The sequence below is a fragment of the Stomoxys calcitrans genome, chromosome 4 (assembly GCF_963082655.1).
Source record: "Stomoxys calcitrans chromosome 4, idStoCalc2.1, whole genome shotgun sequence".
In the NCBI taxonomy this organism is placed as follows: domain Eukaryota; kingdom Metazoa; phylum Arthropoda; class Insecta; order Diptera; family Muscidae; genus Stomoxys; species Stomoxys calcitrans.
The window spans coordinates 51,720,057-52,296,772 of record NC_081555.1 but is presented as its reverse complement, the minus strand read 5'-3'; the positions used below and the strand labels follow the sequence as shown (position 1 = coordinate 52,296,772).

The window sequence follows — 576,716 nt, the reverse complement described above, 5'->3', positions numbered from 1 at the left end:
TCGACTTAAAATGACATGACGACCAAGAATATATATACTTTATGGGGTCTTAGACGCATATTTCGAGGTGTTACAAACAGAATGACGAAATTAGTATACCCCCATCCTATGGTGGAGGGTATAAAAATTAATTGATTCGACAATTTTTATAAATGAGTCTTAACTTTTATACCCTCCACCATAGGATGTGGGTATGGTAACTACCCGAAATATTCGTCTGAGACCCCACAAAGTATATATTCTTGATCGTCATGATATTTTATGTCGATCTGCCCTTGTCCGTCCGTCCGTCAGTCTGTCGAAAGCACGCTAATTTTCGAAGGAGTAAAGCTAGCCGCTTGAAATCTTTCACAAATACTTCTTATTAGTGTAGGTCGGTTGGGATTGTAAATGGGCCAAATCGGTTCATGTTTTGATATAGCTGCCATATAAACCAATCTTGGATATTGACTTCTTGTGCCACTAGAGGACGCAATTCTTATCCGATTTATCTGAAATTGTGTACGACGTGTTTGGTTATGATTTCCAACAACTTTGCAAAGTATGGTTTTAATCGGCCCATAACCTGATATACCTGTCATATAAACCGGTCTGGGATCTTGACTTTTTGAGCTTCTAGAGGGCGCCATTCCTATCCGATTTGGCTGAAATATTGCACAACGTGTTTCGCTATGACTTTCAACAACTGTGCTAAGTACGGTTCAAATCGGCCTATAACTTGATATAGCTGCCATATAAATCGATCTTGAATCTTAACTCCTTCAGCTACTAGAGCGCGCAATTCTTCTCCGATTTGGTTGAAATTTTGCATGGCGTATTTTGTCATGATTTCCAATAACTATGCCTTAGTCTATAACCTTATATAGCTGCTATATAAACCGATCTGTGATCTTGACTTGACTTCATGAACATCAATATATGTGTTTATTATGGTCTGAATCGGTCTATTGCCTGAGACAGCTCCCATATAAACCGATGTCTCTATTTTACTTCTTGAGCCCCCAAAGAGCGCAATTCTCATTTGAATTGGCTGACATATAATTTAATTGTGGTCCGAATCAGACCATATCTTGTTACAGCTCAAATAGCAGAGCAAATCTTTTCTTGTATCCTTTTTTTGTCTAAGAAGAGATGCCGGGAAAAGAACTCGACAAATACGATCCATGGTGGAGGGAATATAAGATTCTGCTCGGCCGAACTTAGCACGCTTTTACTTGTCTCAATTACGATCGTGATTAAAATTTTTGTAATTTACAATAAAAAAATTAATTGATTCATCTTTTTTTTTAGTTGAATCTAAAAAAAAAAATTATGTAAAATGTGACTGAAAATTATATCTTTTTCATTTAAACAATAACGGCCTACACCACTAGCTTTTTTTGTCACTCGATTCGTTCGCCGATTCATTGAAAACATAAGGGAAAACAGCTCATTGAATTGGCGATCGAATCGAGTGACAAAAAGACAAAAACGTAAGTAGTGGTGTAAGTTCATTCAATCATCTTTTAATTGAATCGGAAACTTTTTTAGACCTAACAGCACAGTTATGACTATCCGTTTTTTGAAAAGTCTAGCCGCTAGAAATGTTGATAAATACTTTCTATATATAGAAGTTAGAACTCGCACACAAACAGTCTTTCGACTTCCTTTTTAAGTTTCTAGACGCAATGCTAATCTTATTTTTGATAAAATTATGCAAGTTAATGGCGTAGCGGTTTCTTTAGCACCGATCTGAAAATTACTTCTAGTCTATGTCGGTAGCTAGACCTAAACCAGCCTCGCTACTCTTTCTTTTATAATACGGGAAACAATATTTTCCGTTGCATTTTTGGAAAGACCCCCGGAGCAAAACATAACCTTCAAATTCGTTTTCCAGAAGTTTTGCATATGTGAACCATGTTGCATCGAAATCGAAGATCGATCGCTCTTTTTTGCAAAAATTTGAATATAACATTGGCATATTTTCAATATATTAAATTAATTTTTTTCAATGATCTAATTAAATGATCAATTGGATATTTCGGAAATTTCATTCCTTTTTTTAATTGGATCAATTAAAAAGTTATTTAAAAATGTCACCAATTTCAACCATTGTTGTAATTGGATTAATATAAATATTAATCGGAAACTTCAAGAATTTTTAATGGTTTTTTTAATTGAATATGCAATTTTTTTAATTCTAAAATTTTTTCAATCAGCTTTCTTAAAAACTTTGATTCATATTATTATTTTGGTGATTGAAACAGTTTCAACAAAAAAAAAAATTAATTGGTTCAATTAATTTCGTGATTGAAACCTATTTTTATTATTTTCCTGTGGAAATAGTTAAATGTGCTGACTTTATTTTTGATTTATGAGTTGTCATTTACTTTCCGTCTTCAGAAAGTTATTCAATGGGGAATTTGGCGTTCTGGCATCGACCATCATTTAAGGTTCGGTCTGATCGAACTTAACTATCAATATATATTTTCTTAAACTGTAGTTGAACTTTATCTCTCCTAAAAGATTTGTATACACAAACAAGGCAAGTCACATACTAAAGTTTACACACAGCCCATACCAAACAAGCTTTAAGCCTTAATATCCCCTTGTCCCAAAAACAAAACAAAGGAGGAACAACCACAGATGATAATAAACGGCAAAAGCAACGATCAGCAGATGAACACGCTTGCACCTACATACATACGTTGGTATCTATTCGAACGTACAGACAGACAATTAAACACGGAATTGTGGGTTTTCAATATGCGCATGCACATGCGCAGTCTCGGCAGCCTCGTCGTCAGCAGCAACAGACTTGTTGAGTCTTCAAAAGTAAAAGTTAATGGCCGTCCAATCACAGTTTCAGTTTAACCACCGTTCGGTTAGGACGTCGTTTATTTTAACTATACCGGGGTAGTTTGTAGTACAGTGGTGGCACAGCTTTTCAAGACACATTTAAGGACAACTGCTAAAAACGCAAATATTAAAATGAAGCAATTTTTTGTGTGTACTATTGTCGCTGCTCTGTGCGTTGCATCTATAAGTGAGTGTTAGGCAATGTTGGCCAAAAAGTGTTGTCGTCAATGAATTTTAAAAAACGAATTTACCAACACCTATTAATATACCAGTATAGTCGGAATAGAGTGAACACTTGATGGAGTGAACACCAATTTTCTTTCATTACTAACCTTAAAGAGCGAACCGGTTAAGTAAAAAAAAAAATATTGTACATAAATTTCAAGATTCCTCTCTCGGGGAAACTATATGTGATATTAGATAATAAAGCTTATATAAATTATTATTTAGTCTCACTTCAAAAATGATTGATACTTAATAAAATCAATGAAATTAAACCTAGCTTCCCAACCTGGTCAAAATGATCTATTTGGATTAATTGAATAGGTCGTGCATTAACTGGTTCAATCTATAACGACTCTACTACATGGGTGGTAAATTCAAAAAATGAGAAACGGTAGATGGTAAATGGTGGATATGTTTTTAAGTCAGAATATATGAATCTTTCATGATAAATATTTTAATTCACCAAGACTTTTAAGAATATTATTAATTTCTCAAAGCCATAGTTACAGTAAATTGAGTTGTTAGTCCGCATATACCTATATGAAGCTTGAATTCCACAGAGAAATAATAACTCAATTATATAGGACTTACATCAGTTTAAATTTTCAGTGTCGCCGAAATTAAAAAAAATATGCCCTGCATACAATGGATGATAAATTTTTGTGTCGCAATGTATTTGCATGGCCGCCTATGACTCTAAACGCCTAATGCGATTAATTATCGCACGTCCAAAACCCATCTGGGTAGGGTCCACGATTTTCAAACATTGATACCTCAGCTAAACATGTTTTCTCTCTTACATAAGTACGAAATATTGGAAAATATATGACAGCTTTCTCCAAATTATGTAGTTGATCCATGCAGGTTGGTTTTGCACCACAACGTACATAATTACTATGGAGCTGCTAAGGATAAAATAATTAAATTACGAATAACTTTTTTAAGGAACAACAATAAAAACCAGGAATATTCAAACACGTATTCATTTAAATACTCGTATCGTATGTACATATTCATTATAGCTTTCGCCATAAAATAGGGAACGTCATTCCTTTGTGACGAGGCCACCGCAGCGCATAGGTTAGCATGCCTATGACGCTGAACGCCTGGGTTCGAATCCTGGTGAAACCATCTGAAAAAATTTTCAGCAGTGGTTTTCCCCTCCTAATGCTGGCAACATTTGTGAGGTACTATGCCATGTAAAACTTCTCTCCAAAGAGTTGTCGCACTGCGGCAAGCCGTTCGAACTCGGCTATAAAAAGAGGCCCCTTATCATTGAGCTTAAACTTGAATCGGACTGCACTAATTGATATGTGAGAAGTTTGCCTCTATTCCTTAGTGGAATGTTCATGGGCAAAATTTGCTTTGGCATTCCTACTGTAACTCAACGATTGATCTTATACCCTTTAAAGTATTAACATTTAATATATAAGTCGATTTGGTCAAGTCTAACTAACTAACTTTAACTAACTTTCTTGCGATTGTTTCATACCCTCCACCATAAGATGGGGGTGTATTCATTTCGTTATTCCATTTGTAACACATCGAAATAATTATCTGAGATTCCAAAAGTATATATGCATATTCTTGATCGTCTTGACATTCTAAGACGATTTAGCTTTGTCCGCGTCTTGATTTCTTGTTTCTCTATAGGGCGCAATTCTTATCCGACTTCAATGCAATTATTGATGAGGACTTTAATTATGATATAGCTGCCGTATAAAACTGTCTCGGATTTTAACTTCCTGAGCCTGTAGAGGGCGCAATTATTATACATATTGCAAGAACTGTTTTGTTTTGACTTGCAACAAATATGCCAAGAATGGTCTAAATCGGTTCACAACCGAATATATCTCCCATATAAACCTTTCTCCCAATTATACTTCTGTAGCCTCTAGGGGGCGCCACTCTTGACTGAAACTTAGTACAACGGCTTCTGCTATGACTGCAATGATATGTGAGAAGTATGCCCCGGTTCCATAGTGGAATGTTCATGGGCATATTTGCAATTTTGACTTCTTCTATGATTTTTAACATCCAAACTGAGTATGGTCCGAATTGGTCCATAACCTGATATAGCTCTAGTAGTGTAGCAATTCATACCGATTATCCTTTGTTTGCCTATAAAGAGATACAGGGCAAAGAACTTGACAAATCGATGATGGAGGGTGTTTAAGATTCGGCCCGGCCGAACTTAGCACACTTTTACATGCTAATGGTTCAAATCGGTCCATGGTCTTTCATAGCAGCCATATTAACCGATCTCCCCGATTTTACATCTGGAGTAACTGCAGGGTGTAATTTGTAACCTATTTAACTGAAATTTTCCATGTTGTTCTTGATTATGATTTCCATTATCTGTGACAAGTATATTCCGAAACGGGTTTCAACCTGATATAGCTGGCCTCCACGGTGGCTACCGTTAAAACCTCTAATAATTAAATATTGATATGAAATTAATGTCGTAAGTTATAGAATTGTTTTTGTTGTATGGATATCGTTCCGTCGACTTGCAGATGCGATCCATAATGAAGGGTACAAAAAACTCGACCCGTCCACACTATTGAAGGTTTCAATAAACTTGCTGCTTGTCGCTATCCGTGGTTGAATTTGACAAATACAGAAACAAAGAAATGCCAAATAAAGTTGACTTTAAGGTGTGACTCACAATTCACATCGTGCACTACCATTATACTGTTTTAAACTTTCTTGTCTTCTACGCCTTTCAATCTGCTATGTTGAATGTTAATTTTAGCGGGTTAGAACAATTAAAAGTAATTTTTTACTTGTGCCGCCATTCTTAAGGGAAAATAACGATCACGTATTCGGAATGCTGCATACGTGATCGTGTTGGCTTTAGCTTGAAATGCAATTTTATCTTGTACCGGGTGTTTTTTTAGTTAAGTTGTTTTCAAAAAGAAATTTAAATTAATGGCCAGAAATTTAGCTTTATCATAAAGATAAAGGTTTATCGATAGCGGGCAAGAGACCGCCATTGCCGGAACGAATAAATTCCAGGCCAGAGGCCCAATTTTCTAACACTTTGCAGCATTTGGGGCTTTGGCGGCTATAAGTCTATTCATTAACAGCGTGTTTGTCGATGTGGGAACAGAAACTAAGGCGAATGGAAAACAGTCTTTATGAACCAGATTCGTCTATATAGACGAATCTTGAATCTGATTTGTCTATCACAACCCAAAGTGATTAAAAATCAATTTACAGCTGCCAAAAATATCAACTACGAAAACAGTATGATCAGATCAAAAACCACTCCTCTGAATTTTTATAATTAATAGTTCCTTGAATTCAACTTCCTTAATTTTTATACCCTCCACCATAGGATAGATTTCGTTATTCTGTTTGTAACTCCTCGAAATATTCGTCTCAGACCCCATAAAGTGTATATATTCTTGATCGTCATGACATTTTATATCTATCTAGCCATGTCCGTCCGTCCGTCTGTCTGTCTGTCGAAAGTGCGCTAACTTTCGAAGGAATAAAGCTACCCGCTTGAAATTTTGCACAATTTCTTCTTATTGGTGTAGGTCGGTTGGGATTGTAAATGGGCCATATCGGTCCATGTTTTGATATAGCTGCTATATAAACCGATCTTGGGTCTTGACTTCTTGAGCCTCTAGAGGTCGCAATTTTAGTCCGATTTGACTGAAATTTTGCACGTGGTGTTTTGGTATCACTTCCAACAACTGTGCTAAGTTTGGTTCAAATCGGTCCATAACTTGATATAGCTGTCATGTAAACCGATCAGAGGTCTTGACTTCTTGAGCCTTTAGAGGGCGCAAATCCTATCCGATTTCGCTGAAATTTTGCGTGACTTGTTTCGTTACGACTTTCAACAACTGTGCAACTTATGGTTCAAATCGGTTCATAACCTGACCGATCTGGGATCTTGACTTCTTGAACCTCTATAGGGCGCAATTATTATCTGATTTGGGCGTAGTTTGTACAACATGACCTTCAACATTCGTGTCAAATATTGTCTGAATCGGTCTATAGCCTAATACAGCTTCCCTATAAAACGATCTCCCTATTTTACTTTTTGAGTCCCTAATTCGATTTGGCTGAAATTTTACACAATGACTTCTACAATGGTCTCCAACATTCATTCCATTATGGTCCGAATCTGACCATAACTTTCCTTTACTTTGTTTGCCTAAAAAGAGACACCGGGGAAAGAACTCGACAAATGCGATCCATGGTGGAGGGTATATAATATTCGGCCCGGCCGAACCGTTTTTACTCGTTCGCAAAATGCAAATTTTGCCGATGAACGTTCCACTAAGGAACAGAGGGCCACCGTAGCGCATAGGTTGGCATGTCCGCCTAAGACGCTGAACGCATGGGTTCGAAACCTGGCGAGACCATCGGAAAAAATTGTCAGGGGTGGTTTTCCCCACCTAATGCTGGCAACATTTGTGAGGTACTTTGCCATGTAAACCTTCTTTCCAAAGAGGTGTCGCACTGCGGCACGCCATTCGGACTCGGCTATAAATAGGAGGCCCTTTTTCTCATTGATATGTGAGAAGTTTGCCCCTGTTCCTTTTACTCGTTCACACATGTGGTAATTTCTCACACACGTGCCTAATAAATCTGCGAACAATCTTAATAAGTCCCAAAAAAAACAATGCTATTATTTTTAAAATGGTAAAGAAAACGACTTTTAGCTAACTTTCGAAGGAATAAAGCTACCCGCTTGAAATTTTGCACAATTTCTTCTTATTGGTGTAGGTCGGTTGGGATTGTAAATGGGCCATATCGGTCCATGTTTTGATATAGCTGCCATATAAACCGATCTTGGGTCTTGACTTCTTGAGCCTCTAGAGGTCGCAATTTTAGTCCGATTTGACTGAAATTTTGCACGTGGTGTTTTGGTATCACTTCCAACAACTGTGCTAAGTATGGTTCAAATCGGTCCATAACTTGATATAGCTGTCATGTAAACCGATCAGAGGTCTTGACTTCTTGAGCCTTTAGAGGGCGCAAATCCTATCCGATTTCGCTGAAATTTTGCGTGACTTGTTTCGTTACGACTTTCAACAACTGTGCAACTTATGGTTCAAATCGGTTCATAACCTGACCGATCTGGGATCTTGACTTCTTGAACCTCTATAGGGCGCAATTATTATCTGATTTGGGCGTAGTTTGTACAACATGACCTTCAACATTCGTGTCAAATATTGTCTGAATCGGTCTATAGCCTAATACAGCTTCCCTATAAAACGATCTCCCTATTTTACTTTTTGAGTCCCTAATTCGATTTGGCTGAAATTTTACACAATGACTTCTACAATGGTCTCCAACATTCATTCCATTATGGTCCGAATCTGACCATAACTTTCCTTTACTTTGTTTGCCTAAAAAGAGACACCGGGGAAAGAACTCGACAAATGCGATCCATGGTGGAGGGTATATAATATTCGGCCCGGCCGAACCGTTTTTACTCGTTCGCAAAATGCAAATTTTGCCGATGAACGTTCCACTAAGGAACAGAGGGCCACCGTAGCGCATAGGTTGGCATGTCCGCCTAAGACGCTGAACGCATGGGTTCGAAACCTGGCGAGACCATCGGAAAAAATTGTCAGGGGTGGTTTCCCCCACCTAATGCTGGCAACATTTGTGAGGTACTTTGCCATGTAAACCTTCTTTCCAAAGAGGTGTCGCACTGCGGCACGCCATTCGGACTCGGCTATAAATAGGAGGCCCTTTTTCTCATTGATATGTGAGAAGTTTGCCCCTGTTCCTTTTACTCGTTCACACATGTGGTAATTTCTCACACACGTGCCAAATAAATCTGCGAACAATCTTAATAAGTCCCAAAAAAAAACAATGCTATTATTTTTAAAATGGTAAAGAAAACGACTTTTAACCTTCTTTTCCAAATATTAGAATATATGTGTTAGGCTTTTAAATTTTTGTGAATGTATTTGTGTCAGTAATAGAAACGTCCCACAATGAGTTTGAAAAATTTCAAATTTTCTGGTAGTTGATACTCTAATTATTACCCAGTTGTTATATTCCCCCCCCCCCCCCCCCCCCCCCCCCCTTAAATTTATGATAATTTTTTTAAGCTCAAGAAAACATAAAAAAAATATTTCGCAAGGGTAAACTTGTTTTTTTTTTTACTCGGAACCAATTTTTATGTGTCTTGACTGTTCGTTTTGGCATAATTAATCAAAGAAATGTATGCTAATCAGATTGGCATTGGCCTTAATCGTTGAAGCGACCATTGATAACAAACCAAATGCCTTCAGTCAACCACAGCAAAAAGAGATTCAACTTAAACAATATCGAAACACCAAACATATACACCAAAACTTCACACGCAATGGAAAAAACTGGAAGCAAAATAAATACATTTTTATTATGTACTTTTATAAGTAGTAGTAGTAGTAGTAATTACCAATGCAATCTATCTGTCTGTATCCACAATACCGGCTGAATACTTGTTGCAGGGCTCGGTAAAAGAAATCATTTTATAAATTATCTTGCCTCGATACCAATTGAGAAAAATGTTTTGAGTAGTGCCATTTTTCTACAGTCTTGATTATAAAAACCTCAAATGCCATAGTTCAAGCATTAGTAAAGTTAGATTAACATTTAAACTGGTTGTACAAATAAACCCGTAAATGAATTTTCGTTTACCGACATTTTTCAATTTGTCTTTCAAATATGAATAATAAAACGATGAACTTTATGAGTATTTAAATTTTTTAATTAAACCAAACAAGAAATACGTTAACACAGACAGTAGCCTAGAAACAACATCTCATTTAACGATGACTACTTCTAGATACATTATGTTTCATTTAATAGTTTTAAATGAGGTTGTCATGTCCGTGAATGACGTCGAACGCGTGGGTTCAAACCCCGGCGTGAACATCGAAAAAAAATTCAGTGATGGATATCCCTTACTAATGCTGACTACATTTCTCTACCGCCTTTCGAATTCGGCATAAAAAAGGACGCCTCTTATAATTGAGCTTAAACTTTAATCGCACTACACTCATTGATTTTAGAGAAGTGTGGAATGTTAATGGGAAATTTGGTAGTAGTAGTTTTAGTTTATTAGTTCAACAGGATATTGTTGGCAATATCTTGGACAATATTAGCAAAACATTGTTTGATGTGCGAGATATATTGTATTTGTTAGGGTTTAAGGAATTCGACTAACAAAATTTTTCTTGGAAATTTTGGCAGATGCTGGTATCTTAATTTGTTGTTTGTAAAGGCATTTCTAAACCGATTTGCCATTTTAACTGATTTGGATAGCTGACAAAACTTGCTATTTTTTTGCTGCAATTTGTGCAATGGTTTGATTGTTCAATCAAAAATTAGGCAATTTAAAAATAAAAAAACAACAAGTAAAAAAATATACCCTCCACCATGGATCGCATTTGTCGAGTTCTTTTCCCGGCATCTCTTCTTAGGCAAAAAAGGATGTAAGAAACGATTTGCTCTGCTATTAGAGCGATATCAAGATATGGTCCGGTTTGGACCACAATTAAATTATATGTTGGAGACCTGTGTAAAATGTCAGCCAATTCGAATAAGAATTGCGCCCTTTGGGGGCTCAAAAAGTAAATTAGAGAGATCGATTCATATGGGAGATGCATCAGGCTATAGACCGATTCAGACCATAATAAACACGTATGTTGATCGGCAAGAGAGGATCCGTCGTACAAAATTTCAGGCAAATCGGATAATAATTGCGACCTCTAGAGGCTCAAGTTAAGATGCCAGATTTATATGGCAGCTATATAAGGTTATGAACCGAATTGAACCTTATTTGACACAGTTGTTGAAAGTAAAAATAAAATACGTCATGCAAAATTTCAGCCAAATCGGATAGAAATTGCGCCCTGTAGAAGCTCAAGAAGTCAAGTTTTCAGATTTGTTTATATGACAGCTATATCAGGTTATGAATCAATTTAAACCATACTTGGCATAGTTGTTGGATATCATAACAAAATACTTCGTGCAAAATTCAATCGGATAAGAATTGCGCCCTCTAGAGACTCAAGAAGTCAAGACCCAAGATCGGTTTATATCGGTCTATATGACAGCTATATCTAAATATAGTCCGATCTGAACCATATTTACCTTAGATATCGGGAGGCATAAAATAACCGACTGTTTTAAATTTCAGCGAAATCCGGTAATAAATAAAGTTTTTATGGGCTTCGGTCTATATGGCAGCTATATCTAAATATGGACCGATCTAATCCATATTAATGAGCATTAAACCCTTTATCGGAAAATCGGTCTATATAGCAGCTATATCCAAATATGGTCCGATTTGGCCCGTTCAAGAACTTAACCAGCGTACATCAAAAAGACGTATCTTTGCAAATTTCAGCTCAATGTCTCAATTTTTGAATGCTGTAGAGTGATTACAACAGACGGACGGACAGACACACGGACATCGTTAAATCGTCTTAGAATTTTACGACTTTGTGGGGTCGGAAATTGATATTTCGATGTGTTGTAAACGGAATGACAAAATGAATATGCCCCCTTTCCTACGGTGGTGGGTATAAAAAGCGAAGAGGTAATTTTTGGCAATTTTTGGTCAAAAAAGGTAATTTCATTGTTTTATCCTTGTAAAGAAATTTTGAACGAAAATTTTCAATTTAACTTATTAAACTGTAAAGAGCACTTAACATATACTCGTTTTTAATGAAATTTCTCTTGACTCTAGTAGGAGATATGTGGAGTACAATATTGGCATCTTAAAAAAATGGAAAACCCCTTCGAGTTTTCAAAACGCAAAGCTGAAACCCCCAACATTCTAACATATATTGTATCCGGTATGTGGATACTGGGTATTTTCGTCAAGAAATGTGGCTAAAATGTTTACTTCAATTTTCTGAGAAGATATTCATCTACAAGGCACTGGAAAACTAGAACTATAACTTAATTGGTTTTGATTTTATGATAATCTCCTTTTTTGTTTTACCTAAATAATCTGGCCAAAATTCAATACATATTTTGATTTCAGCTTTGGCACTTTTTTGTCAAAACTATATCTATTTAGAAAACTACATACATTTTCGGTCTTAAGCCTAGTACTGACTTTGACTTTCAGACGTACAACTGTCAAAACGCACTATAAAAAAAATGGTGACGGAGATAATGCAAACACATTCCGTACAAGTGGTACTGAGTTCTATAGGATCGGATAGAAATTGCGCCCTCTAAAGGCTCAAGAAGTCTAATCGGGAGATCGTTTTATATGGCGGCTATATCAGGTTATGGACTGATTTAGACTTTACTTGGCACAGTTGTTTGAAGTCGTACCAGAACACTTCGTGCAAATTCCAGCCAAATCGGAAAAGAATTGCGCTCTCTAGAAGCTCTAGAGGTCAAGACCCAAGCACGCCAAATGGAAATATAAACCAATAATGACAATATGAGATTCAAACGGAAGTTGTTTGAGACTATAGCACGGATCCACCTCCCTCCCAAAAATACGACCATAACGGACATATTTACCGACCTTAGCAATATAAGGCTCAAATGAAAGAAATTTAGAAATAGAGCACCAATATGATATCCACATTGGGTCGAAATATCTGATAGGCCGTACCAGCACCCCCAAACAGGACTTTTTTCCTGACCGTGGCAGTGTAGGGCTCAAATAAAATAAGAGAGTAAAAGAAGGCGCAGCTGAGTTGGCCCTGCCCACCTAGTATTATATATTTGTCACAAACTCTTGCAAGAATTTATCTTAAAAAGACATGAAATTCCATTGTAAACAAAGTCCAAAGTTGTTCACAAAATAGATTTAGTGGTTTTTGCCGAGCTTTTCCAGGCCAGCTTCCAAAGAGAGGCGGAGGAACGAATATCGCTACAACAAATTGCAATGATATGACTGTCAAGAATTGCTACCATATGGTATTAATAATACGTTTTTCATAGAAATGATATGGATAATATAAAACCGACAGCTATTTATGACATATAACATTTTTTCTATCTGTGCGCTATTCAAAGTGGTCTTAATACAATCTTTGGAAATGTTGCAAATGGAATGTGGAAGTTCGCCTTTCTCATTGATTTGTTAAAGGGCATTACAAATACCATGTAACATAACATTTGTTTAATTACAATCTTAAGGTGCACAATACTCAATAAACACAATTCATGATGGTGGTTATATGTGACATTCTAATCGGCAAAACTTTACTCGTTATTACTTATTTTACATTTTTTATCAAATTTCGTTAAGTGTAGAATTTGAACAGGGGCAACATATATTATAAATCAATCCATTAATAAGCAAGATATGCCATAATCACTGGTTCGTTGCTTGTTCTGCCCACAAGCTTGGAATGTCGGTGTCTATCTAACACTTTGTCTAGCTTGAAATTGTAGTGAAATGGGTAACGGTTGTACGAATATATTGACAATATTGTAGTGTAACCATAGTATACCCATTGGCTCTTTATTAAAATCAAAGACACAACAATTATTTTATTAAATAAACGTTAAACTAGACTTAATGCTTCTATTTTTTATGCATTGCACACACCTTCAATGAGGAATTGTTGATTGGTTTAGTCATCAGACGCGGTAATAGAGGCGAATGCTCTGGCTGACAATGTAAATACCAGTTTTCTTCTTGTATTCCTCCACTTACAAACCTACTCGGCTGGAGTTAAGTTTTGATATTGTATGATATGACAACTGAATAATAATAGAGGTTAATGTACTTCTTGTGTTAAGCTTATATAGTAAAGAAAGTGAAATCTAGTTGTTCATGGAAATGATTTGAAGTATTTGTGAAACTTTTCCTTATACACGTTTATATGTTTTATATGGAGTACCCTAGTACAATACACTATTATATACTACAACTAACTGTGACACTGTGGAAGGCCTTGTGGAGGTAGTAATGAATTAATTCTCCTGATGAATGTCTTATCAAAAATATCTTAGAAAACTCAATAGTTTCTTCTTATTCCGAAAATAAGGCTAAACTGTTTAATCTTCTGAAGAACAGAAATTTTACAATATTTAGACGTTGCTTCTTCCAAAGCAAAATGCTCTGTCGAAATCAAATCAAAAAGCTAAATGTCCCCAAAAAAATTTAGAAGTCTTACAAATTTTAAGTTGGTACATTAGTTTGCACTTTGAGTACACACAACTGTTGTCTGCTCAGAACGAAGTATGTCGCATGATACTTGATAGCAAATGCAAATGTTTCCCATGAACGTTCCACTAAGGAACAGAGGCAAACTTCTCACATATCAATGAGTGCAGTCCGATTCAAGTTTTAATGTTCAATGATAAGGGGCCTCCTTTTTATAGCTGATTCCGAACGGCGTGCCGCAGTGCGACACCTCTTTGGAGAGAAGTTTAACATGGCATAGTACCTCACAAATGTTGCCAGCATTAGGAGGGGGAAACCACCGTTGAAACATTTTTTCTGATGGTCTCGCCAGGATTCGGACCCAGGCGGACATGCTAACCTCTGCGCTACGATGATTATATGTCGAAATAAACGCCAAAAAACCTTAGAATTTCTCATTCTCTTTTTATAACCACCACCAAAGGATGTGGGGGTATACTAATCTAGTCATTCCATCGAAATATTGATCTGCGACCCCATATATATATATATATATATATATATATATATATATATATATATATATATATATATATATATATATATATATATATTCTTGATCGTCTTGATATTCTAAGTCGATTTAGCCATGTCCATTCGTCGCGTCGTGTCCGATCACTATAGCGGTCGAACGCGTAGAGCTAGATGCACGAAATTTTGCACAGATACTTCCTATTGATATGGGTTGTTGGGGATTGCAAATGATGACCATATAAAATGGTCCTTCGACTTGACTTCTTGAGTTCTTAGAAGCTGCAATTATCAACTGATTGGGCTGAAATAGTGTTCCGTTTCGACTTCCAACAATCGCGCCAAGTATGGTATGATTCGGTTTTTAACCTGATATAGCTCCCATATAAACCTATCTCAAACATCTTGAACCCCTAAAAGCCGCAGTTGTTATCCTATTAGGCTGACATTTTGCACTTCCAACCATCCAAATTGTTGTATAACCTGTTATAGCTCCCATATAAACCGATCTTCTGATTTACTATCTCAAACCGCTGGATGCCTTTTTTATCACAAATTTGGTACTTCTTCTTGTTATTTATTTATTTTTTATTATTTGATGATTCAATTCTATTTTGCCTTAGTGTTGAATTGCTTCGAGACTTTGCAAATAGTCTTCATATCCTCATTTAAGATATTGATGCATAGAAAGACTCGATAAACCGTTTTGCAGAATTTGAAATCATGGAAAAATTCCAGAAAGTATTTTAGATTTAAAAGCCTTCTTAGGTTACGACTCTAACTTTTGACTAAGTCTCCCCCTAAGACCTTAAGAACATTTTGTCTCAAATGTATCACTGTTAAATATTAATTATTTAAGATTTAGGTGGTGAAGACAAAAGTGATTTTAATCCTTATCAAGCCATTATCCAGTATAAAAACTTTAATAATTACCCTAAATGCAGTTTAGGAAACCTTTTAAATTAATTTCACTTTTTATAATGCTTTTCGTTTTTCAGATGCCGCCTTCCAATGCCCCAAACCCAATGGCCAATTTGAGGATGAGGTCCAATGTGACAAATACTACGAGTGCGATGATGGTGTTGCCAAAGAGAAACTTTGCCCTGATGGATTGGTCTTCGACCCCTTGAACCGTAAAATTAACAAATGTGATCAACCCTTCAATGTTGATTGCGGTGACCGCGTTGAATTGCGTAAGTTGAAATAACAAAATTTTAGTACAATAGTTTCGTTATAGACAAAAAAGTTCGTTATAATATTCTTTTATATACTGTGTAGTGTTTATTTCATCGCAGCATGTAGTAAATGTTGTTATTTTCTTATTAAGATATCCTGCTTAGAACTTAACGAAGATAACTAATTTTCCCACTGTATCTTTTCCATTACCATAAATAGAAGAGCCAAAGGCTTCCAAGTTTTGCCCACGCAAGAATGGATTCTTCGCCCATCCAGATGAGACTGTTTGCGATATTTTCTATAACTGTATTGATGGCGATGCTCTGGAAACCAAGTGTACTGTGGGCTTACATTTTGACGAATTTAGTGGCACATGCGTATGGCCTGAAACTGCCAAACGTGAAAACTGCGTCGAAGAAACCAGTAAGCAGGCAATATATTTCTTCTAGTCAACCATTTTGATATATTTCCTTTTTCCTTTAACAGAGAAATCCGCCAGTGGCTTCCAATGCCCCAAGGATAAACCAAAGACCGATGCTCGTGGCCAAACTATCACCCATCCTAGATATCCCCATCCCACCGATTGCCAAAAATTCTACGTGTGCTTGAACGGTGAAGATCCACGTGATTTGGGTTGCCAGACTGGTGAAGTGTATAATGACGAAACCGAAATGTGTGATGCACCCGAAAATGTTCCCGGCTGTGAAGATTGGTACAAAGATTCTGATGAAAAGAAAACTCGTTAATTTCTATGGACTAGAGTTTAACAACACAACGTTTAAAAGACTATTATAGTGTGCATGCGTGTGCTCTTTTTCGCACAAATATTGTAGTCATTTAGGTTCTTCCTATAGTTTGTAATATTTTTATATGCATTAACATTTATTGGCTGAACAAATCGATGGCTTCCATGTTTCAGCATCACCCACAACAAGAATTATTTAGTAGTTCATTAAGTTTATTTTCGTTTTAATTTAAAATTTGACTGTGCCGTAACTTAAAACATTTCTCTTCACCTTTTCTATACACACTCTTTACTGTGAACACATTCTCAATATTAATTTGATCCAAAGTTTTTCTAAATATTTAAGCCGATGAAACATATAAGTTTATTAAAATATTTAAAATTTATTTCAATTACGCCTGTCTTTATTCTAAACTTCGAACCACCTTAATGTGACAAGTTGCATATATAGTATGTTCGATAAACGTAAGTGCCATGGATTTGAGGAATGTAATAAAAGGCAGAACAGACAGTTATTTGCCGTTGGATTCATAGATTTTTTTTATATTTCATACTTGCTTATATAACTAAGGCCTGCAAATGTAAAATTTGTCTCTGTTTATGCCATCTATCATGGCATACGTTGATAATGCACCCAAAAGGCACATATGGGTGTTAATTTTGAAAATATTTGAGAACAGAGAAGTCCCTACTATTTATCGGATATTTAAAAGAAATGGGAAATTACTTCATAAAACGTTTTTCCCTTTTTATTCCCACCACCATAAGATGGGGGATATACTAATCTAGTGATTACTATTGCAACACCTCGAAATATTGAAGGTAAATACATTCTTAATTGTCTTGATATTCTGAGCCAATGCCCATGCCATGCCCGGCCGTACGTCGAGATCACCATAACGTGCGAACAAATGAAGATTTTCACTTGAAATTTTGCAAATATTTAATCTTGTTGACATAGGTAGTTTAGAATTGCAAGTGGGCCATATCTGTTCAGATTTTGAAATAGCCTCCATATAAACTAATTCTCGGATTTGACTTCAAGACTCGCAAGAAGCCCCAATTTAAATCCTATTTGACTGAAATTTGGTACGTACACTAACGATCTGCAACACTTTCACCAAATCCCATCCAGATATGTCAATAAATAGATATAGCCCGCATATAAATCGAGTCTGGACTTATTAAGATTCTAGAAACCTCAATTTTTATCCGATTTAGCTGTTCAAATAGGAACATGAGTAGATATGACACCCATATTAACCCATCCCCGGAGTTGACTTCTGAACCCTTAGAAACCTCAATTTTTATCCGATATGGCTGAAATTTGGTAGTGAAATGTATCCAAATCCCAAATAGGTTCATTATCAGATATAGCTCCCATATAAACTAATCCCTGGATTTGATTTCTTTAGACCATAGAAGTATGAATCATTACCCGATTTGATTGCTACTAATAACTATTTAAAATAGAAACTGTGTTAATTAGTGTATTAGTGAAGCCAAGATTCCTAGATCGTTTTTTCATGTTTTTTGTAAAGCAAAAGTAAAATTGCAATTGCAAATTTTGCCCTTGAACATTCCACTTAGGAACAGGGCCAAACTTCTCACATATCAATAAGTGCAGTCCGATTCAAGTTTATTCTCAATGATAAGTGGCCTCCTTTTTTAAAGCCGAGTCCGAACGGCGTGCCGCAGTGCGACAGCTCTTTGGAGAGAAGTTTTACATGGCATTGTACCTCACAAATGTTGCCAGCATTTGGAGGGGAAAACCACAGCTGAAAATGTTTTCTGATGGTCTCGCCAGGATTCGAACCAAGGCGTTCAGGCTCTTCTGTGGCAAAAGTTCTGTAGGTAAAAAAAAATGAAGTAACAATTTAACCTCTGTTCTAATTAATTGATTTAAAATTTGAATAAGTCTATTGAAAGTAGCATATTTTTGCATTATAAAAAATGGTGACGTAGAAAATACGAACGCATTCCATAGAAGTGGTACTGAGTTCTATGAGCAAAATGGTAGCGACGTTTCACTATGTCAGTATAAATTTCGCTTCAATTAATTGCAAATGTAATTATTTGCCCACGAAATGGGCACCAATCAACTTGTCTGTTGTCTTTGTGTTTCACTTTTGTGCGGTTAGTAATCCGCCCCATGCCACTATGGACATACGCTTAGTCCATTAATCAGCTTGTAGCCTCGAAAAAGAAAATCAAAGTCAGAAATTCTGTGGTACTTACAAAGTCCCTAATTGTTGTCTATACCACAGCCATAAGTTGGTTCATGCCTGATATTGTGTTCCCACCTAAGTAACGACGTCTGTTAGCCGCGAAAGCCAAGCATTGACATTGGAAATGCTCCAACGTCTTATCATCTTGCCCACATGCTGCACATATTTTGTATTAGTGAGTTCATAGCCCTATGTTATGATATCGAAATGTATGTGACCACCTCTTACTTCCTTTCAATAGCCTCGGATCGGATCACCCCCATAGGATTTTCGTCGTCCTACCGACCGTTTCGTTGTTCCACAGTGTTATATGCCGTTCGTCGCACACCCCCTTAACTTGGACTGCGTCGACCCGAAAAGCTTCGGGTTGACCAAGTTTATTGAAGGTAGTCCTATGGCCTTCACTGCGAGATCGTCTGCTCTTTCATTCTGCCTGACTCCGTTATTGCCCGGCACTTAAACGATGCGGATCGTTCCATCATTAGAGAATGCTATAAACTTTTTTTTTACACTAAATGTCCTTACCGTCCTGGTTGTTATTGCTGTCCGTATAGATGTTCACACTCAACGTCCTCACGTTTACACCGCACCACCTCACATACTTTGTGATCGCCGGGATCTCCGCCTGCAGGACTGAATTATGGTCAAGCAGTCGGAAACAGATTTCAATCACACACTTCGTCCTCTAGCTTTGATTTATATGAACTTCCAGTTGACAATAACAGAGTTCCGTCAATTCAAGACTGTGGCCTCGCACTCGGCCACAAGTGTTGTTATACGACCGGAAACCTCTTTCATTTCTCCCAGGTTTTCTATCATCGCCTCGACTATTCCCCGATGGTGTTACCTGTTCCCATTCCCTATACATTCTTCCATCGCCTTAAGTCTCATAGGCGCAGTGGCTGCCTCAAACTTAATCTGTATGTCTATGGGTAGGATATCTAGAATAGTATCCAGTGACCTAGTTTGTGTGATCCTCATCGCCCAGCATTCGCTAGATGTCTTACTCGTAATCATGGCACAATGTTAGGTTAAGTCTTAAGTGGCATCAGACTCACTTAGACGTTTTCGTCCATTGTGATAGCGCAGGAACAGGAGAAGAAAGATGCCTTTTAGTTCCTATCGTTGAACCATTCAGATCGCTTTAAAAAGCCCAACAGCTTGCGAATGTTCAAATCCGCTAAATCAAACAAATTCTCAAAGAAATGAGAACCCAAAGTGGAATTTCTTCTGACTGCCAGTGCGGGACCACACACACAGCAGATATTCTATAGTATCCTCTTTCAACACGTCCTCACAGTTTCTGCAAAAGCCCTTTCTTTGGGGTTGTTAAAGAAAAGGTTGCGTCAATAATTCATGCGCTAAAAGATGAGATAGTTCAGCATGTTTACTACATTGAACCTAAATTATGGTAAAAATTATTGAGAATATGTAGACTATCGGAGAGAGGCATAGTACCGAATCATTAGTGAGCATTTGGCCGTCATTTTGTTTCTTACAAGTTAAAACATGCTAAGTTGGGTAGGGCCGAATCTTGGGAACCCACCACCATGTATACGCTAATAATTTCTACATACCAAATTTCTACCAAATCAGGCAAAAATTTAAATGATTAACCGATTTAAACCATACTTGGAACGATTGTTGGAAGTCGTAACGAAACACTATGTGCAAAATTCAGCCCAGTCGAATAACAATTGCGGTTTCTAGGGGCTCAAGATGTCAAATCGGGAGATCGGTTAAATGGAACCTATGCCAGTTTATAGACCGATTCGGTCCATATTTAGCATGTTTATTGGAAGACCATGAAGACGCTATGTGCTAAATTTCATCTTAATAGGACAAAAATTGCGGCTTTGAAGAGCTCAAGAGGCAATTCGGGTGATCGGTTTATATGGGAGCTATATAAGATTGTACACCGATTCGGACTATACTTGGCACAGTTTTAGAAGTCTAAACAAAACATTTGTGCAAAATTTTAGCCAAATCGGACAATAATTGTGGCTTCCAGGAGCTCAAGAATACAAATCAGGAGATCGGTTAATATGGGAATAACTAGAATAATATGGGTATAAAAATGCTATTATAATTCTCGGAAAACTTCGTTTTATTACAAAGAGATTGTTATCCGATTGAAATGTGGCATCAAGTATTTTACTCTGTCTCCTTACACTCCTAACATAAACTGAGCAGCAGACATTTTCAGCAAACAACAGACTTTTCAGCAGCCAGACTGCTGTTATGCAATTTCAAATATTTGGCTACAACAGAAGGATTAATGTTGTATATAATAGAAGCAACATTAACTACGAACAGTCAGCAGACAGTGTTCGCTATAAGCAGCGGACTTTTTTCTATGACTGTTCACATAGCGTAACATGGCATTGTCATGAACACTCAACGAAATTTGCTATTCAAAACAGCAAAAATGTTGATAAAACAGCAAAAAAGCTAAAAAAAGGAAAAACCGACATTACTGCTGTTTCAGCATATATAGTGGTGGTATTTCAGCAAAACTTTCGTACTGCTATTTCAGCTAACTAAACCTGGTGTTTTAAACACAAATATCTGCTAAAATATTGAAAAACAAAATCTGCTGAAATGAAAAAAATGTTTTGTTTTTTGTTTAATACTATTATTTATGTTTGTAGGCCACCGGTTTGCTTTTTACGACCTGTCTTGTGTTTTGATTACTTTGGGAGCCGACCTATGACAAGTTATGGTGGAAGAGAAGATTTCAATTTGTGGAATATTACTGAAAGGAAATTACCTGATTAACAGATCCTTGTCCACATAGCTATTGCGGCCATTGGTACGGTTACGAAAAGTCTCCCGTCAATTTTATAGCTCTGCTAATGCCCACACTGTCGTGGCTACTGGCTATATAGCTCATTTTTGTTTATATCGTATTTATATGGAAAAATGCCGTGTAGAATGTAAATAGCCACTAAGGCACATATCTTCATTTGCCTACCAGTCAATAGATCTTGCAAAAACTTCCCTAAGTCTTGTTGTCCCATACTGTTTTGTTTTTTTGGTCTAGCTATGTATGTGTGCAATGTATGACAAAGTATTGTCTCTTCTTTCTTTCCGCTTCTGCGAAGAAGCCTATTTGTTAATTTTTATACCCACCACCGTAGGATAGGGGGTATATTCATTTAGTCATTCCGTTTGCAACACATCGAAATATCAATTTCCGACCTTACAAAGTATATTTATTTCGGATCGTCACAAAATTCGAAGACGATTTAACGATGTCCGTGTGTCTGTCCGTCCGTCTGTTGCAATCACTCTACAGCCTTCAAAAATTAAGATATGATAGATGAAATTTGGCACAAATACGTATTTTTGATGCACACTGGTGAAGTTCTTGAACGGGTCAAATCGGACCATATTTGCATATAGCTGCTAAATAGACCGATCTAACAATAAAGGGTCTAATGCCCATAAATGCTTTACTTTTTATCCGATTTCGCTGAAATTTGAAACAGTGAGTAGCATAAGGCTTCCCGACATCTGATCCAAATATGGGTCAGACCGGATTATGTTTAGATATAGCTACCATATACACCGATGTGCCGATAAAGGATAAAAAGCTTTACTTATTATCCGATTTCGCTGAAATTTGAAACAGTGGATTAATGTAAGCTTCCCGACATCTGACCTTAATATGGATTAAATCGGACTATGTTTAAATATAGGAGCCGTATAGACCGATCTTCAAATAGAGGGTCTGAAGCCCATAAAAGCTTTATTTTTTATCCGATTTCGCTGAAATTTGAAACAGTGGGTAGTTTTAGGTCTCCCAATATAGGACCCAAATATAGTTTAGATCGGACTATATTTAAATATAGTTGCCATATACACCGATCTGCCGATAAAGGGCCCATTAAAGCTTTATTCATTACCCGATTTCGCTGAAATTTGGAACAGTGAGTTCTTTTGAGCCTCGCGATATCCGAGCTTACTGTGATTGAGGTTGGACTATATTTAGATATAGCTGCCATATAGACCAATCTGACGATAAAAGGCCTGAAGCCCATAAAAGCTTTATTTTTTATCCGATTTTGCTGAAATTTGAAACAGTGGGTAATTTTAGGTCTCCCGACATCCGTCCCAAATATGTTTCGGATCGGACTGTATTTGAAATAGCTGTCAGATAGACCGATATGCTGCTTGAGGGTCTGAAGATCATAAAAGCTTTATTTATTACCCGATTTTGTTGATATTTGAAATACAAAATTCAACAGTGACTTATATTTAGTAGACCACTCAATGTCCGTGCCGAATTTGGGTGCATAAATTATTTTCACCGCATTGCGACGAAAAGGGGTTTACATACATACCCGAGGTTGTGGGTAACTAAAGTTCGGCCCGGCCGAACTTAATGCCTTTTTACTTGTTTTTTTATACCCTCACCCATAGGATGGGGGTATACTAATTCGTCATTCTGTTTGTAACTACTCGAAATATTCGTCCGAGACCCCATAAAGTATATATATTCTTGATCGTCGTGACATTTTATGACGATCTAGCCATGTCCGTCCGTCTGTCTGTCTGTCGAAAGCACGCTAACTTCAACAACTGTGCTAAATTAGGTTCAAATCGGTCAATATTCTGATATAGCTGCCATATAAACCGATCTTGACTTCTTGAGCCATTAAAGGGCGCAATTCTTATCCGATTTAAATGAAATTTTGCACGAAGTATTTTGTTATGGTATCCAAAAACTGTGTATGGCTCAAATCGGTCCATAACCTGATATAGCTGCCATATAAACCGATCTTGGGTCTTGACTTCTTGAGCCTCTAGAGGGCGCAATTCCTATCCGATTTGGCTGAAATTTTACATGACGTATGTTATTATGACTTTCAACAACTGTGCCAAATAAGGTTCAAATCGGTATATAACGTGATATAAACCGATCTTGGGTTTTGACTTCTTGAGGCTCTAGAGGTCGCAAGTATTATCCGATTTGCCTCATGACCATCAACATACGTGTTTATAATTTTCTGAATCAGTCTATAGCCTGATACAGCTCCCATATAAATCGATCTCTCTATTTTACTTCTTGAGCCCCCAAAGGAAGCAATTCTTATTCGAATTGGCTGACATTTTACACAGGTCTCCAACATATAATTTAATTGTGGTCCGAACCGGACCATATCTTGATAATGCTCTAATAGCAGAGCAAATCTTTTCTTTTATCCTTTTTTTGCCTAAGAAGAGATGCCGGGAAAAGAACTCGACAAATGCGATCCATGGTGGAGGGTTTATAAGATGCGGACCGGCCGATCTTAAAACGCTTTTACTAGTTTTTTGATATTTTGCCTTTATCCATATCTCATGTGTAGTAAAGTAGAACAATAACAGTTCAATATGTCGCATTTTCCTATTTAAAATACTTACAGAAAATATAGAAAATTTATTCCTCTAGCTGAACGTAGAATACACTCAACTAAATTTGTTATTCAAAACACTTGATGCTTATGATGAAAGTGCGTTGTAAAGGGTGATTTTTTTGAGGTTAGGATTTTCATGCATTAGTATTTGACAGATCACGTGGGATTTCAGACATGGTGTCAAAGAGAAAGATGCTCAGTATGCTTTGACATTTCATCATGAATAGACTTACTAACGAGCAACGCTTGCAAATCATTGAATTTTATTACCAAAATCAGTGTTCGGTTCGAAATGTGTTCAAATTTTGACAAATTTTGTTCAGCGATGAGGCTCATTTCTGGTTGAATGGCTACGTAAATAAGCAAAATTGCCGCATTTGGAGTGAAGAGCAACCAGAAGCCGTTCAAGAACTGCCAATGCATCCCGAAAAATGCACTGTTTGGTGTGGTTTGTACGCTGGTGGAATCATTGGACCGTATTTTTTCAAAGATGCTGTTGGACGCAACGTTACGGTGAATGAACACATTTCGAACCGAACACTGATTTTGGTAATAAAATTCAATGATTTGCAAGCGTTGCTCGTTAGTAAGTCTATTCATGATGAAATGTCAAAGCATACTGAGCATCTTTCTCTTTGACACCATGTCTGAAATCCCACGTGATCTGTCAAATACTAATGCATGAAAATCCTAACCTCAAAAAAATCACCCTATATATTGTTTACAATAACAATGACTATTTTTTACTATGTCATTAAACGCATGAGCGCTGTCTGTGCACAAAATTCTTTAACAAACAGTGTGTGCAATAAATAAACAAAAGTAAAAATGTTATCCTTTTGTATGCAGAGTTAGTTTATGACCGCAATCTTTTTTCCTCGTGTTCTTTCCAATAATCTTCTCTTTCATTTTATTTCAGCAAACTACAGACTTTTCAGCAGTAAGCCTGCTGTTCTGAAATTGCAGGACTACTGCTGCAAAAGTAGCTACTAACAATCAGCAGGCAGTGTTTACTACTTTAAGCAGACTTTCAGTTCGGCTTGTGGAGCACTGTATAACTTACTAAGATAGCCTCTTGAATAAATAGATGGCCGAATTCAGAATAGATTTCCGAGGTCTTCGATCTTTTGCGCTCCTTCACCAATATCTGACATCTATTATCGAGATGTTTTTCTCCACTTGGTCTTTCCATTAGAGTTTTGGTCTTCCCTATACAATGTATTTTTTGTATTTTACAACGCTTAACTCATTGTACAAATAGGAAGCTAGAGTCACCAGCCTAGCTGATGAAATATTGTGTTGAATTCAAATCTTACAAGATTGCCAAAATTTTTGTTTTCATTTTAATATTTGTTTGTTTATCATAGTTAGAACCAGATGGAGGGAAAAATTTTAATATGCTAATGAAATCTGCTGCTACACGTGCCAATGTAAAAAACATTTTAATGTCAAAATACCTTGACAGTAGTCAATAGTGTAATAGTCTGAGGATTGCATCATCCAGAGGATTGCATCGCTATTTTTGTATGGAACTGATTTTGCCATCAAAATGTATCAAGGCTTTACTACGCCGTTATTAGGTTAGGTTATGTTGAAAAGAGGGTGTGGATATTAATCCGACCCATGCCACTATGGACATACACTAGTAATCGCTTGTTGTAAGTTGTATGTAGTTGTAGTTTCCATCTTCCGTTGTTTGCCCGGGCTAACAGGGAGTATGGTGCCATCAACTATATTTTACCTCCATTTACTATCGACCGAATTTTTTATAGTCTAATTAATTACTTTGCCTACTCTTTGCCTATCGGTATTCACCTAAAGCAGTTATTTGCTCGGTGTGCGCTTTAACAATTCCAAAAGATACCTCGACAAGTTTCCCTTATTCCGTTCTATGCCCTGTGTTAATTTAAATCTATAATATCGCTGGGGCGTAAAGTGTGCATCTTTCGCCTATGCCCCTAACCGTCAAAGCATTGCAACTAAAGATTTGACGTTTTCCAAGTTTATCGTCACACTCATACAAAAAGTCCGATAAAAAGTCTGATAACAGCAGACATTGTCTGCTGACTGTTAGTAGCTAATTTTGCTGTTATAACTAAATGTTAGCAATTTCAGAACAGCTGGCTGACAGCTGAAAAGTTTCTTGTTTGCTGAAAATGGCTGCTACTAAATTTTGTTGGGGTTGTTAGCAAACTAAGATAAAACAGGTGAAAACGTGCTAAGTTCGGCCGGACCAAATGTTGGGAACCCACCACCATGGATTCTACTAAAAATTTGCACAAAGGAACTTAGTTGAAGTGCACATGTGTACTTTACTTACAAAATTTCTGTAAAATCATCTAAAAATTAAAGATTCTTGGGGCTGTAGAAGACCAATCGGGAAATGGGATTCTTTGGTGTTATGAATTAATCCATACTTACACGGGTTTTGGAAAATCGGAAAACAATTGCTGGTTTCAGGTGCTCACATCCAAAATCGGAAGATCGGTTTACATGGAAGCTATATCATATTATAAACCGATTAAATTCATTCATTCATAATAATTGCAAAATAAATAATGTCATAAAATAATAAGAAATTTTTTTAGTTCAACAGCAATACGCCTTCAATATTTTAGCAGATTTTTGAATTTAACAGCATATTTTGTAAGTTGAAATAACAGACCGCAATATTTGCTACACAGCCGTATGTTTGCAGTAACAGCAGTCATGTCTGTTTTCCCATAACTGTTGTTTTAGCCAATATGTTTGCTGTTTTGAAAAACCTATTTCGTTGAGTGCAGCAAATCCCTGGACCCTACTGCCAGACTGACCTGTCTGCTCTTTAATTTCCTCTAATTACGCTGTGGCTGGCTGTAACATCAGAAAATGTGCTGGAAGACAGCAGTAGTCTCGTGGTAAAATGGTAAACATTCTCTGCTGTTTCCAGCAGAGAGTAGGCTAAGACTTCAAAAAATTTTATAATATTATCCCCAATTGTCTACACGCTGAAATTTTACTTTTCACAGTCATCTGTACTTCACGGTCAATTCGCCAGCCCCTTCATTCATTCATTTCCTCTTACTCCGATATAGCTCGGCAGGTCGTGTAATTCTCAGAAAGGCGTTATTGCCTTCCTTACATTATAAGTTCATTCATGGTTATAACCCTTAAAGCCTTCTAAGTGTCCGTAATGATATTTACACTTGATCTGTGATGGACCTAATCTGCTGCTTGAAGGGCCATGTTATGGTCAGGCAGTCGCTTTTCAATGTAGACTCCCAGATCAACTCACCTTGAACTCTTCGATCCGTCCTCGTAGCATGAACTACCCAATGGCAAAACCATAGTCTATCCAAGACTATTCCGATAGTCTTGCATTCGACCTCAAGTGTCGTCTCAGGAATTCTATCTTAAACCTCTTTTAATCAATCCAGGTTTCCAGGCCGTTGCTTCATTATGAAGGGAGTGTTAGAAGAAAAATTAGAACACATATGTAAATGTGCGTCTCAGTCGATGTTAATAATCACCACTGAATGTATACTTTCCATACCCTTTTTACTTTAAATTTATATACAAAAGGCCATTCCAGTCATGTGCACGTTAGTAGAGCAATAACAAAAAATACGAGCTAGCTCAGCCACATTTTGAAATGTATACCAATGGATGGATCGGGTAGCATCTTTACAGTTATATTCCACAAATTAAAATTTTCTATTCCAACAAAATTTGTGTACTCAAAACATCCGATTTTGTTAATCGGCTGTTTTGTTTGCTATTACAGCAGCCCTAAGTTTGCTGAAACACCAGTAATGTCTGCTTTCCCATTTTCAGCAGACAAAAACTGCTGTTTTAGCAAACATTTTTGCAGTTTTGAATAACAAATTTGGTTGAGTGTATTTTCCCCTCGATTATCTTGCGATGATATGACTGGTTCCTATATTCTATCCTATATCTATGTCTATAGAATTGCCTCCAGCCCTCCTAGTGGCGCAGTTCTCATCGCCCGCCCATGGCAAGACAATTTGTTCCCCAAAACCTTTGTAGAGCCAGTGGACTATCTATGGATTTAGGCCCCATTTCGAGCCTACGGGCCGTCTTCATAGTGCCCAACATCTGAATGTGAAACTGCAAGTTACCTTTCCTGACCAATATTACTCCTGAGTACTTGACTTTGTTTGATATCTTTCTATTGAGGAAACGTGGCGCGCCTCGTGAACAAGCAGATTTCAGTCTTCTTTGGGTTAAAGTTCAGTCCCCTGCGGTTTACCTGCCATCTCCAAGACCTTTTCGGCCTATCTGCATAGCTGTTTCGGATCCCTATCCCTTAGATGTATTATAACATCGTTTGCGTTGCAGACGGGCCTGAGCCCCTCTCAGTCAGCATCCGTACTAAGTTATTTATGTTGGTCACCCATAGGAGTGGCAATAAAATGTCACCCTTGTGCCGTACCCTGTGCCAATTTCTCCCCTATCATTATGTTATGAGACCCACAATTTATACACCTGTCAGCATGGCAGTTATTCACCTTAGGATATGGTTTATCCAGTCTCTACACAGAAAAGAATAAAAATTGGTTTCAATCACGAAATTAATTTATCCAGCTAATTTTTTAATTGAAACTGCTTTAATCACGAAAATGATAATATGTATCAATAACTGTATTTGAAAAAGTAATTAAAAAAATTTTCAATTAAAAATTCAATTGATATTTTTGAAATTTGCAATTAATTTTTTAATTGATACAATTAAAAAATTATTGAAATTTATTATTTGTTCGGACAAAGATCCGTGGGTCTCTAAAAAATTCGGCTGTCATAGGTTTGTTGTTGTCGTAGCAGTGTGTTATGCACTGAGGCGGGAGCCCTTGGCCGATGTAGGACTCCATTGGGTTAATCTGGAATATAAGGTCGGCTGCCATGGTATTGCCGTAATTTTGTCGAAATGTGTGAATTCTCCGTCCCATTGTATTGTAGGGGACAAAATAGCCTTTCATTGATTATACTTAAGTTCCATGAAACCTTTTTAAGATGGGATTAAAAAAACAAAAAAAAAGCTATCATATAGACCGATCTCTCGGTTTTTGGATTTGGGGCCATAAAAGGCGCATTTATTGTCCGATTTCGTCGAAATTTGGGACAGTGCGTTGTGTTAAACTCTTCGACATTTTTCTGCAAGTTGGCCCAAATTTGGGACAGTGCGTTGTGTTAAACTCTTCGACATTTTTCTGCAACTTGGCGCAAATCGTTCCAAATTTGGATATAGCTGCCATGTAGACCGGTATCTCGATTTAAAGTCTTGGCCCCATAAAAGGCGCATTTATAATCCGATTTCGCTGAAATTTGGCACAGTGACTTATGTTAGGCTTTTCGACATACGTGTCGTATATGGTTCAGATCGGTTTATGTTTAGAAATGGCTACTAAAAAGACCAATATTTTGTTTTACACAATTGAACAATGACTTGTACTTATTAGTATTTGGTCCAAATCGGAACATATTCGATATAACTGCTATGGGACATTAGGTATGCAATTTTCACCGGATTTTGATGAAAGGTGGTTTACATATATACCCGAGGTGGTGTGTATCAAAAGTTCGGCCCGGCCGAACTTAACGCCTTTTTACTTGTTTAATTAAAAATGGAAAAAAATTTCTATCACGACTGTGTCTGTTTAAGGACCTAGTCCAGCCGGTACTAGTCTAAGGATTGGATCAGTATGTTCGTCCTTACATTGTTAAAAGCCCCTTCGGTGTCAATGCGAACTGCCTATAACCACATAGTAGTCCTCCTCTCACTCTCTCTCTCTCTCTCTTTGCAATAACGCCGGATATATTTCATTAGGACCTGGTTGAAAGCTCTTCAAGGCTTATTCATCTATAAACTCCTTAATGATGAACATCGTATCGCGTCGTATCCCATGAAAATACGTTTTCATTATAAGCCTCAACATGTCCTCAGTTGTCTCTGCTCCTAATCCCGAGGACTTGTGTTATTTGTCATAAAAATTTGAATTATATATTTTCCCCAGAGTTGTCAACGTCGGATGCAACAGGGAGACTTTAGAACATACCTCCCATCACTTTACCTGCCTTTCGACTCTCCCACACCGCTACCCACGTCGGAGCTGCAACGGTTGGAGAGGAAAGTAAACCAGATAGAGAAGGAGGTTCTTATAGGGTACGATGCGAACTCTCACGACATTTTATGAGGTAGTACAAACATTAATAAGCGGGACCAAGCCCTGGCAAAATTCTTGAATACTAGCGACTTAATGACACTTAATATTGGTAACACCGCTACCTTTGTTAATAGGATTAGGGAGGAGGTTTTAGTTGTGCCAATATGTTCTGAAAATCTGATCGATGAGGTTCAGGATTGGAGGGTCTCCATTGAGCATTCCTTCTCTGCCAAAATTAAAAATTCGGATGACTACTCAGAAAAAGGCTTGGGCAAGATAAGTTAGATTATTCAAGCATAACAGACATTGACTGCAATGTCAACAGAATTACGACTGCACTAGTGGAATCTTTAAAAGATAGTTGTCCTCTTCGAGAGAGGAAATCTGCCCACGAAAAACCCTGGATGACCGGAGAGACTCGCAATATTGGGAATGAGGTCCGCAGATTTATAACAAAGCAAATCGCAGAAAAACTTTTTTTTATGTATATTACACACGACTCAAGGAACACAATAAGAATATCAGAGCGGCAAAACGTGCCTCCTGGAAGCTTTTCTGCGAACAGGGCGATAGTGTTAATGACGTCGCCAACATGAAAAAGTTCTTGTTAAAAACCCATGTCCAAACTGAAACGTTACTAGACGACATGGGAGTGAGAGCAGAGACAACGGAGGACATGTTAGGGACTTTGATGACGACGCATGTTTCCCAGGATATAACGGGACTCACGAATACACCGGAATCTTGGAATAAAGAGATTGATCGAAGGCTTATAATTAGATAATTTATGCTAAAGGAAGCCTTGAGGAGCTTTAAACCATTTAAGTCACTCGGATCTGATGGAATATTTCCGGCGTTACCACAGAAGGAGGTTGACTATCTGGCCCTCATCTTGCCACTATTTTCACAGCGTGCCTAGCACTTGTATATAGTCCGAAATTCTGGCAAGTGGTATTTATACCCAAACACAACAAGGCAAGTTATGCGACACCAAAGGCCTACACACCTATAAGCCTTACGTTCTTTCTATTCAAAACCGTGGAACATATTGTGGATACCATGATAAATAGTAGGACATCCAGTGCACAACTCAAATACAAACAGATGGGCATGTTGTTTGTATTTGAGTCAAGGGAAGGTCGGTGGAGACTGCCCTGCACGAAGTTGTGAATAAAATCGAAGAATCCTTCGATGCTAAAACGTTCACATTGGCGGTATGCATTGACTTCGAGAGGACTTTTAACAATGTGCGGTTCGACACACTGATCCAATACTTTAGTCCAGTACCGGCTGGACCGGGTCCTTAGAGACTAAATAAACCATATGGAAAGGAAGCGGCGGAAGTGACACAAGGCACACCAAGGCATGGGTGACCACCACAAATGACCTATTACGGATGCTACGCAGACGATGCCATAATATTTCAAATGGTAAGGATCCGAATAAGATATGCAGAAGGGCCGAAAGAGTCTTGCAAATGGCATACGATTAGAACGATAGAACCAGGAATCTCAATTGTTGGCCCAGAGAAGACTGAAATCTGCCTGTTCATGAGGAAGACGAAGGTGGGCCACTTTGACACGTTTCCTCAATAGAACAATTTCGATATCTGGCAAAGTCAAATTCTAAGGAGTGAGCCGTAGGCTCGAAATGGGTCTTGAATCCGAGAATAGTCCACTGGCTCTACAGGAGCGTGATTAGACCAATACTTACTTATGCTTCAGTAGTTTTGTGGACTGCGATGGAGAAAAAGTGCAACATAAGGACCATACAACAGATTCGAAGAACATGTTTTCTTGGCGTAGGCGGAGCGATGAGGACCACGCCCACTAGGGTGCTGGAGACTATTTTAGATATCCAACCCATTGACATACAGCCACTGCGGCTATGAGGCTTAAGGCGATGGGAGAATGGATTGAGGATAGGAGCAAGTCATACCATCGCGGTATAATCAAGGCGACGATAGGAAACCTGGAAGAAATGGAAGAGGTTTCCGATAGGATACCTGAGACAACATTTGAGGTCGAGTGCGAGGTACTACCGTCATCGGCATAGTCTTGGATTGACGGAACGTTGGTATTCTTATTTAGAAGATCATGCAGCACAGATGGATCAAAGCTGGGGGACGGAGTTGGCCTGGGCGTCTACATTGAGAACTCAAGCACTAAGATCTTTTTTCGACAGCCTGACCATAATACGATCCTACAAGCGGAGATCAAGGAATGCGTTAGGTCGTGTGGTACTATCTCGAGGACGTCAAGTGTGAACATCTTTACGGACAGTTAACTGGCCAACAGGGCAATAACAACCAGGGCGGAAAGGTCACGAACAGTCTTCGAGTGTCAGAAGGAGATTAACTCCTTCTCTGAAGATGGCAATGCTGGGTCATAGCGGAATAAGGGGGAATAAAAGAGCAGACGATTTGGATTTGAAGGCCAGTGGACTGCTGTCAATAAACTTGGTTAACCCGAAGCCTTTCGGGTCGACCCAGTCCTAGTTAAGGGCGTGGTCGACGAAAGAGCATGTAGCACTGTGGAACAGCGAAATGGTCGGTAGGACGGCGAAACTCCTATGGGGTGATACAGATCGATAGAAGACGAGGCTATTACTGAAAGGAAGCAAGAAAGAGGTCAGTGTAGCTATTGGTATCATCACTTATGCAAAATCGTTGCGGCAAGTGATATCATATGAAGGGCATGTGGGGAAGATGATGAGACGTTGGAGCATTTCCTATGTCATTGCCCGGCTTTCGCGGCTAACAGACACCGGTACTTAAGTAGGGACACACTACCAGACATGAACCAACTTAGGGGCGTGGTATGAAAACCAATTGGGGATTTTGTAAGTAGCACGGAATTCCTAATTTAGATTTTCTTTTTCGATGTTACTGTTTTAGTATTTAGAGCGCACAAGAAGCCGATTACTGGTTTAGGTGTAATATTTCTAACCTAACCTAAACTAGTCTGAAAGGTTTAGTTATAAATAAATATGGTTTCCAAAGAATAATTAGTAACATTTAATTATTAATTGTTTGAATTACAACATCAACAAAATGGAAAATTTTAAGGACTCGGAAACACAATTTTAAACCTCTTAAATGACCACCCTGATTAATTTATATTTTAAATTAAATATTTTGGTTTCTCTTGAATTCCATAATTCGCAGTCAATAGCAAGGTGCATTGATTCTCCTAGAAATTATAAGTTCGGTAGGCTTGGATCGTAGATTTGAGTAAAGTGAAATATTTTTTAGAAAATATTCAACATATAATTTTAAAAATTTTTAGCTTTTTTCCAAGAAAATCTTTTTTTGTTTTTTTTCTCTTTCGAGACGAGCTCAACGATCGGAGATGCAAATGGAAAAGGAAAGCCAAAGATAGCAACACGCACCAACCACTATTGGGCGCGTTTCGTCTTTGGTTAGAAGACTTTTCAACCATATTAGGTGTGATTGCTTCAAGGGTCGTGTATTGGTATGTTGTATTTAAATCGTATTAATTGCGAAAACGCATCTATGATAAAATTACCACATTAACCAAGCTCGACAACCCTGCTTATTAGCAGTACTTTACTAATTGTATTATAGATGCGTTTTCGCAATTAATACGATACAAAGAAATTCAGCTCCTTCATGATTGACATTGGATTCACATTATTGAAAGCACCTTCAATGTCAAGAAATGCTAACATTGCATATTCCTTGACAGCGGAAGAACCCTCTATGTAGCCGACTAGGTCGTGAAGGGTTGTTTCAGTGGGCTTGCGCTTACTATTGTATATGCATGCTGTTGTCGAGACAGGCGATCTCCAGGGATCTTTGCTCTACGGTATATTTTCTGCTTTTGGAATTAACATGACCTTTGTGTCCCTCTAATTTACAGGTATATCTTCCAAGGAGCCAGTCTGTCGGACACAGCTTTTAATTCAGGGCCTGGCGATTTAAAAAAGTCGAAACTTCATATCACCGAAAAGATATTCGGCACAGACACTAGGGACAACCTCTTCTACAACCACGTTGTTCGATGTAGAGTTTACCAGAAAATGTGTGAGTAGTCCTAGTGTTTCCTCACTAGACATTTTCCATGCTTTCTCTGACTTCCGAATATACTTCACCGTAATAGAGCTAGAGGATAGGATCTTCCTTAGCCTAGAGGCCTCAGATGTATCCTCCGCGTAGCTGCAGAATTCCACCCAGAATTTGTTCTGAGCCTTTCTCAGCTCGCCTTTGTATTTTCTTAGCTCAGTCTTATAGACTCCCAATCGTGTGGCGCTTTCGCTCTGTTGAAAAGTTTTCTGAAGTTCCTCCGTTGCATAACCAGTTCTGGGGTCCACCATGGCGGTCGCTTTTTCCCCCTTGGCTTAGCGCTTGGACATGATAACACAAGCGAGTCATTCAGGGCCTTCGTGATCATCTTGACCATTATGTCTATATCTTCCGCAGATTCCATTTGCCTCTCTGGTCTAGAAGGGATAGGCGTGCAGAATGTGTGCCGAAATCTATCCCAATCCCCCTTTCTTTTGTTTAGCCAACTGACCACTTCTGCAGTATTTTCTCCAAGGATGAATCTAATATACCGATGATCAGAGAAGCTGTGGTCATCCAACACTCCCCAGTCGTATATTCTTGCGCTTATATCTTCCGATACAAAGGTAATATTAAGAACCTCCTGCCTATTCCTGGTAATAAAGGTCGGTTTATCCCCTTTATTACAAGTCGCCAGATTGCATTTTATAATATGCTAGCCGAACCGGGCCCGCTCCGCTGCGCCTTCTTTAACTCTCTAATATCTGTTTAGGGTGGGGACACTTCGCCCTGATGGCGACATTTGCGAGATATCTAAAAATTTTATAGCCTGTGTTTCCTTCCAGACAAACGTAAACAATCTATGAAAATTTTAAGAAAATCGGTTCAGCCAAGTATCATACAGTCATAATGGGTCTAATGGCGTTTTTCAGGGGTGGCGTGACACCCTATACTTCGATCTGGTTTTGTATGCCAGATTCGAAATCTACTCCCGAATACCTTCATTTGAGCCCCATGTCCAATATGTCTGTTTGGGGTTGGGGCGGCCCGATGGGTGTTTTCTTACTTTACTTTTCAATTGATACCATATATTGTCCCGATCGGTCCACTTTTGATTTTGGGTTGTGTTTTTGGCATAAGGGGGAGGGTCCGTCCCCAGTTCCGATACCGAAAAATTATATAGCCTATGTTTCCTTCCAGACCAACCTCCACAATATACGGAAATTTCGAGCAAATCGGTTCTGCCGTTTTCAGTTTATACGGAACAAATTAACCGAGTCCCATATATCCGTGATTGGCTAATATGCCCATTTTGGGCTTTTTTGTAGGGGTGGGGTTAATTCCTATACTTCGACATGAATTTGTATGCCATTTACGGTGGAGGTTCTGCCCCCTTCTGTTATCAATAAATTATAAAGCCTATTCTTACTTCCAGACCATATTCGTAATCTACTCCCAAATACCTCTCATTTGAGTCCCATATTGTCATGATCGTCAAATAAACCTATTTTAAGGGGTTTTGGGGCTGGGACGGCCCCCCAGATTGAAAAGTCTTCTAACCAAAGACGAAATGCGTCCCATAGTAGTTGGTGTGTGTTGCTATCTTTGACTTTCTTTTTCCATTTGCACTCCGATCATTGAGCTCGTCTCGAAAGAGAAACAAACAAAAATTGTAAAATTTAATGATCTCGCACTAACAGGCAAAAAACTTGAAAAGTGAAAATCTTGTTAGTATGAAAAGATCCTACTTTATTGTAATATATTTAATACACTCCCATTGTAAATAAAGGACACATATATATATATATATATATATATATATATATATATATATATATATATATATATATATATATATATATACATATATATATATACATATATATATATATATATATATATATATATATATATATATATATATATATACATATATATATATACATATATATATATATATATATATATATATATATATATATATATATATATATATATATATATATATACAGTTGAACCACTATTATTCGGCTCACCCGGGACCGAGCTGCGCACGGAACATCGAAAACACGGTTAATATTGGTTTTTTCTTAAATTTCATTATTTATGTGTTTTTATTGATTCCTGGTAGAACCATACAGAGTTTCTTTGATATTAATACAAATTGGTATGAAGAAAGCTTCTCAAAATATATATACATAAATATATAAAGTACATATGTAATATTGTTTGTTTTTGCGTGTGCATTCATAATTTTTCAGTGAACATTTTATTTTACGTTCGGGACCAGTCAATAGGTCGCCTAGATCGTGCGATTTAACGCCTTTATACTATTTTTTGTAGGGCTATATTAAAGCTCATGCCTGTACAGACAAGCTCGCTTCAATTGATGCATCGAAAGACAACATTGAAGCATTTATTCGTGAAATACCGGTCAATATGTTGGAAGGAGTATGCCAAAATTGGACTAAGCGGATATACCATTTGAGGCGCATTCACGGTCAACATTTGCATGAAATAATCTTCAAACATTTAATTATATGGACCGTACTATCGGTCGGATTTTTTTTTTTTTGAAAAACATTACTATAGCTCTTAAAAAATCACCCTTTAGAAGCAAAAGCAGTTTGCAGTCCTGATCAAAGCAAATGTTTTTTTGAATTTCTAGAATCATATTTGAAAATTATTTTTTTGGTTTTGAATAAATCCCGTAAAATTTGTTTGCCTACATCATATTTTTCCGTGGAGATGTGTTTTAACTGTGATCTTCATTACAAAATGTGGGTGGTGCACGGATAATAGAAGAGAGCACGGTTAACAGGGGTAACCGGTAAATAGAGGACCGGATAATCGAGGTTCAACTGTATATATGGAACGATTTTGCGAATAATGATTTCCTTAAGTATTATGTACAAAAAACGTTCATGAAATTTGACGAGTCAAATTTAATGTTTACAAAATAGAAAAGATTTTTGTTAAATCGTTATAGTCAGCAGACTTTTAACTATAAGAACATGTTTTATATTACTCTTACATTTAACATCAATAAGTGGGCATCTTGGGCTAGTTGATTGAAAAGGCTTTCTAGAGAATTTGACTTTGAGAATATTTGAAAATAAATTTCTTTTTGAAAACTTAATTTTTGAGAAAGACATAAAATATTTATTAGTTGGCGAAAATATATTAAATAAAATCTAAGACGCGAAAATAATTGACAAAGAAAGAAAAAAAGATTTAAATTCAATAACGTAGAAATCTCTTTGTATTTCTGACTTTTAGTTTTACCGCCTTTTCTTATTTTATCTTCCAAAAATTAGAAAAACTTTAGGACTTATAAAGACATGATGCAAATTATAAGTATATGCGGCAGTAGTTTTTTCTCTACTGGTAGATTGGTAGGCTGAACTTAATTGTGGTTGCGCCTTCATAAGGAGGCTACCTTAGGGCAGAGGTTAACATGACCGCCTATATTCAAATCCTAGCGAGAACATGAAAACAATTTTCAGCGGTGGTTATCCCTTCTAATATTGGCATGCATGCAACGAAGTCAACCAACTTCTATCCAAAGGGGTGTCGTTCTGTTGCCGCCGTTCCGACTCAGCTATGAATAGGAGATCCCTTATCATTGAGCTCAAACTTGAACCGGTGACTTGTTTATGTGTGAGAAGTTTGCCCGTATTGATGAGGGTGATGAGTCTATATGACATTAAAGATCCTTCAATCTCGACCATACTCACCATGGGTGTCGAGGGGTCTAAGACAGATTCGAAAAACATTTCTGTTCGAAATTTCAGCGAAAACGGGTTAAAAAATATGACTTTTTATGAGAAATTTTCGGGCATTTTACGGGAATTCAGTTTATATGGTTGCTATATCAAAGTATGAACAATTTTGGAACTATGCCTATTGTTTTTAAGCGCTATAGTATGGTTTCAGCAGACTGACGGACGGACATGAAAATATCTGCTATGAATTTTACATACTATGTATGTGTAAACTTTGAAGGGTTGAAAGGTTGGATGCAGGTAATTTGAAGTGTTGCAAATGACAAAATGAATATGGCATCGGTGGTGGGTATAAAAAAATCATGGCATTTTTTAATTATCGAAAATTTGGTAGGGTTTGGTCGATGTTGGTCAGTTTTGGTAGGATTTTTTTTTTAATTTTTGGTGAAAATAATTTTCTTGAGCAGCACTGATTATAGTTGCTCAATGTTCTCAATTTGTGCGTAAAATGTAACGGAAATAAAAGTCATTTAAAACCACATGACTGACGCTAATAATAGCCTTTTGAATTAATAGAACTAGTTTAAGAACAAATCGTAGAAACGATCACTATAAATATAAGAAACTAGATGAACCGGGCCTGCTCCACTGCGCCTTCTTTTATTTTTTATGGAACACAATTATCCTTTGAATATTTATTTTCGACAAATAAAGAGGTTTTGGTGAAATACCATGCTAAGAACATAGTATATGAATATCTCTTGACTAACAGTAAAACAATGTAAGTGATTCTATCTGAATCCCATATGATCTTTATTGGACTATTTAAATGCCATTTAAGCTTGAATGTTAGATGTACTCAGTTCTTATAAGTCTTTATTTCAGCCCGATATTCTCATGACCTCCGATTAAGGGGTGTTTTAGGGGGTGAGGTGGTCCCCAGACTCTTGGCCCTGAAAAAATATCAGCTCTTCTCTCAAATATCATTTATTTGAACCCCAGATTGCCATTAGTTTAAGGAGAGTTTATAGGATGAGACGTCCCCCAGACAATTGGCCCCAAAATTTGGATGCCAAATTCGATTTCTAATCTCAAATACCTTTCATTTGAGCCACATATTGGCATGGCCGGTAAATGTTCACCCTTTGGGGGTATTTTAGGGAAGGGGCGGTGCCCTAAACACATGGTCCCGGATTAGGATATTTGTATTCTACTCCCAAATACCTTTATTTGAGCCCTACATTTGGATATTTGTATTCTATCCCAAATACCTTTATTTGAGCCCCATATAGCGATGGTTAGTAAATAATTGCTGTTTGTGAGGTATTTTGGAAAAGGGGTAGACCCCCAAAAAATTGGTCCCAAAAGTGGGTATCAATTTCGTGCTCCACTCCCCAATACCTATCATTTGAGCCCCACATTGACATGGTCGGTGTGTTTAGGGAGTGGTCTCCCAAACACTTGTCCCTGAAAATATATCAGCATCGTGCTCTATTCTCATATATTTCATTTATTTGAACCCCATATTGCCATTAGCCTCAAAATTAGATATCAAATTCGTTTTCTAATCTCAAAGCCCCTATTGCAAAAGTCAGCAAACATGTCCGTTTGGAGTATGGGCCCTTAAAACTATCAATATCGAGCTCCACTCTCTTTAAGACCCAAATTGTCTGGGTGAGCAAATACGTCCTATTTGGGGGTTGTTATGGTAGATATCCCATTCGAAATTTTACTACGTTACTATAAGAGAACATACAAAATTTCGCTTAAATCGCACCACCCATCTCCGAGATCTGCCGTTTCTGAATATTAGGGTAACGAGGAAGGTCCGCCCCCCTTCAGATATCAAAAAATGTCACCAATGTATAAGATTCACAAAGACAAGCAAGTTTTGAACGATTTGAAAGATTAGTATTAGGCTATAAATAGTGTGTTGGCAAGCAGTACAAAATTTAGCTCTGACTTTATGACCAAACGTAACTGCCGATGGGTCAGTTCCTGCATCAGCCACCACAATTTTCAATAAAAAATTTTAATTATCTTTACCAATTTCACAGTAACAGAAAAATCCTTAAAATCCTTAATGGAATGTTCAAGGGTAGATTTGCAATTTGCACATATGACAGGTAAGGGAAAAAGCACGTGTTAAACAATTATTTTTTTTTGGAGTAAGTCTGTAGATCGAAGTTACCGATAACTACTGTTGGATTTTCGGATATCGTCTTAGAATTTTGTCTATCTTATAATGGATTTAAAATCTATTAGCCCCATTTCGAGGTCCACATACACCAACGTACATCGGTGGTTACAAAAATTAGCAAATGGGAGTAAAAATTTTATGTTTTATATTTTATGTGACGAAAATGATGTCGAGTACTGAAAGAGTTTGGCAATTTTTGGTGGGCAGACAAATGCAGCTAATACGTTTGTAAATTTAAGAACCCACTTCTCAAGATTGGAGGCCACCGTAGTGCAGAGATTAGCAAGTCCGCCTATGATGCCGAACGCCCGGGTTCGAACCGCAGCGAGAACATCAGAAAGGCGGTGGTTATCCACTCCTAATACTGGCGACATATGTGAGGTACCATGCCATGTAAAAACTTCCCTCCAAAAAGTTGTCGGACTGCGGCACGCCGATTGGACTCGGCTCCTTACATTGAGCTTAAAACTTGAATCGAACAGCACTCAGTGATATGTGAGAATTTGCCCTGGCCCTTAATAGAATGTTCATGGGCAAATTTGCACTTCGCTGCTTTCTTTACTTTTCAAAAATTTAAATTTACTTCCAAAAATGCAAATTTGCCCATGAACATTCCATTGAGGAACAGGGGCAAACTTCCCACATATAAATGAGTGCTGTCCGATTCAAATTTTACCTTCGCAGGTCCAAAGAATTTTATGCACACCGTGGTCCAAAACCCACCGGGGTGGGCCAACTATATAATTTGGAGGAAACTGCAATATATATCCCAAATCCTTATACTTTTGGAAAGAAATACTTAACAAGAGATCAAAATACAACATCTCCTATAACCGCTTCCCTTTCCAGTAAGTTTTTTAAGAAGAAAAATTGCCTCAGTTCAACCATATTCTGTACGAAGACAGTTTCTGCATGAGTTGGGCAAAGGTACGTGCCTAGTCATATGAGAACACATTCTTCATCCCACAAGTACAAATTATTTGTTTGTATATACTACTGGATTTATTATTTTAGGAATCGGAACGAAAGTTGCGTTCACTTTTTTTCAATAAAATATTAAATTTTTTAATGGTGGGGCACAAAATATTTTGTAGAAAATTAGGAACCGGAAAAAACTAGTAAAAATATGCTATTTGATAACATATAGGAATAACTCTTTGAAACTTGAAATAATTAGAGTTGAGGTGTTGAGATTATGTGTAAAATCAAGGCCCTAGGCGGTCCTTTCGATTCAAAATTCATTTTTTGCTGGATAGTGATCAATATCCCTACAAAAAAGTCTGCTTGAAGTTTACAATGTCTTTACTAGTTTCGGAAATATTTGACTTTTAATTTTTATTTGTTGATATTTTGGCCGAGTGTTTTGCGATTTGCGAAGATATTTGTGATTCGATTTTCGTTTTGATGCATGCTTTGGATTGGTGACAAAATTTACACTGGCTTTGCTGGACAATAAGTTTGTAGTTTAAAAGTCAAAAAATGTAAAAAGGTGTTTTTTTAATTTTTTTGTAAAAAAAAAATTATTTTCAATGATAAGACTTTATTGAAAAAACTTGCTTAAATACCTCAATTTTTTCTTGAAGACGTGTTTTAAGTGAAGTTTGAAGAAGATATGTCAACTTAAGCGGACGCAATATGTACTTCAAAGAAGGTAATATTTTCAAAATTGGGAAACCCGCTTTTAAAATGCAAAGCCAAAATCGCCCATACGGGCTTATGTTTTTTTCTTCATATGTCCCGTAAAAACATGCAAAAAATGTTTTGCACCAGACAATATTTGTAGTCTTCGCAGCAAATTTGATAAAAAATACAGATTTTAAAATTTTGTCCGAAATGGGTATTTTTGCGAAAAAACCGGCAGAACATATTATTGGCTTTTTAAAGATACTTAAATCTGTAAAATTCAAAAAGAATAGTAAGATATCTCTACTAATTTTTTTCTTAGAATTTTTTCAATTTGAATTTTAGTTTTCAGATCCCAGAACGATTTTAATATCATGGGCGGGCAGCGGTCGTATTCTCTCTCTAGGCGCTCTTAAAGAATATAAAAATCCCAGAACGATTTTAATATCATAGGCGGTCGTATTCTCTCTCTAGGCGCTCTTATAGAATATAAAAAATTTGGCTTTAATGAGGAGTAAAGGAGGAGACAATCACACTTCCTTTAAGACGGTAATATCTACCTTGTACTTCTCCAATACATCCATCCGCCTGTGCGTAGCTGCACCTTCTCTATTAAGAGTCCGGATATTACAGGTGCAGATTCGCAGATCAACCTTTTTCGTTTGTGTGTATCGTCAACGTTAGGGGAGTCCGTTTTTACTATTCCTTTGTTTCTCAGAATAATTCTTACAGTTTTCCGAGAGCAGGTTACTGGCCCAACTGGTCCCAACCACATGGGTTATGTGGGATTGCACATGTTGAAATTCTCACACAAACTAATCTCTCAATAAAAATTTTTGGAAAACTCTTTTTTATTAAAGTTCACACAAAAAAGAGGAACAAACAAAACTCATTCAACGTTGATCATTAAGTCACTTGTAGACAGAGACAAACTTTTTTATTGAAGTTCACACATTTTCAATAACTACTATGCCTAGTCTCTTGTACACACCAATCAATGTGTTGGTTTTGCTTTGCCTGTTCAAAAACAAACAAAACAGTGGTGTGTGAGTAAAAATATCAGTTTAAAATAATTTTTGCAGTGGCCGGAAGACAGTTTGGAAAATTGGAAATAAAACAGGAAAAATATGAGTTTGAAATAAGTTATATTTTGTTCGGACGACAATTTCTACTAAATATTATGCCCTTAACATAGTTGAAGGGTATATATTTACTTTAGGTTAGGTTACGTTTAGGTTTACGGCAGTCTGCCATCAGACTTACTTAGACGTTTTCGTCCATTGTGATACCACAGAAGCAGAAGAAGGGAGTTGTTTTCTAGTTCCTACCGTTGAACCATCCAGATCGCTTTAAAAATCCCAACAACTTCCAAATTTCACATCCGCTAAATCAGACAGGTTTTCAAAGAAATGAGAGACTAAAAGTGGAACTCCTTCTGACTGCCAGTGCGGGACACCCACAAAGAAGGTGTTCTATAGTCTCTTCTACTTCAATATCCTCACAGCTTCTGCAAAAGTCGTTGCTGGCAACCATTAGTCTGTCAACATGTTTTCCGGTTAGACAGTGACCTGTCATGACGGACACAACGATTGAAACGTCTGTTCTAGCCAGTGACATCAAAGCGGTAGACCTCTTTAAATCTAGATTTGGCCACATAGTTTTGGAATGCTCACACTCCCCTCTTTGTGACCATCTATCATTCGTTGTTCTTCGCGCCTGGTCCTGAAAACTTAGCTAACATTTCGCTAGAGGCATACCTTCGGATTCCAGTATCCCTGGAATGTGTAAGGTAGTTCCTAGTCTCGCAAGCTTATCCGCTTTACAATTCCCTGGGGTTTCTCTGTGGCCCGGCACCTAAAACAGGTGAATTTTGAACTGTTCAGTCATCTCGTTGAGAGATCTGCGACAGTCGAGGGTGGCTTTTATTTTCAGAAATAAGTTCTCTGGGGATTAAAGTGCTGTCTGAGAAGATATTTATGCCAATCGTCGTAATGACGCTGCAGTTGTCGGGTAACCTTTTCGATATGACCAGTTCTAGATTTTAAGAGTGCACCCCAAAGCCCACCTGGTCGTTTAGTTTGGAACCATCCATCTAGAAGTCTATGTAACTTCTATTATCGTAGTTCCAATCGGTTCTATCAGGAATAGTGAAAACGGCTCAAGTAGGGTGTAATCCACACTGCCCGGTACATCGAATATTGTATCAAAGATAGCAAAGTGTCCGTAACCGCCACATGACCAATAAGAAAGCTCCCTTTATCTCACGTCAGTGGTCGCTGCAAGTTGGGTAGCCACAATGTGCAGAGGCATAAGATGTAGCATTAAATTCAGTGCATCAGATGCTGTCGTCCTCAGTGCGGCTGTGTGCACAAACAAGCCATCCTTTGGATCCGGTTAAGTATTGAGCAGTATGTGGACTTTTGAAGCGCCGTCCACCTGACCACAACGTCATATAGCATTAAAGGTCTGACAACTGCAGTATATACCCAATGCATGACACTGGGGGTCTAAACCCCCAACTTTTTCCAATGGCTCTCTTGCAGGTGTATAAGGCAAGAGTTGCCTTTCTTGTCCTTCCCAAAATGTTGGATATAAAGTTCAATTTGCTGTTCAGCAAAACACCCAGGTATTTTGCGCTTTTTGGAAATGCAACATTCTCTCCACCCAAGGAAACATGTTCCACTGCTGGCAACTTGTATCTCGATTTCGGTAGCCCACGTCGCTGTTGTACGTAGAGCTTCCTGAAGAATATCTCTTCATGTTCTGGGAAACTTTCCCCTAACCGCAATTGCCATGTCATCAGCATACGCGACCACTTTTACACCTTTTTCTTCCAGACACAATAATATATTGTTAATGGCTATATTCCAAAGTAAAGGAGACAGTACACATCCTTGAGGTGTTCTCCTACTGACCCATCTTTTTAGATCCACATATCCCAAGCCTGCCGTAATGCATCTTTTAGCAAGTAAGTTATTAATAAACTTTCTTACGGTAGATTTGATACCTCGAAACTCCAACTTCTTCATGATTGACGTCGGTTTTACATTATTGAAAGCACCTTCAATGTCAAGAATTGCTACCATTGTATATTCCTTAACAGCGAGAGAACCCTCTTTGTTGCCGACTAGGTCGCGAAGGGCTGTTTCAGTGGATTTGCCTTTACTATATGCATGCTGCTGCCGATCGATCTCCAGGGATATTTGCCCTAAGATATATTTCTATCAACCTCTCAAGAGTCTTCAGCATAAAGAATGACAGACTAATAGGGCGAAAATCTTTCGACTTCGTGTGGTAAGGTTTTCTTGCTTTCGGAATAAAAATTACCTTTGTGTCCCTCCATCCCGCAGGTATATATGACATGCTGATACAAGCGGAGTATATCTCTCTCAGACACAGTTTGTAGTTCAACCGGTGATATATCATCAGGGTCATGGAGTCGAAACTTCTTATCGCCCAAAAGTTTTCGTCTCAGACACAATTTCCCTAAGAATAAAAATTACCTTTGTGTTCCTCCATCCCACAGGTATATATGACATGCTGATACAAGCGGGGTATATCTCTCTCAGACACAGTTTGTAGTTCAACCGGTGATATATCATCAGGGTCATGGAGTCGAAACTTCTTATCGCCCAAAAGGTTTTCGTCTCAGACACAATTTCCCTAATAACCTCCGACGAATGCATACCAGTGAAAACCTCTTCTGGCGCCACGGGAAATGTGTATCAACGAATAGTTCTAGTGTTTCCTGACCGTAATAGGTCACGAGGATAGAATCTTCCTTAGCCAAGAGGCCTCAGATGTATCCTCCACGGACTGCAGAATTCTACCCAGGGTTTTTTCTGAGCATTTCTCAGCTCGCCCTTATATTTTCTTAGCCCAGCCTTACAGATGTCCCAATTGTGTGGTGCTCTCGTGGCTTTCGCTCTGTTGAAGAGTTTTCTGCAGTCCTTCCCTAGACCAACCAGCTCTGGGGTCCACCATGGCGGTCGGACTATGTCTTGGGGCCTATATCTTGATATAGACCCCATATGGACCGATCTGCCAATTTAAGGTTTTAGGGTCATTAAAGCGAAAATTATAATCCGATTTCGCTGGAATTTGGCACAATTTTTTTGCGTTAGGCTCCTCGAGCCCGACTCCGCAGCCCTGATACTGACCCCACTTGGTAGATAAGTTTTAACCTCACAAATGAAGCCACCGCTGAAATTTGGTCTCCAACCGTCGTAACAGAATACTCTGTGCAAAACTTCAGCTAAATGGGATAACAATTGCGGCTTCTACGGCCTCAAGAAGTTAAATCGGGAGATCGGTTTATGTGGGAGCTATACCAGGGTTTAGACCGATTTCAGCCAAATCGGTTAGCGAAAGCGCCCTCTAGTGGCTCAACAAGTACAATTTGGAGATCAGTTATAACCGCCTATCTTTACTCCATCGAAATTTAGCATGCTTCTAGGGACTCAAGAAGTAAAATCAAAAGATCGGTTTCTATGGGAGCTATATCAGGTTTTAGACTGATTCAGGCCCTACTCAGCACGTATGTTGAAGTCCATAGGAGAAGTCATTGTGCAAAATTTCAGCCCATTCGCATAAGAGTTGACCTACACTAATAGAAAGTATTTGTGCAAAATTTTAATAGGCTATCTTTACTACATCGAAATTTTAGTGTGCTTCTAGGGACTCAAGAAGTAAAACTAAAAAATCGGTTTATATGGGAGCTGTTTCAGGTTTTAGACCGATTTGGTCCATACTAACCACAGATATTGGATGTCATAACAGAACACTATGTGCAAAATCGGATGACAACTGCGGCTTCTAGAGGCGCAAGAAGTCAAGTCCAAAACCATATCCAATCGGAATCGGCCCATTTTTGCCGTATCGGAAGCGGAATTTTTACAACCTAGGGCGGACCGGTTTTTATCTCAAGACCACTCTCCGGAATATGTTTTTTAAATCCACAACAATAAGGTGGGTGGTATACTAATCTAGCCATTCCGGTTGAAACACTTCGAAATATTGATCTTCGACCCAATAGAGTATATAACTCTTGATCTCTAAGTCGATTTAGAACATGCGGCAAGCAGAAATCTGCTCTCAATGGCATGCAGTTTGCGTCGTTTACATTTTCTAAATATGCATTATTTCCTTTCCCCTGAAGGAAACTTATATAATGCACGTATGTATATAGGGTTTTGGCAGTCGTAGCTTCCAATGTGTGTATCTCTCCTTCTTTTTTCTTTGCTGTAAATTTGATTTTTTTAATTTTTCGGCAAAGCTGCTTGCTTTAAAGGCACCGACACCCATAGGCTTGGCATTTGTTGTCAAAATTTGAGAGCACAAAAATTTCTCTGTAATTGCAATCCTCTTTGTGATTTCACATAGTAATGTTCATGGTAGAATCATATACAAGGTATGGTCAGATGCCCAACAACAAAAAATTGGGATACAACTCTGTTCCACTAACTTGTCAAAGCAAATGTAGACACACATAGAAATGCCAAACAGTTGACATTTCCATGTAAATTGAAAATTAATTAATAATTGTAGAATACAAAATGCCAAGGCGTATTTATAATGTGGTCGCATCGGCGAACTTGATATGTCAACATTTGTAAACAGGGCAAAGAAAATTCAATTCGCCATGACATTAAAAATTCTCCGCAAATTTGCTTCAAGCAATCAGAGCTAGAAGAAAGAAATTTATTAATTTTTAAGTGCCAAGCAAAAAAAAAGTAATTTAATAAAAATGTTTAAAATTCCTATTAGCTCCAGACAAAACCATCAAGATGGCAGGTTTAAATAGTTTTCACTAGGTTGTTGTTGTGGTAAACTAGCTATCAAAAATGTATTTAACTTTCCATGGTAGACCAGGGTAGTTCTAGCTCAATTCCAATGGGGCTGAGATTGGTTCCAACATCATAGACGTTTGTCTTTCATAACCAGGGACCACACATCACATGTGTCAAATGCATGACTCTCTGGTGTACATGAGGGTAAATAGCGTACCACTAGCAAAGGGCTCCAATAGGAACATTGTGACTAGAGCTCAAGGATGGTTTTTGTAACCCTTTGGGGCTCTTGGATAATTGTGGGATTTTTAGTTCATTAGAAAAAGGAGGGGGCTAAAGTTTGTTGGCTATGAAGATTACATTTTCATCTTAGTGTGTGGCCGTTCACAGAGCATATAGTATGCTGCGATAATTGGCCAATGGGCTTGACGTAAAGACACGAAAGATAAAGTTGGTGCTATTCACCAATATGAAGTAATTTGGTGTGTTTAGGGGACCTCTCCTAGATGGGGTGGAGCTATCGCTCTCACTACTGATAGGGCTTCTAACAAGCAATTGTAATGTCAGGCTGGTTGACGGTTGTGTACCTATTGTGGCACTGCCTGAATTGGTTCAGGATGATGGCTAAATGAACACCTTTTTTTTTTGTAAATTTTTTTTTCAGGAACATAGTCCATTCGCCATTTTTGACTGCAATAGGGGCTTGAAATGGCAGATTGGAGGTAACTTCTTCAGCCCTCCTGGCTCCCATTATTGCCTTGCATGTCGGCACTGTACCGCGATAAAACACAAAAATCTATTTATAAAATATTAATTTTGAAGTTTTAATTTATATAAGGCGAATTCAAAAATGATTTGACATATCAAATTCCATCAGCTGTGCTTATGCGGCCAACTTATTAAATACGCCTTACAAAATGTGTTGTGTGATAATATGGCAAATAGTTCTAATAAACACAAATAACCAACCGCAAATTTACCGTTTGAAGTGCGGAACATGATTCTTTTAGCCATCCTTGGATTACACATGCCTTAAGCGACTTAAAAATTCGCTGTCCTCTAGCTTTGATTCATGTTAAACGGTGGGGCTGGGGGTTTACATTGAGAACCCAGGGACTGAGATCTGTTTTATTATGGTCAGGCAGAACCCAGGTACTGAGATCTGTTTTAAACTACCTGACCATAATACGGTCCTGCAGGCGGAGATCCGGGCGATCACGGAATGCGGGGAAAATGATGAGACGTTGGAGCATTTCCTTTGTCATTGCCCGATTTTCGCGTCTAACAAATACCGGCACTAAGGTGGAGACACAATACCAGACACGAATCAACGTGGGGGAGTGGTATTGAAAACAATTAAGGATTTTGTAAGTAGCACGGAATTCCTAACTTAAAAATTTCTTTTGAGAAGTTACTTTATAGTTTTTAGGGCGCACAACAAGCCGATTACTGGCTTAGGTGTATGTCCATAGTGGCATGGGGCGAATTAATATCTGCATCCTCTTTTCAATCTAACCTAACCTAACCTACAAATTCGCTAACTATTTTCCATACCACGCCCTTAAAATTATTTCATGTCTGGTGTTGTGACCCCACCTAAGTGCCGGTGTGTGTTAGTCTCGAAAGCCGGGCAATGCCATAGGAAATGCTTCAATGACTCATCATCTTTCCCATATGCCGTACACATGATATCACTTGCTGTACCGATTTATCATTAATGAGCTCGTAGTCCTATGTGTCCTTCCTTTCAGTAATAGCCTCGTCTACTCACGATCTCCCTATCGTGCTACGAAAGGATCCGCATTAACCAAGTTTATTGATGTTAGTCCTCTGGCCTACAAAGCCTTCAACGTATCTCAGCCCCTGGGTTCTCAATGAAGACCCCCAGAACCACTCTGTCCTTTAGCTTTGATCTACTTGTAAAATGACCTTCCAGATGACAATACTGGGGTACTGTGTTGCTGGCAGCAGTGCCTCGCACTCAACCTTAAGTGTCGTTTCAGTAAACCTATAAGAAACCTCTTCCATTCCTTGCAGGTTTCCTATCGTAACTTTTATTATAACGCCGCAGTGGCTGCCTCACACTCGAAATGAAATAAAATAACATAATAACGAGTTTTGGGTGTCTTCAAAAGTTAACATGGTCGTATAAGTCATTAGATATTTGGTTTGGCCTGGCTATAGCAAAGGTGGTGCCTGTCATTGAGCTAGAACTCGTTTAAGAAATCGTTTAAATTTGTTATCAAAATTAGGGTTCATTAACAAATGTCGATGAAAATCCGACGTTTATCGACAGATTTTGTGCACCTATTAGGCTCATTTCTGGGTAATAAAAACTATCGCACACGGGATGAAGAATAGCCACATGCCGTACAAGAATTACCGATGGATCCCGAGAAAATGACAATTTGGTGTGGTGATAAAAAGTAAATTGCAAAGATTAATGTGTCGATTCCAATAAAAATTTTGAAAATATGAAACTTTCTGTGTTCAATTAGATTTTTAAAAGAAACAAAAACATATGTGAGCTATATCGAAATCTTAACCGATTTTTATGAAATTCACCACTCAAAAGTCGTAAAATTTGCTAAAGGTCGGCTTACAAGTTTTTATACTATTGCAATATTGGCCGTAATCGGATGATCATATATCTAGAAGTAATTTTTTCTAAATGTGAACCATATTTGACAGGATTCGTATCTAGACAAAGAAATGTCTGCTCCAAATATCGATAAAATCCATGTAACAAATTAACGTGGACAGACGGGTATGGGTTCGTATACTTAATATACATATGTGTTACAAGCAAATGCAGTATGTTATAATGGCTTTTACAACAGTGGAGGTGCAAGGAATGATTGCGTTTAGCGGACAAACCCATTGCAAGTTACTGCGAAAATAAATCAAAGCTCCAACTTAAATCTAAATAAGCAAAACTGCATTCATTTTGTCCGGGCCGAACTTTGGATATCTACCGTCCGGATATATTTAATGAGCGCCTAGAGGTAACATATGAACGCTGCTCCGTACATGACCTTATGCAAAAATGGAATGGAAAATATCTTTGGTGTGGTGGTCGGAAAATAAAGCCTTTACCAAGGAATGTCCGATAATCGATTGAGGCTAAAACAATACACCGCGTCAAAAAAAACCTAGTTAGCAGCACCATATTTCAACATCGTGATTTCCGCAAGGCCACAAGGTTGCCCCCGATCGAAATGTGAGAAATCAAATTGGTCACGTTGTAATATATGGAAGGGATTCATCCCGCGTGTTGGACGTACGATCGATCCTGGGGGCTTTCGTTGCTTTGGATTATTGCCTTGTTGGAAGAAAGTTGCCTCCATCTAAATACTGCACGGAACCTATACCTAAAGAATTTCAAATGCGTCAACTGGCAACGGCATATTGCAATCGATTAAACCAATTCCTTGATGAAGGCACTCCTTGTCCCGATAACATACCTTTGCAATGGCAAACCATTGCCCACTTCATTAAAAATGCGGAATCCATAATTGGATATCAAAAGCCTCCTCCAAAAACCCATGGTCAATTTTGGTCAATTCGGAACTTCCGCAGCATTATTCGCATCTACAGTTAACCCTCTTTAAAAGGCAATACCTTCTGGAAGAAAAATCAAGTGATTGTGTGCTAAGTTCGGCCGGGCCAAATCTTATATACCCTCCATCATGGATCGCCATTGTCAAGTTCTTTGCTCGGTATCTCTATATAGACAAACAAAGGATAATGGATAAAACCATGCCATGCAGCTACACCAGTTTATGGACCGATTCCATAACATTCTTGGTTTGGATAGCTTTATCTGGACCGATTTAGACCATACTTGGCATAGTCGTTGAAAGTCAAAATAAAGAATTCATGCTAAATTTTACCCAATCGGATAATAATTGCGCACTCTAGAGACTCAAAAAGTCAAGATCCAAAATCGGTTTATATGACAGCTACATCAAATCATGGACTGATATGGCCCATTTACAGCCACAATCGACCTTCACTAATAAGAAGTATTTGTGAAATACTTTCTTTCGAAAGTTAACGTGCTTACGGCAGACGGCTGTACATGGATTAAGCCATTAGAATATCAATGCGATCAAGAATATATATACTATGTTGGATCCCAGATCAATATTTGGATGTGTAACAAACGGGATTTCTTAGTTTACGCCTTGGAGAAAATACTGAAGTGGTGGTTTCTCGGCTAAAAAGAAGAAAGGCGGATTGGGATAAATTTCGGCACAAATTCTGCAAGTCTATCCCTTCTAGACAAGAAAAGGAAGTGGAAACTACCGAGGATATAGACATAGTGGTCAAGCGGATCACGAAGGCCCTGAATGACTCGCTTGTGCAAGCATGCTCTTGTGCCAAGCCAAGGGGCAAACAACGACCGCCATGGTGGGCCCCAGAGCTGGTTGGTCTAAGGAAGGACGGCAGAAAACTCTTCAACAGAACAAAAGACACAAGAGCACCACACGATTGGGACATCTATATGACTGAGCTAAGAAAATATAAGGGCGAGCTGAGAAAGGCTCAGAACAAATCCTGGGTAGAATTCTGCAGCTCTGTAGAGGATACATCTGAGGCTTCTAGGATAAGGAAGATTCTGTCTTCGGCACTTATTACGGTGGGGCATATTCAGAAGTCAAAAAATGTATGGACAATGTCCAGTGAGGAAACACTAGAACTACTCGCTGATACACATATCCCGGGAAATTCTCCAACGGACAAGGTGGCGCCAGAAGAGGTTGTCAATGGTATGCATTCGTTTAAGTCGCCTGGCCCTGATGATGTATCACCGGTTGAATTACAAGCTGTGTCTGATAGACTGGTTCCCTGGATTAGGAAGATATACTCTCTTTGTATCAGAATGTCATATATATAGCTGTGGGATGTAGGGACACGAAAGACTTTTTTATTCCGAAGGCAGGATAACCCTACCACAGAAGGCGAAAGATTTTCGTCCTCTATGTCTGTCATCCTTTATGCTGAAGACTCTTGAGAGGTTGATAGAAATATATCTTAAGCCAAAGATCCCTGAAGTTTATTAATAACTTACTTACTTAAAGATGCATTACAGCAGGCTTGGGATCTGTGGATCTAAAAAGATGGGCCAGCAGAGGTGTGCTGTCTCCTCTACTTTGGAATATAGCCATTAACAATATATTATTGTCTTTGGAAGAAAGAGGTGTAAAAGTGGTCGCGTTTGCTGATGACGTGGCAATTGCGGTTAGGGAAAAATTTCCCAGCACTCTAAGAGATATACTTCAGGAAGCTTTACGTGCAACAGCAAATTGGGCTACCGAAAGTGGTCTGAGTATAAATCCGTGCAAGACAGAAGTAGTTATTTTCAGCAGGAGATACAAGTTACCTATTGTGGAACCTGTCTTCTTGGGAGGAGAGAATCTTCCATTTGCAGAAAGCACAAAATATCTGGGTGTTTTGCTGGACAGGAAATTGAACTTTTTGGAAAGGGCACGAAAGGCAACTCTTGCCCCATACACCTACAAGAGAGTCATTGGCAAAGGTTGGGGGTTAAGACCGCGTGTCATGTATTGGGTATATACTGCAGTTATGAGACCTGTAATGCTTAATGGTGTTGTGGACTGGTGGACGGCGCTTCAAAAGTCCACCTACTGCTCAATACTTAGCTGTATTCAAGGCAAGGGTTGATTGTGCATCACAGCCGCACTGAGGACGACACCATCTGATGCACTGAATTTAATGCTACATCTTATGCCTCTGGACATTGTGGCTACCCAAATTGCAGCGACCACTGCCGTGAGATTAAGGGAGCTCTCATTGGGCATGTGGTGGCTACGGACACTGTGTTATCCCTGATACAATGTCCGATGTGCCAGGCAGTGTGGATTATATCCTACCTGAGCCGCTTTTTGATAAAAATTACTGTACCACTATTCCTGATAGAACCGATTGGAACTACGATATCCGTGGTTACAGAAGTTACATATACTTCTATACGGATGGTTCCAAATAAAACGACCAGGTGGGCTTTGGGGTGTACTCTAAAGATTTAGAACTGGTCATATCAAAAAGGTTACCCGACCACTGCAGTGTGTACGGAGATCCTTGCAATTAAGGAAGTAGTGGAATGGCTAAAACATAATGTCAGTACGATGATTGGCATAAATATCTTCTCAGACATCCAGGCAGCCATTAAATCCCTGGAGAACGTATTTCTGAACACAAAAACCGCCCTCGACTGTCGCAGATCTCTCAACGAGATGTCTGAACAATTCAAAATTCACCTGTTCTAGGTGCTGGACCACAGAGATACCCCAGGGAATTGTAAAGCGGATGACCTTGCGAGACTAGGAACTACCCTACACATTCTAGGGATATTGGAATCTGTGGGTATACCTCTAGCGACATGTAAGCTAAGTTTTCAGGAGCAGTCCCGAAAACTATGTGGCTTAATCTAGATTAGAAAAGGTCTACCGCTTTGTTGTCATTGGCTAGAACAGACGTCTAAGTCATTGTGTCCGTCATGGCCGGCCACTGTCTAATCGGAAAACATGCTCACAGATTGAAGGTTGCCAGCAACGACTTTTGCAGAAGCTGTGAGGACATCGAAGAACGAAGAACACCTTCTGTGTGTGTGTCCCGCACTAGCAGTTAGAAGGAGTTCCACTTTAGGTTCTGATTTCTTTAAGAACCTGTTTGATTTAGCGGATGTGAAATTTGGAAGTTGTTGGGCTTTTTAAAACGATCGGGATGGTTCAACGGTAGGAATTAGAAGGTATCTTCCTTCTTCTGTTCCTGTGGTATCACAATGGACGAAAACGTCTAAGTGAGTCTGATGGCAGACTGCCACTCAAACCTTACTCAACTTAACCTACAAACGGAAAAACGAAATTAGTATGCCCCCATGCTATGGTGGAGGGTAAAAAAAAGGTCATGAAGGAAATAATGACATTAAAGATTTTGCAAAAGAATGCAAAAGAAGAAATACGTAGAATTGTGCAATTTTTTCCAGTTTTCAATCGGTTTACAAATTTCTCTCCAAATTTTAAAATAACGACGCACAGTGGCCAAGTGGCGAAAAATAGGAAATAAGTCCATAACTTTTTACCTGTTGGTTTGAGCGGTAAAAAATGTTCTAGACATTTGTAGAGGAAGACATAGGAAGATATAGACCAGGGTTGTTGGTCTATATATAATATACAGAGTGTTAAATTTGACCACTTTCAACCTTTCTAACCTTAAAGGGGCTATAACTTTTGATCTACTGAACGAATTTATACGATTTAGGACTCTGCAGAAAAAACTTCGCCACAGTTGTATATAGGTCTAATAAAACTTCCCGTTCCAAATTTCAGGCAAAGATCATAAAAAGTACTCATTTTATAAGCTTAAGATGTTTAATCTAGAATTGGGTATAGCTGGCTTATAGAGCATTCTCCAAATTAACCATTTTAAGCTTATTAAATGCCATTTTTTTCGATTTGGCTGAGCGGGAGCGGGGAGTGTTATTAGACCTATTTTCAACTGTGCCGAAGTTCTTTCTATTCCAGTAAATATGAATATCTTGATGAAGCTCCATTAAAAAAAAATACACCGAGTTTAGTGAAGTCTAATAGAATTTAGAGTAAAGAGATTTAGAGTTTTGAAATGTTTTATATTCGTTGGAAAAATATGGAAATTTGCGTAAATAAGGCGGTCGGTTTTTATGTGTAATGGTGACGGCAACAACAAAAATTTGGAAAGTTCGACTTTTTTGAAAAATTTACTTTTTGTGGTGACGTAGTTTTTAACAGTATTTTGGCTACTACAACATCAATCATGGCTTCGACACAACGAGACATGCCTTAAATTGTTGAGAATATTTCAAGCTTAAGTTCAAAGCCCCATAATTCATAAGCCGTAAGAGATATTCCAGACTTTTCAGCGTGGGTTTTTAGGGTTTTACGAGCGCTACCTTTTGAAAAAATCAAGCAATTCGAAGTGACCAACATTCAAGCTCTCATTGACTATGTTAAATTTCGTGTACATATCGCCACAGCAGCAATGTAGGGAATAAAATAATGGTATAAAAATGGTTTGGCAGCCATTAAAAAACTTCTCCACAAAGAGATGTCACACTCTGGCACGCCGTTCGCACACGGCTTTAAAAAGGAGGCCCCTTATTATTGAGCTTGAACTTGAATCGGATAGCACTCATTGATATGTGCGAAGTGTGCCCTTGTTCCTTAATGGAATGTTCTTGGGCAAATTTGCATAGCACGTTTAGAACACTACGTGCAAAATTTCAGTCAAATCGGGTAATAATGGCGGCTCTCATGGGCTTTTAAATCGAGAGATCGTTTATATGGGAGCTATATCAGATTATCGACCGATTTGGACCGTATAAAACACTATAGTTGGAAGTTGTAACAGAACACCAACGTTTCAGCCCAAGCGGATAACACCTACTGCTTCTGGCGGCTCAAGATGTCATATTGGGAGATCGGTTTTTATGAGAGCCATGTTAGGTTAAAGACCTATTTGAACCATACTTTGTACAAGTATTGATTATCATAACAGAAGACTACTTGCAAAATTTCAGCCTAATCCTTTAACAATTGCGACTTGTACCCAGCAAAAACTCTCATTACCAAATAACCAGAAAGGTAAGCACATTAAAAACTAATACCTACTTATTTTTAGGCATTATTTCTAATTAATTTTACATGGGGAGGTCCTAGGAGGAAAGTCCTTCCGCACAAGCATACCAATAGCTCAAAAATAAGTACTTATGCCTAAGAATACAAGTTAGTTGCACCTTGCTAAAAAATAACTACTGAAACTCAAACTTGTTTCCCCACCACCACATTCGCAATGCTCAGTTTCTTTAAAGAAGACAAATTTTATATGAATAATTCAAAATATAAATGATATTAAAACTTTACCTTCATCGCAGACGAGATTTGAACCAAGAACCTTCCGTTTTCAGAGCAGACGCTCTACGCATTCATCCACATTACTGTTGTTCTATGTTCTCCTTTAAATATTAGCTAACAACACAAAAGCAAACTTTAATTCTATTTCATCAAAAATGGCTATGGCTATGCACAATCCAGGCGTATTTATCAGATGGCCGCATCAACCCAGTTGAGAGAATTTGATATGTCAACTCATTTTGGAATTCGCCGTACAAAAATATAAAACTTAAAATAAATAATTTATAAACTGTGTTTGCTGCTTTTATGCTTTTTAAACTTTGCGTATATAATGGCAGGCGTCTAGCAAACTCATTCACTATCAGTTTCACTCAGGGAATTTAGGTCTGTTGTGTCGCCCCCGTAAGATTCAAAAAACGCAGAAGAACACTGATAAAATTTCTGTACAATGCTAAACCTTAAAATGAAGAAGATTAGGAGCCATCATGCATGACAAAACGTTCCTGACCGTCTGGAGAAGCTCCCTCCAATATGCAATTTAAAGCTATAGTAGCCAAGAATGGCGAAAGGACTTTTGCATAAAGATAATTTAGACAGGAAAATAGATTTTGTGTAGCCATAATCCTGCACCTACACTCGCAATTTCAGGGCAGTCTAACAATAGGAACTCAACCGTCTATAATTCCTCACCACCCCCACAAATCAAGCTTAAGTCCGCCATGTTACCAGCGCAAGATCAAAGCTCTGACTTACAATGGCTTTTCAGGATATTCAGTAGTAAAAGCAGCAGCTCCATCACAGGAGAGGTCCCCTGAACATACCAAGTTACCTAGTATTTTGGCAGCACACTATATGCACTCTGAACGTCCACACACCGTGATGACAACATCAACCTCGTAGCCAACAAACTTTAACTATCCTTTTCAAATGACCTGAAAATCCGACAGATATCCAAAAGCCAGAAGGGGGTACACAACCCCTCCTTGTGATGATTGAGCTCTAATCACAATCTTTCTATTTCAGCCATTTGTTAGCATTCACTTGGTAGCTACCTGTGACTACAATATCCTCATGAAATTATTTAAAACTGCCATCTTGGTGGTTTTGTGATTTGTTGTTGTTGTAGTCACATTTTCATATGGAGGAGGTCCCCGACAGGCTCATGTAGATGAGCAAGCTCGATCCGGTCCAAAGGACCTATCGCCGCGCGAATAGTTGGCCATTGGTTATTTACAGGCGCCATATCGAGCATCATAGGCACTCAGTATTTGTGCAAGAGTCGATGCCACCAGTCCTCTCACTGATACTCTCCGGTCGATACCGTTTCATTGTCCACGACTGCCGTTGCAGCTACTACGTATAGAACATTCCACTATCCGCAACCTGTGGACGCGCCCGGTAGCTCGCAGCTAAGCTTTTCGTGACAGCAATGAACATCACACAGATCGGACTTCAATGTTCCAGCCAGTTTTGTGGGTAAAGCCTATGGAGCTAATTGATATTTTGAACATTTTTAAATATGTGTTTTCTTGACACTCAAAATCAATCAACTTCTTTCTTCTTGCTCTGGTTGGTCGAAACCAATTTGCCGAACATTTTAAATGTTAGGGCGAATCGAATTTTCTTCGACCTGTTTACATATCAATTTTGACATATGGGAGTGATTTTAGTAATTTTGTTGTACAGAGCGTACATCAGCCATTCAGACTCACCATTCGGTCTTTGCAGCAAGCCATTCGGACTCACCAATAAAATGGAGGTCCCTTATCATAGATCTCAACCTTGTAACAGACAGCACTCTTGGGTATGAGATAATTTTGCCCGTAGCTTCTTAATGGCATTTTTATCAATACCTAGGTTATAATAATGATATTTTACTATTATTACAAAATAAGTGCTTATTCTTGGCTTCATCGAATGTTGTATGTAATGACATTTGTACTACCGGTAACACAGATGGTATTCCTGTTGATAACTCGTTATATTTTAGCAGCTACTAAATCTAAGGATAATTAGTTATCCATTAATTTACATGCCAAAAATAATGACATATACTTCCCAAGTTTTTGCTGGGTAGGGGCTTAAGAAGTCAAATCGAAAGACCAATTTATATAGGAGCTATATACAAATCTGAAACGATATTGCTCGTTTGCAATCTTCAACGACCAACATTAATCAATCCCATGGCAGCCGGTTGTACGTACCGGATTGACCCGATGAAGTCCTTCATCGGCAAGGGCTGCTGCCTTAGTGTACAACACACTGCTACAACAACAACAACCTACATTAATAAGGAGTATCTGTGCAAATTTCGACAGACGAACATGGCTAGATCGACTCAGAATGTCGAGACAATCAAGTATATATACTTTATGGGGTTGCAGATCAATATTTCGAGGTGATACAAATGGAATGACTAGATTAGTATACCCTCCATCCTATGGTGGTGATTATGAACATTGTTACTCTTATTTTGCAAAGTTACTACAATTGCGCATAAGGGCTAAGACGATACATATACATTTTACTGACTTATCGATGAAACCTGGCTATGTTTCATCATATGGCTAAGTTTTGTTAGAAATATATATTCGCCCAAAAATGCAAATGTTTGTTTCGGTCCAACACAAACATTTAGCATATGTACGGAAACAGCCATAAGCCATGATAATAAATATATTGCAGCTATGATAAGGTATTGCAACCCAAGCTTTTACTTTCAATCAAACATGTTGAGTGGAAGATGTCGGAAAGCTTTGGCAAATACTTTGTGTGTGGATTCCAATAAAATACTCTTTGATTTTTTAAACAAAAAACACAACACTCACATTCACAAATAAAAAATATTATGAGGCTTATTTAAAGTTAAAAATTTCATATGGACGGATGGATGAATTAAGAAGGCTGGCGAATGGTGGCCGCATTTGTATAAGCTTTGCAAAGTTTCGTTCGTTTAGTTAGGTTTGGAACGTGTAACCGTTAAAACGTTGTTTCTTACCTTTTTCGCTCGAACGAAAGTGAAACCGAAACCATCCTTCATTTGTTGTGCAAAACGGTCCTAAAGTTGTTGTTTGTAAAACGTATGCAATATAAATCTCATTTATCCGCATATTGCATTCCATTCGCTTATACTCAAGGATTATCCTCCCCTATCTCATTGTAACAGGGAATACTAACCAGAGAATTACCATGGAACAGTTTGGTCTTTTTCTCGGATTAGCTCTTTTGGCCACCAATGGTAAGTGACAGTGTCTGCCTACCAAACTTCCAAAAAAAATCGCTCTGAAATAATCAATTCGTTTTGGTCAATTGCCCAGAAACAATATGGCACTTTGTGGTTTACTTTCAAATGCTGTCTACCAGCAGCAACACAACAACCACCAATACCATTACCCTACCAACCAACAAAAAACCAACTATTACTCAATTTTAAAGCCAATAACTGGAGTGGTAGCGGCAGATATTGCAGCCAGGCAGCTGCAATGTTACGTTGTTCATGGCTGTTTCAATTTTTTCTTTTCTCAGCGTTCAATTGTACCATCGATACAATTGGTAACGTTACCTACTTTCAATTATTGTTAATACATGAGCATATTGTGTTCGATATTAAAAATCTCGCATTACATTTTTACTCTTTGTGCTAGATTTGATTATAATTTTTTTGTTTTTGCCTGCGAGCATGCCCCCTGCTCTCAGGCCCCCTACAATCTAAAATATACGTTTGCATTGTAGGAAACTGGAATTTCCGGAGCTTAAATACATTTAATTTCCATTATAAGTTGGATAAAAAAACTTTTATTACTAGCATTCATTTACTCAATCATTTCGTTAAAGTGTTAATAACAACGCCTCGGTAAATCTGTAAAATTACATTGTTACCATAATCTGTTTAAAGAATTTGCCATTTCAACTTTATTTCATATACAGCATATAAGATCTGAATCTACAATGAACTACTCGAGACACTTTGCTCTAAGCCATTTAACTTTAAGTGAAGAGTTTCGGGTATTCCAAAGGGACTCTTGAAACTTTTCATAGATATTTAGCCTTAAAATAAAACATGTTTTCTTGTATATTGTATCATACAAATATGATTTTATATTTCGAAAAGCAATGTTGAACTGTTAACATCATGAAGCATTAAAGCCTGAGCTTAATTCAAGAAGGTTGCAATTTTCTCAGGGACATGTCAAAACTTTAGTTAGAAGCAATGAACCAAGTGCGGGCGGGCAGGATACTTACCATCAAGGATTATACTAAAAATTTTCTGACTTTATATTAGGACAGGCGGCATTTTTATATGGGAGTGTAACATATTTATTGACTTACGTTAACTTTATTCAAATCACGTTTTCCAAAATAACCCCAAATCTATAATTTTATCATATTCCGAAAAATATGATAACTTACAAAGGATAGGAGAACAAAACCACTTATCAGAGATAAGAAATCAAACACAATTGTTAGCCAGATCTTGATGGCTGGTTTTGCAAGAAGGTGATAGCATACATAGAGTGTTAAAAGTCGATTAAAGCGCATCTTTTCGTCTCGATTGCAATGGTTTTGCTCTAATAGTAACCTCAAAATACGAAATAAATGGGCCCCTTACTTTTCAATTATACTAGCTGAACCGGGACCGCTCCGCTGTGCCTTTCTTTACAATATAAGGAACGAAATTCACCTTTTAATATTTTTATTCAGTTTTTAAAAAATTTTTGAAAAATACCATGCTGCAATGGGGATACCTAGGAACAGTAATGGCCATATATGTTAAATTTCAATAAAAAAAAACACATAATAATAAAAACATTACTTTTCATTAGTAATCTCATATGTTATGATTATGAACGTACACGCAAAAAAAAACGTTTGAGACATTTTTACGGGAAACAAAATACTTTAATTGCGAAGTTTTTCCTTGTAACTATGTATCGTTTCGCCTCAACATATCAAACGGTAGCCATAAACGTAGCATTTTTTAAGTTACAAAGTTTGTTTATTAAACTCTCTTGCATCTCTCCTAGAGAGAGAGAGAGAGAGAGAGAGAGAGTGAGCGTTTAAGCGTATAGACCAGTGATGGATAAACTCGGAAATTGACAATTTTTAAAGTTTCGTCATCTTACGTCCAATGACAAATATCATTAAATCAACATGAAAGGCTTTTTGTATAATTGTGTATCATAACATCTTATAATTGGTAAAAATTTGAGTTAGAATTATGTTACAGCATTACATTGAATTCGGCATCCTTTTCAATATGCACAATCTATTTTAAAATTAAAAATATAATACCCTACACCACCGAGTCTACGTAATACTTTTAATCTATAGCACTTATATCTAAATTTAGTCAGACTTTAATTTTGCATACCTATTGAAATATCGAATTGAAACTTCTACGATTTTGGGAGCTTTATCTAAATCAGATTCGATATGCTCACGTAATGGGAAGTTAATTAAAACATCTCATGAATTTTTTTGTAAAGATCAGACCAAAATTGTAGCTATTACAGCCTTAAAAGTCGAACCGATTAAAAGGTATATATGAGAACTTTACTAAATCTGGTTCGATTTTGATGACATTTTTTGCATGTAGTGCGACTTCAAATAAAACATCACCTTCAAAATTTTGTAAGGATGGGACCAAAATTGTGGCTACTACAGCTTTAAAAGGGCATATCGGATAAAAGATATATATGGGAGCTATATATAAATCTGATACGATTCTGAAAAAGCACTATATGCCAAATTTGGTAAAGATCGGCCCATTGTGCCTTCCACAGCCTTAATAGGTCAAATCGGATGAAAGTTATATATGGAAGCTATATCTAAATCTGAACCGATTTAGATGAAATTTTGCACACGTATTAAGACGTCATACGAAACATATCATGCTTAATTTGGTAAAGATCGGACAGAAATTGTAGATCCTACAGCTCTAAAAGGGCATATCGGATAAAAGATATATATGAGAGCTATAACTAAATCTGAACCGATCAAAAATCAATAGCGTTCGTCCTTGGACCAAAAAAGAGAATAATGCAAAATTTTGTGAAAATCGGACAACAAATGCGACCTGTACATTGATTACAAAAATACATGGACAGACGGACATAGCTAAATCTCTCCTTCTTGGCGTTGCAAACAAATGCACAAATCTATAATACCCTGTACCACAGTGGTGGTGTAGGGTATAAAGAATATACATATACACAAGCATGACGTTAAATTAATTTATAAGTTGAGAAAAACTAGTTGAAACCACGAATTACATTTTATATATAAAGAATGAAAGGTATTGTCAGTGGGAAAAAAACTTTATTCGTCACAAATTCTTGCAAGAATCTATCGCAAAAAAACATGTACTTTTATCGTAAATAAAGTCCAAAGTCTGTCAGAAAAGAAGTTTACTTGGCGATACTTTCTTTTATGTGAAACGAATTATTTTTTTACATGTAAGAATTCTTAAAGAATGAATAATAATTTCCATAAAGATGTAACGGAAAATGTAATGAAAACATTAGCGGATCACCACAAGGCAACTTCATTGGTTTTTATGCTCGAGAATAATCCAAAACATGCCCCTAGGTCGTTAAATCCTGTTTTTTACTTAACACAAAGATTTATTGTTCCGATCTTCTCAGATCATTGTATTAAAACCCATTGAAAACTATCGTAATCAAACCAATTCTGTATATTATTACAAAATGTACAAGGGATTTTGCTTAATAACTCCCAGGTTCGCTTAAAATTTTAGTTGCAATCCATGCCCCAAGTTGAAAAGCACGAAAGGGTTGCCCAACTTAATATTAGGTTACAAAACGTACGGAATATTTCCGTCCGTTTCCTTGCCTTGCTATATTAAACTCAGAAACTTTTTCATATATTTTCTTATATATACATGTTCCTTATCTTAACTTATGAGCTAATAATAATGTTTTTATCATTTAATTCCAATAAAAAGTAGATTTTTCGAACTAAAGCATGGTGTCCCTAATTATGTGGCCACCACTGTATATTCCTCTCGAATAACAATATGTTACTTCCAAATGATATTATTTGAATCCCATATGATCTTATTTGGTCTCGAAAAGTTTGTGGACCTAATACGTGACCCTGCAATTTGATGTCATATCGTTGATCTACTCTTAAATACCTTTCATTTGAGACCCAATTTGCAAAGTCGTTAAAAATGTCCTATTTACAAGGTTTTAGAGGGTGAGCCGGTTTCTCCGACGCTTGATCTCGATATCAAATTATTTTCTACTCTATACCTTTCACCGCACAATTAACAAAAAGCCGTATGAAGAGGACATATTTATCGCCGATGGATCTTAATCTGGGGTAAATACGTCCTCTTTATACGGGTTTTTATTGATTCGGCGTTGGTTCCCCACACCCTTAAACCCCAACGTGGATATTAAATTCCTGTCCTACTTCCACTTACATTTTATTTGAGCTCCACACTGCCATGATCGGTAAAAATTACCTGTTCGTTTTTTACACTTAAATATTTTTCATTTGCTGTGGACAGTTGGTGTTAACCTTTTCTAACTGCGCTCAAAGAAAAGATGCCTAATATGATCCAAGATTTGATTCGGAAGGCTTTCTTCTGGCATTGCTCTATGGACCTGCTTTAGAGGCAACACATTTCAGGAAACTACTGGGACTCTAAAATTTTGAACCAATAATTGTGAAGTCGGAGATCCCCGTAGAGCAGAGGTGAGCATGCCACCTATGACGCTGAACGCCTGGGTTCGCATTCTGGCGAGAAGATAAAAAATTTTAGATGTGGCTATCCCCTCCTAATGCTTTTGACATCTGTAAGGTACTTTGTCATGTTAAAACTTCTCTCCAAATGCGTATAGCACTGCGGCACGCCGTTTGAACTTGGCTATAAAAAGGATGCCCTTATTATTGAGATTAAACTTGAATCGGACAGCACTCATTGATATGTCAGAAGTTTGGCCCGTTCCTTAATGGAATGTTCGAGGGCAAATTTGCAACTATAAAGTCATCAAAACGGCGCTGACAAAATTGGGTGTCTTTATAATTTATGCCGCGCTTACATCTTACATTTGATCGTCTTGTTATTCAGTGTCGATCTTGCAATGTCCTTCCATCTGTCAAAATCACGACAGCTTTTGAACGAATAAAGATCTCTGCTTGGTGTAGGTTATTGAGGTTGGCCATATAGGTTCAGATTTAGATTCAGTTCCCATAAAAACCTATCTAGTTAACTTCTTCAGCACTAGAAACCTCAAATTCATCCGATTTGACTGAAATTTGGTACGTGAAGTACACTTATACTCTCATATAATCATCCAAAAAGGTTCATAAAAAGATCATGCCCCATATAAATCGATACCCGGATTTGACTTCTTCTTATTATTGTTAAGTTATTGATCATAACTTAAAATATAAGATAAAAATTACACCCTATAAGTCAATTCAGGAGATCGGTTATATGGGCACTATATCTAAACAATGACTGAATTTTCTTATTTACAGCAAATTGCTGCAGTTAAAACGAGATAATAATTAAAATATACAAACTTACCTTTCAACCAATATATACATATGTTTGGTCGGACGAACAAAAGTGTGATCCAAGAAACATGTGAACTATTACTTAAACTAAAGGGTGATTTTTTTGAGGTTAGGATTTTCATGCATTAGTATTTGACAGATCACGTGGGATTTCAGACATGGTGTCAAAGGGAAAGATGCTCAGTATGCTTTGACATTTCATCATGAATAGACTTACTAACGAGCAACGCTTGCAAATCATTTTCAGTGAATGGGCCCTAGAAAAGTTGGCAGAAAATCCGCTTTTTATCGACAAATTTTGTTCAGCGATGAGGCTCATTTCTGGTTGAATGGCTTCGTAAATAAGCAAAATTGCCGCATTTGGAGTGAAGAGCAACCAGAAGCCGTTCAAGAACTGCCCATTCATCCCGAAAAATGCACTGTTTGGTGTGGTTTGTACGCTGGTGGAATCATTGGACCGTATTTTTTCAAAGATGCTGTTGGACGCAACGTTACGGTGAATGAACACATTTCGAACCGAACACTGATTTTGGTAATAAAATTCAATGATTTGCAAGCGTTGCTCGTTAGTAAGTCTATTCATGATGAAATGTCAAAGCATACTGAGCATCTTTCTCTTTGACACCATGTCTGAAATCCCACGTGATCTGTCAAATACTAATGCATGAAAATCCTAACCTCAAAAAAATCACCCTTTACATACCAACAAGAAAAAAGGCTGGGCCGAACTTTGGATACCCACCACCTCGGGTAAATATGTAAACCACCTTTCGCCAAAATCCGGTGAAAAATGCATACCTTATGCCCCATAGCAGCTATATCGAAATATGTTCCGATTTGGTACAAGTCATTGTTCGATTGTGTATAACAAAATATTGGTCTTTTTAGTAGCTATATCTAAAAATAAAAATGTTGAAGAGCCGAACACAACTCACTGTCCCAAATTTCGGCGATATCGGGCAATGAATGCGCCTTTTATGGGCTCAAAACCTTATATCGAGAGATCAGTTTACATCGCAGCTATATTTAAATCTAGACCGATCTGGGCCAAATTAAAGAAGGGTGTCGAAGGTTCTAACACAACTCACTGCCCCAAATTTCAGCGACATCGGGCGTAAATGCGCCTTTTATGGACTCAAAACCTTAAATCGAGAGATCGGTCTATATGCCAGCTATATGCAAATCTGGATCGATCTGGGCCAAATTGAAGAAAGATGTCAAAGGGTCTAACACAACTCACTGTCCCAAATTTCACCAAAATTGGATAATAAATGTGGCTATTAGGGGCCTAAGACCCTAAATCGGCGGATCGGTCTATATGGGTGTCGAAGGGCCTAACACAACTCACTGTCCCAAATTTCAGCAAAATCGGGTGACAAATGTGGCTTTTACGGCCAAAGACCCTAAATCGGCAGATCGATCTATATGGGGGCTATATCAAGATATAGTCCGATATAGCCCATCTTCGAACTTAACCTGCTTATGGACAAAAAAAGACTCTGTGCAAAATTTCAGCTCAATATCTCTATTTTTGAAGACTGTAGCGTGATTTCAACAGGCAGACGGACGGACATGGCTAGATCGTCTTGTATTTTTACGCTCATCAAGAATACATATACTTTATACGGTCGCAAATGGATATTTCGATGTGTTGCAAAATGACAAAATGAATATACCCCCATCCTTCGGTGGTGGGTATAAAAACCATACTATGCTAAAAACTTCTCCCCAAAGTGGTGTCGCACTGCGGCAAGCCGTTCGGACCTGGCTATAAAAAGGAGGTCCCTTACCATTGAGCTTAAAAGTTGAATCATACACCGGTCATTGATATGTGAGAAATGTGCTCCTCTTACTAAATGGAATGTTCATGGGCAAATATGCATTTGCATGCATTAGACTATAATGTTTAACATTTAACAATTTCCTGGAAGAGCATTATCCAAATATTTTGCTTGATTTAAAACCCAAACAATTATACACAACACCTAACGATAACTTTACCAGATGATTTCTTAATAACGAATTGCCACATATGTCGAATATTTTGTTTTTGTGCTTACCAAACTCTTAGCCATATTTTTTTTACTTCTTAGAGATTGTAAAGTTGAAAAATTTACATTTTGCCCCTGAAACTGATCTTTGGGCTCATTGTGCATAGCACCGCCCACTAATTAGAAAGTAGGTGGAAGCGTGTAATTTACTAAGTGTAGGTCGGTTGAGATTTAAAATGGTCCAAATCAGGTGTACTGCAATTGTGCAAATTAAAAGTAACTGCCAATAACATTATTCGGTATGCATATGAATTGAAAATAACAGTTCATATATATGTCTCAGTTTTAATTGATGTTTATGGTTACATTTATATATACTACATTTATACATTACATTTATATATATTGAAAACACCTGCATACAATTACACTGCTATTAGTTAAATCTGAGTGTGCACCTCTGGTAAAATTTTCGGTTGCAGCCAAGTTTGTGTAGTTTACAAGATGGCGACAAACATCGATTTATAATTTTGGCCTAATTTTAATATTTTTTGGCTAATAAAGGACATATGTGCTGTTATTAATCGTTTTTATTTACTAATAACATTATTTTATGTAGCATGGAGTTATTAAAACATACAATTTCTTTCGTAGTTGCAAGAAAATAATCACCAATATCTATTATGTTACCCGGTTATGCAACGAAAATTTCATTTGAGCTGCTTAACTGCAAGCGAAATTTTCGGTAAAGGTACCAGTAACGAAAATTTCGTTTAGGGTATGTCCATACATTTCATATGATAACGAAAATTTTGCCAGAGGTGCATACCGCCCTTTATATCGAAAAATATGACACCTTGAATTGGCAACTCTTCACAAAGCTACACAAAAGCCGCACAATGACCGAACTGAAACATAAAATTTTAATAGGTTTTGTGGGAAACGAAAAATATTAATATTCAATTCAGCACTAAGGTCTCAATAAGGAATCACAAATGTTTATGAGACACTGTCAGACAATGGTTGGAGGCACGAAAAGGCAAACGAAGTATTTAAGGTATTTCTTTTCGTGACACCACGCCCGCTATATTTGTTTTGTGAAAATAAGTGTCATATGTAATTAACCTTTGCGCAAGTAAGCGATATATCAATCCCACATTACTTTTGCTGTTTAAAAAGTTCAGAAATTTTATAATCAATGCTACTACAGATCAGGAATCACTGGCTTTAATAGTAGTAAAGTAACAAAGTACTATATATTAAATATTTGTAAAACATCTTAATATTTTCTTAAGACAACACCATATGAAAAGGGTGTCGATTTCGCGTGTATATATATATCGTAGTCATATTAATATTGGGTTATGTTACATGTGATCTAATTACTATTCAACATTCTAAATACACTTAACTTGCCCGTCTACCTGTACGTTCTTCTTTTTTTGTTATGCTTTGCACTAACACAAGTGCAAATTCTTTGGATTGTTTTAAAATGTTGGATTTTGCAATACAAAATGAAAGGAAAATTGAAAAAAACCAGTCTTTTAACATTTCAAAGAAAAAAACTAGATTGAAAGAAAAAATGGTTAAGCCCCAATCGCAACCGCTTATGACGGCGATCACTGCTGCTAATATTCTGCACCACCAATTAAAGGTCGGTTAAATAAAGCACCAAACTCGAATAAAAGCAGCAACACTTTTGTTTGCCAGAGAATTCAAAATGGTATAACTTTTTACGCCAACGAAAATATCTGAGATAGAGAACAAACTGGACTCCCTACATTCATATATTTAAAAAAAAAACATGTTTTATTATGAAAGATTTATTTTTTACAGTTTTTGTACACTAAGATTAAAAATGAACTAAATGAGTTATATTGATACGACTCCTAACGAATCTAAGAATAAATAATTAAAATAGGGCGAAAGTTGGGAAGTGAAAATTTTATATATAATACCCATACCCATATTAAAAATGTTAATTGGGCGGTACCATTATATAGACGACTAGCTGGACAGGGCCCGCTCTGCTGCGCCTTCTTTTACTTTATATGGAACAAAACTACTTTGCAAATTTATTTTAGACAATTAGAGAACTTTAACTAAAAGCTCTTAATTACCATGCTACGCAAAATGCAATAGTATATGTATATCGCTTGACTAATAGCATAAAAATATAAATTCCTTTATCTGAATCCCATATTATCTTTATTGTACTACGAATTGGCTCGAAGGGTTTGGGGTACACTTTTGAGTCCGATATTGGAGTGGGAAGGCCCCTAGGGTGATGACTTTTCGTTTGATACACATATTGCCGTGGTTTGTAAATTTGTACTCACTCTTTGGGACGCTTTGGGAAAGGGGCGGCGCCCCAAATACATGGTCCCACATTTGGATATCACATTCGCATTCTAATCCCAAATACCTTTATTTGATTCCGATATTTCGATAGTCAGTAAATAATTGCTGTTTGTGGGGTGTTTTGGGGAAGGCGTAGACCCCCAGCTAATTGGTCCCGTAAGTGGGTATCAATTTCGTGCTCTACTCCCCTAGACCATTCATTTGACATGGTTGGTAAATATGTATGATTAAGGGTTGTTTTTTGGGGAGCGGGTGGTACCCGAAACACTTTATCATGAAAATATATCAATATCGTGCTCTTCTCTAAAATATCCTTTATTTGGTCCGCATATTGCCATTGGCCTTAAAATTGGAAATCAAAATAGTTTTTTATTGTAAAAGTCAGGAAATATGTGCGGTTTGAGGTATGGGCCCTAAAAACGTTCAATATTGGACTCCACTCTCTTAAGGCCCAATTTGTCATGGTGATCAAATAAATACGTCCTATTTGGGGGTTGTTATGGGGTATGGGGCGGCCACTCAGTGACTTGGCCCTGAAAATATGTATCAGATTCGTGTTCCACTCTAAAATACCTCTTCCTCCCCATATTGCAATGATCAGCAAATACGTACTTTTTGGGAGGTGTTATAGGGGTGAGAGGTGACGCCATAGACACTTTTTCCAAATATTAATATCAGATTCGTGCTTTACTCCCAAAGATCTTTCATTTGAGCCACATATTGCTATGGTCGTAAATTTGTCCTCTTTGGGAGGTGATTTTAGAGACGGGCGGCCCCTCAAACACTTGGTCCCACATTTGGATATCGCATTCGTATTCTACACTCAAATACCTTTTATTTGAGCCCCATATTGCCATGGTCAGTAAATAAGTCCTGTTTTGGGGGTGTTTTGGCGAAAGGGTGGACTCCAGAAACTTGGTCCCAGATTTGGATCTCAAATTCGTATTCTACTCGCAAATACCTTTCATTTGAGTCCCATATTGCCATGGTGGGTAAATATATTTGAGGGTGTTTTGGGGGTTGGGGTGGTCTCCCAAACACTTGGTCCGAAAATTTGATATCAAATATGTTTACTAATCTTAAATACCTTTCATTTGAGTACCATATTATTGTTATTGGTCTGTATATATATATATATATATATATATATATATTTGGTAGGATTTAGGGTGGGACGTCCCCCCTATGTACCCTATTCGGAATTTGAATACCAAAATTTTGTTTTTATGTTACTATAAGAGATCACACAGAATTTCGTTTAAATCGCACCACCCATCTCCGAGATCTGGCGTTTCTGAAAATTAGGGTAAGGGGGAGGGTCGTCAATTTCATGAAATTTTGCACAAAGGATTTTCTTATGAAATTGGTTCAGATTTAGATATAGCTCGGTCCATATAAAGCAGGGTAGGTACTTCTAGCAAAATTTTCGATTGCAGCCAACACATTTATGTCTCCACTGGAAAATAGCTTTGTAGACTAAAAGATGGCTACAAACATCAATTCATTATTTTGCCCGACTTTTAATTATTTTTGACTAATTAACCACGTATTTGCTGAAATTAACCGTTTTTGTTTGCAAATTGCTTTCATGTTGCATGGAGCTATTTAATCTTGAATTTTCATCAGTAGCTGCAAGAAATATTTCTCCAATGCTTATTATTTCATCCTGTTTTGCGAAGAATTTTTCATTTAATCTGCGTACCTGCCAGCGAAATTTTTAGGTAAAGGTTGGTATTCTATTCTGCTTTCGAAATAGTAGCGGAAACTTTTAATTTTTTCGCGAACGAAATTTGACAACTATCATATGTTTTTGTTCCCATATCGAAACACGCTTTTTTATCTGCACTTATTGTATTCACTATTTGACTTATTTTGTGCAAAGTTCGGCTGGGCCGAATCTTGCGAAGCTATATCAGGTTATATATTGATTTAGACCATACTTGATACAGTTTTTGGAGCCATAACAGAACACCGCATGCAAAATTTTATTCAAATCGGACCTAAATGTGGCTTGTAAGCACTCAACGAGTGAAATCGTCAGATCGGTTTATATGGTAGCTATTTCAGGTTATTGGCCGATTTGGACAATACTTGTTTAAAACTATAAAAGAACACTAAATACAAAATTTTAGCCAATTCGGATAAAAATTGTTGCTTCCAGGGGCTCAAGAAGTCAAATCGGGAGATCGGTTTATATGGGAGCTATATCTGGTTATAGACCGATTTGGAATGTATTTGCCACAGTTGTTGTAAATCATAACAGAACACTACGCGCAAAATTTTAGCCAAATCGGACAAAAATTGGGGCTTCCAGGAGATCAAGAGTCATATCGGGAGATCGGTTTATATGGGATCTACTAGCTGACCCGGGCCCGCTCCGCTGCGCCTTCTTTTACTTTATATGGATCAAAAGTTTCCTTGGAATATTTATTGTCGACAATTAAAGAGCTTTTAGTGAATTAACATGCCACGAAAATAGTATATAATATAAGTACCTTTATCTGAGTCCCATATGATCTTTATGATCTTTATTGGTCTACAAAGTTAAGTTTGGATGTATGGTATACTCCATTCTTAAAATACGTCATTTCAGCCCGATATTCTCATGATGTCTGCTGTAGGGGTGTTTTCGTAGGTGAGACACTTGGCCCTGAAAAAATATCAGCATCGTGCTCTTCTCTCAAATACCATTTATTTAAACCCCATATTGCCTTTGGTTTAGGGGAGTTTACAGGATGAGGCGTCCCCCAAACACATGGCCCCAAAATAGGTTAGCAAATTTGTTTTCTAATCTCAAATGCCTTTCATTTGAGCCACATATTGTCATGGTCGAAAAATTTTTACCCTTTGGGGGTGTTTTGGGGATGGGGTGTTGCCCTGAATACATGGTCCTACATTTGGATATCAAATTCGTATTCTACTCGTTTATTTGAGCCCCATATTGCGATGGTCAGTAACAAATTGCTGTTTGTGGGGTATTTTGGGAAAGGGGTCGACCTCCAGAAAATTTGTCCCGAAAGTGGGTATCAATTCTTGCTCTACCGCCCAAGACCTTTCATTTAAGCTCCATATTGACATGGTCGGTAATTATGCCTGATTTAGGGGTGTTTTGGGGATTGGGGTGGTCTCCGATGCACTAAGCTCTGAAAATATATCAGCAACGTGTTCTATTCTTATATAACTATATATCATTTTTTTGAACCCCATATTGCCATTGGCCTCAAAATTGGATATCAAATTCGTTTTCTAATCTCATTTAAACTCCTTATTTGGCCCTAAAAACTATAAATATTTAGTTCCACTCTCTTTAAGACCCAAATTGTCTTGGTGAGCAAATACGTCCAATGGGGGTTTGTTATGGTGGTGGGACGTCCCCCCAGACATTTAGCCCCTAATGTTGATTTCTGATACGTGGTAGTAGGCAAACCTGACCGGCTTGGGGGTGTTTTGGGGGATGGGCGGCCACTGAGTGAGTTGGCCTTGAAAATATATATCGGATTAGTGTTGTACTCTAAAAACCCTCTTATTTGAGCCTCATATTGCTATAATCAGCAAATACTTCCTATTTGGGCGGTGTTGTGGGGGTGGGGTGGCCCCATAGACACTTTTCCCGAATATTGATATCAAATTCGTGCTTTACTCCCAAAGACCTTTCATTTTTTGATATGAGATTCGTATACCTTTTATTTACCTTTTATTTAAGCCCCATATTCCCATGGTCAGTAAATAAGTCCTGTTTGGGTGGTGTTTTGGGGAAGGGGTCCACCTCCCCAGAAACGTGGTCCCACATTTGAATATCAGATTCGTATTCTACTCGCAAATACCTTTCATTTGAGTCCCATATTGTCATGGTCGGTAAATATGTCCGAGGGGTGTTTTGGGGCTTGGGGTGGTCCCCCTAGCACTTGGTCCGACAATTGGATACCAGATACGTTTTCTTATCCTAAATACCTTTCATTTGAGTCCCATATTGTCGTGATTGTTCTAAATATATGTTTGGTGGGTTTTAGGGGGGGCTGCCCCCCTAGGTACCCTATTCGAAATTTGGATACCAAATTTTTATTTTTAGGGTACTATATCAGAGCACACAAAATTTCGCTTAAATCGCACCAGATCGAGATCTGGTGTTTCTGAAAATAAGGGTAAAGGGAAAGGTCGGCCCCCTCTTCAGATATCAAAAAATGTAGTACCCTATTTTTACCACGTGGTCATTATGCACCATCTGTGAAAATTTCAAGAAAATCGGTTCAGCCGTTTCTGAGTCTATAAGGAACAAACAAACATACAAAGAAACAAACAAACAAACACAAATTGATTTTTATATATTATAAGATATGCAAATCTGAACCGATATGGCCCATTTGCATTCTCCAACGACCTACATTAACACTTAGTATCTGTGCAAAATTTTAAGCGGCTAGCATTACGCCTTCGGCATCTATCGTAATTTCGACAGACGAAAGGACGGATGGACATGGCTAGTTCGAATCACAATTTCTAGACGATCAAGAATGTATATACTTTATGGGGCCCTAGATCAATATTTCAAGGTGTTACAAAGGGAATGACTAGATTGGTATACCTCCATCCTATGGTAGTGGGTATAAAAAATAGATCGCATGCGTTTCTCTACTTGCGAAAAAAATTGTTCTCATAGGATGGGACGGTCTAATATGTATAAGTCAACTTGTTTTTGTTTCTTTGTTCCCTGTAGACGCTACAATACGACGATTTTTTTGGCGTTTTTAGAAAAACGAAATAATTTGTTTACTTAAATTCAGGCAATTCATTATAAAATGTATGAGATAAGTTTTCGTCACATTTACATTTTTTGGTAAAATTTTATTAAAACAGTGAGTCAGCCTTTATATCCGCAAGATTCAAGAATGTCTTTGAATCTTCTCGATGCCCAAAAAGAAGAAGAAGTTGATGAGCTAAAAGCAAGATTACATCAATAATAATCATCACACGTTTCGCTATTCTCTACAAATCTCTACAATTTCTACTACAAACTTACCATTTTATCTCTCGTTCCTCTGGTACCAAAAATTCGAATAAACAGCCACAATATTTTCTTTTCGCTATATTCCAGCCATTTTTAAAGTGATCAATAATGTGATAATGAGATCGACATTCGTTACTGGTTAAAAAAGTCTCATATCTCTTGTGCCTAAATTGGTGGGATTAATCCCTTGAGCACCACTTACTTTTTTGGGCTTCTTGCTGTTGATTTCACGAGAGCAAATAAAGATTCGTGAAATCTGCGGGCTCTCAAATGTAAAAATACTTTTCCAGTAAAACTTGCAGAAAATTAAGAATTTTGATATATAAATAAAACAACACTCCAAATTATTTGCTGTCGCTGTTCGTAATTTTGCGAATTTATTGAAAATACACAGGAAAATAAACAGTCTGTCTGTCGAAAGCACGCTAACTTCCGAAGGAGTAAAGCTAGCCGCTTGAAATTTTGCACAAATATTTCTTATTAGGTCGGTTGATATTGTAAATGGGCCATATCGGTCCATATTTTGATATAGCTGCCAAATAAACAGATCTTGGGTCTTGACTTCTTGAGCCTCTAGAGAGTGCAATTCTTATCCGATTGGAATGAAATTTTGCACGACGTGTTTTGTTATGATATCCAACAACTGTGACAAGTATGATTCAAATCGGTCCATAACCTGATATAGCTGTCATATAAACCGATCTTGGGTCTTGACTTCTTGAGCATCTAGAGGGCGCAATTCTTATCCGATTTGGCTGAAATTTTGCATGACGTATTTTATTCTTACTTTCAACAACTGTGTCAAAAAAGGTTCAAATTGGTACATAACCTGATATAGCTGCCGTATAAACCGATCGGATCCTCTCATGACCATCAACATACGTATTTATTATGGTCTGAATCGGTCTATAGTCCGATACAGCTCCCATATAATTCGATCTCTATTTTACTTCTTGAGCCCCCAAAGGGCGCAATTCTTATTCGAATTGGCTGACATTTTGCACAGGTCCCAACATATAATTTAATTGTGGTCTAAACCGAACCATATCTTGATATCGCTCTAACAGCAGAGCAAATATTTTCTTATATCCTTTTTTTGCCTAAGAAGTGATGCCGGGAAAAGAACTCGACAAATGCGATCCATGGTGGAGGGTATATAAGATTCGGCCCGGCCGAAGTTCGCCCGGCAAAAAGTTTTCTATTGAATTTAGCAAATTTTGATGTATGTCTGTGTTCTTCTCATTTTTGACAACTAGTACTAAAAAAGCGTGCACCGAATGGTTTCTGTTAGAATAAAAAACGGTGGCGTGCCAAAATAGGATTTTTACTCTGCATTTTATCATCATACGATTTCAAAACCAATTAAGAACATATATTGATATTGTAGTATAATTATTTTCTGATTTTAAACGTTTCTTCTAAAGCAGATAAAAAGTAGTTGACACAAATGTACGTATTGCGATTGCAATAAGACAAATAATTTTACTTATTTCTGCTACAGCTGTTTAAGTGTTGCCAACGGAATGTAAAGTGTAAAATGAAAATCACACGAAAACCGAAGAATCGACCCATGTATCGTACAAATTAATTACGATTTGTAATCACAAACTTCCGTTAAACAGACTTGATAATAGAAAAAAATTCTTGATTCAATTAAAACAATTCTTAGAGCGCACAGCAAGCCGATTAGAGCGTACAACATGGTGTAGGTGAATGTCTATAGTGGCATGGGACAGATTAATATCTGCACCCTCATTTCAACCTAACCTAAAACAATTCTTTTAACAGGAAAAAAACTCTTAACAGAAACTTTATTGCTTTCGGAAGTTTTTTTTTTTGTCCATACGCCATTTTTATTTTTCAGAAGATCAAAGGTCTTAGTCTAATGATTTAAAATGATCATGCTGAAAAAATAGTCGGCTTAAACTTCCTCACAGCAGAAGTCGAATAATCGATTATTTGAAAATAGATTTGCAGATCGCTGAAAGGATTGCGTAGTCAGTATCCATTTTCCTGACCCAAAACTTCAAAGTGAAGATGCTATCTTTAAATTTAATATATACTAACGGACACAACCATCGCTTTTGAATTTTGATCGCTGATTGATTATCATTTTACTTCACAAATAACTGTGCATTTACTATTTTTTGAAATTGTTTGACTATCGTTAATTAAAAAAAATATTCAACATTTAAAGACGCTCTTATTTGTAATGCCATTCTGTATCTTAAACTAAGGCACAACAATGCCTTTCCCCAAAGTAGATTTCCTAACCTTCAATGACATTTTAAACTTCATTTAATGATTTTTGTCTTTAATAACAAAGCGCAGCGTCAAGGATATATTAAACTACCATTTAAGATAAAACGTCCTTAATATCAAGTAAAACTAAACAAAAATCTAAACGAAATGTCTCCTTTATATGTTGAAAAATTTATCATTTTTAAAATTAGGACAATAATGTTTTCAGTGTAGTATGAAAAGAAAAATTTCATTGGCTCAATGAAAATTCACTAAAGTCCCAAAAACTATGAAAAAGGGCAGGTAAAAGGGGATTAAGCTCGGTTGGGCCAAGGATCGGATTTGTTATGTTCTTTTGAGAATAAAAATAATAAATAAGAAACTAAATGCTTATCCAGATCGGTTTATAAATAATGTATTTTAATTTAAAACATAAGTAAATTCAAAACTCGGGCGATGCCGACTGTATAATACCCTACACCAACCACTAAGCTAAAATTGGGCAATGTCAATGTCATCGTCATACCTAAATCTTATTTTGAACCGATTGACATTGGCACAGGTTTTCAGATGGGTAATAAATCAATCCGTACCAAATTTCAAACAAGTATTTTTTATTGTAAGGCCTTCGGCTCTATAAGTGTAAATAGGGGATGTATATACATTTATATAGATATGTATATGGGAGATATATATAATTAACTTAAACGATTTTGATAAATTACATTAAAAGTGTCAACTGTCCTAACATAATGAGATGTGCCAATTTTCGTGATGATCAGCTGAATAATGAAACATTATTGGCATCGTACACATAGTGGAAGTCATAGATGAAATTAATGTTCAAAATTTTGAGAAGTTTGAAAAATGTGGTGAAAAAGGGTCTATTAGTGAAAATCGGGTAATACATATATATGGGAACTTAAAAATCTGAACCGATTTGAATTAAAGTCCAGATGTATTGTGGTAATTGTAGAGAAAACCGATGTGCACAATTTGGAAAAGATCGTTTGATAAATTCGCTTGCAAGTCTCTAATAGTGAAAATCGGGGATACATATGTATATATGGGAGCTGGATCTAAATCTGAACCGTTTTCTCTTATATTCTCTAGCTCGAGAGTAATTAGAGAATCCTTTATGCCAAATTTATTCTTCATTATTGCAATATTAGTCTTAATCGGGGAGCATATATATGGGAGCTATATCTAAATCTTAACCGAATTCAAAAGGCTTCGAGCCCAGCCCAAAAAAAAATTCTTGGCAACTTTGGGATAAGAAATTGCCATCTGAACTTTGATTACAGTTTAATATGGGCAGCCAGATTGACGGACACAGCTAATTCGAATGAGAAAGTGAGTTCTGAGTTGATCGGCATACTTATCAATGGGTCCATCTCTCTTTCTACTGAGTGTTACAAACAAATGCACTAAGATATAATAACTCGTACCCCAGTAGTGCAGTAGAGTACAAATGTAAACATATTCTGACGGAAATGGATCCTCATAGCTACCCAAAAACCTGAAATCTAAAGCTCATACCAAAAATTGAGTTCAACCGTCACGGTTTCGTCTCACCACCAAAACCGAAGGTCCCCCATTATCAGAGAGTCCCCCAAACTATAAATTCTGTGAAAATATCTGGAAAATCGGTTCAGCCGTTTTCGAGTCTATCGGTATTATGCAAACTAACTAACTAACAAACAAACCAAGCTAATAATAAAGTTTAAGCTGGCAGTTGCAGCAAAATAGTAATGACCATGATTTTAGTTTTCAAAAATGCTTTGCCAACTATATTTTAAAGTGTGCCATGCGTGTGTGTAAAATTTAATAGCTATAACCCCAAAAGTACGTCTGCTCTCAATTTGTCTTCAGCTTGCATTATTTTGTTTTTTTTTCGTATACTCCATAAGTCAGACGGACAAATGAGATTTACAGTGGTCAGGTTAGGTTAGGTAAGAGTGACAGTCTTTTACAGACTCACTCAGACAATTTTAAGTCCATTGTGATACCACAGTAGCGACAGACTAAGGCTTCTGGCGGGAATTGAACCCACGACTCCTGCACTGGTAATCCAAGCACGTTACCAACTCGGCTACCGGGCGCCTATTTACGGTGGCACAAAGAGTTGATCTTGCAAATCATTGGGCCATTGCTCGGATGTGTCCTGATTGTCTGAAACTGGCCATATCTTTTCCTCAACTCATTTAAATAATCTTTCCTTGTTAGCTCGATCAACCCCCCTTTAGAGTTGTAATGTAAATGACAAACTGTAATGTTTACAGAATAGGAAGAAATGTGCACCAAGATATGATAAACACGTGATTGCTGATGCCAACAAACACTAGACAAATAGCAACATAAAGAACTCTGCTGTATCCAAACAATTTGCGTTGCTGCAAAAAATCTAACCAGGCTCCTTCTAGGGACTGCATTTTGACTGCAAATATCTCAATCTCAATGTTCAAGTCTGAGTGCAGACTTCTATACAAGTGAGAGTCTGATGTTATACATAGTTAATCAACTCTGGGAGCCCAATAATAGGCCCTCGTAAGGACACCGCTATCCATTCAAAAATGGCAGACTTTTGCCACTAATTTTTTTTATCCCACTGTTCAGAAGGTGCTCTTCACATAGATAGCATGCGAACGCTCAGACCTTGCACTACATAGTATTTAAAGAAAACAGGATGATGATTTGTAATATTACACGATTATGACCCCTTTATTTCATTCATGGTGGTGGTGACCAACATAGTTTTTGGACCCACATTGGAAAACTAGACCAATTCCATATTAATACATCAGCGCCTCCCAGTTACGTCACTATACAGACTTGTTTGCGTTGTTTATAAAAGGTAAATAACTGTAAAGGCAACTCGCATACCCAAGATGGTATTTTTTATTTGCCGAGAAACTGGTTTGCAGCCAAGCATTTGTTTTAGCTCAGCAGCCAACAGAAACAGCCCACTGGCTTTATGAACATTTACACCATACAGAGTTTTAACATGAGGCTTCACAATTATCATCATCTGTACTAACTAGGAAATATACGCTTTTAGATGTCATCACATTGGGATTTATGGAGAAGCCAATTTGCGGGCCCCAACACACAACAATTTTCGGAGATGTTTTCCATGCCAACAAACAAAGATAAATATGTTTTGTTTACTTCAGTTTTTTTACTGTCACATTTACATACACCTGTAAAACAACTCCAAAATGCCACTTCCTTAAGGCTAGTTTTAAATTATCACTAAGTCGTCTTCCTGTTTTTTGGATATTACCTCATTCAGCGGAACTATTTTTCTGTTCGGAGAAATAGATGAGAAATGTCATAACGAAATTGACTCTAAAAATCCCAACAGCTTCGGTGACTGTGACAGCATATTGTATGCTACTGAAACCTGAGAAATTGCAGCAAGCTCTACAACTTACGACGAAGACTCCTGGATCGGGGCTCCCCTCATATTCACGTGCATGCGATATGCTTAGGCCATATGCTTTTTCTTGGCAAAAAGAAACGACCCTCTGATACAAAAAATAAGAACAAGTGCCTTGCTCTCAATTCTATTGAGAAACTTTGTACGACCAACCTGTGTCTCACGGGCCTCAAGAAATGTAACCTAGTCATGTTTCTTCAATTGCTCTTATCCAGCTTCGATACAGCAAAACTCCAGAAGACTGTATTGCCTGGTTAACTCCCTTCTAACTTTGTATGTATTTCTTGAAATTCCATCTTTAGAATTTTTTAGAAATTTCATACCAATACAGTTTAAGATACCTTTGAAGTTTAGTTGTTACTCAAATTTTGATTAAAGGAAAAATTTTAAATTTTATCTCTAGAGAAAATTTTATAGAAATCTTTTTTTTCGAGAAAATTTTACTAAAATTTAGTTTTTTAATATCAAATATTGATGTTAATTTTGGGTTTATTGAATATAATAGTAAACAGATTCAAGCTGCCATCATAACTTAGCCTTCTAGTGGTATTTTACCCATAGAAAATTGCAAAATCTAACTGAAGTAGTAAAATCTTAGTTGAGACGAGTTTATGAAAGAAATTTTACGATTTTTCATGAAAGGGACCTGGCAGCATTGCTATGTTAACATAGTCATAAACAGCTTGTTGATGGCAGTAACAAACAAGGGAGTGGAAGATTCAAAAGATGTGGAGCATAATCCCACTGTAAACTCCGATAAACTCGGCAATTCTCTAGATACACAGTAGGATAGAAAACGAAAAATTAAAATAGTTGACCATTTTTTAAACTGATAGAGTCATCTGTTCAAAACTTTAAATGGGACCACCAGATGTTGTGTCAAATTTCAGAAACCGTAAGCTATTGGGTGTTGAGATCCTGATTTTCACTTTTTTTCTTTATTGGATAGGGGAGATATGTGACGTACAAAATTCATAATATTTTTATTAAAAAACTGGAAAACCATGTGCAATAATTTGCACCATACAATGTCCAGTGTCTAACGTTTATACTGATGTTCCAAAACGATGTCTCTATTAGTTTTGGTTTTATGATATTCTCAATTTTAATTTTGGATTTTACTTAATTTAATTTTTTGAAGTTTACCAAACTAATACGACAAGCATTTAATATTTTTATTTCATCTTGGGCAATATGTCAAGCCCACCGTTAGTTGAGTTGGTAGCGAGCTCGGATTGCCAGTACTTTGTCATTGTATACATTATGCATTTCTGGAAATATGTACATTGTACAGTGTACACACTTTGTAAATTACGGTATTCTATGAGCCAAAACTGGTACGCAATGTACATTCCTTAGTGATTCATCCATAAATTCTTAATAGAATACCCACTGAATTATGAATAAAAGTGTTAAAATTAGTCTGCCATCTTTGAACATGTGGAAAATAAGTTTAAGAAATTTAAATCGGATTAGCTGTTTTATTAGTTGATGTTCAAAATTTTTGCCTATTGGTGGGTCCTCGGAGCCCTTACGAAGTTTACGTTCGCGATTGGAATGTGATATTTTGTACCCACCACCAAAAAAATATGTGTTATATTAAATTTTCTCTTAAATTATACATGGAAACTTTATACCTTTAATATGTTATAAATTTTGTAATGGTCAGTTTAACCCTTGGCGCACCAGGCGAATTAACGATAAAATCTAATCATAGGCTGATGTTCCTTCTCAATAAATCTAAGCAAAGACTGGTGTTTCTCCATTTGGCTCACGATTAAAAGGTGCCACTCCCAATAGACCCAGCCTATAGAAACTCTTAACCTTTTAACAGTACGATAAGCTACATTCATAAATCAGAAAACATAATGAAACGGTTCAATGATGAACATAAACTATTTCTGTAGATGCAGTTGTCTTCTTCTTATAAATAAAACTAGCTACATCCAGGCACGCTCTGATGTGCCCTTCTTTACAATACTCAGGACAAAAAATTACTTATATTTTAATCTAAACTTCTAAGGTTCAGGCTGCTTGTTAGCTTTAAAGGTTTGTAAAGGTGTGTACAATATAAAATCTGGAAAAATTTTGGATTAACAACAAATAGTCTGCTGAAAGCAACAATTTCTTGCAAACACGGCAAGATTTTCTGCTGTTTTCTAATGGTAAAATCTCATAAATACTTTAAGAAGTTGTATATTTCACCTTATCGTTTAATTTTTTAGTCCTAGAACTCATTTTTTTCAAATTTTCTGAAACAACATCGCTCGTAAAATCATATTTATGCTTTTAAACAAAAAAAATATACGTTTAAAATGGTCACAAATGTACATTAGTATGTAGGGGATGCGTGAACATTATCTAGAAGCTCAAAAAGTTGAAACTGTTTCGTGCAAGGCTAAAAAATATTAATATAAAATCAGTACAATGTATTTGCCCATATTAGAAAACTTATTTCTCGGGGTTTAAGACTAAATATTTTCAAACCTTCAAAATTCTTCTGGATCTACACTCTTATAGTTTTTTGTAGCGAATTCATCGAATTAGCACTCTTCCCTCATATACCTTTCTTTTACATTCCATATTGCTATTATCAGGCTACAATCCACTTGAAGTTTTTTGGGGGACCCTCCGTACTGATACTGTTTGTGGGCAAAGGGATAAGTAGCGGAGTAGGGTAATGACCAAAGCTGCTGAAAATGAGATGAGAGGATTTGAGACTTCAGACTTCACCCAAGATCAAACGGTGGATTGTGTTAGATTTGTTGCGTAGAATTCCGGAAACAAATGTAGAAAATAACTGCCTGTCCCTCATGTAGTTTCTCAGGAGTTGTAGTTGTGTGTTAATAAGATCAAAAGCAAAAAATAAGAAATTAGCACAAGTCGAGTTTAAGAGGTTTGGTTTATTCCAGAGCTTGAGGGTTTGTGTTTACTACTTAATTTACAAAATAGAAGTGGGCATAAAAAAGTACATCCCACAGATATTGATTATTAAATCCTAATAATTCAGTATTTATATTGTATTCAGTATTTTTCGCTAAATACTAAGTAGTTCTCAAACTGCAAATTAACTTTGAAGGCATATAACGTATAAATTTAAATGCTTTTGAAAAAAACTAAATTTATATAGAATTCAAAATACAAAATACTAAACACTCGTACACTACTCCTAAAACACTTTCATTTGACCCCTAGATTGGTGGCCTTAAAAAAACATGGGTCAAAATTTGGATATCAAATTCGTACACTGCTCTCAAATATCTTGAATTTGAACCCCATATTGTCATAATTAGATTACACATCCGTTAAGTCCTTTGGGGCTAAGGCCTTCTGTAACTTGAATCCATATTATAATGTTTGGTTCGTACTATACTTCCAAAACCCTCGCAATTGAGTGCTACCTTATCATGATCGTTGGTCTTAAAACCTGTGATAACTCCCAAGAACTTGACGTCATATGTCCATGTCAAATTCGCTACACCTTTCTCTTCCACCTTCTAGTGATAATCTTACTCTCACCACTAATACTCCCAACTATGGCTTTGCATTCACACCAATAATGAATGCTTTAGAAAAAAACCAACAACAATTTGCTCCTTCTTTTTTTACAGAAATTAATTCCCCATTTTCATTGTTTTTCTTTAAGAAAAATTATTTTTAATATATTTTCGTGACGACTACATATGAAAAGTAATTTTTCGATAAAAAAAAGCGAGGGAAATAAGGAATTCATTTTCAATAAAAGAAGAAGAACCTTAAACACAGCAAATTGTTGTTCGTTTGTTTCTAAAGCATTCGTTATTGGTGTGAATGCAAAGCCATAGGTGGGAGAATTAGTGGTGAGAGTAAGAGAAACAAATGGTGCGAGAGAAAGAGTATCACCATTTATAGTAGGTGAGGGTGTTGTGGGAGTGTGATGTGCGTGGCCCTACTTTCGGCTTTGGTGTGCAAGACATTGCGAGCCAGCACAACAAGAAAAAACATGTTATAACTACAGTACAAGTCGTTTGCAGTAGGTGGATGAGTGTCACTAATTCTTTTGAAAAATGAAAGTAAAAATATAAGTTATAACCGATTCTGCTCAGTCAAAGTAAGAAATTGTATGGCTATTCTATGCACTCAATGAACGATATAGTGGGTGGACAGTTTAAAGACGTAAGGGAGAGGATGCAGTAATTTGCATTATGTGATGCGCTCATATCTTTATTATGTAAAAAAAAATAATTTAAGTTGGTTTGTATGTCCAAATAGACACATTCTTGAAATGTTATGTAGGAAGTCGCCTTTCCATAGCATACTCTAAGAGTACACGGCTTTTTTGGGATTGTTAGGGGTAATGCGACAAAAAGACTCGAAAGCAATATGAATAAAAATTTGGCGTCATGTGGGATCATCCCAGCCTCTAAACCCAACGATCATGGTAATTGCGAGGGTTTTAGAAGCATGGTATCAACCAAACATTTAGCTATGGATTCATCTTTCAGAGACCCTTAAACCCAAAAGGGCTTAATGGACATGTAACCTAATTATGACAATATGTGTACGAATTTGCCAAGTATCTCAAGGGACGTCAATCTTGGTATCAAATAAAAGGTATTTTAGGAGTAAAGTACGAACTGACATTGGCCATATAAAATCATGTATCTTTGCCATCACATCTCCTTAAAATTATAATAAACGGACATTTAACCCAATCATAACTTTTGGTTTTAATTTAGGTCATTAAAAAGTGAGGACATAAACATTTTATGCCAAGTGTCAGTACAGCTCCCCAAGAGTCCACCCAAAAACTTCAAGTGGATTGTAGCCAGATGGAGCGTAAATGAAAGGTATATGATGGTAGAGTGCGAATTCAATGGGTGGTTTTCGATTAGCCACAAAAAACTATAAGAATGTAGACCCAGAAGAACTTATGAAGTTTTCAAAATATTTATTCTTTAACCCAGAGAAATAAGTTTTCTCATATGAGCAAATACTCTTTGCTGGTTTTATATTAAAATTTTCTAGCCTTGCAGGAAACAGTTTCAACTTTTTGAACTTCTAAACAATAGCTTACGCATTCCCTACATATTAATATACATTTGTGACCATTTTAGACGTCCATATTTTTTTTGTTTAAAATCATAAAAATGATTTTACTGGGTATTTTGTCTTAGATAATTTGATAAAATTGAGCTCTGAAACTAAAAAAATTAAAAAACAAGTAAAAGCGCGCTAAGTTCGGCCGGGCCGAATATTATATACCCTCCACCATGAATCGCATTTGTCGAGTTCTTTCCCCATATCTCTTTTTAGATAAACAAAGGATAAAACAAAAGAATTGCTTTGCTAATTGAATTTTAGAGACCACAGCAGAAGTATATGTGTAAAATTTTAGCCAAATCGAATAAGAATTGGGCCTTTTAGGGGCTCAAGAAGTAAAATAGGGAAATCGGTTTATAGGGGAGCTGTATCAGGCTGAAGACCGATTCAGACCATATTTGACACGTATATTGAAGGTTATGGGAGAAGCCGTTGTATAACATTTAAGCCAAATCGGATAATAATTAGGCACTCTTGAGGCTCAAAAAGTTAAGATCCTAGATCGGTTTATATGGCAGCTATATCAGGTTATAGACCGATAGACCATATTTGACACGTATATTGAAGGTTATGGGAGAAACCGTTGTACAACATTTAAGCCAAATCGGATAATAATTAGGCACTCTTGAGGCTCAAAAAGTTAAGATCCCAGATCGGTTTATATGGCAGCTATATCAGGTTGTTGACCGATATGAACCATATTTCTTACAGTTGTTGAAAGATATAACAAAATCGTAACAAAACACCTCATACAAAATTTCAACCAAATCGGATAGGAATTGCGCCTTCTAGTAGCTACAAAAGGTCAGATTCAAGATCGGTTAATATAGCAGCTATATCAGGTTATTGACCGATTTGTGCCATACTTGTTACAGTTGTTGGAAGTCATAACAGAACACGTCATGCAAAATGTTAGCCAAATCGGATGAAAATTGCGTCCTCTAGTGGTTCAAGAAATCAAGACCCCAGACCGGCTTATATGACAGCTATATCAGGTTATGGACCGATTTGAGCCATAATTGTTACAGTTGTTGGAAATCGTAACAAAACACCTCATGTAAAATTTCAGCGAAACCGGATGAGAATTGCGTCCTCTAGTGGTTCAAGAAGTCAGGATCCCAGATCGGTTTATATGACAGCTATATCAAAACATGGACCGATATAGACCATTTACAATCCCAACTGACTTACACTAATAAGAAGTATTTATGCAAAATTTCAAGCGGATAGCTTTACTCCTTAATGTTAGCGTGCTTTCGACAGACAGACGGACGGACGGCTAGATCGACTTGAAATGTCATGACGATCAAGACTATATATACTTTATGAGGTCTTAGACGAATATTTCGAGGAGTTACAAACAGAATGACGAAATCAGTATACCCCCATCCTATGGTGGAAAGTATAATAAGGTGAAATGTACAACGGCAAACACCAGAAAATGTTTCCCGTTTTTGCAAAGAATTGTTGCTTTTCCATTTCTTGCAGCCTATCTGTTGTTGCTCTTAAATTTTTATTTATTTCACTACCATATTTTTCTGAGTGTCATTTTTTTGCTGTAGCTAAAATGCAACCATGAACCCTAGAAGTTTAGATTGCAAATATAAGGACATTTTTGTTCTGTGTATTGTAAAAAAGGGCACGGCAGAGCGTGCATGGGTGGGCTAGTATTAATAAATAAAACGTTGACAAATATGGGGAGTTAACACTTTGACAAATTTATTTGTAAAAACAGCAATTTGTTACAATATTATAATATAAGCCTACAAAACAATTTAGTATTGGGTATCTGACTGATTTCCATTAAACTAACCAGTAATCAGATAATAAATACTTGATGCAATTTTAGTCCAGCTATATCCAAATCTGAAACGAGTTTTTCCAATTTCAATATGCTTTGTCCTAGATCAAAAAATGGCATTGCAAATTGAAGATAATGGGATGAAAATTGCAACCTTTAGTTTGTACACGTATCAACACGGATCAAAAATTAATGCTGAGTCGATCCGTATACTTATCAATGGGTTCATTTCTCTTCGTTCTGGGTGCTACAAAAAAATTAACTAAGCTATAATAGTATCAATAGTATCAAAACATATAAATATTCCGCTTTTTAAACTGAAAAAAATCGTTGGTTTTCGAGAAAGATTTGGTTAATATGTGTTATTTTATAATGTTCTTATGTATGATTGTGTATTTTATAATAAAATACTTGTTCCGCTCTTTTTCAGTTTATTCAGCCCCCGTCGATTCGATCGAGTGTCCTGAAAAGCATGGTGTGCAAGCTTACGCCCACACTGAAAACTGTGACCAATTCTTCTTATGTACTAACGGAACCATTACTTTGGAGACTTGCGAAAATGGATTATTGTTTGATGGTAAAGGCGCTGTACACAATCATTGTAATTACAACTGGGCAGTAGATTGCAAAGGCAGACAGTGGGATCGTGAGTTAAAAATATGATAGTATTGTTACCAGTTTCCCTTTTAAGACAGCAAAACTATTTTCTCTTGTTATTTTTAGCCACGCCTGTATCGACTCCTGGCTGTGAATATCAATTTGGCATTTATCCAGTATCCAAGGAATGTTCAACAACATACATTAAATGTGCCTTTGGAGAACCAATAGAACAAGAATGTGATGCTGGTTTAGCATATGATGAACGTATACATGGTTGCAACTGGCCAGATCAACTCTTGGATAAATGCAATCCTGAAGGTATGAGAACTATACGAAATTCACATTTAGATATTGACAGAAAAAGTTGTTTCGAGTTGAGTAAGATTCATTTTCGGCTCCTTTGATTTTTCCTTAACAACGCATTACCTACTATAAATGTGCAAGTGTGTGAGTTTTCACTCAAGCTCACGAGAAAAAAAATGTTACTCAGACACGACTTACGAGAGAATCACGACTCAAGAAACAATCACAACTCACGAAACAATCACGACTGACGAGACACTCACGACTCATGAGATACTTACGACTCACGAGAAAAGAGTTAGTAGGACAGGCAGTTAAAATAACAAAATATATCACCGTTGCAAGAAGCATTTATATGCTCTTTTCATATTTATTCATCTGTAAACAGAAATTGTTTCTACTTCTTCCATTCTTTACTAATAGTGACAGTGTGCCTGAATTCGTACGTTAAAATATCACATGAGTTGGGGCGCATGACCAAAATTGTGCTTCTTTGTTATTTTATTTAACCGTTTGGTTAGGTTAGGTTGAAAAGAGGGTGCGGATATTAATCTGCCTCATGCCACTATGGGCATACACCAACGTCTGTAATCGGTTTGTTTTGCGACCTAAATACTAAAAAGCAACCTCGAAAAATCTATGTCAGGAATTCCGTGCTACTCACAAAATCCCTAATTGGTTTCCATACCACGCCCCTAAGTTGGTTCATGTCTGGTATTGTGTCCACACCTATGTGCCGATGTTAGCCGCAAAAGCGGGGCAATGACATAGGAAATGCTCCAACGCACAGAAAATCGAAAAAACTAGTAAAAAATATATCATTTGAGAACGGATAGAGGTTAAAGCTGAGGTGTTATCGAAATCATGTGCAAAATTTCAAGGTCCTAGGTGGTCCAGGCGCCTCTTGGCAGGACCTTAAAGTTGGTTACCTTGGAATTTCGAAAACTATTTCGGGCTGCCAAATCTTCGTTAGTGATACAAATTGCGCAAAAAGTGTATTTTTTGCATTTTTTGGTTATAAAAGTATTTTTATTTATTAGTCTTTATTGCAAAAACTTGCTTAAATACCTTAATTTTTTCTTCTTTACTTGTGAAGAGGACATATTGTAGATGGCTCTTGAGATTTGTACAAGATATGTCAATTTAAACGGGTGATATATGTTAAGGGTGATTTTTTAGCTATTATCTTTTTTGGCAAACACTGGTTTAAACAGCTCACGCATGTTTCGGTTTTGTTTCACTGTCAAACATCTTCAATTGAATGAATCGTTTTACAAACGAACCACGCTTGCAAATAATTGAATTTATTATCAAAATATGTGCTCTGTTAAGGAAGTTCACCGCGAGCTTCTTCCATTTTACGACGAAGATCATTTTTGGCTCAATGGGTACGTAAATAAGCAGAATTGTCGATTTTGGAGTAAGATCGGCCAGAAGCATTGCAAGAACTACCAATGCATCCAGAAAATGTCACAGTTTGGTAAGGTTTATGGGCTGGTGGCATCATTGGACCTTACTTCTTCAAAGATGCAAATCGTAACGTAACTGTGAATGGTGAGCGCTACCGTGGGATAATATCCAACTCTTTGGCAAAATACAAGAGTTTGACTTGCATGACATTTAGCTTCCACAAGCCAGTGCCACATGCCACACCGCACTACAATGGAACTACTGACAGGCGAGTTCGGTGAACATTTTATTTCACGTTCGGGACCGGTTAATTGGCCGCCTAGATCGTGCTATTTAACGCCTTTAGACTATTTTTTGTGGGGCTATGTTAAAGCTTATGTCTATACAGACAAGCTCGCTTAACACATTGGAAGACAACATTGATGGATTTATTCGTGAGATACCGGACGAAATGTTAGAAAGAGTATGCCAAAATTGGACTAATCGGATGGACCATTTGAAGCGCAGTCACGATCAACATTTGCATGAAAAAATCTTCAAACATTAAATTATATGGACCGTACTAACGATTCAAATAAATATTTCATGCATTTTCTGAGTTTTAGGTGTTTTTTTATAAACTTTCCTATAGCTCTTAAGAGATCACCCTTTACTTCAAAATAGGTAGATTTTTATTAAAAATTTGGAAAAACCACTCGAGTTTTTAAATTCTAAAGCCCAAATCCTCCATATATCCCCCAAACTCATGCAAAAAATTGTTTGTTATTTGTAGCCTTCACAACAAATTTACTAAACTATCCCGATTTTAAAACCATATTTGCACGAAATGGCTATTTTGGGGATTTTTGTAAAAAAATCGGTCAGAATTTATTTTTGTTTTTTTAAGGACACTTTTATCTGCAAAATTCAAAAAGAATTAAGATGTGTCTATTCTTTTTCCTAGAATTTTTTCAATTTGTGACAAAATGAAAATCGAACTATAAATGCCTTCGGAATATGCAAAATACAAAGCCAATCTCGGCCAAATTGTTAACAAATAAAAAGTAAAACTCATTTATCTCCGAAACCAGTGAACATATTGTATACCTCAAGCAAAGTTTTATGTAGGGTTTTTGAATTTTGAAAATCGGACCACACATGAAGATTTGGCAGCCCGAACAATTTTTCGAAATTCCGAGGTGCCAGACTTTAGGGGCATGCCAAAAAGCTTCCAACCACCTAGGGCCTTGCATTTTGTAAATGATCTCGATATTTAACATTTTATTTTATTTTATTTATTATTAAGGACCCGGTTCAACCGGTACTGGTCTAAGGATTTGATCAGTGTGTCGGTCCTCACATTTAAAGCCCCTCAATGTCAATGTATACTGCCAGTGTGTACATCTTGGCGTCTATCTTATGCACAACCTCGTGCAGGGCAGTCTCCATCGACCTTTCCATAACTTGCCTTTGCCGGGCTTGGGTATAAATGCCACCCTGCCTCCTGCTTTCGGAGTATATGCAAGTGCAAGGCACGATTTGAAAATAGTGGTCAGATGGGGCGCCAGATAGTCGACCTCCTTCTGTGGTAACGCCGGAAATATTCCATCAGCTCTGGGTGACTTAAATGGTTTGATGCTCCGCAATTCTTCCTTTACCAGAAATTCTGTAATGATAAGCCTTCGATAAACCTCATTGTTCCAAGATTTCGGTGTCTCCGTGAGTCGTCGTATCATGTGGAAAATCCGTTTTTATCAAAAGCCTCAACGTTGCACGTTTTGCCACTCTGATAATCTTATTGCATAACTTTATCCGTGTGTAATACACATCCTGGTAAACTTCCGCTTTTTTACGAGTTGCTCTGTTATAACGTCTACGGATCTCCTTCCCAATATTATGAATCTCCGGGACATCCAGGGTTTTTCTTGGTCTGACTTCCACTCTCAAAGACCCCACTAATGCAGTCGTTATCCTATTGACATTGTCGGCAATGTCTTCTATGCTTGGACAATCTAAACTATCTTGCCCAAACCTGCTTCTTTGTAGTCTTCCGAATTTTGTCCAGTTGGTTTTCAACTTATTACGGAAGCTTATCGGGTTCGGCGTTGGCCGAGCTTTTCTAAACCTAATGTAGCGATGGTCAGAGAAGGAATGCTCCTTGGAGACCCTCCAATCCTGAACCTCACCGATTAGATTTTCCGAACATATTGTCACATCTAACCCTTCCTCCCTAGTCCAATTAACAAAGGTAAGGGTGTTACCAATATTAAGTATTATTGGTCATTAGTATTCAAGAGTTCTGCCACGGTTTTGTCCAGCTTATTAATGTTGGAACTAACCCTCGGAATATGGTGAGAGTTCGCTTCGCATCCTATTAGTACCTCATTTCCTGTCTGTTTTGCCTTCTTCACTAACCGTTGCAGCTCCGACGTGGGTAGCGGTGTCGGAGAGTCGAAAGGCAGATAAAGTGATAGCAGTTATGCTCCACCATTTTCCTGTCTCATCACTGTTACATCCGACGTTGGAAACTCTGAGGAAAATATGTAATTTAAATTAGTATGGCAAATAACGCAGGTCCTCGGTAGTTGATATGGCTCAGTCCAGAAACTTTGTTCCGGGTCGTCTATGGCTCCTGAATGAAGGCAATATAAGTCATTCATCATGTCCTCCTCACTTCTTGGGAGTGAGTGATGGTCTCGTCTTCGGCTCCCTGTTCGTTAAGCTGCATTAAGTCTCCTGTCCATGCACCGCCTGATGTTTGAATATTAGGATCTATGGCTATCCTAGTCTTCCAAATCTTAAGTAAATTGGCTTCTTGGGAGAAGGTGATGGTCTCATCGTTGACTCCCTGTTCGTTTGGCTGCATTGAGATTTCTGTCACTACATTGCCTGATGTTTCAATATTAGAATCTTTGCCTATCCTAGTCTTCTAAATCTTGAGAAAGTCGGTGATGGTTCCATCGTTGGGTACCTGTTCGTTATACTCAGAAAAATGCTTATCGTAAATATGGGTTGATTACATAATACAGGTTTGTTCATGATCTTTACTCACGATTTATATAAAATTCACAAACTAACTTTTCATGAGTATAAATGAAACAGTTAAAAACTCCGACGGTGTTAGTAATTTTACTTCCTATGGATTCTTGTTTGAACCGTGAGTGAAGCGGACGCATTGTTATTTCATTCCGCAAGAATTTTAATCTAAATCGTAATAGGAAATTATTTTTAGAAGAAAAATTTAAGTCACTCAAGGATAGCTGCGATTGAGGTATCCATTAAGCGGTTGATGATCTGCGTCTGTTTCCAGTGGAGCGGCAGATCTAGAGCGCGGGAGTAGGCTTAGAATGGACCCCAAAGACCCAACAGCTGCGGTGGTGGTATCCGGCCGCAGCATGTTGTCTGCTACTGAAACCTCGACTAGTGGAGCGGCTGCTCGAGGCTCCACTAGCCAACAGACGAATTGATAGCAGAGGCTTTTGACGAAGACACCTGATTCGAGTCTTAAGGACAAGGCCGAACCTTTTCTTTCTTCGCATGCCTATAATTTGCCTAGGTCATCGGCCTTCCCCAGCAAACTAACACGCTCTTGAAGAGGTTAAAATAATAGAAGGAATTGGAATAGAAGGTTTATTAAGAGGCTTGGTGCGAATGATCCTAAGACTCTAAGTAATAGGGAGCGAGACTCCCTGAATTGGGCTCGGAAATTCGCTACACAGGCTACCCCAAAGACTACACGTCTAGATTCGGAAACTGCAGCGCAGTCCGCCAAAAGACTGTGGCCAACTGGAGGGCATCCCATGCCTAAAAGAACTAGGGCGAATAACAGTAAGATGGGTACAAGAACCTTTGCTAATGTCGCTAGAGACAATTTGGTGATGGCAGTTATCGACAAGGGAGAAGAAACGGGCTGCTTACCTAGGAATAATTGGAGTGGGATTGTCAATGGACTGTCATCAGTATACTCTGATGTCATTGCGGAATTTCCTGGGTCTCCTCCAGTTTGTGACGATGCAGGCTGGTATCGGGGCCGATACAGACTTATTGCCTTCGGGGATCAACGCTCAATTGAAATTTATCGTTGTGACCTAAAAAAAAAGATTGGTGAGATCTGGCAAGGTGCAGCACTAGATGTAGTCAAGAAGGAAAATATTCCTTCTCGACCAATGACGCATAATTGGATACCAAGGATTCCCTCAGATCATGAATCGATACTTGGAAGGCTAAGGTAATGTAATCCCAATCTATAGAAGCGGTGGGGTTGGGGAATCAGGAGACGACTCAGAAGTTGTTGCTGAACACTTGCCTAAGAAACTTTCGACCAAATCGCAAAAGGCCGGCGGATTGCAGAAGACTGAAAATCCCCTGCCACAATCGCGACAGGAGGGGATGGCATCGAAACGGGACCTGACAAGCCCTGTGTGGGTGGGTCACAAAGTTGTACTGGGCTCAAAGTGCGCGCCAGCGGGGAAGCACGCAACTTAGAAAGTACTTCGACAGCAGCAGTGAAGCATCTAGGGAGAAATCGTCCACACCGCAAGTGTGTAGTGTCCTGAGGAAGAGTGGTTCCACAGCTTTCTCATCTGCCCCTGGATACGTACGGAAGCTCATCATGAAGTTCTAACGAATCTTGTGACGATGAACTCCTTGTGGAATCAGAAGACGAGGCTAACACAACAGTGGTGAAGGTCTGAATCCTGACTATGATCCGGTTTCTACAGATAAATCTCCACCATTGTAAGGCCGCTTCGGCGGAACTAAAGGTCCTCCTGATGGCAAAAGGATTTGACGTGGTTCTTATTGATTTGGTAGTAGCCAGCCTTGAAATAAACAAGTCTAATTACTAGCTGGCTTCTCTATACATGGCACAGGATTCAGAGATGCCGCCTTCAAGCCTTAAGTAGCTGGTTGAAGCCGCTTCTGTAGGGAAGAAAAGCCTCATTGTAGGAAGTGATGTTAATGCACATCACCAGATATGGGTTGCATCCCGAAGTTCGGATGTCAACGAAAGGGGTGAGCTGCCTATTGAATATATTGGGTTGCCCAAAAAGTAATTTTTCATATAGTCGGCGTTGACAAATTTTTTCACAGCTTGTGACTCTGTAATTGCATTCTTTCTTCTATCAGTTATCAGCTGTTATTTTTAGCTTGCTTTAGAAAAAAAGTGTAAAAAAAGTATATTTGATTAAAGTTCATTCTAAGTTTTATTAAAAATGCATTTACTTTCTTTTAAAAAATCCGCAATTACTTTTTGGGCAACCCAATATTAAAAGTTGCAATCTGGCGATTTGTAATAAAGGGATTTGAATCCCTTTACTGATTTATGAATTCGCTCAACGGGTTTAGGGTCATTTGAGTATGGATGTTAGATGTACTCCATTCTTAAGAAACTTTATTTGAGCCCGATATTCTCATGGGGATTATGGGAGTAAGAAGGCTCCCAGGGTGGCGGTTGGTGGGTTTAGGAGTGGAGGGAACCCCCAGAAACGTGGTACTCAAGTGGGTATGGATTTCGTGATCTACGTATGTCCGATTAATAGGTGTTTTCGGGGTGAGTTGGTCCCCAGACACTGGGCCCTGAAAAAAATACCCGCATCGTGCTCTTCTCTCAAATACCATTTATTTTTATCCCATATTGCCATTGGTTAGAGGGAAGTTTATGTGATGAAGCGTACCCCAATCACTTGGCCCCAAAATTGGTTATCATATTTGTTTTCTAATCTCAAATACCTTTCATTTGGTGGATACATTTGTACTCTTGGGGAAGGGGCGGTGCCCCAAATACATTTGGATATCTGATTCGTATTCTACTCCCAAATACCTTTACTTTGCCCCATATTACGATGATCAATAAATAATTGCTGTTTTTTTGGGGTTTTTTTTTGGAAAGGGGTAGATCCCAGAAAAATTTGACCCGAAAATGGGTATCAATTTCGTGCTCTACTCCCCAATACTTTTTATTGGAGCCCCACATTGACCTGGTCGGTAAATATGTCCGATTTAGGTGTGTTTTGGGGAGTGGGGTTGTCCCCCGAACACTTAGCCCTGAAAATAAATCAGCATCGTGCTCTACTCTCAACATCATTTATTTGAACCCCATATTGCCAATGGATTCAAAGCTGGATATCAAATTCGTTTTCTAATCCCAATTTTATTTAAACCCCTTATTGCAAAAGTCAGCAAATATATCCGCTTTGTGGAGAGCTCCACTATCTTTAAGACCCAAATCACCATGGTGTGGAAATACGTTCTATTTGGGGGTTGTTATGAGGGTGGGACATCCCCTATACAGTTGGTCCCGAATGTTTATATCAGATTCGTGGTCTACTCCAAAATACCTTTCATTTGCGCCACATTTTTCATAGTCGGCAAACATGTCCGGTTTTGGTGGTGTTCTGGGGGATGGGGCGGCCATGCAGTGACTTTCTCTGAAAATATGTATCAGCTTCGTATTATATTCTAAAGTATCTCTTATTGGAGCCCCATATTGCAATGGTCAGCAAATACTTCATATTTGGGAGGCGTTGTGGGGAAGGTTGGGCCCATAGAATCTTTTTCCCGAATATTGATATCAGATTCGAGGGGTACTTCCAAAGTCCTATCATTTGAGCCCCATATTGCTATGCTAATGAGCTATCGTAAATTTGTGCTCTTTGGGGGTGTTTTTGGAGAGACGCGGCCCCCAAAACACTTTGTTCCACATTAGGATTTCATATTCGTATTCTATACTAAAATACCTTCTATTTGAACGTCATATTGTGATGGTCTGTAAATAACTCCTGTTTGGGGGTGTATTTAGGAATGGGCGGCCCCCAACACTTAGTCGCATATTTTAATATCAAAATTCGTATTCTACTCGTAAATAACTTTCATTTGAGTCCCATATTGCGATTCTCGGTAAATATATCCGATTTAGGGGTGTTATGGGGGTTGGAGTGGTCCCCCAAACACTTAGTCCGACAATTGGATATCAGATACGTTTTCTAATCTTAAATATCTTTAATTAAAGTCCCATATTGTCATGATTGGTCAATATATATATTTGGTAAGTTTTGGGGGTGGGTAGGTACCCCATCCGAAATTTGGATACCATATTTTTGTTCTAAGGTTACTTTAAGAGAGGAGGCCATCGTAGCGCAGATGTTAGCATGTCCGCCTATGACGCTGAACGCCTAGGTTCGAATCCTGGCGAGACAATCAGAAAAGAAAAAATTTCAGCGGTGGTTTTCCCCTCCGAATGCTGGCAACATTTGTGAGGTACTATGCCATGTAAAACTTCTCTCCAAAGAGGTGTCGCACTGCGGCACGCCGTGGAATCATTAAGCTTAGTGGAATGTACATGGGCAAAATTTGCAATTAGAGAGAACACAAAATTTGGCTTAAATCGCACCACCCATTCCCGTGACCTGGCGTTTCTAAAAATTAGGGTAAGGGGGAGGGTCCGCCCCGTTCAGCCGTTATTAAGTCTAAAAGGAACACACAAACAAATAAACCTACAAACAAACACAAATTGATTTTTATACCCTCCACCGTAGGATGGGGGTATACTAATTACGTCATTATGTTTGTAACTACTCGAAATATTCGTCTGAGACCCCATAAAGTATATATATTCTTGATCGTCGTGCCATTTTATGTCGATCTAGCCATGTCCGTCCGTCTGTCTGTCGAAAGCACGATAACTTCCGAAGGAGTAAAGCTAGCCGCTTGAAAATTTGCACAAATACATTTTATTAGTGTAGGTCGGTTGGGATTGTAAATGGGCCATATCGGTCCATGTTTTGATATAGCTGCCATATAAACCAATCTTGGGTCTTGACTTCTTGAGTCGCTAGAGGTCGCAATTATTAACCGATTTGCCTAAAATTTTGTACGACGGATCCTCTCATGACCATCAACATACGTGTTTATTATGGTCTGAATCGGTCTAATGCCAGATACAGCTCCCATAAAAATCGATCGTTCTATTTTACTTCTTGAGCCCCCAAAAGGGCGCAATTCTTATTCGAATTGGCTTACATGTTACACAGGTCTCCAACATATAATTTAATTGTGGTCCAAACCGGACCATATCTTGATATCGCTCTAATAGCAGAGCAAATCTTTCCTTATATCCTTTTTTGCCTAACAAGAGATGCCGGGTAAAGAACTCCACAAATGCGATCCATGGTGGAGGGTATATAAGATTCGGCCCGGCCGAACTTAGCACGCTTTTTATTGTTATATATAAGACTAGCTGAACCGGGCCCACTTCTCTGCCATTTCTTTACCTTATAAAACACTAAATTTGCATCATATATTCAACAATTTTATTGAAATGAATAAATTGTAAATAAGTATTTGCCAATTTCTATGTTATACAGCCCATAAACCACCCCGAACTGTCTTTTATCGGGATGCTAAGTAACTATCATACGACTTGTGGCTTGTTATTTACGTATCCATTTAGCCAGAAATGAGACTCGTCGCTGAAAATTTTCTTTTTAGATAAAACAGTGGATGCACGTCTGTGATTTTCTCCATAATGAATGCTGTGTTATACAATATTTTAATACTGTGTAAATAGTGCAAATAACGATTAATAGGTTATTATTATTTTTTATCGTCAAGTAAACTGACATTGTTCTGGATACAATGTCGTCTGCCTTGCACCGGATATAATTAAAATAAAACACGGCAGAAATGGCAGAGAATGCTGAACAGTTTTCACTTTCACAGATGACGTTTGCCACATTTATCATCCAGTGCTGCCAATCAAAAAAATGTATGCATTAATTGTATTTACCAGTCTAGCGGATTCGCTAGCTTATGGATAAATAAAACGCTCTTCCCGCTAAATGCTTTGTACTTTAACGTTGGCAACACTGAAACACATCCGAAATAATCAAATATCAATAAAACTAACAAATCAGGTCATTTCAATTTTAAATAATAGTTATCGAAGTTTATAAATGCGGTTTTATTAAAATCCTAAGCAATTTTGTTTTGTGGTTTCATTGAAATCCTAAGCAACTTAGTTTTTTCATTCTAATTGAATGGTGGCACCACATATTTTAATAAGTGGCAATTAGATAAACCTCATAGCTAATCGGGGATAGCATTTGTCTCTGTACAAACTAAGCGAGAAAATCCGCTTAATGGGTAAATAAAAGGCCCCTTTTATATTTATCACTCAAATGTAATTATTTATATGGATTCCATATTATCCTAAATTGTCTAATTGGTTTTAGGTGTGATCCAGCCATTGCATGTTGAATGTTGGAATATTTATCCTTTTCCAAAAAAGTTTCAATAAGCCTCATGTCCCCCGATGACGCTGAACGCCTGGGTTCGAATCCTAGCGAGAACATCAGAAAAATTTTCAGTGGTAGTTTTCAGCTCTTAATGCTGGCCACATGTGTAAGGCACTATACCTTTCATAGGAGCCATGTTAAACTTCTTCCAAAGAGGTATGGCCCTGAGGCAAGCAGTTCCTTCTCATTATAAAAAAGAAATTGAGCTTAAACTTGAATCAGACAGCACTCATTGATATGTGAGCAGTTCTCCCTTATTCCTTAATGGGTTTTTCATGGGCAAATTTGCATTTTCATAACTCCCACATAGCACGTTGGGATATATAGCCCTCAAAATGGCGCTTAATTGATTTTTAAATTTCCGATATAGTAATCGATTTATGATTTACAACAAATAGACAATCGATGACGATATCCGAAGATAAAGCAATATTTATCGATAACTTCAAACTCTAGGCTGGCTCCAAAATAAAACTTTATTAAAGTTTCTTTGAGAAGTGAAAAAAACATAAAAAACTTGTCGGGAGGCCTACAACTACCTACTGTTTCAAATTTCAGCGAAATCAGGTAAAAATAAAAGCTTTTATGGGCTTTAGACCCTTTATCGGCAGATCGTTCTATATAGCAGCTATATCCAACTATGGTCCGATTTGGCCCGTTCGAGAACTTAACCAGCGTGAATCAAAAAGACGTATCTGTGCCAAAAGGGATTACAACAGACGGACGGACAGCCTATGGTGGTGGGTATAAAAATGCGAGCTAGCTCAGCCACATTTCGAAATGTGTACCAATAATTGGATCAGGTAGCTTCTTTACAGTAATATTTCACAAATTAAAATCATCTCTTCCAACAAAATTTCTACAAAAAAAAAAACCTAAAAGAATGCCTAAAGTAATCAAAATAAGTAACAGGCAATCATAAAAAGTAGTATACATTTTTTTCAGCAGAAATGTGTACTAAAAACAGCAGATTTTATTAGTTGAATTAGCCCTATGTTTGCTGAAACAGCAGTAATGTTTGCTTTCTCATTTTCAGCAGACAAAAGCTGCTGTTTTAGCAAACATTTTTGCTGTTTTGAATAACAAATTTGGTTAAGTGTACACCACAGTAGTGGTGTCGGGTATAAAAAAGGTGACAAAGAAAGTACGAACACATTCCGTAGAAGTAGTACTGAGTTCTTTGAGCCATACCAGCGACATGTCGCTGCGCCAATACAAATTTCGCTTCAATTAATTGCCAATGTAAATAAATGCTCATCAAATGGGCACCAATCAACTCTTCTTCATTGCTGTTGTCTTTGTTGTGTGTTGTTGATTGACTTTTGTTTGTGTTTTGGCGAAGATTAGATTCTTTCGGATTTCGTAATAGTTTAATAGACACTTTCACTGCGAATGAAGTCATAACTAGGTTTAATGTTGAACGTTATGTGGTTGGTGTGTGCTAAACTGATAGACTTTCGCTCTGTTTGCAGGGAACATTCGTCCGGCACGGTAGCAGATTTATCTGTGCTATAGTATTTGACCCAAAAACAAGAAGTACTTAGGTTTATGCACGCTCTATGCACGCTATTCAATCGGAAAATCAAACTCGCGGGCTAGAAATAATGTGCAAATGTATTGAATGAGGCTGTTCAATGCTATTATGTTAATATCATCGCCGCAACTTCTCTTGATAATAAGTTCTTATTATTGCTTACTAGTTTTAAATAAAGACGACTCACCAATGTCTCGACTGTTCTTCATTTGTAACACAGGAAGAGTTCCGTGAAACGTTTTTACGCAATCCAATGGCATCCGGTTGTACGTAGCGGACTGGTATTACACAGTATTATTAGGTTAGGTTTATGTGGCAATCTTTTCCGATTGGACAGAGACCTGTCATGACGGACACAATAACTGAGACTTTTGTTCTAGCCAATGACAGCAAAGCAGTAGACCTCTTCAAGTATGTTAGTTTTCCATTTTGATTTTGGTATACTTGATTTGGGAAACAAATCAAAACAAAAGAGCTTTTGAGTGGTTTATCGTGCGATATAAATCAATCCATCTGCCCTCAAGCCTCCCTCTGTTGGAAAAAGTGGTAACTAACATAATTTATCAATGGTATTGTTAATGAATACAGTGCCATCTATGCGTTAAAACTATCCAATTAGAATCCGAAAATTTTGATGATAGATGTCGTAAGTAATGTCTTGTCGACGACCGATAACAGATGTCGTTATTCAAACTATTATTATCAACGATTATCAATTTACTAATCGAACTTTGGTTAAAACAGTTTACAGCAAATGCCTGAAATTATGATTAAGATATGTTTTTTAAATGTATCGACAATGCCAATTTCGGGTTTACCTTGATTAAATTTGGCAATAAAGTTGCAAAGAGATACCTATAAATAATTGCGTTATTCACTAATGCACATTTATCTTGGTCACTGGTCATCCCGAATTTTTCGCTTAAAATCCCTCTTTGCAAGCAGAAATACATTTTCCCATCTTAACAAAAAAGCCAACATAAAAGTCAGGATTTAACGTTCAGTAAGATTAAGGTTAAGATTACCGTAGTACATTTTCAATATCGGTAGATAGTGCAGTTGTCCTTGTCCAAAACTTGTATGAAATTAAGAAAAGCGAATAAAAAATGTCGTAGGGATTTCAACTGCATTATCCACATGTTGCACACTAATCTTGGTCACTGGCCATCCCGTATTTTTCGCTTAAAATCCCTCTTTGATTTTAACAAAGAGGTAACTGTATTGCCAACTTCAATCAAGGTGAAGTCTTCATCGGCATTACCGACACTTTTAAAAGATTATATCTAAAGCATAATTTCAGGGATTTTCTGTAAACTGTTTTAACCAACGTTCGATGTTCAACACCAAACAGCCTCCGAATGAAAACCAAAACAAAAAATTTATAAAATGCTCCATATCGTAAATGACATGTTGCATCCTAATCTCAGCTTTTTTCGATATCGCAAAGAAGAAGCACTTAGATATTTAATCTCTCTTTGGTAAGAATAAAAGCGAATGAAAAATATTGTCAGGTTGTAAACTGCATTATCCACGTGTTACACACTAACTTGGTCACTGGTTATTCCTTATTTTTCGCTTAAAATCCCCCTTTTATATTAATCTCTCTTTGGTTAAAATCATTGATCGTAAGGTTTTTATTTGGTTTATCTTATGGATGCATATACATTAGGGATGCCAATTGTTTTTGTCGATAAAACAGTTATCAATAATCTTAATCTACGACGAATACTAAAAACAATTACACAACATCAAATATATAAAATAAACAACACAATCAGTAGGATAAATGACATTATTCATTATTATTTCAGCCGTTGTTGGATTCAAATGCCCTACGAAAGTTGATGGTCCTGCTGCCCGCTTCTGGCCCTTCCCACGTTTTCCTGTATCCGGTGACTGTCGTCGTTTGATTACATGCGTCGAAGGGCATCCTCGCTTGATCACTTGTGGTGAAGACAAGGTCTTTGATGAGAGCACTCTTACCTGCGAAGATCCTGAAGAGGCTCATTCCAAGTGCGGATCTTTTGGCAAATAAAAACCTGTCCGTCAACCAAGTTAAAGCAACACCCGACAATATGTAAATCAATTTTTGTAGTACATATTTGATTTTAAACTTTACTGTACTTACTTTTGATTGTTTTTTTTGTAAATAATTTATAAATATCTGCTTTCACTAAAACGTTTATACTTCCATATTCAATCTAATTTGTTTCCAAACTCGACGTTATATCTTTTAAATGTTAAAAACTGTTATAAACAATAAAAATAAACTTTTTATTTATTTAATTCACATTTGTTATTATATTGAATGATGCTAAGATGCCTAAATACGACCTATGTTCATATCATCACAAAACATGTTGAACTATAGAAAAGCACAATGTCTTAATAAAGCGAAAATGATTGGCAAGCAAGGCATACATTGAACATATTTTTAATCGCACGAATTAAATTGTTGTTCATTAGTATAAATCGTGCATTGATCATGTTTGATTATGTTGTGTTCCCTTTCAAACATATTTAATGCGAAAAGAAGTGAGAATGAGCCAAATATATGTATCGTTGCTACCATATACAGACAGAAAGTGGCTTGGCTTGACAAAACAAAATATGTATCAAGAAAAATACATAGATAGTTCGTTTTTTCCCATAAAATATAATTTATTTAGTTATAATTTCAAAGTAAAAAAATTAAGATGTGAACAAATAGTGGACAAATTCCAAACGCAACAAATTGGAGCACATTGTAGAAGGTTAGGTTAGATTGAGTGGGTTGCCCACCAAAGGTAAGTTCACTAGGAGACCATTTAGGCCCATTGTGGTACCCCAGAAAGAAAGGGAAGAGAAAGAAGATGTACGACATCGGACTAGAGGTTATGCAGGAGTTAAAGAAAAACGGGTGGAATGGACAACCCGAGCGGGGGACGAGGAACGTCCATCCCCACGCAAGCACGGATGTACCTATACCGGAGCTTATGGCATCCCCCGTCGGAACCATCCTGCTACGTCAACCAATCTCAGGAGAGTTACCAGAGGTTCGCTCGCAAATTTACACAGATCGCAGAAGAAACGACTCCCCAGAAGGGAAAACCTACCTCTCTGCAGACACGGACATGAACACAGCAAGTGCTCAATAGTCGCATCCACATCGAGGCAACTCCTGCAGAAGTCATTGTGCGGTAATCTCATGCGCACCGCCATGCGGCCTATGACACAATGCCTGGTTATGACCCCTGTTAAGGTACTCATAGACCTCTTATCGAAAGCCAGCAATTCCCTCGTCCTCCTCCGGTCGATGATAGGCCAGAGCGCCTTTGCAGCCCGGCAACCATCCACCAAGTCCTATCTTGCCACCGACACCGCCATGGCCATCCTCTCTACAGCGTTCAGTAGCTCGACAAATAGCACGTAGGCAAGATCAGTGGCTGGTCCACCCGGCGCAGACAAGTACCTCCTGGGGCCCTTGTCCGCCCTCTCATTTCCTGAAATTCTCTCATGTCCAGGAACCAATGTCAGCGTCACATCATGGACCCGGAGCCTAATCAGGGACACCAACCAATCCGCCACGCATCTCAACCTCGCCATCCTCGACCCCAAGACCTTGAGCGCCGCCTTACTGTCCCCATAAACCCTGAGTTTTGAGGCCCGTAATCCCTTACCAAAATTACTGTTGCGGCTACTGTAAAGGCAAAGATCTCTGTATGAAAGACCGTACACTAGTCAGGCCGTCTCAGAGACATACTCCCAATCCAGTCCATGACTCAAATTTGGAGCCATCGGTGTAGATCGAGGTCTCATTCTCCCCAAGTACAGCAATTGCTCTCCATTCATCCCCCCTCAGCCAAACGAATCACGAATGCCCTCACCGCAGTCGGCACTGGTGATAGGTAGTCGAAGATCCTCGTCAGTCCTTTTTCAGCATGCCGAGCTCCATCAGCCTATGCGCGACCTTGGCGGCGCAGTTCCGAATAAAGGCCTCAATGGGTTGCATATCCAGAATATCGCCCTGGCCTGCTGCGGTGCGGATTTAAATACCCCTTTGGCCCTAACGCAGGCCAATCTCTGGACCTTCTCGAAATCCCTCATACGTGTCCTCTTCTCCACGGCCTTCCCCCATACCAGTGCTTAATAGGTCAGTACTGGTCTCACGATGGCAGTATACATCCAATCTTGGGGGTTACCTCCCACATCCTACCGAAAATGCTCTTGAAGGAGTAAAAAGCACACAGTCCTCGGTATTCCTCTTCCAGAACAGTTTCGAATCGACGGCAATACCAGTATACTTCGCCTACTACACATCTACATCTGGTGTTCTCCAGCGATCTGTTTAGCCGTCCAGTTTAGCCATTCCCGACCTGGATTCTGGTGATGCTGATGTTGAGGAACAACTAATTGGTCTCAACTGGACAATTGTTTTTGTCCTTTGTTTACATGTCCCGTATATTGTGAATGTTCTCATTTTTTTGACACTTGCTATCGCAGTATGTCCTTTCCAGTCTTTCTCATTTCAAGTTCAAGGTCAAGATCACAACGACGTGTATTGCCATCGAAATTGATGAAATATGCTCCTTTTATAGGCTCCTTACACTATATCGAGAGATCGGTCTATATGTTAGCTATATCCAAGGACGCGATGGCGGCCTTCTTGAATATAGAGAGAACATTTAACAACGAGCAGATGGGTCGACAGTCGCCGCCCTGAGCCGCATGGGGAGACAGAATACGGCCAAGTTTCCCTTCTCGGCATTATGGGTGCGGTGGGCAGACTGAGGAGGGTTTCAGGAGACGGACTGGATTGGGGTTATTCTACGACACACAACAATTTAGGGAGAGCTATGTGCCATAACGATAGACGCAAAAGATATTCTGGGAAGGGATTTACAGTTTTCGAAATCAGTTGCTGATGTTGTAGCCACATTTGATGTGGAGGTAGCGATTCTTGTCAAGCTCGTATCGGGTACCCATCGCCATGGGAAAGTTATGGCAATTGGTTATTAAAAGACGCCAATAAATCGCCTTTCACATCGAGTATCACAGGCACATAGTATTTAAACAAGAGCCGTTGTCGCCCATCCTTTCACGGAGACTCTCACTTCGGTACCGCCGGTTGTTCGCGACTGCAATTGTAGCTACCCCGTGTTCGAAGCCTTTCAAAAATCGCAACCTGTGGACTCGCTCGGTAGCTCTCAACTGAGTTTCTCTCAATGGCAAACAAATTGAACCTCAGAGTTTCAACTGATGTGGTTCTTATAATCATCCCGTGCCCGGTCTAAATCAGTATGTGTATATGGCGTCCCTCAAGACCGTGGGCTCTGGTACAATGAGGTCGTATGTTTACGAGAGCATAACCAGACCTTTACATGTGAATACAAAAAGTGGCATGTCATAAGACAATTACATGCCGTATAATAGCGGCCTAATGTACGTCAATTACGATTAGAGCGCTCTTTAATTGGCATTTATTCCCATAGGATTGGCAATATGGGTATCAAATGAAAGGTATTGTCGAGTAGAATACGAATGTAAGAAAACATGTCCAAAAATTGGAACGGGCAGGATCTACGGGGTCTTGAGAATTTTGAACCGTGTTAACATAGACAATATGGGTATTAACGAGTAGATTACAAATATGGAATGCGATTAAATTGGCCAGTTTATCTACCAATTCTTCAGCATTATCGCCCAACCACCAAGTCACAATGTCTTCGGGAACAATTTTTGCACTTCTTGCTTATAAAATTACATCAGAGTCGATCGAAATCATAATCATATGTGAGAATTGAATGAACGGTGCATGTAGTAGGTCAATTAATGTAATAGGTACATGAATATGGTAATGTTATTATGTACCAAATGTAATAGGTGTAAAAAAAATAAAAATGTGGTACTTGATTGGTGGTCCTCAAAAAGAACGCCGCAGGTGAAAAATAGCTCAAAAAATGCGCGATTTTTTTAAAAAATTTTAATTTTTTAAATTTGGTATTTTTCTATTTTTATTTATTTTTTTTTAAAGGAAAATCAAGGGTTTTTTTAATTTTTTTATTTATTTTATGTAAATGTGTTCTTTTTTTTTGAAGAATGAAGGAAAAGCGGCGCAAGCCAAACAATTTTCAAAAAAACGCGCAATTTTTTTTGAAACATTTTTTCTTTTTTTTTCTTTAGAGATCTGTTTGCTTAATTAATTTATTGCATATCTATCGCAATCTACACGTTAATACCTTTCATTTGATACCCATTTTGCCCATGTTAACAGCGTTAAAAATTTTCAAGACCAATTTTTAAAGATATTTTTGCATATTCGTAATCTACTCTTTAATACCTTTCATTTCATACTGGTTCCCACCAAACATACATTCACGTCAACGTACTAATTATGTATGAAACAATTTGAATTGAAAAGAAGCATTGCTCAGCAGAACTCTTTAAAAGTCAGAGACAACCTAAAGCATATATTAAAATATATTTTTGCGAATTTCATTGATGACGCGATATATTTAAATTTTTCCTATAGAAATAACTTTTTCACTTATGCGATTTCAGTATCATATTAAAACGGAATTTGGAGCGTAAAAACTTTTTCAGTTAAGCGGTATTTTCAGTTAAGCGATTTTCACTTAAGCAATATTATTTGCATTGAACAACACTAAGAATAAGTGATAATTTGCGTCACGTTTCACTTAAGTGGTACTTTCACTCAAACGTATTACAGTTTCGACTGTATATATTCTTGGTCGTCATGACATTTCAAGTTGATCGCCTGTCTGTCGAAAGCACGCTTACTTACGAAGGACTAAGACTAGGAACTTGAAATTTTGCACAAAGACTTCCTTTTAGAATAGGTCGGTTGAGACTACAAAGGGGTAACATCGGCTCATGTTTTGATACAGCTCCTATATAAACCGATATCGGATTTTTATTTCTTGAGCCTCTAGAGGGCGGAACTTTTATCCGATTTGTCTGAAATTTTGTACTACGACGTCTATGACGTTCAATATTACGCTTTGAATCGGTCAGAACCTAATATAGCTCCCATATAAGCCGATCTCCCGATTATACTTCTTGAGCCTTTGGAGGGCGCAATTTTTATCCGATTCGACTGAAATTTTGCAGTGACTTCTATGACCTCCAACATACGCGCCAAGTTTGGCCTGAATCGGTTAAAAAGCAGATATAGCTCCCATATAAATCGATCTCCCGATTTACCTTCTTGAGCCTCTAGATGTCGTAATTCGTATCTGATTCATGGGAAATCCCATGGCAGCCAGCAATTTTTATCCGATTTGCACAATGACTTCTACTATGGCCAACAACATCCAAACCAAGTATGGCCCAAATCGGTCCATAAGCTGATATAGCACCAGCTATATCAACTTATATCAGCTTGATATAGCACCAGCTATATCAGATGCAAAGGATGGCTGTCGTTCTCTCAGGACCACATTTTCACGGTAGCTGTTCACCTCATATGGTACCATGTCTGCATTAGGAGACAGCCCGTTGCAGTTCGAAGAGCGTCATTTTGACAGATCTGAATATTATTCCACTGCGTGCCACATAGCTGACGAGACCACACTGACTGCATGCATAATTTACCACAGGCCAATTGCTTTGTACGTGTTCAACAAGGTTTTTTTGTCAGTACCCTAAATGCTGCCGACACTTGTACACATAGCTAGTATTTTTTAGGGTCTTCTTGATTGTAAAAAAACGCATATTCAAATTTGTTGTGTTAATCAAGTAGCAACGCTCTTGCGATTAATTGTACAATATTTACTATATAGTCGAAATCAATACTTAATCTAACGGAAAGACAAATTAGGAAATACGTCAGTTTGTGTTTGTTTTTTAAATACTTTTTTCCAAAAAAAATTGTGTGCTTATATTGCATTTAAAAGTTATAATTATTTTATACCACATACATAGTGCTACTTATACGCTTCATTCAATTATATGCCTGGTGTATTCTTGTGGCGTTGAAAAAACAATAGCCCTTATAAGACCACAACGTACAGATTCACTTGGATCACCAACGTTAAAAGAGAATTTAACGCGATTACATTCGACATCGAGAACTGAATTGTACATTGGATACCACCCAATTTTGTTAAACACAACGAACACCTTATATATCTGGTTTCGATAGATGTATACTGGGCTGTCAAAAGATATTTCCAAGAGCGAGTCATAGCGTACACGCGAAGTGCAGTGGGTGTAACTTAGACGAGATCCTTGAATGTCCTGCAAATGAGCATAAAGTATTTCAGCATACCTTTCAGAAAATCCAGCCGAATTCATCAATTCCCCGCACAAAACTTGTGTAGGCACTTGAACACCTGTAATAAAAAAAAAACAGTTAAGAATTTAAATCCACCTGCTTAATATAACAACAGGTATTCCTAACTTTTTGCTATTAATTTACATACTCTAAGGAAAAGATGGTTAAGTATTTTAAACCAAATAGTAATAGTCAAATGTACTCATAAAACGCACAAAATCCCCTCTTTAACAATTGACAATTTCAACCTCAATTGTAATGTAAAGTATTTAATTGACAATGCAATTTAACTAAGGTTACCATCTATAATCGACCCATAAAGTATAGGATTTCGATAATATTTAAGTCGGATATTTACAAAGAATTATATCCTTTTTTATAATCTACATATGTGTATACTTTTCGGTGTTTTTCAATTGCCCAACATTTTTAGTTTTAATTTACTTGAAGTGGGGTTGGTCTTCAAAAATGTTAAAAACTAGTTAAAGTAACATATAACTTAAACCTCTTGAATATAAAAGAAAACTATCGGGCCGTTACAAGAGAATCGAAGAATAGATCCGTTATTTTTTTATGTAAAATCCATATTACCTGTTATCCAAATATTAGTGTCTACTCGAAATGTCAATCCACAGTCACTAACACTGTTATTTCGATAATGGAATTGGGGGCTTCCTGTACATACGCAGTACGAACGACGTGTATCATTAGTCACTGAATCACTTTCACTCACGGGAGCAACCAGTGGAATTCCCGCCTGAGCTCTAGCCATCAGTGGATTTGTATTTGTTACTGGGAGTATGTTGCACTGATTGCGACCAGAAGCCAAAACTTGGTTAGGAATATGATCCATAGATGAGTCCATGGGGGTAAAATTGCATATATTACCACTTCCGGTAGGCTGGAGAGAATGGCGATATGAAGAGAGATCACGTTGGTTGCTACGCTGTTCGTAATATTTTCGGCTGCAACGAGATCTACAAAATCCCTCTGGCATAGGACAGTCGTTAACAGATGGGCTCGAAATTTCAATAAGAATGGCTAGAGCTTCATGTTGTTTTAAAAGTTTCGAGCGAGCTGGGCCATCAGCAAATTGCTGAGGAGTCATTGTAAGAAATCGTATCTTTTTGACAGCTTGTCGCAGCATGTCTTCATTTATAACATGACGTTGAGTTTCCATAAGGTAATTTATACTTGCACCAGCTGCCACTGCAGCAGCAGCCGATGTTGACGGTTGATCGTTGTTCGGAATCCGGGGCAGTTCCCCATCATTCGAAACTGATGCGTCGCTGTCAACAACCACTACGTCTGGTGATGGTGATTCGTGGTGATTAAAGCTGCCATCGTTATTCTCTTCATTATATTCCTCCTCGTGTCCTTGCATCATGGCATTGACGTCCGGTTCCATTTTAATTTCCTCAACAGGGATAATCCCTCCCCCACTAGCGGCTGTATTCTGATCACTACGCCCGCCTATTTCGAGCATGGTGTCATCACGAAAAACACTTCTTTCATTTGCAAATCGAAGCAATGCATTAAACAAATCCAATTCAGAGTCAATGTTTAATTTGTCTTGATCCAAAATAGCCATTAAGGTTGAGACTTCTATGTCCGTGAAACTAGGATCTTCCAAAACTTCTCGTGTATTATCCGCGATTAACTAAATAATTCGATAATTCCATGTATTATTAAGAAAACATATAATGTCAAAGAACTTACTTCCATGCTACTCTGCATTAGCCTTGGCTCATCGAACAATTTAGCAAACTCGTATGCCCTGCACGCATTCTTTGGACTCAAATCGGCCCAAAGAAAGTGAGTACATTGCTCTACCACATGCGGTAACATGTACTTCTTAGCCACATAGCATAACTCGCAAGCCTTATCGAAGGATTTAATATTAATGTTGTCCGAATATATATATTCCAACATGGCATCAAACGCCTCTGGCTGAACATCTGGAATCACAATAGGATCGTCCTTGTCCGCTAAATGGCCAAAGAACATTGTTTCGAAAACCGGCGATGCCATAGCCAGGATTAATTTATGGCCAGCTATACTCTTCTGATTCGGGGGAGAACCAACAAGGAAACGACAATCTGCCCACTTCTCAGTACGCAGCAAATGCAATCCGCGCCCTTTAATTTCATTGAAATCATGCTGCCAATCCTGACCCATTGTTGAGATTCTTCTAAACTGTTTCAATAGTTGTTAAAAGCAAATGTGTAATTGGAATTCAATTTACTTTTATTTTTAATCTATTTTTTGTTTTTTTTTTTGTTTTGTTGATATACTCATACACTCGAGAATTCGATGTTCCACTAACCGGTTATTCGATTTTTTGTGTGAATCCATGGGTAAAATAAATCGAGTAGTCGATTATAAAATTGATTTCCTATTGAAAGCCGGCACGAAGGTACAAAGGCCGGTACATATATTAATTTCGTGGTGCAGCGAAAAAAATTAAAGGTGGTCTCATTTGTACAACAACCACAAATCATATGGTACAATCGACACCACAAAGAAATTTGTGTGCGTTTGTGCATACGTGTGCGTACATGAGCAGAGAATGTGCAAGAAAGAAGATGACAACAGAGAGAATGCAAACAATAAACTTACATCTTAATACCGTGTAACCTGACCGGCTGTTAACAGCTGTCCGCGTGAGACCATCTAGTTAAATCCGCCTGGGTTTGAATTTTAAATTTTTTTCACATTTTGTTAATTTTTTCACAAATTTTTAAATTATTATTTACACGTTTATAATCATAAATCTTTTGATCTTGTCGTTGCTACACATGATAATGCAAATAATAGCTAGAATAAACCTGTAAATTTAAATTTGTTACTTTTTTCACAAATTTTTTAATTTATTATTTATACGTTTATAATCATAAATCTTTTGATCTTGTCGTTGCTAGACATGATAATGCAAATAATAGCTAGAATAAACCTGTAAATTTAAATTTGTTACTTTTTTCACAAATTTTTTAATTTATTATTTATACGTTTATAATCATAAATCTTTTGATCTTGTCGTTGCTACACATTAAATTAAAATTAAAACAATTAAAATGTGAAAGGAACAAAATGTGAAAAAAATCAAATTCATACCAAGCATTTGACGATCTAGTGGGCTCTGAAGTTGGACAATTCTATCAGCTGGGCAAGTGAGCCAACCTTCTTAATTCAACCATGTAGAATGCATTTTTAATGCTGCAAACGAATAGATTATTGTCAAATAAAACACGCCTAATATCTAAAACAGTTTGACAGATGACGCTGTTGAGGTTACATTCACTTTGTCGAGTGATTTTAAGAAATTCTTGGTAATAAGTTTGTCAATTATTTTAAAGCGAATTGAATATATTTAAATTATTCAAAAATTTCCCTGTAGGACGAAAACATCCACAGCAACAACACCATTAAGGGTAATGTCAAGTGAGGTTGATAAGGCCCAGGCGGCAGCGCCGTCTGAAGACACAATCTTCGGAAAAATTCTTCGCAAAGAAATTCCATGCAATTTTATTTACGAGGATGACAAATGTGTGGCCTTTCATGATATTATGGCTCAGGCCCCTACGCACTTCTTGGTGATTCCTCGCAAACCTATTGCAATGCTGTCTAATGCTACCGAAGAGGATGAATCCCTATTGGGCCATCTGATGCTGGTTGGTAGTAAAGTTGCTAAAGATTTGGGCCTAGAACAAGGATATCGTGTGGTCATTAACAACGGCAAAGATGGAGCTCAATCTGTTTACCATTTGCATTTACATTTCCTAGGTGGTCGTCAAATGAAATGGCCACCAGGTTAGGACCCCAATACCAATTTGTCAAGCTTTATTATTCTGCTTGTTTAAAATAAATAAGCTGTTGAAAATGCAATTCCTTTGATTTTAAGATTTCATATTAATGGGATATTGGTTTTTTGATAAATGTTTTTTATTGTTAACTAACTGTATATTGTATGAAGCCTGTAGTATCACAACGGACGAAAACGTCTGAGTCTGATGGCAGACTGCCACTTAAACCTAACCTATTTTGTCTGGTACATGACAGCGCTTCTGGCTAGAGTGCAGTTAACGGGAAAAATCGCAAAAAATCTATATTGTTGCGCACCTCCTAAAATGATCCCCTGAAAACGAACACAAAATTTGTTATTCGGGACTAAAGGTCGCTCAAATGAACCCTTTCTCCTCCAAAGAAATTGTACGGAATATAGAAAAAATAGGAATATGGAGGAAAAGTAAGAGTTAATGCAGGGAGTCCAGGATTTAGAAAATTTCGACCCCCTTTATAATATTTACGAAGAGGGTTTAAAGTGAAAAAAATATTGCCATCGTTGGCGTTGCCCAGGGATTACCGCATAGAGGTGATACTAATGTTAGACCCCTTCGGGCTTCGTAGGAAACAAATTTGGAAAATTTATCCCGAATTATTCTAGCGTGAGATCAAGATACCCAATTGAATTAGGTGGGGGCTCCACTCTCCGGGTCTTCAAATGTTAGTTGCGGTAGGCTGTCACATGACATAGTTACCAGGTAGTGTACCGTAAATAACTGAGTACAATTTTTCTCGCGAAGTGCACGATCAACGAGTTTTGGTTGTGTGTGTTTATTACAGTTAAGAAACATAACTCATACAACAACGAAAATTGCGCGAAATAGTTATGTAATCAAAATCAGAGTTGCACTAATCACTGATTTTGACAGATAGTGCACTCAATATTTTGTTGTTGGGCAACTGCCACTACCTGTAAATTAATATATCTTGGTAGTAACCCCGTGACCGATTTAGTACATTTGCAAGCCAAAAAAATTGCACAATTTGGATGTTTTTCAAGCTCTTTCCATCTCAAATTTTTCTTGAGGTGCATATCGCCGTTTATAGGAGAGTAGTTCTCATTTTCCAAAAATAGTGATCACCGGTGAAAAACAGATGATCTATTCACGTGCGTTCCACTGCCGAAACTATGTTAGCATGTCATGTGGGGGTTGAAAATGGGAAAATATCGACGTATGTTTAGATATGGATCCAATATTCTTTTCCATTGAAATTGGCAACACGAAGTCTTAAGGTGCTTTCCAGCACACACCAATCAAAGTAGTCCCCGGAAGGATACATTTCTTAATAATTGGAGTGAGTGTAGCTGCATCCCTTTGTTAAACAGGGAGCATAAAGCATTTGACTGTCTTCCTCCCATACCCCCCTAAGACCGACTTGTTGTGTTTCCGCTTCCCGAATTTATTTTAAACGGGATCACCAAGGGGCTCACTAACGATAATGAGATCATTGTAGTACACTACCTTTTCATGTATTTGTTCATTAATTAGTTAAGTCGTTTGGTTAGACCATATCTGACTATAGTAATACAAAATGTTGAAATCCCATGTACGTACCGGATTGATCCGATGGAGTTCATTATCGACAAGGGCTGCCGCCTTAGTGTATGACACACTGCTGCAACAACAACAAAATTTAGAAACATTCAATATAAAAGTTCTTAAGAATAAAATAACTAATGAAAGAATTAAATACAACCAATCGACGAGGGTGTGCTGGGAGCTAATGTGCCAGTTCTAATACTGACGATATAGCGGGAGTATATTGTGCTTCTTTTCGAAATAGGTGCAAGGGCACATGTAACGGTATTCCAAAGCCCTCGTTAGGCCAAGAGCTACGAAGACCGTTGTTGTAGCCACATTTGTATATGGAGGTAGGACCTATCGCGTCGGGATAGTGGTGCATTACATTACACTACTGCAAAGTAATGCACCACAAGCTGATTACTGGCTTAGAAGGGTAGGTTAGGTTGAAAAGAGGGTGCAGATATTAATCCGCCCCATGCCACTATGGGCATACATGGGGCGCATTAATATCTGCACCCTCTTTTCAACCTGACCTACCCTTCTCCAGCGGTTTGAGAGTGAGTAGCCCGAGCCATAAATTCCGGTATAAAGCGAGCGGTAGCTGCGTTAATGATGCCACGAAATTTATTCTCTGCTACACATATCTGAGGAGGGTAGTAGTTCATTAAAAAGGTAATTACAACGTTTTGATAAATGTCATTAATATTTTTCCAAGTAAATTTACCAAAAAATCACCATAACGAGTATTTGTAAATTATATAAGATTTAATATAAAATTTCGACCGTTAAAAGCCCAACATGTCTACGAATATTCAGGTTCAGCCTTATACAGAAGTAATCATGTTTCCTTACTCTTTTTGTGCAATATGACTATTAGTAACTGTGGTCCCTATTACTTTTTCCACCACTGTAGCTGGTGTACTCTCTGGAGCCATTCAATCGACTTTATTCTACTTGAAATAAAGATGTATTCTACATTTGATTCTCACTATGAGCAGTCTAATTTTTTAAATTTTATTTTTCTGCGAATATTCTACATGAAAAAATATTTTTAGTTTACAAATTTATTTAAAAATGTATGCACACTCAAAACTTCTGAATATTTCAATAATTATTTATGTTATATAGCGTTGCACCTGCAGTATTGTATCGGCGTCGATCTGTGACAGAGCCACCTCCATAAAATCCATTATCACGAGATTGCAGTTTCTTTTCGATGACTCGATCGAAGAACCTGGATAATTTCACCGCATCTGTCGTACCAGCTGCTATACTTCTTGGATCATCACAGTTCAGCCAAATTTCTTCAGCACCGCATTGTTCAGCTGTAAATAACAAAAATAACATGGAAGTAATTTTTTTCTGCCAGCATGTGCTAATGAAATGAGATTAAGAAGACGTCCTACCCCAAAAGCTTTTGCACAATGTTGAATTTTAAGGTGTTGCTGGAAATTTGGAATGCTTTTACGTCCTGTGAGTCCCTTTTTGCTAAGTTTAAATGCTATGGTCTATTTTGGTCTTCGAAATATCACCAATTTCTATTTATTGCATTTCATTAACTTTCATATATATCGGATTGCTTGAACTAATATACAGGGATTTATCATTTTAGTAATACAAATCATGAACCTGACAAAAGAAATGCACCATATTGACAAAACTTAATGCAGCTTTAAAGATAGTTTAATAGACAGATTTCTTTTATAGAATTGTCAAATAACCCCTACTTTAAAGCTGCATTAAGTTTTGTTAATACCGGTAAGGCAGTCTGGGTATCTACTGTACCCCAAAACGGAAATATAACCCATCATATTCCGTTTTTGAGGAGACATTTCATATCCAGATTGTTTTTAAATTTGCAAAGTAGATCGTAGAAAGAGAAAATAAATTTTAAGTGTTGACCTTGGCCTAGTATATTATGAGCAAATTATGTTACTTCTTAGCAAACATTTCTGTATTTTCACTTAAAGAAAAAATAATTTTATCGCGTAGGTATATTTCCAAAAGTCGCGATATCCATTGTATCATTTCTACCTATTGCTACATACTAGGCTACGCACTTACTATGAATTTTTGCCCAAATTTCATTTCCAATTACCTATGCCGCCAGCTTTCTGGACTGTTTTTGGTTGCCTCTTCTCATCGACTAAGTCCAGTTTTGTGCCCATGACAAGAACCGGCATCTGAGCTGCCCCAATAAACTCTTCCGGATCAAAATTATTCTGCTCATCAGAGCGTTGAGCAACGGTGCTTGTTACTGGTTTATATATGTCCTTTCCTTCTTTACTAAGTATTTCAAACAACCATTCACGCAAATTGCTGTGACTTTTGCGATTAGTTAAATCGTGCACCAAAATAATACCATCAGCGGAAGCATAAAACACTCCCCGAGAGTTTTTGTGATTAAGCGAACCTCCAACATCAAATAGTTCTATGAAAAATGGTTTCTGTTGTGGTGTTCCTTCTTTGTATTCGTGAAGTTTAACTTCAATGCTGCAGCCAACAGTCCATCCCGGTCTACTGAGACTTTCTCCGCTTGCAATCAAATGGGTGAGACATGTTTTGCCGACTCCTGGAAAATTGATTTTCTATTCGTTAAATTCCTCCAAGAAATTAGCGTTCAACAAACCTGAGTCGCCAACCAAAATAATTCGAACTTTATCTATTGTTATAGTCATTTGATCTGATAACTAATTATAAATATTAAAAAATGTATTTTTCGGCAACAATATAAAAAATAAAAATAAATAACAAGTGGGAGTGATAAAGATAAATAGAAAAATAAGAAGGTCGGAATTTCTCTCAAAAATTGGCAGTAAATGTCAAGCTTATAGCAAAGAGGATAGGGTTCACTAAAGAAGGTTAGCTCACTTGGCCAGCTGATGTAATTGTCCAATTCCAGAGTTGTATCCAAATTCCACTATAACGTCAAATGCTTGGTTTGGAATTAAAAATGTTTTCAGATTTTGTTCCTTTTATCGCATGGGAATTGGTTTAATTTATTATTTACACGTTTATAATCATAAATCTTTTGATCTTGTGACTGCTATACATGATAATGCAAAAAAAACTAGAATGTCTATTAGAAACTGTCCAGAAATTTGAGAGTCTAGGGAATTTACGGCACAGGGTTGTATCCATGAGATAATTACCAGGTAGTGTACTGTACGGAGGCCACAGTAGCGCGGAGGTTAGCATGTCCGCCTATGACGCTGAACGCCTGGGTTCGAATCCTGGCGAGACCATCAGAAAAAATTTTTACAGGTGGTTTTCCCCTCCTAATGTTGGCAACATTTGTGAGGTACTATGCCATGTAAAACTTCTCTCCAAAGAGGTGTCTCCCTGCGGCACACCGTTCGGACTCGGCTATAAAAAGGAGGCCCCTTATTAAAGAGCTTAAAATGTGAATAGGACTGTACTCATTGATATGTGAGAAGTTTGCCCCTGTTCCTTAGTGGAATGTTCATGGGCAAGATTTGCAATTTGTTTGTGTACCGTAAGCTGAGTACAATTTTTTCTCGCGAAATGCACTATCTGTCAACGAGTTTTGGTTGTGTGTGTGTAATAAAGTTAAGAACTATACACACACAAACAACGAAAAACAGCGAAGTACACTATCTGTTAACGAGTTTTGGTTGTGTGTGTGTATTTTAGTTAAGAACGATACATATGCAAACAACGAAACTAATGCACTAATCACTGATTTTGACAGATAGTGAACTCAACATTTTGTTGTTGGGCAACTGTCACTACCATAGGGAGGGATACTCCCTAAATTGGGCTCGGGAATTCGCTGCACAGGCTACCCAAGTCACCGCAGTTAGCCAAAGGCTGCGGTCACCTAGATGGCATCCCATGCCTTAAAGAACTAGGACGAACAACTGTAAGATGGGTCCAATAACTTTGCAAATGCCGCTAGGGACGGTTTGGTGGTGACAGTTGTCGACGTGGGAGGAGAACAGGGCGGCATACCTAGGAATAATTGGAGTGAGATAGTCAATGGACTGTCTGTTCTTGCGGAATTTTCTGGGTTTCCTCCAGTTTGTGACGATGCAGGCTGTTATCGTTGCCGATACAGACTAATTGCCTTCGGGGATCAACGTTCAATTGAAATGTATCGTAGTGGGCTAAAAAAGATTGGTGAGATCTGGCCAGGTGCGGCACTAGATTAAGTCAAGAAGGAAGATATTCCTTCTCGACCAATGGCGCATGCTTGGATACCAAGGATTCCCTCAGATCATGAATCGATATTTGGAAGACTATGGGAATGTAATCTCAATCTTTCAACCACCGATTGGAAGATTGGTAGATTGGATGAGGCTGATAGTGACCGGAGACATGCAGTATTCGTTCTAAACTCCGGCTGCCTCGCAGATCTCAACAAGTCTGAAGGGGTTGTATCCTACGGATTCAACAAGTTGAAACTGAAGGTCTGTAGAAGCGGTGGGGTTGGGGAATCAGGAGACGACTCAGCAGTTGTTGCTGAACACTTGCCTGAGAAACTATCGACCACATCGCTAAAGTCTGGCTGATTGGAGGAGACTGAAAATCCCCCTGCCACGATCTAGACAGGAGGATATGGCAACGAAACGGGACCCGACAAGCCCTATGTGGTGTTCAGTGTCCTGAGGAAGAGTGGTTCCACAGCTTTCTCGCCTGCCCCAGGATGCGTACGGAAGTTCATCATGACAAGTTCTAAAGAATCTTGTGAGGATGAAGTCCTGGTGAAATCAGAAGACGAGGCTACCACAACAGTGGTGGAAGTTCTGAATGCAGACTATGGTCTGGTTTCTTCAGATAAATCTTCACCATAGTAAGGCCGCTTTGGCGGCACTGAAGGTCCTTCTGATGACAGGGGGATTCGACGTGGTCCTTATTCAGGAACCATGGGTGTGGTTCCTGAATTCGTGGACTAAGAATTCCGGGATTTAAACTTCTCAAGGATTCGGGGAATGGGAGACACAGTCTAAATGTTTTTCTTCTTCCGTCGCTAAGATTGAAGATTTAGTAGTAGCCAGCCTTGAAATGAACAAGTCTCATTACTGGATGGCTTCCCTATATATGGCACAAGATTCAGAGATGCCGCCTTCAAACCTCAAGTCGCTGGTTGAAGCCGCATCTGTAGAGAAGGAAAGCCTCATTGTAGGAAGTGATGCTAATGCACATTACCAGATATGGGGAAGCTCGGATGTCAACGAAAGGGGTGAGCTGCTTTTTGAATATATTATAAGTTGCAATCTGGCGATTTGTAATAAAGAGAATAAACCGACCTTTATTAGCAGGAACAGACAAGAGGTACTAGATATTACCTTTGTATCGGAAAATATCAGTGGAAGAATATTCGACTGGGATGTTGTGTTGGATGACCCTAGCTTCTCTGGTCATCGTTATATTATATAGACATAGTGGTCAAGCGGATCACGAAGGCCCTGAATGACTCGCTTGTGTCAGCATGCCCAAGTGCCAATCCAAGGGGCAAACAGCGACTGTCATGGTGGACCCCTGTGCTGGTTGGTCTAAGAAAGGACTGCAGAAAACTTTAACAGAGCAAAAGCAACAAGAGAACCTTACGATTGGGACATCTTTAAGGCTGAGCTAAGAAAATATAACGGCGAGCTGAGAAAGGTTCTGAACAGATCCTGGGTAGAGTTATGCAGCTCCGTGGAGTATACATCTGAGGCCTCTAGACTAAGGAAGATTCTGTTCTCAAAACCTTTACGGTGGGGTATATTCAGAAGTCAGAGAATGTATGGACAATGCTCGTTGATAAACATTTCCCGGGAAATTCTCCAAGGGACAACGTGCCGCCAGAAGAGGTCACTGGTATGCATTCGTCGGAGACTATTAGGGAAATAGTGTCTGAGCCGAAAATACTTTGGGCGATAAGAAGTTTCGACTCCTTTAAGTCGCCAGGCCCTGATGATGTGTGTCTGATAGACTGGTTCCCTGGCTTAGGGAGATATACTCTGCTTGTATCAGAATGTCATATATACCTATGGAGGGACACGAAGGTCATTTTCATCCCGAAAGCAGGAAAACCCTACCACACAAAGGCGAAAGATTTTCGTCCTATTAGTCTGTCATCCTTTATGCTGAAGACTGGTGGGAGGTTGGTAGAAACATAACTTAGGGCAAAAATCCCTGAAGATCGCCTATCGCGGCAGCAGCATGCATATAGTAAAGGCAAATCCACTGAAACAGCCCTTCACGACCTAGTCGGCTACATAGAGGTTTCTCTCGCTGCCAAGGAATATAAAATGGTTTCATTTCTTGACATTGAAGGTACTTTCAATAATGTAAAACCGACGTCAATCATGAAGGAGTTGCAGTTTCTGGGCATCAACTCTCCCGTAAGAAAGTTAATTAATAAAAAGTTCTCAATTACCCCACAATGTCTGTCTAGCTGGAGATGTTTTAGTCTGCATATCCATCAATAAATTCCATTGTCGTGCCAAGGTGGTTTGAATTATCCCAGATTGTGATATCCAGTTTCATGGTTTTTAGCGACGCCTCAGAGAAGGCATACGCTGCCCTCTACGTACGAGTCAGTAGGACTAAAGTTGCACCATTGGAAACACTATCGATTCCACGATTGAAACTAGGTGGGGAAACTTTACTTGCTGAAATGCTTTACCACCTACTTCCGGTATATTCCAATATAAAGAATGTCCTCCCCATCTCTATTCCGACAATGGCACCAACTTGGTCGATGCGTCTAAGGTCTTGGCAAGAGATGTCCTCCAATCATCCCAGTAGTTAATTATTAGATTAATAAAAATTGTGCACCAAAATTTTTGTACTCGATGGAAGGACGAATACCTGAAAGAGCTGCACAAGCGCCACAAGTGGAAAAATCTCACTTCGAACCTGGAAGTAAATTCATTGGTTGTAATTCGAAAGAAAATTTACTCCCAAACTATTGGCGATTGGGTAAAATCTCGAAACTATGTCCAGGCTCAGATGGTGAAGTCCATGTTGCCGAGATTATTATTGAGAAAGGTAAAATAATAACGCCAATCACAATGATAGTCGTCCTCCCTAGCGGATCCTCCTCTTAACACTTCAATTCTCTTATTGAAGTCTAATTGGTACTAAGACTACATTCAATCCTAGCCAGAAAATGCGTGGTAACGAAAAGTCCAGCAAACCAACTAGTACAACATGTATGCAGATTGTGTATATGGACCCATCCACTCCGAAAATGCAAAAAGTTCTTGGAGGTGAAACTTATTAGACGACTTCAACTGGTAAACAAATTCGGCTTCTGTAAGAACTGCTTGGCACATTCACACTTCCAGGCCTCCTGTTTTACCACGACTGGTTTCCGGTACTGCCAACAAAATCATCATGACCTACTCTATATGCACAAAGCACAACATCAAACTAGGATTTAAAAAACAACATTCTACACAACAAAAGCATTCTGAAAATTAGTTAAGTCACGAGGTACAAAACCTTGAAAGTCGCATCCAAAGCCAGACCCGAATCCAATACCAAATCCGAATCCAAAGCCAAATTTGTAACCAACAGCAAGGTCGAAGTCATGTGGAAATAAATTTTTCAATGCTTCCTTATCTGCTACCCTAAAGCAGAATACAGTTCGCTACTCCCAACCGTGGTTGTGAAAATCGAAGGTAACAAAGGAAAATGCAAAATTCATATCTTCAGTTTAGTGCACCAATTGGGACTTACAACGCTTACTCTAAACAACGAGACAATTTGGCAATTTTCTTTCAAAATCTGCAATGATCATATACACCAATATAATGCTTGCAGACGTTTCTTTCTACAAACAAGTCCCCATTGATATAATAGTTGGCATCGTCATGTACTCTTTAGTGATAAGAGAAGGCATTTCCAACCACTCTGGTCTACCAACTGTCCAGAATACTATGTTTGGGTGGACCATCTATAGCAGTTGTCCAATGTTGTTTTAACTTGCACTTTGAATTATTACTCGGATCAAATGAATATCGAACAAAATCGAACTCACTTTAAACAGCAAACTGAACACTTGAGCAAATATAACCTAACACCATCAATATACGTATATAATTTTAAAATTATTATAAAAATATAAATCTAACAACCCGTTTATATATATACATATAATCATAGAAATCTAGTTTCTATTTCCAATTGAAAATACAAATGAAGTATTTATAACCTTAAGAAGATAATGAATTACATAATTTTCCTAACCTAACGAGTTGAAATTTGAAAATTATTTGTAGGAATTATATTTTTTATTACTAAATTAAAATGAACTGTAAATGGAAAATTAATTATGATGTGATTAGTGTAGGCCAACGTATCGCAGAGGTTAGCATGTCCGCCTTTGACGCTGAACGCCTGGGTTCAAATCCCATGTAAGAACTTCTCTCTAAAAAGAGGTGTCGCACTGCGGCACGCCGTTCGGACTCAGCTATAAAAAGGAGGCCCCTTATCATTGAGCTTAAACTTGAATCGGACTGCACTCATTGATATGTGAGAAAATAATGGAATGCTCATAGGCAAAATTTTTATTTTCATGAACTATTGGTTCCAGGAATACTGCAAGGCGCGGAATGTTTACGCCAAAACCCCTGCATATTTTATGGTCAAATTACATTCCTAATTTGTTTAAATCCGCATATAACCTTATTGAATTAGGTACATTTTCTATTGACGTCTTTTTTCGCCGCCCATCAAAACTGATATTTCCGCAAAAATTCTGAGGCCTTCTGTCTCATTCGCTGATCATCGTCATACTGGTAGGACGTATTCCACCTCAATAAAATCCAAGCATATTTGTCCAATCCTAACTCAACTGTTTTTTCTCATTCCTTGTGTTTTTATATATTCACTGGGAACATATTCTCAAACCATTCTTACGGAGATGCAAAGTCATTAGGAAAGTTTCACTTCTGACTTTGCATTGGACTCAATCAACACTTTATATTCCCGAATCGAAATGCACTCCCGCATACATAAACATGTGGATTAGGAAATTTACTTAATCTTCAACGACAAATTTTTGGATCGTGTCACCTATTGTGTCATTAAAAATGGACAATATGGAGCAAACTGTGATCTATATATTCATTGCTTACGCCTCAGTAGTTTGGTGGGCTGCTTGGAGAAAAAGTGCAACATAAGGACCATAAAACAGGTTCAGAGAACATGTTGTTTTGGCATAGACAGGACAATGAGGACCACACCGACTGCTGCACTGGAGACTATTCTAGATATCCGACCCATTGACATACAGATTAAATGTGAGGCAGCCACTGCGGCTATGAGACTTAAGGCGATGGGAGAATGGATTGAGGATGGGAGCAGCTAATACCATCGCGGTATAATCGAAGCGACGATAGGAAACCTGGAAGGTAGGAAAGAGGTTTCCGATCGCATACTTGATATAAACCTTGAGGTCGAGTGCGAGGCGGAACCCCAGACGCAGTGCTGTTTCTTGTCTCACAAGCGATTCACTGACCCACTTCAATCGTCGATATCTATCGACGGTATAGATATTGAGCAGTCAGATGCTCTTGATGTTATGGGCATGAAGATAGAATGTGATGTCCGTTAGACAAAACACGTATTCTAAGTGTCGAATGAATTATTCAAGTGTTTGGGCTTTCTTAAGCGGTGCAATAAATAGTTCACCTCTTCTGATCTTTGATAACTCTCATATATGGACAAGAACTCCAAAATCATCCTTGGAGCTATTGAGCGGGTTCAACGTCTTCGTCTTCTTATCCCTGACGTTAGGATGTTCACCAGGAATACAAGACTTGCCACGAACTCACACCCGTTTATAATCGATTGGCCAGTCGACTGGACCATGCATTAACGAGAAAATTAATTTTTTTCCCCAACCATTCGTATGTGGAATCGACTTCCAACTAATGTCTTTCCCACCGACATTGACGTTCAGAAATTTAAGACTTATATCAATAAACACTACTCCCACTTTCCCCCCTCCAACCCTTAACTTTCCTAATTGCCAACGCAATGCACTGCATATATAGGGGACATCCCCTGCGTGTTGGTCACATGAAAAAATTCGGTCCTACTGGCGAATAAGGAGGATAGTATAGCTATTGGTATCATAACGGGACACACAGGATTACGAGCTCACTTATGTAAAATTGGCGCGGCAAGTGATAGCATGTGTAGGGCATGCGGGGAAGATGATGAGATGTTGGAGCATTTTCATTGTCATTGCCCGGCTTTCGCGTCTAACAGATACACGGCACTTATGTGGGGACACAATACCAGACATGAACCAATTTTGGGGCGCGGCATGGAAAACAATAAAGTATTTTGTAAGTAGAACGGAATTCCTAACATAGATTTTCTTTTTAATGTTTCTTTAAGTTTTTAGGTTTCTTTAAGTTTTTAGAGAGCACAACAAGCCGATTACTGGCTTAGGTGTATGTCTATAGTGGCAAGGGACAGGTTAATATCTGCACCCTTTTCTCAACCTAATCTAATCTAACCATACAGTCATTGATAATTTCTTCATTCACAAAAATTTCACACATGATTTCCGCGATTACTATATGAAAAGGTCATCAACGTTTGTTTGGGCTCCCGACAATATACCTTCAATGCTTTGATATGGTAATACTCCGAAGAACTCGGCCTGCTGAATATTTGCAGAGGTGCTTATCGGCCTAAGGGCAGGTACTGCGTTCTTTCTGCTGAAAATTTTCCGAAAATCATTCTTTCGGTGGTTTGACAAAATGTTGCCATTGGCCAAAATGTTGCCATTTACATATAAAAACTAATATGACATCAAAGAACTTATCAACTGCTTACGCGCATGTTTACACACGAATGTGAGTGTGCGGGTCGTACTGAAATTCATGTATGTTGTTGTAATATCGACCAAAACCCACCCTTCGTAATTAATAAATAATGAAACACAAAGCAATTTAAAAAGAGACAAATGCAGCTTTGATTTGTAAAAATAATTAGATTTTGTAGTATTTTCACTGTTATATATAAAATAAGCACAACTTTTCAAAAGCCTCTGTCAGCATCTTCCACTATTATCCAAATATTGTTGTTGTAATTGCAAGACCAAAAGCACAACATATTATTTCACAAATCTCATTATTTCCTACTGATTGATTGAGTTGCTTGTTGTGAAAGAAATATTTATTTTTGTTTCGAGTATATTTATTAATAATTAAGGCAGTAAGGAAAGGCAGAAGTCGGGCGGTGCCGCTTCATAATACCCTACACCTACCCAATAGTGGGAGCTATATGTAACTCCTAACCAATTTTGATGGACCTCGGCCGATGTTTTCAGATGAGTTATTAAATAATCCATATCAAGTTTCGGCAATTATGTTCAATTTATTACAAATTACCCAAAATCAGATAAATGCGCTTGCATTGGCTCTAGGATTAAAAATCGGGCAATATATATATATATATATATATATATATATATATATATATATATATATATATATATATATATATATATATATATATATCGAGCTTGGTTCATGTGGTAATTGTATCATAGATGCGTTTTCACAATTAATACGATTTAAAATACAACATACCAACGCACGGCCCTTGAAGCCATCACACCTAATATGGTTGAAAAGTCTGGTTTGTGTTGCTATTTTTGGCTTTCCTTTTCCATTCGCACCTTCGATCAATCAGCTCGTCTCGAAAGAGAAACAAACAGATAATCCTTTCTGCCAAATTTCGAGAGAATCAGTTAACAAATGACTATTGACTATTTTATCTCATTATTAATGAAAATCGGATGAACATATATATGGCGACTATATCTAAATCTGAACCGATTTCTTCCAATTTCAAAAGGCTTTGTCTCTAGGCCAAAAAACATGCCTGTACCAAATTTGAAGAAGATCGGATGAAAATTGCAACCTGTAGTTTCTACATAAATGACCATGGACAGACGAACAGACATACAGACAGACATAGCTAAATCGAATCAGAAAGTGATTCTGAGTCGATCGGTATACTTATCGATGGGTCTATCTCTCTTCCTTTTTGGCGTTACAAACAAATACACTAACTTATAATACCCTGTACCACAGTAGTGGTGTAGGCTATAAAAATACTTTCTTATTTATGCATCCACAAACACTTTATTTTTTTCCACCCAGTGTGAATACATGTGAGCAACATCACTGACACTAACAAACACTCAGTTACAATTAGAAGTTTGGCGAACGCGTTTATTTTGCGTAAGAAAATGGCTTGTTGCACAGCGACTGTGGTTGTGCAATCAAGTTATGACGAAACAAACACATTTCGAAAAATTTTTCCGTTTGTTTTTTATTTAGACTACCGGCCTTAAAAATAAAAATATTTTCCTTTCGTTATCGATCCCGCTTAAGTGATGTTCCAGTGATCTTTTCAGTGTTTAATCGAACTATCGATATTAACTGTTATGGAGGCCACGCTGAACGCCAGGGTTCGAATCCCGGCGCGAGAACATCAGAAAAAAATGTTAGCGGTGGTTTCCCCTCCTAATGCTGGCAACATTTGTGAGGTACTATGCCATGTAAAACGTCTCTTAAAAGAGATGTCGCACTGGGGGACGCCGTTCGGACTCGGTTATAAAAAGGAGGCCCCTTTTCATTGAGCTTAAACTTGAATCGGACTGCACTCATTGATACATATGTGTGAAGTTTGCCCCTGTTCCTTAGTGGAATGTTCACGGGCAAAATTTGCATTTTACCGATATTAATTGCACAAAAAATTCGACGAATGTAAACCGAGCGTAAACTTACATTGTTTACCTACCTTGGCTAAAAATTACTATTTAGCTTATTACTTCATTCAATAGACCTTTATTTACAACACTTATTCTACATCAAATATTTTAATTTAAAATCATTCATTGTTGTATTTATTTTAGGAAATACAAATATTTATAGAGGAAAATGTATGTGCACATCTACATTTAAACGGTAACTGAGTTGCAATAAATTGATTACAGATTTCATCATATTTCTTTGGTTCGATTTTTGGGTTTAAATTGATATTAAAATACTTAGCTTTTAACTACATATAAGTTCAAACCAGACAGTATTAAGACTAGATATATAGAGATGACAAGATACTTTTTTTAAATTTTTCTTCTACAAGACTAAATTAAGATTAAAAACAAAAATTCACTTAACATTATTGGGCGATAATTACACAGCATTAAACGTAGGTATTAATTACTTACAAATTCAGTGTACTCAAAACAACTAACTTAAATACTTCAGTAATAAACAAAAAGGTATTAATATCAAGTTTGTAAACGAAAGTAATAAGTCACTACTAGAGAGTGGCTTCATTTGGTAATGTGACATCCTTTATTACAAACCCATAAAAATGAAATTCGATTTGTAATTAGGAACAGATGAATTTCTAGTGCTTCCTATCTTAAATTTTCTAATTGAGGTTATGGATTTAACAGCGTTAAAGAGTTGGACAATTATTACATGCTCAATTACAATGCATATATGCATACAGCTCTTAAATGAGCTTTTGAAAATAACGCCTTATAAGGAAGATTTGTTGATTACTTTTCAGATATAAACAGGAGAGTGATACTACTTTTAAATCTAATTGATTGTATAGTGAAATGCGCGGATTTGTTCTTGGCCTTGCATGTAGAGGCCGGTACTATGTTAGGATTTCGTATAAATTTTCGCTATCTATAATTGCAACGATCCTAGTCTTATAATTTTTTAAAAATTTAATCAACTTCCCTTATGATTTCCTTTGTGAAGATAAGAATCTACTTGTGAATAAGAATTTCTTTCGGCTGAAGGGAAGTGTCACATTTGAAATGATTCAGATCACCTGAATTACCATACAAGAGCAAGCAAGAGCACACAATTATTTATTGACAAGGCGGACCCGAGAACAGATTCTTAGTAAGGTAAACTAAAAAAACTATTTTTTACAAGAGGAAACTATGCCAATTGAATATGTTGTCTAGCATAAGAAAATATCTCACATTGTTTAATTTTCATTATATGTTTTGTTTAAGATTTTCATTAATAGTTTTAGATTATCATATTTTTTTAAGCCTGAGATTTCGCTAAAAAAATCAATTGGTTAATTTTTTTTGACTAGGAAAGAATAAAGAGAGGATATTAATTTTCTATTGTCCGCTGACTGTGGTAGCAGTGGAGAGATGTTGAGAACCTGGTATAACCACCGCAATAAGAGGTTGCATAGGCAAAGCTTGATGATCTTCAGCTTTTGGTCAAGCAACAATATCAGCTGCTGAATTGTAGGTGAAATAATTCAAATTGAACTCATCGTGGAATAAAACTCCGTCCGTTTCTTCGCCATTTACATTTGGATGGACATCATGGGAAAGCTGCGATTGCTGGTGATGATGTTGATGGTGATGTTGATTGCCAGGCGTGGGATGACTGTGGGTAAGTGGATGCGGATGGGATGACATTTGTATACCCAATTCCATCGGGTCAATTTCAGTAACATAATAGGATGTTGTGGTTGAGTGACACTGGGTGTTATTGGCCGTTGACGAGTCGATCGAAGGGGTAATGTGACGAAGGCCACTTTCATTGACAGCCACATCTTTGTGCACAGGGTTGAGGTAATCTTCTAGTTCAAAAGAAAAGGAATTAGTTAAGAACAGTTTGATATTATTAAAAGTTTATACATGATCATTGTAAATTAAAACAAGTAAGAGCGTGCTAAGTTCGCCCGGGCCGAATATTATATACTCTCCACCAAGGATCGCATTTGTCGAGTTCTTTGCGCGGTATCTCTTTTTAGTCAAACAAAGAATAATGGATAAGAATTATTATGCTATTGAAGATATATCAAGTTATAGTCCGATTCGGACCACAAGTGAATTGAATGTTGAAGACCATAGTAGAAGTCATAGGGCAATATTTCAGTCTATTCGGATAAGAATTGCGCCTTGTAGGGGCTCAAGAAGCATAATCGGGAGATCGGTTTATATGGGAGCTGTATCACTATAGATCGATTAAGACCATATTGAACATGTATGTTGAAGGTCATGGGTGAAGGCGTTGAAAAAAATTGCTGCCAAATCGGATGAGGCTTCTATACCAGGCTACGAACCAATTTGAATCATACTTAGCACAGTTGTTGCAAGTGATACCAAAACTCCATGTGCTAAATTACAGTCAAATCGGATTTGAATTTCGCCCTCTAAAAGCTGAAGAAGTCAAGACCCCAGTTATGGCAGCTATATCAGGTTATGAACCGATTTGAACTATACTTGTTGGAAGTGATGCCAAAAAAACACCACGTGCAAAATTTCAGTCAAATCGGAAGGGAATTGCACCCTCTAGAGGGTCAAAAAGTCAAGGCCCAAAATGGGTTTATATGGCAGCTATATCAAAACATGGACCGATTTGGCCCATTTATAACCGACCTACACTAATAAAAAGTATTAGTGCAAAATTTCAAGCGCCTAGCTTTACTCCGGACGGATGGACGGACAGGGCTAGATCGACTTAAAATGACATGACGATCAAGAATATATATAAAGGGTGATTTTTTTGAGGTTAGGATTTTCATGCATTAGTATTTGACAGATCACGTGGGATTTCAGACATGGTGTCAAAGAGAAAGATGCTCAGTATGCTTTGACATTTCATCATGAATAGACTTACTAACGAGCAACGCTTGCAAATCATTGAATTTTATTACCAAAATCAGTGTTCCTAACCTCAAAAAAATCACCCTTTACTTTATGAGGACTTAGATGCATATTTCGAGGTGTCACAAACAGAATGACGAAATTAATATACCCCCATCCTATGGCGGAGGGTATAACAAGTAAAACCGTGTTAAACCCCGTTTAAACTGCTCATTATACCCGGATTTAAGGATCTAGTCAGGTGATTTATAAAGGGCCTTAAAAACAGGGTTTAATGATCCGTTTTAAGTACAGTCGGGACAATATGGGTTTAAGTACGGCCGGGACAACATGGATTGCATAAAACAAGTTCGCTGAATGACTTTTTGAAATAAATAAGAGGCATATCAAGCTATGGACCCATATGAACGTTATTTGTTAGTCAAATGGGATAATAATTAAATAATTAATATGGATGCTATATCAGGAAATGGACCGATTTGGACCATACTTGGCACGGCTGTTGGAAGTCATATCAAAACATTACTTGCAAAAATTTCAATCGGGTGCCTTCTACAGGCTCAAATAGTCAAATCTAAAGATAGGTTTATATAGCAGCTTATATAAGGTATATAACGATTTAAACCATACTTGGCACATTTGTTGGAAGTCATAACGGAACGATACCTGAAAAAAACCCGCAGAATCGGATTAGAATTGCACGCCCTAGATCTTCAAGAAGTCAGAAGATCGGTTTATAAGGGAGCTTTATCTGTTTATGGATCCATTTGACCATTACTTATACAGCTGTAGTAACAAGTAACAAATAACCACGTGCAAAATTTCAGCCAAATCGGGTAAGAATCGCCGTTGGTTTAGGAGTAAGTCAGCAAGGACATGGGACGGCTAAATTTCCGCAACCTTCTTCAACCTAATCCTTAACAGAATCCATGCAGGAAATATTTAAAATGAGGATTATTTTGACATAAAAAATTTGGAATTAGTTGAGGAAAATTTGCCTACCAGTTTCACATCTTCCACCTCATACAAAATCGAAAAACCTGAACACAAGAGTCAGCGACAATCAGGAGGTCGGATCATACTTATATGATCCGACAAAAAGACGAAGAAACGGACATGTCTAGATCGACATAAAATGTCAAGACGATCAAGAAATTGGGACCCCGCATCAATATTTCGTGGTTCTATGGCAGTGGGTATAAAAATTAAGGAACTCAAATCCCTCGATCGGTTTATGTGGTGTAACATCTATGTATGGAAGATGTTGTCCAGAATGTTATAAGTCACAAGCATACTTCACATATCTTAAGAAAAGAAATCTCGGTGGGATATGGCGTGGGTGTTGGAAGTTCTAAATGTACTTTATATGCTAAATTTTAACCAAATCAGAAACAAAATAAGGCATTTTAAGTTAAAGCACAAGAAGTCAAAGCGCGGGATCTATATCAATTTATGGTCTTATTTGGGGCGACAAATGTATCAAAAATTATTTCCTGCTACAGGAATGAATAAACTTTTGCCTAATAATTACTAAAATAAAATTTATTCCATTCAAATATTAAAAAGGTCGCGCACAAACCGCTTTGAAAAAATAAATTTTTGTGATATTTTTTAAACCGTTTTGTGCGCGAACTGATGGACAAAGCTAGGTCGGCTTAGAATGTCAAGACCATCAACAATATATGTATACTTTCTAGGGTTGTAGATCACAATTTCGAGATTTTACGAAAATACTCGTAAAAAGATTTCATTAAACACGACATTGCATAAAAGTGGGCCACTCTGGGGGAATTTGGTAATCCGCGCTCGGGCGCTAAGCATCAATATTTATAAGATTTGGTTAAAATATATGTAATGAGAACTTATGATTTCAAACATCCGCACCTAATAACGCTCAAATAGGTTTACTGGTAGATATAGCCACCATCAGCCGTTTGTTTTCAGTTTATTTTATTTTCTCTTCTTTCCTGGATCGGCATGAGCGAGAAATGAGGAAATTTTCGTGACAGGATTTCCTGAAAAAGATTCCTAAAGAAGATTTCCTGAAGAAGATTCCTTTAGATAGGGATCTAAGTACACAACTAACTTCGAATATGATCGCATTATTATTCGATTGTGCTTTTCTTTCAGTATTATCTTGAAAATGCATTTCATGAATATGCAAAATATCGAAAAATAGAAAAAGGAAGCAAAACACCTTGAGTTTGACTTCAAAACAAAACATTTTTATGATTGTATATTGAACGTGTCACTTTAAGCCTAATAAACTTACCATTATCAAGTAAGACATCGTGATATGTGCCGATTATCGATTGATGACTAACTGACTGAACTTCAACCTCTCGATGTATTCCATTCAATATTTGGCCTGCTGTTTTTCGTAGCTCCTCCTCTGTCAACAGTTCATTGTAAGGAAGTTCATGTTTTAAGGATTGTTGTTGATGATGTTGGGCGGATTCATTACCTATATGCGAAGTATTTCGATGTCGGTTATGGGTGGCTATATCATTTATGTCATTGTTAGAGTGTCCTTGTTGCTGCATCATTTCTTGTTGTATGGCTGCTGCGGCTATTGCTGCTTCATCATATTGACAAGAATCTTGTTGACATGTCAGATGTTTATTATGATGGTGAGGAAGATGTTTCTGCTTGGCATTGGCATTCGATTGTTGTTGCATTAGCTGATGGTGTTGTGCCATGCGTTCGCGATTCATGGATTCCATTTTGAAAAATAAATCTAAGCGTTGCTTTTTCTAAAGAAAAATAAGAGAATGACTAATACGAACGGATTCAATGTGACTAATTTCAACTCACATGTTCCCAGGCTAAAACATTTTCTGCAGAATCACCACTAGATATGGTCCATAAATGTCCTGCACCTTGTGGGGCCTTATGTCCTTTGCGAAAATGTGGGTTAATGGAGAGATTATGGCGAACGGAATTTTTCCAACGATCATCATTGGATTTGTAATACGGGAAACGATCACTACAAAGAAAAGGAGCATATTCTAATTTGCTTTCTATAACAATGTACTTTCACATTTTGTTTGCGAAAACATTTTTAAATAGGTTAAGTTGGGTTTATGTGGCACGATCTCTGCTTGATACACATTACAGTGGTCGGGTAACCTTCTCTATATGACCAGTCCTAGTTTTTCCAAATACACCCACCAGGTAGGTTACTTTGAAACCAAACGTGTATAACTTCTAAATGACTTCTATTACCATGGAAGTTGCGGATAGTGGAATGCTCTATCCAGAGTAGCTGTAACTGCAGTCGTGGTCTCAGTGATAGGTCGGGTGGCTCCGGCTCTTGCACATATACTGACTGCCTACGATGCTCGATATGACAAGGAGAGTTATTGGCGCCTTTAAATAACCAATGGCCACCTTGTTCCCGCCGCGATCGGTTCTTTGGACCGGAACGAGCTTCCGCGGATCGCCACCTCCACATGAAAATGTAGTTACCACAGCAACCATGGAAATCGTAGTTCAAAACAGGTTTATCAGGAATAGTGGTGTATGATCAAAGAGAGAGCTCCCTTAGCCTCACAGCAGTGGCTGAAGCAATTTGTCTAGCCACAATGTCCAGATGCATTAGGCGTTGGATTGAGTTCAGTTCATCAGATGATGTCGTTCTCATCAGTGGCTGTGATGCACAAGCAAGGCACCCTTTGGATCCGGCTGAGTACTGAAGAGTAGGTGGCATTATGAAACGCCGTCCACCAAACAGCAACACCATATAGCATTATGGATCTGACAACCGCAGTATATACTCAGTGTATGGCACCCGGCTTGAACCCCCAATTTTTGCCAATGGCTCTCTTGCATGTGTATATGGCAAGAGTTGTCCTTTCCAAAATCTTTGATTTGTTAAATTTGCTGTTCAGTCACCATCCACAACGTTCTCTTCTCCGAACGATGCAGGTGATATGTGGGTAATTGTACCTTCTGCTGAAAAGAACTACTTCTGTCTTACACATTATACGCCAAAACCACTTTTGGAAGCCCTTCGTTGTCAAGAGCTTTCTGAAGTATATCTTTTTGAGTGCTTGGAAACTTGCCTTATCCGCAATAGCCACGTCATCAGCATGCGCGACCACTTTGCTCCTTTTTTTTCAGATATATTGTTAATGGCTATATTCCAAAGTAGAGGAGACAGTTCACCTCCTTGGGGTTTTCCTTTGCTGACCCATCCTTTAGATCTACAGATCCCAAACATTCCGTAATCCATCTTTAGTGAGAAAGTTATTAATAAACTTTCTTACGGTAGTTTCGATGCTTAGAAGCTCCAGCTCAATACCAGACATGAACCAACTTAGGGGAATTGTATGGAAGACAATTAATGATTTTGTAAGTAGCACGGAATTCCTAACATGAAATTATCTTTCTTGAGGGTACTTTTTAGTTTTTAGAGCGCACAACAAGCCGATTACTGACTTAAGTGTATGGCCATGACAGCATAGGGCGGATTAATATCCGCACCCTCTTTTCAGCCTAACCTTTTATATGCATGCTGTTGAGAAACAGGGGATCTTTGCCCTAAGAAATGTTTCTATCAACCTTACAGACTAATAATTCGAAAATCTTTCGCCTTCGTGTGATTCGTTTTTCCTGCTTTTAGAATAAAATTGGCCTTTATCCCTCAAGTATGTACGACATGAAGATACAAGCAGAGTACATCTCTCAAAGCCAAGGAGCCAGGCTTTTGGACACAGCTTGTAATTCAACGGATGATACATCATTAGGGTCTGACGTTTTAAATTAGTCAAAACTTTTTATCGCCCAAAGGATTTTCGACTTAGATACAATTTCCCCAACGGCCTCCGACGGATGCATATCAGTGGCAACCTCTTTTGGGGTCACGTTGTCCGTTGGAGAGTTTCCCGGGAAATGTGTATCAACGAGTTTCCTCACTAAACATTGTCTATGCATTCTATGACTTCTGAATGTATCCTACCGTAATAGGTCTCGAGGATAGGATCTTCCTTAGCCTAGAAGCCTCAGATGTATCCTCCACGAAGCTTCAGAATTCCATCCAGGATTTATTGATGCTTTTTCAGCACGCCCTTGTATTTTCTTAGCTCACCCTTATAGTCGTGTGGTGCCCTTGTGGGCTTTCGCCTTGTTGAAGGGTTTTAAGCAACCCTTCCTTTGGCTCTAGGACATGTTGACATATTGACCATTATGTTTATGAACTCCGCAGTTTCAACTCCCTTTTCGGGTCTAGAGAGGATAGTCGTGTAGAATGTGTGACGATATTCATACGATTCTGCATTTTTCTGTTTAACCGAGGGACCAATTCTGTTGTATTTTTTCCAAGACAGAAGCTAATATGAAGATGATCAGAGAAGCTTTGGTCATCCAACACTTACCAGTCACATATCTTTCTGCTGAAATTCTCTGATATAAAAAAAATAATATCTAGTACCTCATTCCTGTTCCTGCTAATAAAAGTAGATTTATTCCCTTTATTACAAATCGATAGATTGCAACTTACAATAAGGGATTTTCCAACAAGAGGTGTTATTTTGATTCACTCGATATTTCGGCAGCCGTAATTTTTTAAGCTTTTATTCTTTGACATTTAGCAAGTAGAAAAGTAGAAATTGGTGAGATCATGAGATCATGTAGGTTGATGAGGCCCATTTCTACCTCGGTCGACAAGTACAATTTTAGCATCTGAGGCTCTGAAACCCCAAAAGTTATTGTTGAGAAGCGTTTCCATCCTCAACGTGTGACTGTTTGGTGCGGTTTATGGTCCGGCGGGATCATTGGACCTTACTTTTTCGAAAATGCAGTTGGATCAAAAGTTATGGTGAATGGATTGCGCTGTCGAGGGAAGATTAATGATTTTTTATGGCTGGATTTGGATGGCATTGATCTGGACAACGGTTACTTTATCAAAGACGGCGCTACGTGCCATAAGCAAGTGCCATTACTCTTTTACGGGAAAAGTATGCGGGCCGTATTATTTATGGACGAGGTGACCACAATTGTCTACCAGATCTGGTCACACAAAGGGCCCCATGAAAGATAAGGTGTACGTGAAATGTCGATTCAAGACTACAAAGATATAATTCGTGAGGCTATCGAGGGCATAAGGAAGCCACTTTGCGATTTGGTTATGGAAAATTTCATGAAAAGGATATGACGATGAGGTTCTTTTTCATTATTTAGGACATTCCATCCCTTAGAAACTCTTCCGCAGGGAGGTGTTGCACTGTGGCGTTCGGACTCGGCTATAAAAAGGATCCCCTATAACTGTGCTTAAAACTTGAGTCGGACTACACTAATTGATATGGGCGAAGTTTGCCCCTGTACCTTAATGGAATCTTCATGGGTAAATTTGCATTTTTACCTTTCTTATCATAAAATAAACAACCGATCATGTATCACAAAAAATTGTATTTTACTTTGAATACCAAATAACACCTCTTATTGGAAAATCCTTTATATTCGATAAGCAGCTCACCCCTTTTGTTAATATCCGAATTTTCCCATATCTGGAGATGTGCATTATCATCACTTCCCACAATAAGCCTCTTTTTTCGTGCAGAAGAGGCTACAACCAACAACTTAAGGCTTAGATTAGGTAAGGTTAAAGTGGCAGTTTGCCATCAGACTCACATAGACGTTTTCGTCCCCGCCACATGACCAGAGAGAAAGCTCCCTCAGCCTCACAGCAGTGGTCGCAGCAATGTGTCTCGCCACAATCTCCAGATGCATTAGGTGTAGAATTAAATTCAGTGCATCATATGGTGTCCTTCTCAGGGCGGATGTGATGCGCAAACAAGCCATCCTTTGGATCCGGTTGAGTATCGAACAGAAGGTGGACCAATTGCGGTATATGCTCAGTGCTTGAAGGTGGCATCTCTGAATCGTGTGCTATATACAGGGAAGCCACTACTACACTACACTACTGGCTACTACTGAATCTTCAGTGCTCAGACGGAAGACGAAAAACATTTAGAATACTCTTTGCAAGAATACAGGCCATGTGATTCCCATTCCCCGTACCTTTGAGTAGTATGAACCCAGTCCACGAACAACAAGAACTACTCGTTGATACACATTTCGCGGGAAACTCTCCAACAAACATTTGTCGGAGGTTATTGGGGAAATTGTGTATGAGCCGAAAATACTTTGGGCGATAAAAAGTTTCGACTCTTTTATGTCGCCAAGCCCTGAAGATGTATTGCCGGTTAAATTACAAGCTGTGTCCGACAGACTGGTTCCTTGGCTTAGGGGGATATACTCTGCTTGTATCAGCTTGTTGTATATACCTGGGGAATGGAGGAACACAAAGTTCATCTTCATTCCAAAAGCAGGAAAATCTACCATACGAAAGCGGGAGATTTTCGCCCTATTAGTCTGGCATCCTTCAAGCTGAAGACTCTTGAGAGGTTGATAGAAACATATCTGTGTCGGCAACATCATGCATATAGTAAGGGCAAGTCCACTGAAACAGCCCCCCATGACCTTGTAGCCCACATGGAGGGTTCTCTCGCTGTCAAGGAATACACAATGTTGGCATTTCTTGACATTGAAGGTGCTTTCAATTGTGTAAAACCGACGTCAATCATGATGGAGCTGAAGTTTTTAGGAATCAACACTATCGTAAGAAAGTTTCGTCTTCGAAGACCCACATTGTGGATTGTTGTTTTGGTTTCGGGCTCAAACGCATAGATCATCGATTCGCTGCCTGTGACGATCTTATAAACGTCTAATTGACACGAACCTTTTTTGAGCGATTGTCAAATTGTGGGGAATCCAATGAGAACAACGCTGTTTTACGCTGTTAGAGACGGTAAACTATCGAGATTCGTTCCATTGATATTTTTCTTCTTAATTTTCGTTAAGATCGACAAATTTGCTAAATATATTAGGCAGGGCTAGGATAGGTAAAAAAGAGGATGTGGATATAAATCCGCGCCATGCCACTATGGGCTTACACCGAAGCCAGTAAGTTAAATATATTACAAAATATGCATATTTTCAAAGGATACAAGTAAAAAAAAAGTTGTTTACGTATCAATTTGGGTGTGTGGCTGTGCCCCAAATAATAGGAACCAAATTTCGATAACAGAATCCTACGTTTCTGCTTAAGACTCTTAATATAAGCTTCATATTCTCACCATCAGACAACAAGTTGTAAGGCGGCAGTGCTCTATTTGAAATCTACATTCTCTGCAAATGTAAATTTGCCCATGAACACTCCATCAAAGAACAGGTGTAAAGTTCTAACAAATCAATGAGTGCTGTCCGATTTAAGTTTTAAGCTCCGTTTTTTCATGGCTGCTATATCAAATGTTATGGTATCTCACAAATGTCGCCAGCATTAGGAGGGGATAACCACCGCAGAAAATTTCAGATGTTCTATCCAGGATTCGAACTCAGGCGCTCAGCCTCATAGGCTTACCGCTTACCTCTGCACTACGATGGCCTACATTCCCTACCATAGGATAAATGAATACATTTAGTCATTCAGTTGGCAACACATCGAAATATCCATTTCGAACCTTCAAGGTATATATATTTTTGTTCGTCCCTATCCCCATGTATCTGTTCGTGCGTCTGTTGTAATCAGCGTGATTACAGCCTTTAAAATTTTAGATATTGGAATATGGATCTGAAACAGATCTATATTATTTCCATATCAAGGTTAAGTTCCCGAACAAGCAAAATTGGACTATATTTAGATATTGCTGACAGAAGTTGCAATTTAGACCGATTTAGGGTCTTAAGCCTTATTTAGAACCGATTACGCTAAAATGTATAACAGTGAGTTGGATTAGAGAAGCCGATATCCTATCCGAATATAGTCAAGAGATCGGACCATAGAGTCTTACTCCCATAAAATTCGCATTTATTCGCCGATTTGGCAGAAATTTGGAACAGTTAATTGCACTAGGCCATGCAATATCCGAGCCGAGTATGGTTTACACCAAATCATATTTGGATTTTGCTCCCAATATATCGATTGAGTGTCTGAGACCGATATAAACCCCATTAACTACCCGATTTCGCTAAAATTTTAAACTGTGACTTGTACAAGGCTTTTCGGAAACTGCACCAAATATAGTCCAGCCCATTGGATATAACTATGGATAGAGTTATGTATAACAAAATAAGATTATAAATATATCCATGGTGGTGGGAATCCAAAGTTCGGCACGCAGATCTTATTGTATTTTTACTGCTTTTTAGTTTATGCGGAATACACTTAGACTTTTTTATTAAATTTTATAGCATTAATTTTTAACTATTTGCTGTTTATTTTGCCTATAGGTGCCTCTTTTTGCGACAACTGAACATTCATTATGGCAAACCACATAATGGCGACTACTGTATGTCCAACAGACTATCGACCATTCCGGAAACAAACCCCATTCCCTTCTAAGCTAAGCAAAAAGTATACACCGACTTTTTATTGGCTACTGGCTTCTCATTGCATGTCATAAATCACATATACATACAGATGAAGAGTAGAGACTTTCACGAACTAGCGACAGACTTAAGGAATATAGAATACAGGCACATAAACAAGCAATCAGAATGTAGGCCTATTAAAACTTTTTGACCAGTGGCAATTAAAACTTTCCCCTTGAACAATTTCCGAAAGACTTGTATCCATATTGTATGTACGTACATATATGGCTACTCCAGATATGTACTACACACACACAGGTGGCAAATTATACGGCACGAATGCCAAAGAGCTCTAGTATTTGGACACACGAGAGGACTTACATATAAACATGCACTTGCCTATGTATAAACTAACACACTTATGAATCGTAAATTCGCTTTATTTTCAGTGCTTTGGTATGGTATCCCACCCCGAAATTTGAAGACATTTTAATAAGAAAGGCACAATACAACAACACTACTCGTACACGGAACTATCCTAACGGAAGGGACATCGCGTGTTTTGCGCACACTCTCCTCCACAAACCATGGCAGAAAGCATTGGCAGACGGAATATGAATAATGATAGTGGTTTAGAACTTTACTTTCTTTCCAAAAAATTGTTCTACACCACCTACATTCACACAAAGATACACACTACTTGCATGACAAACAACTCATAAAGCGGCAAAACATATTTACGAGTGGAATAGCAAGTAAATATGTGCAACTATATACGTATTCAAATATTTAGTGACTTTTTAGAAGCAGAAGTCAAGCGAGTATAAGCAAGTTTTCTAGAGTTTAATTTTATACAACGATTACCTGATTTCAAAAGATGTTAAATGTTGAACTAAAATCGATCGAAGATCTGTAGTATATGTTCAAACTAAATGCAAATATTATTTTACCAATTCAGTCAACCGTATATGACATCGAAATTTCAATTTCCGACCCTACAAAATAAATATATTCATGGTCATCGTAAAATTCTAAATGATGTCCATGTGTCTGTCCGGCTGAAATTTGGCTTACATTGGTATTTCTTCTTTAGGTAAGGTTGAATTAATCTGCCCCATGCCACTATAGACATACACCTAAGCCAGTAATTGTTGTGCGCTCTAAAAACAAACAAGTAACCTCGAAAACGAAAATCTAAGTAACCTTCTTACTTATATTTGGATATAGCTGCCATATAGACTGATCTCTCTATTTAGGGACCAAAAAGGCGCATTTATTAACCGATTTAGCTGAAATTTCAAACGTTGGGTTCATCGAAGACCTTCGACATCCTAGCCAAATATGGTCCCGATCGGACTTTGTTTAGGTATAGCTGCAATATGGACCGATCTCCCGGTTCAAAGCCTTAACTTGAATGCAGAAATTAAACCTGATTAAAATTTGAAATAGTGAGTTGTATTAGGCTTCACAAAATCCAAAACGAACATAATCTAATTAAGTCTATATTTGGATATAGCTGCCAAATACATTGATATGACGATATTTTGGGTCTTAAGCTACAATTTATTACCCTATTTCATTATTGACCGATCTTTCAATATAGGGTCCCTAGGCCTCGATATCAGAACCGAGTACGGGTCACATACGACTATATTTAGATATAGATAAATATATAGTTATGTGGGAAAAAAAATTCTCTTAGAAAATGCTACGAAATGGATACCGAAATCAGAAACTGGAGTCCAGAACCCGAAAATTGTCAAGCGAAACATAGAACGATCAGAAAAATCTGTTTACATCGTCTAAACAAAAAAAACGTTGTAAAATATTAAAGTTCTTACTTAAATTTTTTCAGAATGAGATTAATGCCTACTCTGAGGATGGCACAATCCGCTTCGTTTGGGAGCCGGGGCATAACGGAGTAAGGGAGAATGAAAGGACAGAGGATTTGGCAGTGAAAGCCAGAGAACTGCCGTCAACAAACTTGGTTTACTCGAAGCCTTTCTGGTCGACGCAGTCCGATTTAAGGGCGTGGACGATGACTGTGGAACAGCGAAATAGTCGGATAGTGAGAGGACGAAGCTATTATTGGAAGGAAGTAAGAAGGAGGTCAGTATAGTTTTTGGTATCATAACTTATGCAAAATCGGTGCGGTAAGTCATTGGAGACATTTCGAGACATTGGAGCATTTCCTACGCCATTGCCGGGCTTTCGCGGCTAAAAGACACCGTTACATAGGTGGGGACACAATACCTGACAAGAACTAACTTAGGGGAGTGGTATGAAAAACAATTAAGGATATTGTAAGCAGCACAAAATTCCGAACTTAACATTTTCTTTTTCGAGGTTTCTTTTTAGTTTCTGGAGCGCACAACAAGCCAATTACTGGGTTAGGTGTATGTCCATAGTGGCCTGAGCGGATTGATATCCGTATAAGAGGAGTGCCTCAATATTCTTTGATCTGATAACTAAAAACTATTTTTAATAGCAGAAATAGGGGATAATACTATGTAATGAGACTGGCTTAGCAAACCCCAAGTACACCGTATAAACCTCAAACACTTCGTTGGAAATATTAAGCTTTGGAGAATGTTTCTATACAAGTTGGGACTCTTGTATCGTATATTTGACAATGTTGTATCTACAAAGTACGTTAAAATTTTTCAGAATTGTGTTCTTACATTATCTGAAGATTATAGGAAAGTCAGATAATTTTCCAATTGGATAAGAGCTTTAAGTCCACTTCTTAATACAGATAACGGTGGTATAGGATCAATAAAAGATCTGTCTTTGAGTGGCACCTAAAGTCTTCGAATCTTGATTCGATTGAAAATCATTGGAATATCGTTAACATTCAAATAACTACTTCCGTCCAACTCAGATGAATTTTGGTTAATTATTTAAGCTTTGTAGATACTTATACCCGTTTTGGTTCACCAGAACTAAACCGACTATATACCTAGGGTGATTCAAGCAATATTTGAATATAAAGGATTGTTAAGTAAGTAATTTTGTTTTTGTTAGGAACTATAAGAAGCAAATGACTTCAATCTCTCGAAAGCCACAAAAAGCATAATCAATCTTTTATTTTTGAATCCTCTAATGAAAATATAGTTAGCAATTCGCTGTGTCTTTAAGATTTATAAACTTATTGTTAGTTACATTTTATGAAGGATTCAATTAAAAGAATAATTACTTTAGTTGTTTTTCTCCAAAATGGAGTCGAGCTTAATGACCATGAGAATTGTGTTCAGCGGAACGATTTGATTAGCGAAAAGCTACCTGATTAACAGATCCTTGGACATAAACATATACATAAACAGCCATTGGTATGCGTTCCGTTTCGAAAGGTGGCTGTAATTTCTTGTTCACTACCATCGCTGTGCTCATATCCACGTAACTGCTTAGGCTACCGGCTTAGTAGCTCATTTTTGTGATAATTATTCAGCATCCTGGCTCTTATGTGGAGACACAATAACATACATGAACCAACTTAGGGGCGTGGTATGGTAAATAATTGGGGATTTGATTAATAGTCGCTGTGCTCATATCCACGTGACTGCTTAGGCTACCGGCTTAGTAGCTCATTTTTGTGATAATTATTCAGCATCCTGGCTCTTATGTGGAGACACAATAACATACATGAACCAACTTAGGGGCGTGGTATGGTAAATAATTGGGGATTTGATTAATAGTAAAAAGTTCAGTGTGAAAATAGGGCATCAACAAGCTCTCTCTATCTAATACTTTCGTTGGACAAAGCCTTCACTTGATTTCGCGACATATGGGTTGACTCCAACTCTCTTTTCGTACCGTGGATCCATGTGTTTCTCGGGTGTGTCCTCTCCTTCGCTTTCCTTGCGGGCTCCAGTCTAAGACATTTCTCGCTATATTATGGCGCGGTCGGCGTGGGACATGACCCAACCATGTCCATTTTCTCTTCCGCTTGAGTGTGTTCTTGTTTGCAGTTCTTCATTTGAAATGCCAATATAGGAAAAGTTGTGAACATCACCAATGACATGGCCGTTTAAAGTGAGCGGTGTCAAGTTTGCTTTTTCTATCCTCATCAACTTGGTCTTAGCTGTGTTTATTTTCAGGACTACTTTGGCAGTATTTTCATTCAAGCGTTCCAATTTCGCTTTTATGGGCTCAAAACCATGCGCAAAGAGGCTTATATGATCAGCGTAGTCGATGTCTCCCAGGATGTCATTTATTTCCCAGCGAGCGCCTCAGCATTTGTTGCTTCTAAGACGGAGTCCAGTAGATTTACAAATGGCATCGGCGATAGGATGCATCCCTCTTTTTCTCCATTATAGAATTCGAACGGTCGGCTCTCTTTACCATTGAAACCCACTGAAACTTCTGTATTCCTATATAGCTCCTTCGCGAAACTATGTCAAATAAAAGGCCTAGGTATGTATTAAGTTCAGCAGAATGTTCAATGAGTATATGCAGGAAGTTAATGTGGTCGGCACCAGTACGTCCTGGCCGAAAACCTGCCTGTTCCTCAAAATGCAGTCAAGTGCAGGCGAAATACGATGCAGAAGAAGACTTGCCATTACAATCCCAACCCACTTCCAGTGAGGTTGGGATTGTGACCATGATACCCTTCTTCCGTTCCGAGGGGCAGAGTTTGAATCCCATATGAATCCCTCTATAATTATGGGGGTGATCGCTTGAGCCCCATAACGCAAAAGTTCAGCAGATTGTTGTCAGGGCTAGCGGATTTGCCATTTTTTAGTAAGACCAGAACGGCCTCAATTTCTTCGCAGGTGGGAGGGGCTGAAGATATATCCCTGTGTAGGTTTCGGCGAACAGGGAGATTAAGAAGAATGGAATTTACGTCCGTAGAGCTGAAGAAACCGCGCCATCGCTCTAGTTGCTGTTCGGGTGTTGTTAATTCCGATCTCTCATCAACTTTTATTATTGCCATTGGCCTTATATTGTCGCCGCTCGTTTGTTTTATTGACTCGTAAGCCCCACGCATATTTGGTGAATTTTTGGCTTGCTCTGCTAGCATACTAAAATATATTTTAGACACCTTTCGAAACAGAACGTATACCAAAGGATGCTATGTCAATGTTCAGGGATCTTTGATCAGACAATTTCTTTTCAACAACTTTTCACTGATCTAATCTTTTGCTTAACATAATTCTTATGGCCATTAATCTTGACTCCACTTTGAAGAAAATACAACTAAAGTAAACATATACATGGCCGGCCTCTAACGTAAACGTGCTTTTATTGTCTCATAAACTTAAATCGGGAGATCGATACATATGGCAGTTATATCCAAATATAGCACGACCTTGACCATATTAGGTAAGATGCAGATTTAATCCGGCTCATGCCACTATAGACACACACCTAAACTAGTAATCGGCTTCTTGTGCGCTCTAAATCGGTTAATAAATGTGTCTTTTATGGGCATAATAAAACCTTAAATCGGCAAATCGGTCTATATGGGAGCTATATCAAGATGAAGTTCGATATAGCCCATCTTCTAACTTAACCTGCATTTGGACAAAGAAGGAATCTGTGCAAAGTTTCAGCTCAATATCTTCATTTTTAAAGAATGTAGCGTGACGGTAGCAGACGGACGGGCGGACGTGGCTACATCGTCTAAAATTTTTACAACGATGAAGAGCGGATTTTTCATATAGTCGGCGTTGACAAATTTTTTCACAGCTTGTGACTCTGTAATTGCATTCTTTCTTCTGTCAGTTATCAGCTGTTACTTTTAGCTTGCTTTAGAAAAAAAGTGTAAAAAAAGTATATTTGGTTAAAGTTCGTTCTAAGTTTTATTAAAAATGCATTTACTTTCTTTTAAAAAATCCGCAATTACTTTTTGGGCAACCCAATATATACTTCAAAGGGTCGGAAATGGACATTTCGATGTGTTACAAACGGAATAACAATGTGAATATTCGCCCATCCTTCGGTGGTGAGTATAAAAAGGATATGGAAGGTCATAACAATAAATCCCCATTGATATTTTTTGATAAGAATTGCTTTCTGGTGCTCAAGATAACAAAAAAAGGTCGGTTTATAAAGGAGCTACATCAGGCCATGGATTACATTTGGCCTTATTTAGTATAGATATTGGATATCATAGCAGAAATCATAACAGAAGTCAAAGCCAGAAGTCAAAGTGTGAACTTTAGCTATATCAGATTTGAGTTACGCCACCTAGAGGCTCAAGAAATATAATTGGGAGCAAGGCTATAGAGTCGAGGTTTTGAGGCCGGAGTCAAAGACGGAGCCGGACTATTGAACCGGAGTCGGAGTTCGGTTCGAAGTTGAGCACGCTTGCACCGACTCCCAATCGCTCTCCGACTCCGGTTTAATAACCCGCCTTAGACTTCCAATGTCAGAGTCCTGGGTCAAACTCCGCACCCCTGATTGAGAGATCGTTTGAAATGGGACCTATATATAAACATTGACCGATTTGGCCCGAGCATCTGCTGTGCCAACGACCTTCGATGGCGGGGAGAAATCGTTAGATTATGGGTAAACACCTCATTTCTTCACTGAGCTTTGTACAGACTTTCGACCCCCTAGTCATCTTGGACTTCTGTAAGGGCCTGGAGATGCTAACTCTTCCGCTCTCTATACCGCTTTTTTGTTTATTTTTTTCTAAAGGCTTTCGTCTCTCTTTTCTATCTTATTTCTTTCTAAGATGTATTTGTAGCTAAATCGACATAAAATGTCATGGGAATCGAGATACTTTATGGGGTCTTATACTAAAATTTCTAGCAGTTAGAAACGGAATGTCGACATAAGTATGGTGGAGGGTATAAAAATAGACCGAAACACTTTGTCGAAATATTCAGAATTTTGGAGTTTGGTAAAAAAATGGGGCGTCCATTGTTATACCTTAGGATGCTCTAGAGTCTACGCTTCTTCGTCGCCCTCACCGTACCGGCAGAAGACGTTACTTCCAACCTTAAGTCTATCGCTATGTTTCCCTAGCAGACAGTGAACTGTCTTAATGTAGATACCGGCCCACTCTCTCTTTTAGCTTTGATTCATTCGTAAAGCATGACCTTCCAGATGGCAATACCAGAGTTCCGTTATTCTAAGACTGTGCCGCTCTCTTCTTTGCCTTCCAAGTTTCCTATTGTCGCCTCAATTATAGCGCGATGGTGTGATCTGCTCCTATCCTCATCTTTTCTCCCATCGCCTTATATTTCATAGCAGCAGTGGCTGCCTCACACTATTCTGTTTGTCTATGGATCGGATATTTAGAATAGTCTCCAGTGCCCAAGTCCTCAATTGCCCCGCCTATGCCAAGATAATATGTTATCTGAAGTTGTTGTTGTTCTATCCACATTTGTATGAGAAGGTAGCCATCCTCGTCAAGCTCCATAGCTGATCAAGCTCGTTCCGGTCCATAGTACCGATCGTCACGGGAACAAATAGCTGGTTATTTAAAGGCCAAAAACTCGCCTTATCATATCGAACATCAAAGGCAATTAGTATTTAATGACGAACATTACGAGGAGCTACCGGGCGCGTCCACAGATTGCGGACAATCAGCGACATCGAGGGTGCGGGAGACACCGATTCTTGCTTCATTGTATGAACACCATACAAATCAGAGCTCATCCTTTGCCGCAATGACTGTGCTTATTGTATTATCCTTAGGTTGCACTTTTTCTCCATCATAGTCCACCAAAATATTGAGGCGTATGTAAGTTATGGTCTAATCAAGCTTCTCTAGCGAAATATTTATCTGAGCTTATAAAGTATATATATTCTTGATAATCGTGACATTCTAGGTCGGAAATTTCTGAAATAATTCAACGGGTTACATTCAATTAGAGCAAATTGGTCAATCTATCGCAGTTTGAGGATGTATCTAATTTCCAATCTGAGGAACTCTATGGATTTATGTATACAACATCCTTACCCACGTGTGGTGGATGAAAAGTGGTTTATATGATTATAATAGAGCAGAAACGTAGTAAATAGATATTTACGAGACCCAGTGGCTAAAGCTATGACGATATTTCAACCCTCATATTGGGGGAAACACGCAAAGCCACCCCAATAGACACTACAAAAAATTCTCGATGGCGTCAGTGGGGATGGGGTGTATATGGAGGACAGTTTGTATGTCATTGGTTGGGAAATCACCTTCTGCGAGTGCATTAAAGCCATCCTCTACCTACCAAGGCGTTTTCCATACATTTCAACAATAAAATGAAGTAACACGCGACCATTTTCATGAATTTATATTCATACAACATCTCACCCTCTCTTTCTGGCACCATGTTGAATGAGTTTGGAGCAGTGGAGACTGTATAAAGAAGGGGAATAAAAGAATGAACATGTCAATTTGTATTTAAGACTTCAATGGTTTTTTTAGCAATATTTCTGGAATTTCAAGTATAATCACAAATTTTAATAAGCCTTCCGGTTTGAGGTTGGGGTTGCATCGTTTTTAAACGGAATCATCCTATTAGCTGTTGCGGAAAATCCATACGGTTTCGCTGACATTTTGCCTTTATCTTTAGGTTGAGTTGTGTTGGGCTTGCGTGCCTTTAATTTCATTTAGTCTATGGTATAATACAATTAAACATTTCATATTAACTAATTTTTTTGGGTGTGGTACCTAACAAATTTCCTTATATTTGTTGCATGAATGCAATAATATGACATACAACAATGGTAAATCAATGATGATCCAATGATTTTTATTGTAGGTTTAATAAAAAGTTTTCAATGAATTATCTGAATCATGGTAGAAGTATATATATATATATATATATATATATATATATATATATATATATATATATATATATATATATATTTAGATCCAAGATCTGAATACTATTTTTATGGAAGGGGTATGTCTAAAATGGGGGATGGGGGTATACTGAGATCCAAAAAAATATATATGTATATATTCTTGATCATTTTGGTTTGGCTGAAATTTTGTGCTATGAGGTGACATTCAACAAATGGTCTCAATTAAAGTTAAGCGCGTGATCATTTCGTGATGCGTAAGTGTCTCGTGAGTCGTGGACATGATTTCAATCACACACGCTCACGTACGTCGAATTTTAATTCAATCTCGGACACGCACGATCATATGAGTGGACTTCGATCTCACTCACGAATCACGTGATTCAAGCGTGACATGACAACTCACGTGCACACTTCTAGTCCGAATTGGTTTAAAACCTGATATAGATCCCATATAACCTATCTCGCGATTACATTTCTTGAGCCTATAAAGGGCGCAATTCTTATACGATTTGCCTGATTTTCTGCGCAACGATTTCTCCTATGACCTTCAACCTTTGTGCCCAATATGGTCTGAATCACTACATTACCTGATATAGCACCCAAAGAAACCGATCTACCGATTAATCTTCTTGACCGCCTATAGGGCTACCCAGAATTTTGCACAATGACTTCTACTTAAGTCTTCATCATCTAAACCAAATAAGGCCCAAATCCGTCCTGAACCCGATATAGCAATTTTTGTCCTTTACCATTTATTAGCCTATAAATAGATACCGGGCAAAGAACTTGACAAATGCTATCCATGATGTAAGATGCAGCCCGGCCGAATTAAGCACGCTTTTACTTATTTAATCTAATAAAACACTCTAATTTGCATCATATATTTAGCATATTTATTGGAATCAATAAATTGGTCTTTGTCATTTATTATTGAAAAATGGAAGTGCAAATTTTGGAAAATTTGGCCGTTAACATTTCATTAACAAACAGCGGGGATACTGCTCTCATATCAGTAATTGCTGTTATATACAAGCTAAGGCTTAATGGTAAAGAAACTCCTGTTTATTGCCGTGTCCGAAAGGCTTGCCGCGGAGCCACACCACTTTTAGTAGAGAAGTTTACACTGCTGATTATCTAAGGTAAATACCTGATAAGTGTCGCCAGCGCTTGGAGGGGTTACCCACTGATGGAATTTAGTTCTGATGATCTCGTATGGATTTGAACTCAAGTATTCAGAGTCATGTAAATATTGGCAACAGCTCCGGGTCAAATGGTCCCATTTCGCAACACTGTAATTGACGGTAACGTTTCGTTTTTTCGGGATGTTTGGTATCTCTTATGCATCGTGTGGCAGTTCTTCACACAGACGCTACAGTTTTGCTCGTTTACATATGCATTTAGCCAATAAAATGAGTCTTACTAAGCCGAATACGAAACTGAAGCTGTTGTCACAGAGCACGAATTTTGATAATAAATTACAAAGATTTACATCATTGCTCGTTTGTGAGTTTCTGCATGATGAAATGGCAGAGTGTACTGAACACTTTTCACTTTCACGGATGATGTTTGGGCACAATTATCAACCAGTGGTGCTACTTCAAAAAACTTAGCTCATAAAAATATCCCTTTATAGCAGGTGAACATTTCGATATAGAATTGTTTCAATGGTTTACAACTATTCTCACCCTCATTCTGGTGTTTAAACCATTTCCCTTAATAATCTTCCAGGTTTACAACTATTCTCACCCTCATTCTGGTGTTTAAACCATTTCTCTTAATAATCTTCCAGGTTTGTATGTGTTTCGCATGGTTATTGTCTCTTGTCTAATGACAGTTTTATTTTCGATAGAATGGTATTTTTTGCCTCTCAATGGGAGCCAATGCATGAAAAATTGTATCGATTTTATATTGTAAATATTGTATATCCTCCTTTAAAGGATATAATAACTTCTTTATTCTGTTTGTGTTACAAAGTATTGATCTAGATCCATATAAAGAAATCTTCACTTAATGAGTTGGTTTCATCATGTCATTCCGTCTAATAATACGACGCAATCAATATAAAGTGCATTTTACAACGCCATCCAACTAAAGAGGTTTCCAATGAGAGGTGGCACGTAGCGCCGTCTTGTTGAAAGTCAGCGTTGTCCAGATCAGTACTATCCAACTCCGACCATAAAAAATCATTAATCATTTCTCAATAGCGCCATCCATTCACCGCAACTGTTGACTCAATCTTTTTTCGACAAGTAAGGTCCAATGACCTCGTAGGATCATTAAGCACACCAGTCACACGTTGAAAATGCAGAGGCTTTTCAACAATAATTCTTGTGTTTTCTGAGCACCAGGTGTGAAAATGTTGCTTGTTGATGTAGCCACTGAGTTGGAAATGGGAAATGGTCAAGTTGATTTTTGTAGTAAATTTTAATAATTTCAATGCGTTGTTGAAGCGTGTATCGTTCCACTTTTAATAATGTCGTAGTTTCTAATTGTAAAATGACAACGAATAAAAGCTTAAAATGTGACAGCAACCGAAATACCGTGTGATTAAAAATAACACCTCTTGTTGGAAAATCCTTTGAAATCGTTTTAGTTAAAGCATATAAAAAAGTTAAAAATACTTAATAAGTGAAATCCACTTGTGGCGGTGGTTTTCTGTTGTTATGTTCAAACATTTTCTAAATCAACACTCAACAGTTGTATTGAGAGTGTGATAGCAACGTATGCCATCGTGGTTGTTCCGTCATTGTAAACCATATTTTTATACCCACCAGCGAAGGATGGGGGTATATTCATTTTGTCATTCCGTTTGCATCACATCGAAATATCCATTTCCGACCCTATAAAGTTTATATATTCATGATCAGCGTAAAAATCTACGACGATCTAGCGATGTCCGTCCGTCGGTCTGTTGAAATCACGCTACAGTCTTTAAAAATGGAGATATTGAGCTGAATTTTTGCACAGATTCTTTTCATCTATAAGCAAGTTAAGTTCGACTTAGGGTCTTAGTCCCATAAAATCCACGTTTATTATCCGATTTTGCTGAAATTTGAGGCAGTGAGTTGTTTTAGGCCCTCCGATATCTTTCTCCAATTTGGCCCAGATCGGTCTATATTTGGATATAGCTGCCATATAGACCGATCTCTCGATTTAAGGTCTTGGGCCCATAAAAGGAGCATTTATTATCGGATTTTGCCAAAATTTCGAAAAGTGAGTTGTGTTAGGCCCTTCGGCATCTTTCTTCAATTTGATCTCCGAACCGATCTCCCGATTTATGGTTTTGGAGCCGTAAAAGGCGCATTTATTGTCTGATTTCGCTAAAATTTGGGACAGTGAGTTGTGTTAGGCTTTTCGACACTTTTCTGCAATTTGGCCCAAATCGGTCGAGATTTGTATATATCTGCCATATAGATCGATATTTCGATTTGAAGTCTTGGCTCCATAAAAGGCACATTTATAATCTGATTGCACTGAAATTTGATACAGTGACTTATGTTAGGCTTTTCGACATCCGTGTCGTATATTATTCAGATCGGTTTATTTTTATATACAGCTACTTAAAAGACCAATATTTTGTTGCACACAGGTGAACAATGACTTGTACTTATAAGTATTTGGTCCAAACTCATTGAAAATCCCGATTAAAATTACTATATAGCTGCAATATATGTCAATCTCCGATTTTTCAGTCAAAAGTTATGCTGGTTACAATTACAAAATGTGAAAACTAGACTTTGTAATTTTGTGGTCAAAAATGTTCAGCGAAAAAAATAGAGGTTCACACAAACAAATGAAGAAAAAAGCACAAATTTTAAGAATTAATTTTATATATTTTTTTATTTATAGGTGTTTTAGTTTTTTAATCTATAATTTTAACGTTTTTCAATAAAAATATTTAAAATATTTCAAATCTATGGGAAACGGGTGCTAAATAAAAAGAGGTTCAGTTCATTTTAGAGATTGGGCATGTAATTTTTGTAAAAATATATATAAGGAACACATTCTTCGAACACAATTCGAATAAGAATTGCGCCCTTTGTGGGCTCAAAAAGTAAAATAGAGAGATCGATTTATATGGGAGCTGTATCAGGCTATAGACCGATTCAGACCATAATAAAAACGTATGTTGATGGCCATGAGAGGATCCGTCGTACAAAATTTTAGGCAAATCGGATAATAATTGCGACCTCTAGAGGCTCAAGAAGTCAAGATCCCAGATCGGTTTATATAGCAGCTATAGCAGGTTATGAACCGATTTGAGCCCGATTGAGCCAGTTGTTGAAAGTCATAATAAAATACGTCATGCAAAATTTCAGCCAAATCGGATAGGAATTGCGCCCTCTAGAAGCTCAAGAAGTGAAGTCCCCAGACTGTTCATATGACAGCTATATCAGGTTATATACCGATTTGAACCATACATACGATTGTTGGAACAGAACACGTCGTGCAAAATTTCAGCTCAATCGGATAATTATTTCGCCTTCCAGGATCACAAAAAACCAAGTCGAAGGACCACTTAAAATGGAAGTTAACTCCAAATCTGAACGAATATGGTCCATTTGCAATCTCCAAATACCTACATAAATAAGAAGTATCTATGGAAAATTTCATGTGGCTAGCTTTACGCGTTCGACCGTGATCGTGATTTCCGCAGACCCACTATGGGCAAATTAAAGGATTTTAGAAGAAACAAATCCCAGGAAGCAGGTAGGGGTCTTGAATTACCGAATATGATGGCAATATAAGGACGCTGTCGAAATTTGGAGTATATATGATCTATGTCTCGCCTACTTTTAGTGGTAGGTGTTTTATTGACCTCCTGCTAGAAATCAACTCGGAGATTGGTTTATATTGGTTGGGGCTATATCTAAATATTGGCATAATTTTCGTATTAAGGCAGAATTCGACCACACGAATCCTTATAAACATAAAAAATAACCTTTCTATATATATATATATATATATATATATATATATATATATATATATATATATATATATATATATATATATATATATATATATATATATAGATATATATATATCTTGTCGGTAATATAGTAGTAATATAGTCGGCGTTGACAAATTTTTTCAACGGCTTGTGACTCTGTAATTGCATTCTTTCTTCTGTCAGTTATCAGCTGTTACTTTTAGCTTGTTTTAGAAAAAAAGTGCGCGAAATTTTGTTTACATTTGTTTGTTTGGCGTCAATTTTAATATGGGTACCACATGTATTGAAAGAAATTCATTTAACAAACCGAATCAACGCTTGTGATATGCACCTTAAACGCAATGAATTCGATCCGTTTTTAAAACGAATCATAACTGGAGATGAAAAATGGATTGTTTACAACAACGTTAGTCGAAAACGATCATGGTCCAAGCATGGTGAACCAGCTCAAACCACTTCAAAGTCTGATATCCACCAAAAGAAGGTTATGCTGTCTGTTTGGTGGGATTGGAAGGGTGTGGTATATTTTGAGCTGCTTCCAAGGAACCAAACGATTAATTCGGATGTTTACTGTCAACAATTGGACAAATTGAATACAGCCATCAAGGAGAAGCGACCAGAATTGGTCAATCTTAAGGTGTCATATTCCACCAGGACAATGCTAGACCGCACACATCTTTGGTCACTCGCCAAAAACTGAGTGAGCTTGGATGGGAACTTTTGATGCATCCACCATATAGCCCTGACCTTGCACCATCAGACTACCATTTATTTCGATCTTTGCAGAACTCCTTAAATGGTAAAACTTTCGGCAATGATGAGGCTATAAAATCGCACTTGGTTCAGTTTTTTGCAGATAAAGGCCAGAAGTTCTATGAACGTGGAATACTAAATTTGCCAGGAAGATGGCAAAAGGTTGTCGAACAAAATGGCAATTATATATTTGATTAAAGTTCATTATAAGTATTATTAAAAATGCATTTACTTTCTTTTAAAAAATCCGCAATTACTTTTTAGGCAACCCAATAGAACTCAGTACCACTTCTACGGAATATAGTCGCTTTCTTCGAAAAAGTTGTATACCCTACACCACCACCGTGGTATTATAACTTTGTGCATTTGTTTGCAACGCTAAGAAATAGAAGAGCTAGAACTTTTGTTAAGTATACCGGACGGCTAAGAATTACTTTCTGATTCTTTTTAGCTAGCCCATATACGTGTTCTTGTGGTCAAAGTACAAGTCGTATTAGTTGATCGATTTTTCTAAAATTTTGCACAATTTGCTTTTTTGGTCCTACGACGAACGCTATTGATTTTGAACAAAATCGGTTTTGATTTAGATGTATCTCCCATATATTGTACATAGATCTTTCATCCATCATGGCCTAATAAGGCTATAATAACAACAGGAGGAGTTTTATTTGACATCCCAATACGTGTGAAATATGTCCGCCCGACTATAGCCTTTCGTTAAAGGTTTTATCATACGTTTTGACAGTTGTTCACGCTCCTCAATGGTGTGTACTGACAAAATTTCATTTAAATTTCGATAGCACTAAAAAAAATGTATATAAGTTTAAGTAACTTTTATGTGACTGTGTGATTTCCGATTTAAGTTTTTGCTCATTGATAAAAAAACAAAAAATATATGCTTTCATAGCAGACCATTTGGTCAGATGTCATAGAAATAATCGGTTGTCAGTTCAGCACTAATATGTGTTTAATAATGCAGATTTTGTAGCTAACCAGGATATTTTCTTGGAAAAAACAAACCAAAATTTTCTCTAAAACAACAGCCCTATATTTGCTTAAACAGCAGTCATGTCTGCTTTCCCATTTTCAGCAGACAAAATCTTCTGTTTTAGTAAACTTGTTTATAATTTCGAATAAAAAATCTCGTCGGGTGTGTGAAAGTTTTGCACTGGCTTACGAATCTGTGTAAAATTGTGCACACATCCCTCGTATGATATTTGTATATAATAACCCATAAAAGTATTAGACCATTTCCTACAAATGTCCATTAGCTTTGACACTATCAAATGGAACATGAAAACATGCAATTTTTGATTGATGTTTTGTTGGTTCCCAGAGAAAGACCTTTTTGGTTTAGTTTTTTTAATACATACAATGGCGAATGGCCATGTAAACGAATAAACGAAAATGGAATAGCCTCCACACTAAGGCCGTCTAATAGATGTGGTCGTTTTTTGCGCATACTTATAGAGCTGCAAACTGACAGACAAAGATAGACTGGCGGGGGTTTCCCTGTGAGAATATAGAACTTAAGAGAAAACATTCAACCTAACCACTTAGCCAGCCACCTAGCTAGACAACCTTTAATGATTGGTTTTCGTGCCAGCCGGTAACAGGGCACTGTTAGCCGTCCAATCCTTTGCCTATGTGTAGTGTGGCTGTGAATGTTTGATTGTTGTGGAGGCAGAGAATCAGTCAAATAGATTTCTTTTGTGATTCGAAATTGCCCATTCCATCAAGTGATATCAGGATTCCATAGAGAATTTGTAAAAAAAGTCGTTGGGTACGACCAAATAAAAAAGGAGAAGTTCATAAATAATTTTTCTTTATTATAAATTCTTTATTTACATTTGTAGCTTGTTTTGGTCGACAAAGCTGTAGGAAAGTGGGTTGGTATCAAAAAAAGGAAGATAATAGGTTTTGCCATTTTTATACCCTCCACCATAGAATGGGGGTATACTAATTTCGTGATTCTGTTTGTTACACCTCGAAATATGCGTCTGAGACCCCATAAAGTATATATATTCTTGATCGTCATGACATTTTAAGTCGATCTAGCCATGTCCGTTTGTTTGTCGAAAGCACGCTAACTTTCGAAGGAGTAAAGCTAGCCCCTTTAAAGTCTGCACAGATACTTTTTATTTGTGTAGGTCAGTTGGGATTGTTTGTTTTGATATAGCCATGTTTTGATATAGCTGCCATATAAACCTATCACGATCTTGCCTTCTTGACCCTTTAGAGGGCGCAATTCTTATTCAATTTGACTGAAATTTTGCACGTAGAGTTTTGGTGTTTCCAACAACTGTGTTAGGTACGATTTAAGTCGGTTAATAATATGATATAGCTGTCATATAAACCGAACTTTGATCTTGACTTCTTGAGCCAATAGAGCGCGTTATTCCCTTCCGATTTAGCTGAAATTTCGCCTGAGGTGTTTTGTTACGACTTTCAATAACTGTGCTAAGTATGGCGCAAATCGGTACATAACCTGTTGTATCTGCCATATAAACCGATCTGGGATCTTGACTTCTTGAGCCTCTAGAGGGCGCAATTTTCATCCGATTTGGAAGAAATTCTGTACAACGGCTTCTCTCTGAATCGATGAATAGCTTGATAAAGCTCCCATATAAACCGAGCTCCTGATTTTGCTTCTTGAGCCCCTACAAGGCGCAATTTTTATCCGAATGAACTAAAATATTACTTCTACAATGTTGAGCATTTATTTATGGTCCGAATCAGACTATAACTTGATATAGCTCAAATGGCATAACAGTTCTTACTCAATATTCTATGTTTGCCTAAAAAGAGATACCTCGCATAGAACTCGGCAAATGCGATCCATGTTTGAGGGTATATAAGATTCGGCCCGGCCGAACTTAGCACGCTCTTACTTGTTTAAATAGCATTTGCTAAGTATAGACATACATATTTAAACGAGCGAAGAGTTGCAAATCTGTGAACAACTTTATTAAGGGTAAAACATTCACCCAATGTGGCCAGATTAATTTGCTTTAAAGTTTGCCTGTTTAAGTCAGTTTGCTCCTTCTGTTGGTAAATGCAAAGAAGACCTTCGTGGCAGCGAAACAACAATAGCCAATGAAACAAATTGTATATAGCAAAGGCAGCGAAACAACAATAGTCAATAAAACAGATTGTATATAGCAAAGGAAATTTTGTGAAAATTGTCAACAGCATTGACAATCGAACTAAATTCTTGGAAGAATAATTACTGAGCGGATAACTACTTAGCGTTTACCGAACTACATTTCCTACCCTCAACGAAATTTGTTATTCAAAATAGCAAACAAGTTTGCTAAAACAACAGTATTTGTATACAAACATGACCGCTGTTTTAGCTAACAGTTCGGTCTGCTTATTAACTGACAGAACCTGCTGTTTTAACTACCATACAATGCAAATTTGGCCACGAACATTCCTTTGAGGAACTGGGACAAACTTTTCACATACCAATGAGTGCCGTTTGATTCAAGTTTAAGCTCAATGATAACTAACTACCATACACTCAAACGAAAAAGTCCGTGGGTAATAGCCAACACCGTTTGCGGATTGTCACCATTTTTTATTACGGCAGTGGTTCTGCTGTGATCACAATATGCTTGCTTGTTTACTAAAAATGGCTCTTTCTTAGTTACATTGAAGAAACGGTTAAGGTCATCTCAAAGGAAGAATCGGTGACAATTGTGTGAAACAAAACACCTTCCTGTTGAAAATAACCCTCATAACCGATTTTGATGAAATTTATCAGAGGTTTTCAGATGGGAAGTAAAATATTCTATAACGAATTTAATGTAAATCGGATAAAAAATGCAGAAAATACTCCCTTAAAAGTGAAACTCTGATACGATTTTTATCAAAATCCATAATATTTGGTTTTGGGCTAAAAAAGTGAATTGTGAAAAATTGTATGATGATTGAGTAACAAATTCGATCTCCACTTTGATTAGAAAAAAAACGACAAACGGACAAAGGGCACTGAAATGTTATGCGGACAGAGGACTTTGTGAGTGGAAATATACATTTTATCGCATCACTATACGTTTTTATGTTTTTATAACTAATTCCATATAAATGTTTCCTTTGTATACCTACTTTATTATAGAATCTAAAATACTTAACGGGATTCTTTAGAAGGCACTGGTTTACTGGTACATTTAAAATGTGCGTTTGCAAATAAGACCTTTTATACCTCTATCTAGCCACACGGATATTTCGAGAATACCTTATCTTCTCGATAACAATAACAAAATGCTTTTATCGATCTCTGCGTTTGTTTCATAAGAAACACATACACTTGTCTATAGAACATTCAAACAAGTTAGGGGTGGAATTAACGCTTCCAAATGAAAACATGAAAACACAACCGAAATAATTGGGAACCATATAGGACACGGATGTCGAAAAGCCTAACATAAGTCACTGTGTCAAATTTCAGCGAAATCGGATAATAAATGGACCTTTTATAGGGCCAAGACCTTAAATCGAGAGAACCGTCTATATGACAGCTATACCCAAATCTGGATCGATCTGGGCCAAACTTAAGAAGGGTGTCGAGGGACCTAACACAACTTACTGTCCTAAATTTCGGCGAAATCGGTCAAAAAATGCGTCTTTTATGTGCCCAAGACCTTAAATCGAGAGATCTGTCTTTATGGCAGCTATATCCAAATCTGGACCAAACTGAAGAAGGATGTCGATACTATCTCAAATTTCTTTTATGGGCATAAGATCTGAAATCGACAGTTCGGTCTATATGGGGGCTTTACCAAGATATAGTCCGATAAATCCCATCTTCGAACTTAATCTGCCTATAAACATAAAAGGATCTGTGCAAATTTTTAATTCAATATCTGTATTTTTTTGAAGACTGCAGTGTGATTTCAGACGGATGGACTCGATTCTGAAAAAAAAAGTTACACTAAAGCTACTAATGTTGCCTTTATACGGGAAGACGGGAAAAATCGCATTCTCGTCTTCCAATGCAGAACTTTCAAGCAATGCATCTAATATGCCATTAGCTAAAAAAACGCGTTTACTTTTTCCATAATGAATGTTTACATAATGAACGCACCCTTTTTAATATGGTACAGTGAACCAGTGCCAGACTGATATGGATAATTTTTAGCACAGATGTTGGAGGTCATAACGTCAATCATGCAACATTTTAGCCAAATCTTTTAATAATTGTTCTCTCTAGGGGATCAAGAAGTTTAATATGGAGATCGGTTTATATGGGAGCTATATCAGTTATGAACCGATTTGGGCCATACTTAATAGGGTTATTGAAAGTCATAACAAACGATCATGAACGAAATTTCAGCCAAATCAGATAACAATTACACCTTTTACAGGCAGGAGAACACAAATCGGGGATCGGTTTATATGGGAGCTATATCAGGTTATAGATCGATTTGGATTATTTTTAGCATTGATGTTGGAGGTTACAACAGAGTCTTCGTACAGTAAAATTTCAGTCAAATCGGATAGGAGTAACGCCATATAGAGGCAATGCGCCGCTAGAATGGGCATATCGGACACTGGCTTTGTAGCTCATTTCTACTTATATCTATATTACAATATATGAAGAAACCATATGGAATGTAAATAGACACTCATCTCCCTCCATTTGCCTACTAGTCTCATTCAAGAACTTCCAGTATTTATATGGTCTACCTATGAGAAACATTTAACTCCATTTGCCTACTGCTCAATATCTCATTCAAGAAACTTTCTTAAACCTGCCTCTGCAAACATTTTTTTGGTCTACCTACGTATTGCCTTTTTTACCTTCCGTTTCTGCGAGGAAACCCATTTGTTTGGTTCTTCTGGTATTTTGCCTTACAACACAACAACAACCATACATCTCTCGTGTTTAGTAAAGTAGAGAAACAACAGTGCAAAGGTATTTTAAACAAGCAAATGCTGCATACATAATTGATGCTTATGTGATGATAAAACTATTTTACAAACAATAACAACAAAAATATAACATGAGAGTATGTAGTGCAAAGAGCATAAGATCTAATACAAGAGAGGATTTCTGCTTTGTCTTCCCCGTACCGTAAAATAACTCGCGTTAAAGACACAACATTTTTATTGTATTCCAATTGGATTCACATTGAGGGCTGCAACATTTTCGGGTTATTCTGTTTTGATTCGAGCATTCGTTCGAACATTTTTTCGTATTTTGCTTTGTTTCTTTGCAACCGAAAGTTGCAATAAAGGAAAAACGAAATATCGTAAGCAATTCAAATATGTTTTGTCACTCGTCATCACGTATAGCCCTCTAACGCCAGTTCTTATTCTTTCTTACGCTCTTTGATGTAGTGTGGGTATGTGACCACAACCTCTATTTTTCTCATTTTCTTTCAAACATCTTTTCTTTCATTTTATCAATTCTCAAACCCATCATTAAGTATCAGCCAGATTGCTATTCTGGAATTGCAGAACTACTGCTGTAATAGCAGCAAAATTTACTACTAACAGTCAGCAGTTAGTGTTTGTTATTTTCAGCTGACTTTTTTTATGAGTGTTTGTGTAAAATTTCAGCCAAATCGGATAACAATAGCGACTACCAGAGGCTCAAGAAATAAACTCGGGAGAGAGGTTTAATGGGAGCTATATCAGGTTTTAGGCCGATTTAGGTGGAAGTGATGAACAAACACCAAATCCAGAATTTAAGCCAAATTATCAAAAGTCAAGTAGGAATCCTCTATATGGGAGCTGTATCCAAATCTGAATTGATAAGGTCCATTTGCAATGCCCAACGACCTTGGCACTAAGAACTAGAAGTGTCTGTTCAAAATTTCAAGCGGATAGCTTTACGCGTCGCACAGTGGGCCAAACGGCAAAAAACGTCGGTCCGTCTGTCTGTCTGTCCATGTATTCTTTTAATCAAGGTTCATGTCGCATTTATTGTCCGGCTGCGCAAGTCACATTTCAAGGCGAACGCTATTGATTAAAAAAAAATCGGTTCAGATTTACATATAGCTCCCATATATCTCTATTAATCCTGTAGAAGTCACAATTTTGGTCCGATCTTCACAAAATTCTCCCCGATATGTTTTACTTGACGTCCTAATATGTGTGCAGAACTTAATAAAAATCGGTTGAGATTTAGATATAGCTCCCATATATATCTGTCATCCGATATGGCGTTTGAAGGCTATAGAAGCCACAATTTTGGTCCGATCTTACAAAATTTTGCACGAGATGTTTCATTTGACGTTCCAATATGTGTGCAAAATTTCGTTAAAATCGGTTCAGATTTAGATATAACTTCTATATATATCTCCCATCCGATATGGACTTTTAAGGCTATAGGAGCCACAATTTTTGTCCGATCTTTACTTAATTTTGCATGACATTTTTTTTGATGTGTCAATACGTGTGCAGAATTTCATAAAAATCAGTACAGATTTAGATATAGCTCCCATATTTATATCTTTCATCCGATATGGCCTATTAAGGCAGTAGAAGCCACAATTTTAGTTCGATCTTTACAAAATTTTGGATGAGGTGTTTTATATGTCATTCCGATTTAATAAAAATCCCTTCAGATTTAGATGTAGCTCCCATATGTATCTTCCATCCGATCCATAGAATAATATGTGTTGTTTAACGTCCCGATACAAATTTCATAAAAATCGGTCCAGTTTAGATATAGTTCCCATATAGATCTTCCATCCGATAAGGCTTTAGTAGCCACAATTTTGATTTGATCTTTATAGAATTTTGCGTGAGGTGTTTTATTTCAGGTATTTTATTTGGTTTTTATTTGACGTGTGCTAAATTTTATTAAAGTCCGTCCACATTTATATACATAGCATCCATATATATATTTCATATGATATGACCTTGAAGGCTTTAGTAGCCACAATTTAGGCCCTATCGTCAATCTATATTTCAACATAAGTTCCATACATTCAAAGTAGTACGCCGACTCGGTGGTGTAGGGTATTATATAGTCGGCTCCGCCCGACGACATACATAAAGAAGAAACAGCATTACATGTTCGACGGCTACAGTGATTTCGACAGATGGACGGACGGACATACATATGTAGATCAACTTAGAACGTCGAGACTAGAGATGTGCACGTGAGTTAATTTTCACTCAGGCTCACGCACGCTCACGAAAAAATATGTTACTCACGCATGCTCATGCACGCTCATTCCATGCTTTTCCAATAATGACTGCGAGCCGTAATTCGTACGCTAATTCGTACCGTAATTCGTTGTTTAAACGGTTAGTCGTGAGCCTCGCCTGAGTCGGGAGTGTCTCGAAAGTCGTCGGTATTTTGTAAGCCGTAAGTGTCTCGTTTATTGTGATTTTCTCGTGAGTCATGATTAGTGTCGTGAGAAGGATTTCACTCACTCACGCGCGAAGAATTTTAATTCAATTACGGTCACCCACCATAACGTGATTGGATTTGGAACTCCCTCACAAATCACGTGACTCACGCGTGATTCACTCGCGATACGCCACTTGCTCACCTCTAGTCGAGACGATCAATATATAAATACTATATATATACTGTATGGAGTCTCAGATCAATATTTCAAACGAAATGAATACTCTAGTATGGCGGTATTAAATAAGGCCCCAATGCAATAAGCCCCAAACGGAAAATGAAATAAAGACCCAAAAAATAACACCCTAAAGTAAAAATTAAATAAGGTCACAACTTAATGGAAAACACCCCAAACCTTAATGGAATAAGGCCACGAAATTTATGGCATTATTTTGTATGAAATAAAATTCCAATTTTTGAATGAAATAAAGCTCCAATAAGTGGGAACGCTGTATTAATCTTTTGCTTCCTCTATGAAGAGTCTCCTGACCAAATACATTTTAAAATAATATCAAAATTTTTTTAATTTTAAATGTTAGAAAAACGATATAAGGCCCCAAAAATCAATTGGAGCTATGTTTCAACTCCCATTTTTTTAAAATGAAATAAGCCCCAATTATCGTTAGTTTTGTTTCTTGTCTAAAAGCATAGGTTTTATTTCATTTTCCGTTTGGGGCTTTATTTCATGATGGGTATAAAAATATGTTCAGCGTTGGTTTTTCCCCTTTAAAGCCTAGTACTGACTTCGACTTTTCACACGAACAACTGTCAAAACGCACTATAAAAAAAATGGTGACGTAGATAATGCGAACACATTCCGTACAGGTGGTACTGAATTCTATGAGCAAAATAGTAGTGACATGTCGCTGCATCAGGATAAATTTCGTACAATTTTAATTGTAAATGTAATTAAATGCTCACGAAATAGGCCGAATCAACTCTGCTTCCATATTGTTGTCTTAGTGGTATATAGTTGTGTGCTTTTGTTTGACTTTTGTTTGTGTTCTGACAAAGAAAAGAGTCCTACGGATTTTGCAATAATTTAAGGCTTAAGGCTGGCACCATTTGTAAGATACCGTGCCATGCATAGAAGCCATGTGAAAATTTCTCCCCAAAAGAGGTGTCGCACTGCGGAACCACGCATGCACCCTCGCGCTGCGGAACTTCGGACTCGGCTTTAAGACTTAAACTTATATGGAACAGCACTAATTGAAGTTCGCCCCTGTTTCTTTATGGCATATTCATGGGAAAATTCGCAATTTTATTGTAAAGAAAGTGCCAACTTTTTGTATGAAGTATTTTTTTATGTAGAAAGCTTAATTTTTATATATTAATGAAATTCGAAGGGGTGGATCCTCCAATATCCCGAAATTATATTTTGAGTTCTGCTCTCTAATTCATTTTGCAATAATAACTCAAATATAAGCTAATAATTGCTGTAATTACTCCCAGAGCCATATCACATTCCGGCCTTTTGAGAAGCCTGCAACCCTATAATTTTATGGTAATGTAAAGGTAAAGGTGACGAAAACTAAGCATGAACCACCACTTCTCTAAGGAGACATGCACAAGTGATCATCTTCCGTTGATTATCGACTGCGGCAATCAAGCGTGGTTAGCACCCCCAGCTTTATACAATAATACGTATAAACAGGCGATAGGGACGCACCAAAAGTTAACCTGAAAAAACGAAATAGAACTAAACGTCAATATCTTTTCAATACTTTGGAAAGCAGGGCCAACGATGCACTATATCATGTTGGCCACACACCACCCCATTGATAAGGAGAATTATCATGCAACCGATATCTTAGAACATGTGACACCTGATGGACTGGTCGGTGAGAGATGAATGACGGAAGGAAACGGAAATGAAATATGGACAAAAAACGTCACGTGGCAGTTTTTCTTTTAAGCTGGACATTTCCATTTTATAGAAGGACTACATCCCAGCCAACTACCTGTTTTTGACTAAAGCCAAGCGTAGGCATATTCGTGTATAAGCAAACGATAGACAGCCACCCTTAAATTTGTTTCCTTGCGTTTCGCCCACACTTCTTCCATGTGCATGGTATGTCCTTAAACGGCAGTTAAACGATTTCAACGCTATAGGCAATACTGAATTAATTGTTTTTATTGCCATCATTATACGAATAGTTAAACATCATACAAACTCAAAGAATGACTTACACACATACGAGTGAAATATGCAAATGCTCGAGTGTGTGTTTGCAGATGTGAGAAAACGCCATATGGGTCGTTTTACACGCAATTTTCTCATTCTATAGTACAAAATATTTGATATCTTTACCGTATACATCTATTAACTGATCTGTCAATGTACTTAAAAAAACATATATTCTTATGCTAAACTTGATAATACATATATTCAATTGACAACACATTTTTGTTTTCTTATTTAATTTTTGAATTTTGTCAGCTTAAACCTGAGTCATGTTTAGAATTTCATCCAACTTTCTATCGAAATTAAATTTTGAGATTTTGCGCACATACTTCTTTGATTGATGTAGGTCGTTTGGGATTCCAAATGGATCATATAGATTCAGATTTGGCTTTTGCTCCCATATAAAGTGTTCCTTCGACTTGACTTGTTGACCCACTATAATCCCCATTTTTATACCGTCCAACAAGGGTACCAAATACCGCTCTGATAGGTTCATAAATAGATATTCTCTGAAATTTGGTATGTGAAGCATGTTATTGCCTTCCAATACCCCACCAAATCCCGACCACATAGATCAATAAATAGGAACAGATCTATATAAACCGATCCTGGGTCAGAGTATCAATACGCTTCAATTTTTATCCGAATTAGATGCAATTTGGTAAGTGAAGCACACTAATGCCCTCTTATACCACCACGTTAATATCGCCATTGAGGCCATAAATGTGTAATTTTTAACCGATTTGATTTCTATAACCTAAAAATAACAAGTAATAGTCCGATTCGGACCATAAGTAAATTGAATGTTGAAGACCATAGTAAAAGTCATTGGGTAATATTTCGGTCCATTCGGATAAGAATTGCGCCTTGTAGGGGCTCAAGAAGCAAATTCGGGAGATTGGTTTATATAGGAGCTGTATCAGGCTATAGATCTATTAAGGCCATATTGGACACGTATGTTGAAGGCCGTTGTACAAAATTTCAGCCAAATCGGATAAGAATTGCGCCCACTAGAGTCTTATAGTCTCGGTTTATATGGCAGCTATATCAGATAATGTATCGATTTGAACATATTTATCGCAGTTATTGGAAGTCATAACAAACAACTTCATCCAAAATTTCAGCCAAATCGGATAAAAAGTGCGCCCTCCAGTGGTTCAAGAAGTCAAGATTTAAGATTGGTTTACATGGCATCTATTTCAGGTTATGAACCGATTTCAACCATACTTAGTACAGTTAGCGGAAGTGATACCAAAACACCAGGTGCAAAATCTCAGCCAAATTGGATAAGAATTGCGACCTCTATATGCTTAAGAAGTCAAGACCCAATTCATATTTCGAAGTGTTACAAACGTAATGACGAAATTAGTATACCCCTCATCCTATGGTGGAGGGTATAAACAAGAAAGTTAACATGCGAGTTACCCAACCTATTATACTTTTACTTTACTTTGTATTGTCAACCATTTACAGTTACGTAGCATGATCTTTGTTGGTGGTCTTTATCTATTGTGTTGGCGAAATAAATATTTGTTTATTTAAATTATAATTGATATTCGAGATACCATAACTCACAATCCATTTGGTTCCCAACCTATTGCATTTCTGAATATTTTGCACATCAAGCAAAATACGATTTGTTTATTTAAATTATAATTGATATTCGAGATACCATAACTCACAATCCATTTGGTTCCCAACCTATTGCATTTCTGAATATTTTGCACATCAAGCAAAATACGACTTGATTCTTGACTCGTTTCATTTTTATGTTTCTTCATCTCTAGGAATAAGTTAGTTGTAATTTACTACTCACCAGAAACAAACGGCAGTAGCCGGAATAAAAATAAAAGGCTTCGGCCAATAACAAACAAAAAAAAATATATTTTTATTTTTTTTCAAAGTCCTTCCAGGACACAACAGTAATTGGCGCCCAACGTGGGGCACACGAGTTAAAAATATCCTTAATATTAAAAAATAGGATAACGTGTGCGGACTGTTAAATTAATAAAGTTCAAAAATACTTATATAACATCCGTGAAAATTTTCACCATTAAAAAGTGACTGACATTCAAAAGAATTTTGGTCATCATTTGCTGTGCACTTACAACACACACGCCTGTGAAAACGAAGTGATACCAAGCAGTTAAGTCAAATCAAGTGCAAGAGAAGAAATTAAAAAAAAATTTAAAAACCAATAATTTTTGCAAGTGACTGACACTCAAAAGAATTTGTCATCATTTGTTGTGCCACTTACAACACACACTCACATATTACGCCTGCGAAAACGAAGTGAAACTAAGCAGCCAAGTCAAATCAAGTGAAACTTAAGCAAATCAATTACCCATGAGAGGAAATTGGATCATCAAATTTGAGCAAGACGTCATCACCATAAGGAAAATTTTAAGTTATCTTATATATTATATTATTTTGAATCCGACAAGATAGTTACAGATACATAAGTAAATACTTTTTGAAAAAAGTAAAAATAACAGTTATTTTTGGATCAGACTTCGCATGCTAGTGTATTTAATTAAAAAATAAACAAATATTTTATAAACTTATCCAGAATGAGTACCCCAAGCACTCCGACATTAACGGCTGATGTCGTAGCGCGACTTATTGCTGAAAATTTGTCAGCTTTAAGGACAGAGGTTAGGGACCTTCGGCAGAGACTTAATTCTATCACAGTGGGGGATAATGTCGTGGAGTATGACACCCAAAACATCGATGAGAATATAGGTTGTGATGAGAGTTTGGAGATTATAAAATCATTGCCAGAATTTAGTGGCAAAGCAAATACATACGTTAGTTGGAGGGAGGCATCACAAAATTGTATGAGCCTTTATAACAGGGGCAGTAGGAAATATTTTGCTGCTCTTACAATCTTGCGTAACAAAATAACATCGTATGCAAACGATGTTCTTACAATTCACGGAACCGTGTTGAATTATGACGCAATTATTAGCAGATTGGACTTCGCCATTGCAGACAGGAGACCAATTCATATAATCGAACAAGAGATGAGTATTCTGAGACAAGGGGGTATGTCCGTTTTGGACTATTATAACCTTGTCAATAAAAAATTGACCTTGCTTATTAATAAGACTGTGATGACCCATGGTAGTGGCAAGGACATCACCAAGGAACTTAATGAGAAAAACAGGCAGACGGCTCTAAGAGTTTTTATAACTGGACTACAGGCTCCTTTATGCGATATTTTATTTTCTCTGTCGCCAAGTGATTTGCCCAATGCTCTGGCCAAAGCTCAAGAGCTAGAGGCAAACAATATACGTGCAAATTTTGCCAATCAATATAGCAAGAATTTGAAGACAAACAATGACACGCAGAAACAGAAACTGAATAATTCCAATAATCTGAGGTTTGAGAGAAAGTCTGATCGGAATCAGAATCAGAATCAATTAGGTCAACCAGAACCTATGGAAATCGAATATCCACAGAAGGATTATAAGGATAACGACTTGAAAAAAGGTAATGGACGATATCAGTACTTTAGTCAAGATAAATCAAAAGGACATGTGATGAACCACGCTGTTAAGCATTCACATCCCACTGATAGCTATGTGAACACACAACCACACCCAAAGACACCCAGGATAAATAATATAGATGAGGCTCATTTTTTAGAAGAAGATCCGGACTACCATTCTTGTATCGATGGGACCGAGCAATAAATCGTAAACTGCAGATACTAATAGACACGGGAGCAACTGCTTGTTATATCAAGGCAGGCATTTACCCAAATAAAAAGGAACTGGCTATTAGGAAGAGGGTCAAGGCCGTTAATAGTTATATTATTATTACGCATTTTCACGAGATACATATTTTTGGACGAAAATTCATATTTTATGAGACAGCCGAACTTGATTCGGACCTCTTAATAGGTTATAATTTACTTAAGGATATTAACGCATCTATTGACATTGGTGAAAAACTTTTTAAGTATTCAGGAGGCCTGAGTAAAATTTTTGATGACGACTCACATATATGTTTTACAGAGAAGGCATCAGAACCAGGTGAAGAGATCGAACCTGGTAGAGCCGGAGATCCAAAAGAGAAATCTACACAAATTTTGAAATCTATAAATCTACAGGTCCTAGGAACAGCCCCTGGACTCGCCATCGATGATAATCCCAACGATGTGGAATATTTAGGAAATATTCCTGACCCAATAGTGACAAATACGAATCAACTAATGGAATTCAAACTCGATTCTAATTTCCCTACGTCTGAAGACAGTCAGACTTCTAGTGACAAGAAGGGCTCGCTACGAACTTCTTGCACAACTGACTCAGATGTGAGTAAATCGACATCCCGTAGTGAAAGATTAAGATTAAGGCATGACATTAAGTGTAGCATTTCTGAAAGTCATTCTAAAATTGATACAACGCTTCCGTTTAGGACAGACGTACTTGCGGATATTCGGACGGTTTCTACAGATCCGCTATGGAGTCGCCAATATCCATATCCTTTCGCGGCCAATGCGTTCGTGAAAGAAGAAATTGAAAGTATGTTGGAGAAAAATATTATTAGACCCAGTAATAGCCCTTACAACTCCCCAATATGGGTTGTTCCGAAGAAAGGAACAAATAACGATGGTACTCCTAAACTTAGACTCGTTATAGATTTCAAGAAAATCAATGAGCAAACAATTCCTGACAGATATCCAATACCCGACACTAATATTATTTTATTTAATCTGGGGAAGTCCAAGTACTTTTCAACTATTGATCTCGAATCGGGATTTCACCAGATCCTTATGAATCCGGATGACATCGAAAAGACGGCCTTTTCAATAAACAATGGTAAATATGAATTTTTGAGGTTGCCTTTTGGGTTAAAAAACGCACCTCGTATTTTCCAGCGGGCAATGGATGATATCCTTCGCCCCTATATTGGCAATATATGTCATGTCTACATGGACGATATAATAGTTTTTTCGGAAACATTACATCAGCATTTGGAACATTTGAGAACAATTATAGATACTCTTCGAAACGCCAACATGAAAATTTCTCTAGAAAAATCGAGATTTTTTAAGAAGGAAATAGAATTTTTGGGTTATATGGTTGCCCATAAAACCGTTAAAACCGATCGCAGAAAGATTGAAACGATTGTAAATTTTCCAATTCCTATTAATCTAAGGGAATTGCGAAGTTTTCTTGGCATGGCGAACTATTACAGGAAATTCGTAAGGAATTTTGGACAAATCGCTAAACCACTAACTGTTCTTACCTCTGGTGAAAACGGGAAAGTTTCCAAACACATGTCTAAAAAGACTCCAATCGTAATGAATGACGTTGAACTAACTTCATTCCAAAATTTGAAAGACGAGCTTACCTTGAAAGTAGAGCTTACTCAGCCGGATTATAGCAAGAAATTTATCCTAAATACAGATGCTTCTAACATTGCAATTGGGGCAGTGTTATCTCAGGATTCAAAACCAATTACATTTATCTCTAGAACTTTAAACAAGACTGAACGTAACTATGCAACGAATGAGAAGGAATTATATGCTATTGTTTGGTCTTTAAAAACTCTTAGAAATTATCTTTATGGGGTTACTAACCTGGAAATTCATACGGACCATCAACCACTTTCTTTTGCAATTTCTAACCGTAATCCTAATTCTAAAATGAAACGATGGCACGCTTTCATTGAAGAGTTCTCTCCGAAGATAATCTACAAACCGGGGTCATCTAATATAGTTGCGGACGCTTTGTCAAGAATAGAAATTCATAACATGACAGATGAATCAATGAGTGTGGATGAAGGGGACTTCGAGACACAACATTCGGCCCCGAGCACAGATATATTTTTTATTGAGGAAACAAGGAAGCCTTTGAATCAGTTTAAACAACAATAACTAATATCGAAAAACAAGTTTACAATACATGAGTCAGTGTGTAACTTTGGAAAAACAAGGCACATAATAGAATATGATACAGTTGCGAATTTATTAATCATTCTTAAAGAATATTTGAAGCCCAATCTCGTGACGGCAATGCATTGTAGCCCCGAAGATCTCAATGAGATTAAGCGTCATCTAAAGGAGAATTTCAGTAATAAATTTCTTTACACTAATTCATTTCCATTAGATATTGTTAATAGAGATGATCAATGTGTCATTATTGAAGAGACATATAACAGAGCCCATAGAAATTTCGATGAGAACATTAGACAAATAGAAAACTCATACTATTGGCCAGAGATGCGAAAGAAAATGAAAGAATACGCTCGAAATTGTGTCATATGCAATAAAAATAAATATGATAGAAATCCCCGGAAAATACCAATTAATCCAGCACCAATTCCAGTACGGGAAGGCGAGCAGTTGCATATCGATATATTTTATGCTCAAAATTTAAAGTTTATCACATGTGTGGACGCGTACTCAAAGTTTTTAATACTAAAGAACATTGAGAATAAACTAAATATTGGTGAGAAAGTTCTCGAAATTTTACAGAGTTTTCCTGACGCTAAGCTGATTACTCTGGACAATGAACCCAGTTTTTGTACACCCCTTTTTAAATCCCTGATGGACCGTATGAATATACAACTATATTACTGTGACCCTCATCATAGTACTACAAACGGTCAAATAGAACGAGTACACTCCACAATTATCGAGGTCGGTAGGTGTATAAAGGAGGAATACAATCTGGTAGACAGTTTAGAAATTATGCTTAGAGCGGCACAAGAATACAATTTGACTGTTCATTCAGTCACCAAATATAGACCATATGATGTTTTTTATAATAAAATTTTACATGAGGGTATTCCGGAAAAACTACGGGTGGCTCAGGAGAGAATGCTAGGAGCCCACAATAGGGAAAGGAAGGCTAAGGACTTCGTACCGGGACAGATAATATATGAGAAAAGAATAGGGGAGCGCAATAAGTTGCAACCCCGATTCAAAAAACAGATAATACGGGAGGATCTAGGTAATAAGATTAAAATTACTAATAGAAACAGAATTATCCATAAGGATAATATTAAAACTTAGCATTTTTTCATAAACGTTATGCTTCCATTTTTCTAGGAAATGATTCTTATAACACTGCTATCATCAGCGTCCTTTGCCTTTGGGGATGTAAAAGACTACACGAGAGAGAACTACGCCCTGATCCGGCATGACGACGCTTTAGTGTACGAAGAGTACGGAGATATTCTTCATGTAACGAATTTGACTTACTACAGGAATATACTTTCAGAAGAGAAATATTTTTTTGAACAGGAAAAGGCCAAACATTTTTATACTCAGTCTAAATTTTTGAAAATTGACATGCAAATTCAATTAGCTGAAACCCTGTTGATTCAATTGGATAATAGACGAATAAAGAGGGGTATTAATGAGTTAGGAACAGCTTGGAAATGGATTACAGGGACTCCTGACCATGATGACTTCATCTTTATAACAAACAAAATTAATGACTTAATAACAAACAACAATAGACAATATGTTACAAATTCAGAATTGTTCAAAACAGTTGAAAGACTTAGTACTGCCGTTAGAACACTTACAGGACATGCCTATGAAAAAATGGTACGCAGACACAGACTTGGAGTCGTTATAACTGATTTACAAAACGCTATTCAGACCATTGTTTTGGGCAAGGCTTCAATACTTAATCCGACTATATTACATTATAGCGAAATTTTTGACATATTACGACATGAATATAAACAGATACATATGACAGATTTACTAGATGCTTCGACTTTCAAAATTGTCCAGAATGACTTTCTTATAATTATATACATTAAATATCCGCTTATATACGATAAATGTGAGTTATACGAAAGTAGATCAATCGCCCAGTCTGATGGTAAACTAGAGATACCAAAAGAAGTTGTAAATTGTGGAAAAAAATATTTTTACGTTGAAAATTGTAAAATAGAGTTAAGTAATATATATTGTAAAATAAACGATAAAGAAAATTGTCTTATTAATTTGCTAAACAAAAAACACGCTCAATGTAAGAAACTTAAAGAAAAAAAATAAACCAATAGATGTAATTAAAGAAGGGGCCCTTCTTATATCAGGAAACCATGTTGTAGACAATATAACACTTTTTGGAACATATCTAATAACATTTAATGACTCAATAAAAATTGATAATGTAACTTTTGAAAACCCAACCAGGAAAATAAATGTTTACTTAGAAACCCAGAACTATTACAATTATAAAATCCTAGAATATATTGAGTCTACAGATGATAATTTAAAACTGGAAAACAGAAATTTTATAAACAATATACATAACGAATATTCCAAGAGCCCCGTTATATCCAACATTTTTATTATCACCATTTTTGTTATTATATGCTATACTTTATATAAGTTTTTCATATATGTTAAAATCCGAAAGGAAAAAAAGCGCGTCAAGGATCAAGAAAAATTATTTATCCAATTAAATGAAAACATTTCAAATTTGATGATTCGGGACGACTCATCTTAAGAAGGGAGGAGTTACCCAACCTATTATACTTTTACTTTACTTTGTATTGTCAACCATTCACAGTTACGTAGCATGATCTTTGTTGGTGGTCTTTATCTATTGTGTTGGCGAAATAAATATTTGTTTATTTAAATTATAATTGATATTCGAGATACCATAACTCACAATCCATTTGGTTCCCAACCTATTGCATTTCTGAATATTTTGCACATCAAGCAAAATACGATTTGTTTATTTAAATTATAATTGATATTCGAGATACCATAACTCACAATCCATTTGGTTCCCAACCTATTGCATTTCTGAATATTTTGCACATCAAGCAAAATACGACTTGATTCTTGACTCGTTTCATTTTTATGTTTCTTCATCTCTAGGAATAAGTTAGTTGTAATTTACTACTCACCAGAAACAAACGGCAGTAGCCGGAATAAAAATAAAAGGCTTCGGCCAATAACAAACAAAAAAAAATATATTTTTATTTTTTTTCAAAGTCCTTCCAGGACACAACAGTAATTTGCGTACGATTATTATTTTAAGCGAAATCTATAAGGCTCTATATTCATTTCGCTGCTATTTTGCTCATAGAACTCAGTACCACTTTTGCGAGATGTCTATGCATTATTTTTGCCACATTTGTAAATTGTCTTAATTGGGTTGCTTGTGGCCTAGTTCGTGAGGAATTTATATACATATTCAATTATTTTTTTTTTTGTTTATTTTCCATGACTTCTCAAAGAGCGCAAACAGACATGTTCAATTATGTTATGCCAAATCTTTAATGTTGCAGCGACATGGCGCTACTATTTTGTTCATAAAATCCAGTATGACATATTTTCCCATAAACATTTCATTAAGAAACAGGGGATACTTACTCAAATCAAAGAATGCAGGCCTATTCAAGTTTCATCTGCTGGAAAATTTTTCCAGATGTTCACGTCGGGATTTTAATCCAGGCGATCGGCATCATAGACGGGCATGCTAATATCTGCGCCACGGTGGTCCCCTAGTCCGCATTATCATTGCCGCTATTTTTTTTATAGTACGTTTTGACAGTCATTCGGGCGAAAAGTTGATTAAAGTAGTAGGCTAAAGACCATATTTACACTTGGACAAATCGAAAATCTCGTGTTTTGCAACGAGGTTTCCCATACTTTTTCATTGTGAGCAAATCTACTTATTTGAGGAGATTTCAGCAAATCTCATTCGAAATTCAAATGGAACACTGCGTTTGTATTGAATACCGGTTATAATTGGTAGTATTGGACCGCACTTTTTCTAAACATCTGACAATGTTTCATTGAAATTATAAAATTTATGGTTAAATTTATTAAAATCGTTTCACCAATTTAATTGCTGATCACAATATATATGCTGAACACAATAAAAATGCTAACCACAATAAAAGCGCTGTCGAAAACTACCCTGTTGACAGATACAAATCACTTGAATCGTAGTGTAAACATGTTTTGGAGATTATCTCAAATCAAGTGGATTTGGGCTCTTGTGTAAACATGGCTTAAGAGAAAACAGAAACAACATATTGACATATTCAATAGTGTGTACCTAGATATATTGATTTACAAGTGGGAGCATTTGCCAAACTACAAAATTTGAAGTTGACTATCTGTCAATATCAGTGATTAGTGCAACTCTGATTTTGTGTTTATTACTTGTTCGCGCCATTTTCGTTGTTTGTGTGTGTATGGTTCTTAACTATAATGCACACACACAATCAAAGCTTGTTGAAAGATATTACACCTATCTTGTACTCAGCTGTTTGCTACCTTGTACTCAGCAGTTTGCTATCTTAAACTCAGCTGTTTGCTGTACACTACGTGGTCATTATGTCATGGTGTGTACTAATAAAAATTGAAAAAAATAATGTCGACTCATTGCTTTTCCCAAGTTTAGTTTGTGAATCCTGGTATCCATTTAAATTTCGATAGCAATTCTATACAATATAAAATAAAATTTGGTGTTGGTATATGTATGTACATTAGAGTGTCTCACAAAACAAAAAAGTGTTTCTTTTAAAACGTATACCCTCCATTGTTTTTCGTTTTGATCCCAATAAGCGAACTACAAAATATTATGACGATCTGTTAACAATAACACGTCCCGCAACGGCGTCCAAAAGGGGAAAAAGTGAATTTTTATGGATCCATTGGAGGATTTTTCATCTTAGAATTTCCTGTGAACACAAAGTAAACATTTATATGGCAGTTATTGTTAATAAAACACAAGTAACACTTAGAACCACTACTTTCGCAGTTAATAGTGTACCGATCGACTTAGAATTTCTTCCTAGGTCGATCTAGTCATGCCCGTGTGGTCGCTAATCGGCCTGTCTGTCTGTCCGTGTTTAGTAATCAAGGTAACATTTGTTATGCAATCATCACGAAATTTTACACATATCGCATTTTTATCCTAGCGACATTCTCTATGAGTTTTGGTGAAAATTGTTTCCGATTTAAATATTGCCCCATGCATCGCCCGATTTTCACTTTTTTAACCGATTTGCACGAAATTTGGTATGGAGTGTTCTTTGACTCATCTGAAAACCTCAGTTAAATTTCATCCAAATCGGGTCATATCAACTATATTTAAGCTCCCATTTGCATCGACCGCTTCACATTTATAAGGACGTAGTTGCTACATCGTTCGATCTTTATGAAATTTGGTAGCTCCCACATATACAATGGCATAGTCCGATTTTCACTCATATTACGGCTAATGGGCATTGTAACCAAGCTTTGGCGCAAGATGTTGCGATATCCGGGTCCGTAATTTCGAACTGAGAACTTAATAGTGATATTTTTTTACCCTCCACCATAGGATGGGGAGTTTCGTCATTCTGTTTGTAACTACTCGAAATATTCATCTGAGACCCTATAAAGTATATATATTCTTGATCGTCGCAACATTTTATGTCGATCTAGCCATGTCCATCTGTCCGTCCGTCTTTAGTGTAGGTCGGTTGGTATTGTAAATGGGCGATATCGGTCCATGTTTTGATATAACTGCCATATAACCGATCTTGGGTCTTGACTTCTTGAGCCAATTCTTATCCGATTGGAATGAAATTTTGCACGACGTGTTTTGTTATGATATGCAACAACTGTGCCAAGTATTCTTATCCGATTTGAATGAATTTTTGCACGAAGTATTTTGTTATGATATCCAACAACTGTGCCAAGTATGGTTCAAATCGGTTCATAACCTGATATAGCTGTCATATAAACAGATCTGGGGACTTGACTTCTTGAGCTTCTAGATCGGTTCATAACCTGATATAGCTGTCATATAAACAGATCTGGGGACTTGACTTCTTGAGCTTCTAGAGGGCGCAATTCCTATCCGATTTGGCTGAAATTTTGCATGACGTATTTTATTTTTACTATCAACAACTGTGTCAAATAAGGTTCAAATTGGTTTATAACCTGATATAGCTGCTATATAAACCGATCTGGGATCTTGACTTCTTGAGCCTCTAGAGGTCGCAATTATTATCCTATTTGCCTGAAATTTTGTACGACGGATCCTCTGTTGACCATCAACATACATGTTTATTATGGTCTGAATCGGTCGTTAGCCCGATACAGCTCCCATATAAATCGATCTCTCTATTTTACTTCTTGAGCCCCCAAAGGGCGCAATTCTTATTCGAATTGGCTGACATTTTACACAGGTCTCCAACATATAATTTAATTGTGGTCGGAATCGGACCATATCTTGATATCGGTCTAATAGCAGAGCAAATCTTTTCTTTTATCTTTTTTTGGCCTAAGAAGAGATGCCGGAAAGAGAACTCGACAAATGTGATAATGGTGGAGGGTATATAAGATTCGGCCCGGCCGAACTTAGCACGCTTTTACTTGTTAAAAAGTAAATTGCTCTTGCCATCCACCGCGTCTGATGCATGGCACCTAATAGTCGAATCTTGAATATATTTTCTGGTTCTCCACCAATTTCTTTCTAGTCCAGTTGGGTAAAAAAATATGATATTTCGTGCAAATCGGTTAAAAATTGGGGCAACTACGACAATTTAAGTGAAAACCGGTGCTCCAATATATGGGAGCAATATGTAAATCATAGCCGATTTTCACCAAAATTCATAGCGTAAGTTCCTTGGCTAAAAAAGAGATGTGTAAAATTTCCTGATGATTGGACAATAAACGCAAACTGTACCTTGATTACAAAACACGGACAGACAGGTGAACGAAATCGCGATTCGACGGATATGTCAATTTGTGCACTATGTCGATCTGTACACTGTAACTTGTGTTAAATTAACAATAAGTGTCAAAAAAATCCCAAAAATTCACTTTTCTAATTTTGGAAGCCGCTGCGGGACGTGTTATAGTGTCGATTGTCAACATATTTGGTATTTCGCTTATTAGGATCAAAAGAAAAAATGGAGGGTATGCGTTTCTCTATTTGCAAAAAAGCATTTCTTTCTTATTTGATAGGACCCACAGTGGAGGAAAATCGAGAAAAACTAGTTAAAAATATACCGTGTGGGAACGGTGGAGATATATCTGTGAAGTTTAGAATGGTTAGAGCTGAGGTGTTATCGAGATAATGTGGGTCCTAGGTGGTCCGGGCGCCTCTTGGCAGACCTCTAAAGTTTGTCACCTCGGCATTTCGAAAAATTGTTGGGTCTGCCAAATCTTCATTTGTGGTCCGATTTTCAAATTTCGGGCACAATGCCTTCGAAAATTCAAATATACGAAGCCAATCTCTACCAAAATTTCAACAAATAATAATTAAAACTCGTATATCCCCAAAACCAGTGGAGATATTGTATGCCTCAAGTGGTCGTTTTTGTAGGGTTTTTGAGCACTCTCCACAAATTTTGAAAATCAGACCATAAATGAAGATTTAGCGACCCTAAAAATTTTGCAAATTGCCGAGGTGACCAATTTTAGGGGACTGCCAATAAGCGCCCGGATCACCTAGGGGCTTGAAATTGCACACAATCTAGATAACACCTCAGCTCTAACCACTTCAAATTACAAAGAGAAATCCCTACCCGTTCTCACACGGCATATTTTTGCAAAATACAAATGCAAATTTTGCCCATGAACATTCCACTAATGAACAGGGACAAACTTCTCACATATCAATGAGTGCAGTCCGATTCAAGTTTAAGCTCAATGATAAGGGGCCTCCTTTTTATGGCAGAGTACGAATGGCGTGCCGCAGTGCGACACCTCTTTGGAGAGAAGTTTTACATAGCATAGTACCTCACAAATGTTGCCAGCATTAGGAGGGGAAAACCACCGCTGAAAATTGTTTCTAATGGTTTCGCCAGGATACGAACTCAGGCGTTCAGCGTCATAGGCGGACATGCTAACCTCTGCGATACGGTGGCCTCAATATTTTTTACTAGTTTTTTTTCCATTTTCTCCCACTGTGGGATGGTCTAATGTACATATCAACAAGTAAAAGCATGCTAAGTTCGGCCGGGCCGAATCTTGGGAACCCACCACCACGGATTCTGCTAAAAATTTATACAAACTAATGGGAGATTATATCAGGTTATTGATCGATTTGGACTTTACTCAGTACAGGTGTTGAAAGTCATAAGACAACACCGCATGCAAAATTTGAGCAAAATCGGATTTGAGGCTTGTAAGGACTAAACAAGTCAAATCGGGAGATCGCTTTATATGGGAGCTATATCAGATAATAGACATATATCCCCCGTACTTGTTGAAAGTCGCAACAGAACATTATCTGGAAAATTTCAGCCAAATCGGACAAAAACTGCGGCTTGTAAAGACTCAAGTTGTCAAATTGGCAGATCGGTTTATATGGGAGCTATATTGGGGCTTATAAGGGCTCAAGAAGAAATCGGGAAATCGGATGCAAAATGTAAGGGCTCAAGAAGTTAAATCGGTTTATATGGGAGCTTTAAGACCTATTTGGACTGTATTTGGCACAGTTGTTGGAAGTCGTAACAGAACATTATCTGCAAAATTTTAGCTAAATCGGACAAAATTTCGGCTTCCAGGGGCTCAAGAAGACAAACCGGGAGAAAGGTTTATATGGGAGCTATATCAGGTTATAAACCGATTAGAACTGTATATACCACATTTGTTGGAAACCATAGCAGAACACTATCTAAAATATTAAAGCCAAATTGGACAAAAATTTCGGCTTCCAGGGGCTCAAGAAGCCAAATCAGGAGTTCGGTTTATATGGGAGCTATATCCAAATCTGATCCGATATGGCCCATTTGCAATCCCAAACGACATGAACATCAACAGTAAGTATATCTGAAAATTTTTAAGCGGCTAGCTTTACGCGTTTGACCGCTATTGAGATTTCGACAGAGGGACATGGCTAGATCGACCCAGAATGCCGAGGCGATCAAGAATATATATACTTTATAGGGTCTTAAATCAATATTTCGAAGTATTGCAAAAGGAATGACTAGGTTAGTATAGCCCCATCCTATGTTGGTGGATATAATGGTATCGGTGTGCCTGCATTGAATTTGTCAACAATTCATGGCTTTAATTCTCCCATTCATGTGCGTAGTTATTTATTAAGCATTCACATAGGGTACATTTCATAGGTTTTATGATTTATTTTCAAAACTCCCATTACATAGTCCAAAGTAAAGGGTGATTAGCTTGCCTAAATCCCCACCCAAGACTCAAATCGTGTTCACAAAAAACAGCCACAACCATATCTTTCACCACCTTACCGAACCCCCTTTATTGACTAACCTGAGGTCTTCCTTGTAAATTTGAACACGGCTGGTTGGTTGGCTAATGGAGGTTAATGAAAAAGGAAAACAGTCTAGGAATATTGTTTTTCGGTCTGTCTATCTGTCTCCCGTTGTGTTCATAAAAAAAACCATTTGGTATTTGATTTAATGGAATAGTTTCGTAGTCAATAAAATACCGCCCTAGTCGATGCCGATGAGCCAGAGCGAAGAAAGCAGGTGGAATGTTATCCTTGCCAGTGGTGCAGTGGGAGGGAGGAATTATGGTCGCCCTCATGACTGCCTTCGTGGTGGTGGTTTTTTGCTTTGAAAAATGACAGGTAATTGTGAAACTATGTAAATTCATATATGATTTATACACGCAATCTTTAATAACATTTCTTCTTAAGTGCTTTTTTTGCTTTGCTTCCTATCCGATTCAAGTTATTTTTGCCTTCATTTTTGTGAACAAAAGTTTTTAGATAAAAAATTATTTTATTTGGTTTCAAATTATTTTTGTATGAACCTTGAAATTTTAAATGCCGAAAAGATGAAACGAGCTTCAAACAGCTGAGCTTACATCGATATGGCATATTGCAATAAGAGCTGGAAACAGTTGACAAACATTTTTTGTGCAATAATATGGTCTTTATGAAAAAATATTTCATTATAGTATATGCTTATTTGTTTTATGAATGAATCGGATATAAACAATAAATCCAAAGAAATTGCTTTAATAGGAAAGGACTTTTACCATGGCACTACGATATAACACCCAATGAAATAAACCTCAAAACAAAAAATGAAATAGTCCCCAACATACATGAAATAAACCCCAAATCAATATAATGAAATAATAGCCAAATTTTTGGAAGTAACGCCCAAATAAAAAATTAAGTAAAGATGTTCTTTCATTGTGAAACAATAACCAAACAAAAACGAGTAAAAATGGCGTTAAGTTCGGCCGGGCCGAACTTTGGATTCCCACCACCTCGGGTGTATATGTAAACTACCATTCGCCAAAATCCGGTGAAAATGCATACCTTATGCCCCATAGCAGCTATATCGAAATATGTTCCGATTTGGACTAAATACTTACAAGTACAAGTCATTGTTGACCTGTCTATAACAAAATATTGGTCTTTTATGTAGCTATATATAAAAATAAACCGATCTGAACCGAAAAGCCTAACATAAGTCACTGTGTCAAATTTCAGTGAAATCGGATTATAAATGCGGCTTTTACGGGGCCAAGACTTTGAATCGAGATATCGGTCTATATGGCAGCTATACCCATATCTGGACCGATTTGAGCCAAGTTGCAGAAAGATGTCGAAGAGCCTAGCACAACTCACTTTCCCAAATTTCAGCGACATCGAACAATAAATGGGCCCCAAAACCTTAGATCGAGAGTTCGGTCTATATGGCAGCTATATCCAAATCTGAACCGATAAGTGCCATATTGCAGAAGTATGTTTCGGCGACATCGGACAAAAAATACGCCTTTAATGGGCCCAAAATATTAAATCGAGAGATCAGTCTATATCGAAATCTGGACCAAATTGCAGAAAGATATCAAGGGGCCTAACGCAACTTACTGTCCCAAATTTCAGCAAAATCGGACAGTAAATTCGCCTTTTATGGGCGTAACACTTTAAATCGAGAGATCGGTCTATATGTTAGTTATATCCAAATCTGGACCGATCTGAGCCAAATTGAAAAGAGATGTCGAAGGGACTAACACAACTTACTATCCCAAATTTCAGCAAAATCGCATAATAAATGTGGCTTTTATAGGCCAAAGACCCTAAATCGGCGGATCAGTCTATATGGCAGCTATAGCCAAATCTGACACAACTCACTGTCCTAAACTTCAGATAATCGGATAATGAATGTGGCTTTTATGGGCCTAAGACCCTAAATCGGCGGATTGGTCTCTATGGAGGCTATATCAAGATATAATCCGATATAGCCCGTTTTCGGGCTTAGCCTGCTTATGGACAAAAAAATAATCTGTACAAAGTTTCAGCTCAATATCTCCATTTTTAAAGACTGTAGCGTGATTACAACACACAGATGGACAGACGGACGGACATATAGAGGCTATCGCTTACCTTCTTATATCCCATTGATTACCTTTTCCCACTGGGGAGTTATTCTAAAAGTGTACCTTAAGTATTAGTTAAAATTAAGCTTTTGCGGCTCAAGAAGTCGTGTCGGGGGATAGGTTTACAGGGCAACTGGCACAAGTGTTATCAATTCAAACGACAACATTTTTATATCCTGAAAATATTTGTTAATGATTCAAATGACCAAAATGTGTGGACGTAACCTGAACTTCAGAATCCATTCATTCTGCTCGATATTACCACCTTTTGCCTTGACTATTGCTCTGATTCTGTCTAAGCTGCAAGAACGTGGTGAATTTCCGTTTTTCAATTTTGTCAAAGTGCTCATTTGTCTGTACGTGTATGTATCCCATTGTCAAACTTAACAAAAACAAAGTTTCATATACGCTTGTATACAAATATTAACAACTTGTTGCTATTCCATTAGTCTTTGCATGGGATTTTCTTTTTTAAAAACTGTAGAAATGAATGGAATTCTTGAACTTCAATAAAAGAGCAAACACCGATAAAAACAAAACAACAATAGAATGGCATAGCTTCCTGGCAAACGCCAAAACTGTAGAAGAAGTAATAAATTAAAATTACACATCTTTACATATACAAATACACAACATATGTTGCGCCATATTGTAATGAAAACAAAAGAAGAGATAGATACCACACTACGCTTCCTTGAGCGTTTAGCAACTATAAAGGTAGTACTCATGGGGTATCTTAACAACCCTAAGGCGCAAAGCCGGTTGCAATAACAAATATCATCATGTGGAATTATAAACAAATAAAAATAAACACACACTCAGTGAAAACATTGACATCAAAACTTTTTTTTCATAAAAAGTTTAGGAAAATTTAACTAGTGTTGGATAATGTTATTGAATTGTAATTTTATGAAAATTGTTGTACTTTCAATAAATACATTTGATTTATATGACATTTTGGTCTACTCCCAAGTTATGCTTAACGAATTCACCAAACAAAATGCTGAAACATGTTTCGGAGTTTTTTAGTGGCAGGCGCAGATAAGTTACGAGTAAAGCGCAATGTGCACCTCTGGCGAAATTATTGTTACCATAAGAAATACATTGACATATCCTAAACGAAATTTTCGTTACCGGTACCGTTACCGAAAATTTTGTTTGCAGGTACGCAGCTCAAATGAAATTTTCTTTGCGTAAAGGCTGGTACTATGTTCGCGTTCCACCGGTGAAAAAATCTCAATGATAACATAATACTTTTGTGAAAATTTTTTCACTTTAAGCATAAATCCAGTGACAGGAGTCTAAAAGTCAAAACTCTGAAAACCACACGTCTAAAAAAACCCTTTATAGAACATCAAGGCGTGATTACAATTTTTAGATAGTAGATTTTAAAGTACAACAATTTGTTGATTCCATTCAACAGCATATTCCTCCATAAAGCTTGTTATTCTATTCTGCTTTCGGAATATTCATTGAAACTTTTAATTGTTCCGCGAGCCGAATTTGACAACAATCAAATGTTTTTGTTTTCATACCAAAACACGTTTTTTATCAGCACTTACTGTTTTCTCCATTTGATTTATTTTCCGGGAGGGTCCGCCCTCTCGCGGATATCTATCGGGGGGGCCATCCACTACCATCCGTGAAAATTTTAAGGTGACATACAAACAAACTAACAAAAAACAAGTAAGAGCGTGCTAAGTTCGGCCTTTGCGCAGTATCTCTTTTTATGGCAAACAAAGTATGTTGAATAAGAACTGTTATGCTATTTGAGCTATATCAGGTTATAGCCCGATTCAAACAATAAATGAATTGAATGTTGAACATCGTAGAAGTTAGTGTCTAATATTTCAGTCCATTCGGATAAGAATTGCGCCTTGTAGGGGCTCAAGAAGCAAAATCGGGAGATCGGTTTATATGGGAGCTGTATCAAACCATAGATCGATTCAGACCATATTGGTGACGTATGTTGAAGGTCATGAGAGAAGTCATTGTACAAAATTTCTGCCAAATCGGATGAGAATATCGGTTTATATGGCAGCTATATCAAAACATGAACCGATTTGGGCCATTTACAATCCCAACCGGCCTACACCAATAAAAAGTATTTGTGCAAAATTTCAAGCTCCTAGCTTTACTCCTTCGAAAGTTAGCGTGCTTTCGACAGACTGACGGACGGACGGACAGACGGTAGGACATGGCTAGATCGACATAAAATGTCATGAGGATCAAGAATACATATACTTTATGGGGTCTCAGACGCATATTTCGAGGTGTTACAAACAGAATGACGAAATTAGTATACTCCCAAAAACAAGCAAAGCGCAACATCTAATTTTTATATAATAAATATTAGCTTCGCCGTAAATTTGCTCCCTAATTTAGCGTCAAAATAACAAGGTTTCCCAAAAACCCATGGTGGTGGATATGCAAAATTTGTTTTCCTTTATTTGGCTGTAAACCTTAATATCCCAAAATCAAGTAGTGAACAAATTTTGATTCAAACCTTATGACACTTACTTGGTACTGACTTTTACCATAAAATATTTCTTGTAAACATCAGCTAAAGTTGCTATCACACAATTGCCATATGTATGTTTAGAGATATGAACTCTGAAAGTTGTACACATCGTGTGATACATACGATAAATTTAATATGATAAGTGGAATTTCAAACAAATGTGTAACTCTTAAAGCGAGCGTGTATTTAATCGAACATACATGTAGACACATTTTTGAACAAAAAATACAATACACATTAGAATACACGCCGATTAGAGCCCGCTCTATTCGTATTTAACGTTCATAAGGAAAGTCTCGTGTGATAGCAGCTTTAGTCAATAAAATATACACGACTATTCGAATTTTCAGTTGACAATTGTCCATTGTATAAATAGCATCGCACTTTGATTTTCAGATGAATAAACAAAATAAAGTTGATTAAGGTATATTAAGCTCAACAAGAGAAGGTGGAAAAAAGCAAATATGGAGTATTTGGCCTTAACCATTGTCCTTCAATGTTTCCTCCCCACTTACCGAAAACATTTCCAGTAATTTGTTAAGGGTGGAGCTTTCTGAACATTTTATGAGAACAAAATGGCGTTGTTACAGCTACAGTTATATACTTACGATATCCATGTGTAGATGCCGGAGACAGTCAGCTCACCCTTATCTTCAAGGGCGTATTCAATGAGTTCCGTGTAAGTGAATGGTGGTTTCTTGGGCCTTCATTGATGAAATATGAAGTGGAAGGCAATGTTGTTTTGCGGTTTATGTACCCCAACCACACGTTTCACACCAAAGGGGATTTGGATAATCATCATCATCAACATCAATTGTGTTGTATTGTGGAATTAAAGAGAGAAAATAAAATAAAAGTTAGTTATTGGCATTCATTTACTCTTTATTTGTTTTTTAATACTCAAAAACGAACAGATAACTCTGTCAGTTGATTATTTGAAACATAATTATGAACTTTAAGAACTTGAATTGGAAATGTAAGTTAATTTCGGAAATGGGTAACTAGATTGTGCTTCGTTCGCCCGCTTCGCTGCGCCTTCATTTACTCCATGCGAAAAATATGTTGCTCACTTACTACTGCTCACTTAATATTAATCTCCATTACCAATTGTGTTGTCAGCATTTTTATTCTATGATTTTTTTTCTTCAAAATTATCGTAATTTAATTCCTAATTTTTGGTTCTTTATTCAAAGGTTCGACAGCTAGTCATTACAAAGACAAATACCATATGATGAACTTTGGGGGAGCTCCCCATTACTTGAACCTAATTTTTAGTGCCATATTCGTAATCATTTCGGAAATACCTCACGAGACATGAACGTTTAATTTCTTCGAAATAAATAAATACAACCTACCAATATACGACCTTTTAAGCCCTTACACCTAAAGATTTCTGATGATGACCCTCCTTACCAAGGGTTCGAAACTCGTCAAATCATGGTTGGTGTGGTGTATCTTCTGTGGCTTTCATTTTCCATTGTATTCAAATTTCCGATCACTAAGTTCATCTCGAAAGAAAAATTAACACATCATTAGAAAAATGATTTTCAACTCAATTTTTGGTTCTATATTCGTACTCTATTCTTCAAACCCTTTCATTTGAGTACCATATTGTCACGATCGGTTAATACGTCGAAAGTTTTTGAAAATTAGAATAAAGGTGAGCGGGTGCCCCTTCCAAGCCCACATAATATTCTCCGAATATTTCAAGAAAATTGGTTTAGCCGTTTTTGGATCTATACGGTTGTTAGTTTGTTACGTATAGACTAGAAAATGGCTCATCTGAATTCTTTTAATTTTCACATATTGTCAAGGATGGCCTGAAAAGTGTTGTAGGCTATATGTTTTTGAATATCGGTAAGGAAGCAGCCCCACCCTCTTACCCCCAAAACACTATCCAAACCGTAGAGTAGGCCAATCGGGACAATATAATACTCAACTGAAAGATATTTGGGAGTAGAATACGAAACTCAAGCAGAGAATTCTATTCAGCTTCTCACGCGGAATGCTGTAAAATTCCATATAAAAAACGTCGAAAGGGGGAAAATACTCCAAAAAAAAAAAAAAAAATAGGTACAACTCTTGAAACCATTGTCGGCATCGTTATTGTATGTTTAATTGACTACAACAGTTCGTTTTTTCCTTTTTGTTTATATATATTTGCGAAAAAAATAAGACCATAAGTGGCGATACAAAACGCCTTTTGGTATGAAAATAAAAACGAATGATAGCTGTGAAATTTCACTCGGGAAACAAACATTTCAGCGACTACTCCGAAGGCAGAACATTTATATAAAAATTTGGGGTCAATTGTCAGGGGGCAACCTATCTTCAAAAACCACCCATAAACGGACATGTAGACGGGAGTCAGGGAGTCGACCCTACTCCAAAGATCCCCTTTCTACAAAAGTGGACCGATTGGAAAAAAGGAACTGAAAACAAGAAAAAGCGTGCTAAGTTCGGCCGGGCCGAATCTTATATACCCTCCACACTGGATCGCATTTGTCGAGTTCTTTTCCCGGAATCTCTTCTTATGCAAAAAAAGGATATAAGAAAAGATTTGCTCTGCTATTAGAGCGATATCAAGGTATGGTTCGGTTTGGACCACAATTAAATTATATGTTATAGACCAGTGTAAAATGTCAGCCAATTCGAATAAGAATTGCGCCCTCTGAGGGCTCAAGAAGTAAAATAGAGAGATCGATTTATATGGGAGCTATATCGGGCTATAGACCGATTCAGATTATAATGTTGATGGTCATGAGAGAATCCGTCGTACAAAATTTCAGGCAAATCGGATAATAACCGTCAAGTCTCCAGATCTGTTTATATGATTTTATACGATTTGAGCCATACTTGGCAGAGTTGTTGGATATCATAACAAAACACGTCGTGCAAACTTTCATCCCAATCGGATACGAATTGCGCACTCTAGAGGCTCAAAAAGTCAAGACCTAAGAACGGTTTATATGGCAGTTATATCAAAACATGGACCGATAGGGTCCATTTACAATACCAACCGACCTACACTAATAAGAAGTATTTGTGCAAAATTTCACGCGCTAGCTTTACTCCTTCGGAAGTTAGCGTGCTTTCGACAGACAGACGGACGGACGGACATGGCTAGATCGACATAAAATGTCGCGACGATCAAGAATATATATACTTTATGGGGTCTCAGAAGAATATTTCGAGTAGTTACAAACAGAATGACGAAATTAGTATACCCCCCATCCTATGGTGGAGGATATAAAAAGATATATGAGAGAAGAATAGGACATCTATCAACAAGTCCCGAAGGAGATGCCCCCCAAATGGACACATAGACCGAACGGGACATTATGGGATAATTATGGAAGGTATGTAAGAGTAAAATGCGAAAATTATTAAACAAATTGGGAGGCACACCGTAAACAGTGTAGGCTGCGAATATGCTTACATTGAAAACTTACTCTTATAGAAATCGACGATTACTTCGAGTAACAGTAGGGCAAGTGTGTTTGTTTGTAGTAGTTGGATGTCTTCATTTGGTAGAAACATATGAAGTGGAGTAATTTTCTTTTTTGCACCTAAGCCAGTAACCGGATTGTTGTGCACTCTAAATACTAAAAAGTAATCTTGAAAAAGAAAATTTAAGTCAGGAGTGCCGTGCTGCTTGCCATATCCCCAAATGTATTCCATACCACGCCCCTTTGTTGGTTTATGACTGGTATTGTGTACCCACCAATGTGCCGGTGTCTGTTAGACGAGAAAGCCGGACAATGACAAGGGAAATGCTCCAACGTCTCATCATCTTCTCCGCATGCCCTACACATGATATCACTTGCCGCACCAATCTTGCATAAGTGAGCATGTTGTCCTATCTGCTACCCCCTGCTAGCTTCCTTTCAGTGAAAGCCTCATCGTCACACAACCCGGATCTTTCCATGGGATCTTTCGTCGTCCTGCCGACCGTTCGTTTTGCTGTTCCACAGTATTACATGCTCGTTCGTCGCCCACGCTCTTAACCCTCTTAACGCTCTTAACTTAACAGCGTCGACCCGAAAGGCTTCGGGTTAACCAAGTTTGTTGACGGCAGTCCTGTGGCCTTCACATACGGTAAAAACTAACGGCCATATTCACAATACTTAATGTAGCTTTAAAATAGGTTTATTTGATTGTTTTATAAAGGAAATCTTTCAAATAAACCTATTTTAAATCTACATTAAGGTTTGTCAAGAAGGCCGTAACTATTTAAATGCAATATATTAAAATAATATAATAATAAATAAAAAAAAATAATAACAACTTTTAAAATAATTCAGCTATGGTTTTAATGTGTCTTGATTCTCCGATATGTTTATGATATTATGGAACTTGTTGAATTGATATGATATACGACGAAAAGGATCACTGTTTGTATACGATACGTATACAATATGCTACGAGGGTTGCCTTTTATATATCGGGATTGTACAACCCTTTTGTTGCACTCTGCCAACGAAAAGCTTAACATTTTTGAGGTTATACATACTCAGAACGATTTGACATATGGAATTAAATCGTAAACATTTTTCGGCATTAGTGGGATCAGCATACATTCAATATTGCATGAACATTTGACCGTCAACAAATTTGTTCGCGATGGATTCCACACAATTTGTCAATCGTTCATAAAGGCTCGGGCCGATTGGTCGAAAGAAATGCTCCAAAAACATGAAACAACTGACTTAGCACCGAATGACTTCTTATTATTCCCATACGTAAAAAATAAAATGAGAGGTCAACGTTTTTTGCCACCTGAAGAAGCGGTTGTTGCGTTCAGAATGCATGTTTTGGAGATACCTCAATCAGAGTGGGCTTTGACAATTGGTTCAAACGCATGCAAAATTGTATAGATCTTAATGGGGAATATTTCGAAAAACAATAAAGCGATTTTCGATGATTAAGAATTTTTGAATTTTCTAGTCCCCAAATATAAAAGACAACCCTCGTACGTAATAACTCAAAATTTCTCATAGGTCTGATCGGGACATTGAAAAAAAAATTGCTAAGAAGAAACAGACTCATTTTCTCATTGATGATATTCATTGCAAAAGTAACATTCAACATTGTTCTCCGGCTTGACAATGTAGGTAGTTTAAAAAGGCCGAGTCTAAATTCATATGAAGATAAAGACTTCATATGAAATCTAAAGGGTCCACAAACATACGCGAAAAGAAAATTAAATAAGATAGACTCGTGAAGGACCGTTGGCTATGAAAGTCCTTCCTGAAAGTCCTTAAAAAGTTATTTTAAGGATTAGCGAAGCGAAGCGATTGCGGAAATATAGATATCGATTGAAATGTCCTTTTACCATAAGCGAATACGTTCAATAATGCAACGTTTATGGTTAACGTTTGATATATTGAAGCGAAACTTCACAGTTACAATAAAAAGTTTATTGAAGTTTCGCTTCAATATATCAAACGTTAGCCATAAACGTTGCATTATTGAACGTATCCGCTTATGGTAAAAGGACATTTCTATTGTTGTAAAACCAAAAACTCTCTAATGGCAAAATTGTTCCGATAGCAGCAAGCGATTAATCGTTTACCGGACCAATAATTATTGTCTCGTGTCTCTCCTATTACAGAGAAAGAGTGAGTATTTGAGCATATAAACCAGTGATGGACAAAGCAAGACCATGGGCTTGCACATAAACTAAATGTAACATTATATTATTATACCCACACCATAGGATGGGGGTATACTAATCTAGTCATTCCGATTGTAACACCACGAAATATTGATCTGCGAGTCCATAAAATATATATTTTCTGGACCGTCTCGACATTTTGAGTCGATCTAGTCATGTCCATTCGTCAGTGTAAAACACGATAGAGGTCGAACGCGTAAAGCTAGCCACTTAAAATTTTGCACAAATACTTAATATTGATGTAGGTCATTGGGGGTTGTAAATGAGCCATATCGGTTCAGATTTGGATATAGCTCCCATAATAACCGATCTCCTCATTTCCTTGAGCCCCTGTTCTTTAGTGTTCTGCTATGACTTCCAACAACTGTGTCAAGTAGGGTAAAAATCGGTCTACAACCTGATATAGCTCCCATATTAACCGATCTCTCGCTTTGACTTCTTGAGTTCTTGAAAGCCATAATTTTCGTATGATTTGACTGACATTTTGCTCATAGTATTCTCTTACGACTTTAATCAACTGTGTCAAGTACGGTCCAAATCAGGTTATTGCCTTATATAGCTCCCATATAAACCGGTCTCTCGATTATCCTTGTTCGGCTCCTAGAACCTTTATTTTGCTGGTTTGACAGAAGTTTGGTATGTAGAATAAAATAATGCCCTTCAACGAAATTTAGTTTATATAAACATTTAGCAGGATTCATGGTGGTGGGTTCCAAAGATTCGGCCCGGCCAAAGTTAGAACGCTTTTACTTGGTTTTTCCTTTTTTGACTGAGCAAAGAGCTATCAGTATGTTGAATAGCTCGGTCGAGTGCGGATGTTTACTCAGAAAGTTAAAATTTTTAGTTTCGCCTTAGGTACAAAAATGCTGATATGTCAGCAACAGACAAATGGCTGCCAGGTACATGAAAACACAACAACAATTTCTAAGGCACATACGTTATTTGATTATATTTATGCGATAAAGAAATATCAGTCCCAAATTTGGTATTTGAATGTGCGAAAACAACAACTCCCATAAGAATTTTTTTAGTTTTATTTATAGCGTAACGAATACAGCAGATCATTATACAAAACCTTAAAGAGTTGTGGAAAAATGGAAGGCCTTTATTATAATTGTGTATCACAACCTCCAACAACAAATAAACTCTGAAAAATATTGAAATGCCAATTGAGATCTGCTTATAATTGGTAAAAATTTAAGTTTGAATGTTGTTACAACATAAAATTGAACTTGGCAACCTTTTCGATATGCACAATCTATTTTAACATTAAAAACGATATGCAAAAAGCATAGCCCCACGTTGTTTGTAAAAGAGCTTTGAACTCAGACGCATGTTTACTGCATTTTATGACATAGTAAAAAGGGTCATCGTTATTGTAAACTATACACAGGGCGCGTGCGTCGTAATCACCACGTAGGTATAAAGCATTTATGCGGCATTTCACTTTTTAAAATATAAAATACCTTTGCACTGTTGTTGTTCTACTTTACTGAATCCGAGAGATGGATTGTTGGTGTTGTGTTAAAAGGCAAAATATCAGAAAAACCAAATGAATGGGTTCCCCCGCAGAAACGAAGAGCGAGTAGGGACAATACAGATACAAGGAAGTTTCTTGAATGAGATATTGACCAGTAGGCAAAAGGAGATGTGTTTCTCTGTAGCTGTTTAAATTCCATATGGGGTTTCTTTAAAACATCGATATAAGTAGAAATGAGCTAAAAAGCCAAAATTGTTTTTTTTGACAGTTCTATAAAGGAAATCTATCAAATGAACTTTCTTTAAAGCTGTATAAGCTTTGTTTATATAGGCATTAATATTTAAGTATTCAGCATGCTGACAGAACTTTCGTAGCGTCATTGTTAAAAAACATTACAATCAATTCCTATCCTTTCAAACTATACTTACACTCTCGGTGGCGATGAAGTATCCTCAATGACAACATTTTCTGCCACTACCATATCAGCGCCATCCATTTCTGATGTTACTTCCATGACAAGTTCTTCGAATTTTTTCCCCATTTTGTTAACGACTTTGGGCGATTTCGAACGCTCTCTAGCACTTCCGTTTCTATTGCATTGTCCACTTGCAATTTGAGAAGATCCACTCGAATTTTTGTGTTGCCCCGAGATGTGTTGGAATTTGGAATTTTTAGTATTCGAACCAGCCAAATCAGGGCTTAGATGGGGAAACTCGTCGAATTTGAAATTTAGAAGCCAAGACAAATTTCTATCCTCGAAATCAATTTCATTGTCGATGACCTGGTGAACCGCCATCTCTGGACATTCTTTTACCGATGGAGATTTAGAAGTTGGGGACAGATAACTAGATTCGCTTGATAACTGCGACCGGGAAGGCATCGGGAGTGTTGGCGTGGAATGTAGGTTATGTTTTTGTTCAGCCAATGTAACTAAAGTTTCCTCGTGTGGCTTAAGTGAAACCGTTGGATTCAGATGAGTAATTTCGGTTTGCAGACTGGAATTGTAGCGGTGATCGAGCTCCAATAAATCGGTGGCCTGCCAATTATCATTATTGTCTTCCTCATATTGCTGTGTTGTGTTCACACAAATGGTCGATGGTGTGGCGTATGTGGGCTCTTCATTACAGAGACTATTTTCCGCTCCAGCTGAAGTCGTGGACACCAGCAGACTGGAGTCGTAAGCAAACAGATCATTAATGAAGGACGATGAATTGGACATGATGTTAAAAGTGCCGGAGGTGGCACCCGCAGTCGTTGTCACATCACAGGTTTGTGTAATGGAAGTGCTCACGTTACTTGTTGAAAGTTCTGCAGAAATATGATCATTGTTGTTGTAGGAGTTTGTGGAGCTCGTGACTGGAGCCATTTCATAACAGCTCCGTTCATTCATATGTCTTGCTTTCTTCCAATCATTTGTGTTAGTGCTGCAATTTTCCGGGTACGAGGGTGTAGGCGACGACTCTGTTGCGCCGGGATTGGAAGGACTGCTGATGTCATTTTCGGGGTATTTGCGTTTTAGGAAATCACAATAATCATTTTGGCTTTGCGCGGAGGGAGCAGATGTTATTGCACCATTTGTTACGGGCATATTTAGTATCATTTTCCGTTCACTTAATTGTAGACAAGAAAAAAACAAAAACCCAAATTTTTCCTATTAATATGATTTAAATTAGTTTTGACGTTACTACCAAAGCAATGCTCTCACTCGTCTTCACTTGTCACTTTGTGTAGTTTTTCTTATTTTCCAAATCCCACAAAAGTAGGAGTAACCGTTAACCGTTCGGCAAGCGATGTAATTCAATTGTTGTTCGCTTGTGCCGAGTTCGTATCAAACTAAAATATCCCTTTTCCTTAAAATTCTGTTTTTGTTTTATTGACATCTTCATGGGTGCTGTTGTCGCACTATAGCCCACGTTACAATAATTTTGCGCAATTGCTCTCTGTTCGTTTTCGATTCTCTTCGATGACGTTTACTCTTTACGCGTCACAGTGACTTCGTATGGAATTCAAGGGAGTACTTATTGATGGCCTGTTTAAATGCATGCATACGTATTTCCTGCTTGGCTCTCCAAGTATCTTCATTCTTCATTTCATTTCACCACTTTTTTAATCCCCACTTGATACAAAAGACAGTGATAGGGTAACTTTCTTGATATGCCCAATGCAATCGGTTATATCAGGTGGTGCAGTACTTTTATCAAAAAGCGCCTTAGGCAATGTGTAATCCATACTTCCTGGTATATTGGGCAAAGTATCAAGGATAACTCCATTTTGTTAGCTATATTTACCCCAAAAGAAAACTTCCTCGCAGCAGTGTTCTCAGAATCTTTTTTAGCCACAATGTCCAGGGAATGATTGATGTCCGTTTGAAGTTTTAAGCTCAATCTCAAGGGACCTCCAGTTTGTAGCCGCTGTGCGACAACTTTTTGGGGAAGAAATTTTAAAAGTCATGGTACCTCTCACTTGTCGCCAGCATTAGAAATGGATCTAGGGTCATTGAATGTAGCATTAAATCCTGTGCATCCAATGGTTTAGGCCTCAGTGCGGATATGATGCACAAAGAAGCCATTCGGCTGAGTATTGAACATTAGGTTGATTTTTGGAACACCGCCCACCGGACCATAATACTATATAGCATTTCCGTCAATGGATGACTGGGAGAGCCATACAAATTGGAACTCCAATCTGTGTGCTGTGCATGTCATAGCGAGAAACTCAGCTACAGGGAAAGTAGACCAGACGGCACCGGCTCTCACTTAAACATTGATTCCTGGTGATATTCGATATAACAAAGCGAGTTATTGGTGCCAATGGCCATAATGTGCCATCGGCGATAGGTTCCATGGACCGAAACGAGCTTGCTTACCTATGAGGTTCATATTTCATCGTTGAAGGGATCCTGAATGTCAAGAAGCGCATCATTGTATATTCCTTGACAGCGAGCAAAAATCAGGCAAAAATTAAATCTTCTAGGGGGCGTAAAAAGCTAATCGGGAGATCGATGCAAGAGTCACCCTCAAATAATTTTGTGTACGGCAAAACTTAATATATATATTTTTTTTTTATTTGTGAGATGGTTCACTCAGAAATAAAATCTTAGATACGATCCTAATGAGTGCAATTTTAAGTTATATACCGATTTGAACCGTACTTGGCACTGTTGTTGGAAGTAACAGAACAAAATTATCACTCAATCGGATAACAATTTCCGTTATGCCGTTTCTAGGTATTTAAAAAAATCATGTCGAAGTACCATTTTATATGAGAGCTATATTGAAAAGGCCACCGTAGCGCAGAGTTTAGTATGTCCGTATATGACGCTGAACACCTGGGTTCGAATCCTGGCGAGACCATCAGAAAAAAATGTTCCTCCGTGTTTTTCCCCTTCTAATGCTGGTAACACTCGTGAGGTACTATGCTATATAAAAAACTTCTCTCCAAAGAGGTATCGCACTGCCGCACGGCGTTCGGACTCGGCTATAAAAAGGGGACCCCTTATAATTGAGCCTAAACTTGAATCGGACAGCACTCATTGATATGTGAGAAATTTATCCCTGTTCCTTAGCAGAATGTTCGTGGGTAAAATTTGCAAAAATAAAATGCAATTTATATTCAAAACTGAGCCGATATGGCCCATATACAATCTTAATGACCTACATCAATAAGAAGTATTTGTAGAAAACTTCAAGCGGATATCTTTATTCGTTCGACCTCTATCGAGATGTCCACAAATGGTCGGAAGACGGACATTGCTTAAAATGTGAAGACTATCAAGAATATATATACTTTATGGGATAGCAGTTCAATATTCGAAGTGTTAGTAAATGGTGGTGTGTATAAAGAATTACAGCGGTATTCACAAACCTAACGTACTTTGAAATAGGTGTAGGAGGTAGGAGATCTGTCAACCTTTATAGAACTGTCAAATAAACCTATTCATTAAGTTTTGTGAATACCGCCGATTACATTAACCGTTTGAAGCCACAGTCCTTGGCAAAAGGTCGATTAGGGCACATGCTCAGTTTAGCTTGAGCATTTAACTAATTTCCTTTTTCTCAATATTTTAGCTATATATTTTTCCTATCAAATGGTTTTCACTGAGCACAAAAACACCAACAACAACAATTTTATTAAACGAGGCATCAGACTGTCCGCTGCTAATGTATTCCATTCTCACTAACTTGTCCTAGCAAGAGTACTGCATACAATTTTCTTGCCTTTTGCCCATACGACCATATGCTTTGACAAGCAATCATATCCTCGAATTGTCAATACGGGGTAATGCTTACAAAAAAACTCAAAATTAGTATCGTTTCCCTTTTGCGGGTGTTGTTGTAACCAATCAGCCGTGAAATTTATTTCCAAGCCCTTTTTTGTGCCATTACCGTCTTTTTGTACTGAGAGAGCGCTTATCACAAACAGGTGTTGCTTTACGTGTAAGAACGACCCCTTCAGCCACCATGTAAAGAAACTGAAACGTTTATAGGCCAATTTTTGTCAATGATAAAATGAAAATATTTTAAACTGCGATCTGATTTCTCATAGGAGCATATGAAAAATATTTAAAGCAAAGAAACAAAAACTCGAGTAAGGCCCTCTTTATATTAGGCCATCGATATATACAGTTGAGCGTCGATTATCTGTGATCTTATAAACCGGGAATATTATTTATTCGCGATTTACAACGAATAAATGGATCAATTAGCCGGGATTGCAAAACGTGTTTTGCATTTTAAAAGAAAGCAACAAACATTCAACGATTAAAAGTTGACTCCAGATTTTTATGCAAAATTGAAATTTTGACATCTATTATTTGGCAAATACTGTGATGTTTTGTAGTAAAATTACCTTTTATTAGCCAGATCATTTTATGTTTAGAAGATAAAGTTTTATTGCAAAATATCACCGCATTTTTAAAAAATAATATATGTCAAAATTTTGATTTTGCATGAAAATCCGGACTCAATTTTTTTCACGTAACCAACATGCAGGGAATGTCCCCTATATATGCAGTTAATTGCGTTGGTAGGGCGAAAGAGGGAGTAGTGTTTATTGATATTAGTCTTAAATTTCTGAACGTCAATGTCGGTGGGAAAGGCATTAGCCGGAAGTCGATTTCACATACGAATGGTTCGGGCGAAAAATGAATTTTCATGGTAATGCATGGTTCGGTCGACTGGCCAATCAATTACAAACGGGTGTGAGTCCCTGGCAAGTCTTGTATTCCTGGTGAACATCCTAACGTCAGGGATAAGCAGACGAATATCCTTGGAACACACGCCATGAAAATAACGATAGGGCAATACAACGCTACCCACATTCCGTCGATGTTCAAGAGAAGCAATAGAGTTGGATACTCTACTGTCCCCATTCAACACCATCGCTCTTCGTTGAACCCGGTCAAGAAGCTCCAAGGATGATTTTGGAGCACCTGCCCATATATGAGGGTTATATTCTATAACGGCCTGATGTAGGTGCTATAGATATTGTCTGTCTGACCCAATAGATTATCAATGAAAATAAGAAAAAGGGAAGAGGAAAGGACAGAGCCTTGTGGCACATCTGCAGTCAATGTATACTCATCTCATGAGAACCCATCTACAACAACTCGTATAGTGCGATCACTGAGAAAGCTCGATATAAATCGAACGAAGTTATTACCGACTCCAAAAGTGACAAGCTTTGATAAAAGTGCACCGTGCCACACTCTATCAAATGCCTTGGATATATCCAGAGCCACGACCTAACTGTCACCAAACTGGTGGATAGAGCGACTCCATCGTTCCGACAAAAATGCCGTAGGTCTCCCGTAGAGGGATTTCTCCGGAAACCATACTGTCTTACGCTAAGAAGGCCATTGGACTCTAAGTATCTGATAAGATGATGGTTAACCATACTCTCCACAACCTTGGAGAGGGCGGAGCATATCGCAATTGACCGATAATTCGTATGGTTGTTCGCCCCACCTTTTTTGGGGATGGGCTGAACGTTCGCAACCTTCCGCACGGTAAGCAAGGTTGAAAGGTTGCGTACAAAATAAAATGTAATCCAGATAAGAATTTTGCAGTTCAACCTGTGTGATTTAATCCCATTATTGTGACTGAAACTTCAAGCTGTGACTAAAACATCAAGCTGCGACTGAAACTTGAAGGTAGAGGCACTTGGGGGGGTAGAGCAGGGCTTCGAACTTCAATCACAATAATCTCAATTAAGTTTTATTGCAAAATACTAAAATAAAGATTTTGTAAAAAAACCTAGAGCCTAGAGCCAAGTATTGAATTCGACCTTTCGCGCAAATAACTGTCAAAACGCATCATAAAAAATGGTGAGGAAGAAAATACGAACGAATTCCGAAGAAGTGGTACTGAGTTCTATGAGCAAAATAGTAGTGACATGTCGATGCGTCAGTATAAATTTCAGTTCAATGCTCACGAAATGGGAACCAATCAGCTCTGCTTCAAAGGCATCATTAAAAAATGGTGAGGAAGAAAATACGAACGAATACCGAAGAAGTGGTACTGAGTTCTATGAGCAAAATAGTAGCGACATGTCGCTGCGTCAGTATAAATTTCAGTTCAATGCTCACGAAAAGGGAACCAATCAACTCTGCTTCAATGCCGTTGCCTCTGTTTGTTTTATTGTGTGACTTTTCTTTGTCTTATGGCAAGAATTTAATAGGCATTTCGATGCGAATGAAGTCAGTACTGGGCTTAAACTAGAAAAATCACGGCTACGCCCAGGCAAAAATATTTATGTAACTTTGTGTTTGGATCAGAACTTGTTGTTTTTTGTGGATTTGATAAAAAATTTTTCTTAGCCTAACACGAGAATACTCTAAAGTTACATTTTACTTAAACTAGCATTCACATCTCGAAAATTTAATAACAAAACATAAACTAAAAAATAATTTTAAAGGTCGAGGAATAAGGCAATAGTCGTAGAATTTCAAAACAGCATGCTACATCTAAGGATTCGGGGACCAATGATCCCATTCTTGTATTTCGTTGTACAATAGCAACCCGGGGCTCTGTGTTGAGATGACTTGAGAACCAGCGAATAATTCGTAATGTGAATCCAGAACTCCCTTTTCAACGCCACATTTCAAAAGCTGTTTAGCCACATCCAATGCTTTCCGTGGGGGTTTTTTGGCTGTAAGAGAGCAGATAAGACATTGATACTAGTTAATGTTCTTGGAATCTCATAATTTCAACGGTGAATACCACTAAAGTCTCCTATGAAAGCTATACCAGTGCCATTGCGATTGTAACCATATGTATGCGCACCCGTCACATACCATCCAGTGCCCTCGTAAACAAGTCCATCATTGCCGATAAGAAAGCTGAAAATGAAATTCATGGAAAATAATTAACATATCATAACAAACGCTTAAGGGGATTTTTCTTAGAACTCGCTGGTTCGCACACTGCAGATTATTGTTAATCGAATAAACATCTTAATGAACATAACAAAAATTTTTAAGTAATAGATGCAAATAGGGGAATGTATGGAAATGATCACTTAAATAATGGAATTGACCCCGATTTTCATTTTCACAAATCAACTAAGGATCACAGCTTAAGGCAACTCAGGCCCGCTACCATAAAATGGAGCGTTTATTTATTTTGGCCTTCCGTTTGCAGCGTACTGATTAAATTTATTTCCGACCTCATAAAGCATGTGTATTTTTGATCGCAGTAAACGTGCCAGCTGAAACCACGTTACAATATTCAACAATATAGATAATGAGCGAAACAAGGTACACATTAGTTTTAGTCCATTGACAGGTTAAGTTCAAAGGTGTGTTATAACCCATTATAGCCTATCGACATAGACCCGTATGGACTGATCGTACTTTTTATTGTTAAAATATTAAAAAGGTGTCATTTTTCATCCCATTCATCCTATTACGCCTAATTTGGTACTGTGAATTGTATACGAAACTAGCTGAGCCGAGCTCTTTAACTTTATATGGAACAAAATTATCCATTGAATATTAATTTTCGACAATTAAAAAGCTTTTAGTAAAATACCATGCTACGAAAATAGTATATGCATATCGCTTGACTAACCCTATAACAATATAAGTGCCTTTATTTGAACCCCAAATGATCTTTATTGGACTACGAATTCGCTCGGAGGGTTGAATGCCATTTAAATTTGGATGTTAGATATACTCTATTCTTAAAAGACTTTTTTTGAGCTCGATATTCTTATGATGTCCGATTTAGGGGTGTTTTCAGATTGAGGTCCCCCAAACACTTAAACCTCAAAATATTTCAGCATCGTGCTCTATTCTAATATATCTTTATATCATTTATTTGAACCCCATATTGCCATTGGCCTGGAAATTGGGTATTAAAATTTTTCCAATCTCAAACACCTAATTGCAAAAGTCAGCAAATATGTCCGGTTTGGAGGTGTGGGCCCTAAAAACTATCACTTTCATGCTCCACTGTCTTGAAGTTTCAAATTGTCTTGGAGAGCAAATACGTCCTATTTTGGGGTTGCTATGGTGGTGGGACGTCCCCTAGACAGTTGGTCGAGAATGTTGATATTAGATTCGAGGTCTACTCCCAAATGCCTTTCATTCGAGCCCCATATTTCCATAGTCGGCAAATATGACCGCTTTGGGGGATAGGCCGCCACTCAGTGACTTGGCCTTATAATTATATATCAGTTTCATGTTCTTCCCTAAAATACCTCGTATTTGAGCCGCATATTGCAATGGTTAGCAAATACTTCTTATTTGGGTGGGGTTATGGCGGTGGGTTGGCCCCATAGACACTTTTTCCCGAATATTTATATCAGATTCGTGCTTTACTGCCAAAGACCTTTCATTTGAGCCCCATATTGCTATGGTCGTGGGGGATGTTTTTGGGGAGCGGCAGCAACTCAAACACTTGGCCCCGCATTTGCATATCAGATTCGTATTCTACCCACAAATACTTTTTATTTAAGTCCCATATTGCCACGGTCAGTAATTAAGTGCTATTTGGGGGGTGTTTTGGGGAAGGGTGGACCCCCAGAAACTTAGTCCGACATTTGGATATCAGATTCGCATTCTACTCGCAAATACCTCTGATTTGAATCCCATATTGCCATGGTCGCTAAATATGTCCGATTTAGGGGTGTTTCGGGGGTTGGGGTGGTGGTCCCCCAAACACTTCGTACGACGGTTGTATATCGGGAACGATTTCTAATCTTAAATACCTTTAATTTGAGTCCCATATTGTAGCGATTGGTCTATACATATATTTGGTAGGTTTTGGTGTGGGATGGCCCCCTAAGTATCCCAGCTAAATTTTGACACCGAATTTTTGTTTTTAGGTTACCATAAGAGAGCACACAAAATTTCGCTTAAATCGCATCTCTATGATCGGGCGTTTCTAAAAATTAGGGTAAGGGGGAGGGTACGTCTCCCTTTAGATATCAAAAAATTTAGTACCCTATTTTCTCCACGGGATCATTATGCATCAAGAAAATCGGTTCAGCCGTTTTTGAGTCTATAAGATTTTTATAAATAAGAAGATATTGATATTGTTGCCGTCAAGAATTCATAAAAGGTATATTTATTATCAGATTTCGCTGGAATTTTGTACAGAGAGTTGTACTACAAACATCGACACCCATGCACCCGAAATAGGGCTATTGGTGCTAGATTTATTTACCCGAATCCGAACTGAATTTCTGGAGATCATAAAAGACTTCCGTATGTGAATATATTTGCTATTGAAGCTGTATGGACAAGCATTAAAGTTTTTATACTCGTATACACACGCTTACCACGCAATTTTGTTGGCAGCACTTCGAAATGTCCATTTCCGTCCCTAAAAAGTATATATAAGGGACAAAAAAATGAATGCATATAGCATCTGCTTTGTAAACAGAAGGTTCTTGGTTCAATAATCGGCTGGGACAAAAGGTTGAGTTTTATTTAATTTATAATTGCAATGTTTCATATTAAATCTGTATTCTTCACAATAGCTGAGCAATTGATAGCGTGGGAATGGGAGATAGGCGGAAATAAATGGGTTGAGTAATTAAGATGTGTCCAATTGAATGCTCCGCAGTGTTCGGAAAAAGCGATTTTCTTCTCAAAAATTTTATCTTTCATTTACAATCCTCTTTAGTTCATAGTTTACCTGTGGAAAGTTGAAAGTGGACGAATTTCGTTGCTATAAAGAAATTGTTGAACTCGCAACGAGCATATTATTATTCAGCGCCGTAGGAAGTTCAATATTTCCCAAATTTAGTTAATTTTAACTAGTGTTGAGGTTTAACATTTTTTGAGTGTAACTGTTTTTCATTCCGTTTGTAAATCCTCTATATAAAGGTCTGACGCCATAAAGCATGTATAATCTTGATCGTTATAATATTCTAAGTTTCTATGTCCGTTCGTCGAAGGCACAATAACTATCGAACAAGTAAAGCACGCCGCTCGAAGTTTTGCACAAATACTTCTAATTTTTACAGGACGGTTGGGATTGGAAATGGAGAAAATCGGTATACGATTATACCCCTATCATACGATTACATTTTTTATAAGCTTCATAAGACATATCCGTTGGTGTAATGCTATCTTGTTCCATATACTACATTATTCATTTTGAGATAAACGCACTTGAAGTTTGTAAAATGTATTGAAATAAGGCATATTTGGCATATTTACACGTAATCACATCACAATAAGCGATTCTAACTCAAACAAGTAAAAGCGTGATATGTTTGGTCGTCCGAATCTTGGGAGTCCACCACCATGGAATCTGCGAAAAATTTATACAGAATAAATTTAGCTGAATTGTTTAATTTTATTCTACATAACAAACTTCTGTCAAACCTGCAAAAATTAAAGCTTCTAGGGACCGAACAAGGATGATCGAGAGACCAGTTTACATGGGAGCAATATCAGGTTATAGACTGATTTGGACTGTATTTGGCACAGTTATTGGAAGTTGTAAGAGAACACCGTATGCAAAATATCAGCCAAATCGGACAAAAATTGCGGCCAGGAAAGACTTAAGAAGTCAAATCGGGAGATCGGTTTATATGGGAACTATATCAGGCTATAGACCGATTTAGACCGTCCTTAGCACAGTTGTTGAAAGTCTAACAAAATACTACATGCTCAATTTCAGCCAAATCGGGCAAAAATTGCGGCTTGCAAGGGCTCAAGAAGTCAAATCGGGAGATCGGTTTATATGGGAGCTATATCAGGTTATAGACTGATTTGGACCGTATTTAGCACAGTTGTTCGAAGTTACAGAACACCGCATGCAAATCTTCAGCCAAATCGGAAAAATATTGCGGCTTGCGGCGAGCGATATCAGGTTATAGACCGATTAAGACTGTACATGACACAGTTTTTGGAAGTCATAACAAAACACTATGTGCAAAAGTTTTAACTAAATCGGACGAAAATTGCGGCTTCCAGTGGTTCAAGAAGTCAAATCGGGAGATCGGTTTATATGGAAGCTATATCTAAATCTGCCGATATAGCCCATTTGCAAACCCCAAAGACCTACATCGATATTAAGTATCTGTGCAAAATATCAAGGGGTTAGCTTTACGCATTCGACCTCTTTGTGATTTTGAAATAGAAATAGATGGTGGTGGGTATAATAGGAGCTCCCCGCTTTTAAGAACTCTGAAAAGATCAAGCCAGTCCTCCCTCAATGAAGACTTCAGATATTATTCTATGGAAGGAACAGGTACGAAAGAGGTGCGCACGGCCCCTGAGTCTTCATGGAGTACCATGACTTCCAAGAGGACGCCACGGCCATCTCGGAAGCGAAAGATGGTCGCTGAAAAACGTAAGAAGCGCCCTCTTACGCCAAATTGGCCAGGAAGCACAACAGATACGAGTAGACTCATGGAGTCATCAATATCAACAGTGCGTCCGGTAGAATTTCAACAGATCATCAGTCCCAAGTGTCGAAACTGGGTAATGAGCAGATTTTGGAACATGTGTTAAACCGTGGAGTGGGTATACCTTCTGTACAAATTAGCTGCGAATATAGAGGCGACATTTGATGCTGCGGAATGTAGTGGTTTCCCATTCCCTTGGAGGACGCAAAGCATGGAGAAAGTTAAGCCAAGGTTTGGTCGCGGAGAGATCTTACACAGGACAGAGAAGGAGATCGGAGCTCTCTTGGTGATGGGCCTTAACCAAGCCTGAAGGACAAGTTTGGCTAAGACTAAAGACATGGCGTTCTAATTATCTATGGCTGTCTTTTTCAAGATTGATTAGACTAGGATGTGGAAAGATCCTTATATTAAAACATCATGCAGTGTATTAACATCAGTGTGTATATTAAAACATCATGCAGGAGACTCAACAAAGCCTAAGAAACAGGGAGCCGATGATGAGACCATCACCGACTCCTAAGAAGCCCATTCACTGAAGAACCACAGTCAATATGCACCATCTGATGGAAAAATCAGCAAGGGCAAGAATCATATTGCCTTAGTTCAGGAGCGGACGACCCGGCACAGGACGATCCGGAACAATGGACTGAACCGTGCCAACAACCAATTATTTTATGCAAAAAATGGAACTCAGTCGTTAAAATTTGAGTTGTTATCGTCGGACGAAACAGTGCTGAGACAATGAGGCGGTGGAGCATACCTGGCATCACTTTATCTGACTTTCGATATGTGGAGGAGGTTTAAGAGGTAACAATATGTTAGAAAAATTCAGGATTGAAACACTCCTTGTCGGACCATCGCTATATTAGGTTTAGAATAACACGCCAGTGAGGAATCAATAAAGCTTCCGGAATAAGAAGAAAACCAACTGGACAAATTTGGAAGACTACTCAAGAAGAGAAAGTCTTGGACAAGATGCTTTAGTTGTCTACGCATAGAAGACATTGACGACATTATCAACAGGATTACCACTGCAAAGTGGGGCCTTTCGAAGATAGATGGAAAGAAAATTCATCCAAGAAAACCCCTGGACGACAGAGACGTCTGCAGTCTTTGTAACAGCGCAATTGGTAAAAAGGAGCATTTTATTGGGATGTGTATTACACAAGGCTTAAGGAATATAGTAAAATTATCGAGCGGCAAAACGTGAAAGCTTTTCTGCGAATAGGTCTCCTGAAAGCTTTTCTGCGAATAGGTCGAAATCAGTCCTCTGGCCTTCACGGCTAAATCGTCTATCCTTTCATTTCCCCTTACTAGTTACTAGTATAACTTGTCTGTTCGGGGCTGAATTCAAATATGGACCTGCGTTGCTCATTTGTCATCCGAGGTGTTCCAACCGGAATAACTAGATTACGTAGTATTCTCAAGTATTATGGCGGTGCGTTTAATAAGTGTGTATGAACTTCGGTTTGCCCTTGTTAGTTACAAAAAAAGTAACAAATATAGAAAGAATAATCTTAAGGGCTATAGTTGTCTTCGCTTACAAATACTAAAGTATGGATGGGTAACTCACTTGTAGCCAATGTCATCATAATCCAATGTGTTGATATGGTAATGCTGAATATTTTGTAAAATCTCAGCACACTCTAAAAAGGTAGAACACTCAGGCGTCACCGTATGATGAATAATTACATATTTGACAGGAACTGGACGATAATCAATATCTGTACTTAACTTTCCACCCCATTGACGTTTAAGTTTTATACGCGGGCAATCGGGGGTCTTCGAACTTCTTTGGCCATAGCCATCGCAAATTGCAAAACGAACAGCGCAAATAAAAGCCAAACAAACAAATAAATATTTAAACATTTTTAATACTTCAGGTGTCCCGGAATATGTTTATCGTCCAGAAGCACAAGTCCAACTAAATTGAGATGCTGAATGTATAAGCTTTTCATGTTATTCATTATGGCGAGTATTGATAAGATTGTCGTGATTCTCTTGAGTATAGCCTCTTCTACAATCGAATTTGTGCTACGGTAGAGTTCATTCATTCACAGTTGCAACGTACCGAAGTCTGAATATAATAAAGAGTGGTTAATTGTAGACACAATTAACCACTAGTTAAGTAGTCCAAAAATATAGATTTTTTTTTTATCTAAATTGGTGGAAAATAATTAAAAGTACTTAATTGTGTTCCTATGAAGACCCGAACTGTTATTACGAATAAAAATCAGTGAGTTGATAATGATATTAAAGTATTACAGTCTTATTCACAAATCTTAATATAGATTGGAAATAGGTTTATTTGAAAGATTTTCTTTATAGAACTGTCAAATAAACCTATTTCAAATCAACATTAAGTTTTGTGAATAAGGCTGTTAATATGTAGAAGAGATTGTACGTTTTTGAACACCTGAACTTTTTAATGATAACAAGCTTGCGAGGAATCAGACCACTTCTAGAATAAATATGAAATAGCTTATTTTAGTCACACATTTTAAGAGACATTGAATACGAAGATACTTGGAGACACATACACCATCATTCCGGTTGTCGAAAGCGTAGTCGAAATTCGAAACTTTTGTAAAACGGTATTATGGTTGTCGAAGACGAACCATCTAATATTACAGTTTTGGTATTACGTATGTCGAATCCGACTATAAAATTTGACAAAAACTGTCGATCGGAATTTTCATTACTCCTGGTTTTACAAAAGCGTAGTGCCTACTTCAAATCATGCACTGGGTCGGTTCGTATGGGAGGTATATCAGATTATAGACCGATTTGGAACCCATAATTTCCAAGAATGTTGGAAGTGTTACCGGAAGTCAGCGTGAAAGAATTTCAATCAAATCCGACAATGAATTCGCTGGAGCCCCTTGACTCAAGAATGGTCCGATTTGGACCATATCGCTATAAGTCCAAATAACACATATCTTACAACTCATAATAGAAGTCGACGTGCAAATTTTCACCACAATTCGTTAAAAATTGCGTCCTCTAGAGCTATATAATGTTAAAGGCTGATTTGAACCAATATAAGCACGGATGGTAGGGTGCAAAACAAAACACCACATACAAAATTTCTGCCAAATTGGATAATTATTGCGCCCTTTGGAGGCTTAAGAAGAGAAATCGGTTTAACACGGTTTATACACGGAAATAATCTTGCTTTAATTTAGAAAATTGTAAACTTAACAAAAAAAAAAAAAAAAAAATGCTAAAATCGGTCTTATAAACGATTTTGCAATTTACATTTATGACAAGCTGAATAATTCAATTAAAGCGGTTATCAACACAACAATTAAATATATTGGAAAATTGTTTATTCTTTTGAAAACACTTTTAACTGACCCTAATAAAATAAGTAATTTGTATTTTTTCCATAAATAAACCATTTGTTACTTCAGTCGATTAATTGCGGAAACAAAATTAAATGTAGTGCGTTAAAATATTTGTACTTTGTATTAAGAATAAAAAACTAATTAGTATAGCAAGTGAAGAGGGTCTCAATGGTACAACTATAGGGATCTCATTGATTAACAAAATCATTTAGTTTATACATTGTTGCATGGGCACTAAGTGGGTGACGAAAGAATCCAATTCAACTTTCTCAACTGTGATTTTACATTTTTTACTGCTGTTAAGAGGCTTCAAACCTAAGCCATAAAAAGATCGCTATACGCAGGTAGATGGGATATTTCCAAAGGGTTAAAGCTAGAATCATGAAACTATTTGGTACTTTATTTGGAAATTAAATTAGAGCTCCGAATTTTGGAACTTTGGTACACTTTGGCGGCCATAATTGGGTGACTATAAGACTTTTTGAAATTTGTACATTTAGGTACTAAAAGTGTTCGGCCGGACCGAATCTTGGATCGCATTTGTCGAGTTCAAAAAAAAGGATAAAAGAAAAGATTTGCTCTCCTATTAGAGCGATATCAAGATATAGTCCGTTTCGGACCACAATTAAATTATATGTTAGAGACCCAAGTAAAATGTCAGCCAATTCGAATAAGAATTGCGCCCTTTGGGGGCTCAAGAAGTAAAATAGAGAGATCGATTTACATGGGATCTGTATCAGGCTATAGACCGATTCAGACCATAATAAACACGTTTGTTAATGGTCATAAGAGGATCCGTCGTACAAAATTTCATGCAAATCGATAATATTGGGTTGCCCAAAAAGTAATTGCGGATTTTTCATATAGTCGGCGTTGACAAATTTTTTCACAGCTTGTGACTCTGTAATTGCATTCTTTCTTCTGTCAGTTATCAGCTGTTACTTTTAGTTTGCTTTAGAAAAAAGTGTAAAAAAAGTATATTTGATTGAAGTTCATTCTAAGTTTTATTAAAAATGCATTTACTTTCTTTTAAAAAATCCGCAATTTCTTTTTGGGCAACCCAATAGTTGCCGTCTCTAGAGGCTCAAGAAGTCAAGATCCCTGATCGGTTTATATGACAGCTATATCAGGTTATGCACCGAATTGAACCATACTTGGCACAGTTGTTGGATATCATAACAAAACACGTCATGCAAAATGTCATTCGAATCGGATAAGAATTGCGCCCTCTAGTGGCTCAAGTAGTCAAGACCCAAGATCGGTTTATATGACAGCTTTATCAGGTTATTGACTAATTTGAACCATACTTGGCACAGTTGTTGGATATCATAGCAAAACACGTCGTGCAAAATTTCATTCAAATCGGATAAGAATCGCGCCCTCCAGAGGCTCAAGTAGTCAAGACCCAAGATCGGTTTATATGACAGCTTTATCAAAACATGGACCGATATGGCCCATTTACAATCCCAACCGACCTACACTAATGAGAAGTATTTGTAAAAATTTTCAAGCGGCTAGCTTTACTCCTTCTAAAGTTAGCGTGCTTTCGACAGACAGACGGATGGACGGACGGACATGGCTAGATTGACATAAAATGTATATACTTTATACAATAAATATATATACTTTATGGGGTCTCAGACGACTATTTCGAGTAGTTACAAACAGAATGACTAAATTAGTATACCCCCATCCTATGGGGAAGGGTATAAAAAGGTACTAAATACGTGAACTTTGTACAGAGCGGATGGATAGAGGTAGAATTTTGAAATTTGACCTAAAAGACATCTGGTGCAAAAGGATGGGGATAAATAGTACTGGTAACGGGAGAAGATGTACGTTTAGTACCGCAATTGGTACCATTTGGTAATTTCTTGACATGTGCTAAGGTCTGAAATTTGGTATGTAGGTACAACTAAGGAATATATGATGGGTGGCAAAAAAATCTATTAAAAATTCGTATATTTTGGTACCGTTTGGTACTTTATTTACAGATGGAGCTATTGTAGAATTCAGGTATCAATAGGAAAATATGATGAGTGACTAGATCTTTTTATAATTCGTAGATTTAGGTACCAATATTGGTACCATTTGGTACTTTCTGTGCAGATTAAGCTAGAGGGCTGAAATTTAAAATGTACGTAACACTTAGAAATAAATGATGACCGACTAAATGTTTTTTTCGAAATTGTAACATTTTGGTATCAAACTTGGTAGATGGAGCTAGAGGTCCGACATTTGTGATGTAGGTACAAATTAGAAATAAATGATGGATGTCTAAATGTTCTATTCAAAATTGAACTTCTTGGTACCAAAATTGCTACTATTTTGTACTTTCTGTTTAGATGGTTCTCGAAGTCTGGAATTTGGCATGTAGGTATAACTAAGAAATATATAGTAGGTGACTAAATGATCTATCAAGCAATCGTACATTTTGGTACCATTTGGTACTTTCTATTCAGATGGAGCTAGAGATCCGAAGTTTGGGATGTAGGTACAACTAAGAAATAAATGATGGATGACTTAATGATCTAGTCACTACTCGCACATTTTGGTACTTTCTTCACAGACGGAGTTAGAGATCTGAAATTTGGCATGTTTGACATCTAAGAGGTATATGAGTGGTGACAAAATGATCTATTAAAAAATCATACATGTTGGTACCAAAATTGCCATTACCATTTGGTAATTTCTTTATAGATGGAACTAGATATCTGAAATTCAGCATGTAGTAACAACTAGGAAAGAAATCATGGACTAAATGATCTTTTAACAATACATGCATTTTGGTACCAAAATTGGTATCATTTGATACCATTTTTACAGATGAAACCAGAGGTGTGAAATTAGGCATGTAGGTACAACTAGGAAAAATGGGATGGGTGCCTAAATGATACATTAAAATTCGTGCATTTTGGTACCAAAAGTGCAAAAGATTACGAAAAAGCTTATCTTCGCATACAACGATCAGAGAAAGCTAGAATTCAGATATTTGACAACCATTTTCGCAGTCTTAACAAAAATACGACATGTGGAAGGAAACATCCTCATTGGGGTTTAATTGTTTCCTTGAATATATATATATATATATATATATATATATATATATATATATATATATATATATATATATATATATATATATATATATATATATATATATATATATATATATATATATATATATATATATATATATATATATATATATATATATATATATATATCCTCATTGGGGTTTAATTGTTTCCTTGAACATATATATATATATATATATATATATATATATATATATATATATATATATATATATATATAGGGCGACTATAAGATATTTTTAGTACACAATACACAATACAATCTAGTGAGTACATAATACAATCTATCTCTTTGCAAAAACAGATACATATGGTTTATGTTGTTAAATAAAAATTTTAATAAGTGCAATTAAAATTTTTTTAGACATTAGTCTTTCATCCGATCTCATATCATGGTTCAACGGTAAATGGTATTTCAATGTCAACAATTATCAAAGCAATTAATAACTTTGTTAAAAATATTTTTATAAATCAACACCATGTTTAATTGGTCAAATTTAAGTCAATATATTTTTTGTGTATAGGAGCTATTGAGATTAGGTATATCTCCCATATAAACTGGTCGCTAGAATTTCTTTGTTCGGTTGCTAAAAGCTTTAATTTTTGCTGGTTTGACAGAAGTTTGGTATGTATAATAAAATGATGCCCTTCAACTAAATTTATTTTGTATAAATTTTTGGCAGAATCGATGTTGGTGGATTCCCAAGATTCGGCCCGGCCAAACATAGCAAGCTTTTACTTGTTTATTCTATTAATGACTGTACAAAAAGAATTTGTGTTTATTTGTTTGTTTTGTTTGCTTGTTTGTTCCGTATAGACTCAAAAACTGCTTAAATGATTTTCTTTTCTTTCACAGATGGTGGAAATGATCCAGTGGTGAAAAAAGGGCACTTCATTTTTTGATATATGAGTGGGGGCGGACCCTCCCCTTACCCTAATTTTCAGAAGCGGCTGATCTCGGAGATGGGTGGTGCAATTTAAGCGAAATTTTTTTTATTCGCTTATAGTAACCTAAAAACAAAAACTGAGTATCCAAATTTCGGATGGGGTACCAAGGGGGCCGTCCCACCCCCAAAACTACCAAATGTATATATTAACCAATCACGACAATATGGGACTCAAATGAAAGGTTTTTAAGTTTCGAAAACGAATTTGAAATCGACAAAATCTACAATTCTGCTTAGTTACATACCCATTGAACCAAAAATGAGTTTCATTTTTCAAAGGAAGAAGCGCGCGATGATGTTTTACAGCACGCATTTTGATAATAAAATTTAATAATTTGCAAGCGTTGTTTGTTTGTAAGGCGATTCATAGTTATTTATAGACCAAACTGAAGATGTTTGACAGTGAAATACAACACGAAACGTGCGTGATCTGTTTAAACCAGTGTAGACAAAAATATAATAGCTTTAAAACCACCCTTTATAATTAAAATCAATATAATGAAATGCTTCAAATAAGCACAAACATGAAGTTTTTTTATTAAGTCTATAGATAATAAATATCCTAAGTACTATATACATTTATAAATTCTTATTACATGACACTAAGAAAATATACATAACATTATATAAAAACTTATTGTTTAAATGGAATATAATATTTCTTCTTAATATGTCCCGATTCTCAGTTACGTTTATGATATTATATAACTTGTTGAATTGATAGCATATACGACGAAAAGGATCACTGTTTGCACAGACATCTACAACTTTTATGTAGTATAACTACTTTTACTTTTGCACTTATAAATACTACCATACTTAACACAGAGAAGAAACAACTATAATGCTTTTCCGGATGTAAATGACAATAACAGATTTGGTTAAAGTCACTGATTGTTGCAGTACTGACTAAATCAGAAATTGTATGCATATGACTTAAATCGGAGTTGAGCTAAGTCTTTGTTTCTGCTCCGTTAGGAATTTTCAAATAATAAGTAGTTGATACAACAACTAGAAGCAAAACAAATTAAAACAATGCAGATGATTTGCTCAACCAATAGATTAATTATAAACTTCTTCATTTAATGCTTTCAATAGTATCGTAATCAGGTTAACTACTGAACAAAGAAAATTACTGAAAATGACTAATATATGGTGCTGACAATTAAAAATTATTTACCATTATCATCAATTTATACCTATAATCGACCTCCTACCAATGATTTCTCTGGGTGTATATTTTGATATAGCCCCCATATAGACCAATCTGCCGACTTAAGGTCTTAGGCGCACAAAAGACACATTATAAGTGTTGCTATTATCCGATTTTTCTGAAAATTGAGACAGTGAGTTGTGTTAGACTACTCGACAAGCTTCTTCAGTTTGGCACATATATGTCCAGATTTGGATATAGCTGCCATATGGACCGATCTCTCGATTTAAGGTTTTGGGCCCCTAAAATTCGCGTTTATTGTCTGATTTTGTTGCAATTTGGGACTGTGAGTTGAGTTACGCCCTTCAAAATTTTTTTTTAATTTGGCCGAGATCGGTTCAGTTTTGGATATAGCTGCCATACAGTTCGATCTCTTGACTTAAGGTTTTGGCCCCATAAAAGGCTCTTTTATTATCCAATTTCGCTGAAAATTGACACAGTGACTTAGGTTAGGCTATTTGATATGTGTGTTTTATATAGTTCAGATCGGTCTATATTTGGCGACTTGTGTTTATTAGACCACTCAATGTTCGTGGCGAATTTGGTCCCAATCGGACCATATTTGGACATAGCTGGACATTCATAAATAATGAATTTTTAGAGATGGGCTATGGGTAAATACCCAAAAGGTATTTACCCTATAAATTAGTTAAAAATCCGGGTATTTACCCATTCATACCCAAAAGCAAAAAAGTTTAGATGATTTCGAATTTTTTGTACGTAAACCTGATCTTCTGATCCCATAAAATCGGATTTTAGTTACATATAGACGCTATATGGACGGACCAAATACGGTCTGATCTGGACGATGTTCGACACAAAGGTGTAGAGGTCTATCAAAACGCACTGTTTTAAATTTCATCAAAATCGGATGAAAAAGGCTCCATTTATGGGCTCAATACTCTATATCGGGAGATCGGTCTATATGGCAGCTGTATCAGAATATGGTCCGATCTAGACGATATTCAACAAAACTCACTGTGCCTAATTTCATCGAAATAGGATGAAAATTGCTCCTTTTATTGGCTCATTACACTATATCAGGCATCGGTCTATATGGCAGCTATATCCAAATATACTCCGATCTAGACCACATTTGCCAGGAATGGGTAGGGGTCTACCAGAACACAATGTGCCAAACTTCTTCCAATTCGGGTAATAAATGAACCTTTTATGGTCTCAATACACTATATCGGGAGATCGGTCGGTCGGTCTATAGGGTATATAGTCCGATCTGAACCACACTTCACAAAAATGAGTACGAGTCTACCAGAACTCACCGTGCCAAATTTCGTCCAAATCGGATGAAAAATGACTAATTTATTGCCTCAAGACTTTAAGTCTAGAAATCGCTCCATATAGCGGTTATATATAATTAAAATCCGATTTTATGAAATCTGAAGATCAGGTTTATACGAAATCATCAAAATTTTTTTGCAAAATGTTTTTACACCCAAGATATCTGAAATTTTTAAATACCCAAAAAAGGTCCAAGCGTTGGGTATTTATCCGGTAGAAACCCATCCCTATGAATTTTTCACCGGATTATAACGAAAAGTGGGTATTCAAAGTTCGGTCCGGCCGAACTAAATACCTTTTTACTTGTTTTATAATGCGTATTGACAGTTGTTCGTGCGAAAATTCGAAGTCAGTACTAGGCTTTAGAACGAAACATTACACAGTTACAATAAAAGTAAAACTTTTAAATAAAAGTATTTGTATTCGTAATACGTTCCAAACGTTTTATTTTTTGCTGAGTGTATAGAAATACAATTAAGTTTTAATAAGATGAAATATTTTTTTAATTTAAAATTCATAAGTAACATTCCAATTTAAGGAAATTGTTTAGAATTGACCAGTGATCTGATGTTTAACATATAGAAATATTGTTGTTAAAGATAAATGAGCATTAGAACATTGGCAACTTAGTACATTTCTTGAGTGTAAGCTGATTTAATTCTGTATCTTTAAGGCCTATAATGTAAACTTTATTTTATCTTTGTAAGTTTTAAATTTTAGATTTAGCGATTGTGACGTATAAATATTTACTCATTTCTTGATATTCTCCGAGGAGGATGAGGAGACCAGTGATTCCAATCCTGAATTTCATTATACAACATCAAACCAGGACTTTTAGTGGCAGATAGCTGCATTGCTCCAAATAATTCGTAATTCGGATCCAGGACACCAATTTCCGTACCACAGCTCAACAGCCTTTTGGCAGATCTCAAAGCTTTTCGAGAAGGCAATTTTTCTACAAAAAAAATTTAATTATATCTAAGCCACGTTTTACTTTAACCTCATTTAAGTTACTTCTAAAATCGCCTATGAAAGCTATACCGATACCATTTTCATTATAGCCATGTGTAAAAGCGCCTTTAATGTACCAGCCAGTGCCTTCATATACAATGCCATCATTGCCTATCAGAAAGCTGTAAATCAGATTTAGAAATCAGGTTTTAGAAGTATTAGAAATATTATCATAAACCACAGATATGAGAAGGCAAATTTCGTCTCAATTAAGAAATTTGTACATTGAATTAAAAAATCCCTAAGGAAGATAATAAATTTGTATTATTAACAAACCGTTTGAATTTATGACAAGTTTAATAATCAATTCAAAACTGTTATTCAAATATTCCTAAAGGATTCCTAATGTGATGTTAAAGAATAGGGGTCAGGTTTCTCACTTGTCAATGAGTGCTGTCCAGTTAAAATGATAGGATTGCCTTTTTATTGCCGAGTCCGAAAAGCATGCCGCAGAGCGACACCTCTTTGAGGAAAAGCTCACAAATGTCCCTAGTGGACTCAAGTACTATCTGGTTTGGCTGAGTTTTTATGCCTTCTAACAGCCATGGCAACTACGGTCCGTAACATAGCAGAGCTCCTATACATTTGAAAAAATCATCCAATTAACGTATGCCATGCGATCCATGGTGGAGGGAATATAATATTCTGACGGTCGAACTTTTATTTTTACTTCTTTTTGATATAAAACTAAGAAAATATTAACGAGGCAAAATATTAAACATCGTAGCGTTTTTAGGTTTTTTCGTCACTTACTTGTAGCCGATATCGTTGAGATCTAATGTCGTTAAATGGTGGTGTTGCATGTTTTGTAAAATGTCTGCGCACTGCAAGAAATTGGTACACTCTTTGGTCACCGTGTGATGAATCACGACATATTTGACGGCCACAGGACGATGTTTTATAACGCGGCTGAATTTTCCACCCCACTGTCGTTTCAATTTTATAGATGGACAATTTGGATTTTTGTCATTGCCCTCTGTCACTATTGCCTTAGCATCACAGATCAGATGAAACACAATAAGTAGAACAAAGTTCAAGCGAAGTAAAAGTGTCATTGAAATGGAGACCGACAGTCACCGCGCTGATTGCAATTGCGAATTAAAATAAAGTTCGAAGTGTCTGTAGTGACTTTTTATAATGATTTTTTATAGCTGTGGTGAATGAATGCAGAATAAATGGCACATTGGAGGATATGGTTTTTTAAATTTATAATGGTATCTACGCACATGCTATATGCTGAGCGAATGACAATATACCAGGGGAGTTCTTTCATGGATGTCATTTTCCTGAAAAAGTATTTCTGGTCAGGGAATAACTCGCATATTCAGCTGGACTGATTGCATACATGGCCATTTCTTCATTGTCGACGGGTTGGACGTCGTTTTTCCCCCCGGGACCGTCTAAATTGGATGGGTGCGATATGGCAGAACTCTTCATCGAATTTCCTTGAAATTAGGGAATCATATAGGCTGATGCAATGAGAGATATGCTAAAAAGTTGCGCTTGAATGCGAATCTTGTTCTTCAAGAGATTGTCCCGAAGAATATTTTCTGAAAAAGATTTTCAGAACTATCTACTGAATAACAAGAATCGCATTCAAACACAACTTTTTAGCATACCCTCATTGTTGTTATTTAAATTTTTGTGGTTTACTCCTCTCGAGATAATGAAGTAAATCCCCTATGCTGTGTTTAAAATATCTGTTAGGGATACAAATATTTTTGCTGTATATTGTAAATCACATACTATAATTTTAAAAATAACCAATTTTATTTTCATATCTTCTATTATACATATATAAGTTATTTTGTATGTCTAAAGCGCTTCACAGCGGTACAAACGGCAAAAAATGGAAATAAGTCTACATATTTTTATATGTTGATCTTAGCGGTACAAAATGTTATAGACATTTGTAGAGGAGGACAAGGCTTTTAGGAAAGGAAACAAATTTTAGAAAAATTGGAACATACCTAATTGTGGTTTTCAGAGAAAAAAAAACAAACATTTGTAATGGACCTACAGCTAAAGATCGACTTAAAACTTTTCTCAATACCTCCACTTTGTGAAAACAGAAAGATATGATAATGATGTCCAATGTTTGCGAAAACTTAAAGGAAATGGGAGTATCTTTTTTGAACAATTTTGCAAATTTGTTAAAAAAAATATTGCTCATATTGAAATCTGTGTCATTTTAAATGGCTAAAATTGTTGACAAGATTCGTTTTTTTATTTGTTCGTACATATACTGTCACATTTTCAAGTTTATAGCTCAAAAATTGGCGGAATTACTTAAAACACCCAGAAAAAAACTTAGTAAAAATTTTGACATTTGAAAATTAAACGTCCTCTTTAACGGTACATAATGGCATGATGCATTATGCATGATATTTAGATTTCGTCAAGAGTCCTAAATTATGCAAATCGGTTCAGTAGACCAAAAGGGTCCCCAGAAGGTTGGAAAAGTTAAAAAATGGTCAACTTTGATACAGTGTATCTCATCCTGTATTATAGATATGTAAGACTATGTCCTCCTCTAAAAATGTCTGGAACAATTTGTACGGCTAAGATCAACAGATACAATTTGAAGACTTATTTCCAATTTTTTTCCGTTTGGCCCACTATGCGATTGTTTGCATAGTTTTTCCCAATTTTTGGAACATTTTAGAATTCCATGGTTGTGATGTCATTGTAATCCATAAATTTAATATATATATAAAGATATGGAGGCCCCCGTAGCGCAGAGGTTAGCATGTCCGCCTATGACGCTGAACGTCGGGTTCAAATCCTGGCGAGACCATCAGAAAGAAAATTTTTCAGCGGTGGTTTTCAGCTCCTAATGCTGGCAACATTTGTGAGGTAATATATCACTACCCGGCTTTCGCGTCCAACAGATACCAGTAATTAGGTGGAGACACAATATCAGACATGAACCAGCTTAGGGGAGTGGCATTGAATACAATTAAGAATTTTGTAAGTAGCACGGAATTACTAACTTAAAATTTTCTTTTTAGAGGTTACGTTATAGTTTTTAGAGAGCACAACAAGCTGATTACTGGCTTAGGTGTATGTCCATAGTGGCATGGACGGATTAATATCTGCACCCTCTTTTCAACCTAAACTAACCTAACCTATGCCATGTAAAAACTTCTCCACAAAGAGGTGTCGCACTTTGTGCACGCCATTCGGACTCTGCTATGAAAAGGAGGCCCCTTATCATTGAGCTTAAACTTGAATCGGACTGCACTCATTGATATGTGAGAAATTAGCCCCTGTTCCTTAGTGGAATGATCATGGGCAAAATGTCCATAAAGAAATGGCAATAAAATATATTTTTTTTTGGTACCGACTTTCAGTATGACCTTATTTTATAACATAACTTCAATGAGGGTGGCTTGGGAATGTTGAAAACCAAGCAACTGTTCTGATTGGTTAACTGTTCTGATCCGTTAAAGGTAGTGAGCTAATGTGCCATGAGTTCACCTATAGAACTATAAAAAGATAGTTTGGGCATCGGGTTAGTAGCCCATCACCCGGAAAACTTAAAGAAAATACTTTGAAAATATGGTGGTGGGTAGAAAAAAGAAAAAGAATAAAAACGGATTCCCCCAATTCTAACGACCCCGCAAACATTTTTAGGACCATGATTTGCGTATCTGCACCTGGAATGTCCCCACATAATTATAGAGAGGGTGCAGTGTACGCACTGGCGGATGTATAGGAGAAGTACATGGCAGACATTACTGCTATACAGAAAGTGCCATGGCTCGGGAAGGGTTCCACAACAACACCTAGTGGTGACGCCCTGTGTTATTGCTGACATGAAACGAGACATTAATTTGGGGGTGGATTAGCGGTTAGTCGTAGGCTTGTCTCCAGATTTACGGATGAGTAGCTAGCCACGATCCGCATAAAGGCCAAATTCTTCTACATTAGCCTTATTTACGCCCAAGACCCGACGGAAAACAAGGACGAACAGACCAAGGATATTTTCTACAAGCGCAAAGAATGAGAATATGACAGCTGCCCGCCCATAATATTAAAATCGTTCTGGGAGATTTTAATGCGAAAATAGGGAAGGAAAATATCTTTGGCCCAACAGTTGCCTACACGAAGAAACTTTCGATAATAGATTAGGGCCCCGGCAAAGAACATGGTAGTTAGCAGTACAGATTTCAACATGGTTGTCACCCAATCAAAACACAAAAACCATATAGATCATGTTGTGATAGATGGGAGGCATTCAACCAGCGGGTTAGATGTACGATCGATCCGAGGGGTGTACATCGATGCGGATCATTGCCTTGTTGCAGCAAAGGTTCGCATAGGTCTTAGTGTGATGAGAAAAGAATAATCTGACACTGCACGGAATCTGGACATCGGAAAGCTGCAAACACCACAGATGGCAACCTCATACTCCTCTCGGCTGGCCCAATTGCTTGAAGAAAGCTCTCCCTGTCCCAATAGTAAAGCAACGAAGTGGCAAACCATTGCCCACTACATGGAAGGACCCGTTACATCCATACTTGTGTACCAAAAGCCTCTCCCAAGGAACAAACGTTACGGCCAGGAGTGCCAAAAGTTACTGAAGCCAAGAATTCGGCATTACAGTAGCCATTACAGCCAGTAGCAACGCGAGAAAAGGAGAGAGGAGACACGTCTTTTCGGCAAGAAGAAGGAACTGGTAAGTAGCCAGAATGAAGTTCGAAAATTCTACTAAATAATTGAACATCAAACCGATGGCTATGGTACAGGCACATCCTCCTGCAAGAACAAAGAAGGAAATCTGGTAACTGATACAGATAGTGTGCTGAGGATATGGAAAGAACATTTTCCCAGCTGCTGGTATCCGATGATGGTGGTCATCAGTACACCGCAGATCCAGTCCCTGGTGATGACATAGAATGTGTACGACCTAGTCAAAACGAGGTCCACGTAGCAGTAACCCGGCTGAAAAACAATAAGTCTGCTGGATCCGATGGGTTGTCTGCTGAACTGTTTAAGGCCGGATGCTATACGCTGATAAGGCGTATGCATCAGCTCGTCTGCGTAACTGATACGACTTTGCATGATGATGCTCGCTGATACACGCTCCTCTATTAAAATAGGAAAACACCTCTGCGAGCCGTTCAATACCTAACAAGGTTTCAGACAGAGAGACAGCCTATCGTGCGATCTCTTTAATATCCTGCTGGAGAAGATTATACGAGATGCTGGTGTGAGTAGGCATGATACACTACTCACAAGAGAACATAAGCTTCTTGCCTATGCAGACGACATCGATATTAAGGGTCGGTCACTAGAAAAAGCAATCACAGCCGTTGAAAGTATCGAAAGAGAATCATCGAAAATGGGGTTGACAGTAAATAGATAAGACAAAGTTAGTGATATTAACTCCCACAAAGCCCTGTAAACCCGATCAGATAAAGAAAATGGAAAAGGCAGGGAACAATGATACAACTTTGAGATGATCATCAACTTCATCTACCACGGTACCGCCGTAACTGAAACAAACAACAGTTTTGAAATTAAACGACGGTTTATATTTGCAAACAGATGCTATTTTGAACTGAGCAAGCAGATGGGGAGCAAAGCCACCTCTCGACAGATAAAAATTACATTATAGAAAACACCGATACTACCCGCGCTGTTATATGGTACTGGCGAAAGCAGATCAGGTAGTACTTGGAGTGTTTGGGAGAAAAATCGTTCGTAAAGTATAGTAACGAGTTAGCGTTAATGGAGAATATAGGCATCTTATGAACCAAGAGCTGTATGATGACGATAGCATAGTTAAACGCATCAAAATACAACGTTTGCGTTGGCTATGTCATGTTGTCAGAAGGGATCCAGCTCCAGCAAAAAGATCTTTTTAAGGTGACCATAAGATCGAGGCGCTTGAGGCGATCGATGCATCTATTCTGCGTTCGGATAGAGGAATAAATTTTCTGTAATGGCCAATTAAATTAAATTTCTTCAACAAGTGTTCTCACGTTTGAAAATATGATCAGATTTTGAATTTTTTATGTTGCAAACTCCAAAGCAATAAATATAAATGGATGTTAAATTAGCATGTGATGTGCACTTATGTTAGATACAGCGGTCAAAAAAAGTATTCATCATTAGCAAAATTGATAATAAATTCACTTATTTTGGGTAATTGAAGAAAATTTAAAGTAAACAAATAATGCAGTTTTATGCAATAGTTTATTTTTCGTAATATGTTTTAAAATAAATTCAAAAAATAAATTTAATTAGCGCAAAAAATGCAATTTTATATAATAACACCAAAAACAGAACAAAAAAAGTATTCATCATTGATGTGCTATCATCAAAGTCAAATTCAAATATTATTTGGGAATCCCCCTTTTCTGTTTTATTTAGTAAAGGAGGCTTTGCCCTTGACAGCAAATATTTAATTTCATTGAAAATATAGTTTTTGTCAAAATGGGTCGTAAGCAAAACGAGGTTTCTGATGAGGTAAAAGTTTTGATAATAAAACACCACAGGAATGGTTTAACTCAAAAAACTATCAGTGAAATACTAAATAGACCACGATCTACTATACAATCCATCATCAGAAAGTGGACAGAAACGAAAACTGTTGACAATAAACCAAGATCTGGTCGACCAAAAGCACTTTCAGTTGGAGATGTGCGTTGGCTAGTGCGGCAAGTTCAGAAAACTCCGAAGACAAATGCGACCATTCTTCGTAAAAACACTATGGAATATTTAGGGAAGGAAGTTTCTACACAAACAATTCGAAATACACTCAAAAGGCATAGTTACAGAGGAAGAACTGCACGTAAGAAGCCCTTTATAAATAAAATAAACCGAGTGAAAAGGCTAAACTTCGCAAAAATGTATGTAAAACAGCCCGAATCATTTTGGAAAACAGTCATTTTTGCAGACGAGAGCAAGTTTAATCTTTTTGGGTGCGATGGAAAGGTCATAGTGTACAGAAAACCAAATACAGAGCTTGAAGAACGAAACACAGTTGCTACTGTAAAACATGGTGGAGGTGGTTTAATGGTTTGGGGGTGTATGGCGGCTTCAGGAGCGGGAAATCTTGAAATTATTAATGGAGTAATGGATCATAAGTATTACATTGACATTTTAAAGAGGAATTTAAAAGATAGTGCTGTAAAACTTGGGCTTGGTAATAACTTTCAATATTATCAAGATAATGACTCCAAACATTCTGCTTTAAATACCAAGATGTGGATGGTGTATAACTGGCCCAAAGTCATTAAAACTCCTCCTCAAAGTCCCGACTTGAACCCAATTGAACATCTTTGGGAACATCTCGAACGCAAATTGAGAACGCGCAATTTTTCGAGCAAGAGTCAAATGCAACAGGTGATAATGGAGGAATGGACTAATATAGACCAAAATATAACCGCTAAATTAGTCCAATCGATGTCAAACCGTTTAAAAGAAGTTATAAGACGCGGTGGTCGAATAACAAAGTATTAATTTTTTTAAATTATGTTATTTATTTTTTTGTTTTTTTGCAATGATGAATACTTTTTTTGTTTAATTTTTTGTGTTCAGCTGTAAAATGGCCCTTTTTGTTCCAATAAATACTATTTTTTTCTTTAAAAACAATGAAATTGTGTACATATATATCACACAAGCACTACTGCATCATTAGTTTAATATGTTTTTATTCCAATTGTCTTTTGTAGACTTATTAAAAAAAAAAGCATTGAATGATAAATACTTTTTTTGACCGCTGTATGTCTAGATGCTTATTATACAGTTTTAGCCTGTTCTAAAATATATGAAATTTCTATTCCGATATGTTCGGTGACCAATGATCCCATTCTTGTATTTCATTGTATAACGTTAAGCCCGGACTTTTTGTAGAGGATACTTGAGTAGCTGCCAAAAGATCGTAATTTGGGTCTAGTGCTCCGACTTCGACACCACACTTTAGCAGATGCTTGGCAGATTGTAAAGCTTTGCGGGAAGGTAATTTTCCTAAAACATTTTTAAAGCAACAAAAGTTTGACATAAGTTGTGTGTAATGTAATTAAAAAATTGGTAGCTTTTAGACGTACCCATAAAATTTCCAATGAATGCTATTCCGGTGCCGTTTTGATTGTAGCCATAGGTGTGGGCACCTCTTACATACCATCCAGTGCCTTCATAAATGTTGCCATCGTTACCGATAAGGAAGCTGTAAAATAAATATTTTATATCGAATTATTTATACTTATAATTACCATTGGAAAAATTTTGTCCTCTAATGTTAGGTTAGTTTGAATAAGTGGCTCACCATAAAGTTGATTTCGCTATGGTTATCGTGCTCTAAGCGAAATCAAGATTTAAGAAAAGATTTATTCCTTTTGATTTGAGTGACGAAGTCGAAAAAATAGGACTATCTTTATATAAGGTGATCAACGGGCGTTTTGTCCACTTTCAAAACAGCTGAAACGCTCAATTTTGGGCTTTCTAACTTCCTATAGGCGGACATAACCCCCGAAAAGAAAGATGATAGAAAACACAACAAATTTGGTGTCATAAACCCAAAGAAGGTTGAAGAAAGTGCATCACTTGTGGAGGAAAAATTAACTTCGGAAATTAATTTATCATAAACGCTCTTCTGTTCACTACTCAAAATTAAATTAATACAATAGAAAGAGTTTAACTACAATAAATGGTCGTCGCTATTTAGATGACGTACGATTTTCCGTCTTACCGATCTGTGGTCATAGTTTGAACAAATTTTGGAGTGCTCGGACAAACATAATAATGGCGCCTCTAGATCAAATCAAATCAGCAAATCGGTGTATGTGGTTTCAAGCTCTAGCTTTACTCCTTCGAAAGCCTGGCACGGGATGACTATGAGCACCGCATTGGGTGGAGTTTTTAGTTCTGATCGTTATGGAAGGGTAGCTGGTATGAAGCATTTGAAATGCCAGCTAAATGATAGGGGTGTTTTATTTACCCAATAAGCGGATTTTCTCGTCTAGTTTTTATGGGGAAAAATGATATCCCCGTTTAGCTAATCTCATCGCCGTTTCTTAAAAGAAATTGTGTCATTATCCAATTTGACTGAGAACGAGAACAACCAAAAACAAGTAAAGGCGTGCTACGTTCGGCCGGGCCGAATCTTGGGAACCCACCAACATGGATTCTGCTAAAATTTTATACCAAATAGATTTAGTTGAAGGGCAAATTTGATGGGTATTGGACCGTACTTGGCACAGTTGTTCGAAGTCATAACACAACACTATGTGCAAAATTTTATATAAATCCGACGAAATTGCGTCTTCCAGGGGGTAAAGATTTGAAATCAGGAGATCGGTTTATATGACGGGTATATAAGGTTATAGACTAATTTGGACCGTATTTGCAACTGTTGTTGGAAGCCGCAACAGAGCACCGCTTGCAAAATTTAAGTAAAATCGAGCAATAATTGCGGCTTGCAAGGACGCAATAAATCAAATCGAGAGATTCGTTTATTTGGGAGCTATATCAGGTTATAGACCGATTTAGACCGTACTTGGTACAGTTGTTGAAAGTAATAACAAAACACTACATGCCAAATTTCAGCAAAATCGGACAAACATTGCGGCTTCCAGGGGCTCAAGAAGTCAAATCGGGATATCGTTTTTTATGGGAGCTATATCGAAATCTGATCTAATATGGCCCATTTGCAATCCCCAATGACCTACATCAATATTAAGTATCTGTGCAAAATTTCAAGCGGCTTGCTTTACACTTTCGTACATTTCAGCCGAATCGGATGGAAATTGAGCTTTCCAGGGGCCCCAGAAGTCAAATCGGGAGATCGGTTTATATGGGAGCTATATCAGGTTATAGACCAATTTAGACCATACTTAACACAACTGTTGAAAGTCATATCAAAACACTACATGCAAAATTTCAGCCAAATCGGACAAACATTGGGGATTTCATGGGCTCAAGAAGTCAAATCGGGAGATCAGTTTATATGGAAGCTATATCTAAATCTGAACTGATATGGCCTATTTGCAATCTTCATTGACCTACATCAATATTAAGTAGCTGTGCAAAATTTCAAGCGGCATGCTTTACACGTTCGACCGCTATCGTGATATCGACAGACACACGGTCGGACGGACGTGGCTAGTTCGACTCAGAACATCGAGACGATTAAGAATTTGTATACCTTATGGAGTATTAGACGAATATTTCGAGGTGTTACAAACTATGGTGGTGGGTATAAAAACAAGTAAAAGTGTGCTATGTTCGGCCGGCCAGAATCTTGGGAACCCACCACCATGGATTCTGCTAAAAATGTATACAAAATAAATTTAGATATAGGGCATAATTTTATTCCACATACCAAACTTCCATCAAACCAGCAAAAATTAAAGCTTCTAGGGATCGAACAAGGATGATTGAGAGACCGGCTTACATGGGAGCTATTTCAGGTTATAGGCCGATTTGGACCGTACTTTGCACAGTTATTGCAAGTCATAACAAAACACTACCTGCAAAATATCAGCCAAATCGGACAATAATTGCAGCTTCCAGGGGTTCAAAAATTCAAATCAGGAGATCGGTTTATATGGGAGCCATATCTAAATCTGAACCGATATGACCCATTTGCAACCCCAACGATCTGCATCGATACTTAGTATATGTGCAAAATTTCAAGCTGCTAGCTTTACGCGTTTGACCTCTATCGTGATTTCGACAGACGGACGGACTTGGCTTGTTCGATTCAGAACGACGAGACGATCAAGAATATATATATGGGGTCTTCGACGAATATTTCGAGGTGTTACAAACGGAATGACTAGATTAGTAACCCCCCATCCTATGGTGATAGGTATAACAGCATATTTATTCTCTGATTAAACTTTCTGAAGTGGCAAAATTGCTTAGGATTTCAATAAAATCACATTTATGAACTCCGAGAAACATTTATTTAAAATTAAAATGACTTATTTTGTTTGTGTCGTTGGTATTTAGTTATTTCCGATGTGGTGTCAGTGCTGCCATCGTTAGAGTATAAAGCATTTAGAGGGAAGAGCGTCTTACTTATCCATAAGCTAGCGAATCCCCTAGACTGGTAAATAAAACATACCAGATATTTGTTTACAAGCCACATCCATTTGCCTATGAGTTTAATTAAAAAAAAAAGGAATTCGTAATGGAGTTCAAGCGTAATTGTGACTGCGTAATATTTGGCTGGGAAATAGGAACCGGATATTGTTGGCGAACTCAAACATCTCAAAAAATGTTGTATGTCGTACAATAAATCGTTCTAATGATACATGTAGGGCTATGTTTAGGGGACATATGAAGCAAAAACAATATAAATCCAAATGGAGGATCTGGGCTTTGTGTTTTGAGAACTCGAGGGTTTTTCCAATTAAAACAAATTTCACATTTTGATGTACATATTGCACCCGTTTAAGTTAACAGATCTTGTTCAAACTTCACTTAAAACGGATCTTCAGTATATCCTCTTTACAAAAAGAAAGATAAAGGTATATAAGCAAACTTTTTCAATAAAGACTACTCAACGAAAATATTACATTGACCTAAAAGTGCAAAAATACACTTTTCACATTTTGTGACTTCCAAATAGAGCTGGCGAAAGATCGTTGACACTATCGATATTTTATTTTTTGTCTAAATATCGATTGATATTTATTCTATCGATGTTATGGGTAAGTAGCTGCAATTTGCAATATTTAAAATATATCAAGCAAAAACATACCCAGTTCGGCCGGAACCCATCTTATCTACCATCCACCAAGAATCGCTTAAAATTGCGCAGATACTTATTATCTATGTAGGTTGTAAGGGATTGTAGTGTTTACATATAGCTCACTTATAAACCAATCTCCCAATTTGATTTTTCGAGTCTCTTAGAGGGCGTAATTCTTCTCCGGTTTGCCTGATAGTTTGCACATTGACTTCTAAGTATGTGTCGAGTATGTTCTAAATCGTCTCATATGCTGACGTAGCTCCCATATTGCCAATCTATAGATTGTGCTTGGCTGAAATTTTGTGCTAGATTTTTTTTTTATAACCTCTAAAATTTAATGAAAAAAATTTAGTGTTTGTTATAAAACGAAGCCGCACAAACAATTTAAAATAAATCCATGGTGCGGTTTTATCCCACTTTGCGCCATAGTAGTAATCAAATGGCTGTAGATCTGAAAATATTATTTGAAAGGATGCAACATATGTTGAACAAGTGAAAACGTCCACCCAAAACTACCCACCACCATGGATATATAACTCATCATATTTTATTATAACTCCGCTACCATATCCTTAGTTATATCCAAATATAAGCTGATCTGGATCATATATTATTCAGGTCCCGAAAACTCCTATACAACTCTTATACAAGTTTAAGCGAAATCAGGCAATAAATCCGATTTTTATGAGTTTAAGACCCTTAATTGGAAGATTGGTCTATATGGCAGCTATATCTATATAGTCTGATCTGGACCATATTTGAGTCGGACGTCGTGAGGCTTAAAGAAACGCACTATTTCAAATTTTGAGCGAAATCGGGTATTAAATTCAGCTTTTATAGGCTTCAGAACCTTAACCGGCAGATCGGTCTATATGGCAGCTATATCTAAATATAGTCCGATCTTAACTTAATCATTAGATTAGGTTAGATCGGAGTGATAAGATTAGTATACTCCCCATCTTATGGCGATAGGTACTAAATTTAACTAAACAATCAAAATGTCCGACCTTGGCATGCATAAGTTAGGAATGCGAGTATTAGGGTGATGATTTTTTTACAACCTCGTATCCCTGTATCATATTTTGATGAGTTTTTATTTAATATTAGATAAAATCTAATATATAAGGTGATTCGATAAATGATTTAAAAAATTTCACAAAAATTTAATTTTAAAATGGTTTGTGCGTGATCTTTTTTAATATTTTAATGGAATAAGTGTTAAAAGGCTGGAACTATATTCTTTTTTCACTGGTGAAAACAAATGTTTTTCACGGTACCTTCTTTGAAACGCTACAAAAATCTCGAAATTTCACGAAATTTTTTTCATAATTGATGCGGGAATGTTCTACTGAATAAAATCAGCAATTATTTATACCCTTCACCATAGGATGGGGTATACTAATTTTGTCATTCTGTTTGTAATACCTCGAAATATGCGTCTAAGACCACACTAAGACTAAGACCGTCCGTCTGTTTGTCGAAAGCATGTTAACTTTTGAAGGAGTAAAGCTAGGCGCTTGAAATTTTGCACAAATGCTTTTTATTAGTGTAGGCCGGTTGGGATTGTAAATGGGCCAAATCGGTTCATGTTTTGATATAGCTGCCATATAAACCGATCTTGGCTTCTTGAGCCTCTAGAGGGCGCAATTTTTATCCGATTTGACTGAAATTTTGCACGTGGTTTTTCAGTGTCACTTCCAACAACCTTGCTAAGTATTGTCAAAATCGGTGCATAACCGGATATAGCTGTCATATAAACCGATCATGGGTCTTGACTTTTAGAGCTCGAGGTATTCTGTTATGACTTCCAAAAACTGTGCCAAGTATGGTTCAAATCGGTTATAACCTGCTATAGCTGCCATATAAACCGATCATGAGTCTTGACTTCTTCAGATTTTAAAGGGCGAAATTCTCATAAGATTTGGCAGAAACTTTGTACAACGACTTCTACCAAGACCTTCAACATACGTGTCCAATATGGTCTGAATCGATCTATAGCTTGATACAGCTCCCATATAAACCAATCTCCCGATTTTGCTTCTTGAGCCCCTACAAGGCGCTATTTTTATCTGAATGGACTGAAATATTACAAAATGACTTCTACATGTTTCAAAGCGGTTTGTGCATAACCTTTTTCAATATTTAAATGGAATAAATTTCATTTTTGTCTTGAAAAGGAAATAGTTCATTCATTCGTGCAACAGTTAATAATTTTTGAGAAGAAAACTCAAAAAGTCATCACCATAATGAGTATACACCTACATATGTAAATAACGCAATAAAACAACCAAAAATCGAATACACGTAGCCCGCGAAAATTCAAATTGTGTTAATTTCGTGGATTTGCCAACTAATACTAAAGGGTGATTTTTTTGAGGTTAGGATTTTCATGCATTAGTATTTGACAGATCACGTGGGATTTCAGACATGGTGTCAAAGAGAAAGATGCTCAGTATGCTTTGACATTTCATCGTGAATAGACTTAATAACGAGCAACGCTTGCAAATCATTGAATTTTATTACCAAAATCAGTGTTCGGTTCGAAATGTGTTCAAATTTTGACAAATTTTGTTCAGCGATGAGGCTCATTTCTGGTTGAATGGCTACGTAAATAAGCAAAATTGCCGCATTTGGAGTGAAGAGCAACCAGAAGCCGTTCAAGAACTGCCCATGCATCCCGAAAAATGCACTGTTTGGTGTGGTTTGTACGCTGGTGGAATCATTGGACCGTATTTTTTCAAAGATGCTGTTGGACGCAACGTTACGGTGAATGAACACATTTCGAACCGAACACTGATTTTGGTAATAAAATTCAATGATTTGCAAGCGTTGCTCGTTAGTAAGTCTATTCATGATGAAATGTCAAAGCATACTGAGCATCTTTCTCTTTGACACCATGTCTGAAATCCCACGTGATCTGTCAAATACTAATGCATGAAAATCCTAACCTCAAAAAAATTACCCTTTACTTACTTGTAACCAATATCATCAAAGTCCAGTCCATTAAGATGATGATGTTGCATATTCTGCAAGATTTCTGCACATTCCAGGAAGGTGGTACACTCATTGGTCACCGTGTGATGAATAATGACATATTTCACCGGCACGGGACGATAATTTATTGTGGTACTTGGTTTTCCACCCCATTGCCGTTTAAGTTTGATACGTGGACAGTCGGGTTTGACACCGATATTCTCAGTGCCATTTCCACCAACAGCAAATACAATAAGACAAACAATAAACAACAACACCCCTAATAAATTGGACATTTTCGTTAAAAATATAATGGATTGAAATAAAATCGAAGCTCAGTTATCTTTGTTATGTAGAAAATGACTGAGTTATTGTTTCTGATGCATTGGCATTTTATACGGCTGGGATTGTGGAAATGCTTGGGGATTTAAGCAAATCTCAGAATTATTCATCGCAGGCAAATGAGTTTAATAGTCATGCTGTGTGCCATATGAATACTGGTTTGGCACCAGTATCGCTCCTTCATGCAGCACATGTTGCTGGGCGATAATGTAAAATTCATTTGATGTTTGTGGTTTCAATCTCTCTTAATTTCTGTTATCGTTTCTGAGCATCAGGTAAATCCCCATTGAGTGTTAGTATTTTGAAATTGTGTGTAATAAAGAGGGAAGAGCATGTGAGAGTCTTGGTCATTCTGAATATTTTATTCTAGTCATGAAGTTGGCCTAGCGTTGTAGAATTATCTGTGGCCTCTTTATTGTGAGATAATGTTGATGCGAGACGGTAGTTAGAATAGGGATTTAAAAGTCGATTTTCAACAATCGGTTATTTGATTTTTGTATGAATAAGTCAAAGTCGTCTTTTGAATCGAATAATCTCAATAATTTGATTAGTAGGGATTTTAACTCTGAAATTTACTTTTGTAATTGATTTTGATTTTTCCATCAGATCTTTTTAAATCGACACCAAATTGAACTATTCCGTAAGAAAGTTTTTTGGTTTCGATAGTTATCTATCCGTTTAGCCATCTAAGACAGATGTAGATCTTTTCACTGGGCGCTATAAGACACCCATGTTGGCACCTGAGGGTATGTACGTTTTAATGAAAGCGTAAAATACGAGTGTTTTAAGAACGGCAAATTGAATTTCAAATCCAACATTTTGGAATGGGCGAGAAAGAGGACCATAGGCAAAAGATAGGGTCTTAGAGGGCCATGCTTTCTCTATATATTAGTTCCAGCCTGATGTAGTCAGACCTTTAATGCTACATGATGTTGTGGTCTGGTAGATGGCGCTCTATAAATCCGACTGTTCTATACTCAGTGGGATTCAGAGTTGGCTTGTTTACATCACAGGCGCATTGATGACGGGATAAAATCCGTGCTGTAGTTGGTCTATATCGGGCCATATTGATAACCCGATTTAAAGCCTACGACCCATAAAGTTGTATTTATAATTCGATTGCGATAAAATTAGTTTTTTAAGACCCTAAATGCGGTTTCCATTCGATTTCGATGAAATTTGGTTAATATATGTATATCGATAGTTGTGCGTTTTTTCTTGTGATGTATACAGATTGGGAAATTAATAAAAACTAGCCCCTTAAAAGCACGCTCTACTGTGCCTTTTTTTGCGACACACAGAACAAAAATGTCCCTGTATTTGTAATTCAATCTGCTTGAGTTCAATATTTTGTGTACAGTATTGCAAAAAAGTTATACTAAGAAAATTTTTTTTAAAAAAACAACAAAAAGTTTTGTGTTACTACAGAAATTCTGCTGAAAATGGGACACCAGTTAGTTTAGCAAAAACAGCAAACATTTTCTTTTTTTTTAAAGATGGTCAAATGTTGGCTGGAGGATAGAAATGTCAAAAATACTTTAAAAAGTTGTATATTACATCTTCTGGGTTTTTCTGGGTGTACATCAAAGGCCTGCACAAGACTATTGATTGATGACTGTTTTTGCTGAACTCGTGAACACTGAACCGACATGTAGTTGTGTTGCAAGTCTACTGAAGCGCGAGACAATGAAGAAAGATTAAAACGCACAAAATTTAAGTATAATCCGATTGGAGTCATTAGATGAGATGTTCGAAATCTTTTTTCTATTTTGAAACATGGAATATCCAGAGCTGCTCCGAAAAAAATTATCACTAGGAATACTGGTCCCTCGTGGAATTCTGCTGCTTTATCAAGATTAAAGAATAGGAAAAATAAGCTTTTAAAAAGATTTAAAAAAGTGGTTCTTCTATGGACTTTGTAAATTACCGTCATAAGATCGGAATATACTATATTTGATACAATACTATATTATGGCTATATATACATAGAGGATGAAAAATGAGTTGATATCTAATCCTAAATCTTTTTATGGTCTCATTAAATCTAAACGCCGATCTAATGATTGTCCAAACAGGTTACATTTCGGAAAGATGTTGCAGATGATGACACTGGAATTTATAATATACTTGCCTCAAATTTTTAAAACAAAATATTCTGGTAATGTATATAATTCTACACACCACTGTCCCTATGGTATCGCGGAATTAAAATAGTGTTACGCAATCTGAAGGGCTTAAAGGACGCAACGGCTCCAGGCCCGGATGGAATCCTTTCATGTATTCTTAAATACTGTGCAAAAAATTTTGCACTTCCTCTCTCTATAATGTTTAATAAGTCTCTGGATACTGACTATTTATCAACAATTTAGAAAGAATCTTTTATTGTTCCTTTATTTGAAATGGGTAATAGAACTGAAGCATCAAACTATGGAGGAATTGGTAAATTGAACACAAGTCTAAAATTATTTGAAAATATGGTGACTGAGGTATTACCGTTTCAAGTTTCACCTATTTTTTTTTTTTAATTTCAACATGGCTTCCGGAAACATCGGTCTACTGTAACAAATCTTTTGGAATTAATTACAATTGCGAATGAAGGGTTTAGAAGTCGATATAAGACGGATTGTATCTATGCGGACTTCAGGAAAGCTTTTGATAAGGTTAATTATGAATTATTGTTATTGAAGTTGTATCTTATGGGGGTTTCCAACGCATTCTTGAATTGGATAAAATCCTACCTAATGGGCCGAGGTCAAATGGTGAAAATAGGAAATTCTTCTATCCTCAAGGAAGCCATCTCGGACCAATTTTATTTATATTGTTTATAAATGACCTGCCTAATGCAATACTTTAGTGTAAGTTCTAATGTATGCAGATGATGTAAAAATTTTCTATACTTTTAATGAGGAGGCAAACCAATGCCTATTTATCTATTTTATTTTATTCTATCTATCTATTTTTGCCTTAGGGGCGTGGCAGGGATCCTCGGGCTCTTCCGTCGCATGAATTCAGATTAAGTTTAATTAAATTACCTTACAGACGTACAATGCTAAATATTACTTTCCTTCTCAAAATATTCAAGGCAAAATAATCTCCGATTTCATTTTGAATAGAATTTTTAAAATGTTCCTTTTAGACCATCCCGTAACTATCAGCTGCTTCAATTAAGTTATTTTACATCGAACTATGCAAACAAAGACCCTTTTCGCCGCCTCTGTTGAATTTAAAAATTATTATAGTTTCTTTGATCTCTCTGATTTTGTTAAAAGAAATTTAATACTACACCTTAATATATAGTATTTGTTTTTTTATTTAATTTTAAATTTTGTACATATTTGTATTATTTATATATTTAGTTTATAGTTTAGTCTGTAAGGATAATGTAATCTATGAGAGTGAATAAGAAAAAACGTTATTTTTGAGTAGATAATGTTGAAAAACAACCTCCTTTCAGTGCATAGCAGTATTTTTATCTTGAATTTAACGCCGTTACAGTGATATATGATAAATAACTCGCTGCACACTGAGTCACATGAAATCTCGTTGTCTTCGTATACTGTGATCTGTTTAACTTAGTACTTAATTGTCTCATACGATGTTGTATTTTTAAACGAAGAGTTCAGTTCCTGAATTACTCTATGGTTGTTAGTGTGCCTTGAAAGCAGAAATGAATGGTCTTGTGCAGGCCTTTGTTCTACATTCTTTTCCTTTTTATGACTAATCATAAATTAATGATCGAATTCGTACTCTACCCCTTTATGCGCGCTCCATATTACTATTATCAGGCTACATATCCACTTGAAGCTTTTTGGGAACTCTAAGGGGCTTAACTTTACATTTCAATTTAAGGTTTGATTCGTGAATTCATTATATTTGGCCAAACTATATGTTCTCTTTGGATGTTTTTTTTTTTTATTTTTAAGCAGTAATGATAAATATTCATGTCCTCACTTCTAAATGACGTTAACTTACGCCCAATATTGCCATGATCGGGTTACAGTTCCGTCAAGTTGTATATCTCCCAGATACTTGATTTTATATAGCCATTTCATTTCAAAGTTAAGTAAGGCCCTTTGAACATTAGGTTCGTACACTACTTTTAAAATTCTAGAAATGGAGCGTTCTGTTGTTATTTTGGAATTTTTAGAGGTTGGAATCAGATAATTGCATGAGACCCAAAATTTGGCACTCAATAGCCACTTTGACCAAAGCAATTGCTTGTAAAGCATGCCACCTTAAAACACAGTAAGCTAGAAACAAGCGCACATATGCAATAGAGTGGGAGATGTCTGAACGTTTTAGTAATACATATGTGTGTTGTTTGCAAATGATCACCACTCAGATGAGTGTCATATGAAGCCAAAGTAAGCAGAGGAATGAGACATCAAGTGTTGCAGAGCGGCATAGATATACTCTGTTTTTTTTGGATGAGAATCGCTTTTATCAATGACGTACGTACTGTCTGTCTCCGTCTGGTCAAAAGTGACAGAAATATTTCCGTTTTTTTTTTACCCAAGCCTGTACAAAGCACGCAAATTAATTTCAGCTCTCATAACTTTAAACGGTAACTGTTAGTATGCGTCTTCTATTCAGTTACGGTCAATGTAAAATACAATATTGAGACATAAAATTGCCATGATCGCGCTTTCGTCGCTTGGCTCCTAAAAATACCAAAGTGGACATGTACTCTTTGTTTTGTTGTTAGAGCAAAGGGCGATCTCCAGCATATCCCGTTTTTTCATCACTGAATCATTCCTCACTGCGATCACTATAAGAAAATCGGTTGCGTTGTTATTGGGTCTATATTATGAGCCCACCACTTACTGCAAATTATTTCCTTTATTTCTTTTAACTGTCCACCTACTATTACGTTTATTGACTTCCTCACAATAATTACTATGTCTGAGCAGTATCGTTCACTCGCAATAGGTATCAAACAACAACAAAAAGGTAAATGCCACACACGCCAAACCCGAAAAACTCTGGAACAATATCTTTCGATGGATATCCATTTCATAAAAATCCAATCAGCCGTCTGTGTACTACCCTTGGTCGTTTTATAATATAATGCACAAGCTGAACCAGGCCCGCTCCGCTGCGCCTTCTTTTACATTATATGGAACAAAATTATCCTTTGAATATTTATTTTCGACATTTCATGAGGTTTTAGTGAAATACCATGCTACGAAAATAGTATATGAATATCTCTTGAGTAACAGTATAACAATGTCATATAGTAATAGTAATATGGATTCAGATTCCATATTGCCATTGGTTAAAGGAGAGTTTATGGGATGAGGCCCCAAATTTGGATATCAATTTCGTTTTCTAATCTCAAATACATTCCATTTGAGCCACATATTGGCATGGTCGGTAAATGTTCATCCCTTGGGGAAGGGGCGGTGCCCCAAATACATGGTCCCACATTTGGATATTTGTATTCTACTCCCAAATACCTTTATTTGAGCCCCATATTGCGATAGTTAGTACATAATTGTTGTTTGTAAGGTATTTTGGGAAAAGGGTAGACCTTCAGAAAATTGGTCCCAAAAGTGGGTATCAATTTCGTGCTCTACTCCCCAATAGCTTTCATTTGAGCCCCAAATTGACACGGGACGGCCACTCAGTGGCTTGGCCTTGACAAAATATATCACATTCGAGTTCTATACCTCTTATACCTCTTATTTGAGCCCCATATTGCAATGTGTCAACACATACTTCCTATTTGGGTGGTGTTATGGGGATGGGTTGAACCCATAGGCACTTTTTTTTCCCAAATATTGATATCAGACTCGAGCTTTAATCCCAAAAACCTTTCATTTGAGCCCAATATTGCTGTGGTCGTAAATTTGTCCATTGGGAGATGTTTTTGGGGATGGGCGGCCCCCAGCACTTGTTCCCACATTTGGATAACACATTCGTATTCTACTCGCAAATACCTTTCATTTGAGTTCCATATTGCCATGGTCGGTAAATATGCCCGATTTAGGAGTGTTTTGGGGGTTGGGGTGGTCCCCCAAACACTTTGTATCAGGTACGTTTTCTAATCTTATATATCTTTTATTTAAGTCCCACATTGTCGTGATTGGTCGATATATATATTTAGTAGGTTTTGGGGATGGGGCGGCCCCTCTAGGAACCCCTCTAAAATTTTGATACCAAATTTCTGTTTTTAGGTTACTATAAGAGAGCGCACAAAATTTCGCTTAAATCGCACCACCCATCTTCGAGATCAAATCTTTTCTGAAAATTAGGGTAAGGGGGAGGGTCCGCCCCTCTTCAGATATCAAAAAACGTTGTACTCTATTTTCACCACGGGGTCATTATGCACCATCTGTGAAAACTTCAACAAAATCGGTTCAGCCGTTTTTGAGTCTATAAGGAACACACAAACAAACAAACCGACAAACAAACACAAATTGATTTTTATACCCACCACCGTAAGATAGGGGGTATATTCATTGAAGGGGGTATAACACATCGAAATATCAATTTCCGATCCTACAAAGTATATATATTTGGGATCGTCGTAAAATTCTAAGACGATTTAACGAGGTCCGTATGTCTGTCCGTCCGTCTGTTGTAATCACTCTAGAGCCTTCAAAAATTGAGATATTGAGCTGAAATTGGGCAAAGATGCGTCTTTTTGATTCACGCAGGTTAAGTTCTTGAACGGGCCAAATCGGACCATATTTGGATTTTTCGATAAAGGGTCTAATGGCCATAAATACTTTATTTTTCATCCGATTTTGCTGAAATTTGAAACAGTAAGTAGTTTTAAGCCTCCCGACATTTAATTCAAATAAGGTTCAGATCAGACTATATTTAGATTAGCTGCCATATAAGCCGATCTGCCGATTAAGGGTCTGAAGCCCTTTATAGGCAGATCGGTGAGTGAACGGTGAGTAGTTTAAGGCCTCCCAACGTAGGACCCAAATATGGTTCAGATCGGACTATATTTAGATATAGCTGTCATATAGAACAATCTTTCGATAAAGGGTCTGAAGCCCATAAAAGCTCTATTTATTGCTCGATTTCGCTAAAATTTGAATTGGTTGGTTATTTAAAGCCTCTTGACAACTGACATAAATATGGATCAAATTGGACTATATTTAGATATAGGTGCCATATGGACCGATCTCCAGATAAAGGGTCTGAAGCCCATAAAAGCTTTATTATACCCACCACCGAAGGATGGGGGTATATTCATTTTGTCATTCCGTTTGGAACACATCGAAATATCCATTTCCGACCCTATAAAGTATATATATTTTTGATCAGCGTAAAAATCTAAGACGATCTAGACATGTCCGTCCGTCTGTCTGTTGAAATCACGCTATAGTCTTTAAAAATAGAGATATTGAGCTGAAATTTTGCACAGATTCTGTTTTTGTCCATAAGCAGGTTAAGTTCGAAGATGGGCTATATCGGACTATATCTTGATATAGCCCCCATATAGACCGATCCGCCGATTTAGGGTCTTAGGCCCATAAAAGCCACATTTATTATCCGATTTTGTTGAAATTTGGGGCAGTGAGTTGTGTTAGGCCCTTCGACATCCTTCGTCAATTTGGCTCAGATCGGTCCAGATTTGGATATAGCTGCCATATAGACCGATCCTCCGATTTAGGGTCTTAGGCCCATAAAAGCCACATTTATTATCCGATTTCGCTAAAATTTGGGACAGTGAGTTGTCTTAGGTCCTTCGACATCCTTCGTTAAATTGGCCCAGATCGGTACAGATTTGGATATAGCTGCAATATAGACCGATCCTCCGATTAAGGGTCTTAGGTGAAATTCGGGACAGTGAGTTGTGTTAGGCCCTTTGACACATTTCTTCAATTTGGTCCAGATCGGTTGAGATTTAGATTTAGCTGCCATATAGACCGATTTCTTGATTTATGGTTTTGGGCCCATAAAATGCTCATTTATTGTCCGATGTCGCCGAAATTTGGAACAGTGAGTTAAGTTAAGCCCCTTGACATACTTCTGCAATATCGCACAGATCGGTTCAAATTTGGATATAGCTGCCATATAGACCGATATCTAGGTTTTAGGTTTTGGGGTCATAAAAGACGCATTTATTGTCCGATGTCGCTGAAATTTTACACAGTGAGATTGGTTAGGCTCTTCGGCGTCCTTCTTAAATTTTGCCCAGATCAGTCCAGATTCTCATATAGCTGCCATATAGACCGATCTCTCGATTTAAGGTTTAGGGCCCATAAAAGAGGCATTTATTGTCCGATTTCGGCGAAAGTTGGGACAGTGCTTTGTGTTAGGCTTTTCGACATGTTTATGCAACTTGGCCCAAATCGGTTTAGATTTGGATATAGCTGCCATGTAGACCGATATCTCGATTTAAAGTCTTGGCCCCATAAAAGGCGCATTTATAATCCGATTTCACTGAAATTTGATCCGTGTCGTATATAGTTCAAATCGGTATAAGGTATATGAGTATAAGTTATGAAAATTTCACCGAATTTTGATGAAAGGTGGTTTACATATACACCCGAGGTGGTGGGTATCCAAAGTTCGGCCCGGCCGAACTTAACGCCTTTTTACTTGTTTTTTAACCCATTTCGCTGAAATTTAAAACAGTGAGTAGTTTTATGTCTCCCAACATAGGACCCAAATATGGTTCAGATCGGACTATATTTAGATATAGCTGCCATATTGACCGATCTGCCAAAAAAGGGACTGAAGCTCATAAAAGCTGCATTTATTACCCGATTTCGTTGAAATTTGAAACAGTGGTTAGTTTAAGGTTTCCCGACATTCGTTCCAAATATGGTTTGGATCGGATAATATTTAGATATAGCTTAAGAAGAGGCTACACAACGTATTATTGATTAGCATTACTTGTGTCCAGCTTTTGGGTAAATACCCGTGTGTTTCCCCCCTTTACTGCTTTCTATCTCTTTATAGTGAATTATGTGTATAATACTATTTGGGAATTATTCAAGCACCAGATATGCATGCGTATATTCGACTTCAGATGATAAAGAAAATAAATGAGAATGTTGTCTAAGTTGTAAGTTTTGCTTTTTCATAAAACGCTTTCACGTTTTTGTATAAAATCTACACGTTCTTATATAAATATCACACATCATTATCTATACATATACCAATCTCCAGATGTAACTTCTTGGTCTCATAAGGAGAGTTTTTATAAAGGGTGATTTTTTTGAGGTTAGGATTTTCATGCATTAGTATTTGACAGATCACGTGGGATTTCAGACATGGTGTCAAAGAGAAAGATGCTCAGTATGCTTTGACATTTCATCATGAATAGACTTACTAACGAGCAACGCTTGCAAATCATTGAATTTTATTACCAAAATCAGTGTTCGGTTCGAAATGTGTTCAAATTTTGACAAATTTTGTTCAGCGATGAGGCTCATTTCTGGTTGAATGGCTACGTAAATAAGCAAAATTGCCGCATTTGGAGTGAAGAGCAACCAGAAGCCGTTCAAGAACTGCCCATGCATCCCGAAAAATGCACTGTTTGGTGTGGTTTGTACGCTGGTGGAATCATTGGACCGTATTTTTTCAAAGATGCTGTTGGACGCAACGTTACGGTGAATGAACACATTTCGAACCGAACACTGATTTTGGTAATAAAATTCAATGATTTGCAAGCGTTGCTCGTTAGTAAGTCTATTCATGATGAAATGTCAAAGCATACTGAGCATCTTTCTCTTTGACACCATGTCTGAAATCCCACGTGATCTGTCAAATACTAATGCATGAAAATCCTAACCTCAAAAAAATCACCCTTTACCTATAATTATCGCTGAAATTCAAAACATTGAGTTATTTAAAATCCGCCGATGCCACAATTTTTACAATCCCAATACTGCATATAAAGACAATGAATTACTTATATGATACATATGTCTTAATACGTTAGTTGTTATTGTTTTAGGAATGACATACAAAGACAAACGGATTGATAGAGTTTATTAACCCTCATCCAATGGAAGAGGGACTTTAAATGATTTGACATTAAATCTACACGTTTATTAACTGAATTTCGATTTAAGCTTAGAAAAATTGTTTTTGTAGAAAGGGTATCTCCCAATGCCTCATTTTAGGAAATAATAATATTCATAGCTACCTCAACCAAACAAATTGCTATCATTTTGTATGATTCAATATTAGTATGCGTATTTCATCTAAAATTTGTGACTTACAAAAATTAATAGAAAGGTGAAAACAACAAAAAGAAATAAAAACACACCAAGTTCGAAAGAACTTTGTCCACTCACCACCATGGATATACATATGTCCATATGTTTACATCTATATGTTTTTCGACATGTTGCAATGAAATCGAAATTTTGTGTTCGTTTGTCCAATAAAATGTAACCCCATCACCGGGTGTAGTGTTCGTTTGTAATGGTGTTGCCTACAGAGAGTGGAAAAATGTTGCATTTCTTACACCTTACCAAGTCTACGGTGGAGAATGTCGCATTTTAAATCAGCTATCATTCAATAAATTTTGTTTGAACAGGAGAAGCAGAGGACAAAATTTTTTGAATGTTTGAAAAAAAGCGGCAAAATATTAAAAGGATATGTATTAAATTGGAAAAAATTAATGCGTTTTATTTAGCTAACGGCATATTAGATGCATTGCTAGAAAGTTCTTCATCCGACGACGAGGATGCGATTTCTATCGTATTATTTAATCGAAATGACAACAAACGAAAATATGAACATGTTCGATTGAAAATGCAAAAAGTGTAACACTATGAGAGAGTCCCGTATAAGTGTTACATTAGTGTAAGGTTTTCTTTCAGAATCGAAACAACGACATTACGAAATCTTATACAAATTTCGTCAAAATTGTTCGAAAATGAGCATTTTAAATGAAATTTATACTTTTTATACCCACCACCGTAGGATAGGGGGTATATTCATTTAGTCATTCCGTTTGCAATACATCGAAATATCAATTTCCGACCCTAAAAAGTATATATATTTCTAATCGTCGTAAAATTCTAACACGTGTCCGTATGTCTGGCCGTCTGCCCGTCCGTCTGTTGTAATCAAGCCTTTAAAAATTGAGATATTGAGCTGATATTTGGCACAGATACGTCTCTTTGATACACGCTGGTTAAGTTCTTGAACGGGCCAAATCGGACCATATTTGGATATAGCTGCTATGTAGACCGATTTTCCGATAAAGGGTCTAATGCCCACAAAAACTTTATTTTTCATCCGATTTTGCTGAAATTGGAAACAGTGAGTAGTTTAAGGCTTCCCGACAACTGGTGGTTCAGATCGGACCATGTTTGGATATAGCTACCATATAGACCGATCTCCCGATAGAGGGTCTGAAGACCATAAAAGCTTTATTTATTACCCCATTTCGCTGAAATTTAAAACAGTGGGTTATTTTAAGCCTCCCGACATCTGACCAGTGGGTTAAAGCCACCCGCCATCTGACCCAAATATGGTAAAGAGCGGACTGTATAAATGAGACAACCTTTAAAATAATTCAGCCATGATGTTTTTGATTTTAAACTATTATTGGGTCGGTTTCGTAAAAATCAGTAATATCAGCTTAGGGGTGATTTTTAAAGCTTTTTTTAACCTAATGAAAGTCTTAAATTTGCATCATATAGACACAAAAAACAAAACAAGTAAAAGCGTGCTAAGTTCGGCCGGGCCGAATCTTATATACCCTCCAACATGGATCGCATTTTTCGAGTTCTTTGCGCCGTATCTCTTTTTAGGCAAACAAAGAATAATGAATAAGAACTGTTATGCTATTGGAGCTATATCAAGATATATTCCGATTCGAACCATATATGAATTGGATGCTGAACATTGTAGAAGTCGTTGTGTAATATTTCAGTTCATTCGGATTAGAATTGCGCCTTGTAGGGGCTCAAGAAGCAAAATCGGGAGATAGGTTTATATGGGAGCTGTATCAAGCTATTGATCGATTCAGGCCATATTGGACACGTATGTTAAAGGTCATGGGAGAAACCGTTGTACAAAGTTTCTGCAAAATCGGATGAAAATTGCGCCCTCAGGAGGCCCAAAAAGTCAAGATCCCAGATCGATCAACATATCAATGTCATTCACAGTTTCCACTTTCTTCTGACGGTTAAATGGGACAGGGCCGTAGATTACGTTCCGAACCTTATCATTGGTTCGAAACGTATTCATTGATGTGGAAACGTATTCATTGATGTGGAAATGGATTCGAATTTTCTTTGTATCCCTTTACAGAGCATAGAAAAATAAAAACAAGTAAGATCGTGCTAAGTTCGACCGGGCCGAATCTTATATACCCTCCACCATGGATAGCATTTGTCGAGTTCTTTGCGCGTTATCTTTTTTTAGGCAAACAGGGAATAATGGATACGAATTGTTATGTTATTGGAGATATATCAAGTAAAAGCTCGATTCGGACCATAAGTGAATTGAATATTGAAGACCACAGTAGTAGTCATTGGGTAATATTTCAGTCGATTCGGATAAGAATTGCGCCTTGTAGAGGCTCAAGAAGCAAAATCGGGAGATAGGTTTATATGGGAGCTGTATCAAGCTATTGATCGATTCAGGCCATATTAGACATGTATGTTAAAGGTCATGGGAGAAACCGTTGTACAAAGTTTCTGCCAAATCGGATGAAAATTGCGCCCTCCAGAGGCTCAAGAAGTCAAGATCCCAGATCGTTTTATATGGCAACTATATAAGGTTATGTACCGATTTGCGCCATACTTGGCACAGTTATTGGAAGTAATTACAAAACACTTAATGCAAAATTTCAGCCAAATCGGATAAGAATTGCGCCCTTTAAAAGCTGAAGAAGTCAAGACCACTGATCGGTTTATATGGCAGCTATAACCAAATGTCATTTGCATTTCATTGGGAAAGTACTATATATATATATATATATATTAAGGACGTACGCTTAAGAGAGAGGCGTACGCTTAAGAGACTCATTTTTGGTTTTTCGCATTGTTTGATAATATTTTGTCATATAAAGAAATATCCATCCTTAAGTAGAAATTAATATGTGCGAAAATTTAAGTTTGCCTCGAAAGAAAAATAGACAAAAACTCATAGAAAACGTTTGCTTTGGTTATAGCGTAAGGAAAACAGCAGAATATGAAACATATAACCTAAACTTTCGTAAAATCTGGTTAAAATGCACCATTTATGAGCCCAAAGTAGCTATATAGAAATATGCTTCAATCTGTAACATACTCTGTACGGATGTCAAGCGTCCTAACACAACTAACTGTTCCAGATTTTAGTGAAATCAGCCAATAAATGCATTTTTATGGACCCAAGATCTTCAATCGGGAGATCGGTATATATGATCCCTACCGAGTATGAGAATATCCACACCCTCTTTTCAACCAAACCTAACCTAATTCGAAGATGGGCTTAATCGGACCATATCTTGATAAAGCCCCCATAAAGACAGATCGTCCTATCTATGTTCCAAGGCCCTTAAAAATTCATTTATTACCCAACTTCGCACAGCGAGGTATGTAAGGTCCCTCGACATCCCTACCGAGTATGAAGTTGATCCTGATCAAGGGTGTGGATATTAATCCGCCCCATACCACTTTGGACATATACATTAGTTACAAATCGGCTTGTTGTGCGCTCTACTTACTTACTTACTTTAATTGGCTATGACAGAATATTTGTTCCACTAGCTGAACATAGGATAGCGTTCCAAGCGCCTCGATCTTCTGCGCTCATTCTAAAATCTCTGACACCAAGTTTCGAGGTGTCTCCCACAACTTGATCTTTCCATCGGGCTTTTGGTTTTCCCGGTTTGCGTGTACCACCGTGTTTGCCTTTAAAAGACTTCTTTGCTGGAGCTTCTTCGTCCATTCTGACAACATGACCTAGCCAACGCAGCCGTTGTATTTGATGCGTGTAACTATGCTATCGTCGTCATTCAGCTCGTGGTTCATACGTCACCTATATTCTCCGTTAACGCAAACTGGTCCATATATTTTACGAAGAATCTTTCTCTCAAATACTCCAAGCACTGTCTCATCCGCTTTCACAAGTACCCATGCTTCAGAACCATATAACAGCACGGGTAGTATCAGTGTCTTGTAAAGTGTAATCTTCGTCTGTCGAGAGGTGGCCTTGTTTCTAAACTGCTTACTTAGTCCAAAGTAGCATCTGTTTGCCAGTATTATTCTGGTGTCATTCGTTTCGGTTACGGCGGTGCTGAGGTAGCTAAAGTTACTGACTATCTCAAAGTTGTGGTTCCCAACTTGCTCCATTTTCTTTATCTGCTCGGTTGTTCAAGGCTTTTTGGGAGTTGAAACCATCCATTTCGTCTTATCTCCATTTACTGCCAGACCCATTTTCACTGACTCCCTTTCGATTCTTTCAAAGGCTGCAGTTACTACTTCCGGTGACCGACCTATGATATCGATATCGTCGGCATAGGCGAGTAGCATGTGCTCTTTTGTGATTAGTGTGCCATATCTATTCACATCTGCATCTCGTATAATCTTCTCCAGCAGGATATTAAAGAGATCGCACGATAAAGGCTGGGGACGAAATGAGCATCTCTCTCGTTTTACCGTCCCTTCTTCGTTCGTTAGTGCAACGACTGGTTGTGCGCCTGAAGCATGAAGCCACCACAGCAGTTGTTGCGTCTTCGGAACCCATTTTAAACATACTCCTGAAAGGCTTTAAAAGTTTTGCGTAATAAGTATTTTTTAGTGTTTCAAAACGATAATCGCGAAAAACATGTGTTTTCAACTGTAAAACGAACATAGCACCGTAGAGGACGTGTTTTCACCGCTACGGTGCTATGTTCTTTTTTACAGTTGAATCACATGTTTTTCGCGATTATTTTTTTTGAAACACTAAGAAAATCTAAATAATAACATAATCTTCTGTTCAATTTGTTTCATAAGCTGTCCATTTAATGAAATCATCAAGTTTTTTGCTACAAAATTTATTATTTGAAAAAAGCAATAACGAAAAATTTCGCGAAAAGCGAACATATTGTAAAACCAGTTGTGATGTGGAAAAGTTTTTCATTTATATAAAATGAAATTATCCTATTATGTTCCTAGTGGGATGTTCTGTAGGCCTAGTATGTGCAATGTTTAACAAATCCTATTGTAACGCTCCCTATCGGGTTACAGTCAATAAGGCAAATGAAAAAAATCAATATGGATAACTTTTGACGAATAGATGTCACTGTATTTTCTGAGAATGGGAGCAATGTATAAAAACTCTATCTAAATTAGCACTGAGGGTATGTTAGTAGTAGAAATTTGCTACACATAGGCTCCTGGAGGCAAAATCGCACTTTGAATACCCATTTTTTTGAAATATGGTTTAAAAACATTTGGCCAATTTTGTCTGATGACATCGGTTAACCATTGCGTGTAAATAAAATATGTAGCGACATCTGACATTCACTGTACGCAGTTAAAGCAGATATATCTACAGTGTCCGAATTGGTGTTTGTCTTAACTAAATGTTCTCTATCGATATGTCAATTTCATATACAGTTTCAAATCATTTATGCACAGTAGGAAGTGACCCCAAGTCAACACTTTTGTCTACTTTGTATGTGACTATGTCGCCAATTTGTTTACAATCTTGTTTAAAAGTTTTTATTGACAGGTGGAAAAATATAATTTATTTTATCTTTTTTATCATTTTGTCAATTGCTTTGTCGAAAATAATTTTGCTGGTTCATAAATCTTTTCGAAAAAAAAAAACAAAAAAAGATTCCCAGCTGCCATGGGATTCTTGGTGATAATGCTGAGTGCAACCGACATCAGGTATTTGGACACTGCAATTTTTGACGGATCATTTGGCAGCTATCCAAGGATTTCCTTTTTATAAAAGTTTTTTTTTTTACTAAATGAATATTTTAAACAAATAAATATATATTAGTTTTCACTAATTTGAATGCCTTATTCAGCTAAAATATAAGACTTGGCTAAACCAATCCCCTTAATTTTGGGTAGCAATTGTTTTGTAATAGCTTACTTACACACGGCGATGAGTGTGTAAGCGCATGTTATACATACGTATATGACAGCTATATTCAAATGTGATACGAATGCTATTAATGTTTCGAAGACCTTTAATCGGGAAATCGATCTATATGAGGAACGCTAAGTATTAAATTTGGAACAATAAGTATTAAATAAAAACAAAATATTTGGATTTTTTGCAAAATTTGGTAATTTTTCCTTATGATGCCCCATTTTTCAAAGTAAATGGCCCACTATGGCCAACTTGGAAAAAGCAGGCTTATCCCGTTTACAGGAAATGTAAAAAGGATCGCGGTCTCTCTGAATCTATACAATTTGGACAGACATTAACCATTTTTGGCAAATTTTGTCCTTCTTTTCGTGATGATCCATTTTTAGATCAGACAACTACAGACTACAACCGTTTACAGGAAATATAATATGGACCTTGCTCCCTCCGAATCTATGCAATTTGAAGGTTAGGTATTAAATAAACCAAGGCATTGTCCATTTTTGTCAAATTTTGGTCATTTTGCTTGTGATGATCAATTTTTAGAGAAAATGGCCACTGTGGCCAACTTTAAAATAGTAGGCTAAAACCTTTTACAGCGTATATAATATGGAGCAAATTATTTCCGAATCTATTAATTTTTAGCAAAATTTGGTAATTTTTCCTTATGATGTCCCATTTTTCAGAGTAAATGACCACAATGGCCAATTTGGAAATAGTAGGCTCAAACCGTTTACAAAAAAAAAAATAAAATGGACACCGCTCTCTCTATGCAATTTGGAAGCTTAAGTATTAACGAAACCAAAACACATCGAAATATTCATCTAAGACCCCATAAAGTATATATATTCTTGATGGTCTCGACGTTCTGAGTTGAGCTAGCCATGTCCGTCCGTCTGTCAAAATCACGATAGCGATAGCGGTCGAACGCGTAAAGCAAGTCGCTTGAAATTTTGCACATTGGTGATTGCTATTGGGCCATATCGGATCAGATTTGGATATAGCTCCCATATAAACCGATCTAACTTTAGCTACATATAATGTTGCTTTATGACTTCCAACAACTGTACAAAGTAAAGTCCAAATTGGTCTTTGCCCTGGTATAGTTCCCATATAAACCGATCTCCCGATTTGACTTCTTAAGCTCTTACAAGCCGCAATTTTTGTCCGATTTGGCAGAAATTTTGCACATAGTGTTCTGTTATGACTTCCAATACCTGAGCCAACTGCGGTTCAGATCGGTCTATAACCTGATATAGCTCCCATATTAACCGATCTCCCTATTTGACTTCTTGAGCCCCTAGAAGCCTCAATTTTTGTCCCATTTAGCTACAAGATTCGACCCGGCTAAAATTGTGTACAAAGTGTTCTGTTATGACTTCCAATAACTGTGCTACGTAAAGTCCAAATCGGTTTATAACTTGATAAAGCTCCCATATAAATTGATCTCCCGATTTGACTTCTTGGGCCTCTGGAAGCCGCAATTTTTGTCGATTTTAGCTACAATTTTGCAAATAGTGTTCTGTTACGACTTTCAACAAATAAGACAAGCATAACTTGATATAGCTTCCATGTAAACCAATCTCTCGATTTGACTTTTTGAGACCTTACATGCCGCAATTTTTACCGATTTGGGTGAAATTTTGCTTGTAGTATTCTGTTATGACGTTTAACAACTGTACTAAGTAAAGTCCAAAACGGTCTACAACCTGGTATAGCATATAAACCGATTTCCCGATTTGACTTAAAAGCCGCAATTTTTGTTCAATTTGGCTGAAATTTTGCATGCGGTGTTCTGTTACCGGTCTTTCGTTTATCCTTCATCGGTTCCTAGAAGCTTTTTTTTAGTTTTTATACTTTTTTAGCTAAATCCATGTTTGTTGGTTTCCAAGATTCGGCCCGACCGAATTTATCACGCTTTTACTTGTTTTGTCTCGGACGGTCCCCAGTCACTTAGTCCCTACTCTTCTGCATATACCTTGTACTTGACATCCATTTTGTCCCGGTCGGTAAACATGTTCGATAAGGTACGTTTTGTGATTGACGATTCCCTATGTCGCTTGACACTTAGTTTTTTACAGATATGTTTGCAAACCAAATTTTGTTTTACTTGGTGGTAAGATATGTATTATCACCGGGGGCTAAAGTCTATAAGGTGTCAAAATTTTAGGAACATCGGTTCAACCGATAGCGCAGCACTAATTTTACTACAGGAAGAACAAGAAGATGTATTCTTGGAGACTATTTCGAGGTGTTACAAACGTAAAGACGAAGTTAGCATACCGCCATCCTATGGTTGCTGTATCGTTCTTCATATGTTCCAGTTCTGGAAGCAAATATAAGAGTTCAACAATACATTGAACATTGAAAATTTATGGTCATATGATTAGCATCGACAATGGAGTTACATCTTTATGTGTTTGCAAATGTATTATAATACAGAGTTCACGACAGAGTCAACTACATGTCAAATATAAAACCATAAAACAAAAAATCCTAATACAAATATGCTAAAATCCTAAGAAAAAACATGTAAAAAGGCGTTAAGTTCGGCCGGGCCGAACATTGGATACCCACCACCTCGGGTATATATGTAAACCACCCTTCGTGAAAATGCGGTGCAAAATGCATACCTTATGCCCCAAATACTTATAAGTACAAGTCTTTGTTCAATTGTATATAAAAAAATATCTTTTAAGTAGCTATATCTAAAAATAAACTGATCTGAACCATAGACGACACGGATGTCGGAAAGCCTTACATAAGTCAATGTTCCAAATTTCGGCGAAATCGGACAATAAATGCGCTTTTTATGGCCCCAAAACCTTAAATCGAGAGATCGGTCTATATGGAAGCTATATCCAAGTCTGAAGCGATCTAGGCCAAATTGTAGAAGGAGGGCCTAACATAACTCACTGTCCCAAATGTCAGCAAAATCGGATAATAAATGTGGCTTTAATGGACCTAAGACCCTAAATCGGCGGATCGGTCTTTATGGGGGCTTTATCAAGATATAGTCCGATATAGCTCATCTTCAAACTTAACCTGCTTATGGACAAAAAAAGAATCTGTGCAAAATTTCAGCTCAATATCTCTATTTTTAAAGACTGTAGCGTGATTTCAACAGACAGGCGGACAGACAGACGGACATCGTCTTAAATTTTTACGCTGATCAAATTTATATATATACTTTATGGGGTTGGAAATGGATATTTCGATGTGTTGCAAACGGAATGAAAAAATTAATAAACCCCCATCCTTCGGTGGTGGGTATAAAAAATAGAAAATCAAAAACAAATATGATGAAGAACGAAATTCGAATAAAAATGAGCTTAAAATATAATTGGAAATATGGATAAGTCGAATTTAATTCAACACACAATAGAAGAAATAGACCCATTGCGATTAACTGGAAAGTTGTGGGCTAAAACCGTTTATAAGTACCCAATATATTGGCGACTTTTTGTGAAACTTTGTCATTTTCCTTTATGATGCCCCCTTTTTTTTCGGAGTAAATGGTCCACTGTGGCCAACTGGGAAATTGTGGGCTAAAATCGTTTACAATAAATATAAAGTGGACCTCGCTCTTTCTGAATCTGTCCAATTTGCAAGGCTTAGTAGTGAAGAAACCAAGATATTGGCCAACTTTGTTGAAATTTTGCCAAAAGTCGCCAATATCTTGGTTTGTTTAATATTGTACTTGGGGTTCCAAATTGGATATATTCGGCAAGAGCATGGCCACCATATATCAGTTGGCCATTACTCTAAAAAATGGCTCATCATAAGGAAAAATTACCAAATTTTACCAAAAATGGCCAATATCTTGGCTTCTTTAATGCTTTGGCATCAAAATGATTTAGATTCGGGAAGAGCGAGGTCCGTAAATTTTAAGAGTTTCGATGTCCAACTTTGCCTTTTCAAAAAAAAAAAAAAAAAAAAAAATCTAATATATCTTTTTACAGAATTATACATATTTTTGTTTACTCTAACATTCTTAGTAATTTATGTCCCTATTACTTTCCCTCCACTGTATATGCGAGCTATGTACGATATCTAAGTCTGAACCGAGTTCTACCAATTTTCATAGGCTTCGTTTCTAGGCTTGTTAGTCTTAGATTAATTTTTGCCAGAAGTCAAGCGAACTTATGAATGAAATGTGAAATAACTACTGAATCGATCCCCTAGAAAATTTCTTTGGAGTTATGCGTTAACATTCATTATAAAATGTCCACAATTGACAATGGTGTGAACGGAATGAAACGAAGTGGCGATTTATATGTGAGAAATAGCCATCAGGCGTAGACAGAACCCCAATGGCAAGGTGTGAATGGAGCTCAAAGGAATTTCTAAGACTCATTTGAAAGAGGCTGTTTTCATAAGCATGAACATTTGCAAAGCATCTTCGACATTTGATATCATCAATCATGAATGCATCTTGTAGCAATGCGGGCAATGAGAACATTGGTGAAGACATCAAAAAGCGCCAGCAGGGAATACGGGCGAAAAGTGCAGAATTATTTCATAATAAGCAGTGTGACAGTTACATACTTCGATGACATGTTTTGCATAGGAAAGCGACATCAGTGATTAATGGTGTATGTTAGTTATTGTTTTTCTACTCCCTTTTAATGTTTTTGTGGTTTAAGAATGAAACTCGGCACTGTAGAAATATTTTCAATGAACTAGAATCTTATGGTTGAGAGTATAAAATCGTGTAGAGGCGCAGACACATCTCTGCGATGCTTTTTTCCGTTGATTGCCGGAATCATGAAAGATGAGAAACGGAATGGGAGTACAGTTTCATATTGTACAAGAGATGACTGTGCAGGAAAAAACAAACAGATATCCCAATAATAATGGAAAGGCAAGCTACAGATATTTGTTAAATATGTTGTGCCATTGGTGAGGATTTTCGGAGGGCATATTGGTCAATATTTTGCATTGGATGTAGATTAACATTTTTAAAGGATATGCTTATTTTTGAAACACTAACATTTGTTATTTATCTTCAATAAATAATGAATTATACTCTCCACCATAGGATGGGGGTATACTAATTTCGCCATTTCGTTTGTAACATCTCGAAATATGCGTCTAAGACCCCATATACATTCTTGATCGTTGTGATATTTGAAGTTGATTTTGCCATGTCCGCCCCTCTGTCGAAAGCACGCTAAAAATTTTGCACAAATATAACTTATTAATGTAGGTCGGCTGAGATTGTAAATGGGCCAAATCGGTCAATGTTTTGATACTGCTGCCATATAAACCGATCTGGGGTTTTGACTTTTTGAGCATCTAGAGGACGCGATTCTTCTCCGATTTGACTGAAAATTTGCTCGTGGTGTTTTGGTATCACTTCTAACCACTGTGATAAGTATGGTTCAAATCATAACCTGATATAGCTGCCTTATAAACCGATCTGGGATCTTGACTTCTTGACTTTGCAATTCTCATCCGATTTGGCTAAAATTTAGCACGAAGTGTTCTGTTGTGACTTTCAACAACTGTGCTAAGTGAGGTTCAAATCGGTCGGTAAACTGATATAGCTGTCATATATACCGATCTTGAATCTTGACTTCTTGAGCCAATAGGCGCATGTTTTTTCCGATTTGGCTGAAATTTTGTATAAAGTTGTTTGTTATTACTTCCAATATCAACAAGTATGGTTCAAATCGGTAAATAATCTGATGTAGCTGCCATATAAACCGATCAGGGATCTTGACTTCATAAGCCGCAATTCTTAACCGATTTTGCTGAAATTTTTTGCAACGGCTTCTCCCATGACCTTCAACATATTGTATCCAATATGGTCTTAATCGATCAATAACCTGATACAACTCCCATATCAACCGATCTGCCGATTATGCTTCTTGAGCCCCTACAAGGCCCAATTCTCATCCGAATCGACTGAAATATTACCCTATGACTAGTACTATGGTCTTCAATATTCAATTCATTTATGGTCTGAATCGAGCTTTTACTTGATGTATCTCCAATAGCATAACAATTCATATCTATTATTCCCTGTTTGCCTAAAAAGAGATAACGCGCAAAGAACTCGACAAATGCGATCCATGGTGGAGGGTATATAAGATTCGGCCCGGTCGAACTTAGCACGCTCTTACTTGTTTTTATTTTTCTATGCTCTGTAAAGGGATACAAGGAAATTTCGAATCCGTTTCCACATCAATGAATACGTTTCGAACCAATAATAAGGTTCGGAACGTATTCTACGGCCCTGTCCCAGAAGAAAGTGGAAACTGTGAATGACATTGATATGTTGATCGAGCGGATCATGAACAACACCTTTATATCTGCATGGCCTAGCACCAAACAAAAAGTCAGAACTGGTGGATTTAAGGAAGGCTCTTAAATAAGGTTAAATCCACAAGGGCATCACAGGGTTGCAATTTTTATAAGGCTGAGTTAAGAAAATACATAAGAGAGCTGAAAAAGGCTTCAAATAAATCGAGTGTGGAACTCTACAGTTCCGCGGAGGATACATCCTAGGCCTCTAAACTACGGAAGATTCTAGCCTCCAAACCTTTTACGGTAGGATCTATTTAAAAGTCAGAGAATGTATTGACAATGTCTAGTGAATACACACTAGAAACGTGAGATTCTCCAACACACAACGTGGCTCCAGAAGAGGTAGTCACTGATATACATTCGCCGGAGGTTGTTGGGAAAATTTGTCTGAGACAAAAATCCATGGGCAATAAAAAGTTACAATTCCTACCGTTAAACCATTCAGATCGCTTTAAAAAGGCCAACAACTGGCGAATATTCTGCTAATTCAGACAAGTGCAGACAAAGAAATGAGAACCTAAGGTGAAACTCCGTCTGACTGCCAGTGCGGAACACACACAGCAGATGTTCTATAGCCTCCTATTCCTCGACAATCTCACTGCTTCTGCAGAATCACTACTTGCTACTTTGAGTCTGCCAGCATGTTTTCCCATCAGATAGCGACCTGTCATGACGGAGACAATGACTGAGGCGTCTGTTCTAGCCAGCGACAGCAAAGTGTTCTGTAACCATCTGTCATTCGTTGCTCTTCAGGTCTGATCCTGAAAACTTAGCTTACATTTCTCCAGAGGCATACTCTGAGATTTCAGTTCCCATGGAATATCAGAGAGTGATCTAATGGGATATCTGTGTGGCCCGGCACCCAGAACAGGTGAATTTGGAACTGTTCAGCCACAACGTTGATAGATCTGCGGCATTCGAGGACAGTTGTTGAGTTCAGAAATATGTTCCCCAGGGGCCAGTCTGTCTAAGAAGATATTTAAGCCAATCGTCGTTATGTCGTTATATTTTAGCCATTCCACCATTCTTTGCTTGATAAATACTGGAGTGGTCGGTTTACCTTCTCAATATGATCAGTCCTAGTTTTTTAGAGTACACCCACAAGTCCATCTGGTCGTATAGTTTGGAACCATCGGTATAGAAATCTATGTTACGTTTATTACCAGAGACATCGTAGTTCGAATCGGTTCTATCGGGAATAGTGGTACAGTACTTTTTATCAAAGAGCGGATCAAGCGAGGTGTAATCCATACCGTCTGGAACATCAGAGCAATGATAACACAGTCTTCGCAGCCGCTACATGACCAACGAGAAAACTCCTTGAGCCTCACAGCAGTGATTGCCAGAATGTCATCGGGTGTAGCATTATATATTTAGTGCATCAGATGATGTCACCCTCAGTACGGCTGTGATACACAAACAAGACATCCTTTAGATTCGGCTGACTTTTGAACAGAAGGAGGACTTTTAAAGCGCCATCCGTCACATCACAACACCATATAGCATTATACGTCTGACAACTGCAGTATATACCTAATACATGACACGCGGTTGATACACAAGACTAAAATTTTCATTAAGCTACCGTTGAGATTCAGTTCGCACATATTCTTACATATGTTTCGCTAAATTTTTACTTCCAGAGCCTTTGTCAGTGCATTTATCAACCAATCTTCTCAAAAATTTTAACAATATCTATTTCTATCACTTCTACCATGTGTGGGAATTTTGGTCAAAAATTGATTTAGTATTAGATACAGCACCTAAAATTCAATTATAGGATTGGTGTATGGTATTATATAGACGACACCGCACGACTTTTCCTTTTTGTTACTTGTTGTAATTTTGTCCGTTGGAGGTTATGTCAATGCACTATATAAATAATTCATCTTTAGCAATTCTACGAGGCCTACCTGTGCAGTTGACTGGATAATAAAATAATGTCTTCTGAATGAAAGAGGCACTATTAAAAGATAGATCAAATTACTTAAGCTTGCATTGATTTATAAGCTATTTTATATTGGAGTACAACAAAGAATACTCTTCAGCTTGATGAAAATGAGTTTGATGAACTCTATTTTATTTATAGAATTGATACCCCTTATAACTTATTAGCCATATGAAAAATAAGTGCTAAAAATCATGTGTTATGGGAGTTGATTTCCTATATTAAAAAATCATTTCCTATAAAAAAAAGCAAAAAATAAATATATATAAATGGATATATCCTAATATTCGAATATTGTTGACTATAAAATAAAAATCTTTATATTAGATATGATTTGCATGAAGATCTAGCATTGCCTACTTCATCTTTTCGATTAAGTTCTAAATTACCTCTGGAGTTAAAGCCTTTACTGTATGTGCCGGTACTTATTGATTTATGAAATCCAAATTTTTTTTTGAGAAGCAAATATTTATTTTGCTTAGTTAGAACTAGGGTTGCGGAGTCGAGCAATTTTGACTCGACTCGGTGAAGATTGCTCGATTCCGACTCCGAAGTCGACACCAAGTACTTAATTTAAAAATTTTTTTTTAAACATTTTATTTTAAATATTTAAAAATTTGTAGAAAAATTAAAAAAAATATATATATTTTTGATTTCCTAAGCCAATATGCTTTTATAACAAGAAAAAAAAAAAAACAAATAAAAAGGCGTTAAGTTCGGCCTTTGGATACCCACCACCTTGGGTATATACATTAACCACCTTTCATCAAAATCCGGTGAAAATTGCATACCTTATGTCCCATAGCAGTTATATCGAAATATGTTCCGATTTGGACCAAATACTAATAAGTACAAGTCATTGTTCAATTGTGTATAACAAAATATTGGTCTTTTTAGTAGCTATATCTAAAAATAAACCGATCTGACCCATATACAACATGGATGTTGAAAAGCCTAACATAATTCACTGTGTCAAATTTCAGTTAAATCAGATTATAAATGCGCCTTTTTGGAGCTAAGACTTTAAATCGAGATATCAGTCTATATGGCAGCTATATGCAAAACTTGATCGATCTAGACCAAATTGCATCGGATAATAAATGTTGCTTTTATGGGCCTAACACCATAAATCGGAGGATCGGTCTATATGGCAGCTATATCCAAATCTGAACCGATCTGGGCCAAATTGACGAAGGATGTCGAAGGGCCCAACACAACTCACTGTCCCAAATTTCTGCAAAATCGGAAAATAAATGTGGATATTATTTGCCAAAGACCCTAAATCGGCGGATCGGTCTATATGGGAGCTATATCAAGATATAGTCCGATATAGCCCATCTTCGAACTTAACCTGATTATACATAAAAAATAATCTGTGCAAAATTTCAGTTGAATATCTTTATTTTTAAAGACTGTAGCGTGATTTCAACAGACAGACGGACGGACATGTCTAGATCATCTTAGATTTTTACGCTGATCAAGAATATATATACTTTGTAGGGTCGGAAATGGATATTTCAATGTGTTGCAAACGGAATGACAAAATGTATATACCGCCATCCTTCGGTGGTGGGTATAAAAAATTAATATTATATGACCATTTAGCGAAAAATGTGGATCTCAATATAGAAATCATCAAATTCAACAAGACTATAAAACTATTTCCAGAAATTTCAAGCTTAAGAATTCTGAAAAAAATCTGTGTGAATTTTAGAGCTATAAAAAATTAAAAGTTTTAAACAGTATCATTCATCCACTTTACGCCAATTCAAGTTTCATTTGATTACCTCTTTCCTCACTCCAGCTAGAATTTTTCTAAGCCAGTTCTATTCTTGGGTTTTTTTTCTACCCATTAATCGTTAATGGGTTAAGTCTGCATACCCATATTCGTCCATCCGTTCATCAGATAGCCGAATTCACGAAAGCATTGGAACTTTCCATACCCACTCCCCTAAGTTGGTTCATGTCTGGTATTGTGTCCCCACCTAAGTACCGGTGTCTGTTAGCCGCGTAAGATTGGTAATGGTATAGGAAATGACCAACCTTTCAACATCACGTCCCACATGCCCTACACATGATATCACTTACTGCACCGATTTTGCATAAGTGTGTCCTGTTATGTTACCTCCTCCTACTGACCTCCTTCTTACTTCCTTTCACTAATAGCCTCGTCTTCTCACCATCCGGATCATCCCATAGGCTTTTCGCCGCCCTACCGACAGTTTCACTGTCCCACAGTGTTAAAAGAGCGTTCGTCGCTCACGCCCTTAACTCGGATTGCGTTGACCCGAAAGGTTTCGGCAGTTCTTTGGTCTTCACCGCCAAACCGTCTGCATTGTCATTCATTCAATGAGTCCTAAAATATGCACTGATTTTGGTCAAAATTCTACATAGTGACAAAATTTTAACAAAAGTTTTCCAAAAACTATGTTTTAATGCAATTTTTGAAAACAAAATTCAATGAAATATTTTCTAAAGCATGAAATTTTGTAATACCTCGAAATATTCGTCTAAGACTCTATAAAGTATATATATTCTTGATCGCCTCGACATCCTGAGACGATCTAACCATGTCCGTTCATCCGTCTCTCGAAATCACTACAGCGGTCGGACCCGTAGAAATTTTGCGCAGATATTTAATATTGATTTAGGTCGTAGGTCGGGATTGAAAATGGAGCATATCGGCTCAAATTTAGATATAGCTACCGTATAAACCGATCTCTCGATTTGACTTCTTGAGCTCCTGCAAGCCAACATTTGAGTCCAATTTGGCTGAAACTTGGCATGTAGTGTTCTGTTATGACTTCAATATATACCGATCTCCCGATTTGACTTCTTGAGTCCTTACAAGCCGCAATTTTTGTCCGATTAAGCTGAAATTTTGCACATAATGTTCTGTTAGGAGTCCTTATAAGCCGCAATTTTTGTCCGATTTGGCTCAAATTTTGCAGATAGTGTTCTGTTATGACTTCCAATAACTGTGCCAAGTACGGTCCAAACGGTCGTTGGGATTGAAAATGGACTATATCGGTTCAGATTTAGATATAGCTCCCATATAAACCGATCTCCCGATTTGACTTCTTGAGTTCTTACCAGCCGTAATTTTTGCCCGATTAAGCTGACATTGTGCATGCGATGTTCTGTTACGACTTCCAACAACTGTGCCGAATATGGCCAAAATCAGTCTATCGGCCGGTTGTAAACCGGTAAACCGGTTTCTTGATCATCCTTGTTCGGTTCCTAGAAGCTTTAATTTTTGTTGGTTTGACAGAAGTTTGGTATGTAGAATAAAATTATGCCCTATAGCTCAATTTATTTTGTATAAATTTTGCAGAAATTCGAAAGTTTCGCCCCGGCCAAACTTAGCACGCTTTTACTTGTTCTGCTTTATTACGTTTATACAATATTTATTATAAGATTAATAAATAAATAAATAGATTATCTAAACATAAAATTCAAAGGCCTTTTTTAAGCCAATATTTCAAACAAATTTTCAAAATTGAAATTTTTTTGATATTTTTCTTAAAATTTTCTAAAGACAAAATTTCAATGCAATTTCCTCAAAAGACAAAAATTTCAATGAAATTTTTTCTAAAGGCGAAATTGGAATGACGTGTGTTAAAGGCAACATTTTATAAAATTTTTTCTTATAGAAAAATTACCCTTAATTGCTGACTATTTAATTTTTTAATTTTGACGTTTTTCTTTTTTTATTTATTTATTTACCAATATTTCAATGGAATGCATTTTCAAGATATGATATATCGAAATGGAAAACTGAACACGATTTTTATATACGAAATATATATAAATGATTTAAATAAAAATCAATAAGACTTAGAGCTTGCATTTAAAAAAAAAAAACAAAATTAAATACAACCATCTCAAACATTTTTTGAATTATTTTTTTTTGTTGTTGTAACATTTTTAACTACTTTGTCCGGAGTCGAGACGATTTTCCAGACTCCGACTCCGGGCAAAATTGCTCGACAACCCTGGTTTGAACATTGTTATACCCTCCACCATAAGATGGGGGGTATACTAATTTCGTCATTCTGATTGTAACTACTCGAAATATTCGTCTGAGACAACATAAAGTATATATATTCTTGATCGTCGTGAAATTTTGTCGATATAGCCATGTCCGTCCGTCCGTCTGTCTGTCGAAAGCACGCTAACTTCCGAAGGAGTAAAGCTAGCCGCTTGAAATTTTGCACAAATACTTCTTATTAGTGTAGGTCGGTTGGTATTGTAAATGGGCCATATCGGTCCATGTTTTGATATAGCTGCCATATAAACCGATCTTGGGTCTTGACTTCTTGAGCCTCTAGATTGGAATGAAATTTTGCACGACGTGTTTTGTTATGATATCCAACAACTGTGCCAAGTATGGTCAAAATCCGTCCATAACCTTATATAGCTGTCATATAAACCGATCTTGGGTCTTGACTTCTTGAGCCTCTAGAAGGCGCAATTCTTATTCGAATTGGCTGACATTTTACACAGGTCTCCAACATAAATATAATTTAATTGTGGTCCAAACCGGACCATATCTTAATATCGCTCTAATAGCAGAGCAAATCTTTTCTTATGTCCTTTTTTTGCCTAAGAAGAGATGCCGGGAAAAGAACTCGACACATGCGATCCATGGTGGAGGGTATATAAGATTCGGCCCGGCCGAACTTAGCACGCTTTCACTTGTTATATATAGAAAGGTGATGTGTTGGCCTTTAAATTCTGCACCTTGCTAGTTGATCTATTGGCTTTCAATACCAAAATAAATATGTTAAAATAATGTCGGACGCCTATGACGCCGTACTCCTGGGTTTGAGTCCTGGCATGAACAATGAAAAAAAATTGCTCCGAAAATGTTCTCTCTGATAAGTAACAAAAAGTTTGACCCCTGTTCCTTAATGGAATGAGCGTGGGAAAATTTGTATCTAAGGTTACCATGTTTCGAATACGGGTTTTCATAGAAGGTATCTTTTCAATGTGATTTATATAGTGCACAAACACATATTCCATTTATGTTTTTATACCCTCCACCATAGGATTTGGGTATACTAATTTCGTCAATCTGTTTGTAAAACCTCGTCTAAGACCCCATAAATTATATATATTCTTGATCGTCATGACATATTAAGTCCATGTAGCCATGTACGTCCGTCTGTCTGTCGAAAGCACGCAAACTTTTGAAGGAGTAAAGCTAGGCGCTTGAAATTTTTCACAAATACTTTTTACTAGTGTAGGTTGGTTGGGATTGTAAATGGGCCAAATAGGTCCATGTTTTGATATAGCTGCCATATAAACCGGTCTGAGGTCTTGATTTCTTGAGCCTCTAGAGGGTGCATATTTCGTCCGATTTGCTGAAATTTTGCACGTGGTGTTTTGTTATCACTTCCAACAGCCGTTCATAACCTGATATAGCTGCCATATAAACCGATCTTGGGTCTTGACTTCTTAAGCTTTTAGAGGGTGTAATTCTTATCCAATTTGGCTGTAATTTTGCACGTGGTGTTGTGGTATCACTTCCAATCACTGTGCTAAGTACGGTTAAAATCAGTTAATAACTTGGCCATATAAACAGGTCTTGAATCTTGACTTCTTGAGCCGCTAGAGGGCTCTTATCCATCCGATTTAGCTGAAATTTTGCATGAGCTGTTTTGTTATTATTTCCAACAGCTGTGCTTAATTTGGCGCAAACAGTACATAACCTGACATAGCTGCCATATAAACCGATCTGGGATATTGACTTCTTGAGCCTCTAGAGGACGCAGTTATTTTCCAATTTGGTTTACATTTTGTACAACGGCCTCTCCCATGACCTTCAACATACATGTGAAATATAGTCTAAATCGATCTGTAGCTTGATACAGCTCCCATGTAAACCGATCTTCCGTTTTTGCTTTTTGAGTCCCTACAAGGTGCAATTCTTATCCGAATGACCTGAAATATTACACAATGACTTCTACAATGTTTAGCATTCAATTCATTTATGGTCTGAGTCGGACTACAGCTTGATATAGCTCCAATAGCATAACAGTTCTTATATATTATTCTTTGTTTGTCTAAAAAGAGATAACGAGCAAAGAACTCAATAAATGCAATCCATGGTGGAGGGTATAAAAGTTTCGGTCCGACCGAACTTAGCACGCTCTTACTTGTTTTTTATTCAAATGGAAATGGTGTAGAATTAGCTTATTACTTTCTTCAATTTAAATCTTTTCTAAAAGGAAGTAGTACTATTGACCTGTTGGTTTTGTTCCATGTTATACCCAGACAATGTTCAATAGCTTGAAATTTGGCCACCTAGGCAGAACATAGCAATACAATAATCCATGGGTGCTATGAGATTTAAGTTATTAACCTGTTCTACTTTACAAATTCCTTACTTCATACCAATGACTTTCATTCGGTTCATTTCGTCATTTTAGAGCTAATTTCTTTATCAGAGGCTTTTCTATTGTTTTTGTTTGTGGGAAAGTTGATATTTTTTAAATTCTACCCTCAAACCATGTGGAACGAAGTTGAAGACCAGTAGCTAACTCAAAGCCAATGCCAATCGAACCGGCGAATGAAGTTCATAAAAATTAAAATGAATAAGGCCTGATCATAGTGGGTTTGGCTTTGGTGTTTATTCTGCTTAGCTCTGACTTTAGGGCACATGGCGACAGCAGACACATGAATAACAACATGGACGCAAGCATCTTAATCCATTTGCCTTGGAGTGGGGTTATGTGTAAGGAAAGCAAAGTGGTATGAATGTGGGTCTATGGAAAGCTTGTTTTGACGTTCAGGGATTTGCTGGTGTAAGACTTCGATATAAATGCAATTACAAAAGGATTGACTACCTTGCCAAAATGTAAAAAAAATGAAATAAATTATTAAAATTTTTAACGCCTTTGCTTGAGGATTTTGAGTTTTTTTTCCTGTAGTAATTGGTATTTTAACAATGTAATCTGGTTTATTTATTTAATTTTTATGCACATAAAATTATGCTTTTACTTGGGCTAGGCATGGTGTTGATGTTGATATTCCGAACTTGATGCCAAAAATATTAGTGCAAATGAATTGACAGTAAATGGGAGTGGCATTCATCCAATGTAATGTAACTAAACATATTTTTATGAATGTTTGAACACGTCATTGCTTGAAGCACTTTCATGAGTGGGACGGTCAATCTAAGCTAATAAATAAAATCCCCTAGAACAATAATTCGAAGTCGATCTAGTCATGTCCTTCAGTCCATTTGCACGTCTGTCCGTCTGGTTGTGGATATCACGATCGCGGTCGAATAAACAGAGATATCCACATGAAATTTTGCACAGATTCTGTTTACTAATGTACACAGGCCGTAGGGAATTGCAAATGGGCCATATCGGTTAATATTCGGATACAGTTCCCATATAAAATGATCCTTTGATTCTATACTTCTTGAGCTCCTCGAAAACGCAATTGTTATCCGATTGGACTGATATTTTACACGAAGTATTATGTTATGACTTTCCCCATCCTCAGTAGTGGTAAATGAGGTAAAGTCAAAATCGGTGTATAACCTGATATAGCTCGCATACAAACTGTTCTTCCTATTTGACATCTCGAGCCCCTGGAAGCCATAATTGTTGTCCAATTTGGTTGAAATTTGACACGTAATGTTTTGGTATGACTTTAATGGAATGTATTGCCCTTAAGCGATTTCCCGATTTGTTTGTCAATAGAAGCTTACATTTTTGCCTGATTTGGTACGTAAAGTACCAACATTTGGTACGTAAAGTACAGATTTGCTCTTCAATTAAAATCCCAAGACTTGGCCCGGCCGAACTATGCACGTTTTTATACCATTCACCATAGGATGGAGTTATACTAATCTCGTCATTTCGTTTGTAACACCTCGAAATATGCGTCTAAGACCCCACAAAATGTATATATACTTGATGGTCATGACATTTTAATTCGATCTAGCCATGTCCGCCCGTCTGTCGAAAGCACGCTTACTTTCGAAGGAGTAATGCTAGGCGCTTGAAATTTGGCACAAATACTTCTTATTAGTGTAGGTCGGTTGGGATTGTAAATGGGCCAAATCGGTTCATGTTTTAATATAGCTGCCATATAAACCGATCTTGGGCTTTGACTTCTTGAGGCTCTAGAGGGCGCTAGTCTTATCCAATTTGGTTGAAATTTTGCATTTTGGTATAACTGATAATAGCATATAAACCGATCTCCCAATTTGACACTATGAGCCACTGGAAGGCGCATTTTTACACGATTTACGGGAAATTTTGAAGGCGGTTTTTATACCCTCCACTATAGGATGGGGGGTATACTAATTTTGTCATTCTGTTTGTAACTACTCGAAATATTCGTCTGAAACCCCATAAAGTATATATATTCTTGATCGTCGCGACATTTTATGTCGATCTAGCTATGTCCGTCCGTCTGTCTGTCGAAAGCACGCTAACTTCCGAAGGAGTAAAGCAAGCCGCTTCAAATTTTGCACAAATACTTCTTATTAGTGTACTTCTTATTAGGTTGGTATTATAAGTGGGCCATATCGGTCCATGTTTTGATATAGCTGCATTAGGTTTGACTGAAATTTTGCACATAGTGTTTTGATATTTGATTCCAACAACTATGCGAAGTATGGTCCTAATCGGTTCATGTTTTGATATAGCTGCCATATAAACCGATCTTGGGTCTTGACTTCTTGAGCCTCTAGAGAGCGCAATTCTCATCCGATTTGGCACAAATTGTGTACAACGTCTCCTCCCATGGCCTTCAACATACGTGTGCAATATGGTCAGAATCGATCTATAGCTCGATACAGCTCCTTTATCAACCGATCTCCCGATTTCGCTTCTTGAGCCCCGAATCGGACTATAACTTGATATAGCTGCTCCTCCGTCCTTATTCAAAGAACTCGACGGATGCGTCCATGGTAGAAGGTATATAAGATTCGGCCCGGCCGAACTTAGCACGCTCTTACTTGTTTTCCATGACTTCTAACAGCCATGACATATACGGTCCATATCGGTCAATTACTTGATGTTGCTCATATATATATTAAAAAAGTTATTCAAAGAACTTGACAAATGCCATCCATGGTGGAGGGTACATTAGATTCGTCCCGACCGAACTTAGAAGAAGCAATATGAATGCTAATGTATCAAACAATCTACTTTGCATGTACCAATAAACACCGCAAGAATAAAATAACAACTAAGCCAATTTTGATGCGCCGTTTACAGTTATTGTTCCAGCCACAATGTCCAGCGGTATTAAACGTAGCTTCTAATTAAATGCATCAGATGATGTCATCGTCAGTGTGGCTGTGATACACAAACAAACGATCCTTTGAGTCTGGTTGAGTATTGAACAGTGGGTGGACTTTTCAAGTGCCGTCCACCAGACCACAACATATAGCATAATAGGTCTAACAACTGCAGTATACAGCCAGTGTACGACACGCGGTTTAAAGGCCCAAATTGAGCAAAGTTGAGGGTCTAAACAGCGTTCACCATTGCCTGAGTAGAGCTGGCAAACTATCGATGACACTTTTGATAGTTTAATTTTAGCGCCAATTTTTGTTGAAATTAACTATTTTTTGATAAAAATAATAATTAACCTATAATTTTATAATTCATGAGCCAAATCATAGTTTTTTAATAGAAAGCTTACAAAGTTATGACAAAACAACAAATACGGATGAGTTTGTCTCATATTTGCAAATTTTATGACATGCATCGATATTTTCTCTTTTGTAGAATAGAAAATAACACTCTATAGGTTCAGTACTGTAAAATTGAGTAATTTTGTATGTTTGTATGGCTTCTTAGCCCCAAATTTGACACCTGAACCCACAGAAATTCCGACCACGAAATGTTGTTCCCCAATCCCGCTGTGTCACCTCTTAAACCCCAAAAAGGAGAAATTTCCTTTCTAAATAATAATCATCATGTAAACTGAGTTTATAACAATGTCAAACAGTTTCTGGTTCTTTGCCATAGGTGTAGGATTGTATTAGGTCGGAAGTGCAAATGCAAATTTTGCCCATGAACATTCCACTAAGAAATAGGGGCAAACTTCTCACAAATCAATGACTACAGTCCGATTCAAGTTTTAAGCTAAATGATAAGGGCCTCCATTTTGTAGTCCGAACGGCGTGTCGACACCTCTTTGGAGAGAAGTTTTACATGGCTTAGTACCTCACAAATATTGCCAGCATTGGGAGGGGAAACCACCGTTGAAAATTTTTTCTGATGGTCTCGCCAGGATTCGAACCCAGGCGTTCAGCGTCATAGGCGGGCATGCTAACCTCTGCGCTACGGTGGCCTCCAGGAAGTGAAAACCCCAAAATATAGCTCGAATATAGCTGATTAGTTATGGTACAGGTATCCAGGTTTGTAGTTGCTATTTGAAGCTCGGTTTGGTCGAATTTAAGCGTTTTTACATGTTTTCTTTCCAAATATGCATATTTTATAACATACTTAGCAAATTTGTCGATACTATCGACAGTTAAGAAGAAAAATATCGAATCTATAGAATGTGCCAAATATCGATGGTTTACCAGCTCAAATTGAGCCGTTATTTGATAAAAAGTATCAGATCCAACTCGAACTAAAATATCCCTGGTAATATAAGGTATGTAGACTTTCATACGGATGGTTCATGACTAGACGACCAGTTGGCGTTTGGGGTCTACTCTGAAGAACTAGACCACTTTAGTGTGTATTAATTGGAGATTCTTGCAGTTATAGAACTATGGAATGGCAAGCAGCCTGGGCTGTAGCGGATCTCTCTATGAGATTGCTAAAAATATATCTGTTCAGGGTGGTGGTCCACAGAGATTTCCCAGGGAATTGTAGAGCAGACTTACGAGATAGTGTATTGTTACAACATAACATTCACTGTGAATATCACTATCTTTTGAATATGAACACCCCTTATTTAAGGCCATATCTTTTCTATATGTTTGGTATTAGATCGAACAGCTGTAATATCATATGTTTAGAATTGTTGTAAATTTTTAAGGATTATTTTGTAAGAATAGACTAAGGACCATTATACGAAATATGAACGATGAGATGAAAATAAATCATATGAGTGATAAAGATCTTAAACCGACCTCAATCCTTACAAAAGCTGTTTATATTGAGTTTTTCTTTTTTTACAATGGCAACCAGTTGTGCCTTTTATGCCAGTGGCATTATATTGTAATTTGCCGACAAAATAATTAGAAAGGCCCTAGCATACACATACAGCCCTAAAAACCCTTATGCAGTCCAGGCTAGCATTTTGAAACAGTGTGCCGATCAACTTTCCTATCCTTTATTGATAATGTATAATAATTCATTAAAATCTGGATATCCACCGCAGACATGGGAATAATCTTTTATTATGCCATTGTTTAAATCTGGCAGTCGTAATGATACCTGTAATTACAGGGGTATCTCCGTACTTAGTGCTATTCCCAAGTTAATGGAGAAGATATTGACGGAATCCATTTCTCATCAGGCTTCTTCATTGCTCTCTTCATGTCAACACGGATTTAGGAAACCACGCTCAACAAATCTGTTGGAATTTACATGTATTGTCAACATTGCTTTCAGGGGCAATAGACAGACTAATACCGTATACATGGATTAAAGTAAAGCGTTCGATATGGTTAATCATACACTTCTGATGATGAAATTAGATAAACATGGTTTCAGTAATTCGGTGTTCAAATGGCTAAGTTCGTATCTGATTGGCCGTACACAAAATGTAAAATTTGGAAATGCGGTCTCTAAAACCATCTTTGTTTCCTCCGGTATTCCCCAAGGCAGCCATCTAGGCCTGAACTTGTTTTGTCTTTTCATTCATGATATACCTAAAATAATAAAGCATTCCAAAATTTTGACGTTTGCCGATGATGTGAAAATATTTAGGTCTGTTAATGACCTATATGAACAGTTATGCAACTGAATATTTCCAAATGCAAAATAATGCATTTGTCAAGACGAAATCTTTTTATCACAAATTATTTTATCGAATCCGAGAGCTTGAATCAGTCGATTCATTTAAAACCCTCGTTGAAATTTTCGTAACCATTTATCAATGGCAGTTGGTAAAGCTTACGGCGCCCTTGGATTTATGAAATATTGGAGCAGAGAATTTAATGATACTTCTGTGACAAAAAATGTATGCACTTCTTAAGTACGTTGCAAACTTGAATGCGAATCTATAGTATGGGATCCTTACTATACTCTTTACTCTAATCTGTTCACATCCTGGGTGGATGTGGGTGGGATCTGGAGTCTTTACCTTCATATGCGTTTAGAGCGAACCTAATTAAACTACCTACATTGCCAAGCCGGAGCACTATTTAGAATATTAACTATACCCTACACCACTACTGTGGTACAGGGTATTATAACTTAGTGCATTTGTTTGTAACACCCAAAAGGAAGAGAGATAGATCCATTGATAAGTATATCGATCGACTCAGAATCATTTTTTGATTCAATTTAGCTATGTCCGTCTGTCCATGTTAAATTGTGTACAAACTACAGGTCGCAATTTTGTTCCGATCGCCTTAAAATTTGGTATGGGCATGTTTTTCGGCTTGGAGACGAAGCCTATTGAAATTGGAAAAATTCGGTTCAGATTTGGATATAGCTCCCATATGTTCGTCCGATTTGCAGTGATACGGCAATAAATTGGTCATTTGTTAACCGATTCTCTCGAAATTTGACAGGAAGGATTTTCTTATGACTTTCGATATTACTGGTGAATTTCATGGAAATCGATTTAGATTTGGATGTAGCTCCCATATATATGTTCGTCCGATTTGCAGTAATACTGCAATAAAATCGTCATTTGTTAACCGATTCTCTCGAAATTTGACAGGAAGGATTTGTTTTGACTCTCGATATTAACGGTGAATTTCATAGAAATGGATTGAGATTTGGATATAGCTCCCATATATCGTCCGTTCGTCCGATTTGCAGTAATACAGCAATAAGATGGTTATTTGTTAACCGATTCTCTCAAAATTTGGAAAGAAGAATTTTATTATTACTCTTGATATTACTGGTGAATTTCATAAAAATCGGTTTAGATTTAGATATAGCTCTCATATATATATCGCCAGATTTTCTCTTCTAGGCTCACTGTAAGCGCATTTATTTACCAATCTTCCCAACATTTTGTACAACGCTTTTCTTCCACAATATCCATAAAGTGGTCGAAATCGGTTCAGATTTAGACAGAAATTTGAGAAATATTGCAATAAAGAGTCAATTTGTTAATTGATTCTGTCGAAATTTGTCACGAAGGATTTTCTAATGACTCTTATTATTACTGGCGAATTTGTATATCGCCCGATTTTCACTTTTAGACCAATCTTATCAAAATTGTGCACAACGCTTTCCTCAATGACTACCAGAATATCTGTATAAATAATATAAAGAAGTTTGGTCAAAATCGATTTAGATTTTGATGTAGCCCCCATATATATGTTCTTTAAATTTTGGATAATTTGTTGTCATTTGTCAACCGTAGTTATTACATTTTGAACATATTTGCTTTGCTCGAAATATGACACAGCAATTTTAATAACCCATCTGAATACATCCGCCGAGGTCCATCAAAATTGGTTCAGAATTAGATATAGCCACCCTTTTGTATTTATAGAGTAGGTGTAGGGTATTATAAAGTCGGCACCGCCCGACTTTTGCCTTTCCTTACTGGTTTCGTAATGAGTACCATCCATGGGAAAATTGAGTCAGAATTTCCCTAATTGTCTCGATCAGACATACCAGAAATTTTCAATTATTGCGTATAACGTATTATACAACAAATTTTGCAGATAATGATCCCTTTCGACGTACATGCTATTAATTTAACAAGTTCTATAATATCATAAACTTATCTGAGAATCGAGACACATCTTATATATAAAAATCAATTTGTGTTTGAAAGTTTGTTTGTATGTTTGTGTGTTCCTTATAGACTCAGAAACGGATGAACCGATTTTCTTGAAATTTTCACAGATGGTGCATAATGATCCCGTGGTGAAAATAGGGTACTACATTTTTTGATATCTAAAAGCGGGGCGGACCCTCCCCCTTACCCTAATTTTCAGAAACGCCAGATCTCGAAGATGGGTGGTGTAATTTGAGCGAAATTTTATGTGCTCCCATATAGTACCCTAAAAATAAAAATTTTCTATCCAAATTTCGGATGGGGTACCTAGGGGGGCCGCCCCATCCCCAAAACCTACTAAATATATATATCGACCAATCACGACAATATGGGACTCAAATGAAAGGTATTTAAGATGGGAAAACGTATCTGATATCCATTTGTCGAACCAAGTGCTAGGTGGACCACCCCAACACCCAAAACACCCCTAAATCGGACATATTTACCGATCATGGCAATATGGGACTCAAATGAAAGGTATTTGCGAGTAGAATACGAATCTGATATCCGAATGTGGGACCACGTTTCTGGAGGTCCACCCCTTCCCCAAAACACCCCCAAACAGGACTTATTTACCAAGTGTTTGGGGGGCCGCCTCTCCCCAAAAACATCCCCCAAAGGGGACAAATTTACGACCATAGCCACATGGGGCTCAAATGAAAGGTCTTTGTGAGTGAAGCACGAGTCTGATATCAATATTTGGGAAAAGTGTCTATGGGGCCACCTCACCCCCACAACACCACCTAAATAGTAAGTATTTGTTGACTTTTGCAATATGAGGATCAGATAAGAGGGCTTTTAGTGTGGAACACGAATCCGATATATATTTTCAAGGTCAACTCACTGAGTGGCCGCCCATCCCCCAAAACTCCCCCCAATCCGGTCATGTTTGCCGACTATGGAAATATGGGGCTCAAATTAAAAGAATTTGTGAGTAGACCACGTATTTGAGATCAGCAATAGGGACCAACTGTCTAGGGGACGTCCCACCACCATAACAACCCCCAATTAGGACGTATTTGCTCACCAAGACAATTTGGGTGGAACTAAATATTTATAGTTTTTAGGGCCAATAACCCAAACCGGACATATTTGCTGGCTTTTGCAATAAGGAGTTGAAATGAGATTTGAAAACGAACTTGATATCCAATTTTGAAGCCAATGGCAATATGGGGTTCAAATAAATGATATATAGATATATGAGAATAGAGCACGTTGCTGATAAATTTTTGGGGCTTAGTGTTTGGGCGACCACCCCAGTCCCCAAAACACCCCTAAATCGGCCATATTTACCGACCATGTCAATGTGGAGCTTAAATGAAAGGTATTGGGGGTAGAGCAAGAATTGATACCCACTTTCGGGACCGATTTTCTGGGGGTCTACCCCTTTCCCAAAATACCCAACAAGCAACAATTTTTTAGTGACCATCGCAAAATGGGGCTCAAATAAAGGTATTTGGGAGTAGAATACGAATTTGATATCCAAATTTAGGACCATGTATTTAGGGAATCACCCCTTTCCCAAAATACCCCGCAAAGGATAAACATTTTTCGACCATGCCAATATATGGTATTTAAGATTAGAAAACGAATTTGATAGCCTACTTTGGGCCATGTGTTTGGGGGACGCCTCATCGTGTAAACTGCCCTAAACCAATGGCAATATGGGGTTTAAATAAATGGTTTTTGAAAGAAGTGCACGATGCTGATATTTTTTCAGGGCCAAGTGCCTGGGGGACCACCTCACCCCCGAAAACACCCCTAAATCACATATCATGAGAGTGGCGGGCTGAAATATACAATAGTATTTAAAGTACATCCAAACTAAAATTCGTATACCAATAGAGATCATATGGGATTCGGTCAAAGGCACTTATATTCTTAAACAATTAGTCAAGCGATATACTATATTCGTGGCATGGTATTTCACTAAAAGCTCTTTAATTGTCGAAAATAAATATTCCAAGGAAACTTTTGTTCCAAATAAAGTAAAAGAAGGCGCAGCGGAGCGGGCCCGGGACAGCTGGAACAAACTGTGTTCCAGAAACATCTTTCTCAACCATAAAAATCTTCCAGCACCCACCCATATACAATGAATTGTAATGTTATGATTACGCTTCTTAAGAAAAAGTAATGCTCTCTATGGTTAGAGATGTTCCTTTATAATTAATTGAATAAATATGACTTAACATCATTATTTACAGCAGAGAAATTTCAAATGAGACAAATAACAGCAGTCAAACATGCAGTATTGTGGCAAGCTTTCATTCATCAAGATGCCATAAAAACTTGTTAGCTAGGTATGGCCTAGAATAGGATAGTATTATTTGCTTTTAGAATAGTTGGAAGCCATGATAAGAATATGAACAAGTAAAAGCGAATTAAAATCGACTGAGCATACACTGATTTCAGTACTAATCGCATTTATCAAGTTCTTTGGACGACTTCTAGATATAATCAGACACTAAAAGTCTTAGCCAAATTGATCTTGCATATGTATCATAACAGGACGTATGGACTACGAGCTCACTTTTGCAAAATCGGGGAGGGAAGTGAAGGAATGTGTAGAGTATGTGGGGAAGATGATGAGACGTTGGAGCATGTCCCGTTTCATTGCTCGGCTTTCGCGGCTAAAAGACACCGGCACATAGTGGGGGATACAACAACAGACATGAACCAACTTAAGGGTGTGGTATGGAAAACAATTAGAGATTTTATAATTAGCATGGAATTCCTGACTTAGGTTTTCTTTCTCAAGGTTACTTTTTATACCCACCACCATAGGATGGGGGTGTACTAATCTAGTCAATCCGTTTGTAACACCTCAACATATTGATCTGAGACCCCATAAAGTATATATATTCTGGATCGTCTCGACATTCTGATTCGATCAAGCCATGTTCGTCCGTCCGTCTGTAGAAATCACGATAGCGGTCGAACGCGTAAAGCTAGCCGCTTGAAATTTTGCACATATACTTCTAATTGATGTAGGTCGTTGAGGATTGCAAAGGGGCCATATCGGTTCAGATTTGGATATAGCTCCCATATAAACCCATCTTCCGAGTTGACTTCTTGAACCCTTACAAGCCGCAATTTTTGTCCGATTTGGCTTAAATTTTGGCCTTAGTGTTCTATTATGACTTCCATGTGATGTTCCGTTATGACTTCCAACAACTGTGCCAAGTACGGTCCAAATCGGTTTTAAGCAGGTGTATTCTTTTAGTCATTCAAAATATCAATTTTTGAAGTACATATTTTAGATCGTCGTAAAAGTCTAAGACGATTTAACGATGTCCGCCCGTTTGTTGAAATTTATCATAGATCCATATTTTCGATATGCAGTCTAAGTTCTTAAATGCTAACTGCTATACTCGTATGGACCAATTAACCAATTTAGAGTCTAACGCTCACAAAAGACGCATTTCTCTCAGGATTCCCGAATCGAGTATGGTCCACATCAGACCATATTTAGATATAGCTCCCATATTCACTGATCTGCCGGTTTAGGGGCTTTAGCCCATAACAGGCACCTTTATTTCCCGATTTCGCATAAATTTTGAACAGTGAGTTCTATTAAATCCCCTGCCATCCTTGCCAATTACGATCGAAATCGAATATAGTTACTATATACACCAATCTTCCGATTTAGGATCTTAAACCCATGGTAAGAGGATTATTGCCGATTTCGGTGGAAAATAAAATTGCATAAGGCTTGGCGGTACTTGAATTAAATTTGACGCAGATCATCTCTTAACTCGATATAACTATAGTATTGTAGTATGGCCATTATGTTCCCTCGGCGATCGGTCGTATAGACCGAAACGAGCTTGCTCGCCTATAAGAACTTGATGAGGACCGCCAAATCCATATGCGAAAGTGGATATAACAACAACAACATGATATTGTAGAGATGTAATGATATTGGATTATAAATATATCCATGGTGGTGGGTATTCGAAGTTCGGTCGTGCGGAACTTAATGCGTTTTATCTTGTCTTCTTTAATAGTTTATTGATATTATAATCCTTATAGATTGGACTATTGTTATACCACGGGAAAAGCGAAGTTGTTTTTTAGTTCCTATCTTTCAACCATTCAGATCGCTGTAAAAAGCACAATAACTTGAAAATGTTCACAACTGCTGATTCAGACAGAGCTATTAAGCTATCTAGTTTAAACACCTAGGACAGCTGTGGGAGGTTTTTGAATTCAAAAGTTGGCTCCCCATAGGTCTAATGACTGCCTTGCTGTCTGAGAAGATATTTATGGCAATCTTCGTTATTATACCTTCCACATTCTAAGTCGATTTAGCGCTTTCCGTTCGTCTGCTGAAACCACGCTAACTTTCGAAGTAATAATGCTAGGCTTTCGAAGTTTTGCAAGAATACATCCCATTAGTGTGGGTCGGTTGGGATTGTAAATGGGCTATATTGGTCCATATTTTGATGTAGCTGCCATATAAACTGATTCTGGATCCTGATTTCTTAAGCCGCTAGAGGGCGCAATTATTGTCCGATTTGACTGACCTTTTGTTTCAACTTCTAACAACTGCGTCAAGTATGGTCCAAATAGGTTCATGACTTGACATAGCTCCCATATCCTTTAAATTTTGCATGAAGTGTTTTGTTTAAAATTACACCAACTGTGCCAAGTATTGGCCAACCGATTTGGGCAATTACCTGATATAGCACCCATATAAACATATAAATCTCCTGATTATACTTCTTGTGTCTTGAACGGCGCAATTCTTATCCGATTTGACTGAAATTCAATTATGGCCCCAATCGGTTCATAACTTGTTACAGCTCCATTGCATAGCAATTCCTTTGCTATATCATTTGTTTGCCTAGAAAGAGATATCGATCAAAGAACTCGACAAATGCGTTGATTAGGCTTGATCTTTAATTTTGTTGTATGTATTTTTCTAAGCAGCACTTTAAGTCTACCTGACCATACATAAAAAATAACTTATACCCACCGCCTTAGATTGCGGGGTATTCTAATCAAGTTATTTTGTTTGTAACGAAACATTCGTCTCAGACCCCATTAAGTATATATACCCATGATCGTCTCGACGTTCTGAGTCGATCCATGTCCGTCAGTCTGTCCATCCGTCTGTCGAAATCACGATAGCGGTCGAACGCGTAAAGCTAGCCGATTGAAATTTTGCACAGATAATTAATATTTATGGAGGTCGTTGGGGATTGCAAATGGGTTATTGGTTCAGATTCAGATATAGCTCTCATATAAACCGATCACCCGATTTGACTCCTTTAGCCCCTGGAAGTCGCAATTTTTGTCCGATTTGGCTTGGATTTCCAACAACTTGCCAAGTACGATTCAAATCGGTCTATAACCTGGTATAGCTCCCATATAAACCGGCCTCTCGATTATCCTTGTTCGGTTCCCACAAGCTTTAATTTTTGCTGGTTTGACAGAAGTTTGGTATGTGGAATAAAATTATGCCATTCAACCAACTTTATTTTTATAAATTTTTAGCAGTATCCATGGTGGCAAGTTCCAAAGATTCGGCACGTTTAAGGCTCTATTACACGGCATGTAGATGTCTTATGACATATCAAATTTAGCACATGTAGAGTTGTACATGTCGTGTGATACAAATAACAAATACAGATGAGAATAATCTTTCAAAATAGCACATGAATTTTTTTTCGATTAGAGCGTTCTCTATTCCTTCTGACAAAAAATCAGCTGTTTTTGTTGTTAGTCGAATGAAAGCAACCCCAAATTAAATTGTTTTCACAAATTTATGATTGAACCATTCTATCTCACAAATTGAACAATTGCTACTCATAAAAAAATCACCCTTTGCTCAAATTTTTAGGTAATGTCATATGAAAATATCATTTGTAATTACATGTGAAGAAAAAAAGTGGCATGTAATAGGACATCTACGTGCCGTGTAATAGCGCCTTTAGCACGCTTTTAATTGTATTGCTTCGATTTGCCAAATACCGTTACGAATACAAAAGTAATTTTGGAATATAAAAAATGGATGTGTTCAGAGAAAATTTATTGATTTGGAAATTAATTTTTCGATTTATGACGCGGCTGTGGACCGCAATGCATTGTGCGAATTTTCAATATATGCTAAATCGGGTAATAAATGCAGCTTTTATGAGCCTTAAACCCTAAATCGGTCTATATGGGGGCTATATTAACATATAAACCGATGTGGCCCATATTCAGTATGGATGCAAATCTTAACACACATCATTGTGGCAAGTTTCTGCGAAATCGGGCAATAAATGGGGCTTTTATGGGCCAAAGACCATAAATCGGCGGATCGGTCTACATGGAGGCTTTATTAAGCTACAGACCGATCTGAACCATATTCGGCACGGGTATCGGGAATCTTAATACAAATCATTGTCCTAAATTGCAGCAAAATCGGGTGATAAAAACAGCTTTTATGAGACTGAGACCTTAAATGGTGAGATCGGTGTATTTCGGGCTATATCAAGATCTAGTCCGATATAGCTTATCTTCTAACTTAGCTGCCTATGGACAAAAAATTAAGTTTAAGATATTGAGCAAAGTTTCAGCTCAATATCTTAATTTTTAGAGACTGTTGCTAGATCGTTTAAATTTAACGAGGACCATGAATATATATACTTTACTAGCCGAACCGGGACCGCTCCGCTGCGCCTTCTTTAACTCTCGTATATCTTTTTAGGCTTGGGACACTTCTCCCTGAATCTGTATATCGTATTGGTACCACTGTAACCGCTTATAACTCTGAACGCCTGCGTTCAAATCCTGGCCAAAACATCGGACAAAATTTAAAGCGGTGGTGATCCCCTCTTAATGCTGGCGACATTTGCCATATATGGTCATGTAAGAAATACTCCCTTAAAAGGTGTTGGACTTCGGCACGCCATTCGGACTCCGCTATAAAAAAGTACCTTATCATTGAGTTGAAACTTGAAATCGGAAAGCTTCCATTGATGTGTGAGAAGTGTGGCCCTTCTCGGTTCCTGGGTAAATTTTTACTCCACTTCCAAATACCTGTTTTTGAGTCCTATACTATCATATTTGTAAATATTTCCGGTATAGAGAGACACTTGCCCCTTTTTGTGCTTATACGCTTCCTGCTCTACTTCAAATACATTTTATATGAGCCCGATAGCAGCATGATCGGTAAATAAATTCTGTTCGAGGGTGGGGTGGACCCTAGGTATCTTATCCCGAAAATGAGTATCAATTTCCCGAAAATCAATCAATTTAAACATTAAATAGCATTTATATAATAGGGAGGTGTTTTCGGGTGGGGCAGTTCCCCAAACACATGGCTCTTCAATTGGATATCAAATTCTTTTTTTTTCTCAAGCACCTTTCGTTTGAGCTCTATATTGTCGTGATTGGTCCATATAACCATTTGGTGGGTTTTGGACGGCACCCGACCCCAACAATAGAAACCGTGATTTGTTTTGACTGCGAGAGTGTAAAAAAATTTCGAACGAATCGCATTACCAATCTCCGATATTTGGTGTTTTTAAAAATTAGAGTAATGAGAAGTGCTTTTTAGGGGAGGGATTGCACTCAGAAATTTCGAGTAAAATATGGATATCAACTTCGTGCTGCACTCCCAAATCCATCGGTAAATATGAACTGTTTGGAGCGTGTTTTGAGGCTGGGACGGCCAGTGGCTCTTTGCCCTGCAATAGATATCAAATTTGTTCTATACTCCCAAATATCGTTGATTTGAGTTCCATATTGCCATAATCGAAAATAAAGTTCAGTTTAGAGGGAGCTTTAGGGCGTACCCCCAAACACTTGGCTCCAAAATTAGATATCAAATTCGTTTTCTATTCTTTCTAATAGCCTTCACTTGAGTTTCATATTGTCATAATGGGTCAATAAATCTATTTTACATATTTTTTTTGGAGAAGAAGCGCCACCTGGACTTGAACGCAAATTTTAATGTCATATTCGTAACATCCCTTTCATTTGAGACCCATACAGCCATGGTCAGCTAATATGCTATATATTTGGGGATACTCGGGGGGGGGGGGGGGGGGTCGACCTCCCATTACTTGGACCAGATTTTTATGCCATATTTGTAATCTACTGTCGAATACTTTCCATTTGAGGCCCATATTGACATGAACGTCGAATTTATCTGTTTTGAGGAGTTTTTGGGTTGGGGAGGCCCGCTGGGTACTTGGACCCAAATTTTAATACGATATTCGTTTTCTGGTCTCTTTGGTTTTAATTGGTGTTGTTGGTGTAATCCGATATCTAAAAATTAAATAACCTATGTTTCCTTCCAGACAAACTTACACAATCTGTGAAAATTGATTTTGGGTGGTATTTTTTGGGTAACGGGGGAGGGTCCGCCCCCTTCCGAAATTAACAAATTATAAAGCCTATTTCTCCTCCCAGACCATATTCGCAATCTAGTCCAGAATACCTTTCATTTGAGTCCCATATTGTCATGATCGTTCAAAACCCCTATTTTAGATGGTTTTGGGGTTGGGGAGGCCCCTCAGTTACTTGGACCCAATTTTTAGTATGAAATTCGTACTCTTGAATACCTTTCATTTGAGTACCATATTGTCCCGATCGGCCCACTCTTATTTTTGGGTAGTACTTTTGGTGTAAGGGGAAGGGTCCGACCCCCTTCCGATATCAAACAAGTAAAAGCGTGCTAAGTTCGGCCAGCCCGAATCTTATATACCCTCCACCATTGATCGTACTTTTGATTTCTTATCTATCTCTTTTTAGACAAACAAAGGATAGAAGAAAAGAGTTGGAGACCACAGTAGAAGTCTATTAGTAAAATTTCAGCCAAATCGAATAAGAATTGGGCCTTTTAGGGGCTCAAGAAGTAAAATAGGGAGATCGGTTTACGGGGGAGCTGTATCAGGCTGAAGACCGATTCAGACCACATTTGACACGTATATTGAAGGTCATGGGAGAAGCCAGTGTACAAAATTTAAGCCAAATCGGATAATAATTACACCCTCTTGAGGCCCAAGAAGTCAAGATCCCAGATCGGTCTATATGGCAGCTATATCAGTTTATGGACCGATTTGAATCATATTTGGCACAGTTGTTGGAAACCATAACAAAACATCTCATGCTAAATTTCAGCCAAATCGGATATGAATTGCCTCCTCTAGTGGCTCAAGAAGTCAATATCCCAGATCGGTTTATATGGCAGCTATATCAAAACATGGGCCGATATGGCCCATTTACAATCCCAATCGACCTACACTTATGAGAAGTATTTGTGAACAATTTCAAGCGGATAGATTTACTCATTCGAAAGGAAGGACGGACAGACGGACGGATTTGGCTAGATCGACTTAAAATATCATGGCGATCAAAAACATATATGTATACATTATGGGGTCTTAAACGAATATTTCGAGCAGTTACAAACAGAATGACGAAATTATGACCATAATCATACGTGTTTATTATGGTCTGAATCGGTCTTTAGCCTGATACAGCTCCCATATAAATCTATCTCTATTTTACTTTCTGAGCCCCCAAAGAGCGCAGTTCTTATTCGAATTGGCTGAAATTTTACACAGGTCTTCAACATGTAATTTAATTGTGGTCCGAACTGGACCATGTCTTGATATCGCTCTAATAGCTGAGCAAATCTTTTATTTTATCCTTTTTTTGTCTAAGAAGAGATGCCGGGAAAAGAACTCGACAAATGCGATCCATGGTGGAGGGTATATAAGATTCGGCCCGGCCGAACTTAGACGCTTTTACTTGTTTATACTTTTCTAGCCGCTGTTGTCATAGTGGACAATATAAAATTGATAATTATCTTCCTTCCTTGAGGGACACCAGTTGCTGTGCATTATTTTAGTACTTTATATAGTGGAAATCAAGATTAATCATTTATTATCTGCTATCGCATGATATCGACAACTTACCAGTAAAACTATGCACTGGTATTCTATTCAGAATTGCACTGGATAGGATTTAAATAAAACAGCAAGTATAAAGTAAGCTAGTTTACCCGAAATACGAATTAGCAACGTCTATGTTATTTAAAAAAAAAAACAAATTGTTACTCTTGTCTTGCCGGCACACTTCGCAGCTATTGTGAATGTTTACTCCAACATTTTATTACTTTTTCACAAAGATAAATAAGAGCCATACGGAGAGCAAAAGAGCGCAAGAGGAATTACAAAGCAATTCCTCTTTCGTGAGAATGTTGGTGTACTTAATACACCAACACTCTTGTTCACAAGACGAAAACTGAGAATTTGGATCTGTTTAATAGCTATGACACGCAGAGTTGCCAGAATTTTTGTTCCTATAGCCGGTTGTGCCACTCTGTTCTGCTTTGGAAATAGGATTGGTATTCTATTCGTCTTTTCACGTGAACAACTGTCAAACTCCATATAAAAAAAGGTATAAGTTAAAACACGTGAAATAAATAAATGCATTTTTTACGCTAATGGCTTTAAAACAATTAATTTTAGTGTAGTATGAGGATAAGATTAATGTGGTACAAAAAGTAACATGCAATTATATTAAAAAAACCTATGATATTTTGTTAAAGTTTTTCGCAAGTAATCTGAAAACTGAAGAGAATACTCTGCTATAGTTGTTAATAACGTTGTGGTAATATAATTCTGAATACTTTATTAAATAATTAATTATTGTAGCACACATATATCTATACTTGAATGTATCATTGAGATTGACGCGATTTTGAATACTATCGCACCAGTTTTGATAACAATAATCCATTAAGGCGTTTCTGCATTGAATTTAATAAATATTACAAAAAGATATATCTGTCCGAGAAGAAATAACCCTCAAGATGGGTATTAAGTTCATGTTTCATAGTGAAAACTCGACATTTTTAACACTACAAAAATCTTTACGGTAACATAAATATTATATAACAATTTCTACATAAATTGTAAGGGACTGATAAAAGGAACATATATTTTTAAAGAACAAAACAATACAATTATTGAAACCGTAATTATATGTATTGAGTAAAGGCTAGTTCGCCCGCCTGTCGAAATTGCAAATCGATATAAATCATATAAACAGATCTCCAGATTTGAGTTCTTCAGTCCCTAGAGACCTCAATTTTCATCCGAATGGGATGAAGCTGATATAGCCCCCATACAAACCGATCCACGGATTTGACTTCTAGAGACTCTACAAGCCTCAGTTTTCATCGCATTTGGCTGAAACTTGGTACAATGACCCCTGTTCTGACTTCGAACATCAGTGACTAGTATCCGATCGATCAATAAACATATAAAGAGGTTCTTCGATTTGACTTCTTGAGCCCCCAGAATGCTTAATTTTTGTCAGGTTCGGCTGAAATTTTGTACGAAGTGTTTTTTAAAACCTCCAACAACCGTGCCAAGTACGATCCAAAATGTCTTGTAACCTGATATTACTCCCATATAAACCGATCTTCCTATTTGAAACGTTGAGCTCCTGAACGTAATTGTAGTCGGATTTGGCAGAAATTTGCACGTATTGTTCTGTTATGACTTTCAAAATCCGTGGTAAAAATGGTCCAAATCGGTCTATAATCTGATATAGCTCCTATGTAAAATGATCTCCCGATTAGTTTTCTACGTCACAATAAATTTATATTTTTGGCTGAATTGGCAAAAATTTTGTACATAAAGTACACATATGCCCTTCAACTAAGTCCATTTGTGTAAATTTTTAGTATAATCCATGGTGCGGGAACCCAACACCATATTCAGCGCGGCCGAACTTGTATACCCTGCATAGGATGGGGGTACACTATTTTCGTCATTCCGTTTGGAACACATCGAAATATTGATCTGAAACCCAACAAAGTTTATATATTCTTGATCATCTCTACATTTCAAGTCGATTTAGTTATGCCCGTCCGTCAGTTTGTTGAAAACACGCCAACTTTCGAAGACGTTAATCTATTTGCTTGAAATTTTGCACGAATAATTCTGATAAGTGTAGGTCGGTTGAGATTGTAAATGGGTTATAGCTGTCCATGTTTTGATATAGCTGCCATATCAACTGATCTCGAATCTTGATTTCATGAACCTATAGCGGGAGCATTTCTTATCCGATTTGGCTGAAATTTCGAATGAGGTGTTTGTCTTGACTTCCGCCAACTGACCCATAGCTGAATTATTGTAAAGGTTGTCTCATTTGTACAACAACATAAAAACCATATGGTGAAATCGCCATCTTTCCATTAGGCTGAACTAAATTTTGCCAACATAAACAAAGAAATTTGTGAGTGCGTAAGTTCGGCCAGGCATAATCTTGGGAACCCACCACCATGTATTCTGTTAAAAATTTATACAAAGTTAATTTAGTTGGAGGGCATAATTTTATTTTATATAACAAGCTTCTGTCAAACCAGCAATAATTAAAGCTTCTAGGAGCCGAACAAGGAGATCGAGAGACCGGCTTACATGGGAGCTATATCATGTTATTAACTAATATGAAACGATTTCGCACAGTTGTTGAAAGTCATAATAGAATACTACATGCTCAATATCAACCAAATAGGTCAAAAATTGCGGCTTGTAAGGGCTCACGAAATCAAATCGGAAGATCAGTTTAAATGTGAGTTATAAGGTTATAGACCCATTCGGACCCTACTTGGCTCAGTTGTTGGAATTCATATCGGAACACCACTTGTAAAATTTCAGCCAAATCGGACAAAAATTGCGGCTTCAAGGGGCTCAAGAAGTCAAATCGGGAGATCGCTTTATATTGAGGTTATATCTAAATCTGAACCGATACACCACATTTGCAATCCCCAACGAACTTCATCAATATTAAGTATCTGTGCAAAATATCAAGTTGGCTTTACGCGTTCGACCGTTACCGTGATTTCGACAGACGGCCGCACATATCTAGATCGACACAGAACGTCGAGACGATTAAGAATATATATACTCTATGGGGTCTTCGACGAATTTTTCGAGGTGTTACAAACGGAAAGACTAGATTACTAAACCCCCATCTTAAGGTGGTGGGTATAATAACAACAAAGAGAACGCAAACAAAAATCTGACTTCTTAATATTGCCAAATCTGGCCGGCTGTTAACAGCTGTTCGTATGAGACCACCTTTTTAAATCCGGTTTATAACCCGATATAGACCGATCTCGAACATTGACTTCTTCAATGACTTTGGCTTTGGTTGGTTGACTTTGGTTGAAATTTTGCATGAGGTATTTTGTTTTGACTTTCAATAACTGTGCTAAGAAAGGTTCAAATCGGTTCAAAACCTGATATAGCTGCCATATAAACCGGTTTAAAATTTTGACTTCTGGTGCCTCTAGAAGGCGGAGATACTACCCGGTTTGGACGATAAGTTTTGCTATGACTTCCAACAGACGTACCAAGTATAGTTCAAATAGATTTGTGTTCATGTAAATCTCTGAAATGGTAAACGTGATATATTTTATGACTTCTAATAATCAAGACAAGTACGGTCCATTTGTATCTGTTGATGTATTTATATATTTGAAAAAGTCATTCAAGGAACGTATCAAATGCGATCCATAGTGTAGCGTATGTAAGATTCAATAGGCCGAAATAATCACTTTTTCCTTTTTTTAAATTAACAATTAAAAAGGCGTTAAGTTAGGCCGGGCCGAACATTGGATATCCACCATCTCGGGTACATATGTAAACCACCTTTCGTCAAAATCTGTGCAAATTTATACCCCATAGCAGCTATATCGAAATATGTTCCGATTTGAACCAAATACTAATAAGTAAAAGTCATTGTTCAATTGTATTTAACAAAATATTGGTCTTTTTTGTAGATATATCTAAAAATAAACCGATGTAAACCATAGACGACACGGATGTCGGAAAGCCTTACATAAGTCACTGTTCCAAATTTCAGCGAAATCGGACAATAAATACGCCTTTTATAGCCCCAAAGCCTTAAATCGAGAGATCGGTCTATATGGCAACTAATCCAAAACTGAACCGTTCTGAACCAAATTGATAAAGAATACAACTGTCCCAAATTTCGGCAAAATCGGATAATAAATCTGGCTTTTATGGGCCTAAGACCCTAAATCGGAGGATCGGTCTATATGGCAGTTATATCCAAATCTGGACCGATCTGGGCCAAATTAAAGAATAATGTCGAAGGTCCTAACACAACTCACTGTCCCAAATTTCAGCTAAATGGGATAACAAATGTGATTTTTTTTTTGGGCCTTAGACCCTAAATCTGGGGATCAGTCTATATGGCAGCTATATCTAAATCTGGACCGATCTGGGCCAAAATGACGAAAGATGTCGAATGGCCTAACGCAATTCACTGTCTCAAATGTCAGCAAAATCGGATAATAAATGTGGCTTTTATTGGCCTAAGACCCTAAATCGGCGGATCGGTCTATATGGGGGCTATATCAAGACATAGTACGATATAGCCCATCTTCGAACTTAACCTGCTTATGGGCAAAAGAAGAATCTGTGCAAAGTTTCAGCTCAATATCTCAATTTTTAAAGACTGTAGCGTGATTTCAACAGACAGTCGGACGGACATCGCTAGATGGTCTCAGATTTTTACGCTGATCAAGAATATATATACTTTATAGGAAATGGATATTTCGATGTGTTGCAAACGGAACGACAAAATGAATATACCCCATCCCTCGGTGGTGGGAATAAAAAATCCACTAAATTCTCAAATCAAAAATTTCATCTCCAATTTCAAGGGCAATGCTCAATTGGGGGGGAAGAAACCTACCATTCTGGCAACGCTGCCATAAAGCATAAAACCATATTAGTTGGTATTCTCTGATGGTATTTTCAACGTCATTTTGCCATTGTTTACATTTCATACCGATACATTGAATGGTATGGACGTTGTAGACGGTACACGGAATAGGCGAGCGATAGTGTTTGGCGGCTTTGGGCGATCATTTATCTGGCGGATAATTTGAGTCTCTTACGAGAGAAGTGAGGTGTTTTCGTGTTTGGTTGTTATTGAATTCAGGCAAAAAAAAAAAAAAAAATGAAGTTTGAGCCGTTGAGCGTAAAAGAAATAATTAAATACCTAGAAGAAAAGAGAGAGAAAAAAAACTTAAAAGGTGTATGGTCAAAATAATCAAAATAAACAAACACAGCTTTCTATTGATGGGCAATTAATAAGACAACTTAAATATAACAGATATTTGGAAATTGGTGTCAACGTTTAGTCAGACATGTGTACATATTTAATATTTGAAAAAAAAAAATAAATAAAAAAAATACATAGTATATGTAAAAATAAAACAGATAATAAAAAAATAATAACGAGCCCTTTGGTTTTGTGCAAACATCATCAAAAAGTAGATAACAAAGCAATAATTGTAAACAACCAGAAAATTTGTAACTAAATTACAATTTTATGGTCCGAGCTAGCGAAAAAAATGTTCATGTTCGCGTTTTGAAACAACAACAAGAGAGAGAAACCGTGTGAAAATTGTCGGGTTTCTTTTGCTCGAATACGGAATCGCAAAGTATTCAAGAGTTGGTATACGAACGTGTGAGTACACAATTTGTACTTTATTCGAGGTTATATTAAATTCAACCAAAAAAAATTAAAATATAAACAAAACAAAGAAAATTTCGCAACATTGGAAACAGTGGCAACAACATAATAAAGCATATGAATTTGGTAAACACGGAAGTAACAAGTTCATCATATACCAAGTCAGCATTTGGAAATTCCCAATTTATGGAGTAAAATTATCATAAAGAGAACGAAATAGTGTTTTATGTATTTTCATGTTGCGAAACGAGATCAAAAATTGATGAATCAATCAACGTGTACAATCACAATAGAAAATCCAATGGTAAAAATCATGCAGCAAAAATGTCATCACAAAAATCAATGTAAATAAAAATACGAATAATTTTTCCAAATAAAATTATATATAAATCGCAAAAATTTTACAAAAATCTGTAAGATTTTAAGAAGAGCAAAGCAACAAAAATAATCTGATAAGAAAAAATTATAATAATAGCAATTTCAAAACGAAAACAATTTTCAATTTTGTATGTGAATCATTTGTTGATTCGTCCAGTTTGAATGACCATAAATTAACCTGTAACATCCTGTGTCAGACATTACCTCACTACAAACAACCACAATCACCAACCCTAATAACACTGAAAGCAATCATCATCGCTTCCTGCAAAATTCACCCCTTGCTTGACATTTGTGGTTTTAACTGCCATTGGCGTCATTACTGCCAAAAGGATTATTAATTTTGCCTGCTGTATTTCTTGTACTCATTCAAAGCGAGTTAAAGTAAGTTGCAAATGTATTCGTAGCTTTTGTTTGTATTCCACTTTTTTTTGGGTAAGAGTTTTGAAAAAAGCAGCTGAATTCTAAAGAACAGCTGAAAAATTATTTGAATAAATAGATCAGTGACTTGGCAATTAATTAAATAAACTTGGCCAAAAAATTATATATCTTTAACAAATGTGACTTGGGGCATCCACTTTTGTATACAATTCGTTTTAAAAAATTGTTTCTTTGGTTTTCTATCTAGGCTTTAGATATTGTGGCAAAAGCGGAGGTAGGTCTCTAAAGGTGCTAAGGGAGTTTTGCATATATCAGAAACGATTTCAATGAAATCCAGGGCTACGGAGTCGAGTAGAAATTACTCTTAGGAGTAGCCATGTCCGTCCGTCTGTCTATCGAAAGCACGCTAACTTTCGAAGGATTAAAGTTAGCCGCTTGACATTTTGCACAAATACTTCTTATTAGTGTAGGTCGGTTGTGATTGTAAATGGGCCATATCGGTCCAAGTTTTGATGTACCTGCCATATTTTTGGATCTTGATTTCTTAAGCCACTAGAGGGTGCAATTCCTATCCGATTTGGCTGAAATTTGGTATGAAGTCTTTTATTATGACTTTCAACAACTGTGCTGAGTATGGCTGAAATCGGTCCATAACCTGATATAGCTGTTATATAAACCTATCTGGGGTCTTGACTTCTTGAGCGTCTAGAGGGCGCAATTCTTATCCGATTTGGCTGAAATTTATCATTAGATGTTAAGTTATGACTTCCAACAACTGTGCTGAGTATGGTTTAAATCGGTCTATAACCTGATATAGCTGCCATGTAAACCGATCTAGCATCTTAACTTCTTAAGCCACTAGAGGGCGCAATTCTTATCCGATTTGGCTGAAATTTTGCATGAAGTGTTTTGATATGACTTCTAATAACTGTGTCAAATATGGTGCAAATTCATCCATCACCTGATATAGCCGCCATATAAACCGATCTTGAATCTTGACTTCTTGAGCCTCCAGAGGGCCTAATTATTATCCCATTTGGCTGAAATTTTGTACATGACCTTCAACATGCGTGTCAGATATGGTCCGAATCGGTGTATAGCCTGATACATCTCTCATATATACCGATCTCCCTATTTTACTTCTTGAGTCCCTAAAAGGCGCAATTCTTACACGAATTGGCTGAAATTTTACACAATGACATCTACTATATAACTCCAATATTAAATCATTTCTTTTCTTTTATCCTTTGTTTGCCTAAAAACAGATATCGGGAAAAGAACTCGACAAATGCGATCTATGGTGGAGAATTTACAAGATTCGGCCCGGCTGAACTTAGCACGCTTTTACTTGTTATACCCACCACCGTACGATAGGGGGTATATTCATTCAGACATTCCGTTTGCAGCACATCGAAGTATCAGTTTCCAACCCTACAAAGTATATATATTTTCGATCGTCGTAAAATTATAAGATGATTAAACGATGTCCGTGTGTCTGTCCGTCTATCCGTCTGTCCGTCCGTCTATTGTAATCACTCTAGAGCTTTCAAAAATTGACATATTGATCTGAAATTTGGCACAAATACGTCTTTTTGATTCGCGCTGCTTAAGTTCTTGAACAGGCCAAATCGATTTATATTTGGATATAGCTGCTATATAGACCGATTTTTCGATAACGGATTTTTTTCCGACTTTGCTGAAATTTGAAACAGTTAATAGTTCAAGGCTTCCCGACAACTGATCCAAATATGGTTCGGATCGGACTATATTTAGATGTAGCTGTCATATAGACCGATCTCCCGATAAAGGGTCTGAAGGTCATAAAAGCTTTATTTATACCCGAATTCGCTGAAATTTAAAATAGTGGGTTATTTTAAGCATCCCGTTATCTGACCTAAATATGGTTCAAATCGAACTATATTTAGATACAGCTGTCATATAGACCGATCTGCCGAAAAGGGTCTGAAGCTGCTTTTAAATGCTTTTAAAACATAAAAGAATAGTTTCCTTAATATGTAATGAAGAAAAGTGGATTTTAATGACTTTGATTTAAAACAGCACCTGCTCTTGAAGAGTAGTAAGCTTATCGTCAGGATGGGATGGGTAGCCCATGGGTATATTCATTTGGTCATTCCGTTTACAACACATCTAAATATCCATTTTCGACCCTATAAAGTATATATATATATATATATATTCTTGATCGTTATTAAAATGTAAATGTTTTTGTTGGAATCACTCTACAGTCTTTGAAAATAGAGATTTTGCACAGATTCTTTTCTTGTTCATAGACGGGTTAAATGAGAAGATAGGCTATAACGGACTATTGATATAGCCTATAACGGACTTTTGATATAGCCCCCATCTAATAATCTGCCGATTTAAGGTCTTAGGCCCATTAAAGTTACGTTTATTATCCGATTTCGCTGAAATTTAGGACAGTGAGTTGTGTTAGGCCTCTCGATGTCCTTGTTTAATACTACTCAGATCGGCTTTTATTGTCCGATTTCGCAGAAATTTGTTATAGCGAGTTATGTTAGGCTCCTCGACATCTCTGTTCAATACGGCCCAAATGGGCCAAGATTTGAATATAGCTTGAATATAAAAATACCAATCTCTCGATTTAAGGTCCTGAGCCCATAATATGCTCTGTCGTACGTACCGATTTCACGATTTAAATTCTTGTGACAATAAAAACACGTTTATTACTCGATTTCGCTGAAATCTGACACAGTGAGCAGTGTTAGGCTCTTCGATATTCGTTTTTAATATGGTTCAGATCGGTTTATATTTGGATATAGCTGTATACCGATCTCCCGATTTAAGATTTTCAGCCCATAAATGGTGCATTTTTTAACCGATGAAATTGTTACAACGAGTTGTGTTTAATCCTCTCATAGCGTTCCTGAATATGATGGAGATGGACCTTAGGTCCTTCGACATCCTTCATTAATTTGACCCAGATAGGTCCAGATTTGGATATATTGTAGCTACCATAAAGACCGATACTCCGATTTAGGGTCTTAGGCCCATAAAAGCCACATTTATCATCCAATTTTGCTGAAATTTGGGACAGTGAGTTATGTTAGGCCTTTCAACATCCTTCTTCAATTCGGCCCAGATCGTTTCAGATTTGGATATAGCTGCCATATAGACCGATCCTCCGATTTAGGGTCTTAGGCCCATAAAAGCCACATTTATTATACGATTTTGCTGAAACTTGGGACAGTGAGACTTAGGCCCTTCGACATCCTTCGTCAATTTGGCCCAGATCGGTCCAGATTTCGATATAGCTGCCATATAGACCGATATCTCGATTTAAAGTCTTGGTCCCATAAAATGCGCATTTATTGTATAATCCGATTTCACTGAAATTTGAGACATTGACTTATGTGAGGATTTTCGACATTCGTGTCGTTTATGGTTCAGATCAGTTTATTTGTAGATATAGCTATTAAAAAGATCAATATATTGTTATGCACAATTGAACAATGACTTGTACTTTTAGTATTTGGTCCAAATCGGAACATAATTCGATATAGCTACTATGGGGCATAAGATATGCATTTTTCATCGGATTTTGACGAAAGGTGGTTTACATATATACCCGAGGTGGTATCCAAAGTTCGGCTCGGCCGAACTTAACGCCTTTTTTCTTGTTTCTTTATCTTACCGGATGGCGTTTGAACCTAAGCCTAAACCATGGCGCAGAGAGGACTATATTTATATATAGCAATAGCTCGGGGGATCTACTAGCTTAAGGTCATGAACCAATTAAAAGCGCATTTATTATTATGAGTTGTATTTCATCTCCCGACATCTTCGTCTCATATAGTCCACATCGAACGATATTTGGATACCCGTGCCATATAGACCGATCTTCGTCTATATGGCACCGAACTATTGTATATTCGATAAGGTTTTGTAGGAAGCTACGCGCAACAGGCACTGCGAAACAAAAAAAATTCTGTTGACAATTCTATGTGAAATGTTCTTATATTGATTAATGCATTGCTATTTAATTAAGCCATTAAGGTGGCTTAATTCTGCCTTTCATCTGAATGCAGAATGCACTACCATTTTACAGCCAAAAGAAGTTAGATATTATTAAAAAGTGATTGGAAACATTTCTATTTCTACCAAAAAATTAATTTACTCTGAAACTTTCTAAAGTATTAATGATTTGATTTAAATGCATGCCATATTTCCATCCTCCAGTCAGCCATCAAACCAGATAACCTGTCATTATAACTATAACGCTCTTACCAGCCGTTTGGCCTCATGCATAATTCCAGAGCGGTCTTTTTTCTTGTGGGCTCCATCAGAAGCAACTGATAATTGGTCGTTAGCTTTACCTTTTGTCCGTCCGTCCGTTCCTACTGTCTATCTTGCGAGTTTTGTGTCTTAGCATGTGGCGTCTGTTTTCGGTTGTTTGTGCAAGTGATCAGCGATCTTTCACAAGATCGCTGCTTGCAACAGGTGAAAATGTGTTTGTTTTTCACGTTGCCTAAAATACCAGTTTATATGGTCGCTTGCAGAGACTACTTTACAAGGTGGTATGTATCGAAAAGTAGTAAAAAAAAACAAGTCTGGAAAAACATGCCACTTCTCCAATGCATGTGCGACGTGTTTGTGTGTATTTTAATTTGTAATTCAGTCGTTTGGATGAAAAGTGGTTTCGGCATTACCCCATTATTGGTGACAATTTTCTGTTTTATACCATATCATGTGAACAATGACCAGTGGACGCTTGTCTAGTTGGGTATGATCAATGCAAGACACTTTGAAAATATTGTTGCGAAACTACAAATCAATTAAAGAAAGTTTTGATGTCAACACTTTTGGCAATTTCCGCTGGCAACAGTGCAACCAACGGCTTGCATATATTTTTGGTTTATTTGTTGACTTTTGGGCTTTGCTAAATAGCAAAACATGAAGGTAAATAGTGTCTTAATACAATCCTTAGAAATAGTTTTTATACCCACAACCCTAGGATAGGGGATGCATTCGTGCAAACGTAATGCAACTCATCGGAATATCCATTTCCGACCATACAAAGTATATATATTTCTGATCGTCGTAAAATTCCAAGACGATTTACCGATGTCCGTGTGTCTGTTCGTCGGTTTTAATCACTCTGTAGTCTTCAAACGCAGGTTAAGTTCTGGAATGGGCTAAATCGGACTATATTTAGATATAGCAGCCATATAGACCGATCAGCCTACAAAGAATCTTAAGCCAATTAAAGCAGCATTTGCTGTCCGACGCAGCCAAAATATGACACAGCGAGTTCAACCAGATGGTACCAAGTCCAGATGGTACCATATTTCGATATAGTTGTCATATAGACCGATCTGCCTATTTAGAATCTTAAGCCTATAACAGACGCATTTATTACCTGATTTCGCTAAAATTTTGATGAGCGAGTGTTATTAGGTTCGTCGACATCCGAATCGATTATGGTTGGATAAGACAATATTTGGATATGCAAATGCAAATTTTGCCCATGAACATTCCACATATCAATGAGTGCAGTCCGATTCAAGTTTAAGCTCAATGATAAGGGGTCTCCTTTTTATAGCCGAGCCCGAACGGGATGCCGCAGAGCGACACCTCTTTGGAGAGAAGTTTTACATGGCATAGTACCTGACAAATGTTGTCAGCATTAGGAGGGGAAAACCACCGCTGAAAGTATTTTCTGATGGTCTCGCCAGGATTCGAACCCAGGCGTTCAGCGTCATAGGCGGACATGCTAACCTCTCCATAAACACCGACCATCCGATTTAGGGTCTTAAACCCATAACAAGAGCATTTATTATCCGATTTAGAAACAGTGATTTAGACAAGGCCACCCGTCCAAATCTGAGATATAAAGATAAAGTGGCTATGTAGACTGACCTGCCTATTAAGGGTCTTAAGGACGTTAAAGGCGAATGTATTACCGGAGTAAGAAATTTGGAACAGTTAACAGCACTAGGCCACCCGCTATCTGAAACGAGTATGGTCCATATCAGACCATATTTAGATATAGCGGCCATATAGAATGATCTGCCGATTAAAGGTTTTAAGTCCGTAAAAGCCTCTTTTATTACCAGATTACGGTTAAATTTGAACTGTAAGCTTATCGGCACCTGAATAAACTACGGTCCCGATTGGTCCATAATTCGATATTAACACATGTACGTAGATGTAGTAGAGTAATAATAAAATAGAATAACAAATATATCCATGGTGGTGGGAATCTAAGTTCGGCACGGCAAAACTTATTGCGTTTTTTCATGTTTAAGAACACAAGGGCATTGAAATAGAGTGTACGAGTTTTTATAATATCTAACGGGATGTTGTAGGTTTGTATACTTCTATTTCCTGTTATGTTCAAAACATTGAAGCACTTACACCTAAATTGATTGCAAATTATGCTCTAACAACAAGTTTAATGGTTTAAGAGCTTAAATCTGCCAGTTTCTTCTTTCTTCTTAGGATGAAGTGTCAGTCTGGAATCAGACTCACTTAGACGTTTTCGTCCACGAAGATGCGTTGTTGTTCCCAGTGTTGAACCATCCACATGGCTTTAAAAAGCCCCCCACTTTGCAAATGTTCACAAGCGTTAATTCAGACAAGTCCTCAAAGAAATGAGATCTTAAGTGGAACTCTTTTTGCTTGCCAGTACGGAACACAGGCAGGAGGTGTTTTATAGTGTCATCTTCCCCGTATTTTTCACAACTTCTGCAGAAATCGTTACTTGTAACCTTCGATCCATCAGCATGTTTGCCGATCAGACATTGACCTGTCATGAGTAAAAGCGTGCTTAGTTCGACCGGGCCGAATCTTATATACCCTCAACCATAGATCGCATTTGTCGAGTTTTTTCCCGGTATCTCTTTTTAGGCAAACAAAGGATAAATGAAAAGAATTGCTATGCTATTGTATTGTAGCTATATCAGGTTATAGTTCGATTCCACAATTGAATTGAATGTTGAAGACCACAGTAGAAGTCATTGTGTAAAATTTCAACCAAATCGAATAAGAATTGCGCCATTAGGGGCTTCATAAGTATAATAGGGAGATCGGTTTATAGGCGAGCTGTATCAGGCTGTAGACCGATTCAGACCATATTTGACACATATGTTGAAGGTCATGGGGGAAGCCGTTGTACAAAAATTCGCTCAAATCGGATAATAATCGCGCTCTCTAGAGGCTCAATAAGTCAATATCCCAGATCGGTTTATATGGCAGCTATATCAAAACATGGACCGATGTGGCCCATATACAATCCCAACCAACCTACTCTTATAAGAAGTATTTGTGCAAATTTTCAAGCGACTAGCTTTACTCCTTCGATAGTTAGCTTTCTAAGTTGGAAATTCCGTGCTGCTTACAAAATTCTTAATTGTTTTCCATGCCACAACCCTAAATTGGTTCATGTCTGGTATTGTGTCGCCACCTTAGTCCCGGCATCTGTTAGACGCGAAAGCCGGGCAATGGCAAAGGAAATGCTCGATTGTCTCGCCATCTTTCCCTCATGCCTTCCACATGCTATCATTTGCCACACCGATTTTACATAAGTAAGTCCTATGTGTCCCGTTATGATACCAATAGCTATATTGACTTCCTTCTTACTTCCTTTCAGTAATCGCCTCGTCTTTTCACGATGTGGATCCCCTCATAGGATTGTCACCGTCCTACCGACCGATTCGCTCGATCCCTGTCTATTTTGCTTTTCTCACTAGCCGTTGCAGCTCCGTGGGTGGCGGTGTCGGAGGGTCGAAAGGCAGGTAAAGGGATGCCAGGTATGCTCCACCGTTTCCCTCTCTCACCACTGCTGCATCCGACGTTGACAACTCTGGAGAAAATATATAATTAAAATTTTTATGACAAAAACCGCAGGTCCTCGGCCGAGCACCAGTGTTAGCATAAAATAATTGTTAGTTGATATGGTTCAGTCCAGAAACGTTGTTCCGGGTCGTCCATGGCTACTGAATTAAGGCAATATGAATCTTGCCCTTGCTGATTTTTTCCACCAGAGCGTTTGTAGCTGTCTCGCTCAGGTTGGGGTTTATCTGGATTACCCAAATCATTGTTCCTCCAGTAGATGGGCACTCCGGGAGTAGGTAGATATAGTAGGTGATCTCATCGTCTGATCCCTGCTCTTTAGACTGCACTGCCTGATATCATCGTATTAGGTTCTTTGCCTATCCTAGTTTTCCGAATATTTACAAAGTCGGTAATGGTTAAATCGTTGGTTCCCTGTTTGTTAAGCTGTATTGAGTTTCCATTCCCTGTTCTGCGTGATGTTTCAATTCTGGGACCTTTGCCTTTCTTACTCTTCCAAATCTTAAGTAAATGGGCTTCTTGGGAGTAGGTGATGATACCACCGTCGGCTCCCTGGTCGTTAGGCTGCATTGCGACTCCTATTGCTGCTCTGCCTTGTTTCAATATTAGGATCTTTCCGTATCCTAGTCTTCCGGATCTTGAAGTCGGTGATGGCTCCGTCGTCGGATCCCTGCTTGTTAGGCTGTGTTGGCTCTCTCGCCACTGCACTGCCTGATATGTTAGTATTAGGATCTTTGCTTATCCTAGTCTTTCCAATATTGAGAGAGGCGGTGATTGTCTCGTCGTCAGCCCCCTGTTCGTTGGGCGGCATTGAGTCACCTGCCACTGCACGGCCTGAAGGCTCAATATGAGGATTTCTGCCTATCCAGAAAAAGACAGCCTGGCTCCCATAGTGCGCCATGCCTTTAGTCTTAGCCAAACTCGTCATTGAGACTCAATGCCAACCACAAGGAGAGTTCCTTCCTCCTTCTCCTCCCTGTGGTAGACCTCCCACTTCTCTGTGACTAAACTGGATAACTTTTAATAGATTTGTAGTATGTTGACGCAAACTTCTGTAAAGTCATTGTAAATTTTGTCACCAATCCATCAAACCACAAATGCCTTTGTAACTTTCAAAATTTTTTAAAATCGGACCCCAAATTAAGAGTAGGCAGCACGAACAAGTTTTCGAAATGGCAACGTGACCCATTTTAGGGTCCTGATGAGTTCAATAAAATCAGTTGGATGTCATGTGAGAAATCATTGTACAAAAATGTAGCCCAATAGGATGAAAATTGCGGGATTGCTTATTTTTGACAAATTTTGCAAAAAAACTAGAGCTTTGTCGATAGTATCTATTCAAAAAATATCAATCGATATTTAGAAAAAAAGTAAAAAAGCGAGCGTATCGTTAATGCCGTCGATATCTTGTCAGCTCTCGATTGCAATTCAGAGCCCGGCGATTTAAAGAAGTTGAAAATTTTTATCGCCCAAATGATTTTTGCTCAAACACATTTTCTCAAATAAACTTTGATGCATGTCAGTGACAACCTCTTCAGGCGCCAAGTTGTCCCTTGGAAAGTTTCCCGGGGAATGTGTATCCAGGTGCAGTTCTAGTGTTTTTTCGTTGGACATTGTCAATACATTTTCTGACCGTTGAATATATCTTACCGCAATAGTTTTGCAGGCTAGCATCTTAATACCCTACACCACCACTGTGGTACTGGGTATTATAAGTTTGTGCATTTGTTTGCAACGCTAAAAAGAAGGAGAGATAGACCCATTGATAAGTATACCGATCGGCTAAGAATCACTTCCTGATTCGATTTAGCTATGTCCGTCTGTCTGTCCATGTATTCTTGTGATCAAGGTACAGGTCGCATTTATTGTCTGATTGTCATGAAATTTTGCATACATCACTTTTTTGGCTCAAAAAAGAACGCTATTGGATATAGCTCCCATATATATCTTTCATCCGATATGGAGTTTTAAGCCTGTAGAAGCTACAATTTTGGTCCGATGTTTAAAAAAATTTGCTCGTGGTGTTGTGTTTGACGTTTTCATATGTGTGCAAAATTTCGTCAAAATCGGTCCAGATTTAGATATAGCTCCCATATATATCTTTCATCCTATATGGACTTTTAAAGCTGTAGAAGCCACAATTTTAGTCCGATCTTAACACGATTTAGCACGAGGTGTTTTATTTGAAATCACAATACGTGTGCAAAATTTCATAAAATTCGGTTTCGGATAAAAAATATATATGAGAGTAGTATATCATATATATTTTTTATCCGATATGTAAATATTTCAATAGGTATGTAAAATTAAAGTCTGACTAAATTAAGAGATAAGTTTTATATATTAGAAAAATCACGTATACTAAGTGGTGTAGGGTATTTCATAGTCGGTCCCGACCGACTTTTGCCTTTCCTTACTGGTTTTTAGCATAGAGACGTCGGACGTATCCTCCTAGGAACTGCAGAATCCCACCCAGGATATGTTCTGAGCCTTTTTCAGTTCGCTTTTATATTATCTTAGCTCAGCCATATAGACGTCCCAATCGTGTGGTGTCCTTGTAGCTTTCGCCTTGTTAAAAAACCTTCTGCAATCACTTCTTAGTCAAATTATTTCTGGAGTTCACCATGGTGTTCGCTGTTTGCCCATTGGTTTAGCTCTAGGACATACAGACATAAGCAAGGCATTTGAGGAGAATCTTTTTATACCCTCCACCATAGGCTGGGGGGTTTACTAATTTCGTCATTCTGTTTGTAACTACTCGAAATATTCGTCTGAGACCCCATAAAGTACATATATTCTTGATCGTCGCGACATTTTATGTCCATCTGTCCGTCCGTCCGTCTGTCTGTCAAAAGCACGCTAACTTCCGAAGGAGTTAAGCTAGCCGCTTGAAATTTTGCACAAATACTTCTTATTAGTGTGGGTCGGTTGGTATTGTAAATGGATCATATCGGTCCATGTTATATCCAACAACTGTGCCAAGTATGGTTGAAATCGGTCCATAACCTGATATAGCTGCCATATAAACCGATCTTGGGTCTTGACTTCTTGAGCCTCTAGAGTGCGGAATTCTTATCCGATTGGAATGAAATTTTGCACGACGTGTTTTGTTACGATATCCAACAACTTTGCTAAGTATGGTTCAAATCGGTCTATAACCTAATATAGCTGCCATATAAACCGATCTTGGGTCTTGACTTCTTGAGCCTCTAGAGTGCGCAATTCTTATGCGATTTGAATGAATTTTTGCACGTAGTATTTAGTTATTATTCCCAACAACTGTGCCAAGTATGGTTCAAATCGGATAATAACCTGATATAGCTGTCATATAAACAGATCTGGGGACTTGACTTCTTGAGCTTCTAGAGGGCGCAATTCCTATCCGATTTGACTGAAATTTTGCTAGACGTATTTTATTCTTACTTTCAACAACTGTGTCAAATAAGGTTCAAATCGGTTCATAATCTGATATAGCTGCCATATAAACCGATCTGGGATCTTGACTTTTTGAGCCTCTAGAGGTCGCAATTATTATCCGATTTGCCTGAAATTTTGTACGACGGATTCTCTCATGACCATCAACATACGTGTTTATTATGGTCTGAATCGGTCTATAGCCCGATACAGCTCGCATATAAATCGATCTCTCTATTTTACTTCTTGAGCCCCCAAAGGGCGCAATTCTTATTCGAATTGGCTGACATTTTACACAGGTCTCCAACATATAATTTAATTGTGGTCCAAACCGGACCATATCTTGATATCGCTGTAATAGCAGAGCAAATCTTTTCTAATATCCTTTTTTGCCTAAGAAGAGATGCCGGGAAAAGAACTCGACAAATGCGATCCATGGTGGAGGGTATATAAGATTCGGCCCGGCCGAACTTAGCACGCTTTTACCTGTTTTTTTTTTTAATTTTATTCGAGCTTTTTTGCCAATTTAATTTACTTATTTAAGTAATAACTGGTAATCCAAGTACCACCTAACTCTGAGCTAGAATTTTTATAAGATATGTCTCTTTTTTGAGTATTCTTCTTCCCATTCGTCGTCGATTGGTTAAGTTCGTCCGATTTGAAGCTTACCCTCTACCCTAGATTGCATTTCACGATTTCTTTTTGAAGTTGTATAATAATTGCGCCCACTAGATGCAAAAATATCATGTCTGGAGATCGGTTTATATAGACCTATATCAAAATATGGATTGATTTGCCTCATCTACAATTACAACCTATCTACACTATAAGAAGTATTTGTGCAAAATTTCAAGCGCCTAGCGATTAAGTGTACATTAGACTGTCCCACGCTATAGTGCAGGGTTTTTTTTTTGCAAATAGAGAAACGCGTATCCTCTATTTTTCTTCCTTTTGATCTCACTCCCCAGTGTCGTGCCGACACGACGTTCAAAGTTGGATGTCAAACTTTCTAAGGGATTCAGTTGGGAATTTGAGGTTTAAGAATGAAATTGCCATACAAAGAACACATTTACATTGTATCATGCGCAACTGCTGTGGCTGTGAAGTAGTGTGCGATTCGATTCAGAAATTCTTCCTGATTTGAATTAACCACATTCGTCGTACGCGTATCTTCTCTGTACCGTTTATTTAAGTCGAGCTTTCAGTTTTCCCAGGGGAGATGAAATATTTTATACTTAAAAAATTCTTTGAGTTTTGTGTTTAAATAGCTCACCATTTTCGTGAGTAGTGTTTTTGGCTTACGCGAAGTGCTTTATTCCAAATGATTACACATTGTAGGAAAATTGTGCACAGTCTTTGCGCTTTTAATTGAAACCGTGTTGTTATAAATATTTCATAATTGTTACAAAGTTGGCCGTCTTTTTCACATATAAGACACAAAGTGTTAATGACAACTTCGTTGCTTATATGAAGACTAAAGATTGTTTATGTTTTCATTGGTAGAAAAGAAAAGTAGCAAAGGCATAGTTTCACACTTCATAAAAACAAAAACGATTTCATACAATGCGAACTGAGACATTTTCAAGTGTTTCATTGTGAATTTTATAACAAGCATGACTGTGCGATTTCAAGCGAGATATTTCTCTACTCGCTAAGTTTTATAACTCCGAGTCACCGCGAATCAATTCAAGGTAAGCTAAGCGTTATGTCAAACTCCCCCACTTGCGTTCTACTCTACCGGAAAGTTGTCATTACCATCATCAACGCCATCATGACCATTAAAGTGTTAGACCCACGATTGCTGCTTGGCTGGCAGGTTGTCTCAAAAAAAAAAAAAAACTAATGTAATGAACGTCAGACATTGGTAAGACGAGTCGTATATATAGCATCTCAAAGCAGTTAACAATTTAACCTCAATATGCAGGGCCAACTTAAATGCGGGATAATTTTGTTATTATTGGTCACTTCAGGGTTACGAGACGGGGGGTTTGATGTTGTTTTTAGGTCGAATGTTACTTTCATTGAGGTCTTCGGTAGATACCACTGACTAGTTAGAAAAACTAGAAAGTTTCTCTTTCGGACGCTTATTAGATTCTCTTTAAGGCTGTGATAGGAAATCAGCAATTAGCCATGGGATTTTGTTCGCACATGTGATTGCTTGCGGAGACAGCCACACTGCAGTGAAAAGCCACAAACATGTGCTTCCTAGTAACAGCCATGGTCCGGTAACAACAAATGTGGTTACTGTTTTGTAAGATAAATATGTCCATGTTAGTTGGGCTGACAGACGATGATTGTTGGCTTTATGCGATAGTAAAGATTAGCTTTCGCGAAAATATCTGTTTTTGAAAAATAACAACTTACCACGAATTCACATTAACACATAAAACCGAATCTTAAAAAAACACACCAGAAATGTTTTTTGTTTTTCATAATTGTTTCAAATAAAATATTTTTAATTTTTATACCCTCCACCATAAGATGGGGTGTATACTAATTTCGTCATTCTGTTTGTAACTACTCGAAATATTCGTCTGAGACCCCATAAAGTATATATATTCTTGATCGTCGTGAAATTTTGTGTCGATCTAGCCATGTCCGTCCGTCTGTCCGTCCGTCCGTCTGTCTGTCGAAAGCACGCTAACTTCCGAAGGAGTAAAGCTATCCGCTTGAAATTTTGAACAAATACTTCTTATTAGTGTAGGTCGGTTGGTACTGTAAATGGGCCATATCGGTCCATGTTTTGATATAGCTGCCATATAAACCGATCTTGGGTCTTGACTTCTTGAGCCTCTAGAGTGCGCAATTCTTATCCGATTGGAATGAAATTTTGCACGACGTGTTTTGTTATGATATCCAACAACTGTGCCAAGTATAGTTCAAATCGGTCTATAACCTGATATAGCTGCCATATAAACCGATCTTGGGTCTTGACTTCTTGAGCCTCTAGCGTGCGCAATTCTTATCCGATCAGAATAAAATTTTGCACGACGTGTTTTGTTATGATATCCAACAACTGTGAAAAGTATGGTTAAAATTGGTCTATAACCTGATATAGCTGCCATATAAATCGATCTTGGGTCTTGACTTCTTGAGCCTCTAGAGTGCGCAATTCTTATCCGATTGAAATGAAATTTTGCACGACGTGTTTTGTTATTATATCCAATAACTGTGCCAAGTATGGTTAAAATCGGTCCATAACCTGATATAGCTGCCATATAAACCGATCTTGGGTCTTGACTTCTTGAGCCTCTAGAGGGCGCAATTCTTATCCGAATGGAATGGAATTTCGCACGACGTGTTTTGTTATGATACCCAACAATTGTGCAAAGTATGGTTTAAATCGGTCCATAACCTGATATAGCTGCCATATAAACCGATCTTGGGTCTTGACTTCTTGAGCCTCTAGAGGGCACAATTCTTATCCGATTTGAATGAATTTTTGCACTAAGTATTTCGTTATGATATCCAACAACTGTGCCAAGTATGGTTGTAATCGGTCCATAACCTGATATAGCTGTCATATAAACAGATCTGGGGATTTGACTTCTTGAGCTTCTAGAGGGCGCAATTCCTATCCGATTTGACTGAAATTTTGCATGACGTATTTTATTTTTACTTTCAACAACTGTGTCAAATAAGGTCCAAATCGGTTCATAACCTGATATAGCTGCCATATAAACCGATCTGGGATCTTGACTTCTTGACCCCTAGAAGTCGCAATTATTATCCGATATGCCTGAAATTTTGTACGACGGATCCTCTCATGACCATCAACAAACGTTTTTATTATGGTCTGAATCGGTCTATAGCCCGATACAGATCCCATATAAATCGTTCTCTCTATTTTATTTCGTGAGCCCCAATGGGCGCAATTCTTATACGAATTGGGTGATATTTTACACAGGTCTCCAACATATAATTTAATTGTGGTCCGAACCGGACCATATCTTGATATCGTTTTAATAGCAGAGCAACTCTTTTCTTATATCCTTTTTTGCCTAAGAAGAGATGCCGGGAAAAGAACTCGACAAATGCGATCCATGGTGGAGGGTATATAAGATTCGGCCCGACCGAACTTAGCACGCTTTTACTTGTTTCTACTTTCTCATACAATGATTAATCCTTGCGTTAATATACGAGACATATATTTTGTTCAGAAACAAAAGTTTGAGTTAACATTCCTACGAATTTTAAGGTATTTATATTTTGGTTGAGAATATGAATGAATATAAATTATTGCCTACACAATAGTATCGGATTAACTAACTTCGTCATTCCATGTTATGTTACAAAAACATCAACCATGACAATTTTAGTCGATATAGACATGTCCTGCTGTCTGTCTGTCCGTTTGTCCATTTGTCTGTGGAAACCACGCTAACTTTCGAAGGAGTAATGCTTGATGCTTGAAATATTGCTTCCTATTAGTGTATGTCAGTTGAGATTGTAAATTGGTCATATCGCTCCCTATTTATATATAGCTGCCATATAAACCGATCTTCCAATTATACTTCTTAAGCCTCTATAGAGCGCATTCTTATCCGATTTTGCTGAAATTTAATTCTATGACATTAAACAGATGTGTTAAGTATGGTCCGAATCGGTCCAAAATCTGTTAAAGCTCCCATATAACCCGATCTCAAAACTTTACTTTTGAGCCTCTAGAGAGTGTAATTCTTATCCGACTTGGCTGAAATTTTGCACACTGACTTTATCTATAGCCCTAAATATACGTGTCAAATATGGTCGAATCATCACGGGTCATAACCTGATATAGCGCTTTACTAAACCGGTCTCCCAATTTTACTTCCTGAGCCTCTAGAGGACATAATTCTAGTCCGATTTGGCTTAAATTTTGCACAGTTTTTATGACCCCTAAGATACGTTCCAAATATGGTCTGAATTGGTTAATTATACGATATAGCACCAATAGCGTAGCAATTGTTATCAGGGTATACTAATTTCGTCATTCTGTTTGTAACACGTCGAAATATGCGTCTGAGACACCATAAAGTATATATATTCTTGACCGTCATGCCATTTTAAGTCGATCTAGCCATGTTCGTCCGCCTGTTCGTTCGTCCGTCCGTTTGTCTATCGAAGCACGCTAACTTTCGAAGGAGTTAAGCTAGCCGCTTCAAATTTTGCACAAATACTTTTTTATTAGTGTAGGTTGGTTGTAAATGGGCCAAATCGGTCCATGTTTTGATATAGCTGCCATATAAACCCACTTTGGGCCTTGACTTCTTGACCCTCTAGAGGATGCAATTCCCTTCCGATTTGACTGAAATTTTGCACTTGATGTTCTGGTATCACTTCCAACAACTGCGCTTAGTATCGTTCAAATCGGTCCATGTTTTGATAAAGCTGCCATATAAACCGATCTTGGGTCTTGACTTCTGGAGCCTCTAGAGGGCGCAATTCTTGTCCGATTTGACGTATTGTTTTGGTGTCACTTCCAATAACTGTGCTAAGTATGATAAAAATCGCTTCATAATCTTGTATAGCTGTCATGTAAAACGATCTTGGATCTTGACATACTGAGCTAGTAGAGCGCGCAATTCTCATCCGATTTGGCTGAGGTGTTTTTTTATGACTTTCAATAAATGTGCTAAGTATATAAGATTCGGCCCGGCCGAACTTAGCACACGCTTACTTGTTTTGACTATAAAGAAATATCTGGCAAAGAACTTGACAAATGCGATCCATTGTGGAGGCTATAGAAGAATTGGCCCGGCCGAACTTAGCACGATCTTACTTGTTTTAGTTAAAGAGCTAACTGAACCCGGCCCCTTATGCATCATCCTCTTTTAACCCACGCGGGTTTACCTATTTTGTTTTTACCTGTTTTCAAACCCATATCATTAAAATATGAGTTTGATATTGAAAATCCTTACCTAAATTTCGTTATCAGATTCATTCTCTACTCTAATGTACCTTTTATTTTTCCGGGTCGCATTAAATGTCTATTTGGGAATATTTTTGAGAAGGGTGGTCTCCCAAAGACTTTGCCGAAATTTGGATATCATAATTGCACGTAATTCCTATAGCTTTTTAATTTAAGCTCCACATACAGAAATACATGCCTGTTTGGTTTACTATTGATTTTTTTTGTCGGAAGGGGAGTCGTCACCCAAGGTACTTAGTCCCGAACTGTGATATAAAATCTGTACTCTGTCGTCAAAAACGTTAAATTTTATCGCGACATGTCCAGTTGGGTGTTGAGCGGTCACCTAAATACTTGGTCCCTAATATTATTATCAGACACGTATTCTATTGTTAAAGACTTTTTCTTTCTTCCGAACGGCGAGCTTTTGGGTTGGTGACATACATAGTTTTGTAGTCGACTTCCAACGACCTTTCCGTTTTGGGATTCTATTGGGGGTGGGATGCCCCCAGACACCTTGGTCCAAAATTTCATATCCTATATATATACACTTCTTGGTAACCCCGGTAGTTGAGTTGGTAGCGTGCTCGATTCCCACCAAATGTCTGGTCTGTCGCTTCTGTGGTATTGCAATGGACTACAATAGTCGAAGTGAGTAAGTTAAAAAAAACAAGTAAAAGCGTGCTAAGTTTGGCCGGGCCGAATCTTATATACCCTCCACCATGGATCGCATTTGTCGAGTTCTTTTCCCGGCATCTCTTCTTAGGCAAAAAAGGATATAAGAAAAGATTTGCTCTGCTATTAGAGCGATATCAAGATATGGTCCGGTTTGGGCCACAATTAAATTATATGTTGGAGACCTGTGTAAAATGTCAGCCAATTCGAATAAGAATTGCGCCCTTTGGGGGCTCAAGAAGTAAAATAGAGAGATCGATTTATATGCGAGCTGTATCGGGCTATAGACCGATTCAGACCATAATAAACACGTATGTTGATGGTCATGAGAGAATCCGTCGTACAAAATTTCAGGCAAATCGGATAATAATTGGGACCTCTAGAGGCTCAAGAAGTCAAGATCCCAGATCTGTTTATATGACAGCTATATCAGGTTATGAATCGATTTAAACCATACATGGCACAGTTGTTGGATATCATGACAAAACAAGTCGTGCGAAATTTCATTCCAATCAGATAGGAATTGTGCACTCTAGAGGCTCAAGAAGTCAAGACCCAAGATCGGTTTATATGGCAGCTATATCAGGTTATGGACCGATTTCAACCATACTTGGCAAAGTATTTGGATATCATAACAAAACACGTCGTGCAAAATTTCATTCCAATTGGCTAAGAATTGCGCCCCCTAGAGCCTCGAGAAGTCAAGACCCAAGATCGGTTTATATGGCAGCTATATCAAAACATGGACCGAATCTTATATGCCCTCCACCATGGATCTCATGTGTCGAGTTATTTTACAGGTATTTCTTTTTAGGCCAACAAAGTATAAAACTAAATAAATGCTTCGATATTGGAGCTATAACAAGTTAAGGTCTGATTCGGACTATAATCGAATTGAATTATGTAGTGCATAGTAGAAGTCATTGTGTAAAATTTCAGCTAATTTGAATAAGAATTGCGTCCTTTAGGGTCTCAAGAAGTAAAATAGGGAGATCGGTTTATATGGGAGCTGTATCAACCTATAGACCGATTCAGACCATAATTGACACTTATATTAAAGGTCATGGGAGGAGTCGTTGTACAAAACTTCCGTCCAATCGGATAATAATTGCATCAAGAAATTAAGACCCCAGATCGGTTTATATGGCAGCTATATCAGGATATGGACCGATTTCGACTATACTTAGCACTGTTGTTCGTGCAAAATTTCAGCCAAATCGGATGAGAATTGCGCCCTCTAGAGACCTAAAAAGTCAAGATCCCAGATCGGTTTGTATGACAGCTATATCAGTTTATGGATAAATTTCAAACATATTTAACACAGTTATTGGAAATCATAACAAAACACCTCATGCAAAATTTCAGCCAAATCGAATTGAGCCCTCTAGTCGCTCAAGAAGTTAAGTCCAAGATTAGTTTATATGGCAGCTATATCAAAACATGGACTGATATGGCCAATTTACAATTCCAACCGACCTACACTAATAAGAAGTATTTGTGAAAAATTTCAAGCGCTGGTTTTACTCCTTTAATAGTTGGACGGAGGGGCGGATATGGCTACATCGATTCAAAATGTCATGACGATCAAGAATATATATCCTTTATGGGGTCTTAGACAAATATTTCGAGGAGTTACAAACAGAATGACGAAAATAGTATACCCCCATCTTATGGTGGAGGGTATAAAAAGGCTGCCAATGCATACTTTTCATTTGATATCCCTATTAGCCCAATCGGTTAACATGTTCTGTTGGGGTGTTGTTTGAGGGACGGGGACCGAAATACTTGGGGCCCAACTGTTAAAACAAATTTGTTCTCTGCCATATAGTTCCAATCGGTAAACATGTCCTGTTGGGGGTGGGATGACCGTCCGACGCAAGAGATTCGTACCTGAGAATGGTTTGAATGCTATTTTTATTGCCTATGAATCCATTCACAAAAAATTCATATTGTCGTCATCACACATCATTTTAAAACAACGACGACTTGCACAAAGTCGGAGCTATATCTGATTCTGAACCAATTTTGATGGACTTCGGCGGATGTTTTCAGATGAGTTAAATTATTGCAAGTTACCCAAAATCTGACGAACATATGTATGGAAACTATACCTAAATTTGAACCGATTTCGACCAAACTCTATAGATATTGTGGCAGTCGTCGAGGAAAGCTTTGTGGATAATGGCAAGATTTGTCAATACATGCGCTTGCAGTGGCATATATGTCAGCTATATATAAATCTGAACCGATTTCAATATAGTTCAAGAGTTGTAAGAAACTCCTTCCTGCCAAATTTGGAGAGAATCGGTTAACAATTGAGCACTTTATTGCAATATTTCTAAAATTTGGGCGAACATATATACAGGAGCTATATCCAAAGCTGAACCGATCTTGTCCAATTTCAAAAGGCTTCGTGCAAGTTGCTAGGGAGCTATATCCAAATATGAACCGATTTGGCATTTTTACAATTCCCACCGAACAACATCATTAGGAACGAACTGTACAAGATTTCAAAAGGAAATTGTTTGTTCGTCCGTCCGGTACGGTGATTTCCTTAGACGGGCGGACAAACATGTCAGTTCGAGGCCTAAAAACTTATCCAAACTTTCCAATTACTTGCCTTGGTCTGCAAAAACATAGGATGGGTTAAGTCCCGTGGATTTTCCTTCTACCTTACCTAACCTTTAAGTCGACAAATCCGGTATCAACAAAGTAAAAACTATTTAAGGTTGATCGGCCCGAACATTAGAAATTTAAAAATTCTTCATTTATTAGTTAAAAGTGTTAAATTGCGAGAAGAGTCTATATGTTTTACAAGCCAAAAATGTGGCATATGTTTTTATTCCCACCGCAGAAGAGTCAGCCATTTTTCAACGCTACAAAGTACTAGATCATCGTTATTCGTATAGGATCTAGATATGTCCGTCCGTCTTATTGTCGAAATCACTCTATAGCCTTACGTTCAAAGATGGCCTATATCCTAATACAGCAGCCTTTATACCGATCTCTCGATAAGAAATCTTGAGTTCAGAAAGTTGTAGTTTTGCCCCAATTTCAAAGAACAACCACGTCGAGTTTGGATGAAGGGATCTCCCGATTTAAATGTTTGAGCCCAAAAATTCGCTATACTACCCATATTCGATGTTACAGTGAGTTGCATGGAACCCTCAACATCTGAGTATGGACTAAATCTGACCATATTTATATGCAGCTGCCACATAGCCCTGATTACCGATTGAAGGTATTCCACGCACAAAAAACGCATTTTCTACACCAAATTTACGAAGTTTGGAAGAAATTCCTTAATATTCGTACCAGTTACAGTCAATATCAGAACTTACGCCGTTTTTACTGAAATTTTAAGCATTTATACCATATGTAATACTATTCGGCCCCTCGACATCCATGGCTTTGTTCTGCACTCTTAACGATTACAAAGAAACGTATTTTGAGTTATCATCGACCATTTTTTTCAGTAATTTACTGGGATGGGAAAACCTACGAAAAATGTAGGTCCAAGAAACCAACCAATCAAGGAAATAAAAAACTAACAATTATGCTAAATTTTCAGCAGTGGTTTTCCCCTCCAAATGCTGGCAACATTTGTGAGGTACTATGCCATGTAAAATTTCTCTCGAAAGAGAGGTCGCATTGCGGCACACCGTTCGGACTCGGCTATAAAAGGAAGCCCCTTACCATTGAGCTTACAACTTGAATCGAACTGATTGATATGTGATAAGTTTGTCCCAGTTTCTTAGTGGAATGTTCATGGGCAAAATTTGTATTTGCATACCAATTTTGGTAGGAACCTACCAAAAACACAATATTCTCTTTTTGACATGTTTTCGGGAAATCCGTTTAGCATTTTAAGATTAAATCATCACTAAGATAAATATGCTGTATGTTCATTAATGGAATGCTCATGGGAAAATTTTTTTCTTATTATTATTATTTGATAAAATATCCCTAGTTTTTCTGCTAAATAGTCATCCAAAAGTTTCGATTTTATAATGCAATGCAATTTGCAATTCTTTTCTTAAATTTTCTTTTCTTTAATTTTTTACACGAACATCCTACAAAACAGAGATGCAAAAATTGTGTTCGGAGATTGCTTTCAATTTTGAGGTCAAATAACAACGGCATCACTATGAAGAGAATAACAAAAACTTGCTTGCTAGTCATGAGAAGAATCTTCTTCTTTGTCGACCCAACTTGTAATGATTGTAATCATTATTATCCAAACATCCCATGGCGAAGACATTCGTAGGAGTTTCAGTACCGGCATTTTGTAAACACTAATAATGATAACTATCAAAGTGAGACTTGTTAAAAGTATGTTGCAAGAAGTTGTTCTTACATGATAAGGCACAACACAAGTTATTTGTGAAGCATCAATTTATTGATGTATTTCATCTATGGATCGTCAATGGTTGCTAAACCAGAATATTTTGTTTTGTTCTTAATTTATTCAAATATGGAGGACAACGTAGCACACGAGTAATCTAGATAGACTATGATGACTTCAATCAGAAATAAATTCAGTGGTGGTTAATCACTTAAGCGCACAGAGCGCCAAGATTGTACCGAGCTCAGATTATCTGTGCGAGGGCTTTGGGTTCAATTCCAACCGTCGGTTTTGGTCTTTTGATACTCTGAGATCGCAATGGACAAGTGATGTCTAATGGTGATTTCGATTGTGCAAACATCATGAAATCGAAATTTTGTGTTCGTTTATCCAAAAATATGTAACCCCACCATGGGGTGTAGTATTTGTACAGAGAATGGAAAAATGTTGCATTTGTTACACCGTGTCAAGTATGGGTGCAAAATTTTTTTTTGAATAGAAGAAAAGAAATGCAAAATTTGTTGAATGTATAAAATTTAATTTGTGTTTGTTTGTTTGTCGTTTTGTTTGTTTGTTTGACTCAAAAACAGCTGAACCGATTTCCTTGAAATTTTTACAGATTGTGTAGGTTGGTCTGGAAGGAAACATAGGCTATATCGGGAGGGGCGGACCCTCCCCCTTACTAAAAATAAAAGTGGACCGATCGGTACAATGTGGGATTCAAATGAAAGGTATTCAAGAGTAGAGTACGAATTACCTGGGGGCCGCCACAGCCCCAAAGCCCCTTAAAATAGGTTTATTTGACGATCATGACAATATGGGACTCAAATAAAAGATATTCGGGAGTAGATTACGAATATGGTCAGAACGTAGGAATAGGCTTTATAAAATATTGATAACAGAAGGGGCGGACCCTCCACCGTTACCCCAAAAACACCACCCAAAATCTAAAGTAGAACGATAAGGACAATATGTGTATCAAATGCGGGAGTAGATAACGAATCTGGCATACAAATTCATGTCGAAGTATAGGGCACATTAGCCAATCACGGATATATGGGACTCGGTTTGTTTGTTCCGTATAGACTGAAAAACGGCATATCCGATTTTCTCGAAATTTTCGCATATTGTTTAGGTTGGTCTGGAAGGAAACATAGGCTATATAATAGGCCCTAACGCCAAAAACACAACCCAAAATCAAAAGTGGACCGATCGGGACAATATGGGTGTCAAATGAAAGGTATTGGAGAGTAGAATACGAATATGGTATTCAAACTTGAGTCTAAGTACCCATCGAGCCGCCCCAACCCCAAAGCTCCCCCAAACAGACATATTGGACGTTCATTTCAATTTGGGGCTCAAATGAAAGGTATTCGGAAGTAGATTTCGAATCTGGCATACAAAATCAGCTCAAAGTGTAGGGACTCATGCCACTCCTCAAAAACGCCATTAGACCCATTATGACTATATGATACTTGGCTGAACCGATTTTCTTTCAATTTTCATAGATTGTGTATGTTTGCCTGGAAGGACACATAGGCTACATAATTTGTAGATATCGGGTGGAGGCGGACCCTCCCCCTTGCCCCAAAAACGCTACCCATATCCGAAAGTGGTCCGATGGGCACAATAAGGGTATCAAATGAAAGGTATTGGAGACCACAAAACTAATATCGTTTTAAAATTTGGGTCCAAGTACCCAGCGGGCGCCCCCCCCCCCCCCAAGTTTATATCAATATGGGACTTAAATGAAAAGTATTAGACAGTAGATTACAAATATGGCATAAAACATTAGGTCCAAGTAATGGGAGGTCACCCACCCCCAAATACCCCCAAATGGCCATATTAGCCGACCATGGCTATATGATACTCAAGTGGAGTAGATTACGAATATGACATTAAAATTTGCGTTCAAGTCTAGGTGGCGCTTTTCCTCCTAAATATATGTCAAATGGGTTATTGGTCCCATTATGGCAATATGGGACTCAAATGAAAGGTATTTGAGAGTAGAAAACGATTTTGATACCCAATTTTGGAGCCAAGTGTTTGAAGTACGCCCTAAAGCACCCCCTAAACTGAACTTTATTTCCGTTGGGAATAAAGAAAGTATTTGATATCTATTGCACTATTAGCAGTGCAAAGTGCCGGTGGTCGCCCCAGCCCCAAAACACCCTCCAAACGATTCATATTTACCGGCCATGGATATATAGGGCTCAATTTAAAGGAATTTAGAAGTGCAGCACGAATTTGATATCCATATTTGAGTCGAAATGTCTGAGGTGCCATCCCTCCCCTAATGAGAACATTACCCTAAGGAAGAACATTACCACCAGGAACCGAGAAAGGGCAAATTCTCACACATCAATGAGTGTTTTCCGATTCAAGTTTAAACTCAACGATAAGGGACCTTTTTTAAAGCCGAGTCCGAAAGGCGTCCCGCAGTGCGACACCTATTTGGGGAACATTTTTTTAATGACCATGCATGGCATTGCACCTAGCAAATGTCGCCAACATTAAGAGAGGATAAACACCGCTTTGTCTGATGTTCTCGCCAGGATTCGAACGCGCTCAGCGTCATAGGCTACAATGGGACGAGTTCGATATCCGCATTCAGGACGAAGTGTCCCCAACCAAAAAAGATATTAGAGAGTTAATGAAGACGGGGCGGGCCCGGTTCGGCTAGTAAATTTATAAAAATTAATAAGTGTACGCGTTTTATTTAGCTAACGGCATATAAGATGCATTGCTAGAAAGTTCTTAATCCGAAGACGAGGTTGCGATTTTTACCATATTAATAGGTCGAAATGACTCATATGGTCAAATTAACATGTTCGATGGAAAATGCAAAGTAAGGGGTAACACTATGAGAGGGTTGGAAGGATATTTGCAAAATGCTGTTCCGTATAAGTGTAACATTTTTTTCAGAATCGAAATCACCCTAAGTGAGTCTGTTCAGACTGCCACTATAATCAATTCCCACAACCATGTATATTTTCTCTACGAAGTGGTGTCGCTCTGTGGTACATCTCATCAGTCTTGGCTCCATGGGAGGAACCTTAATATTGAAATATCGTTGATGTTACAGAAGAAACTTAGATAGAAATTGTGCATAGATATTTCTTTTGATTTAAGTCTTGGAGATTGCAAAAGGATTGCGATAACGCATTAAGTTTGGATAAAGCGGCAATATAAAACCATCACCCAAATTGATTTTTAGAGCCCCAAGAAGCATCAACTGTTGGTAGTAGGCACAAAAAATTATTCCACAAAACTAGTTATGGAAACCCAAGATTCGGGCCTGCCTCTCTTAGCCTATCTTCAATGTCTTTCTAACTGAATTGCCAATTTTTCCAGCAATCATTTGCCATTTCCGCATATCTTAACTTTTGCTATAGTATTTTACTCTTTTTTGCTATAGCCGCATAGAGTTCAAATATTGCCGGTATGGTGAAATAGGAGAAGCAGCACCAAGTCATTACCAAAGGCGAATTGAAGAATGACCATTAAAAAAAGAAATATTTTTTTTTTTTGACTTTATGGTAACGTGTGTGGTGATTGCGATGTACGCTAACACTAAAAAATCCAATTTCATCACCTTGCCTCTTATTCTTGTTTGTTTCGTTTTTTGGCACATTAGACATTCAGTAAAACTATGTTGATTTTTCAGATTTGCTGAAAATTCAACATGAGAATGAAGAACATTCTTCATACATGGAGCTTGCAAAGTATGGACATGCACATTAAGACTGCTAATTACGCCAATATCAGTCATGGTGGCGACGTAAACATTACGGTCTTATATCAAACATACTAAGATAATATTGTGAAAGTTAAAGACGTACCTTTAAATATCTTTTAACCTGTATGCAGACATCAGAGTGTCATCAAGGTATAAGGGACCCCTCAATGAATTGTGAAAAGAAGAATAAGTGGTTTGATGTGAAATTTTTGAAATGTTTCCACATTTCGAATATTTTTGTTGGTCATTTGTCTGCAAATTAATTACAACGTCAAAAATTCTGCGACTAGACACAGTTTACTCTGCAGAACAGCAAATATCAGGGTGGGATATTTCAAATGGTGATAGAAGTTCTGTGTCAGTAGAGCAAAACTTCAAAAGGGTATTGAGTTCTCAGGCCAAACGTTTTTAGGACCCATTTAACATGTTATAAAATGAAAACCAAGCGTCCCTATATTTAGCGGTATATCTGAGATATATCAGAAATGATTGACCGATTTATTGGAATATTTGTTCTTACCACAATAGTAACCCAAACATGGAGGCCACCGTAGCACAGGGGTTAGCGTGTCTGCCTCTGACGCTGAAGGACTGGGTTCAAATCGAGAGGCGAGAAAATCTGAACAAATTTTCAGAGATGGTTATCCCCTAATACTGGCGACATTTGTGAGGAACTGTATCATTTGGTGATCCACTGATCACCACTGATCATTTGGCCATGTAAAAACTTCTCCACAAAGAGGTGTCGCACTGCAGCACTCCGTTCGGCTATAAAAAGGAGGCCGCTGAAGGACTGGGTTCAAATCGAAAGGCGAGAAAATCTGAACAAATTTTCAGAGATGGTTATCCCCTAATACTGGCGACATTTGTGAGGAACTGTACCATTTGGTGATCCACTGATCATTTGGCCATGTAAAAACTTCTCCACAAAGAGTTGTCGCACTGCGGCACTCCGTTCGGCTACAAAAAGGAGGCCTTTATCATTGAGCTTAAACTTGAATCGGACAGCACTCATTGATATGTGAGAAGTTTGCATTTGCTGTAAATATACAAATATGTGGTTATGTTACTAGGGGTACACGCACTCCCCAAAAATCGCCCAAGCGGGCATATAGACCAATTGCTACAATATGGGACTTTCTTGAAAGGGATTTTTTAGAGAAATGTAACTCTTTGAATACGCCTTTTGAGTACCATGAAAAGGGATTCTTGGGTTCTTTTGTCACTAGAAAACTCAATTTTTGGACCATTTGTATCCAATCTGCTTAAAATTTGGTACCTAAACTACGTTTATTATGGTAACCCAAAAACACGAAATACGAACAAAATTTGGATCCACATAACCTGGGGAAACGCACGACCCTAAAACCCGATCAAACGGACATGTTTTCGATGTGGGTAGTGTGAGTATCAAATGAAAGGCATTTAAGAGTACAGCACGAATTTGATACACAAGTTTATCCCCATGTGTATGGGGAACGCTTCGTTGGAAAAGTCTTGTGTAGAAAACTACAAATCTGGTATAAATATTTGGGACCAAGTGTCTGGGAGCGGCCTCATACCCCAAAACCTACCAATATTACATGTTGGACAGTATGAAACCCAAAGCAAATTTATCTGGAATAGAGAACGCATGTGATATCTACTTTTGGGAACAGGTTTCTGGGGGCCGCCCACATCAAAACACATCCCAAACCAGACAAATTTAACTGACATGGTAATATGGGGCTTGAATAAAAAGGTATTTGGGAGTAAAGCACGGTTTTGATAAAAACATTTGAGGCGATATTTCCGAGGTTCCCATACCCAAAAGATTACCAAAAGCGACATTCATGCCGACCATGGAAATAAAAGGTATTTGGGAGTTAATCAGGTACTTGGGTTGCATTTTTATTGCCATATTTATCTCAACTCCAAAATCGCTCTTATCTTATTGTAAAGGGTTTTAGGGACTGCAAGAGATGACTTTATTCGTGGAACATTACTGTAAAGAAGCTACACTCATAGAAAAATGTCTGCTGAAAAAGCAAACACTGCCTGCTGACAACAGGCTTACTGCTGAAAATTTTATTGTTTGCTGAAAATAACTGCTGCTTAATTATTAAGGGGATGTTAAAAGAAAAAATAAAATACGAATGTAAATGGGTGTTGCATACCAAAGGAAGCGATGTCATCTGTACAAGGAATGTGTTGATCAGGTAGCTTCTTTACAGCAATATTCCACAAATTGAAATATTCTCTTCCAACTAAAATTCTAAAGAAACGCCTAAAGTAATCAAAACAAGTAACATGCCAACATAAAAAACAAAATAAAATTTTACTCAGCAGATTTTTGTACTTAAAACAGCAGATTCTGTTTGCTGATTTAGCTGATCGAAATATTTGCCAATGCAGCAGCCATAGGTTTGCTGAAACAGTAGTAATGTTTGCTTTACCATTTTCAACAGACAAAAACTGCTGTTTTATCATACATTTTTGCTGTTTTGAATAACAAATTTGGTTGAGTGTTCCTAACCATCCATTGGTATACATTTCGAAATGTGGCTGAGCTCGCTTGCATTTTTATACCCACCACCGTAGGATAGGGGGTATATTAATTTAGTCATTCCGTTTGCAACACATCGTTATATCAATTTCCGACCCTACAAAGTATAAATATTGTATTTCTAATCGTCGTAAAATTCTAAGACGTTTTAACGATGTCCGTGTGTCCGTCCGTCTATCCGTCTGTCCGTGTGTTTGTTGTACTCACTCTAGAGCCTTCAAAAATTGAGATATTGAGCTGAAATTTGGCACAGATATGTCTGTTTGACGCACGCCGGTTAAGTTCTTGAACGGGCCAAATCGGACCATATTTGGATATAGCTGCTATATAGACCGATTTTCCGATAAAGGGTTTAGTGTCCATAAAAACTTTATCTTTCATCCGATTTTGCTGAAATTTGAAATAGTGGGTAGTTTAAGGCTTTCCGACATCTAACGTAAATATGGTTGAGATCAGACGATATATATAGATATAGGTGTTATATAGACCGATCTCCCGATAGAGGGTCTGAAGCTCATAAAAGCTTTATTTATTACACGATTTCGCTGAAATTTAAAACAGTGGGTTATTTTAAGCCTCCCGACGTCTGACTTAAATATGGTAAAGATCGTACTGTTTTTAGATATAGCTGTCATATAGACCGATCTGCCGATTAAGGGTCTGAACATCATAAAAGCTGTATTTATTACCCGATTTTGTTCTAATTTGAAATACAAAATTCAACAGTAACTTGTATCTAAAGGGTGATTTTTTTGAGGTTAGGATTTTCATGCATTAGTATTTGACAGATCACGTGGGATTTCAGACATGGTGTCAAAGAGAAAGATGCTCAGTATGCTTTGACATTTCATTATGAATAGACTTACTAACGAGCAACGCTTGCAAATCATTGAATTTTATTACCAAAATCAGTGTTCGGTTCGAAAGAAGAAGAAGATGGAAAGTAAACATTCAGTGGTGATTATAAACATCCACTGAGACATACATTTACATATGTGTTTTATTTTTATACCCTCCACCATAGGCTGGGGGTATACTAATTTCGTCATTCTGTTTGTACCTACTCGAAAAATTCGTCTGGGACCCCATAAAGTATATATATTCTTGATCGTCGCGACATTTTATGTCGATCTAACCATGTTCGTCCGACTGTCCGTCCGTGCGTCTGTCTGTCGAAAGCACGCTAACTTCCGAAGGGGTAAAGCTAGCCGCTTGAAATTTTGCACAAATACTTCTTATAAGTGTAGGTCGGTTGGTATTGTAAATGGGCCATATCGGCCCATGTTTTGATATAGCTGCCATATAAACCGATCTTGACTTCTTGAGCCTCTAGAGTGCGCAATTCTTATCCGATTGGAATGAAATTTTGCACGACGTGTTTTGTTATGATATCAAATAATTGTGCCGAGTATGGTTCAAATCGGTCCATAACCTGATATAGCTGCCATATAAACCGATCTTGGGTTTTGACTTCTTGAGCCAATTCTTATCCGATTGGAATGAAATTTTGCACGACGTGTTTTGTTATGATATCAAATAATTGTGCCGAGTATGGTTCAAATCGGTCTATAACCTGATATAGCTGTCATATAAACCGATCTGGGATCTTGATTTCTTGAGCTTCTAGAATGCCCAATTTCTCTCCGATTTGGCTGAAATTTTGCATGACGTACTTTTTTATGACTTTCAACCACTGTACCAAATAAGGTTGAAATCGGTCCATAACCTGATATAGCTGTCATATAAACAGATCTGGGATATTGCCTTCTTGAGCCTCTAGAGGTCGCAATTATTATCCGATTTGCCTGAAATTTTGTGCGACGGATTCCCTCATGACCATCAACATACGTGTTTATTATGGTCCGAATCGGTCTATAACCCGATACAGCTCCCATATAAATCGATCTTTCTATTTTACTTCTTGAGCCCCCAAAGGGCGCAATTCTTATTCGAATTGACTGACATTTTATACATTTCTCCAACATATAATTTAATTGTGGTCCAAACCGGACCATATCTTCATATCGCTCTAATAGCAGAGCAAATCTGTTTTTATATCCTTTTTTGCCTAAGAAGGGATACCGAGAAAGAACTCGACAAATGCCATCCATGGTGGAGGGTATATAAGATTCGGCCCGGCTGAACACGCTTTTACTTGTTTCTTCTAACATCCCCTTCATAATTAAACAGCAGTCATTTTCAGCAAACTACAGTCTTTTCAGCAGTAAACCTGCTGCTCTGAAATTGCAGAGCTACTACAAATATTCAGCAGTTAGTGTTTGCTATTTACAGCAAACTTTTTTCCATGAGTGCATATATCACTTGAACATTATTGTGTTTCACTTATAACTCTTAAGTAGTATAATGTCTTAGAAAAAAATTATTGCTGTCCCGTTTTCAGCTGATTTTCTGTTGTTACAGCAAATATTTTGAGACCCATAATCTCAATAATTTTCAAGTTTGTAGTTTTGTATAATTTATTGAGGACTTTGAGTGCGGGGAGACCCCCAGAGACCATATCCCAAAACGTCGGTTTTTACTTTACTCTGAATTACGTTGAGTTTCATATTTAGTTGTCTACACCCATAGAAATAAGATTGTTAATATCAGCAAAACATTGCCTGCTGATTTTAAATTAAATTTTTTAGCCATTGAGGGATTTTTTTTTTAATTTTATGAACTTCAGAATAATAAATAGAGCCTTTCTAAAAGGTTAACAACCTTTTGTAGTCATTTCGGGCGAACTTTTTTGTTTAATATATATAATATAATTAATTTAATATATATATAATATAATTTTAGGTATTTTGTCCGCAGATATTTCAAATCGTTAAAAAATGATCAATTTGTTAGAAATTAAAACTAAAATTGCAATATATGCCTCTTATAATAAAATATAGGATGTATCTTTTGACATGTTGAGCTAATTCAAAATTTTTATCGTCTGAAAATAGCAGAAAATTTTCGTTGTTTCAGCAAAAAATTAATGCTGTCTCATTTTCAGCAAACTTTCTGATGCTTCAGCAAACATTTTTGATGTTTCTACTAGCAGACTTCTCTGGGCGTAGTTGGGTGTGGAGCCTCTGACCCCCGAGTCCAAACCAAGCCCCACAAAACGTACTTGTTTTGGACTGGGGGGTTAAGAATGAATCACCTCCTATGAGAAACTTTGTCCCACATTTCAATATCGGATTCCCCAATTGATTTTAATTTAATCTACTATTTTCGTGTCAGCTGATTTGATTTGATTTTTCCCTTCAAATAAGTTTATTTGTGTAAATTTTAAGTAGAATCTATGGTGGTGGTTTAGAACGTTTTTACTTGTTTTGCCTAAGAACATCAACAAATAACGTCATATTTTGAAATTTATGAAACAATAATACATGTGCACATACTTTTGATTGAGACTGTAAGATAATATTAAGTGGAAAAGTAAAACTTGAACATTATAAAATTCTTTCAAGAGATTGGCAAAATTTAATTTTGTTAAATGTAGTAACATCATCGAATCTACACAATAAGTTGATATAAATGTTCTCAATATGTTTTCTCTAGATATTCCCAATTGGGTGAGATACAGCTCATTTCAAATTTATGTATGCCATATGCTATAATTTTTCCCAAACCCAATTTCGTATAGTAAATTTGAATTGGAACTACTTGTGTTTGGGGGAAGTTTCCGATCATCGCCATTGATAGCATCAAAAATCAATTTTCTCATTTTCAATTTTCATGAGAAAACCCAACCCTTTCTACCGCTATCGGGTCACATCATTAATCTTTATGAACACGATTTGGTCACCAATTACACCCACACACACACTTGCAACCTCAAAACCCAGCAAGAACCATGACTTTGTCATTGAAATTCGAGACAAAACAAAAGCATTGAACAGTGTGTCGAGAGCTAGAGATCAGCACTCATGGTTCAGATCTTTTTCGCATTAAAATTAAACCGCAGTCGAGCACTTATATAATTGTGTTTTTTTTCGTGTAAACATCGATTGGTTTCCCCCGTTTGGCCTTTCTCATTCCCCTTCTGAACAATTTCAAATTGTTTCAATTGGTTTCCAATTAAAATGTGCAGTACGACAAAACCACAAAATTGAAACCGTGAAACAATGCAAGGCGATTAAGAGCGAATTGTGTTTCAACGACCATATCAGCAGATTGACGATGACGGCAACATTTTAAATGCGATAGAAAATAATAACACAAATAGCTAAACAGTTTCCTCTTGTTTTTAGAGCTTAGGTTTTTTATTTAATTTTTTTTTAATACCAACGATAATGCTGGATTTTTTGAATGGAAACATTTGTAATTAATTCCCACGCCTTTTATTATATCTGCTCATTTATGCCACTAGTACGACAATTACTTAGAGAATAAGTATGAATAGTTTATTGTCTCATTTTGTTGTGATAGATTTTAAGACAGACCAAATCATTCTCAAATACATATGAAAACAAATTCCACCGTATTTTACAAAAGCAGTTTGTATTTAAATTTTGACTTTTAGACAGGGTTTGAATTGCTGACTTCAAAATAGAGGCAAAGCATATATAACTAGCGGCGGAATTTGGGTGTGTTTTATATGTGAACACATAATGCAAATTGTGTCCATTTACTTATGAGAAAACATAATTTCATAAACCTATATATTAAAAAAAAAAAAAAACATTTTGGTAAATATTTATAAAGTCATATCGGTAGCTCGATCAGTGAGTACATTTTATTATTCTACTTACTTACAGAATATTTGTTCCACTAGCCGAACGTAGAATAGCGTTCCAAGCGCCTCGATCTTCTGCGCTCATCCTAAAATCTCTGAACCAAGTTTCGAGGTGCTTCCCACAACTTGATCTTTCCATCGGACTTTTGATCTTCCCGGTTTGCGTGTACCACCGTGTCAAAAGACTTCTTTGCTGGAGCTTCTTCATCCATTCTGACAACATGACCTAGCCAACGCAGCCGTTGTGTTTTGATGCGTGTAACTATGCTATCGTCGCCATACAGCCAATACAGCTCGTGGTTCATAAGTCGGTTCATTTTCCCCATTATCGCAAACTGGTCCATATATTTTACGAAGAATATTTCTCTCTTTCACTCCAAGCACTGCTTCATCTGCTTTCACAAGTACCCACGCTTCAGAACCAAATAACAGCACGGGAAGTATCAGTGTCTTGTATAGTGTAATTTTCGTCTGTTGAGAGGGGGTCTTGTTTCTAAACTGCTTGCTTAGTCCAAAATAGCATATGTTTGCCAGAATTATTCTTCGCTTAATCTCAGAACTGGTGTCATTCGTTTCGGTTACGGCGGTGCCGAGGTAGATAAAGTTACTGACTGTCTTAAAGTTGTGGTTCCCAATCTTCTCCATTTTCTTTATATGCTCGGTTGTGCAAGGCGGTTTGGGAGTTGAAACCATCCACTTCGTCTTATCTCCATTTAATGCCAGACCTATTTTCACTCACTCTCTTTTGATTCTTTCAAAGGCTGTAGTTTCTACTTCCGGTGACCGACCTATGATATCGATGTCGTCGGCATAGGTGAGTAGCATGTGTTCTCTTGTGATTAGTGTGCCATATCTATTCACATCTGCATCTCGTATAATCTTCTCCAGTAGGATATTAAAGAGATCACACGATAGGCTGTCTCCTTGTCTGAAACCTCGTTTGGCATTAAATTCTTCCAAAAGATCCTTTGCTATTCTTACTGAGGAACGCGTATCAGCAAGTGTCATCCTGCAGATTCTTTTTAGTTTTGCAGGGATACCAAACTCAGACATGGCTTGAAATACCTTTGAACGTAAAGGAGTGTCGAAGGCGGCTTTGTAGTCAACAAAGAGATGGTAGGTGTTGATTTGTCCTTCTCGGGTCTTTTCCAGGATTTGGCGCAGTGTGAATATCTGGTCCTGGGTGGATTCACCAGGTCTAAAGCCGCATTGATATGGCCCAATTATCCCATTGACTTTTAATCTTTCACACAGTACGCTCGAGAGCATCTTGTATGCGATGGGGAGGAGACTTTTTCCTCTGTAGTTGGCACATTCCGTCTTGTCTCCTTTCTTGTGTACGGGACATAGTATGCTGAGGTTCCAATCATCGGGAATGCGTTGTTCTAGCCAAATTGCGCAGATAAGCTGATGCAAACGCTTCATCATCGTGTCGCATCCGGTCTTTAATAGTTCAGCGGGTAACCCGACGGCACCTGCTGCCTTGTTGTTCTATAGTCGGGTCACTGCTACTTGGACCTCATTCCGACTAGGAGGTAAACATTCTATACCATCATCAGGAATTGGTTCTGCGGTATCCTCTTCGCCGCCAATGTTATCTGTGTCAGTTACCAGATTTTACTTCTTTGTATCTGCAGGGGATGTGCCTGCACCAAAGCCATCGGTTTGATGTTAAATTCTTTGATAGAATTTCCGGACTTCATTCTGACTCCTGTACTTCTTAATTCGCACACACTCACGTCTTTTCATTTACTTTTTCTTTCTGTGGAATAGACGTTTTTCCTCTCTCTTTTTCTCCTGATTCCTCTCCTTCATCTGGCGTTGCTACTGATTACAGTGTTGCTCTATATGCCGCATTCTTGGCTTCAGTAGCATCTCGGCACTCTTGGTCGTACCATGGAGGAGGCTTCTGGTACCCAAGTACGAATATCGCGGCATTTTGCATGGAGTGGGCAATAGTTTGCCACTGCGCCATTATATCATCGGAACAAGTAGTGTTTTCATCAAGCAGTTGGGTCAGTCGTGTGAAGTATGCCGCTGCCATTTATTGTGTTTGCAGCTTTTCAATGTCCAGCTTCCGTGTAGTGTCATATCGTACTTTCCTCGCCATGTTCAAAGGGGTGCGAACCTTTGCTGCAACAAGGTAATGATCCGAATCTATCTACGCTGAATGAATGCCTTCCATCTATCACAACGTGATAATTTGGTTCCTCGTATTTTGATCGGTTGACAGCCATGTGGCTTTGTGAATATTTTTATGTTGAAATCTGGTGCTACTAACTACCATGTTTTTTGCCGCGGCGAAATCTATCATCCGACTGTTGAACCAAAAATGACTTCCTTCCCTATCTTCGCATTAAAATCTCCCAGAACGATTTTAATATCATTCGCTCCCAGTGAAGGTCATATTCTCTCTCTAGGCGCTCGTAGAAAATATCCTTGATCTGCTCGTGCAGGTGCAGATCCGCAAATTATGGTCCTTTTTTCGTTTGCGTGGATCGTCAACGTTGGGGGGTGCGTTTTTACTATTCCTTTGTTTCTCATAGTAGTTCCCATAGTTTTCCGGGGGCTGGTCCGGGTTACTGGGCCAGCGCCCCAACCGCATGGGTTTTGTGGGATTGCACATGCATCCCTCGTTGTGGCGAGCCGCTTGATCCAAGATCCGACGCCCGCCTCAAGCCGCCAATAACTCGCCTTGTCATCTCGAGTATCATTGACACTCAGTATTTAATTAAGAGCCAGTGCCACCTGATTCCTCACTGAGACTCTCCTCTCGAAAATCGCTGACTGCCCGCGGCAACATTTTCAGCTACTCTGCATAAAAATGGAGCTTTCCACCATCCGCAACCTGAGAACGCGCCCGGTAGCTTTCAGCTAATCTTCCTGTGATAACGATTGATACCACACAAGACGGAGCTCAAAGTTCCAGCCTGTGTGGTGCTCACAGTTATCTGGTGTCGGCCGGGCATTTTATTTTATTTCCCACAAATTGAGACGGTTTCTCAATGCATTATTTGAATATAAATTTCACATTTAAATTCCACCTGAAATCGACAAAATTTGCGTTTAGTTGTATGCAAGATTTTACAGCAAAACATCTAAAGTACTAAGTTCGGTCAGTCCGAACATAAATGCATGTGTATTTTGCTACTAACTACTACCACTACTAATTTTCCCATGAACATTCCATTAAGCAACAGAGAAAAACTTCTTACATATCGGATGAAAATTGCGTCTTCCAGGGGATCAAGAAATCATATCATGTGATCGGTTTATATGAGAGCTATTGGGTTGCCCAAAAAGAAAGTAAATGCATTTTTAATAAAACTTAGAATGAACTTTAATCAAATATACTTTTTTTACACTCTTTTTCTAAAGCAATCTAAAAGTAACAGCTGATAACTGACAGAAGAAAGAATGCAATTACAGAATCACAAGCTGTGAAAAAATTTGTCAACGCCGACTATATGAATAATCCGCAATTACTTTTTGGGCAACCCAATATATCTAAATCTGAACCGATATGGCCCATTTGCAATCCCCAACGACCTACATCAGTAATAAGTATCTACCATTTCTTGATCGACTCAGAATGTCGAGACGATCATGAATATATGTACTTTATGGAGTCCTAGATTAATATTTCGAGGTTTTACAAACGAAATGACTAGATTAGTTAAATCCCATCCTACGGTGGAGGATATAAAAATATTTTACAAGAAGACAGTCGAAGGCAAGCGCTTATGCGTCACGTATGCACGTATGTGCATTCCAGAGACACATCTGCAAAATCGCTAATATCGGAGAAACCCCGCTTACCAAACATGGAGAGCATTTGCCCCTGTAGACCCGGACAAGAAAAAAACAAGTGCTAGCGGCCATATGGCTTTTCGCACAGTGCCCGATTATAACCCCTGCCATAGTACTCAATGTGCTCTTATTAAAGGCCAACAGTTCCTTCAGTTCCCTCGTGTTGATGGAAGGGCTTAGTATCCTGATAGTTCGGGATCCACCCCACCAATGCCTGCGCATGGGCACTCTCTCTAATATGGTCAGTTGTTTGACAAGTGGCTCATATGTAAATCCAGCGACTAGTTCGCTCCCAGTGAAGTGAATCCAAGCAAGGGCTATGCCGTGAAGCCAGAGTCCATCTAGGATCTCCAGACACTCCGGCAAGCATTTCGATCTCACTTTCCTCAAACCCAATGCGGCTCCCTGAAAAACCCTAACTCGTCTGACTGTCTCGCCGGCATACTGATGTTAAGTGTCTTGAAGTATACCCCCATTCCAGTTCCATCTTGGAGCCATCTGGAAAGACCAAGGGATAACTCTCTTCAAACACAGCATTAGTCCCTCCCTCCTCCCTTCAGAGAAATGTAATGCAGAAGATCCTTTCTCGAATTAATATCGGTGCCATGTATTCTGCCAGTTTGCCCACCGCATCCATAATGTCCAGAATGGAACCGATGCCATACACTATCTCTTGCTGCATTTCAAGGTCCCCTTAGCCTAAGCGCCACCTTGGTGGCACAGTTCTCAATATAGACTTCAATAGGTTGTATATCCAGCATCGCTTCCAAACCTGCCTGCGGTGTGGACTTTTACTTTCCCGTGATTCCTCGGTCTTCACATTTCAAGGTCCCCTTAGCCTAAGCGCAATCTTGGTGGCACAGTTCTGAATATAGACCTCAATAGGTTGTATTCATCCTTCCTGGGTTCGCCTGCATTAACCCTGGTAATATTTCATAATCCGAGCAATATTTGCAGTGTCGTAATCCTATGCCCTCTTCACATACCCTATTCAGCTAATCGAGTAAAAATTAATCTATGTTTATTCACAATTTTTTGTACGACATGTGGCTGTTATTCATTCCAGGTGAGCCTAGGTTAGGTTAGGTAAGAGTGGCAGTCCTTTACAGACTCACTTAGGCAATTTTTTAAGTCCATTGTGGTGTCACAGTAGCGGCAGACCAAGGCTTTTGGCGGGAATCGAAACCACGACCCCTGCACTGGTAATCCAAGCACGCTACCAACTCGGCTACCAGGGCGCCCAGATGAGCCTAATGCTGAACACAATTTTTTGATAAGGCGGTGGAATTGCATCGAATAAAACAAACAAAACTAATTTGCCCATGAACATTCCATTGAGGAACAGAGAATATCTTCTCGCATAACAATGAGTGCTGTCCGATTCAGTTTTAAGCTCCTTTAAACTGCCGAGCTCAAACGGCATACGCACTGCGACGACACCGCTTTTGGGAGAATGTTTTAACAAAGTTATACTAATTTCGTCATTCTGTCTAAATATTTGTCTAAGACCCCATAAAGTATATATATTATATATACAATATATTCTTGATCGACATGACATTTTAAGTCCGTCTGTCCCACCGTCCGTCCGTCCGTGTGTCTGTCGAAAGCACGCTAACTTTCGAAGGAGTAAAGGTTGCCGCTTGAAATTTTGGACAAATAATTCTTATTAGCTTAGGTTGGTTGGGATTGTAAATGGGCCATATCGGCCCATGTTTTGATATAGCTGCAGTATAACCCGATTTTGGATCTTGATTTCTTTAGCCTCTAGAGGCCGCAATTCTTATCCGATTTGGCTGAAATTTGGCATGACGTCTTTTGTTATGACTTTCAACAACTGTGTCAAGTATGGTAGAAATCGTTCCATAACCTGATATAGCTGTCATATAAACCGATCTGGGGTCTTGACTTCTTGAGCCTCTAGAGGGCGCTATTCCTGTCCGATTTGGCTGAAATTTAGCATGACGATTTTTTTATGACTTCCAACAACTGTGCTATGTATGGTTTAAATCGGTCCAAAATCTGATATATCTGTCATATAAACCGATCTGGGATTTTGACTTCTTGAGCCTCTGAAGGGCTCCAATTTGGCTAAAATTTTGAACAACGGCCTTTCCCATGACTTCCAATATACGTGTTAATAATGATCCGAATCGGTCTATAGCCTCATACAGCTTCCATATAAACAGATCTCCCTATTTTACTTCTTGAGCCGATAGAGGGCGCAATTCTCATCAGATTTGGCAGAATTTTTGTACAACTATTTCTTTCGTGATTTTCAACATACGTGTCCTATATGGTCTGAATCGATCAATAGCTTGATACAGTTTCCCGATTTTGCTTCTTAAGCCCCTACAAAGCGCAATTCTTATCTGAATGGACTGAAATATTACACAATGACTTCTATAATGTTCAGCATTCATTTATGGTCCGAATCGGACTATAACTTGATGCAGCTCCAATACCATAACAGTTCTTATTCATTATTCTTTGTTTGCCTAAAAAGAGATACCGCGCAAAGAACTCGACAAATGATATCCATGGTGGAGGGTATATAAGATTTGGCCCGGTCGAACTTAGCACGTTCTTACTTGTTTCAAATTGCATTGTTCCTCACAAATGTCGCCAGCATTAGGAGGGATAACCACCGCAGAAAATTTTTCTGGTGTTCTCGCCAGGATTACAACACTGAGGTTCAGCGTCATAGGCGGACATGCTAACCTCTGCGCTACGGTGACCTCGTTGTCACAGACCACACATTTTAATAATAAATTTCAACTATTTGCAATATTTGCTCGTTTGTGAGTTACTTCATGATGAATTAGCAGAGTATACTGAAAACTTTTCACATTCCAGGATGACGTTTTGCCACATTTTCAACTACTGCTATCACTCCGAAAAATTTAGTTATTAAAAAGCCACCATTAACAACTGTTACTGTAAATTTGGCACTAAACTTTCTAAAAATAAATGTCTTATTTTCTTTTTAGGTAAGCGTGCGGTTCTAATAATCCTCCTTGAAAAGAAAACAGTTTTTCATCTACGGTATGTTTATATTTTGCATGTGACATTTTCGTAAAATTAAAAACGTTCTTGGGGTCATGGAATTTTGTTTTCAAAAATAGAAAATATACGTCTTCAGAATAACTATTGAATAAGTTGACTGAAGTAACCTTATTTTGCAAAACGAAAAATTAAGTGGCATATTTTCAGCAAAATTCTTTTGTAAACAATCTATGCCTTTGGCAAATTGGATTCATCCGTTTTTGAGTCGTTAGGAAACTATTCATCAAGCAAGAACAAATTGTTACCAACTGTATAACACAAATTGATAGAAAATAATATATAATGATTATAAAGCAACATCATTTTGCTTTTCCTCTTTCGTTGTACTTCTATATCTAAGTTTTGCTCAATTGCTGTTTCGAATTTCATGTTGGTCATTCGCAACAAGTTTGTTGGTCATTTCCCACAAAACGGACCATGATTCAGTTAAATGTCTGCCATACACAATAACCTCCAATCCAACCAACAAAAGGAGTGTCTCGTAGATCATAGTTCAGTTTTTGTTATATTTGTTTAAGAATGATTTTCTTTTTGCTGACTTCTCAATTAAAAATCTTGCCTTGCACAAACAAAATAAGCCATACTGAATCTTGTGTAACCGCTATATGTTTTGCTAAGATTTTACAGTACTTAAAACAATTTGTAGGGGCTTATAGAGGGGCTCTAGTGTCAAAGCGATTGAAAATTATAGTTAATATTGTACATCCTTATAAGTGTAAATCGGGCTATATATATTTGCTGGCTCGATATGCTTCGCTATATACTTGAGTATTTGCGGCCCCATTTGATTACATTCGTATGTAACTCTTAAATATCTTTCATGTCCATTTGGGGTCATAATTTCGGGGTTGGGAGCCCCGAGAATTAACCAATATTTTTAATATATGTTGCGTTTTCTACTCCCAAATACATTTCGTTTGAGTCCCATGTTGTTCCGATTGGCCTACATGCCCGTTTGGGTGTGGTGTTTGGGGTAGGACTTGACCCCAAATTTTAATATAAGTTTCGTATTCTCGCCGTACCACACGAAGGCGAAATATTTTCGTCCTATTAGGAATATGTAGATCTAAGAAGAGGAACACCTCAACGAGGTGTACTGTCTTTTCTTCTTTGGAATATAGCCATTTACAACATATTATTATTTCCGGAAAAGGTGTAAAAGTGGTCTTGTATGCTAATGACATTGCTATTGCGGTTAAGGGAAGTTTCCCAGCACTCTTAGAGATATACATCAGAAAACTCTACGCGCGATTGCGAAGTGGGCTACCGAAAGTGTAATGCAGAAGTAGTTATTTATTTTCAGGAGGTACCAGTCACTTACTGTGGCATCTGTCTCCTTGGGAGAAGAGAATATTCCATTTACTGAAACGCAAAATACCTGGGCGTTTAGCTGGACAGGAAATTTAACTTCAAATCCAACAGTTTGGAAAGGGCAAGAAAGGCAATTCTTGCCCTATATACCTGCTAGAGAACTATTGGCAAAAGTTGCTTCTTAAGCCCCTATTTTGCGTGTTATGCATTGGGAACATATTGCAGTTATCAGACCTATAATGCTATATGGTGTTGTGGTCTGGTGGACGGCGCTTCAAAAGTTCATCTACTGTTCAATATTCAGTCGGATCAAAGGGATGGTTTGATTGTACATCACTCTCTTCGCTCTAGTAGGAGAGACACAAGAAAATAATTATTGGTCCGGTAAAGAAATAGTTGTTTACGGCTATCGAAACACTTTTGCCATTAAGGAGTGTTTGGTTTTACAACAAAAGAATGATACTTTTACCGTAGGCGATGTTTAAAATAAACAATATCAGTTACATTCAATAATTTTACGTTTATGGCAAACTTTTAATATGTTGATGCGAAACGTTGCATAGTTATAATAAAGTAAAACCATTGAAATAAAAGTACTTTGTTTCTCTTAAAAATGTTTTCAACATTTTATTATTTTGTGTAAATATTCGTGAACGTTGCGACATTCCCGGCAAAACCTAACAGTTTTGTTAGTGACAACACAAATAAAGTTTATTCATTAAGTTCTTGAGACTGCCTGACCATAATACGGTCCTGCAGGCGGAGATCCGGGCGATCACGGAATGTGTGAAGTGGTGTAGTGCTAATGCGAAGACGTCGAATGTGAACATCTTTACGGACTGTAAAATTGCCATAAGGGATTTCTTGAGCCAATAGAGCGTGCAATTCTCATCCGATTTGGTTGAAATTTTGTGTGAGGTGTTTTGTTATGACTTCCAATAATTGTGTTAAGTATGGCGCAAATCGCTAGATAAACTGAAATAGCTGCCTTATAAACCGATCTGGGATCTTGACTTCTTCATCCTCTATAGGACGCAATTCTTATCCGATTTGGCAGAAATTTTGTACAAAGGCTTCTCTTATGGCCTTCAACATACGTGTCTAATTTAGTTTGAATCGATCAATAGCTTGATACAGCTCCCATATAAACCTATCTCTCGATTTTGCTTCTTAAGCCCCCACAAGGCGCAATTCTTATCCGAATGAAATATTACACAATGACTTCTACAATGTTCAGCATTCTTTTATGGTCCGAATCGGACTATAACTTGATATAGCTCCAATAGCTTAACAGTTCTTATTCAATATTCTTTGTTTGCCTAAAAAGAGATACCGCGCATAGAACTCGACAAATGCGATCCATGGTGGAGGGTATATAACATTCGGCCCGGCCGAACTTAGCACTCTCTTTCTTGTTTCAATAATAGTGATAGTTGGAAAAAAGCCTAATTTACTTGTTAATAAGATTTAAGCCCTACTATATCTCATCCATAAATATCGGTTAAAAATGTTGATGTACCGAAACACATTTCTAGTTTTGTTTATTTAATTGACTTCAAACCAATTTTCCACAACGTAAAGTTTCTTTTTCTCCTTTTCGTTTGATATCTTTTTTGTAATACTATACATTTTTTGGGATACAATGTATTGGGTTGCCCAAAAAGTAATTGCGGATTTTTCATATAGTCGGCGTTGACAATTTTTTTCACAGCTTGTGACTCTGTAATTGCATTCTTTTTTCTGTCAGTTATCAGCTGTTACTTTTAGCTTGCTTTAGAAAAAAAGTGTAAAAAAAGTATATTTGATTAAAGTTCATTCTAAGTTTTATTAAAAATGCATTTACTTTCTTTTAAAAAATCCGCAATTACTTTTTGGGCAACCCAATACATATACAAATTTAGCCACTTATAAAATGAATTTAAAACATTCGAAGTGTTTGCCAAAGCTTAGTCACTTGGCAAGCATTTACATTGAAATTCTGCCATAGATTGAAAATCACTGCAGACATGCTTCATATCCATAAATAGTTCCAGATTGTAAAGAAAAAATTTCCGTAAAAAGACCTTAAGTGTTCTGTGGCATATGCCAGGCTCCGTGCTTTACAAAACATTGAGGGCGATTTTAGGTTTTCCATTGTTGTTGGGCACTCACTATTTTTAGAAAACCGCCATAGCCATAACTGCTGATTGTTGAATTTTTAGGCGGGCTACAAACAGATTTTTTTTCTTAGACAACAAGTGCAATTGGTAATCTCTAAACAATTTGTATGTATAGCCGCCATAATACTATGCTCTTTCAGATCACATGTAATCTATGAACTCGTGCTCGTTTCATACCAGATGAAATGTAATTGATTTCGACATCTGTGTGCCCTGGGCTTGTTTATATGAAAAACAAAAAAAAAAAAAGAAGAAAGTATATTTTTCTGTAAAAGCATTACAGATTGCCTCAAAACCATGCCTCAAAACCATGTCAATTTTTGAAAATAAAATTTAAGAATGTTTGGCAAAATGTAACGAAATTTTGCTTTCCTATTTTAGATAGTGTAGAATAAAATAAAATACTGACAACTTATATTTTATCTGTAGTAGAAACTCAAAATGGGAAAACATTATATACAAGTAAAAACGTGCAAAGAGTGGCCTGGCCGAAACTTAGCAATCCACCACAAAGGATTTTACAAAAAATTATTAGATATGAATTTTGTTCAAGGGCAATTATTATCCGATTTGGCTAAAATTTTGCACATGGTATTCTGTTGTGACTATCAACAACCGTGCCAAGCATGATACAATTCAGTCTATAACTACAAAAAGCTAACATATTAACCGGTCTACCGATTTAATGTCTTGAGCCGGTCGGAATCGATCTACAACATTAGTCTTCTACGGCTCCTAAAAGCTTACATTTTGGCAGAAATTTAGTCCATAAAGTACAACTATGACATTACACTAAGGTTAGATCCATAAAAGGCGCATTTATTGTTCCACGTTGTCCCATGAAATTCGGGACAGTGAGTTGTGTTATGCACTACGATATATTTTATCAACTTGGCTCAGATCGGTCAAGATTTGAATATAGCTGCCATATGGACCGATCTCTCGATTTAAGGTTTTGGGCCCATAAAAGGCGCATTTATTGTCCGATTTCACTGAAATTTGAGACAGTGAGTTGTGTTACGCTCTGCGATATTTTTCTGCAAATCGGTCTAGATTTGAATATAGCTGCCATATAGACCGATATCTCGATTTTAAGTTTTGGTCACATATAAGGCGCATTTATAATACGATTTCACTGAAATTTGATACAGTGACTTATGTCGGGCTTTTCGACATATTCTGTACAGCTTTCGGAATAGTTACCAAAATCTTAGAGAAAATATCATTACTTTTTTAACATAACTAAAGGTTGATTTTTTAAGGGCTTCAGATAAGTTTTTCTCAAAAAAAAAGTATAAAATTTAGAAAAAAGCATGAAATCTTTATTTGAATCGATAGAACGGTCCAACGGTCCATTAACGTTTGAAGATCATTTCATGCAAATGTTGACCGTGACTGCGTCTCAAATGATCCATCCGCTTAGTCCAATTATGTTCGAATGAGATGAAAGAGTCAAGCTCTTGCATTTTGGTTAAAAAAAAAATTTAGATATCATCTCACGTAGCGCTCACCATCCACAGTTACATTACGATTCGCATCATCTATGTAGAAGTACGGTCCAATGATGCCACCAGCCCATAAACAGCCCCAAACTGTGATGTTTTCTAGATGCATTGGTTGCTTTTGCAGTGATTCTGGCTGACCTTCTTTCCAAAATCGAAAGTTCTGCTTATTTACGTACTCATTGCGCCAAAAATGAGCTTCGTCGTAAAATGGAAGAAGCACGTGATGAACTTTTTTAGCGGACCACATTTAAACCAGTGTTGCCAAAAGATATTAGCAAAAAAATCACCCTTTATATGGAATTTTTGCACAACCTTACCTTGATGTTGCACTACGATTAATTGTTCTACCCTCCACCATAAGGTAAACTAACATTGTCGTCCCATTTGTTACACACCGAAATATTGGTCTAAGATCTCATGAAGAATATAAATTTATTCTTGATCGTCATGACATTTTAAGTCGATCTAGCTATATGCGACCGTCTGTCTGTCTTTCTGTGTAAATCGCGCTAACTTTCGTAGAGGCATAGCTAGCCGATTGATATTTTGCACAAATACTTCCTATTGGTGCAGGTGGGATGCGATTGCAAATGGCCCATATCGGCCCATATTTAGATATAGCTCCCGTATAAACCGATCTCCTGATTATACTTCTTGAACCTCTAGATAGCGCAGTTCTTATTCGATTTGACAGAAATTTTGCAAAGTGACTGTTTCTATGACCTCTAACACACATACCAAATATGGTCTGAATGGGTCCATAACCTAATATAGCTCCCATATAAACCGATCTCCCGATTTCATTTCTTGAGCTTCTAGAGGGTGTATTTCTTATCCGATTTTTCCACTTAACAAATGTGATCCATGGTATTTAAGTTTCGGCCCGGCCGAACTTAGCACGCTTGTACTTGTTTCTTAGTGCACCTTTTAAGCCATTAGCGTGAAAAAGGCTTTTATTTATTTCTCACATTTTTAACTCATTATTTTATATGGAGTTTGACAGATTTCCACATGTGTGTTTCTTCAACACTCGTCTTTCCTGTCATTTAGTTCATTGAATTCTATTCTCGTTTTCTTGTCTCTCGTCTTGTCTCAAGTAAAATTGAAATCAACAAACCAAATGTCGGTTACTTCTGAAGCGTGGGTATGTTTCGATATTGTCCCATATCACTTATTTATCCAATGACGGAAAAGGAGGGACACAAAATTCCATAAAGCACTTGTTTGCTGACAATAAAACAGCTCATATGTATTGCTTTTAATTTTGGGGATGGGCATAAATAAACTTCGACCATGCCAATCCATTAATCTCTCTTTTATCTTAAGCCGCTGCCTACTAGGGTTACTTATCCATCCATTCCGTTTATAACATCTCGAAATATTGTTTGGGAAACCCATAGGTTAGGTTAGATTGAAAAGAGAGTGCGGATATTAAACCGCCCCATGCCATGCTACCTTCAAAATTTTTAATTGTTTTTCATACCACGCCCCAAGTTGTTTATTGTTTAGTATTGTGTCCCCACCTAATTTTCGGTGCATGTTAGCTGCGAATGCGGAACAGTGACATGAGAAATGCTCCAACGTCTCATCATCTTCCCCACACGCCCTACATATGCTATCACTTGCCGCACCGATTTTGAATAAGTAAGGTCGTAGTCCTATTTGTGCTGTTATGATACCAAAACCTATATTGACCTCTATCTTATTTCCTTACATTACATCACTCGGATCTCCCCATAGGATTTTCGCCGTCCTACCGACCGTTCCGCCATTCATCAGTGTTACATGCGCATTCGTCGCCCGTTCCTTTAACTCGGACTGCGTCGACCCGAAAGGCTTCGGGTTAACCAAATTTATTGCCGGCAGTCTTCTCGCCTTCACCGCTAAATCGTCTGCTCGTTTATACCCCCTTACTTCGCTATGACCCGTCACCCAAAACTATGCGGATTGTGCAATTCTCAGAGAAGCATTAATATCCTTATTGACCAAGACTGTTCGTGACCTTACCGTCCTTACCGTCCTTAATGCCCTGATGGCTAGTTTACTCACCGTAAAGATGTTCACACTCGACATCCTCGCGTGCAAACCACACCACCTCACGCATTCCGTGATCATCTGTCTGCAGGATCTATTATGGGCAGACAGTCTAAAACAGATCTCAGTCACTAGGTTCGCAATGTAGACACCTAGGCCTATTCTATCCTCTAGCGTGTGACAAGTTGTCTACATTGACATCCCAGGGCAACCCCATAAAGTATATATATTTTTTGATCATCATGAAATTCTGAGTCGATCCAGCCATTTCCCACCGTCTGTGGATGTGTATGACCGATAGTGGTCATATGCGTAAAGCTAGCCAATCTGAATAATACATATACTTCTTATTGATGTAGATCGTTGGGGATTGCAAATGAACCATATCGGTGCATATTTGGATACAGCTTCCATATAAAGTCGTCCTTCGAATTGACTTTTTAAGCCCTTAGCAACCGAAAATATTATCCGATTAGGCTGAAATTTTGGGCGTAGTATTCCGTTGCGACATTGCGGCCCTAAAAAGCTTAAATTTTTGGTAAATTGGCAGAAATTTTGTACGTAAAGTTCGATTGTGTAAATTTGTATACTCTCCACCATAGGATGGGGGTATACTAATTTCGTCATTCTGTTTGTAGCACCCCGAAATATGCGTCGGAGACCCCATAAAGTATATATATTCTTGATCGTCATGTCATTTTAAGTCGATCTAGCCATGTCCGTCCGTCTGTCTGTCGAAAGCACACCAACTTATAAAGGAGTAAAACCAGCGCTTGAAATTTTCACAAATACTTCTTATAAGTGTAGGTCGGTTGGGATTGTAAATGGACCAAATCGGTCCATGTTTCGATATAGCTGCCATATAAACCGATCTTGGGTCTTGTTTTGTTGAGCCTCTAGGGGGCGCAATTCTCGTCCGATTTGGCTGGAATTTTGCACGTGGTGTTTTGGTCCAACAACTGTGCTAAGTATGATTAAAATCGTTCTGTTTTGATATAGCTGTCATAAAAACCGATCATGGATCTTGACTTCTTGAATTAATAGAGCGCGCAATTCTCATCCGATTCGGCTGAAATTTTGCATGCGGTGTTTTGTTATGACTTCCAATAACTGTACAAAATATGGCGCAAATTGGTACATAACCTGATATAGCTGCCATATAAACCGATCTGGCATCTTGACTTCTTGAGCTTCTAGAGGGCGCAATTCTCCTCCTGGTCCGAATCGGACTTTAACTTGATATAGCTCCAATAGCATAACAGTTCTTATTCAATATTCTCTGTTTGCCTAATAATGGATAGCGTGCAAAGAAATCGATAAATGCGTTCCATGGTGGAGGGTATATAAGATTCTGCCCGGCCGAACTTAGCACGATCTTACTTGTTAGTACCGTTAATGATGGTGGGTTTCAAAGATTCGGCCCGGCCGGACACAATTTTACTTGTTTCTTATTGGGCTTAACAACGGAAAATTCTTTCAATAACTTAGAATTTTTATATTCACCACCCTTATCTCGGCATGTAACCTCGAATCATTGATCTGCAATCCTATTAAGTATCTTTATTTGTCTTAATGTTTCAAGTCTTTGTCGCCATTTCAGCCTGTCCATTCTTTTGCCGAAATCACGATTAGAACAAATGAGAATATGCCTTTGAAATTTGGCACTGATGCTTCCTATTTATTTAGGTCATTGGGGTTCGCTGTATCGGTTTTGGTTTTGATACAACCCCCGTATAAACCAATCCTCAAATTGATTTTCCTAGCCCTCAACCTTTATCCAATTTGGCTTACATTTATACCGTAAAGCACGTTAATTCTCTTACATAAGCCCGTATACAAATGCAGTTCCTTGCTTGCTGCCCTCGATTTGTCACTCCAATACTCACACCATATACAGGCCTGATCGGTCGATAAATAGTTTAGACTACGCAGTCTTAGAGTGTGTTACGATACGTTTATGTTATGTGGTGATTTTCGGGGTCTGTTGACTTATCACCCCTTTGCTGAATGATTGTTTTTTGCCAATCCCTCTGACTTCAAACAGAAAATAAACATTAAATTCGATCACATATGTTGCTAAAAGTTGCTGTAGAGAAATAAAACGATAATATATCATTAATGCTAGCGCTTTATGTATTTATAATGGTTATACAAATGGCCAAAATTGTTAGTCATATAACTGGCTCGATGCTTATGAACAAGCGCAGACAAACTTGGTGTTACCCTGGAATTTTAAAGGTGATTAAATTTAACAATTTTTATGGCGGAAATGTTTTTTTCTGTTGTTTTAATTCTGTCGTTGTGTTTTGCAACAAACCGGTCAAATATTTGGGAAATTCCTAATAAAGGTGGGAAGTCTATATATATATATATATTGGGTTGCCCAAAAAGTAATTGCGGATTTTTCATATAGTCGGCATTGACAAATTTTTTCACAGCTTGTGACTCTGTAATTGCATTCTTTCTTCTGTCAGTTATCAGCTGCTACTTTTAGCTTGCTTTAGAAAAAAGATGTAAAAAAAGTATATTTGATTAAAGTTCATTCTAAGTTTTATTAAAAATGCATTTACTTTCTTTTAAAAAATCAATTGCAATTACTTTTTGGGCAACCCAATATATATACAAGTAAGGATGGGCTAAAGTCGGGCAAAGCCGACTTTTTAATACCCTGCACCACATTGGGCTAAGGCTAAGTCGTCGAAATTACAATTTGCTTTAATTTGATTAGTAGAATTTCGACCAAAATCCGATCATATCGGCACATTACGAGACTCTAATGAAAGTTATTTGAGAGTAGAGTATGAATGTAATGTTAAAAATTAGGTCGAAGTACTTAGGGGCCGCCCTAACCACAAACCCCCCTAAAACGGGTATTTTGGAAGTCATGAGAATAGGGACTCAAATAAAAGGTATTCAGAATTAAATTAGGAATTAGGTATAAAAAGGTTCAAGTGATAGGGGGCCGCCTAACCGCCCAAATCCCCTTCCCTCAATGGGAATATTTCCTTACGGGAAATGTGTAGTTAATTGCCCCAAATGTTCCGGTCCTAAACTTTAGAACTAGTTACCTTTCACTGGACATATCCTACAGGGAATGAAAAGTTTCAATTGTCATAACTGATGATTCTTAATTATTTTTAAAAAGTCGCTTATTTATTGCTAAAAAATGAAGATTCATATGGTAGGAAGTAAGAAACATATTTGTCACGAGGTTGTTATGAAGGCGCAGCGGAGCGGGTTGAGCTAGTCTATATATACCCTACGGGAAATGTGTAGACAATTGTCCTAAATATACCGGCTCTAAACTGGAGAATTAGTTAGCTACCACAGGACATATCCTATAGGGAATGAAAAGTTTCAACTGTCATAACTTATGATTATTTTTTAAAAAGTCGTTTAATTATTTTTAAAAATTCTTATCCGTTAAATATATGTGTTAACTAATAATATCTCTCTTAAAAATACTTGCAAAGTATACTCATCTTATTCGAACTGTCGCAGGACCTATCCTACGGTGTTAGAATGGTGGCAATTCGTCACCTCGAGCAACAAAGCCTTATAAAAGTGGTAGGTTTTTTCCATGTAAGGGGACGAAAACTGGGGCCGGTCCCTATCACCAGAGAATCTCTTCCGTGACTGGTTTGGGACCTGTCCCATTTCACGTAGGATAGCCATTCATTGCTATAATTCCAATGAATGGCAATTCAAAATTTTTTTGAGTAGTTCAGTAATAAGTTTCACAAGAGGTACCTCCGACAACAATATGCCTTTACCCATGCTTGGTACAGTGCTTGCTTATTTATAAATTTAAGTCAAATTAATAACACCACCGGAGTTTTTATCTATTTCATCTATATTCATGAAAAGTTTGTTAATAGTTTTAGTTAATAGTTAATTTTCTAACCTCTTACGAATTTGTTAATTAAACGTGAGTAATTATCATGAACTAGTGTGTATGATGTAGTCAATTCATATTTACGGTAAGCATTTTTCTGAGTAGACTCGAAAATGGCTGTACCGATTTGCTTGAAATTTTGACAAATTGTGTAGGTTGGTTTAGAAGAAGCAAAAAGCTGTATAATTTTTTGATATCGCAAGCATGGTAGATCCTCCCCCTTACCTCAATAGCACCGCCTAAAATCAAAAGTGGACCGACCGGAACAATATGGGACTTAAATGAAAGGTATTCGGGAGTAGAGTACGAATATTATAAACTAAATCCAAGTACCTATGGGGTCGGCCTAGACTGCCCCAAAAAGTACCGCCCAAAATCAAAAAGGTCAGATTTGGACAATAAGGGACTCAAGTAAAAGCTATTGGGGAGTAGAGTAAGAATGCGATATAAAAACTGGGTTCAAATACATAAGTGCTGGCGTGGAGCCCAAACGTACCGCCCAAATTACAAAGCTGTACCAATTAGACATAATGTACGATCATGTCAATATGAGACTCAAATAATAAATAATAAATAGATTAAGAGTATGACATCAAATATGAGGGGCCTCCTAAACCCCTCCGAAAATGCGAATATATGCCGATCATGGTAATATGGTGTTCAACTAAAAGATATTTGAAAGTAGATTACAAATATAAAATTACAATTTGTTTCCAAGTATCTAGGTGGCAATCTATTCTTAAAATCACTTTGAATAGGTTAACTAACAGTACAAGACAATGTGGGCACCAAGTCACAGATATTCTTAAGTAGATGCGGATCTAACATCCAGGAAGGAGTGAATCACATACCTTGGCCTCACAAATGGTACCGGGGCATTATTAAAAGAGACCACAGTAGCGCAGAGGTTAGCATGTTCGCCTATAACGTTGAATGCCTGGGTTTAAAATATATGAAAACATGATACAATTTTTGAACAATTGTTTCTCGTCTGTTTAATTGAAGCTCCCAAAAGGGCATCCGGTTCAGTTCTTTTGAATTTTAAGAACTTGGTAACCAAATGCAAAATGTTTAATACAAATTTGCCTTTTCTCTTTATACCCTACACCATAGGATGGGGGAGTACTAACTTCGTTGTTGCTTTTATAACACCTCGAAAGAAACATCTAAGACCCCTAAGTCTAGCCATGTGCGCACATCTGTCTGTCCGTCCGTCTGTCTGTCGAAAGCACGCTAACTTTTGAAGGAGTAAAGGCTCATGCAATTTTGCACAAATACATCTTATTAGTGTAGGTCAGTTGGGATTGTAAATGGGCCAAATCGGTCTATGTTTTGATATAGCTGGTATATAAACTGATCTTGGGTCTTGATTTCATGACATTTTAGAAGGTGCGATTTGGCTGAAATTTTGCACATCTTGTTGAAGAATGACTTCCGACAATTGTGTCAAGTATAGTGTAAATCAGTCCATAACCAGATATAGCCGCCATACAAACCGATCTCTCGATTAGACTTCTAGAGGGCGCAGTTCTTATCCGATTCGGCTGAAATTTTGCAGGTGGTGTTTTGGTATGAATTCCAACAACTTTTCCATGTATGGGTTAAGCGGTTGATAACCTGATATAGCTGACATATAAACCGATCTCCCAATTTGACTTTCTGAACCTTTGGAGGACGAAGTTATTACCCGATTTGCCTTAATATTTGGAGGTGGTATTGTTCTATGACTTGTAATAGCCATGACAATTACGGTATATATATATATATATATATATATATATATATATATTGACAGAGTCATTCAAAGGACTTGACAAATGTGATCCACGATGGAGGGTATATAAAATTCGGCCCGGCCAAACTTACTAGTCTCTTTTACTTGTTTTTTACTTAAATATTCAAGAACTAGCGGTCATATATTCTCTCTGCATGGCATCTAGTGAGCTATGCTACCGTCCAAATAAATCAACATTTTGTTGCTTTAATAACCAAACTTTGGGAGAAAGTTTGAGAAGATGAGGTGTGTTTTATAATTTATGAAGATTATCAAGCAACGAAAAAAAAATTGTTTTCGAACCAATATGCTTGGTAGATGATACAGAGAATTGAAAAAAGGAAAAAAAATGTTAGTGGTCCGGAATTTTACCCAAGCCAAACTACCTGCTATATTTTGCTGGTGTTTTCTTTTCACCAAGAAATGTAGCAAAACTAGAATGACCATCATCGTAGTAATAGAATAACGATTGCTCCAATTACGAAAAATGACTATCATAAATTAAATAAAACACGAAATACTCCACATCATTTCATTTGACTACGCAGACAATCTGTTTTTGTTAGAGTCTTAAGACACACCTGTTTTGCATAAAATCCTTATTGCAAAAACGATTTGGTTTCTTATTTATTCTTCGGCTCCGGTCTCCTTAATTTTGCGCAAAATCCAATCATTTTAATGTGATTTCTGGTACTCTTATATTGTCATGGTTTTTAGTTTGTTTGAAGGCGGTATAATAAGTTAGTAAAAGTAATATATTTAACCCATAGCAAATCGCAGCAAAATTTCAGCGAATACATGAACTCAAATTTTTTCACTAAACTTGTTATTACCTGTCTACTGGCTAAGTTGTCATGCCGCTATTGCAAAACCCTTTATAAAAATTAAATTTGGGCTAGTGAGAAACTGTAGTTTCTTCTACATCTACGTTAGTTATGATAAAAAAGGAGCTTAGTTTGCTTTTTTTAAATACTGAAAAAAGTTTAAACACACATATTGCTTAACTATAGGGTACAATTCTGTCCATACATATTAACATTTGCTTAAGTCGATATAGTCATTTCAGTGTAATACCAAATTTTCTTCTTCCATCGTTTTTTACATAAAAACGAAATTTATTCTCGTCATTAAAATGCCGTTGGCCGGGACTCCACTCCAGGTTATTTAATGCGTGCACGCAGTTCTATTGTGGACAGGCAAAATGGACAGAGTGATTTGCTTGAAATTTATATCGAACTGCTCAAGCTGGTTTATTTCCATAAAAGAGAACTCCATCGTTTATTTTGGCCGGTTTCTTATTTTCAGAGGGTCAGTTTTAATTTTATTGTCACTAGAAATTTAATTGATATCATTTAACATGGTGATATCGATACCAAGGCCTGAGAAGAAGAGTTGTGGAAAATTATTTGTATCTGTCTTTAAACCATCAATAAATTTGATATAAATGCTAAGAATGTTCTTGTTGAAGTCTTATGGCGATGATTTGTTATACCTTTAGACAATTACCATAGTTATGCTAATATCGCCCACTTAAGAGGCTTCAAAACACCTACTAAAATACTTTGTTTTATTCCCTCCGCTATAAGATGGCAGTATTCTAACTTCGTCATTCCGTTTGTACATCCAAAAATATTGTTTCGATTCAGGACATTTTATATCGATCCATCAATGTCAGTCCTGCCATTCCTCCGACTGTCCGATTCGTGTTTTGATCGACTCAAAGAAAGGCAAAAGGTGGTCATATCGAGTAATAGTAAATGGATTTTTAACTAAAGATTATTTTCACACATTTTACTGATTTGATTAAAAAAACTATTTTTACTCAGAAAAAAATTTTTATCATTGGTGATGCCAACACATGTCGGCTATCTTGTATGTAAATTCATTGATATTGCTTCATATTTAGATATCGGTGATTATGTTTGTATAAATTGCCCGAATTGCTCACATCTAGCTATAGGCAATAACCATGCAAACATTTTTTAACGCCAAATAATCCCTTGTGAATCTTCTAAATGAAGTTTATGATCGTGGACGAGCTCGTCTTAGAGTAGTAGACGACGAGGTGTTGTGTCTTCAAGACGAATATTCTGGAAGAGTGCTTCCAGAGTCTTCCATATATGTTGATAACGAGTACATTCAACCAAATTTGTTATTCAAAACAGCAAAACTGTTTGCTAAAACACCAGTTTTTGTCAGCTGAAAATGGGAAAGCAGACATTACTGCTGTTTCAGCAAACATAGAGCTGATGTATTAGCAAACATTTCTTTCTGCCATTTCAATTAACAAAAATTGCAGTTTTGATGCACAAGTCTGCTGAAAAAAATGTATGGTACTTTTTATAGATGCATTGTCTTCATTAGTTTTGGTGTTTTTTTAGAATTTTTTTAAAATTTTTTTCGTAGAGATGATTTTAATTTGTGGATTATTACTGTAAAGCAGCTATCTGATTCATCCATTGGTTCACATTTCGAAATGTGGCAGAGCTAGCTTGTATTTTGTGTTGTTATTGCTCTACTAATGTGCAAATGACTAGCATAGCCTTTTGTATCTAAATTTAAAGAAAAAAGGTTATGGAAAGTTTACATTCAGTGGTGATTATTCACACCCACTGAGAAACACATTTACATATGTGTTCTATTTTTTTTTCTTCTAACATCCCCTTCATAATTAAACAGCATTCATTCTCAGTAAGCAACCGAGTTTTCAGCAGTAAGCCTGCTTCTCTGAAATTGCATTACTACTGCTGTAATAGCAGAACTACTGCTATAATAACAGCAAAATTAACTACTAATATTCAGCAGTGTTTGCTATTTTGAGCTAACTTTTTTCTATGAGTGTAAGTGAGAAGAATCTTAGTAGATCTTAAAATGGCGCAGAAATCGTGTGGACGAGTAGCAAATTTGTGTTCTGGAAGATTTATGTTATACTCTTCTATAAGAGTTGCGCATTATTCGCTTACTCGTCATAAAACATTACAAATACGCCAGGTATTGAAAAAAAAGCAATCGCGAAAACTTAACTCAAGCGTTTGATAAAAAAATCTTCTGGACGATTATAACGAATTAGTTTGCGAAATAATCGTCGGGATGTTAAAACTTCCGCACACGGATTGTGGATTGATATCCGAGAAAAGCGTTTCACGACAAATACCAAAAATTATTGGTTTGCCCAATAATATTCTAGAAGAGTGTTTCGCGACTCACACGGAAGAGAAATTCCTTAAAAATCTTTCAAAACATTATTTTGTTCACATCGAGGACAAACTCTTTTCCAAAATTATGGAAAATGTTTGCAGGGAATGCACAAATGTGTGAGTGTGCTCATTACTACTCTAGACTTACTTACGTGACTGTAGGGTATCACAATGTCGACTGTTATCAACTTTAGACCGTACTTATTTGTATTATTTTTGTTTTCATTTCAAAATAAATTTTTCGGACGCCTTAAATATTTTGTGTAGGTTTCTCCATACAAGGATGATGTTAGAGAAATAAATGTTTTTGTAACCGATTTGTGTCAGACAATTGGCAAAATAATAGTCATTAACTTTTTTTTAATTTTTTGTCATACGCTACATTGTAGAATTTAATCTCCAGCTGATGTTAGAAGTTTTTCTTCTTTTTGAAATTAAAATATGAATTGGGTTTGACAATCATCAGCTCTTAGTAGCGGAAAACAATTTATGAAATCAATCCATCATTGAATGCGGAGGGAGCTAGAGTATTATTCGAATTCTCCCACACACCGATAGATAGATGACGAGTTCAAAAGAAAAGAAATACTTCTTTTCCAAATACTAATTTGCATATATTTTCAATTATGGAAGATTACAGTCCCATTAAAAGTGATTTATGTTGTTCATTTGGCATTTGCCACGAAACAAATTTCACGCCGAATTATGTTAAAGTGGATGGTCGGTGGCTGAAATGAAGTCTAAGTCGAAGACGAAGGAAAGAGAATAGAAGGTATAATGTGGATGTAAATATTAAAAGTTTTGAGAAAATTACTGAGCTCATAATATGTAGGAAAAAGAGTTTCATTAGGTTTGTATTTGACTGAATAAAAGACTTGGAAAACATGTTTAACGATATATTTTTAAACCTGCCTGCGATTTGGCCCAAATATGATCTTCCCACCACCTCTGTGGTTCGTGATATTACGACTTTGTACATTTGTTTGCAACGCTAAGAAGGAACAGAGAAAAACCCTTTTATTAAACATGCTGATCGGCTTAGAATTGCTTTCAGATTAGATTTATTTCATTGTAGATTAAAAATAAAATGTTTTCAATTAAAAAATTAATTAAGTCAATAGTTTTTTAATTGAATCCGAATTTTGTTCAATTAGGATCGTGATTGAAATTTAGGCAATTTTCAATTAAAAATCAATTGATTCATTAATATTTTAATTGAATCTGAGCTTACTATCGTAATTGAAGTTTTTGCCATTGTAAAGTAAAAAATTAATTGATACAATACATTTTTTGATTGAATCTTCCAAAAATTTTATATATAAAATGTGATTCAAAATTTTACCTTTTTCAATTAAACAAATACGGCCTAGACCTTTACCTTTATTTCACTCGATTCCTTCACCAATTCATTGAAAATAGCTGATTTTATTGAGGGAAAACAGCTGTTCTCATTGAATTGGCTAACGAATCGAGTGACAAAAGGAAAGAAAAATTTAGTGGTATAGGCATTAAGTTTTCCAATATTTTTTTAATGGAAGCGGATACTTTTTGAAACCCAACAGCAGTGTTATGACTGTCCGTTTTTGAAAAAGTCTAATTTTTATACCCTCCACCATAGGATGGGAGTATACTAATTTCGTCATTCTGTTTGTAACACCTTGAAACATGCGTCTGAACTCTATAAAGTATACATATTCTTGATCGTCATGTCATTTCAAGTCGATCTAGCCAAGTCCGTCCGTCCGTCTTTCTGTCGAAAGCACGCTAACTTTCGAAGAAGTAAAGCTAGCTGCTTGAAATTTTGCACAAATACTTTTTATTAGTGTATGTCGGTTGGAATTGTAAATGGGCTAAATCGGTCCATGTTTGATATAGCTGCCATATTAACCGATCTTGGGTCTTGACTTCTGGAGCCTCTAGAGAACGCAATTCTTATCCGATTTGACTAAAATTTTTCACGTAATGTTTTGATATCACTTCCAACAGCTGCGATAAGTTTGGTTTATATCGGCGCATGTTTTGATACCGCTGCCATATAAACCAATCTTGGGTCTTGACTTCTTGAGCCTCTAGATTGACCGAAACTTTGCACATGGTGTTTTGGTGTCGCTACCAACAACTGTGTTAAGTATGATTCAAATCGGTTCATAATCTGGTATAGCTGTCATATAAACCGATCTGGTGTCTTGACTTCTTGAGCCAATAGAGCGCGCAATTCTCATCCGATTTGGCATGAGGTGTTTTGTTATGGCTTCCAATAACTGTGCTAAGTATGGCGCAAATCGGTACATAACCTGATATAGCTGTCATATAAACCGATCTGGGATCTTGAAATTGGGGGCGAAATTGTCATCCGATTTGGCAAAAATTTTATACAACGGCTTCCCTCATGACCTTCAACTCTTACTTGTTATAAATACTTTCTGAATATAGAAGATAAAACTCCCCCAAAAACAGACTTTCCACTACCTTTTTATACCCACCACCATAGAATGGGGGTATACTGACTTAGTCATTCCGTTTGTAACACCTCGAAATATTGATCTGCAACCCCATAAAGTATATTCATTCTTGATCGTCTCAACATTTCGAGTCTAACTAGCCATGCCCGTCCGTCTGTCGAAGCCAAGATAACGATCGAACGCGTAAAGCTAGCCGCTTGAAATTTCGCACAGATACTTACTATTGATGTAGGTCATTGAGGATTGTAAATGGGTCATATCGGTTCAGATTTGGATATAGCTCCCATATAAACCTATTCCCCAATTTGACTTCTTGAGCCGCTAGAAGCCTTAATTCTCATCCGATTTTGCTGAAATTTGGAATAAAAACTTGAGCTATGGCTTCCAAAATTAGTACCAAGTATGATCTGAATCTGTCTATAAGCAGGTATAGCCCCCATAAAAACCGATCCCCGGATTTAACTTCTTGAGCCCTTAGAAACATCAATTTTAATCCGATTTGGCTAAAATTTGGAACAAAGTTTTGTGCTATGACTTTCAACATCCATGCCAAGTATGATCAGAATCGGTCTATAAAGACATATAGCCCCCATATAATCCGATTCCCCGATTTGAATTCTTGAGCTCCTAGAAGCCCAAATTTTCACCTGATTTGGCTGAAATTTTGCCCAAACCCCTATCTTATGAGTTACAACATCAGTGCCAAGTTTTATCCGAATCGGTCAATATAACGATATAGCTGCCCTAAATACCTGATAATCTAATATGACTTCTTGCTAAATCATTTCAAAATTATTGTTGATCAAATTATGCATATTAATGTCATATCAGCTTCTTTAGCATCGATCTAATTAAAACAAATTCTAGATTATTTTTTTTTTGTGGGGTTTATTTCTCCAATGCTTGTTGTTCATAAAGTTACTGCCTCGCTACTTTTCTACTTTTTCTTTTGAAAAACTCCCGGGGGTGTTTCGTTTCTAAGGAGGGTTCATTGACCCAAATATAAACCTCTAGTTCGTGTTCTAGGAGTGTTATACATGTGAACCTTGTTGCATCGAAATCGAGGTTTTCGAAAAAATTTTAATTCAATATTTGCATATTTTCATTTGAATTTTTAATTGATTCGATTAAAAAGTTAATTAGAAATTTCAAAAATTGTGAATCATTATTTTAATTCAATATACAATGTTTTTAATTGAAAATTTTTTCAATCATCTTTTTCAAAAACTGTGATTGATATTATCTTTTTCGTGATAAAAGCAGTTTCAATTAAAAAATTAATTGGATCGATTAATTTTGTGATTGAAACCGACTCAAAATTTCACCAAAATATTTTGGTTTTTTGCTTCCACACATCTGCCTAATATGCCATTTGTTTATTACATCAATAAATGGTCTTGTCCCATGTGTGATTCATTCGTAGATATATGAGAAATAGCCATCATTTTGTATACCATCCACCATAGGATGTTTGTAAATATTGGTCTAAGACCCCATATATATGTATTTCATATATATTCTTGGTCGTCATGATATTTTACGTCGATCTAGCCAAGACCGTCAGAAGTCAAATCGGGAGATCAGTTTATATGGGAGCTACACCAGGTTATAGACAGATTTGGACCGTATTTGACACAGTTGTTGGAAGCCATAACAAAACACTACATGCAAAATTTCAGCAAAAACAAAAAAAGGAAAAAAATTGGGAACTCTATTGGTCAAGAAGTCAAATCGAGAGATCGGCTTATATGGGAGCTATATCTAAATCTGAACCGATATAGCCCATTTGCAATCCCCAACGAACTACATCAATAGTAAATATCGACTGCTATCGTGATTTCGACAGACGGACGGACATGGCTAGATCGACTCGGAATGTTGAGACGATCAAGAATATATTTCGAGGCGTTACAAACGGAATGACTAGATCAGTATGCCCCCATAAGGGTTGGAATATTCATAACCACAAAATTGCGAGTTAGTGGTGTGTTTTGTTATTTTTATTGTACCATTCATTAATATATGTTGGTGGTCGCTCTGTGCGTCTTTTTTTACTTAAGTGTCTTTAAATCGTCCACCAAAACCAAGCTTTGTCGCTCAATGGAAGAAGCCTGCAATGAACTTTCTTAACAGAGCACGCATTTTGATAATAAATTTTATTAATTTGCAAGCGTTGTTCGTTTGTAAGACGATTCATGGTTAAATTATAGACCAACCTGAAGATATATATGGTCGGACATTCAAATAGGCATATGACCATGATTATTTAGAATCAAATAGTGATTCTAAGTCGATCGGTATATTTAAGTTCTAGCATTTCTCCTTCTTTGCCACAAAGTTAAGATCATAATTGCCTCAACATTCAATATGACCGAGCTTGAAATGATATAAATTAAGGATGAGTACTGACATAAATAAAGCTATTGAATACACGTAGCCCGCGACACTAAAATTAAACTGCAACCACCGCCAAGGCGCCATGCTTAGAAACGAGCCACAGGGTAAAAGTAGGCGGAAAGTACTTAACTTTCCACCTAGGACATTGCATTGTTGAAATATGTTAATTACAAGCGAAGTCAATCAATTAGTAATTATAAAATTTTAGGTAGGCCAATAGCCAGGGTATTTAGTAACTCGATTTTTTGCTGGTAAGCTATATAAAATACAAATTTATGCTTATATGTTGTAAATATAAATGTGGCGACATATGTAAACTTTTTGATTGATGTTGACTATGACTGCACTGTGAAGGAAACAACGAATGTCAATTAATATGACTCGACAGTTTGTGTGAAACAAAATAATTTTGCAATTACTCTTAATGTGATAAAATTACGAACAAGAATGATTAATATTAACATTAAGGTTTGCTGCTCAAGTCGTTTGTTGGAAAGTAGGTTAAATACTGTGGGATCTTCTTTTACAATTGGAATACGAACTGCACCTGAAAACAAAATTTAAATACGAATATTTTTGTCGAGTTCTTTTCCCAATATCTCTTTTTAGGCAAACAAAGGACAAAAGAAAAGAATTGCTATAAAACTGGAGCTATATCAAGTTATGGTCCGATTCGCACCATAATTGAATTTAATATTGAAGACCATACTGGAAGTAATTGTGTAAAATTTCAGCTAATTCGAATGAGAATTACGCCCGTTGGGGGCTCAAGAAGTAAAATAGAGAGATCGGTTCATATGTGAGCTGTATCAGGCTAAAGACCGATTGGGACCATATTTGACAAGTACGTTGAAGGTCATGGGAGAAGCCGTTGTACAAAAATTCAGCCAAATCGGATAATAATTACGCCCTCTGTAGGCTCAAAAAGTCAAGATCCCCGATCGGTTTATATGGCAGCTATCAGGCAATGGACCGATATAAACTATGTTTGGCACAGTTATTGGAAGTCATAACAAAACATCTCATGCAACATTTCAGCCAAATTGGATAAGAATTGCGAACTCTAGTGGCTCAAGAAGTCAAAACCCCAGATCGGTTTATGTAGCAGCTATTGGAAGTCATAACAAAACACCACGTGCAAAATTTCAGCCAAATTGGATAAGAATGGCGCCCTCTAGTCCCTCAAGAAGTCAAGTCACCAGATCGGTTTATATGACAGCTATATCAGGTTATGGACCGATTGGAAGTCGTAATAAAACGCTTCATGCAAAATTTCAGCTAAATCGAATAAGAATTGCGCCCTCTAATGGCCCAATAAGTCAAGCTCCAAGATCGGTTTAAATGACAGCTATATCAAGACATGGACCGATATGGCCCATTTACAATCCCAACCGACCTACACTAGTAAGAAGTATTTGTTCAAAATTAAATACAAGTGTCTGCCTTTACTCCTTCGAAAGTTATTGTGCTTTCGACAGACAGACTTACATGACGAATATTTCGATGAGTTACAAACATAAGGACGAAATTAGTATACCACCATCCTATGTTTGCTGCAGTAACCACACGTTTTTATACCCTACACCACTACTGAGGTACAGGATATCATAACTTGTGCATTTGTTTGTAACATACAGAAGGAAGAGTATAGACCCAATGATAAGTGTACGGATGGACTTAGAATCACTTTCTGCTTCGATTTAGCTATATTCGTCTGTCTGTCCCTGTTAATTTGTGTACAAAGTACAGGTCGCAATTTTCATCCGATCGTCTTCAAATTTGGCAAATTTTTTTATTTCTAAACAACAATTGATTAATTTGCAATACCTAAATATAAACATTTTTGAATATTAGGCGTATATTTTTTGATTGAATGCATAATATGCATATATTGCATATAATTTTATTAGTTGTTTTGTCTTCTGTTGTTTAGAATCCTTGAAAACCTAATAGATGATGATGAAAATTCGACAATATTACACCATTCAAAGACAAAATTTGATACACAAAAATTGTAAAATATTTATGAAATTTTTAGGGACATTTCAACTTTTTATCATCATAAAATAACAGAAAATTTTTGCTGTTATAGCAAAAAAACTACTGCTGTCCCATTTTCAGCATATTTTCTGCTATTATAGCAAACTTTTTCGCTGTTTTTACTAACACTTCAATATTTATTATTTATTTAGTTCGATATAAAAGTTTACAAGTAAGGACGGGCTAAAGTCGGGCAAAGCCGACATTTTCGTACCCTACATCACATTGGAAATGTAGGCCAAATCGTAGAAATTAAATATTTTTTCAAGACCAGTGGATAAATGCTCTTGCAAAGGTTCAGGCGATATAAATATAAAGGAGATATGTGTAAGTCTGTACCAATTTCAATGAAATTCACCAGTTTTCGTAAGAGTCATGATTATTCCAACCCCTAATGAACCAAAAACACCATTGAATATAATTGTTATCTAATTTTATTTCGATTATGTATGTTAATAATTATAAAATGTAATGTTACACCTCGACCAACCTCAATTCTTTGTATTCAGCAATTGATTTCGTATCCATTGATTCCCAGAAGTGGTTTTCATATGAATACACCAACACAATATCGTTTTCCACACAGGACTTACTTTACTTTAATTGGCTATGACAGAATATTTGTTCCACTAGCCGAACGAAGAATAGCGTTCCAAGCGCCTCGATCTTCTGCGCTCACTCTAAAATCTCTGACACCAAGTTTCGAGGTGTCTCCCACCACTTGATCTTTCCATCGGGCTATTGGTCTTCCCGGTTTGCGTGTACCACCGTGGTAGCCTTCAAAGGACACTAGCATGTTTTTGATGTAGAATGTCCATAGAAATTGTACTACTTCCATTTTCACCGCTTTCGAGTATTTGAACAGGGTTTTACGCACTCAAATTGTATTAAAACAATTTTTTTATTTGTTATATTTTATTATGGCGTCAGTATTTTAAGTACAAAGCTCAACAACACTTTTGGCGCGTTGACAAGAATACAAATATGACGCCGTCAATTCTTATAAGCCTACTTTTTCTGGTATTGAATTGATACCAAATGGTATTAAAAATCATTGCCAATGACGCGAACAAAATAATACCGGGCGGTATTGGCAAAGTACCGTAATTTTTCTAGCAGTGTACACTGCTTTACCATCTGAATATAATAAAAAATGTTTGCTGTTTAATGCAAAAACTGCTAATTTTGTTACAGCAAAAAATCTTGCTCTTGCTCTTAAAAAATTGTTGTATATGCACAATAGATTTAAAGAAGCGGCTTGTGTACAAACCAATACACTGTCAAAAATTGGAAAAAGTCATTTTTCTTCTTAAAAATGCAGTTCTCCAACAATAAATCAGAACATCTAAATGTTGTATGGCGTCATTGGCAAATGTTAATTAAGATTTTATTCCACATCTCTTTGTGGAATAAGATCTTAATTCATTTTAGTAAGATGTTAGGCGAAGTAGTTTCGCAACGTATTTTTCCACCTGATTCATATTAAATAGACTTTTATCAATAAACAATGCATTACGAAGTCGAAATTTTTAATGAATTAAACAATTATCTGCTCAGTTTTTAACATTGTAATAAACAACCAAAAGCATTCGCCAACGTAATTTACCCACCACCAGAGGTACACATAGAAATATTTCTCATTGACCATATAAAGTATATATATAAACATTTTTAATTGTTGCAAAAATCTAAAACGATAAAACTTGTCGGATTTTCCATTGTGGCCATTCCACAGTCCTCAAAACTAAAAGTATGATGTGAAACATGCGACTGTTACGTTTTTCTAGGAGAAGTTTATTGAGAAGGCTGCCAGATATTGGACATTATGTAGACAGTGTGTAGGCTAGGCTCACCAGATGGTATGGGATGGTCGGGATTATACCGACTTTCTTTGACTATCCCGACTATTCGAAAAAATATGGGAAAACCCCGATAAATACGCGGTGCCTCCTTTTGTGCAATGAATTTGTATATTCGCAGCCCTTGCGCATGTCAATCTGTTTATTTACTACTGTTTTCACAAATAATGCTACGGGATGATAGTTTGGTCCCGTTTTATTATACCCTCCACTATAGGATGGCGGTATACTAATATCGTCATTCTGTTTGTAACACCTCGAAATATGCGCCTAAGACCCCATGAAGTATATATATTCTTGATCGCCATGACATTTTAAGTCGAACTAGCCATGTCCGTCTGTCTGTCGAAAGCACGCTAACTTTTGAAGGAGTGAAACTTGCCGCTCGAAATTTTGCACAAATACTTCCTTTTAGTGTAGGTCGGTTGGGATTGTAAATGGGCCAAATCGGTCGAAGTTTTGATATAGCTGCCATATTAACCGATCTTTGGTCTTGACTTCTTGAGTCTCTAGAGGGCGCAATTCTCATCTCATTTGGCTGAAATGTTGCAAGTGATGTTCTGATATCACTTCCAACAACTGCGCTAAGTATGGTTCAAAAGAGTTTATAACCTGATATAGCTGCCATAGAAACCGATCTTGGGTCTTGACTTCTTGAGCTTTTAGCAGGCGCAATTCTTATCCGATTTGACTGTAATTTGCTCGTGATGTTTTGGTATCACTTCCAACATTTGTGCGAAGTATGGTCCAAATCGGTTCATAACCTGTTATATATATATATATAAACCGATCTTGGGTCTTGACTTTTTGAGCTATTAGAAGGAGCAATACTTATCCGATTTGGCTAAAATTTTGTATGAGGTGTTTTGATATGACTTCCAAAAGCTGTGATAAGTATGGCGCAAATCGATTCATAACCTGATATAGTTGCCATGTAAACTGATCTGTGATCTTGGCTTCTTGAGCCTCTAGAGAGCGCAATTCTCATCCGATTTGGCACAAATTTTGTACAACGGCTTCTCCAATGGCCTTCAACGTACGTGTGCAATATGGTCTGAATCGATCTATAGCTTGCTACAGCTCCCATATAAGCCGATCTCCCGATTTTGCTTCTTAGCCCCGAATCGGACTATAACTCCTATATATAGCTCCTCCTCCGTCCTTATTCATAATTTTTTGTTTGTCTTAAAAGGGATACTGCGCAAAGAACTCGACGAACCTTGAGGGTATATAAGATTCCCGGCCAAACTTAGCAAACTTGTTATTTTTTTTTAATTTTGATTTTATAAAGGGAATACCGTTGTTTTCATCGAGTTGGCGAATGAATTGTGTGAAAAAAGGAAAAATCTTTAGTGGTCTTTGCAGTAAGTTCTTTCAATCATTTTGTAATAGAATCAGAAACTTTTTAATACTCAGTAGCGCTGTTATCACTTTCCATTTTAAAAAAGTCTAGCCGCTCGAAGTTTTGATAATTACTTTTTAGATAAATGTTTTGCTGTTGGGTTTACCTCTCCAATGCATGTAATTCACAAAGTTAATAAATAACAAAAATATATTAATAATTGTTAGTTTATGTCGGCACCTAGACTTAAACTCTTTCTTGTATAATTCTGGAAACAATATTTCCATTGCATTTTAAAGTGTGATGATGTACCCAAACATAAACCTTAAATTCGTGTTCCGGGAGTTTGAACAATGTGGCATCGAAATCGGAAGTTTGTCCAATACAAAGTTTTAATATAACATTTGCATATTTACAATAAAATTTTTAATTGATTCAATTACAAAATTAAATGAATACTTTGCAAATGCCAGTCAATTTCTTATTGGATCAATTAAAAAATTAAGTGGATATTTCGAAAAATTTCAAACCTTTTTTTGGTTGAATCAACTATAAAATTAATTGAAAATTGCAATCGTTATTTTAATTGAATAAGCAATTTTTTTAATTAAACATTTTTTTAGTCACATTTTTTGAAAACTGTGATTGATATTATCATTCTCGTGATTGAAGTAGTTTCAATTAAAAATTAATTGGATCAATTAATATAATGATTGAAACCAATTTTTCTACTCTGCACCATAGGATGGGGCTATACTAACTACGTTATTTCGTTTGTAACACCTCGAAATATTCGTCTGAGATGCCACAAAGAATATATATTCATGATCGTCATGGCATTTTAAGTCGATTTAGCAATGTCCGTCCGTCAGTTCGTCTGTCGAAAGAACGCTAACTTTCGAAGGAGTAAAGTTAGGAGATTGAAATTTTCCACAAATACTTCTTATCAGTGTAGGTCAGTTGGGATTGTAAATGGGCCACATCGGTCTATGTTTTGATATAGCTGCTGTATAAACCGATCTTGGATCTTGACTTGAGCTACAGAGGCCGCAATTCTCAATATGGTTTGAATCGATCTATAGCCTGATATAGCTCCCATATAACCCCATCTCCCGATTATGCTTCCCAATGGCTTCTACTATGATCTTCAACATTCAATTCATTTATGGTCCCAATCGGACTATAACATTAAATAGCTCCAATAGCCTAAAAAGAGATACCGCGCAAAGATCTCTACAAATGCGATCCATTGTGGATGGTATATAAGATTCGGCCCGGCCGAATTTAGCACGCTTTTACTTGTTATTTTGTTCTGTGTACATATTGTTTGTGGTATATTAATTGTAAGCTCAATACATAGTGTGAATAAGATGCACCTATTTTGTCGTGTCTCCTTCGCAAATGATACTGAAGTCATGAAAGATTGTCTTGAAACTATTGGATCTTTTTGCGTTAGTAAACTCTTTAAAATCTCATTAACCCTTGATACCCTTGTGTGTTAAAAAAATAGTTTATGCTCTATTAATTTTTTACACTTTGAGACCCAATTTGAGATACTCAGCTCGTTTAGGATTCTTATGTCTTAACGTTACCAATTATATGACCAAAATTAATGTTGCTTTTCGGAAGTGGTTACTTTTAATTTATTTGTATTTGCTGTGCAATTACAAAGTCATTAAACAAAGCAACAAAGAATAATAGTTTCAAGTGTTTTGGGTTAAAACATAAGGCAGTGCGTAAATGAGTTTGTACAACGAGGTCAGGCTAAAGCGCTCTCTTGGTAATTTTTTTTATAAATAAAATCTCACATTGAAATCAGCTTTGAATTTGTTGCAGATATTTTTAATATTTCAACAATCAATATAACGATATGTGAAAACTCATCCGAATTAAGTTTTTATTGGAATAGTAAGCATTGAAGCCACTTGTGAACTTTTAAGTAAAGTTATTGCCATGTTTTGTTACAAATTGTTTAAAAGTCAAAACGGAAATTTGACAATGAACGGATTTAAACAACTAAGCGCATGAATGTGATAGGTAACAAAACGGTCGCAAACTTCAATGTGCCTCGCTCTTCTCCACTAGTTTCTGACAACTACTTTCTAATTGTCCTTCTCCACTAAAGTATTATATGATCATTTAAGTATTCTTTAAGACAATAATAAAAGTCTTTAATGAAATTTTGGGGTTAAAACCACTGCACGATTTTCACAAAAACTATAATTCTTTAATATTGATTTATCTCTTTCAGATATGTCTGTCATAAAGTAAACTGTTGCACTTCCAACCATTTTGAACACATTTTGATTTAGTAAGACCAAAATGGCTTCACCAATGTCGCCCACCAATATATATCGACAAAACATGGATAATCCTCAGCATGGATCACATGTTGTCTCAAACCACAATGGTTATATACAACAATCGCCAGTCAGATATTATCACACGGGAACTGTGCAGAATACAAATGAACGCTCCAAACTTATTGAAATGCTGAGAACACCGAATATTTTGACATCACCCACCATTGAACCATCATCAAAAGGCCTACTAAATGGACCAGGTCAAAACAATTGTTTTCTCAATTGTGCTGTTCAGGTGAGATTGAAATTTTTATCTTTAGGCATTTAGGCCTCCTCTACTGTGGAGTACAGAACATCTTTTCTCAATTTATTTTATGGATCATATTTAGCATAAACATAATGAAAACATGTTGAACATGACATATCTGCATAATTATGTTTCTTCTCTTTCGAGAAAGTTCAGATAATTACTTAGAAGCCACTTGGTTATTTCCCACTCACTTGAGCTTTAAGGATTCACAAGTAGTAGTATTACACATCAGCATCACATATTTAAAATTTAAGAGAATATCATAAAAATGGAAACTAAATTTATACCACTAAATTAGGCTATGTTATTAATAAGATTCACGTTAATATTTCAGTTCATAATTTTATGCCATCTCCAAAGTAGGCTTAAATCTCCTTTTTGCCCTCTAAGACTGTTCGTGACCTTACCGACCTGGTTGTTATAGCCCTGATGTCCAGTTTAATGTTCGTAAACATGTTCTCTTCATTTTGACTCTCGCGAAAAATAGGCTCATTAAAAAAAAAATTACTTTCTCTCATTAGCTAATAAACAATAAAATCACTATTTTGATTGTTATTATTTATTTATTCATATTTTATTCAGTTCCCATGACATGTTCTTATTCCGGTTTCTTCTTTGGCTGGAAGCAGCTGGCGTCATAGGGGGTCATTCAATCTGTGTGAGCCATGCGCTTTTCTTGTTGCATGCCATTCATTCATTCATGACGAACATTTCTCAGTGGTGGAACATTGCACGAAACTATGTAGGTAGCACAACGTGGCTGTTACAAACTTGCACGAAAGTTGTAACTAATTGTAGGATAATGCTATCTTTTCAAATTGGTTCCAAGATTTGCCGAGAATATGTATGTTTTATTCTTGAGAAAATCTTCAAAATTGCACAGCTTTCTATATGAATTGGTTGGGGCTTATTATATGTACAACAAGTATATGATGAGCAGTTCGGATAAGGGAAAGCCATATTTTTCACTTCAATCGCTTATATTGATATGAGGAAAAGTTCTGCGAGTAGAGTGAGCCTTGGTAGTTGGCAATGATGCTAAGCAAAGCCAAAATAGGCTTAGAGAAATGTTATTTAGAAATAAATTAAATTTTGTTTAAATGTTGTAAACGAGAAAAGGTTGATTTTGAATTTTAATATGGAGTGGGATCAGGAGTATATTTTTTTGTTGTTCAAATAAATATACTCCTGATCCTGACCTCGTGACTTTCGAATAATAAAGCTAATCGCACAAAATTTTATATAGAGTTCTTAAATGTTTATATAGGCGCTGTAACAATTACAACAAATCTCAAACAATGATATGATATGGAAAGCTTTTTCTGAGATTTATGACATTAACTACCTTTTATACAATTATATGTCGTTTTCGACCTGTGTAACTTTTTAACATTCGAAAACATAAAAAATCGCCACACTTGCCATCTCTGCAAATGATAAACAGCGCCCAGACAAACATCGCTGATTTTTACAACTGCACAGAATGAAAAATGTTCATGATATTAATGATTTCGTCATGACATATATGAAAAAATGTTTAATTTCATTCCAATGAAATTTTTTGTAACATTAATGAAATATGCTTCATAAACTCAAATATATGGGATAAATGAAACATCATAATTTTTATGAGAATCAAACGTATAATTATGTAATGATATTATTAAAATTTTCTTTATATATATGAAACAAATTTTCATAAATATACGAACTTTTTTTATGAACAAGCATATTCCTAAATTTTTGTTCGTAAAATGTGTGATTTCATAAATATAACAAAACTTTACATGATATATATCAACAAAAGGTTATGAAACCCGACCCTTACGTTTATGACGAAAACTTTTCTTTGTGTTCCAAGAAGACATATTTTTTGTAAGGTCAAAGATAAATATTTTTAAATGTGCCGCAAACGGAATGATAAAATAAATGTATCCTCATCCTAGGGTGTAGCTGGCAAAATACCGATGGCACTATCGATATTTTATTTTTTGTCTGATTTTTGATTAATATTTTTCCTATCTATACTATTGACAAAGTTCAAATTTTTGCAAAATTGAACAAAACATAGCTAAATCGAATCAGAAGTGATTCTAAGACTATCAGTATACTTGTCAATGGGTCTAGCTTTCTTCCTTCTGGGTGTTACAAACAAATGAACAAAGCTATAGTACCCTGTACCACAGCAGTGGTGTAGGGTATAAATATGCGATCCGACACTGACCGTATTCTATTAGATACATTGCTCCTATAGAGGGCGCAATTTTCATTCGATTGTACAATGACTTCTCTCATGACTTCCAACTGACTTTATTAAATTAAATTTTATTCGGTCTAGACATATATATAAAAATCGATCTCCCGATTTTTACTTCTCATTTGCGTTTGAAATATAGGTTTGGGAAATTAACGTTTAACGATAGTATCGACTCTATCGATATTTATTATTAAAAATATCGAATGTTGTAATTATCGATAGTTTGACAGCTCTATATGGTGTTGGGTATAAAAACCATTGCATCTTCTTATTTTAATTTTGATCAGTCTCTAGAGAAGCCTTCTTCTATAGAAAAGGGCTACTGTAGTTCCAATCGGTTCTATCCGGAATGGTGGTAGGTATTAGTAGACGCCCCATGACAAAGAATATACTTCATTTGCCTCACAGCAGTGATCGCAGAAGTTTGTCTAGCCAAAATGTCCAGAGGCATTATAAATAGCATTAAGATCAGCGGCTAGGATATACAAATAAGACATCGGGCAGTGGATTTTACAAACGCCGTCCACCAGAACAGCATGTGGAATTCCAGGTCTGACAACTGCAGTATACACCAGTTCATGATAAGCCCCCAACTTTTGCAAAAGGCCCGCATGCAGTTTTATGGGATAAGAGTTGCCTTCTCGCCCTTTTCAAAATACTGAAGTTGAAGTTAAATGTCCTCTCCAACTCCAAACTTTCCTTATACGCAATAGCGCTTCATCAGCATGCGCCACCACTTTGACAACTTTTTCATCCATAGATAATAATGTATTGCTGATGACTATATCATAAAGCAGGGGAGACAAAAGTACCTCTTTGAGGTGTCCCTCTGCTGATCCATCTTTAAAGATCTACAGATCCCAAGCCTGCCATAATTCATCACTTAGAGATATCACCAGCTCCCTTATTATTGATGTCGGTTCCTTTATAGCGATATAGCCGTCTCTATAGGCCATGAAGTGCTGTTTCAGTGGACTTGCCCTTACTATGCTCATTAGGGCGGGTTGATTTTTTTTAATCGTATAGCGAAAACGCGCGCTTCTCGACTTGAAAATGTATACGCCCGCTTTTGTCAAAAAATAAATGCTGGAAAAAAAAACTTTTTTTCAAAAGAATAACCTTTTAATGTGTTCGTTGCGGCATATATATATATATAAGCTGGCAACGTGGGTGATTTTATTTATTTATTAATAAAATTAACCATTAAAATTGTTAGACTTGTAGAACCAAATAATGTGCAAACATTTTTGAAAACGTTATTTTGTGAACTTTCAATTTCCAAAACTATACCCTCCCTGCCCTCGTGTTCTTGTATAAAAGCACAACAAGGAAAACCCATTTCAAAATACAAGCTATATGACAAGAAAATTAAATAATTTTAAAAGACTTCAAACTACCTCAGGCCATAACATTGAGCGGCCTCTAAACACCCGCACTTGTAGGAAATGACAAACTATTCGCCTGGCAGTGGGTTTCGTTCCTCAAATCTAAACTTTTCAAAAAACCGAAGACAAAATGCCTAGGGGTATTAACTTGGGAAGACACAAAAACGGTATACAATTAAAACAAAGAAGAAGTCAACTTGAATTCAGTGAAAGGAAGTAAAAAACCAAAAATGTTAATCCATTTATAAGAAACCAAGTGAAGAAATGAGAATGAGCGTAACAACCACCATGTTTACTTCGGCAATCCTGAGAAGTTAGTATTCTAGCTTAGCGCAGATTTAGGTAAGTTTAAGGCATATACTCGTAGTTATGTTTACTAACAAGACACCATCATCCTCAAATGAATGTTCACGTGTTGTTGTGTATTTGGGGGAAATCATATTCCCATGAAACAATTATGTTTAATTCATGCGAAGTTGACTACATTTTCCAGCTCTTCTGTGATGCTTCCGGAGTGGAGCTGTTTGTTAAAGGTACGCTAGTAGGATAAGTAAGACGGCTTTTGTTAGTAAATAATCAAACCAAAATCAATAAAAAAATTAATCAGATTTCTTACCTGTATAACATTTATACATCAACAAAAATTATTAAATTATGGAATGAATATTTAGATACATATTAAATAGCGAATTGGGAAAACTCACGCTTCACTCTACAGTATTGTTTGCATTCATATCGATTATATTTTATCGATCAATCTACAACATATTTCTTTTTATTCCATCCACCATAGGATGGGGGTATACTTATTTAGTCATTCCGTTTGCAACATATCGTCTTACTCAAACAGAGTTTATATTGGGTTGCCCAAAAAGTAATTGCGGATTTTTCATATAGTCGGCGTTGACAAATTTTTTCACAGCTTGTGACTCTGTAATTGCATTCTTTCTTCTGTCAGTTATCAGCTGTTACTTTTAGCTTGCTTTAGAAAAAAGTGTAAAAAAAGTATATTTGATTAAAGTTCATTCTAAGTTTTATTAAAAATGCATTTACTTTTTTTTTAAAAATCCGCAATTACTTTTTGGGCAATCCAATATGTTCTTGAACACCTTGACATTCTAAGTCGATATAGCCTTGTCCATAATTTTGCCTTTCTCTCGAAAGCTCTCTAACTTACGAAGAAATAAAGCTAGCCTCTTGAAATTTTACTCAAATACTTTTTATTTATGTAGGTCGTTTGGGATTGTAAATGGGCCATATCGGTCCGATCCGATCTTGGATCTAGTGTTTTTGCGCTTCTAGAGGGGGCAATTCTTGTCCGATTTAGCTAAAATTTTGCATGAGGTGTTTTGTTATGTTTGTTATATTTCAACAACTGTTAAGTTATGCTCGGATCTTGAGCCTTTAGATGGCGCAATTATTATTCTGTTTGGCTGAAAATTAGCATGAAGTGATTTGTCTTGACTTGCAACAACTATGCTCAGTATGGTCCGAATCAGCTTACAACCTGATATAGCTCCCATAAAAACCGATCTACCGATTATATTTCTTGAGCCGCTAGAGGGCGCAAATATGGTCTAAATCGGTCTGTAGCCCCCATGTAAACCGATCTTCTGATTTCATTTCTTGAGCCGCTATAGGACGCTATTCTTACCCGATTTGGTTGAAGTTTTGCACAATGACAATTAACTAAACCAAGTATGGTCCGAATCGGTCGATAACCTGATATAGCTACAATAGCTTAGCAATTTATTTCAATTTTCCTTTGTTTGTCTATAAAGAGATACCGGGCAAAGAGATTATAGCCAATCTCTTTAATTAATTAAAATTTGAACTGATTTTTAACTTATTTAAATCCTATTTTCACTTACACCAGTGTTCCGATTTTACTTTAGTATCGAATAGAATATCAAATGCAAATGCAAATTTGCTCATGAACATTCCATTAAGGAACAGGGGGAAACTTCTCACAAAATAATGAGTGCTGTCCGATTCAAGTTTTTTAAAGCTCAATGATAAGTGGCCTCCTTTTTATAGCCAAGTCCGAACGGCGTGCCGCAGTGCGACACCTCTTTGTAGGGAAGTTTTTTACGTGGCTGTCATACCAAATGGTACAGTACCTCCCAAATGTCGCCAGCATTAGGAGGGAATAACAACCGTTGAAATTTCTATGATGTTCTCGCCAGGATCCGAACCCAGGCGTTAAACGTCATAGGAGGACATGCTAACCTCTGCGCTACGTTGGCCTCCAATAGAATATCACAATTGACTATTTGAGCTAAGATTTAGAATTTGATTGGCAAACAGGATAGCTGACACGAAGTGTACCCATATTTATACTGGTATTTCTGACAAACTGGGAATGACAGTCTCATGATATTCGTTTTATTGACAGTTCATTGTGTTGCCTACAAGCCACCAAAAAAATATGCTTCTGAGTTTTTTTATGAGTATGGGGTACCTAGGGGGGCCGCCCCACCCCCAAACTTACCAAATATATATATAGAGCAATCACGTCAATACGGGATTCAAATGAAAGGTATTTAAGATTAGAAAACGTATCTGATATCCAATTGTCGGACCAAGTGTTTAGGGGACCCACCCAATCCCTACAACACCCCTAAATCGGACATATTTACCAACAATGGCAAAATGGGACTTAAATGAAAAGTATTTCCGAGTAAAATACGAATCTGATATCCAGATGTGAGACAAAGTTTCTGGGGGTCCACCCCTTCCGCAAAACACCCCCCAAGCAGGACTTATTTAATGACCATGGCAATATGGAGCTTAAATAAAAGGTATTTGAGTGTAGAATACGAATCTGATATCTAGATGTGGGACCAAGTGTTTGGAGGCCACCCATCCCCGAGAACTTCCTCAAAGAGGACAAATTTACGACCATAGCAATATGGGGTTCAAATGAAAGGTCTTTGGAAGTAAAGCACAAATTTGATATCAATATTCGGCATAAGTGCCTATGGGGCCAACCCACCCCCACAACACCACCTAAATAGGAAGTATTTGCTGGCCATTGCATTATGAGACTCAAATAAGAGAGTAGAACACGAATCTGATGTATATTTTTAAAACCAAGTCATTGTCTAGGGGACGTTCCACCACCATAACAACCCCCAAATAAGAAGTATTTGCTCACCGAGACAATTTAGGTCTTCAAGACAGCAGAGTTCCATATTCATAGGTTTTAGGGCCCATACCCCAAACCGGACATATTTGCTGGCTTTTGCATTATGGGATTTAAATTTATGGTATTTGAGATTAGAAAACGAATTTGATATCGAATTTTGAGGCCAATGCCAATATGGGGTTCAAATAAATGATATATAGATATAAAGGAATAGAGCACGTTGCTGATATATTTTCAGGGCTTGGTGTTTGGGGGACCACCCCACTCCCCAAAACACCCCTAAATCGGGCATATTTACCGACCATGGCAATGTGGGGCTTAAATGAAAGGTATTACGGGGCAGAGCAAAAATTGAAACCTACTTTCGGGATCAATTTTCTGGGGGTTTACCCCTTTTCCAAAATACCCCACAAACAGCAATTTTTTACTGACGATCGCAATTTGGGACTCAAGTAAAGGTATTTAGGAAAAGAACACGAATTTGATTATAAATGTAGGACCATGTATTTAGGACATCGCCCCTTCCCCAAAACATCTCCTAAAGGGTAAACATTTTTCGACCATGCCAATATGTTGCTCAAATGAAAGGTATTTGAGATAAGAATAACCTCATCCTGTAAACCCCCACTAAACCAATGGCAATATGGGGTTTAAATAAAGAGAGTAGAGCACAATGCTGATATTTTTTCAGGGCTATTTGTCTGGGGGACCTCCTCAACCCAGAAAACACCCCTAAACTGAACATAATTGGAGAAAATTTTCCAACCATGGCAATATGGGGTTCAAATGAAAGGTATTTGGGAGTAGAGCACGAAGTTCGTCCCCACTTTCCTGGGGTCCTTCCCAGTATCCATATAGAAGTCTTTTTAGAATGAGGTACATCTAACATCCAAACTTAAATGATCTTAAACCCTCTGAGCGAATTCAGACAGCAATATAGATCATAGGGGATTTAAATAAGGAATTTTTATTGTTATACTGTTGCTCCAGTGATAAACACATACTATTTTCGTAGCATGGTATTTCATTAAAAGCTCTTTTATTGTCAAAAATAGATATTCAAAGAATAATTTTGTTCCATATAAAGTAAAAGAAGGCGCAGCGGTGCGGTCCCGGTTCAGCTATTTATTCATAAAAGTATGATTGCTTTCCCGGCCGATACGGGATGACTATGAGCACCACACAGGCTGGAACTTAGAGCTCCGACTTGTGTGGTGGTGTGGTGCCCATCGTTATCACAGGAAGCTTAGCTGAAAGCTACCGGGCGCGTCCACAGGTTGCGGATGGTGGAAAGCTCCGTTTTTATACGGAGTAGCTGCAAATGCGGCCGCGGGCAGTCAGCGATTTTCGAGAGGAGAGTCTCAGTGAGGAGTCAGGTGGCACTGGCTCTTAACTAAATACTGAGTGCCAATGATACTCGAGATGACAAGGCGAGTTATTGGCGCCTTCAAATAACCAATGGCCAACATCAGCGTCTGTTCCCAGGTTAGGGGCGGCTGGCGGCGAGCGTTGGATCTTGGAGCAAGCGGCTCGCCACAACGAGGGATACATGCAATCCCACAAACCCATGCGGTTGGGGCGCTGGGCCAGTAACCCGCCCCCGGAAAACATAGAACTACTATGAAAAACAAAGGAATAGTAAAAACGGACCCCCCCAACGTTGACGACCCACGCAAACGAAAAAAGGACCATGATTTGTGGATCTGCACCTGGAATGTCCGCACTCTTTATAGAGAAGGTGCAGTATACGCGCTGGCGGATGTATTAGAGAAGAACAAGGCAGACATAACCGCCTTACAGGAAGTGCGATGGACTGGGAATGGCGTCACTACAACACCAAACGGTGACGAACTATACTATAGCTGCCATAACACGAGGCATGAATTTGGCTGCAGATTTGTGGTTAGTCGAAGACTGAAACACCTAGTCTCCAGCTTTACTCCGGTGGATGAGAAGAAGCTCCAGCAAAGAAGTCTTTTGAAGGCAAACACGGTGGTACACGCAAACCGGGAAGACCAAAAGCCCGATGAAAAGATCAAGTTGTGGGAGACACCTCGAAACTTGGTGTCAGAGATTTTAGAATGAGCGCAGAAGATCGAGGCGCTTGGAACGCTATTCTACGTTCGGCTAGTGGAAGAAATATTCTGTCATAGCCAATTAAAGTAAAGTATGATTGCTTTATATTTGGCTGGATATTCACAAACGGCTATTGCTGGCATACTCAGACAACTCAAAGACAACAAAAAATGTGTGTATTACACCATAAATTGTTATTATAACAATAGTAGCGTTGCCAAACGCCATGGTTGTGGTTCAAAAAAACTCCGAAAAACAATTGAAATGGTTCTGCGAGTAAATGTACGAAATTCACGCCGTAGTGGTAACCAAATAGTTAAAGATCTGAAAATATCCTGTGAAAGGATGTCACAAAAAAGCGTAGACGCGAAAAAGGAAAAAGTGACGAACTTCCGATGGATGCGTTATAGAAAGCCATAATACAGAAAAGTTCTAAAAACCTGGCAAATTACATTTGTTTAGCTTGCAAATGATTTTTTAAACGACACAGAGCATTATTCAAAGCAAAAAGTGGTTATATCGAGCAACATTAAACTGACTCTGTAACATAGATTACTTCCTTACATTTTTTGCCATTTGAATAAATAAAAAATATTTTCACACAAAAAAATGTGGTCGTTTGAATTGGTAACACTTCGTGTTATCTACCTTCTATAATCCTGCTTCACTACATGGTGCCGAAAATAAGAATTTTAAACCAGAAACAAAATGCTGTAAGTTCTTTTACATTAATTCCATTAGTAAAGGGAGAGCGGTTTAAAAAATGTCATTACAAAAGACTCAAGCCATGCTTTGGAGTTTGTTATCACATAAAGTTGAAAAGACGCATTGTCTGTGTTGTGGCTGATAACGCCGGCGAGAAAGGCGCTGGTGGTGTTGGCAGCTTCTGCAGCTCCATTAATTTCAATGTGGACATTGTAAAAAATAAAAATTTCCCACCATTTTTAAAATAAATCATCATTTATTATCATTGTGTTTTTCTTCTTCTTTATTTCTGGCTTCGTTTACTTCATTTACGATTCAGTCTCGATTAACTTCTTCATCTCTTCCACATTTTCGTTAAGTATGGTTGGCGCTTTTTGTTAAATTAAAAAAAAACTGCGATATGATACTCGTAATAATATTATTATAATATCCGTAACAACCCCTTGCATTTTTCTTCAGTTTTGTATTCAACTTAGTATTTACATACATAGACAAACCATTGGCCATCTCTCCCTCAGACTAGTATGTTAAAGATGAAGGAAAAAAACGAATGTCTTTTGAGCTTATCGTGTGAACTAATCTCTCAGTCTGTCTTGTTTAATTGAGCCTATCTTGGCCAAGAATATTATGCCATGATGAAGACGGCCGACTTTGTGGAGCTGGCATGGTAAGGCTAATAAACTTTACTTCTTAACCCATAACAGTGATCGTTTAAGACAAATGTCTTCTTACATATACCACTCTCACACAGGCATAGAAAAAAAGGAAACCTAAGGAACGGAAGACACCACACGAAGAAGCCAAAGAAAGGTCGAATTTCTCATGTCAAGACTTCACTTGCACTTCCACACAATAAAGGTGGGGGCACAAGTACGCTACCATAAGTGATGATGAAGAGGAAACCTGTTACAAACTGCCTTTAATAATGTTTACCTTGGTCATGAACATCATACTGTATGACAGTGTTTTAATTGTTGTGGTTTTTTATAAGGAATTAGTGAAAGGTATCAACAAATAGTGCACAAATAAATGTACAGTTGTTGCTACGGACAACGTTTTAGAGGTTAAATTTATTCTTAATTTTACAAAACAGAAACTATATTTATACCCTACAATACTACGGTAGTATATGTTATTATAACTTGGTGCATGGTACGTAACACCCAGAAGTAAGTGAGATAGACCCATTGATAAGTATACGGATCGGCTCAGAGTCACTTTCTGATTCGATTTAGCTGTGTCAGACTGTCTGTCTGTCGGTTCATGTTAATTTGTTAAGGCGTAATTTTTGGCCTAGGGTAGAAACAGGAGGAATGCAAAACCAGAGTGGCGATCCGCCTATCCATCACGCTGGTACGTATCTGCCTACGCCGGATCTTATGGCACATTGCGCTGGAACCACCCCCTTCCGTCCACAAATCTCAGGAGACCTCCCAGACCCGGATATGAACAAAGCATGTGCTCGATAGTCTCCTCCTCATGCTTATCAAGACAGTTTCTGTAGAAGTCATTGTGCGATAATCCCATGCTCGCCGCCACGCGGCCTATGGCACAGTATCCGGTTATGACACCAGTTACATAAAACAATCCGCCACACACCCCGACCTCACCTTCTTCGAGCCTAAGGCCTAATGCACCGCCTTAATGTTCACATAAACCCTGAGTTTTGAAGGGCGGTTAATTCCTTACCAGAATTTCGTTTGAGGCTACTGTAATGGTACAGACCTCTCCCTGAAAAACCATACGCTAGTCCGGCAGTCTCAAAAACATACCGATATTAAGTGCGTCAAAGTAGACCCCTCATCCAGAACCTGTCTCCATCTTGCAGTCGTCAGTAAAGATCGATGTTTCATCTCCCTCAAACACAGCATTTGCCCTCCATTTGTCCCTCTAGGGACAATGAAACCTGAATGCCCTTATCTCAATCGTTACCGGGGCCAGGTAGTGGAATATGCTCCTTAGTCTACCTTCCGCATCCATAACATTTTCCTCATACGAGTCCTCTTATTGGCCGTATAAGTGCAAATTTTGCCCATGAACATCCAACTAAGTAAACTTCTCACATATCAATAAGTGCAGTCCGATTGAAGTTTGAGCTCATTAATAAGGGGCCTCCTTTTTATAGCAGACTCCGAATGGGGTGCCGCAGTGCGATTCCTCTTTGGAGAGAAGTTTTACATGGCATAGCACCTCAAAAATGTTGCCAGCATTAGGAGGGGAAAACCGGCGCTGAAGATTTTTTTTGATGGTCTCGCCAGGATTCGAGCCCAGGCGTTCAGCGTCATAGGCGGACATGCTGACCTCTGCGCTACGGTTGGCCGTATACATCCAATAAATCATCTTTGGGGGTAAAAAGCGCACAGTGCCGTGCTTAACGGCTTCTTTTTCTCCGTATAACTCTTCCAGGGCAGCTTCGAATAGAGGACTCTAGCAAGGTGCTTCGCTAAGATATGAAGCCTATTGAAACTGGAAAAATCGGTTCAGATTTCGATATAGCTTCCATAAATATGTTGGTCCGATTTGAATTAGTATTGCATATGTGGCCATTTTTAAACCGATTCTCAAGAAATTTGGCACGAAGGGTTCATTTATGAGTTTCGATATCGCTGTTGAATTTCAAATAAATCGGTTCAGATTTAAATTTAGCTCCCATTTACTTCGCCACAGCAAATATATCCATTAACAATTTATTATTGGCTCTGGAAGGAAAAAGTTTGACACCTTTATTCGCGTATGCTGATGACGTGGCTATTAGGAATAACAAAAATTTCCCAGCAATTTAAGATGTATGCGTCAGAAAATTACATCTAAGACGGAAGTTGTTATTTTCTGCAGGAAATGCAGGTTACCCACAGTGGCACTTGTCTCCTTGGGAGGAGAGAATGTTCCATTTACAGAAAGATGTCTTGCTGGACAGTATATTGAACTTTAGTTGCAACATTTTGGAAATGACAAGAAAGGCAACTCTTCTCCCATATACTAGCTAGAGAACCATTGGCAAAAGTTGGGGCTTTAAACCGCGTGTCATGCTCAGGCTGTATACTGCAGTTGTTAGACCTAAAATGTTCTATAGTGTTATGATCTGGTGGACGGCGCTTAAAATGTTCACTCACTGTTCCATAACCAGCTGGATCCAAAGGATGGATTGTTTATGCTTATGCTTAAGGGAACATTCTATCTGTCCATTCGGCGGCTGTGCTTTCCTTGATGCAATGCCTGATGTTTCAGGGGCTGTGGATTTCACAAAGCCTAAGCCGTTTTTCGATAAAAAGAACTGTACCTCAATTCCTGATAAACTACAGTATCTTTGGTAATAGAAGTTTCGTACACAGTAAGTTTTAGGCTAGACCATCATGTGGACTTTATGGCTAATGGGTGGCCATGTGGTGGAATGGCTAAGATAAAATGTCATGGAAGACGCTTGGCATAAATTTGTCCTTAGACATTAAACCTCTAAGGAACATTCATATATCTGAATTAACAACCCACTCTCCGGAGCCGCGTATATCTCAATGAGAAGGTTTAACATCTCAAAATTCACTTGTGCTGGCTGCCGGGCCATAGGGATATGGCAGGAAATTGTAGAGAAGTCGTACTTGCACGTCTAGGTACTACCTTACACATTCCAGGGGAACTGAAATCTCTGTACATGCCTCCAGCGACACCTAAGTTAACTTTTTGGGATGAGGCCCGAAAGGTAACGAATGACGGAGTGCGGTTGTGAACGCTCCAAAGTTATGTGACTCAATAAAAACTTGAAGATGTCTACCGCCTTGTCACGTTGGGTAGAACAGTGGTCTTAGTCATTTTGAAAATCATCATCTGATCGGAAAAAAAGCTTATAGACTGAAGGTTGTAAGTAACAACTCCAGCAACGTCCAGAAAGAGGAGACTATAGAAGATCTGGTGTTTGACCCACTCTGCAGCAGCAGATGAAGTTCCACATTAAGTTCTCATTTCTTTTAAGACTTGTCTGAATCAACCTCCATTCTATGGTGTAGATACGATTTAATAAATGCAATGGAACCAGTTCAAATACAACCAAAATTCCTATTCGAACTAAAGACTTAAGACACGTACGTGTTAACAATGTCCATTCCGTACATCTTACTCATGTCGGGCATTTTTAATTTAAAATTGAAGAAAATGGAAATTATTTCATGGTCTTTGAAAAGTGTGGAACTGATGATATGGGGGAGGACAGGCGATTTAACGTCTGCATTGTTCAACGAACCATGAAAGGAAGATATAAGCGATGCACCAGACTCAAAAACATAAGGGGAGGAAAAAAGTATTGAGGCAAAAGTTCCCACTCGCTGCAGTCAACTGTAGCGGTTTAAATGCATGTATAATGAGCTGCTTGCCATAAGGCTTTAACACTTTTGATCGGCTAAATGATTATTTCCCCCGTAACTTTAGTGCTTTTAAAGGGTTCTACCAATGAGGGGAATCATCATGTTGAATAGGCGAAGCGCCATAAATGTTTGCACTTTAATTCATTTAAAGTTGTAAAATCTGCGAAGAGACATCCTTGCAAGTGATTATGAAGACAAATAAGTTATTTTTAGGGCCAACAAAAATATCATACCTAGGCATTAATCAAAAATGTTCTCTTTTACGTTTACATTATCTCTTGACACATACCTTTCCTTACACTTATCTTCAGCATTTAGTTCTTCCGTTTTTTAGTCCCTCCACCATGGGATGAGGGTATACTATCTTCCTTAGCCCATTTGTTAGATCTCCAAATATTTGCCTACGACTCCAAAAAGTATATATATTCTTTATCATCATGTCATTTAAGTCTATCTAGCCATGTCCGTTCGTCTGTCCTTCCGTCCGTCCGCCTGTCGAAATCTCACTTCCGAACAAGTAAAGCTAGCGGCTCATTATATTGAGTTTGTATTTTTTTTTTGTACATGGGCCAAATTGGCATATCTGTCAAACGAGAAACTACAACTACTTTATATTTGTTTTATTGACTGCTCATTCTATTTTTTTACTAGCCCCCAAAAGCGTTTATTTGGTCGTAAAATAACAACCGGCTATTGTTCGCGAACTCAAACACCTCAATATGAACAAAATGTTTGTGGAACGTTTAAAAGTCTTTATAATTATTCCACAACGATTTATGGTGCGATCCACCATTAAAATTATACTGGTGCCGTTGGAGGCTACCGTGGCGCAGAGTAATAACATCCATCTATGATGCCGATGGACTTGGTTCATATCCCAGCGTGAACATCAGAAAAATTTTCAGCGGTGTTTATCCCCTTTTGAATGCTGGTTACATTTGTGAGGTATTCTGCACTCAAAGAAAAAAGTCTGCTAATGGTAGCAGACACTGTCCTACAGTCAGCTAACTTTCCTGCTATTATAGCAGTATTTCTGCTCTATTAGCGAAACATGTTTGCTATTTTGAATAACACATTTCGTTTCGCTTGAACTTTAATCGGACTGCACTCATTGATATGAGAGAAGTATCTCCTGTTCCAAAGCAAAAGCAAGTAAGAACCGAGCAAAACCGACCTTTTGATACCTTACACCACTTTGGGTATGAAGGCTAAGCGCTCAAAATTAATATTTGTTTAAATTTGAAATAAAGCATTTAGATCAAAATTCGTACATCTGGAAGTGAATATAGGACGATACACATACACAAAAGCTACAACTTAATCTGAACCAATTTCGATGAAATTTACCGACAATGTCAAGAGTCATAAAAGAAGATTTGGGGCAAAATTTTATAAAGATCTGTTGTAAAACTTATATATTATATTATTATATATATATATATATTATATATATATATATATATATTATATATATATATATATATATATATATATATATATATATATATATATATATATATATATATATATATATATATATATATATATTGAATGAAATTTTGCACGAAGTATTTTGTTATGATATCCAACAACTGTGAAAAGTATGGTTCAAATCGGTCTATAACCTGATATAGCTGTCATATAAACAGATCTGGGGACTTGACATTTTGAGCTTCTAGAGGGCGCAATTCTTATCCGATTTGGCTGAAATTTTGCATGACGTATTTTATTATGACTTTTAACAACTGTGCCAAATAAGGTTGAAATCGGTTCATAACCTGATATGGCTGCCATATTAACCGATCTGGGATCTTGACTTCTTGAGCCTCTAGAGGTCGCAATTATAATCCGATGAACGACGGATCCTCTCATGACCATCAACATTCGTGTTTATTATGGTCTGAATGGGTCTATTGCCTGATACAGCTCCCATATATAAATCGATCGCTATATTTACTTCTTGAGTCCCCAAAGGGGAAGGGGAATTTTGAATTGGCTGAAATTTTACACAGGTCTCCAAAATATATTATTCAATTGTGGTCCGAACCAGACCATATATTGATATCGCTCTAATAGTAGAGCAAATCTTTTCTTTTATCCTTTTTTGCCTAAGAAGAAATGCCGGGAAAAGAACTCGACAAATGCGATCCATGGTGGAGGGTATATAAGAATCGGCCCGGTCGAACTTAGCACGCTATTTCTTGTTTATACTATATGCATTAGCCGACAGGGACTGTCCGGGTTTGTTGATTGATTTACATGCATTTACTTATAAGTATTGTGTGATTGTCATTTACTTTTCAACACCCTTCAGTGAGCATGTTTTTTTACTTGTAAAATCGTTATTGTGTTTAAATAATACAAAATTGTGTTTGGACATCATGTTATAAATTTCCAATGAAATTTCTGTAATTTAAAATAAATTATTCCCTTGTAATCGACATACTTCTCGCGTAGAGCGTTATGGCTGTCTATGCACAGTAATTTTTGTGCGGACGGAAACGAAAGACGAACGTGTTTCAGATAGTAACGATTACGATTGATTTTGTACTAAGTGTTTGAAAGTAGTTCTTTTGGGTGTTAGCAACATTTCATTAACATTACTCCAAATAAATTAAACGGAACAACAAAAAACATTAAGGAACCACAGGCAGTATGGATGTGTACATTATCGGAGTCTAGCTCATTATCACGAATTGGTTCAAATATCGAAGAAACTCAGTGTGCCGGAAGTGAATTCAATTAACATCTTTCTCTTGTATTGTATGAATTGTATTAGTAAAGTAGGCGGTTCCAAAAAGAGCTGTGAAAAACATCATTAATGCGCCCCTTTTCTTCTTAAAACTAGTTAATGGCCTTTTAAAAGTTGATTTTAAAATATAATTCATTTTTTAGGTTTATTCTTGAATATAGACTTTATACAGGTGAAGAAAATACAATACTATTTTTCCTTTTTGGATCTAAAGTTGCCAAAGACACATGCCATTTGTTATCATAAGCATTAATAATATGACGATTTCATTTTGAAGATGGAGCAAAATATAACCCAACTCCGAATTTTACCTGTCTATTAACGAAACACAAATCTGTGCCAAATTTTTGCTCATTTGCGTTGTTAGAACTCAATTTGAGAATCAATGATGTCTACCTCGTCAGCAGTCCATATTTTAAAATCTTACAAAAAAATCTTAATTAATATATCCACTGGTATTGGCATTTGATTATTTAAACTTTGTAAAACTTCTTCCATCATTATATGGTTTTTTCAACTTTGTCAACATCATTATTGTAAGAATCTCTTTTTTTATAACTTACTAGTAATCAAGAAAAAACTTTATGTAATTTAACACCCTCATACCGACTAAGAGCTATTAAGGCTAACATTGAATGAGCATCTCTCACTGAGCTGTGGCCAGCTGAATGTTGCTGCATGCCCTAACTTTTTGATGTGCCACCCAAGCGTTTTTCTCATTCCATGTCAGCCGACATGAGTTGGGAATGCAAACGACATCACTTTGTGTGGTCATTATTCATCAATTATCAAATTAATACTTCATGAGGGCGAATATTCAAGGTATAGTTTTACTTTAACATGAGAAAGCCCTCACCAATATGACTCGTTAATATATTTTTGAACATTAAATGATACAAGGCATTTATAAAATAGAAACATTTTTTGTATGCTATACGTATAACAATTTCTTCGGAAACAAAAAAAAACAAATGCTAAAAAGTTAATTTCTTGATTATCTAAAATCTTTTTCTGCTTTTCTGTGAACGATTATTTTTGATTTATATGTAATTTAATCATAAGGGCAAACTAATTTCATTATTTAATTTGTAACACCCCGAAAGATAAGCCTTAAACCCCATGAAGTAAAATTGTTGTCGATCATCACGTTCTTTCGTCCGACTTATCATACCTAGTCATTCCGTTTGTAATATGTAATATTGATCAGGGCCTCCATAAAGTTTATATATTTTTAATCGACTTGACATTCTAAGTCGATCTAGTTATGTCCGCCCGTCCCTCCGTCCGTTAAAATCACAATAGGTCGAACGAATAAAAATATCCCATTGAAATTTTGCGCAGATACTTCTTATTTATGTAGGTTGCTGGGCATTGCAAATGAGCCGTTCATCGATTTTACTTCATAATCCTCTAGAAGGCTAAATTTTTAGCTGAAAGTTGATCCAAAACGGTCCATTACCTGATACAGCTTCCATAGTAAACAAATTTGACAATTAGAGCCCCTCTTGAAAGCCGCAAATGTTATTATTATGACTTCCAACATTCATAGTAGGTATTCCAAATCAGTCAACAACTTGATAAAGCTCCTATAGAACTGATATCCCGATTAGATTTTACAGCTATTAGAGGCTTAAATTTTTGCCAGATTTGGCAGAAATCGGTGCATAAAATGTCCATCAATTAAGTTCATTTGTAGTAATTTTGACAACATCCATGGATTGGTATCTGGTGAAATGGACAGTCACTGTGTGGACAAAATGAATTGACAAGACCATAATTTTTAAGCCATTCTTGGTTTACTCGTACTTTTTGTCTCTGTATTTAGATTTGACCGATATTTTTGGATGAACACAGCTCTAAAGCAGTTTCCAAAATGCATTCCCGCATTTAATTGAAGCCAGGCTCGATAAAAACGATTGGAGAGCGGCTATCGATGGTCGCAAGCGCACTGACCATCACTTGAGATGGTGGACGTTCATAGGCTAAAGTTCTCATACGTGCTCTCGGTCAAGTGAGCAGGATCATTGTGGGAGTTTACGAATTGCTCAATTGGGGACATTTTCTCGACAACGATTTTTGCAGCAACACCTTTGCTCTTCCCAGTCTAATTTTGTGTTTTTATACCCACCACTATAGAAAAGGGTGTATATTCATGTAATCATTCCGTTCCGTTCCCGACCCTACAAAGTATATATTTCTGACCGTCATCACACTACAGCTTTCAAAATTTTAAATATTGAGCTGAAATTATGAACAAATTCGTATTTCTACCATACAAAGGTATGAACGGGTCCCTTTCATTCGAATTGAATACGTTAAAGATCGGAACGTATTAGATATATATAGACCGATCTGCCGAGTCAGGCTCTTAATCTCATAAAAGTCGCAGTTATAGTCCGATGTTTTTGAAATTTTGATGAGTTCTAATCAGAGATCAGCATGAGACCCAAAATTTAGCACTCAATGGCCACTTTGGCGAAAGTAATTGTCTGTTAGGCATGTCACCTATAAATAAAGTTAGCTAGAAATACACCCACATATACAAAAGAGAGAGAGTACAGTACATTTTAGTAATGTGGGGATGTGTTTTTCAATTTGATTGCCGGCCATCGTGTTTTGCTTGGAAATAAACACCACACAGATGTTTCCTATGAAGCCAAAGCAAGTAGAGGAATGAGACATCAAGTGTTGTTGAGCGGATAAACTGCATTGCTTTTTTGCCCTGGATTTTTTTTTTTGGATAAGAATTGCTTTTAACAGTGACGTACGTGTCTTTTTAATAATGACAGACTTACTTCTATTTTCCTACCTTTCACCATAGGATGGGGGTATACTAATTTCGTCATTCCGTTTGTAACACCTAGAAATATGCGTCTGAGACCCTAAAAAGTATATAGTATATTTAAGTCAATCTAGCCATGTCCGTAGTGGTAGCCCAAGGTGGCAGCTATATCCATACGTGGTCCGATTGCACGATGTTATTTTGATTTAGAATGCTTCTTAAAACTTGCACGACGATTTACGCATTGTTAACCTATACAAGAGTATTTCAAGAACTCATTAATTATCTACAACATACGGTTTTAGTTGTTGCTTGTTGTTGAATCAAAAGACTGAAGACACGAATACGAGCATGGGCATGATATAAATATTTGCGGAGGCTAAGTTATCAATAATAGCAACAGCTAAACTTTTAAGATCAGGAAATCTATAAGTAAATCGAACTGTCCATAGCCAATAGAAATCTCTGTGAGATCATAAAAAAGTTTAATAAATAACATCACACCTATGTGCGTACATAATGACAGGCAAATTTGATACAGAAAACAAAAGAAGGGAGTGTTGTGGATCATTTTGAAGCCAATTTAAATTAATTAAAAAACACATTTTTTAAAAAGCGGCATCGGGTTGTTGAATTTAACAAGTAAAGTTTTATATATTTGGTCGGTTAAAGTTTTTTGATACCAGAGGCACGCGACTAATAACAAATTATCTGAATTTCAAAATAAGTCGTTCTTGTACGAGTATTGGTTTTGTTTTTGTATTCAACTCCAACGGCAAAAACAAAATCAAAACACACAATGCGAATAAAACAGAATAAGAAAACATGAGATTCCTAAAAAGGTTGAAATATATTGACAGCAGCCGCAAGATAATATGAGCAGCCAAGATTTGCTCCACAATATCTCACATGCGTTGAATGCAAAAAAAACCACACTGGAAAAATATCAAGAAAATTTTTTCAATTAAATAATGATTCCAAAAATGTTTTCAACTAAAATATTAATTGAATTAATCATTTTTAAATTGAATCTAGTTGTTTTTCAAGTACGATCGTGATTGAAATTTAGAAAATTTTCGATTAAAAAAGTAATTGATTCAATTATTGTTTTAATTGAATATTAAAATAGTATTATATGTAAATGTGATTGAAAATTTTATCTTTTTCAACTAAACATTAAGGGCCGAAATCACTAACTTTTTTCTTTTTGTCACTAGATTCGTTCGCCAATTCTTTGAAGCAGCTGATTTTATTGATGAAAAAATTGTGTGACAACAAGAAAAAAATGTGGTTTTGGCAGTAAATGCTTTCAATCATTATTTAATTGAATTGGAAACTTTTTAGATTAAACAGCGCTGTTATGAACATTCGTTTTTGAAACAGTTAAGACACTTGAAATTTTGATAAATACGTTCTATATATAGAAGATAAGAATTATAATCTTATTTATTATAATTATCTTATTTATGATTATATTATTATTATCTTATTTATTATCAAAATATGTATATTAATGGCATAACGGTTCCTTTAACATCGATTTCATTATAACATATTCTATATAAATGTGTTTTTGTTGGGTATACTACCCCAATGCTTGTACTCCACCCAATGTGTTACTCAAAAATGTGTTATTAAAAATATGTTATTCAAAACACAAAAATGTGTTATAAAAACTGCTGTTTTTTGTGCTGAAAATGGGAAAGCAGACATTACTGTTGTTTCAGTTGTTTTGTCTGCTGTTATTTTAATTCGTTTAAAAATTAGAAAAAAGAAAAATCTTTAGTAGGTTGATATAGGATGGAATATACAAATTCTTAAAATGTTTTTGAGCTCGTCAGAATCAAATATGTCCAATCATTTTTTTAATTGAATATGCAATTTTTTAATTGAAAAATTGTCAATGACTTTTTTCAAAAACTGTGGTTGAAATTATCATTTTCGTGATTAAATCAGTTTTAATTAAAAAATTAATTGGATCAATTAATGTTGTGATTCAAAACGAATATTTCTGTTTTTTTTCTGTGTAGTTGTGAAAAGACCACGAGGAAAGCAGTTAAAGCTACTCTAGCAGATTGCCTGCCCAAGAAAAATGTGGTAGCCCCATTAGCCTTTTGTTGGCTGTCAAAGTAAGCCAGGGCATTATGTATTTCGGTCTTGCAGGGGTTTTTATTGTTGACGTTTATATGTGTGACATACTGTCTGTTCGTCGGTTGATGTGGTTATCTTCTAAGCTGCATCAAAACGGAGCTTGAGAGCAATTCGCATGTTTGTTAATTTCTCAAAAACTGTATGGTAAAAATAAAAGCTTGCTTCAATGAACTGTATAACCGATACACATTTAAATTTTTCTTTTTTTTTAAATTCTTAAAGCTATGGTTTATTAAGAAAAAAAAAAAAAAATAATATTTGTTTATACCTTTCACCATATGATGAGGGTCCGATCCGTTTACCATCGTATCACCTCGAAATATTGATCAGCTATCCTATCAATTTACATGTAATATTGATCGTCATGTTATTTTAAGTCGATCAAGCCATGTCCGTCCATATGAGCAAATCACGATAGCATCTACTATTACTAAATTTCCATGAACATTCCATGATGGAACACACGAATAAAAAAAATCGCTTTAAATTTTGCACACATTCTTTTTATCGATATAGGTCGATGGGGATGGGGAAAATCTGTCCATATTAAGATATATTTCCAATATAAATTGAACCATTATTTCTGCTATGACCCCCAATATCCGTGGCAAGTTTGATCTGAATTGGTCAATAACCTGGTATAGCTCCCCCTAGATGGCGCAAGTCTAAAACGATTTGGCTGAAACTTTGCACAATGACTTCTCCTCTCCTCAAACATTCAGCAAAGAATCGTCAAATTCGGCACATACCTTGACATAGCTCCTACACAAACCTATCTCCCGATTGTACTTCTTGAGTCCTTTGTGGGCGCAATTCTTATCCGATTTGGCTGAATCTTTGCACGATGACTTCTCTTATCACCTCCAAGATCTATGTCCAATTTGATTTTCATCGATTCATAACATAATAACATATAACTCCCATATGAACTGATTTCTCAACTTAAAATCTTAAGCACCTACAGCACTGGTGTTAAGTCGTTAAGCACCATTACTAGGAAGTTCTGCTGGTAGTCAATTGGCTTCTGCTGCCTAGTTGTTCTACAGCCGCTACGCTGAGCTTATTCTGCTTGGGCTTACTTATTTCTGACAAGGCGGTGTACATTCTATACCGTTATTGGCGACGGTTATGGTGGTAGTTATGTTTTGTTCTTTAGTAGTATTTTGCAACTCCAGGTGGTTTTTGTCCTAAAGAACGAAATATTCATCGATTGCTAAGGCAGTTTTTCGACGTTCAGTTTTCGCGTGGCACCTCTCCCTACGCCTAGACGGGTGCAAAAATGTTGGAGCAAAGATATTTTTCTTTCCTTTTTTGGCATTAAAATCTCTTGGAAGGATTTTGATGTTATGTGTGGGGCAGCGTTCACATGTTGCCTCGAGGCGATCGTAAATTATATACTTGGTCTGTTCGTATCTTCTGTCGAGGCATGGGCGCAGGTAAGACTGGGATAAAATAATTTGGCTTTTATGCGGGTTCTGACCAGTCTCTCACTCTCGAGACAATGTGTCTTCGATTTAACATCAATAGTACAACGATTCTCCTAAGTCATTTTTCTCTTTTTATAAGGCTATAATGATGACCTTGTACTTTTCATATAATCCACCAGTGCATATATTGTACCTATAAAATTACAGATGCAGATTCGTAAATCATGATTCTTAAATTCATCTACGGGGTTTGTCAGTTTTATGAAAGTCTGCTATGTCATTACTTGTTTTTGAAAGTTAATTAACTGTTTTCTGGTAGCCCAGCGTCTTAAACATGCCTTTAAACCAACCTATGAAGAAAAAAAATTATATGCTCTGGGCTTTGCATTTTGAGAACTCGAGGAGGTTATTCCAACTTTTTAAAAACAAAATTGCCTATTTTGAAGTACATATTGCACCCGTTTTAATTGAAATATATTGTTCAAACTTCACTGAATATGCATCTACTTTATGTCCTCCTTATAAAAAAAGAAAAAATTAGGGTTTTTGAACAACTTTTTCAACAAAGACTAATCAATGAAACTACTTTTTTGACAAACTGTATAACTTTAAACTGAATTATCTGATGTTGATGCATACTGCCACAAAGTTTGTCACCAATCTAATAACGCACTAAACTGAAAATCTAACCCCAAATACCTTTGTAAACTGCAAAAGTACTATTCAGCAAAAACAAAAACAATTTTGAAAATTTTACCACAAATGAAGATTTGGCAGCCCGAACAATTTTTCGAAATGCCAAGGTGACCAAATTTAGGGCCCTGCCAAGAAGCGCCCGAACAGCTTAGGGCCCATACATTTTACACGTCATCTCGATAATAGCTCAGCACTAACCATTTCAAATATTTAGTTATCTCTATCGGCTTAGAAATTACTAGGTTTTTTTTGGATTCTAACCCACTGTGGGTCCGTCCGTCTGTGGAAGTAACTAAAGCAGTCGAACGCGTAAAGCCAGCTGCTTGAAATTTTGCAGAGATACTTCCTGTCGATGTATTAGGGACTGTAAATGGCATATCGGTTCTGATATATTGATATAGCTCCCATATATACCGGTCCTCCGACTTGAATTCTTGAGCGCCTAGAATCCGCAATTATTATTTGATTGAGCGGAAATTTTGCACATATTGTTCTGTTGCGACAATCGTACCTAGTATGGTTCAAATTGGTGTATAAACTGATTTAGCTTCCATATGAACCGATCATCGGATTTGACTTCTTGAGCCCTAAGACGCCTCAATTTTCCACCGATTTAGCTGAAATTTGGCACAATTATTTGTGCTATGACATCCAACATCTGGACAATGTATGATCCGAATGATCTATGAACCGGTCCACGGATTTGACTTCTTTAGCTCCAAGAAGCCTCAATTGTCATCTTTTTTGGCGGAAATTTGGTACGCAGTTTAGAGATCGATCTCCTGGCTCAACTTGTTAAGCTCTTAGAAGCCTTAGTCTTTAACCGAAATTTGGTACGTGAAGTACACTTGAGTCCTCCAATTCTTACAACGAATTCTACCCCAAACTGAGTTAATAAGGGTACTTCTTAAGGAGAATCCATGGTGGTGGCTACCCAACATTCGGCCCTGCATAACTTAACTCTCTTCTTCTTGTTCTAGTTTAAGGATTAAACCAAGTTCATGCCATAACTCTTTAGTTGTATAAATGTAAATGGCAGTCACTGTATGAGTTACTCAAATTGCTGTATATTGCAACGAAGTATATGAGAGAAAAGATGCAACAGAACACCTGGCTTCGTTCATAATAAATTTTGCCAAAGCAGCTGCATACTGACGAAATAAACTGATGACAAAAGTCAATATTTAAAAGGTGGTAGTATATTGTATAAATTTACGCCTCGCTATAGTTTTTTTTTATATCCATGGCTTTAACAGACGACCGCTCTAAATTAATCTTCATTAGGGGTAAAGTTAACACCAAATGTGAGCTATTTTTGAAACCCTGTAATTATAAACAAAATAAATGATGGCATTCGTATGTTTTGATTTATAATTTTACACACTTTCATTAGGTTAATATGGTAAAAGTCTCCTAACTGGCCTTTGCTTACTTTACATTAGCTTCGAGCCAAGTCTAGTTAATTTTTCAACTGGCCAATGCTGTTTGGTTTTTCGCCTAAAGCATTACAGTTACAATAATATTTATAATAACCGTTATGGATTTTTAAAAAATTTTTAAAAATTTTTTCGAAGTCATTCGTATTTTAGATTTTTGTTTTTGCTTAACTACCTATTTCCATGGTCTTTTCCGGCATGCGTGATTTGTAAGTTCTCGACATACAACTCAAGCTGCAAAAAACAAAAAAAAGTGCAGTGTGAAGATCGAATACATGCCATAGGAAACATTGCTGCTCTAAGTTTCCTACCAAATTGTGTACCACTTTAGAAGCAACAGTTGCATGTGCCCATAGAAAATGTTTCATGTTAAGATCTATTTTGAGTTGGCTAAGGAACAATCATCTATCTCAGAAATTGTATTGAAAACCAATTGAAGGATAAATTGCTTTGTATTCAACAGAGAGCAAAATTGGAACGAGGGTAACAGCTACGTAATTAGTCCATAGCACAGATTTCGTCAAGTTAAATATCTGGCATTCCAAACTAACATAGAAAAAATGCAATTTGGTCTGCCATTTATTGCCGAATGAACCAACAATGCAGCACCTGTGTGCTCGGGGAACTCTTTTTTTTTTACTGCCATCAGCAATAGCTAAGTAGACGGTTTTTAGAGAGAAAAGCATTTTAAATTGAGAAACAATTTCTATGGTAAGATTTGTTGAAAAACTCCATATCCCCCGTTTGAGTTTATCAGGTTTGTGTTATAAGTCTTTTGTCTGTTTTGACATTTCAATTTCCAGGCACAAAGTATTTTGTACATTTGTTATGTATGTCAAGTATTATCCATGGCTCTGATGTATTTCGACATAATTGGTGTAATTACTGAGCGGCAAACTTCAAGTAAACCGTGTCAAAATATTTGGTTGCACATATGTATTGCAAATTTGAATATTTTTAAAAACTACCAACAGCCATACTACAATTTAAACCAGGAGTTGAAGGGCAATTGCAACTTATATTGGATGTTGCATTAATGCTGATGGCCTCACAAACAAATTAAACAACATCCGCCCTGATTTTAAGATTCAATTGAAGTTATAATGTGCCTCTTGCGGTAAAACAGTTCCATTTTATCCAGTTGATGCCAATGGTCGCTTGGTTATAAAACGGTTTTTAAGTTCTCTAATTCAGAAAAGATTTTAAAGACATAAAGTGGAACTTCTTTTGTTTGCTAGTGGAGGATACGTACACAGCTGATGTTCCACAGTTCCTCTTTCTTGAATTGCACACATCTTCTGCAGGCATTGTTATTTGCGACCTTGCTAATAGACTAGCAAGTGATCCGTCATGACGTACACAATGTGTGAAACTTCAGTTCTAGGCAACTATAGCACATAATATAGGAGCGTTCAGAGGCCCAAATTGATGACCATCTCTCTTCAATTACCTTTCGGGCCTTATCTCGAATAAATAACTTACTCAATTTGGAGGGTGGCAAAATCAATTTTCCTATCTTTCTTGATCATTCTAAGGCATTTAGTACTGTGGATCATTCTTTCTTATATGATAAGATGACACATCTTTACAATTTTTCTTCTACGTCAGTTCGTCTTACTTTGTCGTATCTGTCACACCGCACTCAGTTTGTCATATACGTATGCTTTATCATGATCTGTCAAGAGTCATCCTGTGTCTCAAACCTGCAAAGTTTAACTGTGTTGTTGTCAGAAGCAGGTTGTCCTATTTTTCATAAACAACATTAGTTTGGAAATTGTTCCTCATTCAAAGAACTTATGCGTGTTTAATAATAGCACCATGACGTGTAGTAATCATATCGACTCTGTCGTTCATCAGCGTAATTCGAAATTGGCTGCAACTTGAGCTACTGAATCGGTTACGCAACTTCGGGTTAGGTCTCCCTTGGAAAAGACTTATCTAATTCCTGGCGTTCTCTACAGCTGCGAGTTATTTGCTAATTGCAACTCGTTAAGTAGACACAAGCTGATCACTTTGTATACCCTACACCACCGTAGTAGAGGGTATTATAAAGTTGTGGATTTGTTTGTCAGTTAATGGAAGTCATAACAGAACACTACATGTAAAGTTTCAGTCAAATCGGACAAAAATTGCGGCTTGTAAGAACTCAAATACGACTCAATAGTAAGGAAATCAAATCGGGATCGGTTTTTATGGGAGCTATATCAGATTATAGATCGATACGGTCCTTACTTAGCGCAGTTGTTGGAAATCATAACAAAACACTCCTTCTACAATTTCAGCTAAATCGGACAACAATTGCGACTCCCGATCGGTTTATATTTGCAATCCCCGACGAATTACACCAATATTTAGTATCTGGGCAAATTTACCATCGGATAGCTTTACGCGTTCGACCACTATCGTGAATTCGACAGATGGGCGGACATGCCTAGATCGAATCAGAATGTCGAGGTGTTGCAAATGGAATGACTAGATTAGTATACCCCCATCCTATGATGGTTTTGTATAATAATCAGCAAATCAATTTATATAGAAGCAATATCAGTGCACAATCGCTATGTGCCAAAGCCAAATTTAATAAAGTCTGTTGGAAGTCATGAGAGAAATCATTGTGCAAAATGTTAACCCAATCGGATGAAAATTGCGACCTCTATAGGCGTAATGTATCTTATAGTATACATTCAATGTCGGATTGCTGATTTTTGTTCAATTTTCAAAAAAAAAAATAACTTTGCCGATAGTATCGACAGGAAAATTATCATTCGATGTTCAGGTAAAAATTAAATATCGATAGATAGTGCCATCAATACTTTGTCAGTTCTAAGCAGCGGTCCTTCATCCTCGAGGGCTTCTTTTCTAACGGTCGCTCACTTGATTGCTGTGCTACCTGCATTCCGCACTCGCCTTAAAATTCTTTCTCACAGTGGTTCGATTGGACGTGCTTTCGTTTAAGATCCAATATGCATAAAAATTTAAAGATATACAGAAAGTCACACACTGTTATCAACAGAAGGCGTTATTATTCATCCAGATCTAAGTTTCATAGAATGTGTAACGAGAAGAAACTGCAATATTTCAATGGCAACCTCAGAGAACTAGATACTGTTTCCTGCAGCAAGGATTGGTGGAATCTGGCAAATTCTCTGAATAAACGTAATGTTAAGGGTAGAGGAAATCTAGACGCAGATGATTTCTTAGCACACTTTAACTCTTTACTAGTTAACGAAGATAATTCCAAAATTATCAGCTGGTGTATACCGTTTCATGTAGACCCACTTTTAGACTCCCCTTTTGAATTTTGTGAGCTACTCTCCGTTTTAAAAGGACTTAAATCGAATAAGGCCCCCGGGAACGATGGTATACCTTACGAATTTTATAAATTTGCTCCTCGCCGTTTTCTGCAAGAAATACTTGTAGTATTTAATAAGATATTCCTCCATGAAAATGTTCCTACTTCCTTCAAGAAGTCAATATTGATACCTCTATTTAAGAAAGGTGATATAAACTTGGCGTCAAATTATAGAGGTTTGTCACTTCTGGATACTATCGGAAAAATTTTTAACTCTGTTCTGCTAAACCGTATAACATTTTGGCTGACGAGACACGATGTTTTAAATGAATTTCAGGCTGGATTTAGAAGAGAGTATTCTACTATAGATAATATATTTAACCTCGTGAATATTGTTTCTTTGAACCAGCTACAAGGCAAAATTACATATGCGTTTTTTGTCGATTTCTCTTCTGCATTTGATTTGATTCCCAGAAACAGCCTTTTTTATAAACTATCTAGTCAGGGTCTATCTACGAAACTTGTAACTATATTAAGAATGCTGTATGATGGCACAGAAAGTAGAGTATGGGATGGAAGTACGTTCTCTGAATACTTTCCTGTTGAATCTGGTGTGAAACAGGGCTGTATTCTCAGTCCTATACTCTTTTCGTTATACGTGAATGACCTTCCCTATATATTGCCTGGTGGTGTAAGAGTAGCGGACACTACGGTCAAAGTCTTATTATACGCCGATGACATTGTGCTATTATCTGACTCTCCATTGGGCTTACAAGAGATGATTTATGAACTTGAGAGGTACTGTTTGTTGTGGAGCTTGAAAGTAAACCTTTCTAAATCGAAAATTCTTGTTTTTCGTAGAGGTTCTAGAATCTCTTCGAATTTAAGGTGGTGCTTTGGAAATCAGAATATTGAAATTGTTAATAGTTACACATACCTGGGCGTTGAAATAACTTACAATTTGTCATTTAGAAAACACTTACAGAAGAAGCTTGCGGATTCCAAACTGGCCATAAATAGCACATGGTCGAAGTATATAAGTCACCCTAGTATTGCTAAAACTAATAAGATGAAGATATTCGATGCATGTTCCAGATCTATAATGTTTTACGCTGCACAGGTTTGGGGTTACACAAGGTTTGATGATGTAGAGAAGCTCTTTCGCTTTTTTACTAAGAAAATGCTTTATTTGCCTAATAATACACCAAATTACATGTTGTATCTAGAAACTGGATTTTCTTCTATGTTTTGTAACACTCTTAGAATCCATTTTAACTACATTAATAGAATATTGCGACTTAGCTCTCACCGCTTGCCCCGCTTGCTGGCGGAGAAAATCATAGAATTGAATGCATTATGGGCAAAAGAATGGTCAAATATTTGCCAAACCCTACAATATATTCCTGCTAATGCTACAAATCCGATATGCATGTATTCAGACAAAATAGTAGAATTACTGAGAATTCAAGAACAACGTGAATTTGAATCAGATGCAAGAAATTCACAGTTCCACGATCTTTATTCTGTGCTTGAGTATAATATAATTCCATTTCATACTGCTGACTTATCTTCACGAGCTACTAGCTTAATCATTAAAGCTAGAGGTGGTTTACTCGACCTTAACTCGAGATCATTCAGAAGTAACACCCATGGCACTTGTTCTATGTGTAATACAGATCAAGATGAAAATACACTTCACTTTATTGGCGCCTGCCCACTATACAGAGAATTTAGAAAAAGTTATTTCGGAAAATATTCCCTTAATGAGTCCGAAGTATTAAATATATTAAATGGCACGAATAACTCATCACTATATAAATACATAGAAAATTGTACTAAGTATAGAAAATTAATTATTAATGAATTCAGTTTTTAATAACCAAAATGGAAAAAGAAAAAGCAAGAAACATATAGAAACAAACAACAATTTAGTGATAAGCATTGTATTACGGCTAACAGCATTTTTGCTAAGCCTAACATAGATTGTATTTAAGAACTTTATGAAATACTATTCTTGAATTGTAATTTGAATTCAATCTATTAATAAATAAAATAATAAATAATTCTTTCTCACAGGCTTCTGGCCGTAATTCGATTCTGTCATTGAAGTCCAGAAATAGACTTCAACAGACCATCAGAACTCCAGATAATATCGAATGAGTGGGACAGTCAGTTGCCTGTTCGACTCGCAAACACGCAGCTGCTATGCTATATGCTGGATAAATTATCCGTTTTTTAATTATAAGAATTTTATATTCTTACTCTACGGGTGTAAATAAATTACAAATTACTGTCTAATTTCTAAAAATAGCCGTCAACCGGTGAGCAATTTTGTATGTCTAAAAAAATAAATTAACGAGGACGCGTATTCCGGACAATCAATCGCGTTCCATATCATTTTCAAATTTGATTTGGATTTTTTTACTATATTATTAACACCACATAAAAGATGATTGCAAAGAGAATGCAATATGGGTAAATGGTTAGATCTACAGAAAATCATATCATATAGTTCGTAAAACTGATTTGTAACACTATGATGTATTGATTTCATTTCCAAGCCTCTTTGCTTGTCCCATAGTACGGAAATTTATAATTAAAGTTATATTGATTTCTCAATTACAACATAGTAGGCTACCGCAATATCATCTTATCTCTTTTCAAGCCATAATTATCTATTCTAGCTTCTATGGAATTGCAGCAAATAATTGCTACAACTCATGGTCGACATAATATTCATAATTAACTGACAGACACTCACACAACTATCTGGATCATTCTGTCAGCATTACTACATGAATACACATGTGAATGTACATACATAATTATTAATGTTGGTCTTTACATCTTTCATGTCTTGTTAACTAATATCCTTAGTGATTGTACTTCATGACATCTACTATAGGTTGATTGGACGATTTACATCTTCCCTCAATTTTCAATTTATTACAAGTTGGTTGATTATTTTGTCATGGCCAAGGTCTTGCAACTCTTTTAATTCCGTTGCTATTCTCAAGCGGTAAAAACAACAATGTAGGCACAAGAGTTTTTTTCACTACAAAACGGAAGCATTGCTACGTGCTGTATGATGATTTTAATATGACAACGCCTGGAAATAAAGAAATCGGAAGTGAATTGTATGAGTTGAATATCCGTCTTATGCGGAAAATTGATTTTATTTTATGAAGATATTGCAGAACACTTGATGGATTTTTCTTCTGTTCTATGAACTAAGGGTTGTCCTGTTAGCTGTGGAAGTTTAAATGCATATTATTGCTCTGCGCTTAGTCACCGTAGAAAAGTTAATGTTATGGGAAGTGCAGCTGTTTTTTTTATTGATGAGCAAAATTAATTTCACAAATATGATTAACTTCCGCATTTTAAAGAAGCTTTAGAAGTCATATAAATAACATACTTGCCAGTATACCGATTTCTACGAAAGTTTGTGAGTACAAATTGCACTAAATTCGTCCGTTGTATAAGTTCACTCAACGAAATTTGTGATTCAATATACATAGTAAAAATGTTTGTTAAAACAACAGTATGTGTCTGCTGAAAATAGGAAACAGACATAGGACTGCTATTTGAGCAAACATTTCCGCCTGCTATTTCTAACTAAAAAAAGTTTCTGTTTTCCTAAATGCAACAATCTGCTAAAAATTTAAGACGTATTACTGTTGAACTGACAATTCTTTATTTCATTTTATTTTATTTGACTTTATTTTAGTTTGCCCTCCATATAAACTCTTTATCATAAATTATGGTGCAGTAATTTTTAGCAAACAGCCGGCTGTTCTTAAATTGCAAGCATTTAGCTTGCTGTAATTGGGGCGACATGTGTTTCTAACAGTCAGCAGATAGTGTTTGCTATTGTCAGCACACTTTTTTATACACAAAAAAAATTAATTCGTTTTGCTTAAAGGCAAATAAACTTCTTAAGTGAAAAATTTTGTTACTTTATTATGATGAATGTACACAATTTTTTGTAATAAATAAATGTAAGAATTTGTGTCATATAATACCTTACATTCTTTATAAATAAAATCTTAATTCGGATTTTCAACTGATTATTATTTATTTATAGGTTAGGTTAGGTTGAAAAGAGGGCGCAGATATTAATCTTCCCATGCCACTATGGACATACACCTAAGCCGATAATCGGCTTGTTGTGTGCTCTAAACACTATAAAGTAACCTCTAAAAAGGAAATTTTAAGTTAGGCTACTTACAAAATCCTTAATTGTTTTCGATACCACTCCCCCAAGTTGGTTCATGTCTGGTATCGTGTCTTCACCTAAGTTCCGGTGTCTGTTAGCCGCGAAAGCCGGGCAATAACATAGGAAATGTCCAATGTCACATCATCTTCCCCACATGCCCTACATCTCATCATCTTTCCCGCATACCCTACACATGCTATCACTTGCCGCACCGATTTTATATAAGTGAGCTCGTAGTCCTATATGTCCCGTTATGATACCAATAGCTATACTGACCTCCTTCTTACTTCCTTTCAGCAATAGCCTCATCTTCTCACGATCTGGATCCTCCCATAGGATTTTCGCCGTCCTACCGACCGTTTCGCTGATCACAAAGTTGCATTCGTATTCGTTGCCCACTGCCTTAACTCGGACTGCGTCGACCTAAAAGGCTTCGGGTTAACCAAGTTTATTGATGGCAGTCCTATGGCTTTCACCGCAAAATTGTCTGCCCTTTCATTCAACCTTACTATTGTTATGGTCCGGCACCCAAACGATGCGGATTTTGCCATCCTCAGAGAAGGCGTTAATCTCTTTCATACACTGCAAGACTGTTCGTGGCAATTTTAATGTCGGTAGAGATGTTCACACTCGAGGACGTCGAGTTAGCACCACACCACTTCACGCATTCCGTATTCCCCGAATCACCGCCTGCAGGACCTTATTATGGTCTGGCGGTTGAAGACTGATATCATTCCCTGGGGTTATTTTATGTAATTGACCACTATCATGTCTTTATATAACAGTTTTTTTTTAACTTTAAAATAGACGGTGGTATCCAATAGCATTACCAAATTCTAATAAATTCTGCATAATAACCACTTAACATTGACGGTTAAATTCGGATTTATGGCTCACGTCCACTGGTTTTATAAACGAAAATAACTTTCAACATTTATAAGCATATATCACCTGGTAACTTAAAATCTTTTTGAGTTCATTAATATTTATTTTGATGTTATGATACTCAATTAATTTTGAAGCCTTACATCCATGGTAGAATCAAATAAAAGGTATAGTCAGATGCCTAACAGCAAAAAATTGGAATACAAATCTGTTCCATCAAAGATTTGATATAATCTACAAAAAAAAAAAAAACGGTTCTCTATGCGGTTGAACACAAAATGTTGGCATTTCTTAGAAAAAAACCCTAAATGCGTCTAAAAATATGTTAGCAGTGGTCATCCTCCATGAAAGAACTTGTCCACAAAGAGGTGTCGCAAGCCATTTGGACTCGGCCATAAAAAGGAGGAGGAGAAGGAGGCCCCTTATCATTGAGCTTAACCTAGAATCGGACAGCACTCATTGATATGTGAGAAGACAAACAGCCAGTGGCAAATGAATCATTTTTCCCGCATACGGTCTTAAAGCTAATTGCAATTATAAATATGAAGAAACGTTGTCCACAAACCCAACCAATCGCTTGTCAGATATCTTTTGTTTCATCATGTTGCAGACAACTAAAAGGAGCGTGCAACAATGTTAGATTCGGATCCTTTATTAACCATTGTGATGAGGACTTCAGGCCGATTTGGGTTATATCAATGGTTCATTCTTTAGTGCAACATATCTTCATATTGTGGCAGTTACAACCACTATAGGTTGGCGTCATTTCAACACATTGAAGTACGAATTTTTGACCCTAAAAGCTTTTAGGACAACTATGGGCCATATAGCACTACGGGCACACGTATACAGGAGAGATGCTACAAGTAACAGAGTAGGTGGGGAAGGCGACAAAACTCAGAAGCATTTCCTTTGGAAACGACGGGCTTTCGTTGCTAAAAAAATAATGACACACGGGTGTGGACCAAATTAGAGCCAGCCAGGTCAACCTATCATTTTTAAAATATAAAAAAAATGTACCACAAAATGTTTCATTTATTTTTAATTCTTCAAATATTTTTAATTTTAAATTTGAAATTGCATTTTGTTATTAGGATGTCATTTATTTGAAATGTATACGACAATTCATAGGGACTTTACAACTGTAAAATTCCTCAATTTTTAATCAACTGGACCAGTGACATTACCTTGTATTTGATTGTATCATGTTACATCCAATGTGAATGATTTTGTGAACACGCGTTGTTGTTTCATGCACCGACCATTATGAGCATCATCCCTGCAAAATGTTTATATATACCAACCTTAGGTTTAAATGATTCTCAAAACATTGCACGTACATAGCAGCCTGTGGTGTAATGTATTAAGGTGTTTCAAAACGTCCAATGGAACGGATGGAACACAGGTTCGATACTCAGCAGCATACAACAACTTTTTGTATTTTTCATTTGTGTGTTGTTCTCTTTTATGAAAGAATTTCTATGGCTGTATTTTTTGGTCTGGTAAGCGAATAATCCTTTGCGGCTATCGAAAGACTTTTCCAATTCAACAATTTTTGATATTACAATTAAAGAAAGTTTCCTGTAAAGTGGTCAAAGTTGCTAAGAGGTTTACAATAAACAAAATAACTTACGTTTATTAATTCTATATTTATGGCTGAAATATTGGAGCGAAACGAAGCACAGTCACAATAAAAAAAAATAAAATTGTTTTGTTTGCCATAAATACGATCCAAACATTTTATTTCCATTATGTTTGTTCCAACTCCATTTGAATTTAATCTTCACACAAACAAATAATTCATTTTCCGTAAAATAAATGTTCGACAAGTAAAGAAAAAGAATTTGTTTATGATAAAATTACGTATTTAATTGAGATTCCATTGCAGGATATTGTCCGGCTTTAGACCATTGTGTATTGCTTTCTATTCAAAGATAAATATAGCAAAAACATTTTAATGTCAGCAAAAGTGTGTTCTTGCTAGTAGCATTTGACTGGTTTCCCGTATCGCGATTTCAATTTCGACCAAGATATATAGCGGGAGGTGTCAAATGGATCATTTTGCTTTACAACTATTCCAACTAGAGTAGGTTGTAAAGCACACATCTGAATATGACCAGGGCTCTTTTAGACGACTTGATTCATAAGCGCAATAGAAAACAAACCAAATATTACTTCCCTTATTCAAATCCAACTTATCCAACGATGCCAATAGCAACAAACACAAATATCTTTTGCAAAACTCCTTTATTCTTCGCATGGCGATGTTTAAAAATGGTCACATTCCGGGTTTAACAATACTCAACCGAGCTGCTCAACATACCGAATGCTCTTTGTTTAATCAAAACAAAAAAGGAAAAAATGTTTTGTGTGAGATATATGCCAGTGGCGAGTACATAATTGACGAGTGATTGACCAGTGACGAGTACATAATTACAATACATAAAAAATTTTGTGAATTTTAAAGTATTTCTTTTGTATAAAATATTAACCTTATAATTTGCATTTATTTTCAGGTACGTCTTTTAAATATCCTTATCGGATTTAACTTAGCTTTTAGATATATGTATCGATATGTAAGTATTGTTCATTATCCTTTCCTTAGCTAATTAACAAGTCTCAGTTGCCGAAGCAACATTTAATATGATTATGTATTAAAGACTTGGTAAAAAATTTAAAATACACACTTTACAACATAGGCTTCGTAAGTTCTTCGCTGACCACACTTTTTTCGGAGTTGGTCATTCACAATTGCCAAATGATTTATGTTTAGTTTCATTATGCTTCTATTCATTTCACAATGAATAAACTTTTTGCTGGCAATCCATTTTTTAAACAAAATGGCAAATCCTTATATTTATATTAAAGCTAAATTGTTGGCAAAAACCTAACAAAAATCCGATTTATACCTCGTTAAGATATTGAAAATCTAAGGATTCTGGGATTTAGTAGGGTTGACAGACATAGTTTGTGTTATGGCTATCCACACATTTTAAGATCAATTTATAATAAGTAGAAAGATTTATTCGGCCCGAACTTTGCATCCCCACCACTTCGAATATATATATAAACCATATTTCCTTATAGTACGGTGAAAAATGAATCATTTATGAACCCATAGCTGCTATATCTAAATATAGCCCGATCTTCACCATATTCAGGAAGGCTATGTAAAGTTCTAACAAAAATTTGAGTACCAAATTCGTCGGTTAGAAATGCATCTACCGACCTCATAACATCATAATTTTGTTGAAATCGGACAATAAATGCGCCTTTTATAGGTACAAGGCTTTATAGCGGAAGATCAGGAATCTGGGCCTATAATGAGCAAAAATTTCAAAGAACCTAACACAGCCCAATGTGTCAAATTTCAGTGAAATTGGGTTATAAACTTGCTTTTATGTTTCCAAGAATTTAAATGGGGAATCAGTATATATGAAAGCTATATCTCAATATAGCCCAGTCTTGACCATGCTCGATACGAATATCGAGGTTCTTAACGCAACTCATTGTGCCAAATTGCAGAAAATTTGGTTAATAAATTCATCTTTTATGTGTCTAAAACCTTAAATCGGGGGATCGGTATGTGTGGCAGCTACATCCAAATCTGAACCGATCTTGCATTCATTGATATGTGAGAAGTTCGTCCCTAAATCAGACTGCTCTCATTAATATATGAGAAGTTTGCCCCTGTTCCTTAGTAGAATATTCGTGTTTAATGGACCCAAGACATTAAACTGAGAGATTGGTCTATATGGAGCTATGTCCAAATAAATACCAATTTGCTCGGAGCGAATACCAAGGATCCTAACGATACTCATTGTGCTTAATTTCAGCAAAATCGGTCAACAAATTCACCTTTTATGGGCCTTAAACCTTAAATCGGGAGCTGGGTATATATGACAGCTATATCCAAATCTAGACCGATCTGGGCCGTATTGAAAGGCTTAGCACAACTCGTTATCCCAAATTTCAGCGAAATCGGACAATAAATCAGCCTTTAATGGACCCAAGTCCTTAAATCGAGAGATCGGTTTATATGACAGCTATATCCAAATCTGGACCGATCTGAACCGTATGGAATAAGGACGTCGAGAGTTCAAACATTACTCACTGTCCCAAATTTCAGCGAAACCCGTCAATAAATGGGCGTTTATTGAACCCAACATCGATCTAATGGACCTAAGATCTTAAATCGGCAGATCGGTCTATATGGGTGCTATATCAAGATATAGGCCCCATATATTCGAAATTAACCCATCCAAATGGAAAAAAGAAGAGTTTCAGCTCTACATTTCTACTTTTAAATACTGTAGCGAGCTCTTCAAGAGACAAACGGACGGATGTACATGGCTAGATCATCTTTGATTTATACGACGATCAAGAAAATATATATTTTAAAGAGCCTGAAGTGGATATTTCGATGTGTTGCAAACGGAATGACAAAATAAACATACCCCATCCTTCGGTGGTGGTTATACAAACTTAATGTACCATAGAATAGACTTTTAGGCCAGTGTACGCCAAAGTACCCACTGTAGTTTTACCGACGCAGAAAAACAGAAACATGCCAGAAACGTGTTAAGATTTGAAGTAAACTCATTACAAAGAACAACAAAAGTTAACAAAAACAGAGACAGAGATAGGAGCCGGGGAAGCTACGAATACATTTTGTGGTTAAAGATCAATTGGCACACGCCAAACTGGTTCTTTGGGACCTTCCAATGCTAACAAAAGCAGCCATCAAATTTAATGTAGTCGTCGTCATCGTTGTCAATGTTCACAAACAGAAGAGTCCGGGTTTTATTAAGTTTGGCTTGGTTTTCCTTCAAATGTGGACCCACCTTAGTCCCAATGGTGGGGAGTCATCAATGCGGTAAATTTTGTCTAAGTGTTTATGACAATTGTTCGTGTTGTGTGCCGCTATTCGGTGTGTATGTTGTATTTGTTTTTTCTTTACCATTGATTTTCAGCGAATGCGCTCTAGGTAATGTGTGTGCATTGAGAGCTAGTCTATGGCCTAATGAATTTTCAATTACTCGCAGTGGTTATGGCCTGCGTTGAATGCTGCCAAGTCTCCAGAGACATAGGTGACAGTTGTGATATACGAGTATTAGAAAAGCTTATGTTGTTAGTGCCTCCGGTATAGGAGTTCTTATTTTATTATGGATTTTGATGGTTGACAAAGGAGTGGCATTAGTATTGGATAGAACATTAAAAATGAGCAGAGAGACATGGTATTGTGTACGAAACAGTCTTTTGATTTGTTAAATTTAACCCATTGGCGATGGTGATAGCTAAGATTAATTGAATTTCAAGCAAAATTAGAGGGTTTAGCTAACAATTCATATAATTTTAAAACTCAACTACTGACACAAAGTTCGAAATTCATTATACACAGAAAAAAATAAAAATCGACTTCTATCAGGAAATTAATTGACACTTTTAATTTTTAATTGGATCTGCTACAGTCAATCGAAATTGGGAAACATTTAATTCAACAAGTAAACACGTATTAAGTTAGGCTGGGCCGAATCTTGAGAACCCTTCACCATGGATTGTGCTAAAAATATACAAAAATTAACTTAGTTGATGGGCACGTTAAGTACACAATTTCCGCCAAGACAACCAAAAATTTAAGCTTCTTGGGACCGTAAAGACTGATCGGTACTATATCAGGTCATGTACTGATTTGGACCATACTTACCATGGATGTTAGAAGTCATAACAGAACACTAGTGAAAGCATTTCATCCCTATCAGATAGCAAATGCGCTTCCAGTTTATCAAGATCTCAAAGCAAGAGATCGGTTTATATGGAAGCCATATCAGGCGATGGATTGATTTGGATCACACTAGCCACGGTTATTGTAAGTCGTAACAGAAATCTACATGCAAATAAATTGTATAATAACTGCGGCTTCCAGGGGTTTAAGTTATCAAATCGGAAAACCGGTTTATATGGAAGTTGTATCATGTTATATATCGATTTGGATCGTACTAAGCATGGTTGTTGGAAGTTCTAAATATGGTTTTGCATTTCCCGGCTTTTTACGATCTCGATTAAACGGCAATAAAAATGTTAATTCCCGACGTTTCCTGGAATTTCCGGTACATTTTGTTCTTCTATTTCCATAACCATCAAAATTGAAAAGAGGTTGACCAAATCTTGTTTACATATAAGTCAAATATTTTGGCCTCAAACATTATATTAATTGAAATTACCCTTGAATTTTTTTATGAATTTTTTGACGATTATTTTCGGCTAAAGGTTAAGCCTAGTACTGACTTCATTCCCAGCGAAAATGCCTATTAAACTATTGTGAAATTCGATTATCTTTGTTAGAACACAAACGTCAAACAAGAACACACAACAAAGACAACAGTATAGAAGCAGAGTTGATTCGGCCCATTTCGTGAGCATTTAATTACATTTGCAATTAAAATTGTGGGAAACATATCCTGATGCAGCGACATATCGCTACTATTTTGCTCATAGAACTCAGTACCACTTGTACGGAATGTGGTCGCATTATCTTTATTTTTTTGTAAGTTTTGACAGTTATTCCTGTGAAAAGTCGAAGTCAGTACTAGGCTTTAAGGATAACAATTTCCATTTCAATGTTAAATTAAAAATTTTACAGCCCATACCATACTGATAGAAAAAATACGTTGGATCATGCACCAAAGTGTCATTACCATACACAGCCGTTGTTGGAAATATTGTTAACAAGCGTTGTTTCATGCACCGACCGTTGTGAACATCATCCCAACAAAATGTGTATGTATAGCAACCTTAAGTACAAATGAATTAAAAACAAGTAAGAGCGTGCTAAGTTCGGCCGGGCCGAATCTTATATACCTTCCACCATGGATCGCATTTGTCGAGTTCTATGCGCTGCATCTCTTTTTAGGCAAACAATGAATATTGAATAAGAAGTGTTATGCTATTGGAGCTATATCAAGTTAAAGTCCGATTCGGACCATAAATGAATGCTGAACTTTGTAGAAGTCATTGTGTAATATTTCAGTTCATTCGGATAAGAATTGCGCCTTGTAGGGGCTCAAGAAGCAAAATCGAGAGATCGGTTTATATGAGAGCTGTATCAAGCTATTGATCGATTCAGACCATATTAGACACGTATGTTGAAAGTTATGAGAAAAGCGTTTGTACAAAATTTCTGCCAAATCGGATGAGAATTGCGCCCTCTAGAGGCTGAAAAAGTCAAGATCCCGGATCGGTTTATATGGCAGCTATATCAGGTTATGGACCGATTTGTGCCATACTAACAAAACACCTCATGCAAAATTTCAGCCAAATCGGATCGGTTAATATGACAACTATATCAGATTATGAACTGATTTGAATCATACTTAGCACAGTTGTTGAAAGTGATACCAAAACACCACGTGCAAAATTTTAGTCAAGTGGGACTATAATTGCGCCCTCTAGAGGCTCAAGAAGTCAAGGCCCATTTATATCCCAACCGACCTGCACTAATAAAAAGTATTTCTGCAAAATTTCAAGAGCCTAGCTTTACTCCTTTGAAAGTTTGCGTGCTTTCGACAAACAGACGGACGGACATGGCTAGATCGACTTAAAATGACATGACGATCAAGAATATATATACTTTATGGGGTCTCTGACGCATATTTCGAGGTGTTACAAACAGAATGATGAAATTAGTAAACCTCCATCCTATGGTGGAGGGTATAAAAAAGTGTTTTGAAAATAGGCGGCTTTAGTGCAATGTGGTAAAGCGTTTGTACAATAAATATTCGATGGAATGAAATGAATACAGGTTCGATACTTAGCAGTACAAAAAAACTATTTGCAATATTTAAAAATAATTCTGCACTAGACGTTGTCAGAAGGTGAACTGGTGTGGACGTTTATGGTTGATCTGATAACATCTGTGTGTTGTTTCACTTTTCTGAACGAACGTGGTCAATTTGTGACCGCCGTGCTAAAAAATTTTTATGGGTTTAGCTGAAATACGACTTACTAAGCTTAAATAAAAGTAATATAAGCCCCATAATGAAAGAGTATCCATTATTAAAAGTTATCACCTTTTCACTCAATTCTTTTATTGAGTGCTCAACTTGAGAAGGCGTTTGCAATTTCGTTTTCATTTCATGGAGTAAATTCCTTTCGAATTAATGTCGCAATACTTTGTCGTTTCCAATCGTACAGCAATGGGTAGTGATACACTAACTTAATAACTCTGTTCATAAGATTCGTATGTTGGAAGGACGCATCTTTCGAACGGATAAAACTATCCACTCCAAATTTAGCAAAAAACTATTTTTTATTGATGTTGGTCGGTCCAAAAATCATCGATATCGTTATTAGTATTGTTAAACTTTACACTTCAACTATTTTGTTTAACTTCATGTGTTCACCCTCATTAAAAGCGACAATTAAGAGATCATCTTGAAGATAACAGGAAGTTTTCCAGCCTTTTTTCAATTTATTAGGAGAACATTTTTTAAATTTCTTAAAAAAAATATTAAGCTCTATCAGAATGACCATATTGTTAATACCCGTTTTCCCGGATAAAAATGTAAAATTTTCCCAGGAATTCCCGTCTTTGAAAAGGCGTGGGGAATACCCCATGTAACAGACCATTATGTGCAAAATTTCAACCAAATCTGATAACAATTGTGGCCTCCAAAGGCACAAGATGCCAAACCGGGCAAATGTTCAGCGAAAACGGCCAAAAATTACGACTTCTAAGGGCCCAAGAAGTGAAATCAGGGGATCTGTTTATATGGGGCCCACATCCAAAAATATATACATTTGATGGGATCGCAGATCAAAACTTCGAATTCTTATAAACGAAATGCATCAATTATGAACCCATAGTAGCTATATATTATTATAGTGCGATTTCCACCATATAAAGGAAGGCTGTGTAAGGGTCAAACACAATTCATTTTACCACATTCATCGGTTAACAATGCACCTTTTATGGGCCTAAGAATTTAAATCGGCAGATAGGTATATGTATTGGGTTGCCCAAAAAGAAATTGCGGATTTTTTAAAAGAAAGTAAATGCATTTTTAATAAAACTTAGAATGAACTTTAATCAAATATACTTTTTTACACTTTTTTTCTAAAGCAAGCTAAAAGTAACAGCTGATAACTGACAGAAGAAAGAATGCAATTACAGAGTCACAAGCTGTGAAAAAATTTGTCAACGCCGACTATATGAAAAATTCGCAATTACTTTTTGGGCAACCCAATATATGACAGCTATATCCAAATATAGAACGATCTGAACCATATAGAAAACGAATGTCGAGGAGCTTAACACAGCCCATTATGAGAGATTTTAACGATATCGAGTAATGAACTTGCTTTTATTGTTCCAAGAACTTAAATCGGGACGTCGGCACATATGTCGAATATGTATATAGCTCGATCTTGGCCATACTCGGAACGAATGTGGAGGGTCCTAACGCAACTCATTGTAACTTAAATTAAAAATTAAAGAGAAATCGGTTAATAAATTCACTTTCTGTGCGTGTTTGCCGCAATGGCAGATTCTCATTTCTTTGAGAGCCTGCCTGATTTAGCAGATGTAAACATTTGCAAGTAGTTGTGCTTTTTAAAGCGATCTTGATGGTTAAACAGTAGGAACTAGAAAGCATCTTCCTTCTTCTGTCCCTGTGGTACGAGTATCACAATGGACGAAAACGTCTTAATGAGTCTGATGGCAGACTACCACTCATTTGTAACCTAACATTGATGGGCCTAAAACCTTAAATCGGGAGATCGGAATATGAGACAGCTATATCCAAATCTAGACAGATCTGGGCCGTATTGAACAGGAATATCGGGAAGCCTAACAAAACTCGCTACACCAAATTTCTATTATGGGCATAAAACCTTAAATCGGTATATATGACAGCTATATCCAAATCTGGACTGATCTGGGCCAAATTACATTTAAACTTTGTGATGCCTAACATAACTTACTATCCCAATTTTCAGCGAAATCGGACAATAAATGGGCCCAAGACTCCAAATTAAGAGATCGGTCTATATGGCACCTATATCGGAATCTGAACCGATCTAGGCCCCATTGAACAAGGATGTCGAGAGGCCTAATAAAACTCATTGTCTCAAATTTCAGCAAAATCGGATAATAAATGTAGCTTTAATGGGCCTAAGGCAGATCGGTCTATAATCTGTCTATGGACAAAAAAGAATCTGTTCAAAGTTTAAGCACAATATCCCTATTTTTAAAGAATTCAACAGACAGACGGATAAATGGACAGATGGACCGAGGGGCGGACATGGCTAGGTCGTCATAGATTTTTATGACGAACAAGAATATATACACTTTATAGAGTCGGAAATTGGTATTTCGATGTGTTGCAAACGAAATGATAAAATGAACATACCCCCCATCCTTTGTTGGTGGGTAAAAATGAAACGTAATATTGAATTTTCTAATAAGGAATTGACAACTTCTTTTTATACCCACCACCATAAGATGGAAGTATACTAATCTAGTTACTCGTTTGTAGTACCTTCAAATGTTCGTCTAAGACCTCATAAAGCATAATATATTCTTAATCGTCTCGACGTTCGGAGTCGACCTAGTCATGTCCATCCATCCGATTGTCGAACTCACGAAAGCATATTGCTAGCCGCTTGAAATTTCGCACAGATACTTACTATTGATGTAGGTCGTTAGGGATTGCAAATAGTCCGTATCGGTTCAGATTTAGATATAGCTCTCATATAAAACGGTCTCCCGATTTGAATTCTTGTCCATATAAACCGATCTCTAGATCATCCTTGTTCGGCTCCTCGAAGCTTTAACTTTTGCTTTTTTTACAGAAGTTTGTTATGTAGAAGAATATTATGAACTTCAACTAAATTTATTTTGCATACATTTTTAGCGGAATCCATGGTGGAGAATTCCCAAGATTCGGCCCGGCCGAACATAGCACGCTTTTACTTTTTTTTTTTTTTTTTTAAATAAAACCCAAACCATTTGAGATATTTCAAAAATTTTATTTTCGGCCTGAAGTACAGTCAAAACATTTATGAATGGAACTTGACTTCGTTCATATGGCCATTGCGGCCACGTTAGCATCTGTCCATGTATAAACACAATTATCAACGACTCGGCCATAAATTTCAGTCGAAACGTTCGATATTTCCCATTCAATGTTGGCTCTTAGCTCTTCCAACGTCTTCGCCTTGTTGGCATAGACCAATGAATCATCAAATCGCACGAACGAGGCGGCCGATCGACTGGGCCATTTCTTGACGTAACATGTTCATCAATCTTACTTTTCAATAAATCGATTGTAAAGTGTGCTGTGTGGCTTGTGACTTCGTCCTGTTGAAACAACACGTCATCCAGGTTCATATTTTCCAATTTAGGCCAAAAAATAATCAGTGAGCATGGTGCGATGGCGTTTTCCTTTCACGGCAACGTGGAAATTGGCATTGTCGACGGATAAGTATGGCCCAATGACGCCGCCAGCATACAAACCGCACCAAACAGTTATTTTTGGGGATGAAGTGTTGATTCGTGAAGCACATGCGGATTTTCACGATCAATGACGCATATTTTGCTTACTGGCGAACACATTAACCTAAAAATGAGCTTCGTCACTAAGTTAATGTTATTGGGATAAATGCTCTTAAAGAGCAGTCACCGACTCCGAATTCCAGTAGTACATTTGTATGATTTGCAGACATTGTGCGTTCGTGTACTTTGCCATGGTGAACATATTGAGTTTACTGAATAAATTGACAGTGATAGTTCGATGATTAGCATTAGAGTGCGGTCAGAAATTAAATTCAAAGTTGTCAAGTCCCTATTGGTAAACACTTTATAAAATAAACAAGTAAGAGAGTGCTAAGTTCGGCCGGGCCGAATCATATCTATTTGTCGAGTTCTTTGCGCAGTATCTCTTTTTAGGCAAACAAAGAATAATGAATAAGAACTGTTACACTATTTAAGCTGTATCAAATTATAGTCTGATTCGGACCACAAATGAATTAAATGCTGAGCATTGCAGACGTCATTGTGTAATTTTTCAGTTCATTCGGATAAGAAGTGCGCCTTGTAAAAGCAAAATCGGGAGAACGATTTATATGGGAACTGTAGCAAGCTATAGATCGATTCAGACCATATTGCACACGTATTTGTGCTTAATCGGATGAGAAGTTCGGTTTATATTTCAGCTATATCAGGTTATGTACCGATTTGCGCCATACTAAGCACAGTTATTGAAAGTCATAACTAAACACCTCACGCAAAATTTTAGCCAAATCCGATGATAATTGCGCCCTCTAGCGGATCAAGAAGTCAAGATCCAAGATCGGTTTATATGGCACCTATACCGATTTGGACCATACTTTGCACAAATGTTGGAAATGACACAAAAACACCACGTGCCATATGACACCCAAATCGGATGAGAATTGCGCCCTCTAGAGGCTCAAGTCAAGTCAAAACCCCATACCGGTTTATATTGCAGCCATATCAGGTTATGAACCGACTTTGACCAAACTCAGCACAGTCGTTGGAAGTCATAATAAAACATCTCATGCAAAATTACAGCCAAATCGGATTAGAATTGCGCCTTCTAAAAGCTCAAGAAGTCAAGACCCAAGATCAATTTATATGGCAGCTATATCAGGCTATGAACCGATTTTGACCATACTTAGCACAGTTGTTGTAATCGATATCAAATATCGACGTGCCAAATCGGACGGGAATGGCGCCCTCTAGAGGCTCAAGAAGTCAAGACCCACGATCAGTTTATATGGCAGCTATATTAAAACATGGACCGATTTGGCCCATTTACAATCCCAATCGACCTACACCTATAAGAAGTATTTATGCAAAATTTCAAGCGGCTTGCTTTACTCCTTCAAAAGTTAGTGTGCTTTCTACAGACAGACGGACGGACATAGCTAGTTCAACTTAAAATATCACGACGATCAAGAATATATATACTTTATGGGGTCTTAGAAGCATATTTTGAGGTGTTACAAACAGAATGACGAAACTAGTATACCTACGGTGGAGGGTATAAAAACTAAATAAAATAAAATGGAAGAGTAAAATACTATATGTGAAATTCGATGCAATAGATACTCGCCCACAAAGCAGTGCAATGGATTTACTTTCGTAGCAAAAATTTGTTGCCTGTTCAACAGTAAAACGTGTTCAATATTTTAGCCGATTTCGTAGTTGGAACAGCAGATATTGTTTATAGCAGACTGAAATGTTTGCTTGAACAGCAGCCCTTTGTGTACTGAAACAGTATTCGTGCCTGCTTTCCCATTGTCAGCGGACAACAACTGTCGTTTTTAGCAAACATTTTTGCTATTTTTGCTACATTTGAAGTTCAATCACAAAGTTCTTGAGTCAATTAATTCTTAATAAAACACATAATTAGTGTCATTCAAATTTTTAATCGAAAACATTTTCTGAAAATTATTTTCTGTATACAGTCGACTCAAACCATCTTTAGTCTTTCCTCACTTTTTGTGTACGCTACACCACTGCTTTGATACACCCAGCATATGCATATGTTTACAATACTAAGTAGGGGAAATGCTAGACCCATTGCTTGGTATACAGGTCAACATAGAATGGCATCCTGATACGAATTATTATTTCCGTCTGTCTGTCTTTGTATTCTTGCATCAAAGAACAAGTCGCATCTTCTGTCTGATTGCCATCGAATTTTGCTTATCTGGACAAATGAAATATCGAATTTGATGAAGTTCCAAACTATAGATATTGAATTTTTTTGCTCACATGGAAAGTGGTGCAAGTCTACCATTTCTTTTACCTAATAAACCGAGTAAAAAAATTTTCAAGCGGATCTTTCTAGCCGAAGGGGGTTAATTAATGCTTCGTTTTTATTCAGCAACATTATACATCATGTACATTTCTTGAATCTTTGTTTTTCCTACTGTTTGCAAGATGTTTTTCGGTATGTAGTCATGTCCGTTTCTCTCATTCTGTTTCCATTTGCTTTGCAGCATTTCAACATATCAAATGTTCATTTTGTAATCTTTATGACACAACATCATACATTTTCCTTTAATTTTCCAAATCATGGCTATTAAATACCAGTAGTCAGTGGGTATCACAAAATTCCGCGTCCACACAATGCAGTTGCTCCACAATAGCATGTCTTTGGGAAGGCAAAAGAAAAAACTATCCATAGGTACATACGAGCACATACATATCGCAGCCACCAAGTTAGTTAAGGTATTTTTTCTCTGTGTTGGATAAAAACCTAAAACAGTTGTAGCAGCCAAGTAGACGAAGTGGTTGCTCGCTTATTTGTGCAATGTCATCATGATGATCATAATGATGGTGATTATCATCATTTTATATGCAACATTGGAGGCTTTGGGCGGCATAGTATCCGCATCATCAGCACCATCAATAGTATAGTTGTTCTCGTCATCAGGGTATGGAACGGCCATGGCTTTGATATGCCAGTCCATTTGTAGGCTTGAGGTTTTCATCTCCTTGAATGCTTAACCAGCTTGGCGAGGAAAAAAGAAGCCAGATACCTATCACAAAGTGGTAACTACTTGAGCACGAGCCTCACATAAATTGTTGGACACTAAGTGCTGTTCCTCTTTCTTTTACTTACCCTGTTGGATCTTTGTGGCGAACATGGCAAACATCTGTTGCTCGAAACGTCTGGTCTAGTCAGGATTTCACGTTTTTGTATGTCAGTTTTGTTTTGTTTTTCAATAATAAACTTTGATAATGTGACTTGAACTTGAAAAGTTTGCAAACAGATTGTAGTTAGTTTGTAATAAGTTTCCTTTTGGGATTCGTAATTTGATTTTAAGAATTACTCGTTTTATCTATGACAGCATGGAGTTTGTTTTCTAAGTCGTTTTTAAATCATAAAAAATGTCAACTCTTTTCCTATTCTAGAACCCTTTAAGAAGGTCATAGCCGTCTTTGACATCTAACACCTTGGTTAGGGGACACGTAATTTGATTTTTAGAATTACTCGAACCTTACTAGAACCCTTTAAGAAGTTCAAGTTGGCCTTTTTTGTGGAGATGGTTATATTGGGTTGCCCATAAAGTAATTGCGGATTTTTTAAAATAAAGTAAATGTCTTTTTAATAAAACTTAGAATGAACTTTAATCAAATATACTTTTTTTACACTTTTTTTCTAAAGCAAGCTAAAAGTAACAGCTGATAACTGACAGAAGAAAGAATGCAATTACAGAGTCACAAGCTGTGAAAAAATTTGTCAACGCCGACTATATGAAAAATCCGCAATTACTTTTTGGGCAACCCAATAGCATATTCGCCTTTGACGTTGAACCCCCGGTAAGGGATAACATTTGTAAGGTATCCAGCCATGTTCAAATTTCTCTAAGCGGCACGCCATTCGGACTTGACATTAAAAGGGGGTTTGAGAAAAGTTTCCCCTGTTCCTTAATGGAATGTTCATGGGAAAATATGAATGTGTGCTGTAGCACTTCTAACACGAGGCTTAGGTTACGTTGAAAAGAGGGTGGGGATATTAGTTCGCCCATGCTACTATGGGCATATACTTTAGCCAATAATCGTCTTGTTGTAAGCTCCAAATACTGAAAAGTAACATCGACAACAATTTAAAATCAGGAATTTCGTGCTACTAACAAAATTCCTAATTGATCTCCATAGTCGGTTCCTGACTGTTATTGTTGCAGCCAAAGCCGGGCAATGGGCATGTCGAAAAACTCCTCATCTTCACCACAGGCCCTACCCATGCCTTCACTTGCCAATATGTCCCTTTATGACACCGAAAACTATGCTGATCTCCTTATTACTTTCTTTCAGTAATAGCCCTCTGTTCTCACGATGCATGTCTCTCCATGGGATTTTCGTAGTCCTACCGACTGTTTCGCTTATTCTACGGTGTTACTAGCGCTATCGTAGCCCATACTTTTAACTTGGACTGCGTTTCCCCGAAAGCCTTCGGATCATCCAAGTTCATTGACGGCAGCCTTTTGGCCTTTACGGCCAAATCGTTCGGCACTCAAACAATTCGCATTGCCCCATACTCAAAGAAGGCGTTAACCTCTTTCTATTCGTGACCTTAGTTTTTTTGTTGTTATAGTCCCGATGGCCCGTTTGCTGTCCGTAAAAATGTTCACACTAAACGTCCACGGGTTTACACCATTATCACCACGCCACTTATACTGTGATCATGCGTGTGATCATCTCCACCTGTAGGATATAATGATCAGATCTCAGTCTCTGAATTCTCAATGTAGACCCCCAGGCCCACTCTCTTCGCTAGCTTTGATCCATTCTGTGGCAATACCACAGATCTGTGCATTCGATGTCAAGTGTGGTCTCAGGTATCCGATCCGAAACCTCTTCCATTTGTTATATTGCTCCTATCCTCTATCCATTCTCCCATCGCCAAAGGCCTCATAACCGCTGTGGCTGCCTCACACTTAATCTGAATGTCTATGGGTTGGATATCTAGAATAGTCTCCAGGGCCCTTGCGGGAGTGGTCTTCATCGCACGGCCTATGGCAAGACAACATGTTCTCTGAACGTATTTAACCAAACTACTGAAGCCCAAGTAAGTATTGGTCTAATAAGGCAGACATCATTTTGAGCCTACGAGCATTCTACATGGTGCCCCAAACCGTCAATCTTTCTCGATATGCTCCCGATAGTCCACTCTGGGTAAACATTGAGACCCCTAGGTCTAGTCCAGTTGTATGCCATCTCCAGGACTCTTTTGACCTTTTGCATACATCAGCTATACTATGAATCCCTGCCCTTTAGAAGTATTATACATCATCTGCGTAGTAGTCATCATCCGTTATGTCATGGAGCCCACAATTAATCCACCTTTTCCTTAGCATATGGTTTTTCCAGTCTGTAAGAACCCGATCCACCCCTACTGGTTTAAGGATTGGATCAGCATGCTGGCCCTCACGTTTGTTAAAAGCCCACCTGGTCTCAATGCACACTGCCAATGTCTTGGTATCGAAGGATTCTTCTATTCTGCCCAACCTTGCGCGGCGCAGTCTTCACCACAATACGTTCCAGGGTTTTGTGTAGAAAGGACGTAAGGTTTATAGGTCTGTAGGCCTTTAGTGTTACATAACTTGCCTTGTCGGGCTTGGATATAAATACCAAATATGGAAGTTCTGGCCACGCTGGTATCGCCGGAATTATTCGAACAGATCCGGTTGACTTTAAATTGTTGGAAGCTCCTCTAGTCTTCCCTTAGCACTATCTTCAAAAGACCCCACTATTGCAGTCGAAATCCTATTGACATTGTCATTAATTTATTTTAGCTTGGACAATATAAATTTTCTTGCCCAAGTCTTTTCCTGCGTGGCAAAAGAAAATTTGCCCATGAACATTCCATTAAGGAACAGTAGTCTTTTTTTCCAGTTTGTTTTCGCCTTGTTCAGGAGCTTTTCGAAGTTATCGATGGCCGTGCTATTGTATTGTAGCGATGGACAGAGAAGGAGTGCTCCGTGGAGATCCTTCAATCTTGAACCTCATCCATTGGATTTTCCGAACAAATTGTCACACCTTATGGGTGATTCCGATAAAACTCCATATATAAAGAGACATAACAGAAATTTTCGAGCCAAACATTGTGAGGATCGGTTCAAAATTATCGAATTATTGCAGTACTAGTCAAAATCGGAAGGTCTTGGGTCCACAAAAGGCGCCTTTTTTGTCCGGTTTCGCCGAAATTTGGGACAGTGAGTTGTGTTAGGCTCTTCGACATCTTACTGCAATTTGGCCCAGATCGGTTTAGATTTGGATATAGCTGCCATATAGACCGATCTCTCGATTTTAAGTCTTGGCCCCTTAAAAGACGCATTTATAATCCGATGTCACCGAAATTGGTGACTGTGAGATACGTCAGTGTTTTCGACATCTTTCTTCAATTTGGCTCAGATCGGTCCAGATTTGAATATAGCTGCCATATGGACGGTTCTCTCGATTTAAGGTCTTGAACCCATAAAAGACGCGTTTATTGTCCACTTTCGCCGAAATTTGGGACAGTGAGTTGTGTTAGGCCCTTCGAAATGCCTCTTCATTTGGCTCAGATCGGTTCAGATTTGGATATAGCTGCTATATAGACCGATCTCTCGATTTTAAGTCTTGGCCCCATAAAAGTCGCATTTGTAATCCGATGTAGCCGAAATTTGGGACAGTGAGTTTTGTAAGGCTTTTCGACATCCGTGTCGTATATGGTTCGGATTGGCCTATATTTGGATATGGCTACCAAAAAGACCAATATTTTGTTCTACAAAATTGAACAATGACTTGAATTTATTAGACCACTCAATTTCCGTGCCAAATTTGGTCCAAATTGGACCATATTCGATATAGCTGCTATGAAGGCATACATTATGCATTTTCACCGCACTATGACGAAAGGTGGTTTGCATATATACTCGAGGTGGTAGGTATCTAAAGTTCGGCCCGGCCGAACTTAACGCCTTTTTACTTGTTTCTAATTTTTTTAGTTTTTTTCCAATCCCCGAAACACTTCTGAGTTGGGGTCGTTGCCGCAACCATGACTCCACTGTCTCAGGAAAACAAATAATTTAAATTTTTATGACTAATAATGCAGGTCCTCGACCGAGTTCCCGTGGAATAATTGGTAGTTAACATGGTTCACGGGTCGTCCATAACGCCTGAATTAAGTAATATGGATCATTTCCTTGATGATTTTCTACATCAAAGTGTGTGTAGCCGTCTCGCTTTGGTGGAGGTTTATGTGGATAACCTCAATCAATGGTCCTCCAGGAAATGTGCTTCTTTGGATGTGATGTCTTGGGTCGATGATGGTCTCATCGTCGGCACTCTGTTCGTTAGACTGAATTGAGTTTCCTCTCACTGTACTGTCTAATGTTTCAATATAGGAGTTTTCAGAGAATCTTGAGAAAGTCGGTGATTGTCTGATCGTCGGATCCCTGATCTCCCTGATGGTTTTAATATTAGAATCTTTGCTAATCCTAATCTTCCCAATATTGAAAAAGACAGTCATGGACATGTAGAACGCCCTGCCTTTAGTCTTAGCCAAACTTGTCATGAAGACTTGGTCAAAGCCCACCACAAGGAGAGTGCCATCCTTCATCTCCTCGTTGTGAACGACCTCCCATTTCTCCGCGACCAAACCTTGGTTTTCCTTGCAATCTATCGTGAATTTCCAATCCCATTCTTTGGTGAAGGCCTTCGCCTTTGAGAACCGGTGGGTGCCCACATTTCTAGCCACGTCGAACTTTGCGTCCTCCTAGAGAGTGGGGATACTTCCAACTAGCTTTTTGAATTAAAGATTGTGCAAATCAAGCAATCAAGTCAATCCTGGGACTGCATCAATAGAGGTCTGCACAACTCCGGCCGTTGGTTATAAGAAAACAAAAGAGGTTCTCAGTTTACAACTGATGTCATTAGTTCTTTTATACCAAGATGTGTACTAATCATAAATGTTTTTGTCTTTTGTCAAATGTTCAATGACAGAACAAATGAGCTAGTAACCCCCAATCATATCAGTTTACTTTTGACGAAGACATTTTTCTAAATTTATCCTTTGCACTTATAGCCCAATTTGAGTTAGAGCCTAAAAGTAATTAACTCGTCGTATGAAGGATGTCCATTCCAAGGAAAGGATATTCCTAAAAGCAGAGCTAAGAGTTAATCAAAAACAAATTTAATAGCCAACAACATTTCTATAAAAACCCGAATATTTTGTTCATATTTTCGTAAAACATATTCGTGGTATTTGCAAAAAGAAACAAAAACCACAGGAACGCACAATACACGAACAACGACATCAGCGATACACAGTTGTGGTGCTCACAGCATCCAAAGACTTTGATGGACAGAGGTTTTTTGGTAACAAAAGACGCACGTGTGCTTGGCTCGTTCCAAGTAAATGGGTAAAAAAGGTTGCTGTTGTCTTTATATTTCAACTCAAAGCCTTAAACATAAAATAAAACAAAAAAAAGAAAACATAACCTTCTTTGACCGAGAAAATCCTTAGTCCAGCGAACACAGACAGAAAGAAGTTTCCAATTTCGCCTGGGACATAGGAAGATACTGCAGGCCAGAATAAACATAAAAACATCATGTAAAGCGCGAGTAAATATGGCTTTAGTCCAAAACCAGTTTCATTTTTATGCTGTTCTTTTTTACGATTCTTACGCCTCGTGAAGAGGAGTTGTACTCTGGTGAACCAAAATAGGTATGTACTACAACATTTTACAATATTTCTTGGAAATTTATGTTTACGTTGTGCTGCTGTGGCTGTTCTTCTTTATTTTGCCATTTTCAACGCATAAAAGCCCTGAAATAAATAAACATTGAAACAAAATAGAGAAAATCACTGCAAAAGCGCAAACTTTTACGAAGAAACGAAAAGAATAATAGGAATAGCACACTTGTATATAAAACATACTGGGATCGATGGCTAAAAAACGAATATCTTGTAAAACAGCCAAAAAGAGGGAGTTCTTGAACTTCACAAAAAAATACAACATTGTCGTTGAGAAGAAAGAGTTTTACATGGCTTTTGTAACTTGTGTGTCTTGCAATAGATGCGGGCGCGAATTACTCGTGTGTCGATTTCCTCCGATTGGCTCACTCTTCTTAATTCTGTTTAAGGCCTCTATTTGATGGAAATTAGAGATGTTCGATCACAATCTCGAAATCTGTAAGCCATACGTTTTAGGTAAACGTTTTGTTGAAAATTTGCTTGAATTATGCCACGTTGTTTTCACACTTGACCCCAAATTATTACTGAATATGCTAGACTAAGTTCTAAAAGGTTTACCTAAGCTGGAGGCATCCCCAAACCATGGTGTTACCTCCATCAACTGCTGAAATAATATTTTTCTTTTTTGGACCATACGAGTCAAAAATGTTGCATTTTGAATCATCAGCTAGTTAAAACATTTTCCCGAAAGGACGTTGAAGCCTCTAAGCGTTGTGTGGCAAACTATTGGGTTGCCCAAAAAGTTATTGCGGATTTTTTAAAATAAAGTAAATGCATTTTTAATAAAACTTGGAATGAACTTTAATCAAATATACTTTTTTTACACTTTTTTCTAAAGCAAGCTAAAAGTAACAGCTGATAACTGACAAAAGAAAGAATGCAATAACAGAGTCACAAGCCGTTGAAAAAATTTGTCAACGCAGACTATATGAAAAATCCGCAATTACTTTTTGGGCAACCCAATAATTACAATTAATTTTGCTGCTTTTCATACCCACCACCAAAGAATGGAGCGTGCACTATTATAGTCATTCCATTTGTAATACCTCCTAATATTGATCTGGGACCCCATATAGTACGAACGTAACCCAAAAATCTGAGCAGATCAAGCCATGTCCATACGCCCCACTAACGAAATCGCGATAGCTTTCCAACGAGTTAAGATATCCGCTTATAGTTTTGCGAAAATATTTCTTATTGATGTAGATCGTTGGGGATGTAAATGACCAATAACGGTTCCGATTGGGACATAGTTTCCATATATAATGATCCAGAGATTTGACTCCTTGAGCACCTAGAAACCGTAATTGTTGTCCGATTTGGCTGAAATTTTATACGTATTTGTTTATTATGACTTCCAATAACCGAGCTGACGGTCCATATCGGTTTATAACCTGATATACCTCGCTTAGAAACTGATTTTCTGATTTGGCAACTTAAGCCTCTGGAACCACAATTGTGTATCCGACTTCTTGAAATTTCGCTCGTAGTGTTTTTTATGTTTTCCAATGGTATGGTTAGGTTAGGTTTAAGTGGCAGCCTGCCATCAGACTCACTTAGACGTTTTAGTCCATTGTGATACCACAGGAACAGAAAAAGGAAGATGCCTGCTAGTTCCTACCGTTGAACCATCCAGATCGCTTTAACAAGCCCAACAACTTCCAAATGGAACCTAAAGTGGAACACCTTCTGACTGACAGTGCGGGACACACACAGAAGGTGTTCTATAGTCTCTTTCTCTTCGATATCCTCATAGCTTCTGCAAAAGTCGTTGCTGGCAATCTTCAGTCTGTCAGCATGTTTTCCGATTAGACAGTGACCAGTCATGACGGACACAATGGCTGTATAGTTTAGGCCACATAGTTTTGGAATGCTCACAGCCCCCTCTTTATGATCATCTATCATTCGTAGCCCTTCGGGCCTGATCCTGAAAACTTAGCTCACATGTCGCTAGAGGCATACCCACAGATTCCAGTTTCCCTGGAATGTGTAAGGTAGTTCTTGGTCTCAAAAGTTCGTCTGCCTTACAATTCCCTGGAATATTTCTGCGGCTCGGCACCCAGAACATGTGAATTTCGAACTGTTCAACCATCTCGTTTAGAGATCTGCGACCGTCGAGGGCGGTTTTTGTGTTCAGAAATACGTTTTCCAGGAATTTAATGGCTGCCTGGCTGTCTGAGAAGATATTTAAGACAATCGTCGTTAAAACATTATATCTTAGCCATTCCGCCACTTCCTTAATTGCAAGGATTTCCTCTTGTTACACACTGCAGTGGTCCGATAACCTTTTCGATATGACCAGTTCTAGATCTTTAGAGTACAACCCAAAGCCCTGGGTCTAGTTTGGAACCATCTGTATAGAAGTGTATGTAACTTCTATTACCAGGAATATCGTAGTTCCAATCGGTTCTATCAAGAATAGTAGTACAGTACTTTTTTTTACATTCAGTGCATTAGATGGTATCGTCCTCAGTGCGGCTGTGACGCACAAACAAACCAACCTTTGGATCCAGTTGAGTATTGAACAGTAGGTGGACTTTCGAAGCGCCGTCCACCAGACCACAATAATATATAGCATTACAGGACTGATAACTGCAGTATATACCCATTGCGTGACGCGAGGTCCAATCTCCAAACTTCTGCAAATGCCGCTCTTGCAGGTATATAGGGCAAGAATTGCCTTTCTTACCCTTTCCAAACTGTTGGATTTGAAGTTCAGTTTCCTCTCCAGCAAAATATCTAGGTATTTTGCGTTTTCCGTACATGGGATATACTTTCCTCCCAAGGAGACAGATACCACTGGAGGCAACTTTTATCTCCTGCTGAAAAGAACTACTTCTGTCTAGCACGGATTTACACCTAAATCTCTTTCGGTAGCCCACTTCGCTCTTGCACGTAGAGCTTCCTGAAGTATATAACTTTCTTTTAACCGCTATTGCCACGTCATTAGCATACGCTGCCACTTTCACACCTTTTTCTTCCAGAGACAATAATATATTGTTAATGGCTTTATTCCAAAGTAGAGGAAACAGTACACCTCCTCGAGATGTTCCTCTGCTGACCCATCTTTTTACATCCACAGATCCCAATCCTGCCGTAATGCATCTTTTAGTAAGTAAGTTATTAATAAACTTTCTTGCGGTAGAGTTGATGTCTAGAAATTCCAACTCCTTGATGATTGACGTCGGTTTTACATTATTGAAATGCTACCATTGTATATTCCTTGACAGCGAGAGAACCCTATATGCAGCCGACTATATCGTGAAGGGCCGTTTCGGTGGACGTGCCTTTATTATATGCATGCTGTTGCCGAGACAGGCGATCTCTACAAATCTTTGCCCTAAGATATGTTTCTATCAACCTCTCAAAAGTCTTCAGCATGAAGGATGACAGACTAATAGGACGAAAATCTTTCGCCGTCGTGTGGTAAGGTTTTCCTGCTTTCAGAACGAAAATGATCTTTGTGTCCCTCCATCCCACAGATATATATGACATTCTGATACTGCAGAGTATATCTCCCATAGCCAAGGAACCAATCTATCATACACAGCTTGTAATTCAACCTGGGATACATCATAAGAGCCTGGGGACTTAAAAGAGTCGAACTTTCTTATCGCCCAAACGATTTTCGGCTCAGAGTTACCTCCGAAGAATACATACCAGTAACAACCTCTTATGGCGCCACGTTCGCCGTTGGAGAATTTCCAGTGAAATGTGTATCAATGAGTTGTTCAAGTGTTTCCTCAATACACATTCTCTGACTTCTGAATATACCTCACCGTAATAGGTCTAGAGAACAAAATCTTCCTTAGTCTACAGGCCTCAGATGTATCCTCCACGGAGCTGCAGAATTCTACCCAGGATTTGTTCTGAGCCTTTCTCAGATCGCCCTTATATGTCTTCCAATACTAATACTAAATTTCCCGTGAACATTCCACTTAGGTTCTGGGGATACTTCTCTCATGTTAATGAGTGCAGTTCGATCAAAGTTTAAGCTCGATGATCCTTTTTAATGCCGAGTCCGAACAGCGTACCGCATAGCGACACCACTTGGTAAAGTTTTAACATGGCAGGATACCTTACAAATGTAGCCAGCATTATTAAGGGCATATTTACCGCAGGAGATCGAGGCGCTTGAAACGCTATTCTACGTTCAGGTAGTGGAACAAATGTTTTGTCATAGCCAATTAAACAAACAACTTACTTTAGTTTAATTGGCTATGACAGAATATTTGTTCCACCAGCCGAACGTATAATAGCGTTCCAAGCGGCTCGATCTTCTGCGCTCATTCTAAAATCTCTAACACCAAGTTTCGAATTGTCTTCCACCACTTGATCTTTCGGTCGGGCTTTTGGTCTTTCCGGTTTGTGTCTACCACCGTATTTGCCTTCAAAAGACTTCTTTGTTGGAGCTTCTTCATCCATTCTGACAACATGACCCAGCCAACGCTGCCGTTATATTTTGATGCGTGTAACTATGCTGTCGTCTTCATACAGCTCGTGGTTCATACGTTGCCTATATTCTTCATTAACGCAAACAGGAAACAAAAACAAAAACAAACAGGGGAAAAATGCTAAGTTCGGCTGGGGCGAATCTATATGCCGTATTCTTGGCTTCAGTTGCCTCTCGACACTCTTGGTCGTACCATGGGTTTCTTGGAGGAGACTTCCGGTACCCAAGTACGGGTTTCGCGGCATTTTCCATGGAGTGGGCAATAGTTTGCCACTGCGCCATTATATCATCGGAACAAGGAGTGCTTTCATCAAGCAGTTGGATCAGTCGAGAGGAGTATGCCGCTGCCATTTGTTGTGTTTGCAGTTTTTCAATGTCCAGCTTCGTGCAGTGACAGATCGTACTTTCCTCTCCATGTTCAAACGGGTGCGAACCTCTGCTGCGAGAAGGTAATGATCAGAATCTATATTCGCTCCACGGATCGATCGTCCATCTAAGACGCTGGATGAATGCCCTCCATCTATCACAACGTGATCAATTTGGTTTCTCGTGTTTTGATCGGGTGACAGCCATGTGGCTTTGTGAATATTTTTATGTTGAAATCTGGTGCTACTAACTACCATGTTCTTTGCCGCGGCGAAATCAATCAGCCTCAACCCATTACTGGACGTTATATCGTAGAGGCTAAACTTTCTAAAGTTGTCTTTCTTCCCTATCTTGGCATTAAAATCTCCCAGAACGATTTTAATATCATGGGCGGGGCAGCGGTCATATTCTCTATCTAGGCGCTCGTAGAAAATACCTTGGTCTGCTCGTCTTTGTTTTCTGTCGGGGCATGGGCACAAATAAGTCTGATGTTGAAGAATTTGGCTTTTATGCGGATGGGGGCTAGCTTCTCATCCACCGGAGTAAAGCTGGAGACAAGGTGTTTCAGCCTCCGATTAACCACAAATCCACAGCCAAATTCATGCCTCGTGTTATGGCAGCTGTAGTTCGTCACCTTTTCATATTGTAGTAAGGTCATTCCCAGTCCATCGCACTTCCTTCCTGTACTTCCCTAATACATCCGCCAGCGTGTATACTGCACCTTCTCTATGAAGAGTGCGGACATTCCAGGTGCAGATCCGCAAATCATGGTCCTTTTTTCGTTTGCGTGGGTCGTCAACGTTGGGGGGGTCCGTTTTTACTATTTCTTTTTTTTTCATAGTAGTTCTCATAGTTTGTCCGGGGCGGGTCACCGGCCTAGCGCCCTAACCGCTTGGGTTTTGTGGGATTGCACATGTATCCCTCGTTATGGCGAGCCGCTTGCTCCAAGATTCGACGCTCGCCTCCAGCCGCCCCTTACCAGGGAACAGACGCTGATATTGGCCATTGGTAATTTGAAGGCGCAACAACAAACATTGCTTTTTTGAGACCACTTTAGTGCAGAGGTCGAACGCCTAGGTTCGAACGCCTAGGTTCAAATCCCGGCGTGACAATGCTGGCGACATTTGTGAGGTACTATGCGATATAAAAGCTTCTCCCCAAAGAGGTGTCGCACTGAGGCACGCCGTTCAGTCTCGGCTATAAAAAGAAGGCCCGTTATCATTGAGCTTAAAACTTGAATCGGACAGCACTCATTGATTTGTGAGAAGTTTTCCCCTATTCCTTAATGGAATGTTCATAGGCCAATTTGCATTTTACCTGTTTTAATATTTATGATATTCCTAGGTTTTTTTTTACACCCTCCACCATAGGATGGGGGTATACTAATTTCGTTATTATGTTTGTAACACCACGAAATATGCGTCTGAGACCCCATAAAGTATACATATTCTTGATTGTGTCAATTGAAGTTCATCTAGCCATGGTCGTCCGTCTGTCTGTCCGTTCGTCCGTCGTCCATAGTATGGGGGTATAATAATTTCGTCATTCTGTTTGTAACACCTCGAAATATGCGTCTGATACCCCATAACGTATATATATTCTTGATCGTCATGTCATTTTAAGTTGATCTTACCACTTCCGTCCGTCTGTCTATCGAAAGCACGCTATCATTCGATGGAGTTAAGCTAGCCGCTTGACATTTTGCACAAGTACTTTTCATTAGTGTAGGTCGGTTGGGATTGTAAATGGGCTAAATCGGTCCATGTTTTGATATAGCTGCCATATAAACCGATCTTGGGTCTTGACTTCTTGAACCTCTAGAGGGCGCAAATCTCGTCCGATTTGACTGAAATTATGCACGTCGTGTTTTGGTATCACTTCCAACACCTATGTTAGGTATGATTCAAAGCGGTTCATAATCTGGTATAGCTATCATATAAACCGATCTTGGATCTTGACTTCTTGAGCCAATTGAGCACGAAATTGTCATCCGATTTGGCTGAAAGTTTCCACGAGGCGTTTTGTTACGACTTCCAACAACTGTGCTAAACCTCTAGAGGGCGCAATTCACATTCGATTTGGCAGACATTTTTTACAACGGCTTCTCCTATGACGTACGTGTCTAATATGGTCTGAATCGATCAATAGCTTGATACAGCTCCCATATAAACCGATCTCCCGATTTTGCTTCTTGAGCCCCTACAAGGCGCAATTCTTATCCGAATGAACTGAAATATTACACAATGACTTCTACAATGTTCAGCATTCATTTATGGTCCGAATCGGACTATTACTTGATATAGCTCCAATAGCATAACAGTTCTTATTCAATATTCTTTGTTTGCCTAAAAGAGAACTCGACAAATGCGATCCATGGTGGAGGGTATATAAAATTCGGCCCGGCCGAACTTAGCACGCTCTTACTTGATCATTTTTATCATTTAAAAACAGCAGACTATAGTTTGCTGTTTTGATACAAAAAAAATTATATTCTGGACATTTTCTGTAAGTACAAAATTTTTTCGAGTGTTCGTTTGGTCTTCCAGTTCATCCTCTTCTCAATTTGCCACATCTTCATTGGATACCAGAAAACAACTTAGAAGTAGCTAGACAAGATGCTGGCAAAAAGAAATCGTTGATATGATGCTCATTAAGTTTTAGCGTTTTCCTAAAATAGGCAACTATCACGAAGCCGATTTGTTGATATTTCCTTTTAGCACTTTTGCCAAGTTTGGCGCGAAACTCTGCGCAGTTGGCGCGCAAATGATCTAAGCCAAAGTTTTCCAGTTTTTCTTTGGCCCCTTTTGTTTGGTGGTTCTGTTTGACAACAAACAAAGGCCCACTCCTTGGTAGATGACGAGAGCCAGGGCCCGAGCCTTACACCCAGCCAGACAAGCCACTCTTATCTGTGCTTGTTTGTTTTGGTTTGGGCGTTTGTATATTTCTTTTTTTTTTTTTCTTTTTCAGTTCTTGATCCCATATATTGATCTATGTATTTCTTATGTGCATAACCATTTACTTACAAAAAAAAACCTAAGCTTACTTGGCTCGCTGTTGGTGCGATGTGGTGACTTTTGCTAGTTCGATTTTTTCTTTATTTGTCTCAAATGTGGTTTTAATGGCTCGTGTTCATGTTTGGCAAGCGTTTGCGGTGATTTATTTTCCCCCGTGCTGTTGGTCGATTCTGTACTTTGAGACCATAAATGGACAAATATCGGCGATGGAGTTTGTATTGTCATAAATTTGTTGAGTAAGAGTAATAGCTATGGAGAAGCATAGAAAGCATAACTACAGAGGTTCTCAAAGGTAAACATTTGTCTTCTGATGCTTTTCTAATAGATACCAATTCTTGTTTTTTTGCGAGGAAGAGAGATGCTGGTTGAAAACAAGTAAAACGTTTTATGTGTGGCCCGACTGAAGCCACCACATTGGGTTCTGTTAAAAATGTACGCAATTTAACTCAGTTTATTCTGAAGAAATTAAATTGGCGAGAAAAAAGGCTTGAAACAATAAGAGACCTCATTTTTATGCCGACTCTGAACCGACACCACGTCGTAGAGAAGGCTAAATACCTCAAAAATGTTGTCGACATTATGGAGGAGTAATCACCGCTGAAAATTGTTTCTGATGTTCTAGCCAGGGCTTTTCCCAGGCATTCATCGACGAATATGCTCAAAAAGATGATATAATAATTTCTGAACCAATCTAAACAGAATTCGGTGTGGGCTTTTGAAGCCATTACTATACTATACTTAGACAAGACAAACCGAAAATTTCGCTTTCAGCGTATCAATGCATTTCTTATTGCAATGATAATTTCGTTTGAGCTTCGTACCGCCGTTAATGAAAAAGTCGATTATTTCACTTCAAATTCGGCTTCTCCACAAAGAGGTTTCGCACTACGGCACGCTGCACTGCAGAGGCCCCTTATCATTTTAGCTAAAATTTGAGTCTTACAGCACTCATTGATATGTCGGAAGATTGCCCTTGTTCCTTAATGGAATGTTCATGGGCAAATTTGCATTTGCATTTGCATTGTCTACGAAAAAAAGGTAGAAAGTGGTCAGAATGATGATGACGTGGTCATTGGGGCTAAGGGAAAGTTTCCCGACTCTCTCAGAGATATACTTCAGGAAGCTCTACGTGCGACCAGGACTGCCTAGTCGGATTCGAGCAATTTTGCCTCGTGTCGAAGTCGCGATAATTTTCTCGCCTCCAAAAATATTTCATCAAAAAAATTTAAATTCTAAAAATTTTTTAGAATAAAAAAAAAATGTTAATATTTTTATACTAAGCTATTGTATTTTATTTTGCTGTTTTTACTTCAAGCACAATTTTTTTTTTTATTTTTTTTTTTAAATTATTTGTCGATGTATGGAAATCGTTTTATACCCATCACCGTAGGATAGGGGGTATATTCATTCCGTTTCCAACACATCGAAATATCAATAACCGACCCTACAAAGTGTATACATTTCCGTGTGTCTGTCCGTCCGTCCGTCCATCTGCCTTCAAAAATTAAGATATTGAGCTGAAATTTGGCACAGACACGTCTTTTTGATGCACGCTGGTTAAGTTCTTGAACGGGCCAAATCGGACCATATTTGGATATAGCTGCTATATAGACCGATTTTCTGATAAAGGGTCTAATGCCAATAAAAACTTTATTTTTCATCCGATTTTGCTGAAATGTGAAACAGTGAGTAGTTTAAGGCTACCATATATTTACATATCGATCTCCCGATAAAGGGTCTGAAGACCATAAAAGCTTTATTTATTACCCTAATATGGTTGAGATCGGACTATATTTAGATATAGCTGCCATATAGACCGATCTGCCGATAAACGGTCTGAAGCCAATAAAAACTTTATTTATTACACGATTTCGCTGAAATTTGAAACAGTCGGTAGGTTAAGCCCTCCCAACATCCGACCTAAGTATGGTTCTGATCGGACTATATTTAGATATAGCTGGCATATAGACCGATCTGCCGATAAGGGTCTGAAGCCCAAAAATATTCATTTATTACCCGATTTCGCTGAAATTTTAAACAGTGAGTTTTTCTGAGCCTCACGACCTTAATATGGTGCAGTTCGGTTTATAATTGGATATATCTGTAAAAGAGAATAATATTTTGTTCTACAAATTGAATAGTGGCATATATATTAGACCACTCAATGTCCGTGCCTAATTAGGGTACTTAAGTTATCTAATTTTCACTGGATTGTGACGAAATGGGATTTACATATATACCCAAGGTGAAGGGTATCCAAAGTTAGGCCCGGCCGAACTTAGCACGCTTTTACTTGTTTTGTTTCTCATTTAGATATATCATATCCTGAAAATTAATTGCATTGAAATGGAAAATATTGACAAATAAATAAAAGTTGAAAAACAAAAATAATCAGTCAAAATTTCGGAAAAAATGTTTTTTAGAGAAATTTATTGTTTTAAGAAAAAATTCATTTAAATTTTGTCTTAAGAACAAATTGCATTAAAATTTTGTCATTAGACAAATTTAAGAAAAAGACCAATAACATTTTGTCTCTTGAAATTTCTCCGAAATATTATCCTAACAATGGCCTTTTGTTTTGACATCTTGAGCCTCTAGTGGATTGGTCTAAGATTGGTTTATATGGCAACTGTATCCGGTTATGAACCGATTTTAATCGTACTTAGCACAGTTCTTGGAAGTCATAACAGAACACCTCATACTAATTTTTAGCAAATCGGATAAGAATTGCGCCATCTAGAGGCTCAAGAAGTCAAGATTCAATATCGGTTTAAAAAGTTGAACCGATATAACCCGACCTACATTAATAAGAGGTAAATATTTGTGCAAAATTTCAAGCGCCTAGCCCTGCGTATTCGAAAGTTAGCATGCTTTCAACACACAGACGGACGGACGGTCATGGCTAGATCGACTTAAAATGTCATGACGATCAAGAATATATAGATGAATATTTCGTGGTGTTACAAAAGGAATGACGAAATTCGTATATCCCTATGGTGAAAGGTATAAAAACATTTTCGAACTTTTTTTATCAAAGACAGCCATGCTTATGTCACACAATGTCTCACCATTAGAATTGAGTTTAGTAAATTGTTCTTAAATTCGAGCATGTTTTTGTAAACTCAAGAAATGGAAATTAACGTTTTAGTTATATTGAACCTAGGAGGCCACCGTAGCGCTGAGGTTAGCATGTCCACCTATGACGCTGAATGCCTGGGTTCGAATCCTGGCGAGACCATCAGAATGCTGGCAACATTTGTGAGGTATTATGCCGTCTCTCCAAAAAAGTGTCGCACTGTGCCACGTCGTTCGGACTCGGCTATAAAAAGGTCGTCGTTCGGACTCGGCTATAAGTTAAGCTTAAAACTTGAATCAGACTGCACTCATTGATATGTGAGAAGTTTTCCCCTGTTCCTTAGTGGATTGTTCACGGGCAAAATTTGCAATTTATATTGAACTTGAATACAAATTTGTCTAAGTAATTCATTCAGTCATAAATTTCATAAAAGTTATAGTCAACGATGAGATGCTTTTACTGTTGTTTAGTAACATTCCCGCTTATTTCAAAAACAAGTAAAAGCGTGCTTAGTTCGGCCGGGCCGAATCTTTTATACCCTCCACCATGGATCGCATTTGTCAAATTCTTTAATTGACTTTTTTTGAATAGAAAAACACTAGTCATAGAATAACACCGCCCTCCAGAGACTCGAAAAGTCAAACTGGGAGATCGGTATGCATGGAGCTATATCAAGTTATATACCGATTTCGACCATACTTAGAGCAGTTGTTTGAAGTCATACCAAAACGACATATGCAAAATTTCAACCATATTGGATAAGAATTTCGCCCTCTAGACGCCCAAGAAGTCTAATCGGAAGATCGGTTTATATGACGGCTATATCAGGATATGGACTGATTTAGACCATAGTTGTTTAAAGTCAAAATAAAACACTACATGCAAAATTTCGGGTAGATCGATGATTAGATCGATCAAAATGGGTAGATCGATGAGTATAGCAGTTATATTCAAATATGGTCCGATGTAGACCATACTCGACACCGATATATAGGGGTCCAGCACAACCCTCTGTTCCAAAATTCAGCGAAATCGGATAGCAAATACGCGTTCACGAAGCCTAATTGGGAAATTGGTGTAGAAGGGGGCTTTAACCAAACACGGCACAAATTGAGAAATATTCGACACGGACGTCTTTCTAACTAATAATAAGAGTTTATTGTTCATTTCTCGTATATTGGTATAAATTTGTCCGGTCGACAAAAATGCTCACTACCTAAAAAGGACATATCACAATCTTAAAAAGGACATATCGCAATTCTAAATTCGTCATTCCTCTTGTTACACATCGAAATATTGATTGGAAACCCAACAAAGCACTCTAGTCTCATTCGATTTAGCTTAAGATGTTTTTTTTTTCCGATAATTGTGCCTATAATGGTATATATCGGTTCCTTACCCCATTCTAATTTCGTCATTCCTCTTGTTACACATCTAAATATTGATTTGAAACCCAACAAAGCACTCTAGTCTCATTCGATTTAGCTTAAGATGTTTTTTTTCCGATAATTGTGCCTATAATGGTATAAATCGGTTCCTTACCTGGTATAGCAGCCATATAAACCGATCGCGGATCTTAACTTCTTGAGTCTCTAGAAGGCCCAATTACCACACGATAGTGCCGAAATTTGCAAGTAAAGTTTTGCTATGGCTTTCAATAACTGTGTATAGTCGAAAATTAACCGAACACCCGATTTGACTTCTTGAGCCTCTATTATTTGACTCAAATTGAAAACGTGGTATTTTTTTAACTTCTAATAGTCATGACAAGTACGATGCATCTGTATCTGCAAATGTATTTCCTATATATTTGAAAAATTCATTCAAAGAACTTTTCAAACATGATCCATGGTAGAGAGTATACTCTTAGGCCCTGCAAAACCTAACGCGAATTACTTGTTTTTTTTTTTCAAATATTATGAGGCCTGTGTCAAAGGCCACGAGACCTTTTCGAATCAATTTTACTTTAGTTTGTATCGTATTTAGTCTTCAATTACATGCCTTATAGGTATCATAATACATTCAATAGTATTAAAGTCCCTTGGGTCATCCCTGAACTTACCCGTTATCAAATTTCAAAGTTCATTGAAATCAGGGTAAAAATACGACTTTTATGAACTCATTTCTTATTGGAAGGTCGGTATAAATGGTGCTATATAAACTTATAGGTAATCTTTAAACTTTAGGCTGTAGAGTCTATGAATGTAACGACGATCTAGTATCTAGTATACATACTTTGAGGGGTCGAAAATGTATAATTTGATGTGTTGCAAATGGACCAAACGACCAAATCTTTGGTGCGGGGTATAAAAACATTTATGACATTTTTGGCTTGTAGAACATTTGGTAGGATTTGGAAGGGTTTTTCTTAAAATTAGGTAGGAAATAATTTTCTCGAGTGGCAACACTGTTCACAAGTCGCTTAATTTGAGTCCCATATTTGTCCGATTAGCCTGCATATCTGTTAAAGAAGATTTGTGGCTTGATACTTGCTCGCAAATTGGAATATTAGATTCGTTCTTCAACCTTAAAGTCTCTTCATTTATGTTTCATATTATCACAGTTGGTCTGAATATCCGTTTGGTAGACTTTTAGCGCCCCTCAGACACTTGATACCTAATATTATTCTCAGATTCGTATTCTACATCTAAAAGCTTTTCAATTGAGTCATACGGTCCCGTTCAACCTACATGCTTGTTTCGGAGGTTTCTTTAGGGGATTATTTCGAGAGGACGGTACCCCACACTTGGTCTCAAATTTTACTCTACACCCGATTACCTTTCAATTGAGTCCTGCATTACTTCAGATGGACTACTTTTTCATTGTGTTGGTTTTTGGGTTTTGGATTTTTTTCAGGCCCTTAGACCTGACCCCATATTTTTTCCCTACACTACCACTGTGGTACATGGTATTTTAACTTTGTGTATTTGTTTGCAACGCTTACAAGGAGAAGAGCTAGACCCATTGATAAATATACCGATCGGCTTAGAATCACTTCCTGGTTCGATTAAGCTATGTCCGTCTGTCTGTCCATGTATTATTGTGATCAAGTTAAAGGTCTCATTTATTGTCCGATTGTCATGAAATGTTGTCTCTTTTTCGACCCAAGAACGCTATTGATTTTGAACAAAATCGGTTCAGATTTAGATATAGCTCCAATATACAACTTTCATCCGATATGGAATTTTATGATTGTAGCAGCCACAATTTTGCTCCGATCTTTACAAAACTTTGCATGAGTTGTTTTATTTGACGTCCTAATTAGTGTACAAAATTTTTTAAAAATCGGTTTAGATTTAGATATAGGTCTCAGATATATCTTTTATCCGAAATAGACTTTAGCCTGTAGAAGCCACAATTTTCATCCCATGCAAAATCTAACGGTTTATTTGACGTTCCAATACGTGAGCAAAATTTCATTAAAATCGGCCCTGATTTAAATATAGCTCCTATATTTTTTATATATAAAATTGAATTTGTGATTGTTTGTTTGTCGGTTTGTTTGTTTGTTCCGTATAGACTCAAAAACGGCTGAACCGATTACCTTGAAATTTTCACAGATTGTGTAGGTTGGTCTGGAAAGAAACATAGGTTATAAATTTTTTTGATATCGGGAGGAGGGCGGACCCTCCCCCTTACCCCAAAAGTACTATCCAAAAATAAAATTGGGCCAATCGAGACAATACGGGATTCAAATGAAAGGTATTCGAGAGTAGAGTACGAATTTCATAATAAAAGTTGGGTCCAAGTACCTGGGGGGCGCCCCAGACCCAAAACCCCTTAAAATAGATTTATTTGACTATCATGACAATATGGGACTCAAATGAAAGGTATTCGGGACTAAATTACGAATATTAGGAATAGGCTTTATAATTTATTGATTAATTAATTGGCATTTTAGCCAATCACGGATATATGGGCCTTGGTTTGTTTGTTCCGTGTAGACTGAAAAACCGCAGAACCGTTTTTCTCGAAATTTTCGCATATTGTGTAGGTTGGTCTGGAAGGAGACATAGGCTATATAATTTTTCGTTATCGGAAGGGGACGGAGCCTTCCCCTTATGCCAAAAACACAACCAAAATCAAAAGTGGGCCGATCGGGACAATATAGGTATAAAATGAAATGTATTGGAGAGTAGAATACGAATATGGTATTAAAATATGAGTCTAAGTACCCATAAGGCCGCCCAACCCCAAAAATACCCCAAACAGACATATTGGACGTTCATTTTAATATGGGGCTCAAATGAAAGGTATTCGGAAGTAGATTTCGAATCTGGCATACAAAATCATATCGAAGTATAGGGGGTCATGATACCCCTCAAAAACGCCATTAGACACATTATGAGAACCTAGCGCCCCAGTGCCGGTGGCCGCCCCAGCCGCTCCAAACTGTTCATATTTACCGGCCATGGCAATATGGGGCTCAAATTGCAATTGGAAGTGCAGCACGAATTTTATATCCATATTTGAGTCGAAATGCCTGAGGTGCCATCCATCCCCTAATGAGAACATTACCCTAAAGAAGAATATTACCACCAGGAACCGAGAAGGGGCAAATTCTCACACATAAAATAGCCGAGTCCGAACGGCGTCCCGCGGTGCGACACCTCTTTGGGGAAAATTTTTTAAATTACCTTGTATGGCATTGTACCTCGCAAATGTCGCCAACATTAAGAGGGGATAAACACCGCTTTGTTCGATGTTCTTGCCAGGATTCGAACGCATTCAGTGTCATAGGCTACAATGGCACGGATTCGATATCCGCATTCAGTGTCCCCACCCTAAAAAGATATAAGAGAGTTAAAGAAGGCGCAGCGGAGCGGGCCCGGTTCGGCTAGTATATATATATTTCATCCGATATAGACTTTTAAGGCAGTAATAGCCACAATTTTGGTCACATCTTTACAATATAGTATGGATGCAAAATTTCGACATTACTAGCACAGGTTTAGATATAACTGCCATATATAATCTTTTATCCGATGTGGCCTTTTAAGGATGTGGTAATCCAAATTTTTGTCCTATCGTAAGAAAATCTTACAAGGTTCTATTTGAAATTTCAATAGGTATCCAAATTAAAGTCTGACTAGATTTTGAGATAAGTTCTATATATTAAAGTTACTATGTACACTAGGTGGTGTAGGGTATTATATAGTCGGCTCCGCTAGACCTTTGCCTTTCCTTACTGGTTATATATGCAATCTACTCCAAAGTACATACCATTTGAATCCCATATTGTCTCTATCGATTCACCTTTCTTTTAAGATGTTTTTGAGTATGGATGAAATGGTTTTTCTTATTTTGAATTTAAGTTTTATAGAAAATGATCAGCATCATGAGCATTCTATCAATGAATTTGGAATATTTTATTTTTTTATATGAAGGAAATAAAAATACGTCAACATTAGTTCATTCAGCAACTACCTGGTGCGGCAGACCCATTTCATGTAATTGCTTGCTTCATTGATGATAATTGATGCTATTGTAAACACGATTTTATATACCATATGCAACTATTTTTCTTTCGTCTACCTTAAGTGTTGACAATTTCTATGGCATTTTAAACTGCAGTTAAAGTTTATATCTGAATGACAATTAATAATTTGTCGGGCAGTAAACAATTATTATATGCGAAATAAATACAAAAAAGATACTCATGTCAAATTCTACGATAATTAATCGATGTGCGTTGGCGTTAAGTTATCTAAAGGTTTGGTTTACAGCATCAAATACCCTGTAGTGTATTTTTTGAATTTTAATAACTTTTGAGGAGTGATGAGAATAAGAACGAACTTGGAGCTATGATACTTCAACACACAGAAAAATATTAAAATCTCGCTTAAATGACTCAGCTGGGTTTTGCATTCCATATGTCTATGGAATCTGTAGTGATCTTTGTCTATATTACAGAGTCAAACATTTTATTAAAACAATACATAATATAATAAATTATTAAATTAAAATATTAATAATTAAAACTTCAAACTTTGATACGCCATTTTATTTGTTTACATTTAAAAGAATATATTGTAAAATAATAATAATGAAAACTTAGAACTTTGGTAATCTCTTTTTATATAATTGTTTATAGTTTGGCGCATTTTTCCCCAAAATGCTTTTCATTAAAGCTAAACCTTTCCGATACACCATAAATCAGCTCAGTGGTAGACAGAAGAACAAATTGAAGCCTACAGCTTTCAGACAATGCATCCAAAATTACCCACAAACTTCTCAGCATAACAATCAAAACAAAAAAAAAAAAAAACTAAAATTCCAGAAGATGTTACGAATGGGGAAAAACGACCGAGAAACTGAAAATCCATAGCAAAACAATAAATCAAATGAGAAGAAGCAGCAACGTAAGCTAAAAAACAAATCTTATCAGAAAACAAGAAAACAGCAAGACAACAATGGACATCTTAGCATGAGAAAACGGTCGAACACAATATCAAAGGCCAGACTCTAAAATGAAGAAGATGAAGCAAAATCAAAAACATGTCTTCAAACCACTCATTTACAAGCTGATGGTTTCTCATTTCTGCGCATGCCCGCCCAATGTACAACTATCTCCGCATCTGCAATGCAGTTCTTAATACTACAGACTCTTGAACAGAAAAACTTTAATTTTTTTCTGTATCCCACTTCTTTTTACACAAAACGAAAGTCAAGTTTTTATGTAGCCCCTTTAAACAAAATAAAGCCATTGCTTTACCGTCGAATTGCCGTTGTGCCGTTTTTTCAGTTTCTCCTGTCAAACATACATACATGGATATGTTCCCCTTCGTCCACTTTAGTTGTGTATGCCTTTTTCTTCATCTCCAATGTGGTTAGATTTTCGCTTGGGTATAAGACTAGAATCACTAAAGCAGCGCTCGTCATTGAGTGTTCCCTCAAACGTGTTTGAATACGACTACAAATGTGTTCGTTTACATAGTGGTTAAAACGTAGACAGTGAGGAGAGAAGAGAGCTTTACCATAGAGATGGCAGCCATTTTGTTGTGTCTTTTCAGTCTGTTCACCTAGGTTTTGGATAAAAAAGGCATTGTTTTGTGTGTTTATTTTAAGTTGGCTGGGTAACTGGGATTGGGATGTTGTTGTAAATCTGAAAAGACTTGGGCTGTATGAGATTTATAAAGAAATACTGGTAATGGGATTTTTTGTTGCTTGATTTATACAAACTTGGAAGGAATTTTATTTTGGGAAAGCAGTATCTTTGGAAAATAAGTTTTTTAGATAAACATACGAATTGAAGCAATTTTATACTGTTTTTTAATTTATTTGTTTGTTTGTTATTAAACAATAATTTTGATTTTCTCTTAGCTGTTAGGCTTTACAAAAGACTTAAGCAACACACCTCATTAATATTATTGCAATTCTTGAAGCATACTTTTAGGATTGTTTAAATACATAAATGGACGTTGGTAACTCGAAGATAAAAAATAGGTAAATATGTAGTGTTAAATTTAGTTTAGTTAAAAACAAACAACAAAAATAGAGCTGTTTTAAAAACTAGAGCTAGTAAATACGTAGAGTTAAATTTAATTTAGTTTGAAACGAACAACAAAAATAGATCTGTTTTAAAAACTAGAGCAATTCCATTGGATTAAAGTGAACGAGTGAGAATAGTTATATTATATGTTCTCGTCACGTACTGTAATGGTTTGGGGAAAATGTACATGCAAAGTCAGACATTTTATAAAGCCTAAAAATTTACAGAAAACTACCACCGAAGAATGGGAATTTATTCATTATATTCTTTCATTTGTAATACTTTGAAATATCCATTTCCGGCTCTACAAAGCACAAATATTTTTGATAATCGCAAAATTCTTAGAAGATGTAGCCATATCCGTCCGAAATCATGCCAAAGTTTTTAAAAATGAACGCAGATTTAATGGCAAGTCGCCCCAGTACCCGAGTTGGTATCATAATAGGTGCGTTCAATTCTCACCAGAAGTCTGGTCTGTGGCTACTTTGGTATCACAATTGACTAAAATAGTTGATGTGACTTTGTTTAGAAAAACAACTGTCTCTCTAACCTAACGTTTGCCGATTTTAGGTCTAAAACAAATAATAAGCACACAAATTATTCAATTTCGCTGAAAATTGACACAGTGATTTGTATTATATCCTTCGAAATCAGTGTCACGTATGGTTCAGATCGAGCTATATTTGGATATAGCTGATTTGTATACAGAACACCCGATTTTATGTCTTGGGCCCATTAAAGGCCTATCTACTACACGATTTCGCTGAAATTTAAATCAGTGAGTTGAGTTAGACCGTAGCACATCAGTGCCATAGATGATACTCTGGACATTAGCATGCCCGCCTATGACGCTGAACTTATTGGTTCGAATCCTGGCGAGAACATCAGATACATTCATTCATTCATTTTAGCGGTGGTTATCCCCTAATCCTAACCCAACCATCCCCCGCTAACGCTACCAACATGTGTGAGGAAGTATGCCCTATACAAATTCTACCCTATCCTGCTGCAGAAAGCCGTTCGAGCTCAGAGGGCTCCTATCATTGAGCTAAAACTTAAATCGAAGAACACTCATTGATATGTGAGAAGTTTGCCCCTGTTCCTTAATGGAATGTTCATGGGCAAATTTCCATTTTTCCTCGTTGCCATTCGGTCCTGATCCTGAAGATTTAGCTTATATGTTGCTAGGGTATACGCATAGATTCCAGTTCCCCTGGAATGTGTAAGGTAGTTCCTGGTCTCGCAAACTCGTCTCTTTACAATTCTCTGCGATATCTCTGTTGCTCGGTTGCTAGGCCCCCGGAACAGTTGAGTTTTGAACTGTTCAGCCAACTAGAGGAGAGATCTGCGACAGTCAAGGGAAGTTGTTTAGTTCAGAAATGTTCTCCAGAGATTTAATGGATGCCTGGCAGTCTGGGAAGATATTTATACTAATCGTCGTTATGACATCATATTTTAGCCATTCCATAACTTCTTTTTTATTAAATTCGGGCTACCCTTATATCTCTTTAATCCGATACCTTTTTAAGCACTACAGGGAATACTTCAGTAGGTTAGGAACAACTTACTAACCTTGTTCTTGAGCGATCTTATTCGGTTTATGTGGCCACGTTGCGGAGCTAATGGCCTCACTACCTCAAAAACTTTAGTGCAAATAAAATATTCGCCTTGTTAGAGCGAGCTGCTTAACAAATTTTAATTTTTAAATATATGTTGCTTTGGGAGTGGTTGGTGTGTCATTGATATGAGAGAAGTTTGCCCTGTTCCTTCGTGGAATGTTAATGGGCAAATTTGCATTTGCAAAACCAGATTTCCGTCAATCCAAGCCTGTTCTGCTGGCAGAAAGTGCCTCGTACTCGACCTCGACTTGAACTGTTGTCTTAGGTATCCCATCTGAAACTTCTTCCATTTATTTCAGGTTTCCTATAGTCGCCGCAATACGTAATCTGTATGTCTATGGTTCATATATCTAGAATAGTCTTCACTGCTCAAGAGGGTGCGGATCTCAGCCAATGCCTTCATTGGGCTTGACCTGATCTTATACTGTATCCAAAATCCCATCGCCTTTAGTCTCATAGCTGCAGTGGCTGGTTGGTTCGAATATCTAAAATAGTCTTCAGTGCCCCAGAGGGCGCGATCTCAGAGTGATACTTTTGAATGCTAATGTTGCACTTTTTCTCCATCGAAGTTCACCAAACTACCAAGGCGCAAGTTAGTATTGGTATAATCACGCTTCGGTACAGCCAGTGGACTATCCCATTTCGAGCATTCTGATGCATAGTGCTTACATCTTTGAGACATCTCGGTACGCTACCGAATGTGATACTTTCAGTTCAGTTTCCTGTCCAAGAAATCGTTCTATTAAGACAATAATGTTTTTTGATTTTTTATAGTAAACACAAATAGCAAATTTTTTAAAACCGAATAAGAAAAGACAAATAAAGAATACACCTGACTTGAATATTTTATATCCCTAAAGTATGCTATGAATTTGCTTTTCCAATTTATGGTTGAAAGAAAGTATTAAGAGAATGTTATGTCAAAGCTCTCTTAACATCTAGAGGATTCTCTTTTCTAACAACAGGTAAACATGTTTGGCAAAATTTCCCAAACAAGTATTGTTTCTTTGTCAAAGCATGCCTTCAAAAATAAACCAATCTAAGCGAGAGAATGAGAGCAAGAGAACGTCATGTTACTGCTCAACAAAGGTTCATGGCTTAAAATAAATACCCCTTTTTATGTTGGCAGGGAATTTTTACCTGTTGGTAAGCCTGTGTTAAAAATGCTCTCGAGTTAAGCAGACGTGGTGGCGCAAACCGATTCGAGTTTCAAAAAATAGTAAAGTAAACAAACAAAACAAAAAACAAATATAGTGAAACATATACAGATTTGTAGAAGAAAACAAATCGAGAAGTTTATATTCAAAATCATTATTAATGCAGAAAGCAAATGAATGTTTATAATTATGCAGTTGCCAAGATGATTAGGTGTTTTGGTGTTTGTGTGAATCTTAATTTTAAATCTCAGCCATTGTGGCTGCCAATTATTAAATGATGATACTTAACTTTGGCCCGAAGAAAGAGCGTGTCTACATTGCCATAGTGTTGCCGAGGCAGCAGAAGCTATACTCAAAGTGACTAGCAGATAAGAAAAAAAGTTCAAAGTATTTGTGAACTTTTGACATTTTCAATCAAAAAATCAATATGCATTGTACTATAGAACAAAAAAAAAAAAATGGAGAAGAATAATCAAATTTGTGTTATTTGATGTAGAAAAACAAATCTAATTCTCATTTAATGAAAACTAAACAAAAATTACTCAAATTTAGTTGAGGCTTAAACGCAAAATCTTCTTAAATTGAATTATTTACAATGACACAAAGTAAGGTTACCATAAAGTATTTGTTAGGCTAACGTAGTGCAAATTTTTGGTAACCATCAATGATGCGATGTGTAGTGCGTGTTATAAATGTTGCACCTTACGTTTAATGATAAATGACCCTTTGGAATCTTCTCTGGACTTTTAAGAGGCTTGAAAGAAATAAAACAAGCAGGTGCATTTAAAGTTAACGAAAATTTGGCGAAGAAGTTACAATACAAACATATGTTGCTAACCATCCACTAAACAAAAGTAAAACAAAAACTATCCCTTGTTGCCAAAAGGTGAAATACTAAAAAACGGTTTAAAAGTAGGGGATGTTCCTTTGTAGAAAACGTCCCTTCTTCGATACTCAATGAAAAAAAAAGAAACTACAGCCATAAAAAAGTTGCCATTTAAAAAACTTGGATTCACTACTCCCTTAATTCGTTTGTAACTCGTTTATGCAAAAACAAAAAATCCTATCGAGTATACACCCAACATGTTACCAATGAAGCATAAAACTACAACTTGAATAAATAATAAAAAACCATTAACACAATAACAACTGTTTCGATAGTTTTCTTTGTGACTAAAACAAAAATTGTGCATAAAATTAACCACTCAACCCTCGAATCATTAATAAACAAATCACAATGGCAACAATGGATACCGTAGCTATTAAAACTGCGCCACCCCATGCTCCCTTGGCTTCATCGCTCCACCATCAACAACAACAGCAGCAGCAACACTCAAAGCATTCCAAGCATAGTTTGGCTCGTACCCACAGCAGCAGCAGCTGCAGCAATATCTCCACGTCCTCCTCCTCTTGCCAGGCCAATAATCCCAGTCTTAGTAACCCCAATATTGCTGCTGGTTCAGCCAACAATGATGCGATCTACAACAAATCAAGTATTGGCGCATTTTTTCAAACTTGCAAGGTAAGCACAAATGCCTAGCTATCTTGTGGCGAACAAGCAAGCTAAGTTTTAAAATTGCAAATAAAAAAATTCGCTATACGATTTTTATAAACGATTTTCAGCAGCTAGTTTTGCTAGTAAATCTAAGCTTAAAATAATCATAGGAATTTCATTGAAAATGCCATAGGAATTTCATTGAATCTTTTAAAGACCTTTGTTAACTAGAACTTGGCAACAAATTATCGATGTTCAATTAGAATTTCATTTTGAGATGACACAAGTCAAAGTAGCCAAACAAGGTTTTATTAACTACACTTGAATAACCATAATGTATTGCGGGTATGATGACCCGGACTTTACCAAATAAATGTAATCATCATTAGTCTTTGCCAAAAACGTCCTTTTGAGTTGTATTAAAAATAGTCATAAATTAAGTTATTGCAGTTGTTTTGAGATGTTTTTGATTTTCTTTCATACATTACCAATTAGTCGCCCAAAGCTAATTGTCTGATATTTTTTAGAATGGGGTAATGTGTTAAATGAGCGTCCAGTTAATAATGTCATTAAACTTAGTCTTGTCACAGTAGGAGTTTGAAAAAACATCTCATTAAGGCATATGAGTGTCAACTTTTATATTAAGTAGGTGGGCTTTAAAACAGACCTCAATTCGATCGGCAAACGGGGGTCGGAACCGATTAACCTCGTAAAAGAAATTACAATTATTGTTTTTTGTGGGCTTTCTTCATTACACTGATAGAAAAAGGACGTTGCAAAATCATGCGCCAATGGTGCCAATATCATGAACAGACGTTGTTGAAAATATTGTCAACGTGCGGCGTTGATTTTGTGAACGCGCTTTATTGATTCATGCACCGACCGTTATGTATATCATCAGTACAACATTTAAAGGTTTACCAACCTTAAGGTCACACGTAAGGATGCTACCGTAGCGCAGAGGTTAGAATGTTCGCTTATGATGTTGAATGTCTCGGTTCGAATCCTGGCGAAAACATCAGAATAAATTATCGGCGGTGGTTATCCCTTCATAATGTTGGCGACATTCGAGAGGTACCTCAGTGGGAAAACTAGTAAAGCCTGCTTAAATCAATCCTGATAAAAGCGCTTCAAGGCCTTCAAGGACCGTCCGTATGTCTTCTAAAATGAAGCTTCCAAGAGGATTACCTTGCAACTTGAAATGATATCAGGCCTCGATATGGCCGTCTTTTCCCGCTGGGACCATGTCATGTAAAAACTTCTCCCCTAAGAGGTATCGTACCATAGCACGCCTTTCGGACTCGGCTATAAAAAAGTAGGCCCCTTATCATTGAGCTTTAAACTTGACGGACAGCACTCAGTGATATGTGAGATGTTTGACCCCGTTCCTTAATGGATTGTTCATGAACAAAATTCCATTTCCAACCTTAAGTTCAAATGACTTTTAAAACATTGTATGTTCATACCCAGTGGAAAAACCAGTAGGGCCTCCTTAAATCAGGTCTGACAACAGTTTTGCAAAGCTTTCTAATTAAAGGACCGTATGCCTTCTAAAATACAACTTCTAAAAGTTTAACAAGAGATGTATACCCCAGAAAATATATTGATCTTCTGACGTTCTGTCGTTCTTCGTAAGGCCATGTAGGCAAGTACTAACCTGGCAATGCCACTCAACTTATATAATAATATATAAACATGGAATTCGGAATTCAGGCCTCGCGGATGCAAAACAAGGAATGATATCAAGCCTTTAAGTCGCCGCCTTTTCCCGTCGGATAGACGGCTATGGTACAATGTAGTTGGAACGCAGATAGATGTTGTAAGAATATGTACAGAGTTTCGAACGTTTCGTTCACAAAAAACTGTTGTTTATTGAGAACCTTTGTTGTTGTTGTTTATAAACACATTTTCATATGGAGGTGGTGATCCTCGTCAAGCTCCTGTAGGTGAGCAAGCTCGTTGCGGTCCGAAAGACCGATCGCCGCGAGAACAGGTCGGCCATTGATTATTTAAAGGCGCCAATAACTCGCATTGTCATATCGAGCATCGTAGGCACTCAGTATTTGTGCAAGAGCCAGTGCCACCCGACCTCTACCTGAGACTCCCCGCTCGATACCACGACTGCAGTTATAGCTACTTCAGATAGAGCATTCCACTATCCGCAACGGGTAGCTCGCAGCTAAGCTTCTCGTGACAGCAATGAACACCACACAGATCGAACCTCAATGTTCCAGCTTGTGTAGTGCTCACAGCTTTTTGTGTTTAAAAACATCTGTGTGTTGAGACACCAATCGACCATTGTGGTCAATTTGACAACGCCATTCTTAATTTTTTCCATATTTGCATGTCTTAGACTAGGTTTGGTTAAAAATAGCGTGCGGATATTAAACCGTCAATGCCCTGCTCTGAATAATGAACAAGCACATTTTGAAGGATTTGAATGATTAGGATCTGCCTATAAATAGTGCGTTGGCAAGCAGTACAAAATTTAGCATTGACGTTACGACCAAATCTCACCGCAGTTGGGTATCCTTACCAATTTCTGAGTAAAAGAAGAATTGTTGCCAAATTTTGAAAAAAATGTGTTTACGATCCTGTGCTCCACCATAGATCGCAATTGTCAAATTCTTAGCAAGATATTTCTTTATAGGCCAACAAGCATAATGAATAAAAATTGGTATGCTATTCAGGTAATGAACTTCGGACGATCATAATAGAAGTCATTGTGCAAAATTTTAGCCAATTCGAAAAAGAATTGCGCCCTATAGGTTCTCAAGAAGTTTATTCCGGAGATCCGTTCATATGGGAGCTGTATCAGGTTATGAACCGATTGATACCATACTCGGCATAGTTGTTGGAAGTCATAGCAAAACAATTTATGAAAAATGTCAGCCAAATCTGATAATGATTCCATCCTCTAGGGGCTCAAGAAGTTAAGATCCGAGATCGGTTTATATGGCATGTTACATATATCATGATATAAACCGAATTGTATCATACTTAGCACAGTTTTTGGAAGTCAGAAGTGGTTTTATACAACACCTTTGTTGGGTCTCAGATCGATATTTCGATGTGTTACAAACGGAATTACGAATTTAGTATTTTCCCCATTTAATGGTGGAGCGTATAAAGGTAACCTCGAAAAGTATAGGTCAGGAATTCCGTGATACTTACTCAATACTAAATTGCTGTCCATTCCACGCCCCTAAGTTGGTTCAAGTCTAGTATTGTGGTATTAAGTGCCGGGATCTGTTAGCCTCGAAAGTCGGGCAGTGACATAAGAAATGATCCAACGTAATATCATCTTCATCAAATTCTCAACATATATCATTAGTTGTCGCAGCGATTCTGTATAAGAGCGCCCTTAGTCCTTATATGCCAAAATTATATCGAAAGTCATACTTCCTTTCAGTATTAGCCTTTTCTTCCCTTGATCCGGATGTCCCCAATGGATTTTCGTAGTCCTACTGACAGTTTCACTGTGCTTCATGTACGTTCATTGCCCACACTCTTAACTCAGACTGCGTCGCACGAGAGACTTTGGACTCAACAAGTTAATGGATGGAAGTCCTCTGTCTTTTCACGGCGACATCGTCTGTGCCCTTACTCAGAGAAAACGTTGTTCTCCTTTTTACATTGCAAGATCGTTCGTAACCTCACCCTTTTGGTTGTTTAAGCTCTGATAGACATCTTACTGTACGTAATGACGTTCACACTCGACGCCTTCACTTAAATACTTTATCACCACATGCCTCATACTTATTCTATGGAACGGATATCTGAAATAATCTCAATCGCGCTTGCTCCTTATCGCCCTTTCTGAAACGATTGTATTGTCCTCATTTTGCGCAATGGAATGACCTGCTTCTATGTTTTATCCAATCTCCTATCATCTTAAGTGCCACAGCCTGAAGTCCCATAGTCTTCATCGCACCGTCTTTGCGAAAACAAAATGTTCCCCGAACCTGTTGTATTGGCCTCATGTTGCACTTTTCGCCATCGTAGTCCACCAAACTATTGAGACGTAAGTTAGTATTAATCACGCTCATATAGATCCAGTGGAGTATTATCGTATTCAGGCCGTAGTGACGAATTCTTAGAACGTTCCTAAATGTGTCACTTTTAGTTCAGTATCCTGTAAAAGATCACCCCTAACTTCTTGACGTTGTCGGATACCCAAATCGTTCTGATGAGGAAACGTGGCGTGTCAAATTGGCCCACCTTCGTCTCCGTCGTGAACAGACGAATAATCTGTTTTTCTATGAGTCGGATATCTGGAATAGTCTCCAGTGCCCTAGTGGCAGTGGTCCTCATAGCCCTGCTTTTGCCAAGATAACATGTTCTCTGAACCTGTTGTATACGTCGCACTTTTCTCCAACGCAGTCCACCAGGGAGATGTCAGTCTTCTGGGTTAACATTGGGACCCCTAGGTGTAGCTCAGTCGTATGTAATCTCCAATACCCTTTCGATCAATTTCGGATCCTTATCTTTTAGAAGTCTTATAACATCGTCTGCTTAGCAGACTGGTTCAAATCCCTTATCAGTCACTTTCTCCCTTGTCCTTATGTTATAAGATACAGAATTTATCCACCTGTTTCTTAGTATATGGTTTACCCAATCATTAAGGACCTGGTCCACCCGGTGCTGGGCTTAGGATTGATTCAGTGTGTCGCTTCTCACATTTTTAAAAGTCCACTCGATGTTAATGCATAACGCCAAAAGTATGCATCTTGTCATCAAAAGATTCTTCTGGTGGATTTGTGCACAACCTAGTACAGGAGGCACTGAGCAATTCGCTACTCTTTACCATAGTATTCTCTATAAGCCCCATGGTTTTGGAGTAGAAAGGACGAAAGGCTTATTGATCCATAGTCCTATCCTTGCCGGGTTTGGGTATAAAGACCATCCTTTCCTTCGGCCAGGCCATCAGGGCATTCTGTGAATATAGCGTCCAGGGCATTCTGTATATATAGCGGCCATGTAGGACGAGATGCTGCCTGCCACCCCCTGCAGGAGATTACACACATCCATTGTATCCATTTTTCTTTTGATGTAAGTAGTCTCGGTGGATAAGGGTGCTATATATTTGCTCCGCTCGACTTTGCTCATTGTTTACCTGTTTTGATCTAAGTTCAAAAAGTATATCTAAGTATTTTATTCCTAAACTATTTTCTGCATATGATGGATTTTTATCAGTTCATCTGGCGCGAATATAAGATATTTTAAATCTAAACACTTACATTTGTTTAGCTATGCATTTGGTTTAGCTATGCACCTTGTTTCGAAATTTAAAATTTTCTCTGAGTACTTATTTAATTATATTTCTAGTTTTTATATTCAAAACTTTGCAAAGTTTTTAATTTTTGCCAATTTTCTTTTGATTTTTGAGTTCATTAGGAAATTGCAGCTTTCTTTCCAAGTGCGTTTCTTAAGTCTTTTGTTAAGCCGAATAAAACCAGTTTGTGTGTTATCGTAATTATGTTTAAATAGTGATTTTTATCAAAAACCATTTTGCCATTTCCAAGAAGACTAAATAAAATTATTATATTCTTAATCATAATGGAGTTAAGTACCACATAGCACATAAATGACCCCTTTTTAGTTTTATCGCCGAAGCATTATTGGCATTTAAGTCAAGCATGTACTACCAACTAGGCAGGTAATTGGAAGAATGAAAATAATATAAACATTATCATTCCTAGAATATCTCACACTAACCCTCGTTTCAGAATTCCTATTCCCTACGAATATGGTCAAATCTATTCATTGGCTTATCCATTGTAATAAACCCCAAAATGCCAATGCCAGGCATAGACTTTGGAAACATGACAAGCAACACACTTACATTTCGTAAATAAAGACCAAGAGGTTTGCCTGTTCATCACACTATTTCAATGTACCCCCGAACATTTGTTTCTAACGAAACTTGTTAACAGCATAAAATCACTTACCGTAAGACTGGCGTCCGGCGCAAGTAACGTAAACACACTCCGCAAAACTATCATTGCCTGCTACCTCCACTCATTATTGGCCACATGTTACGTGGTCTGGTATCAAAAAATAGCTAGACTTCTATGATTTCCCGCTCAAGTGTTTGCTTCTTCATTTAGTTGGTTATATTGTTTTCTTTGTTTTTTTTTTTTTCATTTTCGTTCTTTAATTTCGTTTTTGTAATTGTTTGGATCAAAGTTTCAGCTTAGTAGCATATGCTCGATGTTTTTTTACTGTTTTCTACTTTGCAGAGAAAGACAAGCGAAACGACGACTGCTTGACTTAGCTCACCAAGTTTCACGTGCTGCATATTGAAAACTTGATGTACAACAAACTGTCTGTCTATCCCATAGTGACTTTTGTTAAAACCCAATAGAATTCTGTCAACGTTTAGCTTTTTCTGCGTTTTGAAGTGGTGTTTGGTTAAAATTATGATTTGGAGAAGATTTTGAAGAGAGAGTAGAATTGCCTTATAGACCAAATTCAAAATTTTAAATCTGGAGCTGAAGATATACTTTGAATGCTTATTAGTTCTGACATTATCATTTATATAGCCATGGTATATCAAAAGATCTTTAATGGTGAGGTGGATACGCTGATTTTTCTATATCTTTTAAAAATAAATTTACCAAAAATTTTTGATAACTGCTAAACTGATTAATAGAAAATGTCTAAGGTGTCAATAATAACAACGAAATATTGATTTTCCAACCCATAATTTTAAGATTTAAATGTTTTTTAATTAATTTTTCTTTCATTCCATTAAAATGTTTGTTCAAGTGTGTTCGTCTTGTCAAGCCATTAAGGTAACCATAATTATTATGCCACTTTCCATAGCCGCAGCCCTTTCTTAAAAACAAAACACACAATTCAATACTCATATTAAAAGTCATATTTATGTTAATTTTAACTACTCCCCTGCCATTCGAGTGACACTTGTTGGTTGCCATGAAATTCTTGTCTGTTATTGTTTGCTTGTAGCCCATAAAACTGTCAGGTTTTAAAGAGGGTTGTTGGTTTAATTGGTTGGTTGGTTACCTTTTACGACTGTCCCTTACCACAGAACTGCTTTGATGAAATATTAGAACTTCTGTAACCAATTCTAATGTTCTTCTCAAAATTCGTTTGTAGAGAAGCATTATCAGCCATCACAATTTTGTGAAGCTCTTTTCAAATTGCATATTTTTAGTGAAGGCTGAAGAAGGGTTGCTTGCAGTAGACTGCAACTGACAATAAATATTTTGGACTGTTTTAATGAGTTATCGTTTTGATATTTCATACCTATTACCTATTACGAATTCTGAAATGGGAGGGATTTGAACCGGTTGCTACACAGACGATATTATGATACTTTTGAGGTAAAGATAAGAATAAGCTACGTGGAAGGGCCGAAAGTATCTTGGAAATGGTATGCGTCTGGGCTGCACATAGGGGTCTAATTGTTTATATCTAAAAGATTGAAATCTGCGTATTCGCGGAGAAAATAAAATTTGATCAATTTGAACGATTTCGATATCTGGCAAAGGCCAATATTTAGAAGTGGTCTCCGAGAATGTACTGAGAAGACTCGCCGATGTTGGGCATGTGTAGACCAATTATTACTTACGCCTCAGTAGTTTGGTGGACATAGGAGTAATACAACAGATTCAGAGAACATGTTGTCCCGGCATAGGCGGGGCAATGAGGACCATGCCCACTAGGACATTGACGACTATTCTAGAAAACCCAAACCCATAGACACCCATACAGATTAACGGCCAAGAACATTATCTTATTATACCCTCCACCATAAGATGGGGGGTATACTAATTTCGTCATTCTGATTGTAACTACTCGAAATATTCGTCTGAGACCCCGTAAAGTATATATATTCTTGATCGTCGTGAAATTTTATGTCGATCTAGCCATGTCCGTCCGTCTGTCCGTCCGTCCGTCCGTCCGTCTGTCTGTCGAAAGCACGCTAACTTCCGAAGGAGTAAAGCTAGCCGCTTGAAATTTTGCACAAATACTTCTTATTAGTGTAGGTCGGTTGGTATTGTAAATGGGCCATATCGGTCCATGTTTTGATATAGCTGCCATATAAACCGATCTTGGGTCTTGACTTCTTGAGCCTCTGGAGTGCGCAATTCTTATGCGATTGAAATGAAATTTTGCACGACGTGTTTTGTTATGATATCCAACAACTGTGCCAAGTATGGTTCAAATCGGTTCATAACCTGATATAGCTGCCGTATAAACCGATCTTGGGTCTTGACTTCTTGAGCCTCTAGAGTGCGCAATTCTTATCCGATTGGGATGAAATTTTGCACGACGTGTTTTGTTATGATATCAAACAACTGTGCAAAGTATGGTTCAAATCGGTCCATAACCATATATAGCTGTCATATAAACCGATCTTGGGTCTTGATTTCTTGAGCCTCTAGAGGGCGCAATTCTTATCCAATTTGAATGAATTTTGGCACATAGTATTTTGTTATGATATCCAACAACTGTGCCAAATATGGTTCAAATCGGTTCATAACCTGATATAGCTGTCATATAAACAGATCTGGGGACTTGACTTCTTGAGCTTCTAGAGGGCTCAATTTCTATCCGATTTGGCTGAAATTTTGCAAGACGTTTTTTATACCCTCCACCATAAGATGGGGGGTATACTAATTTCGTCATTCTGATTGTAACTACTCGAAATATTCGTCTGAGACCCCGTAAAGTATATATATTCTTGATCGTCGTGAAATTTTATGTCGATCTAGCCATGTCCGTCCGTCTGTCCGTCCGTCTGTCCGTCCGTCCGTCCGTCCGTCCGTCCGTCTGTCTGTCTGTCGAAAGCACGCTAACTTCCGAAGGAGTTAAGCTAGCCGCTTGAAATTTTGCACAAATACTTCTTATTAGTGTAGGTCGGTTGGTATTGTAAATGGGCCATATCGGTCCATGTTTTGATATAGCTGCCATATAAACCGATCTTGGGTCTTGACTTCTTGAGCCTCTGGAGTGCGCAATTCTTATGCGATTGAAATGAAATTTTGCACGACGTGTTTTGTTATGATATCCAACAACTGTGCCAAGTATGGTTCAAATCGGTTCATAACCTGATATAGCTGCCGTATAAACCGATCTTGGGTCTTGACTTCTTGAGCCTCTAGAGTGCGCAATTCTTATCCGATTGGGATGAAATTTTGCACGACGTGTTTTGTTATGATATCAAACAACTGTGCAAAGTATGGTTCAAATCGGTCCATAACCTTATATAGCTGTCATATAAACCGATCTTGGGTCTTGATTTCTTGAGCCTCTAGAGGGCGCAATTCTTATCCAATTTGAATGAATTTTGGCACATAGTATTTTGTTATGATATCCAACAACTGTGCCAAATATGGTTCAAATCGGTTCATAACCTGATATAGCTGTCATATAAACAGATCTGGGGACTTGACTTCTTGAGCTTCTAGAGGGCTCAATTTCTATCCGATTTGGCTGAAATTTTGCAAGACGTTTTTTATTGTTACTTTCAACAACTATGTCAAATAAAGTACAAGTCGGTTCATAACCTGATATAGCTGTCATATAAACCGATCTGGGATCTTGACTTCTTGAGCCTCTAGAGGTCGCAATTATTATCCGATTTGCCTGAAATTTTGTACGACGGATTCTCTCATGACCATTAACATACGTGTTTAATATGATCTTAATCGGTCTATAGCCCGATACAGCTCCCATATAAATCGATCTCCAGTTTACTTCTTGAGCCCCCTAAGGGCGCAATTATTATTCGAATTGGCTGACATTTTACACAGGTCTCCAACATGTAATTTAATTGTGGTCCAAGCCGGACCATATCTTGATATTGCTCTAATAGCAGAGCAAATCTTTTCTTATATCCATTTTTGCCTTAGAAGAGATGACGGGAAAAGAACTCGACAAATGCGATCCATGGTGGAGGGTATATAAGATTCGGCCCGGCCGAACTTAGCACGCTTTTACTTGTTTTTCACTCGATTCGTTCGCCAAATCATTGAAAACAGCAGATTATATAAAGGGAAAAAACAGCTTTCAATGAATTGGTGAACGAATCGAGTGACAAAAAAAAAAACAAAGTTAGTGATCTGGGCGGTAAGTATGTGACAGCCACTGCGGCTATGAGACTTAAATCGATGGGTAAGTGTATAGAGGGTTTGATTGGGTCACACCGTCACGGTATGGTTAGGTTAGGGTTAAGAGGCAGTCTGCCATCAGACTCACTTAGATGTCTTTGTCCATTGTGATACCACAGGAACAGAAGAAGGAAGATGGCTTCTAGTTCCTACCGTTCAACCATCTAAACCGCCCAATAGATTGCGAATGTTAACATTCGCTAAATCAGACAGGTTCTCAAAGAAATAAAAACCTAAAGTGGAACTCCTTCTGACTGCCAGTGCGGGACACATACACAGAAGGTGTTCTAAATATAGTCTCTTCTACTTCAATGTCCTTACAGCTTCTGCAAAAGTCGTTGCTGGCAAACCTTCAGTTTGTCAACATGTTTTCCGATTAGACAGTGACCAGTCATGACGGACACGATGACTGAGACGTCTGTTCTGGCCAATGACAGCAAAGCGTCAGACCTCTTCAAGTCTATATTAGACCACATAGTTTTGGAATGCTCGTAGCCCCCTCTTTGTGATCATCTATCATTCGTTGTCCTTCGGGCCTGGCCCTGAAAACTTAGCTTACATGTCGCTAAAGACATACCCACAGATTTCAGTATCCCTGGAATCTGTAGGGTAGTTCCTAGTCTCGCAAGCTCGTCCACTTTACAATTCCCTGGGATATCTCTGTGGCCCGACACCCAGAACAGGTGAATTTTTAACTGTTCAGCCGTCTCGTTGAGAGATCTGCGACAATCGAGGGTGTTTTTTGTGTTCAGAAATACGTTCTCCAGGGATTTAATGGCTGTCTGAGAGGATATTTATGCCAATCGTCGTAATGACATTATACCTTAGCCATTCCACGGTATAGTGCAAGAGGTTTTAGATGCCATGGAAGTGGTTTCGGAGTGAAGACGAAGTGAGACGACACGGAACTCTGGTATTGCCATCTGTATGTTCACCCAACATGGATGGATCAGAGAAGGCTGGGAGATTCCTTACTGACTGACTGGCCATAACATGCGAAGACACAGGAGATTACAGATTGCATGAGGTGGTATGGTGTTAAGGCGAGGAAGTCGAATGTGAAAGGACAGTAAACCGAACATTAGGGCTATAACCATCAAAACGGTGAGATAACGAACAATCTTGGACCTTGCCATCTCTGAGGATGGATGTTACGATCCATATCGTTTGGGTGCCGGACCATACTGGAGCAAGGGGGAATGAAAGAGCAGACGATCTGACAGTGAATGCCAGAGGACTAACGTCAATCAACTTGGTTAATGCGAAGTCTTTCGGGGGACGCATTCCGAGGGCTCGGGCGACTAACGCGTAGCACTATGGAATAGTAAAACGGTCGGTAGGAATACGAAAATCCTATGGAGAGAAAGGAAGTAAGAAGGCGATCAGTATGACTTTCGGCATCATGACGCGACACACAGGACTTTGAGCTTACTTAGCAAAATAGTTGTGGGAAGTCATAGCATGTTTAGGGCATCTGGTGAGGATTATGATACGTTGGGCGTTTCCTATTCCATTGTCCGGCTTTTGGGGATAAAGGACAAACCAGAATGAGAACGGGGATCTTAGTTTTTGAGTATTCCGTTAAAAAATTTAACTCTGCAAACAAATCTCACAAAAGCAACGCGCAACTTTGACGACTGAAATCGAGCATCATTCTGCGTTGCCATACGTAAAGTAGTGTTTTTAGGCTTCAAATTTAAAAATTGTTAGCTTTTGTGCGTTGATTTTATTTTTCAAACATTTTTTGTTTGAAAAATATATTATATTTTACTTTTTTTTAGTTATTTAATTTTTTAAGTTTCTTTTCTACATTTTAAAATGAGAATCCATTATAACTTTAAAATATTGTAATATTTTTAATATTGCGAATGCAAAAATTTGACTGAGATGTCGTTAACTTCTAACTTATCCGGACAATGCATGATTGCATAATCACAAAGATGAAACAAATTTTCCGTATTTTGCAATTTTCAACTTATATCAATTTTTCTTCTTTCCTCCTAAACTCTTAGAACAGCTATTTCATTAAAGTCAATGATTTATGTTTTCTTTTTCAAATAAATGTTCAAATGCATGAACAAAACAAATGTTCTCCTCTCCATTCAATTCCATTACTTTGGTAAATCTCACGTACATGTTGTATGTTGTTGTAATGAAGGTTCTCGTAGTTTATGGTACTTCTTTAGAAATACCGAAACAACAACCCTTAAAGTGCATATGAATCCTGTACGGAAAGCGATTTCATGTTCAAAGTGCGTGACGCAATATCAGATGATCAGTCAATCCTGGGATCACTACCTGTCGTTACCATTACGTTCGGCCAATTTTCGGACGGAAGGTCAAAAAGAAAGAAACAAAAACTAAAACGTGCAAAGGAAACCACAAAAAAGGTTCTTGTGTTTTGCTCTTGAATATACTTACTACAGTAAAACGTTTAAGGAAGTGTTAATGAAAGAATTTTTTAAATAATGTTTTATGAAACAAAAAGACAGTTGGGTAATGCTTTTGCTGATACAAATTTTTTCAGTGAGAGTATCTTTTGCCGAGTTTTAGTAGTAACAGATGGTTCGCGTTGAGTTGTCGTCTTCACCTTCGTGGAGAACATAAATGTTAAATTATGGAAATGTTCATTTTTCATTTCAGCCCACTTGCCTTCTTATTTATGGTTGTTGTTAGCATAATGTCAATGCATTTATTTTTCATCTTCGATGACCACCAACGTCATGTCTTTGATATTCTTCAATTTTTAATTTATGTTTAGCTCTTTAAATTGTGTGGGCTTGCTATATGTATCTACGCTACGATCGCCTATTTCATTCATAAAACGGCATTCATGTACATCCGCCCTAGCACTTTTGCTAAATTATTTACAACATACAGAAAAACGGAATTGATTTACAAAATAGAAAAACGTATTGAGTAAAAACTCAAAAACCTTCACCCTAACAAATTATGGTTTGAACCAAGTTCTATCTGTAAACCAACAATAAATAGATAACAAAAAGGAAAATTTGTGAATCTCTTTCTTATAAAACTGTTGTTAAACAATGCGCATTTTATCTCGATCCTTTTTTATGCCCACCACCGTAGGATAGGGGGTGTATTCATTTAGACATTTGGTTTGCAACATATCGAAATATGAATTTCCGACCCTACAAAGTATATATATTTCGGATCGTCGTAAAATTCTAAGACGATTTAATGATGTCCGCGTGTCTATCCCTCTATCCGTCCGTCTGTTGTAATCACTCTACATCCTTCAAAAATTGAGATATTGAGCTGGAATTTAGCACAGATATGTCTTTTTGATGCACGCTGGTTAAGTTCGTGAACGGGCCAAATCAGACCATATTTGGATATAGCTGCTTAATAGACACATCTGCCGATAAAGTGTCTAATGCCCATAAATGGTTTATTCTTTATTCGATTTCTTTGAAATTTGAAGCAATGAGTAGCTTAAGGCTTCCCGACATTTGACCCAAATATGGTTCAGATCGGACTATATTTAGATATAGCTGCCATACATACCGATCTGCCGATAAAGAGTATGAAGCCCATAAAAGTTTTATTTATTACGCGATATCGCTGAAATTTGAAAAAGGAGGTTAGTTTCCTTTGCACGTTTTAGTTTTTGTCAAACTAACTTAGACCGAGATCGGACTGTTTCTAGATATAGCTGCCATATAGACCGATATCCCGATTAAGGATCTAAAGCACATAAAAGCTTTATTTTTTAACAGATTTCGCTAAAATTTGAAAGTGAAGTAGGTTATTTTAAGCCTCCCGACATCTGATGAAAATATGGATTAAATCGGACTTTATTTAGACATAGCTGTCATATAGACTGATCTCTAAATAAAGGGTCTGAAGCCCATATTTCGCTGAAATTTGAAACAGTGAGTAGTTTTACTCCTCCCAACATTGGACCCAAATAAGGTTCAGATAGGACTATATTTAAATATAGCTGCCATATAGACCGATCTGCCTATAAAGGGGTTGAAGGCCATAAAAGCTTTATTTTTTATGCGATTTCGCTGAAATTTGAAACAGTTGGTAGTTTTAGGTCTCCCGACATCCGTTCTAAATATGGTTCGGATCGGACTATATTTAGGTATGGCTGCCATATAGACCGATCTCCAGATAAAGCCATTCAAATACTAGACTACGCCCATTATTACATATTCGATTTTTATTGCGTTTAAAGTAAACAATTAAGTTATAATATACTTCGATAACTCCCACAGTTAAATGTCTAAATGTCATTCGTTGCATTTTACAAATAAAGCACACACAAATCTGATTTCATTAGTGTTTGGCGTTGAATTTATTCGGTAGGCTTTTTATTTTATTTAATTTAAGCATAACCGTGGGCGTTTCGATCTTGCTTTTCATTACCTCATTTGGTTTGCCGGCATTTGTGTTTGTTCAATTTGGAAAACGCAAACTTGAAAGTGCCGAAAACACGTGCTACCGATGATGGCTTATTTAAATACATATGTACTTCCGGTAAAGACAATCACAATCTACAACAACATATCTTTCATTGTTTTTGGTTTATTTCATACCATTTCTCAACGAATCAATCTGAAGGTATGGTTTAAGTTGCTTTTTTTCTTTTTTGTATGTTCTTTTCTATTTCAACATGATTTGATGGCATTAATAACATCATTTAAAGGGATTTGAGTTTCCAAGAAACCGGATATGCCCGAGGATTGCTTTCCAATGACGGGAAGGATGATGTTGTTTTATTTCGGTAATGGCAACTTTAATTGGATAAAAATTTGAATTTATATATTTTAAAAAATGGGAATGAGAATGAATAAAATAAACAAATTTTGCTGTAGCCCTTAGGTCAGAACAAAACTTCATTTGAAAACAAAGATGTTAACGCCTAGCCAAAACTATATTTAAAATAAGAAAAAATGTTTTAAGTTCGACTGGAACTAATCCTACATATATCATTGATAGCGTTCAAAAGTTATCGATCCAAGCGAAATTTTAATGAGAACCCAAAAATATGAAATTGATATAAAACTCCTACCTCAAATAAACACTACTCCCCAAAAACCACCCCAACGGACTTGTTTACCGATTAGGACAATATAGAAGTCAAATTAAAGGTATTTAAAAGTATAGTACTAATATGATATACAAATTTGGCTTCAAGTGTCAGAGGGGTCGCCTCACCCCATAACCCGCTCAAAGGGACATTATTGACGAATGGCACAATATGGATATCCCATCAAAAGTATTTAAGAGGACAGTACGAATTTATTAAAAAAAATATTTTGGCTAGAGACCGAAAAGTCACCCCACTACCAAAAAAGTGCCAAACAAGACACGTTTACCGATTGGTGCAACAATATGAGTCTTAAATTAAAGCTATTCGGGAATTAGAGTATAAGTGTGATATAAAATGTTGTCCGAAGTGTATGCAGCGCCGTCCCTACCCAAAAACATTAAAAAGTACCCGTTTGGCCAACAATATAAATTGAGTCTTAAATGGTATAAGTAATTGAGACCAATTACTTCTGAAAGCCAAATTAAGGCCAAATTTGGCTATCATCACAAAAACAAAACCTCAAATGGAGACTTATGGCGATCGGGACAAACGCATGGTACGTTGAGATGAAAAGAGTACAGTGAGAGAAAGAGACTATTAGAAATTGTCGGAGTATTGTTTATAGTCATGCCACGGCGGCAAAAGATTTAATTAACATTGTACTTAAACTTTTGTCGCCATTATGAAATATTTGTTTATGTCCAACACCATAGGATGGGGGGTTTACTAATCTAGTCATTCCGTTTGTCCGCCTGTCTGTCGAAATCTCGATAGCGGTCGAACCCGTAAGGTTAGACGCTTCCAATTTTGCACATATACTTCCTATGGATGTACATAGGTCATTAGCGATTGCAAAAGGCAATATGGGTTTAAATTTGGATAAAGCTGCCATATAAACCGGCCCCTGAAAGCCGCAATCGATACCGATTTTGCTGAAGTTTTGCATGTAGCATGCTATGACTTCCAACAACGCTACCAAGTATGAACCAAATCATTGCATAACCTGATATGAATGCCATATAACCGATATCGAGATTTGAGTTCTTATCTGATTCAGCTGGTATGCTATGATTTTTTATAAATTTCAAAAATCATGCAAAGTACGATCCAAATAGGTCTATAACCTGATATAGCTCCCATGCACGACCTCCCGATTTGATATCTTGAGCCACTGGAAATCACAATTGTTATCCGATTTGGCTGAAATTTTGCATGTAATGTTCTGTTATAACTTCCAATGTCCATAGTAAATATGATCGATATCGATTTATAACCTGATATAGCTTCTACGGAATCAAAATCTTCAATTTATGGCTGAATTGGCAAAAAATTTTGTACGTTAAGTACTCTTATGCCCTTCAACCAAGTGTTGTATACATTTTTAGCAAAATACATGGTGGTGGTGAGCTCCCAATATTCAACCCGGCACGTTTTTACTTCTTTAATTTTTTAAATGTTATTTTTTGCATAAAGTTATGTTTTAAGTGGTAAAATTGAATATTATACGAAATTTCAAAGATGATATCTATATCATAGAACTTTGCGTTCATACTAATGCCACTTCCGGGAACCAATGAATGTGGAATCAATTGCCGAATAAAATAAATCGAGGTTGGTTCAGATGTAACATTGTATTTTTGTGACATTTTTAAACAAACAAAATAAAATAATTTGTTTTAATTCATAAGGGGTGGAATATTTAAATAATAACGAGATTGGTATTAAAACAATAACAGTTTGGTATTAAAAGCAATGCATGTTTGGTAATACATCTAATACCAAACGGTACTTATCTTTCCATACCAGACGGTATTTTTTTGTAATATACTAGTTTATTCACTAACAATACCGTATGGCATCGATATAAGCACGTTTGGTATCAAATGAGATGTATCCCTCTTATAAAAATATCAGTAGATATGATTTCTTGGGGGTATGGATGATGAAACTTTTTTAGGGTACATTTGCTCCTCCTTTATCAGAGCCAAGCATAATAAATAGATCCAATTTGCGATATGGTCCTAATTTAAAAGGATTTTCTGGAATTAATTCTTGAGATCACAGATTTATTTTCATCCTATTTTATTTTAATTGGAAATGCGGGTTTTTTAGTCTCTCATGCAATGATGCCAAGTAAATAAGTAAGGTTGTGGCTCTGGATATCTCCAAGGCATTTAATAGGGTCTGGCACGGTGCACTTCTATCAAAACTTGTCGCATTTGGTGTCGCTAATGGCTTCGTTCGATTTATTTAGAGCTTTCTCAAAGATCCCACAATAGATAGTTCTCATCCAATGAGCATAAATTAACCGCAGATGTACCCCAGTACATCTGGGTGTCCTTTCTCCTTCTCTTTTTCTTATTTTCTTCAACGATCTGTTGAGTCAGACATCGAATCCGATCTACTCATTTGCTGATGACAGTAATCTCATTCGACCATGGGCCGAGTCTTCGAAAATTGAGGATAAGAGGAGGGTCAAGGACAATACACTCTGCCAGTATTTGCCAGCCATTTCTGAGTGGGGTCGAATGAATTGAGTAGATTTTAACGCACGGAAGACTCAGTGCTATTTGTTATCACACAAACGATTCGCTGACCCATTACGGTCATCTTTGTCTATCAACGGTATAGATGTTGAGCAATCAGAAGCTCTTTATGTTCTGGGCATGAAAATACAAAGTGACGTCCGTTGGGCTAAACATGTATCAGTGCTTAGGCTTCCTTAAACAGTGTAAGAATTACTTCACTCCTTCTTATCTTCTTAACATCTGTACCACTTTTATGAGGCCAAAAATGGAGTACAACTCACTTATATGGGCTGGAAATTGAAAGTCATCCCTAGAGCTACTGTACAGAGGAGAGCGATGGCGTTGATTGGAGACGGTAGGGTATACAACTCTATTGCTTCACTTGAGCATCATCGCAATGTGTGTAGTTTGGCGCTGTTCTATCGTTACTTGCATGGTGCGTGTTCGTCTGATATTCGTCTTTTTATTCCTGATGTAAGGATGTTTGTCAGAGATACTAGATATTCCAGGAACTCATACCCGCTTGTAATTGGTTGGTTGATAGAAAAAAAAGAATGGTACACATTGATCAAGTTTTCGATATATCTTCTATATTTGACTTCTTGAGAGATGCAAATGCAAAACTGTCCATGAACATTCCATTACTGAACAGGGGAAATCTTCTCACATTTTAATGAGTGCTGTCAGGATTCGAACCCAGCCGTTCAGCGTCATAGGCAGATATGCCAATCTCTGTGCTACGGTGTCTTCCCTTTGGTCTTTTCAATATGGCCCTATATAAGCTGATTTTCCAATTACAATTTTTCGTTACATAACATTTGGTGATTATTTCATCCGATTTCCAATATTTGAAAAACTGCGTTATATTTGTTTTTATTCCCTCCACCATAGGATAGGGGTATACTAATTTTGCCATTCTGTTTGTAGCACCTCGCGTCTAAGACAACATAAAGTATATATATTCTTGATCGTCATGACATTCTTAGTCGATCTAGCCATGTCCGTCAGTCCGTCCTGTCTGTCGAAAGCACGCTAACTTTCGAAGGAGAAAAGCTAGGGGCTTGAAATTTTGCATAAATACTTTTTATTAGTGTAAGTCGGTTGCGATTGTTAATAGGTCAAATCGGTTCACGTTTTGATTAAATCGGGTCTTGACTTCTTGAGCCTCTAGAGGGCGCAATTCTCTTTCGATTTGACTGAAATTTTGCGCACGGTGTCCTGGTATCACTTCCAACAACTGTGCTAAATATGGTCTAAATCGGCTGATAACCTGATATAGCTGCCATATAAACCGATCTGGGGTCTTGACTTCTTCAACTATTACAGGGCGCAATTCTTATTAGATTTGGCTATAATTTTGTTTAGTTATGAATTCCAACAAATCTGCTTAGTATGCCGCAAATCGGTACATAATCTGGTATAGCTGCCATATAAACAGATCTTGGGTCTTGACTTCATGAGCCTCTAGAGGGCGCAATTCTCGCCGATTTGACTGAAATTTTACACGCGGTGTTAAAGTATTACTTCCAACAACTGTGCTAAGCATGGTCTATATATATACATCTTGAGCATCTAGAGGGCGCAATTCTTATCCGATTTGGCACAAATTTTGTACGACGGCTTCTCTCATGGCCTTCAACATACTTGTCTCATATGGTCGCAATCGATCCATAGCTTGATACAGCTCCCATATAAACCGATCTCCCGATTTTGTGTCTTGAGCACCTACAAGGCGCAATTCTTATCCGAATGGACTGAAATATTACACAATGACTTCTGCAATGATTTCTGCATTCAATTCATTTATGGTCTGAATCAGACTATAACTTGATATAGCTCCACTAACAAAACAGTTATTATTCATTATTCTTTGTTTGCCTTAAAAGCGATACCGCGCAAAGAACTCGACAAATGCGATCCATGGTGAAGGGTATATAAGATTCGGCCTGGCCGAACTTAGCACGCTTTTACTTATTATTCGATACAAACTTCTTGTACACAATTTCTTGATTTAAAACCAAGACACAACGGAATGCATAGCACCATTGTCGACTAAATTGATACAGCCACCATAAAACTAAACTGCTTTGGCCAAACTTAGCATTTGTTTTAACTCCTTACGTAAACGTGGTTTAGTTGGAACATTGATATCACCTGTATAAAGATCGTTATAACTTCAACCACAAAACTCTCACATATCTTTAATGTACATATGAGGTATAACATACATCTTCTAAGGTTACAAATGATGCTTGCATGTACTGAAATATTGATATTTCGGTGATATTTAACAAAAAGATTTATATTAATTAGGACCCCAAATGTATTAAAACGATTTCAAAATCAAGATAAATATTTTCATGCAAATTAAAAATTTTTAATAGGCTGCCAGTATCATGCCCACATAATTAGTTGCTTATACAAAAGTGTAGCTCTATTACTGAATGGTTGAATAATTCGTCTCAAAGAAAACCCTTTAAAATATTTTCACATTGCTGTTGGTCAATGGGTGGTTTTGGTTTGTAGTCTAAATGCATATGTCTCATATGCAAACGGTCACTAATCTCATTATGTGAATGTATTGGTGTGGTATTTGTTTGTGAAAGTTTCACAATTTCGTTTATTTGTCCACATTCGGTGGTCACCGCTGTTGGTGCTGTAGAGCATTAGAGAAAAATTGCACGCAAAGGAAATGAGACACGCCACAAAATTTCTTTGAATTCATGTAAAAGAAAACTATTCACTCTTGAAACCAAATAACCTGGTAGCAAAGAGCGACTTTGAGTTAATGTTGAATAAAAGTAATTTCCATAACTTTGCTTCAGTTTCGATTTAGTTTGAGACAGCAGACAACAGACTTGGTGTCTTTCGAAGACATTGTTGATGTCTGTGGAATTGGAAAAAATGTAAATATCGTAGCAACCTGTTCCATTGGCAGGTAAACAGCGTAGCGATCGTAGTCGCGCTCGCTCGCATGCCAATAAATGTCTCATAAACCAATTTGTATTTTGGCCTATGGATTGTGATCAGATAACCTTAATTATTATTGCTTAACAAAAGAAGTATGCATATATATGTATATTCAAATGTTATGTTTATCAAGTGATGATTTTTCCCGATTAACTATTCACTAAACCAGCTGGTAGAAATATTCATATTTCATTCTTTTGTGCTTTTCAATATTTCTGCAGAAATATAAAAATAGGTTTGGTTTAACAAAATGCCTTGAATCATAAAAATCAGATTCGAGTATAAAATTCAACAGAAATAAGAACAACACAACATTGTTGACATGGTTGTTTTTCATTTTATGAATTTTTGCATAAATTTGTTGCGTGGGCGTTTTTGGAATGTGTTAACCGTAGTAAAAGTATAAAAAATATGATATAAATTTTTAAGCAACTTTATTACTTGGAAACAATTTGATCTTTCAAAAATGGAAGATTGGTTAAAAATAGGAATAAAATCTTAAAATAAGGTTTATAACTACGAGTATTTTGTTAAAATTTTCCAATTCCTATTTGAGAAATCTGTCTATTTCTTTCCATTTGATAACATCATCCTTTTCTATGTATATGGTTATCAAATTACACGTATAATTCTTATTTTAAAAGTTTCTTATTTCTATGTTATTTCTATACCCATCACCAAGTCGATCGGAGCAGGTCATACTATCGGAGTGTATTCGAAGCGAAGATAGGAAATTTGAATGGAATGAAAGAAGTTGCGGATCGGATACCTGAGACGAAACTGGAGATCTAGTTATCGACTCTGCATTTTAAAGTTGGTTCTACACCGATGGATCAATGCTGGAGGACAGAATGCGCATGGGGCTTGCATTGGGGACACAGAGACTACCTTCTCTTTTCTATTGCCTGACCATTATACGGCCTTGCAAGCTGAGATCCGAACAATCAGGGAAAGCGTGGGGTGGTATGCTGTCGACGGGAGGACGTCGAGTGTGAACATCCTTACGAACAGTAATTTGGCCATCGGGGCTATAACAATCAGGACAGCAAATGCATTTTTTTGCAATAATATGGGGCCTCCTTTTTATTGCCGAGTCCGAACGTCGTGCCGCAGTGCGACACCTCTTTGGACAGAAATTTTACATGGCTTAGTACCTCACAAATGTTGTCAGCATTAGGAGGGGAAAACCACCGCTAAAAATTTTTTTCTGTTGGTCTCGCCAGGACTCGAAACCAGGCGTTCAGCGTCATAGGCGGACATGCTAACCTCTGCGCTACGATGGCCTCCACATTTAGGACGGCAAAGATTTTAATTCTCCTTCTTCTTTCCTTCCATGATGAACAGTCTTTGAAAGGAAGAATAAGAAGAATTAACCCCTACTCCGAGGATGGCACGATCCCCATCATTTAGTGCCGGGACATAGTAGGCGGGAAGGAAAGAGCAGACGAATGGCCTGTAGGGGCCACAGGGCTGCCATCAGTAAACTTGGTGAATGCGAATCCTTTCGGTGAGACCCAGTCCGTGTTGGAGGTAAGGGCAATGAACGCACTGCAAAACACATCATGAGACGATGAGGCTTTTACTTAGAGCAAGCAGGAAGGATGACAATGTGGCTTTCGGTTTCATAACGGATCACATTGGACTAAAAGCGCCCTTATGCAGAATGTGTAGGTGTGGCAAGTGCCAGTGTGTGTAGAGCATGTGGCTATCCGATTCCGGCACTTGATTGTGGGACGATATCAGACGGAACCAAAATACAGACCGCTGTGGAACATCTCTTGAGACTGGCAGATAACTAGAATACCGGTTATCAGTGAATTATTCGCAATATATCCTGATACATTCCGCTTGACTCAAATTCGCTTCATAATCTAACATTTCGAATAAAAAAAGAAAATAAATTTTGCATTTTATTGCAAAAAATTTTGCGTCAAACGTACATACAAACCACCCCGCCCTAATATGCCTATATATTCTGGATCCTTGTAATGATCTGGCCTAACATACCGCCTTTAAAAGGATATAGCACTGAAACTCCCATAGAGATAAATTTTCATGTTATAGACAGATTAAGTTTGAAGATGGTTATAGAGCATCAAATCTTGATATAGCCCCCATATAGATCGATTTCCAAATTTAACTTCGTGAGCTCATAAATGGCGTATTATTGATCATATTTCAATGGTGATACATAAATATTCTTGTCTATTACGGTCCAGATCTGATCATTTTTGGATATAGCTGCATATAGAGCGATCTATAGACCATGAAAGACTCATATTAGGATATATATCATATTGGATAAATGTAATACAATGAGTTTGTTAGACCCTCCGTAATCCTTGGAGGTTTTAAATATTTGATATATCTGACATGTTAATCCATTTTCCGATTTAAGTCTTCTCAAAGCTCAAGAATTTTTTAATCAATTTCATCGAAATTAAAAATGGCAAGTTCTACTGAGCCCCTTTCCTTTTAAAGCTTACCTGAATACTTTCCACTTCTGCATTTATTTGCGTATAGGTGCTCCATATACTTTCTTCTTGTTCTCATACAATGTATATAACCATAGTATCCTATAGTTGACATCCAAAGCTCATTCCTACAGATACTTCCATTAGTTTGCATTTTTTCTTTCTGATGCACATGACTAAGTATTTTGTGAATCACTTGTTTGCGTTTATTACTTTTCCCTATTTTATCAACTTAAATTCCCTGGTGCCATAATTACAATCAGCCATGCATCTGCCATTTGATTTAAAAGTTTGTTTTTGTTTGCTTACACTTCTTTTAATTTGACGACAATTATTTGTTTATTTCATTTGGCTTTTTCAGTCAAAAGGCTACAATAGTTGCTTTTTTAGCAAAATTCAAAAGCGTTAAATGATACAATATTTGGGTTAAAGGGAGTTTTTATATATACATGCCAAGTCTACCCTCATTTGTTGTCAACTCTCTCAAGTGTGACAGCATTGTTAGGACAATGCGAATACCAAAAGCTTAGGAGACATTATCTGTCTGTTCTCAATTCACTTGATTGAGTGCGATGTTTTTGGGGCTGAGAAAATTAAAAATGTGACTAGATTTGTCATTTTTGGTTGAGGGAAATAATTATTTGCAATGACTGTGACAAAAAAAGAGTCTTCTTGAAGGGTTATGCTACTGGTAATGCTGCTTGTAATAAATTTTAATTTGCCGCATAGATCGATATACAAGGTGAATGATAAGACAAGAATATAGGAAGTGTTGTTGGAACAGACTCTACAAAAATTTAATTATGCTTCCATGGCCCATTTAAACAGTTAAAGTATGGGGAAAATTGCATGTCAGCCTACGATGCTGAACGCCTGGGTTCGAATCCTGGCGAGACCATCAAAAAAAATTTTTTTAGCGGTGGTTTTCCCCTCCTAATGCTGGCAACATTTGTGAGGTACTATGCTATGTAAAACTCTTTTCCAAAGAGGTGTCGCACTGTGGCACGCCGTTCGGACTCGGCTATAAAAATGAGGTCCTTTATCATTGAGCTTAAACTTGAATCGCACTGCACTCATTGATATGTGAAAAGTTTGCCCCTGTTCCTTAGTGGAATGTTCATGGGCAAAATTTGCATTTGCATATGGTTTTGATATTTTCTCCAAAAGGATGTTCTATACATACATCCACAACTTTATATTTTATAGTGGGCCAGTTTGAAATAAATTAAAGCAAAACGTTTTAAAATCAATTTTTTGTATCATAAATAGCAACTGGACCCTGGGCGATGTAGGTGCTCACAAAGTTATATAGAAAGGCTGGCTGGCAGGGGGGTTATATCAGGGTTTGGATCAATTCGTACCACATTCAACATTTCAACTATTGCAGGTTTTTGGGAAATCGGTAACCTATAAACGCTTACACATAAACCTTTAAGTCCATTGTATAGTCATCTAAAATGGGTTAAGGAACTACGAGTATTTCTCCAGATTGCTTGTCACATTCTTTTTATAATATTGTATTTCACCACAAACATTTCAAAATATTTTCCTATAAAACTCGACTTCAAGAGAAAGGTTTCTTCTATTTTCCTTATGAAAGTCGTTTTCTTTCTTTCCTCTCAACTCCCTTCTTGTATCAATTGGCGTTTGTTTGTTTTTTAAATACGCATCGCATGATATGTAACATAATCTATAATAAAATGCTTATAAGCCACTTTTGCCGTAGGTTTACTTGGATAAAGTGGCAGCATGTTTCATGTCATTCACTCAACATGTGGTAGAGATGCTTAGACATTAAAAGATTTTATTATAACAATTTACTTGTGGACACAAGATACTTTGCAAAAGTATATGCAGCCTGCACAACAAAAGCAGCAATTTATATCCAATTACATTGATTGCAAACATAGAAGGGTTAGGTGTGAAGCCTACCTTTGTATTTCATTTCCTGAATGCTGTGTAGGAGTTGGTCTTTACAATTACCCAGAGCCAATAGCTATTTTTTACCTTTATACATGTATTATGAAAAAGAAACCAACGTTTTGTGCTCCATTTTTTTTTTGTCTTTATCAAATTCGAAGCAACGGTTCAGTTATACCTCCAGTTAAGTTACTTGTCAGCTCTTTGACCAGTTCACTTTAACCAAAACGAGCAATTGTCTTACTCTTTTTTACCAGTACGCGTATATGTATATCCATAGATGTCCAGTTTTTTGGTTTTCTTTCATTTGCTATTTTTGTTGTTATTTCATTTTAATAGACAAACTGATCTAATTTCTTGTACACTTAGAGGAAACTGGTTTTTGGGCATGAGCTTTTCATTGCTCCCGACAAATATATTGTGGATTTTCTTTGACTCCTGCCTAATGGGAATTTTATTTAAGTTATGCTTAATGACAAACCGATCTGCTGTGCAAATGCCTTACTTGAACATCTCTATGGTGAGGAATTTAAATTTCATTCCTTTTGCATAGTTCCCAAGCTAAATGTATTTATTTGTATTATGTTTGTGTTGGAAATCGCTTCAAGCGTTTGCCACTCATTTCATTTACACGTTGACATCAATATTTTCTTAATGACATGACTTAAGGGAGAAATTGTGGTTTGCAAAGTCTAAAAGACGTTGGGCCATAACTGATGAGAAACTTTCTTGTAAAATTAGTAAAGGCATTTGTCTTATTAGTAGTGACAATTTTGCAACAGAAATTGGAATAAAGGTCAAGACCAAGACCCTTTATCTATATTTTCTTAATATTGAGTCTTAATATTGATTGATAATTAAATCTTTGTTCAAATAAATAATGGCGAAAACAAAAGACTTAAGACACAAACTCTGCAGTTTAGGTAATACGCCAACGTTGAAGAATATATGAGAGCGATTTAAACTTTCTTCTTCCAAATTTTCGAAATTAATGTTAACTTTTGTTTTCTTAGCCTTGAGCCAGATTTTAAAATTGGTGGAATGTTCTAAAATTGCTATGAAAAAACGTTGGTTTTCTTGGCCACAAATTTGGAAATTGGTGGATTGTTCTAAAACTGCTAGGAAAAAACCTTTAAATGCTCACTTTAGTAATTTCCTTATTTTTGTTTGAAATTGTAAAACGAAGATAAACGATTTTGAAAATTTTAAATTGCTTGGTTGAACAATATAAATAATAATATTTATTTATATGTATATATTATAATAAATTCGATTTGGAAGTCAGATTCGTACCCCCAAATATGCCACAAAATTGGGAATAAGACTTCTCAATATTGTTATGATTGGTCAAATTTGGTGCCGAAGTAATTCAGAAGAGGTTGACCTATGTCGTTAAACGCTTGGGTTCAAATCCTGGCAAAAGCATCAGAAAATTTTTCGGCGGTGGTTATCCTCTCCTAATGGTGCTGACATTTGTATGGTATGTAAATTAAGGTGTGGAACAAAAAAAAAACCAACAAGCGATTATCAAAATCGAAATTTACTATAATTTCTAAGCAAACTTTCCTGAGAACCCATAGGTTCAAAATCAAAATCGAGTTTATGGTTTTTAACGACTAAGTCTGTTCATAACTAATAAAACGTCTACGCCCAGACGAAACGGTTGAAGAATCCCTGGCTATGTCTGTCTGTCCATGTTTTCTTCCCATACCGTTTGTTCGTCTGTCCATTTTTATAATCAAGATTGAGGTCTCATATGTAGGTATCCAATTATCACGAAATTTTCCTAATGAATTTTGCCTAATAAAAAACGCTATGTACTTTTGTATTTTGTAGAAATATATCGTCCGATTTACACATATAAGGGCATAGTGACCACATATTTCGACCGATTTGCGAAATATTCTATTATACATTTGAAAGCCTCTGCTAAATTTTGTCTAAATCAGTTCAGATTTGGTTATAGCTCCCATATGAAGTTACTAACCAATGAATAATGGATAACGATATCGCCTTAAGCTTGATTTTGAATTTAGACCCATGGTTTCTTCGCCAGATTCTCTCGTGGTAAATTCGGATTTTAATAATCACTATGTCGATTAAAAAATTAACCCACCCCAATGTAAATGGTTAAGCTGCCATGCAAAAACTTCCCACAAAGAGGTGGCACCCTACGGCACACCATTCGCACTTGGCTAAAAAGAGGAGGGGTCTTATCGTTGAGCTTAAACTTGAATCGGACATCGCTCATTAATATCTGAGCATGGTGCCCCCTATTACTTAATGGGATGCTAGTACGCAATTTTGCATTTTACAAATGTGGTTTTTATACTTCGGCTCCAAGTATTTGGGGGTAGCTCCCCACCCATAAATCCTCCCAAATGGCCATATAGACTGTTCGGGAAGAATTAAAAGTTTTAAAGGTTCAGATTAAGTTAGGTTGAAAAACGAGTGTGAATATTAATCCGCTCATGCCACTATGGACGTACACCTAAGCCAGTAATCGTCTTGTTGTGCGCTCTAAATACTAAAAAATAACCTTCAAAAAGAAAATCTAAGTCAGCAATTCTGTGCTACTAACATAATTCGTTATTGTTTTCCATATCACGCTCCTAAGTAGGTTCATGTTTGGTATTGTGTGCCCACCCAAGTAACGGTGTTTGCTAGCCGCAAAGATGGGCAATGCATAAGAAATGCTCCAACGTCTCATCATTACCCCACATACCCTACATTTTCGTCGTCCTACCGACCGCTACGCTGTTTAATAGTTTAACATGAAACGAAAAGCTTCGGTTTAACAAAGGTTATTGAAGGCAGTCCTTTGGTCCTTCAGTCTTTCACTGTCAAATCATTCTCCCGTACTCCGCTATGGCTTAACACTCAACAATGCTATCCACAGGCGTTAATCTCCTTCTTACACTCCAAGACTGTTCGTGACATAACCGTCCTGGTTGTTAATGCCCTAATGGCCAGTTTACTGCCCGTAAATATGTTCACACTCGACGACATCGCGTTAAAACACCGCACGATCTCACGCATTTCGTGATCTCCCAGACCTCCGCCTACTCTTTTTATGGCCAGCCAGTCGGAAACATCTCAGTCCCTGGGTTCTCAATGTAGACCCAGGCCCACTCTGTCCTCTGGTTTTGATCCATCAATGTAGCATGAACTTGCAGATGGAAATACCTGAGTTTCGTCAATCACAGACTGTGCCGCTGGCAGTACTGCCTCGTACTCGACTTCATGTAGCGTTTTAAGTATCCGATCAGAAACCTCTTTTATTTCTTTTAGGTTTCCTGTCGTCGCCTCGCTTATACTGCTGTGGTGTGGCCTGCTTCTCTCCTTTATTCACTTTCCCATTGCATTTTCTTGTGGCAGTGACTGCCTTATCTTTATGTCTATGGGTCGGATATCTAGAATAGTCTCCAGTGCCCTAGTGGGCGTGATTCTCACCACCCCGCCCATGGTGATGCCCTGTGCCAATTTCTCCCTAATATTTACGTCATGAGACCCACAGTATGTCGGTCCGCACATTTTTAAAAGCCCTCTCGATGTCAATGCATACGTCTTGGCATCGATGGATTCTTCTCTTTTATGCACAACCGCTTGTGGACCATTTTCCACCGACTTTCACTTGACATAGGCATGCTGTTTGTATTTGAGTAATTCTCTGGATGATTTATATTGGTATCCACAATAAGTTCTATGGCTTTGAAACGATGTAAGGCTTATAGGTCTGTAGGCCTTTGGCCTAGCATAACTTACCTTGCCGGGCTTGGGTATAAATATTTGCCCCCTGCCAGGCGTTTGCGGTATATGCAAGTGCTAGGTACGCTGTAAAAATAGGGGTAGATGGGCCGCCAGTAAGTCCACCTCCTTCCGTAGTAACGTGCGATTTCGTCAAAAGCTTCCTGCGTTGTTTCTGCTCTCGCACCCATGCCGTCTACGTTTCAGTTTGGACATGGGTTTTTGAGAGAGACTTTTTCATCTTGGCCTCCTTGGAGCAGTGTATTAAACTCATCCCAATATACTGCTGCTTATTTACAACGTGCTCTGTTATTTCCCCCTTTATCCAGGGGTTTTCTTGGGCTGATATAAATGGTGTAATTTAAAAGTAAAAAAGTAATTTGAAATCATCAGACTTCGTTTGGTGATACCGGAAAATCTATCACTCTGCGTGTTGATTAGTGCAAACCTTTCCTATGGTGGACGGTATACAAAGTTTTCGTCTACATGTATGAATAACTTACTAATTTTTAACTTATGGGCCAATAACTAGTTCACAATTTGAAATTTAATTTTCAAATCATTTGATACTTGAAAGGGATCTGGCTGTGCAGTAAGCACAACTTAATGCGCTTGTTTCCTAAGTTTTTGGATTTAATTACAAACAAAATCAAAAAAAAAAAAAAACTAACTTAAACATTTATGTATCCATATAACTCTCTTTGAAAACCAGTTTCAATATTAAAAAAAAAAGTTTTGGTAGTGAAATTAAAGGTGCCAAACGAAAACATTTTAAACATTTTTTACGATTTTCTTTTTTTTGGTTGTTGTTGTTTGTGGTGATGGATAGCACAACAAAATGGATAAAGAAAAGTGTCTTAGAATACCCAAATATTACATTAGCGGGGTAAAACAATAGAAAATGCTATCTTAACTTCTCAAAAATTACTAATAATAGACAACAAAAGTGTGTATCTATACGTTCAACACATTTCTAGTCAGTCAAACACTTCACAAGCGTTAAGCCAGTGCAGACTAAAACAGAAATGTAATGGAAAAAGCATAAGGAAATCCAAAAAATTGAAAGAGTTTGACTTTCAGACAATACCGCACACAGCTGGGGCCACTCAACCACAAAAAGCTTAGATTTTTCTTAGATGCATAACTAGACAAAGAAAAAGCAGCCCCAAACGAATATTTTGAAGTAAAAAAGTTACCATACCAGTCAGCGCACAAAACAGACAAAACATCAAAAACTACAACAACAAAAAAAAATCGGTTTAAACAGAAAAAAGCGCCAAACGAAATCCCCAAAAGCCATCTAGCAGAAGTAAGGTTTTAGAAGCGAAATAAAATCTCGGCGTCACAAATAAGCGAACATAAAAGCAAAAAGTCTGTTTTTTATGTACCAAGATGTAGGTAGGTATAAAACCTTTGTCCGAAACAAGACAACACCAAGCCAGTCGACTGACTTTATCTACTGTACAATAACAGCACTCAAGTCCAGTTGTTGGCTACAAGCTATCATTGAGCTCTGTAGCCGTATACCTATTCGTTGTAGCCATTTCAAACCTCTGCCACTAAAACAACTGCCAACCGTATTAAATGCTGTACTCCTTCTAAAACTACAGAATGTAGTTGTCTCTCCACCATAAGCAACACACACTTTCCAGTTGCTTGAAGATACTGGGAAACCAGTTTTGTGGCCACCAAGGCAGACTCTTACTGAGGTAAACCAAGAAAAAAAACCTTTAAGCCAGTGCTGATGATTTGTCATACTCTTGAGTTTCTTTGGAAATCGTATGTGCGCAAATGTGAAGGTATGCATAGCCATTCTTGCCTGCCTATGTATGTGTTGAACAAATATGGCCGCCTTGAAAGACTTTAAAACAAGTTTGAGTTTGGCGTTCACTTAACGTCCACATCGTCCAAAATCTGTACAATCGAATCCATCCACAGAGTCAGTGGATGGTATTTACCCGAAATCAAACCACAGCGAAAGCCCAACTTCAAACCACATATTTTATCCAATATTCAAACCAAGTGAGTAACCTTAAATGCCTTCCACTAGTTAAACTCAACATTATGCCATTCGCACCATGCTATTATTCACCATGGTTTTGTTCACAAACCGATTACAAAGACCAAATTTTAAGAATGTCAATTTGTATGATGGTATGGATCGATCTTCGATCTTTTATTTTATGCATCATGGATACACTGATAAGATCTGTTATCGAAAATCTTCATTTATTTTGTCGGAATTCCTAAATTCCCAAGACACAACATTTGGAAACCGATAACAATGTTGGTCCAAGCAATTGCGTTCCGTTTTTTTTTATAAAAATTTCGAGGGCGTCATTCGAAAATCTGATATCTGTTACTATTAAAAAAAGAAATGAACATCAATCAACAGGGACATCAAAATTTTAAAAACAAATTCCTTATTTGTAATTCAGTCATTTCAAAGATAAAGTGTATGTTTTGTCATTTCAGCAACGCATTAACATATGTTTTTCTTCCAGGTCCTGTGGCATTTAGATGCTTTTCGACGATCATTTCGTTCTTTGAATCAACATGTATGCAGTGGCCAAGACTGCATTTTCTGTGCTCTAAAGGTAAGTCATATTTGTACACTGAAGTTTGAGTGCGATGATTTTTGAAGCCTAAAAGTATGCTTTAAAGTCTTAAAATTGGCAGCACTTGAAGTTTATTGGAATCACTTTTTAACAACGGAGGTAAACCGCCTAGACTATGGTGGAAACTATAAATCAAGCTAAGACAGATTTTGCAACACCAACCACCGGTATGAACATGAAACGAAATTTTCGTTAGAAAATACATGGTGACAAAAAACTATGCATTCGTTTGACGAATCTGACACAATTTTTTGCTGATAAAAATACATTTATTAAAATTAAGCGTTATATTGTAAAAACTAATTCATGACGTGGTGCAAAAGTCATCAAAGCAATAGATTTCTTATAATGAAACAAAAAAATAAAAATATTGAATGCTTTCAATGTCACCCTGTAACACAAAACAATCCGAAAATTTCGCTCAAGTATGTCAATGCATTACTTAAGGCCACAACAGAATCAGCGCGTTGAGCTTTGTTTTTGAGCGTAGCGTTGAAATATGCAACTCTGCAAACAAATCCCATAAAAGCAACACGCAAAAGTTAGATAATTAACATTGACGAGTCAAATCGAGCTTCATTTTGTGTTGCCATACGCGAAGAAGAGTTTTTAAGCATCAAATTTAAAAATTGTTCGACTTTTGAGCGTTGCTTTTGAGGGATTTGTTTGCAGAGTTGCATTTTCCAACGCCACACAACGCTCAAAAACAAAGCTCAACGCGCTCATTCTGTTTTGGCCTTTATGGCAACGAAAATTTGAGTTGCATACCGCCCTTTATTTAAAAATATTACAGTTGAGAGAAATTATTTTTATGTATATGCGTTTTCAACAAAACAAAAACAAAAAAAAAAAAATAAATCATTCATATTAATGAAACAAAATAGTTACTTACTTATTGACTTAGTTAGCTTTCGCATACCGTTTGATCTATTAACCGAACTTATTAGCCGAAAATAGTTTAAGGCGCCTCGGCCTTCTGTGCTTCTTCTCTAATTTTTGACATCTAGTTTCGAGATGTTTTTGCCTAATTGATATTTTCATCAGTTTATTTCTAAAGGCTGCTAAAGCTCCTATTAGACTATCAGACATGTCATATGAGCTGTCACTTTCAGTACTCATTAGACATGTACGTCATATACTAATAGAGCACTCTCTAATTGGCATGTATTATCCTTTTTTTATAGACATGTGTCTACATGTATATTCGAAAAAAAAGTGGCATATTTATTCCAATATCCATTTGAAATATTAATTTTTTCGTACGTATCCCACGATGTGTACAACTTTTAGAGTTGTTGTTTTTGAAATTACATATGACTTGTCTGATCCCGGGATCTAGAAGGCATCTTCCTTCTGCTGTTCTTGTGGGATCACAATGGATGAAAACGTCTAAGTGAGACGGCCAGTTTAACCTAACCTACTTTAAACGTAGTTTTATTTCCATTTACTACCAGACCCACTTTAACTGTCTCGTTCTCGACTTTTTCAAAGTTAGGAGTTATTGTATGTCGCCTCCGGTATTCAATAGTTCTTTCGGTGACCTGTCAGCTGCTGCTGCCTTGTGGTTCTTCCACCGCGATCATGCTACACTAACCTCATTCTGACTAGGCGGTATACACTGGACTGAGTCAATTTTTTTAATCTGAACCGATTTTGCAAATTTGCCCATGAATTCCATTGAGTTTCTTAAATATCTATAAGTACTGTCTGGTTCAAGTTTAAGCTCAATGGTAAGGTACTTCCTATTTATAGCCGAACGTCGTGCCGCCTCCTCTATGCATGGCATAGTACCTACTAATTGTTGCATCAAATTGACTCTCAGGCTATAAAAATCGAAATTCACAGCAAATTATAAGAAACCATGTATCTAAAATCATAATCGAACTTTCAGTTTTTGATGACAAAGTTCGTCCTTCGGTTGGTATCTTTATATGACAGCTATATCTCCAACAGAATCTGAACCGATTTTGACGTTTAGCAAAATATCAGATTGACGATAGCACATTTCATACCAAATTTCGTGCAATTCGGTCAAAAATTGCGAACACTACGTCCTTATATGTATTAATCGAGTGATCATTACATATATATGGGAGCTATTGTATATCTAAATCTGAGCCAATTTTTAATAAATTTCACTGCGTTTTCGTTTAGGCAAAAACGTGATATGTCGAAAATTTTGCGTTGATTGCATAACAAGTGCAACCTCCACCTTAATTACATTAAAAGGACAAACGAACAAAAGATAAGGAAAGAAAACACGGGCAGATGGACATAGCCAAGGAACCTTGAGCCGTTTTGTCTGGGCATAGAAGACAAATTAGTTATGGACGGACTTCGTTGTTAAAACCGGAAGCTCTATTTGGATGTAAGGCTTATAGTTCCTTTGGCAAATGTTCTTAGTATGAGTGCTAAATTTCGATGTTGATAACCGCTTGGTGTGTTTTTAATGGACAACCAGACCAAAACTCCGATGTAGTGATCAATTGCAGAAAGGCATCTCGAAACTAGGTGCCAGAGTTTGGAGAATGAGCGCAGAAGCTCGAGGTGCTTGAAAATGTACGAGTATTCTACTTTCGGCTATAGAAACAACTAATCTGTAATGGCCAACTAAGGTAAAAGTAAGAACTTAAATTCACCCAGTATACATTCTACCTTATTAATTGATGTAATTTATCATTTCGGCCGGTTGGTAGTTGTTTTTTTTTTTGTGATCTTCAATACCTAATTTTGTATTTGAATTTTTGGTTTATAACGTTTGAAAAAAACAATAAATCGAAAAATCTAAACTAGCCATCATATTTATTGTATAGCCCTTCAATGATGTAATCCACTCAAACTTCATTGAACTAGTTTTAGATATTTTAATTCTATTATTGAAAATATGTATTGCCAATATGATTTGCAAGAGTTTCCTTAACAGGTAATATCTGTATAAGCTAAACTTTATCAATTTCAGCTTGTTTTGCCTATCAACAAATGGGTCATCAATTATATACAATAAAGAATATGAACACTTCAAATATTAGCACGGCTTTCGAAAGCTAAAAGAAATTTTTAAAATGTTTTTCAATATCCAATGAAATATTATATTTACCACCTTAGAATATCAATGATATACAGTTGACAAATATTTTGTAAAGTTGTAATGAAACTGGAGAAGAAAGTCATCTCGCAATAAGTGATAACTGAAGAAATATATTCAAAATTATAAACAAAACATGTGACGTGGTTAACTGGTGGATTGAGAGTAAGGTCGCTTACCTTCGAAAGAACGCTTACCTTCGAAAGATCCAAGAATTGTATGGAATTTGGTTGAATCGGATTTTATTCCAGATGTTATAAATTGGCTTTCGACCTGTTTGAACCATAATGCTGGATTGTTGCGCTAGAATGGTGGAATTTTCGCTGAAACTCTTGAAACCTCCACTGGGCCTGTTGGTAGCGGGTCATCCATTATAGAGTTTGACGAAATATTACCACGAGCCAATGGTGAATTCATTCCAGGAATGATTTCTTCAAAATGATTATATAGGACTCTGCTGCCGTTTCCGGTTAGCGAATGAAACATTGTCTTATGTGCTTTAACGTGTAGTCGGGGTCACCAATTGAAGTGGCTAAGGTGCAAAACAAAACGAAAAACTCCATCAAATTTTTCTGTACAATGAAAAGAAAAGAAAATGACAATCCAATGCCTACTCAATCTATTATTTTTTAAAACTCAAAAGTGTTATATAAACTAACAAAGAAAATGAAAACTTTACCTACTTTGTTAAAAAATAAATAATTTAAACGATTGAGAATAATAAATGTGGATACACCACACATGTAAGGAGAGGATAATTTTTAAGCACAGTTTTTTTTTTTTATACCGTCCACCTTAGGATGGGGTGTACTAATCTAGTCATTACGTTTGTAACAATTCGAAATATTGATCTGGGACCCATAAAGCATATATTCTTGTTTGTCTCGATCTAGCTATGTATGTCCGTCCGTCAGTCCCGTTCATCTGTCCGTCCGTCTTTGGAAATCGTGATATAAATGCACATAATTTTCAATCGACCGTTCCGATGCGATTGAAATTTTTTTAAACGAAAAAGAGTTTCGCCAAATATGTGCATGATAAAAAATAGTTAATAAAATATGTTTTTTGTTTTTTACTGCTAATTTTTAATGCTTAGTTAAAACTTAAAAAATGTGCAATTATATAGGCGAAAAGTAAAAGAAATTTTGCCAAACGTTTTTTCCAGAAATTATCTGGATTGAGCAGTGCATCGCACTCGAACTCAAGTGTTGTCTCAGGCATCCGATGGAAACCTCCTCCACTCCTTCCAGGTTTTCTATCGTCGCCTTGATTATACCGCGATGGTATGACTTGCTTCGATCCTCTATCCATCCCCTAAAGTCTCATAGCCGCATAGCTGCCTCACACTTATTCTGTATGTCAATGGGTCGGATATCTAGAATGGTCTCCATTGCCCTAGTAGGAGTGGTCCTCATCGCTCCGCCTATGCCAAGACAACATGTTCTCTGAACCTGTTGTATAATCCTAATGTTGCACTTTTTCTCCATCGCAGTTCATCAAACTACTGAGGCGTAAGTAAGAATTGGTCTCATCACGCTCCTGTAAAGCCAGTGGACTTGTGTCCAACATAAGTACGCTCCTGAATGTGACACTTCCAATGTAGTTTCCTGTCCAAGATCACATCTAAGTATTTGACCTTGTCAGATATCGAAATCGTTCGTGATGCGTTGAATTTGCCCACATTTGTCATCCTCGTGAACAGGCATATTTCAGTCTTCTCTGGGTTAACATTGAGACCTCGGGGTCTAGCCCAGTCATATGCCATATTAAGACCTCTGGCTCTACCCCAGTCATATACCACATGATTGGCCATATCATATCGCAGAAGAACAGCATATGGTTGTTCTTCACCCCAAATGCGATTGTCTTGCTTGTTTATCCAGTTCCCGGTTATTTGAATCAGTAATAATGGATGTTCTTTATTGCTATGTATTGCTTAGTATTGTATGACCTAAACGGTAATGCAAATAGATCATACGTTTTTCAATATACCAACAAGGACTCTAACTATAATTTTGGTATTTCCCCTTTTTTCTAAAAGTTCGTTTTAAGCGATCTTTTGAACTTATATTGATGTTTTATGCAATATGAACAAACCACGGCAAACTTTATCTTCAAACTCGACTTCTGCATTAAAATTTATATTGCACTCACTTTTGACAATGCATTACAATTAGACATTCCATCCCTATTATTTGACAATGACCAGTTGGATGTGGGAAAAATTAGTTTAGCTACACATTTATCCTAACAATTAACAACAAATCATTTGCTTTCCTCCAGCTAAATGTACATTTCAATTGCGATTCACTTGGACATTTTGGGAGCAAAAGGAAACTGTGTGATTTGTCCCTTAAGAGATTTTCTCTTTGCACAGCTCACAGGTCTAGGTACTGAAAAGGCCAGGTTGGTCATCAACAACATTTATGAAGCATAGTCTTATGTGCATTCTGCCCTTACACGGTTATACACTTTCTGAAGAACATGTGCGTGTTTTATCCGAACAATATGAGAAAAACACGTGAAAACCATAGTTTTCATTAACACGAATTTCCCACATGATTCCATCCCATAGGGTGAAATAGATTTATGCGAAGGTAAAATTTACTTTTGATTCAAATTTAAACAAAGAAGAAAAGAAAATCCATACCTATAGGAAAACATGTGTTTTGGAAATACTCGTAAAATGTGCGCCATGGGAAGATTCTGGGGGATTTTTGTCTTCTAAGGTGTTCATGAGCCTTAGGAAATTTGCTGCTTAAGACATATATTTCCCAGACCAAGGGGGGAAATGTAAGTAATACTGGTGTTTAAATGAAAAAACGTGCAGCTAGATTACTGCTATTAATTTCACCCAAAGTTACTGCAGCTTTGGTTCCAACATTACAAAACCAAAGCCCATAAACTTGTGTTAGCGCTACAACCCCCGGCTTGCGAAAATATCACCTATTGATTTGAAAATCTAATATCGTTTATAATGAACCAATAAACAAAAGACTTAAGCAACAAACTTTTTCTGTATCATCTATCAACATAGAACTAAACAAATAGTAATTACCCAATCCATGGGTAATCTTACTATTCCAGCATCTCGGTTTGGATGGGAAGGATCGTAAAACCCTTCAAGCAGAGTTAGTTTTCACTGTTGTTTTTGTTTTTCCTAGAAATGTCGCAATTAACAACGACACCGCCTTTCACTGCACATGCGCAGCGGTTGCTTTGCATGTGTGTAGGAGTGTACATTCTTTGATGTAGGTGTTTTTACCGAGAATTAACATATTTTACGCTGGTTTATTGTCATTCTAGGAAAACCTGACTGGAGACAACTTCATGCTTATTAAATTATAGCAACTAGATGTGTTTGTTCAAGTTTTGAAACGGCATTTACCTGCATTACTTACATACATAGTTGAGTACACACGGCAACTAACTCTCTTTAACGGATCACATTTTGTTTATATTGCGTAATCAGCTGCGTTTTCCATTGTTTATGTTGGTGTTTTTTTGGATTAGAAAAGTGAAATTATAATTTAGGGTTCTCTGTGGTTCCAGAAATTCCTCTTAGTCATTGACAAATGTTTTTGTACGAATAGTAATTATCAGCACATTAAAGGAATTGAGTGCTAACTAGACTTTCTAATGAGATGAAAATTAATGGCCTTTAATTGTCAAGGAAATGCTTATATTTTACTGTTCGCTTCGGTGGGGTTGTAAGAACAAAAGGAGTATGTTTAAAATCGAGTGAACAATGATTGTAGTTTCCCATGGATTTAAAATCTTAATAGTGTTTTAATTTTAATTATCATGTTAGAGTAGAAAATTGATGAGATATATTCTCTGAAAATTTGTATCGCTCATGTTCTTGGAGAGTGACATATGGTAGCAATATTTAAAAATGGACTGATCCATACCATATTATGTTTGGACATGAGGGATCCAGGTGCAATCCACTGTTTCAAATTTCAGCGAAACTTAGCAATAAATATGGCTTTTATAGGCTTAAGACCGTATATAGGTAGATCCATATCAGTAAATAGTCCGATCAGGATCATATTTGGCTTGGATTTCGAGGGGCTTAGTGCAATTCACTGTTCCAAATTTTAGTTATTCGGACAATAAATGCGCCTATATTGGAATAACGGTCTATATGACAGTTGTATCCAAATCGGGTCCTGTCACGACCTTATTGGTTTCAGATGTAGAAAAGATTATTGTTTCAAAATCTGGCAATAAAGCGGCTGTTATGGACTTAAAATCCTAATCGGCAGATCGGTCGATATTGTCAGATGCGGACCATATTCAGTTGCCGAGAATAGGACACTGTCTCAAATTTCATTCGAATCGAGTATTAAATGCGGCCGTTATGAACTTAGATTAGCTTGGAAGAGGATGACGCCAATATTTAAGTCTTAGCATCCGCGTAGGCCATTATGTGAACCATTGTGGTACATCGTGAACTCTTCTCTGATTAGTAACACCCGCCTGAAGAAGACAGGTTTCAATGCACTTTCTCTAACCACTATGCCGCTTTGATGAAGGCCTTGTATTTGACTGGGTGAACTCTTCTGAATTCGTCTAGTGCCTGAAAAAAAAAGAACCATGCATCCTATATCTATCCTTTATGCTGAAGGCTCTTGAGAGCAGAGGAGACAGTACTCATCCAAGATATTATTGTCTATGAAAGAAAAAGGTGTAAAAGTGGTCGCGAAAATTTCACAGCACTCCAAGAGATATACTTCAGGAAGCTCTACGTGCAACAGCGAAGTGGTTTACTGAAAGTGTACTAGGTGTAAATCCGTGCAAGACGGAAGTAGGTGCTTTCAGCAGGATATACAAGTTGCCTACAGTGAACCTGTCTCCTTAGGAGGAGAGAATGTTCCATTTACAGAAAGCACAATTACATGGGTATTTTGCTGGTTAGAAATTGAACTTCAAAACCAACATTTTTGGAAAAGGCAAGAAAGGCAATACTTGCCCTATATACCTGCAAGAGAGCCATTGGCAAATTTGGGAGTTTAGAACACGTTGTCAGGCCTATAATGCAATATGGTGTTGTGGTCTGATGAACGGAGCTACGAAAGTCCACCTACTGTTCAACAGTCAATAGGTTGTACATCACAGCCGCACTGAGGACAACACAATCTGATGAACTGAATTTTATGCTACATCTAATGCCGCAGGACATTGTAGCTAGACAAATTGTTGCGACCACTGCCAAGCGTATTTCCCTGAAGAACGTGTTTATGAACACAAACACCGCCTTCGACTGTCGCAGATCTCTCAACTAGATGGCTAGCAGTTCAAAATTCACCAGTTCTGGGTGCCGGATCACAGAGATATCCCAGGTAATTATAAAGCGGACGAGCTTGCGAGACTAAGAACTACGATTTCATACAGGGAAACTGAAATTTGTGGGTATACCTCAAGCGACATGTAAGCTAAGTTTTCAGGACCAGGCCCGAAGGCTGGACCAGACGTCTCAGACATTGTGTTCGTCATGGCAGGCCACAGTATATTTGGAAAACATGCTGACAGATTGTAGGTTGCCAGTAACGTCTTTTGCAGAAGCTGTGAGGACGTCGTAGAAGAAGATACAATAGAACACCTACTGTGTGTGTGTGTCCCGTACTAGCAGCGAGAAAGAGTTCCACTTAAGGTTTTCATTTTTTTGAGAACCTGTTGGATGTAGCGGATGTGAACGTTCGCAAATTGTTGGGCTTTTTAATGCGATCTGGATGGTTCAACGGTAGGAACGAGAAGGCATCTTCCTTTTTCTGTTCCTGTGGTATCACAGTGGACGAAAACGTCTAAGTGGGTCTGATGGCAGACTGCCACTTAAACCTAACCATCCTATTTCTAATTTGCGATAGAGCTTGTTTTGTCCAGTTATGATCCCAACTTAAGACCCTAAATGGACAGATCGGACTATGTGGCAGTTATATGAAAATATGGCACAATGGGGACCATATTTGTTTCAGATGTCGGGGTGCTCGAATTATAATTGTGGCGCTTATGGACTTCCCACACTTATTTGGTAGATCGGTCTACATTGGATCTATATCTAAGTGTGTAAGTATAAAAAAAAAGTTACAAGTACAAGCGAGCTAAGTTCGGCTGGGTTGAATCTTATAAGCCCTCCACCATGGATTGCATTTATTAAGTTTTAAGCATTAGTTTCTCTTTACCAACAGATAATCAAAACAAAAAAGATTAATGAAATCAAATCCAGTAATGTTTTACTCGTCTAGAGTCTCGATAAGTCGAATCGGGTTATTGAGTTTTATGCAGGCTCTATCTATTTGTAGACCTATTTTCTCGAGACCCACGTAGCTCCTGGCTACGTCCCTGGTAGGAGGGCATGACCGGTTTCCTCGTAAAAATTGCAATCAAATCGAACAAATATTTGGCTTCTAGGATCCTAAGAATTCAAAACGGGGAATCGATTTATATATTTATATTTGCGAACCTTATAAACAAGATTTAGTGTTGGTGCTGAAGTATATAAACTATATCATGTGATAGTGCGCGACCGTGATTGAATAAAATTCCTTGTGCGTGAGCGTCAGTAAGTGAACGCCTGCTAATCTCACCATTCATGTGGAAATCATGGCTCGCGAAAATGTCGTAACTCACAAAAACTCACGACTTATAGTTAAAGAATATATTTTTCTGTGAAGCAAAATTTAGCTTTGTTGCATTCCTCTCAAATCGTGCAGTATTTTAACGTACAAGCAACCATTACACTGATAGAAAAATGACGCCATTGGCAAAGATTGTTAATGCCATTTGGTATCAATTCAATACCAGACAAAGGCTATTAAGAATTGACGGCGTCTCATTGGTATTCCTGTCATATTGACGCCATTATTAAATATTTCTTAAACAAATAAATAAAATGTTTTAATACAATTTGAGTGCGTAAAAACCTGTTCAAATAGTCGAATGTTAAAATGGTATTGTTTTTGTACCATACGGTGTTGCTGTACTATCAATAACTTATGCTACTGAAATGAGCACGTTTGGTATCAAATTTTCTTTGGGTGTACGTCAATCATTATTAAAATCCTTCGACCAAGAAAAATCTTTACTTTGAGTTGGTCACGTTCAATTAGGTTGAAAAGAGGGTGAACTATAAGCAAGTAATCGGCTTGTTGTGCGCTCAAATTACTAAAAATAAGGTTAGGTCCCATGCTACTTGCAATTTCCTTAACTGTTTTCCATTCTGTAACTTAATTTTTTTTCAGATTTTAACAATTGTAACATGATATGGTCCAGCCTTGAACCATAAGATTAAGATGCTTCCATTTCTAAACAAAAGCATGACTAAAATAAAACTGTAAAAAGGCAATATTTGCTGTGTTCTATTTTAATCCTATCCAGTGCAAGTCAGATGATCAGGATAGAATATACATGCAAAGTCTTACTGTTTAGTTATCGATATCATGCGATAACAGAATATAAGAAACGATTAATCATGATTTGCACTTAGTAGATCTAAAATAAAACACAGCCATTACTGTAAGATGTTAAATGGTAGGTTTAAGTGATAGGTTTAAGTTAAAGAGCATCAACTGCAAATATCCCCACATTGCGGTGTGATCTTTCTGTTAATTTTCTTCTTGCAAAGAAAAGTGTTTGAATAATCACAAATTATTTAAGTTTTTTGGTGTTTTTTTATATCATTTTTTTTATTCCATTTTTTTGGTTCAAAATACCTATATTATAAATCGATTTCATTTTTTCGTTCGACTTATTTACGTAGCTCGTTTGATTGAAGAAAAGTTCATTTAATTCATCTATTCAAATACAAACTACGTTAACTTCAGGCGAAAAACGAACTACCACAAAATATACAAAAGCTTTGGTATATGTTAAGATACCACCTTAATGATGATTAACTTCGTTCGAGACGGTATTATCATGAACTTCCAAAGACACACACCAGCTTAAATCCCAATGAACATCATAATCATTGTCACGATCAACATGGCTAAAAGCCGAAGGCAAGAGCAACATGATGCTCAGGCAAGTTGTTGCTGATACGAAGACAATATGAATCCAAAAGACGGGACTGTACTTTTTCAATGTAATGCAATGCAGCCCCAACATAAACTTGAAAACTCAGCTCTGGTAGTAGAGAGGGAGAGAGCGCATGCACGCCAGCGGACCAAGTTTGTACATGAAACAATGACGACAGCAACGAGCAAACGAACGAAGACCAGCACAAAGGCTAAAACCCCAAGTAAACAAAAAAGGCGTCTAGAAGGTGTAGTGTGTAGAAGTAAGTGAGGGAAAACACTTAAGAAATCCGAAAGATACCTCATAAGAAAACAGAAAAAACTCAACAACAGAAATCACACAAACATAATTAGTACTACAAGACATGTATGTGTGTTTCAAAATCGTATTAAGGGGCTAAGGGGGTTTAGGATTCGAAGTAAAGAGTTGGGAGTTGTTGTTTGAATAACATCAAACGAAGAGGAAGATAATGAAAAGAAAAACAAAATAAAAACCATAGATTGGTGAAGGGTTGCCAATTTGTAAGAATAATAATTAATTGGTCGCTGTTGGGCGAACTTTTTTTAAAGGTTTTTAAAAATAAAATAACATAAAATTTTATAATACATATAAAAAAATTAAAAACAAATAAAGTAAAATTATCTATTATATAAAAGTATTGCGCTTTGTTAGTTTGTTCCGAATAGACTCATAACCGGCTTAACCGAGTTTCATGAAATTTTCACAGATGTTAGAGTTTAGCTCCCCTGTGAAAAAAGGGTACTTCGTTTTGTGATTTCCGTGAGGGTCGCAATTTTCAAAAATGCCAGATCTCGGAGATGGGTTTATCGATTTAAGTGAAATTTTGTATGCCCTCTTAGGGTAACCCAAAAACATAAAATTGGTATAAAACTTTGGGTAAAATAACCGTGGGGTGTATTTAAACGTAGATTACGAACTTGATATAACAATTTGGCTTCAAGAGTCGGGGCCCGCCCCATCTCTAAAAATCGCCTAAAATTTACATGTTTGCCTATGGGTATCAAATGAAAGGTAATAGGGTATCAAATGAAATGTAATTGGGTATCAAATGAAAGGTAATTGGTAGAAAGCGAAACTTATTTAAAAATTTGGGGTGGGGGGCTGCCACATAAAATAAAGCAAATAAAATAAAACAAAATAAAATTAAATTAAATTAAATAAAACAAAATAAAAAATAAAAATTACATGTTTGCCGATTGGGGCACTATGGTTATCAAATGAAAAGTATTTGGAAGTAGAAAGCAAAACTTATTTTAAATTTTGGGGTCATATTCCAAGGTGCTGCCCCACTCCAAAAATCATCCCCAAACGGAAATGTAGGCTCATCGGGGCAATGTGGGATTCAAGCGAAAGCTGCTTGGGAGTAGAATACGAAATATTTATAGAAGTGTGGTAGAATCTGCATTCACTAAAACTGAAGCCCATATAATTTAGATTTTAATTCTTCGAATACGTTCTGAGTCATCCCAGTACAACTTTTTTAAAATGAAAGTTATTACAAATATAATAAATTTTTTAATTTGGACCATGTCAAATTAGTATAAAATAAAATAATAAAAATAGAATAAAGTAAAATAATATAAAATAAAATAAGATAAAATAAAATAAAATAATATAAAAAATAATAAAATAAAATAAGATAAAATAAAAAATAGAATAAAATAAATTAAAAAAAAATAAAAACTTACATTGAATAAAATTAATTAAAACGAAATAAAATGAGAGTAATGAGGTTACGAAAACATCGATGAGTTTACTACTAGATACATAGATTATTATCTTTTTAAAATTGAAAATATCCTTATCATTTGATAAGAGAATGTAAACAATAAACCTATTTGTTATGTAAATGCTAATCATAAAATCGAAAAATAGTGTATATTCGTATATTACTACATTAATAGTAGTCATGCATATTGAAATATTGATCGTGTCGACATTCATTCTAAATCGAACTAGGCATGTCCCTCCGTCCCTGCGTCTGTCGAAATCATGATAGCGGTCGTAAGCGTAACGCAGGTACTTCTTAGTGATGAAGGTCATTTGGGACTGCAAATGGTTTATATCGGTTCAGACTTTGATATAGATCCCATATAAACCGACCCCAGTTTAGATTTCTTGAGCCCCTAGGAGTCTCAATTTTTACCTGTTTTTAAGTCGTCTGTTTCTTAACAAATCTAACACTATCAACTCCACTAAAAAAGAAGTCAAGATCCGAGATCGGTTTACATGGCTGGCATATCAGATTACGAACCAATTTAAACCGTACTTAGCACAGTTCTTGGAAGTCATAGCAAACCACCTGATACAAAATTTCTGTCCAATCGGACAAGAATTGCGCCCTCTAGAGGCTCAAGAAGTGAATATTTGAAAAATCGGCTTATATTAAAACATGGACAGTTACATTTACAATCCCTACTGACCTACACTAATAAGAAGTATTTGTGCAAAATATCAAGCACCTAGTTGTATTCCTTCGAAAGAAAGACATGGCTAAAACGACTTAGAATGTCAAGACGATCAAGATTATACATACTTGTTGGATCTCAGATCAATATTTCGATGTGTTACAAACGTAATGACGAAATAAGTATACCAATGGTGGAGGGTACAAAATTAAATGGGTGCGTACTTGTGAAAATTTTTAAAATTTCATTTTAGGTAGTGTCAGTATGTTAGATACAAACTTGGACAAAACCTCTGAATTGAACATCTCAGCTACAGACATGCTACTTTTTTATATTAAACTGGGTACTACCTTCGAGTTTCGTGGCTAAAATCCTAAGGAACATTACGAAAATCTAAATGATGAATATCGGAGAATTGTTTGAAAGTTATCATTTAAAAGAGAGAAAGCACGTTAATTTAGGGGGTACTGTTTCTTAACATTGATGTTGAAAGTTGTAACACTACATCCAAAATGTTAGCCAAATCGGATAGTAATTGCCTTCTCTAGAAGCTAAAGGAATTCGTTACACATGGACTGATCAAGCACTGTTTTGAATTTCAAAATCCAATCGGTTTATGTACACTTTGTTGGGGTTTTGTGTTAAAATAGTATGTGGTAACTCTGATTGGTTTTTACTAATGTATTATTTTCCTAGCCAAGTCAGTATGATAAGGGGAAAGAGAAAAGGATATTTAAGTTAACTAAACCCAAAACAGAATTTTACCAAGAGCAGTATTAAGCTGCTTGGAACTTGGCTGAGACAATTTTCCGGTGTCAATGGATACAAGAGAAAATAATGTCAAAACTCCAAAAGTACACCGACACAAAAACACACCAAAGCACAAGGAACTTGGCTCTTTTTTCTAAAATTGTGAGAAGAATAAGATACAATTTGGTTGCAATTTTCACATCCATTTTCCGGCTGTTGTTTACATGAGTTTTTCTTTTTGCCATCATCTCCTGTTGTACACCACACCTTGTTGCCGTTAATACTTCTTGTTTATGCTCAAGTGTTTCTTCAATTTGTTGATCAAGCCGGTCAATTGGTGTTCCTAGCCGTAATGAACAATGACGTTGATGGTGATTATGACGTTGATTCTACGTATTATTCAATTCACAACCCACGTATAGTAGTAATCAGTTACACATAGCGTTTGTTCTAAACATGGTTCGAACCCTTAAAGGAAAAAACTCATCAAATATGTATTGTGTTCGCTATAACCATCGCTCTAATACATCTTTGAAGCCACCAAGCCGAGCTACCTTTTTAGTGTAAGTTAGTTTTTCGCTGTTTTCTTTATTTTGAGCCCTAAGGTGTTTTCGGAAGAGTTTTCAAAGTTGGCACAGCATAAATTAGAATATTATTAATATTTGCTGATGTTCTTGTTAGTTTAAAGGTATTAGACCAGGGACGTAGCAGACCAATGTATTTGTAATGGAATTGATATTTAGTTCAGTAGGCACTTGTTTGTAGAAATCTAAAAATAACAATTAAAATATAAACTTTTACGACCACCAAGTATCGATGTTAGATATAGCTCTCTTACATATGTTCATCCAATTTAGATTATATTGCATATTGGAATATTAAAGCTGGGATTAAGTGATTCTGTGAGTATTTTGATGTGAGCCCTCCTAACAGTCCCCCTAGCTGCCAAAAAAGTATAATTTTGAAATTCCGTATAAACATTGCATTGATGTACGTCTATTCATTATCGCTTAGCGTCCCACTGTTTTGCTACGTCTCTGCTTTAAACTCTATGTTTCATGCACTCTAAATTGCTTCCCCTTGACTTGATTATAATTCTTGAAGACAAAAACTCGGGAAAGTAACGTATATTTTTCTTCTTTCTTACAAAAATTAATAAAAACCAAAGAAAAACATAGCAACCAAAAAGAAAAGAAAACACCCAACAAAAGTCAACTAATTGTGAGAAACTCCCACGCATTGTTTTATGGAAAAGGTGAACTTTATTTTTCCATACCACGCTTATTGTGATCCACAACAACAAACATAATCACAAGATGGTGCATACGATGGTGTGGAAGTTCTTCTCAGTTTCGTATTTTTAATTGTCTGCGGGGCAAACTCCACCAAAAGTTGCATGTGAAATGCAGTTTAAAGTCAAGCAAATCAAAAAAAAAAACACATTTTAAAAGCATTGGTGCCTATAATAGCACAAGTAGAACAGAATACAAATTATTACCTTAAACTTGATTATAAAACGTGTCTTAGATCATATGCTGAGACGTTTTATGTGGGAATCTAAATATGGAAATTAAATACAAAATAAATGACTCATAACATGGACATGAGTTTTTATGAAGCATGAAATCCGTGTATTTTGCAAAGAGACTACCACTTAAACATACGCCTTCGAAAAGGGTCAGATGGTTTATTATTGATATTGACAATTTTAGAGAGCCATTAAATTTAAGAGAAAATTTGGTTACTGAACCAAAATTATATAAAGGTGCCTACTCATTTTTCTGTCTGAACATTTAATGACCAACATTTTCACTAAGATAGTTGCCCTCTATCATGTTAGTGGCATTAGGTTTTCCCAAACTTTTTCTAGGACTGAAGCATTTCATATTCACTCTCCATACGATGACTGATGGATTTCATTCAAATTTTTCTTTCTTCGCCGTTCTTTGTTCTTACACGACCCTCTTGTCTTGAGTCGCCTTATGTATGGAAGTAATTAATAATGTGTGCGTTTTCAAATATTTAAGAGATTTTCATTTAAAATCCTTAAATCAATTTCCATTTGCAGACCAACATTTAAGCCGGGATCAATGAATTTACCTGAATGACCTGACGGTCTTTACAGTACGCAGAACACAAGTACATTGTCCAGACAGAGTACCTGCGAAGAGTTTATTGTCATGAGTCATCGTAGCTGGGATGATTTAAAACCCAGTCATCCATCTCCAAGCTAAAAGGTAGTTCAGCCATCAGTCCAGTGCAGAGCTAAGTGTAATAAAGAGGCTAGATTTTTTAACATCTCCTTTATAATGATAGTGTCTTCTTCTAATGATATTATCGAGGTCATTGTCATGGCTATATGTAAAAGAAAATTGTGTGGAAATATTCGGGCTAAATGGAAAATGTTTTGAAAAACAACATCGTTCAATTTTATCATTAAAATTAAATTAACCCCTGCTGCCATTGAGGGACAGATAGATCTAAATGTAACTGGTATTGACGAATTAATATTTCTTGCCTTCCTCTGTCAAAGGAATTGAGGCACCGCTGCAGAATAATGTCAATTCTGTGATTTGTTGTAGTTTAGTGCTATACAGGGAAAATTAATTGGTTGCTACTATCTGTTATCGCATAATATCGATAACTATCCAGTACAACTTTGCACTGCAATTCTATCCAGAACATCTGACTTGCATAGGACTAACATAAAACATAGCAAAACAATTGTTTGGAAATTCAACTTTAATTGTCAATGAAAAGTATTTTTCTGGAAGATAAATTGCATTTGGGAATACTATTAATAAAGATCTAAAATGCTTGTTTAAACATTTTTTACTAAGTTGTTTTGGCCAATATTTTCTATGCAATCTAATACACTTATAACTATAGAAAATATTTGTAATTTGCTAGAATTTTTTATAAAACCAGCATTTCAGTTATGTTCCCAGAAGAAATATAAAAAGCTAAACTTGAAGCCTCACTTGCTATTGGAAATACCAATTTCAATTTCCTGACTTCTTGGAAATAAATTGTGGTATCAATTTAAAACCTGAGATCATGTGTGGTCGATCTTGTTTCGTTTTAAGGTCGCTTAGAACTAAAGAAATAATCCCAAAAGTATCACAATACATCGTAATTGCTTATCCATTTTCGACGAATTTTCGAAACTGAACGAAATCCTCCTAATGGCCACTTGTTTGTTTTTTAAGTAAAACGAAACTATAACAATAAGAGCCAGCACCTAGCGGATTGTTAGAGGCACGATTTACAAATATCATGGTGCGAACGTTTTAATTGGGTAAGTTAGATGCGAAACACGTGCGTCTTGCGTTTTGACCAAGACAGAAGGGAATGTTTGTATTTAAAAAACGTCACTTTGGCACCTATGTATTGTACTCAAGTGCTGTAAGAATGTTCGAACATTTTGTTTGATATGTTATATCTAACCTTAAATAGCACAACATGTCGTTGGGCACACCACAGCTATATGCACAACATTCTGCTTCTGCCCTGGAACTTGTTGTCGATATGTATGGGCTAAAAGCCATAAATAACATGTTACAAAACGAAAATATATGAGAGAAGTAAACGAAAACGCTGAAATTGACAACAAGACAACAATTAGGGAACATGCGTAGAACTAGGGAGTTGGTGTATTGATCGTGATTTTGCACACTCCCCTTATCGATAAAAGTTTGTAACCAAGATTTATGGAGTTCGGTTTTCAAAATACGTCAACTGTGAGGGCAACTGAGACGTGTTCAGAATCTATAATTTGAAACTCTTATTTTACAAAACGATGAGAACTAAGTTTTTGAAAAAAATCAAAGAAAACCGTAGCAACTAAGAAACCTATACACTTAGAGTAATAATCATTTTTCTGTTAAAAATGTCTTTATTACTCATCATATTTTAAATTTTCAGGATACCAAAGTAAGTTACGTTTTGCCCGTCTTTGTTATGCCCTCCATAATAGGATGGGGGTAGAATAATTTCGTCATTCTATTTGTAACTCCTCGAAATATTCGTCTTAGACCAAAAAGGTATATATATTCTTGATCGTCATGACATTTTAAGTCGATCTAGCCATGTCCGTCCGTCTGTCTGTCGAAAGCACCCTAACTTTCGAAGGAGTAAAGCTAGCCGCTTGAAATTTTGCACAAATACTTCTTATTAGTGTAGGTCGGATGGGATTGTACATGGGCTATATCGGTCCATGTTTTGATCTTGGATCTTGACTTCTTGAGCCTCTAGAGGGCACAATTCTTATGCTATTTGGCTGAAATTTTGCACGAGGGGTTTCATTATGACTTCTAACAACTGTGCTGAGTATGGTTGAAATCGGTTTATAACCTGATATAGATGTCATATAAACCTATCTGGGGTCTTCACTTCTTGAGCGTCTAGGGGGCGCAATTCTTATCTGATTAGAATGAAATTTTGCATGACGTGCTTCGCTGTAACTTCCAACAACTGTGCTAAGTACGCTTTAAATCGAGTTGGCTGAAATTTTACACAATGACTTCTATTATGGTCTCCAATATTCAATTCAATTATGGTCCGAATCGGACCATAACTTGATAAAGCTCCAATTTTCTCAATCAATATTCAATTCTTTTCTTTTATCCTTTGTTTGCCTAAAAAGAGATATCGGGAAAAGAACTCGACAAATGCTATCTATGATGGAGGGTATATAAGATTCGGCCCGGCCGAACTTGCAATCAAGGTGGAGAAAGCATTGATACCTAATCGTCACGAAATATTCCATATATCATCTTTTCAGCCCAAATACGAACTCTGTGAATTATAGTTACTATGAATCGGGGTGACTGCTTAACAAATGCTATCTGCGTACACGGTTCGGACACGCCTATGAAAAGGAGCTAAAATTTGTATCGGACAGCACTCAATGATATGTGAGAAGTTTGCTCATGGTCCTTAATGTAATGTTCATGGGCAAATTTGCATTTGTTAGGGTATGAGTAATTGTGGGTATGCATTTTCTATTTGGGGTCAATATGGGTAATAAAAATTATTTCGGAGTAGAACATATGCTATGTGAGCCCCGCATTGGCAGAAAGGGTTCCACTTTAGGTTCTCAATTCTTTGCGAACTGATCTGAATTAGCGCATGTGAACATTTACAAGTTTTTGGGCTTCCAAAAGCGATCTGATTGGTTCAACTGTTGGAACTAGAAGAAATACTTTTCTCTGTGGTATCACAATGGACGAAAACCTCAAAGTAGGACTGACGGCAGAATGCCTCTTAAACCTTGCCTTACCTAAACATCATTGTACTTATTGGGCATGTACACACGATAAACATATGGGCAATATAAACGTTAAAGAAGTAATAAAGGTTCATGAGGCTTTAGGCAGGGTACGTAATATTTAAAGAAATATTTTATAATAAAAAGGCCGATTTAGGGTATAGTGAGACACACCTGGCCGGCTAGTAAGTATGTTGTCAATCTAAATAAGACCAGTAATTGACCAATAATGAAAGGACAAAATGTTTACTACATTGAACACTTCTCATTCCATAAAGAATTCTCTATTTCAACCTTTAGTCTTAATTTCTGTGAAAGTTTAAAATTTCCACGTTACTTTTTATTAGTATAAATTAAAGTATTAGGTGCAACATTTTGAAATAATTTGTTTTCTATAAAAAAGTGTAATTGATTTGAAACTTTATGTGATAAAACTAAAAGTAGAGAAACAAATTCGAAAAAGAAAAAATTAAAAAAATTGCTTTTTTAGCGCAATTTTACACAATTCACATATAATTATTTGACTGGGATATAATCTTAAATAATGGTACAAATGGTTCTTATTGATGTATGTAGGTTGGTTGGAATGTGAACAGCCCAAATCGGTTTGGGTATATAAGCTCCAATATTAACCGATCTACCGATTTGACTTCTTGAACCCTTAAAAGGTGGAATTCTCATGCGACTTGAGTGAAATTCGGAACAAAGACTTCGGTTTCAACACTTCAAGCAAGCTAAATGTGATTCGAATCGGTCCATAAGCTTTTATAGCTTCCATATAAACCGATCTCCCTATTTGATTTCTTGGTCCTATAGTAGGTGCAAGGTTTCTATATACATACATCGATCTCACGATTCTACTTCTCGAGCCTATAGAGCAATCATTTTGGCTACATATTACATGGGATTTCTTGTTTTGACATTGTTGAAGGTATATAAGATTCGCCCTAGTCAAATTTTAAACGCTTTTAACAATTCTCTCCCATTTATTATCGTATTACTATAATTTCGTAACACACATTTATATGCTTTTAATTTCTTGTTATCATTCTGCGATAACACATGATAACTATGGAAATTTAGTTTTTCAAATCGTGTAACTTTATTTGCATTCTCCGAAAAGTAAAGAAAAAAACTTAAAAGAAAATAAAAAATAAACAAACAAATTATCAAGCGTTTGTAGTTGTAAAATTTTCGCAACTTAAATTTAAACTAGAGCATGATCGAGGCAAATCCGAACTGTTAACTTGTAAACAACTTGCAGTTTAATGTTATGACTCTTTTTTTAACAAAAAGACCAAGATGAAAAATTCGAATACATAAAGTGATCAGATTAATGTCGTTAGAGATGGGTAGACGGGATCTCATGGCATTAGCAGCTCGACAGTAAAATAAGAAGAATATTTTAGGTGACAATCATCAGTGATGAGCAAATACACACGCTCTAGCGCATATTATTGTGACGTAGAGATGGGTGTCTACCGGGAAAATATCCAATGCTTGGGTATTTATTGGGTAAATACCCAATACCCATTTTCAAATATTTTGATAATGAAATTTTTTATGATTTCGTATTCTTTGTATATAAACCTAACCTTCTGATCTCATGAAATCGGAACTTAGTTATATATAGCCGATATATTGACCGATCTCCAGACTTAAAGTCTTGAGGCAATAAATTGGTTAGTTTCCCCATCCGATTTCGATGAAATTTGGCACAGTGAGTTCTGGTAACCCCATTCTGTAAAGTGTGGTCCATATCAGAAGATATTTGGATATAGCTGCCTATAGACCGACAGTCCGATCTCCCGATATAGGGTATTAAGGTCATAATAGATCCATTTATTACTCGATTTCGATGAAAATTGACATTGTGACCTCTGGTAGACCCCTACCCATTCCTCTTAAATGTGGTCAAGATTGGAACATATTTGGATATAGCTGTTTTAAAGACCGATCTTCCGATATAATGTATTGAGCTTATAAAATGGATATTTTCCATCCGATTTCGATGAAAATTGGCACAGTTAGCTCAGGTAGACCCTTACCCATTCCCGTCAAGTGTGGTCCAGATCGGACCATGTGCGGATATTGCTTCCATAAAGACCGATCTTCCGATATAGAGTATTGAACTCATAAGAAGCGCATTTTTCACCCGATTTCGATGAACATTGGCACAGTGTCAAAAGTGGTCCAGATCGGACCATATTTAGATATAGCTGCCATATAGACCGATCTGCCGATATAGGATTGATGTCACATAGATCGATTTCCCGATATAGGCTATTGAGCCTATGAAAGGAGCATCTTTCATCCGATTTTGATGACATTTGAAACAGTGAGCTTTAGTATCCCTTTACATCTTCTTATTGAATATTGTCCAGATCGGATCATATTTGGATATAGCTGCCAAATAGATCGATTTCCCGACATAGAGTATTGAACCTTTAAAATGAGCATTTTTCATCCGATTTTGATGAAATTGATTTGATTTGAAACAGTGAATATTGATAGACTTCTACACCTTTTTGTTGAATATCGTCCAGATCGGGCCATGTTTGGATATGGCTGCCGTATAGACCGATTTCTCGATATGACATATTGAGCCTATAAAAGGATAATTTTTCATCCGAATTTGATGAAATTTGAAACAGTTAAATTTAATATCATCTTTATACAAATATGGTCCGATCTGGACGATTTTCACCAAAAGGGGTAGAGGTCTCTCAAAACTAACTAAATATTTCAAATTTCATCGAAATCAAATGAAAAATGTCCATTTTATAAGCTCAATACATTATATCTATAGGGCAGCTATATCCAAATTTTGTTCCTGCTGGACCACACTTCACAGAAATGGCTAGGAGTCTATTAGAACTCACTGTGCCCAATTTCATCGGAATCGGATAAAAACTGACTAATTTATTGCCCCAGGACCTTAAGTCTGGGGATCGGTCTATATAGCTGCTATATATAACAAAATTCCCATTTTATGGGATCAGAAGGTCAGGTTTATATACAAACAATACGCAATCACCAAAAATTGTTTGGAAAATGTATATAAGGGTAAATACCTGGGTGTGTACCCATCGCCCAACTCTACCCATGGGCATGAAAATAGTATGTACTTGTGTAAGTGTGCCCACGACTGATTTAAACCAATGGAAAGGGTATAGGAGTCTAATGAGAGGCATCGTTACTGCTCTATTTTTCACACATTGAAAATATACAATAGCGCAACCAGAATACAGTTTTTGATTTGAAATGAATTTGTTGAGTCTTCAATGGCGCGTGCTTAAAATACCTTAAGGTCCACCTATAACGCAAATTTTAGAAAAACCATCTCTGTTTATTCAAACAATATACATTAAGATGTGAATTTCAACCGAAATTTGGCTTATAAATACATTGATTGCTCAAATTATGAAGCCACTTCACTTATTGGGCCTTTTTCACAATTTTCGACTCTTTCTACCTTCATTTGCAAGATTAATTATAAATTGAATATTTCCATGTGTCTCACCTTTTCCTTGAAGTTGGGAGTGACTCATTTCTTTCTTGTTAACTGAAAAAAAAACTCTAGGCTACTAAACCTTCAATCTCACCTTTTTGCCAATGAGCATGGCCATACGTTTATAGCTTCTGTGCCATTCGCCATCGTGTCGACATCTTTTGTGCTATGTTACAACATTTTATTGACTCTTTTTTTCGTATTTGATGTGATCCGTTTTGTTGTCGGTCCAGTAGGATGATGCCTGCTTTGAGTCACCATTGCTAGCAAAAAATAAAATTTTTATGCTGGCATTTCGAATCAAGTTATGTTGTATACCATACTCCCTTTTGATACCCGCCACCATAGGATGGGGGTATACTAATCTACTCATTCCATTTGTAAATGCAAATTTTGCCCATGAACATTCCACTAAGGGGCAAACTTCTCATATATGAGTGCAGTCCGATTTAAGTTTAAACTCAATGGTAAGGGGCCTCCTTTTTATAGCCGAGTCCGATCGGCGTGCCGCAATGCGACACCTCTTTGGAGAGAAGTTTTACGTGGCATAGTACCTTACAAATGTTGCCAGCATTTGGAGTGGAAAAACACCGCTGAAAATTTTTTTCTAATGGTCTCGCCAGGATTCCAACCCAAGCGTTCAGCGTCGAATAGCGGTCGACTTCCAACAACTGAGGTTAGTACGGTCCAAATCGGTCTACAACCTGATATAGCTCCCATAGAAACCGATTTCCCGATTTGACTTCTTAAGCCATCACAAGTCGCGATTTTTGGCCGATTTGGCTGAAATTGAGCATGTAGTGTTTCGTTATGACTTCCAACAACTGTGCTTAGTACGGTCCACATCAGTCTATAACCTGATATAGCTCCCATGTGAACCGGTCTCTCGATCATTCTTGTTCGGTTCCTAGAAGCTTTAATTTTTGCTGGTTTGACAGAATTTTGGTATGGAGAATAAAACTATGCCCTTCAACTAAATTTATTTTGTATAATTTTTTTGCAGAATCCATGGTGGTGCGTTCCCAATATTCGGCCCGGCCGAACATAGAACGTGTTTACTTGTTGTCAAAGTGTTGGTCATTGTTTTTGTTCAAATTTTCATACAACGTAAATTGAAAAAAGGATACTTTACGAATATGTTAATTTGGGACTGAATGAGTATCAAATGAAAGGTCTTTGGAAATAGTAGCTTGGGAATCAGACTTTTATAATAGGGACCATGTCCCTATGTTCCCTAAACGGAACAATATAGTGCCCAAAATCGAAATGAAAGGGCAGACGTTTTGGAGGTGAAGGCCAGAGGACTGCCGTCAATAAACTTTGTTAACCCCAAGCCTTTCGGATCGACGCAGTCCGAGTTAAGGGAGTGGGCGACGAATTCGCATGCAACATTGTGGAACAGCGAAACGGTCGGTAGGACGGCGAAAATCCTATGGGAGGATCCAGATCGTGAGAAGACGAGGCTATTACTGAAAGGAAGCAAGAAGGAGGTCAGTAAAGCTTTTGGTATCATAACGGGGCACATAGGACTACGAGCTCACTTATGTAAAATCTGTGCGGCAAGTGATACCATGTGTAGGGAATGCGGGGAAGATGATGAGACGTTAGAGCATTTCCTTTGTCATTGACAGGCTTTCGCGTCTAACAGATACCGGCACTTAGGTGGAGACACAATACCAGACATGAACCAACTTAGGGGAGTGGTATTGAAAACAGTTATGGATTTTGTGAAGCATTAATTTAAAATTTTCTTTTTAGAGGTTACTTTATAGTATTTAGAGCGCACAACAAGCCGATTACTGGCTTAGGTGTATGTCCATAGTGAAATGGGGCGGATTAATGTATACACCCTCTTTTCAACCTAAACTAACCTAACGTAACCTAGTGCCCAAATGAAAGGTATCTGGGAGCCATGTACCTCCAAAAAACTACCAAACGGCCATATCGTTTGGTTGTTAAAGATAGGTTTCCAATGAAAGGCCTTAGACAGCATAAAACAAATCTTGAGTCCAAATTTGTGGTGAAATTGACATAGGAATGACCTATGGGCCTTTAAAAATGTTGCTAATTATTTCTACGATTTTGAAATAATATATTAAATACGCTAAACGCATCAAAAAATCCTAGAAGCACCCATGGCACTGAAAGTCTAGTCCAAAAGGCAATTTTAGGGTGTAGCGAGACACACCTGGCCAGATGGTAAAATATTGATAAACAGTCATTCTTGACCTTTTTAAAGTGTTAAAATTGTTTCTATGTAAAATCAACAAATAACTTCAAACAGCAGCGCCATTTGAAGAAAATTAAAGCTTGAAGTCGGAAACTGCTAACAAATTAAACCAAATAAAATAACAAAAATGAAAAAATACGTGGTATTGAAGTTGTTTGCACATATGGTGATAAATATTCTCTGAGTCAACCTATTTATACGACAATGCACTAATACTAGAACAATTTCTTAAGACGCATTCAATAACAACTGAAATAAAATAAAACTTGTTGCTAAGAAAACTTTCCAGAAAATTTCCCGATATAAAACCTATTTTTAAAAAACATTTAATATAAAAAAAAAAATTAATTGAGCGATGTTTGCAAAAATATAGTATCAAGACAAATTGGAAGTTATTGTAAATTATTGGGAGTAATTGTAAACTAATCGCGTTGTATGTACTTGCTTAACATTTTTCCATTCAAACATCTTGGCATGTTATGTTGAAAGCGCAGAATGTGCAATATTATAATGCTTCCTGATAGTTCTAAAGCCCATGTGAATGTTGGCATCCGCTATATTAGACAAGTTATGAAAGAAATGGGAACCAAAGGTGGAACTTCTTCTGACTGCCAATGCGGTACACACACAGCAGATGTTCTATGGTCTCCTCGTCCTCAAAGCTACTGCAAAAGTAGTTTTTTGTAACCTCCAGTTCCTGTCATAACGGAAAATGACTAAGACGTATTCTAACTAACAACAGAAAAGCGGACAACCTCTTCAAGTCTAGATTAAGCCACATAATTTTGGAGTTTTCACGACCCCCATTTGGTGACCATCTGCCATTCGTTGGTTTTCGGGCCTGATCCTGAAGACTAAGCTTACATGTCATTAGAGGCATACCCACAGATCACAATTCCCTCGGAACATGTAAGGTAGTTCCTAGTCTCGCAAACTCGCCTGATCTACAATTCACTGGTATATCTCCATGCTGGTACCCAGGACAGGAGAATTTTGAACTGTTCAACCATCTCGTTGAAATATCTGCGACAGTCGAGGGAGGTTTTTGAATTCAGGATGTGATTCAACGAATAGTTCTAGTGATTCCTCACTAGACATTGTCCATACATTTTCTGATTTCTATAAATATCCAGCCGTAATGGTTTTCGAGGATATGATCTTCCTTGGCCAAGAGACCTCAGTTGTATTCTTCACAGAGATGCAGATTTCCACGCAGGACTTGTTATGAGCCTTTTTCAGCTCGTCCTGGTATTTTCTTAGCTCAGCCGTGTAAACGTCACAGTTGCGATCGCTAGTTAACCCTTGGTTTGGCTCTAGCACATGTTGACACAGCGAGTTGTTCAGGGCCTTCGTGATCCGCTTGACAATTATGTGTATATCCTCCGCAGTTTCCTCTTCCATTTTAGGTCAAGCGGGGATAGTCGTGCAGAATGCGTGTCGAAATTTATCCCATCCACGTTTCTCTGTTTTCCCGAGACACCACTTCTGCAGTAATTTCGCCAACACTGAATCCAATATAACCATAATCAGAGAAGCTACGGTTATCCATGAAGGAACATTAGTGCCGTCGCAGCGGTCTTCCAATGCAAATTTGTTTATGAGCATCCAGGGGCGAACTTTTCACATATCACGGTGTTCTGTCCTAATCAAATTTTAGGGTCAATGATAAAGGGCCTTCTTTTTATAGCAGTGTCCGAACGGAGTGGCGAAGTGTGACACCTCGTTGGGGGAAGTTTTTACATGGCAAAGTGCCTGGCAAATTTCGCCAGCTTTAGCAGGAAATAATCACCGCTGAAAATTTTTTCTGATGTTCTCGAAAGGATTCGAACTTAGGCGTTCGGCGACAGAGGCGGATATGCTAACCTCTACGCTACGGTGACTTCCCAATGGTGGAGATTTATCTGTTGCGTGAGATTTATCCATACGGGGTAAACTTTTCGGGTTCCGTTCAGACGCTTTCCCCTTCTGTCTAGATCGTGGCGGGGGGATTTTCAGTCTCCTGCAATCTGCCAGACTTTAAAGATGTCGTCGATAGTTCCTCAGAAAAGTGTTCAGCAACAACTGCTGAGTCGTCTCCCACTTCCCCAAACCCACCGTTTCTATATACAATACAACTAAGCGAATAATCGGTTTGTTGTACGCCCTAAATAGAGTAGGAAACAACTCCTTTAGACTTGTTAACGTCTGCGAGACAGCCGGAGTATAGTACGAATACTGCAAGTTTTCGGTCGCCATCAGCCTCATCCAATCTTTCAGTCGGTGTTTGCAAAATTAGGACTATAGTCCCTTAGTGTCTTAGGTATAGATTCACGATCTGAGGGAATCATTGGTATTCATATCTTCCTTCTTGACAAAATCCACTGCTGCGCTTGGCCAGATTTCACCAATCTTCTTTAGGGGGCAACAATACATTTCAATTGAACGTTGATTTCCGTAAGCAATTAGTTTGTATTAGCCCCGATACCAGCCTGCATCGTCACAAACTGGAGAAAGCCCAGGCAATTCCGCAAGAACATCGGAGTATACTGGTGACAGTCCATTGGCTATCCCACCCCAATTCCCAGGTTTGTAGCCCTGTTCTTCTTGCTTGTCGAAAACTACCATCATCAAGATGTCCTTAACGACATTAGTAAAGGTTTTTGGACCCATATTACTATTGTTCGCCTTAGTTCTTTTGGGCAAGGGATGCCCGCAGCCAGGTGACCGCAGCCTTTTGGCTAACTGTGCTGGTGACGTTTTCGAATTTAGACTTGGGGTGCAACGAATCTCCAAGTCTAATTAAAGGAGCGTCTCTTCTTATCGGCGAGTTTTTTAGAATCACTCACACCAAGCCTCTCCATAAAGCTGAGAGCGATGCGTCTTAGTAGCAGCCAACATGCTACGGCCTGATACCATAACCGCAGTTGTTGGGTCTTTGGAGTCCATTTTAAGCCTACTCCCGGTCTCTAGATCTGCCGCTCCACTGGAAAAAGACACTGATCATAAACCGCCGGAGTACAATGCATTCTACACACTTACTGAAATATTTCAACCTTATGCCTTATTTATGGACTGTTGAGTGGATTGTTCATATTAAGTTGTACCACAACATATTCATATTACATTCATCTGCTAATGACGATCTATTTTTTTTTTTTTTTTGACATTCCCAGTATAATTTTTCATTTATTTCATTCGCATCGATTACCAAGTCAGTTCCAAACATATTTAGTATTTCTTTTTATACCCTCCACCATAGGATGGGGGTATACTAATTTCGTCATTTTGTTTGTATCACCTCGAAATATGCGTCTGAGACCCCATAAAGTATATATATTATTGATCGTCATTTCATTTTAAATCGATCTACCCATGTCCGTCCCTCCGTCCGTCCGTCTTTCTAACTTTCGAAGGTGTTAAGCTAGCCGCTTGAAATTTTGCACAAATACTTTTTATTAGTGTAGGTCGGTTGGGATTGTAAATGGGACAAATCGGTACTTGTTTTGATACAGCTGCCATATAAACCGATCTAGGGTCTTGACTTCTTGAGCCTCTAGAGGGCGCAATTCTCGTCCGATTTGATTGAAATTTTGCACGTGGTGTTTTGGTATCACTTCCAACAACTACGCTAAGTATGGTTCAAATCGGTCCATGTTTTGATACAGCTGCCATATAAAACGATCTGGGATCTTGACTTCTTGAGCCTCTAGAGGGCGCAATTCTCATCTGATTTGGAAGATATTTTGTACAACTAATATGGTTTGAATCGGTCAATAGCTTGATACAGCTCCCATATAAACCGATCTCCCGATTTTGCTTCTTGAGCCCCTACAAGGCGCAATTCTTATCCGAATAAACTAAAATATAACACAATAGTATATTCTTATTCAATATTCTTTGTTTGCCTAACAAGAGATACTGCGCATAGAACTCGACATATGCCGTCCATGGTGGAGGATATATAAGATTTAGCCCGACCGAGCTTATCATGCTCTTACTTTTTTTTATGTTCCCAGTATAATTTTTCATTTATTTCATTCGCATCGATTACCAAGTCAATTCCAAACATATTTGGTATTTCTTTTTTATACTTTGGATCATAAAACGGAAATACCTTTTCGATCCAATCACTCTTTTATGGTATGGGAAGCAAGTTTTTGAGTTGAGGTTTAAAAATTGTTCCTAATAAAAATCAAGGCAAAAGTTTGCAGCAATTACACCAATAAAACCGCAAAACGAGTAAAAGAAAATAACTTTTTAAATGTTACAAGAAAACGGAAAGGAAAAATATAAAGAAAATTAATACCAATAAACCTAATCTTAATCATTCACTTGTTTTTTGGCCAACACTTAATAGGATAAATAGAAATCCATGGGGATTTCAAAAATTCCATTCAAAAAATTCTATCAGAACACAAAGAATCAGCTGCCACTAAGATTGGGTAAAGGTTTAGTGTTTTGTAAATGCAAATGACTTTGCATGAATATTATAAAATCTTTAAAATGTTCATATAATAAAAGAATTTTTAATGACAGATTCTCTTTATTTTTGTAATTTTTTCAGAGTTTATACATAGCTTTTACCAATTTAATTATGATTGTTGAATTTTCATCACCACCACCTCCACAACTATTTATATGCAAAGAAAGAAATAAATATGTTTTTGGCCTTTATCAGATTATATATTAACAATGAGAAATTGCCTCTTAAATTAATTATTTATTAACATATCGCTGGGATATGTGAATTCAATAAAACCTAGCTGTTCGTTGCCGGCATAGTTTAGAATAAAATTTACTCAATAAATCTTCTTGGTTGGCGGTGTGTAATAATGGCAGGAAATGACTTTGGTTTTTTTTTTTCTTTTCTTTGCTTTTCATTTCTTGTGTCAATGAATAGTGAGTAGAATTTTGATTTGTTGCCGAGTGCTTGGGAGCCACCACAAAGTGTTATTTGAAAATTAATATAAAATACAAAAATTATGTAATATTTCGATGCAGCTGTCTAAGAGTTAAGTTCTGGGACGGACTAAAGAAATTTTATTTACCTTTAATCCGACACCAACATTTCTAATTTTCATGAATTTTCATGCAGCACATTTTAGAGTATTTTAATGTCCTTTGCTCTTGGAGTACTAATTAGAACATTGGGTACTCCAAACAAAGAATACATAATTTGATAATGCCTATGTACAAAACTGTAAGTCATGGCGGAGCTGATGACCCTACGCAAACAGTTAGGCTGCATATGTCTCCAAATCAGAATTACATGAATATTAAATTCTTTGCCACATCCTAGGGAAGTTATGTCATGTCAAAGAGCGCGGGCCAATAATCGAGAGATTCAATACCACTCACTGTTAAAGCTAAAGTGAAGTCGTATGAGAAAGGAGCGCCCTTTAATCCCAAAAAGTTCAATCGGGAGAACGGTAGATGAGCTATAGAAGTTAAGTGTTATAAAGTTATAAATTTTAACTCATTTTAAATGTTACCATTAACAAGCTCCTGAGTATGTTGTCAAAATTCTCTGTAAACCATAAAGAGATTTAACCATTTAACCAACTTTGAAGCCACCACAATATTTTACCAATTTTCCAAGTATTAGCATTGTTCTCATTCTATTTGATGCTTACGTTTTAGTCTTATTTCTTTTCCTCAAGAAAAGAAATGCCTCAGCGGGAAATTATATACTTCACTGGTAATCCGGCTTTCACTTTGACAGAAGTCAGAAACCATAACTAATCTCTTTAGAATAAGTCTAATCTCTTCGTCAAAAGAAAAGAAAAATTCTATTTAAATCAAAACGAATTGAATATCCATCATATCAAAATGTTTACATTTTTGAAATGGGTTTTTCTTGTATATGTTTATAGCATTGTTTATCACTTTTGTGGTAATTATTATTAGCCGTAACTGAAGTTTAAGTTTTCATTACTGAGGGATGTGGTGTCGTGTATGAGTATTGCTCATATGTTAAAAATTCTATACTTATTGCGCTTTGTTTATTGTCTTTGTGACCAATTGAAATCTGAGCTTTAAGTGACACCGTGTCAATTTAACCTCAAATTTTGTTTATAAAACAGGAAAATAAATGTATGTCAATTTCTTGTTGTTTGACTTGGGGATTTTTTAAGGGGTTTGTTTGGCTTAAATAAGAATCATATTTTTATTTTCTTAAAACTGACGTCCGCCTTCATCAACCAAGTCGTCACTATTTTCTGAATGCTCACGTGGAATTTTATTTTCTGCCTTGACTTGATTTGAATTGTAACGTGAGCAGCTTTTATAAATTAAAATGTCATATCGAATAAATCAAATAAACAAATTGCTCGCGACCGCGATTTATGCATACTCAGTAGAATTTTTTGTTCCAGCTGCTTTTAAAGAAGACAAACGAGTTGCTATCAAAAGGGTTACCTGTTAAGGCTGATAGTAATTAAACAACATAGAAATATACAACTGATATCAATATATTATTACTGATTGCAGGATCATGCATTTCAAAGTACAAGTAAACAAATAAATCTTTTTCTAATTCACACAACTAACATATTTTAATGAGATGTGTACTCTATATAAAACTCTTTTGAAATTACTCCTGATCTGCGACCTCACAGAGTATATATATTCTTGATCGTCTTCACATTCTAAGTCAATCTGTGAAAATCACGATAGCGGTCGAACGCGTAAAACTAGCTGCTCGAAATTACGCACAAATACTTGCTATTGTTGTAGGTCATTGGGGATTGCAAATGGGTTTAGATTCGTATATTACTTACTTTAATGGGCTATGATAGAATATTTGTCCCATTAGCCGAACTTAGAATAGCTTTGCAGGCGCGCTTCTTCTCCAACCAATTTTCGAAATATCGTTTACCACTTATTCTATCCATCGGAGTTTTGGTCGTCCCGGTTTGCGTTTACCACAGTGGTCGCCTTCAAAAAACTTCTTCGCTGGAGCTTCTTTGTTTATTCTGGCGACATGACCTAGCCAACGCGTCCATTGTATTTTGATACGTTTAACTATGCTAACGACGCGTCGTTAAAAAGCTCATACAGTTCGTGGCTCATACGAAATCTATATTATCCGTCAATGCAAACTGGTCTATAAATTGTATAAAGAATCTTACTCTCAAACACTCCAAGCACTGCCTCGTTCTCCTGCCTCAAAACCATAAAATAACACGGGTATTATCAATGTCTTGTATGGTGTAATTTTCGTCCTTGCTTCTAAACTGTTTGCTTAATCTAAAGTAGTATCTGTTTGCCAATATTATTCTTCGCTTTATCGCTTTATCATCAATCATTTCGGATACAAGGGTCCCAAGATAGTTGCGGACTATTTTAAAGTTGCTGTTCCCATTTTTCTCCATTTTCTTTTTCTGCTCAGGTGTACAAGACGTTCTGGGAGTTGATACCATTCATTTGCCTTATCTCCATTTACTGCCAGACCCACTGATTCGGTGACTGAAGAATGATATCGATGTCGTTGATATAGGCTATTATCATGTGTTCTCTTGCTCTCACATCTGCATCTCCTATATATTCTTCTCCAGCAGGATATTAAAGAGATCACATGATAAGCTGCCTCCTTGTCTGAAACCTCTTCTGGTATTGAAAAGGGAGAGATTCTTTCCTATTCTTGCAGATGAGCATCATCCTGCAGAGTTATATTAATTTTGTAGGGAAACAAATTCAGACATGGCTTGAAATACCTTTGAACGTATAATGCTGTCGACTTTATGGCCAACGAAGAGATGGAAAGAGTTGATCTACCCTTCTTGTGTCATTTCCAGGATTTGGTGCACTGTGAATTTGGTCTATAGTAGATTTACCAGGTCTAGAGCCCATTTATCTCATTGACTTTAGGTTTTAATCTTTCACACAGTACGCTCGGGAATATCTTGTATGTGAGGGGGAGGAGACTTTTCCTCTGAGTTGGCACATGCTGTCTTGTCTCCTTTCTTGTGTACGGGACATTGTATGCTTAGGTTCCAATCATCGGATATGTGTTCTTCTAGCCAGATAGCGCAAATGAGCTGTTGTATCCGTTTTATCAGTTTGTTGTCTCAGGTCTTAAATAGTTAAGCGGGCAACCCATCGGCTACTGCTGCCTTGTTGTACTTCAGTCGGGTCGTTGCTACCTTTTCCTTTCTGCGGAATAGACGTTTCTCCTCGCTCCTTTTCTCGATGCCTCTCTTTCATCTTGGCTTCTGTAACATTTCGACACTCTTGGTCGTACCCCGGATCGATCGAACATCCAGCATGCTGGATGAATGGTTACTTCTTGATATGGGAACAACCATGTGGATTTGTGAATTATTTTATGTTTAAATCTGTTGCTGCTAACTACCATGTTTTTTGCCTCGGCAAAATGTATTCAACCCATTATCGGACAGTATCTCGTGGAGACTAACTTTTCCAATTGTTGGACCAAAGATATTTTCCTCCCTATCTTCGCATTAAAATATCTCAGAACGATTTTAATGTCATTGGCGGTAAAGCGATTGTATTTCCTCTCTAGGCGCTTGTAGAAAATATCTTTGGTTTGCTCGTCCATATCTTCCGTCTGGCAAAGGCGCTAATAAGGCTGATGTTAAAGAATTTGGACGTTATGTGGACTGTGGCTAGCCCTATAAAATAACTGTATACAAGGGTTTTCAGGCTCCGACTTGCCTTACACAGCCAAATTCATGCCTCGCCTTATGACAGCTATTTTATAGTTCGTCGCCGTTTGGCGTTGTTATCACGCCTTTCCAGATCCATCGCTCCTCCTGTATGGCAGTAGTATTTGCTTTTTACTTTTCCAATACATCCGCCAGGGCGTATACTGCACCTTCTCTACAAAGAGTCCTGCCATTCCAGATGCAGGTCCCCAGATCGTAGACTTTTTTGGTTGTATGGGTCGTCAACATTTGACGAGCCCAGCGCCCCAACCGCATTGCTCATGTGGCATCATACATGTATCCATCGATGTCGCTAGCCGCTTGCTTCAAGGTCCGATGCTCGCCATCTGCCGCCCATAACCTGGGAACATACGCTGATGTTGGCCATTGGTTACTTGAAGTCGCCAACAAATCGGTTTGTTATTTTGAATATCATTGGAACACAGTATTAAAGCAAGAGTCTGTGCCACCTAGCCCCTCATTGAGAGTCTCCTCTTGAAATCGATTTAGATATAGTTCCCATATAAAGTGGCCCTTCGACATGACTTCTTGAGCCCCTAGAATCTGTAATTATTATATGATTGCATTTAGTGTTCTTTGACTTCCAACAATCGTGTCAAGTATGGTCCGAATCCATATTTAATCTCATATAGCAGCCATATCAACCGATCTCTCGAACATGCATATAATGGTTTGTTATAATTACCAACATCAATGGTGAGAATTGTCCAAAGTCGGTAACCTGGCATAGCTCACACATAAAACGGTCTCCCAATGGGTCTTCTTTTCTGCCCCTAGTAGCTTAAATTTTTCCCGATAAGGCAGAAATTAGGAAAGTGGAAATTTTTAGCAATTTTTTTTATGCAGCAAAGCAATTTTCGAGAACTGGGTTGTTCAAATAGAAAACAACATTGAAACTGGGGTGTTAAAATAGAACACACCGTTCCACATTTCGACGAACTTGGTAGAAATTTGCTACTCTGAACTCTAGAAGTCTAGTCGGTCCATATGTGAAGGCGAAAAAGGGTATAAAATATACCTTTTAAAAATTTAATGTAAAATCCGGACAATTACTAATTTGGGGAGCTATATTATCATATAGCGCATTACAACTCATATTCAAAGTTAATCTATCAATGAGTAAAAAATTAATCAGTACAAAATTTCAGATGAATATCTTTCTTAAAGAACCTATAGTAAGAGTGGCCCAAACAGACTCACTTGTACAATTTTAGTCCATTAAGATACCAAAATAGCGATAAACCAGACACTAGTGGGAATCGAATCCACTACCTCACACTGGTAATCGGAGCACGCTACAAACTCAGCAACCGGGGCGAGCTTCTTAAAGACTTTAAATTGATCAGAAAATACAGACGACACGGCCGATATTTTAGTGGCTATAAATGACGGTTGCGATAATTGAGCTGCTCACTCTGTATATTCTTTAAAAAATCCACAATACCTACGGTGGCGGGTTTTAGAAATATCATATGATCTTAAGAATTCACCAATATCCACGAGCCAAATAGTCTATTATACGAGAAAACGGCTCGAACATGCGTTGGAGGAGGTTAAGAGATTAACAATTGCATATTCACTAGAAACTCAATATGAAAAACTTTCGGAGTACTACAGATCAAACATCCTCCTCCCCTACTTCCCTTAGCATTCAAGAAAATTTCTTTTTATTGTTGTTGTTACAATACATGTGGAGGCTGAAAAAGGGCAGGAATACAAAAATCACTGTTACTCGCCACATGATATGCAACCTAAATTTTTTTGTTTATTTTTTTCCAATGGGTGTCGCGCGATGCATACGATGACTACCCACTACTCCTCCACGGCATAAACCAGTATTTCAAATTCTTGCCCATGTTGTAGTGGCTGATTGTTATCTTACGGTTTTCTTGAACTCCTATCTAATCGAATGAGTGCAATAAATAGCCTCTCTGCATTGGACTGAGATCGAATGAGAGATGAGATGACTGTTGGTACGAGTATTAGCTCAGGTGAGCACGAAGAAGAATCGAGAGATATCTGTAAAGATGCTACAGGAGGTCTGTGTTTATGACTGGGTTTGGGTGTATGCATTTGTGTTGTTAAGCAGCATGTGCTAGGACCTCAATGAGTTATGTAGCTGTATTTGTTTTTGTGTCTGTGTGTGTGTGTGTGCTGCCTGTTTACTTTAGTGTTGTGTGCATTCAAATGCACAACTCTTGGAAACATGTTTTATGGTTCTGTTTCTTTTGTAGTCGTCCGGTTTCTGTTAGTGTTGTTTTTTTGTTTTCTACCAATACACACACTTGTATGCTCAATGAGATACAAGTGAATGGAGTTTGTTAGCTGTGTGCCAGCACTATGTCGTCAACGTATGTCTCAGTTCTTGTTTGGTTAAACCAAACAAGTTTTCAGTTTTAATCGAAACGTATGCGAGAGCGGACGCACTCAAATCTCGACATCGCACAAAACGAAATCGTCGTGTTTTGTATTATACACAATACAAGTAGCTCGAGTCAATATGAGAGTGTGTGCAAGCGGTTTCAGTTTGTTGGTATTTGTGTTGAATATGAAGTGAAGAGTCTCAGAAAAGAAAAATTGAATAGAAACAAAAACATCTAAGAATAAAATTTTTGGCGCCTAAGCCTATATTCAAGTGGAATTTACATACATATGTCTTTTGAACAACAGATGACCGAAAATAATAATGATGAGGAATAATTACAAACAAGGAAAAATATCAATGAAAGTGCTGAAAGATTTCTAATATATTGACATATTAAAAAAAAAACACCAAAACACTTTCAGAAAACAAATTAAAGAAATATGGTGCAGTGATCTGTGAACAAACCTACGCCCCTTTTACTCTATCAGTTTGTCAGGGTCTACTGCAATTATTTTGGATTATATGCTGCTTACCAATACATTACATTACAAATATTGTGGATTATTGTTGAAATTATTGAAATTTGAAGTAAGTATAATAGTTAAACATACTATTTTTTTATTTAAACGAAAATCAGGGAATATTGACTTTGTTGTTGTTCAAATTTAAACACATTGTTGAGGAAGAATTATCAGAAAAGGTTTTAATTTAAACCGAAAGAACAATGATGTAAAGTTTTGAAATATTAGTTAAATAACAAAATTCAAAATAATGTCAATCCATATAATAATGTTTATGTTACTAAATTAAAAATTTTTAAATAAAAGTACGAAACAGCTGAGTATTAATTTGCAACATTCTTGTCATACTTGTTAAAGTACAGGGTGGCTGATGAAAGCCGCTACCAAAAAAAAATGTAATAACTTTTTTTCTATTTAATAATAATAATTTAATAATTAATTTAATTAATTAATTAATTAATTTAATTAATAATAATTTAATAATTAATTTAATAATTTAATTTAACATGAATAAAAGAAAAATGTATTCCATACACCGAAAAAAAAATGTAGCAATATTCATCATTGTAGCAATATTCATCAGCCACCCTGTATGTACTCTACAATATTAAATTGAAGAGAGTATAAATAAAAGGGGAAAATGAAGATTTGTTTTACCAATTTTTATAGAATTTATTTTTGTGAAAAGAATTTCGGAAATAACAAATTACAATTTGTTAGATAGCAACATTTCTTACTTACCAAACACATGCATTATATCAAAATGCTAAACCGTTGCAATTTTACTGTTAGAAAATAATAAAAATGTGAAAAACTTTGGAGTTGCCCAATGACAACACCAAGGCAATTCAGGTTAATCGAACTATTGACACTATTAACTTACTTCATTCTTCTTGTTATTTATTTAATGCAGTTTTAATAATACCTAAATAATGAAATTTAGATTTTTGACAATATTACACTTCCCAACCAAACGATAGTTCTTAAAAAAAAGAAAAGTTTAAAATGGTACTTAAATTAGGCAAGTTGTAAAGTGACATTTATAGAATTTTATTTCCAAGTAGAAACGCTTAGCATCCGATATGGCATGCTAAACGTTCGACTGAAAACTAGAGTCGTGGGTTCGATTCCCACTAGAGACCTGGTCTGTGCTTTACTGTGGTATTACAATAAACTAAAATTGCCTGTGTGAGTCTGTTTAGAAAATAGGCTGCCGATATTAACATTCTAAACTAACTTGTCCCCAGAAGAACATAGAAAAAATGTCAATGGTTATTGCTCGAAATCCCTGCAAACTCGGTGAGCATTCCAGCCTTTTCAAGTTTCTTCCAAGAGATGGGGTAATACAAAGTTTCATTTGACCTATAAAAGTTTTGACTTAGCTGCATTTTACTTATGTTCACTTTGGGTATACTAGGCTTAATTTGTATATTAGTGTGTTATAATCTTAATTTAATACAAAAACATTTTAAGATCCCAATTCAAATCTGAACATTTGACTCGGATTTTTTGACAATTTTAATTGATTTTGATTATAACAACATTTTTGACCTGTATCTTGCCACACATTTTTGTTCTCAAAGAATGAATTCCACAATGCAACAATAGACACCTCTCGAGTTTTCCACTGTGTTAACCATTGAGTTTCAATTAATTGATTGTGCTTTGTTAATTCTTTAATATTTAAATATAAATATATTTGTTCTGTAGTTAGATATAAGATGATGTAAGTAATTGCTGTGGGGATATCATTTTTGGATGTTTATGCACAATTAAGCATTCCAAAGCAATATGGGCAGCTAAATGAAGACTTAAGCAAATTAATTAGACTCATTTACTATTATATTAGCCTTTTATTTTGAAATATTCAAAGAAATATGGTTTCCTTTCTTTTAAACTTTTTGCTAACTTGAAGGCTACCTCCTCAAATCATTAAACTTGACCAACATTTTGTTAAGGTTTCTTTTGCGAATACATCATTGCTCATTGAAGAAATATCGCAAAAAACTAACAGCCGCAGGGAGTTTCAACATTTAATTGAAATGTTACCAAAAACTCATCAAACATTCTGGCTGCCAGTGACAGTCATAGTTAACAATTTGCATTTTCGTAACCGTAGGGCACATCAATTTCATGATATTCTTCGTATTAAACCAAAACAAATGCTTATTAGTTTCCAATATTTTTTTGTCATGTAGTTTGCTATTATTTTATCATAATTTATTTTGTAAACAAAAAGAATGAAGAAAACAATCTCTTCATAGCACACACATACCTGGCATATGAATATTCTCTACACAAAAAACAAATCAAAATGATTCAATAAAAAATTATAAGCAGTGACAATTGGTTTATAAGCTTTGTTGTTTTTCAAAAGATTTCCGGATCTGTTATTGGTTTTTTTCTTTTGGTTTCTTTTATAACACGGATTTTATCTGCCATAACATCGATTCGTTGTAGTATCGTCAATGTGTGTTACGGTTTTTCGATGTTACACTAATTTTTGTAGATAAATTTCCGGTGTTGATAGAATTTTCTTGATTGATATTGGACTTAAAAGAAATTCATGCTTTTAATTCTATTAAAAAGAAAACATCGATTTCATTGATATAGGGATAGCAGAGTTGAAAGTGTTCCCGGTAATTAGTTTCGGGTCTAGGTTAGGTTAGGTTTAAGTGGCAGCCATCAGACTCAGAAGAAGGAAGATGCCTTCTAGTTTCTAACTCAAACAGGTTCTCAAAGAAATGAGAACCTAAAGTGGAGCTCCTTCTGTTTTCTCGTGCGGGACACTCACAAAAAAAGGTGTTCCATAGACTCTTTTTCTTCGATGTCCTCACAGCTTCTGCAAAAGTCGTTGCTGGCAACCTACAGTTTGTCAGCATGTTTTCCGATCGGATAGTGACCTATCATGAGGGACACATGACTTAGACGTCTGTTTTAGCCAATGACAGCAAAGCGTTAGACCTCTTCAAGTCTAGAATATACCACATAGTTTTGTTACGGCTCAGTTAGCTAAATCATTGCTAGCTCAATTAGTTAATTAATTGCAAGCTATAAATTTTACTTCAATGTAGACATTATTTCATTCATTATTTCTCCAATATATATTACTCAAATTGAACCAACTGTGCGGATAAATACGAATAAAAATGGAATACATATAAAACAAACTTTTGATACGTCTTCTTGAATGTCAACAAGGCTTATTATCTTTCGATTTTGCCATAAGGTGGTTTATAACATCCGCTACCACATCTGTGTAAACAAGAATACTCTGATAAACATGAATACTCTCTTCACTTTTTGAGCTCACAAAAGATCAATTTCTCTTTCGATTTCCATGAATTTCGAAATAGAGAGCTATATAGGGCCTTAAAATATCTATGGCGAATTTTAAGAAACAGAGACTTTCAATATGGGTTTCATATAATCCAATCTCTCGATTTGACTTCATGAACTCATAGAAGTTGTATTTTTATCAGATTACAATGCTTGAATCTCTATGTTAAACACGATTTGATTTGTTAAAATTTCCTCAACAACGCCTCATAGCCCAATATGATTCCAATCGATATGGATTCATTGTTTTATACTTAAAGCACAATCGAATAAAAAGTGTGGGCTTTAGTGGCTCAAGAAGTAAAATTGGGACAGATTCAAACCATACTTGACGTTGATTTTGCAGTCAGTATCAACATCCCTGCACTAAATTTCAGCCAAATCAGATAAATTGCGTCCTGTTGGGTCTGAACAAGAGAAATCGGTGCATACGAATATATATCAGTTTTTGGACTGATTTGGACCACACTTGTTATAGATGTTAGAGGTTATAGCAGGTGTTAAGAATTGTTTCCCCTAGAGCTAAGTCATGATTTTCTCGTGTGTCGCGACCATCTCGTGAGTCGTCAATGTCTTGCGAGTCGTCAGAGTCTCGTGAGTCGTGATTAGTTTTGTGAGCAGGATTTAACTCACGTTTAGGTGTTGGATTTGGATCTTACTCACCAGTCACATAAGTCAAGCTTGATTCACGAATGGCACGACAACTCACGTACACACCTCAAAATATGGGTTTCTTATACAACGGACTGTACCCAAATTTCGTGGAAATCAGGGAATAAATACGCCAGTTATGGCTGAAAGACCTCCTATCGGGGGAACGCTCTATTTCGGGGCTATATCCAAATATAGTCCCCTCTAGACCATACTAGGCGTAGAAGATGAAGGGCTTAACACAACTCAGTGTGACAAGTTTCAGCGAAATTTAGAAGTAAATGAGGTCTTTATTGGCCTAAGACGTTAAATCGAGATATCTGTCTATACGGGGGCATATATCATGATGTAGTCCGACATCGCCCAACTTCGAAATAAAACTGCTTACACTCAACCAAATTTTTTATTCAAAACAGCACAAATTTTTGCTAAAACAGCTGTTTTTGTCTGCTGAAAACGGGAAACTAGATTTTACTGCTCTTTCAGCAAAAAATGGGCTGCATTATTAGCAAACATTTTGGTAAGCTAAATCAGCAAACAAAATCTGCTATTTTATGTTTGCCTTGTTTTGATTACTTTAGGCATTTTTTTTTTAGAAATAATGTTGGAATAAATAATTTTAATCTGTGGAATATTATTGTAAAGAAGCTACCTGATCCATCCATTGGTATATATTTCGAAATGTAGCTGAGCTCGCTCTCATTTGTTAGTATTGCTCTACTAATATGTACACGACTGGCATAGCCTTTTGTATCTAAATTTAAAGATAAAAGATTATGAAAAGTATACATTTAGTGGTAATTATAAACATCCACTGGGACACACATTTGCATTTGTGTATTATTTTTATACCCTAGACCACTGCTGTGGTACAGGGTATTATAAGTTAGTGAATTTGTTTGAAACACCTAGAACGAAGAGAGATAGACGCATTGATAAGTATACCGATCGACTCAGAATCACTTTCTGATTCGACTTAGTTATGTCCGTCTGTCCATGTTGATTTGTGTACAATGTACAGGTCGCAATTTTCATTCGATCGTCTTTAATTTTGGCACAAGCATTTTCTTGAGCCGTTAGAAATTGGAAAAAGTCGGTTCAGATTTGGATACAGCTCCCATATATATGTTCGTCCGATTTGGACTAAAATTGGAATTATAACGTCATTTGTAAACCGATTCTCACGAAATTTTGCACGAGAGGTTCTCTTATAACTCCTGACATTATTGGCGAACTTCATAGAAAGCTGCTCAGATTTAGATGTAGCTCCCATATATATGTTCGTTCGATTTGGACTAACATTGTAATAATTTGGTCATTTGTAAACTGATTCGTACGAAAATCGGTATTGTTGTTGACTTAAATAGTAATCGGTCCAGATTTAGATATAACACCCATATATATGTTCGTCCGATTTGTACTATTATTGCAATAATTTGATCATTTGTTAACCCATTCACATGAATATTGGCACAAAGGATACCCTTATGACTCCCGGTATTGTTGTTGAATTTAATAGAACTTGTTTCAGGTTTAGATATAACTCCCATATATATTTTCATCAGATTTTCAATAATACTCAATAATTTAGTAATTTGTTAACCGATCTTTACAAAATTTGGCACGAAGGATTATCTTAAAACTCTTCGGATGGTTCATGAATTTCATTGCAATTTGTTCGGTTTTATATATTATATATATATTTATAGCTCCCATATATATATGCATCTCCCGATTTTAGCTTTTAAGGCCTTTGCTAACCCATTACATATCAAATTTAAGCATCCAATGTGGTGTAGGGTATCAAAAGATCGGTTTCGTCCGACTTTAGTCTGTCCTTACTTGTTTCTTCTGACATCCGCTTCATAATTAACCAGCAGTAATTTTCAGCAAACAACAGACATTTCAGCAGTAAGCCTGCTGCTCTGAAATTGCAGAACTACTGCTGTAATAGCAAAACTACTGCTACAATAGCAGCAAAATGAAATACTAATATTCAGCAGACAGTGTATGCTATTTTCAGCAATATTTTTTCTATGAGTGTAGGAACAAAAAAGAAATCTGTTCAAGTTTTAAAAGACTGTAGCGTGATTACCATGTACAGATGGGCGGACGGACATGGCGACATCGTCTTAGAATAAATACTTTATGACCAATATTTCGATAAATTACAATACTGAATGACTAGATAAATAAATATATATATATATATATATATATATATATATATATATATATATATATATATATATATATATATATAATACAATTGAACTAAACTGGAATCGACAACATCAATCGATATGACAGAGAAGTTCCCTTTTAACTCAGTGGATTGCTAGTGGGCAAATTTATAATGTAAACTCACATACCCTTTTTGTCAGTAAAACAAAAAATGATTTGAAGATATTTGAAGCAGTCACTTTGGTTTGACTTAAGCATGTTCTCATTTGTTTTTTAATCTGAATTACTGAGCCCTCTAGAGGCTCAGGAAGAACGGTTAATTTGAAAGCTATATCAGGTTAAGGACCGATTTGGACCATACTTAATTGCGCCCTATAGAGGGTCAAGAAGTCAAGATCCGTGATCGGTTTATATGGTAACTATATTAGGTTATGAACCGATGTGGACCATATTTTGTATTGTTTCTGGAAGTCAAAACAGCATGTGCTGAAATTAGTATACTCCCATCCTATAGCGTAAGGTATAAAAATATAATAATTCGGCAACTTCGATTCAGTAATATTCCGAAACACAAAATCTTCACAAAAGATTTTATTGGTTGTAATAGCAGACCGAAATGTTTTGCTGAAACAGCAGCCCTATGTTTGCTGAAACAGCAGTCACACCTGCTTTTGCCATTTTGAGCAGCCAAAAACTGTTGTATTAGCAAACAATTTCGTTGAGTGTACATCCTCAATGGAGCATTTCGCAAAAAAAACCTTAACCTTTTCTTTTGTTTGTTGCTTAATTCTCACCATTACATTTGAAGTCTTTCTTATGTCTTATTCATTATTATTATTCATATTTTGTACAAATATTGTTTTTTTCTTTTCGGGCTTAACAAACAACACACCTTAAAATCCACAACTTGACTGAAGTCAAGCATCAATGCGATAATTGTCCAAGAATTTTTTAAAGAAATCAAAATCCTTAGTTATTTTAAATGGGCAATCAAAATTGAATTCCAATTTTTTTTGGCATTACAAAAAAAGAGGTTTTTACACAAGAGTTTTGTTCAGAATTCTTTATTATTTTTCGCTTACTTACCCTGTTCATACAGTGCACATATATATAATATTCAGGTCTTGCCAAAGAGCTTGTCAACGATAGAGCTATTTGAATTGCTTTAAAGAGGCATTTATATATGATGGTTTATTGATAAAACGAAGCAAAAACGAAAAGACAAAATACCACTTTGATCACTCCACTTAGTATTCTTTGTCATGTCTCTCCCAAACAAAAGACTTAAGCAACAAACTTTGATTTGTTTTTTACTTTTACTCTAGTGTGTGCATAAGTGTGTCTGTTTATTTACCCTATGCATATATTATGCTTTGTCTGTTTATTTATTGTGCTGTGGTCAGGTTAAACCGGGTCTAAGGGCCACACTTGTTTGCGCCTTTAGAACTGATTTGAAATTCTTGTCAATGTGACGATTATGCAAATGTCCATTTTTTATATTTTTCTTTTCTCTTATTTTTGTGGGATTACAAAAACTTTTTAGTAAAGTTGTTTTCGTTTCTTTTGGGAGTTTCTTATAGGTAAGGCACAGCCTAAATGGAAGACTGTGCCTTGTTTGGTGGCGTTTCTTGCCTTTCTTCGATTGCGTTGCATTTAATCATCAATAGTTTACGCTAAGTTATGTCTTGTGAAAATGATTAATTCAAATATGAACAGAGAATATTAAATATTGGAGTGATTTCTCTTTGCAGCTCTAGCAATAGATGATGTAGGCAGTGGTCAACCATAAAATAGGTTTTTATAATACTATAAATAACTAAGCAAGGTATGAATTTAATAGCCATAAATTAGTAAATTTTGAGCACGTTTTCCTATGCATTATAATAAAATTATTTACTGGTTTAAATATTAGGCTTTCCTTGGGATAATTACTCCGCAGTGTACCCATACGTTGCTCAAAACTTCAATCATTCGATTTTCTTTAAGCCAAAAACCCAATCCAGCCATCTGCCTCCTTCAGGGATCGTTTTAAAGCAAAGTGTTTGGATTTTTCACTTTTAACACCTGCTCTTTCAGTTCACATGGAGATTTATGCTCTGACCTTTCTATGCTGCTTCTGCCTTCTTCTTTTGTTGGGTACAGTTTTCTTGTTTTCCTTAAGTTGTGCTTAGGAATATGGTTTTTTTTTGTTTTGTCTCCTCACATTTCCACCACCTTTTTGGTTGTTACGAAGATTTTCTCACTTACCATTGTTCAAATGATGATGATGATGAGGAGGGTTGACGGTGGTGATGATGATGATGAGGGTGATGTTTATCGTTTCTTAGTTTCCATACCAAAGGCCATAGTTTTTGTTTCGTTTTTGTATTGATCTGAAGACAAGGCTTGCATCACGCTTCTTTTGAATCGCTTCTGTTTCTGTTTCATTTTGGTACATTAAAAACAAAATCGTTTTTTTTTTAAGATAATGAATTTGGGTTTGGATTTTTTCTCGTTTCTTAATGTTTTGTTTGGGAATCTTTTCGTTTATTTATTTGCTATAGCTTGTATGTTGTCTTGTCTATACTACCTGCTGGTATCGTCGAGTCATAATGAAAGTTTTTTTTATGATTTACCATTACCATTGGTAGTACCCTTATTTATTGATTCTTTCTGAAAAAAAATATCGAAATTACTTTAATGAAACCGGTGGACTTTGAAAGGCTTTGGTCTGTTCCTACAGTGCCATATCAATGGAAAATTAATTGTATATCTATTTGATATAACCTTTAAATAACTTCGACTTTTAAAAGGAAGCTGACACGAAGTGTTACGAAGTTCACGCTGGTAGTTATATGTGCCAAACTGGAAATGTTGTGTGATTGCGTTATATTTAGCTGAAAATCGGAACTGGCTATTGTTGGCGAACCCAAAATCTTCAAAGTGTGCAAAATGTTTGTGCATCGTACTCGTAATAGCCATAATAATGCTGAAAGCTTTATATAACGACACCTGAAGTGATACGGCGAGTGAAGGCCCGAATTCAACGAAATCAGGACTGGAATTCAACCAATTGGCTAAACATCATGAAATAATGCTTGAAAGGATGCCATAGATATATAATTGAACAAGTATAACTGTATTAAGTTGGGCTGTGCCGAATCTTGGGAACCCGCTACATTGGATTCTGCTAAAAATGTACTCAAACCAAGTTGAAGGGCATATGTATGCATTATGTACCAAATATCTGTCAAACCAGCCAAAACTTTATGCTTCTATGTGCAGTATAAGGCTAATCGGGAGATGGGTTTATATGGGAGCAATATCAGATTATAGACTGATTTGGACAATACTTACCATGCATGTTGGAAGCTATAATGAAACGCTACATGCCAAAATTCCGCCATATCGGCCAACAATTGCGGCTCTTAGGGGATCGAGAAGTCAAATCGGAGGATCTGTTCATACAGGATCTATATCAGTAGCCATATAATATGGATCATATGTGAGGGAAAAATAATTTTCCATTTGACCAATTTGTGCACGTACGATCATCCACCCGAAGTAATTTTTCATCTCAAGTGATGGTATGAGCAGCATTGACCGCCAGTGCTAGCTTTCCAATCGCTTTCATCGAGCCTGGCATCAAAGCAAATGCAACTTATTATCGGGAAAATATTTTGGAAGCTGTTTTGGAGCCATGGGTATGCAAACATTTCAGTCGTAGTTCATGGAGGTACCAACCAGTCTCGGCGCCGTCACAAAAAGCTCAGGTTCCGCATTTCATTTCGACACACAGTGGCTGGCCAATTCACTAGATACCAATCTGTTGGACTTTTCTCTTTGGGCCATTTAAGAGAGCAGGATAAGGACTAACAGTTTTGCCATTATGGATGAGTTGAAGAAAGCTACCGTTTGGGAATGGTCCAAAATACCGACAGATTACATTCTTGTAGCTTGTGACTCCTTTTTTTGACAGACTCAGAGCAATTGAGCTGCAAAATAACGATGGCATTATCGATAATTTATTTTTCGATTTATTTTTTTCGTTCGTAGCCATCAATACAACTTCGAACAGATGAATGAAATCATGTGTAGTACGAAAGAAGTGTAATTTGCTACAGACGGAATGTCTGTCATTACACAAAAATACATGCATTGGGAAAAGTACAGCTAATAAGCAGGGTTGTCGAGCTTAGTTAATGTGGTAATTGTATCATAGATTCAAATCCAACATACCAACGTACGGCCCTTGAGGCCATCACACCTAATATGGTTGAAAAGTCATCTAACCAAAGACGAAATGCGTCCCATAGTGGTTGGTGTGTGTTGCTATCTTTGGTTTTTCTTTTCCATTCAAAACAAACAAACAAAAATTGTAAAATATAATGATCTTGCCCTAATAGGCATAAAACTTGAAAAAAGGAAAAAAAATACTTTTTGTTTTAATATCGATTGATATATTTTATATCGATGTCATTGAAAAATTAATTTTTTCCCAAAATTTAACAAAAATAAGCGATCCGACACTGAGTTATGAGCAATAATGTTTCGGAGTTATGAGCAATAGTGTTTTTCTCATTAAGACTATTTTTGTCTAAGCTTATAACATTGATGATTGACTGGGTAATTCGTCGAAAAATGCCGCTGAAGAAAGGATGGTATCCCAGAAACTGCAGTCGGGTGAACCTTTCGACCTTTCGAATTTTTGAAAATATTTTTGATTTAAAACCAAATGGGGATTTTATTAATAAGTAAAATCACCCACAATTGACAACTAATAAATTAGTTAGACAACTATTGCCAGCCAAAAATAACTGATCTTGAATGCATAGACTACAGTAAAAACTTTGAGATCAACAAAAAGAAAGAACAATTTTTTGTTCCCTTTTTGCAGAAGATTTGCTGGTGTTACTGCAAAAATCTTGCATGCTTTTACTTACTTATTTCTCTGAGTTTTCTACATCCTACAATGTTCTTTACTAAATGTTTATTTAACAGCATGAAGTATTCCTTTCAAATAATAAGTTTTATTTGTGAAGTCTTTAATTTGTTCAACTATGGATAGAAAAAATTCCATTTGTTTTCTTAATTCCCAATATCTTGAAAGTATTCATTGTGTATTTGTTTTGCAAATATGAAACAAAAAAATCTATTAAATCAATCCATCAAATTGTTGGTGCATTTAGTTTTCTAATTAAAACTTGCATAAAAAATGCTTAACTTGAATAACAATAACAAAAAAATTAATAATTTATAATGCTACCATATAAATAGTTGGACACAATGAGTTAACAACGTAAAATTTTCTAAGAAATCAGCCAAGCAAACACTTTGTCAAATGAAAAAAAGTATTAAAAGGAATAAGCAAAAAAATGGGTAAAACAATGACTAATCAATAATACCGCCGCAATGTATAAACACTAGTGGTTTATTGACAGTCTCATATGGATGCTTTAATCTGCTTCTCCTTCTCTGCCTGCTTCTCACATTATATCTCAGTGTGAAGGGGTCTTAAGCAATACGTTTTAATTTTGTAGTTTAAATTCAATTTCAAATATTCCATTCAAGGTTTACGGGTTTTTTTCTCTTTTTCAACATACAATACGAAAGCATATGCTTCTATCGCGATAGCAAAGATTGTCATTAATGGGGGAGAAGAAAAAAGTAAACGAATAATTTTTTTTTGGTATTGACAAAACGACAAATGTTGTATATGGCAAAAAGTTTAACCCATATTATGTTCGAAGACCTTAAAACCAGTTAAAAGTTGCCCTATTGAGGCTTAATTAATGATCAATGTATGAATCATAATCACAATAAGATTGATTCTATGGAAATGATTACAACTTTAAAGCAGCAGGTCTATTTGAAAAACTAAACCCTCAGAGTGTTTTTAAGTTAACTGTGAGGCCCTATGCTTTTTTACCTTTTGCTTTGGGTGTTTTTTTTTTCAAAAACTAACTTAAAAACTTTATTTCAAAAACTTATCCCTCTGGGTTTTTTTTAAGTTATCTGAGAGGCCCTATACTTCTTTACCTTTTGATTTGGGCGTTCTTTGCTTCTAACATGCAGGTGACCTTAGTTTATTGCATGTCACAATTTGTGTGTTGGCCTCTTCGTTTTTATAGCCCTTTCCTGTTTCTCTCTTTATTGGTCTTACCTTTTTTTCATATTAAGATGTCTTATTTCCTCCTCTAAACGCAGAACTTTCGTAGTTTAGTATGGGAAGTAAAGCGCCTTAGTACCTAGAGTCTCAGTTGCATCTAATTTCTAAGGAAGTTTTGTTTTAAGACGACAACAGCGACGTTGTCTTAATACAGACTTCCTGTTTAGTTCTTGTTGATAATTCTTTGGTTCCGCTAGCCACAATGAGAAGCGACCAAAAACGGATGTAAGCCACATCGTAGTGTGTGGTACAAATAATATTATAATATAAATTTTCAACGGAACTCTTTTTTCTATGTGGTGTTATTATAAATCAGTTACATTTTAAATGAGTTTTCATGCAACATACCTGTTCAAAGAACGCTTGAGGTTAGTGGCACCAAATACAATGCTTTGGCGCCATCGATCTCTTAATTCGCGGGTAGCCCTTTAATTGCTTTATTTAGAAGTGAAGGTAGTAAGCTGTTGTATGTATGTTGAAAAACAATGCATATGCTATCGTTTACATTCATAATATTGTAATAAACAAAACTATATGTGAACTTTCCACCGTAGCGCAGAGGTTAGAAAGTTCACATATGACGCTGAACGCCTGGGTTCGAATCCTGGCGAAAAGAAATTTTTCAGCGGTGGTTTTCCCCTCCTAATGCCGGCAACAATTGTGAGGTACTATGCCATGTAAAACTTCTCTCCAAAGAGGTGTCTCCGAAAAGGAGGCCCCTTATCATTGAGCTTAAAACTTGAAACGGACTGCACTCATTGATGTGTAAGAAGTTTGCCCCTTGTTCCTAAATGGAAAAAATTTGGGCAAAATTTGTATTTGTATACTTCTTTTCTTTGAACTTTATAAGTTTTTTAGATTATTCGTAAAATCTGCTTACAAAATACTATACTACGAAATATTATGTAAATTATGAAAAATATTAAAATTCAAATCTGTTGCTTAATACTGTTTGTAATGCTTGCTGGCAGCCTGTTGGTTGCTTTGAAACACCATGTACGCAATGACTTGTTACATATATGTTGTAAATTTTATTTAATAGTAATTGTTTCCTAAGTCTTCTGTTTGACAACCTACTAACAAGCTGGGAACTAAACCATATTGGGTAATAAAAAAAAAGATGTTTTATTTACCCACTAAGCGGATTTTTTACTATGATGGAGAAAAATATTATTAAGTGGTTGGGTTCATCCCCGCTTACTATCGCGGTTTATTAAAACATATGATCATCGTTCAATCGGAGTGACAAAACTTAAAGAGGAGGAAGACAACACATGTATTTAATGGTTAAACTTTGCGGGAAGTAGAAATTGCCTAGGGTTGTAATACAATCACATTTATGAACTCCGAGGAACATTTTAAAATTAAAATGACTTATTTTTTTGTGTGGTTTTGACTTATCTTGGATGTGTGTTAGTGATGGCCAACGTTAAAGTACACGGAATTTAGCGGGAATAGCGTTTTTTTACCCTTAGCCTGTGAATCCGCTAGATTGGTAAATAAAACAACCCAAATAATAAAAAAATTTATCTCTGCATGGAAAACGGAACAAAAAGTCGTTGAGGATTTTGATGTATTTAATGCCAATATATTTTTAACTATTTCTATCTTCGCGTTAAATATCCCCTGAGGAAGTCGACCTGTTATGGCCACTTAAATGTTTTTAAGAAAGGAGAGAATGTTTACATAGGTTCTGAAGAAAATAAATTAGCAGTTTTTCAGACAAGTCAGAAAACAGATATCACACCATTGGTGGAAGCGTTTTTTTTTTGATTGGTAAGATCATCAACTTGCCATGATTCCATAATTATCCTTTCAGATTTATAAACAGAGATTCCTATTTAAGAAATAAGGAAATCTTAGTAAAAACCCCAATACATCAATGGGAGAGATGAAGAAATACGAATGTGTAGTACTTATGGCAACAAATTACTAATCTATAAAAGCTTACTTTTCGCTATTTTTGATGTTTAATAGATAATTGTGTATTGTGTCGTGTTGAATGATGTAGTTTGACACAGATTATCTATTGGATATTATACATATTTTCAAAAATTTGGAGAGTCAAGGACTTTAATTACATCTCGTATTTTTTCATTTAAATATAAACGTGTAAAGTCAATTTAAAATTATGCGGTGGGTGTTTAATTGAGCTTGAAAACATTATTATTAGAGCCAAATGAATTTGAATTATAATTTATTTTGTTTATCACCTGAAATAACTTGACAACAAATTTGAAAAATGTTTCAGCAGACATTTGTTGTTTTTGCCTTTCTTAGTACGTGTGACAAGCTAACGCCTATATTTTAAAGCCATAAGCACTGATGATAACTTTAATGGATGGCTGCTCACAAAAAAGGTTTGCATTTCGGGTGACCTGATTTAACCTCGGTGCAAAAAAAACTATGAAAAAACACTCGCCAACAGAAAGACATTGAAATTTGACACAATTAATACCCCACGTACGCATAGCTCAAAAAGCAAAATATCTTTTAAGCCAAAGTTAAATGAGAAAATTTAACATTTGAATGCGAAAGAATATGACAAAGAATAAAGAAAAAACACAAAACCCGCAAGATATGAGTCATTTCTTTTCATTGTTTTGGCCTGCTTTAAATTCCAAAAAGAAAACTTAAAACACATAAAGTTTAAGTTTAAAGATGTGTGTATACATGCAAATACAAGAAGATAATAACGGAAGTAAAAAAGGAAACTAGCTGCAAGGAAGACTGGAGCAAACAGCCACCATGAAAGATGAAACGATGAAATGAAGAACGTAAGAGCCAAAGGTGAACTTGAAGACAAATGCAAGGAAGTAAGGGGATTTTTTTTAAGGCAAACTTTTTTTAAAGGAAAGAATAACCCTTCGAAAAAACACCAAATAAGCTAAATTGTTTTAAATTACCTCAAAAACAACAGTTGGGGGTAATTTTAAAGACATACAAAAGAAAAATAAGCTAAGGGTTGCATATTATCACTTATACAAGAACTATGGGCTAATGTATAGCACGTGTGCTAAGGGTACCAAATAATGGTGTAATTGAACAGAAAATTGATATGATGCCAAAAAATAGAGCCTTGGAGCAAACCATATGCTCTTCCAAACAAAACTTAATTTCCAAAGAAAAAAATTCATCTTTATATTAACTTGAACTTCAACAAGACTTACATTTTAAGGTATAAATATGGTAATTTGCAAATATATGCTCGATAAGCTAGCATGTGGTTTAACGTGGCTACTGTTGCATGCGTTTTTTCTTCGTTTTGTAGCATAACAGGCTACTGTCACCGCAAGCAAAGAACAAATTATTGTTATTTTTATTTTTAAACCCAAATTCATGGTTTGCTCTAATGAAAGACCTGTTTGTGGCTACACACTTCTCGCCTCAAACATACTAAAATTAGAAGTCACGAAAGTCTTGTTTATTTCTTAGAAAATGTTATTGGTCACTTAGCTGGCACTCTGGTTATATGGATGGTTACAATGAAAAAGTCTCAAACGTGTATTCCTCTTTAAAGTTTTAATACATTTTCTATATGAATTTGTTAATGGTTGCAACGTACAAGCCAACGTACATAATTAACAAAAGAAGACCAGTTATGCAAATGGCAATTTTAAATGACATTTAAATACGCTTTTTCATAATTCTTTAGTGTTCAACTAAAACAATTTCTATTAAATGGTATAAATTAAGACAACCGCATTGAAATTTAATCATCCAAACATTGTTGTAAACAAAAGGTTTAACAAAAGACTTAAGACACAAACGGACAATAACTTCCGCCTGCTGCAAAAAATACTAAATACAGCGGGCAAATGTACATATGTTTGTATGTAAACTTCACATTAGCATATGTCCTCCTACTGCCTCTAATGCATTTTGTCAATATCTTCATCTTAAGGTGTCATATTTTTGTTGTTTATAACAATTTCAAGCATTCTAAATTAATTACCAGCAACAGCTTGTATAGGTGGTGTTGTATAGACCTTGAATCATGATTTATTTTACACTAACCAACAATGTTCATATTGAGATGTAGAAGCAATTGAGACCGAAATATTAAACATTATATTAAACTCGGCTTGAGAGCTGATATAAATTTGAACCCATATCTATGAAGTTCAATATTGATACCAAAAGTCATAAGATAATACTATGTCCTACATTTTTTAAGGTCTGTAGGCTTATACAGGAACTATATTGATCTCTTCCAATTTCAATAGGATTTATCTTTAAGCCTCTAACTTAATCTTTGCCCGGTTTGAAAAAAAATTCGGTACTTTGTATACAAATTAACATGGACAGACACTGGTGTTCTGGTGTATTTCTGGGACCCAAAACTATTGTAGTTGGTGTAAGGAAGGGTTGCAGAAAACTCTTCAATGGGGCTAAAGCCACAAATGCACCACACGACTGGGACGTTTTTAAAGCTGAGCTAGGAAAATACAAGAGTAAGCTGAAAAAGACTCAGAACAAATCATCCGAGGCCTCTAGGCTACGGAACATCCTATCTTTGAAACCTATTGTATAACGATAGGATATATTCAGAATTCCGAGGATATATGGACAATGTCTAATGAGGATTTATTAGTCGGTCATCCTTTATTCTGAAGACTCTGGAGAGGTCAGTCATGGGGGTGCTGTAGTTTCGCTATTAATAACGTTCATACTAAAAGATGCATTAATGCAGACCTGGAGTATACCTCGAGTAGGTATACTGTATGCTCCAATTTTGGAATTAACAATATATAATTGTCACTGGAAGAAAAAGATATAAAAGTCGTCGAGTATGCAGATGACATGGCTATTGTGGTTAGGGGAATGTTTCCCAATACTCTTAGAAATATACTTCAGGAAGTCCTTACCCGGCTTCAATAGTGTGTATCAAGTGGAGAACCTTATAATTAAAAAATTGGTGGACTGGCTAAGATATAATGTCTTAACGACGATTGGCATAAATATCTTCAATATATTTCTGAAGTCAAAACCCGCCACCGACTGTCGCAGATCTCTCAATGAGATGGCTGAACAGTTCAAAATTCAACTGAGTGCCGGGATTCAGAAATATACCAGGGAATTGTAGAGCGGACGAGCTTGCAAGACTAGGAACTACCTTATACATTCCAGGGCAACAGGAATTTGTGGCTTTGCCTCTAGTGACATGCAAACTAAGTCTTCAGGATCAGGCCCTAAGGGCAACAAATAATAGACAGTCACAAAGAGGGGGTTGTGAACAATCCAAAATTATGTTCTAGCTGTCACTGGCTAGAACAGACGTCTCAGTCATAATGTCCGTCATGACAGGTCACTGTTTGTTCGGAAAACATGCCGACAGGCTGAAAGTTGCCAGTATCAACTTTTGCAGAAGCTGTAAGGACATCGAAGAAGAAGAGACTATAGAACAACTTCTGTGTGTGTGTCCCGCTCTGGCAGTCAGAAGGAGATCCATTTTAAGTTCTCATTTCTTTGAGAACTCGCTGAATTTGCGGAGGTGCACATTCTCAAGACGTTGGGCTTTTTTAAGCAGTATGGATGGTTCAATGATAGGAACTAGAAGACTTCTTCCTTCCTTCTCCTTTTTCCCGTGCTATCACAATGGACGAAAAGTGAGACTGATATCAGACTGCCACTTAGACCTAACATAACCTAATAGAAATTTTGATTTGCGACCCCATATACATACTTTATTTTCTTGATCGTCTCGACTTTCTAAGTCGATCTAGCCAAATCCGTCCGTCCCTACGTCTGTCGAAATCACGATAACGGTCGAACGCATTAAGCTAGCCCCTTAAAATTTTGCACAGACACTTCCTATTAATGTAGGTCATTGAAGATTGCAAATGGGCCATATCGGTTCAGATTTGGATATACCCCACATATAAACCGATTCCCGTTTTTTTACTTCTTGAGCCCTTAATTTTCAACCTATTTAGCGCAAAGACTATTGTAACGACTTTCTTTCAATATCTGTGCCACATATGATCTTAATCGGTCGGAGTAACGTATATGGCCCCATATAAAACTTTATCCAAATTTGGCTGATACTTGGCACAATGACTTCTGTTCTGACTTCCAATATTAGTGCCAATTATGATCCATTGAAATACAAACTGTCTTAATAAGGGTGCTTTTTAGCGGAGTCCGTGGTGGTGGGTACCCAAGATTCGGCCAGGCCGGACTTAGCAGGTTTTTACTTTTCTTGTAGTCACGTATGATAGTTCGTAATAATTGATTATTGACTATTATAAGCACAACGACATCCATGTTTGCTAATTAGCACTTTGAGTAGCTAATTGAATCAAATTGAAAATGAAAATTTGCCCATGAACATTCCACAAAGGAAGATGTTTTAATATGACATAGTAACTCATAAATGTCGGAGGGGATAACTACCGTTGACAAACTTTTTCTGATGTTCTCCGCAGTATACGAGACCAGGCTTTAAGCGTCCTAGGCGAACATGCTAACCTCTGCGCTATGGTGGCCTCAAATTAATGATCATTATTTTGAGTAAAAACTCAAAATATTTTAAAGGCATTTGCTTTTTTCCCAGATGTATTTGTCATTAAAAGGCTTATCAATAAAACGTAGCAGCAGCACTATTGGAGGCTTACATACAATTCTCCTCTATAACTTAGTTATTTTTATGCATATTATGACTAAGTTCAAAATGATAGAGCCCATTAATGATATCTAAATCACTTTTAGGTGTAACACTCGACTTCCCAGGAATATACAAAGCAATAATGTTGTTCGGTGAAGTCAAAACTTGGAATTTCAGGAATATTGTGGCGTTATCTGTTATTGAGATTCAATAGACCAAGTATTGCTCCTAAACCACATCTATGCCAAATTTAACATTCTTGATGAGTCAATTTTGGGGATTTGGTTAACACGTTTTACTCATTTGAAACATGCCGGGAACTTTTAAACGTTATTGATTGGTAACAATAGTAATTGCCATAATCCAGAATGTACCCAGAAATATTTAGATTTTATTTCAAATTTGTGTAGCCCAAAAAGAAAAAAAATATTGCCTTTTCCAAAAAAAGTACAGTGCTGTTTCTCGATACATAATTATCCAAATATTTGATAACTGTATTTGCTTTCAAAACATTTAATATATAGATACTATTTTATATATACACTTATGCATAACCTTTGAAATAGATTTATAACATAAGCTGTACCTAATTTCCAAGTTGCCACAAAATATAGCTTGAAATCCTTGACCATTCCGATCTCATTACTTGTGTCGTCATTTCACAGACTATTAAAACAACCACGAAAAAATGCTTAAATCATTATTTTCGATTTGTTTGCCTACAACAAAAATCGCGCCTTTTTGTGGGAAACATGAAGTAAAATATCTACACAAGTCAGCATTAAATATGAAAAAAACGATATTAAGCAAATATTTATGGTTCTCTAAGTGTTTTTTTTTTTACTTTTTTATGCACAAAGTAAATCTACAGCAACAATCAGATTTATTTATTTTTTTGTCCACCATCCATTTGGTAATATGTCTAACCAAACATATTTAAAATTAAGCATGGTTCATTAGAAATTGTCCGTCCGTCTGTGGTTTTATACATATATATGTCCATTTATCATACTGTACCTGCATTTATGAATGCTCTTCCATGTGTACGATTCCTCATTTATCCATTCCACGACACGTTTTTGAGTTTTTGAATATTTCCATTTTTATGCTTATCTAAGCACATTAAAAATGTTTTAAGCTCAACAACAACAAAAATTCCTCATATATCAAGCAGCCCTGCATGTAAAGGTTTATTTCAAGCTAAAAGTACCGTCATTCCAAAGTGACAGCTAGCCTCACGTAATGTGAGTAGTTATTCAGCAGAGATAATCAACAAGCGTCTGAACTTTAAAAAAACACACGCGTATACTAATTGAGTTTTTATATCATAACTTAACAAAAGAAAATATCTTAGGAATAGACATGTAAAGCTGGTTGTAAAGCTAAGGAAGAGCTAAGATAAAGTCAAATTTTTTTCTTTATAATTTTGAGTGACAGTGTAAACACTTAACCACATAAACCGCAGTATGTGTTTTTGTGATAGGTAATTATTTGAAAGCGTTTGTTTGTTTCTGGTATAGAGATAATCATAGTTTAGTATACTCTAGGTTCACCAGTTGGATTTTCTTTAGGTTAGGTTGAATTTGAATTTTGCCTTTGCTGATTTTCTCCATCAGAGCGTGTGTTGCAGTCTCGCTCCGGTGGAGGTTTATCTGGATAACCTCAATCTTTGGTTCTCCAGTAAATGGGCATCTTGGGAGTAGGTGGTGATCTCATCATCTGCTCCCTGTTCTTTAGACTGCGTTGACTTTCCTGTCACTGCACTTGACTTTCCTGTCCTGATGTCATCGTTTTAGGTTCTTTGCCTAGTCTAGTCTTCCGACTTTTTATAAAGTCGGTAATGGTTCCATGTTCGTTAAGCATTATTGGGTTTCCATTCCCTGTTCTGCCTGGTGTTTCAATACTAGGATCTTTGCCTATCTTAGCCTTCCAAATCTTGATGATAGGTGATGGTACCATCATCGATTCCATGATCGTTGGGTTGCATTGAGTCACCTCTATCTGCGCTGCCTAATGTTTCAATATTTCTTTACCTATCCCAGTATTCCGAATCTTTAAGTCGGTAAAGGGTCTGTCGTCGGGTTCCTATTTGTTAGGCTGTGTTAAGTCTCTCGCCACTGCACTGCCTGATATTTTAGTATTACGATCATTGCTTCTCCTAGTCTTTACAATATTGAGAGATGCCGTGATTGTCTCGTTGTCGGCCCCCTGTTTGTTGAGTCACCTGTCACTGCACGGCCTAATGTCGCAAAATGAAAATTTCTGCCTATCCTCGTCTTCCCAATCTTGAAAAAACAGATTTGCTCCCATAGTGCGCCATGCCTTTAGTCTTAGTCAAACTTGTCATGGAGACTTGATCAATGCCAACCACAAAGAGAGTTCCTTTCTCCTTCTCCTCCCTGTGGAAGACCTCCCACTTCTCTGCGACCAAACCTTGGTTTTGCTTGCCCAAGAATCCCAACATGCGTCGCAAATTTACTGCCCCATCCCTTGATGAAGACCGTAGACTTTCTGAGCTGGTGGATATCAATCTTTCTCACCAGGTCGAGCTTTGCGTTCTTCCAGGGAGCGTGAATACCTCTGACGAGCTGCTTGACGGAATCAATACATTCCGCCGACGCAAAACGCAGCGTAAAGATGCCACCTCTAATCTCGCAGCTCATCATTTGTATGTGGTGGAATCCTACCGGATGCACAGCCGATATTGATGACTTCATAAGTCAGCTCATCTCTGTTGTGCCACTCTGGCGTAAGAAGGCAGCTCCTTACCATTCTCAGCGACCATCTTCCCCTTCCGTGATGGCTGTGGCCTCCTTTGGAAGTCGCAGTCCTCCATGAAGACTCAGGGGCCGTGCGCGTTTCCTTCGTTCCTGTTCCAACTATGTCTACCTCCGCAGGACACTGTCTGGAGTCTCCATTGCGGGATGGCTGGCTTGGTTTTCCCAGAGTACTTGAAAGCGGGAAGCTCTTTTTCTTCTTTAGTATTTTAGCAGTATTATGCTCTTCGGGAGATCTGATTCTTTTTCCAGCTTCCGTCGGAATGTCAGTTCTATCCCCTCCAGCATCGTGCACTTTCGCCCGATTAAGCTGCCGGTACATACTCCTCTGTCTCCTTCGTCGTGCACCGGATCGCCTTCTCGGTCTGCTTGTGAGCTTAGCAAAGCCGTCGCACACTTCTGCTGTCATCCCGATAACCTCATCTCTTGATTCGGCTGCGATGACTATTTCATTGACACAGTCGCTGTCTGAATCCAAATCAGAAACACCACCTTTACTCAAATAAATTTCTCATTAATTAGTCTGACGACTAGTTGTGCGCTTGATTTCGTTGGAATTTCTTTAACGCGGAGAATTTGAGCAATCTTTGATTTTTATTAGTTAACCTGAAAATGATCAGAGTTGTCATTTCCTTTAGTAAACCAACTAAAAAATTTCTGTTTAATTTTTGCTTCCAATTTTTTAACAATTTTTTATAGAAATAGTTATTTGAATGAAGGGTATTATTCAAATGCTATTTAAAGAATAGCATTGCAAACTCTGAAAGTATAAACATGTCTTAGTCCTATAAGTTAATCCTGCTTGGAGAACAAGCAGATGTAGCTCAAAACTCCTTCAAAGAAAAACATTTATAAGTTTCTTTAAAAATGTTATAAAAAGCATGTAAATGAATAACAATCTATAAAAACTTTCGAGTTTGAATTTATTTTGAATGGCCATATTACATTTTATTTTAAGTAACTCTTTACGATGAAGACTTATGGCTTATGTTAAATTAGCAGCTGTTTCTGGTGTTGATGGCCTGCCTTCAAGTTGTTTTGAAAAAAAAAAAATGTTTATTCGCTGCTTTAAAATACTTGTATCCTGAGCTGTCCTGAAATTGGTTTGAATAATTTTTTTCATTGGCACACCATTTTTGGTTATATAAGTCCTCTCCAAACACCTGTAGAAGGGCATTGTTGGGTTTCACTTTTTTCCACTTTATTTCAACTCAGTGCATGTGTTTCTTTTGCTGCTTTAGCCATAATTATTGTTAATTTTTTAAAGGATGAATAACAAAGTTATTATCTTCTTGAATGCGTTACATTTGGTTGGGACTTTTGTACCTATTTTTTGAAAAACATTGAAATACTTGTTGTTTATGTTGGTAACTTGGCTTCTTCTCCTTACATCGAGCCATCCATCCATCCATCCAACGGTCTACCTTCGACATTTAGTTATATGTCTTTACTTATTGAGAGCCTTAAAAGGCCGTTGTTTCATCTATACTTGACGTCGCATCGCATCTTCTTAAGTGGGTGATATTTACGTTTATCGTGGCACTTTGTGGCCTTTTGATGACCATAGTTGGCTGTTTTCAGTTTTTTTTTCTCTGCCGGTTGTTTGTCTTGTGTTTGGGCTTTTTTGGATTGGCTGATTTCATGTCATGTGCTACTTTTCTGTAAACTGTTGCTTTTGCTATGTCCGTCCGGGGCTGGTGAATTCTTCCGTTTACTGTTTCTGTGAAAGAAAAGTGAAATAAGTTGTTGGGTTTATTAAGTTTTAAGCTTTAAAAGTTAAAGTTGGTATGAAATTATAAGTTTTCTTCATGAAGCATATAATATAGGACCTATTAAAAGCGTATTGTAATGCACTTCTTAAAATGCAATTCGTTTTCTAGAAATATTTTTCTACAAACCTTAAATTAGTAACAATTAAAAAAAAAACTCTAATTATAAATTAAAATCAAAGTTTACAAAATTTTATTATTCTATTTTTGAGATACAACTTTTCTATGATAACAAGTAAAAAGGCGTTAAGTTCAGCCGGGCCGAATTCGGGTATATATGTAAAGCACCTTTCGTCAAAATCCGATGAAAAATGCATACCACATATCAGCTACATCGAAATATGTTGCGATTTGGACCAAATACTTATAAATACAATTGTGTATATCAAAATATTGATATTTTTAGTAGATATATCTAAAAATAAACCGATCTTAACCATATACAACATGGATGTCAAAAATCCCAACATAAGTCACTGTGTCAAATTTCGGCGACATCGGACAATAAATGCCCTTTTATGGCCCCAAAACCTTAAATCGAGCGATCGGTTTATATGGCAGCTATATCCAAATCTGGACCGATGTGAGCCCAATTGAAGAAGAAAGTCGAGGGGCTTAACTTCCCAAACCGATCTAGGTCACATTGAAGAAGGATGTCGAATGGCCTGATACAACTCACTGTACAAAATTGCGGCGACATCGGATCGAGAGATCGGTCTATATGGCAGCTATATTGAAAACTGGACCGATCTCTGCCATATTGCAGAAGTATGTCGAGTGGCTTAACTTAACTCACTGTCACAAATTTCGGCTACATCGGACAATAAATGCGCATTTTATGGACCCAAAACCTTTAATCGAGAGATCGGGCTATATGGCAGCTATATCGAAAACTGGACCGATCTCTGCCATATTGCAGAAGTATGTCGAGGGGCTTAACTTAACTCACTGTCCCCAATTTCGGCGACAGAGGACAATAAATACGCCTTAAATGGGCCCAAAACCTTAAATCGATATATGGCAGCTATATCGAAATCTGTAACAATATGGGCCAAATTGAAAAAAGATATCGAAGGGCCTAACACAACTCACTGTCCGAAATGTTGGCAAAATCGGATAATAAATGTGGCTTTTATGGGCCTAAGACCCTAAATCGGCGGATCGGTTTATATGGCAGCTATATCCAAATCTGAACCGATCTTGGCCAAATTAAAGAAGAGCGTTGAAGGGCCTAACACAACTCACTGTCCCATATTTCAGCAAAATCGGATAATAAATGTGGCTTTTATTGGCCTAAGACTCTAAATCGGCGGATCGGTCTATATGGGGGTTATATCAACATTTAGACCGATATAGCCCATATTCGAACTTAACCTGCTTATGGACAAAAAAGAATCTGTGCAAAGTTTCAGCTCAATATCTCTAGTTTTAAAGACTGTAGCGTGATTTCAACAGACAGACGGACGGATATGGCTAGATTGTCTTAGATTTTTACGCTGATCGAGAATATATATACTTAATTGGGTCGGAAATGGATATTTCAATGTGTTGCAAACGGAAAGACAAATTGAATATACCCCTATCCTTCTGTGGTGGGTATGAAAATGTTGCTTACATTGAATAGTAAGTAAAGTTCAAAACATCTTCCTAAGATGATATGTGTTTTGTTTTAAATAAACTACACTGATTGTAAAAAGGCAATACTGTGCCAAAACCTGCTGGTTTTATTTCATTCACATTAATTTTGATGTCAATTGGTACTAGTTCAATATCATATGGAGAAGACTATTAGGAATTGATGGCGCAAAGTTTATTCACCTCTCATCGCGGCAACAGTTTTGTTTACCTTTGTACTTAAAATTTTCTGTTGGTTTAACTTAATAAAATGCAGTTTAATATGATTTTTGTGCCTAACCTAAGGAAGATAATATATATTCTAGTACCGGTATTCATAAAACTTAATATAGATTTGAAATAGTTTTATTTGACAGATTTCCTTTACAGAACTGTCAAATAAACCTATTTAAAGGCTTCATTAAGTTTTGTGAATAAGGCCTTTAAACTTGATTAAGTATCTTGTGTGGTTAAAGATTATTAACAAGCGTTAGGTTAGGTTGAGAAGAGGGTGCGAAAATTAATCTACCCCATGCCGCTATGGGCATACACCTAAGCCAGTTATCCGCTTGTTGTGCGCTCTCCATACATATAACTAGTGTAAGTGTTTTTATAAAAATGCCACTTCTGGGATTCAATATACGACAAATCAATTGCAGAATAAAACTAATCAAGGTTGGTCAAGATTTAAAATTATATTTTCTTTAATTTTACCGTGAACAAACAAAATTAAAACTATTTTCATTGGTAATTGCTTTAAGCCACTACGAATGCCCTAAAAGAGGCAATTTAGTATTAAAGCCAATAACAGTTTGGTATTAAAAGCAATCACTGTTTGGTAACACATCTTATACCAAACGGTACTTATCATTATATATTTTATCTTTACCATGCGGCATTGTTTTTTTCACAAGGTTTCTTCACTATCAATACCCTATGATATCGAAATAATCCCCCTTGGTATCAATTTTGCTATCAGTTTATTATCTTTTCATCTGGCCAACATTAAGAAATATAAATTCCATAAACTATAACATTGCGCTATCTTTCACAACAACAAAGTCAAAAAATCTGTGTTTTTAAGGAATAATTGAAATCATTGTGCCATTCTGTACAACAAAACTATAAATTCTTTTTTTAGGCAAACTATCATTAGTGAAAAATGTTATAGAAATTAAGGAAATCGTTACAAATCATTTAAAGTGTCCTTTACTGAAAATTTACCACTGGATCAATATCTGAACTTGGCAATATTCAACAAAATGATAAAATTTCGCTATAAACGTAAGGAACCAAACAACGTTGTTGGTTCCGCTGCAGAAAATAAAAATCTGTCAAACATTTCAACATCGAACAGCTCTTGTAATTCAAGTAAAGGCAACCACTCAAACCCAACATTGACTAAAGCAGAAGAAACCAAGGAAAACTGCCGGCCCCTCTCCATTATATCTTTGCCCAAGAGTAACGGCAACAATAGCAATGGGTTCAAATCATCTACCATTGCCTCACAGTTGGTGACCAGTGCTTCTATTAGCATTGTCAATTCCACATCGCAAATGCTGCAGTATCCTCAACAATGTCAAATGGTATTTGGATCAGTGTCTGGTGGTGGTGGTGGGGGAACTCTACCCCGCAGCACTCCCAAAAAAATGATTATGGACCCACGTGATGGCCATAAATCGGCTACACTCACTAGACAATCGAATACTCTACAAAACAATCGTAAACTAATGCCATCTATGGCCAAAGTGGCCTCAACTGCGGAATTGACCAGTAAGGGTCATGCCACACAAAGACCCCATAACAATATGGCCACCACCATAAGCAGTGGTATTATATTGAGCCCTGAAAGCATTGCGGATAGAGACCGTTGCATAAATGCTGTAATTGTAAGTAAAATGATTTTTTTAATAGTCAAATATGGTTCAAATAAATTGAACCGCAAATCAAGGGCAATGCATTTTTCAATATCTAATCTTTGTGTGTGTTTCCATTGATTTTTTAATGCCTTCTTTGTTGTTGTATTGTTTTTTTTTTCAACAATTTAGGAACTGTTTCAACAATTACAAACTAGCTCGGAGCCGGCCTTATGCCCTGAACCCTTGCGTCGTGCCTTAGCCTCTGGTCCCTTGGCTGGGCGCCGCTTTCCTTTGGGATGTTTAGGCGATGCTGCCGAATGTTTTGAGCTGCTATTGCATCGTGTACACTCTCATATCTCCTCGGATGATGGTGATGCCTGCGAATCACAGGCCTGTATTGCCCATAGGCGTTTTGCTATGCGTGTTATAGAGCAAAGTGTTTGCAAATGTGGTGCCAATTCAGAGCAGTTGCCATTTACACAGGTAATTTTTTAAATTTGAACAAAATGTTGAATTTTAGTTTAAGAGTCATACATTTATTTATGCATCATTGAGCGAGATAAGACGGAGTTTGGTGATACCAAAATGTACCAAATAGTACGAAATGCGGAAATGACTAGAATTATGAAGTAGATTTGATTGGCGCAGGATGCGGCCAAGACCTTAGTAATCTAGACATCCACTTTGGCAAGAGTAAGCTCCATGGTGATTTCTCAACTTGACTCTTCTCCTTCCGATGAATTCTCTTCACAGCTAATAGTCCGTTAACATACTATCTGGTGCCACCACGATGAAAAGGCAAACGCCTTGATCCTCCTCGGATTTTCACATTTCAGTTCTTCTAGTGACTGGAAACTATGTATTATGGCGCAAAATAAAAAGCGTCTTGAGAAAATAAGTTTGGAAGAAAACAAACCATACACTTATTGCTGCGATCGGTACCAATTGGTACTTTCTTTACCACTGAATGATTTTTTTAAAAATTCGGGCATTTTGTTACCAAAGATTTGTCTACAGTGAACGGCGACAGCTAAAATACAAATTTGTCATAAACATTCCATTAAGGAACAAGGGCAAACTTCTCACATATCACTGAGTGCTGTCCGATTAAAGTTTAAGCTCAGTGATGAGGGGGCTCCTTTTTATAACCGAGTTCGAACGGTGTGCCACAATGCGACACCTCTTTGGGGAGAAGTTTTTATGTGGCATAGTACGTCACAAGTGTCGCTTGCATTAAGACGGGTAACCACCCCTGAAAAATCATTCCGATGTTTTCGCTAGGATTCGAACCCTGCGCTACGGTGGCCTACGGTAACAGTAACATATCGCAAATAGTACGAAATAGTACTTTCTTAAAAAATTTTCAAAACTGGGATACAAATACATCTTCCCAGTATATATAAGGCGAGGAGAAGATTTGTCCAAATTTCGTACATTTAGGTACTAAATCGTACAAAATGGTATATGATTTACAGTTATAGCTTGGCTGTATATATTAGGCGCAGAGAGCTAGAATTGTTGAATTTCGCGTACTAAGTTCGGCCGGGACGGATCTTATATACCCTCCACCATGGATCGCATTTGTCGAGTTCTATGCGTTGTATCTCTTTTTAGGCAAACAAAGAATATTGAATAAGAGCTATTATGCTATTGGAGCTATATATGTAGAAAGTCATGAGAGAAGCCGTTGTACAAAATTTCTTTCACATAGAATGAGAATTGCGCCCTCTAAAGGCTCAAGAAGTCAAAATCCCAGTTCGGTTTATATGGCAGCTATATCAGGTTATGTACCGATTTGCGCCATACTTAGCACAGTTGTTGGAAGTCATAACAAAACACCTCATGCGAAATTTCAGCCAAATCGGATGAGAATTGCGCGCTGTATTGGCTCAAGAAATCAAGATCCAAGATCGGTTAATATGACAGTTATACTAGATTATGAACCGATTTGAAACATACTTAGGACAGTTATTGGAAGTGATACTAAAACACTACGTGCAAAATTTCAGTCAAATCGGACGAGAATTGCGCCCTCTAGAAGCTCTAGAAGTCAAGACCCAAGATCGGTTTATATGGCAGCTATATCAAAACATGGACCGATATGGCCCATTTACAATACCAACCGACCCACACTAATAAGAAGTATTTGTGCAAAATTTCAAGCTGCTAGCTTTACTTCTTCGGAAGTTAACGTGCTTTTGACAGACAGACGGACGAACATGGCTAGATCGACTCAAAATGACATGACGATCAAGAATATATATACTTTATGGGGTCTCAGACGCATGTTTCGAGGTGTTACAAACAGAATGAGGAAATTAGTATACCCCCATCCCATGGTGGAGGGTATAAAAAGTAAAAAAAAATAATTCAAAAGGGCTATATTTAGCCGAAGTTGAACCGAAAAGTATACAAAATCATCAAAACATTATTCGTGGTAATATTTGATACTTCCCTTAAGGATTTCTGATATTTTATAAGCAGTTATGACAAGATTTCCTAATTTTATGAAAATATGGATTTTCGGAAGTCTTACGCTAATACAGAGGTAGCAAAGCTTACCCGGGTATGCTTATATTATCATGGAAGCTATCATAGGAACACATTTTCCTTTTTGATCTTCTAGCGAGACAACTCCAATACCCGGAATATATGTTTGATTCTAGAAAATCCCAACCGACATCTTACCGTAATAAAATTTTTGATTTCACAGTGATTGGGGGGAAGCAGTGAAAACCTTTCCAATTGTGGTTTTAAATTTTGCAATGCATTTCACCTAAAGCATGTTTTTCAATCAGTGCCAATTGATATGAGGACATATCAAAATCTAAAACAATTTCTTTCAATTTCCATAGTCTTCGTCTCAAGGTAAAGAAATATATTTGCCAAATTGGAAGATAATCGAATGAAATTGCTGTATGCACTTTAGTTGTCTAAAAATCTCATTTATGGGAAATTTTTTCGTGTACATCTCTAGCTAATCTAAGGTGTAAACTCCCCCGGAATATACAGAAAAATGTAGATTTTAATATCTGTGTTCGAGGTTGAAACCACTCCTCCAAGTTTTGTAAATCGTTCAATGTTAAAAAAGTTTTTAAAAATATTTTTTTTTTTAATAACTGTCTCCTCCTTTTTTATGTTAAGTGTTAACATTGTTTTGATTTTTTTGTTCAATTTTTGAACACCTTATGTTTTCTTACCTATTTCTCTTAACGATGTTTGGTTGCCCATCTGCCTGTCATTCACTATTATTTTAATTAAATACAAGCAACTTCATTGTTAATGACTAATAAAAATTATCGTCACATCATTAATTTTGAACTAAGATTGGCTCGAACATTTCGATTGGACTCTCCCATAGGTGGTGTCGTAAGTCTTTTATTCATAATGCTTTTGAATAATTAACTGGCTTTTGGTCCAACAAGTGAAAGCAAGCACAATATGTTAATGTTGTTACCATTTTGAAGAGATTTGACAAAGTTCCTCTCACAGCTTTTTTTGTGCCATAGTCAAGAAAATGTTAAAAATAAAATTCCCAATAAGCTTAACATATAATTCCTTTTAATACCAAACGAAAGTTTTGCTTTCATTTAACATTAGGATATAAAACAAAATAAAAAATTGGAATGTCCACTCACTCATTGTATTTACTTAAGAAAAAAAAATCATCTAGACTACCATGCTGTAGTGATATGAAGTTTATATGCCACTCTTTGTCTAGTCTTTACTGTAACATAAATTTGCTTTGGTAAAGTTCATTAAGAAATCTTTTTATTTGTTCATTTAAAGACCATGCATTTAAAAAGTCATAAATCACTCCTACTCCACAGGGGCATAAATTACGTTGCCCCCACTTCATTGAAACAAGTTGAAATGGCCAAGTTTAACACCTTCAATGCAAAAGTTATACCGCGGCTGGCTAAGATTTTTTCATTCAAAATAAATTTTCATTTTCAACAGCTTGTTACCATATATACTAAACTGATCTTGTCCCAATTCTCTCCACTTCTCCCCAGCCATGAGCTTTTGTGTAATAGCCCAGTAACAAGCAAACTGTAGCCAGAGGCTACTGTTCTTTTCATGTCATTTGCTACTTAGCGATAAGTTTGTTTGTCTTGTAAGCCAATAACACATGTTTTGAGGCGAATGCAGTGGCAAGCTCACCATGTAACTGGTTCATTGGCAAATTTTGAGCTTACAAGTTGGGTTCTTTAACGCTGCTCAGCTATTTGGGTTATATAGAAGCTTTGGCTTTGCTTGAAACCAATTCTCAATTTTAATTATGTTTATTAAGTTAAAGTTAAAAAAAAACTAACATTTCAAGTTATTTAATGTGCGACCAGCACTTCAAACTTGAAATGGAATTTTATTGTAATGTCAAGAACACTTAAAGTCAACATTGTATGCTAACACAGTTTTTTGTTTTGTTATGCCAAACACTTAGCAGGAGGCACATTTATATTTATTATTTGAGAATAAAATGCATTAGGCTAGATTGCTATATTGAATATGGACCACTGATGTCTTTTTATACCCTCCACCATAGGATGGGGGTATACTAATTTTGTCATTCTGTTTGTAACACCTCGAAATATGCGTCTGCGACCCCATAAAGTATATCTATTCTTGATCGTCATGTCATTTTAAGTCGGTATAGCCATGTCCGTTCGGCTGTCTGTCGAAAGCACGCCAACTTTCGAAGGAGTAAAGCTAGCCGCTTGAAAGTTTGCACAAATACTTCTTATTAGTGTAGGTCGGTTGGGATTGTAAATGGGCTATATAGGTCCATGTTTTGATATAGCTGCCATATAAACCGACCTTGGATCTTGACTTCTTGACCCACTAGAGTGTTTTATTATGATTTTAATAACTGTACTGACTATTGTTGAAAACGTCTATAACCTGCTAAAGCTGTCATATAAACCTATCTGGGGTCTTGACTTCTTGAGCGGCTAGGGGGCGCAATTCTTATCTGATTTGGCTGAAATTTGCACAACGTGTTTTGATATGACTTCCAACAACTGTGCTGTATATGCTTTAAATCGGTCTATAACCTGATATAGCTGCCATATAAACCGATCTTGAATCTTGACTTCTTGAGCCACTAGAGTACGCAATTCTCATCCGATTTGGCTAAATTTTGCATGAGGTGTTTTTTTATGACTCCAATAACTGTGCTAAGTATGTCGCAAATCGGTACATAACCTGATATAGCTGCCATATCAACCGGTCTGCGATCTTGACTTCTTGAGCCTCTAGAGTGCCCAATTCTCATCCGATTTGGCAGAAATTTTGTACAACGGCTTCTCTCATGACCTTCAACGTACGTGTCTAATATGGTCTGAATCGATCAATAGCTTGATACAGCTCCCATATAAACCTATCTCCCGATTTTGCTTCTTGAGCCTCTACAAGGCGCAATTCTTATTCGAATGAACTGAAATATTTCGGAATGACTTCTACAATATTTAGCATTCAATTATGGTCCGAATTTGCCTATAACCTGATATAGCTCCAATAGCATAACAGTTCTTATTCAATATTCTTTGTTTGCCTAAAAAGAAGAAAAAATACCGCGCATAGAGCTCGACAAATGCGATCCATGGTGGAGGGTAAACAAGATTCGGCCCGGCCGAACCTTTACCTTTTTAGCGCAAAACAAGTAAAGGCATGTTAAGTTCGTCTGGGACGAATTTTGTATTTTCTTCACCATGGCTTGTATTTGTCAAATTCTTTGCACTGTAACTTTTAGTAGGCAGAAACTAAAAATGGATAATGGAAAGTAATAAAAAGAAATCCTTATCGATTTTATTTCATATACTTTGATAAGAAAATTGCAGGCGCTCAAGAAGTCAAATCCAGAGAACGGTTCATATAGGATTTATATATGGTTCTAGACCGATTCAGGTCATGAATACTTACTTTACTTTAATTGGCTATGACAGAATATTTGTTCCACTAGCCGAACGTAGAATAGCGTTCCAAGCGCCTCTATCTTCTGCGCTCATTCCAAAATCTCTGACACCAAGTTTTGAGGTGTCTCCCACCACTTGATCTTTCCATTGCTCATTTGGTCTTCCCGGTTTGAGTGTACCACCGTGTTTGCCTTCAAAAGACTTTTTTGCTGGAGCTTCTTCGTCCATTCTGACAACATGGTTGTATTTTGATGCGTGTAACTATGCTATCGTCGGTATATAGCTCATACAGCTCGTGGTTCATACGTCGCCTATATTCTCCATATATTTTACGAGAATCTTTCTCTCAAATACTCCAAGCACAGCCTCATTTGCTTTCACAGGTTTAAGTGACAATCTGTCATCAAACTCTAAGACGTTATCGTCCATTGTGATACTAAAAGAACAGAAGAAGGAATATGCCTTCTAGTTTCTACAGTTGAACCATCCACATCTCTTTAAAAAGCTCAACAGCTTGCTTGATTCGGGTCATACAAGGTATAGATATAGGAGATCATTGCAGAAGCCAATAAGTTTAGCTCAATGAAGGGGGGCTCCCTATTACAGGCGAGTCCGAAAGGCGTGTCACAGGACAACAACTATTCTTCAAATGTCGCCAGTATTAAAACAGCCAGCTTCATAGGCGGACATGGGAACCTCTCCGCCACGGTGGCCTCCATAGGAGAAGTCATCGTGAACTTTAGCCAAGGGTTTATACTTCTTAAGCCCTCTATAGGCTTAAGACTTGTATGGCATCTATCTCTATCTAAACAAGCGCCGATTTGTCCCATTTTCCACCTTAAAAGACCTACTACAATTGGAAGTAGGTGTGCAAAATTTCGAGTCGCTTTTCTCGTTCAAATGTCAAACGTGCTTTTGGCAGACGGACGGATAACATACATTAGACTTTCCCATGCTATAAGCGATTTTTTTTTTTGCAAATAGGGAAACGTAAATTTTAATTGCAAATTTTGCCCATGAACATTACACTAAGGAACAGGGGCAAACTTCTCACATATCAGTGAGTGCATTCTGATTCAAGTTTTTAGCTCAATGATAAGGGGCCTGCTTTCTATAGCCGAGTCCGAACAGCGTGCCGCAGTGCGACACCTCTTTGAAGAAAAGTTTTACATGGCATAGTACCTCACAAATGTTGCTAGCATTAGGAGGGGAAAACCACCGTTGAAAATTTTTTTCTGATGGTCTCGCCAGGATTCGAATGCTTACCTTTGCGCTACGGTGGAATCCGCATACTCTCATTTTTTTCCTTTTAATCCGATTTGGTAAAATACGAAATATTCAGGGAATCGGTAAATTTTAACCCGTGTGACGCGACGTACTGTGGGATAGAATAAAACAAATATAGCAAAGAATCTCCCGTTTGAGAACGAGTAGAGTTAACCCTAGGTGGTTTGGACGCCTCTTGCAGGCTTATTAAGTTGGTCACCTCGAAATTTCCAAAATTTGTTTGTTAGCTGCCAAATCTTCATTTGTGGTCCGATTTCCATAAATTGGAGTATAATGCTCAAAGACGCTACAAAAATGTCCGTTTGAGGTCTACAACATCTCTTCTGGGATATTTCAATTTTGGTTTACCCTACACCACTACTGTGGTACAGAGTATTACAACTTAGTGCATTTGTTTCTCCCAACCAGTCAATTGGCCCAAAAATTCCGGTCCTAAACTGACGAATTATTTACCTGTCGCAGGACATATTCTACAGGGAATGAAAGGTTTCAATTGTCATAACTTATGATTCTTAATTATTTTTTAAAAAGTCCCTTAATTATTGTTGAAAATTGCTTATGTGTTAAATATATTTGCTGACTAAAGTTATATAAAGTTTTTGGTCGAAATAGGATCAGATTAGGATATACCTCCCATATATATGTATCGCACTATTTTCACTCCCAGAACCTTTTCAAGCGCATTTATTGACCAATCTACTCCCATTTTAGTAATTTCCAATAATGTCACGAAAATTGGCTCATATATTCCCTTATGACTAATGATATTGCTATTAAATTTTATCAAAATCGGTTCAAATTCATATTTAGCTTCCATATACATGCATACATGTATATGGAAGCTAAATAAACACGAGTTCGAATCCTGGTGAGAAAAAAATTTTTCGCGATGGTTACCCCTCCTAATGCCGGCGGAGGTTTCACACTGCGGCACTCCGTTTGGGGTCGGCTATAAAGAGGAGGCTCCTTATCGTTGAGCTTAAACTTGAATCGGACGTGTGAGAAGTTTGTCCCTGTTCCTTAAGGGAATGTTCATGGCCAAATTTGTTTTTGTATGCATGTATACATTGCCCCATTTACACATATAGAGCCTTATTTATTAAAATTTTGTACAGATTTGCTCGAAATTTGATACGGATTGTTTTATTACCTATCTGAAAATTTCCGCTGAAGTCCATCATCGGTTCAGATTTAGATATAGCTCCCAATTTCCACTTTTGAGGTAGGTATAGTGTATAATATTGTAGGTATCACCCCAATTCTGCCTTTCCTTACTTGTTTTTTTTTTTTAATTTTGGCGGATACCGTCTTTATATTTTGATATTTACGAATGCTTTTATGGGTTGTTTTTTATTTTGTTTTGGATTGGTGACAATATTAAGAATGCTGCACATCTGATTATTCACTTAAATATTCTATATTTAATACCACTACTAAATTTCCAATGAACATTCCATTAAGGAACATTCCATTAACTATATAACAGTGGGATAACAGTATCCCCAGTTTTATAGGTAAGAAGTCACAAAAAAAATTTTAAATTGTTTTTCACATGTTGTAGATGCGTTGTAAGTGAAATTCGAACAACATATGTCAACTTAAACAGGTGCTATATGCACTTTAAAATAGTCAATTTGTTATAAAAAACAGCCCCGAGTTCTCAAAACGCCTTCTTACTTCATATGTCCCCTAAACGAATGCAAAATATTTGTAGCCTCTGTATCCAATTCACTAAAATATGCTGAATTGGAAACCATCTTTGTCCAAAATGGGTGTTCTTAAAATTTTTCAATTTCCATTTTCATTTTTCAGAAGCTTGCAATATTGTCCTTAGTTTTGTTTTTACTCATTCATTACTCTGACATTCATTCAAAAAAAGTGAAAAAATGGCAATTCAGCTAAATAGCATAGCAGTTCAGGGTTGAATATAGCTCCCACCACAGTTTCAATCTACTGTCACTAGAGTCCTATAATTGAAATCTTCGTTGTATCTTCATTGTGGAACTATAATCAAATATGAACTATATTCAAATGTTAACCGATCGCCCATTTGCTTTGAATTTTGTTTATTTGGATCATAAGTAAAATATATGGAGGATACGAGCACGAAAGACTTAAGACACAAACTTGATTTGTAGCAAACCTTGCACCAAACCAACCAAACAAATTATTGGTGACTTGAGCAAATCAGTCACGCCTGAGAACAGAATTGATAATATGTGTTGTGTATTTCTTTTTGTTACAATTATTGAAAGTCAATATTGCCGATACATAAATAACTAATCATACACCCATTTAAGAAAGAACCATATTTCCAAATACATGACGTCATGACAAAGTCCAAATATACAAATTTAATTCGAATCGGACATAATACCCCAACAAGTGATCCAGCCACCTACCAACAATTTAAGTGACAATATGATGATTAATAAACTGCAATTAATGGCCAACAATGGGCTTAGAAACCAGATTTAATCATTTATTAATTAGTTCCAACTTCTTTTTTAAACATCTTGTACGCACATACACAGTCGCACGTACACAATCAAAGCTGCCCGTCCCACTGTGACAAATGTTGTCACAGTAAACAGTAGTAGGTAGGCTGGCACTTTTGATAATAAAACACGTGCTTTCTTTGACACGGGTTTTCGAACTTGGTACGCGAGTGGGTGTTTAAATTTCCGGCGTTCAACACGAATTTCATTAACGAACGTATCTCAAAACGGTCTGAATTAATTGCTGAATGCTGGCAATTGAAAAATCTGAAACTGCTACCTAATATGGTGGGAGAGCAATTGTCATCATCGATCAGACGCCAATGTTTGGCGACGATCACCTAATGGCCTGTGGTCAATGGCCATTAGGTGATCGTCAATGAACCCACTCATTATGTTATTCTTCTGCCTTATTAATTGGAATTTTGTTTTTTCAAATTTATTTTCAGATGGTCCATTATGTGTCGGCTTCGGCATTGACTTCACAAAATTCATTGGCTTTGCAGAATCATCAGCAGTTGACTTTTGGCCAACTGTTAAGGGCAGCAGGAAATATGGGTGACATACGCGATTGTCCGGTAAGTAAAAATCAAATTCAACTGTAAATAAGAAACCAATATGAAGTTGTCTCTTTTGCAGAGTTCCTGTGGTGCCAAAATTGGCATTTGTCGTGCCTTGCTGAACCGCCCCGACGTAGTGTCCATTGGCATTGTTTGGGACTCGGAAAGGCCTGCTGCCGATCAGGTTCATTCGGTTTTGAAAGCCGTAGGCACCAGCCTTCGTTTGTCCGATGTCTTCCATCAGGTCAGCGAGCAAAGATGGGCTCAAACGGTACAGCACGAGCTAGTGGGCATTGTTTCATATTATGGCAAGCATTACACCACCTTCTTCTTCCATACCAAACTCAAGGTTTGGGTTTATTTCGATGATGCCAATGTTAAAGAGGTATTTGTTGTTTTCATGTAAAACCTTTAAAACATCTTTATAACCGTTTCTTCCTTGCTCTCGCTACCAGGTTGGCCCCCATTGGGAAGGTGTTGTGGATAAATGCAGTCGTGGGCGCTATCAACCGTTACTGCTACTCTATGCCGTACCCCAGCCCCAACAACAATCTTCGGCAAATTGTCCTACTCAAGTGTCTACGAGCCAGTACATGCATGACACTCAATCGCCAGCAGTGCGCCGAGCTATAACTCCCAGTCCCGAGAAACCGCAAATGGGCAATACTAGACGTGCCATTACCCCCACGCCATTGCGCATGCCCAATGACTACCAAAACTTGAGTGTTATACAAAAGAATATCTTTCCCTCGGGGGGAGGCCAACATCAGCAGCCACCTCAAGTATCGGAAAAACATGGAGCCCACTTGAATACAGACGAGACCGACTCCTATATCAGCCGCAAAACAGTGGAGCATGTCCTCAATGCCCAATATCAGAATTTGAGTATTATTCAGGATAAAATATTTCCACAAGATGAGAAGGATGTTGCCGTGCTGAATAACTACCAGCAACGTAAATCATTGGAGGCGGTATTGAATGCTCAGTTGGCACGTAAACATCAACAACATTTGCAGCTGCAAAGATCGCATAGTGCCGAGTCGGGTCATGTTTCTGGCTCGTCTGCCTCCTCGACCACATCTTCCACTAACAGCTCATCGCCTCCCAGTGATGGTTTGACCATACCCGAACACTTAAATCAGCCACGACGTCGTGATTCGGGTAATTGGTCTGGAGATCGCAATTCCGCAAGTTCTGCTTCTTCAACCACTTTGGACAATCCCTATCTGTATATGGTGGGCAAACGTTCGGGGGCTGCTGTTCCGCAAAGTCCCACACGCAATGGTTTGCCTTATGATCCAGGCTACGACTCTTTCTCGCTGAGCTCCACCGACTCGTATCCACCTAAACATCCTTTGAATCCCCAACTGGCCAAAATACCAGAGTCATCTCCCTCGGTTGTACTCACTGGAGACTGTGAAAAGTTATGTCACGAAGCCGATCAATTGCTGGAGAAATCACGTATCCTAGAAGAGGCGCTTGACTTGGAAACAGCACTGGTCCTTTGCAATGCCGCTGCCGGTAGGGCTCGAGCAGCCATGGATGCTCCTTACAGCAATCCTCATACCATGACTTTTGCTCGCATGAAGCACAATACCTGTGTGATGAGGGCTCGTTCCTTGCATAGACGCATTTTGCTGGAGAAGGGAGCGGAAATGGATGCCATGCCTGAAATGAAGCACATGCGTGAGGGCAGCACCAGCAGTGTCATTAAGCACGTGCGCCAAAATAGCAAAGACAAGACTCTAGATGGCAATAATGGTGGCAACAACAGTTCTCCTACTGCCAACAATCCCAACAAATCCATAGAAATATATGCGACTTTGCCCAAAAAGAAGAGTCCCTTGAAGGCTTTGGTCTCGGCTTCCTTAGCCTCCAATGATACCGATAATATTGAGTTTGAAGCAACACAGGTTACTCCTAAGCCCGAGAGGGAAAGTCGCTCTTTATTCGGGCGTAGCAGCAATAAGCAACAGGAGAAGGACAAGCGAAGTCGCAGTGAAGATCGCAATAAGATCAGCCGGGAGTTTTCTCTTACTGAAACCTTGCTGGTCAATGCTAAAGACACTTTGAAGAAACACAAGGAGGATAAGGATGAGAAAAAGGAGAAGGACAAAAATGGCAAGAAGCAGCATAAGATACGACGCAAGTTGTTAATGGGTGGTTTGATACGACGCAAGAACCGTTCCATGCCCGACTTGACGGAGGCTGGAGATGAGACTAGTAATGCTCAACAGGCCGTCGCCAATCCACCTCCCCTAACCAGTTCTGTGGATGACTCAGTGGTCGGTTTGCAACATGCCAACTCCATGAGTGGATACATATCGGAGGGTCACTTTGACTTCCGCGATAGCACAGGGACCTCCTCGAATGGGGTCAATGCCAATCCCAATTTGGAACGCAGCAAGCTAATGCGTAAAAGTTTCCATGGAAGCGGACGTCAATTGACAGTGGTGGCGAAAGTACAGCCTCCACCACCACCCATGCGTACATCCTCGACCTTAACGCAGCAGCAGTTGCAACAACAGCTTGCTTTGCAGCAACAGCAAGATGCCGCCTTAATGCAACACTTCCATCACGAGGCGACTCTCTCCAATATATCGGCCATGAGTTCGAATACCTCAATAAGTGAGGATTCGTGTCAGACCATCATTACCACCTGCGCTCAAGTTCACTCCGAACAAAGCCCTTTGGCCAAGGAACAAATGTATCAACAAGCCTATAAGGCTTCGACCGAGCAGGGCACAGATGAAGTTGATGGCATTCCCGCCAACGCGAATCATCAACATGCGCGTCAAGATTCACAAGAATTCCCCCCACCCCCGCCTCCATTGGAACTACCACCGTATCCTAGTCCACCGCACAGTGTGAGCCATTCCAGGCAAGCCAGTGAAGATTTTCCACCACCACCTCCTGAAATCGATATGGAGCCGTTGAATCAACAAATCAATCAAATCCAAGCCCTAGAAGCGGCCAACAAGCAACAACAGCACCAGAGAAATATGGAGTCCATGGAGGGTACCACCAGCATTTTGGCTCAGCTGCAGCAACGGCAACATTTAATGAAAATGCGCAAAGAACATGGCAATACTCCCACTTTTATGCAGGGCAACCAGAATGAGAACTCTTGGTTAAGGGAATTGCAATTGAAGCAATTACAGCGCCAACCTGATTTAACCAACGTTCAATCGATTGCTCAACGCTATGAGCAACATCAGCAAAATCACCAATCACCCAGTCCCATGAGGGCTTTTGGGTCCCAAGAATTGCTGAATGTAAAGTCGCAGCCATTGCGTAATGGTGGACACCAAAGACCTGATAGTGATGAGGTGGATTGTCTGCCGCAAAGGCCTCCTCTGCCACCACAAGCTCTACAACAGAGGCAACAACTACAGCAGCAACTCCAAGCAAAACAGATGTCCTCCATATTACCTAAGCCCAAATATGATATATCCCAAACACAAATCGCCGAGGAAATCCGGGAAGTGGAGCTTCTTAACAACATGGTGCAACAGACGCTAAATAACAATCCCTCCCAACCAGCTGCCACTAACAACAACGCCGCTCCCAAACGGGTAAAGAAGAAGAGTGTATCGTTCTGTGATCAAGTGATACTGGTGGCAACCGCCGACAATGAGGAAGATGATGATTTTATACCCAATCCCATTTTGGAAAGAGTCCTAAGGACCGCTCAGAGTCCCAATGACAAAGTGACGGCACAGATGATACAACAGCAACAACAAAATATCATGAGGCTACAGACGGAGGCACCCAGCCGCGCAGTACAATCGCAACAGCAGTTGGGTTTGACCGCACAAATGCAGCAACAGCAGCAGCATCAACAACTAGGGCCACATTCACCGCTTACACAAAATCAGCAACAACAGCAAATGGCTCAACCATCGCCCTTGTTAGGAACGGAGAGAAGAAATGTTGGCCTTTCGGGTCCACAGGAAATGCAACGTTATGTGCAGTTGCAAAGACCTCAATTGGAGGCTTTGCGCCTGCAGCAACAACAAATCCAGCAGCAGCATCAACAACAGATGCAACAGCAGCATCATCAGCAAATGCAGCTACAACAAATGCAGCAAAAGCCTCAACTGCAGGCAGGCCAAGTTTACACACCCATCCAGGATATTTATCGCATGCAACAGCAGCAACAACAACAACAACAGCAACAGCAGCAGTTAACTGCAAGCAATACTTTATCCTCGCATCTCAATGAAACATCCGCCCAAAATTCCCTGCAATCACGCACCAGTATGAGCGGCATCGCTAATGTTGCCGCGTCGCAACATATGCAGATGTTGGCAACGCATACAACACAAAATCAACTTCAGCAGCAACAACAACAACAACAACATCACCTGCCCCAAAACTATTCACTGCCCAGATTGGGCAATGCCCAAGCACCCACTAATTATTATCCTGGCATTGCAGGTCTAGAACAGCCTCCGCCAAGCCAACAACACATACCCTCGCCCTATCAAAGAGTACCCCTACCCCATGGCTATCCTGGCCTTGCTGAGCCTGCGACACTCTTAAATCGTCCCCCACATCTAATTAATCCCCAAAACCCATCCAACGTCCATCCTGGAAGTCCCTACATGTCCATACCTTCCAACTCGCAAATAGCACAAAATCAGCCGGTCAAAGCGAAGAAGGTGAGCTTTGAACCTGGCACCAAAGGAGACGCCAGCGAAGCCACACCCAATTCAAGCACGCTTCCGCCCAAGACCATGTTGCAACAACATGGTTTACCCCTACCCGCCCAACAAGCTGCAGCATCCAACGGTCTGCCACCACCAGCCACCAGCGATGGCAGCAATGTGAACGTAACTGCCATACCCACTCGTGTCTACAACAATGCCATCGTAAAAGCTTCAGCCAAAGCTTCGGAGTGCAATTTGTGTCGCAAGCGTCATGTCATAGCCCCCCAACAGTACTGTACCAACTGCGAGTACTACTTGAAGATGTTGAACAATCGGAGATAGAAACCAGAGAACACAAAAGCTGCAGTTTGATAACAAAAAAAGAAAGTTCAAACTCTCGAAGTAATGGTTAACGGAGGCATTGCTTTGCATTTTTCATGTAAACGAAAGCATTTCATATATGTTATTGAAAATCGTCCTTTTAGTCCTTAAGCTCACCAATAAGTTGTAGTTTTTAATGCTAGTTCTTTAGGTGTTTTGAAAAGAATCTCATATGATGCTAGTATCATGCTTTTTTTTTATAGGATCCCCTATTCATAAGAAACAACATACACACATACATATGTAAATAATGTACCTATGTATCATATAAAAGGTAAGTATTACCATTTCATTTCTTACGTTAAACTAGAAAATTCCTCCATGTGATATTTTTCTGTTAAACGTTTTTTGTTTTTTGGCATTTATTTACATCCCTTTTCACCCTCTCGAGGCCTTGGAATCCCATTCCCATTTGTACTTAGGCGTAAGCTTGAAAGCCTGCTATGCATGCTTTATGTGCTTCGGTTGCTGCCGCTTTATTAAAATTAGAAATTTCCCATTTCATCATTTCGCCTTTCGGAGAGCTTCCCTTTCATAAGAAGTAAATTATATTTTTGTCTATATCGGTGAAGCATTGTCGAACAGTGCCAAACCCAAGGAGAATACTTAATTTTTACAATATTTACATTCATCATAACCTGTAGTAATAAGCATATTTACTATTAGTTCATAGTTTACTTTTAAGCTATTATTAGTATATTTTAAACTTGATTAAACTTAATTTTTATATTATTTTTAATGTTTTACTTTTACAATTTATAACGTTTTTTGCATTTACGCACTTTTTACAGCAAAGGTGAAGAAGACCCTTGAAAAGAAAAAAACAAATCATTTAAAAGAGATGCGTTATCATCCACTCCCATCAAAAGGGGAGAAGAAGAAACGTAAATAATAAAATTAATAAAATATTCTTTTTACAGACAAAAAATTAAAAAAAAAAATTTAACGTTTTTTATTTAAAATTGTGTGAGGTAAAATATTTTACAGTTATTATTGAGGGTCAAAATGAATATCGAAGAACTTGGGCACTTTATACCCACCAACATTGGATGGGACTTTACTTACTTACTTTACTTTAAATGGCTATGACAGAATATTTGTTCCACTAGCCGAACGTAGAACGCTCATTCTAAAATCTCTGACACCAAGTTTCGAGGTGTCTCCCACCACTTGATCTTTCCATCGGGCTTTTGGTCTTCTCGGATTGCGTGTACCACCATGTTTGCCTACAAAAGACTTCTTTGCTGGAGCTTTTTCATCCATACTGACAACATGACCTAGCCAACGCAGCCATATCTATTCACATCTGCATCTCGTATAATCTTCTCCAGTAGGATATTAAAGAAATCAAATGATAGTCTCCTGTCTCCTTGTCTGAAACCTCGTTTGGCATTTAATGCTCCCAAAAGATCCTTTGCTATTCTTACTGAGGAACGCGTATCAGCAAGTGTCATCCTGCAGAGTCCTATTAGTTTTGCAGGGATACCAAACTCAGACATGGCTTGAAATACCTTTGAACGTAAAGGAGTATCGAAGACGGCTTTGTAGTCAACGAAGAAATGTTAGGTTTTGATTTGTCCTTCTCGGGTCTTTTCCAGGATTTGGCGCACTGTGAATATCTGGTCTAGGGTGGATTTACCAGGTCTAAAGCCGCATTAATAGGGCCAAATTATCTCAGAGACTTTTGGTTTTATTCTTTCACACAGTACGCTCGAGAGTATCTTGTATAAGATGGGGAGGAGACTTATTCCTCTGTAGTTGGCACATTCCGTCTTGTGTACGGGACATAGTATGTTGAGGTTCCAATCATCGGATATGCGTTCCTCTAGCCAGATTGCGCAGATAAGCTGATGCATACGCCTTATCAGCGTGTCGCCTCCGGTCTTAAATAGTTCAGCGGGTAACCCGTCGGCTCCTGCTGCCTTGTTGTTCTTTAGTCAGGTCACTGCTACTTGGACCTCATTCTGACTAGGAGGTAAAAATTCTATACCATCATCAGGGATTGGTTCTGCGGTATCCTCTTCGCCGCCAACATCGGACACTAGCTGTTGGGTAAAGTGTTCTTTCCATATCCTCATCATCTGTTATCTGTGTCAGTTACCAGATTTGATACCTTGTCTCTGCAGGATGTGCCTGCAGCAAAGCCATCGGTTTGATGTTTAATTCTTTGGTAGAATTTCCGGATTTTTTCCGACTCCTGTACATCTTAATTCTCTCACACCCACGTCTTTCCATTTCCTTTTTCTTTCTGAGGAATAGACGTTTTTCGTTTCTTCTTTTCTACCGAAACCTCTCCTTCATCTGGCGCATTACTACTGATTGCAGGGTTGCTCTATATGCCGCATTCTTGGCTCTAGTAGCATCTCGACACTCTTGGTCATACCATCGGTTTCTTGGAGGAGGCTTCCGGTACCCAAGTACGGATTTCGCGGCATTTTCCATGGAGTGGGCAATAGTTTGCCACTGCGCCATTATATCATCGGAACAAGGAGTGCTTTCATCAAGCAGTTGGGTCAGTCGAGTGGAGTATACCGCTGCCATTTGTTGTGTTCGCAGCTTTTCAATGTCCAGCTTCCGTGCAGTGTCAGATCGTATTGGGTTGCCCAAAAAGTAATTGCGGATTTTTCATATAGTCGGCGTTGACAAATTTTTTCACAGCTTGTGACTCTGTAATTGCATTCTTTCTTCTGTCAGTTATCAGCTGTTACTTTTAGCTTGCTTTAGAAAAAAAGTGTAAAAAAAGTATATTTGATTAAAGTTCATTCTAAGTTTTATTAAAAATGCATTTACTTTCTTTTAAAAAATCCGCAATTACTTTTTGGGCAACCCAATTCTTTCCTCGCCATGTTCAAACGGGTGCGAACCTTTGCTGCAACAGGGTAATGATCCGAATCTATTTTCGCTCCACGTATCTATCATACATCTAACACGCTGGATGAATGCCTTCCATCTATCATAACGTGAACAATTTGGTTTCTCGTGTTTTGATCGGGTGACAGCCATGTGGCTTTGTGAATATTTTTATGTTGAAATCTGGTGCTACTAACTACGATGTTTTTTGCCGCGGCGAAATCTATCAGCCTCAACCCATTACTGGACGTTATCTCGTGGAGGTTAAACGTTCCGATTGTTGGACCAAAAATGTCTTCCTTCCCTATCTTCGCATTAAAATCTCCCAGAACGATTTTAATATCATGGGCGGGGCAGCGGTCATATTCTCTCGTCTTTGTCTTCCGTCGGGGCATGGGCACAAATAAGGCTGATGTTGAAAAATTTCGCTTTTATGCGAATTGTGGCTAGCCTCACATCCATCGGAGCAAAGCTGGAGATCAGGTTTTTCAGTCTCCGACTAACAACAAATTCATGCCTCGTGTTATGGCAGCTATAGTATAGTTCGCCACCGTTTGGTGTTGTAGTGACGCCATTCCCAGTCCATCGCTCTTCCTGTAAGGCGGTAATATCTGCTCTAATACATCCGCCAGTGCGAATACTGCACCTTGTCTATAAATAGTGCGGACATTCCATGTGCAGATCCGCAAATCATGGTCCTTTTTTCGTTTGCGTGGGTCGTCAACGTTGGGGGGTCCCTTTTTTACTATTCCTTTGTTTCTCATAGTTTTCCGGGGGCGGGTTACTGGCCCAGCGCTCCAACCGCATGGGTTAATGGGATTGCACACGTATCCCTCGTTGTGGCGAGCCGTTTGCTCCAAGATCCGACGCTCACCGCCAGCCGCCTCTAACCTGGGAACAGACGCTGATGTTGGCCATTGGTTATTTAAAGGCGCCAATAACTCGCCTTGTCATCTCGAGTATCATTGGCACTCAGTATTTAATTAAGAGCCAGTGCCACCTGACTCCTCACTGAGACTCTCCTCTCGAAAATCGCTGACTGGCCGCGGTCGCATTTGCAGCTACTCCGCATAAAAACGGAGCTTTCCACCATCCACAACCTGTGGACGCGCCCGGTAGCTTTCAGCTAAGCTTCCCGTGATAACGATGGACACCACACAAGTCGTAGCTCAAAGTTCCAGCCTGTGTAGTGTTCATAGTTATCCCGTATTGGATAGGAACGTATTCATTTTGTCATTCTCTGTTCAACACATCAAAGTATTCATTTCCGATTCTACAAAATGTTACCTTCTCAGACGATGTAACCTCTAGGTCGCATTTATTGCGACCATGAAGTCCTTGAATGTCTCGATTATCTCAGCATGTCCTAGTGCCAAGCCAAGAGACAAATAGCGACCGCAATGGTGTAGCCCAGAGCTGGTTGGTCTAAGGAAGGACTGCAGAAACCTCTTCATCAGAGCGAAATCCACAAAAGAACACCAAACGATTGGGACACTTATAACGATGAGCCAAGAAAATATAAGGGCGAGCTGAGAAAGGCTCAGAACAAATCCTAAGTAGAATTCTGCAGCCCCGTGGAGGATACATCTGTGGCCTCTAGGCTAAGGAAGATTCTGTCCTCGAGACCTATTACGGCGGGGTATATTCAGAAGTCAGAGAATGTATGGACAATGTCTAGTTAGGAAACACTAGAACTACTCGTTGATACAAATTTCCCAGGAAGTTCTGCATCGGAAAATATCGCCCCAGACGAGGTTGCATTCGTCGGAGGTTATTAGAGAAATTGTGTTTGAGCCGAAAATCCTTTGGGCGATAAGAAGTTTCGGCCCCTTTAAGTCGCCAGGCCCCGATGATGTATGACCGGTTGAATTATAAGCAGTGTCTGACAGACTGCTTCCTTGGCTTAGGGAGGTATACTCTGGTTATATCAGAATGTCATATATTCCTGTTGGATGGAGGAATACGAGGGTAATTTTCATTCCGAAAGCAGGAAAACGAAGGCAAAAGATTGTAGCCCTATTGGTTTGTCATACTTTATGCTGAAGACTCTTGAGAGGTTAATAGAAACATATTTTAGGGCAAAGATCCGTGTAGATCGCCTGTCGCTGCAGCAGCATGCATATACTTAAGGCAAATCCACTGAAATTGCCCTTCACGACCTAGTCGGCTATATAGAGGGATATCTCGCTGTCAAGGTATATACAATGGTAGCATTTCTTGACATTGAAGGTGTTTTCAATCCTACTCCTACAATCATGAAGGAGTTGGAGTTTCTAGGCATCAACTCTACCATAAGAAAGTTTATTAATACCTTACTTACTGAAAGATGCATTACGACAGGCTTGGGATCTGTGGGTCTAAAACGATGGGTCAGCAGAGGAACACCTCAAGGAGGTGTACTGTCTCCTCTATTTTGGAATATTGCCATTAACAATATATTGTTGTCTCTGGAAGAAAAATGCGCAAAATGGTCGCGTATGCTGATGACGTGGCAATAGCGGTTAGGAGAAAGTTTCCCAGTACTCTAAGAGATACACTTCAGGAAGCTCTACGTGCAACAGCAAAGTGGGCTACCAAAAGTGGTCTAGGTATAAATGCGTGCAAGACAGAAGTAGTTCTTTTCAGCAGGAGATACAAGTTGCATACAGTGGAACCTGCCTCCTTGGAAGGAGAGAATATTCCATTTACAGAAAGCGGAAAATACCTAGGTGTTTTGCTGGACAGGAAAAATCCAACATTTTGGAAAGGCAACTCTTGCTCTATATACCTGCAAGAATGCTATTGGCAAAAGTTGTAAGTTTAGACCGCGTGCCATGCATTGGGTATACACTGCAGTTGTCAGACCTATAATGCTATATGGTGTTGTGGTTTGGTGGACGGCACTTCAAAAGTTCACCTACTGCTCAATACTTAAACAGATCCAAAGGATGGCTTTGTTTGCATCACAGCCGCACTGAGGACGACACCATCCGATGTACTGAATTTAATGCCACATTTGAAGCATCTGCACATTGTAGCTAGACAAATTGCAGTGACCACTGCCATAAGGTTAAGGAAGCTTTCTCTTTGGTCATGTGGCAGCTACTGACACTGTCTTATCCTTGATACAATATCCGATGTTCCAGGCATTGTGAATTTTTATAAAAAGTACTGTACCACTATTCTTGATAGAACCGATTGGAACTATGATATCCCTTGTAACAGATGTAACATAGACTTCTGTACGGATGGTTCCAAACTAGACAACCAGGTGGACATTGGGGTGTACTCTTAAGATCTAGAACAGGTCATATCGATAAGGTTACCTGACCACTGCAGTGTGTATCAAGCGGGGATCCTTGCAATTAAGGAATTAGTGGATTTGGTAAAATATTTATGAACACAAAAACCGCCCTCGTCTGTCGCATATCTCTCAACGAGATGGCTGAACAGATCAAAATTCTCCTCTTCTGGCAGCCGGGCCACAGAGATATCCCAGATAATTTAAAAGCGGACGTGCTTGCGGGACTAGAAACTACCCTACACATTCCAGGGATATGCCTCTAGCGATATGTAAGCTAAGTTTTCAGGACCAGGCCTGAGGGACAACGAATGATAGATGGTCACAAAGAGGGGGCTGTGAGCATTCCAAAACTATGTGGCCTAATCTAGGCTTGAAGAGGTCTACCGCTTTGCAGTCACTGGCTTGAACAGACGTCTCAGTCACTGTGTCCGTCATGACAGGTTACTGTCTAATCGGAAAACATGCTGACAGACTGAATGTTGCCAGCAACGACTTTTGCAGAAGCTGTGATGACATCGAAGAAGAAGAGGCTATTGAACACCTTCTGTGTGTGTACCGCACTAGCAGTCTAAAGGAGTTCCACTATAGGTTCTCATTTCTTTGAGAACCTGTCTGATTTGGCGGATGTTAACATTCGCAAGTTATAGGGCTTTTTGAAGCGATGGGTGGTTCAACGGTAGGAACTGGAAGGCATCTTCCTTCTTCTGTTCCCGTGGTATTACAATGGACGAAAACGTCTAAGTGAGTCTGATGGCAGGTTGCCACTTTAACCTAACCTAACATATTCCTTGTTGATTTCTCTGAAATGTGAAAACATTTGCATTAGGCCCTTAGACAGCCCATAAAAAGCATATCTATTTCCCGGTTTTGGTGAAATTTAGCCGAACTTAGAATAGCGATCTGTACAATCTCGTGAGGTTTCTATGATAGAAGTGGACTGTATTATTTCGGATTCTCACAGATTGTAAAACAGAAAAAAACCCAATATGAAAAGAACAAAAAAAAGGTGAAGGTTTTACGTTTTAGTTGTTGTAGTTTTATTGGCAGCCTTTATCTTCTTACCGCTTCGGTGTTGTGATACCAAGTAAGTCTTAAGCTACAACTGCTTAAGCGGGGAAGCCATTCTTATTTATATTCAGCAAGTGTAGACTTCAAAAGTACAATTTAACTCAAACATGGGAACTCTTAATTTGCTTGAGCAAAAGCTTTAATTTTTTCCAATATGTAAGAGTTCCCATCTTTCTTATTCTAAATAGGGTAAGGTCAAATAATTTCAAATCATTATAAATTGTAATATAATTCATTTTGGCAAATTCAGTACGCTCTTTAATAATAAAATTCAGTTGCTGTTAAACGAAGTTTAACATGGCGGGGCCTCTTGCGATGTCGCAACATTAATAATATCTAGCCCCCGAGATCACCCATCCAAACACAGTGCTTTGAGCTATAGGCATATGACTTGCTGTTTGGATAAGACCAGCCTTTAGCACCTTCGCTAGCTCATCGTTGCCAACCATAATATCGATGTTGACCGGATGATAGAAATGGGGATCGGCTAAATCAGGAAGGTGACTATAAGTATTTTCTAGTATCCTGTCCTGCACTTTTTCTGGAAGCGGTGAAGTAAATTTTGATTGTACCAATCCATGGATTTGTATTTTGACGGCACTGTCGTGAAACGATTGTAAATTAACCGTACAGTACTCTTTGTCATTCCTTTTTGTTGTCTGGAACTGATTGTTTTTTACAAATGACTTTAATATAACAGTCTCTGTTGCTCCTGAGTTTAATAAAATTCGGGTCTTGTTTGCTCCAACTATGGTTATTGCACGTGCCAACGCAGTTGGCATAAATACATGCTTCTTGGACCGTCCGCCAAGGCGTTGTCTTATTTGGTATCCTTCTGCTTGAGACTTTGGTTTCTGATGCGATGAATTGGCTTTGTGTGTTTTACTTTGGGTACGAGATGATAAAAATTCATGTGACGACTGTTTTTGGTATGAATATGGCTTGTTGCAGTGGGCTTGCTTTTTGGGCTCATTGGTACCATCAACGTGAAGTTTTGTATGGTGATTTCTGTTACACACTGCGCAAGCATTCCGAGAACGGCACCATTCCCTGGTATGAGACCCACAAAGGCAGTTAAAGCAATATCCCTTCTCCTTTGCCACCTTTACACGTTCTAAAACAGTCATTTTGTTGAAGATCAAACAAAACCGCAGGTGATGTCTGTCTTGGCAGACCTTGCATTTTTGGGAGCTACAATATGGTAAGAGTTAAGATAACATTGCTACAAGATTTTTGACTGAGTGTGAGTTGGTGTGAGATGTTATTGATTTTTTGGCAAAATGCAGAGTTTAACTAGTGGACGAGTCACAATTCCGTTTTGGGTGCGTACGTCCGCCACCCGAACCTTTAAATCCTTCCCAATATATACTCTGACCACACGCCCTAGTCTCCATTCTGTCGGCGGTAAATCATCGTCCCTAATAACAACCAGGTCGTGCTCATTTAAATTCGATTGCGCAGTCTTCCATTTATATCTCTTCTGTAACTCCGAAATATACTCATTCTTCCAACGTTTGGCAAAGTGAAGTTGTAAAACTTTAAGGCGTTGCCATCGATTAATTAAGGAAATGTTGTCGGTATGTTCCTCCGGAATTGCAACTAAAGGGGATCCTTTCAAGAAGTGCCCTGGTGTCAATGCCAACAATTCGGAAGGGGTTTCACTCATAGAAGAAATGGGTCGTGAGTTCAGAATGCCTTCAATTCGTATCAACAGAGTAGAAAACTCCTCAAAAGTAAACTTTAAATTTCCCGCCACTTTCTTCAAATGTGTTTTTACGCTTTTCACCCCCGCTTCCCACAATCCACCCATATGGGGTGCCTGGGGGGGAATAAAATGCCAGGAAAACCCGTGAATATTGTACTTATCTACTAAGTCTTTCTCCGCAGTTTTCAAGAAACTTTTGTATTCATTCCTAAGTATACGATTTGTACCAACGAAATTTGTGCCATTGTCAGAAAAAACTTTTGCTGGATAACCCCTTCTACCAACAAAGCGGTCAAACGCGGCTAAAAATGCCTCAGAAGAGAGGGCAGAACACGTCTCCAAGTGTATGGCTCGCGTGGCCAAGCAAACAAAAATCACTGCATATCCTTTCACCAATTTAGCATTTCGCAATTTGGACGTCTTGATCTCAAACGGTCCTGCGAAATCTACGCCCGTATTCGTAAAGGGAGGTGAAAATACACATCTTTCCGGAGGTAGAGCCGCCATAATTTGGCTATGAACCCTATGCTTATATATCGTGCATATTTTACATGTTCTTATACAATGTCTTACTGCGTTCTTTAGACGGATAACATAGAATTCTTGACGTATAGATCGCAGCATACTTTGATGCTCGGCATGCATTAGTATCTTATGCGTAAAGTCAACCAGCAATTTACAAAACCTAGATTTCTCAGGAAGTATGATAGGGTGCCTCTCATTGAAACTTAGATCTGCATTTGATAATCTTCCGTTGACTCGTAAAAGTCCACCTTTGTCCAAGAATGGATTTAACGTCAACAATCTGCTCTTTGTATTAATCGGTAAATCTGATGTCAAACAATTATATTCCGCTGGAAAATATGCACGTTGTGCAATCATAACAGCACGGTATTTAACGAAACTAATTTCTTCTGACGTGATCAGTTCACTCGAGCTTGTGAAATATACTTGTTTTCGACACCTCCGGATAAATCGAAACATGTGAGCTAAAACCCGTAGGGCTCGACTGTATGAAGAGAATCTTTCCAAAATATCCTCCTGCTTTGTGAGGGTTTGAAATATATTCGTTTTCTTCTCTAAACTGTGTTGTGGTACTACTGGTTGTTGTGGCCAAGTGGACATATCCTTTATAAGCCATTCAGGACCCTGCCACCAAAGCTTATTCTCCTTAAGCTCTAGTGCAGTGCAACCTCGAGTTCCCAAATCAGCAGGATTGTCACCACTACTCACATGGAGCCAACTCGCGTTACCGACGTGATCTATAATTCTAGACACCCTATTTGCGACATAGGTTTTCCATTGATAAGCAGGTTTACTTAACCAGGCTAATGTGATCGTAGAATCACACCATAAGAAGATATTTTGCGGTTCAAAACTCAAATGCTCACATGTCGATTTTAAGAGACGAGCCAATAAAACGGCTCCACAAAGCTCCAATCTCGGCAAACTTATTGTCTTTAATGGGGCAACCTTGCTCTTTGAAACCAGTAGGTGAGAGGACATTTCGTTCTTAGATATCAAAACTCGAATATATAGACACGCGCAATACGCCTTTTCTGATGCATCGCAGAATCCGTGTATTTGAATAGCCTTCCTTGGCGTATATCCAACCCAACGAGGTATCCTGATATCTGGAATAGCTGAAAAGTTGCCTATAAATGTATACCATTTTTCTAGCGATTGTGGTTTCACCTTCTCGTCCCAGTCTGTACCGTCGATCCAAAGTTGCTGTAAAAGCATTTTTGCTGTTATTATTATCGGTGCTAACCAACCTGCAGGGTCAAACAGCTTGGCTACGATTGAAAGAATTGATCGCTTCGTAATGTGTTCGGTAGGAATTTTAATGTCGTAGACATTGTAGTAAAATGCATCCATCATTGCATTCCATCGGATTCCAAGTGTTTTTGTTTCACTGGAATCTTCAAATTTCAAAAAATCTTCATCTAACAAATCTTCTCGTGAAACGGTTTGTAAAATGTCAAAATGATTGGCAGTTATCTTTTTCAAAGGAAATCCTGCGGAGGACAATAGATCCACAAGCTCCGCTAAGTTATGTTTGGCTTCTTCTATAGAATGGCCACCCGACCGGTTCGAAGGACCATGTACAATCTCGTGAGGTTTCTATGATAGAAGTGGACTGTATTATTTCGGATTCTCACAGATTGTAAAACAGAAAAAAACCCAATATGAAAAGAACAAAAAAAAGGTGAAGGTTTTACGTTTTAGTTGTTGTAGTTTTATTGGCAGCCTTTATCTTCTTACCGCTTCGGTGTTGTGATACCAAGTAAGTCTTAAGCTACAACTGCTTAAGCGGGGAAGCCATTCTTATTTATATTCAGCAAGTGTAGACTTCAAAAGTACAATTTAACTCAAACATGGGAACTCTTAATTTGCTTGAGCAAAAGCTTTAATTTTTTCCAATATGTAAGAGTTCCCATCTTTCTTATTCTAAATAGGGTAAGGTCAAATAATTTCAAATCATTATAAATTGTAATATAATTCATTTTGGCAAATTCAGTACGCTCTTTAATAATAAAATTCAGTTGCTGTTAAACGAAGTTTAACATCCAAGTGCCTTAATCTTCTGCGCTCCTTCACAACATGACCTAGCGAACGCAAACGTTGTTGTATGCTCATACAGTTCGTGGTTCATACAACACCGATACTCTCCATCAATACAAACTAGTTCAAAATTTTAGGAAACATCAATCGGTCTAATTATATTTAAGGGGTTTTTGAGGTGGGTTGGACTCTCATCCGACTTAGTGGCAAATGTAAATAACAAATTTGCATTATACTTTCAAATTGTCCCATATTCTCATGATCGACCTGCGTGTCCATTTTAGGGGTTTTCTGGTGGGGCAGCCCCCTTAGAGAACTGCTCCAAAATATTGATGTACATACATACGTCAATATTCTATCGATCGATGTACTACTCAGTTTGGATGGTTATCGGTTCAGCCTGACAACTTGTGAACGTTTACGAAGGAGTTGATGTTTCTAGGCATCAACACTACCGTAAGAAAGTTTATTTATAACTTACTTACTACAAAATACTAAATTTCCTTTGAACATTTCATTAAGGAACAAGGGACACTGAAATTTTGCGTAATGACGTATTATGGCTTCCAAAATCTCTATCTTGTCGAAACGGTGCTTAATCTGATACCGTCTCCAAATGAACCCAATCTTCTAATTTACATTCTTGCGAAATGGAAAGGTGCTATTCTTGACCCATATAGTTTCTGCTGATAGTTTTCGCATCTGGTTTCTGCTGATAAATAGAAGTCGTAGCAAAAACTTGGCAAATGCTATCCACAGTGAAGGTTATATAAAATTTGGACCAGCCGAATTTAATTATTTTTACTTTTGTTGCAATAAAGATAAAAAACAATAGCCTCGTTTTATTTTAGCACTATACATTGTAGCGCAACAAAAATTGTATGGAAATGATATTTATTCAGTACAACGAAGTTCTGAATCAATTAACAGTACAGCCATCAGGATTGACATGATATTTTTTTCACAATAAAGTGTGGCCAACTGCTGAAATACCTCTGCTGTGAATGACAGAATAAAATGTAAACCAATAATTTATAAAATATAATGCATAAATATGAAAATTTGTATTTGGCTTCAATGCTCTCAAATGTTTTGCAAATTTTTTTTTATAAATCTTCTTTATATATTTTCTCTCTTTTCCTCATATTGTTTGGCAGGTGTACGAACTGATGTCGAACAAATAAACATGTACTTGAGTACATTTTTTGCGTTTTATTTTTTTATCCTTCATGGCGTGTGTATCCATAAAGAACGCTGCAAATATCGCATTACCAAACCTCCAAATAATTTTTTTGACGGCTCCTAAAAGTAGGCCGTATTTAATATCTGATTAGAATTAAACATAATGGTAACATGGCACAAACAGAGTTGCCATTTAGTATTGAATTCCTAACAAAATTACAAAGCTGTCCAACAAAAATCTTTCAAATGATTTAAAAATGTTAGGGGAATGTTATGTTTATTTTGCCTTTAACTACTCTCATCATTTATATTGCTGTAGAATTTTACAAGGAACTAGGCAAGTCCGTCTGTGCAAGTCTTTAAAAATAATTGGGCTCCTTTGGATATGGATGTGTTCTATAGCACCATATATTGATATGACTTCCAATTAGACCAATTTTACTTTCTTAGCCCCCAGAACGCACAATGTTTGTATTCTCACTTAGACCAAAGTAGCATTTATTAGCACATAATTGCAGCGTTTTATTTTAGTAATATATAGTGCAAATAACGATTAATCCTTTCTTATTATCTGTTATTGCATCTTATCGATAACTTACCAGTACAACTTTGTACAGATATTTTATACAGAACATCTGGCTTGCAATGGACAGGACTAAAATAGAACACAGATACAAACTGCTTTAATTTCAAAACAGATGTAGCTCGTTCAGTTATTGGCGATGGCGAGCTTGATAAAATAGCTGACTTTCTCAAGCTTCTAAACTCCAGTGGTTCCACTGGTTATCGTAACACATCGCCATAATATTTTGTATTTTGCTTGTTGGCATCAAAAGTGCAAAAAAGGTGGAGAATATATATTATACTATTCTTTATAGCGTGGGACAGTCTAATATGCATTCTGTCGCCATCAGCGGTTGGTTCTGTGGTATCATTGTTAGGTTAGGATGGGTTTAAGTGGCAATCTGCCGTCAGTCTCACTAAGACTTTTTCGCCCATGGTGATACCACAGGAACAGAAGAAGAAAGATGTCTTCTAGTTTCTATCGTTGAACCATCGAGATCGCTTTATAAAGCCCAACCACTTGGGAATGTTTACATCCGCTTAATCAGACAAGTTCCCAATGAAATGAGAACCTAGAGTGGAACTCCTTCTGACTGGCATAGCAGATATTCTATAGTCTTTTCTTCCTCGGCGTCCTCACAAATTCTGCAAAAATCGTTACTTGCAACCTTCAGTCTGTCACCATGTTTTCCGATCAGATAGTGATCTGTCACGACGGACACAATGACTGAGACGTTTGTTCAAGTATATTTTAGGCCACATAATTTTGGAATGCTCAAAACTCCACCTTTTGACCATCTATCATTCGTTGTCCTTCGGGTTTGATCCTGTCTTAGCTTATATGCCGCTAGAGGTATACCCAGGTATCAATGTCTGGAAAAAATATTATTTCTATTCTATATATCTTAAGCTTACTATATGAATCTGTTAACAGTTTTCCTATTTTTATTTGTATCTGCAGAAGGATATTCCTACACTAGTTTATGGATTTTATTCTGACTGCTAAACAATTCTATTCTCTCACCCATACGTTTTTCTTCTTCTCTCTTCTTCCTGTGGAATAGACGTTTCTTTCACAATGTAGCGGGACAATGAGTGCTCTCTTCAAGCAATAGTCAGACTGTTGCGTTTGCAGTTTGTCGACGTTTACCTTCCGACGTAAAGCATTTGTTTTTAAATCAACCAACATGCAGTGGATGTCCCCTATATATGCAGTGCTTTGGGTTGGAGAGGATAGTTAAGTATCAAAGTGGGGTCGACTTGGTGGTCGTAGGTAGCGGGAAACACATCTGCCGAAAGTTGATACCACATACGAACCGTTCTTCCAAAAAAAAAAAAAAAACAATTACAAACAGGTGAGAGCTTCTAGGAAGTATTTCTGACAAACAACATCAAGTTAGGAATCAGAAGACTGATTCCAGAAGAACACACACCATAGAAGATTCGATAGAACAGCGTCACAAACCCGCACTTCGACGATGCTCAAGGGAAACAAAAGAGTTGGATACTCTACCATCTTCATTCAACACCAACTGCCGCCCCTGGGTATGGTCAAGCAGCCCCAGGGATGATTTTGATATTCCAACACATATGCGCGTAATACTCTATTTTCGGCCTGTTATACAGGGTGGCTGATGAAAGCCGCTACCAAAAAAAAATGTAATAACTTTTTTTCTATTTAATAATAATAATTTAATAATTAATTTAATTAATTAATTAATTAATTTAATTAATAATAATTTAATAATTAATTTAATAATTTAATTTAACATGAATAAAAGAAAAATGTATTCCATACACCGAAAAAAAAATGTAGCAATATTCATCATTGTAGCAATATTCATCAGCCACCCTGTACATAGTATAGATATTAAGAAAGTCAGAGGGAATAGAATATGTACCATGTACCATGTATGAACCATGTACCTGAATGTTTCCCTCCACACTTCGAATACATGTTTTGGCCAACGAACATCACATTGTATCTACATGCCCAGAACATTAAGACCCTCTAACTGCTTGATATCTACAGTCAGTGAGTTTTTGTGGGACAAAAAATAGCAATGCGTCTTTAAATTCATTCTATTCATCCGACTCCACTCAGAAATGGCCAGCAAATCCGGCAGAGTGTTAATGCGCCTGCTGTCTTCAATCTCTCGAAGACGCGGCCTATGGTCGAATGGAAATGACAGTGGTTGCTGTCATTCGCGAACGAGTAGATCGGATTCGAAGTCAGACTCAATAGATCGCCAATGAAAATAAGGAAAAAAGGGAGGGAGAATCGATATTTGGTCCTCGATGGTACTTCTAACATGCCTTCCATCTATCACAAGTGATCAATCTGATTTCTCTTAGTTTGATCCGCCTCATGCCACTATGAATATACACCTAAGCCAGTAATCGGCTTGTTAAGTGCTCGAAAAACTATAAAGCAATCCCTAAAAAGAAAATTTTAAGTCGGGAATTCCGTGCTACTTGCAAAATCCTTAATTTTTTTCAATACACTCCCCTAAGTTGGTTCATATCTGGAATTGTGTCTCCACCTAAGTGCCGGTATCTGTTAGACGCGAAAGCCAGGCAATGACAAAGGAAATGCTCCAACGTCTCATCATCTTCCCCGCATGCCCTGCACATGCTTACACTTGCCGCGCCGATTTTACATAAGTGAGCTCGTAGTCGTATGTGTCCCGTTATGATATCAATAGCTATACTGACCCCCTTCTTGCTTCCTTTCAGTAATAGCCTCGTCTTCTCACGATCTGGATCCCCCCATAGGATTTTCGTCGTCCTACCGACCGTTTCGCTGTTCCACAATGTTGCATGCGCATTCGTCACCCACTCCCTTAACTCCGACTGCGTCGACCCGAAAGGCTTCGGGTTAACCAAGTTTATTAACGGCAGTCCTCTGGCCTTCCCGCTAAATCGTTAGCGCTTTCATTTCTCCTTACTCCGTTATGGCCCGGCACCCAAACGATGCGGATTTTCCCTTCCTTGGAGTAGGCGTTAATCTCCATCTTACACTGCAAGACTGTTAGTGACTTTACCGTCCGGAAAAGATGTTCACACTTGACGTCCTCGCGTTAGCAACACACCATATCACGCATCTCCATCTGCAAGGCCGTATTATGGTCAGGCAGTCTTAAACAGATCTCAGTCCCAGGGTTCTCAATGTAAACCCCCAGGCCCACTCTGTCCTCTAGCTTTGATCCATCCGTGTAATATGCTCCGCCTATGCCAAGACAACATGTTCTCTGAACTTGTTGTATGGTCCTTATGTTGAACTTTTTCTCCATAGCAGTCCACCAAACTACTGAGGCGTAAGTAAGTATTGGTCTAATCACGCTCCTGTAGAGCCAGTGGGCTATACTAGGATTCAGGCCCCATTTCGAGCCTACGGCCCGTCTACATAGTGCCCGACATCTGTGAGCCTTCTCAGTACGCTCCTGATTGTGACACTTCAGTTCAGTTTCCTGTTCAAGATCACACCTAAGTATTTGACCTTGCCTCGAAATCGTCTTATTGAGGAAAAGGTGGTGCGTTAAATTGGCCCACCATCGTCTTCCTCGTGTACACGCATATTTCAGTCTTCTCTGGGTTAACATTGAGACCTCTGGGTCTAGCCCAGTCATATGCCATATGCAAAACCCTTCTGCTCCCATCCTCAATCCATTCTTCCATCGCCTTAAGTCTCATAGCCGCAGTGGCTGCCTCACACTTAATCTATGTATGACAATGAGTCAGATATCTAGAATAGTCTCCAGTGCCCCAGTGGGCGTGGTCCTTATCGCTCCGTCTATGCCAAGACAACATTTTCTCTGAACCTGTTGTATGGTCCTTATGTTGCACTTTTTTTCCATAGCAGTCCACCAAACTACTGAGGCGGAAGTAAGTATTTGTCTAATCACACTCCTGTAGAGCCAGTGGACTATCTTAGGATTCAGGCCCCATTTCGAGCCTACGGCCCGTCTACATAGTGCCTAACATCTGTGAGCCTGAATGTGACACTTCCAGTTCAGATTCCTATCCAAGATCACTTCCAAGTATTTGACCTTTTCAGATATCGAAATCTTCTTATTGAGGAAACGTGATGCGTTAAATGAGCCCACTTTCGTCTTCCTCGTAAACAGGCATATTACAGTCTTCTCTGGGTTAACATTGAGACCTCAGGGTCTAGCCCAGTCATATGCCATATGCAAGACCCTTTCGGCCCTTCTGCATAGCTCGTTCGGATCCTTACCCCTTAGAAGTATTGTATCATCGTCTGCGTAGCAGACGGGTTCAAATACCTCCTCAGTCAGCATCCGTAATAGGTCATTTATGGTGGTCACCCATAGGAGTGACGAACAAACCAATAAGAAACATAGTTCTTTAATCTCTTAATTGTTCATTATATCCTCCACCATATCATAGCAAATTTGCAAATTTTGCCCATGAACATTCCACTAAGGAACAGGGGCAAACTTCTCATATATCAATGAGTGCAGTCCGATTCAAGTTTTAAGCTCAATGATAAGGGGCCTCCTTTTTTTTAGCCGAGTCCGAACGGCGTGCCGCAGTGCGACACCCCCTTGGAGAGAAATTCTACATGGCATAGTACCTCACAAATGTCGCCAGCATTAGGAGGGGAAAACCACCGCTGAAATTTTTTTTCTGATGGTCTCGCCAGGATTCGAACCCGGGCGTTCAGCGTCATAGGCGGACATGCTAACCTCTGCGCTACGGTGGCCTCCCCACCATATCATAGGGGAACACTTATTTCGTCATTACCCAACACCTGGAAACATTCGTCTAAGACCCCATAAAGGATATATATACTTGATCGTCATAACATTTTTAGTCGATCTAGCTATGACCGTCCGTCTGTCGAATGCATGCTAACTTCGAAGGGGTAAAGCTAGGTGTTTGAAATTTTCCACAAATAGTTCTTATTAGTGTAGGTCGGTTGGGATTGTAAGTGGTTTTGATATAGCTGCCATATAAACTGGTCTTGGATCTTGACTCCTTGAGCCACTAGAGATCGCAAATCTTTTCTGATTTGGAGAAATTTTGCATGAGGTATTTTGTTACGACTTCCAACGACTGTGCCAAATATGGTTTAAATCGGTTCATAACCTGGTACTGTCGCCATATAAACCGATTTCGGATCTTGACTTCTTAAGCCGCTAGAGAGCAAGCTATGTTTTCTTTTATCTTCCAACAACCGTGACAAGTATGGTCTAAATCGATTCATTACCTGATATAGCTCCTATACAAACTGGTCTCTGATCTCGACTTCTTGAGCTGCTGGAGGCGCAATTATTAACCGATTTGGCTGGAATTTAGCACGAAGTTTTTTGTTACGACTTCCAACTGAGCTATATATGGTCAAAATTGGTTTATAATCGGATATAGCTCCCCTATAAACTGATCTTCCGATTACACTTCTTGAGCCTATAGAGGGCGCAATTCTTATCCGATTTGGCTTAAACTTTGCACATTGACTTCCACTTTGGTCTCCAATAGCCAACCAAGTATGGCCTCCAATAGCCAACCAAGTATGGAGCTTAACAAATGCGTGCAATAGTGGTGGGTATATAAGATTCGGCCCGGCCTAACTTAGCACGCTTTTACTCGTTTAAATTATTTTTCTTTCTTAATCACAATTTTACTTATTGCACCACTAGCAATAAGAAAATACTTATGGTACAACTGTTATTTGAGAAAAATAAAGCAAATAAATACTTTGCAGTCTCCAATCCGACAAATACCTGTTTCTCTCCATTATTGATCAGTAAGTACCAGCGTTGTCGTTCCGGGCTTTTTATACCCACCACCCTGGGATGGGGGTATACTAATCTAGTCATTCCGTTTGTAACACCTCGAAATATTCGTCTAAGACCCCATAAAGTAGATATATTCTTGATCGTCTCGTCATTCTGAATCGATCTAGCCATGTCCGTCCGTCCGACTGTCTGTCGAAATCACGATAGAAGTCGTGACAAAGCTAGCCACTTGAAATTTTGTACAGATACTTAATATTGATGTAGGTCTTTGGGGATTGTAAATGGGCCACATCGGTTCAGATTTAGATATAGCTCCCATATAAAGCTATCTCTCGATTTGACTTCTTGAGCCCCTGGAAGCCGCAATTTTTGTCCGATTTGACTGAAATTTTGCACATCTATAACCTGATGCAGCCCCATATAAACCGATAGCCCGATTTGTCATCTTGAGCCCTTACAAGCCGCAATCTTTGTCCGATTTGGCTGAAATTTTGCTGTAGTGTTTTGTTATGATTTCCAACAACTGTTTTAAGTACGGCCAAAATCAGTATATAACCTGATATAGCTCCTATGTAAACCTGTCTCTCGATCACTCTTGTTCGATTTCTAGGTCTTTAACTTTTGCTGGTTTGACAGAAGTTTGGAATGTAGAATAAAATATACCCATGGTGGTGGGTTCTCAAAATTCGGCCTGGCTGAACTTAGCATGCTTTTACTTGTTCTACCTAATTTGGTAGGACATACTTTCAACTTAAAGGACTTGGTCGGATGGACGGCCCATTTCGATTTTGGTCGATTTTTACAGAAATTGCATTTTTATACCCACCACCATAGATTAGCGGGTATATTCATTTAGTGATTCTGTTTGAAACAGTTCGAAATATCCATTTCCGAACCTAAAAAATATAAATTCTTTATTGACGTAAAAATTTTAAGACGATTTAACAATGACCGTGTGTCAGTCGGTCCGTCTGTATGCTTATGTGTCCGTCTGTTGTATTCACGCTGCAGTCTTCAAAAAGTGGGATATTGAGCTGTAATTTGAGACAGATCCATATTATTTCCTTACGTAGGCTATGTTCTTGAATGAGCCAAATCGGACTATATTTGTATATAGCTGCCATACAGACCGATCCACAGTGGGATAGAACAGAAAAAAACTAGTAAAATATGCCATTTGAGAACAGATAGAGATCCATCTTTGAAATGGTTAATGCTGGGGTGTTATCGAAATCATGTGCAATTTCAAGGCCCTAGATAATCCGTGTGCCTCTTGGCGACAAATTGTTCGGGCTGCCAAATCTTCAATTGTGGTCCGATTTTCATACCCCTGTGCAATATGCCGATCTTATTAACCGATTTCGCTGAAAGTTGAAATATTCCGACCGAATACGGTCAATATCGGACTATATAACCCTATCTGCTGATTTGAGGTTGTGAGCCCACAGAAGGCGCATTTGTTACCAGTTTTTTCTGAAATTTGGTACTTGAGTTGCATTAGGACTCTCGATTCCATTGTATTTGGATTTATATAGTGTGTTGTATTAGTCCCTAAATATGTTGTATTTGACCCTGATTAACTATTTTGATCAAGTTTACAATTTCGGTTGGCTGGCAGGGAAATTGGTAAGTTTTTTGAAAAATGTTGGTCGGAAAACTTTTTTGTAGTGGAAACGCTGTCGAATAGGCACAAGCAAAGCCATACCACTTTGCTATACTCAGTCTCTTATGTACACCAATAGTATAAGGTACGCAAATGGTATATCTAATTTGTTGATATTTGCAGTTATACTGGTGCATGTATTTAGTCTAGACTAGGCTTGATATGACGCTTGATCTAGAGGTTCTCTCTTGTATCCATCTCAAGGCTTCTGCGCAATGGAATCCTATCGACATGACAGCCCAGAAGGTATTGCTTGGGCAGCATGTCTCCTGATGAAATTGGTTCACCTGTTCGAAGAGCGGCATTCTGACAGCTCTGACTATTATTACACTGCCTGCCACAAAGCTGACGGGACCACACAGGTGCTGCACAACTTACCACATACCGGCTAATTGCCTTTTACGTGGTAAACAAGGTTTCTTTGTCAGCACCCCAAGTACTGCCAGCAAGTGACCCGAAGACCTTGTTTCTAAAATTGACCTTATCGCAAATTACAGTAGCATTTGGGGAGAATGTATTAGAGCTGTCAAATGTGACACCAAGTATTTTGGGACATTTGATGGTCGAAATCGTTTCTCCATCGACTATCGCATTCAGCTCATTATTCACCTCACGCGTATTTGTAGTGAACAATGTGGCTGAAGATTTGGTGGCAAATATCTTCAAACTTTTGCAGCGAAATAAGCAGTAAATTCGTTAAGGTAAACGTTTAAGCTTTCGCAGATGCCAACAATAGATGGGGGGCCTGATGCCATGGAAGTACAACCATCCGCACATGATACAATCTCTATACCGTCTAGGCGGTAGAATGGAGGATACGTAGAGAACAGTGCCGGATAAATCACCGTCTTGGGGAACTACCTGTTTCACTCTGCGTTGTTTCGATTTCTTATCCTTAAATTCCACAAGTGACTGGCGACCACACAGATAATTCGCAACCCAGCATTTGGCATGGCTGACCGTGTCGAATGAACAGTGCCACAAGAACCGTCCTGGCTCAAGCGTCTGGCTACTGGAGAGAGAAGGGAGACCGATCTGTACAATTCTCCCATAACTCGGGTATTTTTCAGGCTTAGGCTTCAGTAGCGGGATCACTCCGCCCATCTTCCAGACATCGGGTACTATAAGACTGTTCAAAGACAGGTTGAGGACAGTTGTAAGGTACTCGACGCCAGCTAGATTCACATCCTTCAACATCAGTGTAAAGATTCCGTCTGGGCCCAACGCCTTGGATGACATGGCGCCGCGGATGACATTCGTAACTTTGTGCACGGTGAATTGTGATGGCTGTCCTTCGGTTTGGAGACCCCGGATATGACGAATGTCTTTCCTCTTAGCCCTGTCACTCTCGGGATGCACTATAAATTTACGGTTGAACAACCTGGAGTACCTCTTCTCATAATTCACAGTTACGTCGCCAAAAGTGACTGAGGTCCTGTCCTCCCTTGTACCGGGGTTCGACAGTGACTTAACAATAGACCACAACTTGCCTAAGTTGATACCTAAGTTACGTTGCTCCAAGTATTCCAGCCACAAATTCCGCTCATGTTCGTTGACTACCCTGTTAATTTCCTGATTCAACAGGCTGATTCTGGATTTTGTGGGGTCCTTTTAACGAATCCCATCACGCTCGTTTGCGAGTACCACTACCTGCGACGAGAAATTGGGTATACATGAGATGTCCGACCGGCTGCTGCGTTAATGATGTCTCGGAATTTTCTCTCGGCAACTAACACATTTGAGTGGGGTGTCAGTTCACTGAAACGGCGATTGGTATATTCTCTGAAGCCGGCCCAATCGGCCTTCAGTGCTCAGAGGTCATGAAGTCGGGATGTCGGTCGATGATGAATATTATAGGGAGGTGGTTTGATCCCATAGAAATGACGACTTAACAGGATAAGTCACTAGGAAGATCAGGAATGCAATGGAAATGTCTGGCGAGCTGCAGCGCCCCCTAGTAATTCTAGTGGGGGCATCTTCATTCACCGTGCAAAACATGGAGCCTTCAATCTGCTCTGCCAGAGTTATGCACCGCTGGTCGTTACCTAGGGGAGAATGCAGGATGCGCATTAAAGTCTCTTAGAAGCGGGCGATAATGGCCAGACAATAGGCGTCTAATGTCGGATCTGTAAACGTGGCCATTACTTGGAACAAAACAACTAAATCGCGGTATGTACACATTGAATAACTCTATTTCGGCAGGACCGGACTTGATTGCTATTCCCAACATTCCACTTAGGGGTCACTTGCGCCAAGCGCAGGAGAGGAAGATAATCCCATACCTCCAATCCTTAAGCGATCCTTACATAGCACATTGCATCCGCGAACGTGCATTTCCCATGACGAAAAAAGGACGAACACGTACACTGAGGAGGCAGCACTTGCCATTGGAACGTTCAATTTCATTCCGGAACGTTCGACCGGCTGTCATGCGATTGAACGAATAATGATATAAGCTTTTTGCACAGATTATTCGGATTAATGTAGGTCGCTGGGTATTCCACCGGCTCAAATTTAGGTAAGGCTCCTACATAAAGTGATCTTTAGTTGAGCCCCTAGAAGCCACAATGGTTATCCGAAATGAGCTGAAATTTTGCACCTAGTCTGTCAAGTACGGTCCAAATCAGACTATAACCTGATAAATTGCCCGTGTAAACCGATATCCCGACCCATTGATAAGTATACCGATCGACTCAGAATCACTTTCTGATTCGATTAAGCCATGTCCGTCTGTCCGTCTGTGAGTCCATGTATTTTTGTAATCAAAGTGCAGGTCGTATTTGTTGTCCAATCAGCACGAAATTTTGCACATATCATTTTTTTTGGCCCAAGGACGAACGCTATTGATTTTGATAAAAATCGGTTCAGATTTAGATATAGCTCCCATATATATGTATCGCCCGATTGCACTTAAATTGCCGTAGTAAGGAAAATTTTCAACCGATCTGCACCAAATTTCGCATGTATTGTTTTGTTACCGAACTTAATATGTCTGCAAAATTTCATCAAAATCGGTTCAGATTTAGATATAGGTCCCATTTAGCACGGATTGTTTTGCTACTGATTCTAACTTATTAACAAAATTTCATCAAAATCGGTTCAGATTTAGATATAGCTCCAATGTATATGTATCGCCCGATTTGCACTTAAATGGTCGCAGTAGCTACAATTTTCAACCGATCTGCACAAAACTTGGCACGGACTGTTTTGTTATTGATTTTAACATATCCGCAAATTTTAATCCAAATCGGTTCAGATTTAGATTTAGCTCCCATATATATGCATCGCCCGATTTGCACTTAAATGGCAAAAGTAGTTACAATTTCCAACCGATCTGCCCCAAATTGGGCATGGATTGTTTTGTTACTGATTTTTACATATCCGCAAATTTTCATCCAAATCGGTTCAGATTTAGATATAGCTCACATATATATGTATCGACTGATTTGCATTTAAATGGCCGTAGCAGCTAAAATTTTCAACCGATCTGTACAAAATTTGGCACGGATTGTTTAGCTACTGATCTTAACATATATGCTAGATTTCATCAAAATCGGTTCAGATTTGGATATAGCTCCAATATATATGTATCGCCCGATTTACACCTATAAGGCTGTAATAAACACAATTTGTAACGGATGTGCACAACATTTGGCACGGATTGTTTTGTTACTGATCTTAACATATATGCGAGATTTCACAAAATCGGTTCAGATTTGAATGTAGCACCTATACATATTAATCGCCACATTTACACTTATATGGCCGTAGTTACAACAATTTTCAAACGATCTGTTTAAAAGTCGGTTCAGATTTAGATATAGCTCTCATATACATATATATTTATATATGACCCGAATTTATAATTGTAGGGTAGGTGTAGGGTATTATATAGTCGGCTCAGCCCGACTTTTGCCTTTCCTTACTTGTTTTTTTTTCTAATTCTTTTGAATAGGTCTTTTGTTTTTAACCACTGTGCATTGCCATCTTCAAAAAGTCTTCATCTATGCTAACAAATGATTTATTTCAACTAATATATTTTTATCTTCATAGCAACAATACCACGTGGTGGCTAACATGTCCTACATCAACCGGCTAAAAAATGCACTGGTATCCTTTCCGAAAATGTGCATACCAACACAACTTAAAATACAAGCATATCAGACTTGTGATGCCGCATAAATTTGTTGTCACGTGTCGTTGCTTGTCCTTTATATTTGGAATGCCTAACCGTTAAAACACAGACATGACTGGCCGTTAGTATGTATAATAGGCTTGGATGATATTTTGCCAACAATCCCAGCTGAGTGGAAGGAAAAAAGCTTAGGTCAGTTATAACAAAAGCTTTTATGTTACATAATAGGGTGACGTGAGATAAAATGTTAATTCAATATACAATAGATTTGAAATTTAGTCTTTTTAAGGTAGGCGAAGAAAGGACATGATAGTTGAGGTACACACACCAGATGTTATATAATTTGCTTTTCGTTAACGTCTTCACAGCTTTTGCAGAAGACTTTACTTTATTCTTTAAATAAGCGATTTCCAAAAAAATTTTTTTTTATATAAAAACGGAAACTTAATTTTTAGAGAGCGTCCTTTATATGAGGCGATATACACGGAATGTGGCTAATTTATGTTAATCTGCTTCATTTTTATAATAACATCTTTTTAAGATGTGTCCGATAACAGGCTCTTTGGTTTAGGGAAATATACTCTGCTTGCACTAGAATGTCATACATTCCTTTGGGAGGCAGAGACGAAAGGTAATTTTCATTCCGATAAAAGATAAACGGTACCACACGAAGGCAAAAGACTTTCGACTTATTAGTTTGTCCTTTATGCTGAATACACTAGAGAGGTTGATAGAAACACATCTTAATTCAAATATCCCTAGAGATCGTCTGTATCGGCAACAGCATGCATCTAGTAAGGCAAGTTTACTGAACAGACCTTCACGACCCAATCGCCTACATAGAGGGTTCTCTCATTGTGAAGGAATATACATAAATAAAACTCCGACGTCAAACATGAAGGATTTTCTGAATAGGTTAGGTTGCGTTGAAAGGAGGATGCGGATAGTAATACGCCCACGCCACTATGCCCATTCACCCAAGCCGGTAATCGGCTTTTTGTGCGCTCTAATTACCAACAAGTAACCTCTAAAAAGAATATCTTAGTCAGGAATTGCGTGCTACTTACAAAATCCCTAATTGCTTTCCATACCACGCCCCTACGTTGTCTGATATTGTGTCCACACCCAAGTGCCGGTGTCTGTTTGTCGTGAAAACCGGGCAATGACATTGTGAATACTCCAACTTCTCATCATCTTCCCCGCATGTCCTACATATGCTATCACTTGCCGAAACTATTTCGCATAAGTGAGCTCGTAGTCCTATTTGTCCCCTTATGATACCGAAAGCTATACTGACCTCCTTCTTACATTCTTTCAGTAATAGCCTCGTCTCCTCATAATCCGGATCTCCCCATAGGATTTTCGTCGTCCTGCCGACCGTTCGTCGTTCCACAGTGTCACATGCGCGTTCGTCGTGCTCGTCCTTAACTCGGACTCGAAAGGCTTGGCTTAACAAATGTATTGACGGCAGTCCTCTAGCCTTCACTGCCTTTCCATTCAATCCCCCTTACTCCGCTATCGCCCGACAACCAAACGATGCGGATTGCGCCGTCCTCAAAAAAGGCATTAATCTCCTTCTTACACTCCAAAATTGTTAATGACCTTACAGCCTGGTTGGTTATTGTCCTTATGATCAATTCCGTAAAGATGTTCGCACTCGACGTCTTCGCGTTAACACCACACCACCTCTCGCTTTCCGTGATCGCCCGGATCTGCGCATACAGAACCATATTATGGTCAGGCAGTCAAAAACAGATCTCAGTCCCTGGGTTCTCAATGTAGAACCCCAGGCACAATCTGTCCTTTAGCTTTGATCCATGTGTGCAGAATAATTTTCCAGAACAGAGTTGCGTTAATTCAGGAATGTGCCACCAGTGTTGTCTCAGGTATACGATCGGCAACCTCTTCCATTCCTTCTAGGTTTCCTACACTCGCATTGATTATGCCGCGATGGTATGACCTGCTCCCATCCCCTATTCATACTCCCATCGCCTTAAGTTTCATAGCCAAAGTGGCTGCCTCACATGTAATCTGTATGTCTATGGGTCGGATATCTGGAATAGTCTCCAAAGCCCTAGTGGGCTTGGTCCTCATCGCTCCACCTATTCCTAGCCCACATGTTCTTTGAACCTGTTGTAATACTCTTATATTGCACTTTTTTTCCTTCACAGTCCACCAAATTACTGAGTCGTGAGTAAGTATTGGTCTAATAACGCTCATTTAGAGCCTGTAGACTATCCTCGGATTCAAGCCCCATTTCGAGCCTATGGCCCATCTACATAGTGCCCAACCCCTGTGAGCCTTCTTGGTAAACTCCTTAATGTGACACTTCAAATTCAGCTAGGTATTCGACTTTGTCAGATATCGAAATCGTTCTATTGAGGAAATGTACTCGTAGTACGCAAATTGGGTCACCTTCGTCTACCTCATGAACAGGCTGATTTCAGTCTTAAAATACATATATTTTACTTCTTGAGCCCCCAAAGGGCGCAATTCTTATTCCAATTGGCTGACATTTTACACAGGTTTCTAACATATACTTTAATTGTGGTCCGAACCGGACCATATCTTGATAACAGAGCAAATCTTTTCTTTTATCCTTTTTTTGTCTACGAAGAGGTGCCGGGAAAAGAACTCGACTAATGCAATCCATGGGGGGTATATAAGATTCGGCCCGGCCGATCGTAGCGCGCTTTCACTTGTTTGATCTAATGACGTGGCCGAAAAATGTTTACCCTTTGGGGGGTATTTTGACAAAGGGTTGATACCCTAAATAAATGATCCAACATTTGGATATCAAATTCGTATTCTACTCCCAAATACCTTTTTTTGAGTCCCATATTGAGATGGTCAGTAAAAAATTACGGTTTGTGTGGTATTTTGGGAAAGGGGTAGACCCCCAGAAAATTGGCCCCGAAAGTGGGTATCAATTCTTGCTTTACTCCCCAATACCTTTCATTAAAGCTCCACATTGACATGGTCGGTAAATATGCCCGATTTAGGATGTTTTGGGGATTGGGGTGGTCCCCCAAACACTAAGTCCGGAAAATATATCAGCAACGTGCTCTATTCTCATATATCTTCTATATATCATTTATTTGAACCCCATATTGCCATTGGTCACAAAATTTGATATCAAATTTGCTTTCTAATCTCATTTGAACTCCTTATTGCAAAAGTCAGAAAATATGTCCGGTTTGGGGTAATGGCCCTTAAAAACTATAAATGTTTAGTTCCACTCTCTTTAAGACCCAAATTGTCTTGGTGAGTAAAAACGTCCCATTTGGGGGTTGTTATGGTGGCGGGACGTCCCCTAGACAGTTGGTCCCTAATGTTGATATCAAAATACGTGGTCTTCTCCCAAATACCTTTAATTTGAGCCCCATATTTCCATGACCGGCTTGGAGGTGTTTTGGGGGATGGACGGCCACTCATTGAGTTGGCCTTATATATATATCGGATTCGTGTTCTACTCTAAGAACCTTCTTATTTGGGCCTCATATTGCTATAGTCAGAAAATACTTCCAATTTGGGTGGTGTTGTTAGAGTGGGGTGGTCCCATAGAAACTTTCCCGAATATTGATATCAGATTCGTGCTTTACTCCCAAAGACCTTTCATTTGAGACCCATATTGCTATGGTCGTAAATTTGTACCTTGGTTCCATATTTGGATATCAGATTCGTATTCTACACTCAAATACTATTTGTTTAAGCCCATGGTATTCCCATGGTCAGTAATAAGTACTGTTTGGGGGGTGTTTTGCGGAAGGGGTGGACTCCCAGAAACGTGGTCCCACATTTGGATATTAGAATCGTATTCTATTCGCAAATACCTTTCATTTGAGTCCCATATTGTCATGGTCGCCCGATTTAGGGGTGTTTGGGGGTTGGGGTGGTCCCCCTAACACTTGGTCCGACAATTGGATATGAATATTCGTTTTCTTATCGTAAATACCTTTCATTTGAGTCTTATGTTGTCGTGATTGGTCTAAATATAAGTGTGGTAGGTTTAAGGGTGAGGCGGCCCCCTAGGTACCCCATCCTAAATTTGGATACCAAATTTTAATTTTTAATTTAATTTAGTTTCTGAAAATTAGGGTAAGGGGGGAGGGTCCGCCCCCTTCAGATATCAAAAAATGTATTACCCCATTTTCACCACGGGATCATTTTTCTCCATCTGCGAAAATTTCAAGAAAATCGGTTCAGCCGTTTCTGAGTCTATAAGGAGAACACAAACAAACCTACAAACAAATACAAATTTATTTTTATATATAAAAGTAGGTGACCCAGGGCCCGCTCCGCTGCGCCTTCTTTTACTTTATATGGAAGAAAAGTTTCCTTGGAATATTATTTTCAACAATGAAAGATCTTTTAGTGAAATACCATGTTAACTTGACTAACAGTTTAAAAATATAAGTGCCTTTATCTGCATCCCATATGATCTTTATTGGTCTACGAATTTAAGATTGGGTGTAAGGTGTACTCCATTCTTAAAATACTTCATTTCAGCCCGATATTCTCATGATTTCCGATTTAGTGATGTTTTCGGGGGAGGGGTAGTCCCCCAGATACTTGACCCTGAAAAAATATCAGCATCGTGCTCTTCTCCCAAATACCATTTGTTTAAACCCCATATTGCCATTGGCTTAAGAGGAGTTTATAGGATAAGGCGTCCCCCAAACACATGGCCCCAAAATAGGTTATCAAATTCGTTTTCTAATGTCAAATACCTTTCATTTGAGCCACATATTGGCATGGTCGATAAATTGTTTCCTTTGGGGGTGTTTTGGGAAAGGGGTGATGCCCTAAACACATGGTCCTACATTTGGATATCAAATTCGTATTCTACTCCCAAATAGGTATTTGGGAGTATAATACGAATTATTTGAGCCCCATATTGCGATGGTCACTAAAACATTGCTGTTTGTGGGGTATTTTGGGAAAGGGGTAGACCCCCAGAAAATTGGTCTCGAAATATTGGGTTGCCCAAAAAGTAATTGCGGATTTTTCATATAGTCGGCGTTAACAAATTTTTTCACAGCTTGTGACTCTGTAATTGCATTCTTTCTTCTGTCAGTTATAGTTGTTACTTTTAGCTTGCTTTAGAAAAAAGTGTAAAACATGTATATTTGATTAAAGTTCATTCTAAGTTTTATTAAAAATGCATTTACTTTCTTTTAAAAAATCCGCAATTACTTTTTGGGCAACCCAATATATAAGATAAACTTAAAAAAATCGAAATAGTCTCGCCGAAAAATTGATATATGCCATTTCTTTGAAAGAGCCAACGACAAATCAATTATTAAAATGTAACTGTCTACCAACAGTTAGAAGTTAGCTACATCGCCAAAAGATCTGAACATCACAATCAACCCACCTGGTCGTCTAATTTGGAGCCAAAATTTGTATCTTTCGGGCAAAACAGAATCGTTTAAAGTACACGTAATGTAAATAAATTCAAATAATGACGTACTCGCTATTATGGGGTGTCAGTAATGCCAATACGAATTTTGGAATACTGGCTCCTTGGAGACAATGTAAGAGAGTACATTGTGGTTGAGCTTACAGATAACTTTAAAAAGCTATGCGCATGTGTCAACAAGCGCACGGAGGTCATTTATCCCATAAGCCATTCTGCTATGACCTTATGCTATGTGGTTTGCTTGTTCTTTTTTTCTGCCATAACTACACAGCACATCTCATAACCGATTGCGAGGCGCTCGCACTGAAAAAAGGAAAGCATAGAATTAAAAAAATTATTTTTTACTGAATATTGAAATGGAAATTTTTAAAATATGTATTTTTATTATTATTAATATTTTTATGTTTGCAGCAAACGGAGTATTCTTTGCTTCAATTTACTACATACAAATTTTTTTTTTTCTTGGCGTGGAAAACTTCTTTGGTTTTATTTTAAAAGTTTTAAGGCCAGAACGCAGCTCAAACAAAATTTTGTTGCCATAAGAAATGCACAGACATATACGCGTAATGTTCGGTTTGGTTGCTGTTACAGGTTGACATTGTATGAACTGTCAAACTTTTCTGCTTTAAGGAGTAAATCATTTGTTTAATCACTAAATGACGTGCTGCTTACAATGTGGGGTGAAAGGTAAAGTGAAACCTAGAACACATATTTATTATATCAAAATGAAAGTGTTGCCCTTTGTTTGTTTCTTCCGAGTAGACTCAAAAACTGCTGAAGCGATTTTCATGAAATATTCACAGATGGTTAAGATTTGTGAGATTCACGAGAAGGGCGACTCTACCTCTAACACCAATTTTCAAAAAAGTCAGATCTCGGAGATGGTTGCATCGATTTAAGCAAAATTTTTTTTAATTGGTATAACGCTTTGGGGAACGCCCAACCCCAAAATCTACTCGACGCCCAACACTTAACAATAGCAAGTCACACGCATTTTTATTCTCTATGTTTTAGTCGCTGTTGACACTGCAACGAATGAATATGCGCAGGGTTGAACGCATCGTTATTCGGTCTGTATTTTAGAAACAATGATTTTTACTGATTAAATTTTTGGAAGATGTGAAAGTATTAAGTTTTCTTATTTCATGTACAGTTTTGCAAAACTGCAATCATTCAGTCCAAAAAGTGACTTTTTACATGTTGAGAAAATTCAAAATACTTAAAGAGTAAAGCAAAGAGTATAAATAAAAGTAGCCGTTGAGTTGAGCGGAGTGTGTTCATTTTGCTCCTCAAAGAAATATATCCGTATCTCGGAATAGGTTCTACCTACTACGAAAAAAATTAAAAGCCTTTTTGGAGTAGGCTAAAAATTGACTCCAAAGATCCAACAACTGAGGTGGTGGTGTCATCGAACCGTAGCACTTGAGACTCCAGACAGTGTTCTGCGGAGGATGACAAAGTTGGAACAGGAACGAAGGAAGCGCGGACGGCCCCTGAGACTTTATGAAGGATTGCTACTTTTAAAAGGAGGCCACAGCCATCACGGAAAAGGAAGATGATCGATGAGAATGGAAAGGAGCCGCCCTCTTACGCCAGAGTGGCAAGGAAGCACAACAAATATGAGCTGACTTGCGCAGTAATTAATATCGGCAGTGCATCCGGTAGGATTCCACCAGATCATCGGTCCCAAGTGGAGGATCTGTAGAGGGTCTACCCATACAAATGATCGTCGGAGGTATCCACGCTCTCTGGGAGGGATGGGGCAGTAAATTTGCGACGGAACGCATGTTGGGATACTTAAGCAAGCAAAACCAAGGTTTGGTCGTCATGGACGACCAGGTTTCAGAACTGAACCATATCAACTACCAATTATTCTATGCTAACACTGGTACTCGGCCGAGACCCGCATTATTTCTCATAAAAATTTAAATTGTATATTCTACCCCGAGGTGTCAACGTTGGATACAATAGTGGTGACGGTGGAGCATACCTGGCATCACTTTATCTGCCTTTCGACTCTCCAACACCGCCATCCACGTCTGAACTGCTACGGCTGGTGAGGAAAGCAAAACAGACAGGAAACGAGGTACCAATAGGGTACAATGCGAATCCTCAGCACCTTTCGAGGGGTAGTACCAACATTAATAAGCGGGGCCAAGCCCTCGAAGAGTTCTTGACTACCAACGACCTAACAACACTTAATATTGGTAACACCGACACCTTTGTTAATAGGATTAGGAAGTAGGTAGGAGGTTTAGATGTGACAATATGTCCAAGCATGGAAGACATTGACGACAACGTCAATAGGATTACAACTGCACTGGTAGTGTCTTTCGAAGGTACTTCTCCTCCTCGATAAAGGAAATCAGCCCAAGAAAAACCCTGGATGAACGGGGAGATTCGCAACACTAGGAAAGAGGTCCGCAGATTTTATAACCACGCACGTCGCAAAAAAGCGGAAGTTTATTGGTTTTTTTTTATTACACGCGGCTCAAGGAATACAAAAAAAATACTAGAGCGGCAAAACTTGCCTCTTGGGAGCTTTTCTGCGAACAGGTCGATAACGTTAATGACGCCCACCCATGTCCAAACTGAAAAGTTAGCAGACGACATGGGAGTGTAAGCAGAGACAACGGAGGACATTTGGAATGAAATTTTGCACGATGTGTTTTGTTATGATATCGAACAACTGCGCAAAGTATGGTTCAAATCGGTTCATAACCTGATATAGCTGTCATATAAACCGATCTTGGGTCTTGACTTCTTGAGCCTCTAGAGGGCGCAATTCTTATCCGATTTGGCTCAAATTTTGAATGATAACTTTCATTATAATTTTCAACAACTGTGCCAAATCTGGGATCTGGGATCTTGACTTCTTGAGCCTCTAGAGGTCGCAATTATTATCCGATTTACCTGAAATTTTGTACGACGGATCGTCTCATGACCATCAACATACGTGTTTATTATAGTCTGAATCGGTCTAAAGCCTCATACAGCTCCCATATACATCGATCTCTCTATTTTACTTCTTGAGCTCCACAAGGGCGCAATTCTTATTCGAGTTGGCTGACATTGACCTGGAGACCTGGGTACTCTAACATTTAGTTTAATTGTGGTTCAAACCGGACCATATCTTGATATCGCTCTAATAGCAGAGAAAATCTTTTTTATCCTTTTTTTTTCTGGGAAGAGATGCCGGGAAAAGAACTCGAAAAATGCGATCCATGGAGGAGGGTATAAAAGATTCGGCCCGGCCGAAATTAGCACGCTCTTACTTGTTCTTACTCAATATGTCCCCTTAACCCATGCAAAAAATTGTTTCATCAAGCAGTATTTGTAGCCTCAACAGCAAATTCACTAAAAAATGCCGATTTCAAAACCATATTTGTCCGATTAGGATATTTTGGTTATTTTTGTAAAACCATTTGGCAGAATTTACTTTATTTTTTTTACCCTTTTATCTGCAATTCAAAAAAAAAAAAAATTACTGCAGTATCTCTTCGGATTCGGCAGCCCTAACAAGTTATTGAAATACCGAGGTGACCAAATTTAGGGGCCTGCCAAAAGGCGCCCGGACAACCTAGGGTGTTGAAGGTGCATCCTAAATTGTCACTCACGAAATAATCACGATTATCGGGATAACTTCAAACTCGACAATAAAATACTATTTTGGTTTTTTATTTTACTAGGCAGCCCCCATTAACGACATAAGTTTACATTGCAAATTGCAAATTTTGCCCATGAACATTCCACTAAGGAACAGGGCCAAGCTTCTCACATATAAATGAGTGCAGTCCGATTCAATTTTAAACTCAATGATAAGGGGCTGCTTTTTAAGCCGAGTCCGAACGGCGTGCCGCAGTGCGACACCTCTTTGGAGAGAAGTTTTACATAGCATAGTACCTCATAAATGTTGCCAGCATTAGGAGGGGAAAACCACCACTGGTTGGTCAGCGTCATAGGCGGACATGCTAACCTCTGCGCTAGGGTAGCCTCCATTAAGCCGCCGAAATTCTGCACTTTCTGGTTTTGTGTTTAAATTGTCCTATTTATGGCCTTATCTGGGATTTTGTGTACATGTTGGGAGATATTTACCTATTTCATATACCAAAAATCAGTCAAATCGGACAAATATTGAGCCTTCTAGGGGATCAAGAAGTGAAGTCAAAGCAACATTTTATATCGGAGATATTTCCAAATCTCATTTGCAATCCCCAACGACCTACATTAACAGGAAGTACGTTTGGAAAATTTAAGTGTTTAAGTGATTTTTACGTATGGACGAACGGACAGACGGAGAATGTTGAGACGGTCAGGAGTATATACGTATCCATATGTTTTAAAGGGAATGGGTATAATAAATTAATAAATAAAAATTAAATAAATATGTATTTATGTAATTTCACAATCCGTGCTCAAAAATATATTATAAATTTCTTATGTAACTTACTTGGTATTTATGATTTAAAAAAACCTGCTAAAATACCTATGTAACTACCAATTTTGATAGCACATTTACAATAACAAAAACACCGGGTATAACTGCAACCTTTCCCACATTTTTAGCAATGCTAGTGCTTTTGCTTTTAGCAAAAACATAAAAGAGTATCTACGTACTAAATGACAATTGATTGTGTCACTGTGGCAACATCTCTTTTCAAACATTGGTGATGTCAATGTGGTATAACTAAAGAAAGTTTTTGATGACTCATATATATGTTCGGAAAAATTAATTTTTTATAATTTTAAGCCACCGTGGTGCAGAGGTGAGAACATGGCACGCCGTTCGGACGTGGCAATAAAATTGGGGTTCCTTATCATTGAGGTTAAACTTTAATCGAACAGCACTCATTGATATGGGAGAAGGATCCCCGCTGTGCCCTAACGAAGTGTACATGGGCAAAATTGCAAGCTATTGACCCAATGGTCCTTAACTTTTAAGAAGTTTGTCTACTCATGTAAATGGCCATAGTTTGCCATCAGGAGGCAGCCATAATAGACCTGCAAGCCAAATGCAAATGCAATTTGCCCATGAACATTCCATTAAGAAACTGGCACAAACATTTCACAAATCAATGAGTGCTGTCCGGTTCAATTTTAAGCACAATGATAGGGGACCTCGTTTTTATAGCCGAGTCCGAACGGCGTGTCGCAGAGCGACACCTCTTTGTGGAGAAGTTTTTACATGGCAATGTACTTCACAAATGTCGCCAGCATTAGGAGGGGATAAACACCGCTCAAAAAATTTCTGATATACCTACCAGGACTCGAACCCAGGTGTTCAGCGTCATAGGCGGACATGCAAAACTCTGCGCTACGGTGGCCTCCAAGTGGCAAGCCGAAGCAGCGGAATTTATTTCAATCGTTTTATACGTATTTGACAAGGTTTTTTTGTTCATACCCGTAGGGCTGTCGGCAAGCTGCTTGAGAATATTTTACCTGGATCATACTATATCGCAGACTGCAGTAGTATGGATTGACATTGGGCCTGTCGAGGGTTAACTCTAAGATCTTCGTGTCGATATTCTAATTCATCGACTTTAAAATCTAGCTCAATGCACAACTCTTTCGTCCCTCGCCATTATTTTGCAGTCCCTCCCAGCATATGAAATTCGAGTGTGTTCTGGCTTTCTATTTTCATTTAAAAACAATGTCTTAACATTACAGGATGTAAAATCTATATTTAATTTTTGGTGTTGAGAAACTTCTCTACTTTTGTTTGAAAATGAAAAACGCCCTATAAAAACAAGTGGTTTCAAGAGTTGTTAGGAACATGAGAAAGAAGATGCCATCTATTTCCTTCCGTTGAACCAGACAAACCGCTAAAAAAGAAAACTTGTGAATGTTCACATCCGCTAGTTCAGACTAGTCCTCAAAGAAATAGGAACTTAAAGTGAAACTTCTTCCCGTCAGTGCAAAACAGGAACATAGAAGATGTTATGTTATGTCCTCTTCCTCGACGTCCTAACAGCTTCTGCAGCAATCGTTATCCGCAACCTTACGCTATCAGCGGTGTTTCCAATTAGACAGTGACCTGTCATGAGTGAAAAAATGGTTCCGACTTCCTTTCTAAACATAATAAGCATATGGTTACGTATGATTACTATTTGGTAGTTATGCCCACACATGTCAAAAATCAAACGCCCCCTTTGTCACCAATTTTCCATAGGTAAAAAATTATTTCCCAATCAACTAACCAAATTATGGATGTTTGTGTGCCCACAAACATGCCATTAAGAAACAGGGGCAAACTTCTCACATATTAATGAGGGCTGTCTGATTCAAGTTCAAGCTCTATGATAAGGGACCTATTTTTATAACGGAGTCCGAATGGCATGCCACCTCTTTGGCGAGAAGTTCTCACAGGGCTGCCATACCATTTTTTTTGAAATGGGACGTACCTTACAAATGACACCATTTTTAGGAAAAGATAACCAACGCAGACATTTTTTTCTGGTGTTGTCGCAAAGATTCGAACCCAGGCGTACGCACTGAGTCAATTCTTGTCGAACTTATCTACATCCCGTATAACCTTTTTTTCATTATGCAAATAAGGTTCTCGTTGGGTTCTGAATATCTCAGAAAGGTTGTTTCCTACTGCAGCTGAGAATCGTGTGCCAATTACGTTCATCCTGCAGCTATATCAGTTAAGTATTAACACATAAATCCAGAATGCATTTGAACATATGGGTTTCTCGAAAGTAAGCTTCGTAACTGATGAATATGCAGTTGTTGTCAATTTGTCGCTTTTGGATATCATGATATGATGATATGACTATCATGTCCCTCAACTAGGTATCAATAGGGTGACCATACTCTCTCAGTTGTGAAAATTTCTTTCCTGTCCTCCTGGTTCGCTACTTTTGTCTTGAGCATTGATTAATTTTTCTGTCGTTTTTTGCTTTCTTCTATCATGTTACAATATATTATTCCTATGTGTTATTCTCCGAACTTAATTGACCTCTAAATCTCCGAGTGAAACGGCAAATAACTAAGGTAGCTAGTCAGGTGCCCTCCATCCTAACCTAACCTAACTAGGAGTCCATACTTTCAGTAACTCATACTTAATTCAACCAACTTTTGTACTTTTAAACTTTTCATACTTGCGCTTTCAGACAAAATTCCTTTGAAACTCGCATCAGGCAATCATAGGAGGAAAAAATCACAAAGTGGCCACACTGCCAACGAAAGCAGCTGTGTTTACTACATGAGAAAAGCTTGAAAAGTCTATAAATAAACGCACTGCCATAAACTGTCAGTTCAGTTTCTATCCAACGTTTCCACACAAGCGGTGTATTGCCAGTGTCGCAAGTAAATACACAAATTCAACAAATCATTCCTTGGGAATGAACGAAAGAACGAGAAGCCAGCCACCCTTAGACATTGCCGTCTGCTTTGTTATTTTGAAAGTGTGTGTGTGTGTGGCGGGGGGGCTGTTTGACTGTATGTCTGTGTGTGTGTGCGTGTGTTGGGTGCTAGTGAGGATATGTGCTTCAGCCCGTGTGTGGTTGTGTGTGTGCTCCTGTGTTTTTGTTTTGATGGTTTGAGGACTAGAATACGTCTATCTAAGTTAACGTAGTC

At 37.4% G+C, this 576,716-nt stretch overlaps 10 protein-coding genes and 4 long non-coding RNA genes across 23 annotated transcripts in view; 5 read left to right on the top strand and 9 right to left on the bottom strand.

The window, feature by feature from the left end:
• The first annotated feature begins 2,844 nt into the window (after positions 1-2,844).
• Positions 2,845-17,137, top strand: LOC106081432 (protein obstructor-E). Its single transcript, XM_013243371.2, has 4 exons — positions 2,845-3,025; positions 15,682-15,876; positions 16,079-16,282; positions 16,346-17,137. The coding sequence occupies exons 1-4, from the start codon at positions 2,971-2,973 to the stop codon at positions 16,603-16,605; spliced, it is 714 nt and encodes a 237-aa protein (XP_013098825.1). The 5' UTR covers positions 2,845-2,970; the 3' UTR covers positions 16,606-17,137.
• LOC106081436 (uncharacterized) lies at positions 13,501-21,753 on the bottom strand. Its single transcript, XR_001220367.1, has 2 exons — positions 21,603-21,753; positions 13,501-13,767 (listed from the first exon to the last, which is right to left on the bottom strand). It is a non-coding gene; the product is annotated as an uncharacterized LOC106081436 (long non-coding RNA).
• Positions 21,754-59,618: 37,865 nt separating this feature from the next.
• On the top strand, positions 59,619-102,546 carry LOC106081433 (protein obstructor-E). Of its 2 annotated transcripts, XM_013243372.2 has the most exons (5): positions 59,619-59,751; positions 59,838-59,909; positions 87,572-87,787; positions 87,865-88,059; positions 102,072-102,546. In XM_013243372.2, exons 2-5 carry the CDS (start codon positions 59,861-59,863, stop codon positions 102,293-102,295), a joined length of 684 nt encoding a protein of 227 aa, XP_013098826.1. In that variant the 5' UTR covers positions 59,619-59,751; positions 59,838-59,860; the 3' UTR covers positions 102,296-102,546. The 2 variants fall into 2 exon arrangements, with proteins under 2 accessions (XP_013098826.1, XP_059222721.1); XM_059366738.1 differs by having other exon boundaries at positions 59,619-59,909.
• On the bottom strand, positions 87,034-100,653 carry LOC106081435 (uncharacterized). The gene is made up of 3 exons (XR_001220366.2): positions 100,448-100,653; positions 93,352-93,521; positions 87,034-87,388 (listed from the first exon to the last, which is right to left on the bottom strand). It is a non-coding gene; the product is annotated as an uncharacterized LOC106081435 (long non-coding RNA).
• A 5,434-nt stretch (positions 102,547-107,980) lies between the features above and the next one.
• Positions 107,981-110,853, bottom strand: LOC106081439 (uncharacterized). Its single transcript, XM_013243377.2, has 3 exons — positions 110,255-110,853; positions 109,127-110,195; positions 107,981-108,593 (listed from the first exon to the last, which is right to left on the bottom strand). Exons 1-3 carry the CDS (start codon positions 110,711-110,713, stop codon positions 108,199-108,201), a joined length of 1,923 nt encoding a protein of 640 aa, XP_013098831.1. The 5' UTR covers positions 110,714-110,853; the 3' UTR covers positions 107,981-108,198.
• A 905-nt stretch (positions 110,854-111,758) lies between these two features.
• On the top strand, positions 111,759-112,420 carry LOC106081419 (adenosine 5'-monophosphoramidase HINT1). The gene is made up of 2 exons (XM_013243351.1): positions 111,759-111,864; positions 111,933-112,420. The coding sequence occupies exons 1-2, from the start codon at positions 111,812-111,814 to the stop codon at positions 112,348-112,350; spliced, it is 471 nt and encodes a 156-aa protein (XP_013098805.1). The 5' UTR covers positions 111,759-111,811; the 3' UTR covers positions 112,351-112,420.
• A 2,461-nt stretch (positions 112,421-114,881) lies between these two features.
• Positions 114,882-116,766, bottom strand: LOC106081417 (rab-like protein 3). Its single transcript, XM_013243349.2, has 3 exons — positions 116,534-116,766; positions 116,003-116,476; positions 114,882-115,229 (listed from the first exon to the last, which is right to left on the bottom strand). Exons 1-3 carry the CDS (start codon positions 116,580-116,582, stop codon positions 115,009-115,011), a joined length of 744 nt encoding a protein of 247 aa, XP_013098803.2. The 5' UTR covers positions 116,583-116,766; the 3' UTR covers positions 114,882-115,008.
• A 10,979-nt stretch (positions 116,767-127,745) lies between these two features.
• LOC106081438 (uncharacterized) lies at positions 127,746-192,620 on the bottom strand. 3 transcript variants are annotated; one of them, XM_059367419.1, is made up of 6 exons: positions 191,354-192,620; positions 184,377-184,472; positions 132,362-132,533; positions 132,012-132,300; positions 131,820-131,939; positions 127,746-128,517 (listed from the first exon to the last, which is right to left on the bottom strand). In XM_059367419.1, exons 1-6 carry the CDS (start codon positions 192,523-192,525, stop codon positions 128,150-128,152), a joined length of 2,217 nt encoding a protein of 738 aa, XP_059223402.1. In that variant the 5' UTR covers positions 192,526-192,620; the 3' UTR covers positions 127,746-128,149. The 3 variants fall into 3 exon arrangements, with proteins under 3 accessions (XP_059223402.1, XP_059223401.1, XP_013098830.1); XM_059367418.1 differs by having other exon boundaries at positions 131,820-132,300; XM_013243376.2 differs by having other exon boundaries at positions 127,746-128,514; positions 131,820-132,300.
• A 4,910-nt stretch (positions 192,621-197,530) lies between these two features.
• LOC106081423 (peptidoglycan-recognition protein LF) lies at positions 197,531-215,250 on the bottom strand. The gene is made up of 6 exons (XM_013243361.2): positions 214,459-215,250; positions 213,709-213,827; positions 213,445-213,649; positions 204,364-204,687; positions 198,146-198,264; positions 197,531-198,074 (listed from the first exon to the last, which is right to left on the bottom strand). The coding sequence occupies exons 1-6, from the start codon at positions 214,758-214,760 to the stop codon at positions 197,890-197,892; spliced, it is 1,254 nt and encodes a 417-aa protein (XP_013098815.2). The 5' UTR covers positions 214,761-215,250; the 3' UTR covers positions 197,531-197,889.
• LOC106081420 (uncharacterized) lies at positions 204,824-539,117 on the top strand. 5 transcript variants are annotated; one of them, XM_013243354.2, is made up of 8 exons: positions 282,206-283,244; positions 323,215-323,269; positions 351,517-351,863; positions 459,737-459,829; positions 523,833-524,126; positions 533,793-533,921; positions 533,983-534,288; positions 534,359-539,117. In XM_013243354.2, exons 3-8 carry the CDS (start codon positions 351,588-351,590, stop codon positions 538,895-538,897), a joined length of 5,637 nt encoding a protein of 1,878 aa, XP_013098808.2. In that variant the 5' UTR covers positions 282,206-283,244; positions 323,215-323,269; positions 351,517-351,587; the 3' UTR covers positions 538,898-539,117. The 5 variants fall into 5 exon arrangements, with proteins under 5 accessions (XP_059223653.1, XP_013098808.2, XP_013098809.2 ...); XM_059367670.1 differs by lacking the exons at positions 282,206-283,244; positions 323,215-323,269 and adding an exon at positions 204,824-205,026; XM_013243355.2 differs by lacking the exon at positions 323,215-323,269.
• On the bottom strand, positions 219,705-228,750 carry LOC106081422 (peptidoglycan-recognition protein SA). Its single transcript, XM_059367671.1, has 4 exons — positions 228,389-228,750; positions 221,766-221,884; positions 221,443-221,685; positions 219,705-219,799 (listed from the first exon to the last, which is right to left on the bottom strand). The coding sequence occupies exons 1-3, from the start codon at positions 228,682-228,684 to the stop codon at positions 221,495-221,497; spliced, it is 606 nt and encodes a 201-aa protein (XP_059223654.1). The 5' UTR covers positions 228,685-228,750; the 3' UTR covers positions 219,705-219,799; positions 221,443-221,494.
• Positions 398,979-400,309, bottom strand: LOC106081425 (uncharacterized). The gene is made up of 3 exons (XR_001220363.2): positions 400,096-400,309; positions 399,243-400,012; positions 398,979-399,177 (listed from the first exon to the last, which is right to left on the bottom strand). It is a non-coding gene; the product is annotated as an uncharacterized LOC106081425 (long non-coding RNA).
• An 8,281-nt stretch (positions 539,118-547,398) lies between the features above and the next one.
• Positions 547,399-553,342, bottom strand: LOC131996925 (uncharacterized). Its single transcript, XM_059367123.1, has 2 exons — positions 553,178-553,342; positions 547,399-549,966 (listed from the first exon to the last, which is right to left on the bottom strand). The coding sequence occupies exons 1-2, from the start codon at positions 553,340-553,342 to the stop codon at positions 547,399-547,401; spliced, it is 2,733 nt and encodes a 910-aa protein (XP_059223106.1).
• Positions 553,343-576,390: 23,048 nt separating this feature from the next.
• LOC106081424 (uncharacterized) overlaps positions 576,391-576,716 on the top strand; it is a 9,946-nt gene continuing 9,620 nt past the window's right edge. The window contains exons 1-2 of one of the 3 annotated variants that reach the window (XR_001220360.2): positions 576,393-576,446; positions 576,715-576,716. The exon at positions 576,715-576,716 is cut by the window's right edge and continues 1,252 nt beyond it. This is a non-coding gene — a long non-coding RNA (uncharacterized LOC106081424). Of the gene's footprint in view, positions 576,447-576,468; positions 576,545-576,714 lie in introns of those variants that run through there. The other 2 variants (XR_001220359.2, XR_001220362.2) reach the window with 2 other exon arrangements.

Excerpts from the sequence above, each read along its gene's own strand:
- LOC106081432 (XM_013243371.2), top strand. The coding sequence starts at position 2,971 with ATGAAGCAATTTTTTGTGTGTACTATTGTCGCTGCTCTGTGCGTTGCA. Across the intron at positions 3,026-15,681 it reads TCTGTGCGTTGCATCTATAA|ATGCCGCCTTCCAATGCCCC; the intron begins GTGAGTGTTAGG and ends TTCGTTTTTCAG. Across the intron at positions 15,877-16,078 it reads CGGTGACCGCGTTGAATTGC|AAGAGCCAAAGGCTTCCAAG; the intron begins GTAAGTTGAAAT and ends TACCATAAATAG.
- LOC106081433 (XM_013243372.2), top strand. The coding sequence starts at position 59,861 with ATGGAACAGTTTGGTCTTTTTCTCGGATTAGCTCTTTTGGCCACCAAT. Across the intron at positions 87,788-87,864 it reads CAAAGGCAGACAGTGGGATC|CCACGCCTGTATCGACTCCT; the intron begins GTGAGTTAAAAA and ends TGTTATTTTTAG. Across the intron at positions 88,060-102,071 it reads GGATAAATGCAATCCTGAAG|CCGTTGTTGGATTCAAATGC; the intron begins GTATGAGAACTA and ends TTATTATTTCAG.
- LOC106081439 (XM_013243377.2), bottom strand. The coding sequence starts at position 110,713 with ATGGGTCAGGATTGGCAGCATGATTTCAATGAAATTAAAGGGCGCGGA. Across the intron at positions 110,196-110,254 it reads TAATGCAGAGTAGCATGGAA|TTAATCGCGGATAATACACG; the intron begins GTAAGTTCTTTG and ends CGAATTATTTAG. Across the intron at positions 108,594-109,126 it reads CACTAATATTTGGATAACAG|GTGTTCAAGTGCCTACACAA; the intron begins GTAATATGGATT and ends TTTTTATTACAG.
- LOC106081419 (XM_013243351.1), top strand. The coding sequence starts at position 111,812 with ATGACGCTGTTGAGGTTACATTCACTTTGTCGAGTGATTTTAAGAAAT. Across the intron at positions 111,865-111,932 it reads GTGATTTTAAGAAATTCTTG|GACGAAAACATCCACAGCAA; the intron begins GTAATAAGTTTG and ends ATTTCCCTGTAG.
- LOC106081417 (XM_013243349.2), bottom strand. The coding sequence starts at position 116,582 with ATGACTATAACAATAGATAAAGTTCGAATTATTTTGGTTGGCGACTCA. Across the intron at positions 116,477-116,533 it reads TATTTTGGTTGGCGACTCAG|GAGTCGGCAAAACATGTCTC; the intron begins GTTTGTTGAACG and ends TCAATTTTCCAG. Across the intron at positions 115,230-116,002 it reads CCAGAAAGCTGGCGGCATAG|CTGAACAATGCGGTGCTGAA; the intron begins GTAATTGGAAAT and ends TGTTATTTACAG.
- LOC106081438 (XM_059367418.1), bottom strand. The coding sequence starts at position 192,525 with ATGATACTAAATATGCCCGTAACAAATGGTGCAATAACATCTGCTCCC. Across the intron at positions 184,473-191,353 it reads ACTTCATCGCCACCGAGAGT|GCCCAAGAAACCACCATTCA; the intron begins GTAAGTATAGTT and ends TCATCAATGAAG. Across the intron at positions 132,301-132,361 it reads ATGTTTTAGCCTGGGAACAT|AAAAAGCAACGCTTAGATTT; the intron begins GTGAGTTGAAAT and ends ATTTTTCTTTAG.
- LOC106081423 (XM_013243361.2), bottom strand. The coding sequence starts at position 214,760 with ATGACACTTTTACTTCGCTTGAACTTTGTTCTACTTATTGTGTTTCAT. Across the intron at positions 204,688-213,444 it reads CGGAGAATATCAAGAAATGA|ATATTCCGGGACACCTGAAG; the intron begins GTAAATATTTAT and ends TGGACGATAAAC. Across the intron at positions 198,075-198,145 it reads TTTCATAGGAGACTTTAGTG|CCAAAAAACCCCCACGGAAA; the intron begins GTATTCACCGTT and ends GCTCTCTTACAG.
- LOC106081422 (XM_059367671.1), bottom strand. The coding sequence starts at position 228,684 with ATGTCCAATTTATTAGGGGTGTTGTTGTTTATTGTTTGTCTTATTGTA. Across the intron at positions 221,885-228,388 it reads TTTGATGATATTGGTTACAA|CTTCCTTATCGGTAACGATG; the intron begins GTAAGTAAAGGG and ends TTTATTTTACAG. Across the intron at positions 221,686-221,765 it reads ATTCATTGGAAATTTTATGG|GAAAATTACCTTCCCGCAAA; the intron begins GTACGTCTAAAA and ends AAAATGTTTTAG.
- LOC106081420 (XM_013243352.2), top strand. The coding sequence starts at position 523,047 with ATGATAAAATTTCGCTATAAACGTAAGGAACCAAACAACGTTGTTGGT. Across the intron at positions 524,127-533,792 it reads AGCAGTTGCCATTTACACAG|ATGGTCCATTATGTGTCGGC; the intron begins GTAATTTTTTAA and ends ATTTATTTTCAG. Across the intron at positions 533,922-533,982 it reads GTGACATACGCGATTGTCCG|AGTTCCTGTGGTGCCAAAAT; the intron begins GTAAGTAAAAAT and ends TCTCTTTTGCAG.
- LOC131996925 (XM_059367123.1), bottom strand. The coding sequence starts at position 553,342 with ATGTTGGTTGATTTAAAAACAAATGCTTTACGTCGGAAGGTAAACGTC. Across the intron at positions 549,967-553,177 it reads AGAAGAAGAAAAACGTATGG|AAACCTCACGAGATTGTACA; the intron begins GTGAGAGAATAG and ends CTTCTATCATAG.